The sequence below is a fragment of the Larus michahellis genome, chromosome 10 (assembly GCF_964199755.1).
Source record: "Larus michahellis chromosome 10, bLarMic1.1, whole genome shotgun sequence".
Taxonomy (NCBI): Eukaryota; Metazoa; Chordata; class Aves; order Charadriiformes; family Laridae; genus Larus; species Larus michahellis.
In genome coordinates this window covers 13,658,991-14,235,706 of record NC_133905.1, presented here as the reverse complement: position 1 = coordinate 14,235,706, position 576,716 = coordinate 13,658,991, and the positions used below count along the sequence as shown (strand labels likewise).

General features: G+C 42.5%; 4 protein-coding genes and 3 long non-coding RNA genes across 13 annotated transcripts; 4 read left to right on the top strand and 3 right to left on the bottom strand.

Moving 5' to 3' along the window:
• The first annotated feature begins 8,745 nt into the window (after positions 1-8,745).
• Positions 8,746-11,721, top strand: LOC141749371 (uncharacterized). Its single transcript, XR_012589343.1, has 3 exons — positions 8,746-9,165; positions 10,669-10,785; positions 11,375-11,721. It is a non-coding gene; the product is annotated as an uncharacterized LOC141749371 (long non-coding RNA).
• Positions 11,722-47,524: 35,803 nt separating this feature from the next.
• LOC141749366 (uncharacterized) lies at positions 47,525-65,115 on the top strand. Its single transcript, XR_012589341.1, has 8 exons — positions 47,525-47,651; positions 50,518-50,752; positions 51,418-51,660; positions 59,440-59,542; positions 60,813-60,869; positions 61,364-61,468; positions 63,835-63,980; positions 64,504-65,115. It is a non-coding gene; the product is annotated as an uncharacterized LOC141749366 (long non-coding RNA).
• A 30,835-nt stretch (positions 65,116-95,950) lies between these two features.
• CRBN (cereblon) lies at positions 95,951-119,758 on the top strand. 2 transcript variants are annotated; one of them, XM_074602727.1, is made up of 11 exons: positions 95,951-96,276; positions 99,768-99,880; positions 100,046-100,248; positions 101,022-101,171; positions 104,593-104,755; positions 107,621-107,683; positions 108,389-108,473; positions 110,144-110,259; positions 113,171-113,235; positions 114,794-114,925; positions 116,198-119,758. In XM_074602727.1, exons 1-11 carry the CDS (start codon positions 96,210-96,212, stop codon positions 116,379-116,381), a joined length of 1,341 nt encoding a protein of 446 aa, XP_074458828.1. In that variant the 5' UTR covers positions 95,951-96,209; the 3' UTR covers positions 116,382-119,758. The 2 variants fall into 2 exon arrangements, with proteins under 2 accessions (XP_074458828.1, XP_074458829.1); XM_074602728.1 differs by having other exon boundaries at positions 96,189-96,276; positions 99,771-99,880.
• Positions 119,759-126,377: 6,619 nt separating this feature from the next.
• Positions 126,378-131,922, bottom strand: TRNT1 (tRNA nucleotidyl transferase 1). Of its 2 annotated transcripts, none has more exons than XM_074602767.1 (8): positions 131,623-131,922; positions 131,327-131,474; positions 130,372-130,565; positions 129,652-129,790; positions 129,273-129,399; positions 128,854-129,047; positions 128,420-128,670; positions 126,378-127,116 (listed from the first exon to the last, which is right to left on the bottom strand). In XM_074602767.1, exons 2-8 carry the CDS (start codon positions 131,472-131,474, stop codon positions 126,868-126,870), a joined length of 1,302 nt encoding a protein of 433 aa, XP_074458868.1. In that variant the 5' UTR covers positions 131,623-131,922; the 3' UTR covers positions 126,378-126,867. The 2 variants fall into 2 exon arrangements, with proteins under 2 accessions (XP_074458868.1, XP_074458869.1); XM_074602768.1 differs by having other exon boundaries at positions 131,327-131,442; positions 131,623-131,824.
• A 4,406-nt stretch (positions 131,923-136,328) lies between these two features.
• On the top strand, positions 136,329-152,774 carry IL5RA (interleukin 5 receptor subunit alpha). Its single transcript, XM_074602733.1, has 10 exons — positions 136,329-136,598; positions 137,927-138,072; positions 138,664-138,802; positions 139,327-139,459; positions 139,535-139,725; positions 140,687-140,832; positions 141,461-141,596; positions 145,213-145,309; positions 150,251-150,332; positions 152,664-152,774. The coding sequence occupies exons 1-10, from the start codon at positions 136,499-136,501 to the stop codon at positions 152,754-152,756; spliced, it is 1,263 nt and encodes a 420-aa protein (XP_074458834.1). The 5' UTR covers positions 136,329-136,498; the 3' UTR covers positions 152,757-152,774.
• Positions 152,775-156,665: 3,891 nt separating this feature from the next.
• Positions 156,666-504,432, bottom strand: LOC141749207 (contactin-4). Of its 5 annotated transcripts, none has more exons than XM_074602291.1 (24): positions 504,371-504,432; positions 464,342-464,386; positions 325,611-325,749; positions 289,354-289,480; positions 288,111-288,286; positions 264,934-265,029; positions 243,977-244,180; positions 235,911-236,013; positions 235,094-235,278; positions 225,607-225,743; positions 224,042-224,171; positions 219,990-220,140; positions 199,177-199,304; positions 174,046-174,221; positions 171,625-171,745; positions 168,989-169,147; positions 168,091-168,240; positions 166,896-166,966; positions 164,802-165,036; positions 164,151-164,266; positions 161,996-162,182; positions 161,404-161,516; positions 159,685-159,853; positions 156,666-158,506 (listed from the first exon to the last, which is right to left on the bottom strand). In XM_074602291.1, the coding sequence occupies exons 3-24, from the start codon at positions 325,663-325,665 to the stop codon at positions 158,406-158,408; spliced, it is 3,090 nt and encodes a 1,029-aa protein (XP_074458392.1). In that variant the 5' UTR covers positions 325,666-325,749; positions 464,342-464,386; positions 504,371-504,432; the 3' UTR covers positions 156,666-158,405. The 5 variants fall into 5 exon arrangements, with proteins under 5 accessions (XP_074458392.1, XP_074458391.1, XP_074458394.1 ...); XM_074602290.1 differs by lacking the exon at positions 504,371-504,432 and adding an exon at positions 503,748-504,063; XM_074602293.1 differs by lacking the exon at positions 504,371-504,432 and adding an exon at positions 503,748-504,063 and having other exon boundaries at positions 171,625-171,742.
• Positions 504,433-552,384: 47,952 nt separating this feature from the next.
• Positions 552,385-567,232, bottom strand: LOC141749347 (uncharacterized). The gene is made up of 3 exons (XR_012589334.1): positions 567,115-567,232; positions 566,247-566,333; positions 552,385-552,754 (listed from the first exon to the last, which is right to left on the bottom strand). It is a non-coding gene; the product is annotated as an uncharacterized LOC141749347 (long non-coding RNA).
• Between the last annotated feature and the right edge of the window lie 9,484 nt (positions 567,233-576,716).

Below are 576,716 nucleotides of genomic sequence, written 5' to 3'. Positions count from 1 at the left end.
GATCTTAAAAATAGGATTATTTCTATTAAAAAAAGTAAAAGGCAGAAAGCAACGATCTGCATTCTCTCTGGAGGCTCTGTCAGCAAAGGTCCCTACAGCTGTGCTAGCCAACGGTTCCCAAAGGCTCATGGTTAACTTCAGCTGTTTGTAGTTGAGAAATTATAACTGGGCCATTCCCACCCTGGCTCAATAAACCCCGAGCTTTAGGGCTGGCCTATTTGTGGGCTGGTGGAAGGTTTTTCTTTGGGGCATGCAGAGCCCATGGCAGCAGCTCTCCTGGGGCAGGATGGACTGGAGAGCGGGTGTGGAGGAGATTATGCCAAGTCCCTCCTCCTCCTGCTGCAAAGTGGGGCTGACACGACGCTGGCCTTGGCTGTGCACCACCAAAATACCGCAGTAACTCCAGAACCCGTTCTTACTTCTCTGAGGCCAGATTTCAGGTTTTCCTTGAGTGCAGAGAGCACGCCTGCATTGTCCAACGCCATGGGCTGTGTCTTAATAATCCTGAAAAAAAATGGGAAATATGTGAGTGGTTCTTTATTTCTTTGCTTTTAATAAAAAGTCTGCACTGCTGCTTGGGAAGGTCAAGTCTGTTTGACACTGCCAGGATGCTGGTATTCTTGGAACAACCATCTGTTCAGAGCACAGTGAAAAATTGGTTTGTGACTGCCCAAAGTCACTTTAGCTCATGAATAAAATAGAAAAAAAAATAATAAACGTACAGCAGCATTTTACCACTAACAACAAAGAAAATACCATTTGGAAAAATTAGTGTTTATATCCATGACTTGACAGGTGATGGCTTGTTAGTGATCTGAATTAGGTATTACTGGCCTGAATGAGGAGGTGGAAATTGAGCCCCTGGGACCATCGCTGTGTGACCAAAAAGATCTTGGCGAAGAGATGAGCTGTAATGAATTGCACAGGGGCGCAGGGAGGGAGGTCAGGGACGCGCTGTGGTGAACCACGCTGACTGGCAGAGCTTGAAATAAGAAAATAAATAACCTGTATACTCCACTCCTATCCAAGCCAGAAACCAGTTTATAGATTATTTTCCCTTTCTCTCTGCTACAGTAATACATTATATGAAATTGTGAAAACTTTGGCAGACCGAGAGTCTTTTTTCCATTTCTTTGTTCCTTTCTTTCTTCGCCTGGCAACTTCGGTATTTCCCCTTCTCTCTGCTTCTCTGTTTTATTCTTCTTTATGGTTTTTCATGTTCTTACCAGCTGCTGCATTTTTATCTTTGTTTCTCCTCCTCTCCCCTTAAGACATGATCCAAAAATAGAATCCAGTGACTTCTGCGGATTTTGTATTTTGCTGGTCGGTCAAAAAATGTGCCATGTTTCGATCATTAACTTTTACAAGCCGAATACTCGCAGACCAGCTTTCCCCTGTTTCATCTTTGCTAATTTGAGACTGTATTGGTGCTTAAATTAGGGAAAATCCTTTTCCCTTGAATATGGTGTTGATTAATGTATGTGTTTTCCAGGTATGCCATGGCTTACCTGGTGCTTCGGTGCTCGTCGTTGAGATACTCAGCGCCGCTCTTTGGGACTGTACGTCATGGTACAGTGAGTAGAAAATCCCAGAGAAAATATCGGAGCTTTTGTGTAATGATGTGGCTCAGAAGGGCTAAATATTGCTCCTGCTGGACTCGGGCAATAGCGGTGCTTGGTGCCGAAGGGCTGCGTGCCATGGGGTGTCTGCGCACGGCGACGTGCAAATCACTAATAATTCCATCTGGAGGGCTGGCCGTGGCCGAGCGAAGAGCTTGCAGACAGGGATATTCGTACTGGTTCAGATGAAACGGGAGTCCATTGCGATAGCGTGAAAATAAGCAGCTTTGGTAAGATATTGTATGTGGCAGGCTGCGGAAAATGATTAAAATTACAAAAAAGCTTTCTGGTGTGGAAAGTTTCATTAAAAGTTACATCTCTGAGTTCAGTCTCAATTTAATAAGAGATAACGTCTCCAGGTTCTTAAAATTTAATTTGATAGTTTATGAAGGAAATAATTAAAACATATTGTGGCATCAGTCACTTTTTATTTTATAGAAAGTCTGTAAAAAAGTACCATTCATACTGCAGCAAGAGTTTATATTGGCCTGCAAATTTCATTTGTCCTTATTGGCCCAGCATCCACTAATCCAAAGTAAATGAGAAGGAAATGATTGAATTTTTTTTTTTTTTTTTTTTTAATAAAGGGTAATCTTGACCTTGAGGCTACGTAAAGTGAAAGCTGGTGGAAAGTTTGGAAAAGCTACAGCTTTGTGGGGGAAGAGGGTGTTTCTAGTACTTAATGGTAAACTGCTGCTACCTGTCTCCAGGAGATAAAGAGATAAACCATAAACCAAGAGTTTCTGGGTCCTTTACTCATACCATATAGTTTATTAGTGCGCTGACAGCTTCACCGTGTGATGTGGAGAATAATGCCAAATAATACGACTCTGCCTGTGGTTTCCATGCCATGGTCACTAATTAATGTCTTGTCGTAGTCAGCGGTCACTTGAGGGCAGGTGAACAAAATATAAGCTGATAGCTGATCTTCGGTGATCTCAGCCCTGAATCCTGGGTGATGAAAAGCTCAACACTGGGGGCCTTATCCCCTCTTGGCAGACCCCCCATTACCTCTGTTCACTGACGTTCCTAGCAGAGCTTTGCTTTGGGGGTAACCAGGAGAGGAAATGCCTCCTCTCATCACTCGCTTTCCTGGGAGTCCAAAGCTGGATCACCTTTTATTTGACATAAAACTTACCGTGGCTTTTCCTAGGTCTCTGTCTCCTATTGCAACCCAAAAATGTTCAAGAGGGCATGATCTTCAGGCCATAACAATAGGCTTCAGAGAGTGTTTTGAAGATCTGATTTGCCTCTGGAATGGTTTTAATCAAACTATTTTTTTCTATCAGTTTTTTGGCCACTTTACAGTTTTCAGTAACTGCCTTGAATCAAGTCCATAAGTATGTCTAACATGCCAAAAATAGATTAATCTCAAGCCTCTACTACAATTACCACTTTGGATTTCTGTATCGCTTACCACTTAAGTGGTTTACAAGCAATTACAGACTAAGTCTTCCAGAGCCTCTTGGAAGCAGCATTTCCTACGCGGCTTTACAGAGGGGAACGGAGTCTCGGAGTGGATCGGGTCCTGGTCTGCAATGTGGGGAACTCCAGCACCCACCTCCTTGACGTGCAGAAGGGAGGTTGCTGTGATGCTAATCTGGCTTCAGCAGAATTGCTCGAGGTAATGTAGCCACAGAGGCAGAAGAAGAGAATCCAGATTTCCCACCTTCAGTCCTGTCCTCGAGTGCAAGTTAGATTTGATGCACTGCTGCTGACAAGCTTGCTTCTGCACCTGAACGATGCTGGTAAGGGTTAGAAGCCCTTAAGCCAGAGAGATAGAAAGGCAGGTAGATGCTCAAGTCATTGCTCACGGAAAAACAGCACCTGATGAGGAAGATTAACTATGTGTTTGGCAAGCTGCTTGCGTAAATCACAGTTAATCCCTTCCTCATGGCTTCTTAGTACCGAGCAGATTCATTGTGAATAACAGAACCTGGTGCCATTATCTGTGGTCTTTCCTTTGTTATTACCTTGAGGAACAGATAATATGGACACGAAATTAAGAATTACCTGAGGATCGTCTTCAATAAAGTAGCTGGGAGTCTCCCAGCAATCAGAAATAGATATGAGCGTCTTTACGTACATGTTTTCATAACCATTTTTTTGGACTTAAGTAGTTATTTGGTTTAGCTGTATGGAAATTATTTGGCGAATTGTTGAATCCTCCCGTTGCGTTGGGATTCCTTTAGACGGTGTACATTGGAGGTTTGAAGCGAGTGTCAGGTCGTTCTGGTTACGTTGGCCGGGCGCAGGGAGGGCAGTGGCATGTCCGTGCCCCGTCCCCCGGCACAGTGCCTGCCGCGGCACAGAACCAAGCGGCACAGAACCTGCCGCGGCACAGAACCAAGCGTTCCAGAAGCTGTGTGACAAAGCGAGAGATGGAGTAAAATCATTGAACGACTCCTCACCGGCTCAGCTCAGCACAGGGAGGGCTGCGCCGCTGGCTTTGCTGGAAAGACCACAAATTAATTCACTGTGCTACTTGTGCCGGTGATGTTACGGGTTTAATTAAATAAGAGCTTGGGATAAGGAGAGTGCTGGCCTTGTAGCTATGTTAAGTAGAGTTGGAGAAGCAAAACCAGGCAGAGGAGCCTGGAGAAGTACTTGGAGTGGAAATGGGAGTGTATGCAATGAAGTTAATCCTCATTGCGGGTGGAGAGCTGGAAACAGGCTCTGTGGTGCATACGTGGGGCTGTTGCACAAAAATTGGACAGTATTAATTCAAATGCTATTGAACAACAGTGGTTTTTAAAAAATGGGATTTCGTTAATCCAATAAGATTAAATTGAAAGGCGGCGTTACCATCTCTGCTCTCAACTCTTAATGCCAAAAGGCAGGAAGAATATTGGGAGGAGCTGAAAACCTCGGTTCCTCCTGGAGGGGAACAGCCACGAGGAAGGAATTTCAGCAGGTATTTGCTAGGCTGACCACGCAGGGACCTGCTGCAAGGACCCAGGACAAGAACTTTTACCAGCAATGATGTTCAAAATGTGACGTTTCATAGCCGTGCAAAGGTACAGCATTATTCTGCCTTTTCTGCTCAGAAAATTACAATATGCAGCACTATGAGACCGAATAATCCAAGTACTGTTGAAAAGACATCTTATTTTTTTCTTCCTGGGTTGCTTAATTAATTTCTTTCAACTTTTTTATACTGTTTGATGAATATTACTTCAAACTACTGTCAAAGGGAATGTGAGGAGGGAAGAATGAGCCACCTACATACTGCTTCTAATACAATTGTATCTCCCTTGAAAAACAGAGAATTAATAAAAATAGGTGTTAGCCTGTATAATAATAAAAAAAGACATTAGCTTGACAGAGAGCATTTAGAATCATCAGGCATGTTTCTAGTCTAATTATCCCTGTCGGGCCATTTTGTAAACCAAAAAATTCAGTGAGCGAAATAAAATTCAGAGAAAGGCCAGGATATTTGAAGCTTCAGTTTCAAACCAGCAAAACTGTACTTGTTCTTGTTGGTGGTGTTACCTCCTATCCGGAGACCTTTCGTGCCATGTTCCCATGAAAAGAAAAATGAACACATCTGGTAATATGACGAATTCGGTTTGTTTGAAGGTTATTAGACATTTACGTGAGGAAATCTAACAAAACTGGAGAACTGTATACAACGTTTTGTGTGTAGAAATAAGCCTCCAGGTGGAATTTCATGGAGAAGTTTTCATGCCCTTTCATTATCATGGTTAAACTGAAAGGCCAGGTATTTGTTGGTGCTAATGCTTTGGATTCCGTTAGCGTTTGGAGGCATCTTATCATAGACACTAGACTGACATAACGACAATATCCTATGAAGTGATCTCAGTGCGAACAGCTATGAAAGGAAAAGGGATGATTCTATCTATTTTAAAGATTAAAAATGCAGCTACCTTAGTTAAAGGGAGGGGAGGGGGGCGGCTGGAGTTGGTGGCTGTGGGGTTTTGTGCACAGAAACCCACCACCACTGTGCATCAAGATGCAGGATTAGGTTATTAGAAATTACCGTCATTAGCAAGATTCTTGGGATGGGGGCCTCAATTTAAAGCTTTCAGGAAGTCAGGATACGCGAGTTATTCAGCTGCTGATGGCACACGGTGAAAATACTTAACTTAGGTGTAGCTGCTGCTTCCAGCTTGGCGCACTGTGGCATTTCCCCCCCTCACAATGCTGAGTGAATAATTTACAGATGAAGTTTGTCTTTTTCTCGCATTTATATTTGCCATTTCAAAAATCTTTGCTGAATAATTTATCAAAATAAGCCTTTTTCTTTAGTTCTTTTCTGAGGAGGTGGTAGGAAAAGTTTCTGCTGCCTAATTGGAGGTTCCCAGAATCAACTTTCTCCTGCAAATACACGCCAATTTTGTGAATATTTGCTGCAACTTGAGCGAGTTAGTTCTTAAAAACTTTATGTTCTGATGAATGTTTCTCCCAGGAAAGTTCCCTTTTCAATATTTGCGGAAAACACACAAAGGACAAGGACACAGTTGAAGTCTCTTCATTTGCAATCATATTTGAATATTCATCATGCATATTTTAATATTCACCCATTTTCTGCTCGTGTGAATGCAGCAATGTCTGTTTTAAGGTAGAATACATCTGTGGGGATTGGTTTTGTTATCAGAAACATTAACGTTGGGAAAAATTAGTGCAAGGTTTGGCCAGCAGAAATCCTACTCCCTGACTGAGGCCTTAAATAAACTCATAAATCCCAGAGGTTGGCTTCCTTCCCTGACGGGGCGGCACAAATAAGGAGTATTATGCTCAGATATGCATGGTGTGTGAATGTTTTAAGGGCCACCGTGACCCCGCAGGTGCCGTTGGAGCTGAGCTGGGGCTGTATGGGATGCGTTTGGAAATGTCCCCTTTGGGTGGACCACTTCTCATCACACACGGCACTCGGCAAACTCAGATCCTGAGGTGTTTAAAGGAAGGCGAGGATGAAAAGCACTTGAACCCAGTCAGAAAGAAATTAATTTTCCATTTGAAACCAGTGCTGCTGAGTACCATTCCCTCTCTTCTCTGCTCGGCGGCACTTCTCTCCATTCATCTGGTGCCTGTCGACAACTCTTCAGATTGTCTTATGGGGAAATTTCCTCCTACATGTTACTTGAACATTTTTTTTCCCTATCTCGATAAATGGTGTTGCCAGCAAAGATTACTTCTTTTCAGGGCTGGCAAACCCTGATGGTTTATTGGGAATGCAACTGGAAAAAACAAGATAACCTTTTTTAAAAAGCATGATGGAATTAAGGGGGAAGAGAGATTCTTATCTCCCACCTAGTAGTTGCAGACAGGGGAAGTTCCTACTCTGATTATCTCCGGAGTGGGTAATTTTTCTTAGTGGACCTGGTGATTAAATACTTCGCTGAAAAGCATGAGTGTCACGGGCCCGCTGGCTTCCCAAGGTTGCTGTCACTGGCACGTGGAGGAACATCCCCACTGTCACCTCATGAGCGGTGCAGGCTGTCCCCTCCGATGGAGTGGTGGAGGAGATGACTTCTGTCCACCTGATGGTGGTGGCGTGGTGGGGAACTCGACACCTCTGACTTCATTATTTTTACATGCTGTGTGCTTGGTTCCCATAGAAAGAAACTCTTCCCATTTGGCTTCTCTTTGAAGGTACAGACGTTCTTACCTCCAAAGTGTCTTCACCACTCCTCAGTGTGCTTTCAGACTGTGTCAACCACCATGATGCTAAAGACTGTCCGGCTGCCTCTGCTGATGGTTTTGGTGCAGTAGCTTTTGGTACAGGAGCAGCATTTTGCATACCTGAGATCTTTTCAGATCCTCTCTAGATCTAAGCTTACTTGTAGTTTAGTTTGTTTGAAAACAATGAGAATTGCATTGGTGGAACAATCCACGTGTTTGTAATCTCTACTGAATAACTGCTTTCTTGTAGGTGCTGTTGGTCTTACAGATGTTGAGCAAAGTCAATGAAGTAAGGTACCCCCCTGCACAGAAGTTCAAACCCAAGTGGGAATCCCCACAGCAAAAGTGATTTTTCTCAAACCAGTAGAAACTTTTAAAATTAGCTCAGTTTATTCTGGTTCTTCGGTGTTTGGGGAGGTGTGTGTGGAGGGTGGGGGTAGTATGGCATTTTTTTTAACTGGTACGAAATCAGCAGTATTGAAAGTTAAGTAGTTTTTCGACGTGCTTTGTCTCCTAAGTGGAATTTCTTAATTATTTATGTAGCCCTGATTTGTTATTGATGGAGGAAGTATTCAGAGATATCTACTGTGATCTCTTTCTGGAGATGTCATACACACCCTCCCAAAATAACCTATTTTCATCAGCAGATAATTCATCTACTGTTTCAAAGTATAATCTCAAACTCTCGATACCTTGTTTTATTTCTTACTCAATTGTTTCAAATATCCCTTAATCTACTGCTATACTTGCTTATTCATGTATTCATTGATCTGTACTGGGAAATACCTTGTTGAAGAAGTTATTGCTCACTATAATCGCAGGATAGTACCTATATACTGGGGGAGGGAGAAGGAAAAGTTACTTGTCGAGTTTATTGTAACTCATCGGAGTCAGCATGAAACACCGTAAAAGATTTGATTTCCAAAACCAGGTGAGTGCCTGTCCCCCAGACTCTGCCCAGTTGAAGAAGTAACCGGCCACACTGATGACTGAAAATCTCGCCCGGAGGATCAGTACGAGGTGACAGGATACTCTGGCTGCAAACATGGGCTAGAGAATCTGCTTCTTACTTGTCGGAGAGTACGGGAGGGGAGATGCACAGTGCTGCAGCTCTTAGCTTAGTCCTGTGTCAGTAATATAAATATAGAAATGTTTTCTGGTTTTCCTGCCGGATCCCTAGCGGGGTTGCTGGGAGGAGGAGGAGAACAGATGTGCATCTGAACTGACTTCTGGTGAATCAGCACATTCACCTTGGACACCATCCTGACCTTCAGAATTTCGGGGAAGAGCAATCAGTCCTGACAAGAGGTTTCTTTAGGACTTTTAGATTGTGTTTGTTCTCCCTCTCTCTTATTTCAATTACCTAAAAGTTTATATAATTCAGAAATTGATTTCAGTACAGCTATAGACCAGATACTGTATTTTCTTTGCTACGTAGCCCATAACTAACAAAGCAACAATTTCTTTATTGCAGGGTGAAAGCATATCTAAGAAATACGCTGTCAGTGGTATCAAGAGGAATGTGGCACGCTGCACCATCTCTGAGCATCAATACTTTCATTTATTTTCAAATAGTTTGCAGAGCAGCCGACACCTGGCGTATAGACTGTGTGCCATTAAATCAAATCGAATAAATGTCTCAAAGGGTTTTTGGAATTACTGTACCATTCAAACCCTGTACTGTCACTGTAAGGCAAAAGAAGAAACGTATGCTATTAAAATTTTCCTTAGAAGAGGCAGTTCACTCGCCCATGCACTGTTTGCATGGAACTTGCTCTGGTAAATTTAAGGTAGATGCTCTTCTGCACAGCAGTGAAGCATATCCTTAAGTCTCGCTGAAATATAGAAGACGACAGGGATTACAAGTCCTTCCTGAGGAGCCGGAACGGAACCCATTAAGGTATTGCAAGTCATGCAATTCAATGGCCCTGAAAGTATAATTTGATTGTAATTCAGGAGGTTACTAAAAGGAAATCCATACTAGGCTGGAAGATAAGCAAAAGCAAGAAGTGTGTTTACTACGAGTGGTTAAATGTGAGGCGTGTGAGTCCCTTATCTCTTTTGTCTGCAGTTTATCACCACTGAAGGCAAGTAAAAGAGGAATAATATCTAGTTCACAAGAGAAGATTGGATTAAGCTTTCCCAAAGGTATTATGGGAATTATTTCCATTTCACTCTCCTCTGGATTAGCCTAACTCCTTCAGGCTTTTCCACATCTGGAAAGAAGGTCTTGGCACATGGGAGGGAGGGGAGGATGCCCAGGGTGTTGTCCCTTCATGGAGGAATTTGCCTTTGACTTCTGTAAAGGAATTAGGAGACCTAGAAAGACCTGCCTGAGTGCAGGACTTTACCGTGGAGCTTTCTTTTTCAGATTCCTTTTTGCTATGCAAGCTTACTGCTTGGTAATGGCTGTCTTTTATAGGGGTTTACTGGAATTGTTATTTATTAGAAGAAGCCTGGGTGCTCTCGTATCTTGCTGTGGTTATGCTCGCTACCCTTCTCTGCAGCTCTAGTTTTGCTCAGTTTATGCATGTGAAGTACTTAAAAGGAATATTAGAGTGAACTTGAGGTTGCTGAGTTTATGTACTGTGATACTGAATTTTTTTCATGTTATCTCTTTGTGACTGCCTGCAACCTTGGAATAAGCCCTTTCTGAAACACAGCTAAATGAGAGGTAGGTGCAGGAAGTGTAACGCAGATCAGTGTTCCCTTGGCTGCAGACGAGCACGTGTGGATGCCTAATGTGCTGGAAGCGCCGTCTGTCCAAGGTGAAAGTACAGGCAGCGGGAGAGACCGCGCAGGCTCCTGCACGTGCATGCGAGAGACCCGCACCGCTAAATAAGAATTACTCAGACAGAGAGATAATACAGAGCACCACATGTTGGTGTTTCCGATTAACTTTCATTATATGAATCCTTAACCTTGTCCCTTAACTTTCATTGTAGGAATCAAGAGGGAAAGAGATTCCCTCTTGCTCTCTGCAGAATCCTGCCCAGCTCATTGTGAGACTTGGGAAATAGACCCAGGTTTTCTGTATTTTATTTCTGTGTGAGAAGGCACACTTGGTCCTGCTCAGGCGCAGGGAAAGGAGACTTCTACTCTTGATTTGGTGAAATGCAGTTTCTGACAATGCCTCCGTTCCACCTGTGTTACATTAATTTTAGTAGAAATGATGCAGTCTGGCTGCAATGTGGTTCTCAATCATAAGCATTTGTTTAGGCAAGGTGGGTTATCCGAGTGAAGGCTGGTTATGCAGAGGAGATGATTTTGTGCTTCATAAGTATTTACTGTCCAGATATTCCAATTTTTTCTTAGCCTTTTTCAAATATATCATAATTTGCTTTACATGCACGTGTGTGAAAAAGAGAATGCACTTACAGAATATTACGTTTTACTATTCCAGTGACAGCTTAACTTAGAAGAAGTGATGACAAATAGACACTCAACACTTTGCAGCTAATACCACGCCGTTTGCAAATGGAACAGAAGAAAACCTCTGCATCTCAGAGGCTCTGACCAGGTAACTGAGAGGAAGTTTGTAACAGCCCTTGGAGCTGAAATGAAGGGCAGCTTTCCCTGCTTTTTCATTTGTGACTCTTTCTTGCCCACGAATGGCCAGTGCTGATCAGCACAGCATCTTTCCGTTCCTGTCGGACCTTTGATTTTCAAGGAACACACGGTTCTTTTTCTAACACTTTTCTTATTTCTCTCTGATTACTGTTGTAACTGCTGCATCTTGGAGCTTCTGGGCATTGTGAGACATCTCCTAGATGTTGAATCTTGTCATTTTTGATAAATCTCTGTGAACCACAGAGCTCTGCTGAAACTGCAGCTCAGCATCCTGAAGTGCCAGTTTAATCTATTTCTAGCATTGGAAAAAAAAGGGGGGGAAGCAAAAAACCTCACAGCTTTATACCAGGAATAATGATGGGAATGAATTGGCTTTCAGAAAACAATTTAATATCTGGAGTATTGGAGGTGGCTTTTGAGTGTCATGTTTAACAGAGCCTAAGGTGGGGGAAGTGTCCTGTCGTGGCTTGTATTAAAAAAAGTAAACCTTTTTCTTATAAAAGTTCATTAAAGTGCAGTTTTATTTTACTATTTTCCAGACTGAAGCTGCAAATGGAACAGCCTTCCGCGGGAAATCCTGGGGATTGCTTTTGCCTTAGCATTGTTGGATCACTTCTTGTGTGCGTACCCTTCATATTATTTTATCTGAGCTTGTGATGTGGAGGGATTGAGTATTAATCATGACAGTAGAGAGGCCAATGGCAGCTCTTTGTAAGAGATGATTGATTACTTACCAGGAGAGCTAGAGGAAACTTTTCAAGACAAAAATGGGTGCTGGCTACCTGTTTGCCATTGGAAAGCCAGCAAAATTAAGTCTCTATGTTTTAGTCTTTTAAATTTCCCTCTGGATTCACCAGGGTAAGAGGACAAATTTCACTACTGTTTTCCTAATTCCATCTGGGCTAAGACGGTCCTTAACGCAGCAGTTGCTGTCAAATTAAATGTCAGACGAATGCCACGGAAGATGAGAATTAAAATTCGGATGCCGCGTCTGCCTGGTTCTCGGGATCAGCAGAGTTTATTTCCTCGCAGATGCTAATCAGCAGCTTCACTGGCTCTGGACGGGCTCCAGCTCTCCAAGAGGCCGTGGACAGAGTTTCTGGATGTCACCAGGGGCTGATGGTAGACAGGTCAGTGGAAAATGGTAAAGCCCGTCCTCCTGTTTCAGCCTGCTCTGTTTCTCAGGCCAGCAAATTTCATACTTATTACAGGCTGCTTAAGGACAAGCCCCTTCTTTTCACATGTTTTTACTTGTGGATTCCCTCTGTGTCTGGACATCTCTTTTTTGTGTGTTTGGGAATCACTGGTTCAAATTAAAACTATTCAGTATGATGACAAGATTCATGCCCTTTCAAAACAGCATCGCTGTTTTAGTGTTTCAGTTGTTTTGGGTTTCTCTCCAAATACTATTAGTTATCTAGAAAATCTGCAAGCGTATCAGTAAGTTTATAGAGTGCACAGAGGCACATGTAAATGTATCTATAAGTGCATTTAGGCTGGGTGTTAGGAATAAACAGGATGACCATTGTTTAGCATTCAAGTTCATCTATCTAAACTACCATTTTCATTTGTACTGTGGTTGTGACATATAAATCAATGCCCACAAAATAAAATTGCTTTGTCTAATAATCCTTTGTGCCAGGGTTATCAACAGTTCATTAGTCTTGCTTTGCATCTGTCAATAAAAGGTGCAACTGAGAAAGAGAGAGCTCAAGGGAAGAAGTGAGTATATTCTGTATGGAAAGATGTCTTCCCCTTTGGCCACCCTTTCTCTCCTTTTGATCGTAGGCTGTGTGGTGTGGTTGCAATGTACACACACGGCTTTTTTTCTTTTGAAACACCTTAGAGGACAGTGTAAAGTTTCATTTATTTCTGAAGAGCCCTAAAGGGCTCTCAAGTCTCTGAGCTGTATTCACACCAGGAAAACGCACATGAAAGAAACTTCCACAAGATCGGTAATTATTTTAGCTGTCTTTTGGGCTTTGCCACTCATCCAAAAAGCACTCGTGCAAAGGCAAGTTGTCCCTTCCTGGCTAGAAATCAGTGTGCCTCTGACCAAGATGACCGCGTGCTACATGGTAACTAATGAGTGCCCCTTCCTGGGCCGTCTAGGTGCTCCTCACTCATTACCCTGGTTTATGTAGCTTGACATGAGAGATTGGATGTTATCCCAGCAAGGTGGCATGGCTTCAGGTGATGATATTTCACTCATATAATCTTGCCAAGTTCATCTTAGCAGCACTTCGTGATCTGGTTCCTCTCGAGCTGCGTTGCTAAACTCTACACAAGGTGCCAGAGACAATGTATGTATACCCTTATGTGTCAAAGTTGACCAAACAAAACTTCAGCACACCCTTGGTAGTTACAGCTTCTTATCAATTAATTAGAACTCCGCGCAGTTTGACAAGGAGGTCAACAAATAAATCGTGGCATTAGTTAGATACAAAATAATTAGTTGATGGCTCCTGGGATGACACTTGATTTCTTTCACCACGATCATTATATAGTTACAGCAAGTTTTACTAATGATCAGCATGCAATAGTTTCAAAATCCATCAAACTGGTAGATGTTGAGTGGTGGAGCAAAACATCTGCATCACCAAGGTGTTTGGAAGTCCCGGTCTCCTGCGGCAGTGGTGTGTGCGACAGGAGCCATGGCTGGGTGCGCTTGGTTGGGTACAAAGGGGATTTGTGGTCACGGAGGGACTTCCCGTGGTTACTTGGAGGTTGAGCTAGGAGGTGCAGTAGCACGGTGGTGCCCATCGTCCTGCAGCTGAGAAGGCTCTGCAGGCAGGAGGCTGGGTAGGTAGCTGGAGACTGGAGCTCCACCATGACCCTACGGTGAGGGTACATGAGTCAATTCAAGCACATCTAAGAGAAGCAGAGAGTTTATGTAGCCCCATAAAGTGATTGCAAAGACCTCAAGGGAAATGTAGAGTTTATTCTGAAAAAAGCAGCTAAGTGAGACAAAACCCTCTGGCCTTCTGGTATGCTAGAAACAAGTTTTTGAACATATATGTACCATATGTAGGTAGCCGAGTAGACCAAGTGAACAGTTCTGATGGAAGAACTATTTGTCAGCATATTGTTTCAATTAATTTTTTTCATAAAAGCCTTTTGATTTCTTCAGATTTTACTGTTAGAAGAACATCAATCATAGTTTTGGGTAATTCTGGTGCAAGAAAATTTTTCTTCCAATTTATTTCCTTTTCCTGTTTGCCGCAGGAAAAAGAACAGAAGATTGAAAAGTTATAATGTCTTCAGAATAAAAAAATATTTTCCTATACCCTTTGTTTCCACAATGTACTGCTGAAAATGACAAACAGGAAAAAAATAAAAAATTTGCAAACTGAAAAAAAATAATTTCTTTTGGAATTTCTCACAAGATATGTTTGCCTTTTTTGAAAAGTCAGTCTTATTCATAGGTAAGTTAGAAAAGTGATCTCGTACTGCTAGGCTACAGTTGAACAAAAAAGATTTATATATAAAGGACTGAGCGATTTTAAACTTCTTGTGTTGCGGTACTCTCTATCAATATTTCATCATAAGAAGTCGGCGTAGAGACTTTGAGTCTTGCTTTGTTGGCGCAGGTAAGCTGTCTCTCTGTTAGAGTGTCGTTCTTCCATGGTTTTCTCTGCTGATAGAAGTTAGCAAGGGGAATGAAAAGGGACGAATGCTCATAGCTATCCAGAAGAACAAGGAGAAAATGAAGGAAGTTTAGTTCCTTTTGAAATGACATCTCTTCCCTTCTGGCAGCAGGAGTCCCTGCAAGCCCCAAGTGTGTGTCCCGCGATTCGTGCACCTACTGACTCCAAGGTGCCGAGAGGGACATCACCGTGGGCAAATGCACCCACCATGGGCAGATACTGCCCACGACCGCCTTCTCTTGCCATTGCCTGCCTTTCACTCTGCCACATTCAAAGTAGTTTCATTAGCAAGTGATGCTCTGGGCTTGTGAGGAACGCTTGAAAATCTGTATTCATGAGAATTAATGATCAGACATTTCTAATCTTTCCTCTGCTCCAGGCCAAATGCAGATGTTATTCAGAAAGATTATCCAGTAGAGTCAGCTTAAACCGAGCTTTCCTCAACTCTCCTAGATTTTTTGGAATAAAACCTCTCTGCTGCCTTTGCCCCACCAAAGTAACCAATGTTGTCCCCAGAGCTGCACCATAGTGCCACATGGTCGGCTGACAGCGAGAGGCAAGACTAAGCAATGGAAAAACAGGGCAGTTAGAAGGTAAGAGGATATTTGGCACATTTATTCACTGTCTGCTCCTTGCAGAGCTCTTCCAAAGCCTGACTGCAGCTCTGACTGTCACACTGTGTTTGAAGACCAGATCCAAGAAATGACTCAGGGCCCATCTGTGTTGCCAAATAACTTCACTCCGTTGTTTGCTCCCGGTCTTCACCGTCTGACTGTCCGTGCTGGATGCCGTTTTGAAGTGACCCAGCCAGCTCCCTCCAAGAGGAAACTCTCCAGGGCTGCTGTCACAGATGCAGTGGGTATTCTCATCGTCGTGCTGTCTCGCAGCTCTGATGAGCTGTGAAACATCCCTGGTATCATCTCGGCTATCTTGGACCGATGTCGCCATTCTGCCGTAGGACGGCCTTATGCATCCCAGCGGGCATGCAGTGCGGATGAGGCCATCTCACCCAACTCCTCATCAGCTAGTCCTGAGCAATGCTCTTGAGTCCTGTAGGCCAAAGAGGGAAGAAATTGTTCGAGGCTGGACTGATGAGCGTTCAGCAGGGGCAGTTTGCTCTGACCGTGCGGCGTGGCTGTGCCCATCGCGGGGAGCTGCCTTAGTTGGGAGTAACGCACGGTTTAGTAACAATTTGAAATTTGCAGCATACTGTGAAGGTAACTTCGTATGGGAATGCACAGCTATGTTATTTTTTTCTAGTTTTATCGACAAATATAGCCTTTCTTAACAGCCTTCCTACCCTTTTGCTTCGCAATTTATTTTTGAATGTGTTATAAATAGCCAGTGCTCTAGATCTGGGTCCGTTCCCTAGGGAAATAAGTGCATGCCACTTATATATATATTAGAGGTTAAATTCTTCCCTGTCTTATATTCACTGAGTATAACATTAGGGGAGGTGTAAGGCAGGAAAGAACTTGATACTGTGTACCGAAAGTAATTGAGAGAATTACACCACTTGCATTTTTAGAAACCTTATTATAAGGTCAATTTATTTTGTCAAATGACCAGTAATTAATTTTACAGAAGATGTTAAAGAGAGTAAACTCTGCACTCTCTGCTCTGACTCGGACCTTGACATTAAAAGTACAAGACTTGAGCGTGCTGGGCTTTCAAAGATAGGCTCAGTGCTGGCTGAGTGACGTGTCGTGGTGAAGGAGGCGGCAGGGCGGGGGGAGAGAGGCCTGAGCTTCCTTCGAATCAGCCGGGCAAGGAGCCGGCAGCTCCAGCCGTGCCACAGCCCAGCATGGCGCACGCTGCGGTCCCTCACCAGAAGCTGGCCAGTGCACCTTGCTGGTGCGGTGCCTTTCTTTTTGTGCCTCTGGTCCCCCAAAGGTTACGAAGAGGGATTCTCCATGCTGGGTGAAAGACAAAGTATGAGGGATGCATGTAATTACATGGCAATTCAGTTGTTTTTTTCCAGAAACGCTAACTGGCAGCTACTCATCCAGCACAAGCCACTCTGTGTTTCTTCTCCACCATCTGCCGTGGTTGCCCTCTTCTCTGCCTACTTGTGACAGAATTGTCTTTTTCTCCATCCTGCTAAGCTTCCTGGACAACTGATCCCCCTTGTGCCACTGCTGGACAGTGTCACAAGGCTGCTGAGAAGACGTGACCTGGAGGTATGAATGCTGACCAAGTTACCTTCCCACTGACACTTTGGTTTAGCTCCTCAGAAATCTCTCTTGATTCTAACAAAGAAACCAAACAAAGTGAGGTTTGAAGAAACTGTGATCTGTTTTGTGCGCTGGTGAGACAAAATCCGTCTCCTCGCTGGCTGTGGGAATTGTATTCCAAAATTCACAGCAGTAGACTCCTTTCATACTGCTGATGTATGGAATTTATTCCTTTCCCATAATGAAAAATGTTTAGATACAGGTGAAAAAAACCTTCAACCTGTTTTGACCCTGTGGAAGGTCAAAAGAAAAACCCAACTGATTTAACACAGCCTTTTTTTTTTTTTTTTTTTTTTTTTGTTTTGTTTGGAAGGATGCTATTCATCCTTTGGTTTAACAATCCAGCATAGAAGATAACAGCATGACTCGAGCCAAGGAGAAGAGTGGAGAGAGTGAATAACGACAGCACAAATCAGCAGTAAAGCAGCAGTCTGCTGCAGCACCTGTACAGAAAGCCCGAGGCCAGCGAGGAAAGTAGCAGAAAGATTGCAGTGGGAAAAGGCATGGGGAGCACCATATGCACCGAGCACCAAAAGGCTGAGAACAGCATTTTAAGCTGTCCTAAAGATGGGGGGGGAAATGTCTCTGTCCTTGAGTAAGGGCAAAGAGAGAGAGGAATTTTTGAAGGTAGGCAGTTTAAGACCATACTTTTACTGCTAGGCAAGTGCAGCGTTGCTTTTATTTAAAATACAGCGTGTTGATGCTAATGAGGCACCGTAGATGCTCACAGGGCTGCAGATAGGAATCTAGCACGGCTGCTGGGGCTTTCTTCATAAAGTAAGTATTGATATGGTTGCATGAAGTTTACAATAAAAAGCAATCCATTAGTCAAGCCAGCAAATTAACCACTTTGAATGCAAATTAGGAAGAGCTGTTTTGCTTTCTTCACTGTGTTCTTGTTTTAGATGGGGTTTGATGCAGAAATTGTTTAAAGCAGGAATATAGTTAAATAAAATTCTCAAAATAGCCTCTGCTATTACTATTAGGATGTTTACAATCTATGTACTGCTAGATTTTTCTACTAAATGTATTTTGTTCCTAATTTTGAATTTCCCTAATCTGCTGAGTCTGTTCCACTTGAGATAAAATAGAAGAAAATGTATTGTGTGAAATCCAGACACGGTGTTAAAGCCATCCCACGGGATGCAGGGTTAAGGCCCCTTGGCCAAATCAGGAGGCAGTACATTACTGTCTTCGTAAATCTCAGGATTTTTTCCCTGCTTTTTGTTTTAAATGAATACTCGTGGAAGAGGAAGGATGATGGGCCACTTAACTGACTTGCTTTGGTACCTAAGTCAGGGAGAGAATTCATGGCAGAGGCTCCCAGAGATGTTGGACAGATAACCTCCTGGTCAGAGATGGCAGCTTCCCAGGATTTTGGTCTGGGTCAGCTTACCTCCTCCTTCAGGTCTCTTCCTTTAATAAGAACATAAAATGAGGTCTTTTGAATGACTTAAGTGCTTGGCTTCTATTTTTGCTTGGTCAATATATTACTTTTTGAGCGTAGAGCTGAAAGCTGGTGTTGAGTTTGCTGACATCAGCGGGGGTGGGAAGCAGCCAGGTGCCCCTGATGTTAAAGGCATCGACAGCCTGGAGCCAGGCAGGACACAAGGGCTTGGCTGGAGGAGCTCTACCAGAGTCCCACAGCTTTACAATCCATTTACTGGTGGCTGCAAGATGTTTTGTATAGATTCCTTTTCTTCTTACCTACATATGAACACATACAGATCAATCAACGGAGCTTGAAAATCTTCCTGGTTCTTTTATGAACGTTCTGCTTTGTTATTCCTTTCATGTGTTTTGCACAGAACGAGCCAACACCAAGAAAGTATAACTTATTGTGGATGATCAGAAACACCTTTTTTCCCCTCTTCTTTCAAAAGGCAGTACACATAAATTGAATGTTGTCTGTACACAGGGTTGCCGTTTTCCATATATAACCAAGGTGTCATGCAGCTTATTATTTCATCATGTTCAGGAAAAGAAATCAGTGTCAACAACCAAGGCTTGTGACTGTCATTGGTTTTATTAAAAGCAAAAACGTTTGATCTTTTGAAGAACGAAAAAAAAAATCAGCTCCTGTATTTTTTAAAATACTTTGCAATTGGTCTTATCTAAAAGCATCAAAAAGTGAAAAATCTAATGTGACATTATACATTCTAGTGGCCCTTAATAGCCAGTCACTCCACCAATTTTTCTAAGTTTATCTTTAATCTACTACTCCCAAACTAATTAAGGCCTGAATGCCTTTGGACTGATTTTCATTTTGTCTTGAGTTATTGTGACATCTTTACTACAAATTCTTTTTCAGTCTAATTAAATTCCTGCAGCATAAATGTCATTATTAATATCATCACCTTTGGTAGACTAACTTTGCCTTGGTCTCCTGATAACTGTGCGTTGTAGGCTACCTCCCCTTCTTCCTGGTGAATATTTGAAAAGTTTGGCTTGAAGTAGGAACATCTCGAGGCTTAGCATAGACAGAATCCATTCATATAAATATATTAATTCAAATTGGTGGGGGTTTATTAAAAAATCTCATAGTTATGCTATTATATTAGTTTTCAGAAGAATATTTCAAAACTAATTTAAAACTTTTCTTTTGCTCTTCAAAAATCATTCCAGGATGCTAAGAATTCTAATAATTTGAGGATTAAAAGTAACTCCCGCTTACATAGCAAAAACTTCCAATCGAATAATTACTGCAGGTGGAAGGGAGACTCACTAGAAGAATAGGTGTGGGACAGCAGAGGACTGCCAAAAATGAGTATTCGTTTCCTCAACTCAACAGAAGCTCTTCTGTGGGCTCTCTGCAGAGGACAGGACACAGTTCCAGGAATGCTGGGAGCCCAGCGTAGGACTAGTAGGTGAGTCCTTTTCTCCTTAGCAGGTAAATATAAAAAAAGAACTACCATGAAAAAAAGAACTGAGGTGAAAATTTCATAATCTGTCTATTAGTTCAGCTGACATTATCTTGATGACGTTTTGTTAATCGTGAATTTAATAATGATCTTTTTAGCTCTAAATCCATCAGTCGGTAACACAGAGATTTTCTGAAGGGCACAGGTAACTGAATTACCTTTTCTGGGAGGTGTAAATCAACAAATTGATTCCTAGTCTAAAATATGGATTAATTTATTAAGGTGAAGTTTTGATCTTTGATCTCTCAAAGTTTTGATGAGCATTAGTGGTATTAGGATTGCAGGTCCAGGCATCCAGAACAATCTATTACGTTAATAGGCAGTGAGGGTTTGAGATTGATTGCTATAATCACAGCATGAAAGCTGAAATTTGTTTTGTAGATACAGATAACTGGGCCAGATTCCGGCACAACTGCAGAGATGGCGTGCTACTACAAAAATTGCTAAAGTTCTGATGGACTAAAACGGAGAATAAAATGCTATTCAAAAATGGTGGGACTCGTATGATTTTTGAGTCTAATGAAATAGTCCTAAATTATTTTTCGCGAGCCCCTACGAGTTTAGGCAAGCCTGAATAAGTGTAGGAGGGCTATTAACTTTGTATGGGCTCTATAGCACAACATACGTCAGCCCCTTGAGAAGCCGTGATGCACAGTAGCATCCCGGTCTGTGTTGGGATGATATAATTAATGAAGTTTTCTGTAATCTTCAAATCGAAGCAGAGAGAAGTAGAAAGCTTGCTGCCACTGTGAGATCCTCCCTCCCACCCTGTATTTCTCCTGACCCCAGGGATGCTCCGGGGGTTTCGACTGGTGTTGCACCAGCCCTGCAGGCAGAGGCTGTGCCCACCGAAGCAGCGCTGTAACAGGTGGCCAAAACCTCTCCAAAGACTGATTAAATTGCCAAGCTAATGTACTGAAGAAAGTGCACTTCAATAATTAAATTGCTCCGATGCAATTGCTACTTTCTACAATATTTTTTTTTTTTTGCATTCTTGCTTATATTTTGACTATCTTTGAAGAAGTCCACACTTCAGAGCTTCCTTGGTGCTCCCTGAATTTTATATGTGAGCCCTTGATGCCATTCCCTTCTCTGGATGGAGAGGGAGAGGGGTATCTCGTGAGCCTTTGAAAGCCTGGTCCTGAGACATCAAGTGTAGCAGACGGTCCCAACCCACCCCCTCAGCTCAGAAATCCTCTGGTCTGATTTTAAACACGGTGCGGTGGCTTATCTGCTAAATAAAATCTAAATGAGAAATGTTGATACTTAATGAAATATAAGTTTGGGGATTTGAAATAAGAAAGCTGCTGTCACTGCTTTAATTTATTAGGGGAGAGTTATGTGCAGATGGTATATACAGAGTTATTTCCTGACTGTACTCCAAAGTAAGTTGATTTGTGGTTTAATGACTTTTATCAAAATGAAATAAGCATTTGATCTTTGGATTTGATCTGGCTATGTCTGCAGCTGCTACACCACTACAGCAATTACTTCCAAACTGGGCTTTTTGCCCAGGCAAATGGAGTTCGTCCTTGTTTCATGTCTCATTGACTGTCCTGATAATACACACAGTGGTACTGTAGGTTTTTTCTTTCCTCTAAATTTGACAGGTGTGGATGTAGTAAGAGAGTAATTCCCTTTTTTTTCAGTATTGTTTTATTATAATACATTTGCTGCAACTGGTTAATTTTATCTTGAAGCTGCTCCTAACTAAACTTTAGTAGAAGAATGTGTAATTTTCCCTACATAATCCTGCTATGCCCTTTTTATAGAGAAACAAGAAATTCATTTATGAATTCTAAATCGGGGAACCCTCGTGGTAATCTTCACATCTGTCTGTGTGGTTTAGGGATGAAGTTGTAGTGATACGTCGTACACCCATGCTGGACTAAAATCCTCTCCTCATGTAGTTCCAGGGAAGGCAATAGAGTTATACTAGGAATAAATGTCCCTCCTCGTATCCATTTACACTACTGGCTAATCAATTACTTGCAGAATGAAATTGTGGTGCCTTAAGAGAAGCAATTCTTTTTCTGGGACAATGCTTCTTTAGTTACTCTCCAGGACAAGATTTCCCAAAGTTTGGCCCCGAAAGCTCCTAGGGAGTGATTGTCGTTAAGATTAACGGTCCTCGGGGCTTGGTGCTGCCAGCTGTGACTTTTCCTGAGCAGCCCCAGCTCACGCCAGCCGCGTTAGTGACCAGGGTGTGGGAGAGGGCAGTTAACGCCATGGCTGGCAGCCAGCTCACCTGGGAGAGGACTAACGGAGGGAAGGGAAGCTGCTGGTTTGCGGTACGCGGTGCTTTCTCTAAGGCGATGCCGGAGGAGGATGCTGGATGGAGGTTGGAAACAGCCTCGGTTTGCAGCTAGCAGGTCTGAAGGCTGCCGGTTCACAACAGCAAGGTGATGCTGTTGCGAAGAATTACAAAACAAATTAGAGATTTTTGTTCTCCCCTAGTTTACAGTCACAGTGGGAGAAAGCACGCCACACTTTGTATGGTTAGAAGCTAGGTTTTAAATCTTTTTTTTCTTTTGGCAGGATGTTTCTTAGCAGTGTGTGATTAAAATGGCAGTAACTGGAAAGTGACTGGTGAATGAGTTGCCTGAGGATTTGCAGTCCTACCAGAAACTGTGCGAGGAGGCAGTTTGTCATGAGAGCTCGGGAAGGATTTCCTCTGCCAGGGTTGCCGCTGTGTCTTTCGCAAATCAAACTACTTGCCTAGTACTTTCTTCTTAATCCAGGAAAATTAAAACCACCAGTGAGAGCTACATTGTCTAGCCATCTGCTCTCCCAGGTGCTCCCACGCCTGATGAGAGCTGAAGTGATGTGACCTAGAATCCTACTGCATATCTGGGATCATTCCCAGCTCGGTCCCGAGCTTCAATCTTCTGCATGACATCAGATAAAGGAAACATCAAGATTTGATGCGAGAGCATATGTCCATTGCATAATTCATTAGAGTTCTTCTCTGGAACTATTTTTAGATATTTTTCAATCAGAATTAGAGGGTGAGGATTAGTCAGGAAAAAAGGGTAAAAAAATTATGGAGGGTTTCAGAAACATGTCTAGGTACTTCTGCTGGGACTGACGGCAGATTTGGCCATTGGGCCATGTCTGTTTGTTTTGTAAATAATGATTTCCTTCTTGGACAGTTCCAGCTCGGCTATGAGATGGCGTAAATCTGATAGCACCGTGGGAAACCTGCTCCTTTTTTCCTTACCACTGCTGCTAAACCCCCTGTCAGCCCAGACAGCGTAATTCTTCCTTCGCACCGATTTCAGAGCTGTATCATTCCATTGCCTTGAGTGCGGTTGTTCCTGATTCCCACACACGAGACACATTCACAACTATTTACCTTCTGTTTTGCAAGGTACCCACCAAGCGTTGGTACGCCGTAGCAGGCAGAGGAGGCGGTTCGCCTGCCCAGGCTGTGCAAGATGCCTCCTAACTGCGGATCATTGCAGCGCTGACAGCTGGTTCTCTTGTGTCAGCAGGAAAATGTGAAATGCATTCAGCTTGTGTGGGACACCTGGGAGGCTCCTGTGTTCTTAAACGAAGGCAGCGCATGCGCCCTTCTCCTCGCCTCGTTTCACCTGACACACACAGTATGAGTGGTTTTGCTGTGAGAAAGTGGGGGAAGGGGGGGGAAACCAACAAAAAAACCCAAACCCAAAAAACCGTATTGTACAGTATGAGTCACTGAAAAAAAATGGAAGGAGGAGCTATTTTGAGGGCTTTTACATCTTCCTTATTGCTAGGAGACGGCTTCCCGCGCGTGCGGTGCTCTTCAGGCTCTCAGCAGCTGCCTCATTTGTACAGCAGCGTTGAGGGCAATTTACGGAGCAGCTTTGTACGAGAGAAGGAGAAGCAAACTCGGACGAGGGCTTATTTTCGGTTTTCAGCCTTTCTGAGACAAATGAAAGAGCACGCAGGAGACAACCGCAGGTGCCAAGGAGAGCATCCTGCCTGAAATGTCAGGGATCTCGGGCTGACCTCAGTACGTTACTCAGGTTTCAGGACGGCCATGGCTTGCTCTCTGCAAAGAGCAGGGTGATTACACCACGTTTGGGTTAAATTTGTAATGCCAGGGAAGCCACTAGTGCACAAATGTAATTCTGGCTCGTCCCTGATGGTCAGTCCATGGGCTGTGTGGAGAACTTGCACCATCAGCCACCGGTGCTTTGAGTCCCACCAAGGGCAGATGCTGAGGGCAGCCTTCAGGAGAAAGCGTGAGCAGCGGCCAGACCCACTGGCTGTGACTCCAATTTATAAAATTCTCAATTTTGAGTAAAAATTACTCTCTGGGAACCACAGTTTTAATAAGACACCTGAAGTAAGCTGATTAAGGTTGGGATTGTAAATGGACAAATCTAGAGTTGTAGTCATGGGTGAGTAAAACCTGAGAAAAAAATACAAATCTAAGATCATGAGAACGTGTGAATTTATCATCTAGAAGGGAGTTACTGAGACAACTGTATATCTCTTACCGTATTTTTCACACTAATGCCAGATGGCCAGGACTGGGATCCCCCACATTCTCTTTCTCGTCTGAGAAGACAAGAAAATAAACAAGGAAAATGTCTGTGATGGTACTAACTAGCTGCCTGATAAGGTGAGTCATTGCTTTTGATTGCTGAAATAATTAGGGCTGCTTTCTAATTTGACGACCGTGTTAACTCTTCCTGCTCCGCTCAGTCCTGTCCCAGGGATCTCAAACGTCCTTTCAGTTCCTGCTCCTCCCTCGTGCTCCCTCCTTGCGACTACTGCCAGCTTTGGGGACAGCAGCCAAATGGCAGGTGCCTTCAGCACCACGCTGTATCAATGGACTAACAGACTCCAGCAGATGTAAACAGTGTGTCAGAAAAGCTTTATTCAACAAAAATTAATACTTAGAGGAGCCATCTCCAGCAGGTCCCAAAGGCAGGCCAGATGGTCACCGTTGGCAGGGGCTGCCAGCTCGCGGCCAGACGGCAGCCTCACCCCGGGGACTCTCACTTGGTGTCTTCACGCCAGCGAGGTGCAATGGTGTGTGATTCTGGAGGTTTCCCTTTTTAATTGTAATTGTGAGAAGCTGGGAGCTGTTTGCAAGCGCTGACCCCCATGAGTAGCCAGGGAGCGTGTGGCTCTGCCTTCTCCTCCTCCATCACATCCAGGAGGGAGTAGTCCCTTGTCAGGCTTTCGTCTCTTGCCATGACAACAAAGCTGTCATACGATGAAGCTCTGGTAAGAGGTTACCGGCAAACCGCACGCGTTTGCCCACACGCTTTTGATCAAGGACTGGTCCCTGTCACTGCCTGGTGGCTGGCTGGACTTTGAAAGCGGCTTTGATCCATCTGTGCCAATGAAATGGAGTTGTTTGAAGTCTCTGATCCTTTTTGTGGGCAAACTGTGCCCAGGAAACTTGATGGGCTTGGGATATTTCTGAGGATTTCTTCTATTTTATGAGTTATGAAAAGTGAAATTTGGTAGGAATTCCTGTTGGCTTGTTTGTGTTGTCTGAGTAGACCCAGGCAAGGGCATTTTACACCAGTTATGTTGGTGTAGAAACCTATCCCGTGGTTGCTCCCATCATCTACAGGACCATCCTGTGAGTTATCAAGACTCAGTTGCCCTCCAGCTACAGGACAAGACTGTAATTCCTGTAAGGAATTCCTGTAAGGAATTACAGGAAGAGAAACATGGAGCAGAGATTTTTCAGGTGTGGTCTTGAGAAAGATGGAAACTTTGGCGGAAAAAGATGGACGTGTTAAAAAATAGTCCTGTGGGTTCTTTGACAGGCATAGAATCCTTGAATGAGACGAGAACCCGTGGGACCTGCCCATGCACGTGTGGGATGCCCTGGGGTTTTATTTCAGAGGTGCTTGGCACACTGTACCAGCCCATGCTCCCTGAAATCCCTGGGTTCCTGCTCTATGCATGTTCTGTGCACATACCTTTATTTTTAAATTATAATATGCTGCGTTTCCTACCTAGCTAGTGTACCAAAGTAATTTTGTTCCTTAGTAAATAGAGGAAATAGCTGGGTAAGTATAAATGTGTTTCTTAACAGCCTTGTTTGTGACAAAATTGCAAACTAAATCTTCATGCGACATAGGGCTGCAAGTATTCGAGTCACATTCGGACAGCAAAGCCCACTGCATGCAGCTTTAATTACTGTGTTTCTCTCAAACACAGTCTTTCTCTCATGTTTTTCTGAACATTGTTTAAAGAACTGATGAAAGGGCTGAAAACTTTTCCAACTTTCCTTTTCTTAGGGTCTCTTCAGCTCAGTCTTTCATCACACAGTCAATAAACAGTTGAAAAGGACTCTTCTGAACTGCAGCAGGAGGGAGGAGGAAGAGGGGAAATTAATGATATCACCAAATTGAAACTCTTTCAAGTTCCCTTTAATTGCAGAGGGCACAGGGAGCTCATTCAGTTTTTAATTCTCTGATCTCTTGCTCTCCCCGAAGGGACCAGTCATCCTCTCCTCCCACGGTGCACGCGATTTTCCCGCAGCGTTGAGCCCAGCAGAGCGAGATGGGGCAGACGCCCCGCTCCTTCCTCGGGGCTCCTCCGCTGCACAGAGCCCTTCCCCGGGGGATTTTGGCAGTGGAGCAGCAGCCCAGGCTGTCCGCAGTCCAGGGAAGGGCAGGGCCAGGTCAGTAGAGCACCTCTACTGCAAGCCCCGAGGTCTTTCTCTTGATAAGGAAAGGAGAAGGGGGTCTTTATAGAGGGCAGAATAAGTAAACCTTGGCCACAATCTACGAACGGCCCTTGTGCCCACCTCTGAGTACCCTCCATCTTTCTGAACCACAGCCCTAACACCATCTCCTCCACTGTTCTCCTCACTCTCCAGCTGCGCTCCTGCTCATAACTGAGACCTGGGCGATGTGTGCCCCAGGGCCCCCACCTTCCCACGCTGCACCCTAATTTTAGGTAGGGCTCTGTGTACTCTTCACCCTCCTGTGGTCCCACACCAGGGCTGGTCCACTTCTGTATTGGGATCAGTTCTGTTTAATACCCTTATCAACAACCTTATCAACGAGGGGATCGCGTGCACTCTCAGTAAGTTTGCAGAGGATGCCAAGTTGGGTGGGAGTGTTGACATGCTTGAGGGTAGGAAGGCTCTGCAGAGGGATCTGGACAGGCTGGATCAATGGGCCAAGGCTAATGGTGTGAGGTTCAACAAGGCCAAGTGCTGGGTCCTGCACTTGGGTCACAACAACCCCATGAACGCTACAGGCCTGGGGCAGAGTGGCTGGAGAGCTGCCCGGTGGAAAAGGACCTGGGGGCGTTGGTCGCCAGCTGGCTGAAGCCAGCAGTGTGCCCAGGTGGCCGAGAAGGCCAACAGCATCCTGGCCTGTATCAGGAACAGTGTGGCCAGCAGGACTGGGGCAGTGACCGTCCCCCTGTACTGGGCACTGGTGAGGCCCCACCTCGAGTGTTGTGTCCAGTTTTGGGCCCCTCACCACAAAGACAGACATTGAGGTGCTGGAGCGTGTCCAGAGAAGGGCAACGGAGCTGGTGAGGGGTCTGGAGCACAAGTCTTGTGAGGAGCGGCTGAGGGAGCTGGGGGTGTTCAGCCTGGAGAAGAGGAGGCTGACCTTCTCGCTCACTGCAACCACCTGCAAGGAGGTGATGTATCCAAGTAGCCCAAGATTAAAAGAGAAAACAATAAAAACCCCAAGACTGCCAGAATATTGCCGCTGCCCACTGGGGAGTTCCTCAACTAAATGCGCCAAGGATGTACTGGCCGCCTTTGTCCTGTGGAAGGTATCAGTGCAACGGGCTGAAAACTGCTCAAAGAGCCGTTCCCACCATTGAAAAGACCGAGGATTATATATGCAACAGGTCCATGGGCAGAGACACGAAGTATAAAGCTTTAAATTCAAGTCACACTGATAAGTATAACAAATAAAGAGATGAAATTCCCTTAAAAAATGGGATTACAGAGGCTGTGGGGAAGAAATATTTTGAAGGAAGTTAAAGAGAAGTTAATCTGCTTTTATGTAATTTGTTTCCCTATTCTTCCTGAACTGGCTTGCTTTGGAGACAGCTGCTTTCAAGGTTTACAGCCGTGCATATGGTTAGGAGGGCTGGAATTGGCAGACAGAGCCTGACAGAATAATGACTAACTGGAAAAATAGCTGGGTATATAATTTACAGATGATACGACCACATCAAAATCAGTGAAACACAAACTATTCATTTTTACAGTCTCCAGATTGCTGTCTGGTGTGATCTGTTCCTCCTGATTGCTCCCCCGTCGTGCTGCTGATCACCTCTCCTCCCACCAGCGCCCGCGGCCGGGAGGACAACGTAGAGCCGGAGTGCCGCGGGGCAGGGCGAGATGGAGATCTCGGTTTCTGCAGGTTTGTGTGGTTTAGATATGGAAAGCAGCCAAAGCTTTGGTACCACGAGGTCTGCGTTTCTGCAGAAAGTGGGTCCACATATCAGCCCTGAGGTCTGTAACCCACAGCTCGTTCCTCTTCCACCCACCACCTGGGCTTCCAGCTTTGTGGGATCTCCAGCCCAGCATGTCTCAGACCTCTAGCTCTCAAAGCTTGTCCTTGCTCGGAAAGGAGCCAAACGGCCCTCAGTTGGCACATTTCCAGATTTTGAAGTTGTCTGGGTTTGAGCCCAAATTGGCTCAGGTGAAGCAATCGCAAAGCCAGCAATAAAACTGGTGAAGATACAGACTCCGGTTACACCAGCAGTGTTTGACCTTCTGCAAATATCCCTGTCTTTCCTGTCGGAAAATTGTCTGAGAAGAGTTGCCCTTCAAAAAACGAATGCTTTTCTCAATGTACTGTTGTTTTAAATCTGGGCAGAACCTCTTCTTCGTGCTGTTTTTCTCCCTTAGTTTTTCTCAGTGGGGAAAATGACAGTAAAAGGGGTGAGAGAGTGGGACCGTGAAATGAAGATGGAATCTGGAAAAAAAGGGCTTTTTGCTAAAATCTGGAAAGATTTCATCTCCAAATAAGCGGCTTTCTATACAAATATCCATTTATCGTGAACATACCAGTTTGTATTTTCTCATTGGAAAAAAAAAACAAAAGTGTTTTGGTGAGCCTTCTGTTTCTCTCCCCAAAAAATAGAGATGTGGCAAAACCCAAGGACACTGGGAGGTGATTTGTGTTGTGGCACACAGGGACTGTATCTCTTCCTTCCTGGGATTACAGACGGAGGAGGCTTCTTCCCTCACAAATGCCCACGTTGCCCTTGAGATGATCTGTATAATCTGTCCTACACCACGCGTTGAAAAGTGTCCATGTTTGAGAAACAAATGCCGGTCTTATTGACGCATTAGTCTCAGCTGTATTCTGCCCAAAGGCTGAAGATTTTATTAGGCTCAACTCTTCTCGGCTCCTCCTGACATTATTGCTCTGTCTGTTATCCCCCACTTAGGGAATTCAGCTGGCCAGCATGAACTGCCTTGATGTTTTCTTGTTACAAATTCATGGCTTCACCAGGTAGGCAGTGTGTTATGTTTGAAATATATTCTGCATGGGTCGGAGAGGGTCACGCCGCTGTTGAACCTCATGAAAGAGCCCAGGCAGCATGCAGGGTGACGCGGAGCACTGATAATATTGATTTCTCCAGCTGCATTGTGTTACAGAGTGTGGCCTTGCAAAGAAGGAAATTACTCCAGCGGTCGCAGTAAGTGTAAAAAGTGCCATGTCATTTAACAGACGTGGTGCCAGGGCTTTTATGGAGTGTAATCCAGCTCTTTCAAAATTCTGCTGAAGGATGCTTGAGCTAACAAGGCTCTGCGCTCTCTGATGAAGCAAGCCATGTATATTAGCTTTATTGTCAAGACATGGCGCAGAGCATTTATTGCTTTTGGCTCATGTACAGTGTAGGATTATTCCGTGAGTTTACACAAGACTCTCTATTTGTAGTTGAAAGTGAATTATTTGCTCATTAGTGGTTCAGGAAGGTCTGCTTGCTCCCACAGTGTGAGACAGCTTGAGCTTCTCTGTGTGATGAACCGTGCTTGCTCTAGCCAGTGCTCCGCAGAGGCTCAGAGCATCCTCAAGGTGGTCCAGAGGACATGGGATTAGGAAAATCTGCAGCTATTGTAAGAAAAATATCCATCTCTCTCTCTTTTTTGTTGCTCTCGCTTGCAGCACTGCCATCCCACCCCGAGGTCCATGCGTGCCAGAGGAGGGAGGTGGAGGCAGAGGACAGCGATGCTCTGGCCGACCTCAGCCTCTCCTGTCGCTTGGTCTCCGTTCTGATGAGCTCAGCCCAGCTTCAGTAGCCTGTTGTGGCCTCAGATTTTACTTTGCGCCTCTTAGAAAGCGTTCTCTGAATCAGAAAATATGGCAGATGGCAGCTTGTGAGAAGAAAACAGCTCTTCAGTGCCACATTTAAGCAAGCGTGTAAGTTTTCATTATATATATACTTTAAGAAGACAACGGTGCTATTTCAAAGGGAAATAGGAATATGCTTGCTGCTTCCCTGAGTTGGCCCCAGATTTTTGAACCCCAGTCGATTAGAATTCCTTTGGTTTGATCGGGGCAGCGCAGCGCACCATGGCCCACTCAGCCGCTCACATCCCTCAGCTGCAGCGTAAGGGGCTGCACCCAGGAGTGGGGTTTGCAGCACTGCCGGGAGCAGGATGACCCCCGAGCTGGGCCAGTGAGCTTGGGGGGGGGGCGGGCCGTGAGCTGAAAACTGCCCCCTGCCTTTTCCGCTGGTCCCTTTGGACACCATACAAGCTCTGTCAAATTGCAAAGCTGATTTTCTGAGCGTTCGGCAGGAACTTAGGCAAGCTTTCGGAAAAAGGCACGAATTTTCCACTGGCCCGTATTTTTTTCATGAAACCGCAGCACTGCAAGATTATAGTCTTTTGTCCTACTTTTTTTCTGAAAGAAAATACATATTAGGCTTTGAAGAGGAATATCACAGAAGCCGGTGCCGTACAGTAGGCTTAGCACGTTTTGCCCCTCCTGGCTGGAGCACTTGCGGCTCACCTCCTCCCTAAAGAATCATTTCTTCTCACTGCCAGCCTCGTGTGTACACTAAGAAATACAGCCAGACTCCTCTGCCTCGACATGGCCAAATTTCTGATTTGCAATTAGTTTCTTCTGGTAAGATTTCTGTCATACAAGGGTGCAATATTTAGAAATATGAAAATAGTATTGTCACAATGAGCTCCAGCAATATTCTACGGCCAGCCCCACCTGCTGAGTGATGAACGCAGGAAACCCTTGCCCAGATGTGGGCAGCTGTGCGGCCATGGAAATCGATGGATATTTGAGGCGTGGACAGGGGCTGCCTATTTGTGTGTAGACAGGTGCAATGCTGCCTATAGACCTGAGACGAGTTTTGCACGACTCAGACTTATAGCAGAGACTGAAAACTCTGGTAGGAAAAGCTGTAGATGATGACCCTAGAGCCTGGTGTCCGTTCACTGTGCCATTGATGTGTAGGACCATGGTTTTGAGTTCCACTTTCTCTCTGTTTTTTCCGTTTAAACCACTGGGAACAAGGATTAGTCATTACTTTGAGATTTTAATATTCAAGGATAGATTAAGACAACAGCATCCTGATGTTAGATGGTCATTAAATATTAAATTCTATCAAATCCTCTAGCTGCATTAGTCAAATCAAGCCGTAAGTCCTAAAAGCTTTATATTTTCTCCAAAATAATTGCACCACAGTATCACCTTTGAAGCCATGTTGTTCTTTGTTAATCAATAAATGAGCAATTCCTGGATACGTCAACTGGAGAAGTTCTAGCCCTCCCTCGGCCAAGACATAAGTGAAAAGTGAATTTTCACTTAGCTACAGAATCACTGAACAAAATGGAAATGTTGATGTTCATTATTGATTTTATTCTTTGCTGCCATGGAATGGTGCTAGTGGGAGCTGTTGTAATCAGATCACTTTAAAACTTATTTACAGAAGGAACTGCTTAATTTATCCCCCCTTTTTCCTTTTCTAAAGTGATACAATATCAAGGTATCAGCTGCGTTTCTTGTAGAACAGCCCTTCTCTTTTTGGTTTTCTCACTGTGTTTGTGTAATTTATTTCTTATCACTCCTTATGATCTTTTTAAAGAAAATTTTGCATGTGTTTTATCTCCTAAAGCAATTACTCATATTCATTATGGAATAGAATAGGCAATGATTGTTGAAGATATAACTCCAAAATGTTTCCGATTCTGGAAATATCTATTGAAAACTGCATTTACTAAACATTCATCTAAAACTCCCTGTGCTGTCAGGTCGCAGATACGTGCCTGTCCAGCCTGTATGTCTGTGGGATTCAGGTAAGACAGGCTGATACCAGTTTAACTGGGAACCTGGGAAATGCTGCGTTTTGAGTGATAACATCCTCTCATAATCCGTGAGGTTAAATGGCTTTTCTGATTTGATTCTTTACTGCCTTCCCCTTTCTGCATCAGGTCAAATCGGGTGTGAAACGATAGGAAATCCAAACGGCGGGTTTGGATTTCACTCACACTTCCCAGCGGTGTGAGTGACTGCAGCAAGCACAACAGAGAAAGAGTAATTAGGCCTTAATTGCCCCTGATTAGTGATGTGTAATGTTACCAGTATTAGTGGCAGCGTCAATGGGTGAGGTGTGTGGGTGAGCCGTCCCCCATCGCTCATCAGAGGTGTTTGTGGGGCTGGAAGCGGGTCCCCAAACGGCGCATCCTGAGCAGACCCAGCTCAGCAGCACGGCTCAGAGCCGTCCCGAGTGGGAATTGTGCGGCATTCCGTGGGCAGCCCTGGGAACGCACTTTCTGCATTATCCCCACCGCCTTCTTGTGTTCTGCTCCAATACCCCTGTTCAAATTCACATCGAACCTGGCTCTCCGTCCTCTTGAGCCCATGGTGGGTACCTGCACCATCCCTTCCCTGCCAGCTCCTTGCAAAAACGTCCTGCCGTGGTCCACTCCGAGTGGCCGCTTGAGGTGGGAGCACCTGCCTTTCCACGGAGCAGGATTTTTAATCTCTGGAGCCAAGTTTAACCCTCTCCTTGAGGAAAAGCTGAACCCAGCTTTTTCCGTCTGTCTCCCTCCGACCACCACCAGCTGCTTCTTGAAGGAGGAATCAGGTTTTGACGACTTGGCTGGATGGCAGCAAATCTTGATACCTGCCTCTCATAGCCTGGCTCGTGGGTTTATAATGATGTATTTACTCTAGCACCTAGCGTAAATGAATTATATTAAGCCTCTGCAAATGGCCATAAATATGATAGTCTGTGTGAACTGAGGTAGTTGCCTGCTTTATATATGTGTTTATCTTCACTGCATTGCATACACAATGTGCATTATGTCAAAAAGATGATAAAGAGCGGCCATAATGCTCCTGAACTGCATAAGTCTTTTTAGTTTATGACTGGGGCTCGGAGTTATCTTATGCAAAGTTAGCTGCAGTAGGTTTAATGTAAATTAACATACTTATAAAATGTCAAGGAGCATTAATTGATAATTTCTGAGGCCTACCTCGCTAAATACTAATTCGGTTTTGAAACCTCTCTCTGCAAGTTTAATATATGGAAAATAATGCTTATTCATGAATGGCTTATGTAACTTGGAATTAATTACATGGCAGCTAGAGCTAGCTGTTACAGATGGTCTTTTTATAAAATGAGGTGCCGAAAATAAAATTTCAAGCCCCACAAGGGAACTTCTGGATATTCAGCACTTCGGAAAACCAGGGCGCATCATCTTACGTGTAAATATCGACTTACTAACCTAATTCCAGACCCACTTTTGAAAGAGAACTGGCCTCTCTAAAAGCATTTAACATCAGCAGCTTCTCCTGCATTTTGAAGGAGCGTGGCAGACACCCAGCGTACCCCTGCCATCTTCCTCACCTGGGAGATGGAGGTGACACTGAATATCTCCAGTTGAAAAAGGTAAAACAAGCTAAGGTTTATTTATTTGAACAATTAGGGAAGTGTTGCTGGGTTCCTTTGCCTCTGCTACAGCCTGAGCAGCGTTACAGCTGGTAGCAGTCAGTGTAATGGGCTAGTTTGGAGGTGCCCAGATGAATGCTAATTGTTGATTAATATAGGTCTGGGTTATAAAAAAACCCCAGCTTCTCTCTTTAGTGCTTTACGCCAGGCACTGGGAACGTGCTGGTCATCTGTGCCGCTTCCAGCAGGAAGCGTGGTCAGCTCAGCGCCGCGGCGTGTCTGTGTTCAGAGCTCGTGGGAGCTTCATTGTCTGCCTGAACAAAGTTAAGTAAGGCTGAAGGATGAGATTTTACAGCACTTATTGATTTTTCCTTTAGTATTTTGTTATTTCTTTCCCATCAATACAATATTTACTTTATCTGGCGCACTGCGGTATAAGTATATTCCCAGAAAATGATGCACGTAATGTTATTTTCATATATGGGCATACAGATATAAAATGAAAGATTGCCTGTAACTCACTTAAGGTAAGTAGCTCAAACAGCATGTAGGGAAACTCTGTGATAGGAGCTTGGCGCTCCGCAGCTCTCCACGCAGCGGTTATCAGCGTCGGAGCTGGGGAGGGGCAGAGCTTCCCGGAGCAGGGCCTGGAGGGGTGGGTTTCCTCTGGAGGGGTGGGTTTCCTCAGCATCAGTGGAGGTTTGTAGCGTTTGGGGCCCCAGAGCTGTGCAGTAACGCGTTTCTACGGCAACCAGCTGGTAAAGCCAGGGATGGGGGGAGATGAGGGGACCTGCCCTGCTGTACCTGCAGTTTTTACCTGGTTTTTACCAAATAGACCTTTCTTTCATGTTTTTCCTCTTCTATTTTTTTGCACCGCTGCTGTTGACGCGGGGTTTATCTTCCCATCCTCTGCTGCCCATGAACTCGGTGAAGGGCCATGGGGCACCGGGCATGTTTGCCGTGGGCGCTGGGGGACCCCGCTCCTGTGGCCACCCCTGTGACTCTCCCACCACACAAGGGGCAGCAGCAAGCACCGTGTGTTATCAGCGTGGGTCACCTTCAGCGTGTTCAAGATGTGTTTGTGTTTCTCCCGTGTGCCCACATGGGACACCAAGCCCTCCCCTTCCCATTTCAGACCTTCCCTGCTTCTTACGGAGTATAGAACTTAAATTTCCTTATGTCCGCCTCCTTTACGCTGTCTTTGCCAGCCATGAGAAGCAGAGGGCAAAGACACAGATTATCAGATCCATAGGAAGAAGCAGCCGTTGGTTTAATCTGAGTTACCAGCACGTGGTTGCCTTTAGGGATGAAGTGTGGGCTGGACCAGCGGCCAGTGGGGTGGACTGTAAGATGCCCCTGGGCCACCTGCCATAGCTGCCACTGCTTGGGTAGGGCTGGGATGGGACAGCCTCCAGAGGTCCCTGCCAGCCTCGGCTGTCCTGTGACTTGATGATTCTGTAATCCACGTATATAATTTCGGGGCAGTGTCTACCCGCCCACGTAGTGGTAGTTCCAGTGTGCAGCAGGAGGTAGTCCACGTCCCGAAGATCTCCCCACGGTGAGGAAGGATGGGGTGAGAGTGGAACAGTTCCTCTATCCCCTAAATTAAGCCCTCCCCTGAGGTCACTGGCACAAAATGAGACTAGAAGCAATCTCCCCAGCTGACAGCAAGTTCTTATTCCCCTTAACCACCCTGCTCCTGTCTTTCTGCTTGTTTTTTCAGCCTCTGCTTCTCCCATCCAACCATCACGGTGACCTGCAGGGAGAGAAGCCTCTCGCTCTTCAAATCTCCTTCTGTACTTCGTAACTGAGTTATTGTTTGCTTGGGGGTTTTTTGGTTTTTCTTATGTTTTGGGTTTTTTTCCCCACTTTGAACAGCACCACTGAAATTCCAGGAGGTGTTTCCCCCTCCCTGTCTCGTGCCACAGATGCTGGCTGTCCTCGCCTCGCAGCGGGAGGCAAGCTGCCGTGGCTGGTGGTGGTGGCAGGGCGAGCATTTTGGGGCGGGTGGCACCAGCTGGAGCCCTCTGAGGCCTTTTGGGAGCAAGCCAGGCAGGTACGTGGCCCTGGCCGGGCAGAAATACAGCATACGCAGCCATGCAAACTGCTCCTTCCCTGCCAGTTCCCACCGCAGTCATCTCCCATACTACACCGTAACGGGCTCTAGTTTTATATACAAGACCAGTAATCATTTTGTCTTCTCTTGCTTGAAACTTAAAAAAAAAAAAAACAATATGCTTTAACCCATCTGGGAAGCAACTGCTTCAAATTAAATTTTGTGATAAAAACAAATGAAGCGTAATTGAGAAGAGACAAGAGAAACTTGCCCTGAGAACAGAACGATAAGGAATTCACTGTGACAGTGGTGCGATGTGTGTTGTTCCTCGATGGCACACCAAACGTCCCGGCTGTCGGGCTGCGCTGCCATCCGGGCGATTTGCTGCTGTTATTGTGAAGCTTAAAACATGACTTTCCCCTTGCGTGTGAGACCACTCCTCTAAGATATTACGCACGCTAATGAAAGAATTAGGCTCAGCTTAAGCAAAAAAAACGTACTGACACGTGTTACTAGAGATACTGCTGGAAGCAAATGTCTCTTACAGAGATGCTCGGATGCTTGCTGCAGATATGAATATTGCAGAGCGTGCAGCCTGTCTCCAGTGGGTTGCTTGACCACGAAATTGCCCGTGAAATGGGAATCCATTGTTTATCATGCTAATTAGTAACCTGAAAAGTTTATTTAAAGGTCACTAGAAAGCAAGGAGGAATATCGTAGTGTGTTAATGGAAGAAAATTCAAGAAGCCATAGGGGTTTTTTGATTATTTAGTAGAATATTATTCCTAATATTTAAGATACTTCTGGAGATGTGCATTAAATTAACAAGGGAGATGAAGGAATGTTTTAATATAACTTAGTGTGAAAATGGCCTTCAGAATTTATTTTATTCATAGATTTTTGCATCAAAGGTCCTATAATGATTAACTTTCAAACTTACAGGTTTTAATAGCAAAATAAGAAATAATAGTACTTTCAAAGTTCCTTTGAAATACTTAATAAAATACTGTTCTTTAAAGCACTAGATGGCTTTCAAATGCCACTAGTACTTCAAAGAACAGTATTCTTTGCAATATTTCTATACAGTATTTCTGTTGAGTTTTCTACCCTGTGCACAGCTGACTCGTATGTAGTGTGGAAATATTTTCAGATGGGCAAAGTCAAGGCGTTGTTACATTCCAACAAAACGCTGGACTGAAAACCTTTACTGAGTACTTGATAGGGTAGAAGTTTAAAATGCAAGTTAGTGTGACGTTACAGAAGGTTCCTTGGCCTTCCAGATTCCATAACAAACTTCAAAAAAAAAAAAAATATCTGTAGCTACCGGATGTAATTATTGTAGCTGTTCATTGCTTTATAGGCCGGAGCTCTGGAGGAGGAGCAGCACAGCGGGTCACCGCGTTTGGGTGCTCACAAGCAAGCGAGAAAGAGCCTTCAGCAGTGAGAACCAGAAGGCAGCAAATAAGGTAAAGTTGGTTTTTTCTGTTGAGCAGAAAAATTGGCAATTAAGGTCAGATAACTTAAGCAGTCCACCCCGAGGGGAGGAGGAAAGGCTTTTCCTGCAAGCACAGCCCAAAGGCTGAAGGGCACATGACGGGGGGCTGATGGAGGCGCGCGGGAGGACTGAGAGATCTCAGTCCAAATGCGTTTTGTACGAAAACGTATGTCTGTCCTCCACAGATGAGGCATATCCATGTCAAACCGAAGGTGCATAAAAACAGGGGGTTTGGTGCGTGCCAAAGTGCCCCCTTAATGGGTACTGGGGAGAGAGGAGTTCCTCCTCGGATGCCATAAAGTAAACGAGCAGGATTCAGCTCCTTCCAGCGGTGCGGGGAGGCAGAGGGCAGCGCTGAAGGGCAGCTGGGATCGCACACCTGAGTCCTGGTACAGGAGGGCTAGTAATTGTAAATTCAAGCGTGCAAAGGATTAATTGCCAGCAGGTGTCAAAGATAAGAAATTTCTCTCTGATCTGGGCAGGGGGTAAGTTTGTGTATTTCCCCGTATTGTTCTCTTCTTACCATTGTTCATTAGAACATAAAGTGAACTCCATGTGAGGAAATGGGATAAATAATTTTGCTGCTGTCAGAATAGGAAAAAAAACCAATTTGACAGTGCAAGTCTTCAAAGGGGAGAAATTGTTAATTAGGAAATTACTGCATGAAAAAATATAATTGTGGAGGCCAGGCAGTTCTTGAAAGCAAGCCTGTAGTTTTACAACCTGCCCGCGGCAAAGGGTTATACATAATCTGCCCCAGCAATTTACTGGGGCTCCTCGCCTACTCACGTTGTAGGAAAATGAGTGAAATAGGTAATTAGTAGACCTGGTGATTGCCAGGGCCCTCCCGGTCATCGCCAGCTCCTCATCCACTTACGGATGGCCTTTTCTCTCCATCTGCGGGTGCAGGTCTCAGCCTGGGAGGTCCACACGCGTTAGCCGGAGCAGGAGGTCCCACCACCATCACCGCTCCTCGGCCTGCCACGGGAGGAAGCGGGAGGCAATGCGGATCCGAACTAAACGCTTTAATTAGAGGGCTGTTTCCCAGGGAGAGCAGATGGAGGGCAAATGGAGCAAATGGCGAAGGATGTTCTTTAGAAGGTGATTCCCGCTCCTCACCCCCAGCATCTAAATTGCCTTCTTTCTGTTGTTTTTTCAGGGAGTGCAGGTTCTATAAGGAATTGTTACAGGCAGGGCGCTTACTCCGCTTGTGAAGTGAACGAGCTTGCTTTCCGTGCGGTGCACTAGGAGCATCCATGAAGGGAATTACTGCTGACAAATAGTGCTCTGCAAATTCCTGCCTTAGTTTGCTCTCCATCCAAATGGACAAATCACGATAAGGCCACTAATGAGCTAGCCCTGGGCCCAAAGAAACTACGCACATCAGTACCAAACCCAGCATCACAACAGCCAAGTTAGAGAGGAAGGGTTTAAAATTCAGCAATTCTTACAGATTCTTAGGACATACACAAAATGCATTATTTCCGTCACCATTTCAATACGTGAAAGAAAAGTCCTAGCATCGCTGTGGTAATAGCAAAGCAAACGGAGCAATCAGGAATACATGGTAAGCGCCACAGTTGGTTGATTGGGCTGTCCCAATTGATGTGGCTTCTCTATGTGAGTTTCTAATGCAACAGATGATGCCACTAGGTGTAGTTTCTTGATGCGGGGAGGGAAAAATGTTGGTACTTGGAGTCGTAAAACAGTGTGGCTTTAGGAGTTTGGCCATCACCGTCAACAGGAGCTGAGGCACAGTCACTTATTGGGAACTTCTATACCGCATTTACAGTGATGAAAAAGGAGAATGGACTTTTTGGGTTTATTTAAAAGAAGGAAAAAAAAAAGCAAAGAAGAAAAGCATTGCGCGTAGCCTTGCATGCCTTTGCAAGCATAAGGCTGCCAGCCCACACACCCCATAAAAAAGCCAACGCTTTGTTTTAAATTAGCACCCAACTTCTTGCCAAAGGAAACAGAAGCAGCAAGCCAGTCATCGTGAGTTTCTCCGTCCTGATCTCCCAACAGGCCACTTCGGCTGAGTATCAAAAGCGATGTCTGTAAGGAAGGACGTTTATTCAGTGCAGAAGAAACACACTTCTTATGCGCATCTGCTGAACAGTAAGTCTTGACTAAGCATCCAAGAAATGAGAGAGCCCTGTGCTTTTTGCATGCCTTCTGTTAAAGCAAGGCTGTACATCTTTGACTGATAGATTTAGAAAATAGAAAAAATGCTCAAGTGCCATTTTGTGGCATTCTCCTGTTTTCCTTTTTTCCATAAATATCATTGTTAGCACTTGTGAAAAGCCATTAGCAATCAGTCTGTTGCATTCCAAGACATTAAGGACAGGTTTTAATTATTTTCCCTGTACTAAACCAGTTTCTTAACGGTATTATGGAAATCTTTTCATTTTTATTTCAATCCTAAAGTAATTAAGGACAAATTACAGATCAATGCAGCGACGTTTTTCTTTATTTGTCCGTTCATTCTCTAAAAGAACGGTGCTCAGAGGAGCCACTCCCTTGAACGAGATCTTGATCTCCTGAAATAGCAAAAATTTGCCTTTGGTCTTTCCTCTGTTTCTACATCCATTTTGGACCATGTCAGTGCATATCAATAAAGTGAAGTAAAAGCAAACGTGATTGTTTGAAGTGTAAGAGGAAGTGATAACGGGCATTTCTCACTTTGACAGCTGTCCTTGACATCGTGCTCGTCAGTCTTCTCCAAGCCTAACCAAGCGATTCCTCTAGTGGAAAGCTCGTAGAGTTCATTTTCCCAAGCAGCAGAAGAGGTAGCTTTCCATCTGTATAAGTTTATTTTCTTTTATTGCAGTAAAAGTAACACGCACTCAAGCGGAATTTGAAGTCACCCACAGAAAATAAGGCAGCAAGATCACATGAAGGTGGCTGGAGGAGCTGTAAAGGTGTAAGCAACGGACGGAATAATAATGAGGGAGTTAGATAAAAGACAAGGAATATGTAGCACTTTGAAGAGTAAAAGATAAGCAAAGCAAAACGTCCAGCGAATGTCCCGGTGACAGTATCCCAGCAACAATACATTCTGCATGTGATAGGGCAGGCTGAGAAAAAAATGGGGACTGATGGTTTTCTAATCTCCTGCCAAAAAAACGTGGTCACTGGTACCACTGCATAATGTGGAGTGTAATGTGTAAAACTCGTATAGGTGTGTAGGACTTTTATGCAGCAGTTACTGCCAAGAAAATTATTCGGAGAGATAGAAGTTGACAGACAGTACTGATGATCTGCGCTAGAGCTCTTTGAAGAGGTACCTGTCGGCTGTGAGAATTAATTTGACTTCCAGTTCAGGTGGAAGATGCTGACAAAGAAGTCCTATTGCTGGATGGGCAATTCGGGGTTATGTTTTCCGCACGGAAGTGATGTTGGCCTCTTAGCTTGTCTGCTACCGAGAGAAAGGAATGGGATGGCTGGTTGCCACATGGATCTGTTTATCAATGTAACAGGGTCTCATGGAATAAAATAAATGGGAATTTCCTGTGGATGGGCGTCTGTGTGGCAGTAAAGGATATCAAATAGAAGATGACTAGGAATTTTTTTGAGGAAGAGGAGAAATGAGGCTCATGCAGGCGTACTTAGGTATTCTGCCAGTGTAAGGAAAGAAAGTGATAAATAGTCGGATGTCTCAGAAGAGCCTGAATTGAGGAATAATAGCCATCAGTAGTGAAAGACATTGAATTAGATGGATTCCCACTTCCAGAAACTTCCTATGTTTATTATTGATGGCACTAAAAGTTTTATTTCTTTCCTTTTTGTACTTCTACAGTGATCTGGTTAGTATTTCAACATGCAAAGGCAGGTGATGGGAGGATTCTGGAAGGAAAGTGAAAAAGGACATAAATGAGGTAGAACAAAAGCTGTGCAGTGGCAAGGAGTACAAAGAAAAGGAAGGAGAACTAGAGATAATTGTAAATGACAAAGGCTTTGTTTTCCTAGTTATTGAAAAAACATGGTGGGAAGTCTTGGGAAATGGCAAGTCACTATTTCCACAGGCTTTCTGAGTCTCTGAGCCTTTTTTTCCCCTTGTCTAATATCCTAGACCTGATTTTAAAGGTATCCGAGTACCAAGAGGTTCTGATTGGCATATAGAAAACTGACTGTTTCCCTATTCAGACTCTTGCATATCTGTCAAATTGGAAAGTTCTGCCCTGTATCCTCTGGCGAGGAATGCTGAAGTGGGTGCAGTGGTTCTCACAGGGAGAGGGATGTGATCTGCAGGTGCGTAAGTATTTCGGAGATTGCTCCATGGTGAAGTTGTCTCAGACAATGAATCATTTTTGGACTTTCTAAAGGTCATTTTAAGTTCCCCTGAACTTTTAAAGTTGGCTATTTAATAAAATAAAATAAAAAGAAAGAAATATTAGTATAGATAAATGTCAGTCAGGTGAGATACCCTGAGAAATGCCCTTGGCAGGTCATGGCCACTTTGGCGACAGCTTCTGGGGACGAGAGAGCAGTCAGCAGTGCTGCCTTCCCTGATGACAGTCTGAAATTGAAATACCATCTCTCCCTCTTGCAGCAGGTTTAAGTGGAAGTTCATTGCCCTCCTGGGCACCTGGATTTTGTAACTGACCTCTGAGAAGTGACAGAAGGCAATCTTCTGTCTCCACGTCTATAAATTAAAGCCCAAAGACTGACTGAAGGCAGCTACTTTTTGAATGGAAGAGACCAGGCTGAGACCTGCCCCCTTTTTTTTTTTTTGACCTCTTTAGGGACAGCTTTGGATGGTTTTTTAGTGATTCATGAGCCTGGTGAGGTGCTGATCATTGCTGTTCTTGGATGTTTGGTACCCTGCAGGCGCCAGGTCGTAAGCCCCCAGAGGTACCCAAGGAGGAGTGGACGGAGGCTGCGCTTGGTGGGTCAAGAAATGGAGACTCCCGTGATGGAGAATGCTGCGGGCTTGTGGCTTTGGGCACCAGGAGGAAATTTCTGCTCCACCTGCAGATTTGCGGCTCGGGAATAGAGTCTGTGTGCTGGCAGCGCTGAACTGCCAGAGCTGTCAGAGCCCAGGCCCGTGGCAGCACCGGGAGGGTCAGGGGCAGCGGGCAGAGCAACATGGGCACTGCTGGAGGCAGCGAGGCAAAAAGAAGTACACGGACAGGTACGTGCAAGTACGGTTCTACATGTATCAAAACCCACTGTAATTTAAAGCATCAGAATGATGTTTTCCTTTGTTGTTAGAGTAATTTCAATTCCAGGTATGTAGATTTATTTTTTTTTTCTTCTTCTCCAAATCTGCAATCAGTGTTTGCCAGAAATGAGAAATGGATTGGTTTTTCAACTGTGCTGTGCTCCAGGTCAGCTTGATAACATGGGAAATGGCAGGCTAATGACAGTTTAACACCAATTAACAGACCGCTTTATAATAGATTAGCATTCTGAGTCTGTTCAATTGATAATTACAATAATTAATTCTCTGAGCTTGCATGCACTTTTGAACAGAAATTTGGTACCTTTGTTTACGCTGAAGAAGGAAATGCACAGAGCAGACACAGATCATTTGAAGTGTTATAGTCAGTCAGGATCATAAGGGTACTAAATCTGGGCTTGCTCTTGAAATGTGCTTGCAGGTGACATCCTCCCAGGTGGAGGTGACTATATAAATGACTATTTCAGTCTTAGCTGGGCGCAGCTGCCAGCAGAGACTGAGATTTAACGTGTTGCTGTGGTTCAGATAAGCTGTGAAAGGTGTTTGTGCTGCAGAATGGCTCTCTTCATCCTTGCTTCAGGATGCCTGGTCTCGAACTGATGGATTTCCCACCTACTCAGGCCAGTTATTTTCAACGTTTAGCACTCGTAGCTGAAGTCAGACGCTCAAACGTGCCCTTTCCTGTTGGGAAAACTAATGGCGAGAAGTGTTTGGTAGGAGGCAGCTCTGTACTGATGTTTATAGTGAGACGCTCGAAAGAGCTCCACATCCAGCGTTTCTGTGTGGCCTGAATTCTTTGGGAAAGCTCCATTTGGTCTTGAATCCTTCAGGAAAGGCAAGTGCTGCTGCCACAGTGATTTCCTGTAAATGGTTTATGGAGGGCTGCTGGCACCCAGGTGTGACGGTGGTTATCTTTGGGGACCGGAGGCAGAGCACAAAGTCAGTACAACAGAGACCTGCTGGCTCTGGGCACACGTAGCCAGGTCTCAGGTTGTGTTGGCTTGGTGGGATAACGGTTGCAAGATCTTTGTAGTTGTTGGATTCTTGTTGACTTTATGCATCTCATTTAATTTTGTTGACCTCCTCTCTAAAATATCATGAAATCTCCTTGTGAGGAATGTGCAAGGTGAGCTCTATTTATGGTTATTTTTTAAATATTCGGGCAGTGCTCAGAGCTAACACAGCAGGGGAGCTTTGCAAACGCAGCCAGTTTGGGTATTTCTTCAATCCTGCACAGATTAATAAAATAAACCATTTGATGAATGCAGCACCAGCCCTGGAGAGCAGCGATCCAAATCCCGCTTCCTCTGGAGGATGGATTTCAGTACCGTTAAGGAGGCAGGATCTGTCCTGGTAACAGGGAAAAAGATGTTTAAAAGAGAACTGGATTTTTAAACTAAAAGTATATCATCTGGATTGTATGGCTGGATTGTTTTTGTCATGCCATGCTGTACCAGAATAATTGGACGTATGCACGGTGCAGCAACAAGCCTGGGTGACAGTGGGTTTGCAAGGGGCTAAACAAGAGGCCTGAAAGCAGGGACTGCAGTTAAAAATTGTCATCATCTTCCTTTACCCCAGCAGAGCTCACGTCCCCAGTTCTTGACATTTCATACAGTCGCGGACACAGTGAATATCGCTGTTCTCGCCTTGTTTGAAAACAATCTATAAACGGGACAATAAGGAGGCAAAATCATAAAGATAAGTGGCATTAATGATGCTACGATTGTAAATAAAAAAAGCCTTGACGTTTCACAGTAATGGCTCACGGGGATTTAAGTATTATGAAGGACAGTGCTGTCTGTCATCTGTCCCAGTGGGATGTCCCTGCCTGTGGAAATGCTGTCAGGAGAGAAGATCAGGTGGATCGCACAGAGGAGCGCCCCAGTGGGCTGAAGTCCTCTGGTGTGTCCTCAGGCGTGCCTGGGTACCGCGTTGTCCGAGTACCGCGAGTCCTTCGAGAGGAGGCTGGGACGAGGCTGAGATGCCAAACCAGCTTTAGCCGCTGCCTCTTGCCTGAGCCTGGGGGGGCTGGGGGCACAGCTGGGGCCCCGTAATAACGTTACAGCTCCCTGGAGAGCGGCAGGGCCAGCTACAGAGGGGGAAAAGCTGCCTTATCACAGGGGGCTTTGAATAGACGGCTTATATTTCTAGTACTAAAAGGTGGTCCGACTTTGTAAAATCTATAGATGAGATACTTTAAATTCATGAATCCCTCTGGAAAAATTGCGTGTTTGACAATCTTGACAGAAAAAGATGGAGTTAGCATACAACACAAGTTGGTCACTAAGGTGCCTTAAAAGAGCCCATTTCATAGGACTGAAGCAGTTTTGGGCCAAATCAGCTGGGAAAAAGAATTTGGCAGAAAAATGGGAGTAATTAGGAAAGCTGACTAGGAGTCTGAAATTCCTCAGTCAGGGAAGAGAGCTGCTGCTTTGAGAAACCTCTGCAGCCTTCAGAAAGTTAGAAATTTGTTTCCTTTCAACATTACCCAAGAACAACTTTTTTTTCCTCTCTTTCGTGTTACAGGGCATGCAGTTTTATCACTTGCTGCTCAACAGAAGGTAAACCCTCTGCTGATCCACTTAAAATATAAATAAGTTGTGCAATGCACTCTGTGGGGCATGGAACAGATGTTTGAGAGCACAGCTGCTAGACATCCTTATTGTTAGTCACTCTCAGCTTTTTAGAGTCTAATCTCTCTCTCTGGTTCTATTAAAGAATATTTTCTATCCCCAGCGTGCCTCAGATGAGCTCTTCAGCTCGCGGTGTCTCCCGACTCCTTGGCCGGGAGCTCCTGTCCTGGGGAGAAACCTGCTCCCTTTGACTTTGAGGTGTCTCGCTGATTGAGGAGTGGGGTTGATGGGCTGTAAAAGGCACCGCTTTTAGCTGTTGTCAGCAAGAAGAGTGATCGCTGACACAGAGGTGATAAAACAGTTAATGAAATGATGGGATCTTCAGAGATGCATTGACCCTTCCCTCCCCAGAGGAGGTGATGGGCCAGATCCTCGGCTCTGGTGAGCAAAGGCAGCAGAGCGGCCACGGATCAGGCCTGCAAGACATCGGCTCTTGCAAATAATATCTTATTTGCTGCTTTCTGTGCCATATATCGAATATTACAATTGTTTGGGGTTTGTTTCCCAGCGAGTGTAAAAGGAGGACAGATTTCAGACCTCTTGGAGAGTCCTTGTCTGTGATTGAAAGCCTGCAGGCAAGACCGTGTTCCTAACAAACGTCTTCATAATACTTAACATTCAATAGAGTAAAAGGAGAATAATGAGCACTGCAGCTATCCCAGGTTAGTAATTACCACCGTCATTATTAATTTTCCAGAGCAATCCCGTCAAATGAGTCATTATTATCTCAATTCCTTAGCCAGGACTGATTGATTCTTTCTCCCTGTTGTGCCTAATTTCATATAACGTCTGAGTACAATATAGAACTATAGAGCCAGTGTAATTCTAATGCAGAATAATTCTAAATAACCAAATCCTTTGCCTACAGCTCTGTTTAGATCTGATGCTTTATACTACTTAACTGAAATAAATACCCCCATTAAAAAAAAAAGTCACATTATTTTAAAGATGGTTATAATTACGTCAGAGGAAGAAAAATGGTATCAGAAGTGATTTATTTTAATGTACATTCCATAAACACATCTATGGCTGCCCTTCATTCAGACCTTCCGAATAATTGTATTGCCTCTCCCCAATGCAATATGAGCTGCATTGAATTAGCCCCAACAACTGTGCTGCTTCTGCAGCTGAGTCATTCTGTGCAAAAATAAGTGTTTCTGCCCATTTTGGATGTGAAATGATACCCTGCCCCAGCTCTTAGATGTGCTCATCCCAGCTGTAGCCAGAAAGCACTAAGAGTACCAGGGAAACCCTTGGTTGGTGAAGTGATGCTCTGTGGCCTGGGGAGCAGGCGTGCAGCCTGGGTGCAGGGTAGAAGGAACAAGGGAATGGTTGTTCGAGGTGCTGTCCCTTCCAACGCAGCCCAAGGATCCCAGCGTGTCACTCCCCACTCTCCATCAGAGTCACTGGGATGCCACTGGAGACAGGGATTTACGTCAGCCCAGGATCTGGTCTGTGTGTTTAATGTTATCTCTGTGTTGGCACCAACCAGGAGCTTCACAGCACCTCGCAGAAGCAGCGTGGCCTAGGCTGAAATAAGTATCCATAATCTTCAGCTTTTTATAATGCTCATTTCAGCCCTTTTCAAGGAAGGAATATGTTGGTTAGTCTGGTTGTGTGGCTTTTTTTTTGGAGGAGAGGCTAAACGTGATGGTTTTCCAGCTCTGTTTCATTACCTCCGTTTGCAGTCTTCTGACAGCAGACCTAAGTATGAGGAAGTTCACTGCAAGACAAGGAGGAGGATCTCTGTGGGGATGGTAAAATATTTCTTGCCTCTGGAGAAATGATGAGGTAGATGAGGTAGAACAGTTTCCTTTAAAGAATCAGCAGCCCACTTCTTGCATTTTTCTGGAGCTGGGGGAAAGGAAAGGAAAGGAAAAGGAGACAGCAGTTATTTTACAACTTTGGCCTTTTTGTCTCCCAGACTTCAGACAAGATCAGACTGGAGAGGAAAAGAGTAGACTATAAACGAGAAACAGCAAGCGGCGGGGCTGTAGGTACCCTTAGCATTGGACCTGGACCTTTTTTTATTATTTTTAGACTGGGAAGATACGATGGCTTAATCCTTAACAGACAGGGTTGAAATCCTGGTCTGCATTGGTAGGGAAGACTCGTGTGCTGCTTTGTCAGTGCAAACAGCATAAGCAATGGGAATCGTAGAGTGGTTGGAGTTGGAAAGGACCTTAAAGCCCACCCAGTGCCACCCCCTGCCCTGGGCAGGGACACCTCCCACCAGACCAGGTTGCTCCAAGCCCCGTCCAACCTGGCCTTGAACCCCTCCAGGGATGGGGCAGCCACAGCTTCTCCGGGCAACCTGGGCCAGGGGCTCACCACCCTCACAGCAAAGAATTTCTTCCTGAAATCTCCCCTCTTTCAGTTTAAAACCGTTCCCCCTCGTCCTATGGCTCCCCTCAAAGATCCAGAGCGCTTTGCTGGCACCTTCTCCTCAAGCCGGTCTCGGCCAGGCCATGCTGTCCCAGGGAGGTCGCGTGTCTCTGGAGACCTTGGGTTTCCCTCCTGACCTCAGCCCTGTCCTTGATCTGGCCCCAGGTACAGCTGGCCCCGTGTCTCCTGCTCCCATATGGGGTGTATCCTGGACTATTTCTCAAGGTACATTGCATAGAAGCCATAAAATGTGTGTTAAAATTTTATTATTTCCAGATTTTAATAGGAATACTTCATAATATTTGTGCTGCCTTCTTGGAGACATGTCTCTGCTGTAAATTTCTGCTGTTTGTGATGCTCCTCCCTGCTATATGGATTCAGTCAGCAAGAAGAAACTAAGGTGATAATTTTACATACTATTTTTTCTTACTTACAGTAGATAATAATATCCCGTTTATAGCAGTTATCACCCGAGACATTTACTCGGTTTAAGATGCTGAAACTAAAGCAAAGCAAATTAGAGGATATGTTTATAGGGGCAACAGGCTGAGGCTTGTGGCAACCTGGCTCGGTTAAAAAACCCAAAAAGACAGTTGTGGTATTACAAGAATCTGAATGTAAGTTAAAGCGAATGCAACTTCTTGCATACCACCGAGCTTGGGGATAAATCTCCATGTTTTTATAATAAATGTACTTTATGGCAATCACCATATGCTACCTCTAGTCCTGTTTTGAGTATAAATCATAACAAGTGTGTATTCTAAAATGCTTTATTGTCTTTTTATGGCCACATACGGCTGCTGTTCCTTCCATTTGTGATTAATTTTTTTAATGGTTCCCCCTAGAACCTAAAAAATAATTAAAACTAATGAATACTCTGCAGTGACAGTAAAGGAATGTGCATATTGCATCTATTCTCACTTCCCAGATCTGATCAAAAGCAAGTGTCGGGCTGTGAAGTTGTGACACTGACATTTTGTACTGAGCTTCCGACCACCTCCTGAGACCAAACGATGACTTTGGGGAGGATCATGAATTAGAGTCCTCATTGTTTCCCAGGAATAGTGCTGAGAGGGTGGAATTAAAATTAGTTGAAGTCACAATGTTTATTTCTTAGCAGAGTCTTTTGAAGAAATTAAGCTAATACGTAAAAGATGGACAGCTTTTTTTTTTTTCTTTTGTCCTCGCCCCTGGCTTCAGGATCTGACATATTTTACGTACTAAGACTGGATGGACTGATTTGTTTCAGCCAAATCTTGTGAAGAGTGTAGATGCTTTTTATTTAAAAACCTACAAGTGTGTTTGTATATCCAAGTTGGTGTTACGCATGCGTTTTTGCATGGGAGCACAGACAGCTTTTAGCATTTCTTAAAAACCTCTAAAATTCACTTCTCAAAACTAATATTTATCTGTAAAGGATGTAATTAAAGTGCATGCGGGGGGTGGGGGGTGTTGCTGTGCATATATCTGCCGCTCTCTGGACTTCCTGCAGCTCACAGTGGCTTTGAAATGAAACTTAAGGGGAATAATTGCCAACAAAGTGCTAGACAGGGTTAAAGTGTTGTTACCGCCGCAGGAAACCTTCACAGGTCCTGTTCGGTGGCGACTGGCCAGGGCTGCAGCCCCTGGGGGCTGGAGAAGAGCGGGCTCCCCAGGCAGCTCTGTGCAAGCTGTCGCCTACCTGCTTTCAGTCACGTATATGCGCGCACGTGAGCACACGGTGGTCTGAATTTATTGGGAATTTTGCATACCTCTTTTGCCAGCCACGAGCGACATTGGCTTCCCCAAACGCAATGGGGCAGGGACTGGGCGCTGCAGCTCCAACCGTTCTGGCCACTGGACTTCTTGGCCAGTTACATCAATAAATGCTGTTCTTCTACTAGAACAGGTTTAGTTGCAAATAATGGATAATAAGAAAGTACCATCATCTGCATAAGTGATGGGGGAATAAGTTACCCTACGTTTAAGGAGTAGAGCCATAAAATTGAATTCCAGCCTTCAGTTTGACATCTGAGGCTTGATACCATTGCTTACTCTTTTGTGCCTTATGTTGATTCATTTCTGGTTATAAGAGTTTTAACTATTTAAGTCAACTTGCTTTACAAGCAAGTGAAAAACAGAGCTTTAGGAAAGCACTTTTTAATTTCCAAAGGTATTTGTTAATTGATTCCAAAGGGAGAACAAGTTATGGTTAAAAAACTGAAATATATAAGAAAAAAGGCTCACTCATGTCAAGGTACTGTCAGGTAGTCAAATTTTACTGTCCTTACTCCTTTTTAAAGAGAACTTTGATGACCATAAAGTTGCCATTTTCTGTACCAGGTTCTCTGTGAGCTTCCCCCTGTACAGTTATACAGTATCATGAGTTAAAGTGAACCAAATCTAAACTGTTGTGGCATATAAAAACAGCAAACAAAGGCAGGCAGCTTTTTTCCCTAACCCCCTGAGATTTATTCTGACAGTTTGCGACTAGATGAAATGGATAATGGAAGTCCCTTGTCACAATAACTCAGTTTAAATGTATTGTCAGATTAATAGACTCAGTTATCCACTCTTCCAAGGAGAAAAATGACTTGTGGTTTCAAATCATGCCCTCGCTCATGTCATCCCATCAAATTAACCAAACAGGCCAAATTTAGACTCCCCGTCAGAAACCGGGCATTTTATGCATTGTGTCATAAAAATGAGTTTAGTTCTTTATTTTTAATGCCGGCCAAATGATTTCCAGTTGCCACAGCAACATCTGCCGGTGACTGCTGATGGTGGGCACCGTGCCACGGGCTCAGCCACGGCTGGCGGCGGGTGTCAGGAGATGCTGGTGCCAGGGATGCGACGCACATCCCTCTCGCTGTGCGCGGGGCGGTCGGTCCCCTGTGTTCTCCCCCCATGCCTCTGCCACAGCCACTGCAGCGCCGGGCCCCCAGCAGAGCCCAAGGGAAGGCGTGCGAGGCAGCTAATTGAGCTGCTGCTTAAACAGGGTGATAAAAACCACTCATAAAAGGACTGCAGGACTGTATTTTCTGCTGCCTTAGATTGATACGGAGGAGCAGGAGTTTACAGCTGGTGGCAACGTGGCTTGCTGACTTTCTGCAGAGTTTGTAAAGCATTCTATAGGATTTACCCTCGTTGGGTCACAAAAATACCTGTGGGAAGCCTCCCTCTGCCCTTCCAGTTCCAGGGGGAAAGCATGTTAGACCATGTCTATTTCCATCTCTCTTGTCCTTTCGCTAAATAATCTTACGAGATAATTTCACTCTCTTTTCAAGGTCATGAGTTGGTTCAGAGTTAATAGGCAAAAAAGCCCTCCCTGGGAACTCTAGCCATTCTGTGTGTCCGGGCAGGGCATTCAGGGGCTGTGGGAGCTACAGCACATCCCGCGGGGAAAGGACAATTTCAGTATAACCGGAGCAGCCCCTTTTCCTGCCCTTGGCAGTGGTTCTTCAGCAGCAGGAATCACTGAGATGTGGGGAGACCTCCCGGCTGCGGCGTGCTGAAAGCGAGGTGCGTGCGAGGGCCCGTGGCGGCGGTTGGACTGGGCATACTGGGGGACACTGGTGGCAGGGGCTGCCCTGGCAGTGCTCTCCCTGGCTCCAGCGGTCCGTCATTGCACGGTGTATGGGCTACACCGGCTGCTGTCACATCTTTTCTTGGGGTGGGTTGGGGGTTTTCAGGGGAGTTTTGGTATTTTGGTGTTTTACGTGTTGTCAAAAACAAATTTGAATTTGCAGTCCATCCATCTGTCGCACGTGGTGCTGCGTTTAAGAAGCAGGGTTGTTTATTAACACGTGTGGAGTGAATTATCCCGGTTTACGTCTGGAGAGTGGCAAATTGTTGGATTTAATAGCTGTAAGCTCCTCTGATCTGCAATCACTGTCTGCTGGATTTTTTGATCTGACAAAGCGTTGTGCGCAGTACTGCGAGGATCCTTCCCCGGCCTCTCCGGGGGAATCCTGCTGTCAGGCTGCAAATGTACAGAGCATGAAATGTGTAATTTTGAAGTCTAAACCTCTGAGAGCTCACGACACTCTGAGGCAGCAGTTTACCTTCAAAGTTGCCTCTCTGCCTGTACTTACCACCTCTTGTGATTTAGCACTACCGCTCACATTTCCTCCACAGAAAGTCATAAGGTTTACTTTGTGAAAATCTCATCTTCTTCTCTTAATTAGGCGTTTTCACACAATGAACCATATGGGAGTCAATGAAGAAGGTGTCGATGTGCAGCACAGCCTGGCCCCCTGCATGCTGATGGATAAAGCTGGCAGATGGGTGGATCATCAGCTTTGAAGACTTCCTTCTGAATTTGCTGGATTTTCTTCTGAAAGCATCCAATAGATAAGACAGGCAGAAGAACGAAGTGGCAGGGAGGATGTGCAGCACGGCTCCTTCCTGCGTAACCAGAGATTGCTCAGGTCAGTGGGGCTTCTACCTCAGCATTTCCTCCTCTGGGATTTTTTTTTTAAGCCTATTTTTACTAACGCCAGGTGCTACTTGCCCCCTAAAGATGGCTGCATTTAAATGGCTGCCCCTGAGGGGATGAAAAGATGCCCAGCAAGGTGCCTGAGCATGGAGTCAAAGTCAGTCAGGTTATCCCCACTGCGCTAGTTGTCTGTCAACCACTTTGTACAGAAAGGTGATGAGACACAGTTTCATAAATAAAAGTTCATAAGGGGTAATGGTTTTAAAGTAAGAGAGGGTAGATTCAGACTAGATATGAGGAAGAAATTTGTTATGCTGAGGGTGCTGAAACACTGGCCCAGGTTGCCCAGAGGGGTGGTGGATGCCCCATCCCTGGAAACATTCCAGGCCAGGTTGGACGGGGCTTTGAGCAACCTGGTCTAGTTGAAGATGTCCCAACCATGGCAGGGGGTTGGACTAGATGGCTTTCAAAGGTCCCTTCCAACCTAAACCATTCTAGGGTAAATCATGGGAATTTTCAACTAGCTTAGCCTTTGCTCTTGCAATCTTACCTTTCCTGTCCTGTTTCCCATCCTACCTGTTGTGCTGGGCCTCCTCTTTCTTTTGCTTCCCACGAAGCTTCCATCTTCCATTTTGTATTGTCTTTGTACATCTCCATCTTCCATTTTCTTCAAGAACATAGACACTGTGCCGCTGTTTTGGACTTTTCCCTGCAAAATAACTCAGAATTGTTTCAGCGGTTTTGTCCATGATCTGAATTCCTCTGTGAAATTATCTGCATGTTGATATAGGAAAGCACTTGAAGAGCACGTGGTCAACGGCAGGTTTGAGTCAAGTGTTGTCTCATACCAGGCTGTTGCGAAAATGTCTTCTCCTCTGAAATGTGTAGGTGGTTGTATCATTTCTGTGAAATCTCCCTTGAATCCTTAACTCAAAGGAACACCTGGAAGTGTTCTCCGTGTGGCTGTGTGGAAATTGAAACCCACGGCGTAAACAGTGACGGAAACGTTTGTGTGACCCTCTCTCGAGTAGCAAAATTGCTGAGCACAGCATATCCCTGAGCACACTGGAGCTCTTTTATTTTAAACTGTAACCATGAAATAGGAAAAAAGCCCAGTGAAGCAAAAGCTCCTGCCTCTTTATTTTTACTCTTAACATGTAAAAATAGAAGCACCTGCTGCCTGCTGGGCTCGTTAAAGATGTCTTTTTATTTTCATAAATCACCACGGTAGAATTTGAATTATTTACTCGGTAAACTCTAACCTACATTAATTTCCACTCTCTGCTTTTTTGTAAGCAATTTTTTCGTGCATTAGCTTGGGAGCTGTTTCCCACCCACCTTTTGTTTGGTGCCCACCTTGGCTTCCTGAGCAGGGTCCCTCCCCCCAGTGACTGCAGGGGTTTTGTGGACTTCAAAAGCAGCCTGAAATGTCAGCCACACGCAGCCTTTCTGCAGCAACTAAATTATGGATCAGAATACAGCAGATCAAACACTTCAGAATTATTCACTTGTGGGTCTTTGCTTGGTAAACCAATAAAAATCTCTGCATTTCTTCTTTGGTAATATGTGGGGTGGTTGTTTTACATGCTCGAGAGTAATGTTATCAGGGGCATGGGGGTGTGTATGTAATATTTTTTTTTTAAGCGAGGCACTTCAATCAAAGCTTCATTCTACTGTAAACCCAATTAGCTTCAGTCTGCCAAGTCAGCTTGACTGTCTGCAAGAATGTATGTAAGGCTATGAATAATTGCTAAACTCGGTTTTCATTCTATCTAAGAAATGCCATGAGGCTTTTGTTACGACTAGATAAACCCTCTGCACTTGTCTCTGAGGTTCCAGCTGAAGACACCCGTTCAAAAATCATAAATCTGTTTGAATAGTATTCTGTGTGTGAAGAGGCTTGGTAAAAAGCGAGTGCTTCCTTTGCTTTGGAGCAGAAGGTTGCTGAACCCAGATCCTGGGCTCCTCCAAGCGTTCAGGGATTTTGCCATTAGCTTTAGCGGGAGCAGGACTAAGCATTTACATAGCTTTATTGCATGTGGCTGCAGAATAAGCCCATTACTGTAGGAAAACAGCAGCAGGGCTCTCCCCTGTGACATACCAAGAGGAAAGGTTAGAAAATGAAATGCTCCAACAATATATGTGGAAAATGGGTCACCTACTTTGTGCGAGGAAGCGTGCAGGATGCTCTCGCTGTATTTTAATCTGCCACGTGCTGGTTTCTAGCAGTTTGGACGTGGTTTCACAGCCAGGATGATGCCATGTGAGAATATCAGGTGGTGCTGGTTAATTGACGCCTCTGGCTGGGGGGTGGCAGCCAGGTGGCCGGGCTGTTAGGGATGATATCGGAGGTGTCCATGGGACTCAGCCCACCCAAACCCACACGGAGAGGTGGGACACGCAGGGAGATGTTGGCATCACCTGCTGTGCGTTGCTTCCAAGGCTTCTTCCCATCACTGAGGTTTGTGCTGTAGATCCTCTCGCTTTTGGCCAGCTTTTGGCCAGGATGTATTTCCTAAGATATAAGAAAAGTTGGCCATGTTGATACGTTTGGTTGGTTTAAATAGAACTTCCTCATCTGCAATGGGTTTCCCCTTAAACATTTACTTGCCTTTCCACCGTGCATGCATATTATCCCTATTTTTCCCTCTCTGTCTATAGGCCACCTAAAAAGTCAGAGGGTGGTGAGTCATCCATCTAACTTGAGTTGAGAGTCCCCTTCTCATTTTTGAAATTGGACTGTGAGTTCTGTTGGTGTCCCTCAAGGATGGTCATATTCCAGTGGCTTCTTGAAGACTCTCCAACTGTTTTCTTTCAATTTTTTTTTAAATTTATTTTCCTTCAAGTCCAAGGTTCACAAAGTGATATTGTGCTCCCCGCGATGGCCATTGGTTACAAGCTGTGTGACAAGATTTCGAGGCTTCAGGGAAAAGGTTGGATGTTTTGCAAGATTTGAAAATGTTCAGATATTTTTTTACTGAAGTGTTAAATGATGTGTATGTACACTGACACAGACATATAGGCAGTGTTTTTTTCCGGATACGGCATTATATAAAGCGTCCTGACATTATTGCATTTGTCTTTCGTAATATTTGCCAAAAGTAATGTGTTTGCAGTAAGACTGAAAAATTCAGATATGAAAATATTTCCAATGCTCCAGGGGAAGATACGGTTTTGACTAATTTTATTATAGCAGGTACCTAAGTGAGCACCTGTTTTGACAACTCTGAACTAAGATGCACAAAGTCAGAGTGACGGTGTGATTCCCAGCAGCAGAAGCCAGTGCCACACTGGTTTGTCACAGCTCCAGCTTCCCTTTTCCTACACGAATGATGGTGGTGTCTATTATCCCCTGTACACAGTGATCTGTCAACAACTACTTTCTCAATTACTTATGGTGTGTATGTGGGGGTGGCACGGAGGAGCAGCTGATACCTGATAATAGTACATTATCAACAGGGAGAGGTTTCATTTTCTTTAAATAGAAACCATGTCTGAATAGCTGCGAGACTCCCAGACGCTGACGCTGTGAGATCTAGAGCGAAATTTTAGTCAGCTCTTTCTGGGGGATTATCTAAAGAACACACGTATGTCCCGTTTCTTTTGAAAAATGCATTGAGGGACTGATGACTTCTGCTCCTCTCTCTGGGTGTGAATAACAGTATAGAGCCCAAGAAGACGGGGTGGTCCTCTGGTGACTCTTCCAAGCAGTGTAGAGCACCATTTGGTGTATAGGGACAGGGAGCAGCCCTCACAAATAGCTGTGAGAGGAGTTTCAGTTGAAGGAGGACTTGTCCCAGGCAGCTCTTAGTACCTGTTTGTGGCTGTTGGGGAAATAAAAGCGCAGGTTAACGCGATGAGCAGTAATTCAGCATTATGATTCAGTCGGATCCTGCCAGTATTTGAGGACACAACCGCAGCAATGTTTGTGCTGTCAATCCTTGGATCCTCGCTCCTTGCCAGGCAGACCTCGTCACTTCGCTTTTGCCTGGAGGCCCTTCAGAGCGCCCGCTGTTCTTGTTGGTCCTTGGTCATGGTGGCATCCAAGTAGGTGTGATTCATCTGGAAAGAAATAATAGATGTATTAAACTTGGTAGTTACTATGTATTGAGAAATGTCATGGGTTTTTTTTCTCATTTGGTGTGGATGCAAGTTATTTTAACCAAAAGAGAACATCAGCCTCCCCTTGCGAGCTATCAAGAGTGGCAAAAAATTGTCAAAGCACTATGTTGGGGGGAGCTAATTGGGCTGCTTCCCAATTTCATTAGTAACCTGTGTGGTACGTTTGTTGCTCAAAGACATTATCACAAACTGTATTTTATCCTGGATGATTATGCTGTTGACTAAAATGTCAATGATAGTGTGTAAAATGCAGCTGAGAAATTAGGGATAATTTCAGTAGCTATTAATGAACTACAGCCTTGCTTAGCTGATAGAGTCTTCAGAGAAAGGAGAGATAAAGAGACTTTGTCTTTTCCAGTTTTATACTCCCAGTAATATTATTGTTATCGATTAGGTGCAAGAAAAGTTTTACTCCCATTTATTTTAATTTCTGGCTGATGGCGAAGGCTCTGTGTGCAAGCTCCGTGCGTCTCAGCTGAGATGCTCAGGGCATGCATCCAGGGAAGCCGACGGGAGCCCAGACGGGGCCGGATCTTCAGAATTATGGAAGGAGCAGTACAAAGGCAACACCCAGGAGTAGGCTCCATCTCCGTTGGCATTTTCTTGAGGCCTTTTACTTATTGCCTGTTTACATGTCGCTGCTTGGGATGAATTTTTATAACTTTTTGCTAGGAGCCTAACCTCAAGTTGGGCTTTGTGGTAGGAATCGGTGGGATGCATGTCTTGGCAGAATTTAGCACTCTTATCTCAGACGTTTGTAACTAGAGAGAGCTCTGGAATGGAAGAACATGTGGAAGCTATTTTAGAAGATTTATACATATATATATATATATATATAATATATAGTGCTTTAAATGCAATTAGGGAGATTCAGCTAAAGGTTTTACATTAGCTCATTAAAGAATGGCAGCTGTAACTGATCCTCCCGGCAACGAACTGCCATTGGCTAAATGAGGAGAGGCTGCATAGCTGCCCTGCTCCCGGCCATGTGTCGGGGCTGCGGTATTCCAGGATGGGATGGCAGACGGGCTCCTGCAAGGAATCCCAGAAATTTCCTCAGATGGATTTAGCAGCATGATATTTGATAGAATCAGTATATAGAAGGTTGTTGTTGTTCCTAGTCCAACGAACAACTCGAGCAGAGGGAGCACCGCGCATGCGGCCATAGATCCGTGCAGAGGAATTCTGGCAACTGGACTGACAATTGCAGCCAAAGAATAGAGTGTGGGTTTTTCACTTCATTTGAATGTTCATGCACGTGCTCTTTATTCATTAGAAGTGATACGGAGGGACTCTGCAGCATGCAAAAGCTCCGCGTGCTGCTCCAGGCTTTGTCTGCAGCATCCCTGGTCCCCTTGTGAGGCAGAACTTCAGTGGCACCACATCAATGAAAACGTCGAGACAGCTCGGAGCTCTTGGAGAGTCTTTGGGGCTGCGGCAGCAGCACTGGGGTGGGGGTTAGATAGGGGGGGTTGGCTCTGCAGGAGCCTGAGTCGTGGGAGAGCCAAATTCAACAGAGCTGCTGCAAGAGCCGGCAAGAGCACTTCAACCTGGGCAGCGTCCTGGCCCTGCTGGTCCTCAGGACCATCCAAGTGGAACAGAAAGGCTTTGGCCACTCGTCACTTTTGATGGCTCAGCTCCGCTCAGCTGCAGCTTAGAGCCAATTAATTTTATGAATCCTATTTGTAGCTCATGTTCCTCCTTATATAATCCTCATTTGTTTCAAATGAGCAGAGAGTGTGCCCCTGAGATTCTAAACATACCTCTTTATTAAAGTTCAAACAGAAATTGTTACCTACAGAAGCTAAACTTAGCACTAGTGTATGAAATGAGATGAAGAGAACCCTTTCAAATCCCCCACCAGGTGTTAGATAACGCAGCCCTGTAAAGGAAGGGGGAGAAGGTGACTGCAGAGTGTTATGAGCATCAGCATTAATGATCTATTGTATTTATTTCTCCAGTAAGCAGAAATAGATTAAAAACAAAAATGTAGAAGTTAATTGGGTGATTGCACAGCAATCGGTCTCTGCTTTTGTTCTCCGCTCCCCGTGAAGCCGAGTGCTGCCGGAGCGACAGTTGTGAATAACAGCGTGCAGCTGGGGCAGCCTCCTCCTTATGGGCTGCATCCAACACGGGGAATGAAAATGCTTTTAATGAAGCCTTGTCCCGTTAAATCCTCTGGGAGCGAGCAGCCGGCGGTGGCCGGGCAGGAGCGGTCCTGCCGGCTCCCTCCCACCGCCCCGATGGGGACGCAGGCGGCAGAACAGGTCTCTCTGCTCCTCGCTGGCCTCCCTCCTTCCTCAGAAGGGACTTGGAGAGTGTTTTGGCAGCAGTTCCATAGCTTTGTCGCACCACACAAGGGGTCTGACACTGCTGGGTGCCCTCGGGATATGGGTCTCACCTGCCAGCCCCGAGATTCCTTTGACAGCCTTGTGCTTCATCTTCCAAGGATGTTCTTCTACCACCCGAAGCGGGAGAGAAACCAGATTGTTTAGGGTATTGAAGATTGGAATGAACCAAACTGAAAAATGTTCAGCTCTTCTAATAAGCACACAGTCGAGGAGCACAAGGAGGAGAGAAAGGCAGCAGCCGCTTCACAGTTCAGGAAACAGCGGCTTTCATTGCCACCGTGACCACGGCACACCTCTCTGAAATCAATGAAACTCCATTCTGCCTCGGAGTGATAGATTGCTTTGAGATCTCAGTAGAATTTTTCTCCAAATTGCGAATTGGATGAGGGTCTTGCAAATTATGAAAGCCCTAGACTTGATACCCATTAATTTTCTGGTGTATTTTCTATGCCACTGTGGGAGCAATAAGCAGAAACGAAGCTCAGAGGTTGCCTGTGGGCTCTCCAGTGGAGCTTCTCCACTGGGAGAAGCAGGGCTGGGAAGAACTGGTGGTGTGGGGCAGCTGGGACACGGGACTGAGGGGAAAGGACTTTCTTTTAGGAGTTTTTGGAGGTCTACTTTAGGAAGGTATTTTCTCTGCTTTCTCTCGTCCAATTTAAAGCTGGCTGTATATATGTAGAAAGCAAATTCCCTACTACCATGAGCAGCTCTCCCTGCAAAAATGGTTAAGGCGAATTAAGTTGCAGGAGCGTATAGGAGGAAAGATTTGCTTTTCCTCTAAGGAATACTGGGATATTTGTCAATTCCTCTCCATTAGAAACCTAACACATTGAGAGGAAAAGATGAAAAGTAAAAAACCCATGAAGATCGGATGAAAGGATGGAAATTATCATTCAGGTAACCCAGCTACCTTAACACTGTCACCATGGAGATCCCCGATTATCTTCTGCTCCTCGCATGCAAAGTGCTGAGAAACACTGGTTTCGTAATTGGCATCATATTTCTCTGGGTATATTAAGCTCGCCTGTGGAATAATGCTCATCAGATCCTGAATGATTTCAGATAACCAGCGGTAATACATTGAATCAGATGATTCGATATTATGATTTCCAATCCCGGGATCGTTCAGCGTGTTTCCGTCACAGTGTGCAAGCTTGGAGATGACTCTCACTGTGCTGGGGGTGACGTTCAGGCACTCTGGGGTCCCCAGCCACTGAGAACGGGACCGTGGGTTTGATGGATGAATAAAGTAGCATAGCATTCCGCTGGGGCTTGCTCTGGATTCCTTGTATTTTCAGATTTCTGTACTCCGACTCTGATTTTCCTGGATTTCTGACTTGGAAAATACCTTTGCACTCAGAAGCTGCGTGGACCCAGCCTTAACGTTGTCTTTTTTTTTCGGTAGGTCAATACATGTGGGCTCAAAAGAATATTTCAGACAAGAAATACAATTAGACGTAGCTTTTTAGATTGTCTTCACAATCTGCCCTCCACGCATTAAGTAGCTGCCTTTGATGAATTCAGCTGGTGCGTTTCCTCCCTTTCCCATCCAGCCTGTTTCAGGGTTGACCGCAGAGAGGTGTCACGTTTGCGGTTGTAGCTTTAAATGAAATCAAAATTTGTCTTTCATCCTCTTGTGTCCCTAAAACAATTTAGTCCTACTGTAATTATTAGCATTCTCATTAAGAACAGTTTAGCTGAAAATCAAGACACAAAGACGCAGTGACTTCATCAAAGCAACGCAAATCCAGATAAAGCTAGGTTTCTAATTCAACTTCTATGCTTTGAAATAAATCCTCAGAGCATCAATTACTGTATCTGTTGTAAAGCAATTACAATCAGCCTCCATTGCTCCCCTTTACACATTTTAATTTAATTATTATTTTTGCTTTAAAATATAGGGTAAGGAATTTTACAGTTCCTCGAGAAGAACCAAAGCAGAGAACAACAAAAAATTTCTGTAAAAGCAGAAATTGCTTTCTTTCGTAATCAGGTTGATTAGACTCATGTATAATCATACACAGCAGGTGGGAAGATTAACATTTCACTAATTCCTAGTGGTCATTACTGCAAGGAAATTTAATCTGCAGAGTTCACAAGGATTGGAGTTGCATGCTGGTAAAGCTCATTTTAAAAGACAGAGCAAAAACAACACAACTTTTTATTCTGGAATCCAGTTTTACTCGAAGCTACTTGGGCCTGCAGGCAATATCCATACAGCCAGTATCTTCTACTTAATTGAGAAATAGATTTGTATTGATCATGCCCACTTAACAAGCACATTCAGAACCCGTGCCTGTTCTCAGTTGCTTTGCTTGGGAGTACAGACAGACCCCCAGCGGGTTAAGCTGGTTGATAAAATAGATATTTTTACAGCAAGTGTGTTTTTTTTTTTCTTTGTGGGGGCTGTATTAGCACGAAGCACTAATAGATTACTTCTCATATTTGGATCAATTCAGAATGCTGCTGAAGTTGAACAGGTTTTTCATTTTTTATGTGAAAACAAAATGTGACATAATATTATGATCAGATTCTGCTTCACTAACCAGGATGTGGGGTTTTTTTAATTCAACACTCCAAAATAAAATGCCCAGCAACTTGTGATATGAAAGTTATGGTCATCTGTTACTCCTGCACCTTCATCTCTAATCTCTGGACTTCTTACTTCTAGTTGCTACCAGCAGGAGACTTTCCATCGACTGGAAATGCTTGCAGGAATATTGGATGGGTAAGTAGGGATGACTGCTCTGCTTTTTTAACTTGTCTGGGGTCTAGCTGAGCTTTAGCTGTGTTTTCTGTCTCCCACAAGCAAGAGCAAAGGGAGATGAAAGAGCAAAAAAGGAAGGCAGTGGTAAGGCTAAGATTAACAGAGTTACTGCATGGGAGACGGAGGCAGGGCCTGAGTTCAGCAGGGTAAGGAGGATGCTCCTCCTCCTTCACCTGGGACTGATCCCTTGTGCTGCATCACCGGGGAGATCCCAGGGGTATCAACACTTCAGGAAGCTGCAGATGGGGAGGAGAAGATTAAACTGGGCACGTTGCGCTCCCTATGCTAGAACAAATCATATTGAGATATGGCCCTACCACCACAAAACAAGTAGTCCGTGGCCAAATGCCTCTCTTTTTAATGTTGTCACTAGTTGAACTTGTTTTGAAGACATCTCCTACAAAAGCATCTCATCCCGTTCATACCCACTGAAAAGCCTTTTGCATCGATCTCAGAACATACCCGCCATGAGAAGTTGGAGGTGGGACCTGAGCTGAGCCCATGAAGCTGTGTCACCGTTCCTATGCTGCCGTGGACCAAGGAGGTCTCAGGGACAAGAGGTGAGGTGCCACCACGGAGCAGGGCTGGATCGGCTCGATGGTTCTCCCTCCGGCGGGAGCCCACGTTGCTGGTCTGCACAGAGGTTTTTCTCTGGTCCACCTCTAAATGCCAGGACTGCACTAACTTTCCTGTTGACTTAGCTGGGCTCATTAAGCTTATTTTCTTAATGCTTTTAGGGCAAAAATACATACCTTTGATCTGTGCAGTTAAAAGCATAGTTGAGCTATATTGTTAAAAAAAAATTATTAAAAATTACTAGATGGCACGGCAGCTGGATTTGGCTGCGTTAGAACAGGGTATTATCCCTCCAAATAAAACAAGTGACCACTGAGCATATGTTTTATTAGTGGTTTATTGAACATCAGAGAATTTTACTGTGATAATTGTGATGATATTTCAGTGATATACTGCTGGTGTCCTTTATCCAAACAAAGCTTCAGTGGGTCTGAGCCCCATGGCACTGGTGATGCTTTCTTGTCCCTTCCAGGCCCATGGACTCGGATGAAAACGTGGCTGAGGCTCAAACCTCTGGCCCAGCCCCATTGCTCTGCCCAAGTTATGCTAAACTGGGGATTACTGAAGTTGTAATGGGGGTAAACAGAATTAAAATAAACTCTTGCTGTTGTAAGAGTTATTTCAACTTGTTTTTTAAACTCCGGCTGCAGAATAACAGCTGCAAAATATGCACCGTGAATCAAAGCAAGTTAAGTGCAGCTAAACTAGATGAATAGCGGTGTAGATGATGGTTTAAAAATCAGGAACAGCTAAAAATACAACTGCGGTGATGTTGATGCTGAATTAGCCTGATAGAGGGACTGATTTTTGTAAGTCAGTCTTCAATCAGTGTCTGTCTCAACCCTCAAATGCAGCCTACTCTTCGAAAAGATACCATCTGAGCTTACCTTTCTGGTTAAATCATGGCCAAAATATAAAGAAATACATTCAAATAATTGGGTGTATGCACAGTACTTAATCCTCCCAGCCATTCATAGCTTGAAAACGTTATGGGGATGTAAGTGATGGAGTGGCTGAGCACAGCTGGGGGGTTTGGCCCCGTGGGAGAATTTACCTCCCTCCTGAAATTAGGTGGCTTCACCCCGTGCTGGTGGCTCTGGGTGAAATGGTGGGGGGACCCGCCTGGACCAATGGGGTGCCCTGACCCACCGCAGGGGGATGGTTCCCTCGCTCCTGCCCTCCACAGCATCCAGGCTCCGTGCCCAAAGTCAGGTATGTCGCATCTTTGAGTTTAAAAAGATGGACAGGAGCCTCGTGGGGCCGCGGGAAAATGCAAGGGATGAGCAAACAGGAAAATGTCAAGGGACTGTCACTAGCAACAATAACAAAATTAACAACTAAACTAAGAGGCAAGTTATAACATCAATACGCACAGTAATAAGTGCCAATGAATCACCAGAGATCTGTTGCTTTAATGATGCTGTTGTAACAGTGATGGCCCCGAGCTATTTCAGACCACGTATACTGAATTTTGGCTGATGCTTATCAGTTTATATGCAAGAAAATTTATAGCACGCAACCTAAATGAAACAGTCCTTTGGACAAGAAGAAATGGATTGCAGGTGCAAACAAGCATGAAATGAAAATCTACTAATGAGTTTCCATTAGTAGCTAAATACATAATCGAATAATTTTAAGCCAACATAGAGCGATGAGAAAATCAATTTATTCCTCATAAGTACTATAATATGGATTGATGCTCTAGTACATCTAAAGCTGGTTTTGTTAGTGAAAGCTGAGCTTCAGATTCAGTTAAAGCTCAGCTAATAGCAGCAGAACATGAGTTTGCTTTTACGGAATATGAATGGAATATATTTTCTTTGGAAACCCTACATAACATAAGGTACAATGAGGTATTAGTTAATATCGAATATTTCCAGCTGAAAGCTAGAGACTAAAATATTTCAGAAAGATGGACTAGCACTGGCACGTCTGAATTTACTTAGGAATATCCATTAACAAAGTAAGCATTGCTCTTCATCTGCTCTTGAAGCAATAGTATCCTCAATTTCCTTTCTTTTTGCTTTAAACAGCCTCTACCTGGTGTTTGTTTGCATGGTATTTTCACAGGTTCTACAACTATGGTAAATGTTTCTCCTTCACCTGTGGAGAGCCTGATGTCAAGGCTCTCATAGCCATATACATAAACAAAATAGGTTTGAAAAGCTGGTTTGAAAGAGATGAGGATTCTGCAGCAGAAGACACACTTCAGTGTTAAAGAGGCACCACTCCAGCGCCACACGTGAGAACGGGAAAAACTGTGTAGTTTTGCAGTTACTGCACATGAATCAAATTTATACCGAGAAACTGGCTAATACATACAGTACAAATAATTTCATGTTTCTTCCAGGCCAAATTCTGTCACCTTTCCTGCCAGCGGGGTGTGTGTCCCATGGACCTCACGGAGCTACTCATGGATGAAGTCCCATTCCATGAGGAGGAGCTCAGCTGGGCATGCTTTGGCCTCCACCATCTGGCGGTTTTAATTATGGAGAGGTAGGTGGGCTTCTGCCTCATCCCCTTCGAAACGCAGCCCCGTGAGCTAAAAGCACGCAGTACTTTTCAGGGCAAGATGTTGAAATCAAGAGGATTTTTAAATGGGATAGGATTGGAGACTGACATTAATCACATTTTAAGGCTCAGTAGTTTATGAGTCAATGTATGCTTAGCATTTACCAAACCAGAAGTCAACGGAAATAATAATAATAAAGGAAGACCAAGTGCTTTTTAGCACCTTTTTTCAAGGAGGAATTCATTGTGGTATATCAGCCTTATTAAGCTTTTTAAACACTGGTTGATATGCTAGGGATCCTAGATCAGAAGTAGTTACTTGATTGGGACAGATTCCAGTGGACATTATTTCTCAGTGGATCTTGTACATGGAAGTCGAAGCTTATAATAAGCTGAAAAACAAATGGACTTGCTTGGACACATAATACTTCCAGACAAGCTTTCAGTAAGTGCATGGCTGCATATAAGTCTCCTATTTTAGCATGACAAATGTATCCCTTCATGACAGAAACTTCAGCAAACTCTGAATGGAAATGTTCTGGCTGGCGGCAGTCCAAGGGAGGAAGAGGCTGGAGCACAATCATGCTAATCATCGCGTTAAATGCCTCGTGTTCAGTGCCCAGCTCTTGCATGCCGATACACCTTGCTCCACCAACGGCCGTGTTGAATTCCATGGAGTGACAGCTTGTATTCGCGTGGCCCTTTGTATTTGATGGGATCCCTAAAGGATTTGTGCATTTGTCAAACTGAAATATAGTCCGTTCCCTCCTGAAGTCGGCTTCCCCCGGCGTGGAAGGCACATAACTCTGCAAGACAACTGTGCGGAGCAGGGAGTGATGAACAACGTGCAGCGGAAACTGTGAAGGGGAGCTGGGGCAGGTGCCGCGCAATGACCTAACTTGACATTTGGTAGGAATGTGGGAGTTTTTACGAGCCAACTTCTGAAAAATACAATGTGGCATCTCTCATGTATTCAGAATTTCAGGTGTGGGTTTCTTCTGAGAGCAGAGCCTTTAGCTTTAGGCGCCTGTCAGATTTGCTGGCTGTAAGGCGGGGGAATTCTCTTTCGAACCCCCAAAAAGATGTATGAGAAGTTAATAAATCCTATATTTCCGATATTAAAAGAGGTTACTGCCTTTAGTCTTGATCATACCCCTGCCACAAAGTATGGCTTCACCAGAAAATGGGGATGGTAGTGAGAACCTCCCAGTGGTGGTGGGGTCTCCCAGTGGGCTACTGCCTGTGGCCATGTGTCTTCCTTATTATCCTTATCCTCCCAGTGCCACCGCCACCTCCTTTGCCCCTGGAGGCAAAGGTGGATGCACAAAGATGGATGTAGAGGTAATTCTCAGATCCATGGAGATTGCTGTTCTCGGGCTCACACTCACGATTCCTACTGAATTACTGTAACTTTCTGCAGAACAAATGCCTGATAGAAAAGCATCAGGAAGGATATCTGTTTTTATGGTCTTTACCAGTTATTATTGTAGCAATGATGGCTTTCAGAGAACTGGAGATGGCTCTGTCAGAGGTGATAATGGCACTTCCGAGCTGTTGATTACCTCCACGTTGGGCCTTTTCACCACGTTTGATAAAGACGTCTCCATTCTCGGAAAGCCATCGGCGATTCAGTGATAATACAAACACCAGATTGGATTCCAGGCGCTTTCTCTGGCATCCTGTGTTTAGAACGGGATGTCCCCGTGCTATACAGAGCGAGATGATTTCTTTACAAAGGTGCAATATAAAATGCACTTGAAAACACCTTGTTTTTGTAAGATGTTTGTGTCTGAGATTTTTAAACCAAAGCGAGACATTAATTATTGGACACTATCTGGATGCGGCTGAAATTTGTGAGGCTCGTTTGGCTCGATTTGTCTGAGAAAATGCCTGCGTTTTGGACCCAGTCTCACAGCAGTTTCCCGTTGATTCCAGTTGGCATCGTATCAAGCCTTAGCGTGCTCTACAACAGGCAGATGAGAAAACAAAGTATTTCTCTGACTTTCTCTGGAACTGTAATTATTGGGGTAATTTGGAGATACTCACAAGTCTATGTGCAGATAAGTGATGACAGGCAAGAAACCAGCAACACAATTAAGTAAAATATTAGTTCCCAAGTAAGTTTTGTCAAAGCGTTAAAAATGTCTGCACAGCCTATCTAGCTCCACCTTGGAGAGCCATTTAAAGTGTATCTTCCTTCCCATCTCCCTCTAAAACTCTAAATGAGAAACAAATAAAATTTTTGTAACCTTTTATAGCCACTGCCATAACCCTGTTTATCAGCCAGCATCCTTTATCTCTCACCGGCTGGAAATCACGCGTTTTCATTGCCCTGAATCACCAGATGCATTCATCAAACATGACAAATGCCTCCAAAACACTAAATCACACCACTTGATCTCAATGGGCTACATAATCATTGTCATACTGACGATAAATTTGAAAATATCTGTGTTCCAGACTGAAATACCTGCAGCTCCTACCAGGGCTGAGAAACTGCAGGGGGAAAACTGAATCCTAAATTAAGTTTAAGAGTTTTTCAGCCCCTCAAAAATTTGATAAACTCATGAATTTTTGTGAGGCTTTCTGATTTATTTTTAGAAAAAGAAAGTTGTGGGTTTTTTTCTACCCATGGGAATGACTCGTGGAGTAAGAGATGTTTTTCAAGAATATGGCTATATCTTAGTAAGTACAAAAATGTAGGAGGGAAAAACTCATCTCTTCCCGGGGAGTTTCCAGTTCTGTGGCCCTGCCCATGCCTTGATCTCCCTGATGCTCCTGTGTCCCAGAGGACCTGCACTGGCCCGAGGGTGGCATCGTAGGGGGCTGGCAATGCCTTTAGAGCTTCTGAGGGGAGAGAAGTGCGGCAGAGCATCCTCCTCCGTGCTCTGTTTAACAGGACCCTGCACCCTGTGGAGGAAAGGCACTGGCAGGACAACGCTGAGGTCATCGCGGGTCAAACTTTTGGTATCGCTCAAAAAAAGGAGAAGTTGGGCTACGGATGCATGAACAAACTGCCCTAAGGATGCCATATATCAACTGACCTGTGAGAACCACGGCTTTTCTGCAGTGAAAGCCAGGCAATGCAAGGTAACTTGATAACTTAATTAAAGAGATTCTCATTTTCTTTGGAGTTGGTCGAGGCTAGCAAAGTGGTACTACCTCAGATGACCTTAGTTTATCCAGGAGCACAGAGAGGCAGAGTAGAGCTCACTAGGCAGTAAACTGTTTTTCCTTCCGTGGAGCCAGTATGGCATGGTCAGAGTGTTCAAACAGATGTTTTAAAACAAGTTCAGTAGAAGATGCATGAATGTAAACATTTTTTCTTCAATGTATAGAACCCAAATTCAAACCCCTTGTATTTGTACGTCGGATTGCAACATGGACACATAGGAAGCCTTTGTTTTCAGTCCATACATGAATCTTTAATTTTTTAAAGTGTATCTATATACATGTATGTGCACATACAAAGACTTCGTTGCACAAGCAAGCATCACGTTTGCTGCTATGCGATCAGACAGCTTTTTCTTAGGTCTCTGCCAAGTGCTATTTATTGCATTTTTAATTTTAAGTCAGGTCAAAAAGGAGACTTGCCTGGGATTTTTCACTGGGTTTTTGCCACCCAGTTCCCACTAAAGCTGAGTGCGGGATTTTGCTGTAAAAAAAGACGCTGATTTTGCAAGAAACCAAAACCTGTGCTGACATCAATGGGAGCTGTGTATCTGGAATGATTAAAGACAAAAGCCAATCATATGACTGCATGGTATTAGCCTGGGATCTGGGGAATGAGTACTTTTCACATTGCAACTGTATCCTTTTAATCAGGGGTAACTTAAGGTGACCGAAAACCCAATTCTGCTGATCATCTGCACCGTGAACTTCCAAAGTCATCTCCCGGCAGCTGCCCAGTTTGACCTTGAGAGCTGTGATGGACATCTAGGTAAGAGGGAAGGTCTCCAGGCTGTCCTCACCTCCAGGCCTTTTCTCCTCGATGTCCCTGGCATGATGGGCCAGACCATCCATGGGCAGCAACAGCCTTGTCCTCTCCCCTGGGCTCCCAGGTCCTCGCTGTGTTGCTTCTCCTTCCACAGCTCCTTGGGTGAGCTGAGCTCCCAGGCAGACCCCCTGCAAGAAGGGCTTCCTTAGGTACTATGCCAGGAAAGATCTATTAACTTGCTATGGCTATAGATAACTTCCGCTACTCTTTTTTTCCCAAACATCATCTGATTTACTCCAGTGATAAATCCAAGGTTCTGTATAAACATTTCTTTCCTTGACAACCTAGTTTTCTGTTAGAAAAATGCCCAAACCTGGGACCTATTACCACAATCGACAGGTAAAAATTCAGTTTGTGCAGACTCACGCTGTTTAGCATATGTACCCAAACAGTGAGAAAATGGCGTGTGTCACAAACTCACAACTGCCATATTACACTGCGAGAGCCACAGGGGATGCACGCGGTGACAGGGAAGCCAGGTTCTTTTCAGCCCTTTGTCATATTCAGAGTGTTAACAGGGCCGAGATTAAAATAGCTGAAACGTTTTTCAGTGGTAAGGACTCTCGAAGCAATGGTTCTTGCAGACTAATTTCCCGCAAAACAGTTTTTTAACACACTATTTGATGCAGTTTTACCTGTCAAGCTAAAGGGAGGTGTCAAAAAGTTAAACTTGTTTGCACGAGGCTTATTTGATGGGAAAAGCAGCCGGGAGAGGATTTTCCCAGCTGAGAATTACAAAAGCCCATCCTCATTTTGGAGCGGAGTTCAGAGGTAAGCGCGTAACATCAGCCAGGCACGGTACCACGGTTGGCACAAAGTGTAGCGAGGATGTCTGCTGGCATCCTGAGCATCATGGAGGAGGTTGCTTCAGGTGTCTGTTTTTAGGGCTGAGCTCTGCCTGGTTTGGTTATGGTCAGATGTTGGGCGCTAAGGGGCTGCAGGCTCCACTTGTGCCCACGGAGCCAAAGAACCTCCCCGGGAGCCACAACCTGCAGCTGGAGCTTCAGGCGCTCTGGTAGCACAGGCAGGTTGTACCTCGCAAACATCCTCAGAGGCTCCTGTGCCACCAGCAAACAGTGGGATGGGCCCCGTAGACTGTCTCCTCTTTCACGTTCGCTGGCAGTGGCTCAGGAGTAGAAGACACAGACCGTCTGTGTGCGGGGGCTGCTGAGACCTGCTGGGATGCAATTACCTCCCTGGTGCTTCATCAGCGGTTTCCATATAAAGAGAATTTTGGAAGGAGCAGAAAAATGCTTTGTGCAATTAAAAATATCCAAAAGGACTTGGGATGGTGGAATGTAAATAACTAAATGACCAAATCAGCTTTCTCTTCTTGGACAGGATCCACAACACAGATGCTGTTGGGTATATTGTCTTCTGAACGCCTCTGTCCTGTTCCTTCCTCAGCTGCCTGCACCTCCTGCTCTGCTGTGACACCGGTAGGCTCCCTGCATTGCCACACTCAATTTGTCCAAATAATGGTCTTTCAAAGAATAATGCCCCTTTACTCAAGCTTGAGAAATGGCTGAATCAGTGAAAGCAGCGCTTGGAAGTTTTCCTGGGAGGTGACCGTCTCAAGTACCGGTCAGGACCTCACCCCGCTCAGCCCGTTGGAGATGCTGACACCGCAAACCCCGCTGGTGAGAGCTCAGGCTGCAGTCTTTCCCGTTAAAAACCCCACAAATAACCTCCCTCGCTACAGAATGAAATATGAACCTGTGTTTTTTCTGATTTCCACCAGTAAACCCGTTAACCCTTGGATGCAAAACTGCTTCCCGCATGGGCGGCCATCCAACCCAGATGCAGTTTTCAAGTGGAATTGTCATTAATGTGATAGTGCCTGTGACTGACGGGTTTGTGGAGCTGCACTTAACAAGACGGCTTTCCCTTGGATGGGCCCAGAGCATTGAATCTGCATTCCGGGGATGTTTGGTCCAGTGCAGACGTGCTGTAGTCCATGCCAGCTGCTGCAAATGCAAACCTATCCTATTATTTGCATTAAAATCAAACCTAGATCTTAAGGGAGCAGCTGTATTTTTGGCATCTAACTTGTTCTGTTAAACAAAACATTTATATTAAAAATTAACAACGCTAATGGTCATTTAATTACATGAAATGCTCACACTTACTGCTTTGATTTTTTCGTGGGATTACGTGACTAAAAGGAAAGGAAGTTACTGTAATACTGGCCAACGCGCAACTCGGACCCAGCTGCTGTTGATGTGATACAGCTTCTCACCTGAACAGAGTGGTGCACCTTGCAGGAGCTCCAGGATCGGGTTTGTTCCTTTCAATTAAATGATTTTTGAATCAAACCCATTGATCTGCTACAGTTAAAGTTATAGTTTCACTCCTACAAATACTTAAGGTCTTGCTGCCTCTGTTTTGGAAGTATTTATTTCAGCGGAGAGAAGTCATTTTCAATGACTGGTCAGAACTTTCTGTCATTTGTCTTCTCTTCCTGTCGCTGCCAAAAGGAATCTGCTCTTTCTGCCTCTGTGAAGGCGCGTGAGTGGAGCATTCGCTGAACACCCGCTTTGGCTTGAAGTTTTGAGCTTAGCAATATAAAAGGGGTTGAGAAATGCTGCGAAATAGGGCATTAAGTGTAGGACATGGGATCCGTGGAGAGTTACATCTCCTCTGGAGAGAGCCCAATTGCCTGGATGTGCTATGAAAAAGTGAGCGCTTCACTTTTTTTTTTTTTCATTCTTGAGTGAAAATTTATGTTGTTCTTATTTACACCTGCCCAAGGCTGAGCACGCTGACCCTGGTCCAGCAAAGTACTCGCTTTACTTTAAACTCACACATAATTTCATTGAGTTGAAAGCAGTCTGCAGCTTCCCCTACAGTTCCTCTCCTGCCCTGCTCGTCAACTAGTCTGAAAGACCCACCGTCATGTTTGACTTCATTCAGTCGGGGGGTGAATCAGATGGAGGTGACAAGACCTGAGCCTTCATTGCACCTAGTAAAGGAGGTAGGAGATACTAGAGTCTGCTCAGTCTTGAACCTAGGTGAGTCCTCCAGGCTGGTGTAGACCTTGCAGCCGCTGCAAGGGATAGCTGGAGCTGAGGGTGCCTTTCCACTAGTCCCCCCACCGGTGTGAGCAGCACCGATGGATTTGGTACCCACTGTGTGGTACCAATAGACAAACCCTGTTTTTTCAGGCATGGGTGCAGGTCCCTGGCATTTGCGAAGCAGGTGGCTCTGCAGCTGCCTTCAGTGGTGTTTGGGGGTTTTTGATCTCTTTGGGGATTGCGAGGCATGGAACTGTGTGAGAACAAAATGTAACACAAATAAATAATAACATAAGGGATCTTGAGGTTTTGTGGGTTAAGGAGGCAGGATTTGGAGCGGGAGGAAGAAGATTTCATTTTTTCCAATCTAGCTCGCCAGTCCCCTGTGTGCGGACTAATTTTAGAGATAATTGTTACATGATTTCCTGAATATAATCTATTGTTATCTGTGCCCTGCAAAATAAAGCCATGTCTAATTCTGGATAACCACAGGGGTGATTTCATAGTTACGCTGAAATGAGAATAAGGACTTGTTAATGATCTTTAAAGATCACATCATTTAATTCTGTGCTGTTGGTAGTTAAACGGAACTGGCCACAAAGGGGTACGTGCTCCTTCCAGAGCGGGCAGCAGCCCCTCGTAATTCCGGTGGTGGGGAGGAAGGAAGGTGCCTCCAGTCACAGACCTCACCTCGGTGTGACAGTATCAGCCGAGTGTCTGAGACAAACCACGGGAAAAATTTGCTATTTGGCTTGTGTGACTACTCTGCAACCCGGAGCAGAGGGTTTAAAGGCCAGGTCCTGCTGCTGTGAGTGCTTCTGAAGCGCAAGGAGCCTCTGCCTCCCCACGCCACGACTGTGGGACCCGTTCGGAAGCTGGTGGAAATTAACAGCTGGAAAATGCTCACTCTCCAACAGGGCAGTTAGGAACAATGGGAGCTGCTGGGCACTTCATGGGCTAAAAAAAAAACCCACTGTGGAAAAGTACCAACAACTCCGGAGGTGATGCTGCTGTTTTTCCCGCTTGCCAGCATTCGTCTGGCTTTAGGTGTGATTCTCCACTTCAGTGAAACCTTTGGGGTAGGTTGTGGAGGGAGAAACAATTCACCTTAAGGAGCAAATGATAGAATCACGTTTGTGTGTGGTTTCCAGTAGAAAAGAAGAAGGGACCAATCAGTTCTCCTCTCCAAAAGCAGGTCCGGGGAGCTCACTAGATTGAAATAACATGGTGAAGAGCTAAAGTTCACCTAACAAAGTAAGGTAAACTGTTTTCAGCTTACTGGAAATCATTAATGGATTTAGATAAAATTTGTCAAATACTGTGAACAGAAAGGAAAGAAAATTATCAGAACAAACAATTTTGAGAGATGTTTCTGACTTTCGTTTTCAAAATGATGCTTTCATTTCACAGTTAGCTAAAACCTGCAGTCTTGGAGGCTTTAAAGGACTGTAAAACCTAACTGGGCTGGACAAAAGCTACTAAGTCACTTTGAAACAAGTTTTTCAAACGTTTAGTCAATGAAACCTTTTTTGGCACGTGGGTCAATACGAAAATATACTTTAATGCCTTTTTTCTTTACTTGCTTTGGCTACAAAGTAAAAAAAAATTTCATGATTTCGCAGAGCATCAAACTGGTCCCACCTGCACCAGCAGTTCCGAATTTACTGCCAACTTAACTAGTTCTACAGTGTTTAGATTCAATAAAAAGGTAAAACTCTCTTATGAGCTTTTTTTCGAATCCTGCTCCCTTTTTTTTTTTTTTTTTTTTGAAGCCTAGGAGGCACATAAAATGCAATTCTCAGCAGAAGGATGGTAATTGGGAGAAAATGTAATAGATGGTTCACATTTCTCTTTGAAGTTCCCATTGATCAGTGTTGCTGAGACTATTTTTCTAATCCATAACTCAGAAACATGAAGGAATTGTCACTTTATTCTTCGTGTGTATGTGGTTCACCTCCTAAGAAAATAGACTTTGGGCTCCTGAGTAGCCTTTTTTCAGGTTTTTCTTGCAAGGTGGTGTAAAATGGGGGAGAATCAGGACTCCAGTTTTAGTGTTTTCTTGAATACAATGTTAACCAAAACAGTAGGGGGGTTTATGATTTCTTTTTTATGTCTGAATTTTGTGTAAGAAAACTACATCTAATATCTTCCACTCAAAGAATGTGCTTTTCAGCCAGTCGAGCGTTAATTAGGAGATGATTACCCAACCTCCTCTCCGCTGGAGAGGCAGCTTGTGTTGAAAACCCAAACCTTTCACAAAAAGGGAAAAACCATCTGTCCAAACTTAAGAAAGAGATATATTTTTTTTTTAATGCTCACATTAGTTGAATCTACATGTAATGACTTGTTTTCATAATGAAGCCAGTTACTAGCATGAGTTTTCAGGCCCCTAATTGACAGAGCTGTGATGGCAAACCTGCTGAAGTAGCCCTGGCCACGGCTGTTAGAAAGATCATAGAATCACAGAATGGTTTGGGTTGGAAGGGACCTTAAAGCCCACCCAGTGCCACCCCCTGCCCTGGGCAGGGACACCTCCCACCAGACCAGGCTGCTCCAAGCCCCGTCCAACCTGGCCTTGAACCCCTCCAGGGATGGGGCAGCCACAGCTTCTCTGGGCAACCTGGGCCAGGGGCTCACCACCCTCACAGCAGAGAATTTCTTCGTGATATCCAATCTAAATGTACCCTCTTTCAGCTTGAAGGAGTTACAGCCAGATGTTTGGCCAGCACCGGGACCACAAGCACAGAAACCTCGCTGGAATTGGGTATGTGCATTAAAAAATGTTCCTGGTGTTTAAGGTGCCGCTTGTGCTGAGAAAACAGTTTCTCTGCATGGTCGGGCACTGCCGGGTCTCGATCTTTTTGTATTTTGGTATCTCAACTGCAGACCAACCTCCTTGGATGGAGTTCCCAAAGAGAAAATATTGAAGACTTTGAGTGTCTCACACACTCCGCTGCTGGGGCCACGTAAGTACTTGATATGGGGGAATCTGGTCACACCGAGAGATGCTGGTTTGGAAAAAACTTTTGGTGGCCAAAACCAAAACTGGGTCTGTGACATGGGATGTTTCATATTCTACTGCCCTTCCCTTGTCTCAAACATAGAGCAAACCCCAGGCTCACTGCCCAAAGGTGGAAACAATCGGAGGGAGGAGGCACATACTCAGGTTCCTGACTACATTTTAATAAGAAAGAGAGGGAAAAATTATACCCATGCGTGAGGCAATTATGGCGATCAAGAATTTAGAATAAGAGTAATTAATAAATAATTAATAGAATTGTGAAGAGAATTAATTTTTCAAGGACTCTGAAAAGCGTATTTAGAGTTGCGGTCTGGAACCTGCACACAGAGTAACTGCAGACATCGTGTATCTGCTCACGTTAGGTTTATCAGAAGTTTGTTAATTAGCTACTTCTGAAATACCATTTGCAGCTGCTCTGGTATTAATGAAGCGGTCCGTACCTCCCACCCCTCGGCACGCGGGGGGAGCGGTGATGGGCGAGGGCGAGCCCTCGCGCGCAGAGCTGCTGGGATGCTGCTCCCCGAAGGAGCGATGCTTTCCACAGTTTTGTCCTGGTTTGAAGAAAAAGAAGGAAAATGGTAATTTCTTATGCGATGGTTCTACCAGACTGTCTTCAAGTGGCGGGGCTTTTTTAAAACTCATATATTTGTACTGTGTTGCCCTGATGCTGCCCTGTTACCCCTGCTTTTACATTCTCTTTGTGCCAAACACACCGGTTCCCACTCAGGGACTAATAATTCTGCATAACAGCCTTTTGGGGTTTTTTTGCATCTATTTTTGCCCAGAAATCTCCTCCTCTTCTGAATTTAGAAATACTATAAAATCCTCTTCCATGGTGAGACACTTCAGGACAAGCCGTGGTCATTGCGTAAGCACAGAGCCACATCCAAGTGGAAATGGAAATGAAAACAATTAAATATACATGACAAGGAGGTATTTAGATAAGCCTAGATTTGTTAATGGTTCATTTCAACCTTTGAACTGAATTAAATGTTGCTTTTCATCTATTTTTAAAGAAATGTCTATTTTTAGTTTGTAGATGCCCTGCTCCGTCTGTTCTTTAGATGGTTTTTACTTTATCTTAAATACAGCACCCACTGGCTGTGTTTGTACAAAGCTGGCCCAGGTTGCCCAGAGAAGCTGTGGCTGCCCCATCCCTGGAGGGGTTCAAGGCCAGGTTGGACGGGGCTTGGAGCAGCCTGGTCTGGTGGGAGGTGTCCCTGCCCGGGGCAGGGGGTGGCACTGGGTGGGCTTTAAGGTCCCTTCCAATCCAAACCGTTCTGTGATTCTGTGATTCTATGATATTTGCATATTCTTCACTCTTTAGGATAGCTCGAGTGGATGTACATCGTGGTTGTGTCTCCCTTTGATATAATAGGTATTGGCAGTTGAATTCTGATGAAGGTTCCATGGTTTCAACCCCTTGCAGGTGGGCTGGGGGTAGGGAGGTGCAGCGTGGGGGGTGACCAGCTGCACTGGGGCATTCCTCGGGCTGCAGCCGCCTCCTGAACTCAGGCTCCTCTTGTAAAGCCCAGGGTGAGAGACGTCCGTGTACTTGCAATTTACCACGAGCGCGTATTGATCAGGGCGACGATGTCATTTGGTTTTGCGCTGAATGATCCAGCGTTTGGAATTGAGACCTGTCAGGAGCCAAATGACTTAGCGGAGCAAATTGAAAAGAACAGGGCTATAAATTGCAAGGGAATTCACTTTGTGGTTAGCACTGGGGCGTGCTGCGAGAAACAGGACTGTACACAAACTGCCCTTCCATGCAAATCCCAATCAATGTGCTGACAAAGTATCCTGCTGAACCCCTGTGTCTCACTCGATATTTCTTAAAATAGACGTAATTTAGGAGGCATGGGAAGGCATACATTTTCACCTCAAGTGACATACAGACGGGAGGTATTGTGGAATTAATAAGGAGCGTATAGATGTTCTTTGTAGCAGCCTTACTGCGTTTATTTCATATATATATACTACTAAATACTACTAGATGCTACTCAACCATATTAAAATGGCTGTAACTGAAAAAGAACCTATTTGATATGTATAACACCATTTCCCTTCTCCAGTATGTATTCTGAAAAGTCAGTACAATATTTTTTTGCCTAAGTATAAACGCAGGAATTTCCAGAAAACTAGGTCAATACGTTCATGCAGGAAACTAGTAAACGCCCCCAGCAAGTTCACCTCGCTGTGCCGGTCACAAACCCCGTGCCACAGTCAGCGTTGCGCAGCCCTGCCCCAGGCTCCCGTGGCTCTTCAGGAGCACCATGTATCAGGTCGGGGCTGGAAGGGACCTTCAAGAGATCATCTAGTCCAGCCCCCTGCCAAAGCAAGGTCACCTACAGCGGGTTGGACGGGACGCATCTCTTCCTGCACTTCAATGCCAACCACCAAACTCTGCCTGAAGCTATTACTGAGCTCCTCGGGCATCTCGGGATGGATTATTGTCCCCTCCAACTCTACCTACAGTGTTCTCTGCAGTTGTCACCCAGCTCAGCTTCCCACCACCACCTGCTCCTTTATGCTGAAGCAAAAGATGGTGGTTGGAGAGATACGAAGGTCTCAAAAGGCAATGGCCAAAGCATTTTAATGTCTTGTATCTTTGCTGTTTAGCCTTGGTCAATTAGAAAAATCAGGGAAAATGAGCAAACGCTCAGGGAGATATTTGATGTGGGAGAGGAACCTATGAAGTATTTGGAATGGTACCAATATCAGTTGGGCTGATGGTTGTTCAAAGCAGTTCTGGGCAAGGAGGAGAGTATATTGGAAAGACAAAGCAAGGTGGCTTTGGGTTCTGTCTGTTAGTTCAGCCATTCAGCACGGAACCAGCTTTTACAAAATTCCTGCATGACAGCAAGGCAAGTGTCGAGGAAGCAGCATCACAATATGATTAAATTTGCAATACTAATGGGAGTGAGAGCAAAGGAAGCCACACAGTTTAATGGAGGGGACTTTCAAACGCAGTAGACATAATTTCAAGAATTACTTAGATCCTTGTAAAACCTTGTCACCCCAGATTGTGCTTCCTTAGATTACAGATTTTTTCTGTCCAGCGTGACTGTGTCCCGTTTCAATCCAAGGGCAATTTGTCCTTTACGTGGAGGGGACCTGTGGGTGGTCTGAAGCCACAATTCCCCGCCTCGGGCAGCCCCGGGAGGGAGCTGGCTCTGCGGGATTCGCGCTCTTCAGCACATCCCGGCACTGCCACCTGTACTGGGAATCTGGGGGAGGTCTGGAGGTGGGGGTGAAAAACACGAAGTGTAAGGAGAAATTTGGAGTGACGCTTGACAACTTTTCTGGTTTGTAAATTCTGGAGGCATTTGAATTGCATGATATGTTTTCACTTGCAAATGTTTCAGATTTGTTATTTTTCCCTTTTACACGTATTTTAAGCTTATAGACTTGCATAATCTTTTTTTTTTTTTTTTCCCCCTCTGTCGTTGTGGAGGAACAAGCAGATAGCAATATCTGGGGAATAATTCCCTTGCAACAGCAGTCTGTTTGTGACTGAAGACAAAATAATCCAAAAGATGCTGATAGTTTTAATTTCCAGTTGTGTAAGGGCTGATGCTTCTGGGAAGGTGTGATCTTTAAACCTGTAGTTAACTCAGATGTCTCTCGGCAGAGCTCTGTGGGAGCTCCGTGTTTGTTAGAGGAGCAAAATATTGGAGCTACACGATTGTTCTGTAATACGGTACTTTGTGGAAGAGCAAGTGGAGAAAAATAAGCAGATGTTAAACTGAAAGGACTGCAATGCAATTCAGTCCTGGGGTGGTTTATGCTAAGAAAGGGCAGGAGAAGCCAAATGTTTAAGGAGAGCTGGAAGGGAATGTTAGACAACAGTAGGAGATGTTTAGATAAACAATAAACAACCTGCTGAGTGCAAGGATTAAGAGATCAGTGGGAGAGAGATGCAAAAAGAAATGAAGGGGGGAAAAAAGGATTGTAGTAAAATGCTGAGAGGATCTGGTCCTCAACTCGTGCAAACTGGATTAACTTCCATGCAGTCCGGCATCACCAGCTCCCGGGGCAGGTAACACGCTCGCGGCCGGCGAGGAGATTCTCCAAACTAGTGGTAGAAAATACAAGTAAAATTGAAACTCATAAATGTTATGGTGGGGAGGAAGAGAGAAGGAAATGGGCATTTTTTTCTCAAGGACAGCTGGCACCTCGTCTTTCATGGAAGAGGAGGAGGTAGAGAAGCAGGAGGAGAAGGTGGAAGAGGAGGAGAAGGAGGAGGTGGTAGAGGAGGAGAAGAAGGTGGAATAGGAGCAGGTGGAAGAGGAGGAGGAAGAAGAAAAGGAGGAGGAGGAGGTTGGCTCTTCCATGGGAGAGGAGGAGGATGGAAAGCTGTTGAGGAAACTATTGTACTTCCTGGCATGATGTGATGGGGGAATTTGATCATCTCTTAGTAGCAACAGAGATGTCTTTGCAAAAATTCTATGCTATCCTGGTAAAAAAGAGTCAGGAGAGTTTAGTTCTTGCCCTCAGGAAATGAGTGTGGCCTGTGAAGGTCCTTTGAGGCAAAGCACGGTTAGTGTAGCAGCATCTCCGCTTCGCTTGCAACCCACTGTGTGAAACGTCGCGAGCAGTGACAGAGCAGTTATTATACAGAGACACTTTTCTGTTATTTTCTTTCCTCCCCCGCCCCCCCCCCCCTTTTTTTTTTTTCATTACACTCCACTGCTGGAAATACTCCTAGGACACTGAAAATAAACAGCATCTCTTTCCCTACCATTTACCAAACTCCGCTGCTGATTTACAGCAGGCTCTGCCCACCCAAGGAGCCCCGGAGATGCCACCTGCACCATCTGGTGGCTGCCTGTCTTTGGCACTTTGGGCTCTTTGCAGTCACGTTAAAAAGCATTTCAGTGGGAGAAGCAACGTTTCCACCTTCTTCTGCTGATTTAAGCTTTCCTGCTAATGGCCCACGTTTTCCTTTCCGCTGTGTGCAGTATAAATCCAGTTTTAGCTTTGTGCGATGTTCATTGGGCTCTGTGGGCTATTGTGGAGTTATTCCACTGTTGCTGAGAGAATTTGGATCCCTTCCTATTACTTGTCTTTATTCAAGGGGATGAGCATGCCGGCATTTTCTGCAGATGTGCCTCCTCCACCGAAAAAATTCCCCACAGCACCAGAAAACACTGCAGGCAAAAAAGATGGCGATGGAAGCATATTATGAAATGCCACGATGGCTTTTCTGAGATGACGGTGTTGATGTTTTGCGTTTACATTATCAAAACCACTGTCTGTGCTTTGGGAAGCAAAGCCATGGGGTTTGCTGGGGGTGCCTGGCTGGGGTCCCCCACCCCCCAGCTACCAGGCACTTGCCGTTCTTGACCTTCTTTGCCCAGGAAGCTCCTCTCAGTTGCCATTCTCGCTCCCCTCTTGTGTTTTATTTAGAAAAATTAAATTGCTATCCCAGTGTCCTATGATGAATGTGATCCGGTTGCCGTATTTAACATACCCTTGGATAACATTTAAATATGTAACGGCAAACCAAGCTGTGATAAACCTCTCACAATGAGTCGAGAGCAAGCTCATTTACAAAAGTGCTTCAGTAGGAATTAAAATAAAATTTCCATTTTCCACAGTTACATTCTGATTCTAGTCGTCATTAACTTACTCAAAAACCCATTTGGTATTTCAAACTTTAGTAAATCATTGTGTCTTCCAATTAACTTTCATACTCCAGACAACATAATGTGACTAATTTCATTCAACTCTGTTGTTTAATAAACGTCTAAACAATTCTTTATTTCTGAGTCACAAAGATACGTGCGGTTATATTATATTGTGCACGCGCTAATGGGCAAAAAGAAAATTACTGAAGAGAAATTCATCCTGGCCCTTTGGTTTCTCAGCCCGGGAGAAGCGATGCTCTGTGAGTGATGGGCACAGCCCGGGAATCGGCCGGCGCTCCCTGGAGCACACCACCTTATTTGCAAGGAGAAAGTATTGCGCTCCCCTACCCAGCCTCGGGATTTTGGGCTGCCTGAGCAAAGGCACCACAGGGGTCGGTTGGACACTTAGCAGCCCGGAGGGTGCAGCGGATGGAGCGGTGACTATGAGCTGTGATAATTCCCATTAAAGAGAGAAGTCGGGGGATCTGGGATGCTGGAAGAGCAGTCAGAGGCGGGCTGGCTGACCCATGTAGGTCTCGTGTGCATGCACAGCAGGCCAAGATAAACTTAAGTAATGCTAAACAATACCATTTCAATAACAGAACTAAGATGTTAAATCATTCAGTATTAAAAAATTCAGAGACCATGGCTGTAGGGGCACAGTTCTGATCCCAGTGTCCAAGCAGACGCTGCTGCAGCCCAGCCGCAGGCAGGCACGGAGGAGGGCAGTGTAGCTGAGCAGAGGTTCTCTCACCGATGCTTTCTCATTAAAACTGGCAGTATTTTAAAATGGGCAGTTTTTACAAGGTGGTCAGCACATGTGTGAATTTTCCTGCTGGTGTAATTGCAGAGGGCTCTGTGCTCCTGGGGGGACGTGGTCCCACACGTGCCTCTGCAAGACAGTGCTGAGTGCTGGTGGATGACCTCTAAAAAAATTATTAGCGTTGAAGAAAAGTCATTCTTCCTGATTTTTCGTTTTGAATATTCTCTCCAGAAGATTTTGAGCAGATGACTAATCAGGGAGGAGAAAGGCTGCTGTGTAACTGAAACTGATCACACTTGAGTCTGAAATTTGAGCATCTGTGGCCTTCCCAGTGGGCAGCCTTTGAGACAAAATGTGCTAAATCCATTCCAATAACTAGTGTCTTTGAGGAACACAATCTCCTCCAAGGATTCCTGGATCAGAGAAGAAAAAGGACTCTATCTTTTGAATGCTTTGCTAATTACTGACCTAGAGCCGGGCTGTGGCATGTGGACCCCGATCTTTGAGCCGGAGGATTTCTGTGGTTGGCATCACCCCCAGCCAGGAGCATCAGTTTGGACACACTGTGACAAACCTTCTGGTCCGTTTCATGTCCAACAGCAAAAACATGTATATGGTCATAAACTATGGAAATACTGCTCGAGTCACGGGAAGACACCTACAGAGGCAGTGCTGTAGCTGAACGTGAGCAGGCCATATTGGGAAAAAAAAAAAGGCGTTTATTTAGTGGTAAGTAATGAGTTTATGCTCTAGTGTTTTTCTCAAATGTAAGTGTTTGCAGAGCTATTAGAAGCTGTGTTTAATCTCTGCTCCATTTGCAATCTGATATGCATTATGCCTCTTCCGCCAGGAGCGAGTGCAGTTAATGGCAGTGGAAGGCTGTGCCTGCGCTCCCGGGGAGGCTGCGCCAGGGCCCCTTCTCCGGGGGGCTCTGCCGGGGCACCCTGGGGACAGCTCGGACACTTAAGCATGGGGCAAAGTGCTGTTACACATTTGTGTGTACCAAACTTGCATGCCAGCATTAGTGACTGAACAAAAACTTGCCTAAATTAGTAATGGCATTTTTATTTTTAAGGGACTCAAGCTTGGGCAGTATTTTAAAAAATTAATTATGATTTTAGGTGATTTCTTTCTGCACGGATGCTCAGAACTGCCTGAAAACTGTCTGTTAAAGCTGCTTCAACTTCTGTCTGTAATGGAGGTGCTCACACTCCCTAAACTATTAGGCAGACCCTGGCTGTAGTGTCTCATCCTCCTGATTATATTCCAGATTGGCATTTTCTTGGCTATACAAAGAAAAAGCAGATCAGCATTGAACAGCACAGGTAGAGTTGGAATAACCAAATGGGGATAGGGAAATAATTGCAGGTCTGGAGGAGACACAACGTACCACCAGACGCACACTGGGCCCTTTGCAGCAGAGCATCCCGCAGCTTCCTGGCGTTCCAGAGGAGGAGCAGGGGCTTGGGCCAGTCCTGGATCCATCCCCGGGGCTCTCCAGGGGATGGATCCATCCCCGGGGCTCTCCAGGGATGCCTGACGGGAGCAGGCGGTCCAGCTCAGCACGGCTCGGGTGCAAGGTGCTGTGGGAGCCTTCCTTTTTGTCCTTTTCATGTGTCTCCTCAGAATGACGCAAAACAAGGTTTGAGATTTTAACACTTGACGCAATATTAACTAGGGAGATGATACAGCAGATGTGTTTCATCACGTTAAAGGTATAAGCAGTCTCTAACGGTCTGTTATTAATGTGGGTAGATTGACTGAAAACATTTTGCTTCAATGGCTCTTAAGAAATTCACAGTTCATTTGCAGTCATTAAAATAATTAGGCATTGTGCTCTGACTGTGCTCGGGGCAGAGCTATAGGGCACACTGACCTCAGCGCGAGGGCAATGTGTCCTCTCCGCGTCTGCTCCCACCCCGTGAGGGACGCGATGCCGCGATGGACACAACGCTGCGCCGGGAAGCACGAGCTGTCCCTCCACGGGGCCAACCCCGCCGGAGGGGTGACAAAACCCAAGGGGACACAAGGCTTAACTAGGACTCAGGTGCTTAAATGGCTTTGAGGAGCTGGGCCCTGGCCCTGCAAAAAAAAGACATGAATAACCTGCTAAGGCTGGCCTGTTTGTTTTAATGAGCCTGCTCCTATAATTCTATAAATAAGTGATTATAGCAGTGAGCCAAAAACAATCACTAAGGATTAGATGTAACTCATGGGATCAAGAGAAGTCTTTAGTTTTATTGGAGGAAAGGGGAAAAAAAGGTCTTTTTTCTTTGCTGGATCCCATTATGCATCACCTTCATGATATAAAGAGGTCGTGGAAAATGTGAGTTAACCCCGTGCGGCCCCATTACGCGAGTCAAGTGATGTGAGGATGTGCGCTAGAAGGAGCTCTGTCATTGCACTTCTCCTATGCTATTTTTTCAACTAGTTCTTAATCGAAAAGTCTTTTATCTTCTGTGAAAAAACAAAGAGACGGTCTTGTAATTCTGGTGTTAGGTAGCAATATCTCGAAGGTGTTTCTGTAAATACATTTGAAACGTATAGAAGTTGGCTCAGTGTCCATGCCTGCGGATGGAGTCTGTAATACTCCGGTACTAAACATGGCAAAAGGAAAGATGTAAATGGACCTTTCAGATAACCTTCACTTCGGTAAACTAGGAATGCACAACAACAACAACAATAGTAATCATAATGATAATAATAATCCACTCGCTTTAATAGGATCCTAAGAGTTCACTCACTTTAATGGGATCCTAAAAGTTCAGATGTTTGGGTAAGTTTTCTTTCACTGTTCCCATATTTAACTTTGATAAATATAACTCATTGGAGTTTTAGAAAACTAGATTGTGAGTGCGTTAGTGATAGGAAAATGAGAAGCAATAAAAATGGCTGTCGAGATACTTGTACGATGAGGAGGGAATTTTCAGAACAGCTGTGGTTGAGTAATTATGAATAGGACCAATGTTTCCACTGAATAAATTTAAATTGGATTATTCTCTAATTATAAAGATTTTTTAAAAGACAAAAGCTATAGAATAATATACATTAGAAGATGTATCTATTTCCAAAGTCCCTGAAACCATACTTAAATCTTCAGAGTTATTACTCACCTTTACCATAGTTCTCATCAACTGCAGTATAAGCCTGACACTTCAGATAAGTACATGATATAGTTCAGCCCTAAAACCCTTAACAGAAAATATATCAGGACTTACTGTAAAATTTCATGGAGGATTAGAGAAAATATTAAGCCAATAGTTCTGTAGTTATTAGGGGCTTTTAAGGTAATCAATACTTTCCAGCCATATTAGCGCCTACAATGATGAAAGATGACATTAATATCCAACTCTTTTTTCGGTATATTTATGTATATCCTTCCTTTAGTCAGTCCTGCTAGAATCAATAGCAATACAAAGGATATGGTTATTTTTAAAATGTCATCACTATTGATTTGCTTCTTATTGCCAGTTTCAAGTGGAACTTGATTTCAAGAAATTTACTTTTCCATACAAAAGAATTACCAATCAACCTAAAACTTTGGAGTACCACCTGACTTTGCCTATGGAGATATTCATGGCTAGCAGTGTGCTAATGCAGCAAAAACTGGTTTAGGAGTAACAAATCCTAAAAATAGGATTAATAGGATTAATTCGAAGAATTCTTTAGAGTTACGTGACATTTTATGCCCTCAAAGCATTGCACGGATGTTAATTAAATTTAATTTATATCATTCAGTCCTGAACTTATATGCATGCAGTTATTAATAATTTAATTATTTTGTCAATGGAATAGATTCTTTGCCTTTCATTCTGTTCCATAAAATTGACATGGTGACCCTATGTACAGTCTTTAGGCTCAATCCTTTTTATTCAGGCAAATCGGGAACATGGCTGGTCAAATGACAAAATTTCCGATCTTTTGCAACACCAATGTTCTCGAAGGTACTTTCTTTGGTCTCCCACTAGTCATCTGCTGGCTTTCTTCTGTATTTCTCAGGTAGGAATTTGCTAAAAAATTCTGGTGGTACGTCAGCGTTTGTCTCTGCACATCCAGCACCTTGTTTGTGAGCTGCTCGTTTCCCTGCTTGTGCAGTTCCCAGAGCCGCTTATTTATTTGACTGATTGCAGCTTGCAGTTTCAATGAGTCCAACCACAACAGAAATATTCCAAACGCATCTGTATCTCTTCACCTGTGATTGCCTTCACTCCAGAAACTAGTCCAAGTAAGTACTCATGACAGAAACTGCCCATAAAGTAAAAAAAATCCATGTGCCCCAAGGAGGTAGTCGCAGGTTCCCATGCTGGGAAATGCTGCGAGAGCAAGACTGGGATTGTCACCAGTCTGCACAGCTGAAACTGGTGTGTGACATGAAGGTGGCAGCTCTAATATTCAACTACACACTGTACCTGCTGGTTCTGTCTCTGGTAAACGACACCCTAATGCATTAATGGAAACTAACACTTTCTTTACCTCTTTTGTTGCCCTGATGCAAGGGTTTGAGGTGTGCTGCATCACCGCTGTACTGCAAAATCAGCAGCCATGCACGGCCAGTCCTGGCGTGCTCCGGACGCCGGCCGGTTTGGTGTTGGCTCTGCTTAACCTGTACCCGTTGAGCTTTCCTGTGCCGGGGAGCCCCAGGCTGGCTGCAGTATTCTAGGCGAGGTCTAAGGAGGGCTGGATAAAGGAGGGTGAGCGTTCCCATTGAGCTATTCTCTTGCTAATACAGTTTAGGATGCTGCTGGCTGTTGCTGCCAGGGCTGGCTCAGCAGCTTGGTGTCACCCAGCACCCCAGGTCATCCTCGGCAAAGCTGTTCCCCACCTGTCCAGCCCCAGCCTGAGATGCTGCAAGGGATCACTCCTTCCCAGGCGCCGGAATTAAAAGCGCATTGATTAGTCCCCCCAGTTTGATGCAAGCTTGACAGGAATGCCTCCTCCAGGCTACCGCTAAAGGTGTTACACGGGACGAAGCTGGGGTTGGAAAGGAAGGCTTGCCTAGCAGCATCAGAGAGCACAACTTCATCAAAGCACTGTAATAATTTAAATTAATGTCTCTATTGAATGACATCCTTTAGTTCTTTTGTAATTAACAAAATCATAAACATTGTCATCTAATTTAGTCAAGAGTGGCTGTGAGATCTGCAGTGTTTGCTATATGCACGTTACAGACAATATGTGTCAGGGATAACTAACAGCAGGTCTGTTTAATGTAGCAGTTTTCTAGTTTGAATGTGACTTTTGCAGACTATTGTTTCCCGTGAAGTGCAGGGTTTATTTGCATGCCGTGATTGCTCAGCTTCCAAGCCAGTGCCAATGAATGAAGAGTGCATACATTAACTGATTATGGAATGCAGAACTGCAGTAGTTTGGCTAGATTTAAGTAACATTGGACCACAATTTTAATCATGTTTCCAACCTGCTTGTACGTTTGGATGGACTTAGGGACCCAGACTCTTGCAGCAGCTGCCAGCTAGAATTTCCCTTGGAAATTAGCCCCCAGATGCCTTAAGATCAGCAAAGCTGTTTCACGTACAATTTTTCCCTTTCTGACCCATTCTGAGGCAGCTGGAAGAAGGTCTCATACTAACTACAGCTGGGTTTGAAAATGAAAGGAGCTCTTCCTCAAAAATATCCCTGAATCCACTGCTTGTAGAAGCTATATTGGGAAACGTTGCAAAACTGCTCCCAAAAATAAAATGGTTGGAAAGAGCAAGAGCATGGATGCACTATGAAACCACTGAACCATTTATGCTAAAACCAGTTACTCCAGCGGGTACCAAGCGGGGGGCGTGAAGCCCTTGATATGAAGTAAGTTAGCTGAAGTGCACATGGAGCGTTTCCGACATGGAAACCTATGAATTATCATCAACTTTCTAAACCTTGTTGCTGGCTGCCAGCATTAAAATCCTGCTTTGTCTCTAGACTACTTATGCAGAAAGTACCTTTTTGTTATGAGCGGTAAACATCTCTGAAACGTATTGGGGAAGGTGTCTCCATTGCAGTATTGATTCTCGTTCCTCTCGCTGTCATGGCCGGTCTGGGCTGAATACAATTAGATGTGATCCATGCACTCAGGGGAAACAAGGCTTCTTTTCTCAAACTAAGCCTTCTTCAGCTCCTAATAAATAGGACATTAAAAGGGAATTATTCCATTTTGCATTTTATAAAATGGCTAGTCTTCTTCCATTTGAGTGTCAGAGCCTAATGATCGAGTCAGTGAAAACACTGCTAGTCAGGCCGCTTTTTTATTTCAATCCCTACTTATCTGGGGGAAGAACAAAACATAAAGAAACCGCAGAAAACACAGCATTTAGCTGACCTCCCACAATACATCATTTGTACAGCTTTCGCTCCATCTTTCCAAAAGGCCGTTTAGCTTAATACTCTCTTCCATTTTTCATTTCCTTATGTTACAGGCGCTGTAGGGATGATTTTCAAAAGAACAGTGAAATGACATTTTACCTGACCTTGGAAATGAATTCAGCAGTGGTTTAGCAGTCTCACGCCTTTTCTGCCTTAGAATTGCCTTCCTTAACATGGAACGGGTGGTAAGACACTTTGGCAAAACAACAGAAAATTTAAAATGAGAGATTTTCAGAAATTTAGGCAAAGACAAAATGAATTGGCCTCCATTCCATTTTGTTTAACTAAAAAAAATTACATGTACAAAATACATTATTTAAAAAACACTCTGAAAGAAAGATGGCTAGCTGTACGGTACATATTTAGACAATACATATTTAAGCCCTGTAAGAACCTACAATATTCAATTTACATTGAATAGAATGAATGAAAAAGGGGCAAAAAATGGGTGTTTACCCAGCAATTTGGACTGGATTTTATTAATCTGTATCTCAGTATTGGTTGTTATTATTTGCCATTGGTAATGATAGGTCATTAAATGAAGGTCAGTTCCTTGTGGAAGAGTGTTTCGGCTTCTTCAGGGTCTTAAAATTTGTGAAGCGTGAAATCAATGACAAATTTTGAGGAGGTATTAGCCTTTTAAAGTGTAATGTTTACGGTGATTTGGAACATTGTAGAAAATCAGCTTTTTGTGAATGGCCAACAAAACATGATCTATTGCTGAAAATCGTAAATACTCAGCCACTGAAGGAAATTAATCCTAAGTGGGACTTCAGTAGTAGAACTTCTACTTCAATGAATTTTTCATGCTTGATAGATAGTGATATTCAACTAATAACGTTAATAACCTTAGTATTTACAGGTAATTATCCCTATAAATGAGCTGTGATGGTTTGAAAACATCTGTTTCCTTCTGGAGTCAGTGTACATCTGCCCTTAAACAAGGTGAAAATTTGGTGTGATAACTCAGAGGACTGAATTGCTATTTTTTTTCTGCAGAGCTATATTCTCTGCAATTAGAGAACAGCTTAAAAGACGATTACTGCATTTTTATGTATCACTGTGTATATTATTAGCATGTCTTTCCTTAATGTCTCAGCTTTATCTGATATTGTAGGTATCAAATCAGAGGGTTGATATGTATAAGATTTTTTTTTAAGAATTGTTTTATTGTTTTGCTTATGAAACCCTTCGATGGAGACATCCTTTTAGTGAGCTTTGTGGTAACTACTTCCTCCTTGGAGTCTCAGCCCCGCATTGTGTGTATCCACCCACACGTTCCTCCAGACCTCTTGGACTTTCCCTGAATGCACAAACCTAATAAAACTTGCAACTGAGAGCTAATTTGATGCCAGTGGAATATTCAGCCAGTACTCTGAAACTGCTGGTAATCAAACACCTGAAACATCTTGTGCAACACGAGAATTTCCATTTTTCAGAAGGTATATTTTCCTCCCATTCCCAGCGGAGGTTTTCACCGTCACTTTATCTGAAGTCCTTTAAAGCTGTTGGTCCGTGTGGCGTTTCACTAGGAGATTCTCTTAGGTAGAGGAATCCTCTTAATGTGACCGTTATGCTAGTAAAGGGAAAATACTGCTCTACAAGTAGTTTTGTACATGAGAGGGGTTATGTGACAGAGGTTTCCTTATCCATGCAGTTGCCAGTAGGATCTTTTTTTTTCATTCCAACAGAGACAAAACTTAGCTGGATGGATTTTAAACGTGGGGCAGCAGGGGAGTCCAAACAGTTCTCTGAGGATAAAACTACCCTCCCAAAGAGATTCAGCCATACCAGGAGGACGTAGTCACAGGTTCCCATGCTGGAAAATGCCACAAGAGCAAGACTGGGATTGTCATCAAACTGCACGGCTGAAACCAGTGCATGACGTGAAGGTGGCAGCTCTAATATTAGACTACAGACTGGTATGAGCTCGATATAGCTGGCGTCTCCGTAAGACCAGATGATTCCCTCCGATTTTCCAGCTCTTTCATGTCTCCCATGTTCTTCAAAGCAGCTGAAAAGCAGTTAAAGGGTTTCCTGAGGTTTCTTTCAGAGTGTGAAAGTTCTGAAGCATCACACCAGGAGATGCTAAAGAACACGTCACGGCAGATAGAAAGTACAGCTAGTCCCGCTATGCCGATATACCATCACCTATGGGATCTAGGCTATGTGAGGATGAAGTCCTGCAAAAGCAAAATGAGAACTGCAAAAGCATAAAAGCATGTCTAGAGTGCCTGTTCCTCTGCTGCCCCAGGCAGAAATCCATCAGTTTGGCATTTATGTTCATTATACGTCATTTATGTCTGTTACATTGTAGAGTATATTTTTTCCACTATCTTTGCAGTGCAACCACCTTTGGGTTGGAGTGATGCCATACTCAATCCCACTATTAAAACAAGGTAGGGAATGATGTTAACAATATAACTTTCAGCCCAAGAAACGGAGAAAACCTAAGTAAGCAGACTACAAAGAAAGCGTACTCAGTCTCTACTAAATTTCAGTACTTTGTGATGAAAAAACCTCAGAAAGGTCTTGGCTTCAAAGCCTTTGCTGTGTCTCTTTCACTCTTTGTCAGTGTTAGCTCTGACTCGGTGATGCGCTTTCACTGCCATCATCTGCTGAGGTTGCGTGTTTCCTTCCCCAAGCAAATTGCAGCCATGTGAAGCCAGCAAAAGCCTCAAACAGAACCAGGAATGTTTTCCCCAAGATTAAGGACAATACTGCTTTAAATGTTGCCATATTAACTTCTGTGAACCCTCCTGAGTGACGAGTGATTTTTCCTGCATGGATAATGGAAGTAGCATGCTTTTTTTACCACTGCAAGATGCTACTTTTAACTTATACTTAGTACTCTGTACTTTAAAATTAAGTCAGATTTATTAACCAGTTACCTCTATGTAAATGCATATAAACACAACTACATTATTTTACATAATATATGGAATCAATTTATTTGTCTCCATTGGTTAATATATACATGTGTAAAACCGGCACTGCTCGCGCTGTGACTAGGGATTGCTGCAGTGAGCTCTACAGAAACTCCTGTTCGGACAGGGCTCATTAGATCTGCTTCGCCAATACTGTCTAGAACTATATATACGTTGATCTTTTTGCTGAGATGGGTTCTGACAGATCCAATAAGAACAATGGAGAAAGAAAAAGAAATGAAAGAAACAACGGAGAAAGAAAAAGAAATGTTATAGCTAGTAATACTCAACGGAGTTACTCTTGTTTATGCTGGTTGAAGGTCTTGCCACTTAGTTAACAAAAAGACAACCAAAAATTTTGTTATGGAAAAACTTAAAGGAAAGATCAGACCCTTATATCTGATGCTGAGATGACTCAGAAACTTTGCAGTTTACAGCAGGTGTAGCCACATCAGGTCTGTGTTAACTTCCATCTGAATGCTCTGGACACATCTCGTGGTGGCCCAGGAGCAGTGCAAACCCCGGTGGATCCAGAGCAGGTTGAGGAAGCCCTGGTACAGTCTGGTTTTTTCAAGCTCTCAGGTCAGCGCGGTGTAACTGGAGTTCTGCTCAACACTACTGCTGGTTTCACTGGCGCTTCTACCACTCTCTTCGAAGTGCTGTTCCCCACAGCCACAGAAGTGTTTGGAGCAGCTCAGGATCTGGCGTTAGGGCCCATCTTTAATTTCTATCAGCAACTGTAAAGCTGCCCATCGACAACGCTGATTTACAGCTCTATTTGTAAGAGCAGCAGTCCCACAGGAACAGGTCTTGGCCCCTTTTCTCAGAAGGGTACACTCATCTCAAAGCTGTCTGGACGCTCGGAATTTATGCAGAGGCAATCCTCCTAAAGGACATGGGGTCTCTTTGACTCGGCATACTCTTCAGCTAGCATTACCTAAAATGGAGGTTTTTCCTCACTTTCTCTTCTCTTTATTGAAGCAAATTTCTGTTTATAGTCACATTTGCTTTCTATCCCATGCTGTCTGTCACTTGTGTTGAATATGGGTTTTGCACACATGCCAAATAGTTTGTTACTTGGCGAGAGTTCACTGGCAAGAGAATTTGCTTCTACGCATAGTAATAGGCATGTTTGGCTAATAGGCTCTTTGTCTGAAAGCCTTTTGCATATTCAGAGCTGCTCATTTGTCACGCTAGCCTGACCTAGGCAGCAAATATTAAAAAAGAGTCGTAAATATGCCCTGTTCTTACTAGAATGCCAACTGAAGCGAGCATTAGCTGCCTCATGATAAACTAGTCATCTGCTGCTCTTTAACTTGACAAGCATTGTCCAACGACACTTATTTCTAGAATGGCTCTCCTGTCCATCACTGACTTTTTTGCTTTTGGAATTGCCTTACTCCATCGTCTGTTCTCTTAGAGTACATTTAATATTGAAATGGACAACTCTGACGATGTAGTAGTTTGGGGATGGCAAATTTGGTGGGGATGGTATATGCAAAGCTGCCAGGATCTGTTCTGGTTTCACAATTAAAAGAAGGAATTTTTCCCTGTTTGCTGGGGGCTTGTTCCAGGGCCTTCAACTGGAAGTACCGCACTGAACTGGTAATTTGTGTGGATTGACTTGAAAAGCCGGGAATTTCCTTGGGCGATGGCAAGCGTCTTTAATGTTGGGACTGCCTGGTTGTTGGTATGAAGATGGCTTCATATATTTTTTGTAACTGGCCTTTTTCATGTCTACAGTATAGATTTTCTTTTTGTCCTGCAACTGCTTTCTTACTGTCAGTATTTAATAAATTGTCTAAAGGTTGAGAGTCACTTTTTATTTTTAAATACTCAGACATATTACTTTGTTCTGCCTAGAACTAGCGAGCTTGGGTGTATAACAAGCCAATTTATTGGCAGAGTAGAAATCAATGGCATACACACACAGGACTTTTCCTATTTTAATTAGACTATCCAGACTACTTTTTAGACAGAAGTAGTCACAACAGCACGTTGCAGAAACACACAAAAACCTAATTTAAAGGGATTAGGTCAGAGATCAAACTTTTCCATTGTTTGCTGTGAATCCCCCAAAAATAGAAATCCCAAAGCTAACAGTGCAGCACAGCTGAGTGATTAATTCTCACAAAGAAACAAAATCTGCAAAAATGTATGTTACAGCACCATCTAGTGCCTCTTATCCCAGCAATATAGTAAATTCACTTAATTTTCCACTTAATTCAAGTATGTAGGTAGAGAAGAGGGAGTGCATTGGCTGCTTATACATTCTGACAACTTATTTTCTTTCGGCTAGTGCCGAGGCAGGGGGGAGCCGAGGGATGTAAATGAGCTTCGGCATTTTACACGGCAAAGATTTTGTCAGTACAGCTGCTGTTAGTTTCTCTGCTTTTATCCTCTGACCAGTCACAGAGTTTTTCCTCCTGATTATAGTAGGTACATGGACACAGGAGTGCATATGCTGAGAAATTGGGAGGAAAGGTACTGCGATTAAATTGCAAACTGGCCAAACGGTATGTTTTGCGGGGGTAGAGATCTATGTTTGGTAGAGCATTTATTCTGTTCCCTGTGTATGAATGACTGACAAGTGGGAGGCTGCTGTTTGTTTGCAAACGTGTTGTGTTGAGAACTGCACCCGTAATTAACGTACTTGTCTCAGGTAACCAGCACCCAAGCCTAGCCTTGGATTTCTTCATCCTGAGTACAACCCTCAGCAACACCAAATGAAATTCTAACCATTGCTATGTTTTAATATCCTTTGCGTTGCTGCTGGTTTTTTGCCTTCTGGAAAGGGGATTAACATTCTCTGACTCCAAACTACTAAGAGGTTAGCCAACAGCAACATTGCAATTAGCCACTATTCCCAACCATCAATTGCAAGACACAAAAGAGACAATATGAATTTGGGCATTAAACCCCACGAGGTCTGGTAGCACGGTATTTAAATTTTGTTTCTAAATCAACATTCTTACAAACAGCACTCCTAAAACAAAATTAAAATTCATCACAGCTGGCTGTGTGTAGCTTTGATAAACAGCTGCTAAAAACTAAACAGCCCTTCATCATATTGAAGTGCTCTGACTTCATCTAAATTACAGTAATTTGGGCTACTTTCAGACAGATTGGCACTGACCAGATTAACTAACATACTCTGGGATATACATACACTTGCCCTCACCAAATTTAATAAAAGAACTTGGGATTCACACAGTTGCTCTTCAGTCTACAACCTGCTGCTTTCTGTCTTTAATCTGACCCGGGACTAATACTGCTGGAAAAACAGGAAACGGCTTGAGCAATTCCAGTCTGAGTTCAGGAACACGCCGCATGCTGGGATGGATTAAAGTGTGAGATTAATGACACTCACACTCCTAAAGTTACAGACTGCCTTTTGTGGTAATAAGTGTAAATACTTAAATGTATTTTCTAACCTAAAAGCTCATCATACTTTGTCATATTTAATAAACATCCTGACAGTAACATGTAACCTAACAGAGGTCACAGATCTCAAGAAAAATCTTCCCAGTGTGGCCCTATAGGAAAGGCTGGTGGATAGTAATGTCTGTAATTTATAGTCAGAGACTAAATTAGAATTAATGCCCAATTGGGGGGTTTGGATTTGGATTTAAGGCACTAGCTAGAATTACCACACAAATATAGCTCTTAGCAGTGTTAAGGTCATAAAGAGATGCAATATCATCCAAAATAAGAAGTAGGGAACTCTTGGGTTTTGGTCACAGAGTTTACAGTAGTCATCATTTTATTATGATCGTTATTGTACTTAGTGTTTCCTTAAAAAAAATCCCAGCTCCTTCAGTCATGTGAATTATTTGAGAACCTCAGCAGCCATTAAAAAATATGTCCTGTCCCTCAAGACTGCAGAAACAAGCTTAAAAGTGTGACTCAAGTGTACCCTCAGCAGTTAAGTAAAAAGCCAACAGAAATCAAAATAGATTAGCATATCAGAAGAAGCCAAAAATATTTAGCATAATGGTTTTTAATCAAATCCCAGAGTTTGGAGAAGTGGCTTGTATTTTTTTAATACTTCAGTTTGACACACTGCAATCCAGCCTGACAACAAAAACAATTGATTTTTTTTACTATGGTATATGTAACAGATACAATATCCTGGAATTAGGTATATGATACTGAGATGATGCAGAAAAAGTTATGGAATCATAACTTAATCATTTAAGTGATAATTGTATTCTTATAAATGCTTAATGTATCATCACAGGCACGTTTGTGATATATTCCTCGCTTGGTGAGTGTGATATTGATTGTTGCTCTAAAGACATATTCAGTTCAGTACAGATAGCGAGTATTTTGAAATTTCCCATCCATGATGGTAAGGAAATTAGACTGCTATTTATCTTTAAAATTTATTTCTCTAAAATACTTTAATTCTGGGGGAAAAAAAAAAAAAGGTATTTTGTTTGCTGGCTAATCATTAGTTTACTCTGTCACTGGTCCAGGGAGAATATTATTGCTGAACAGAAATTGTACATATTAAAGAGAACAGCAGAAAGTACAGAATTTTGCCCCGTGAAAAAGGCCTTATTTGGGAAACAACAAACAGGGCTGAGATGCTGACAAACTGTGAAATGCTTGGGAGCCCTGTGTGGGAATTAGTGATTTGTAACAGTCTCCAATGAATGCCAACAGCAGTAAAAAGTAAGCACTTTAGTAGAAAGGGAGAAATCCCAAAGCTGTGATACGACAGGTTTGGTTGGTTTGTTTTTCTTTAAAGGGGAAGGTAATATATACAGGATAGACAGAGCATTTGTGTGAGAGCTGGGCAGAGGGAGGGAGCCCCACCAAACTGACTTTGTGGGGTCTATCAGCTGGGTTTGCATCCCAGTTGAACCGTTTCTGGTGATCACACGAACCTCACACCAAGACAACACTTTGCCATTTTCGCTGACAAGTCTCAACCATTTTCTTTTAGCAGCACTACAAAACACATATTATTTCTTTTTTTTTTTTGAGTAAAAGATTATTTTTACTAAAATCTCAGTTCTCAAAGAGAGGAAACCACTACTTGTGCAGCAGTGAGGCACAGCAAGTGTCACCACATACAGCACGCCTGAGGTTTGGCAGAATAGAATTAGAATAGAATAGAATTAGACTAGACTAGACTAGATGGGACCTTTAAGATCATCCAGTCCAACCATCAACCTAACAGTGACAAACCCACCACTACCCCATGTCCCTCAGCACCACGTCTGCCCGGCTTTTAAATCCCTCCAGGGACGGTGACTCCACCACTTCCCTGGGCAGCCTGTTCCAATGCTTGACAACCCTTTCAGTGAAGAAATTTTTCCTGATATCCATCCTAAACCTCCCCTGGCGCAACTTGGGGCCATTTCCTCTTGTCTTATGACTTGCTCCTTGGGAGAAGAGACCGACCCCCCCTGGCTACACCCTCCTTTCAGGTAGCTTTCAGGTAGCTGTAGAGAGCAAGAAGGTCTCCCCTCAGCCTCCTTTTCTCCAGGCTGAACACCCCCAGCTCCCTCAGCTGCTCCTCACAAGACTTGTCATGGATGCACCTCAGATCCTCTGCCAACCACCCAGATCTTTTTCTGAGGCACAAGTACCACTCTGGAGGTAGCCCTCGTTGGAAGCCCTTGCTAAGTGTTCACCCAGCAGCGTTCCTGAGGAGCAGAGGGGAGGTGATGGGCTGGTGGGACGGCCTGAAGCAGGTCGAGAGGCCCAGCAGTGTCAGTTGTGCAGAGGTACAGCCATCTGTCCCACAAATAACATGGGTCACTTCAACCTCCCCATGGCAAGCATGGCTCCCCTGGCTGCGCTCTGGCTCACCCTTCCCCATTGGCAAGATCTGGTCCCCTTCAGGGATCTCTGCTGGGATTGTATGTAACTAATCGTTATGTTCAGAATTCCTCCTTCACCCAAAAGGTGATCCACCGTGGATTTTATTCACATCCATCCCCTCCCAGAACTCAGACACGGCTCGGCCATGGAGCGCTGTGGAGAGAAGCAGCGGGAAGCTCTGCCGAGCTCAGCCATGGCCGTGTTCCCCCTGGAAAGGCGGCACCCGGGGGCTCGAGGGACACGCACGGCCTCGTCCCCGCTCTCCCCGGCGCCCCGGGGACCTCCAGGCGGAGCCGGAGGACCTGTCCCTCCCCGGGGACACGGTGCCGCCGCGGACGCCCTTGCCTCAGCGCGGCGCTGAGGGACAGCCCGGCGCGTCGCCGCCTGTCCCTCCCGCCGGCGCTCCGCGAAGCCTTTGTCGGGGCCCGCAGTATAAAACACCCCCGCCGGCAGCAGGGCCGGACCGGCAAAAAGCCCGGGGAGCTGGCGGGCAGCCCCCTCCCCGCCCGCAGCCCCTGAGCTCCCCGAGAAGCGCCGCCGCAGGCCGCCGGGTCGGGCCCCGACTCCCGGGCTCGCTCCGGCGGCGGGCCGGGCTCCTCCTCCCGCCTCCTCCTCCCCCCGCCCCGCCGGCTTCCCAGGCTCCTCTCCGGGTAAACAGCGATGGCCGCCGAGGAAGGAGGTGGCGAGCCCCATAACAACATGGGGAACCACCTACAGCTGGTGCCCGGTAATGGCCGCGGCCGGCTGGGGGAGCGGGGGGCAGCCGGTGGGGCTGTGGGCCGAGCCGGGGAGGAGGCGCCGGGCCGGGGCTCGGCGGGCGGGGAGGGGTCGGGATCCCGGTGCGTGGGGCGGCAGGGGGAGCTGTGGGGGCTGCGGGAGGCCGTGTGGGGAGAGGGAGAGGGAGAGGGGAGGCGGAGCGGGGCCGGGGAGGAGAAGGGGAGCTGTGGGGAGCCGGGCGGGGGGGGCGGGAGGCGGTGCAGGCCCCGGCTCATGGCGCTGCAGTCTCCCCACGGCAACCAGCCCCGCTGCTGGCACTGGCCGCCTACAGCCCGGGCTTGCGGCAGCTGGGCTCAGCAGACAGGGCCCACGGAAGGGCAGAGCCATCGCTCGCTCTGTGTCTTAACTGATTATTTTTATTGACTGAGTCCATCACTCTGCAGTGGAAGAAGCGAGAGTGGGTGTTGAGGCATTGGGCAACTGATGAGATGAAACGTGCTGTGAAGTTTCCACCAAAGCAGGCAAATGCAGGCACTCTTCCCTGTAAATGTGGACCTCTGCAAAGCCACACAAAGTCCGAGGAAAACATTTGTTGTTTTAGAAAGTCTCCGCTCAATCTAAATGCTCTCCAATGCCATCAGTAAGCAGGGGAGCCAGAGGTGCTGTGCACGGGATTTGAGGGCAGTGCTGGATTCCACACGCTCTCCAGGCCGCTGCAGTTTTTCTGCTGGAGTTCGGAGAGCAGCCTGGCTCGTCCATCCACATACAGCAGTGTAATTCCTCACGTCGATACCTATTGCATAATAACGTTTATTTTTTCTGATTTAGCATATAGTACCTCCAAACTGACAGGAGATCATATGGTTCAGGAAGCAGCTCTTGCTAAGCTGAAAAAAAAAAAAATGTTATTTCAGAATAAGCATGCAAAGGAGAATGTAACAGTAAGTCTTGCCAGTAACCAGTGTCATTTTCTATAAGAGGAAATTCTATGAGCGTTTTATGCCTGTATATTTAGAATAATATAGCCTTAGTATTTCATACCCTGTTCAGGGTTTTTTAAAATGAGAGTCACATTTCCTCATTTCTACACAAAAGTGAAAGTAGATTTGGTAGTGCTAGTGGGCCAGGATGAGCGTCTGGGAATGCCTGACCTGCCACGAAGGAAGTATGAGCTTTGTCATGCAGGGTGCCTTCAGCACTTGCCTTTCCCTTGTTTCTGTGATCTGGAGGTCTTGCCAGTCTTGAAATAAAAAAAAAAAAAATCAACAAAAATTATGTATAGTTAAGGGTGTAAAAGATGCAGTTTCTTTTGCCGTCCGTCTCCTGCTCCTGTAGTGTGATTGAGGAGGAGAGTGAAGATGGTGGTGTTTTTTTGACATTCACATGGTGCTGCTGCAGTAAAATGAGTCATCGTTCCTCTCTGCCACCACACAGCAGCCAGTGTGCGTTTTTGGCAAGAACGAGCAAAAGTTTGCAGGGCACAGTTCTTTCTAATCAACTGCTGTTAATTCCTTCTGCGTTCAGAAAACAAGTGAAGCGGCCTCTCTCTAAAAGGCTATTAAAACTGATAATGATTGATGCAATTTGATGAGAGTGCATGCAAACTGGAATATAATTTCTTATGAAGTCAGCTTCCCTCCCCTCCTCTGCACTGCTGCCCCAGAACCAAACAAAAAACTTCCTACTCTTTCCCTCCTTCAAGCTAAGCAAAATGCTGTCTGTTTTGTGTGTCTTAAACATTTTGCAGTCATTTATGATTAGGGATCCTAACTGAATGTAATGGAAGAGGCAATTCATAAAGAAATGGAATATTTTTTACAGTAATTAGGAAGGTGATGTCTTACATCTTTAAGGTCTGTAATTAGGCTAAACACCAAAGAGAGTCTTTAACCTCCTTTTTTGTCATGCTGGATCATTTCTTGTTGAGATAAATACAATATAGGATGGAGCCATAACATCAGCATGTCGTGTCTCCTACAGAGAAGATTCTGTATGCTATGCAATATTTAAAAAAAAAAAAAAAAGAAAAAAAAAAGAAAAAAAGATGAAGCAAAAAGAAGGCCATTGACTGAACATGTTGTAAAGAATACGTTTAACAAATGTGCCTAAAGACTGAAGAGGGAAAGAAAAGGTTCTCCACCCAGCTTATAAAGTCGTCTTCATTGTTCTCTTGTCCTCTCACTCTCAGAAATAGTAAGATCTCAGTGAAAGAGAGTGGTGGTGCTCCCATTTCTAAAGGAAGACTCCTTCCTTCTGGAGCATCTTTCTTTTGTAAGATTTGCCTACAGTACCTTTCAGATAAGATAATCACTCCACCTTTTAAATTTTCAACTCTGGATTATTTCTTAAGAATATACTAATTGCAAAGGCAGGCAACTAGATAGACTGTTGTAAAGATATTTTTCTGCCTATCTTGTAATATAATAGCTTTCAAGATCTAATTGATGCTTTTCAGCACCATTGGGATTTTCCATTACCCAGCAGCTACTGGGTAAGAATCCTGCAGATTGGATTGCAAATATATCTAATGTATCTATTTTAGATAGAGTATGGTGTATAAATGATGTTTTGTGCTAAAAGGAATAGGATCAAGTAATATTGTTACATTGCATTTGTTTGGGGTGATTATGTATAGGCATATATTGTATGGGAATGCACAAAACAGTCAGGGAAACCAGCATTTTAGAGATAGGTATATTTTCTGTTATCTTCAGTATGTTTTTTTAATTTATTTCTAACTGTTTATACAGATAAATGCATTATTTATGTGTTTCCAAAATAAAATATACTGACAATTTAACTGTCCTCTTTCCTGAAAGTAATTTTAGAATTGACATCTGGAACTGAGAAATGGGAAGAAAGTAGTAATTTTTAAATACTGTTTTGTACCTGAAATCCTTGTGCAGGGTCATGTTATTTGCTTCCTTATATAGTTGCATTTGCTGGGTTTGTGCCTGTGCTGGAGTGTGTGTGTTTGGTAGACACACAGGAGAGGCTGACAGCAGTGAAATTGTCTAAAATACCAGCAAGAATCTGTGCATGAATATAGAGCTTCAGATTAGTTTTAACTCGCTTGCTTTATGTGTCGGAGTTATATTGTTCAGGTTTGTACTACTTCCAGCGCTGTGTTCAGCATCCTACAAGAAATTAAGTTATCTGGCATCCCAGTGTACAAACAGAAGACATTTAGAATTGAGATACGGAAATACTACTGTAGTGAAAATCTGAACTGACAGAATTTGTTTGTTCTTTTCTTCCAAGAAAAGTTGTTCTTTGGCCTTTCAAAAATAAATTACCAGCTTTTGACTCTTTCTATAGAATGGTGATTTTGCTGTAACAGCAAGAAAATTATTTTTCCAAGTTTACAAAAATGAAAATTGCTTCCCTGTGAAAGGCTGTAGCCTGGGAATATTGAATGTATTTCTGTGATTCTCTGATTTTTCTCAGTATCTTAGTCTTTGGTGATTGTTTTCCACACAATATTCTGTATGTGCTTATTAGCAGAGAGTGAGGAAGAGGATGACAATGAAATGGAAGTTGAAGATCAAGATAGTAAAGAAGCTGAAAAGCCAAATGTCATTAATTTTGATACCAGTTTGCCAACATCACATGTGGTATGTTCTTTATATATTGCCCATTAAATGTGTCCTGAAGTGATTTTGATTGTTTTTGTGTAACTCTATTGTAATGTTCTTAAGCCAAAGACATAATTTTATTTTATCCTTGTACATCACCAAAACCTCTTATACTACTGTCATTTCCTTACTTGCTGTTTTCAGTATTTAGGTTCTGATATGGAAGAGTTTCATGGAAGAACGGTGCATGATGATGACAGCTGTCAGGTGATTCCAGTGTTGCCCCACGTGATGGTGATGTTGATTCCTGGACAGACGTTACCTCTTCAGCTTTTTCGCCCTCAAGAGGTTAGCATGGTGCGGAATTTAATTCAGAAAGACAGAACGTTTGCTGTTCTTGCATACAGGTAAAATACACGAGTGCGTTTACTGGTGGTATGCAGCATGTATTTTTAGCACAATTTCTTTGGATACTAAATCAAAAGCAGATGGTTCCATCAGTTCTGTGGTGAATAACATAAGTTGCAGTGTTGATCTGCTTTCCTTGTTTGAGCATCGTCTCGATTTCAGTAACTGTTTGAATGCACTGCTCTGTTTTCCTTAAAGAATAAGCCTTGATCTGAACTAAAAATCAGATTTTTGTTTTGAGAACTGTATTGTTGTAAAGGTGTACTTGCTTGTTTTGTGTATAAATTAACAAGCACAGACAAATGTTTCTCAATGAAGTTGAGAGACAAGAGGTGATAGACATGCAGAATAAATAAAGGTTAATCTGTGCCAAAAGAAGCTGGGAATATTCCTCCCTCTTCCTCCGATATACTATGGTTTTAATTATGGGATTAGTTGGGAACAGTTATTTGTAGAAGGTCAATCTAACAAATTATTGTACTTTCAGTATCTGCATTTCAAATGCAGATGATCCTTGTGTTCCCAGAATTTCACCTCTATACCCTAAAATAAAACCAAGTCAACTGGCAAAAACCCCCAGCCAAACAAAACATTAGAAGTTGCTTTCAAAATGGAAAAATAATGAGTGCACTTAGTTGAAAGTATTTTACCAAATTTACTCTTTTTGATAAGACTAATCACGTAGAGTCAGTGCAGGTAGACTAAGTCTTGAAATCTGAATGAACAATGCTGTTTCAAGTGTGGGTAACCTTTTTAATTCTGTTACTTTTAGTAACGTACGTGAAAGGGAAGCACATTTTGGAACAACAGCAGAAATATATGCCTACAGAGAAGAGCAGGAATATGGAATTGAAACGGTCAAAGTGAAAGCAATAGGAAGACAGAGGTTCAAGGTGCTTGAAATAAGAACCCAGTCAGATGGGTAAGAAAACGATGTATTTGATTTTACATACTGCAAATCTTGATTCACCAAAACATTTACACTTTAGCGCAGGTGCATCTGCCCTTTCAGTCGCACAATTGACCAATCAGTATAGATAATAATCAAATGCTTAATCAGTAGCTTCTCTGTTTATTAAGGACTTCTGACGTTTCCTGTTCTAAGACTCATGTTTAGTTAACTTTGCTATAAAAATGTCTAAAGAATGTCTGCCTGTAGTTTGATTCGGTGAGTGTGAGAAAACATCTGTCAGAATTACTTTGTTTATGAAAATTAAGTTGGGAAGAAGGTGGTGATTTGTCTGCATTATAAGTTCTAAAGCTTTACTTCAAAATCTCTCACATCCCAGTTTCAAACCAGATGTGAAGTGAGAGGATACAATATCAAGTGTGTGCCTTCTGCTATCTTGTGGAAAGCCTCTCTGATAGCAACCAGATTCCACTCCTTTGAAAAATTGTAACTTTCATTTTCTGAAAGGAGACCTTTCTAGAAGTGGTCTGCATTGGACGTGTTCCACTTCAGAGCTGCAATTGCAGATAAAGTTCTGAACTGCTGCAGGCAAGAGTCTGCACTACAGCTAATAACAATATGCTTGTCTGGTTTTGTACTTGGAGTGATCTTTAACTGCTGAGCCTCAACAGCATGCAGAAGGTTTCAGCTGCATGATTCAGATATGGAGAGGACAGTAACTGTGCCCGAGGGGTGGTGGTGAGAGAAGCTGCCCATGAAAGGGGAAGACTGGAGTCTGGTAATAATAATGGAGAAACAAGTCACTTCTCTTGTTCGTTTTTCTCTTTGTAAAACATAGAAGTACACTGAGGTTTCTAGAAAAATACTTTAATGTGAAAACAGGTTCTTGATTCTTGCTAACTACAAGCAGCCCATCATTTTCAGTTTCTCAAATACTACATCTTGTTTATTTTAAACATTGTCACAGTTGAGTACATCCTTACCTTCGGCAAGTCTTACCTCTTCCTTTCTGGCTGTTGACTGATTCTTCACTCATAGAAAAGTGCTACTTCTGTTATTGGTGAACAATTCTTTTCATGTGCTTGTCAAACACACACAAATCAGCTTTGATAGGAGTATTCTCTTCTGTATTCTGGTCCTCTTCTTTTCCATATTGAAATGTGATACCTGTAATATTTAGAGGCTCCTCTTCTAGCCAGTTTTATCACATTTTATAATTAATACCCTTGTCCGCTTATAAAAGTGACTGAGACCTTTACCGCTTAGTTAAGAGTATGCTGAGTCTTCTGTCGTTTTCAAGTTCTTCTTGACATCATGGTCTGCACCATGCATTGCATCCTGAACTTCTGTCAGTGTCACTGTCCAGAGATACAGGCTCCAGATGTTGATTCTGTGAGCATGTGACAGTTCTTAGCAAAATTGCTAGAGGTTTTTGTAATCTTTTCGGCAAGGCGTATAACATTTTACTCCAAATCTGTAAATCTAAAGCTAATCATCTGTATTCTGCTATTGTTCAGTGTAGTGGTATTTGCCTTAGAAAGAGGCCTAGGAACAGTCTGAGCTCAGCATTTCCGTATGCTTTTACGACCTGCAGCTGAAGAAGTTAAGAATGTGTGTGGTACTTGCTATTTATCACTATCTAACATCTGGTTACAAATAATCCAAATTTTACTGCTTAGAAAAACCATGGCTTGGTCACAAGATGGCAGCACTAGGACAACTACAGTAACAACGGCATTGTTGCTGAGAATTCAGTATGCAGAAGCAGTTAAGATGTACAGTGATTTTGTTGTGCTTTTAAAGCATTTTATTGTGATGATTTTATATCCACTGACTAACAGAGATCACTTTTATATAACAAGTTCACAAGTTTCATGCATACATATGAATTATGAAATGTATGAAATAAAGGAGGGGAGATTGATTTTTCTCATCATGGCAAGCTCTAGATTTGTTGGAATGACTTAAACTATATAGAGTTACTCTACTTTTCAAATACTGCATGTTTTGTGGGTTTGCGGAGTGATGGGTGAACTTGAACCTCCTGGTATTGTCAGTGCACTTCAGAGACGTGAGCCTGTGTTCTTCAGTTCATCCAGAGGAAATGATCCTCTCTGTAGATTGAGATGCTCTCCAGACTCCTGTGCCAATGTACCAACTCTTTCTATGAGTGATCCTGGCAGTGTGGCGGTTTGCTGCCACTTTTGTCCGTACATCAGGGGGACATAAGAAGGGAATCGGACAGAAGAAGAATGTAATGTTCCATCTGTACACATAAAGCATTTTCATTACAATCATATTCCAATTTTCATGTATTCAAGGCAACTAACAACAGAAACAAGCATTACCAGTCTAAAATACTTTTTGATGAAGAGGGAAAAAATTTGAGCTTCTTAGCAAGAAGGAAATTTCAGTAGTTCTTGGTGTTTCTGATTACTAAATGCTTATGGCAAAACATCATTTTATAATTTATAATAAGTTCAAAGAGTTCAGTGTTGTCCCTGTGAGTAAAATTGGAAATTTTTAATGACATTCATCTTAATATTTCAGGATTTCTGAAGCATAATACTGTGTAAAATGTAAAGCCCTTCCTGCTAGACAGTGTTCTTAGTAGCCACGTAGCTGTTGCTGAACTCTTTGCCGAATAGGCGAGCTGGTTGATGCTAGGATATTAAAAGATGATCAGAGCCTATATCCTATTTCTGCTGATTTTGGACTCTAGCTAAGCACATAAGCTTTTGTGGTTTGAAGATAGCAAACTGCATTTCAGCTAAACTTCCTTTCTGAGGGTTTGATATGTAATAGCTGACTATTAGGTTACGCCAAAAGTAACTTGAGGAGACAAAAAACTAAAAATACAATGCTGAGATGGTAGAATATTCTGCTGTGTTGCCACTGCCAATCTGTCTTTAATTCTGTCCACCACAATCCCAACAGATATCTAGTGCTCTGGAATACAAAGACAGCCCATTGTATCCCATGGAGAAGGTAGTTAACTCTGTGCGTAGGGGGGGCGAACAGCAAAGAAACTTTTGCTGAAAAAGTTAAAGCAGTGATCTTTGTAGAATTCTATATGTCAGTGCAAAAAATATTCAGAAGGCGGCTAATTCTGGTTTTTAAAGGAAAAGTAGTGATTGCTTCTGTCTTCAGTTTAGGTATACCAAAGTCCAGTGCAGTATCTTCAATAAATTTGCCAAGGGGATGAGATTATCTGTGTTGTAGAGTAGTATGTATTTGGTTTGCTACGCTGTATGTTCCCTGAGGTGATTTGATTTACATTGGTACAACTTTAAAAATCAGATTAAATGGATTACTGCTTAAAATCTATAGTACTATGTAGTGATTAATCTATTACACAAGGCTATATTTTATAAGCAGTAAAATCCATTTTTTTTAAACTCGTGTATATCTCATCTTTTTTTTCTTTTATCAGAATCCAGCAGGCTAAAGTACAGATCCTTCCTGAGCGAGTGCTGCCTTCAACGATGTCAGCAGTACAGCTGCAGTCTCTCAGCCGATGCCATATATTTCCTTCTTCAAAACCTACATCGTGGCAGGACCGAGCTATACGTCAATGGTGGCAGAAATATCAAAAGGTTAGAAGCTAGTTGTGTATGTTTTGTTTTCTTAATTTTTGATAATATTTTTAAAATCAATATAAAATTCCATCTCTTCATCTTTAGAGGACGATGCCCAACTGGGATGCTAGAAGCCAACCTCCTCTTCTAGTCGCATATTGTGTGATCGTTTATCAGCTATCAACTATAGAGAAATACATGATTTGTATTATAAGTTCTCTTTTGTTTTAATTACATCATTATTAGATTAATATTATTACATAGTAATACATGTAACATTACAAATTATTTTTTTACATAACAAAACAGTTTAGAGAGCAAGCCGGTTGGTAAAGCTTGTAGATGAAGAAGTGTTAGTGAGGAAAAAACAGTCAGTTTATAGGATTTAATTTGTAGGCAGGTCAAAGAAGCATCTTGACTTTTACTGACATTACTTTGACACTAAAAATACTGGCAATCAGTGTTGATGGTGCCAGTGTTCTTGCTTTGTACTTGTGTTAATGGCTTGGTTTTGAAAGTACGGAGGATTTTGTAACTGTTTCTCTGTAACTGTTTGATACAGCTAGAAGAGGTTTTTAAAGAGCAGAGGCGGTTTAGAGGTGACTCCGAAATTTCAGTGATGAAACAGAAGACCTGTAATGTCTTAGTTTGGAAACAAAATTCTGTTTGCTAATTTTGTTTAAAACCTGCATCAGTTAAAAGACGAACTTCTGTACCTGCAGTTACTTGTTTACAGAAAATGTGGATCTGCTTTTGTAATAAGTATGCAGACTTTACATTTCATTAGAGCTTCCAGAACTTTAACTACTTGACTCTTGGTTTTGGAGGTGGGCAGGAAGAAACCCCAAACAGCAGTAGATGAGAAATAATCATTATCAAGACGTTGGTGTTGGCATTAGGGAATCAGCTTCTACTTTTGCTTCACTGGCACAAATTTTGTCTTCGCTTGTTTACACTGTTTTTGCATCACTGCAGCTGTGACAGTACTTGGAATCAGAGGGGAATTCACACTAAGATTGTAGGGCAGAATTTTCAAGAGTCCTAAGCAGCTGATGCCAGGCCTAAGCTACAAACTTCTGCATTACTCAGGGGAATAATAAGGTGTGATTTGTGCTAGAGACAGCTGTGCTGTTTAAAAGGTGCTAAAAGATGCATTTATACAAGTGAATGTGCACTTTTACCAGTGTACAGCGTTTTCCTTTAGGAGTCTGAAATAAAATGTACTGTCAGAAGGATAATTTTCCTGGGATAAATTATGTTCCCATAATAAGCGCCATGCTAGTGTATCGCACTAGGATAGTTATACCTGCAAAAGCGTTTCAAGTGCAAACCTAGCTTGTTCTCAGGCACAGCGCAGGTGTTTCAAAGACCGCCTGTCATTAACAGTGGAGAAATATGCACAGTAAGGTTAGTGGGACAAGAGTTAGCACTGAGGTCAGTAGGAGAGGATGTGGTGAAACAGGGCAACCTGAGACTTTTGAAAAAAATTAAAATTGTGGCTTGCTTATTTATTTATTATTTAACCCACCGTTTTGGTTGGTGGCATATAAAAGAAAAGATACTCTTAAGTCTTCTGTATCAGTAGAGATCTTTGCAACTACCTCCGGAAATTAATATAGAATCCTAGCAATGGCTCACTGTCAGATGCAGTTAAGATTTGGATTTGGTTTTTTTCTTTAGTGGTTTTGAACTCTGTACCCAAAAAAAAAAACCCCAAATAAACCAAGCAAAAAACCCCAACCATGAATAACAAATAGCTATTGATTCTCAGAGGTATTGAACAAGTTTGTCTATGACTTAAGAAGCCCAGAAACACTTCGGGGGGGGGGGCAGAAATCCCTTTCCAAGCTATCATCTGATAGATAGCTGAAACATAGTGCACGTGCTGTAAGAAGAACATGTTTTGTGGACTGAGGTGCAGTTCCAGGGTAGGGGCATTGTCCTGTTGACCTCCATCGCTCTGTTGATGTCAGTGACTATTTCCAATGTGACAGGCTGTACCTCAGAAAATAGAAGTTGCATTTTAAGAATGGTTTCTGCTTCAGACAAGAGCTGACCCCTGTATCAGCTGTTACTGAAAGTATACTTGCTAATTAAAACAGTAGCTTGAGTTTTGGTGTTCCTGAATTCTTTTTTCTAAGTACCATTTATTTGCTGTGGATTTTAGTCTCCATTGCCTGATTTTTCTCATTTGTAAAATAAGGATAGTTGCCCTCAAAGGGACAACTAAAATTTAATTTATAAGTATTTGAGTACAGCAGTACAATTTGAGATGCTCTTTTGAAAAGCAATGTGGTTATGTAGTATACTGCTTTTTAGATTTTTATTAGCCTAAACCTGTAAATGTGAGTGTTCTGAAGTCACTGTGGGGAATTGGTTAACTAAGCAAATAACCTTACACTGCTGGAAATTTGGTGGTTAAGGAATGCAGTTATAATCTAGGGTTTCTTGTCTGCAGGATATGCACAAGCTATACACAAGCTGAAGATTTTTTTAATTGTTTGCTATGGTTGCTGAAGTATCAACAATTGGTGAAGACTAAGGAACAGATGCACTACCTAATAGTACTTAAATTTTTTGAACTGTCTAACTTTCAGATAGATGGTCTTTTGAAAGGCATATTTTCTTATTACTAAACAGTAGAAATACTTTTAATGCTGAGACAGGTTTTCTGAGAAAATCCATACATTTTCTGTCTTGTACAGAAGTCTTTTATTAGCTCTCAATGTATTTGAGAAGTGGTTTGGAATCTTCACATTGAAGTACTGGTAATTTGTTGTATCTTTAAATAATCAGGTCTTTCTCCTCTGTTTTATTTGTTTGAACAAGAACTGTCCCTAAACTGTTCTGCTAATGAATAAATATTTGTGGTTTTGGTTTTAGAGGAAGTTCCACTGTGCAAGTTTGACATCTTGGCCTCCCTGGCTCTACTCTCTATATGATGCTGTAAGTTCACCCTGTATATTACCAAATCATCTACAATTAGTTCTGTATGGTTTAATATCTTATTATCAGATAAAGTAAAAGCTTTAATTTTGATGGCTCATAAGTTACTTTTTAAATTGTATAGTTTTCAGTTTACTGTGAAAAGAGGAGGAAGGTCTTCCCCCTCTGTGTAGTTGTTCCCTCATGCCAGAGCATGTCTGGGGTGGATAACAGAGATTCTGGTTCCTGCTGTGTTGTCTCAGAGCAAAAACTTGATCCTCTGTCCCACATGCTCCAGGTGAGTGTCCTGACCACCAGGGTGCTGGATAGCCTTGGAGTTGGTTTACTCTTTCAAAAGTACATATTTCTTTATATACGTATGTATACCAGTACATAAAAGAACTGGTGTAAGAGAGGCAGAAATAGGGAGGAGGCTAGCCTTCATCTCGTTTGTACAGGTCTAGACTTTGAACGGTTGTCTCCTTATCTCAAATGAAAGTTATAACCACCACGGGCCATTGGTTCATTTTGGCCTGTTTCCCATCCTATTTTGCTCTTAGTTTAAAATATGTAGATACCAAATGAGTCTGTAATTATTGTAAGTCTTAAAAGCTAATGTCCACTTAGGGAAAATAGCTTACTCTACATTTTGCTTCCTTTTTTTTTTTTTTCCTAAGAAAACAGAAATACCTATGTATTTAAATTAGGCTTTTCTTCTAACAAAAGGAAACCTTGATGGAAAGAGTCAAGAGGCAGCTACATGAATGGGATGAAAATCTTAAAGATGAATCTCTTCCAACAAACCCAATAGGTATGATGTTGTTGAGCTTATGAACTCAAATTTGGGTTTTGGGTGTTTTATTAAGTTCCTAAGAAAACAAGGCTTAGATAATTACTTTTTATTGGTAGTCCATCCCTCAGTTCATTTCCAATAAATTTGATGGTTAACTGACAAAAGGATGGTAGAGCTTTTAAAGACATGAACATCCTCCAACTGTGCCAAAACATCTTCACTAAAAGAAGTAGAACCATGTTGTGCTCCATGGCGGGAGGAATGTGATACGTTTCATCAGAAAACAAGAACCAAAAGCATACTAGATTTTTAAAATTACTGTTACGTGAGTCTAAGCGTTAGTATGCATAATCTCTTTGTTCTTACTTGTTACCTCTTATCCAACATGAGGGAAAATAGCACTAGTAACTGAATCACAAAGACATTGGGATCATGCCTGAGGAGGCACTGGGGTTATGGCCCAGTGAACAAGTCTCTTCTCTCTGCAGGTCTCTAGTATCTAATAAGACGGAAATTTCAGTTGAAGCCTTTCTAAGGGGAAAAATGTTCTTTCCAATGTACACTCTCATATGCCTAATAAGGGGGAAATTCAAACTGCAGTTTTCAATTAAAGTCAGTTAAGCAGCAGGGCTGGGCTCAATAGTTTTGATCTACATGGAACTCTAATTACAATTTGCCCACAATAGCGGTTGAAAGTACTTCCCGTCTGCTTTGCCCGTAGTGCTGCTTGAAGGACCGTATATAGAAAGCATATGAAATAATCCAAAAACAAGCAAAAAAATCCAGTATTTTTTTGACATTTCTTTTCTTGTGATCCACAGCACACTGGTGTTTTGCTGACTTTAATTTTCAGCTTTTGAATTCTTTTACAGGCTGTGAGGAATGGGATGATTTCCATCTTAGCAAGATTTTTGTTAGCTAAATTAAAGAATGACTTTACTAAGGTCCACTGCCGCTTGTGTTTGTGCCTTTCAATTGATGTTGCTGCTGGAGAATTTACTATTATATTAAAATTAAAAAAAAAAAACCAAAAAAAAACCAAAAAAAACCCCCAAAAAACAACCAAACAAAAAACACCAAAAAAACCCAAATTCTGTCTTCTTGACTGAATATTTTTGGGTCTAATTTTGATCTGCATTTAAATGTGGAAGAAAACCTCCAAAACCTCCAGAACGGGGTGTATACAGAGTATGTGTTTTTCCTTCTCACAATAAAGAATACTTTCTTAGTACTAACATGAGTAATATAACTTGGTTGTCATTTATGAAGAAGGTGTATGTTTAGGATTTTTTCTTTAATTTTTCCTTCCCTCAAAAAAGCATGTCTTTCTTTATGCAATAAACAAAGAGGAGGTGCAAGCATAAGATAACCACCAGTAATTCACTGACAACATGGAAATCTGTATTAGACAATTTTCTCCAGGGGTCTGTTCTGGTTTTAGAATACATTACCTTACCAGCATTGTTCAGTCTCCATCACTAGTGGTCTTTAAGTGTGGATTAGACAAATATCTTAGACGAGATTTTACGTGTGCATGATCTAGCCTTAGGGCAGAAGGATGTACTGAGATGACCTCTAAAAGTCTATTAAAAACCTAAGTTTTAGCACTCTTATCTGTAACTGCGTGGAAGTAGCAGGTTTTAATTCTCTCTAAAATTCTAACAAGCCTGGTATTTTCTTATTTCTAGATTTTTCTTACAGAGTTGCTGCTTGCCTGCCAATTGACGATGCATTACGTATACAGTTGCTTAAAATAGGTAGTGCTGTTCAGCGACTCCGGTGTGAATTAGATATTATGAACAAAGTGAGTATTTTTTCTTTACTTGTCATTAAATTGTTCTCATAAAAAAAAGTAGGACTGACTGTTACAATCTATAACAAAAATGTATGAAATTTCCAAATAATACTTCTAGAGAGTGAATTTGGATGGTCTTTTATTTCTTCTTTCCCCTTTAAAAGTTTGCTCAAGAAAGAAAATGCTCTCTCTCAATACTAGACTTTATGTTTGGCAGCAAGGGAGAAACATGTAATAGCATTTGCTTTTGTAAGAAATTGTATTTCAACACCTCACAGCACTGTTCTAGCCAAGAGATGGTGCTAGAAGTCCAACATTGCTTATAACCATCTTATGAATATCATAACCCCATATTGACAGTATAATACACCGCAATCACGTAGTATTGTGCCATGCAAACTTGTGGATTTTATAACAAAAGATAATTCTTTGTAGTATTGAGTATAAATCTTAAGTATTGGGCTGAAAAGCTTTTTGGAAAAGACACATATTCACTTGTTAGACAATACCTTTTTAAAAAGTTAAAAAAATCGTCTTCCCTTCCGTTCTTGCCATTGCCATGGCCATGGCTATGGCATGGCCACTTAATGTAGGACATTAAAGTTTTGTGTTACATAAAACATTTCTTTATAATAATGCATACAACCTCCTGTTGAATCTAACTTGTTGCAGGAACAGCATTTGCAATGGCATCTCCAGCAGCAGTTCAGATTGCTGTTCTCTTTCCAAAGAGAAAATGCTGAAAAGGGCCATTGGTATAAGTTTGAACTGTAAACTTGTTTCCATGTTTGATAGTGGTAGCTGGAATATTTACTATTCCATTCCTGAATGGAGAGACAAATGAATATTTTGTTAATACATTCACATCACAAAGAATAGCTATATACATCCTGATTGCCCCTCACCTTGCTGGGGGTACCAACGTACTGTCTCAAACATCAGTATAACATAACCCCAATCAGCGTTGTGTTTGTCTACTGGATACACAGCAGTGGAATTTTTACCTGTTTGCCTAAACAGTACTGTCTGTTTCCGGGGAACAGAGAACCAGAGAATACTGTACCTCTTCCCAAAGTTCATCCACCAAAAATCTAAAAGAGAATATACAGAGAAAAGGAGACAGAAAACATTTTTTTTCCAAATTCTGAGAGAAAAATGGACAGGAATTTTGTGTGAGGCTCTGTAATCGGATTTAACTTCTTTTGTCTGTCCTGAGTCAGAAACTCTGAAACCATTCTGATATTCAGGTACCACTAAGAACTGTTCATGTTCAGTACATTGTATATTTTCTATAAATCCCAAAGAGACAAGAGGACTTAAGTTAACCTCATAAAATACAAGGTACAGTTGATTTTTAGCCTACACCAAAAAGGTGTTTTCTTGATCAACATGTGACATTTTATTCTCTAAATGTGTGTAACTGTTCTATATCAATGTGAGAATGGTAAGTGCATTACAGTTTTTTACAATTTCTAGTGAACTTTATTTTGGTCAAATCCGCTCTTTTCAAGGCAGGGTTCTTCAATGAGAAGGGGAGCTCTGGCACATAGCATATGTTTTGGTTTGCTTGAGAAGGTCGGACTTAACATGTTTCATTGTTCAGAATGTAATTTACAGTAATATGACTGATCATAAGACCTGATCCACTTTGTTTTGTCCCTGATATCAGTGAATTGTATTGTATTTTCAATAGCTTTTCCTGTTATTAAGGACAGTTTACTGTTTCTGTGCTTATTTTTAAAGCAATGTACGTCACTCATAGGTATAACACTTCAGTGAATTCTGCTTGAGTGTTCTGAGAGTGCTAATTGTAGTAATTAGATAGGTTTGGAAATGGAAGGATGGAATTAAGTAGCTGTCTAAATTGGATTCTGAGAGGGATATACAAGCATTAGATAAAAATCTGTGAGTAAGCATGATTTAAAAGAGTGAGCAATAGTAGGCGTTAAAGGTCTCTGGTAGGAGAGAAAGGCTGAGTGAGCTTTAAGAATGGGAGAGACCTGTTGTATGATAAATAGTATGTGTATAGGAGAGCAATTTTCCTCCCTCAGTCTCCAAGATCAGTAGACAGTGCGTTTAAGATGTGGGCAGAACCGCTGTCACCTGCAAGACAGGAGCTGGAGGAAGTTGAAATGCAGCAACAAGCCCAGAGCATCTGAGTAGAGGTTTTAAAATGACATAGGCTCACACAGGGACTGCCCAAGTGAAGATCCGAGGCGCAGGATTTTGTTCCGAATATAGTGCATCATTTTTGTGGGGTATTTTCATATGCATTACACTTAAAAGGAGGTAGAAGTAACACACCTGAAAATTAGCGGTTGTGTTCCACCAAGCTGATTTAAATGCTTTTTTCTGGGCAATGTCAGTGATGAATTGCTTCATTCTACTTTCTAGAAATTGTAGAAGATAGATTAATTCGTTATAATCTTTAAGAGAATGATCAATACGCCTTACATATTTTTTGTGAGGAAATTAAACCCATTGATCTACAGTACTCTCAAATTTTAGAAAGACTTAATAATTGCATTTGTACTCATCTACCTTTTCTGTGTTGTATTTTAGAAGAGCAAAGGTTTTTTTTCTAAATTAGCTTTTAGAGACCTTAGGGGGTTGACTCTCTTATTATCTTTGTGTAGTCAGATCCTCTTTTGTGTATGGATTTTTGGGGGGGAGGAGGAGAAAAAAGTATCTAAAAATTTTTTTTTCTTTTAGATAACAATTACTGTTTACCATAAATAAGTAAAATGCATAGAAAAAAATTATCCTTTGATAGAAAGAGAAAACATAAGTGACTGCTGCCCAAATAAACCAAAATATTGGTACAAAATCTGTTCTGAGGGGAGACATTTTCATTATTTACCACTGTGCTGACAAATGTCTGGAAATGAATGAAATTATGCTCTTTGTGTTTCTTTTCAAGTGTACATCTCTTTGTTGTAAGCAATGCCAAGATACAGAAATAACTACCAAGAATGAAATATTCAGGTGAGTTTGTTGCTCTTAAACTTTGGGAGGTTCTTGATTAGAAACATCGGTGCAGCAAAACAGATTAAGCTATGTTGTGTCTTATAACTACTGTGTTTTCCACAGCTCTAATAAAATGTAAGTAAATATTTATAGGGAATTTTCTTTAGAAACCAAAGCAGGTTACTTTTTTAAGCTTTTTTTAATAAAAAGTTAGTAAATCTGAACATCACCATGTGTGTTGTAACAGAATTTAGTGTGAAAGGCCATGTTATGCCGCCTAGTCCAGCGCCTTGCCCCTGAAGAAAGACTCACTCTGCGGTGAGTTTTGAAATATAAATTTGTTACATAGAAAGTTTTGTCCTATTATTTCTGAATAAAGTTCATGACATCCCAAATTTCATTTCTCAGCACTTCATCCCGACTTCTGTGTGTCAACAAGCTTCAACAGCAGATTCAAATGCACTATTTGGGAGATATAGATAGGCTCCCAGGATGTCGTCGTGCAAGGAAATTGCCTATTTGTGTCTTTAAGCATTGTGATACCTTTTTTATTTTAAGAATATAGGGTTTAATCCTAAGAACTGCACTAGGCAGTATGTTCCCATTATGTATTTGACCTATACAGTATGCAATGTTCAACAATAAGACTATACATTTTCCAAATAATTGCTGCTTCTGGCAGTCTTGTCACCATTTTAATCATGAATGACTAATATCTGTCCATCACCTATGATAATGGGAAGGTTCAAATATGTCTTGGTTTAACAAAGCCAGACTCCCCACAGTTTTCCTTTATCACTGTGATAAGAACCTGATGTGGCAATTAAAAGCCATTTCTTATCTTCTAATCAGATAGTGCATTCCAGAAATGATGGTTCCTGCTCTGTCGCCGTGATATATTTTAATAGAAGAATGATGAGAAGTTAGTGTAATAAATTAACATTTTTGCTTACTTTTAAAGTTAGATTTAAAAGTAGCAATATAGGTGTTACTTGGGTTTATTGGAAGCTGCTATTCAAAAGCAGCAAGTAAAATAAATTCTGTCAGGTACCCTTTTTTGTACTGAGCTGTAAGTCTGTGAGGGAAAGATTAATAACTGCCTTAAACGAGGTAGTTTCCATAGCACCCTGCCAGCCGTGCTCTCAGTCACTTGTCCCCTTTAACAAACAGCTGGGCGAGGTTCATCTAACCATAGGAATGTTTTAATCCTTGCTCCTGATAATAGCTTTTTAAATACCTTTTCTGAAGTAGGGACTTCCTAAGTAGGTAACAGGAATAATTTATGTCAGTGAAGAATGCGTCAGATTTATAACACTGGACACTTACATTTCTACAATTCTAAGTTAATTTGACCAATTATATTTTACATTAGTATCTATTTTCTTTCCATTTTTAGTAACATAATTAAAGGTACTCCTCCCCCCTCCCGCCCCCCCCCCAAGAGCCTAAAGTGATTGTTTTGCTCTGGAAAATAGTTTTAAGGATGGTTGGGAGTTTTTCCTCTGCTTGCATTTGGTAGCCTTTGTTTTTTGTTTCTTCTTTGAACTCTGACAAAATTATTAATTTTGTGTTGTAGTTTATCCTTATGTGGACCCATGGCAGCATACGTGAATCCGCATGGGTACATCCATGAAACCCTTACTGTATATAAAGCCTGCAACTTGAATCTCAATGGACGGCCATCAACAGAGCACAGCTGGTTTCCTGGGTAATAAGTTAAAAGAAATTTTATTAGTAAATGACTCAAAATTTCATTGTAAATGTATTCCTGTGATGCTGGAATAGTCAATATATAATTTTTGAAACATATGTCATCATTTCACTCATGAAAAACAGGAAAGGAAATTTAGACTTTTCCAAAATACAGAATAAAATAAAAAATTCAGATAGAATGTTTTCAGAATTCATCTTTTTTTAAAAAATGTGCAATTCCTAATTTTTTAAAATATAGTCTAGCAACTGAGAGCTAAAAACAGGCTACTGATTGTCTGGGACTTTCGCTTTCTTTGTCTATAGTTTTGTAAAAGCTGCAACTGAAATCATAATTGTTGTTTCCACGCAGCTTTCTTTGATCATAAAGTAGATAAAATGTAAATGAAAATCAGAATATATGAATGCAGTTATTCTACTGAAATACTTTTTTTTAGTTCAAAAACTGAATAAATGTTATATGAATTTAATAATTACTAAGATTTATATTAATCTGATTACCTTTGGGTTTGGTTTTTTTGGTTGGTTGGTTTTTTTTTTTTTAAATTAGTCTGGCTCTCTGAAACAGTAGCAGAATTAACTGTCAAGCTGTCGAAGTTTGCCTAATAATGACAGGTATTTCATCAAATTGTCATCCCTCTCTGGTAGCTTAAGTTTAATTTGTGGGGCTAGATGATGTTTTTTTTCCAGATTATCACATAGCACTGAGTAATGACTTGGAGGGTGTATGGCATACCTGTCACAAGGCATGTGCGCTTTAAGACTCCCTGAAGAAAACTTGTGCCTCATAATATGTAGAGTTAATTTTTCTCATCCTTACATGTTTTCTCAGCTCTTTTCTTCTATGAGGGTTTTGAAATAGTCATGTTCAGCCTTTTAAAACTGTTAAAGAAAAACTCTGCTGCTCTGGAAAGTGCAGTTCCCTGTTAATCTAGGAGCAGTGCAAAAATCATTTTTATTTCCATTAAGTTACTTAGAGAACCATTTTCTGACTCTTCTTTAAGGCACACAGCATTGTTGAAGTGTTGTGCTAATAAAACGCTGAGTTGCTTTCTCTATTTGAAGGCTGATTTGATTTGATCTGATTTGATTTTTAAGATCTGCAGAGTTTTTAGGTGGGAGCTGCACATGTTGGTTCCCAAAGATTTTTTTGAGAATCTAGCTTGAGACTAGTATTACCTTCTGACCTGATGAGCTAGCTGTGTTCCAGTATGTTTAAAATATCTTTTCCTTACATGTTAGCGTCAACCTTTTGGTTTGTTTTTGGTAGGTATGCCTGGACTGTAGCCCAGTGCAGAATCTGTGGGAACCACATGGGATGGAAGTTCACAGCTACCAAAAAGGATATGTCACCTCAGAAATTCTGGGGATTGACGCGGTCTGCTCTCCTGCCTCGGATTCCAGAAGCAGAGGACGACTCAGGCCACGATAGATCACCGTTACTCTGCCTGTAATCTCTAGTACCCTGCTTTGGAGATGTACAGACGGTCGTCTGTCTCTTAAGTGCATCTGCTCAGTTCTGCTTCTGATGCTCACGTAAACTTCAAAAACCCCAAGAACCCACACACAAAAACCAACCAAACAAGCCGGCTCGCTCCATTTGGGTTTGGTGCGCATCCATATTACTGTTGTTTCAGACACGCTGAGAACTGCAGGTTGAATCTTTAAATGTCAACTGAGGAGAGGAGGTGGCGTGAGACACCGAGAAATCGATCTGAGCCATCTGGGCAGGCTTGAGACTGAACTTTCTCCTTCCTTGTATAATTTCAGAAAATGTTTACTGCTAACAACTTGCAGTGAGAGAAGGTAGGGGGAAACAAATCGCAAATAAACAGAGTATAATTTATGCAATGTATGTATGATGGTAGATACCAGTTACTTGCTGGGGAGTATCTTCCATAATATATTTCAAAGTGGTTTTGCTGAGAATCCCTGTTTCTAACTACGCGGAGTACTTCACACTTTATGCTCGTGCTGTTTCTCAGATATTTGCTGAATAACCATTGAAGAGAGTACAAGGTGAAGTCTCTCTCCTGGCCGATACTGTGTTGGTAATGGCAGTGGCAGAGTTGTAACCGGCAGATCAAGAGCATCCTGCTACCTGCAGCCACAACAACTGCATTACAGGATGCCCTTTGAAAGGAACCCATGTGAAGTATTTGGTCCTTACAAGTTGTCTCATCTATTTGATCTATGTGACTTTTGAAGTCTTAAATTTTAAACTATTTATACAAAATTTACAACTCAGTCCCAGAACATAAACTATGTTGTCATTTACTGTTGAATGTGCTTATATTTACTTTTCAATATTATCTCTGTGAAGATTAGTTTACCAGCATACATGTCCAGGGTTGTGTGAAGTACTTTCTCAAATACGTAACTATGGCCGTTTTTCAGTAGTACTTATTTTGACAAGGGGGAGGCAGCACCTCTTTAGTTTTTTTCTTTTACACTTTCATATCATAAAGTAAAATTTCACATTATCACCCTTACCTTGCAAAGAGCGAAAGTTTCTAAATAAAACAGAAATAAGAGGCAGTGCTTTTTTTTTTTTTTGTCTGAAGTGCTGTCTATGCTACAGAACTCGGCTGCCAAAATGGGGCAGCTTTTGCCACTGATTTATTGGGGTTTTTTCCCCTCAGAACGCACCTTGGTGATGGAAACTGAAGATTTCTCCAGTATGTGTACTTTCTTTTGAAGCTTTATCATTCACTCTTTATTTCTTCATGGTAAAGCTTTGAGAACTTGTATTGTTAAATATAATGACACAAAACTAGTTACGATTTAGGGCATGGGTGGCTCCGTGCTCACGCCCCATCACGCCCCAGGCCGAGCAGCCGTTGCATGGAGAGGTGAGTTCAGGGAGAGGCCAGGGCAGAGCCTCTGCCAGGAGCTGATCTAAATGGGAGTGTGGTACCTGCTACCGCGCAGCCGAAACATACCCTGGTGTGAAAAGACGCTGAGCGGCTGTCCGGGTAGTTTATTGTGCTAGTTATGTAGAAACTAATGATTGTGTAACTCAGGTTTAGTTCTGTGAAGCCTTCTACCTCTGTGCTTCTGTGATAACTTTTGTTCTCTCCATAGGCGTCTTTAATACCGTATTTAATTTTCTGTGCAGTGCTCTGACTTGCCAGTGAACTGTGAAAAGCAATACTTGGTTGAATATCATTCTGAACAAATAGAGGGTGAATGATGGCTCATTTTCTTCAAGAAAACATTCTGTGTTTTGATTATGTTTCTGTAAGAAGCTTTCAAAAGGCTGAAATGATAAGCACTAGTGTGAGAGTGAGACTGTGAAACCTCTGTACGTGGCTAACCACTGAAACTGTTCTTGGTTTTCCCCTCCCGCCCTGCACATACACACATGTGTGTACACACAAACACACACACACGCCTCTTAGCTGTAGACATGGTTTATTTTTTCCCTCCAAGCTATCCAGTATCTCTTGTTGCCATTACCCTCAGCAGGGCTTGTGGGTGGCAAGAAGTTTGAGGGGGCTTTAAAAGGCCCTTCTGCTGCCATTCGATGTAACATCCACTGAGGGAAGGGTGAGTGAGGATTTCCAAATGATTGTTTTCTCAGTTATCGCTGAACTTCATAAGCTCGTTGGGTTTTTGGCCAGATCTTTTGGATTGCTTCAACTAAAAATGGCATTATGTTGGCAACGTTTGAATACAAAATAGGCATATTTTTGGTATTGTGTATGTATAGTCAAATGTAAACTAATATAATCAAGTGAGATAAGTCAGGAGTAAATTTAGCGCTAATTTAATTTTATTGTTGATGATGCCGTTCCATCTGCTTAACCTTCTGTGTAATGTTTGCCGTTTCAAAATCCGTGACACTTTCCAGGTTGAAAACAAGTGTGATTGGGGTTGCTGCGAATAAGCTGAGTCCTCCCAGCGCAGCTGGCCCTTACGGTGCTACGTGTGTGAGAGTGCTCACAGCGTCCAGCGCGGGACTGACGGCGGGACTGGGGAGTCGTGGGTGGTTCTAGACATTGGTTAACATTTTCTATGCTGCTTTTCTCCTTCTTGGAGAGAAAACTATACTAGATTGGAATTGGGGAAGATTATTACTGACAAATACAGACATAATATGCTTTTGAGAACTAAGTACAAAGGAAATCACATGTTATGGTAATTTCCTATATATTTACTACATTCATTGGTTGGCATGTAGCTTCATGCGTTAATTAATCTGATTGATTGACTTGCTGGCTGCTGCCAAAAGGGATCATTTTTCTCTTCTCCCCCACCGTAATCTCCGTCCTTTTCACAGAGCTGTAGGAATTCGGCAGCCGTGGGGGTTGGTGTCCTGGCTGCGCAGCCACATCCCCATCGGGGCTGCCAGCGGGAGGAGGGACAAACAGCGGTGTGTAGGGACAGAAGAGGGACTGCCCTGCGCGGCAGCGGGTCTCGGCTGGGCTGGAGGACGTGCAGCACAAAACCGCTCATTTTTCAAGCCGTCGTTGCAATAGCGTAAAGACATCATACAATCGGAGCCTGTAATATCGCAAGTTTTCGTCTATTTTTGTTTAGTTTTGATGAATAGGTAGAATCACATAGGACACTTGCACACTTGGTCTAAAACATGTTCCAAATACTCGACTGCTTGTTTTTTAATAATGCTATTTTTGTATGTGCTGCAGTTCATTCTGTTCCTGTCATTGGTTTTTCACCTTTGTTTAATTGCTTTGTAAAAGCTGCAGAAAGGGTAGCACGTTCTCCGCTTCAACTCTTCCTCTGTCTGTCTTTTGAGACAACTTTTCAGAAAAAATCTTGTTGCTTGCAAACATTTGCAAAGAATAAAATTCAATTTGTTTCAAAACTGGTCTCTTTTTTTTTTTTTTCTGATGGTTGGGATGGGAAGAAAGAAAATGCTTGGGTTTACACCATGTTTTAAAGTGGTTAGCTTCAAAATGTAATGTGGGAGCTGAAAGAGTTCCAGCTTCAAAGAACGTGCAGACTCAACTGGGCAAAGGATGGCGAAAGTAAGAAATAACATGGAGAGAGTGGAGGTTGTCATTCCAATTAATAACCGAAACAGTAAGTCTTTCATCAGTGGCAACCACGGGAAGCGGAGACGCTGGTGGAAAGAACTTTAAGCTGCATAGACGTCTGCTGAAGCCTTGGCTTCCCCCAAGCCCCTAACTTCAATTATACAGCGTCCCAAGTTCTGTACCAAGGACGGTTTAACCGGGAAAGACGGGAAGTTGAGCACTGGAGGTTCTATCCATGGAGCTGATGGTTCTCGCAGGGCTGTCCTGCTGTGGTTCAACCAGCAGCACCAGGAATCCGTCCCAGGAATCTGCTTTATTCATCAGTTTTATTAGGAGAACGTTCTCTGGACTGTGCTATCAAAGAATCACCAAGACAGTTTTAGCTTAACTCACAGTGCCAAAATCTAATTTGCTGTTGGAAAGCGTAAATTCAGTGTATCAAATGGGCTCGGTTCTGCTTTGGGGCTCAAAACACAACTTAGTTTTTCCTATATGACTGGTTTCAAAGTGTCCCTCTTACTGGTTTGTAGCCGAGACCGTGTTGTCTATTCTGCCTTTTGGAAGGTGGTCACAGTGTGTCCGAGAGCGGTGTCCAATGTTATGGATGATGGTGCCCAATGTTATGGAAGAATTAGTTATGGGATGGTGGTAACTAACTCCTGTCTGTCCCCAGCACGGAGTTACACAGCCCAGCGCGGGACTCCACTGCCGGCTCTCAAGCAGTTCTCAGTTGACTTGCTTGAACACTTTAATTTTTGAGTAAGCTCCCTGTCTCTCTCGGTTTTCCAATGTTTTCAAAGCAGACACACTCAGGTGGCCTGGCGGGCGCTTTGGCCTGTCTTTGTGCCAGAGGAAACCCGGCAGGGAGCCCCAGGGACCCGCAGATGCTGGTTTTCCACGCAGACGGCGCTGCTGGTGCAGGATTTATCCTAGCGCAGAATTTTTTGCTCTCACGGAAGCTCTGCAGCTGGCCATGGGCTTTGCCCATTTTTTTTCTCCCTATTTACAACCTTTTCCTCCCTATTTTAAGAGCTTAGCGTGTTTTATGCCTTCTTTAATCTGAGTTCTCGCCTAGGGAATGTAAATATGACTTTTAGAGTACTTAGAGGACAAACTGTGTCATCTGTGTGTGGGTATCGTGGGCCCCATCCCCATACAGACACTGTTTGTGTTCGATGCTCTGTACACATTTTTCCCCACCCACAAACGCCCCCAGCTCCTCGTGTGGAGGAGCAGAAGGGTGGTGTTGCCATCAAAAACATTACTCGTGCCCTAATCCCTCGAGAGGCCCCTTGAACCATTTCCGTCTGTACCATAAGGGAAGTAAAATAAGGATAATAATCCTGCCTTTACGTTCAGCCAGATGAATTCCCCTGGAGAGTGCCGCTTTACTGTGCACAACTCATAAATGTTTGGGAAGTCGAGACTCGTTCCCATATGTGCTGGCCATGTCCCTGGACACGACCCTGCTCTGCTGTCCCTGCACTTTGGGACCGTGGTGCCGTGCCCGGCCAGCCCCCAACACGTGTGTGCCGGGTGACAGGGACGGAGCTACGGGACACCCCCAGGGCAGCAGCCAGTCCTTCCACGGGAGCGGGGACGCTGCGGCAAAGAAAAGTGGGACAATTTTGTGGCTTGCAGCTGTCCATCGGGTGGCAGGAGGTTTTTTTTTCCTGCCTTTTTCCAGGTGCTGGTCATTCGTCTCTCCCAGAGCAGCCCGGCTGGGTGCCGCACAATTCCTGGCGTCAACAAGAGCAGGTACAACTGATGGCCTCCCCGGAATGGGTTGGAGATCACGGCTCTGCTGCTCACCCGGACCTGCGGGGTAACAACGTCCCAAGGGCTGAGAGTGCTTAAGTGCCATGTGATTTATTATTCAATTAGCTATTATATATCTAATATATATGATATTTATATGTTTATATAGTACGCATTATAAAACACATCAGTGTTTAGTTAGTGAATTAGTTAGTTGTATAAAGCTTAGGAGCCATAGATAGAGTCATCATATATATGCACGCGTGCGCGCACGTGTGTGTGTGCGAACATATAGAGAGTATAGTGTGTGTGCGTCTATATATACATGGGGGGGGTGTGTGTGTGTGTGTATATATATATATGCGCGCACACACACTCTTTTCTATATATATAAAAAACATATACACATAGTATATAAAAGTATATATACTATACACTTATATACATATACTATATTTATATACTTATATATACATATATTATGTGTATATATACACATATATAAAAGTGTGCGCGCTTGTATGTGTATACACACAGAGAGAGTATTGTCCTGGTTTGATGTAAAACAGAACCAACTTTCTGTTCAGTAATTTTACTTCTCAGCTAGGCCTCTTCTCACTCTCTGGCATACACAGCATGTTGTGCTGAAACCGGTTCGTTAGAGTGATAAAAGACCAACGTTTACAGTCTGTGCCAAGGAACGGGATGCAGAGAGGCTCTTGCTTGTACTTACTGCTGTAACAACCAAGGGCAGCTGATTTCCTTATTTGCCCCGTTGCACAGTCGGAAGCGGAAATGCATAGAGGGCTCCCACCTTCGGGAGGAGCAGCCAGGACAGCGGACCCCAAACTGACCAACAGGGTATTCCATGCCCTCTGCCCCACACGCAGTATCAAAGCTGAGGGATCAAAGGGTCAGCTCTCTTCCTTCAACGGCCGACGTCCGAGGAGGACCCAGTCTGTTCATCTGCCTTTGAGCCCAGTCTGTGGGTTCCTGACTCCAACTCTGGAACCCGGTTCTCACCCATCGCTGAGTCCAGCCTGGGACTTGCCCAGTGCCTGCCCGTGACGGCATCCTGAGAGCTTAATATGGTTTTGTATATACTGTATCTATTATTTCATTATTTTCCTTTTTATTTTATTATTAACATTTCGTTAAAAAGTAGTTTAGTCTCTTCTACACTCATAAATCTCTTTATCTCTCCTCCTCCTCGCCGTGTATGAGAGGTTGGGGGGGGGGAGCATCTGTCACCAGCCATTGGCCAATGTGGCCAAGCCCATGAAAAGTATATACATATTATATATACATATACTCTCTATATTTTCATCCTATATATAAGTATATATACTATATATACTTATAAGTATATATAAGTATATATACTATAGAGTATAAGTATATATTCTGTATATGTGTATATATGCTTATATTCTATAGTATAAATACTACATAGATAGTGTATATAGTATATGTATATAAGTATATATACTTAGTGTATACTTATGTGTATACTTATATACACATAGTATATTTATATGCTTATATATATCCTTTTATATATATACTTACCTATACTTATGTGTATATATACACATAGTATATAAGTATACTGTGTGTATATGGTGTATATATGGTGTATATAGTATACTATAGTGAGTGTGTGTATATATACCATAGTGTGTGTATATACACACACGCACATATATATTATATAGTGGGTGTGTATATACACACACTCTCTCTCTATATATATAGTGTGTATATATATGTGTGTATATTTACTATATATATATACTTACATACTATATATATAGTGTATATAGAGTGTATGTGTGTATATACACACACTATATATAGAGTGCATGTATATATAGTATATAAATATACACATAATATATAAGTATATATACTATATAGAGAGTATGAAAAAATATATACTCTATATATAGTATATATACTTACATGCCATGTGTATATTTATATATTATATATTCACATATATATAGTGTATATGTACACATGGTGTATATATAGTATATATACTTATATAGAGAGAGTATGAAAAAATATACACTCTCTCTATATATAGAGAGAGAATATGAAAAAAATACGCCCACGCTGTCCCACGGAAGGCCAGCAAGGCAGCACAGAGGGCACACGTGGGTGATGCTGGGCGCTCCTGCGCCTCCCTCCCGCAGGCTTGGGGCACCTGTGGGTGTTCTCCTCTCCCCTGTGCCCCAGGCCCGAGGCTTCTGGGCCCTGCGGGGAGACCCGGCCGTGCCCCGTCCCCTTAGGGGCAGGCCAAGCCCCGCTGGCCTCTTAAATCATTTTTAGAGATCATTGTATCTTGAGGGAATGGTAAAAACCTGCATTAATTTCCCTCCAGCAGCCACCTGGGGGGGCAAGCCCTTGGTACCATTTACTGTTTTGTCCTTCCCGGGCAGCGCTGGGACCCCCCCGGCATCCCAAAGGGCTCTGGGTGCTGGGGATGCTTTGCTCTGCAGGGGGGCTGCGTCCCCCTCCTGCTGCTCCGATTGGAATGAGAATCAGCTTCAGACACAGGAAAAAGAGTTTATTTCATTATTCTTTGCAAACCTTTGAGCTACGTCGCCCCCAAGGATGAGCGGGTGAATGGGAAGTGTTGTTACTCTTTTTCCAACAAACCCGAGGCGTGATGGACTTCACCTCGGTTTGGGAAAGGGCTGTGGGGCTGCGGGGCTGGGGACAGCTACCAACCAGCAAAGCCACCCGGGTTTTTCTGATGTCTGACTTTAATGAAAACACACCGCGAATATCGTTTAACTAGTCAAGTCATCCACTGGAAAAGGACATTTTACTTGACGCCACGTGTATCAAACCGCTTCATCTCTGGGCTCCCGATTTGATATCTATTTAAATAGCTCGTACCCCATAAAAACTATTTTTTTCAAACACATCCTTTTCCCAGAACTCAAGCTGGTACTGCCTGCCTAAAATAGGCTATTATTTTGATTTAACGCAGGTTCATTTTTAATAGGGTTTAATTTCTTTGCAACATGGTGAAGCAGAGATGGCGACAGAGCAACTGGAAACCTCAAGCGTAACACAATTTTTAAATGAGCTACTTGAGCAAATGTCGTAACTAGGCAGAACTCAAAGCAGGGCTGGTTAATTAAGGCGCTTTGAGAACGAGCTCTCTGTGCTGTTTCCCACAAGTGCTGGAGATTGTAAAGGTTTCAAGCGCATGTCCTTAAAAATCCTCCCTCTGAGCGGAGTGTGACGCTGACACCGATTTTGGGTAACGTAAAGTGTAGTTGCTGATATTTTCCACCTCCACAGAAGTTGCCTTAAAGGATGCGGTTTTGTGAAATGTTCTTTACAAGACTTTACTACAGCATTACGTTTTATTACTTGTCTCCCTCTCACGATTTCAATAGCTCAATAAATTGCAGGAGGTTTCCGTTTAATTACATAATTAAATCAAACACCATCATGTTCTTATGAGATTTGCCTTATTAACAGAGAAAAAACAGCACTTTTTTTCTTCCCAAAGTTCCTAAGTACCTTCAAAATCATTTACTTCAAGTAACTGACTTAGGGGAAAAAAAAAAAAAGCAGCTGGAAAGTTAACTGTGTGAAAGCATAAAATGCTGATTTTGTGGCACTGCTCTGGTATTACTGCCATCTGGTGTTGCAAAATGGTATACAAGGAAAATGAAATGAAAGTTTTACTAGTTGTGGTTTTGTAGGAAAACTTAAACCTGTAATAAATTTATATACACAAGAGAGGCTCTCAGTTACGAGCTATTTTTTTGGGTTTTTAAGAGCACACCAAAACCGCCAGGGGTGGTAACACACGTTCACTAAGACCAGCCAAGAAGAGCACCACTTCAAAAACCCAACTCCCCCCGTGTTACTCGAGGGCTGCTCTTCAAAGAGACGACGAACTCTTCATTTTACCCACCCGGAGTCATCAGAAATTACATGCAAACGACCCTCTCCTTGTCCAGGTTTCCTTGCCCCACCAGTTTTAACTAATAGTCAAAGCCTCTTCTCATATTTTCCAAAATATTATTATTTCTTTATTAGTTTTTGAAGAGCCAAATTCTTTAGAATTGCCTTTTGAATTGAATTCAGAGTGCATTTTTTCATGTGGGTCTGTTCAGATAGGAGAAACATAAGGATAATTAACACAGAAACAACCCCGGGAAGATCCTGGTGTGGCAGCAGTAGTGATGTTAGCTGCCTTCCCAAACTAGCCCTGGGGAGGTAGCCAGACTGCCCGCACACGGGAGAGGAGGAGAGTACCCCTGCCTCTCGCTGCTGCGACTTACAAGAAAAGAGGTGGGGAGAATCGCTGAAGGCGATCGTCTCTGGCATTGTCTCAGCGTGTCAGCACTTGGAAGGTGACAGAGCTACAGGACGTGGCTCAGTTCCGCTTTGCTTAGTCACACCTGCACCTGAATTCTACTTGAACCTCACGGAGAAAGAAAGAGGAAAGAAAGCAGGAGTCAAGTACGGAACGCAGCGGGGGGAAAAGATGGGAACCTGCATCTCCCTCCCTCTGCTATTAACATCAATAGCTGGTCTCACACGCAAAGCTGAAAACATACTGTGGGACCCTTCACCAGTTTCCTAGGGATTTAGTTACCCCGTGATAAACAAGTTACTGAAAAAGTACTGAAGAGACAAGAAGTTCATGATACTGACTCAGCTCAATCAGCCTTTTAATCTAAAATTGATGCTGGAATTATGGAAAATAGAAATCTTTATAGAAAATAGACTTGTCTCACATGGTAAGACTGTTTGGGAACTGCTGGAGTGAGTATTTCAATCTGGTGTCTAGCTTTACCTACAAAAAGAGACAGAGCTCGTTATTTCTAGACACCTTGTCACTCTCCTAGCCACAAAAAAAAAGCCCCATCACTTTATCTAAGAGGATAGGAACACTTTTTTTTTTTAGTTGTAGCAAAGTCAGAATGAGAAAAATCTTGGTTAAAAAAGAGGTAGAGGGTGTTTAACATTACTACAAAATTGAACTTCTCCTTGCTGATATTACAAATTAGTAACAGGAGAACCGTGCCGTTGATCTTCAACATGACAAACACTATATTGGCTGCGAGTACAGTGACAAAATATTTACTGGTATCTCAGTTACACTTAGAATAGGGCATGAACAGTTCTTTACTATTATTCAGTTTCACAACTTCTTCAGGCAACTTAACAGTTCTTCTTTATCCATGTGGTATCCGCTCTTCTTCCATTCCTCCCGTAACTGCTGTAATGCTGTCCCAATTTCTTTACCAGAAGACACACCCATTTTTCTTAAATCGTGGCCACTCACAGGAAAAGAGGGAACAGTCCATTCCTGCAATTCTCTTAAAAGATGTTCTTCTCCTTGGTATTTTAGAAGCTCACAGATCTTGGAATTTGTATTAGCTTCCCTAGACTAAAAGGGAAAAAAAAGAAAAAGTAAAGAGAGGATTCACCATGGAACAGTAGAAAACAGCTCAAACTGTGCTCAACATTGCCTTATTCCCATGACATCTTATTAGGCAACATCTGGACAACGAGTTGGAACTACAGAAGCGAGGATCTCTTCTGCCTCACAAGTTTTAAAACTCAGTCCTAACTTGGAGGCTTTGTGAGATCCTTGGGGACTTCTTGAATCCCAGGTAAGAGCTGTAACCATTATCTTCAGCCTCCAACAGGAGAGGAACTGTTACCTTTCCTGCAGGAGACAGGCCTCACTGCAGAGACTGCCGTCTCTCGCCTTCAGTCTTCGGCACCGCAACAAATGTGCAGAAATTCCCCTGAAAACTACTTGAACTTTGCAGTGGAAGAAGGTCACAGGTTGCCTACTTAAGAGTGCTCCCCACCAAGAACACAAACCGATACTCCAGGAATTGCACCGGCTTTCAACACACGATTCAAGGAGTTGAATTTCACATAAAAAGCTGGAGTCCCTCCAGGTCCAGATCCTGCCTCACGTTTTAATGCAGAAGGGGAGATCAGCCGGGACAGAACAGCAAACGGCCAGTCCCTAACCATGTTCACAGGAAACTTCTGTTCCAGATGACTGAAATGACATTTTTCAGCCTGACTGAAAGGTAGGCTTTTAAATCCAGGTAAAAAATTCCTACAGAACAGAAGGTGCTCAAAACTGCTAAAAAATACGGTGGTTTTTTTTGTTTGTTTAAAATAATTTCTTAAAAATGAATTTAAAGCCTCAGTAGTTTGGATGGGAAAGAAAAATAAGCTTTTGAAACCAAGTAGAAATGTCTGCTGCTATTTATCCTCTGGCAAAACTAAGGAAATGAATTTTTTAATACCAAAGTTTCTGCTTTATGTTGCAGAGACATGCCAGGACACTTGGAATAGCGCTTGTTAATTTCTGGTCCCCTGTCCAGCGTAACAACAAAGAGGAAAAACAAACCAACCTCACCTTAGTTAACTGGAACTGATATCAATAATACGGTAAGATATTCTTCCAGTTAATGGGACGATATTACACTGGGAGCAACCCAAATTTGGCTAATACTTCTTGTCAGTACATCCTATCTTTCTGATGAAAGGATCATGGTCTTTAAAACCCTGTCAAAAATTTGCCTAAGACCAATACCCAAGCCTGCCGATGAAATGGCTCTTACTTGACTTTTTAAGGCCCTTTCTTTCATCGCTGCTACTCTGTGAAAGCGGAAATTCAAAGTTTACTGTGAAAAATAAAATCAAGCAATACGAAAAACACTTACATCCATTATGAAGTCCTGATATGGTCTAAGTGGTTCTGTACCCACAGCTTTGGTTAACTCTTGCCGGTGCTTCACTAAAAAAAGGCCAAGGTTTTTTTCTTCTTTGGAGATTTTCAGCCTCAGGTCAAGGTTTGTGACATCATCCTTCACCTTGAACAGTGATGTCAGAACAGTCATCGGTTTTGGACACAGATTTTGAATATTTTTAGTGACTCTGTCAAATTCCTCTAAATTTCCATCAAGTGGTAGTCCTAAAGGGATACACACAAAAAAAACGCAAGAAAGACTGTTAATAAGAAATGTGGATCTTAACACAGAAAAAAAAATAATCTGATTTCTTTCTGGGTAAACCCAAATTTTATTTCACTTTGCCATGCGGCAGTTGTGTTTGTACATGATATAGGAGTAGGAAATCAATCTTCATTTCACTTTACCTATGTATTCGGCAATATCCAGCTCATACATAAGTCGAACCAAATGATTTACATGGTTTCCAATAAGAATTTTTTTCAATTCCACCCAAATCCTTTCTCCTGATATTCCAGCCAAACCTTTGGCATTTTCTTTAATTGCTTGCAGTGTACTAGGTTCATGATCACCAGGTTTTTCTGCGATTCTTCCATAAAACCTGCCCAAATAAAACCTCTGTATGTTAGATTGAGAACAACGATTCCATTTATTACTGCTATTCAGAGAATCGATGTAATGACACTGTTAAATATTCTAATACTAGAGGAACTTAACAATATGACAATTACAACTCTTTTACACCACTGATCTCATTTTGCACATTTCTGAAATCTTCTACAACACTTCGTTCATTTCTTTATCTCGAAAAGGCAAAACCTAGTACCTGAAATATCTTAGGATTCGTAAATAATCTTCTTGTATTCTCTCATTTGCTTTTCCTACAAATCTAATTTTCTTGTTTTTCAAGTCTTCATATCCATTAAAAAAGTCATATAGCATCCCATCTAAACCTAGAAAAAGAAGAAAAATATAGAAGAACATGAGTTTACAAACACGGTTGGCACCATTAAACACGCTCATTTGAAAACACAGAAGACAAGTTGTGTGATTTGACCTGGTTTGTCAGATCATCTCACATATCTGTACAGACCTTTCAGCTGATAGCAGTACAAACAAACAAAATGGAAACAGACTGAGAGAATTTACTGGCTTAATTTGGAAAAAAGTGTTTCATCTAAATATTTGCTTTTGAAAGAATTTACCTAAAAACATGGAATTGACAGTCAGATCCCTCCTTTCAGCATCCTTTTCCCAGTCAGTGGTGAATTCCACCTCTGCATGTCGTCCATCGGTGACAACATCTATTCTAAGAGTAGTAATTTCAAAATTCTCTTCATGGAGCTGAAAATCCCACAGACATTGTTACTTCAACACGATTGTGAATATAAATGTAAAAGCTATATATTTTTTCAGTCTCACGTTGGTTTGCATGTACCCAGTTTGAAAACTAACTGTATAAAACATGTACCATGTTTTCATACAGAGCAGACAATCAAGAAATGCAAACACCTTAAAATAATCCTTGCATTATTCATTTTCTAGATAGTCTGCAGAAATCTTCCTGCAGAGGATGGAACGAGCATGGTAGAGGACGCAAGACTTGGGAAATCAGGAGCAGGAAACACTAGGATCAACTTCCTCACATTATCTGAACACACGGGCAGCCTACATTATCTTTTCCAGTGATGACACAGCAGCACAGATGGGTTATGCAGAAGTAACATTCATCAAAATATGACAATTAATTAAATTTTACAAACAAGCAATCAAAAAAAAAAAATCACTCTATACTTTAAAGTAGGGTCTCATTTAAACTCTTGCTGTAACGCTTTAAGAAAGGAGCATGCTATCAGTTTTCTATTGGATATGCCGCACACTCACACATACAATAAGAAAAGACGCAAGTCAAATCATAAACCAACCCTGGCAGTAATGGTTCCATGTTTTTCTCCTTTGTTATTGATCAGACGAACACCAGCAGATGTGAACATTTCCTTCATCTCTGCTGGTGTAGCTGTAGTGGCAAAATCTATATCTTGTGGTGTCATTCCACTCAGCAAATCCCTCACAGCACCTCCGGCTATTCTCAGCTCATAGTTCTTCTTCTCAAACAGTTCTGGGAAGGAAAGGAAAACCATTAAGCGCTCCCTCATATAAAAACCATAGCACACTGTCAGCCATAACCTACCTTGTCACAGGTGAAGTTCACAGATGATACTCTGTCATCTACGTTGGATAGATACATATCTATGTATAGATACTCTACGTACCTATGAAGATACATACTCAAATATGCAGTAAGCCGCAAGTACGTATGTACCTTACATCTTCATGCAAAATGCACAAATTAGGTACACAGCTGAGCACCCACATGTATTTACCCGATCATTTCTGATATATTTTTCTGGGGCATTTCTGATAACCTAAGTATTACCAGGTTGCTAATTGATACTGGGGGACTCCGGTCTGTGGAACCTATTTAGCGGTTAGTAGCTAACAAGGGAAAAGTGCCTGGTTTACCACTTCTGGCAAAGCCACGAAATCCAAATTTCTTCAGGAGCAATAAACACGCCATGACGGCAGATGAACACCAAGCCCCGACACATCCTTTGAGCCATTTTAAAGCGGCGAGAGCCGAAGGGAAGCACCCACCGCCCAGGACACGGCACCCACCCCTCGGCACCCACCGAAGCCCCTCTCCCTTTGCCTGGTGAGGGGACGGGGGCCGCGACGGGAGGCGAGTTGCAAACCCGGCACTCGCCGCCCTGGCTCCCCCGGCCGGCATTTTGCGCCCCCCCTCAGGCCACAGCAAGCGGGGCCTCTGCGGGGGCCGCCCCGCCGGTGGCCAGGCCCAGCTCCCCCCCGCCCCGCACTCACCGGCCACGCTGCGGAGCCCCGGCGTGAAGAGGGCCTGGAACTGGGGGGACTGCAGCTTCATGGCGGCCGGCGCTCGATGCCGCAGCCGCAGCGGCGGGAGCAGCCGCAGCCCGGCCCTGCGGGGCAGAAGCAACACCTCAGCCCACATCTGGGGAGAGACAGCGACACGACCCGTCAGCCGCGCCGGGCCGCGGGCACACCGGCCTCCTCCCTCCGCCCCCGCCGCCCCCCAACCCCGGCGCGGAGACCCCCCTCCTTTCCCCGCTGCCGCGGGGCCCCCGCCCGCAGGCACTCACCCGCGGGGCTCCCGGCGCGCCGAGGCGGCGGCGCTAGGCCCAGAGGAACCGGCCCCGGCAGCCCGCCTTCGCCCCGGCGCCGACCGATGAGCTCAGCGGCACGACGCGGAGCGGCCCGCCCCTTCCTATGGCGGGAGAGCGGCCCGGGGACGGCGCAGGGCGGGCGGGGAGGGATCCGGGAGGGACCCGGCCCCGCGCCCGCGCCCGGCCCGGCGGAGGGGAGGGCCCGGGGTCTGAATAAGTCACATTCAAAAAAGCTGGCTGGGAAACATGTCAGAGCTCTCTGCCCAGTAATTATCTGTTTATTTGGAGACATACGGGCTGGGCAGAGCTTAGGAGGTCACCTGATTTATCTCCGTGCCTGATGGCAGGATTTGATTGCGACTGGCATTCCTAGTTGGTGTCTGTCTATAGATGCCCAGTGATGGAGTTTCTTTCAGTCCTCGGGTGCCAGCTCCACTGCCTCCTTCTCCCTAACACTGAAAGCTTTCCCTGACATCTAACCTCAGTTTTACCTGTCGTTATCGTCTAGTCCCAGCCCAGTGGTCTTGGAGAGTATGTGAAAGCTTTAACGCGTTACAGGCCTGCACAAGCCTTCCCTCGAGTTATTTCCTCACTTTTTAGGCTCCCGTGGCGTCCTTTGCTGTGTACTGGCTTCTCTTCACCAGCTCGGTGGCTTTCTGAAGCGCGGTGCCCGAGCGGGACGCCGTGCGTGTGCGCGGAGGCGTTATCAGCGCCGTGCAGAGCGGAAGGATTGCTTCATGCGTCTTGCAGCGGACACTCGCTTTTCGCCGGCTTGAGGGGCCTTTTTCACATGTGCATAACATTGTTTATTCCTCTTCAGTTTGTCACCCTCCAAAACTCCGGATCCTTTTCTGCAGAACAGATACCTGATCAGCTGATAATTGATTATAGCTAGCAATTTACAGTTGATAATGCCTAAACGCAGTTGAGAGCTTGTCCATATTGAACTGCACACAATTTCCATCAGTTTGTTAAAAACTTTCGTAATTCTAGTCTAAGATCCGAAGCACTCACGTCTCCCAGCTTGTGTCACCTGCACATTTAATAGGGTTTGCTGTACTTGCAATCCAGGTTGTTAATGAACATAAGTCATTAGTCACCTTCTGATCTTTCCTATGCTCCGTTACATTTAGCCCCACTTTCTGCAGGGTCTTCTCTAGGCCCTCGGGTTGGTTTCTGCTGCTTGTCCTGATGTGAGCCCGTGTCATCCAACCCCGTGGGTCACAGCTCTCAGCACGAGGTGAGGAAGCTGGTCTTGCTCTGGTACCGGTGACTTCTCAAGATACCACTGATTGTCCACATGGCTGTATGGCATTGGACAAGGTGGTTTAAAACCATCAGAGAAAACCTGCACAGTTTTCCAGCAACGTTTGGATTTGATTTTCTAAGGGAAGAAAAACTTGGGATGTCAGCAGTGGTCCGTAGATAGCTGGCTATAGGTTATTTCTTTGCAGTCATCAAACATTCCTGCCCTTGCAAAGTTATTAGAGAATTGTCAGACTATGGTATATAATTAACCCTCAATAAATAAAGCAAGACCATTTCTGGGCTAAACTGTGTGCTTGTATGGAGCCTTCCATCCTGTGGTTAAACCTGTAGTTCCCTTTTTCAATGCATGCTTGTCTAACTTATCATCTGCCATCAGTTCTCAAGTACATTTGTACTTGAAAGACAGCAGTTATAAAAGAAACCCACAGGGAGATGACACAGAGGACATTTGCACAAACGGAGCAGACTTCACAGAACTTTAGAGACTCCGCAGGTAACCTCCAGGGGTATCTGTTGCGGTTTTTGTCTTGTTGTGCTTTGTTTGGAGACTGCAAAGGTCCCGCTTTTCAAAGTCAGCTTTGCCTTACACTGGGAAATGCGTCTGGAATCTGCTTCTGACCAGTTGCCTGTGAGACAGTGGGACACGTCAGCTATAAGTAAGAAAAGCATTACCTTTTAGAGGCTCTTTTCTAGGGATTGGGTTTCTGCTGTCCTTGAGAAAGGAGTGTACTCTTTACAAAGGGAATATATTCTTTACCTTCTGCTTAATACTTTTTACCACATATAACCAAAACATAATATAATCAAGGCTTATATTTGTCCTGAGAACTTACTATATCCATTTTTGTGAGGACCTCTTGTAGATTTCTAGTTAACATCTTCACTTGAGTACACTTATTTTGATTCTCTTTTCAGTACTTTCTCACCTGAAACACACAGGGTGTCACAGACTGCAAGGTGTTCTAATAGGTTGTGGTCTTGAACAGCTCTGGAAATACCTCTTCCAAAACCTGTATTTTTAATCTTAGTCTCATTGCAAGAAAAAGAAAAATAGCATTTTTGAAAACAAGGTAGAAAAAGATAAACTGATAAGATAAACAGGGATAATAACTGAAAACTAATCTGCATTACAGTAACATTTTATATCCAGTTACAAATCCATAACCTGCTGCTCAGAAAATATTAGGTCTGTGTCTAATACTTGCATGCTTTTAGACAGCAAAAGTACCTTTGAAAAGTTTTTTAGGATCTTTTCAAAAGCATAGTAAAAAAGAATGTGCCCAGGAAGAATCAGAATCCTTATTTTCTGAGAACAAAGTAAAAAAATCTGTAGGTAGTAAACCCAAGAAAGAGCCAGCTTTTTTAGGTGTGCTAAATGTCGGAGCAGTCCTGAAACCAACGTGCTGACGTTACTCAAGTCACCAGGTGTGAATCTTAAGCAGCTGTAAAACAGGCTTTTTAAAGATTTTTTTTTTTTTTAGTAACATACTGAAGTGATTTCTTTTTTTTTTTTTCTTTTTTTTTTTTTTAAGTGATTGCTCTTAACAGTGGAACTACTGAAGCTTCTTTCCCAAAGTCTCGTAGTTGTACCTGATAGAGCTTTGGCCGGAGCTGGGGAAGCACGACCTGTCCCTCCGTCTCTCCGCTATGGGAGTGGAATGCCCTTTGTGTCTTTCTCACCGCGGTACCTGGTTCACATTACAAGAGCTTCATCTACTTGAAACTGGTTCTTAGCTGCTGGTTTTGGCGGTCGGTGGTCGGTGGGAGAGCTGCGATGAACGGGGCGGGTAATGTTCGTAGGTGGGAATGCAGATGTGCACGCATGCATAAAAACCCGTGCACACACATCTGGGCAGTTCAGAGTCGCGTTCTTGGCAGAGTTGTACTGGGGTTACTGCTAGCATGAAAATGAGAAGCTGTTTTTTTATTTTCAGGGACTTGAAGTTGATAGATTTTTACTTTTAATAGAGATAAAAGTTATTTAAATACTAGTGTATTTAATACTCTCATCAGGTAAATGAGCTATATGGTATTTTTTGAAGCAGTAAAGAAAGCCGGATGCCATTAAGCTGTAAAAAAAAGCATATTGGAAATATGTGTTGCGTTCTAGCAGTTCTTTTAATTATTTTTTATCAGATAAAGCAGTATAGGTGTGGCAGAGGTGGTCAGAGATCAGGTGCTGTTGTAAACTTATGTTCAGTCCACATAATGCCCTCCAGAATAACATAATCTTGTGAAGCAGAGTGCATGGTATCCAAGTGAGAAAATCCAAAAGAACAGACTTTTCATGAATGGTAATGCAATAGGAAACAGTCTTGGAGGGGTGATGTAGGCATAAATGTGAAGAATAATAACCCGATTGTTTGTGATTCACGTACATTCTGGAAGAACCAAAATGTCTTTCATTAACCCAACATACGTAAAAGCAAACCCTGACTTCCCAGGAATAATCCATTAGCAAACTCCAGAGGTTCAGTTAGCATCGTGCACATTGTGGCTAGCAGAATAGTAGACACATACGAAATAATATAGACAATGAGTGGACTTGGACATTAAGAAACACACTGTATTCTAGATTATGTGTCATTTTAATGAACTCAGCATTCATACAGCATTTTGAAAAATAGTGATTGTACAGCAGAAGTACTCCAACTGTGATCAATTGGAGTGCTTCCAGTCCCTGGGTTATTTATTGGAGGTTCAGGGAGAACTGATGGGTTAAAGACGCTTTCTCTGCTCATTACCATCTGAAAATATGATGTTTTCCATACAAGCAATTGCTGCAGTGCCCCAGGGAAGTCGTGCAATTGGGCTGGGAGGGCGTATTTCTCTTCAGTAAGAACATTGTGGAAAGCCACTGTTCTGTATTTCAGTGTTGTTTATATTAGGTTATACATGAATGATTACACACAGATTTTTTTTTTCTCCCAGTACTTCATGAAACAATCTGTAGGAAGCGTAAGAACATGCTGGTTTTTAAGCATTAAAAAAAGTCATTCATTTAAATTAGAAACAAACAAAATAGTTTCTCTTACACCCAATAATTATCATTGGAGAATTAGCCTTGAGGTGAGCACTGAGACTGCTTCTTTAGTGAGCTTTATTGAAGTAGAAACTGGAAAGTAAATTCCAGTAACTAGCCATTTTATACACAATGGCAGCTAAAAATATGGTTACTTCTGTTCTGGGAGTAAACAGGACTCTTCTGAAAGCCAATATACCTGAACACGACTCGCTTCTCTCCGTGGAGAGATGTTGTAAGTCCGTGACTGCTGCTCTGATATTCCACACTGACAGTGTTTGAAACCAGGAGCTTTTTCAAAGAGGGCGGGCAAAAGCAAAAGGAGCAAAATTAAATGTGGTTGGTGGTACTTGTATTAAATTTAGCTATGACAAGATGGATTTTCCTGCAAGGAAAGGAGAAGAATCCATCTCCTGCAAGGTGGCAGTTTCGTTCCTTTGATCATGTGGATTTACCGTGCTCTGTGGTTTGTGTGCTTAACGCTTGGGATTGTGTTCATTTTTAGCTCTCGGCCTCTGTAACATGGTGACAAGGCACATACGCTGATACACGGCCCTTCTCATGTACCATCTGAGGACGATGGCCAGCATGATGAGAGTTTTTCTGATCCTTCTTTGGACAATGAACTTGGTTGAGGCAAATGTACCTCAAGCTGCAGGAGGTAAGGCATTTTCCTTCTACCAGTGTGTGGCTCTAGCAGCACTGGGTTGACCAATGCGTTGGTCAAACTGGCTCTTCTAAGCATGAATAAAAGAGTCCATGGCATGCCATGAGTATGGGACTACAGATGACCATGCTGTGCTAACGTGCTTCTTGGGACAGTTGTACCCTGTCTCCGTTAGATTGCTCCCAGCCAGTGCCTGAGGACTGTTTTGCATTGAGAGGGAAAAACCATGCGGCATGTAGACGCAAGCTCTGCCGTGCCACTTGCCCTCTGGGCTGGACAGTAGTTCCTGGCCTGGTTTATTCAACAATTTAATCCAGCCTGAGCAAAGACGTTATTCCAGGTAGCAATTTTACTTCCAGGAACAAAACTGCAGTTAGCTGCAGGAACATGGTGACACAAAGCATCGCTGGCATAATCCTGGTGTGTCGACAACCTTAACAGTGATATTTTTTGTGGGCATCTCAACAAGAAACATTTTAAGAGAAGCAGTTTGGGGTGGTTTGTGTTGGGGTTTTCTGAGCCTTTTTGAGGCAGTTTTGCTAATGCAAGTTGCATGCTTGAAAATTGAACAGGCATCAAAGGTTGAAATCGTGGGAGAAGTGAGGACATCAGTCCCTCAACTGCCTTGGAGATGGCAATTAAGGGAGGGCAGGCTCTGAAGAACTCTAGAAACGGAGAGGAGTAGACTGATTATTTCGTTGCCTTGCCATTTATATGCTAACATATTCCCCCAGCACGAGATCTTCCTCATTTCCATATGAGCTCCAGGAATCCCTCTTGCCCTGTCATTTTAAATTATCATTCCCATCCTTCTATGTTTTCTTCCATTTGTGCTTAATTCCTCTGTTCATCATTTTGTTTCTTCTCTCACATAGAACTTCTGTGGCTGTCAGCTCTCTCTTAGAAAGCCCCCATGTTACGCTCTTCTGCGAGCTTATGTGGATGAGAATTGTTTGGTTCATCACTTGATCAGCCCAGTTTCAGTACACGTCCAGTGTCTATGTGGTTATGAGGATCAAGTTGAAAAACCTAAACCTAATTAACAAGCCAAATGTAATAGATCATTGTGATTTTCAAATCGAAACTGTTGTAAAAATCAATTTTTAAGCTAAGTTCTAAGTAAACTCTTATTTGATGAAGTTTTGGTTGCTATTGAAAGACATTTTTCAAATATTAGAAACATTTTATAAGAAGCTCTTGAGAGAATATAATGTTGACATGAAATTATTTGCATGTATCGGTCATTGCTTCCAAACAGCTATAGCTCTAAACAATTCACTGGATTGCTATGTTATGAATATTTCTTGTTTTCTCCCTTACAGTTCAGGTTTTCCCACCTGTTAACTTCACCCTTACAGTCTCTGCGTTAGCACAAGTACTTTTACACTGGAAACCAAACCCCAATCAAGAACAAAAAAACTACACGATTAGATATGATGTGAAAATCCTAAGCCCTGTGCCTGAAGAGGTAAGATAAAAGATAAGTCCAGCATCCTAAGAAGGTGACATTCCTGTTGAGTTAAACATGTTGCACCAAACCAGGGTGCAGCAGGCGTGATATATCTCTTGAACGATGGGCATGTTGAATCACTTATTCTCTTATATTGTAAACAAATACTTTGAGCACTGGAGAGATTCCCTTTCAGCTGTGCTTATGGGTACAGCTCTGCTGGGACAAGGGTAACCCTGGGAACTGGCAGTCTCTGCTGCGTTCATCTTGAGGAAGGTTGGATACTGGTTTTAGGTGGTATTGCTCTCCAATCAAGTCAGCTCACTTAATTCCCATTGCCATGGTATCATTATCATGCCAGGGTATCATTAAAGTGCCGGACCATGTTTCATCACAGCTGTATGCTCTAGACAAATTTTTGGTAAGATAAGGGTCCTGCTGTCTGAAGTGAGAAGCCTTATACACTTCTGGTGTGGATTATTTGGACCCTTTAGCTTTATATGCTTGATATAACCAGCTAAGCTAGCTGGCTGGTTTGCCTCTTTGCAGGTCCCTTCATTCAGCTTCCATCACATGTGATGCTTATTTGATTTTTTTTTTAATTTCAAGTATGATACAAAGAAGACTTACAGTATCCAAACAGCTGCACTTCACAATGGTTTCTCCGCACACGTTCGGACATTACTTTTCCATAACGACCTTCAGATGAGAAGTGACTGGGTGAAAGACGAACTTCCGCCTCTGCCAGGTAAGAAGAAACGCAGGAGAGGTTTGAATTTTGTGTTCTGTCCTGGTCTGCGGACTAGACATCAAAAGGTGACAGGTTTAATACTTGAGAAATACGGCATTTTCCCCTCTACCTGCTACACTGATCTTAGAAAATAATTTAGTCCAGGCCTTTCTCTACTGCTGTGGAGCCTGGGGTACAATCTGGAGGTGCAGAACATGGATAACCCATATAAAATTTTCTAAAAATTCCTTGCTAAGGCTAAAATAACCTAGTTTCATACAGTCTAGGATATTAAAAGATCATGTTGCCTTGGTGTACATGAACTATGTAATGGTGCTGTGTGGTACTGATTTACTTAAACTGTTTGGGAATTTTCATCCATCTGTAACTGATAGACCTGTGTCATAAGGAAGAGAATTGGGTACAGTAGACGTAGATGTAATGGACCAAAGACTGCAATCAAAGTGTTTAGCAACATGAATTTCTTACGACTTTTGTAATAAGATTTTTACTTTCTGCTTTGTAATTTCTTGACTCCCTAGGTGCCCCAGAGACATCTGTCACTAATTTGTCCTGTGTTACTCGCATCACCATTTCTAGTACTGTTTCTCTCCATTGCTCGTGGCTTCCTGGCCCAGGGGCACCAGAAGATACTGAGTACTTTCTATTTTACAGGTTGGTGTTTTCTCCCATTTTATTCAGCAATGAATTTCTTTAAGAGCATCATGTCTCACAAGTACTTTAATTTAGGTATGAGACACACACTGAAGAATGTCGAGATTATATGAAAGACAAGTGGAACAGGAATACTGAGTGCAGATTTTTAGTGACTCATATTGATTCTGAAGAGGTTGACAAACTCATTGTAATACACATTAACGGGTCTAGCAAGTATGCTACAATCAAGCCTTTCCAGCAGTTATTTAACCAAAATGCCATTGGTAAGTAGAAATACTTTTGGTTTTAAAAAAAATGAAAAACGTCTAGCAGGATTATCAAAAGATTTATGAGAGGCTACTACTGGATTCAATGGTTCTTGATGCAGGTGAAAGTATGTACTGATTTTGCAAAGACATCTTAATGAAATTGGAAGAGATTATAGGACAGAAATGGATGGTTTTAACTAATTTTGATTTTAATAATTTATTTTAAATGATAGAATGACCAAAAAAAAAAAAAAGCTAGAAAAGACAATTAGTTATTCTGTTTGTTAGCCAAAGCATTATTTCCAATATTCATTTTCAATTTATTTAGTCAATATACCTTCACGTACAGTTTTTACTACCTTTTATTTTACAGCCTTTCTTTAAAAGGAAAAGGACAAATGATGTTCAAGATAACCATGTCCTTTTAAAGACTGTCAAATAAAAGGTAGTATCAACCATGAATGTCTATCATCTTTCAGTTTCTTTTCCTTCATTAGTTCCACACCTTTCACTTCTATGTAAACAGCTAACATTTCCCTTTTTCATGGCTTCACTAAGATAAAACAGTTGGCGTACTTTCTTCTTAGAATTCATCCCCATAGTAGCTGCTGATTCATTCCCTCGAGTTTGTTTATTTTTCAGTAACTTTCCTGGTTACATCTGTTTTTTTCCTGAAAAGTTTTTCTAAGTGTTCTATCATTAATTTTATGCTTTAGTGAAAATTAATTTAATAAATCCCCCTCCTCCATACTAGTTTTCCAAAAATCTTAAGTGGATTTTAAAAACTGTTTTCCCTTAGCTGTTTTTTCCAATATAGTTATTCCTCCTAAATCCTTACCTTTTCTGTCCAAAAGGTGAAATACTTCAAGGATTATAGGTCCTGCTTGAAAACACTATCAGGTTATACAGTGCTCCAGTTGTTAGTATTTAAACTTTGCTCTCTATATAGCTTACCAGTACTGTTTTCTTTTTGTAGAGAAAGTGAATGTTCCCAGAAATGTCACTGTATTCTTGGAGCAAAATGATCTCCTGGCCACATGGGAGAAGCCAGTTTCTCCTTTTCGTAAAGAATGTTTTGAATATGAATTTTACCTCTCCAACTTGAAGTCAGGCAACAGACAGGTAATTGCTTCTCTGAGGCCCAAGTATTACGTAGCATTCCTGTCTCTGAGCTGACTGGCCTATGTAGCTAGAATTTGCCTTCATGCAACCTGGTGAAAAATCTTCATATTCATGGATATGTTACAAAATTTAAAACATTTAAAATAAAACCTGCTGTTAGTGCATTTTCGGAACTATAGACTTTGGTGGAACTTGTCTCCCATTTGTAACTACAGTTCAGCAAAACCAAAGTCTCATCAATTTTTGTATTTTTCCTCTTTTTGTGGACATCATTTATGTCTGCGACAAACTATCCCCAAGAGACCTAGAAAGCAGAAGGACAAAAATTGGAATTATTCAGTTTTATGCATCTGGGTTCAGAACAGTAGGAGGACGGAGAATCCTGAAAATCCAGCATTAAGTGTCATAAGGAAGAATGCAAAAATGAGGCATCTTTCAAGAACTGGCCCTGAAATATTGGTGTATTATGAGAGAAATTACACCTATAGAAATAGAAATCTTACTTCAAAAGCAAGACCAGATGCTCACAGTTAAAGTTGTAAAGGCGTTTAAAAAAAATAAACAGTTTGTTTTCTGAATTTTTTAGTCTTAAGTAATCTATAACAGTACAATATTGTTTTCCTAACAGATATTGAAAATATCCTCAAATGACTTCAGATTACGGATTGATGTCACCAGCAGGTATTCCGTACGAATAAGAGCTAATCATCACATATGCTGTATGAGAGGATTTTGGAGTGACTGGAGTGAAATTATTTATGTTGGTAAGAATGACATGCTTCTCTCTTGTAATGAATATTATTACATTGCGGGAAAGCAGATGCTGCTTAATCATGAGCGTGCACACCACCAAGTCATTTTAATAGAAGCCAGGAAAATAGGTATTTGAAGGAAGAAACTGACTTGTTAATGCCAAGGGGAGTTAAATCCGTGTTCCATTAGAAATAATAAAAAAAAAATAAATCTTCCAAGCAAACTTTTGGACATATGGAGGGGTTTGTTTAGACAGTGTTTTGGTTTTACGTGCTTGTCTTTTCAGAGACTGCATTAAACTGGCTTAAGGCGTAAGTTCTAGGTAAGGCCTTGCATTGTTTCTTTAGTTTTTACATGCGTTTCCCTGGTGTGCATCAGGATGTTCATGCTGGAAGTTAATATGAGTGATCATGTCAACTATTACTTTACTAGAGCTATCTGAACTCTTAAATGTTGGGGGGGAAAAAAAGAGCACGGTTTTGGCATCTTTGGAAAATGAAGATTTGCCCCACTTTGTTCTGTATTTCCTGCTTGTTGAACATGTTTTTCTGGAAATAACAGTTTTGTTATCACAGCACGTTATCAACTGTTGCTTCTTAGACATCCTCCTTTGCTCTTATCTTTTGAGTTTCTTAACTTCCTGGGTTTTCACTTAAAAAAAAGAAGTTCCTTGCCCTCTCCTGTTTACTGGGATTTTCCCTCTTATGTCTATTTGCAGGAGAATGCAAATCCCCTGGTGTTTTGCCTCCTTACTGTAACACATCCCCTTGGGAAGAGAGGCTCAGCAACTCGACCACTTGCCTGGGGCGAGGAGGGGGTTGACTGAAAATCTTATTAATTAAGAAAACTGGGCCTGTTTATTAACCTCATGCACCTATCTGGGAAATACTGTGATGAGACCAACTTTCAGACCCATAGACCTCTTGTGAGCCCATATCCTGAGAAAACCATTGGCCTAGGCTGCCCGTCCTGTAGCAGCAATCCTCCAACCTTGTTACCAACTGAAGCATGACTCTGGATCCTTTCTTTGGGCGATGGGGATCAAACCCTGCGAAATGCAGCCATACGCTGCCAAAAGCGGGTTTTGTAAAACCCCATCTTGATACCAGCTGTCTCTAAAAGGTTGTTCAGAAGCATCACAGTCAAACAAAGCTAGATAAAGACTCACCAGTGCAGCCGAGTGGGCTGGACCCTTCATTGACTACGCACGGCAGCCCAGTATGAATCAAATCTGTGAAGCTGTAAGTACGTATGTAACAGCCACTGCCAGGGTTCACAGGTTAAGAGATCCACGGGTCAAGTTTGGGGCTGAGAAGTACCTCACAGCACGTTTGTGCTGTCCCGATTCTGCTTTCCCAGCAAGGCTGAAAGAGTTGAGGGCCCCTCTACGTCAGCTGGAGCACTTTTGGAGCTGTCTCTGCCCCACAGCGTGACAATGACCGAGAAGTTGGAAGCATCACCCTTAGGGACACCTCTACTCATGCACTGCACATATCAAATATGGAAAATTCATTCTGATGGTAAAAAAACAAGAAAGTTAGTCTTCCATAAAAATTTACTAAAATGTCAAAAATACCCAAGGACAGGTCCACTTCAGTTTTTCTTATGAAAAAGGATTTTTAGAGGCTTGTTGCAGTTCATTGGCACAATACAGGTTACTGCATAAGTTGCTGGGTTTCAGTACATACTTCAGCCACTCGTTAGCATTGCTGTTAACGCTGTGGCTCCGAGGAAGTGTCATCTGTTCTCTCCATTTCATGTATTATGTGGACACCTCTCCCTAGGCAGGTGCACGTGCTTGTAGTTCACAATGGTACCTGGTACCTCCGGGCACGTCTCGGAGAGAAGCTGGAGGAGGAGCACGCCGAGCAGGTCCCCGCAGCCACAGCACAGGCTCTGCAATTCCCACATCTCCCACACCGTACTCCCAGTTGCAGTGAGACGTAGTCTTGCCTGATCTTGCCTTTTTGAGGCACTTGCCAACCAATGTAAGATGGAAGAGACAGAATCACAGAATCACAGGATGGTCAGGGTTGGAAGGGACTTCTGGAGCTCATCTAGTCCAAGCCCCTGCCAGAGCAGGGTCACCCAGAGCAGGATGCACAGGAACGCGTCCAGGCGGGTTTGGAATGTCTCCAGACACGGAGACTCCACCACCTCTCTGGGCAGCCTGTGCCAGGGCTCTGCCACCCTCAAAGGAAAGAAGTTCCTCCTCATGTTTAGGTGGAACTTCCTATGTTCAAGTTTGTGCCCATTACCCCTTGTCCTGTCCCCGGCACCACTGGAAAGATCCTGGCCCCATCCTCCTGACACCCACCCTTTCAGTATTTATAAGCATTGATAAGATCCCCCCTCAGTCGTCTTTTTTCCAGACTGAAGAGACCCAAATCCTTCACCCTTTCTTCATAAGAGACATAGGACCCTGCCATTTTTGGTTTGGGAATCAGAGACACTTCCCAGCCGTCACGCTGGGAGGCTTAAAATTGGTTTATGGGCCTTAAATGTTTTCCACAGTTTGCTGCCCCAGTTATCCTCAAGACTCACACGAAGCATACCTTGTTGGCAGTTACATCCTAAATCTTATTTTCTTGAAAGAAAAGTGGTAACACTGAAGACAAAATAAACGACCCTAAGCTGTTAGTAATGGCCAGGTTGCCCGTGTAGCCCAGCGGGGTGGTATGGCAGCGCAGGACGGGTCACACAGCCCTGCCCCTGCTGTCATCCCCGCGCTGCTCTCGGGGACTGCCGTGCAGCCTCTGCTCCTCATTTCTCAGAAGCAAACCTGGCCACGATTGAATCTTGTTTTGTCCACAGCACCACCAAACCCCACGCTCCTACCGCTGGCCCATTTCCCTCCCTTCAATTACCCGGTAATGGCAGCGCTGACACCTTGATGCATAGGACAGGTAGTTATCGTAAGCACACAGGGACTCGGCAGCCTTTTGCAAACGCAGTTTAATGTAAATGTTTTTGTTGTATGGCATAATGTCGCACAAAATAATGGTCGTGGTCACTGGGCAATGCCTTTTCAAAACAGAAGCGTTGACCTTGATAGAAACACCGGTGTCTGCTCACAGGCAGGGGCCGTAGAGAGATTCTTCCTGAGGAAATGCATCTCAAGAAAAATGAGGGGATTTGACATATTTTTTACAGGCAAGTTTATGAAGCCAGAGAAATCCAGTTCTTGGCTAGAAAGGATTAACAGAAATGAAGAATGGTTTAATGGAAAACAAGCAGTTTGTGCCTGAGATTATCAGCAAGTGGTGTCTTTGCTCAGCACCAGTCGTGTGCTCGCGGCAGGGCACTGCGTGGCTCGGGACAGCAGCCAACGGACCGTATTGTCCTTCTGGTGGGCCTGGAGTCCTCACGATTCTCGGCTTGTTCTCTCCTTCACGTCAAAAGGAGAGAAATTTACTGCTGAAATTAGAAAGTCCGTTTCATGGAAATTGTTCTTGAAGCTCTGTGTTTCGTTTCTAATTCTAGATACCAAGTCTCCATCGTTTGCATGTTAATTTGTGATCTGAATAGGATCACATAAAACAGATGATGCAATCTTTTGTAAGAGTGTATTTAAAATAATCTGCACTAAAGTAGTATATTTAATTTCTTTTTTTTCTTTAAATTCAGGGCAAAACAAACTGGAGAATCTTGCAGCCTGGATTCTCGCTGTGCTTTGTGTGTTCACGTGCTGCGCGTTCCTGCTTGTTGCTACAATATGCAACATGTAAGTATCATCGTCTTCTTTTTAATTACAGTATAACTAAGGACTGGGTGTTCAACAGGTGTGGGGGATGCTTTATTTAGCTTTGGCTTATTAAGCTTTGCTTAATTTTAAGAAAGGGCGCTGAGTTTGGTCTTCAAGCATAATTATACAAAGTAAAAGTACTGAATAAGTAATAATCAACCTCAGTAATTATCAATAATATCATTCAGCAAAATTGGTGGGGTAAGAGGGTTATTCAATTTAATTTTAAACATCAAAACCATATACTGAGTGGGGCGAATACGTTAAAAATCTATTTGTCCTTATCTCGTTTCTTCACTTAAATGGATCTGGCTGGGTCAATGATTTCCCCAGGAGGACTCTGTCTTTAACCCTGGTGAAAGCTGCTGACAGCATCTTTCATGGCTAAAATGTACAGGCCAGGATTTTCTAAGTCTTGTCTAGTCCAGCCTGCGGACCTATGCTCTCTGTCGGGCTCTGGCATGTAATCTGAATTTCAGCTGACATGGAGGAGTGTGGTAGATGCTCTGAAGAGGTACAAATTCAGGGCCTTTGTGCTTGCTGCTCCTCTTGACCTCTTCACAGGAGCAAGTGCATTGAACAATTGTTTGCTTTGAGTTTTTGAACTATATGTTTAGTTTATCTTTAGTTACTACAGAGGCTATGGATGCCATGTAGTAAAACCAGATGCCATAGAGCCAAACATTCCAAAATGTGCTGTGAAGAAACCAGATGCAGTCTGGATTTCTGTAGCTGTGACTAGTCAAATCGTAAGTGATGACTTAAAGAATCAATGTAATTACAAGCTTCTCCCCTGAAACATGCATCAAGCAGCAATTACCAGCCCACAATAAACACAGCTCCCAGTAATGTAAGTGCTGTCCTTGACTCTGCTAATTTCTTATTCATTTTTTAATGCCTTTTAATTTATTGGTCATCCTGATGTGTCCTTGGCTATTTTCCTTTCCATACCACATTTCCTGTATCAAATAAAGGTCTTGTCTACAGGAACATTACATTAGAATAACTGTTATTAACTCTCCCTGAAGTGTCTGGTGTCTATGATAACCTGTTCTTAAGTCAATTTAATTAGCATAGCAGATCTCAATAAGCAATCCTTTTTGGAACAAGACAGATTAACTCCCCAGAGAGTTTATTCATGTTGCGCTTTGTATGCGCTGGTTCCCAAGAATGCAGCCTTGATGTATTGGTGGAAATCCCCAAACGGCTCGTACTCACATCACTGATTCTTTTACGGATTGACCTGTCTGTATAGCCATGGGTCCTCCGCTGCTCCAGCATCATCTTCATCAGTTCTTTCCTCTCTCTTTGGGACAGCAAAACCCCAACACCAGTTAGTTCCAAAAGCAGTTTGTAGCAGTCTTACCGCTCCATGTTACCCCCTGCAGAGATCCTGAAACAGATATATGGGGAGAAATAGGTACAGGGGAAGACTTCTACTCAAGGACCAGCTTGAAGATGCTGTACTAATGCATTTTATGAACTTTAATACATCAAGCAAATTTAAGCTAGCTTTTCCAGGTTCAAGTGCTTGATGCTACTTTTGTTGTGTCTAGGAGTTTCTCTCTGCCTGGCCAGTATATAATTCCCTAGCACCCAAAGGCTTATTACATCTTTGCCAAAATGATTATAATTTTGTCTGCCTGCTGCACTAAATATCAAGAAGTTGCTAGCTTTACTCCACCCTTCCCAAGCTGCTTCTTGCTCAGTGTCCCTGCCATTTCTCACTGGGAAGTGCAAGAAGATGAAACGCAGTGCTTAGCCTGCTCATTTGTTGTATCTGCAGATATTAAAAAAAGAAAAATAGAACAGGTTCCCTAGATCACAGTTTCATTAGTGCTCTCAGTTTTTACTGCTCTTGAAAATTCATGAAGTGTACCGTGCAATTCAAGCCACAGAATCATTTCAATTTTGATACGATTTGAAGCCATTATAAGGAATTTCATTATACAGAAGAGTTCTATAAATTTTTCTATGTGCTTCCTGGTGGTTGCAGGCATCAGAAATGCAGACTACTGTTTGGGAGAAATGCTACGAGGCAAAGTAGCCCTTTGGGACTGTTTGGATAGTTTTTCCCCTTCACTTACTTGCAGTAGCTGATGGGGTTATGGTCTTGATAAAAAGCACAATTGACTGTTTTCCTGGTTTGCCCTCTGTCTTTATGAATGAGTGTCTTCTGTACTTCCTTAGGCTGTGCCTTGGAATAACATTTTCTCCTGGAGGTGAACCCACAGGAGGAGGTAGTTAATAACTTGCTCTCAGCTGCTCTCCACTTGATTGACGCGAGGACAGTCAGTAGCCCTCCCTACCCTCAAATCGATGTGGTCATCCCGACCGCCACCAGGTACCCTTCCCTCTTGGGCACCCACTCGGGTCCACGACCTGCAGTCACCAGCCCCCCGCTACAGGGAAGTCATTTGGAAAGTGTCACAGGGAATCTCGGGGGAGGCAAGACACTAGAAAAAGCACTCTGACATACTGCGAAAACAAATATTTCATCAGTCTCGTCGCAGCAGTTAGAAGAAGGGAAAAGACGAACTTGTTCTCTTACTTGTTTCTCTTTATTTATCTTTGGCCTTTTCATGTCACAGCCTGTGGGAAAAGTGGCAAATTTGAGAAAGACAGACACAGCACAATAGCTAGATGCTCCAAAACACCGAGTTAAGGCATGAGGGTCCCGTGGGGTGTTTCCAAAGCCTGAAGGTCCAGGTAGCGCTAATGGAAAGGGCCATGCTCTAACCACGTAGAGACAAGCAGAGATAACTGTAACACTTTTTGTGACGATATGTGATCACATCGTAACTCCAACTTTTCAGTGTCCTGCCAAAAAGAACAGGACCATTCTGAGGGCACCACTGTCTCCACCCCCACCAACGCCTCACTGCCAAGACTCCTGCACCTGAGGGGCAAGCAGCCCCCCTGAACACCACTGTGCTTCTGCCTCATTCTCTTGGGCGTTTGTGCACCCCTCCTTAAGTGTTTCTATTCCCGAAGTGACAAGTAACTTACGCTTTTTGCTGACTCAATAAATAATTTTGGTATGGCTCCATCAAAATCTTTTCTTCACAAACAGCATAACTAGAAACGCGCCAATTCTAAACAAAAGCAAATCTCGTTGGTTACGTTGCACAGCAATAGCATAAATCAAAACCACACTCGGAGCTGAAATAAGATACAGGTGAAATCATGTGGCCTCCAGCGCCTTCCTCCTGAAAGGCTTGGGAGACACGATGGAGTGCAGGAGCCCTGAAGGCAACAGCGTTTGGAAACCCAACCTGGGTATGGTCACAAAGACCGAACCCTTAGCAGGAAAGCTGGGAAGAGTAGAGATGGTGGCAGGTGCTGGAGCCTTAATGTTGGCGCTCGTCCCAGTCCCACTCTTGAGTTACAGCAGAGCCACGTTACTGACCCACTCCGCTGGTGGTGACCACGCAGCCCGACTTGTCCTCCGCAGCCGCCGATGGTTGGACTGCCTTCAGCAGTTCAACAAAGGGGACGCAAATGTCTCCTAAAACTGACTCGCAGTCTGCTTTTCCTCCCCATATTCCCACTTCTGGCTGTACACCTCTGTCACCAACCCAGCAATGGGGAGACATCCCATAGCTTGCTTGGTCAGGTCTATCATGGGAGCAGTAATATGGCCCTTCCCTGTGTCTAATAATGAGTTAAGTATTAATGTCTCTTTCAAGGCAACAGCAGCTCAGCCAGGAAGGTTTAGCTCCAAATTGATAGTCAGAAAATATTATTCCTCCTCACCTCCCTGGTGAGCAGGAATAATGGGATAAAAGAAAAGTTGACAGAACTCAGAAAGCTTTTGGAAGTAGAATAGTCATAAGAACATAAGCGCTCAACTAAGCAGACATCAGCCAGGAAAATTGCCACAAAATCAATGGGGAAGAGGAGCAGATCTGCCCTTGGTCCCAGCAGCTGGGACTCCACACCTTGGCCACGTCCCTGCTTCATGGATGTCAGGCTTTCTCCACAGAACAGGCGCCAGCTACTAATTCTGGGCTAAGTCCTACAGTCTTCACTCAGGCCACGTTCCCGTTAAAATCTGGCCCTATTTGGACATGGTGCTATCCATGGGTAGAGATAGTGAATGCGTTTCGGCGATTGAAATGTTAAGTCTGTACTTTGGGATGTATCAAAGACAAGAAAAAGTTCACTCAGCAGCACTGGCAGTCACCGAAATACGTACGCCTATGTGCTTGAGCCTGACTAAAGAGTGTCAGGCAGGGAAGGAGTGTCTCAAAGAGTGTTAGCAGGATGAGTTATTACACCGCCAAGCAGAACCATTTACTGTCAGCCATCTCTGGTCCCGTTCCTTGCCTTCTCCTTGTTCCCTCGGCACGTAATTATTTGCAGTTGCTCTCCCACCACGAGACACGGGCAGATTATGTCCAGAAACCAAACTCTGAGCAAGAGGCAGCCTGTCTTCAATGTCCAAACAAAGCAGATGGCAACACAGCCCTTGGGAAGAACACGAGTGCAGACAGACAGAGCAGAGCAATTAATTTCTCTCCAAGACAGGCCTATCGCTGGCCATCCGAAGCCACAGCAGTGCCCCGTCGGATCGGAGCTTCCACCCAGCATCTGCTGCGGCTGCGATGGGGGAGGCGGATGAGGGAGAGGGTCAGCCTCACCGCCTCTTTGCCGTCTGCATGTCCCCAGGGTCCAGAAGTGTTCTGGTAGGAACAACACACCTGCCCAGCCCTCGGGGTGTCCGCTGGTGGACACTTATCCATTGCTTTCACCTCTTCTGCTGCCGTCAGATGCCGACGAGTGAGTGGGAGGGGGGCGGGAGGGCTGGCAGCACGAGGAGACCTGTCTTCTCCTGGGGCTACACATGTGCTGCTTGTTGAATATGTCATCATCAGAAAAAGCAATTCTTTCGCATCCCTCCGCTGCTGTTTTTTGCAGAAACCACGTATGGAGTAAACTGTTCCCACCAATTCCAACACCCAGCAACAAATTCCGAGATCTCTTCCCAAATGACTACGAGGTAAAATACCATTTTAGTCGCTCGCTCTTTTTTTTTTTTTTTGACTAGAAGGAATGCTTGTGTTTGTGTGCTGCTCTTTCCTGGAAAGGCTGGGAACATTGAGCTTGTTATTGCTCAGATAAAGCCTTTGACCTCTTAGGATTTCTACTGTCCATATTAAATGTGGGCTACATTGTCAAATGTGTTGTGCAAAACATGCCAAGTGGGAAATTTGTGGGTGCAGTTAGTGTAATAATATCCACAGCCCTGACTATGAGTATAACATCAAGTTAGCCATCAAAATTTAGCAATTTGTGAGGCTGTTTTTTGTAATCGTGACTGCTGCGGCGGGGTCTCACCTGGCTGTGCGGCCCCCTCCTCTGCCAAGGACAGGTCCCAGTCCCCAGTAGCTCTGGATCTGGCCTTGCTTGTGGATGAAGTGTTTTGGAGAGGGTTAAAAACGAATGAAAGGATTAAATGCTATCGCCGAGTGCTTTTCTGAAGTGCAACGAATTTCAGGCACACGGTGCCGGACCTACGACTCTGCCTTTTGTAGGGAAATGTTGTGACGTTGCTCCTTCCACCCAGCACAGCCAGGCAGAAGGCTCTGCCTTGGCAGCAGCCGGAGGTCAACTCTGGAGAGCTGATTTATTTTCTGAAACCCAACAATGGGAAATGCTTTGGTCCTACTGTTGAATTGGTCTTAAGCCTTATTATGTTTGCTGTTACTTCACGATAAATACATTGGCCTTACAGATAAGATAAAGCTCCTCACTGTCTGCTCAAGGGAAGTGCTGCTCAGTAACTTGATTTTAATTTGTCCCTTTTAGAATAGGGGTTTGATTTTTTGGGTATCGTTCTTATTCCATGGTCTGGTCAAGGAAACAGGCTTAAAAGATTATCGTATGTTTGTTCACTGGTGTAAAATAATGCGACTTAAGGTATCGCAAATCAGAATATGAGAAACAGCAAATATTGACACTGCAGCTAGAAAATGTGAACTTACGACAGCTGTTTCACATTATCCGAAGCAGCACTGCCTTGTAGGTAGTCATCTCTCTGAAGTGAGCTCGGTGTGGGTAGGCGATACCGGCTGGAGGCTCCCTGCTGGCACCGCAGGGAGAGGTGACAGCATGGCCCTGGTGTCTCTGCTGAGATGGCCGGGGGGGGTGACACCCCTAGCAGCTCAGTTCCTAAATTCAGCATGTAAACAGCAGGGTGAGGTGACGAAAGCCCAGCGCGGCCGGTGGGAACTGTGCTCCTCTGCCTCCTGCCACCCCTGGGGGCTTCCTGGCAGCTGAACTACCGCTTTCTGCTTCCTTCCGCCAGGCACCCCGGCCCTGCATGCGTCCTCTGTGCCGAGGGGTCAGGATCTGGCCCCACAAGTGGGCTTGGCTGCTGTGTCTTCAGAAAAATTCACGTGCCTTGTAACGTGCTCTCCAACTCCTCCTGGGGCTCTTTGTCTAGCGGGTCCTGGGCACCTGGGGGGTGCCCCTGGTCACTGCTGTTGTGCAGTCCATGCCAAATGGGAAATCTGGGGGTGCCCGCGGGACAGGGTGATGAGCAGCCCTGTGAGAACTTCACAGAATCATGGGATGGTCGGGGTTGGCAGGGACCTCTGGGGCTCATCTAGTCCAAGCCCCTGCCAGAGCAGGGTCACCCAGAGCAGGCTGCACAGGAACGCGTCCAGGCGGGTTTGGAATGTCTCCAGAGACGGAGACTCCACCACCTCTCTGGGCAGCCTGTGCCAGGGCTCTGCCACCCGCAGGGTAAAGAAGTTCCTCCTCATGTTTAGGTGGAACTTCCTATGTTCAAGTTTGTGCCCGTTACCACTTGTCCTGTCACTGGACACCGCTGGAAAGATCCTGGCCCCATCCTCCTGACACCCACCCTTTAAGTATTTATAAGCACTGATAAGATCCCCCTCAGTCGTCTTTTTTCCAGACTGAAAAGACCCAAGTCCCTCAGCCTTTCTTCATAAGAGAGGTGTTCCAGTCCCCTCATCATCTTGGTAGCCCTTTGCTGCACCCTCTCCAGCAGTTCCCTGTCCTTGAACCGGGGAGCCCAGAACTTCAGCGGGAATGGCAACTTTCTGGCAAAGTTCTTCTGTTGAACCCAATGCTCTTTCCTCACAAAACGTTTTGGGTGAATCCCTTTTCAAATGCACCAACTTGAAACATGGCGTTTTGCAAAACATGTTGTGAAGTGATGGCTTTGCAGCATTTCGTAACAAATATTCAGTGCAGGCTTAAAACGATACCGCGGTGACTCCTCGCTCTTAATTAGCACAGTTTAGTTGATAACGTCCGTTTACCTCCCAGCTCCCAGCTAAAAGCAGTGTTTGCTTTCCAGAGAGCACGTACCTGCACCAGCGAGACAGAGACCGAGTTCGGGAGCTTCGCTGAGGATCCCTACTGCGTCGCCCTCGACGACTCTGTCTTCTGAGAGGCTGTGGGGCTGGCGAGGCCCCGGCTCGTCACCCAGCGTCACCGGAGCGGGCTCCGTGTCACCTCCACTGCGTCGGCGTTTCCATCAGGGAGGAGGACTTGCTTCCACGAGGTGCCTTGTGTAATGATAAGCTATTAAACGAAAAATCCCAGTTTAAGCAGGACAGAAGCACATGGCACAAGGGCTGTGCAGGAAAAAAAAATTCTGGAAAAGAGCTAATGACTTTTTTTCTGGTTGACAGCTCAGTGTTCTGGATTTTTGTTTTGTTTTAAGTAATTCTGACAACTCAAGTGCAAACTGGGACTTGGCGCAGCCCCATGTATAGGGCAGCAAGGTGCCCAGCTGTGGCCAGTGACCAAGGTGGGCCAAATACTAGGAAAAGGGTAAAAGAAGCTGCAGAGCACCCCAGGGCTGTCATCCTGGTGCTGCGGGGCCACAGCACATCTGTCATCAGAGTGCGGACACACACGTGGCCTTCGCTGATAGAGTTTGTAATGAAACCGTGTGAACTCGGGAAATAACCCCAATAACCTCCATGGAAATGCAACTCATGGATAAAAGGAGCGTCTGTTGGTGCTGTGTGTGAGCTGTGACCCGTGACGCCAGACCATGGGTACGGCTTGAAGGGTGCAACGGCCAGGCCGTGCCCAACGTGGCAGTGTCCCTCTCGTGCTGCATCAAGGTCCTTACATCTTGCTTTGTAACAATTTTGGATGTTGGGAAAAGGCTGTCTCAGTTACAGGACTTTATAAACCCCAAAAGCCCTGGATTTTATAGGCTATTTAAGACAACGTTAGTTTTCTTATGCAGCTGATGTACAGTTAGAGTCTTGTTATTTGTGTGCAGGCAGCCGGCACCTTGCTGCCACGGGCACAACTCCCGAACCCGCAGCGTTCGTGTGCCCGGCAGGTTTCGCGGGCAGCCTGGGATGCTGCACGGGCTGCGTGCGCTGCAGGTCTGCGGGGAGCCACGTTTAAACTCACAGTACATTCACAGCCCGGGACTTGAGAACTATTTTGGTGCTCACCGGGACAAGGGGAGGCACGGGAGACACGCAGTTGGCTCATTTTCAGTCCAGAGCTCCTTTGCAGGCCCTTGCCTGTACCATGAGCTGGCAGCATCTGCAAAAGAACAAGAAGGCATCGTTTGTGCTTCCTGGCACAAGAGAGTAAAGCTTAAAGGGAGAAAAAAAGGGGGAGAAAAAGGGGAAAAATGGCACAAGCTGATAAACTTCCTCAATTGCACCTACAAAACAAAGCCCAGCCTGGGAACGCAGAGTTTTCAAGTGTACAGTAATTAAAGGAATGTGCCAAGGGCCTCCTGGTGCTCTTATGAGGCTTCCTGAGCTGCGAGGAGCTGGGCCCCTCCTGCACCTGCAGCTTCAGCTGCCTTCACGCCTTTTTGAAAATCCAAGCCCAATATTGCAACCTGGTTTTCTTCCCTGTCTGTTGTTCCGTCTTAAACGAACTGAGTTTGAGACAGCGTCAGCTTCTGTTTGCGATCTGTTTACTTACATTTTGTAACCCACCAAGCGAGTTACCAAATAAACCTCCTGCCTGAAACCACTCCGACCGCGGGGGCTCTGAGCGCTCTGGCTGCGGACCACGAAGTTCTCCTCCTCTTGCAGAGTCCCTTCTACTTCCGAGAAACCCCCTGTCCGTCGAACCGGCCAGAGGCGGGGTTAAGCACATTCACAAAGAATAAAAAGAAAGGTTTGACCCAGCAAGTAACTTGTTTGGAAAGTGCCGAAAGTAATGGAGTTCCCAGGTGCCACAGACTAAAAATAATTATAATAAATGAGCCCGTTCTCATTGGGGTGAAATAGCATGGCTCCATCAAAATTAATGTAGCTCACTAATGTAACAATGTTTGTGCCTTAAACGTCTCCCCTGCATGTGATTTTAATGGATTTGAGGTGCCCAGCTTTAACACTCTACAATCAGAATTTCATTACTAAAATCCTAAAAACAAGACTAAAGAGAATTCATTTACTGTGATGTATTTTATGTCATGCCTTCAAGTGGCCTAATAAATAAGATTTCTAAAAATAATTTCATTCCCATTAATGGCAAGATAGCGCAGAGATTAATGCCACATATTTAAGTATATTTTGCCTTTGAGCTGTGTGTTTGGCCATGTGAAAGCACGAGTGCAGGCAGCGGCAGCCGAGGCGCTCCGCGGGCGCAGGGGCGGGGACACGAGATTTTGGTTTTCAGCGTCACTGCTGAGGACGCGCATCACGGGGGAACAACGCAAACAACTGCAACGAGCCGGCGATGCCGAGCAAACTCGTGTGGGTGTTCATCTCATCAGCGAGGGCACGTCAGGTCCTCGGGCCTTCCAGGGAGGAGGAGGTGATGGCTCTGAAAGCCGGCAGATGCGCGTTACGCTCACTCTAGGAAACAAACAGAGTTGGTGTAAAGCCGCAGGAGAATCATTTCCCCAGCCAGGCCCGTGGTGCTGCCCGTCCCAGCGGGGGAACCCCACCACTACTGAACAAGGTCCACCTGCGCAGGACCAGGAACGCGATTCCCGGCAGAGCCGCCTCCTCATAGCTGTTAAACTCGGAGCAAACAGTTTCCATTTCAGGCAGCAAGAGAGAAAAGGGAGCGCGTTCGGTACGTCCCAGGCAGTTGGCTCATTGCCCCGTGCCGCTCAGGAGCTCAACAGCAGGAAGATGCAGAGGCCAGGCCGCGCTTGGGGCTGCGTGTCACATTTTGCCCCTCTTACACCAGCCCACACCGCCCGTGAAGCTATCTGTCCCCAAACACCTACATCAGAGTTACGGGTTTTGTTCCTGGAGCACGCAGAAATACTCATTCTGGAACTTTTTTTCTTTAAGCCCAGCTACAAACCCTATGCGTTCCTCCTGCTGCAGCGTCTCCCTGCTGCCTCCGCGTGAGCAGCCGCAGGAGCGTGTCCCTCGCACACCTCTAGAGACGGCAATTTTAAATTTGCTTATTAAAAACTGAATTGTGTTACTGGCACAGTTTGACTTTAAGCTTCATTGATTACAAAGCACAATATTTCTCCTTTGAAACGCAGAGCAGAGTCATGACACTCCTGCACTGCTACCCCTAAAAATCAGATTTACAAAAGCAAATTTGGTGGATTTAGTGATTTAGAATTATAGAATTGTCTAGGTTGGAAAGGACTTCTCAGATCATCGAGTCAAACCATCAACCCAACACCGACAAAACCACCACTAACCCATGTCCCTCAGCACCACATAGTGCTCCCCAAAATCATAGAGTCATGGAATGGTTTGGGTTGGAAGGGACCTTAAAGCCCACCCAGTGCCACCCCCTGCCCCGGGCAGGGACACCTCCCACCAGACCAGGTTGCTCCAAGCCCCGTCCAGCCTGGCCTTGAGCACTCCTCCTCAGAAGCCCCCCGAGACCCAGCAGGTCCCCAGCAGCGGTGCTGTACCTGCAGGGCTGTGCTCGGGGTGCAGGGTCTGCGCTGCTCCGCTCTCGGTGCTGCCCCGCGGCTCCTGCTGCTGCCGGGCGGCTGCGATGGCCACGGTCGCGCTCGAGGATGGCGAATGCCTGTTCGGTCTCTTTCTTTGGGTTTTTTCCCTTCTTTTCCCCTCTCAGCGAGGCTCCGAGCTTCCCAAGCTGTAGAGGCTCCACTCCGACGCCACCAGCCCACACACGCTTGGAGAGGTCATGACTCCTCATAAATAGACATTATCACCCCAAATTTACCCCGTTTTGGAAGCAGAATTAAACCAGAGACATATAAATAGATATCTTTTTCTGCCTCCACAAAGTTTTGACTTAAACCTACTCCTATTTTGTATCTCCACATCAGTGACAGCCCCAGCAGGTGCTGCCTATTGCCGTGGGGAAATCTGTCACCGGGTACAATGAAAGGTGGAGGAAAAACGCTCCTGGAAGACAGGTATCTTTACAAATGACAGAATATTTATTACCAATACCTTTAAAAAAAGATTACATCTGCTAGATCACTGATAAATATCATTTACACTGGGGAGAAAACTACAGAAGCTTTTTTTTTTTTTGTTCCGTTTTTCTTGGTTTTGTGGTTTTTTTGTTTTTCTTTTTTTTTTTTTCTTTTTTTTTTTTTTTACATAGAAGTAACCATATCAAACTAAGAAAGGAACACAGCTTGAAATACTGACAATATTTCTCTGGTCAACACCCCTGACTTTTACACAAGTGGAATCCTGATTATGAGTTACTGAATAAATATATTTAGAAGGTCTAAAAGTTAACTGTATTATTTTGTAAGCAAAAAAGACAAGTTACAGGCAAATTCAAGCTATCAGAAAAAAAAATAAACAAACCACTGCAGCGCATTTAAACTTGAAAATTTTATAGAAAATTCCATTGCCTTTTACTAGCGTTATCCCATCTGAGTGAACTTACAAAATTACCCCGTAGTAACAAACAGTCCTTCTCTTAAGAAGAATTATTTTGCTGTGGATATTGTTGTTTTCCGGCGTGACTCTCTTTTTGCCTTCCGGCTTCTGTGAAGAGTTTCTTAAAGAAGCGCAGAATTCCCAGCAGGGAGGTGCCAGAGATCCCCCTCCCCGCGGGCAGCCGGCGCCGCCGATGCTGATGCTCGCGCTCCGGACCACATTCCCCAAGCGTTTTCCATACGGTGGAGTGCGGAAGGATGATGTGATGTTCCGATGCAGGTGGAAAGCAAGCGCGTGTTCGGACAACGAACCCAGGGCAGTTTTACATCTCAAGAGTCGCTGTGTTCTGATTTCCTTGGAATAAAATCCCCTAAAGCGAGGTGGATTTAGCCGGGTTTGCAGCCAAAGGGGAGAACCGCATCGTTCGCTCGCTCCTTCGGGTCCCTCTTCGTCACTAGAGGCAGAGATCACATCTTTGCAGTATCTTCATTCCTACCCAATTTAGTGCTAATTATGATAAAGACAAAGCTATTTCAAGACAGTAAAAACGGACCCTCGCTGCACAATGCCAGAGTATTAGCTACATGTCCTGTAGTCCACAAACAACCAAAATTCATGTGTTTTTTCAAGATTATAGTGTTCTTACTGAGTATTTCGAGTTTGTCTTGCTTAGACCTCTGAATAAAATGTAACATCTTGTGTCTTATAAGCACTTGATTTAGCACAAGAATCATCGTAACTGCCATTTAAATGCAGCCGCATTACGAGCGGAATCTGGAACGGTTCTGCCTTGCGTTAGCCTTGTAAAACTGTACAGGAAAGTGGCAGCCAATTTACTAAGAACAACTTTGACCTCTCCGTCATAAAGGAAAAAATTCCAAACGATATTTTCATGATAATGTCGTCCATAGCATTTTATAGCAGAGGAAAAATTAATATCTACATCATATGTTAACTTTAAAAAATTCTATAAAACACTAAATATATAATAAAAAATATGCATATAAGGACATATGTAAACTGCTTTGGTAACATCATATTACAGATGTTTTCAGTGCATTGCAGAGTTTCCAAGGAAACTTCAGACAAAGCTATATTTGCTTTGAGGAAGTACTGTATAATGCCATTCCTAAAGAAGCATAAACATTTTTCCAGTAGTAAGATGTACTCGAACCACAATATTACTTAGTACTGGGTGTCTTCAGAACAACTAGCTAAATGTTGCTTATATTATAAACAAGAAGTCCTTTATGTCATTTTTGTCATAAACTGGACCGGGCTGTGAGCGAGATCATTATCGTGCTGATGGCTGACAGTGTACAGGCGTTGGAGGTGGAAGAGCCGGATCCTCTCGCGTATGCGTCTGGGCAAAGGAAAGAAGGGGAGAAAAATCAGCCAGGGGCGGAGAGAGCAACGTTCGCTCACCCCAACCTCTCTCCCGGGGCTTTACTTCTGTTTCCTCCTGCCGCGCGGTGGTGGCAGAGGTGAGGTGGCTCCGGGGAGGGTGGGCCGCCCAGACCGCAGAGCCTGGCCACATCGGTCCCTCCCCTGGCTTCAATAACCTCTTCTTCACTGCGTTTCGCCTCTCTAACTGAATTTTTGGTTTAACTAAAATTCCTGCCGCTCTTGTGTTGAGGCTACTTGCACAATTATATTACTTCAGGGCCTGTTTACTTTTTGTTTTGTTTTGGTTTTTTTTTTTTTTTACAACGGTACTATATTCAAGCTGCTCCTTATGGCGCCAGCCTGGCACGATGCACGTCCCAGAGGAGCCCCGTACCTGCTCCGTGGCCCACTGCGTTGAGCCAAATAGGAACTGGCATGTGTTCCTGCTCTCCCGCGCCCTCCCGGGTCTGCTGATTAAATTCCTCGGGATGGTTTATACAACCACAGCGTGCAACTATGGGGGAGATAATTCTGATCTCACCCAGGGTTTTTTTACATTGCTGTAATTTTAATGCCATATTCCTGCATTGCAGAGGCTCCTGATTTAATGCAGCTTATAAACTGTGGCATTATTAATGGAAGATGGGACATGGAGATTTTGCAAAAGCAATGTTGTGTAATAAAATACTCTCTTTCCTGTTTGTTCTTCTACACAACCTCATTTCCCTAAATAAATATTTATGCATCCAACACACAATGGAATGTGGCTATACAGTAGCCTTATAAATTTAAAAGGCTCTGAACATTGCATTTTGTATTTTGTTATAGTGAACTGCAGTGAAACAATATATTCAACATATATACGAGTATGGAAGTAGGAGAGTGGGAAGTGTGTGGAAAGCTTAAATACAAATATAAGTAGTTATGATGGCGTTTCTTATAGTTTAATCTTGACTCAGGATGAAATCAGAACTACCGGTCCTGGGTCAGTCTCGGCTCCCTCCCGGGGGGATGCCAGACCCTGCTCAGATTCAAGGCTCTGCTTCGTCCCTGTTTGGGGACGTCCCCCTGTGGGGACAGTGAAGCCGGAGGAGAGGGGCTGGGGACGTTGGCTCCCCGTGGCTCAGCACCGACCCCGGTTCCTCCCGCCCTTACTTGATATCTTTGGAATTCGGATTTGTTCGCTGCTGCTGCCGTCGCCCCCGTCGCTGAAGGGCTTGATCTCTATGATGTAGTCCTCGTCGAACGGCAGGGAGAGCTCCACCGAGGTTTTATTCGTTTCTATCACGGACGTGCTGCTCTGCCTGTTCCACCGGTACAAAACCTGCAGCGACGGGCAGAGAGAAAAGGAGGCAGAAACGGCAGAGATGCCCATTGCCCTGAGGGCGTCCGGATTTGCTGCGGCTCTTTTCCTGCCCCTGATGCTCAGACACAGGGTCGGTCACAGAGGGGCCGTTTGGGTTTGCCGGGGACCTGCCACCAGCACAGCGGTGACAGTGCCTGGGCAGGGGGGTGACACTGGGAGGAGGGTGATGCCAATGCGCAGCACCAAACACGGCACCGGTTCCTAGTGAAGCCCCTCGGTGAGATCTTTAGCTTGATCAAGCTAAAATAAATCCTTAGGCTTATTTTTAGAGGTCTGAAACTTCTTATTAGGATTCTTCAGGAAATTGAGTTGGGATAATTGATGCAGTGCCACAAACGGCTTCCCAGAAAAAATAAATGTCTTTTTGAATGACCACCTAAGATCTGCGAATTCTACTAATTTAGATCATAAATTGTGACATAAAATGCAAAATTTCCAGGAAAAAACCAATAAAAATGGGCAATGTTTTGCTACGATTCAGGAAAGAAATCAATCTGGCTGTGCTATCCTAACGGTAAGGTAAAGGAGGACTTTTTAGAAGCCCACTAGATGGAGTTTGCTTTTTCAGGGTGAAAAACTCTCTCACCCTCTTTCAGCTGACTTCTTAATTTGCATTTCATACCTAAAATACGTAGTGAAAAGTTGGTCCAAACTGCTGGGATTCATCTGAGGTTTTGACTAAAAACCCTGAGGAATAACTTATTTTTGATAATCCGATAGAGTGCACCAAAGATACTTAAAAGTTAGCGCAGAAATTGAGGAGCTGGCACAGGCTCGCAAAGCTGCTGCCACCGGCATTTCAGATTTTGAAGAAGATACAAAGCATGTCCAGGTTCTTCATCATTTCAAGCTCTGGTGGAAAACGTTTGCACAACTCAACCCTCAAGGCAACGGCTGGCAATTGCACACCAATGTCTTCTTTGGGCCAAATTAAACCCTTGTGTAAGGCGATAGAGCTGAATTCTTCCCAAGATTTCTCTCTAGATAAATTATACCCTATTAAAACTGCTACTAATGAGGATTCTCTTTCTTCTCCTTTGCTTTCGGAAGAAAATGGGAGCTATTAAAAAAGCATTTTATTTTTCTGCAATTAAGGTGTCGACTACCGCCTTTGGAAGGTTACCGCCAAAGGCAGGAGAGCAGTTGTGTGGTGGGAGCTCCAGAGGAGGTGGTGAGGAGCAGGGGAAGGTCCATGGGCTGAGACGGGTGCTTGCCGGGGCAAGCATTGCTGGGGTGAGGCCAAGTCACCAGCAGAACGTGCTCACGCTACATGAGTATGGCCTCTGTTTCTGGAGGAATGCTCCAGTTTTAACCTGGAAAACCACGCAAGTGCCATGAAAAACACCTCATCTGGTCTTACTATAACCCCCAACTTGACGCTGGATTCATGGAAATGTTCCTTATAGCCCAAGATCAGAATCCAGCGACGGATAAGCTTAGTGAGGGTTCACGGCAGGCCCAGGGGGTGGTGAGGGGGTGGTATTGTCCTGTGCCGACAAAATACTCACCTTGTAGCCTCTCACTTCTGACTCGTTGTCCAGCGCTTTCACTTGGTCCCAGTTCAGTATGATCTTGGAGTCGGACGAATTCCATATGACATTCCCGGGGGGCTGACTTGGTGCTATACCAAAATACACACAGCACTGTATTACTAAGGAGCACCAATTCCCAGTTGGATACCACCCAGTACCAATGTGGCTTCCACCACCACAGCTGAACATGTCCAGAGTCCTATCACTCCAGAAAGCTAATGAGCTGTTTCACTGATTTGTGTCCTCAAGGTCACGGGAGGTGTGACACAACACAGCGCTCTAAATGAAAAAAAGATTCAGTCAGTTGCTCAACACGCCTGAGATCAGAAGAAAAAAGCCCTCTTGAACGATGAGATAAATATTTAATTTTCCTGCACAGCTGTGATTTCAGTTTTGCATGCTCTGCTTACTTAACACGAGGAAGAGCCTTACAAAAGAAAAAAAAGACCAGGCTGGTAAGTCAAAAACCCAGCAAAGAAAAGTCTGACAGCTCCTTCAGACTCCAGAAAGCTTGAACACTGGCAGAAACCCTCCCAGGCAAGAGCCCCCCATCCTCCCAAACACTCACGTGGCTTCTTGGTTGTGACATTGACGGTGGCGCTGGAGGGGCCAGTGCCAGCCGTGTTGTACGCCCTGACTGCCAAGTGATACAGCGTGTTGCCCCTCAGGTTGGTGACTTTTGCGGATGTTTGATTACCAACTGTTCGAATCCTTTTTGCGTTTTCTTCCTTTTCATCGTGTCTCCAACACCTGACCTGAGAAGCAGAGCATAGAATCATAGGGTTGGAAGGGACCTCTGGAGCTCATCTAGTCCAAGCCCCTGCCAGAGCAGGGTCACCCAGAGCAGGCTGCACAGGAACGCGTCCAGGCGGGTTTGGAATGTCTCCAGAGACGGAGACTCCACCACCTCTCTGGGCAGCCTGTGCCAGGGCTCTGCCACCCGCAGGGTAAAGAAGTTCCTCCTCATGTTTAGGTGGAACTTCCTATGTTCAAGTTTGTGCCTGTTACCTCTTGTCCTGCCCCCGGGCACCACTGGAAAGAGCCTGGCCCCATCCTCCTGACACCCACCCTTTAAGTATTTATAAGCACTGATAAGATCCCCCTCAGTCGTCTTTTTTCCAGACTGAAGAGACCCAAGTCCCTCAGCCTTTCCTCATAAGAGAGGTGTTCCAGTCCCCTCATCATCTTGGTAGCGCTTTGCTGCACCCTCTCCAGCAGTTCCCTGTCCTTCTTGAACCGGGGAGCAGAGAACTGGACACAGTACTCCAGGTGCGACCTCACCAAGGCAGAGTAGAGGGGGAGGATGACCTCCCTCCACCTGCTGGCCACACTCTTCTTGATGCACCCCAGGATGCCATTGGCCTTCTTGGCCACGAGGGCACATTGCTGGATCATGGTTATCCTGTTGTCCACCAGGACTCCCAGATCTCTTTCCACAGAGCTGCTCTCCAGCAGGTCAGCCCCCAACCTGTCCTGGTGCAGGGGGTTATTCCTCCCCAGGTGCAGCACCCTACACTTGCCCTTGTTGAATTTCATAAGGTTCCTCTTTGCCCAACCCTCCAGCCTGTCCAGGTCTCTCTGTATGGTGGCACAGCCTTCTGGTGTGTCAGCCACACCAGCCCCCCCCAGCTTTGTGTCATCGTCAAACTTGCTGAGGGTGCACTCTATCCCCTCATCCAGGTCATTGATGAATATATTGAAGAGGACTGGACCCAGTACTGACCCCTGGGGAACACCACTCGTCACTGACCTCCAACTAGACTCTGTGCCCCTAATCACGACCCTCTGAGCTCTGTCTTTCAACCAGTTATCTATCCACCTTATTGTCCATTCATCTAACCCACTCTTCCTAAGCTTCCCTATGAGGATGCTGTGGGAGACCGTGTCGAACGCCTTGCTCAAGTCAAGGTAGACCACATCTACTGCCCTCCCCTCATCTATCCATCCAGTCATGCCATCATAGAAGGCTATCAGATTAGTCAGACACGATTTCCCCTTGGTGAATCCATGTTGAGTACTTTTGATAGCTTTCTTTTCCTCCACATGCCTTGAGATGACAGCCAGAACAAGCTATTCCATCATCTTTCCAGGGATGGAGGTGAGGCTGACTGGCCTGTAGTTCCCTGGCTCCTCCTTCTTACCTTTTTTGAAGACTGAAGTGACGTTGGCTTTCCTCCAGTCCTCAGGCACCTCACCTGTTCTCCAGGACCTTTCAAAGATGATGGAGAGCGGCCCAGCAATGACATCTGCCAGCTCCCTTAGTACTCTCGGGGCCCATGGACTTGTGAAGGTACGTGTTTACCTCCAGCTCTGGCCTGGCAGCACCCGGTCGTTTCCAGCACTAACTGCTCAAAGCACGAGTGCCCCAGGGACAGATCCTGCACCCTGTGACAATCCCTTCTTCTTCCTTGCTAGGAACCAGCCCGGCTGCAGCGCTCCCTTCCCAGAAGCTCAGACGCTGCCAGCCCATAGAAGCACGTTCACATGGGCTCCCCCAGCAAGCTCTGCTCTCCAGGTTCAGCCAGATGGCGCACAGAAAGGTCTGTAATCCTTTACCATGTGAGAGAAACCCCCATGGATTGGAGAGACAAGGAAACAAACACGTCGCAGGAGCCCACCCACCCTGCAGTAGGGAGGAGCAGCACCACAGTGACCACCCATGAGGTATCTCCGCATCTCTTCAATGCTTAGTACTGAAAGGATGCTGCATTGCATTTCCATACCTCATATCCCTGTATTCTTCCTTTGTGCTGGTTCTCCCGAGGGGGAGCCCAAGAAACTTCAACGTCTGAGGCAGAAAGACTTCTGGCCAAAACAGTGGTCGGGGCTCTCGTCGGCTCTGGGTAGAGGAGTTAAAAATAAAATGAAGAGTTTTCAATTTTATGTTAATTTTGTCTCAAACTTCAAGGGATTTATTTTCTCCATTGCAGGAGAAATGCGACATGCCACCAAAACAAACTTCCACATTTCAAAACGATGGCCTGTCAGCCTGTGCCAGACAGCACCGCTCCTCTGCCTAAGAAATAATAAGATGTCATTACTAAACTCAACCCAGGATACCATGTACTGTAATTAGGACAAGAGGGAACATTTTCTGATCAGTGGACATTAATTCATACTAAATCTCAGCGGAATTCTTTCCAGATTACATATTACTTTTCCATTAATATCAAAAGATTTCATTACGATTAATGTTATTTTAATGACTATCAAAAGAATTAATCACGGCTCGCCATTTATTATAAATCAGAGCAAGGATTAGGTATCAAAGGATACGTCAAGGTGGATACTAAACCCTTTCAGACCCAGTCAACCCTTCCCGTGTCCAGTGGCAGGGAGGAGGGAGAGGTGGTAGGGGGTGGTCCCGGCTCTACCTTCCTCTGCCGAGTAGACAACGGTCACGGGGCTGAAGGACCCTTCCCCCTTGTTGTTGTACACCCCCACTTTGACTTCGTAGGGGGAGAAGGGCGGCAAGGTCTCGTTGCGGAAGACATATCTGGCGGCGTCCGGGGAGGCCACGACAGTCTGCATCCAGCTGATGGTCCCGTAGGGGCGGAAGGCCACCACATACCCGAAGCCGCCTCCATTCTGCAGCTCCTCAGGCACGGTCTGTTGGGGGGAAAACCGGGGAGAAAGGGCACTTTCAGCAATGGCACGGGTTTATCTCTCCATCTGCAAGCTGGCTATTGCTTTCGGTCCTTCTAAAGCTACGGTCCTAAACAGAGCACTAGAGTAGGGGGGCGGCTGGCGTCCTGCTCCACATCTAACCCGAATTCATCCCACCCCGTCTGTGCCAGAGCCTTGCTGCTCTGTGAGTAACCTGTAGTCAGGGGGGAAAGCAGCATCTCCAGAATTCACTTCACCTAAGACTTAATTCTTCTTCTTAGGTGCCCACCTCCCTTCACCGATTAGACAGGGAGCCTCCAGTAACCACGTGAGTTACTTTAGACACTGCAATGACTAAGAGATGGGGTGAACCAAGGACACGGTTCCTGCTTTCCCAATACTCATGCAGCTGCTCTCACATCTTTGCGGTCATATGTGAAGCCTTGAAGAAGATATCCTGGCAATGGTCCCAGTGCTACACAGCAGCCCAGAGCAGGTCAGCCGACTATCCACAGCCCATACAACATGACCTGTTAGAGACCGCGATGGCAGGGAGCAGCTTCATAGAATCATAGAATTGTCTAGGCTGGAGGAGTCCTTTAAGATCATCAAGTCCAACCATCAACCTAACTCTGCCAAAACCACCACTATACCATGTCCCTAACTTGCCACAAACGTGATGGAGCAGGGCAGGTAAGTGCCAGGTAACAGCTACAAGAAACAACCTGTCACCTCCAGGTCACTTCTGCACACACTGATGCTCAGGTTTGCAGCCCCCTAAAAGCAGCATCAAAACACAAAACCTCAATGTATTAAACCAACCTGCAATTACGGACCACTCTCCCACAGATGCTCAAGCCTGTGCAAGGGTTACTTTTGGTGACCGCTTCTTACTGCGTATTGTAAGGCTCAAAAAAATGCATCAGACCATAAAGAGAAGGCCTCTGGACATTTAAAAGAGTAAACTGCCTGTTCTATCAAAATACAAATTATATTTTGTGCAAATTACAAGTCAAAGTCACGGCTGATGTTCTTGCCATGTGTGTTTTTGAAACATATTGCACCATCTTCAGGAGACACAGCATAGCTAATTAGTCCAATGGAGGAGGAAATTTAGCACATTGAGCTGTGTGGTAAGGACAAAACCCCATTTATAGTTTTTTAATAACCTTAAAAATATCTCTGGCAATTCATTCTGCCAGCTTGGTCAGAAATAGTGCTAAGTGGAAGTGTTACCATGTCTAGTGAAGTTCATTATTAGGAAAAATATGCCAGCTGCATCGCATCATAACATGAAAATACGAGCAGACATATGACTAAAGTTCTAACCCCGACTGCTTTAAGGAATATTAAACATTTTTCATCTCTTATCTCCTCTTGCTGGCTTTCATTAGCAGTAACGAAAGCCAGCACGCAACGCGTTGTGCTAACTCTTAACTATTTGCTGCCGTATAACCGGGTGCAGGGGTAAGGGCTGGACCTTGGGAGCCAGCCGCAATTCTCAACCAGGTCAGGATGTGCCATGCCCGACCTCACAGACTGTTTTATCCCGCAGGTGGCTCCTGCCCGTCCATGCTTTGCTGTACGTGTTTGGAGGTGCTGAGTGAGGGGGAGCTGAGGTCGTGCTGAAGCCGCGATGCACAACCCGCTCCCCTGCACAGCAGGAATCTGCCGGCTTCCTCACACGGGGCCTGGAATGGGCTCAATCTTAATAGCTTTAATTTTAATAGAAATTTTTTATCACGCAATCTGGCTTTTTACCACCGTTTGAAATCTACAGGAGCTTCACTGTGGTCTGGGGTGAAAAGGCGCATCTAGATGAGGACCATATTAATTTTCCTCTCGGTTTGGACTCCACTTACCTCCCAAGTAATGACCAGCTCAGACTTGCTCCCTCCGCCACCACTGACGTTAGCTGGGGTCACTTCGGGAACTGCAAAAAAAGATTCAGAAGATGCATGCGGCGACTTTGAAACGAGAAAAACGCATTGAAATGGAACAGACCTGTGCAGCAACAGGACTCTGCTGGCCTTCCCCTGCTGGGTACCAGAAACACTATTAGGAAATGACTAATTTGCCATGGCAAATAGCATATTAAAAGTATGTCAATAACAATATATTAAAAGTGTGTCAATTAACTTGTGTATTCAGTCACTAATTGTTTAGTTTAAACATTTATCTTCCATAAAAAAGGCTTCTATTTATTTTCATATTTCATATGCTGTTCTATTATGGGCTAAAACAGAACAGAGGAGTCACCTACCAGGGGTTTCCCATAATCGAGGCACGTATTCCTGCAGCCACCATGCTGAGCCTACGCCTTGCCGTGACCCCTTTCTGCCAGATCAAAAGATGGGGACAGCATCAAGGAGTATTAAAGCTCTCAAGGCTTGTAGCTTGTGCTGGAATCGGTGCACACAGGCCCTACTGAGGATCACCATCAAGCTGTGCCTGCAGCAGCCTGAAGACACAGTGTGGTTCCAGGAGGAAGTGGTGTGTCTGGGAGAGGGCTGCAGAAGACCTTCAGTAAGCCCATGAAATGATCCAACCCATAGGGCAGCCCAGGGTGGTTTCTCCAAGGCTGATGGCCCACGGGGATGAGGTCCAAGTTACTCGGAGAACCACAGAAGCCCCCAGCATCAAGGGTCTGATCACTCTCCAGCCATGAAGCTCACGCTCCTGCTCTCAAGGTGCTGTAGTCTCTGCTCCAGAGTTTCCATCACACTGATCATGGGAATCCAGAGGGAACGCTCTGAGTTCATCTCTCTCATCAAGGGATGCTGGGCAGTATTTTCCAAAAAACCTGCCCAAATACCCTTTTTTTGGAAAATCATTGCTTTCCGCAGGGAAAGGGCATGAAGTCTTCCTATACACCCAGGAGTCATGGAGTGAGCAAAAGAGCCCATCAGGAGCTGCCTGATCTGTGCACACAAATAACATGCCACGCAGGAGGAGGGCACAGAAAGTGCTCCTCAGCTTCCTCCAGTGCCATGCACCCATTAGCACTGACGAGCATTTATTCAACCAGATTGAACTCAGTTGCCCACCACTACTTACGAGCTTCTTCAGTTCTTCTCTTCTCTGAGGGTCTGCTGGGTTCTCCAATCCCAATCAGGTTGGCAGCCACTACTCGAAATTCGTACTCGACCCACGGGTTCAGACCCACCACCGTCGCTGTGAAGGTCCTGCCATCGATGATCTCTGGAACTGGGAGACAGCTATGGGTCAGGAACGCAATGAAACCCACTGAAAGCGTTAAAGACTGCTGAGAAAAGGTCATAGATATCCGATATCCTTAAAAGTGAGGGATTAACATAAACGCAAAGTGAATAAGGATTGATAAACCTTTTCTCATAACATTCTGTTAATGGCAAAGAAATAAATGAGGTGGCATGAAAACATTGTGATTTTAGCACAGAAATTCCTGCTATTAAAGAGCTTCTCCTAAATTATCACTTTTTGAAAAAAAAGTGTCAAGACAACAGGTTTAAAGGGTTTTTGTTTTTCTGTTTCTAAAACAGAGTGTTCCCTCTATTTAATGGTTACTGGAACAAAATTAACCTCTGACGGAATGAACAATTACATCATGGGATTTTTCCCTCTATCAGGAAAATAATTCTACTTAAAGATAGGCCAGATGACATGGTCTGTCCCTGAGGGATATCTTTATAGACCACAATTACTGTTGTATATCTCCAGTGCGGCAACAAAAGATAGGAATTCATTCTGTTTTCCCTTAAACATTCATGAGAAAAATGGATGAGTAACAGCACTGACTGGACCCTAAATCTTTGGGTTGCCAAACTTGAAACTAGTTAATAAGACAAGTGCTCTGCAGCCAGTGAAATTACTCTTCCCTTCAGGGTGCAGAGCTGCTCCACTCGGCCTATGCGTGGGTCCCGATGGAGGCGTTTTCCATCGGTGCAGCTCTTCGGGGACCAGGCGATGGACCTACCTGTGCTCACCGCTTGCCAGCCCACCGAGAAGGGGGTCCTTGCTTGTACGACATACATTGTGATAGGGCTGTGGTTGTCTGCTCCTGGCCTCCAGGACAGCTGGGCGGTGGTGTCGGTGATTTCATCTATCGTCACGGCTTCTGGTGGACCTGGGGGACCTGTTGGAAGAATTACAGAAGGGGTGCTTGGAGCTTCGTAGTGGCTCAAGGAAGGAGCGCTCTGGTCTTCTTCTCCTGCTCAAGACAGAGGTAAGGGAGTCCCTGCAGAGGAGCGAAGCGCAGCCCCAGCTCTCGTTGCCTCGATGAGACTGGGAGGCATGGGGGGACAAACACACAGATCCCCAGCTTCCCCCGCAGCCCCCAGCTGCCTCCAGTGCTGTGGCACGCCTGGGCTACCCCTCAGAACAAGGGACTCGGGATCAGCTCTGCCATCCCACCTCCGCTGGTTTAGCACAGGTAGGATTTTTGGCTGCAGCTTGGATTCACCAAGAGGCTGGCGAAGAACGAAGGACCTGCCCATAATGAGCATCTTGTCCAAGCGTGGACCAGCATTTTCTGCTTCACTGCTGGGTTCCTCCGAACCAGTAAAGCACTGTAGGACACACCAACCAGAGAGAGGACATCTCTCCTGGATCACATGGCCATTACTGTCCATAGTGGTACCCGAGGCAAAGTCTCTCCCAAAAAGCACCATCTCAAGCAAACTCTCTTGCAATTCTCTCTGCGGACTAAAATTATTCTCATATGATATTCAGAGAGCTGGACACGTTTAAATATCTAAAATACCCTGTAACCTTCCAATATCCCGTCTTTAAAATGAAAGTTTCAGCAGGTCTAGCCAGATTTAATTTCTCAGAAATTAAAACTTTAAATTGTTTTGCTGGGGGGAGCAGGCACGCAATGCAGCCTCATGGAGCAGTCAGCTCCTTCTGTCCCCCACCGCAAGTTACACCAGAGAAACGGAATTTTGTTGGATCCATCACAAATTACTCCTACTGTTTGACAGAGGCTGAAAAAAACTGTCTTCACTTCATGTCTTGGAATAACCGTGGTTATTCCCAACAATCCAGAATATACTTCTTCGCAGGGTGCAGTGGGGCAAGAGAGGGAGAAATTATCAGTTACCGATTTACAAACTATTTTTGGGCTGCTGACAGACACAGGCTTGTGTTCAGATGGCATGAAAAAATCCCATCCTGAACAAGTGGGCCGATCCACGTGTACCGGTGCCAGGGGTTACTTCTCTAAGCTCTTGTTTGATATTCCCTGACATAAAGAATTGATTTTTATGCTAGTACCTGAGCTCTTATTATTTTGACATAACTCCAATATTTTAAAAAACTTCTCAAAATTATTCTGAAGGCTGTATTTATTTACGCACCAGCTATTCACCTCTCCCTGCAGTCCCACAGCCCAGGGATATTTCCCAATTTTTATGCAGTTGGTGAGACAGTACAGAATAACTCTCAGCGCAGCTGTGGGACCACAAGCCTGGACGGAGACATCCCCGTTGATGTTTTTAGGGAGCGACAAGATCAGATGATGATTTGCCATCATCAAGGGTCATCGTCTTGTGAGAATTTCAGAATTTCATGTTCCTCCTGTTTGTTTACAGAGCCAGCAGTAAGGAAATTACCTAACCGAGGCACCCGTCAGCAGGCTGTTTTGAAATGTTTGTGCAAAAAGAAAAAAAAAAAATCATCTGAAATCATGCTGCAGCAAAAACCCCGGAGTAACAGGGAGGAACCTCCGGGGGAGCAGAGCAGCAGCTCCGCTGCCACCAGGGCCCAGCTCTTTGTACAGCACGTGGCTAAGAACGTCCATGGGGGAAATGCGGTGAAAAGTGTAACTATATTATGAGGATAACAGAAATGCCCAGCTACAGACAAGGGCACATTTCTCAGCGGAAGTTCAGGGGCTAATCTCGCACATTTTACTCTGGCACCGCTTTGATAAAAAGGGAATTTCTTACTTCTTTTTCATGCTCTCCTCCTTTCACTGCGTCGCCTGAGAGCTTAAGTTATATGGAGAACATGCGAACTATACGGTTTTGCTGGGGTCTCTGAGAACTGAGGGTGGCAGGTACCAAAGCTTGCGTTCCTCAAAGCTGACGAGCAGGAAAATATATATTATATTTATTGTAAGGATCCAGGCTCAGGTTAACTAATTGCATCTCTGTTAAAGTCATACTTAACAGATCACTTGTGTATGGTAATGAATAGATCTTAAAATATCAGTGAAGTCACTAAATCGTGTTTATTCTAGAACAGGAAGAATATTGCTGGGCAGAAGCACAGTGAATAAGCTGGATACTGTTTCTGCTGCTCAGTTCAAATAAATGAGCTCAGTTGGTGCAAGCTTTGCATTCAGGACACGAACACGTACTAGTGTGTTTATCTGTGCTGTGTGTCTGTTGTACAAGTACGTATACGTGAAACAATCTTTACATGCACTGTTTGAAAATGTACTGTGAAACGCAGCGTGTACTTAGAGCTTATTTCTTAGATTAATTACAAGATGCCGGCATCCCAATGAATGTCTCCGAGCCCCGGAATTGTCGTACCAGCAGCAGAAGATAGGAAGGAAAAAAAAATAAAAACTTTACAACAGCAACAACAGTAACAAAATTCAAATACCTCTTACAATCAGGTCTGCAGCAGCCGATAGCTTGTCCACACTTGTTTGCACCATGCAGACGTATTTCCCAGCATGCTTCAGCTGGATGCTTCTGATCATCAAATCACCAGCTGAATCCTGCTGATAAAGTAGGGAAAAGTGGTTACAATTACTTTTTAATGAGCGCTAAACATCATTATCACATGAAGGACACTGTGACTAATGGATTTACTTTACACTGGCTGATGAAAACATTAGTAATGCAAGCCGTGGCCTATTAAAATTATGTGAGTCTGCCTTGAAGATAAGAGTGGGAGCGTTTCTAAAATGATGGCTCCTACAAGGGGCAGGGGAGCCTGGTTTGGGTCCGTTAAGCAGTTTCCCCATCAAAACATTGTGACAGAGCTTATGTAGGGCAGGTTCTCTCCGATTCCCCCTTTATCTCTCTGGATATCCAATTTATAGCCTCTCTGGTAATCAGATGCCCAAGTTGCGTCCACATCTATTTCATAAGTGAAAACCAGCCCAAATTACGAGACATCTGCAATAGTTTCACGGCTTTGTATTACGGCCAGCATTTTGATTGCCCGGCGTTTTTGTGCTAAAGATCACGAGAACAGCACTCTCTGAGGAAATCTTGCATCACCTAACAGCGGTAATTTGTTTTCCAAACGCCAAGTGCATGTCTGATTAACTGTTGAATAGAACTAATTAGGTTTCTGTATGTATAGGAAGCTGAAAACTCTCTCTAATTTTTTCTCCAGACACAAAGCATTTGATACATTAGAAATCTCAGGGTAACCTTGTGATTGTGGCTTTTTGACTGAGGAATATTAATAAAGTTTGTAATTTTAGCTTTGCAGGCCAATCAGGCGCTGTCGCTGGGAAGAGCCGCCGCTGCCGCCGCGTGCCCTAGGCATCAATCCTGAAGTGCATCTTTTGATGACTTTTTTTTTAAGGGATAACAGCAAGGCTTGTAAATTGTATTTCCTCTTCCTTTCAGCATTAAATTTCACTCCTGACAAATGTAAACACCGACTGTCAGTCTGCCTGAAACCCAGCGCAAACATGGCTCTGCAAACCCTCCTGTACAGCAACATGCAAAACGCTTTCCAGTTTTCTACCTCTGCTGAAAATTTCTTACATTCCTTTCCTTCTTTTTCTCATTACCTTCACCCAATAAAAACGGACAAAAATTCATAAGGAAGGAGGAGAAAACTTTTTAAAATTGCAACTAAGTTAGAAATTAAACTCCCCAAGTCCTGCCTAACACGTAACAGGCTAACTTAGATGAAATCTGAACTGCAAAGGAAAATGTTATGGTTACAAAGGAAAGCAAACTTTTTACCCATCTTCCAGACACAGCCTGTGAAATGGCAGCTTGTTATTCAGCAAAAGATATTTGGAGATTATTTTTGGTCAGAAGAATGGCACGGGAGGCTGGGGAAGGTCTGACAGATGTGCCACCTCCTCGTGTGAACCCCCTTTCTAATAGACGGTGTCCCAAGGTACCTCCTATAGCACTGACCTTCTCTGAATGGCACATGACCCCAGCAGATTCTCTCCTCTCCTAACGAGGGAAAGTAATTCCTACCTTCGCAACCTTTTCTCCCCTGTACCTGCTACTTGATCATGGTCTTGAACAACAGTGGTGGCCAGGGCTGTATTTAACAGGCAGCCTAACCACCATTTCACACTGGACTCTTCTAGCTATCGGATTTCCATGAACGTGATCTTTTCAACCTTCAAATAAACAATGCTCTGGACATTGCAGAAGTTTGCCTTGTCAGTGGGTACTGACTGAGTTTCCCACAAACAATCCAACCAAAGATATCAAGGTGACGTTGCCAGGAAACATGCACAGTTAACACTGAAAAGAAATGTCAGCTCTGACGGTCGGTGATGTTTGTAATACAATGCAGGTTATTTTGTGTAGAGGCAAAATACTAAGTGTGTTGTCACAAGAGTAGGCCACAGACGGAGACAGATAAACATGCCAATAAACACTGCCTGAACAAATTTGAGGGTATGCTCAGATTTCTGCTATTTTCTGTATAAATACAAAGTTCTACAATTGTTATATTTTACATTTCTTTTACTGTTACAGCCAGAGAAAAACTATTATGGACTTCTTCCTTGAATGAGAAGGCAGTTTTTTGCAATGAGAAAACATATTATAGGTCTTTTGACTTACATCCCACTGCAATGTGAACACATCGTTCATGCAAGCAGATTGAAGTCATGTCATTAAGAAAACATAACAATTCTACACCACCTGTAATGAAGTATTCTACTGGCAATGTTCATCTTCTCAGTCTATAAGACACAAGACAACACCTCCTACTATTAACTTAGTCAAGTCCATTCCTTCTATTAGTAGCCCTTTTCTACGTTACCTACTTTTATTACTGTGAGGAGATCGCTTTAGTATTAATACTTACCCCTCCAACTCTTTCAAAGTGATCCCCATCTTTTTCAAAGTCTATCAGGTGTCCATTAAATGACCAGGTAAACATGATATCTAGCGAGTGATCGTGAGATACCTGACACGGCAAGACAATGCTTTCTCCAACAGTGACATCCATGCTGAAAGGTGACACCATAACCCTGGTTGGATCTACAAAGGAAAAAAAAAAGCAAAAAAAAAAAAAAAAAAGCATTAATCCTGTCCTCTTCAGAAAGAGAGAGATGCAGAGCTGAGAAAGATGCTAAGCAGTCTACCACAACCACAGCATTGCCACCAGAACTTGAAAAATTTGCAGTGATCACTTAGGAAGGTCCTTAATGCAACAAGTGAACTATCACAGCTTTGATTCTATCCTCCAATACCTTTCTCTTTTTGTTGGATTGAAACACCATTAATAAATCCTCCAGAATCCTCTTCTAGGCACCGTCCTGATGAACAAGGAGAAAAGGCTGGAATAGAGAGCAGCAGATCTGAAAGGCTTGGTTAAATCTTTTGAAAAACATTGGGGATTAGAGATGATTTTATTTGAGTCTTCTCACTTCACCATCGTTATCCAAAAAACTATTTTGTTGTTCCTAAATTAAATGCTGCCTTAAGAAAACTCTTTCAATGCAAAATGTCCAAAACTGGAGTGAAGAAGGGTATATTAAAAACATGAGTGATATCTGCTTGGACCTGGAAAGAGAAAGACTAGACTAATATTATTGTTGTATGTTATGTTTATTGAAAACTTTTTGCTTGTTTACAATACTGGCCAGGTTCTCTCTCTAGAGAATGGTTTTACATTTGAAATCCATGTAGTTTTCTTTGTGTGAGGGGAGCCCACACACAGAATAAATGTAAGCGATGAGTGATACCAACCAAACCTTTTACACCATGGAAACCCAAACTCTGCCCCAGTGAGCCAAGTCCTTTAGCGGCGTCAGACAGAGGGTTTCTGGGGAAAGAGGTGGCTCTGGGCATAGAAACTCCTCTGCCTGACACGCAGCTGGGTTGGGTTGGGTAGTAGATCAGACTGACTCACCTTTTAGGACCTCTGTGGTCACTGATCTGTTGAACAAGAACTGCGCAAGTATTTTGGGGAGGTGAAGCAGAAGAAACATGAGAAAGGGCATTGTCCTAAGCCACGACATTTCCAAAGGAAAGCCCCCAAACCCGTGGCTATCTGTGATGCAGCAGGTTCTGACTGTTAAATATGGGCAGCAGCACGTACCAGCTCCACCTCAGGCGTCAGGACTTATTCACAGCTGAAGTTCACATGGATCCTTTACCACTGGTTTAATTGTCTATTTTTCACTTTAGTCGTGCAGTACAAGCAAAATGGTGGCACAGAAAGATGAGCCACGACACATTATGCAGACTTCAGCTCCTCGTCTGTGCCCGTGAATTCCCTCTCCCTCTAAAGTTAACATTTGTCTTTCATTTCTGTTGACAAAAATGCAGTATTTTTTTTCTACAGGGCCTCAGAGGAAATGAAAAGGAGAAAAAATATTGTTTAACAATGAGACCAAAAGTCTGAAAATCATATACAGACAGATATTTTTGCTTATTCCAAAAGTCTATTCTGCACAGCTGTCATGCTAAAATACTACAAGCATTATTCATTCTCTGGTATACGAAACCAAAATCTTAACTACTTCTTCCAGGGGCTATTGGCCGACTGCTTAATTCTCTGCCAAAATAATGATACAGGAACAAAGATATGCACCGGGCAGAACTACTCACTGAAATTCAGGGGATGCGAAGCTGTTCCTGGGTTATCAAAGACCTCAGCAGAAGTGTAGAGCAGGCGCTGAAAAAGATTTCATTGCTGACTATATTGGCTTCAGATCAAGTCCTCGGGGACTTGGCTGTATTACCTTCAACAAATTGAATTAATCTATATTTTGGTTTCACTTCTAACAAAATAGAGTAACTTGTAGCACAACCACAGTAGATGTTATGAGCCTTAACTAATTAATACAAGTAAAGCATTTGAAATTTCTCAGGTATAAACAGTATAAGTACATGCTACTAAAATGTTTAACTATTGCCTAGACTTACGACTTTGCTTTTGTATAACTCATGTATCAGGATTTTACAGTCACTTGGGATTGCAACTGCTGAAACTCAAGACCCGGAGCATCCCAAGCTCAGGATGCTACAGAAACGCCCGCACCTGCAGCGGGGCTCAGGCACAGAATCACTTACTGAAATTCCTTTCAGCATCAGAAGTTCACCCTCAGCCCTGCTCAAAGCCTGTATGAAATATTGAAGAAGGACTTGACTCCGAGATGAAATGGGTGCCTCCCACAAAGCCCTCAGCTCTCCTACATGAGTCCCGCAATGACCCGTGTAAGCTGGGATCCTTAATGAGTGTCAGCACCGAGGGTTTGCTGTAGCTAACCCTCGCCTCCACGGCACCTTCTGCAAGAGGCGAGAAGTCTGCACCATAAATGTGATTCTTCTTGCTACAATGCATACAGTTAATTAACATATAAAGAATGAAACATGGGTGTTTGGTAAAGTCTTGCTATGCAGAGCAGCTTAGCGCAGCTCCTATGGACGTGGTAGGAACCGCAAGTGCTGGTGCCTCCGAAAATCAGGCCCTCAGCTCTCAATCCAGCCATGCCAAGAAGCATGGCCACCTAATAGCTGAACGTGCCAGGTGACGGGAACGGCTGATCCAGCTTCATGACAAATGATGCGCGGGGATGGCTCTGACCCAAGCCCTGCTCAGCACAAGCACGAGCCCCCGCAAGGCACTTAAATCCCCCCAAGGAGAATGCTTACCCATCGCTTCTCAAGGACTGGGAAAGCTGGACAAGAAAAACATGCCCTCCCCCCCTTCAATAACCCTAGCAGGGCAGCAACTGGAAAATGTTATTCAGAAGGCAATTGAGGGCAGCCGAGTGTAGGCACACCTTGGCGATACGCAGCCAAGTGGTAATCAAAATTATTAGATTTGCATTTTCAAAACCTGTAACATCAGGCACTTTTTAAATTATGGCGAGTGCTTTAATGATACTAAAATCCTGTTGGTTAGCATCCAAGTCAGAAATTAAAAAAAAACAATGATTTTTTTTTTTTTTTTTCTGAGCTAACTACTCATTTATTTATTGTCCACTTGCAAGGCAAGAGAGACAATCTCGGCAGACGGGTACTACAGGAGAGCTGACCTTAATGCTCTGATACTGTCCTCTCCCCACCAAGTACAGGTTATTTTCCTTAGATGCCTTTCCTCAGTAAGGGCACTATTCCCAAGGACAGTTAATTTAAAAAAAAAAAAAAAAAAGGCGATTTAGGTGATGATTTTGAGATTATATTCACCTTTGGAGCATTTTGAGATAGTTTTAAAAATAAGGCTGAAAGATGCAGTTGCAGATAAGGGGTAAGAATTCCTATGAGCGGCATCACCCCTTGGAGCTGGCTGCTGGTTTCTGAGCCCTCCACAGAGGGAAGCAGCACCTGGCGCTTCCCAGCTCTCCTACAGCAAGAACAGACAAAAAGCAAGCAAAATTCTTTCAGGTCACTCCTCAGAAATTTCATCTGGCATTACTGAGAAGATTTATAGAGGAGAAATAAGTGAATAGTGCATGCCAGCAGGAATGCTCTCGAGGGATGAAAAGCTCTCTGTCATCAGGAGGTAAAATAATCTGGTTTTTAGTCTCAAGGAGATTCACAGAATGGTTTAGGTTGGAAGGGGCATTAAAGCCCACCCTGGGCAGGGACACATCCCACTAGACCAGGTTGCTCCAAGCCCCATCCAACCTGGCCTTGAACCCCTCCAGGGATGGGTCAACCTGGGCCAGGGGCTCATCACCCTCATAGTGAAAAATTTCTTCCTGATATCTTATCTAAATCTCCCCTCTTTCAGTGTAAAACCATTCCCCCTCGTCCTATGGCTCCTTTCCTGGAGCCCTGTTAGGGACTGGAAGGGGCTCTGAGGTCTCCCCGGAGCCTTCTCTTCTCCAGGCTGAACCCCCCCAACTCTCTCAGCCTGTCCTCCCAGCAGAGGGGCTCCAGCCCTCCCAGCATCTCCGTGGCCCTCCTCACAACAGTCAGGGAAAAAAATAACTACTCTGTAGAAGCAAACATATTCAGTAGGTGTCCTGTAGGCACAGCAAACGCAGTGACAGCAGACGTGATGAGTGTACACTGGCCTGTGCTGGGATGGACCCTCTGCAGACTGGCTGGTGACTGTCTGTAGGTGTCACTGGAGGCTCAGGGAAGCAGGAAAGCTCCCTCGAAGCCTTCCTTCCATGCCAGCACTTTCCGGAGCGCACTCTGTGTGACAGAAACAGCATCTTTTTGTTCTACACGCAGTTTTCCCTGCATGCCAGCCAGGCTGGCAGCTCACGGAGCGGCTCAGCTGCCAGCTCATCCTCAGAGCCGAGAGGGTCTGAGCAGCACGGGAGCTCCTGGGGATGGTCCTCAGCCGGAGCAGACCCTCACTGCTGCACGGGACGGCTCTGGACACCACCACCACCACCAGCCTTGGCCCCACCAGCTGAGGCTATCTGAGCTTTTCTTACACGCATTACAGCCCTTACTTTTATTGCTGCAGCCTATTGCAGAGAATTTGGTGTATTTCTGGCTAATTTAATGTACTTGGTTTATACTACAGGAGATTTACACAAAGTTTTCTTGTGAGCTTTCAGTATGTTAGAAGAACCGGAGCTGAGCAGCACTTCCCATCTGTAGGAAGGCTGTTAATTGCTTCGCTTTTGTCCCTCGTCCCCTGCTAAAGGGAACCTGTCATTAGCTGTTAGTGCCGCCTGCCTTTTGCGTCTGGTTTCGGGAAGCTGCGATGTATTTCCGAGCTGCAAACCAGCAGGCTGCAGGCATGGCGGGTACGCGCTGAGGGGAACAATTATCCAATCTAAAAGGAAAGCATCCCACCCTGATTTTCTATTGATTGGGTGTCCATTAGGAGAGATTACTTGTTTAGGATAAACAGCTTCGCATCGCTGCGTTTGCTTGTTGTAGCTCACACAGCGCTATGTTGTGTCATATTGATCTGGGGGACATGACACAGTGGGACAGAAGCTACAGTTGCACGACTTAAGTGACATAAAATGAATGAGAGACTGACACTCAGAGATAATGCTTTTTTTTTTTTTTAAAAAAAGAGGTCAGTCCAGAACACGTGAATATCTTTTGAATGATAGAAGAGGACCAGGGCAAAGCAAGAAGCGATGTCCCATATATTGTGCCCATCAGCAAGATTTTAACCTACCAGAGGGTTTATTCCCCACCTAGACACTCTCTGTTAGATGTCTCCTTGGCATCCTGTTTCCAAACGTGCTCCTTTCCAGTTTGGCTGAGCTGCGGAGGCTGTGTGCTCTGCTCCGCAGGGAAGGGATTCAGCGATGCTAATAACCGCAGCGCCTTTCATTTAAGGATATCAAAGTGCTCAGTAAACAACGAGACATGCTTTGCCAGCCCTGGCTGCAGAAGGAATATAGAGTATTTTACCATGATAAAAGATTGAACTGTAACCTGCTCGGGAGATACAGTTCCTGTTGCTGGCCTTGAATCCGGAGTTGAGCATCTCAGAGACAGATTCAAAAAAGAGATAATGTCAGCATTTCTAATGCTGGTTTCTGAAACCCGTGCGCCTAATACCCGAGTGCTTATTTAGGCATCTATCCCAGCAAAGAGGAGGTGGTCAAAGGAGAATGAAAGAAGAAAGGAATATTCAGGTTTTGACATACTTATCCAGGGTAAAAAAAAATGAAGAAATCAGAACTTCCCCTCCAAAAACTTAATGTTGCCTTCATATTGTTACACTTACAAGGGAAATTTTCCAAGATTTTGCAAAGGCTTATCCCTTCCTTTCTTCTCCCAGCCTTGCCCATTTCACTTCATTCAAGATTTGTTTTCACTTTCATGCTGCCAGGTTTGGTTAATGGAAGCTAATGAAAATTTTGTAAAAGTTCTTCTATCGAAGGTCTGCAGCATATGTCCAGCTCCCGTTTACTCTTTTGCCCAAAGAGGCAAATATCTTGTAAATATTTATGCTGTTGGAGGGAGAAGTATGTGCAAACGGATGCACAATGACTAGTGAAAACTGCAACAGCTGCTTACGGACAAAAGAAACATGGTCTGGTTCTTTAAATGGAAAAAATAAAAGCAGTGTTTGTTTTTGCTGAGGGATACGTACATTCTCTTCAAGTACATGAGAAATATCAGTATCCCGCGTATTATACTCAGAGGGCATGTCTGAGTTAAATAGCAGCGAGCAGCTCAGAGGCGTAACAGCCAGAGCGGCTGCTGCAGAATGCGGAGAGGAGAACATTTATTCCAGGCTGGACAAGAGGAGCCCATACAGACCAAAGCCATTTCGGCAGGCGAGGCTCTGACTCTCTGCATCATGTGCTGTGATAGGAGCACGCCAGGGCATCTGTTAGCTGTTTAATGAAAGCCAGTGCGGATGACAAGGTAATTTCAGGTTCAAGCATGAATGCTCAAGTGCAAGAGTTTATGTTCAATTACCAGATGCTTCAAACAAGCAGCTAAGACAAAGGCAAGCGATGCCAAGCACACGCGGCTGCATCCAATGTGAGAGAAAATGGACAGAACACTGCTTTTCCTTGGGCTCAATTTCCATTCACGTTGCTGATATTCCTTACTTGCACCTAGGCAGATAAGCAGTAGTTTCAAGTTTGATTAACCACCTAATTACCTAATTCTCTTAAACAGCCAGTATTGTCACAATCTTAAAGATCTACCTACATTTTTTGCTTATCTGCATAAACCGTTTCATGCACATGATTTTAAAATAGGGTTTTCTTGGAGATAAATTATAACTTGAGTATTTGGGACTCACTTTTTCTCTTCTTGAAATACCAGCGTGTTTACTGTTTTCAGTTTGGTTTTTATCAGAGGGAGTTAATTGATGCATTGCAGATCAATGTCCTCTATTTGCAATGACATTTTACACCATTGTATTGATTTCAAGGCAAATCGTATCTGGAGATAATAAAAATCAATCTTGGAGGTAGAATCATCTGTTTTCTATGAGCAACCAAAGAATCAAAGTCCAATACTTAAACACTCAAATGCGCTGTAAATGTTCTTTTCTGTTCTATTTGTGAATGAAACATTTATCCAAGAACATAAAAGTCAAAAGCAGCTGAGACTTGATGAGATAAACTTCTGGGAGCTCTCGGTGCTCCGGGCACCATCCGACACTATGAGAAACACTGAGGAGAGGAAAATACGACCCTGAACTGAAGAGATTAATAACCGGTGAACAACTAAACACATAGTACGAATTAGCATAGCAAATGACAGCTATCTTAATAGATTGTCTGAGCACTTCATGAGGCATGGCCAAAATTTAGATTAGAAAGAAACGAGGAAAGGCTAAGCATTTACAATAGCTGGCCTTTACAACACCACAGAAGTGGCTGTGATGAGTCACATAGACACTTTCAGGAAGAGGCACATGGTTCTTTGCCAATAGAACTCTTCTTTTCCATATAATCAGCTATTTTTCATGTGCTCTCGTAAGACAAGTAACTGATTTGTAAGGCACATTTCTTAACAGAAAATTTCGTAGCACTTACATTATCCTCTGGCATGTACTGTGGTAGTTCAGCCTAATAAAATGTAATCTTATTAAAAGCAAAAGGGACACTATCAGTTTAGAAAAGGGAATTTAGGCCTGGGACTAAAGTCACTTCCCTGATTTTAGAAATATATGTCGTCGCGGTCTACACCTTTCCATGCAATCAGGCAGCACTGATCTTTGGCAATGAAGGCAGTGATACACGGCCATGTATTTAACAAGGATTAAGGAAAGGAAGGTGGAGCATCTGACCTTTCCTGGAAGAGCAGAGACTCCGATTCAGCAACACACACGGTTGAGCTGGACATTCAGGACATGCTAAAATTGCTTTCCTGAAAGAGGATCCTTCTCTGCAGTTTACTTGGCTTAAATCTTGCCGTATCAGAACCAGGGCAGTGTGGGGGATGCAATTATTTTTAGATAGGTGCTTCATCACGTCGTGTAAACCCCTTTCTCTTAGACAGGCTCTATTTTCTGTTAGCGTGGGCAAGGTTTTGTTAAGAGGAGAGTTTAGATGTTGTTCCTCGTGACTGCGGCCCAAAGTAACCTGTCCGTCCATCCAGGCGCTGAAGATTCCCTTTCAAGAATGGCAGCTTCCTCCTCAGCCTCACTCAGAGCTGAACTGCAGTCGAGGCACCAGTTATTAACATATTTCTTAAACTGGCATCGAAAAAGAGCTTCCCGCAGATTGAAAACTGTCTAAACTTGACGTAAGAGTCTCCCTCCCAGGAATTAATGCCTCCCACCTCCCAGACAGGGACCAGGCAGTCAATCAAGGGATTGCATTTCTGCACACTCAAATATGCATTCTTTGTGTGGCTGAATAATAAATGAAGGTTAATTTAAATCTGAAAACACATTAAGAATGGAATTGCATCAAAGGATACTGGGGAGGGATGTGCCATTATAGCAAATTCAAAGACAAAATATATGAAAATGTATCCACTCCACTGAGAGTACAGAGAGTGTTACTTAAATAACAAGAGGGCACAATACTTCATTTTAACCTCCATTTTACCTAGTGCAATGCAATCTTATCAAATCAAGCTCTCTCCATACAATTGCGACAAAGAAAATCATACGTAATGGGGTTTGGAAGTGACAATGGGATCTGTCACTCTCAGAAATGTGTACTTGCTCTTTATAGCAGCATGCAACAGTGCCTGATTACGCTACAAAACCCAAACATCCCTTCTCCATCTCTTTGCATTTCGGACTAAAATAAAAGCCACTTTACTTCACAGGTGCCTTAAATGAAATCGGTGTATTTGACAAAGGATTGAACCCTTTGTGACACACTTTACAGATAACCCAGTGAATTCAAGGTGTCACCTTTTGTGGGCTATTGATTGCAACTAGCTGATATCCGTCTTTTCAAGTATGGAATAATCTACTGTCATTGCAAAAATGATGGCCATCTTACAGAGAAGGTTAATCAGATACAGGAGAAATCATATCTAATCTTTGACAAATTGCAAGTCACTCAAGGATCAATCACGGTTCTCCTTGTAACACAAGCCACAGGTAATTGTGCCAACGTAAGGCCGTGCCGTTGGCCATGCGGCCCTGCTACACAGCGGCCAACAGCATTTTGCCCCTTCGAACAGTTCAGCCTGCTGAGATGGTTGACTTATGGGGCTTTTAAATATGTTTTGAACAGCAATGACCATAAATAAAAGATTTTCAAAGAGAAGCAGAGCAGCAATAAGATGATATGCAGGCATTCAAACTGCAAAATTATGAAGTGACTGGCACAGTCTTTGCATTTTTATGGTGTATGTGCTTTATGTCTTTCCTATCCGAGTTCTACGTCTATTATCTACACCCTCCTCATCAGGACGAAGATGTTAGGAATTAGCTGACATGCAAGAATAAATCCCAAATTAAGAGTCATTAGGAACTGATGCCTCTTGAGCTGTCAAACTTAACAGAACAGCATGAAAATCACTAGCTGGACTTTCCAGCTTCCCAGCAAATGATCCATGGCTTAACTAGCCTTAGTGTCACCCAGATCAAGGCTTGCATGTGTCACGAATGTCTTGGGATAAGCAAGTCCTGGCGTACAGGTCATTTATCAAGCAGCCCAAGACATGTTCAGCTTCCCAAGTACCTGGTGTGACCGCAGTGCGTCACCATTTGTACCACTACGGGGAGCTGGATGGCAGCACCTCCTGATACCTCTGAAAACAGGGAAACTGCGTACTATTACATTAATAAGAAACCAGGCAAATTTAAGATTATTCTACTTCATTCTCAATGTGTTTTAACTTGGTGAAAATAAACCTTTGCGCTAAAGTGCTGTATCAATATATTTACCCACAGTTAGTAAAACCCACATACATGCTGTAATATGGTATCTGTATAAATACCATTTTATTCAATAATGTAGTTAGCAGGAAGACACAATACCTCTCGGTTCTCAAAATTAACACAATCATTTCTCAGAAATACTCAATACCTTATTGTTATAACCAAACTATACTTGCTATAGAGCCATAAACACACACAGACATCAAGGGTATCACAGTACCATTCTTGTATATATCTACATATAACCTAAAGTGAATTTATTTTCCTTATTATATGATGTGTGGCTGTGTATGTTCAGGGATGTCCCTAACTTACTTCAGGCACCATCTTCCTCACATTGGGATTTTGGCTATCGCATGCTGCAGTAACAAATACAGCCCCACACCTGCCCTTAAGCTGTATTATAAAACCAGCCGAAGGGAAGCACCTCTTTTTGCTTTCATTTGGTCAAGTGTCAAGGCCCACTGCAGTCACTTTTGTATTTCGTTTTAAGGGTTTTTGTCTTTGTTTTTCCTGACAATTTCAATTTGCTGCAGAATAAGAGCAGCACTGGATCTAAGATTTTACTTCTGCAAGATAATGCTAAAGATTCTTGTGCAATTAAAAAGGAATTTAGAACATGTAGCAATTTTTTGCATGCTTTGCCAGCTTCATTGCCCCTGTAGGACCTGTCTCAGGGACGGTGACTGGACAGACTTTGTGAAGGCCAGCACTTAGAAACATAACTTAGGTATCAGATCTAACAGTTGTATTTTAAACTACAAGCCCTATGCTGCACATCAGCAGAATATACTGAATATTTCCATTGCTAACTTGGTTTGGCCAATGTCTCCTGAGGGATTACACTGCACGGATGGGGAAAACTCTTACGTCCACAAAAGAACAAGAGAGTTTTGTCCTTGCTAAATCATTTTCATCAATTTCCTCTGACTGTGACTTTCTTGGTTATGGAGGCAAAGAACTGGGACCTACTGAATAGATGCTCATTACTAAGTGGAAAAAGCACCAGGGACGATTCCAAAGTCAAACTTCTGCCATTTAGCAATTTTACCACTTCTCAACCCTGCTTTTAAAATACAAACCCATTCCGGTTCAGCATGTTCTCTGCTGCTTCCAGGCACCTTAATCCTCAGGTTCGGTGGGTCTGTGCTGTTGAGCTCTAATGAGCAATCAGGACTTACTCCCTTACCCTAACTTTGATTGTTTCTAACATACGATTCCTTTTTGCCCTTCCTCCCTCCACCTTTTGGCAGATCTCAAAAAAATCTAAAAACCTCGACAGAAAACAGGCTGCCAAGATTCACTAATTTTAGTAAGTACCAAATATATTTGCCTATTAAAGAGTTTGAATCTCCATTGGAACATAAAACTCAATATAACCCCCCCAGGAACAACGTAGAGAGTGTCCCACTGAACTCACAGCTATCTGCCAATAGGAAAAACGACCACCTCCATTTTCACCACGGAGCGTCTACCTCCTGCTGCTCTTCCAATGGTTTATTTGCTGGGTGGGTTGCTTTATCCATCCCGTAAATGCCTTCAACCTGAGTATTTCTCTAAAGCAGCATCTGCTCCTACCATTTTATAATTAGAATATCATTAGTAGAATTTCTTGCAAATAGCTCCCACAGAGAAATGACTCTGCCACGCAAAAGAAGAATCTAAAATTCCCAAGCTATTTACAATCTACACTAAAAAGAAATCTGGGCATTTCTCTAGTGCCTCAGGAAATGACATCCCAACAACAAGACATAATTAAAAAGTTGTTATGCATTGGGCAGGACAAGGTATGACAACCGGCAGGCAAGTAGGGTAATCAATTATGCAAATAACTTTTAAAAAATTATCTTCGGTTTCAAAAAAATCTTGTCAGGTCAGCTCAAAAGGTCAACCTCAAATAAAAAAGTTAAAGTTTTTAATAAACTAAAACCTTAGAAAAAGTTATTGATGTTACAAGGAACATACAATTTTCTTCTTTTTAAAATTATTTGAAAACAAAATTGAAGTAACTGTTTAAATAAACTGTTATTTCAAATAGAAAATAGATGCCTCTAGTTAACATTAACACTGAATTCTTATTTGAGTTGTACATATAAATAACAGAAAAAATTTCAGACTATCCAAGCCAACTTGTGGAAAACACACATTTCAAAAAGTTCCTGCAATTTTAAGTTAAATGAAGGAAGCACAACAGCACTTATACAAACTCCGCTACAAACCTCTGGAATTTAGAAGTATCCCAAGAGCCGAGTGGAGGGAGAAGGAACATGAGGGGGTGAGGGCCGTCCTCTGGCAGCATTCCCAGCAGGAGCACCCAGAGCACAGGGAAAAGCTTCTTCAGCACCAGTTGGAACCGTTACACTTTGAATCACACCCAAAGGTGAACAATTCCACTTGACAGAACTCCACCCAAAAGAGATGGAGACAAGCAAGCGAGGGGCAGGGAGCCGGGGCTGCTCTGCGCGGGGAAGGCCAGCGCGAGCACCGACCTTGGAGTGAGAGGGAATAAACCGAGCTCTCCTCCTTACTGACCTTCAGCAACTCATTAAAAGTATCTGCTGCCTTATTTGCCCAGCATATAAAATGGAAATAAGACCTTCATTATAAACTGTTTTGTCTTCTTACACCACTGTGAGCAGCAGATACTTTTACTTAAGATTAACTTTTTCTTGAAACCCCGTTAAGTCTTCCGCACTGCCACAGGCCACAGTTTGGACTGAAACCCAAACAGCTATTTCCGAACAGATCAAGTGACAGTAAGAACAGAGCCAAGAAAACAAACCTTGAAAAAATATTTCTGGGCCACAAAGACCTAATTTGTTTCCCGGTGAAGGCAAGATGTCTCTATGTCCTGTGCACTCTTGCAGGGAAGTGACTCCTGTCTCCATGTCCCAATTTATTAGTGACACACTGAGCAGGCAAACCCTTCTTCTGAGGGATGTCCTACTGTTTTGCTGTCTCGTTGGTTGCGCCCGAGGTCCTGAAATCATGGGAAGGGGCAGGATGGAGGCAGGATCACATGTGAGGAAAATAACAACCAGCAAGACCATCCCGTCATTATAACTTGCTCAAAATCCCCAGCTCCTACTCTACTGAAGAAAAATTCAACAGAGCATCATTAAAAAGCTTCCTTGACATTTATCCTGTTACATGGCATTTTACTTCAAATTAGCCACAAGTTTTTCTTATGTAAATGATTCCAAAACAAGAATCAAATCCAACTTGTGAAGATGCACCCAGAGCAGGGGAGGAATGAACAGCATGCCGGCGCTGCCATCTCTCCGTTCAGCCTGGTTTCAGCGATGGTGTCTTTGGCCCCGAGCACACAGCTGTGCTGGGGCTTCACCCACATCTGCAATATTTCTCCCCAAAACTCCCACTCGGGGCTGGCTGCTGCAGGGAATGATGTTCATCGTCAATGGCACCAAACACTTTAATTACCAGGACTAATGAATTCAGGCTTGCATTTTTACAGAGACTTTCTACTCTGCACTTAGACACAGAAGGAACCAAAATTTTCACTGGTGAAATACTGCTGACTTCCTAAATAAACTCTAATAAAGATTATTATTTAGATACATTCACGATGTAGCTAAAAGGAAACACAGCCCTAAAACCTACAGCTTTGATGACTAGTTCCTCATGATACACTTAAAAACTTCAGACATAATGAAAGCAAAATTCATATTCCAAATGTGCGTGACAAAGGGAGACAGAAAGAACCAACCCAAGCCATGGCAAGTCAATTCAGTGACAAAAGTTTCTTGCATTTCAGAGTCAACCTGCTTTTGAGTCGTGAACAGGACATTCATGTCGTATTCCCAAATGACTGGCTTGAACACTGTGATACAGCACACCTAGAACTTAAACTATTCCGGTGGTGTCTGATATTAAATTCCCTCTGCCATCACGATTTTGGGATTAAGACAAGGGACTCTAGTCTCCATATTAACTTTGATGGGATTGCGCATAATCTTACTTAAATTGCATTAGAAGAGGGGAAAATCAGGTCCCAGGAGTCCCTAATATTGCAAGCACCATCTCATCATCGTTCAGCAGCGCTTTAGTTACTCTCTGATGTGTCAAACCCCATCACTCCTTGTCTTTATCCATGTGCCACTTGGCTATTATTATCTGATAAGCAACTCTGAGTCACCTCTCTGCAATCCAGCTAGACTCAGTGAGGAAAAGTCACAACAGCCCAAAACCTCAGAAGTTTGGTTCTGCTAAGCTGCTTCCAAAAATCCTTCTGAGAAAATACACAAAAGGACTGATATTTCCCCAAGTACCGTCCCAGATTCTTTTCTTCAACACTCTCACACTTTTTCCTCCTACGACAGAAAATGTGCTCTCTAAACACTTCCTCTGTATCTTTGATGTTAAAAACACAGCCTTCAGGCCAGTCTGTTCTTAGTCACTACTTTCAAGGATACAAAGTTCTTAAGGATAGGAGAGTCATTATCACTTTCCCCCTTTATTCTCCCACACCGCTTCCTTCATCTTTACCTGAAGCAGAGATGGGCAGTGGCTTTCTCAATGCATGGCATATTTAGATCATTATCTCCCCGAGCCCCACCTGCACAGACTGAATTACTTTGACGTGGAGAGAAGCGGCTATAGGGAGACCTGCTCCCATCTTCCACAACAGGACTGTATGCTACAATGATCTCAGTTTTCTCTGTTGTATTGTTTCCTCTTAGGTATGGCCCTAATTTACCCAAGATTTGTGGGATTGCCATGAAGCTCATATCTGGAAGTTCATCCCACTGCATGCTTTGGAAAAGGACAAGCTGCATTCTCCTTTGGGATGAAGATCAGACTCATAATGTTAGTAGACTTACAATGCGAGATCTTCCTGAGCAAAGAAGAGAATAGACATGGGATTTACATCCCACAGCAGTACAACTGTCATGATTAGTTTTCTAGAAACCAAGTGAGTTGCATGAAACTAAAAGCTCAAAGAGACAGATCTTCCACTGCCAGAAACTCCTGGTAACTCCACCAGGACACACAAAGCTGCAGGAATGGAGATATGGCCCCTTATATCCAACCCCAGATGGACTCTTTTCTTCTTAAGTAGCCCACACGTGCCCAGAGCCAGGAGCAGGAACTGTAACTGCCAGAGCCACTGGACCAGGAGAGGTCCATCAGCTCAACCACCTCCAAGTGACTTATTCTCTGGAGCACACTCCTGGGGCTCTGTGAGCTGGTACCGCCTCAATAACGGGGTTGTACCAGGCTGCCTCATCCTACAGACCTCAGCTTTTCCTGCTTCTCATAGCAGCTCTTCTCCAAGAGCTAAAGTAATGCTCTGCAGCAGCCATGGAAATGGGTGGGAAACATTAAGTCGAACATTCCCTTTCTTAGGAATTTGTAACCACCCCCAGTCTGACAGTAATTTGCAATTAATAAGCTCTGGCTAGTCTTCTTCACTTAGGAAATGAACTATTGAATAGAATAGTTTGTTGCTTATATTCTATATACAATCACACACATAAACACACACACATATAATCAAAAGCACTACATTAATTTTGATTAAAATAGCTATCAGAAGTCTTTGATCTAGGGCTTCATTTTAACTATGTTGGGTTTTCATTTGTATTCAAAAACTGAAAAATATTTTAACCTTTCTGTCTGAAATGGATCATGTTAAAATAAATTGGAGCAAGTTGATGAAAAGTAGTAATTAACCTGCTTTCGCCTCATTAAGAGTCTGTGTTTAACCTATAGGTCATCTGCTCTTTCAGCTGATGTATGGATTTGATCTTCAACGATGAGCTAAACAACCCCATCTTCTATTGATGACTGAGAACTCCCGAACCTCTTGCTTTTTTGGGAGTGGACAAGAAAATTCCTAAAACAAAAGTGCTGAGCTTTTTAAGGAATTATTCTAAACCTTTTTTTTATGGCAGGAGAGGTTGCAATAATGCTGACTCTGCAATACATTGCGAGTTTAAGATAGGGATACAGAACAGAAATGTGAAATCTTTTTTCCCCCCCCCCTTCTATAGGGTATACAGACATAATGGTTGAACTTTTCTACAAAAAGTATTTCTTTTCCACATTATGTGTTGAATCAGGTATATTTATAACCAACAGCCACTTGCTCTTGTCTTGAATTCCTTATTCACCTGTGCAGTTACCAGTTTTAAGACCCCCGATGTGCCTGAAGGTTGGCTGGGGGTTGGAGGGACACAGACCGGAAAGGGGAAGGTGGTGCTGGGAGAACTGGGGGGAAGAAAACTGCTGCATTTACCATTATCCAGTGCAAATATTTCACACCAAGTGGCACTCTGTACATCAGAATCAGATAGGCAAAGTACCTGGAGAAGCTGTTTCGTAAGAGTCAATATATTTGTATTTCTGCTTTTAAAAATATAACTCTAATAATGCTAGAGATAAGTCTGAAATTGGCAAGAGAGATAGGCGGGAGATCTATGCTTTTTAATATCAAGCTCTTCACCAAGATGACTTTTATCACATTAATGGCTAAATCACCCTGATTGTAAAACAGCCAAAATGAGGCAATTAGTAAGGCCTGTGACAGGCACAGAAAACGGAACGCACAAGGTTTTCAGTGCAAGCCAGATGGATATCTTCAATATATTTCTTATTGTCTGCTTGTGGTAATATGTTCAATTAAACTGAATCAGTACTACAGAAGACCCTTTGAATTGCCTGAAAAAAATTGTCTGCTGCAAATTTAATGAAGCTTAACAGTTGTATTATGTTTACAAGTTTTATTTGTTATGATCAGTAAGTGTTTACAAGAAAAAAAACCCAACTAACTTACTTCATTCAACTAGCCCAAAGAGCAAACCATTGGTATTTTACAGCTCATTTCATTTCCATGTTTCTTTGCCATTTACTGGGTTTGTCCTTAGCAGCTGATCTAATTTTTTTTTCCCCTCCCAAATAAGAAACCACCAGCTCTTCCTGCGTTGCTCATTCCCGAGCTGTGAGTCAAGTCTCACTCAACAGTTTGACCACCAACTTGTGTTACGACATGTCCCCAAAGGGGGAGGGGAATGTCCAGCCACGGGCCGGTCCCTTTGATGCTTGTTATGAACCCCATTGATGTTGGAGCAAGGTGCCCACCCTTCTCCAGCACAACGCCGCCAGCAGCCCGTGGCTGTCGTGTTTGACAAGTTCACATGAAGGAAATCAAAAGCAAAAGATGCATCTGAGCAGAACCAAGGAGGGGTGGCTTTAGGGAAGGCTCGACAGCAGACGAGGCATCTGCTTCTCATTTTGCCACTTCTCTAATCTCAGAATAATTACAACCTTTTTGCTTCAATTAACTGTCAGAAAAATGGAAATGCTGACATGATACACAGCTATTTCATCCTCCCTGGGGTGCTTTGGGCCTGACCTGATTTTTCTGATGACCTCAGGTTCTCACCTGAACGGAGCTGGGAGAAAACCTAGATGTCTACCAGACTCAGGTGTGACACACGCAGGGGAGATGCACCTCCCAGCTCTGAAACACAAAGGTGAGCTCCTTACAACTGCAGAAGGCAATTTGGATAGGCATCGTACAACAACCTCGACTGTGGTTTAAGTTAGAAATAAACATGTCGGTTGCCTGAAACCATAAAATACCTGATTAAACCTTGTGTTTGAAGTGCCAGATGGAGAAGAGCTCCTTAAAAGCTGCAAGGACCCTGAGGTACCTACTGTATACCAGCCCCATCACCAGCTTCTACGTGAAGTTTTTCCACACTGGGTTCATTAAGGAGATCCAGCAAAGCGCAGCCTGAAGCGTTGGGGCAACCATGGTTGAGGGGAAGGAGGAGAAGATGCGGCAGATGCACAGCTCTTGCATTTATAATTGTGCCTTTCATGTTTTACTTAAACCTAGCAAAATACCCTTAATTGTGTCCTAGAAATAATTGGTGTCGGTGGAAATAGTCCAATTAGAGCTGAATATATTCCTTTGCAATTTTATGGCCAAAGATCATTGCTTTCATTGTCAATTGTTAAAGTCAAGCATTTGCTACTGGTTGTGAGTTAGAAGTCAAGACAGATTTTCAAACTCAGAAACCTGAACATGAGAATACAGCAACATGTACTCATGAATAACTCAGTGCTTACCCGTCTCTATAGCGCTCTCTAATCCTATTTTTGCCTACAAACCCCTGATTTAGAGATTCTGGAGACCAACAGTTTGTACTCTAAATTGACTTTTTCTCCCTGAATTTTTTAAAAACAATGTGTTACACCATATAAGGAATATCCATTCATTTGTGGACTACATATAAAAACTGTGTCCAGCAACTACTAAAAAAGCCTTTAACAGTAATAAAACTTTTGCCTTTTTCAGAGTTCCAATTCTTTGGTAAGTGTAGAAAATCTTGGCTTTGATACCAGGTGAACACACACCTCGTGTGCTATCCAGCATAATTATAAAAAGCCCATAAAATATGGACAGCCCTGAAGTGCTGCTCTGGGATTATTACTGTAAACTCTGCCTCTCTTTTTTAAATTGTATTTTGTGCTTTCAACACCAGGTGCCATTTAACCAGGTCCTTTCTTAAGGGCTGAGGCACAACCAATATGAATTTAAATTAGATTGAGTCGAACCACGAGGAAAGAAAAATAAAGACCTTGCATAACCTTAAACATGGAAGGATCAAGACAGACCTCAGCAAGAGTGACAGAGGGGTTATTCATGTTTCAAAATGACTAACCACTAAACCCAAGACATATGGAGGGATGGTGTAGAAAAAGCCTGCAATAGCTTCCTGGGACAGCTTTCCATATGAGCAAAGAACCAGTGGCGCGTCTGATGGGGGAAGAATCAGAGAGGTACAGAGAGGGTTTCTAGTCATGCGGATAGTGCTTAAATGGGTCAACAGATTTGAGTATCTGCTGTATTTTCCCCCTGGTTAATGTAAAAAAAAACAAACCCAACATCTTAATGTATGGCTTACTCTGCCCTCTTGGGGAAAAAAGTTGAACCTCCAAGCCAAGCAACTGATATCCTGGTTACTCAGAAGTAGTTCCTGACATAGCTGAGAACAGCTGGGAAAATCCATGGTGCTAGAGTTATCTGTATTCACTGATTAAAAACGGGAAAAAAAAGGACACATGAAAATACACAAACTCCTTATAGAAAGACTAGGATTTCATGCAACTGCAAAGTAAAACCATTGCACGGTTCCTCTGCAGCCAGACCCATTCAGAGCACACCCTAACACACAGAGCCACTGTGGTAATGCACCCAGCACTTCTGCACAGGTTGGTAGAATTAATTCAAAACATGTATTTTTGACTAAGAGAAAATCAGGTTTATTAAACACCATCTTTTGCTACTGATGGAGTCAGCAATGGCAGCATTTGAGAACCAGCTCAGCTGTCAACAAGCCCAGCGTTTGCTGATCTCAGTAGCACAACCGGCCACGGCGGTAGATTGAAGGCTGGCGCTGATGCCAAAGCAGATGCTGAAGAACAGAGTCAGCTATACGAGCTCTGATATGCAGAATCAGTCTCTGGGATCACGGAAATAAATTATTTTGAAGTACAAACCAAGATATAAATAGACACATACACTAAGGATGGAAATAATTTGGTAAGGAACGCACAACTGTGATCTAAAACTTGTACAATAATGTTCTGGATATTCACTCTGGATTGAGTGTAACTATGAATATCCAATTAAAAAAAATCAGAATCATGGTAATGTGTGAACATTTCTAAAAGAATAAAATAATTCTCTGAAAACCCATGAGGGATATTATTCCGACTGTATGATTCTCCATCTGATTTTGACCTATTTTCTAAGTTTTATTCTTCAGTCTACTATAACATAAACATGGGATTAATTTAAAAGTCTGCCTGGACCCTGAAGTTTGTAAACAATACATTTAAAAAAAAAGCATCAAAGTGAAGGCATTACACTAAGTTGTCTTTAACACAATTATGGGAGGTTATGATGATGTCTTCAAAGGTAAAAAGAACTACAAAAAGAACTACTGCTGTGAAATTCCGCAGCCGGTGTTTCATGACGAGCACTGTTGGTGCACACACATCTGCCCCAGCTTCTGCGCTGTTCAGCTTCAGAAGGCTGATGGGTATGAAGGTATCAAAGTCACCTCAGCCCAAACGAGGAACTTTATGCCCAAATGGAAAAGGAGGCCTAAGCAATTCTGTTTGATTGCATGTCTGCTCATTAGCACACACCAGCTTACTGTATTATGTGGAAATTAAGCCACAAATGACTTGAAGAAACCCTGCACCATGCATTATCAGCCACGTTCCACCCAAAACTCCTGAAACATGCAATAGCAGACAGATGGTCAGGCATTAGAGAGCGACGTCTCTCCACTGGCGCACACCTGTGGAGCTTGAGAACTGAACTCGTCAGTTCTTCAGGGGCAGCATAATATTCATAATCTCTGAATATGAAAAAATGGTTACTCCTTATCTACTAAGACAATCCATAGTAGTTTAAATCCACTCCATGGATATGAGGCAAGCACAATGCATTTTCCAAGGAACATAGTTCAATATCAATCAATTAACGTCGAAACGGTGACAACCACAGATGGCCAGAGGGGCCAGGAAGGCCATCGCATCTTTAGAGAGCGCGAACGCTGTGTCCATGCGGATCAGCACAGCACTGCCCCGAACTATGAGCCCAGCTACTTTTAAAGGACTAGAATAACACAGTAAAAACTGCAGGTTTAAAGGCAATAACATTTGAAGTCTCTGAAAAGTTACTCAATAATGGACTGGAATTTACCGTATTTAATCAATCGTTTCAATTTTAAATGCAATACAACAATTCAACGTTCACACAAAGGAATAGGCTTGGAATGGAAAATATGCAATTTTATAGAAAATAATTCGGATCACTGTGCTGAACAAAATCAAGACTATCAGGCTATTCAAGCGTGAGGAAAAAATAACCTACTGACATTATCTTTGTATTCTTTTTCTGCTAAAGTGCTATGGATACCAGCTAACAAAAGTTCTCTTGCTTTTACTGCCTTGAGGCCTCCCCTGACAGTCCAAACGAGACGAGCTAATAGCAGTAGGAAAATGTTAAAGGTGCATCATAATGAAACAGGCAAATAAAGTCATCGGAACTTGCCTTTGTCGGAGATGCAACAATGTGAGCGGAATTGCTGTACTTCCCGACAAGAACAGAAACGTGCAGGCTCTAACAGGCATTCACATGCTGCTTCTGCCCATTAAACCACAGAGATAAGGGGACTGGAAAGGACCTGGGTCATGCTGGTCCGCAATCAAAGGCAACCGGATAATAAATGGTACGAAAAGCTGTTTCTGGCAGGCTGGAGTGCTTTGAAACCCAAGAGCACCTCGGCCACCCCATGAGCAGGGACAGCAGTCCCTGCTGGTGCTTCCCCGTCACCAGTTGCACACCCACAGCTCCCAGTTTGGACACAGCAGCAGCTCTGCTCACCTCTGCAACCGCCGCTGCCGACCTGGAAATGACAAAGGACCGCACCATCCAGATACAGGCTGCAGAGCCAAGCTGAATTATTAGATTTATAGATAGAGTTGTATAAAAATGTATATATAAATGTATATAAAAATTCATATAAATACATCTATTTTTATATATAGATAGATTTACAGCTTAGAACACAGCCAGAAGGACAGCAGACGTTTGAGAGGAAGCCACACGTGTCTACGGTGGGTGCCACGACCTGTTTACCTCCGACATCAGAAAAGCAAAGGTGGCCACAGGCTCATCGAAATCTTTAGTGCACCTGCTGGGAAATGAGCTGCATGACAAGGATTTTCTCATCCTGTGAAAGAAACGGTGGCATCTCTGCATTCTGTCATTTGCTTGTTTTCGCTGCTTCTTCCATACCTCATGCTGCCAGAGAAACTCCATTTGGGTCTCGGTCACTGCGCAAGCTGGGACGTTGGCACCAGGAGCCTCTCCTTCCACCTCCTATATTCAGAGCTTTTATTGCAACACCTTGAAATTAGTTTCCCATTTCAGAGCTTCTGCTGTATTAGCCAGTTTATATCACTACGTTAAATACAAATAAACTCATATTGTTCAGTCTACATCTGTTTACGCTATTTGTCATTTAATCCCCAAGTACTGAGAAAGTCTATACTCTTTCTCAGTGTTGAAAGAATTGAACATTTAGCCTCAAGTATAGGGAAAAAATGGAAAAAGGAAGATGGAAAATTAATATTTATATACTACATGTAAACACATGCCGTGTTTTACATAGCTCTGAACACTGTCTGCGGGATTCTGCTCTACCCTTACAAATTCAATCCTGTTTTTAATTTAAAGGTCAAACTGTACATGCAAGTTTGCAAGATTTCAGGTCTCGGAGGCCAGAATGGTTCTCATTTAGCACCAACCAACAACACAAACCCAAACCACAGTCTCAGTGGTTCGGAAAACCACGAAGGTTCACCAGCTCTGACAACAGCATGTTAATACACAGCCCTATGGGCACGCGTCAGAATTTCACATTTTTTAAGCTGTCTACTCATGCATAATATGAATATTTATTCATCCCTCTCTGGTTGTTTGCCAGAGATTTATTTTAAGCTCCTTGGTTCTGGTGTAACAGATATTCTCCTCCTCCTCCTCCCATCCTTGTCTACACTGTCTTTGACACTGTCGGCATCTCTCCCTGAGAGAGAAAGAAAATTAAAAAAAAAAAAAAAAAAAAAAGGAGAACCCGCAATATTAATGGAAGAACACAGGAAGGTTAGAGAAAACGTCTTTTGACCTTCACAGTTTTTTAACTCAATGACATGATTTAGAAAAGAATATAAGCATCTCTTAAGGTCAAAAAACTCATCAGCTGATAAATTAGTCTTTTTGTACACCACAAAACTGAGTTAAAATAGGGTATTCGGTCATATTTCCGTCCAAACTTGCCAGTGTTTTACTTAGGGCAGAGAAACTCAAGCATTTCAGTATAAAATACAGTATTTTACACAGTTCATTTGGAGTTCAGAATAGTTTCTGCTCTTTTATACCTTTTATGGGATAGACTTTGAAATTGCATTTCTCAGTTTGCTGTTAATATCCACATCTCAGGCTTAAGAGTTTATTCTCTGCTTCATGCACATGTGTCGCTCCCATTAATGCTAATGGAATCGAGTTAAAACGGAGCACTGAGGGAGAAAAAAGTACTTGCTAAACCTTTATAACCTTACCGCAAAGAAAAGTGATTTGTAAACCATGTGAACCCAAAGATCAGGTACAATAGCTCAGAGTTAGGGGCTATTCCTCGGGTACCGCGAGGAAGAAAGGCTAAGCCAGGAATTACAGAAGCATGACTCTTCAATAACAGAAACCGAACAGTCCTATTTTCAACAATTAGCTTTTTTTACGGTGGTACAAGTGGTCCCTGAACTGCAGACCCCAATCCAGACCCCTCAGTGCCCCGCAGCACTCCAAAAACCAGGACGACCTTGGCCGTGCCTGTGGATGCAGCCAGTGCCTCCCGCTGCCGGGCACACACCACCCTCCTGCGGTCCTGAGGGGTCCTGGGAAGGACGTCTGAGCTGCGGTCACTGTTTTGCTCTGGGGCAGACAGTAGCTGATCGACCCTTTTAATAATTGACAAGGTCTTTTTTATGTTTGTTGTCCCCAAGCGGCGCTTTCCCAACGATTTATTGTGGGTGCCTCCTCAGGACAACAGCGATTAAGAAAAGGCAGAGTCAGCTCACAGCGAGATCTGACCCCCGTCTTCACTTGTCTCTGGTTTTGTTCACAGGGACAGGCTCGGCCAGGGACAAATGCTATGCAAGCTGTTCAAATCAACTCCAAACCTGACGAACTCTTGGTGTCTATGTGCTACAGCACTCCTTTTACAAAGAAGATATGAAGGGTAACACAGCCCTCCACCTTGGGGCTGCACTGTTTGGCCCCTTGGTGTAAGGGAAGCAGAAGGGCCGAGTGCGGTGGAGCACAACCCCAGGAACATCCCATCTAACCACACGTCCCTCAGGGGAGAGCGAAGGCAGAGCCAAACATTTTGCTCAGAGAAAAACAGAGAAAAAACCTGTCACCTGCGGTCTGTGCCGATACCAGGGGCTCACCAGCTCTCTCAGCGCCGGCCTGATCCTGACATTCCTTTCTGAAATCTGCTCTGACTATAAAAACCACAGAGTAAAACTTCCATTGAAACATTTTAAAGTATTCCCTATATACACCATAAAAATAAGGGATGGGGAGAGCCTCTAACCAAATACTATCCATCAATGCCAATATAAGGGAGAATTAAAACTGACAGCATTAGAGCTCTGCGATTGATTTATTGCTTTGTAATCAATCTTTCCTGATTTGTTATCCAATATAGGTTTTTTCCCCAAATAAGGAGGAGATGGGAGAGTGATTATAAGTGTGATAATCTATATATTCATTGCCCATAATAATTCATCAGACATCAGACTACTCATAAGCAGACCAAAAATTAGTTTAAGACTTTAGTCAGTGTCTCTCATTGTTTATCAAATTATTTTAAATATTTTTGCTTTTGAAAAAAATATTTGACAAAAAAATTCTGAACACACACACACACACACACATGAATGAACACTCGGAATTCCCAAAATGCAGAAATTCAGCCCTGGATAAGAAAAGATGAAATTAAATTAGAGTTTGTGCATCTTTTAAAAAATTATGACACTCAGTTGCAAGGGTGAAAACTCTTGTATCACTCTGAAAACAGGTAAACTGTATTACAGAGCTCGGATGTTTTTTAAAAAGATAACAGAAGTTTAAGAGTAACAAGAATAAATGAAGCTGAACTAGCCACGACATGTTTTTAAAGGACACCACCTAATCTTGGCATCCTGAGGGCAACATTTCTGCACAAGCACGTCCTTTGCAAAACTGAATCTTAGGACACAGCTGGCTGCGGCACCAGAAAGTATTTCTCAAGCGCAATTACTGGCCATTGCTAGAAACACGTCAACGCCACGGACCAGGGACCTGGCTTTGTGTTACAATTCCCGTATCATTTGCAGTATAATTTTAAACTATGTGTGAAAACAAATGCATTAACTTCCTGTGAGCACCATCACTCGGCGTGATCCCAGAGCCCTTCCGTGGTCCTCTCTGAGCCACGAGGCTCAGCAGGTTTCCGAGATGCTAAAGACGCTTTAATCCCCCCAGATTCAACTTGCATCAGAGGGGAAAGGTGCAGCACGTGCAGGGCTGCTTCGGACGCTCTTAGACGCTAAGATGGAATACCAGTCATATGCAATAAAAACTGCAATTACCTTTCACAACCAGACTGCCCGTGCTGCTTGCCGTCCCAAAGTGGTTTGTTGCCACGCAGGTGTAACTCCCTGCGTCGGACTTGGTGACGTTGACAATCCGGAGGCTCCCATCATCCAAAACAGTGATTCTGGAAAGACAGCAGACATGAAAGTTATATATTTTTTAAGTTAACATAAAACTCTTTTGAGTCTGCATTAATTATTGATGGTTTGAACAACAGAGAGTCGGTTGCCCATTACAGAGGGACTTTAGCTGACAAAAATCTCTTAGGACACAACTCATAAATACTGAATGCATCATTTACATGAGTTTTCCATGTCTTTACTTGAGGGCAACTTTAATTTACACACCAGCAGCTTGTGTAGGTTTTACGCGTGTTTGTACTTTGATATTCAGCGCTCACCATGACAACCCTCGCAACACGTGCTACATCTAAAAAATCTCCACGCTCACTGCTTAACAATGTAAAAGCTTCTGCCCAACAGATGCAATGAAGCAGGTGTTTCATTGCTGCTTTTTTTTTTTCCCCAGGAAGGCTGATGGCTTTTCAGCGAGGGTACCACGCTGCCAAGCTGCCCCCCGCCCCCGCGCTCTCCACCTCCCTGCCTGCAGCATAGCTCAGCCCGCGGGGCTTATCTGCAGTCACACTTGCAGGCTAAAAAAAATATTAGCCTATTTCATTCCCGTCCTCCTCCTTGCATACATGCTCCCCATCACAACAGTGCCATTCTCTGCAGTGGTACGCGTCTCTCGGATGGGGGGAGGCAGTGGGGGAAGGCAGGTTAAATCCTGGGTTGATCCCCGGCCCGTCTTCTTGCACAAGGGTGGCACTCCAGGCTCGCCTGGTGCTCACAGTTAGCTCTGGCTCCCGTCCCATCTTCTTCTGCTCTGCTCTAAGTCAATGAAAACAGAAAACCCGATCCTGCCCAGTAAACCCCATTGAAACATGAACGGCTTGTGCCCTGAGGAGGCATAATCGAAGCAGACACCTGAAAAACATTTTCCCCAGCCAAATATCACCTCTTTTAGCAAAATACTTAGTTGTCTGCCCAATTGTGCTGTCTTGGGCCACAACCTGCATTCTCGCCTTCAGCCACTTTCAGATCTGCACAGAAAAATCTTGTATTAATTCCTGCCTTCTCCTGCTCACTTATTTCCCAATTTACCTAATCTGAAAGAAAATGAAGAAGCCTTCCTGCATCCTTAACGCCAATCAAGCTCTGTGCAACTGGATTGAGAAATTAGGAGGAAACAATACTTGCACCATGGCAGAAGTGCCCAGATGGCACTTCCCACCTCAAAAGGCTTTAAGAAACAGACCATACGCATGGGCACGAGCCTTTTCTCGCAGTCATAGGACAGCACTGAGGCAGCTGAATGAAGTATCAGTGTTAGACAAGGCATGGGCACAAGCACAAAGGGCATCGGACCTTGCCAGCCCTGGGCTGAGCAGGGTCTCCAGCAAGACTCAGGAGACATCGTCTCACCTAAGGGAGCTGCTGTGGGTGGCTTTTGTCATGCCCTGCTCTCTTGATGGGCACACATGGGCTACTCAGTCCACATGCATAGACCTGCTTCCAAAAATGGGACACTTAGAATGTCTTTATGACAGTATCGAGAGAGGATGAGGAAGACAGTGCAAGATGCTCCAACAGCAGCCACCAAATCCCTGTCCTGGCTACCCTCTCCCTGACCTGCTCTTGCAGCAGCACGGCACCACGCAGGCCAGCTGGCAGAGCCCAGGGACAGAGGTCATATTTCACACATCAGTAGCGGTGATATTAATAGAAGTTTCTCAACTGGCTTATAGGTCTCCAAATTGTGGCAGTCAGTAACATTCACTATTGTAATTTATTTTTGCAGGACTCTAGTGCCATATATTTGCTTCTGTAGCAGTTGCTCCAGCTCAATAATTGGAAGAGAGTAGTATATAGCTACTTGTCTCTTATCTTCACCACTATGTTGGCACAAATCAATGCACGTATTACATTAAATGTGCACTGGAGCACAGGACTTGCCACACTGGCCTCCAGTGCAGGAGCCCGGGCAGCGGCAGCACCAGGAGGTCCCAAGGAATTATTTACTGCTGTTATCAATTTCAGGTCTTTGGAAACAATAGTGCCTTTCTGAAAGTTGAAGGTGCCCTTGGCACACATTAAAATTCAAATCAATATACGCGACAGAACAAGCTCAGCAATATGCTCTGGCTCAAGAAGGACCACCCGGCGCCGTCACTGCCCCTGCCAGGCTCTGCACTCGATCCTGCAGCATGTTTAACATCCCAAGAAATCCAGAAAAATGTGATGTTTTAGACTATTTCTGTACAGTTGAGATATTATTTTTTTTAATTTATTTATGTTTTATTTTTAGCCATATCGTTGAAAACTATTTACTGTATAATCGCTTCCATAGATCATTTTAATTGTATCCGTTGATGAAGCCAGCTTTAATTTCAAATTCTAATGCCTTTTCTGTCTCTGTATTTCCCATGCTATTGGTTTGCTTCAAAGTCATCTTTAGTCCCAACGTAAAATTAGTTTGCAACTAATGTGGACTGGATCACCCCGGAGACAACCTGTTGATGCGGACAGTCAGTCCACCATTGGCTTTGGCACATCTCGGGGAGTTAGTGCCATCTTTATTTCCTTCCCTTTCTAAGCGGAAAGCGTTACTTTTGAGCACACAGATATCCTTTTTCCCTGGTAACATGCTGCAAAGAGTTCAGGTGAGACTTGCACCAAGTTCTCCAAACCCCTTCCCTGCAGAATCTGCGGGCACGTTTAATTCTCATCTGGTAACTAAGTAATTCCCCACACACTCCCGTAAACAACCAGCATTAAAACCGACAAATAATTGTGCAAGTTAACTGATTTTTTTTTAAAATAAATCAGACCATTAAAACCTTACTGTGACTCATTGATTAGGAGGCCTTATGGTTATGGGGCTCTTTTTGCTGAAGGTGCTTTTCTACACTGAATGTTTCATCCTCTAATTTGAATCCAATGTGTTAGAAGTTAACAAGTAATTATTTTAACACTCTGAAATTTGTTACAGTTAGTTGAGAAAGCAGGGAGGACTTTCACTGATTTTGCTAATTCACAAATTTTCTGTGCAGGCCTATCTGCATTAAACGAGAGGAGAGGCTCATTTCAGGCCACTGAGGGTTCTCAAACTGCTAATTGGCACGAAAGCAAACACCCCCTTCATCAACCACTTTTAGCAGTTTGGTTGAAAAAGTTCTTTCAAGACACAAAGTTCAAATTAAATGAAGCACCGTTCAGTATGCTTTCTTCCTCTTCCGAAACACGCCCCCAAAATGTTTTCTAATAAGATGCCTAGGAAGACATCAAAATAAACCACATTTCCGATAAACACAGGTATTACTTCAGAACAAAGTGCTGGTTCCTGAGTAAGCACCTCTTTAAACCACTACAAACTCAAAAAATGAGCTACTGACTTACTATCGAATATTCTGGGTTCCCCGACACTACTAACTACAACAACTAAAAATATAAATCTCTTCTTGTACAGGTTAATGCAACTGCTCTAGTGATAACCTGTCTCATGGTCACTGCTAATATCACAGAAAAATCAAAGAAGATTAAAATATCCATTTGAAAAAAAAAAGATGATATAGGATAGTTTAGCATCCTTATATAAAGAAAGGTCATCTATTTTAAACATAGCATTTGTAAGAGAGAATCTGTCGGTCTGCGCTGTCAACTGGAGATTTCAGGTCCACAGAGAGCAGAGGCACATCTGAAATTAGGAGATAAAAGGATTGTTTGTTTCCTAAACTGAAACTTTGGGTTCTACCCCAGGAAGAGCTGACCTTGTCAGTGTTTTGATCAAAACTCTTCTGGGGACAAAGGACCTTTAAAAATGCTGAAAACATTCCTCCCTAGCCTTCCTTGCCCATTTTTATTTCTGCCACTGCAGCAGCAAATGGAAGAAGTTGCAAGCTGAACACTTTGCATTATCCTAAACCAGCTTTTTCCACACCCGACAGGCACACAGTGTCCACAGCAGCTTCTCGGCGACGCTGCGAGAGCCCTTTGCCAGCTTTGCAGGAATGGAAATGTCTTAAGGCATTGGGCTATTTGGCTGGTGTCAACCTTGAAAAGTACGTGAAGGAGAAAGACGCACAGAATCACAGACTGGTTTGGGTTGGAAAGGACCTTAAAGACCATCTAGTTCCCACCCCCTGCCCTGGGCAGGGACACCTCCCTCTAGACCAGGTTGCTCCGAGCCCTGTCCAACTTAGCCTTGAACATCTCCAGGGATGGGGCAGCCACAGCTTCTCTGGGCAACCTGGGCCAGGGGCTCACCACCCTCATAGTGAAAAATTTCTTCCTGATATCTAATCTACATCTCCTCTCTTCCAGTTTGAAGCCACTACCCCTTGTGTCCTATCACTACATGCCCTTGTAAATGTTCCTCTCTAGCTTTCTTGTGCATCTTCATGGATGACAAATATCTAAGTGTGTGCTACAGTTGCACAGAGCGCTGCTATCCAAAGAAACCCAAGCTGCTGTGAAAGGACCCACCTCGGCATCCTGGCCACATCAGCACGGCCAGGATCAATACAGCAGTACTAACTTGCCCAGGGAGATGGATGGAAGAGGTCAGGCAGACCTGGAGCAGTATGAGGAAAAACAGCAGCACGTAATCATTTTGGTCTGATCTATTAGTCGTTATTTTTCAGCTCATGATACATCTGCCATATCTCTTAGGTCTCCCATCAGCAGGTTATGTTACCTCCAACCCCAAATGGAGCACAATAGACCTGATGTGTGTAGGTCACCGTAGTATTCCCTACTGCTGGGCAGGATTCCCAGGAGCAGATAAATATTTCTCAGTCAGTAACATATGCATTTAGAGATAGAATACGCCCTGTTGACATCAGTAAGTGTTTTATCACCGACTTTGTGAAAATGAGATCAAGCCCTTATTTGGAATATAAAGGATGACCAAAAACTGCAAAACTCCCAGAGCACATCAGAAATCCGAGTATCAGTAATTACCTCCAGCCCAGCTCCAGGGAAATCTGACCTTTGGGTGTCTGACTGCATCACTTGCATCTACCAGAACATGCCTACAACACTCTGCTCAGGTTTGACCCCATGCTTTGACAGAATGCTGGGATAAAAATCCCAGACTTATGGTATCTACTGTAACATCTTGCTCCTTTGTTTAATTAAAAGGAAAGTGATGCGGGTCGGGGAACCAAATACACCAGCGCTGCAGAGCCAGGGGTTGTTCAACCTCACCCACACCTTGCAGTCGCCTGGTGAAAGCCTTTGCAGGGACAAACAGCAGGTCCACACGATAACCTTTTCCCTGTGAATTATTTTCTAACTCTCAAGGTCCACACATCACCGACAGAAGATCTGCACACCAGACAGATGATACTGCAGGTATCCCTCAATGTAGTCTTCTCGGCTTGCCCTCTATTTTTCCGTTCAGTAGATGGAAACACATGGAATACGAAGGGACTACAAATGCAGCTCATATGGCAGGTTGTGTGTGTGATGGGAAGGGTTGTCTTCCCGAGGGACGCAGCGTGCAGGCAAGCAGCACAACTACAGCACTGCAGATGAGGGCTCGAATACTTCTGTGGAGCAAAGCACTCATAATTATAAAATGACTTTTTTTTTCCCCTCTCAAATGGTTTTATTAGCACTGCTGCAATGAAATGAGGTATGTTGTTTCTTATCTGATAATTTTAGCATTTTAATTTACGAAATACAAACATAACTACACTTGGTTTCACTGTTGATTAAACACATGCATCTGAAATATTTCATGCTTAGCCAAGTGAATATTTTAAATTTTTTTTTCCCCAGGAAACAATGGTTAGGATGTCCGATCCTTTTTCTATTACAGGGAGAAAAGATGTCTTAGAGCAAGCATTTAAATGAATGTCAGTTGGAAGAAACACAAACTGAGTGCAATTTGAGATAAAACTACCATTGATCCCTTCATGTACAGCCTTTGTGGCAGTGGCTGACGTGGCTATTGAAAAGAGACTGTGGTGCCAGAGTTCTTCTAAGAGATAATCCCTCTTCTGAGAGAGGATTTAGGTTAAATGTACCTGTGAAAAACAGTGTATTTCATCCGACATGATGAATGGCCTATTGTCCATCCTCCGGTGCCTTGCTTGGGCTGGAGGAGTTAGAAGCAGAGGAAGAAAGCAGAAGCACCAGACAGACCTGACTGCAATCTCAGCGATGTATTTGCTCAGCCTTTTCCCATAGTTGATAGGCAGTAATATCTACAGCAATTTTTAGCCTAACAGCAACTTTACTTCATGCCACAGCTCTACTGCAAATGTAAATGATTCCGGGCAATTGCATTATTTATCAAATTATTTCTATTTCTATGGCATGTCTTTGTAGCAGTTTATTACCTTTTTCATAATGCTTCCCATGCAATGAGGCAGAGACTGGGATTATTAAAATGATCTCATAAATGCGGTATTGGCCATTAGGCTATTTCAGGAAAACAGTGAAATTTAGAAATACTCACAAGTTTGGCTGAGAGGGAAGATTTACTGCTCAGAGCACAGCCCTGCCCGAAACCAGGGACACTGCTCAGGAGTACCTGCTTGTCACTTGAAGAATGGGCTGGTTCCGAGTATGGTCCACAGCTAATAATTTCTGCGGCCCTGGGATGCTGCCTTCGTGTGTGACTACAGCCTTTATGTTGTGTAAATAAATAACAGTAAGGTCACAGTTTTCTGCTTCATAACATTAATCCCCATTAAAGTATATGCCGAGGTCAAAGCCAACTTGGGGCTCCACTCAACCCCCTTGATGGTCCCTGGCGTGCAGGGGGAAGAGGGTGAGGGGAGAGCCCCAGTCCTAACCCCCAGCACCTTGTCACACCATCTGAGACTTCCCTACATCAATACCGGCCAAAAATGCTCAGCATCCTCCTGGTAAGCAGACAGGGCTTTCCAGGCTTGAGCTTCACCCATGTCCTGTCACTCCAGATGTTTCTGAAAATGGATGAGAAAGGGATGGTGTCCACACTACCACCAACGCGGGACATGAAGGCATCCTGAGGGCTATGGTCAGGACAGCAACCTGAGCATAGGACAGGACCTGTCTAACAGATGTTAGGGTTAGTCCGAGTGAAACACAGGACGATACTGTCTGTTGGATCGGCATTACAGATGTCTCCATTTGATCATCCACCTAAACTCACAGCTGATGTGGACAGTCATACTGGGCAGGCAGTCTTCTACACATCTGCTACTACGTGTCTGGGACCTGTTAGTTTTGATTTAGATAACCACCTACAGCTGCTTCGGTACTTATTTGTCTATAACTACTTGTCTTTTCATGGTTCACAGAAAAGCCTGAGCTAATTTAGAGCCTCAGTCAAAGCCCATTTAATTTAGTGCATGTCTTTCTCTTGGTGAAAGCAGGCATTAGATAAGGCCTTCCTTATCCATGACAACTGGCAGGTCTTTTAACACCAAACTGCCTATAATTAATTTTCAGGTAAGAACTATATTTGCTCAAAATAAACCAAGGTAAAATCCCGTTGCATTGAGTTCAGTAGAACATTTCCCACAAGCTTTGCTGGAGACACAATTTAAACGGAGCTAAAGAGCCGGAGGATGAAGGGTTTGAACTCCTGAGGTGTGTGTCACAATTATGTTGGGCTGCCAGGCTGTCTGTTGTGGGAGTGCTTCTCAATCTGTAAAATATATCTATTTTGTCCAAGGAAAAACACTGGCTGGAGAAGGCACTGAGGAATATCACTTCTGCACCATTTTTACTACTATATTGGCATCACGAAGGACACCAGGAACTTTTCTGCTAAATTACGGCAACTGCGAATCGGCCAGACATTTATGGTGCACAGAATTTGGGTTCATTAGGCATTTTTTGTGCTCTGGGACTACAATAGGAAAGCACAAACACTTAACATTAATCTTTTGGAAGGTCCTCCTAGGTAATAGCTGCTCTTACTTGTTGCAGCGAAAAATGTGGAATATTGCACTTTTTTTTTCTTACTTAATCTCTGAGAAAATTCTAAGAACACTTCTTCCAGGGATGTGAACTGTTGTGTGTAAATGCCTTTTCATTTTAGGCTTTTCATTTGCAGGCTTGCTAAGTATGAAGAATTAAAGGACAGAAGAGAAGAAATAGCAATTCTTTCAGATTATCATAAAAAACTGTAAATAGTATTCTAGAGAAAAAAATGGAACATATTTTGCTCAGATAAATATTTTTGAGAAAATAGTAGGGGCCCCTTTGGCAATATCAAACAACATAACTCCACTGAATTCAGTATCAGCTTAAACCAGTCATGGATCTGGCATCCGAAATTCTCCCACAATTTTCTTCTTCAACGAATTGTTTATCTGCAATGACGGAGCAGTCCAAATAAATAATACTGCATCCAGCCTATATTAATAGCTATAAACACAAAAGCTGTGTTTTGTCATCATCCTCCCTTTTGCCTGTAAACTTTTAAGACAAGTCTGGAAGTGACAAAACCTCGTCCCGAAGGAGCGGGGCAGCGGGAGGGAAAGAAGGGAGCATTTACAGCTATTAGGGACTTCATGTAAATTGTTTAAAGTTGCCTGGAGTCGTAATTCAAATATAAAAATATCCCTAGGTTATCTAGCAAGAACAGTTCTCTACAAAATGTCTTTCTTAAGGGATGCTGATAACGGGGAGAAACAAATGAAAACCAAACATGAGCACTGCTAGGGACCCTGAAGGAAAAGAGGAGGCTGTGGTGAATTTCAAATAATAGAAACCCTTTGCCTTCTCTCCCTTTCCGCTTTTTTTTCACTACACACAAAATTAAAATAAATACAGCAAGAAAGACCATGTCATAAAAATAAATATTTAAGGAGGCAGATGTGAGTAAAGCAAAGGAAAGCTCATTTTTACAGCTTTCATTCCTTAGACATGAGGCAATGATAAGTTGAGCTACATGGGAAGGTTTTGCAAGTCTAGAAGGGTCCAATGGTGCAAAGAGCCAATTTCCCATCGATTTTGGTGGGAAATGAAGACCATCCCCCATGGGAAACTGCCCTTTCGACACAGCTCTTCAACTTCAAAGTTTATTTTTGCAAACTAAGCTGGCCGTTAGCCATAATCCGTGACAGCCACAACGGCACGGTGAGGGACAGGGACGCTCCATACCCGCAGCCCCAGGACTTCTCTCCCGTAGCAGCTTTTCCTGGTGGCAGTGGAGGAGCAAAGCACACTTGCAAATCACCCTGTGGAAAGGCTAAAACATCCCTTTTCTGCATAATTATCCACCTGGAGACAGGCTGCTCCCCACAAAGCATCCTCTCGCACTTGGACGCGAGGTGAATCTCATGTAGGAAGCAGCAGGTGCTGTGAAGCCACTACTGCATTGTGTCTACCTAACATTGGGTGAAATATTTGTTGTGCTCATTCTTCCAGGGCAGTGGCTATAGCCCGAGGCCTGGAGATGAAGTGACTTCCCCCAGTCTATGAAAAGGGACAGTGGAAATCCAAGGAATCAAATTTGGAAGCACAGCCTCCAGCCACCCTTGCCAACAAGTCCTTCCCCGATGAGGACAAGCCGTTAACCTCTACCTACAGCCAATGCTTTATGGGCTTGGAGAACACGAGACTAAAGGGAACTCCACTGAAGCTCACAAAAATTATTCACTTACGAGGAAAAAAAATCCATGCAAGATTTTCTGTGCATCAGCTGCTGACACAAACCATTTCTGGAAGCATTCGTAAGATTAGAGCAGAAGCAGTAAATGCATTCTCAGCTTATTTGTTCCAGCTGATACCACCCGAACAGAAGCCCAAAGGCACAGTCTTTCAAAGATATCACATCTTTTTCCTCTAGTTTCAACGAAAAATGCCCACAGTACAAAGATAAATTACCCACTCCACTTGTAATTGACATTAACGTAGATTTGCAAGATCCAAAGACACATTTACATCACTTAAAAATGATGTTTAAATAATCATCAAAAATATCACCAAGTCTGGTAGGTTGTCTAAAAAGTTAATTAGGAATCCTTTTTCCCCCTAGACATATAATTATTCCCTTAGATTTTAAACATGTGTTTCTTAAAGTGTGGCCGTAAGTATAAAATCATTACCTTCTTGCTCTTAATCATGGAAATATCCAGGAGAAGAAATATTTGATAATAATTTTTTCCTTCAAAATGCCACAGACTTACTAAAATCATTATTACTATTTTCTTCAACTGGAGGACAAGTCTGAACCACACATCAATTTCAAATTGCATTTAGGAGCCTAATTACAGGCATTTATTTTTGAAAGCGTTGGCTGCAGCGTGTGCTCACCACGGAGAGAAACTTGCCTCACTGCTGGGCGCCAGATCCTGCCGCCTCCAGCACAACAGCACCGCGGGGGGAACTCGCTGCTTCCTGGAGCATCTTTACAGAGAGGGAGAAATAATTTGTAGCCGCATGCACAGTACCTTGAGATGAATTTAATAATCATAAAGATGAGACACCTCAAGCAGGAAAAGCAGCAGCTGTTTAACAGCACGCGGTGAGTGAGTGTTTCTGTTAAGGGTGTGTAAACATGGGACTCCATGCGTCTTACCGTGCTCTGGAGGTCTGACGCCTCTGAGATGGGGCTCTCTGGATGCTTCCTCCTCTCCTTTTGCCCACCTCTGCAAGCAGGGCTCTACTTGTAAAATTAATACAAAAGCCCTAAGGTAAAAGCCCACTGACTTCTCTGGACACCTCGGAGTAGCACCGCGAGGTTGGTCAAACCATGGCTGGGCTGCATCACGAGTTCGTTGCAGCAGCAGCAGCGGCAGCAATGATGTCCTACATGTGTATCACCACATACTACAATAACACCATGCTGAAAATAATCTGCTGGGAAAATAGGAACAGATTGCTGATGTTACAGGAGACTGTGTCAAGGTGTGAGAGAGAGTCTCATTTCTGGAACACCAGCTGAAACTCGGCGTAGGTCGGGATTAGATTCATCGGCACCCAAGTATGCTCAACAACAGGTGGTGCCTGCTTATAGGACATAATCTCCTAGCTCTACAGGAGCAGATAAATGAACACACAGATTTTAGGGATCAACCTAATCACTTTACACATACAAAATAAAACAGCACCAAATCTGGATTCTAAATAAATCTCTAACCCTTCTTGGGTAACCTTTTGCTAGAAACAGCTGCTCAAGAACAGAAGGAAAAGACAATGCAAGAACGAACTGGAGTCACCAACTTAACTATCAATGCTGAAAAAGGTTCAATCAGCAGAAAGCTGCTAAAGCAAAACAGATGGACAGCAAAGCTTTGTGGAGAGACCGCTCACAGGGTTATGCATACAAGCATACAATAGATATCTCAAACTATAGAAGCAACAGGATTTATTATCTTTTACAGATACACACAAAGAAAAGAAAACAGGTCCACGTAACTACCCTTAAGAAGCAAGGACAAGTTAATGACCTAATCCTAAAGAGAACTTTGGCAAAGGCCAGGTAGAATTGGGCTTTGAGTAACCTGGTCTAGTGGGAGGTTCCCTACCCACAGCAGGGGGTTGGAACCAGATGATCTTTAAGGTCCCTTCCAACCCAAACCATTCTATGAATCTAAAACTGCCCAGTTTTCACCAATGGATTTCAGACCACACAAATCAGTGGGTTTTAGGGTTGGCACACACTAAACTACAAGTGTTTAGTGTTGAGCTGACAGACCCACAGCCACAACGAGCTTACGTTAAAACATACCGTGATCTTCCAGAACAACAACAGAGCTAAAACCAGCTTCTGCTGGGAAACAAACAGTCCATGAACATCAGGCCATCAGGCCTAGGACGACTGCTTTCCAAGACCTCTGAATCAAGTGGATTCCTGGTTCATTTTAGTTCTCTTTTTGCAGAAAATTGGTTAAAGTAAGTTGACACACCAGTTATTTCAGATGTTCCAGTGAAGTAGAGCCATCTTCTGCCATTGTCTTTGAAAACTAAGATGAATGCTGCATTGTCGATTCAAGCTTCAAAAAGCTATTTGCACGGTGTCATTTTTCATTTTGCCTAGGCAGGATGTAATGAAAACCCGACAAGTTATTGATGGTTTGGTTACCTGTCTGCCTTAAAAGAAATTGCACAGGTGCTTTCTTTAAAAAAAACATAAAGTCAACACAATTAATGCAAAACAATGATAGGAAGCATCCTTTGAGGTTTTATTTTCTGCTGAAGTGTCACTAGACTGCGTGTCCAAAAGCCACTGCTGGCAATTCATCTCTCATGTATCAATATAAAAATATTACCATGGTTTGTACCCTGACACCAGACTGGGAAAGACGTCTGTCCTATTGCCATTTTCTTTCTGGCTGTTTAAGGTAATTAACCACTAATTAGGAAGCCTGAGGCAATAAATAAAAAAATGGAATTTATATACAACTTCTAAAACTCAAGACATGCTGAAAGAATAAGAGAAAAGCCTTTCTCTTCTCGTCTAATTTCACAATTTTTCTTTCTCAAAATGACATAGCATCGAGGGGAATATGTTAAAATTCCTGATCCAAAAACAATACCTGAGGGGTCTGTCAATCAACAACCCTAGTGCGGAGGTCCTGAGGATGTGAACTCTTGAGAAAACCACAGCTAACCCCTTCCAGAGAGAAAAGTCTTTCTGAACAGTTTTGAAGTGCAGAAGACAACAAAAAAAATGAGGTGAGATCTTTCTGCTTTTCCTTGGCCACAATCCCTCCAGCTCCTGGGAGGAGACATCACTGCTTTGGGCTTTACCCGGTGAGACTCCTGCTGACTTCATGCTGGCCAGGACTTCACCTTCCTCTCCAAGGCAGCTGGCAGTGATGATGTTCTTTACAAACAAATTAACATTCACTGCCCATATGAATAAGCCTGCAGGCACAGCTGTGTATTAACATATCCAAGCGGCTTTTCAGCTACAGCCGCCTGGTGTCCTACAGCCCCGAGCATGGGGCTCCTGATCTTCCCGGCAGACCCGGAGCAGCAGACCATGTCTCCTGACGAGGCTGGGGTTTCGGGGTGGCTCTGGTTGGGTTTTTGTTTGCAGATGGGTACAAAGCCCCGAGTCCTCATTGGACTTCCACTGCTCCTTCCCAGTCTCACAAATCCTCATCTTCTTTTCAGAAATTACCAAGGGACCAGGGCTTTCAAAACCGAACTTACCCTTCCTAGATCGCCTCTGACTCTAGGCTACAGTGGAGGGCGACAATGAAACACCTGCAAAAATCTGGACCTAAATTACTTAAATCTTGAAACACATAAGCCACTTTTGAAAAGAAATTGTGAGCACTTTCTGGAAGCGTGGTTCTCTCTCCTGGGTGATATTTGACAAGGTCCAAGTTAGCTGGGCACTTCCAAATGCTTCTGTGACTCAACTCAATGGGCAAAAGCCACTATATGCTGCTTTTCTGCGCTTTTACTGGTTACCAGCTAAAAAAGAAATAAAAAAATCTTCCTGCTTTAAGCAGTATGGCTTTCTGTGTGCAAGAGTGTGCTCATGTATCACGAAGCTTGTCAAGACTGCAAGATAATGGGACCAACTGGGAAAATTTCCATGAAGATAGTGAGCGTGCCTGGAGTATCTAGGTCAGATCCTGCTCTAACAAAGTGCAGTATGAGGGTCCCTTTATACAGAAACTTGTTTAATTAAGATAACAGATGCTGCTATTATACAAGTCATAGCGAGTGGCTGTTTAATTGGACACTTTCATATTCTTTGCTACCAGCACAGAACATCATTTGTTTTTTATGAATTTCTTTCCTTACAATTAAACTGTATAAACAATGCATGCTCTGTATATTCATAGAAAAGAAACAGCTCTAATGATGTAAGGGCTTTACATGAACAAGAACGGGAGAAGAGCAATTTGTTTTGGGGCTTAAAAGTACAATTATTTTTCTGTCCTGGACTGAGCACACCTCTGGTGGTAGGGTAAATGTGACTTCCAATAGTTTTAGGAGAATATTAGGAATTGTGTACATATTTTGAACATTCATTATTTCAAGGGAATACACATTAGATTTGGAGGCGTGCAAGCAGTTACCAAGTGGATGAGATAGCTGCCGACACTGCCAGCCCCGCTCCACTCCTGGCAGCGATGCTCGAAGCACCCCAGAACAGGGCTCCAACACAGGGCAGCTGCTAGAACCAGCACCAGCCTGGACCTAAATGCTTCACCTCGCTGCTGTGCCACCGCCTGTCCCTGTGCTTTGGTTAATCAACTCATCGGCGAGCGGCGGGTAGCAAACCACAAGACTGGCAGACATACAGTATCTCCCTAAATAAAAGCTATCTTGGTTTTCCTGCACACAGTCTACAGCTGGGAAGCAAAGGAGAATGAGAGCAGAAGGAAGCCATGGTAGACAGGCCGAAACATGACATGTCCCTCATCAGCTCTTGAACCACTTAACGCTACAGCTTCCCCTCTGGGAAATGTCCCGCATCCAGCTCTGGGGCCCCCAACATCAGAAGGACATGGAGCTGTTGGAGCGGGGCCAGAGGAGGCCACAGAGATGCTGGGAGGGCTGGAGCCCCTCTGCTGGGAGGACAGGCTGAGAGAGCTGGGAGGGTTCAGCCTGGAGAAGAGAAGGCTCCGGGGAGACCTCGGAGCCCCTTCCAGTCCCTAAAGGGGCTCCAGAAAAGCTGGGGAGGGACTCTGGATCAGGGAGGGGAGCCATAGGATGAGGGGGAACAGTTTTGAACTGGAAGAGGGGAGATTTAGATTAGATCTAGGAAAGACATTCTTTGCTGTGAGGGTGGTGAGCCCCTGGCCCAGGCTGCCCAGAGAAGCTGTGGCTGCCCCATCCCTGGAGGGGTTCAAGGCCAGGTTGGACGGGGCTTGGAGCAGCCTGGTCTGGTGGGAGGTGTCTCTGCCCAGGGCAGAGGGTGACACTGGATGATCTTTAAGGTCCCTTCCAACACATTCTATGGTTATATGAAATGACAGTATGTCTCTCTGACAGACTGTTATTTAAACTGAAACACTCTGTCAGAAATAGCTAATGTAATTATTACCATTATTGCATGTAAATTGAAGTAATTTCTGTAAGTCAAAACCAAACACCTAAGAAAAGAGGAAAGACTTGCAGGGAAAGTGATGCAAATCTTGCCTTACAAACCAGCACCTAAAGACTCCTTCCAATGCTACTCCAGCAAAATCATTCCACACCAACAGCAAAATACATCCCTTGACGAATTCCATGAGAAATTTTCCTAAGATACTCTAACGAAATGATCTCTGGTGGTAAGTTATTATAAGTCAGCTCAATCTGTGCAGTGGGGTGACAAAATGCCCCAGTTTGCTGATGCAGATCACAGGACCCATCTCAGCTCTGACATTAAACCCCGGCATTCCCACGGCCGAGCCCTCAGACACTGCACACTGACGTGAGGGCACCTGCAGATTTGCTGGGCTGCAACTCCGTTTTTTTGTGGGCTACAGAAAACTGTACGAAAATTAAGGGAGACTTCATTGTTTTAAAATGAAATGTTTTAAGTTAACTGCTGAATTAACTGGTTTAAATTATTTTAAAAAGGCATCCTGGTGTATAGTTCAAAGAGAATTTCAGTTCTGTTGCAGGATGTTCCTCCAACTGTTTGGAGTGTGGGAGCAGCTGTAACAGAGGCTTATTTTAATTTCATCTGGCAGCGCTCTGTGGAGCCCCAGGATTTGTCTTTAAATCATAGAATCATAGAATTGCCTAAACTGGAAGGGACCTTTCAAGATCATCGAGTCCAACCATCAACCTAACTCTGACAAAACCCATCACTAAACTATATCTCTAAGCACTATGTCTGTCCGTCTTCTAAATACCTCCAGCCTGATTCTGCCTCCTGCACTCAGGAAACCTGAGCGAAAGAGCCAGAGACGACAGTGACTTCTGATTTCCACCATTGCAAGGATGAACCGCTCGTAATTGCAGCCGAGCACAGATCTCTATGGGAGCCGTGACGTAAAAATGAAGAAATTGAAAGGTTTCTATGATAAGATCACCTGAAAAGAACGGTTCTAAAGCACTAGTCTCAGTAACAAATTTATCTAAGGTTGTTGCATTAGATGTAATTGAATTATTATGAGAGGATTAACAAAATCCTGCAAGAACAATTTGACTGCTGTGACTTCCCCTCCTACTCCTGCCGATGAATAATACAGACAACGTAATGCCAGGAAATAATCATCACAAATGGGAAATACTGCTGACTGGAGGATGCTTGGCTTTAGGAGTTCAGGAGTTTAAAGCAAAGTTCTCCATTAAGAACTTGCTTTCATTCACTTCAGTGTTATACAGGGGCTATCAATTAATGGAAGTTTTTCCAAACTTGTGGGAAACTATGGATTTCTGTTTTATATTGGTAAATCTCACGTAAAATTACCATCTACCTCTAACTCCCACTGATATCTAGGAATGATTTATTTGGTGTCTGAGACAGCTTTGGAAGAAAGTAGAGGCAGTTTGAATCATCTGTATTTCACATGGTGTAATAATTGCAGAAGACCGTGTCTCTGTCTATAATGCCTGAATGATGTTTATATCCTATATAAGGGTGCCATACGTGCTATGTATTTTATATACAAAAACTCACTTGACGTTGACCATGTTACTTCATAAAGTCAGGAGGATGAAGACATAAGATTATAAGACCAAAGTGCCACTGAGATTTAAATAAAAACTGTAAGTCCTGGCTCTACATTCTGTGCACTCCTCACTCGGGGAGTTTTTGCCTGATTTTGAATGTCAGCCCTCCTAGGGCAGCTGGGCAGCAACACTCCCCATCTCGATCTCACAGCCTGAAGTCCAGCATCGCTTCTGGGTCACTCTGATGTAGCTGGGACATGAGAAAAGAGAATCTAATGGGATCCCAGCACTCCAAAATCTCTTTTCTCCTGATGTGGAGTCAGAATAAAAAGATCAAAGCTTAAACATACCTGGAAGTATGAATATAGGAGAACCAAATGGCAAGTGAAAAACATTCTGAACTCATTTCAGTTTCTCTCTGATGAACCACTTGGTATGTCCCAAAGACACATCGCAGTTTTGCAGTGACCAGAAGACACCACTTCCACCTTGAGCTCCCAGTGCTTGTTGGCTTCTGGAACAACTCCCTGCCAGCTGCAGATCTCGACAACTGGCTCAAATTTCCAGGTTATACGCGTAACAGTGAATATTGAAAGGGTAAAACAGCTTCTGCCTGAGAAGCGTGCTGGGGAAGTGGGTCCTAAGCATCCTAGGGGATCCTACTTGGCTACCACTGTCTCTCGGATGCTGCAGTCTGCACAGCTTTATGCTGACCATTCCTATCTAAAAGGTATCTGCTGCTCCTGAGCGAGGGTTTCCCAGAGGACAGGTGTATTTTAGTCACGCCTCCTGTCCCAGCCGTGTGGAAGGTGGGAGATTCTGTGGCAGGCAGCAGACTCACCTGCTCGTACTCTACCAGTGGCCCTACGAGGCTGCTTCGTACTGAGTGGCATTAATAGGACTGAAGACCTTTCCCACAGAGTGTAGCAGCCGTTTTGCACTGAAATGTGAAGGGAAGATCAAGAATAGAAAATTATCTCTGTATCTTTACCCATATAGAAAAAATCTTTGTTTCCAAGCAGCATTTGCAATATATCTATATCTGTGCTATGGCTGTTTCTATATAAAATTTACCTTCTGGAGTCAGGCTACTAACATTTTATTAGGCCTCCAAGGCAGGATTTCCATTATTATGGAGATGAACTGCCTTTAATGACTGCAATAATGTAATTGTACCCCAGGGCAGAATTTCTAATAACACAATTGCGCGGTTCTCAACCACCAGTAAGAGATACCTTCAGGGCAGGTTATTCATTAGGGGTGCAGTACACACTGCCCCAGCCTCCAGAGAAGAATATGAAACCTAAAACAATAAAGCTTTTTTTTTCCAGGGTAGTCTCTGCCCTCTGGGCAAACATTGAACAACACACTTAGTTTTGCCTCCTGGACAGCAGTGGCCTCCAGAGCCAGAGTCCTGGCAGCAAAATATGCTGCACACTATTTCTGGCTCCAGCAAGGAGTCCCAAACATCACGCTCCATCTGAAAAGTCACAGGAGTCCCAAGTGAACTGCTGGAGCGATTGCCATGGTAGCCGTCAGGCTGTACATCAGAACTCAAAGCAAGGACTGACACATCAACGTTGCTTTTAACTCCACCTGGAACTGGAAGGACCATCTATATTGATTAACCTTCACACGATCAAGTTCAGTTTGGAGAAGTATCCAGATGTTCAGGTGCCTCTCTGAAACTCCAAACATCAGTTTAACCAGAGATTTCATTTAAGTTTCATCTCCCACGCCTGTCTCAAAGTTCTGTTTTCTGCCCTAGATAAAGAGATTTCAGCAACAGTTTTTCTTGGCATCTTTCTTCCTATATTTCAACAGATTTTTTCATCAGCCAACAAAGTTCTTGTTTGAAGCCCACACATAAGCGTAGGGAGGTACTAGGACTGGACTCCAGTCAATGCTACTGTCCCCCGGGATAGCAGGGAGGAGATAATGTTTCAGCAACCGATGAAACCAGAAATACAGCAATGTTAACTAGATGAAAGCAGAAATACAGCAATGCTAAGCAGAGGACCAGGCACTTGGCCTCTCCTACCCCTGTGAATTCAGACAGTGCTGATGAACAATGCCACGATCATCTAAGACAATATAATTTCCTAATTGCGCATTTCACACAGTTTCCAGGTACAGACTGCAAGGATGGCGTGGTTAATAAAGGCAATGGCGAGGATTCAACACCCTCGTCCCCACGGGAGATACAACCGACTGCATATAAGAACTAAATAGGTCCAACTGCCAGGCCAATGGAGCTGTGTTCATTAAGACATTTTGCCAGATCGGCCCCGCTGGAGGAGTTGGTTGGCAGAAAAACCCCTGGGCTGAAGTAGCAGAAAATTTCACACCTGCTTGGGCACATTTCACGTCTGGTTTCCCACCCAGGGCTCGGTGCCCAGGTGGGAGGGTCCCAGTCCTGGTCAGGAAAAAACTGTAGGTACAGCCTTCCACTACTTAAACAGAGGTGTGCGTCCTTCAGGGTGCTCTGGTGTGGACTCCCTCGTGTCTACCACAGCGTGACTTCAGGTGACAGGGTTTCACTGGGGGGAAATAATAGTATCTCCTTTTCCCAGTTGCCTGTTTTTCTACAGTTTTGAAGAAACCTGCTGGTTTTGAGGTATATCACTTCCTCTCCTAACCTTGGTGGAAACCAGCTGAAACATCTACAGCCAGTTCAAATAACCAGTTCAAAAGTGATTTGGAAGTAAACACAGCAGCAACCTGAGCTACCACCCACCCTGATGCTACCAGTGCATGAACTACATTTCCTTGGGAAATGAGGATCCAGGGATTTCTGCTGTATTACAAAATCGTTTGCAGATAAGAGAGTAGTGCTAAAAAAACCAAACAACTTTGTTGTCGGCATTGCACAGCAGTGACCAGGCAAGAAACACAGTGCTCGCATTTCTTTCCTTTCCTAAGCTCTTGCTCAAATAAACTAATGCTTCCCCTCTCACTCCTAAATTAAAACGAGGAGAAAGAACTGTGCCGTGCCTGGGAGAGCAGCGTCAGAGAAAACAGCACATTGCAGCTACCGACTGTGCCAGCATGGACAGGGAGACAGATGGGACCTCATGGGGCTTACACTCCCAGACTTCCAGTATTTAATACTTCCCATCCTTTGCACAATCTTGACCAGCAGAGCAAGTTATTTCAGTTTTAAAAATCAATATACCTTGATCTATTATAACTTCGACCTCGCACAGCTTTGTATCCTGGCTGCTAGAGGGAGCTCTGTGCGATTGATCACCCAACTCTTTTTATCCCAGGAGGTGAAGTCGAAGGTCCGCAGACAATAGCTTTGCAAAGACCAGAACAGGAGCTAAGTAAGTCAGAAATAGGTTGTTTATTATTTTTCTCATCTGGCTTTAAATAAGCTAAGCTTTTTGCATACTCACATACATCACCATAGTATATATCCAATGTCCTTCACAGGCAGGCAGGTTGGATAGACTAGACTTTCCAAGATAAAAGAACAGCTCTAACAGGTTTAGGCTTTTAAAAATAACAATTCCCTGTAATTCCTGCCTTTTTGACCGTTACTAATAAGACAGGATTTTTCCCATCAATCCAAGTGGCGCATTGTATTTTGGAGGACTGTCAAGGACAGCTCTTCAGGTCCCACTCTCAGGTGCTGCACAGGTGGGACAGGTAACACAACTGCACCTCTACACAGTCAACAACAAACCACTGCAAAATCATGCACACGAATTTGAAAGGTAGGCTCCTACTAATGCTTTCCTTTTTAATTAAAAAAAAAAAAAAAAAAAGAAAGAAAAAAATAATGACTTGGCCAGTCTGAAAAAGCCATCTCCAAGTCAGGCGTTAGGACTGCCAAATTAATTACTGACCCCAAATAATTCCTGTTTGCAGAACATTGAGTAATGTACCAGAGCAGTGTAATTTGCAGTGGAGGGTTTTATCTCCTGGGAAACTTTTTGAAAAACAACAGCTATTTAGAGCAATGCAGAGGCAAAATATTTGCTTTTTAGAATGCATCTTTATCAGCTTCTTGGCAGGGATGCTTTAATAGTACACAGAGATGGGGAAGAACACAACAGAAATAGAAATCTCACGCCCAGCTCCTTGAGACTGAACACTAGCTGCTTCCACATTTATTTGCAAGTCAATTTTGGGAAGCTATTAATGACAAATTTAGCTTTCATTGCTGAAAGCCCCTGGGTTGGAGCAAGCTAATGAAAGAAATGGTTACTTTAAGACATTACCTCTCATTTTCTCTTAGGATGTCTTTTCCTTTCTTCCAAGAATAAGTAGGTCTGGGGGAAGCTTTCGGCTTACACTCAATGATTACTTCACCACCCACTTTAACAAGAGTTAACTTCTTCAACAGTGTTTTGGAGAAGTCTGGACCGACGGCTGAAAGAAAAAAAATAAAAATACAGGTCAGAATTCCCTCTGTAAAAATCAAAGTCAGGCTTTTTTGAACTTTACAATATTCAAGGGCTGGCTTTCACCTGCAGTTTCTAAATGATCTGACTTTATGAACTATGTGCACGTACAGATGGGGCAAACCGACGTCTGAATGCATCAGCTCCTACTTGTTTAGAAATGCACATCAAGATGCAAACCTCAGAAACCAGTAACCTCGGCTGGCAGCACAAGCCGGTGTCACGCACATCTTATTCGGGGCAGCACCCCTAAGAACTACGCCTGCTTGAACCGTATAATGTATTTCCTTTTTTGTGTGGTTACAGCATGATCATCATTTTGTCGAACATTGCTACGTGCAGAGCAACAGTATACAGAAACATTGTCACAAGCACAGAATGCAGGTAATCAGAAATGTTAGTATTTCCAGAAAGTTGACATTTTTATGCTTTATATTCATAACCGTTGCATAAACCGGGTCTTTTCTTTTAATGCTATAAAGGTGTGAGTCCTTGACACAGCCAGGTCCTGAACCAAACAAAACAAGGCAAGACTTAAGCAGGCACCAGGGTAAAAGGTATTCTCCGATCATCTTTTTTAGTCCCTCCAGGGCACACTCTTCTATTTTGTGAAAAACAGTCAAGATATTCATCGAAGCAGCCACCAAAGCCCTGCAGACAGTCTGCAGCCTGGCTGTAAGGCAGGCTGGGGAGGCAGGAGATTGTCTGGTTTCTGATTCCTGCCCTCAAAGGATTTTTAATGCTTTATTGATGGGACCTGATGATAGACAGAGCTTTAAGGCAGCAGCCTCTAGACTGACTCTGGTAGTGAACTCCCCAAAGATGACCAGAAGGTTTTACTTATATCAAGTGGGACAATTAGTTTTTTCAATACAGAAAGCTCAAAGCAAATAGGTGAGGCAGCTTAAGGGTTTTATGAACAACTCTTGCCCTGCTGCTTGCTACGTCTTTCCTGGCAGGAGTTTACTTTCTGATGGATCAGTGGCAGCAACCTCTGCCCAGTGCCCTCTAATTCTCTCCAGCCCTTTTGCTGGCTGCGTGCCTGCATCCCTCTTGCCCCATCCCCATATTCCCCCAGCTTGTGGGATTTTCCTCGACTTACTTTCTTGCTGCACTCGGGGAAGTGAGAGTTTAGATCACCTTGCGCTGCATCTGCTTGATGCTCCATACAATGATCTAAAGCTCACCCGAAGCAGCTGTGAGACACAAAACTTGCCGTGTGATACAGAAAACAAATTAATTTTTCTTAGGGCATCTCATCTGCCTCAATTCTTTGGGAGATTGTTCCTGCCGCCAAAGAGCTGAATAAAACATAATCCTACAGTAATAATGGGATGGGCTTTATGATCGAATAGATCTTGTCTTCCACTTCCATGAATCAGAGTTCACTAATCTCTGAGCTGTCTTGTCTTCTGTGCCTAATCATAGACAGATGACTTCATTTGAGCAGAGAGGAAAACATGTATGTTATTAAAGACTATAAAAGAGCCATCTGAAAACCAACACCGGCTATGTAAAACATTTCAAAATTAAAGGAGGCATCCTGAGCACAACTTCCCACCAACGCACTCAGAACCAGATGGATTATTATTTATATCATATTATCATAATTAATACAGGATCATTGCTGGAAATAACTTCTCAGATGGTTCTCCAAAATTTATGGACAAAATAAGATTTTTGAATAATCCTGTTATTTCCATCCCTGGAAGGAACACTGGGTTTTTTGCAAGTCATTTGCTATTTCCTCCTTGGTCCTGTGCGTGGTAGAAGAGTTTCACAGTATGGGGTTTATTCTGTGCTGTTCAAAACACTGTCATCCGACACTAAGAAACTCTGGGCTCAGTTCTCAGCACTACCCCAGCTTCCCTGTGCCACTTCAGGGGTAATGCACTTAATTTCTTCACACCTTGTTTGTAAAATGAGGGGTTTAATTACTTTTCTTTCACTCTAAGCCCATAATTTATTTTTTTTTTTTAAATTTCTTTATTTTTTAAAACATTTAGCCTGAAAACTCTTTAAGGTAATGACTGCATCTTACTACATGCTTTTACAATGCCCAGCACAACAGGATCCTGGTTTTTGCTGAAGACTCCAGGCAATATAATTGGCAACAATAACAGAGAGGAATCACCCTGTGAAAAGCTCTGTCTGTAATTTTCTGTTTCTCTTTTTCACTTAATTTTGTTATAAGTCTCACTTGCTATTAGTGGTGTTTAATCATTTCAAGTGCTTAACTTCAGGACCTTTTAAAATAACCATTTTTATACTCAGATCTCTTTAAAAGTTAACATTTCTCAGTGAAGTCAGAATATTGACATCCTTTGAAAACTCTACTGAAAAGGAAAACATGCTGGTTTTCTTTAAAAACATGCCAAATTAAATCACAGATCCATAGAAATTAACCTGTAGAACACCGTTCTGGTACTTTTCACGTGACATATAGAAGCAAGATTGCATAACCCAGATGAGAAGTCAGCCAAATACAAATTATCCGGCAGGTTTTTAAGAGCAGGCTCTCCAAGGTCTTTGCTTTTGCTGGACGAGGAGGCACCGGAGGTACCCACCAACAAGGGCTGCGCCTCTGTCTTCTGAGACTTGGCTTCCTCCCAAAGGCTCATTTTCACCAGGGTTTTGAACAGACAGGAAAAGCATCAGTGGGTTTATTTCGATTTCTTTCACGCAGTAACACGTCCAGTAAATCTTAGCACTGTGAAGTCTAATTTATTGAGCATTATTGTATTTTTCTTGAACAGCAACAATGACAATCTTTCAAATGAATTTTTTTTCTATGGAGGCATCTATCGCTGCTGGTAAAAAATGACCGATATTGAAAATGCCATAATCAGAAAAGACCTCATGCTTTGTTCTTCAGGATAAAGCAGGGGATGATGCTATTGAACGTTTGCTTTGAAAACAACTAAACCATGATTTTGTAATCATGAACTCTGTTTAACCCTTTGAAACTACAGTATCTGTACTGATGTATCTGTTCCCAGGCCTGTCACTTGTACAGCACTGTTTGCAAACGGGGTACAGACTCCAGGACAGCCGAGGCTGGCAGGGACCTCTGGAGATGGTCCCATCCCACCCCTGCTCAAGCAGGGGCAGCTGCTGCAGGTTGCCTGGGGCTGTGTCTTGTTGGGTGTTGAGTATCTCCAAGGATGGAGATGACACTATCTCTCTGGGCAACCCATTCTAGTGCTTGACCACCCTTCATGGTAAAAAAGATTTTCTTACATTTAAATGGCATTTCCTGTGATTCAGCTGGTGCCCACTGCCTCTTGTCCTGGCACCGCGCCTGGCTCTCTAATCTTTGCCCCCTCCCACCAGGTATTTAACCACCTGGATTCACATGAGCTTTTCCTGATGTTAATTGGGACGAGCAGTTGCACACAAAACAGGTGGGGCACAATTTGTTTTTCTTGGTGGGGGTTGAGGACAGGAGCATTACGATTGGCACTAGAACAGCGAAAGGTCTACTCAGACATGGTTTTTCAACATTTCCTCAGGAGAGTAAGTCTCTGCAGCCCATGAGCAGGCAGTTACTGCCAGTATGCTCTGAGCTGGGGCAATACTCGGGTTTCTCCACAATATGTTTCTAACCAGCAAGAGGTGAGTGAGCTGGCCAGCTCTCCGTGCTCCGTCACCTGGATGAATATGAGAAGATGGAATGATGTAAAAAACCCCAAAATCCTGTTCTCTGTCTATCCACTTTCTCAAGTTTTGATTTCATGCCTTAAAACCAACAAGTTACCAAAGATCCTCAGTAGCTCCTCTGCTTCAGATGCTGAAACTTTACAAAACCAGCACGGATGAAGGCTTTGCTGCTTTTGGAAGGTTTGCAGCATTCAGGAAAGTACACTTACCGATGACACTCAGTTCTGCGCTGGCAAAAATGATGCCATGTCTGTTTTCTGCTACACACTGATACATGCCGGCGTCCGACAGGCTGACGTTCGTTATCATGAGCGAGCCCTGCTCTAGCTGAACTCTGCCCTGTAGGAAACAGTGAAACGAATGAAAACGTAAATAAGGAGATCCCTCCTTGGAACATAAACTCAGCAGTTGTTATATTTTATACCAACATGCATCAAAAACATATCAGTAATGGGAAGAATTTGCATGCTCCAATCTATTGGAGCTATTGCCAGCTAAAATTATGTCAGGTTAGATACTAAACGGTAAAACCAATACAGTAGTTGGTAATTGCAATTTAAATTTTCCCTTGACTTCTCTTTGATTTAATACCCAAACCATTTAGATCCCTTTAAAGAAAGTAAACTTGAATCAGAAAGTGCACTTGTGTTCCATAGCGGCATATCACAGCCAACCCTATTCTTTACAACAATGGTATTATGAGTATATATGGCAAGGAAGGTTAGTGAGACGGGTTGCCATCTTAGCTAGCACAGGCAGAAATACTTAAAATCCTCTGCAGTTTACTAAAAACAATATAGAAATTAGTAATTTAATGACCCTTTACTTCATATCAGCCACTAACGGGATTTAAGTACAAGACCATCTGCTAGTGACCAGCGTGAAGCAAGTAAAATTAGTGTGTGGAACAAAAGACCAGGGTATCATTTGTCAGCCTAAGGATATGGAGCTCCTGATATCAATTTTGATAAGTACAGCAAAGTGTTTCCTCCCTCCCCAGGAGTTTCACCATTTAAAAATAGAAATATAAAGAGCTATTGGCTTTCTACTTGGCCGTAGGGCGGAAATTTAATGTTTGTGCAATCTTATCGGGGTTTGATCAAATCTAGGCTGCCATGTTCTTTCACAATAAGTGACAAGACAAAAAAATGCTGGCTACTGTGAAAGCGATGCTTTGGTGACTTGTATTAGTTTGTGGTTGCATTGAGGAGGACCATGGGACCAAGCAATGCCACTTCAGCCAGAGGCTGGGCAGACAGGGTGGTGGAGGGGATGTGTTTCCCCAGCTCCTGCACATCACCCATCTTTGGGCAGCTCTTTGTGTCCCTGGCAATGGCAGGCATGCTCCTGGTCACCTGCACAGGGACACAGCTCGATGGGAGGAATGGAAACGCCAGTAGAGACTGGCAGAAAGACTAAGTTCACCTGAACATCGTTAACTAAAAATAAATTAATCCAGGATGATTGTTTTCTGGATGCAGACTCCATATGGCCACTTGGCCATTCCCTCTTCTTCACAAGGATCTCTCCACCCGTTGGCTCATATCGTGGATGCTTCGTTTGAGGGAGGACCTCTGAATGTAGACCTGCTGTGGGTCCTACCTGTCACTAACAGGTAAAGTTACCCACCAGGCACGGCAAGGAATTGCCTACACAGCAGGGAGATTTCAGAGCACCGCCATCCTTCCTGTTTCCATTCCAAAGGTAACAAACCATGCAGTGATGAGAAGCTGGTGGAGCATGATAGCACCAGTACCTCCTCCCTGGTACCTACCTGGGGCAGCAGTGGCTCCCCGTCCTTCAGCCAGCGGTAGGAGGGTTTGGGTCTCCCACTGGCCCGGCATTCCCAGACGACGCTCTCCTCGATGGCCACATGGGCATCACTGATTTTCTGAATCCAGTTGGGCTGAGCTGCAACGCAGAAGGAATGAATAAAGCCTCACGTCTGTAACCAGCAGCATGCTCTCTAGGTGCAAGCAAATTTCTTTATTAGCACATTTAAGAGTTGGATTTAATAACATGCTTAATAATTGTTAATGATTTATTTTTTTTCCCTGAGTCCAGTTCTGCTTTCTGAAGGTGGCACGTGCAAGATCAGAACCTGTTTTCATTTGATTTTTAATAAAAACACTTTAGGAAAAAGAGTAGCTTCAGAAATGCTGATCATCATGCAAAACCAAAGCAACAGCTCATGTGCTGCCCCAGTGGATAAATGGCACTGTTAGATCCTTAGTCCTTCAAATAGAGACATTTTCTTCTTCAGGATCCATATGACTTAGGCTTCAAAGCTCTATAATTTAGCACTCAACTTCAAAACTTGTAATTTAGAACTACCTCTACATTGAAATGAAGGTTATTCCAGTAACTTAGGCCTACGTGGTTATAGGCACTACTTCAGGTCCAAATTCTCAGTCTTCTTAGATTAGGGCCATACCTGCAAGTCCTGCCACAGGAAGACCTTCCATGTGTATGAAAAATCTTTGGACAGACTCCACATGCAAATCAAATTCTGCTAAAATCGCCATGTATTTTTGGAGACCATACAAAACCTCTGACTTTCGTATGTCACTTTCACAAGCCCCATCGGTCTAGATACAGTTACAATACTTTTCAGGAAGTCCCATTAAAAAAGAGAGTGACTTCACGTTTTTAACAGTCATTTGCCCTATTTTGACATAAGAAAATCTGAGAGACTTAGTAGGAAGATATTACCAGCAGAGGTCTCCAATAACCTGGTTAATACCTTTCCCCATGTAAGCAGATAAATAAAAAAAATTAAGATTACAGGTAATGACTTTATATATCTCCTTTGGATAGTGACAGGGGCCAGAGAAAGGTCTGAAAGGATAAATTAAAAAATATCGCATCGAAATGGTGAGTTCAACACACAGTTGGTATGATGATACCTAAAATATTGGTCTACCATGACATGATGCTGGATATGCACATTCAGAGCGCCGAGTGCCTTTTAAAACTGTGTTTGGGCTGTGACAGATGTGACCTTAATCCCACACCTACCACACACTCCCCTTCTCACGGTGTTTACCAACAACAAAGCACAGAGGAAAGGCTGAAAAATTTTGCACAGCAGCTTAACTCCAAACCACGACGGACTTGCAAAAAAGCAGAAAGGCAAACCAAATGCAACGACAGTGCAGAGGCAAAAGAAGCAGCTGAGAAGAGGAGGCAAGCAGTGTTTACTTCTCTGACTGCCCCTCCTGCCCCTGTAATATTTTAAGTTTATTATCTGTATCTAAAGAGATATGAAAGGGAAAGTGTTTAAATGTAGGAAGATGAAAGTCAATTCTGTCATCTGGAGTAAGAACTTCAACAATTCTATTGAACTGAGACACCCCGTGCAACTGCAACAGGTTCAGTGGCTCAAGGACATTTGCAAATTACTCATGAATTTACATATTTACTCTGCTAACAGCATCCAACTCATGATTTTGAAGAGAGCCTTACGATGCTGTTAAAAGAGCTCTATAAAACCACGCAGATCCATTTGCCTTTTTTTGCAGTACTGTTTTACTGAATTCCCACAAGAAAACAAAAAAATTCACATAAAGCAACTGAAAGCAATCTGTAAACCAAGAAAACCCATGAAAGGTAAGGTGGGCTCTATAACATATAAACGTAAGCTATGGAAAAAGAAAGAAAACCCTCGTACCAGGAGCAAAGAAAATTCAATACTTATCCTTATTTCAGGTAGATTCCTCAAATAAGGAAAATTCTCACCCAACGCAGCAAAAGACTTTCCCTGTCCAGCCCTTCTGCTGTATTTTGCAGGTTATAGATCTGCCCTCCTGCCATAAGGGATGATGCTGAGATTTAAACGTGCTGGGAGCTGCTGGCCCCACGAGCCATCTCCCTCTTGTGCAGCACGCACGAGCACTTCGGCCTCACCAGGTATTTAACCAGTTAAGCTTTCCATCCTAAAGCCACAGAACAAGCATAATAAAGGTCAAAAATAAATCTGAGTGAAAACCGGAGAAGTCCTTTGTTTCACGGGAGCTTCGTTCTCTTGCTGCTCTTTGGGAGACTTTTCTAATTAGGTCAACCTCTCCTTTCAACAGTTCATTTCGGAGAATAGCAGGCACGCTCTTGACTTAATCTTGAGTAATACACAAGGGTTGGTTCACGTAGCAAAGATGTTGGAGCCACCAAATGAGAGTCGCCATAATATAATGAAATTTGACAGCCTCCCATTGGGGATCATACCAAGACATGGTAATGTGACACAAGATTTCAAGCATGATAATTAAAATAATTCAAATAAGGATATGAAACCATTCCATGCTACAACATTATATAGCGACATTATTTGAGCTAATGACAAGGTTTAATTTGTGACTGGTAGTAGTATTCTAGAAATAGTCCTTTGGATCATTTCAGCAGTGCTAAGGGAAGAGGAATTCTATCACATAATGGGTTTGGAAACATTCTGGCCCTATTAGGAGTATTTAGATGTTACTGGCCTTAGTTGGAAGCATCTCAGAGGAAAAATCTTGTACTGAAGAAAAAAGATTGCATGGAAGCTGATTAAGAATTCACCTAAGTTGCAAGAAAAATTCGTATGCTAAATCGATAAAGTGGAAAAAAAAGCTTAAAAATATAATCATGACTCTTACATAAGGACAGTTTTAAAGAAAAATATCCCCCTCCTAGGTGATGAGAGCTGTCTGGAATTTGTACTCAGGGAGCAGTAGAAAAACAATGGCAGCAGTTAGAAAAAAATCTCTTTACCTTTGATCACTTTCCAGTCTTCACCAATGCAAAGTGGGGCTTTTTAAACCAGGTGATTGGGAAAGTATGCCCAAATATGCCCTTACTTCTCTAAGAGCAAAATATCCAGAGTAAGTCTGTCCTTCTTTGTAATAAGTTGAAAGGCAAAAGCAGGCACTGGAAAGCTGGACCAGAAATCATGTCCTAAAAGGCATTTGAAAATGAAATGACACAGCCGGTGATGATGCATCGCATCAGAAATGAGTAACAAACCCAAAGAATTATGGGAGCAACATGAGAAATAAACCAGAAATAAATCTGTAGGACTTTGCAACCAAAAAGACTAAAGCAAATGAGGTACTAATACATATACAGAATCCAATTCTCGGTCGGTGTATATTGATTTCAGTGTTCCTAAGCCAATTTATAGCAGCTGATGACCTAGTGCAGGCTGTGTAATTCATCATTAATGGCAGATGAAAGGCTGAATGACTTGTCCATTACTATATCTATTCTAAGGAGATTGAGACTGAGCCCAGGATCAGAAAAGTCTAAAGACCAGAAAGACAAGCATAAGAAGTAAGAAAAACAGATGGGAAAAATACATGAGTAATTAAAAATAAAGAATGCAGCCAGTGTATAAGGTTTGTGCATGCGTCATCCTGGTCCAAATGAGGATATAGTTTCTGTAAACAAAACGCATATGTCCCTAATTTGTTATCCTTCCCAATGATCACAGGAACGTGAAACCAGGCTTTAGGTTATCACTTTTCCTCTCCTCTTCTTTTCGTCACCTTAATCCCTTCCTCCTGACCTCTACTGTCAATTAAGGACTATTTGAAATCTATACAACTCTCAAAGCTGTGCAAATCCTTCACCAAAGTCATCTGCTTGAATGTTGCACCTAAACGACCTCCATTTGCCTGCATCTTTGGAAAGTTCACGAGATACTGCCACTTGGTCAGGATGTCTCTTTTTGGCCTCTCTAGAAGGCCGACAGTTCTGCTTGGGACTAAAATATTAAATATCACAGGAAAAGAAACCGAGGGAAATGTGAAAGAGTTCACCCAGCTGATAAAAACTGCTTAAATTACCCCTAACTCTTATTTACCTCCCATTCCATAAGCTATTCTGCACCATTACGTGACTCTCTCCCCAGTTACTCCAGGCATCAAAGGACTGTAGGTATTACAGGCACATTCATAAAGACCAGTCCTCGGTGATTTAGTTACTTTTTTATCCCTGACACTCGAGACTGCAGCAACCCAGGGGAGTAAGGAAGATGTGGGGTGCTCTATGAGTAGCCTTCACACTTCATTTCTCATACCTATTTCTATTTTTGCTTCTCCTGCTGGAGAGCTATTTTTCCGAGGCAAAATTATAATAATTTGAGCACTTTTTTTGAATCTCCTAAAAATGGATTTCTCTATAAGCAGGTTTCCAGCAATCCCTTGGAAAAGGAAAAGCGGAGGAGAAGCATGCCTGCTCTCCATGCAGAAACTTGTCCTGCATGCAAGACTTCCCTTGGGCAGCAAATTATTCAGAACTCTAGAGTTACACCCTCCTGCACTAAAGTCTGAGAAGATACATATTCCACTGGCAGGAGTCGAGACGTCCTCCCTCTGAGTGGGGATTTTCCCCAGGGCGAGTGTAACGAACCGAGACTGGGCACTGCGACGACTGCTCCCAAGCCCAACCGCCCCTTTCTGAAAGGACGGATCTGGCTGCTGCCAAAGTGTACAAGTGGTGGTTAACTAAAAGTTAAATTGGTGCAGTATTCTGAAACAACACAAGAGTTGAGAACTTTAAATAAAATGAACAAGGAGAGGCTTGAAGGTGAAAAATCAATTGGTAATTTATCTGCGTAACAGGCAGCAAACTGGGTTTTCTGGTGAGGCATGTAAACTATAATTAATAATAATACATATTTGTCCTATTTATGTGATTTTTCTTGTATTTTTATCAGTCCAGAAATTCATTTTATTTCAAGGGGCTTTGAATTTTCAGCAAATAATTTGTGATCTGGTGCCTAAATGGAGTAGAGACATGCAACTCCCTGATCTTCACTTATGCAAATTTCCTTTTTAGACCTCCAACCATAATAAAGAGCATAATAACATGATTTACATTTGAGGTTGTTTTATAGAGTGTCATAAAGTAGCTTTCATACAAACAAAACCCAGGCCCGCTGATGAAAAGGGGACTCTCTTCACTGCAAAATTAAGGAGCCGCATAAATTCCTGGTGGGACTTTGATTTGAGAAGTATTTAATCTGAAAAGCAGTCCAGCCAATTAAATGACTTCTGCTGAATATCTTACAAAATGCTGCAAACAACTGTAATTAGTTACAAATAAGTCTGTCTCTCTCCTAATGCGGATGCTGCTGCGCTGACACTTTTAGAAACCTTTTTATCCGCAATTTTTTCCTCCTCGCCTTGGCTTGCCAGCAAGGTGGCAAGGTGCTGGGCAAGGAGTGGAGCCGTAGAGGGGCAGCAAGGCTCTTGTCCATCGTGGGAAAGGCACTGAGCACATGGATGAGCAGCCACAACAACACCTTAAGGGCTGGTTCTGCTTCTGCATCTGCCCATTGCCTCTTGTCCTACACTCAGGACAACCTTTGGGTTGTGACCGTCTGCCTGATGAAGATCTGACTGAAATGGCATCTAAACTCAACGTGAATGAAACAACGTCCACAGAATCACAGAATGGTTTGGGCTGGAAGGGACCTTAAAGATCATCCAGTTCCACCCTCTGCCCTGGGCAGAGACACCTCCCACCAGACCAGGTTGCTCCAAGCCCCGTCCAACCTGGCCTTGAACCCCTCCAGGGATGGGGCAGCCACAGCTTCTCTGGGCAACCTGGGCCAGGGGCTCACCACCCTCATAGTGAAAAATTTCTTCCTGATATCTAATTTAATCTCCCCTCTTCCAATTTACAACTGTTCCCCCTCGTCCTATCACTACATGCCCTTCTAAAAAGTCCTTCTCCAGCCTTCCTGTAGGCCCCCTTCAGACACCGGAAGGCCACAATAAGGTCTCCTCGGAGCCTTTTCTTCTCCAGGCTGAACACCCCCAAATCTCTCAGCCTGTCCTCACAGCAGAGGGGCTCCAGCCCGTGGAGCACCTCCATGGCCTCCTCTGGCTCCGCTCCAACAGCTCCATGTCCTTCCTGTGCTGAGGACTCCAAAAGCTGGACGCAGTACTCCAGGTGGGGTCTCACCAGAGCGGAGTAATGATAATAAATAAGTATCTCCTTGATGCTGGTTTTATGAATGAAAAGGCAATTTCTTTTTAAATTAGCTAGCTAAGGTAATCTGCTTACTGTATGTCTGCCAAAAAAAAAATAAAACTGTCGGCATTGCTTTTTGCTCAGGATATAAATCTTAGCCTTGTGGATGGTTATCAAATTTAAAATTTATGAGCAGCCAGATTAAAAATAGAATCGGGTCAATGGGAGCGCTTCCGAAATGCTGCGGATCAAACCACACAGCTGACGGGGTGGCGGACCCTGGCTGCCGAGATCAAAGGAGAAGCACAGACCCGAAGCGGAGGCGTCGGCGCAGCCAGGACCGCGGCAGGAATGTGCTTCAGCTGTGCCCATGCTGGGGACCTCACCTGCCTCAGCCACGGGGGTATCACTGGTCTGCGGGGAACAGGCTGCAAAGTCAGGAATGCAGCACAACGCGCACTTATGGCTGCTAAATGAGGGTGGAAAAGAAGAGGTCCTGCAGTTTCATTTGCTAGTTCTCAGGAGCTAATTTGAGGTACGTGGTGTCTGGTTAGGAATGGCAGACAGAACAAGCGACTTACGGCAAGAAAACAAGTGACGTGTCGTTCAGAGTTATAATAGTCAAGGAAACAGGTATAAGTCACTGTAATTGCATTAAGATTAACATGTTTTCTGTCGTGTAGGTCCATCCATCAAGTAGGACACACAGCACTCAGAACAAATGCTTTTGGAGAGCAATAAAACACAGCCTGTTGCAAGGGCTCAAAGCACAGAAAATGGAGGAAGAACAGATCTTGCATGTTTAATTAACCTTTCCCGCTGCAACGAGAATGTCAAACAACTTCAGTGTCACTGATATGCTAACAAAGGGAAAAATAAACATTGATACAAGAATGAAATACAGCAAAAGTCAACCTTCCCTGACAACTTCCAGGAGCACTGAAAGAAGCCGACAATGGAGGCAATGCTGGGTTATCTATAGCGAGCAGGCAAATTTGAACTTCTTTTTCTTTTTCTTCCTTTTTTTTAATTTTACACTATGCAGAGAAGCAGATAACTGGGTTTAAAGGAGTCATGCTGTTAGAGCCAGATTGGGATCTCCATGGCACACATCATGACAGAGCATCCCATCCTCCGGAGCGCTCCCTTTTCCAGAAGCCAGCACCGACCTGCCACGAGGCACCTGAAAAACTCTGCCAACATTACAGTTGTATTTCAATAACGACACAACACTTCTCAGCTTTAAATAGAAAAATGATTACGGAAAATCACTTTCTTTCAGTTTCAACTACTCGTATAAAATGTTTAGAGTGTTACTTTCCCTTAAAAAATTTCATTGCCACATGAAACTCCAGAGCCCAGCTTACCGAAAGCAAGTGTTTTTAAAAAGATCTATTTTCTGCACTAAAAGTCTGCCAAACACAAGCCTGAAAACTGAATACTTATAAACTAGCAACTCATCATCCTCAAGACAGCAACAAATTTCAGCCAATTTTCTTTAAAAAGCAGTAACTAGCAGAGGCGGCAGGCTAACACTTACCCACAGGGAACTCCTCTGCTCACATGAAGGAAAGCAGATGTAAGGATACTTCCCAGCATTAAAAAGAGAGAGGAGGACACTCCTCTTCCCATAAAATCCTGAGATGCTTTGGTGAAATGCCATCTTAAGTGTGAAAACCAGCACTAGCCATGGTGGCAGCTTTTGTGTAGGATCCCCCAGGAATGGCATCCACACTGGGAAATTCATTACGGTAATTAGATTATAATTTAATATATATGCAACGGTAGGAGTATACCAAAGGCTTGATTTACTGCTTTGCAAGGAAGGCAGGTTTGGCCATGGGTTGAGCAAAACTGCACAAATGATGAGTCTTTTCATTTACTGTCCACATGGGAAAAATCAGGAGAAACGCGCATTGATTGATAAACAGAAAAAAAAAAATCTTCAAATCTTTTAATTAAAAAAAACCCAGTTTGAATCAACCCCAGATTCCTCCCTTAGGACGTAAGATTTCACTTTGTTCTTGCTATTTCACTCCTTTTTAACAGTTTCTTATTTTTATATTTTACTCAATTTTAAAAGAAGTGTTCATTTAAAATGGAAGCCCCAAAACTTCTGATTTCTGAACAAATTGCCTTTTAGAAGTATTTCCAATTTTAAAACATCCCTATATATGCCTTTTTTAAGAAGAATTACATTACACCCGAATTCAATCCAGTTTTGCCAGGAGGGTTAGTTCCCAAACTCTTTTTCTGTGGCAAATTTACTATAAATCATAAACATTCTTCTCATCACTGGAGTTCAACCCAATCTTCCCTCAGGAACATTTTGAGGAGAAAAGACTGAATTTCTCTCCATGTGTTCGATAAAGAAGGACGCTCTATTATGCTTCTGAAGCTGATAAACAGGGCAGCAGCAAAACAGATTTGTATGGTGCTGGGGAGGTCTCTGCTTGCCTGTGTGTGGGGTATGTAACCTCCAGCATTCCCCCCTCCAAAAAATATCAAACAGAAACTAAGTACCAAACCAACAGCCCACTCGTACCTCTGAAAACCCTCCCTGTGACTCTTGTCCACCTCTGCATAGGTAAATCCACAGCAACTCAGAACAGCCCAAACTTTCCCCCTAGGAAGGTTCATCTCCTACAAGCATTTAATTTGCTTTGCAAGACGGGGCTGTTTCCAGCAGAAGTTTGGGGGTGAGCAGATACTGGTATCAGGACTAGAGGTACTAACGCATCTTCTACTTAACACAGAAGGCCTATGGAGCTGAATTTTCACATATATGTTGTGCCTGGACTAATGGCTGTGATGTGAGTCTACAACATCTTTGGGTGGAGAGGATTCTGCCAGCTCCTGCAGGGTTAAATCCCAGCTCTCCAGGCTGTGCAGCCACTAACCCCTCTTGAAAGCAGTCCTTAATTGGTTATAACCAATTAACATTTATCAACACAAGCTGGGGCAACACATCCATAATAAATCCCAAGGCGTAACCACCACGATGCTCCACCAGAATCACCTGCTTACCCTCACAGCCACAAGGCGGCAAATAAGCTGCTTGCGAGTGTTTTCTGCATGTTACCAGGCCAATGTCCTTCCAGTGACGTGCTTTTGTTCCAACTGCTCGGATTCTCAATTAATATGCACCATTCAGAGAGGTTTTATCTCAAATTACACTCTTTTTGAGATGTGCAGTTTGTAAAAGAAAGTAATTTTAAAAATACCCCCCAAAATTACTTTCTCACAAAATATTTCCTTGATATTGCACTTGCTAAAATAACCCCCCCGAAAGCAAGCAGACTGCTTACCATAAAATGTCAGTTGTCCTCGTGCCACATTTTTCCCTCTCACATTTTCAGCTACACACTCGTAGAGCCCAGCATCTTCTTGCTGAAAATTTGGGATTTCAAGAAGTCCACTTGATCTGTGTCTCCTGGCTTTTCTGGGTATCTGCTTCCCATCCGCCCTCCTCCAGCTAATCGTAGGGACTGGGCTAAAGAAGAGAAGTAAAGCAAAATAAGACTTGTAGAAAAAGCTGTGTGTCTTGTCCTGCTTTTGTCTGATCAACTTAACACTGCTTCATGTTTGAGGATGATGAAGACATGGTCAGTCTGAAGACTCTGGCACAGGATCTGGAGCAATTTTATTATGGGTGGCTTGTATATAATATAAATATACATAAGTATACCAATGGTGTATGTACCGCTCACAGTCTTAAAAGCAGAAGACTGTGTATTATAAAAATATTGTTTCGACGAAGTTGAATTTTGAGTTCTGCTGTGACAATACACCCATTTTCCTACCAGTCCCACATTTTATTTTGGAAGTGTTGCCAGTGTTTACTCTAGAAACAAGAGGTGTTTTAAGTGTTGCATGAGACCTCAGAACAGGAGATGCACAAACACACACATCTTTACAAAATAAGTTACATCTTCTCTCTTTCTTGGGAGTTTACATTTTTAGTGAGCAAAGCCCCTGCTCCCCAAGTCCCCCATCTGCTATGAACGCCCGCAGTAACTCACTCCTGCCGAGCAAAGTGAAGGACTAGCAAGTCTGGCAAACTCTACAGTGCAGCACTGAGAAAGTGAGAAGCTGGAGGAATAATAATAATGGATCAAAACTTACTTCCCCAAGGCAAAGCACTCCAGTTTCACTGTTGTTCCTTTCGCAGATGGAACCGTTTCTGGGAACTGCACTTCTATTTTCGGCTCGTACTCCCCCATCACCCCTGTGAACATAAAATAGATGCTAAGGCTTGGGTGAATTTTTGCAATAAATTCACAAGTGTTCCCGTGCTAGCGCAGAGCTGTTCTATACATCATTACTTGCCCAATTAATCCATTCATTTTAAACATGGCCTGTTTCTAACAGCCGTGTAGTGTGGGCTCTTTTCCCATTTATTGCCAGAGGAAAATCTGAACCAGCGCTCCACACCATCTGCCAAAGATTAAAATTTCTTCATGGCTCTGTTACTTTTTGCTTTTGAATATTCAGGATTTTTTGCAGGTAACTTGTGAAATAAGGAAAGCAATAATAAGGGAGGTTCACCCCCTTCTAGAAAATGAAATGCGGAACAAATAGCAATTAGAAAAAGTTTTAAAAGCACTGGAGCTAATCAAGGCTTCTATTAACTTCAAGGATTTAGATGTGCAGAGATCACATACTCTTCGGGTAATTTCTTTATTTTTACTGCCCCAGTAAATCATGTACTGTGGCAGCCTCTTTATGAAATTGTGTTTAAAAATTTGCGCACATAAAAAGGCCATTATATTCATGATAAATGGCTACATTTCTAGTCACTGTACTGTCTTAAAACCGGCACATATAATTTCACCAATAGTGATTATCAGCTAATTGATGATTGCAGTTTAAATCTTCACTGCGCGGCACTTCCTGGCCGTTGGCCAAGCACGGGGCTGGTGACGAGCGGTGCTGGATCAGACCAGACGAATCCCACCAGTAGGCACAAACAGAGAAATGGGAGAGCCTGGGAAATACAGAATTGAGATAGCACGAGTTGGCAGAGATACCAAGGTAAGCCAGGGCTGCTTATGGTGGCCCGTAATCACCGTGCTGCTTTCTGTCCCTCTGCTTTGCAAAGAGGATGCAGGAAAAGTCTTTTTTCTTGACTTTTTCACGGTTTTGAAGCTGAAAATGCTCAGTATGAGGGCTTACACCAAGTCTACCTTTACTTGTTGACCTGTATATTACCTGTTCTGGTGCAACAGCACGTTACATCATCTTTATTCCAACCCGCTAATTGCAAATAAGCATTACTACTATGCTATATAAAGAGTAGTTGCCGCACAACGTCAGTCATCAAAATTAAATGCATTTATTAACGATATGAACACTCTCTCCATAGTCATGTCCTGGCCAGCACATATAGCAGCAAACCCACGAGTCTGTGTCATCACTCCAGCATTTACACACTATACAAACAAGAATTAGGGGCACGCTGCTCGTTAGCCCTCTGCGCATTAACTCTGCAGCTCTGAAGGGCTGGAAATGTCCGTTACAGTTAACATCATGGAAATTCCTCTCTGTTCTCCCCATTGTGACTTTCCAAATCTTTGCAATCTTGCCTAAATTTCTCCAGACACCATGTTAAACATCTGCTCGGCAACCTTCAGCCAAGCCAAGCCCAGCTCCTGCCCAGCGGTGTCCAAAGGCAAGGCTGGGTGTGAACGTCTGGGAGCAGCAGCACCGTTTTGCCGATACTGGAACTTATTGAGATCTTTTCCCAGGACAGTATTTCCACGTTCTATGATAAAGACTGCAAATCTGGCAGAGGAACAGCTTTTGAGGATACGTTTCCCATGAAAGCCTGACAGGATTCAAGCAGCTGCTGGTTTTTAGGCTGGAGACTTGAAAAAACTACGATCTCCATCACCCTCCTCGAGATGGCTGAAGAGCTCCTCAGTGCCTGTGCCACCAGCCCCCCCACCACAGCCCAGGGGCATGAGCAGAGGGGATGCAGCTTCCCCCAGACCCGCTCTGCAGGCTCCGTCGGCAGCCATCCGACAAGCCGTGGGGAGACGACACGGCGGTCAAATAGCACAGGAGAAAGGGAGCCAACCCCAGGAGCTGCCTGCCCACCAATGGGCCAGCTACAAACCAGTCCTCAACAAGCAAAATCCATGAGAACAGTTCACAGAATCACAGGATGGTCAGGGTTGGCAGGGACCTCTGGAGCTCATCTAGTCCAGCCCCCTGCCAGAGCAGGGTCACCCAGAGCAGGCTGCACAGGAACGCGTCCAGGCAGGTGTTGAACATGGCCAGAGGAGATGACTCCACAGCCTCTCTGGGCAGCCTGTGCCACGGCTCTGCCACCCTCAAAGGAAAGAAGTTTTTCCTCATGTTGAGACGTAATTTCCTGTGTTCCAGCTTGTGCCCATTGCCCTTGTCCTGTCACCAGGCACCACTGAGAAGAGTCTGACCCCATATTGACACCCGAGACACATCCTTCTGCACCCCCTCCACTGCTGAAGCAGGAACTCCATGCCCTGCGGCAAAGCAGGCTGTACAGTGGTGCATGACACCAACGGGCTACTTGGGAAATTAAGGCAGAATGTATTATTAATATGTTATTGACCTGACAGAGCAAGAGATAGGAACGGCAGGAAGGAAAAATGGATTGTTTTGGCCTTGATTTCACTCATTCCTCTTAGTGTTCCTGTTTCTTTGCCTTGGGCTGGGTCAGGAGAGCTCTAATCCCAGGGTGATGAAACCCCAGACTGGGAAGGGAAGGCTACCTGGGGCTGCAGGACATCAGCCATGGCCACCGTTACCCACAGCCCTGCAGCTCTGGCAACTACTGCTGCCTCTTACAACTCCGAGGGCAGCTGTTTTACCAGCAATACTGCAAACTCCAACTACTTAAAAACCAGGACTCGTACCTGGAAAAATCACAAGGCTCCCAGTGCAATTATAACCTTCCTACATATATATATATAGGGTATGCTGGGAGTCCTGCTGTCTCTGCTTTATAGGAGAAACCTCCGTGCAGTTGAGATATCTCCATCCCGAATCCAAGACCATTCCCACACAGACAGTCCTTGTTATTCCTGCTGCTCCTGGGTGATTTAACATCTGACTTAGCCGTGCAAGCGGAAGGGACAGGGGAGAAAATAAAAGACTAAAACAGACATCAGGTTTGTAGCTTGGAGAACGCTTCCAGTGTCATGGCATATCAGATGCTCTACGTGTTTCCATTTCAGAGGCTTTTGTATTTTTCTTCCAATTTCAAGGCTTAAAAACATGCTTTTGGATGAAAGTCCCAGGAATTCAAAAGCAAGCTAATTTGTCTGAGGAGATGATATGCATTTCCTGACAACACCTGTGAAATGTTAAAGTTTAATTGGCCCATACAGCTGCCGCTGATGGTAATTTTATTCCAGGACTATTTCAGTTCTTTCCTACTATTACTGTTTTAATTCTGATGTAAAAAATTCAAAGCGCATTTTAAAAAGAAGTAAAGTACTGCAAGAGCGGCGGCTGTGAACCCCTGGGTGCTCCCAAGAGGCTTTGGCTGGTGTTTGCTGCTGGGTGGGGATGGCCCAGAGGGTCCCAAAGGTGCTGTGGTGGCAGTGGGGATGGCACCCCCACTACCCTTCAGGGGACACGGTGCAGAAACCGTGGCCTGGAGGGGACAGGGCAGCCAGGGGCAGCCAGATGACGGACACCGGTTTATTAAATGGAGGAGAGAGTGTTGCAGGTTTGTTCCTTTTCCTCCCTCTTTCCAGTCCATATTCCATGACGAGCTGCCAGACAGCTTGTTTGGGAAAGAGACATTCAAATTTAAATACTTTTTTCTGTGTGAGCTGCAGTAAGTGCTACAATCCTCGTGGACACTTTACTGCAGGCTCCAGGATAATTCTCAGCCCTTGGTGCCATATACATTTAGCTATTTATTTTGTTTCCCATCATGAAAATAGCTGAGAGACCCCTTCCTCCACAACTGGTGCCAACTGGTATGAGTCAGGAGTAACTCCCATCCCCGCAGAAGCCAAGCTGAAACACATCCTCAATACCTTGGTAAAACTAGAAAACCATAAAATCTTTTATTTTTTCCTTTTAATACACTAGTATTTACACAATGTGAGAGCTACTTGTCATTCCTCAAGACTTGTGCTGGAACACGGGGACGCATTTCAGAAGGACAGGTCCCAAACAGTAAATGTGCAGGTTTTGGGGACTGTGGCACTTACAGAATATTGTATTTAAATCTTCTGTCCACCTGGACCACAAGCATCCTCACCACCACAAATCCATACAGTTACATGAAAATATTTAAATAGGGGGTGATCGCATGCATTTGTGGGATGGAATTAAGAGGGACATAGGAAAAACATTCTTTTCCCAGCACAGACTGTACTTTGTACACTGTATTTATCACCATCAGATAACCTCTGTCCATAGACACTGAGAGTCTGAGCTGACACTGACCGCGACAGCTGCCTCAGCACCGTCTGTTCCTACCACCACCCCGTAACCCCCTACGATATTTATCACTCCAAGGAGCAAAAGCTATCTGGGGATAACTAATGGGATAAGAGCCACCTCCTGCTTCCACAGCACAGCAACAGGGGAAGGAACCTGGGTTCTGCCAACAAGAGCATGTACCGCCAGTTACAAAAAGCCACTGCAAACAACATCAGGAGATCTATAACTCCAGAGCCTTGCAGCTGAAAACTAGCAAAAGAGAAGCACAAAAGGCACAGGTGGGGAATGCAATCTGCCTACAGGATCTGATTTCATCCCCTACACCTGTATCTTTTCCTCTTACAGATTACAGTTCGACAGCCTGGCACTGCAAAGCAAGCAGTGCTTGAAAAAACATGCTGAAAAGCTGTTTTTTCCAGCATGATTACATTCAAGTAAAATAACCACGACAAAGATGGCAGGTATTCAACGTAAAAAGCCTAAATGATTCATGATCAAGTCTAGAAAAATTACTGCCATAAATTGAAGAAGAATGTGAAAAGAAACCTCAGGGTTCTCGTGGGTGAGGTTCGCTGCTTCTTGCGTCCCGCACAGCCAGCCCTGCAGTGGCGAGCTGCGCCCGGAGAACCGGAGCTCTTCAGTAGCTCCAATTCCAACAGTGGCTACAGAAAGAATACCCACCACCTAATTCATACACACAACCGCAGCCAGCAGGTTGAGGGAGGTGATTCTGCCCCTCTACTCTGCTCTCATGAGACCCCACCTGGAGTACTGCATCCAGCTCTGGAGTCCTCAGCACAGGAGCAGGACCAGAGGAGGCCCCGGAGATGCTGGAGCCCCTCTGCTGGGAGGACAGGCTGAGAGAGTTGGGGGGGTTCAGCCTGGAGAAGAGAAGGCTCCGGGGAGACCTTAGAGCCCCTTCCAGTACCTAAAGGGGCTACAGGAAAGATGGGGAAGGACTCTGGATCAGGGAGGGGAGCCATGGGACAAGGGGGAACAGTTTTAAACTGGAAAAGGGTGGATTTAGATGAGATCTCATGAAGAAATTCTGGATTGTGAGGGTGGTGAGCCCCTGGCCCAGGTTGCCCAGGGAAGCTGTGGCTGCCCCATCCCTGGAGGGGTTCAAGGCCAGGTTGGACGGGGCTTGGAGCAGCCTGGTCTGGTGGGAGGTGTCCCTGCCCAGGGCAGGGTTTGCAACTGGATATCTTTAAGGTCCCTTCCAACCCAAATCATTCTGCGATTCTATGATCTGTTAAAACAACTGAAATTCTTGATATTGAACAGCACAGGGCCAGCCAAACTGTGAGCATCCAAACTCTGTTTTCTTCCCACAGCTCTGGGATCGGGAATATTTAAAGTTTTTGAGTGAGAGATTATCATCAGCACAAAAGGAAAAAATCTTGTCTTTTTCTCTCTTTCTCAGTGTGAAATAATTAAAAAACCAAATATAGGTGCTATTCTTAGTTCTACATGACCAGTATTTCTTTTGGATAGTATCTTGCTCCACCATTTGTTTCTTTCAAAGTAACGGGGCTATGCATCAACTGCAGAGACCCATAATTAATTCTGCATGACAGCAAAAATGTTTTGGAGTTTAAAAATCCCTTTCATTTTGAAAAACAACCCAGAAATTTCACAAGGAGGTTTTTGTAAAGTGCCTGAATTTCTTCAGCATTCACAAGAAGTGAATCAATATGAAGCCAACCAGACAATAAATTAGAAACTTTTAGCAACAATCAATTTTATGGATGCACTGGAGGAGGTCGGACTATGCTGGCTGGGATGCCAGCCCAGGGCTGAGGGGGCTCAGAGCTGCATCAGCCCCTCCGTAACTGGGGAGCTGCCAGGGAACAGGGGACACCCTGTCCCTTCTCCCGCGCTGGCAGAGCCATGCAGGGGGGCAGCTCAGTATGCGTAAATTAATCGGGAGAGGTACGTTATTAATTTTTTTCCACTTAACTCACTAATTGAAATTAAATGGGACTGAAACATTAATTGTTGATGAGCTACCCTCCAAGCCTACTAATTTAATGATTAAGTGTTCTAAGGAAAATAACATGTCATATATATTAAGATATACTGGACATGTTAGGTATGAACACAAAAGATAAACAAGACAACTTTCCCAGTGGAAGCACGATATGCCTCGCATTTTCCTCACTTCTGTTGTTCACACTCGTGAAGCAACATATATAATTTTTCAAGTGTGATATTGAGTTATATTTGAATTTTATAAGGTTCCTTTACATGGAACGAAAAATTGAGACCAGCTGAGTTTTAAAATGAAGCTTGCCTATGATACTAGTGCAATCCTATTTTAAAATACACATTTAGCCCACGTTCAGTTTCAAGTACAGCCATCTTTGGCTCTACCGATACAACAGCACCTTCCCTGTTTAACTCAGGAATGTTATTCCCCAGCCCCTCAGAGGTTCAATTAAAGTTTCATATCTTTAATAAACAGCAGAGTGCACTTCAAAGGAATGGGAGAGCGTTCCTGTGAATTACCTCAGGAAGGCAATCAGTCCCTGTAAATAAAGCGGAGCGCGCGGAGGAGCGATGCACTGGGGAAAGCCCTTGGTGAGGAGGCACTTCACAATCAGGCACCTACCAATCACCCCAGCATCGCCCCACCTCGGACTGGAGGCAGATGTTGAGCTCAACTGTGATACATGGAAGCACTTTCAGCTAGGTAAGGGCTGCATAAAAGTCCCGTTAACGTAACACTTAGAAATATTTCCTCTTCAACACTGAAAATGTTAATATGAGAGAAATTTAAATATTCCTCTTTATCTTTCATACATTAGATGACTTATTCTGGATTCAGAGGGACAGATTTACTGTCACAGTGTTTACAGAGGTGCAGCCCCCCCGTAACAGAGAGAGGACCTGGCACTGAGCTGGAAAAGCAGCCGTCTTCTCCCCTTTCCCATCACCGACAATGTTTCCAAACTTCCCGTCCGCAGGAATCGTGTTAATGGGAAGGGGACGGCCACCAGCCTGAGGCTGGCACCAGCGAGCCCGTATTTTACAAGCAAGGACTTTTTGTCAAATACCACTGGGTGACAATGGATCTTCTTCTAGAAGAAATTTCTAATAATGCATTTCTATTTCTGGAACAAATGTCCTAACTGCTATCCTTTAAACAGACACATTTTAATTAATTTTAATTGCAAATTAACATGCAAATTTACTTTTCTTATCTACTTAAAAATGACAACGATACAAATCAATTCTCTGTATAAGTTTAGAAATCCTTCTTTGGTTTCTTCTTGCTTTTTTGTATTATTCCACAGACTACTAAAAATAGCACTAATTCTGCTGGGAAATACAGCCTGAGCTAACAGTTACCGAAACAACAAAGTGTTTTGTTCACTTCTGGGCTGCATGAAATGAGCAAAACCGTAGCATATCCAAACTCTAAAATCTATTTTGTTTCCTGTCTTTGGCCAAGTGTCACCAAGTGTTTTTCTTTCACAATTATTGCCTGATGCTGAGAGTTCTTCCAGTGATAGGAAGAGCAACCCTGGCCACAGTATCATAAACCCCGCCACTGCCTATGACTTTGAACCAAGGCTAAAGCAGAGGTCTCCAGCCTCACTCAATCTCTGCAAAGGGGAGAATCTCTCCCTTTACTCCAATATAAATATTTCAGGCCATTTCTGAATTTCTGGGTAACAGCCAGTCAAAGGGAACAAAACAACCTCTCCAACCCCGGCCCCCCATTCCCCTCCCCTAAGTCCTACCGTCGTTCCGAAGGATGAGCGGGGTGGGGGGACCCAGGACCCTGCTGTTGGTCACCATGTTTGTCACCACGCATGTGTAGTTGCCCACGTCTGAAGCTTCCACCTTTGCGATGTACAAATTCCCAGTCTCTTGGGAAACGAAGCGGCGATTGTCCTGGTGTACGAAGGTGGGGTACTCGTTGAAGATCCACGCGTAGGTGAGCTCTGGAAGCACAAGGTCCCACCAGTGTCAGTGACATGGTGCACAAGCCCACAGGGCATGGGCTGAGGCCGGGCTCCATCCCAACTTGGAGCTAAAGCCCTGAAAATGATATTCTCCCTGGCCCCTTTCGTTAGAGAAATTGGATATATCACAGCCCACGAAATGATAAAAAGGCTAACATTTTGCAAGTTCTCATCTTTACGGCTACAAATATAAATTTCCAACTGTGACGCTTCTGAGCCTGCACATGAATCTAATATTCTTGTTGCTCCTTCAAATTCTTCCCAGCCAGAATATAATGCATTTTACAAGAATCTCACCTTTTCCTCACGAACATTTCAGCCAAACTCATGACTTTTTTTCTCTTATTAGTTTTTTTTTCCTTAAAAGACAGTTTGGAGGAAGATCTGCCAAGCCATGTAATCACACACTGTACGTTTTATTCCTTTGGAATTTCTGAATCAGCAAAAACCCGAACACTAAATTAAGCCACTGTAATCTTCTGTATGAGTAATTAGATAGCACTCTGTGTTTTAAAAGTCATCTTTGGAAGTTATTTGAGCAATAAAAAAAATGAGCGAGAGAGATGCCGCAAGTGGTTGCAGAGTTTGTAAGTGAGGTCAATACAATATAACCCTATTATATTTGCCTAAGACTAATGCCCAAACATTCTGAAAATGCTTGAAGAACTAAAGTGAATACAAGTTGCTGTAGTTTTCCAAGGGAACACTAATTATGCTAAAAAGCATATTCTTAGTTTAATACTCTAATGAGTCATAACTGTAATTGACCTCAACTACCATTAGGTACTTTGGAAAATATATTCTGCCCTCACGTTCCACTGTTTACATCTGTAAGAGGCTGAGTGCAGATTGTTGGCTTTTATTTATTTATTTTTAACAACAGGATTGTAAAATGCCTGCTTAGACTTTTAGGAAGATATGATAATTATGTTTATGTAGGAATATCTAATCATCATATTTACACATGTGCATCTAATTATAAGTAACCTCATGCTGATGTCAAGAGGATACTCAGAGCAAACAAGGTACCACTTCTCAGCTGGCTTATTATTTTCTGCAAGTAGTTAAGTTTTTTTCTTAATTTACTCTTGGTGAACAATTATCTTGTTCCTCCAGAACCATCCAGCAATAGGCAAATAAACATCGCTGCCCTGGAATGCACAGAGGCATTTAGATGTGAGTGAATCTTCACACGGCAGGTTTCCACCAGAGCCCCCCGAGCTCCGCGGTACGGCAGCATTTTGCATCGACTGTGCAGTGGTGAATTGACCACACATTCCTCAGAAAATCACAAAACTGGGAAGACCTTTCTGGATCAACAATCCCCTTCCCAGCCTATCCTTCCCCAGAAGGTTACGTAGTCGTAGTCATAATTACACCCTAGAAGCAGCAAGGTTTTTGGTTCCTACTTTTCTGTCGTAAATTGGTATTACTTTAATTGCTAAGAACCCTCTAATTTCCAGGTTAAATATTTTCATTACTAGTCTATAGCTATGTGCTTCTGGGCTAATGATGCCTTCAGCTTAAAGTGTTCTTGCCTCTTTGCTGGTGAGAGCCATCAAGAGCCCTTCTACCCTAATTTTCAAGACAGGCTTTCCAATCCTGTGATCGTTGTAGTGGTTTTTCCTAGCCTCTGCCTTACTTAAAAGTCTTGTATATTTGTGTCATTTGAGCTGAGTGCTAGGTTGGAAATCCTGGCTGAGCAGGTCACAGGAGAGCAGAAGGCAAATGTAAAGTTGTGCAATAGTAGAGAGGTCTAATTAAGGAGAACATCAAATGGTGATGCTCTGGGATCCCTCCATGCAGAGGAATTCAACACAGGGGGTACTAAAGGAGACCTATTTCTATAGCGCACAAAACATCAAAATCTGCCCAAAAGCCATCTTCAAACTGTTAATTTGGCCACCTAAAAATGAGGCACATAATGAAGCTCTGATGTTTCACCTCTGCCTTCCTTTCATTACAACAAATATAGAGCACAGGGAATGACGCTGACTAGAGCATCTTTAAGTGCATTTGCTTGTGTAGCAACATGTAAATAAATACTATATCAAACTCACTTTGATTTCCTTAGAGATCCTAGTGCAATATTTATGGCTTTTCAAACTTGACGGATTTCTTTTGATAAGGTTTCACATACTAATTGCTCTGGAAGTGATAGACAGTTCACATCCTATAGGCAATTTCTAACAACTGTGTAAACAGACACTTAAAATCCAGCCTGAGATGGCTCCTGGTGACTGTGCATGATTGAAACATTTACCGAAGTTACAGCTACGGAGTCTTCCCGTACAAAGAACAAGCAGTAACAGGCAATTCCTGGTTCTCTAATCACACATTAGACTCTACATCCTTGAGGAATTTATTACAAACTTCTCCTTTCTAATTTGGCGGCCTTTTCATTTAATTTTGCCTCATTTACAACAATTTTAATTTCTCCTTTTAAAGCACATTCAAGTAGGTCTCTCAAACACAGACTATTACCAGAAGATTTCTGACCCATATTTGCCTTTTTTAAAGACAGGCAGGAACTCCACCAGCTGCCATCCCACCACCAGTAGCAGAGCATCTGCCTGGTCATCCACCGCAAAGATCCATCTTGGACTTCGATACCGTACTGGTCTTCATTGCCCTGATGACCTGGGTTTCCATGATAGATCAGAATGAGATGAAGATTTTTGGGTGGCTTATCTTCACTTCTGTAATGATTATCAGCAAGGACAGGAGGATGGAGAAGTTACTTGTACATTTTTGGTACAGATGGTCTATACGCCCTGGCTCAAGCCATCACCAGATGAAAGACATTCAACCCCAAATCTTTTCTTGCTATACCAACTACATAAAGTGCATTTTTCATCTACACAAACCCATGCTGATGCGTTACATGCACTTGGAATACCCACACTACCACCATAGCATGTGCTAGAAGTAGAAAAATGGATTTCTTTTTGCCAAAAGAATGCAGGTTTCTGTTCGCAAGGACCCACGCTGCTAGGTATTTGCTCTACTGGTCCAGAACAAAGACAACAGAGACAGGGAAGAGTGTCCTAAATTAGTCAACATCCCTCATCTATAGCAAAGGAGCCTACAGAAAATTTGGGCTGGTGAAGAGCAGTGGAGGTAAAGGAGGGGAGCACACAGGCGTGTTAGCAGAAGCTTGACTGGACTTTGGCCGAGATAGATGATGCAAGCAACGGGCACAAACGCGCAGAGCTGTGAATCACCCCCAAATCAGGTACGTGGCAGGAAAGCCCACTGCACACCCGCAGACCACGAAGCTTTTCTTCACGCTCCCTCCCCTGCCACTGCAAAGAGGCTTTCAGGAGCAGGTCAATCCCATAGAGATAACACAGTTCACTTACCATTAATATTTACGTCTCTGGGCTAGTGATGGGCAGGAGAACACGATAGGCAGCATGTGGCAGGCAGGCTATACACCTCAAACATTCATCCTTGCAACATCAGACAGGTACAGGCTGGACTCAAAGCTCCACTGACAGCCTTTTACTCAAGTTGCCCTTTGCAAAGTTGTTTTACTGAAGTGTGCGTGGCAGCAATACGAAAAAAGAAGCCAGAAGCCTTTTTCTTTAATCCTTTTATCCCTTTCAGAGGCTAGCTCACACCAGTTGCTCTCTCCATGCATTTCAGTGAACCCTGATGCTCTGTGTTTCTGGACCAAGAGTACTAACAGCAAACACATACATGTATCACACCCAAGTATCAATGAATATTTAAAAATAGATGCCAAGGCCTCTGCCACTATTGCACGGCCGCATATCACAGCTTAAGAAAATACAGAGCAGCCAGCAGTTGTCATCAACTTAAGCAATTAAAAAGGAAATAAATTATTCAAGCCACTTGAATATAGATTTAGGATGTATAAAGATACGCCTTTTCAATTTTATTACCAGAGTGGTAATAACGCAGGGCGGCTGCGCTCCTGGAGACGCCAAGCCCGATGGGCGCTGCTGCATGGCCAGCACCTTCATGCCCCCCGGGTGAAATGAGATGCGAAGTAGTAGAAGTTGCATCACTTGGCCTTCCTGCATGGGTTTTGCCTGTTTGGTTTTTTTTACTTCAGCAAAGCACACAGCCCTCCCGGGCCTGCTCTTCCCGATCACGTTCAGATCTCCTCAATTTTCTAAAGCGTTCGATGTTAAACTCTATTAAAGCGTGAGTTGCTCCTGTGCTGCCCCCAAACACTCTCTGCTCAAGACAAGAAACAAAGCTAAAGACACTGTAAATTTTAAACTTTCTCTGAATGATAGCAAGCGGTGAAAAAATGTTACTGGAAGCTGAACAGAAATTCTGCTATGAGTAATTATTATAATTAGACCATATGGTTTGCCAAAATAATGTTCTCTGGTCTTCTGTCTTGCCACATGCGCACTATTTTGTCTTTGCCTTGTCTTTGCCTTTTAGTACAAGAAACTCTTTTCTTGATTTTTCTTTTTTTTTAAAAAAAAGTCTCTTCCATAAAGTCAGAGCTGCCACTTAAAAAGGTCTCTGCAGCCATTATGGGAAAAGCTATTAAAACATCAAGATTATGGTAACCATAAAGCTGAATAGAAGAATGAAATTTTGAAATTAGTATTAGCCAAAAAGTAGGGGTCATTTATCATTTTTAGTAAGAACAGTGTGGTACAATACACTTTTTTTTTTATAGGCATTACTGAAAGTTACAGAGATTAATCCAATCTTTAATGATTCCTATAATTTCTATATTATCACCTACTATGTCACTCTCAAGTTGGACAGGTGGGAACTGTTCTTCAGTGGGAAACAAAAGATTTGCAGCATTTCCTGTAAATCTTGATGCACAAAACTTATGGTTCATTACACATGGCAAGAAAGAAATACCAAATTAAGAAAACCCTCCCTTCTCAACAGTCCCAAGCAACCCAAACTCTAATTGCAGCAGTACAGTGTTTTGGAAGAGCTGTACATAATCTTGAGGTATTTTGAAATGAAAGGTGAGGCTTGTTTCTGTATGTTATAAATGATAATTTAAAATCAGATACGGCGAATACAGCTCTATGAGTTAGGTTTGAACTTTCCTTGATCATGTAGTTCCATAAAATTATGATTGCTTTTTTATTTTTCAAATGGAAGTTATTTTTATTTATTATGGATGAGAAGTGCTGAAGTTTTGCTGTCTATTTTACTCCATACCTCTGCTTTCCCTGTCATAGATGGGGCCTTTCCAGATACAGCTGACAGCAATAGGGAAGTCCCAATAAGTTTTTCCTGGAAAAAAACTATTCCCTTCAGCCCTCAGCTACTGCAGTGCAACTGGTGACACTGAGAAACTGGATCTAGCATTATGCTTTTATGTGATTTAGTACAGACACCTGCTATTTATTTTATGTATTCAAATACTAAAACAACATTTTGCCATACAAAACCCCAACCGTACCCCTTCTTCCGCCCCCATTCAGTTCATAAAAGCCATTCACATCGCAAAGCCGTAACCAAGTCTGGCCAAGACATGTTTTTCCCTTATACAGAAATAAGATAATATCGCCCTGAATGGAGAGAGGGAAGAACCTGCCGTCTGTAGCTTCAGTCACATGGGATGAAGCCTCACCCCGGCAGAACATGGCTGTGGCACAAACCCTAGCACGTGCAGCCAATGCCACGTTAATGTCACCTTCGCGCACCTCTGCAACGGGCTTGAGTGGATAATGCCTCTGTCAACAGCAACGTTGTATAAACTTCATAAAAGACCCACTTTTGGTGAATAATTTGTGATTTTTTTTCTTTTTTTTGCTCTGATTACTTGCATTCTCCGGTGTTCAAATTTCTCTTGAGTGGTCCTAACAGGGTGTTTTGATGGTTATCATTTGGGCAATGATAAAGCCTAACTGATTATCTGATGAGTGTCCTGTGAATTCATTTTGTATTCGCATCTTGCTTACTAAATTTTGCTGACTGCTTGTAGGGGACATTCATAATCTCCAATTTCACTGCCATTTGATTAAGCAATCAATATGAATAACATCACACGAGCTGGAAAGGAGGCTTGATGCACTACAACACGCTAAGAGTGCAATGGGGAAAAAGAAAGGATTATCAGGGAAAGATTAGTCCCTGGCACAATATACCACGTAGGTGGCCCTACTCAAACTCCCGAGGCTCCTCTCCACCCATACCAGTTGTCTGCTGGAACTGCACTGCAGTTTTTGACCATTTTTCTCTTTCACAGTTTTAATAGTAAAGCTACATGAATTACACACTGTACGTATTTTTTTTTTTGTGGGCCTACAGACCATTTCATTGCCCTGCCAGCACTTTGGATCAGTTTTTTATCTTCTCTTCTTAAATAATTGCCAAATAATTTAAAGGATTTAACTTGGATGCACACATCATTTGGTTATTCTCCCCTTGACTCCATGCTCTGCCCTCTCCATCACATAGGGCTGCCCAGCTACGTCCCACCACAGCTTCTGTGCCTCAAAACCAGGTTTTAATAAAAAGAATCATGAATAATGAACAAGATCAATCTAAAGCTAATAATACATTTTTGGATGAACCCACATCTATGCTGAAACTGTTGACGCAGTTACTCAGCAGCCAGCCAGTCAACCGTCGTCTTCTGACAGAGAAGTGTGCTGTCCTTGCCAGCTGGGACAGGGAAAAGCACGAGCCCTTAATCTTTGCTAATCGTGAAGTAGTGAATCGGTTTGCAAAATTTGAGTTGGAACAGCGTGGAAGAACCACAAGTTTCTGTTGCCAGTGGTGATATGGTGCTGATAGGAATCATCACAAAGACATGGAAGGCAACAAACAGATTTTGATAGGTCATGTCTCCAACCTGAGGCATGAGAACTATGACTTCTCTGAGGTTTTTCAAAATTTTTCTGACAAACCGCCAGTGATGACAGTGTACAACTTCTGATACGGTCTAACAGGGTCCGATACGGTCTAACACACACCTGTGGGGAAATGGGACTGCACAGCAGGCTGCATTGCTGGCATCTCCTGACCACGCACTGACGGTCACAGCAAGTGGCCCCTTTCTACTTGGGGGGGGGGGGGGGGGGAATTATTCTTGTAAATGTAACTGTGCCCGTGCGTTTGCTACTGATGGTTTACGGTAACTGAAAAACTGGACACACATGTACATGGCATGTAGAGTAACGAGTCAGAAGTGTGGACGCCCAGTATGTACAGCTTCACTTATGGGTAATTAAAAAGGTGAGAGGTCTTCATTACCTGAGGCCTAATCAATAATCACCTGTATCTGCTGCATCTCCGTTTTTCTGTATCTCTAAAATAGTTAAATACTCGATGGCTGCACAGAATTGACCTGGCTTATCTCTCATAAACACATTCCAGCCCCAGTTGATGGCTGGCCACGCTGGCTGCCGTGGCACCGGGCACATTAATGACTACTGCACCGTGCCATCAGGGATTTTGACAAAATTTTAACTTGATGTTCCCTCAGGGAGAAAAATCAACAGCAGCTTTTATCTATGACTGAATGGAAAATGTTGTGAGATGGAGTCCTGTGCTGTTACATTTACTACAGTTAAATACACAAACCTATTTCAAAAACACCTGATGGGCAGCAGACACCCTCCCACACCCCCACCAACCTAGCATGCATCCTGGTGTGTTTTGGAAGAAACGAAAAGGGGTTTTTGTCAGAAAACCTTCATAAACTGTCTTACAGAAATCTACAGCTCAGCCTGGACTTGCCTGAAAAGAAAACCCCCAAACCAAGCCAACCTGGATTTGCCAAAAGGCTTATGATACCTTTGGGGAACCAGGTTCGGTGTTTACTGAAACCGGTGAACCTTGTTTGAGTTCACCAGTGAACTGAAAACTGGTGAACAGAGACAGGATCAGATTTGATAGCACTCAGTTTCATGCACCTCTGATTTAAATTTAAATTTTTGGAGTCAGGCTCAACCCAGCAGTGACCCAGCTGCTCTTGGACAAGGCTCTGTGGGAAGGGTCCCTCCCGCTGGCCATGCCCCTTCCCAACAGAGATGCAACCTTGAACTGCACCAACCAACAATCATGCTTCGGACACTCGAAATGTTGGGATACTGGGCTTGCCAAGAGTGATACTGATCCATTGAAGACAGGAATTCTGAACTGAAAGCTTATTTCTGCTAAGGAAACTTCCTGGAAAATTACCAGATGGGTAATCCTGGAATGAAACACCACCATCCCCGGCATAAAGGAGTACCCATGGTAGTCATGGCAGCTGATTTATGGTGAAATAAAGATTTCAGGAAAATTGTACCAAGCACACAATGTGATGTGCCATGTAACTACATCAAGCCAACCTTAAAAAAGAGCAACAATGCAGAAAGCACTCACAAGTGGGTAAATAGCTATATATTTGCTACAACCTTTACCCCTACTAACCACGCAACACTGTACTTCTGGAAGCCAGGAGATGCTTGCTTGGTCTCCTGTGACACCGATTCACGCCTAGATGATTTCGTAGCTTTTCCTACTGAGCAATGTATAGATCTGGATGATGCTCTCTCTATTTGCACGTTGATGTCAATGAGGAAATTCCAGTAAAAAAAAAGAGTAATAGCTTTATATGGTCCACAGAGTTGGCATCAACATCCTTCCAAAGAAACACTCATCTTCACCTGACAGCCAGAGATAAAGTACCTCTGTGGCAGATGTTGTCAGTAGCAAATGGAAAGGAGAGAGAGGAGAGATCGGCCAGAAAACAAGATAAAAGGGGCTGGACTGAAGCTGCTAATTACTTATGGACAAACATCAAATGAGAATAAATAACGCTGTAAGCTGGGCACCTGCATAAAAGGTGTTTACACTGATTTTTAGTTCTGCACTGTATTTTTGCTGTGCGAGATTCAATCGTTGCTTATATTTTCCAGGCTTGTTCTACATAAAGTGCTACACGTATCACCTTAAGGAATGACTCACAGATTTAATCCGCCAGTTTGTTTTCTGTTTAAAGTCAGAGAGAGTTAGCCTAAAAATCTTCTTTTTGTGCACTTGCTTCAGTAAAGCTAAAGGTCCCTGGGCTTGTTTTAAAACATATTTCAATGTGACCTAGCTAATCCTTTAATACCAGCTTTCACTACCTTTGATCAGCCTCTTACTGTAGCTATAAGAGATTAGATCAAACCTTTAAAAACAGAAAGTTGGTTGCAGAGAATTTTCTTACTGCAGTGAATTAATATTGTGATCAACTCCAAGGTTGAAATATCTGGCCAAGGAGTGCGGGCAGTATGTCCTTTAGGGGAGATCTCTGCACAGACAGGCACTGCTGAGATTTGCGATGCTGTGGCACTCGCCTGTAGTACACAGGAAAAAAACTGTCTCTTCACATATTTGATATGTGAGTATCATATACATGATATATGATATAAACAGTGTTTTGATATCTACCAGCTGAAAACATCATGGCTGCACGTTTAGATATATTTTTAAACAGCGTCATGGTTGCACATTTGGATATATCATTTAAATAACACCATGATTGCACATTTAGAGATTCTGTATGTATCAGGTAACAGAAAATGCCCAAACCAATACCCCCATTTATTGTCCAACAACAAAATGTCACCCCCCATAGGAAGGAGTGCTCACACGGCCAGGACTATTGACTTACACAAAGCAGTATATGCAGTCAGGGATCTAGAAACCCAAATTCTATTGCAAAAGTGGAGATATATCAACGCTGTATTTGTGTCAACAACACACTTTCTTCTATGACCATCTCAAGGGAGCTGAAAGCGGAGCATCCGCCCTGGCCACTTCCGAGAGCTTGGTCTGAAGGGGGCAGCCAAGGCCGGGTTTGGAGGGTAACGGTGGTTGTAACGCCGTTAGCAGAGCCTGGGAGCTAGACTCGGATCTTCAATTTATTTTATAAAGAGATCACAAGATGTTAGAACTTCCAAGAAATGCCTATTGACTGAATTCTGTCAGACGACAGGTTTCACTCATCTTTAGCCTGCCCCTCCCAGCTCTACCCCCTTTCAATACCATTTCAATCTTCATTTAGTGGTGACTGCAACTGAACAGGGGAATAAACCACATGACTAGCTCGCAGATGATTTCTTTTTAAAGATGTCACGAGCTGTCACTGATAAATAAAAAAATCCATTAATGTCATGTTTCTTATTATTTCGGTATTTCCAAGGTCTTTACTGAAGAGTTGAGCCTTTTCCTTCTAGTTTTCCGGGAGACGTCCTACCTCGCTGCCTGTCCTTGACAGCCCAACTGGGGCACCAATGTATAATGGTAGGTGATTGGTTGATAGGTTGCAGTGGTGCCAACACCGAAGGTGATAAATGACATATACCAGTTGAAAATTTGGGTCCGAATGCCTGTGCCAAAGTCCGTTCTTGACTGCGACCCTATTCTGCAACTCTTGCTCACAAACCCCATCCCTGCTGAAATGAGGTAGATCACATACATCAACTCAGGTGCTTAACGTAGCGTAAAACTAAACTGAGCTCAGCATTTGTGTTATTGGAAATATTTGTAATTTCACAAATTTCTCAATTAAAACAGCACTGCATGTTCTCTGTGCTGTCAGAAATATCGAGCTGAAGCATTCCCAAATTAGGGAAGAATTTATCCCTACCCCTTATCCTCAAATATGTTGATAAATTTGTGCACAAACTGAATCAGCAGTTTTAGAGAAAGGATTATGTCAGATTAATTTTAATCTAATCCATTTCTATCTCCCAAGAAGCTTTTTACTTCTTGCTTTTAATAATTTAAACAGTGACTGTGGCATAGTATAAAAAATAAATGATGGGAGATGCACTTTAAGTGGAAGTTACAACTCTCAATCACTTCTTATTTAAATGAGAGCTTCATATGCCTGATTTTAAGTTTAATGAAACCCATTTTTGCTGAACTGTAATAATCTTCAACATGTGGAACCAGACGTAGAAGAATTATGCTCTCCTGCAGCTCCCAGAGCTGCCAAGGAAGCCTCATGTCTGACTCCTCCGCTCTCCGTAAAGCTGCTATGGAAAGAGATACCTCGACCGAATTTTGGGCTGTCAAGAAGAACCGCTGTCAGGCTGCTCAGACGCAGCCGCAGCGTTCAGGAGCATCACTCCACTTCTCGTGAGCGGGGACCTCGCCTCAGAGTTATGCTGCAAGGTACTAGGAATTGGCAGGTTTGGGGAAGTTATTTTCTGGTTCTTGGCCTGAGATAAGTCACTTGGAAGCTTTTCAAGCTCAACAGCTTATGCTCTGGAAACTACTTTTAAAATGTTGACACTTCTTTGGTCATGGAAATTTGACTACTGTATGGGACATGTGAGCGGCAGTCACTATTAAGAGAAGAAATCGATAATAGATTCAGGTATTTTTGACGCTGCACTGTTTGCTCTCCTCACGGTCTTCTCCACCTCCCACACATCTCCAATATACAGACTGCATCCTACTCCAATGAGCAATACCTAGACAAACTCTGTTTAAATTTTATTTTTTCCTACTCCAGGAAAGACACCTGTGAGCTGCTGAGCCCCAGTTCGTGGGGAACACCACCCTACTGCAGCATTTCCCTGTTTGCTCAGAAACTGAGCCTTCCCTCCACCATTCCCTGCATCCTGCAAGCAGAACCATCCATGCACACCATGATTTAACTCCTGCCCTGGGATTCAGAGAGGTCTGCGACACCTCCTGGTGCTGCACGTACCACGTTTGCCAACACCGACCCCACTGCCACATTCAAACATGTCGAAAGCATCACTGACTAGTGCTAATGGAAAATACTTCTCTGACCCTTTTTCTTTCTCAAGCCCAAGGGACAGCTTACCTGCTTGTATTTTGTCTCCAACCTTTGGAGCATTCCAGGAACAGCTGCTCAATGACCTTGCAGCATTTTGACAAATAGTTGAACCAACCTGAGAACCAGCTTAGCCGATTTTTTGCTTGGTTTCCTAGAGAAATGGAACTTCTACAACCACGTTGCCCACCCATCTGTGAGATATTCCTCTCTAAATTAGCTTCTCACTAATCGCAACCAAATCTGACCAAGCAGCAATGGCTTACACAGACATTAAGATAGGAGAGAAAGAGGAGAAACTATTAATGCCGGAATAAGGAGAAGGCAGGGGTAGTTCAGCACTTTGACAACCTGCTTGGCAAGAGGCAACCACCCAGTCCTGAGCTTACGGGTTGTGCAAGAAGAACATTTTTTAAAAGCTCTGGACATACCACACTGGAAGAAACTGCAGGGAAATAAAGACTGAATATTAAGGTTACTGGAGTGGAGTGGGGACATAAAATGTTCCAGGTCACTTGCTGCGTAAGAAATATGGCAGGAGAAGCATTCTTATGCTAACAAATACAGAAAAGTAACAGAACTTCTAGGATTCAACTTTCCATCCTTCTAAAGATTTCATATTAATCGGAATATGCCATAAGAAAAAGATCTGGTACCTATTTAACACTTAGAGGAACATGTTTTCAAGGCTCTCGCCCAAAGCCATTCCGAGCCGGTCATCCAGTGAAATGGTAGATGCATTCACTTGCAGAGTAGGCAGAGCAGGCTGATGCTATCTGGACAGAATTAAATAATGCCCAGCTTTTAGGTAGACGTTAGGTGGAAATGTCCTTGGCCTCCTTGACTATATGCTATTTCTAGCGCAATTTCTTCCCTTTCCATTACCTCTTTCAAGGTCGTCAGTTTTCCAAAGTTCTAACATACATTTTGCTTAATGTTGACTGTAAGGACACCAATGGAGAATATTAAAAACATTTGTTCCCATTGTTACAACGTCTCTAAACATTTATTAGTAAGGTTTAATTCTTCACGAGTGACAAATGAAAAGGCGGTGTGACAGTCTTCAAAGAAGAGAAACAACTGTAAGGTTGGCACTATGGGATGGGGAGTAAAAGGGCACAAATACTTGACAGCAACTGAAGAAAACTCTGTTCCAAAGCACTCTGCCGAGCAGCGCTGCTCGGGGGGCGAAAGCCCCATACTTTGATCCTTTGATAGTATGAAAATGCCTGATAATTGCCTTTTTCCTTCTGCACTGTTCTGATTAGTTTTCCCAGATTTTTCTCCCCTTCCTCCTTGCACTCTGCAGCAGGGGCTGTATAAGCATGAGGGAATACGAGATGTGATTTATGCGACAGATTATTTACAAGACAAACCCCTCAAACCATTCATCGCATAAGAGAGGCCATCAACCAGACTTACAGCCAAAACATTTTCACTGTTTCCAGCCCGTGAAGTGCCCATCATCGCTTTTAAAAAAAAAAAAAAATAATGAAAGGAGAGAAAAACTGACCAGATGAGTAAGCACGCACTAATCATTTTTCTGCAGAGCACAGAAGTGGTCTTAGCAGTAAAGTGCTTTCTGAAAACATGTCTGGTGTCTACACTTCACTACCTACCGTACAGCACGAAAGGCTGAGATTGAGATGAAATCAGAATTGCCATCTCTTCTGTCAAATGCTAAAATTTAGTTAGTTCTACTTGATTAAGCTGTGCAAAAGAACTAAAAGTTCTCCTAGCTACTGGGGGAAAAAAAAAGGCAGGAGAGAACAAGAAAACCTGAACACATCCATTACGTGAAAAGATGTGAGAATAATTCTCTGTCAACATTTCAGCTCACAGGCACAGGCTCCACGGCTGTGTTTCCAACAGGAGTAATAGCATCAGATGGGAAAGAGTTATTTGAACAACTGAGCTTTAATGAATCTCCTCCTCTTCGGGAAGATGGAATTTTACAAGCGCATTGAGAACACGGGCACCGCAGAGACAGAAAACTTATTTTCCTTTAACTCTTGCCTTCGTTCAGCCAAAGAGATGTGGTTCCCAGACACTCAGGAAGGTCACCTGCCTCCGTAGCAGAGGGACAAGGTGTCTGGGGAACTGAGGTGCAGGACCACAAATCCTGTTGGGAAGGTTCAGTTCCTGGGTCACGAGGAACATCGTTAGCAGCCCTGAGCAAGTGGGCAGGAGGAGACACATCCTGGAGAAACACCAGCAGGTTTCGGTCTGCTTATCTGAGCACCTTGCTACCTAAAAAAGTTACCAGCTGACTTAATTCTTCCACAGATCACTCAGATAAATTAGAAGTGGGAATAAATATGCTCAAGATGTGAGGAGTGGTGGTATGGGCTATGGACAGAGATCTCGGAATAAGACATACCTCTAAGGAATGCAAAGGAACACAACAGAATTTAAATAAACAAGTAATGGAGAGCTCATTTTCCCCAGATCTCTGTGTACATTCACCATTTCTCACAGCACTCGGATATCTCAATCTCTAACTCTATGGGGTTTTCCCATGAGGGCAGGAAGTCAAATGTCATGAGAACATGGTGTATATAGATCTTTCTAAAGATGAACCAAGAGAAAACCGGGGGTGGCGGGGGGGTGGTGGGGAGTGAAGAAAATCCTAAAAGACAAGGTCATTTATCTTCCCAAAGAAGGGCTGGGGAAAGATTTACAGACTCATTTGTTCTACATGTTTACGGGTGTGCTACCAGCCTGTCAAATACACACCTTTCTAGGATTGTATTTTTTAATCTTTAGACTCACAATGAAATGCCAGGGATGTTAGAAGGTATTTGAAAACTGTAGTAGTTAAAATATTAACTAACCCTGCCCTGGCTACCAATTAAATCTAGTAAAAGCGGCAGCTAAATGATTCAGTTCCCACAAACTTAAAAAGAACTCTTTGGCACAAAGGCATATTTTGGTCTTAAAATTTGGAGATAAATTAAAAGGACAGCAACCTCCAAATACCTCCCAGGAATATCCCCCATGGAATACAACTTACATTCAGAGCCGTGAGAAACACAAGCCAGTGTTTGCTTTGGTTTTTGGGGCTTTTCCTTTGTTTGTTTCAATTAAGTTTATCTTAACAAAAGAAACCTACCTTGCCAAATTTGATTAACAACACTGGAAAAAAACAAACCAAGAAAAACTAATGTGTTTCCCCCTGCAAAGCTGCTCTCAAAAGGAAAACATTTTCAGCAAGAGCTTCAATTGAACACTATTTTAGGTTTTTAAATGCTTCATGGTTTCTAAATATATCTAAATGTAATAAAAAGGCTTAAAAATAGAATGGAATGAAACACTTCAGACAAACCAAAGGTTGTTTTGGGTTTGTTTTTTTCATTTCGGCTAGCAACTGCCCCCCCACCCCACAATCGATTACTCCTACAGCTCCTCTGCCAAGCGACGGCAAATGGTATTGATCTAGCAGGGCTTTAAAAACGTAAAGCAATATAGCATTGTTTTATGGCATCTAACTTATAGAGCTCATCCTAAGACATGCTGAGACACCTTAACTAGTCTCATCAAAAAACTTTTTGATGTTCCTCCCATTTCCAAACCCGTTACTGTGATTCAGTTACTGGGGACTGCCCAGTTAACGCTGCGGTAGCGGCCAGTGGCTGCAATGGGGACCCTCATGTGCTTGTTGCCACAAAACCGAAGCTAAATTTTAGCTACAAACATACTTTTGGGATCTTTCACTGTTCTCTCTTGTCCATTTAAATACCTACAGCCACTCATCATGCTGTTACATGGGCCATGTTCCCATAGCAATGTTTACTCTTACATTGTGTTTCCCATAGAGCTTCACAGGTAGAATGGTTGACACATGACCATCGTTAGGCTTTTGATTAAAAAATAATGAGGAAATAATGGAAATAATGAGGGAAACCCCTTCATGCCCAGGGTCATTATCTCAGAAAAATGCTAACAACCCAAATAGGTTTCTACTAGTTCTTACACTGATTTAGTGTCTGTAAATGAACAAATAGGTAAGGTAAAAAAAAAAAAAAGGGAAAAGAACTGAAAATTTCTAAAGGACAAGGCACCATAAATACAGCAGGACTGGCTTCAGGGGCTCAGGCATCTACTGCTCCAAAAGCAGAAAATACAACGGAAGCAAATGTTTGATTTGCATTTATTCTGGTTTTCAGTCCAGCAAATTCCCGAGCTCCAGATGAACATTTATATTCCAAATTTCCAGCACTCAGCAAGCACTTCATCATAGGAGGCAATCACATCATTATGCTGCTTAACAGAATGGAACCCCAGGATGCACCGACCTGACAAAACAGCGACTCCCCGCTGAAATCACGCTGCAAGAAATACACATTTCATTTTCATCTTGGGGGACCCGGGGAGGGGGAAAGCCAAGATTCATATGCTTGAATCTCCAACTCACATTAAACTAAAAATTGAGACAATCCACGGCGATGCCCAATTTGTTCTGTGCAAGCTGCACACAGCCCATTTTATGATGCTGAAAATACTTGTTAATCATTTGGACTCATTTTCAGGATGAATTTCTTGCAACATCTGAACAGTAGGAAGCTCTTTATTTGGCATCATTAAGAAGAAAAAAAAAAAAAAACCTCAACAACTAATGTATGTAGGCCAACATAATCTCACTTTCAGCTGCCGGCACGTTAAATATGGATGTTTCCAAGTAGCAAAGTATTAGAGTGAACTAAAGTTGAAAGGACAAAGGTCTGGATGCAGATAGACATTTTTTTTAGTAAAAGCCACAGTTTTTAAGACCAAGACAACCAATGACACAGCAGTGGATAGGAAACAATTCCCTTCTAATTCACTATTTTTCTAACTGGAAAAGGACATAAATACTCATGCCTCACCTCTTCAGAGCAACAGCTACTCTCAGATTGAATAGTTTTGCTTCCACACTTTTTTAAGCTGTCCTTTGCAATGCAGAACAGAAACTAAAGCAAAAAATTAAAAAAAAAAAAAGAAAAAAAAAAAAGAAGAAACCCAAGAAGATTTCTCCTCTCCAGAGTCCTACGCTTCAGCATTGGTCATTAGTGTCCCCAGACACCTTTTGCAAGGATGATGAAGTTAGGTTTGCTGTCCTAATCAAATTTCAAAACAAGTAATTGCATTTTCTCTATCTTAATGCCACTCGCACTTTCAACGAGATATATTATTTTTCCCAGCTAACCTGAACATTTTTTACTGTTGCACTACAACATTAAGTACTTGCAATGTTATATCCCAGAGGTGGGATATCGGGGTATTGGAAGGAACCGATCTCTACAGCTTTGCTTTGCAAACACTCCCTCAGACCCTGGGGATGGAAGCTGCCCATGAAACATGGCGGTTTTCCGACATGCAGCTACTTCCCCGTGATATCTGATATTCTCTTATGGACCTCCATCTGCCCAGAGCTGGAACAGGAGATAGCTGCGGTAATTGCGCAGTGACTGCTAGAGACCAAACAGCTTCGATTGCAGTGGGAGACGTGCAGTTGGCTAATGGAGACGCAACGCACATGACTGAAAAGCGTTAACTTTGCAAGTTGTGACTTTTAAAACTCATGCTTACTTCTAACCTTAGGAGGAAGGAAAAGAAAAGGAAAATATTGCCACAGAGAAGATTAATTCCTGCAGAACAAGGGTCTCGGTTGAATTAACTGGACCTATTTTGACTTTCCACTAAATACTTCCTATGCAAACCAGAAAACAACAGCCGGCATAACTCCTGCCCAACTTAGTTATGACATTGTAATAGCATCAATTTAGACTAATTGTGGATCTGGCTATAATTAAGATGATTTTCTAACTGGAATAGAGCAGGTAATAGATGGTGGTCATGTAGGAAGTCATCTCCCATCCAAATGACTGAGGGAGATAATTACCCTTCAGTTTTCTGCCTGTCTGGGCACCAGCGACACACTCACCTCCCTGTCACCGTAAGATGCTCCTTCCCACATACAGAACCCAAACTGGAAATAATGCCAGCACCTTTCTGGAATGTTTGTCTACCACCAGTACATACATCCAACCTAAAATTTTCCCACGCATCCCCTGAACAATTGTACCACCATTTCCTTCTCGCTGCTTATGCGAATCACCACCAGTCGCCACATCTCCACGCAAGGTGTTCGTGCTCCAAACATTTCTTACAGCAAAAGAGAAAACTCTCAGTAACCACAGAGCGAAGCTTCGCTAAGGAGACAAAGACAAATGTGCACGATTCCTGCCGTGTCTCTGCATTGTCCGTGTAGCCCCTGTGTCCCTCGAAGAGCCGGCAGCCTGCTGGCCCGGGGAGATGCAGGAGGCAGCTCTGCTTGGCCGCCAGTGCCAACAGGAGCGGGCTGTGCGGCAGGGGCTTGTTCTAAAAACTGGAAAGGGCATAAAAACTCAGGCCTCAGCTCTTCAAAGCAGTGCAGCTCAGCACCCAGCTACCCCTGCCCTTCCTGAACTTGGCCCATTGACACTATCCCACTTTGTGCAGCACAATTATTTTGTGATAGGATGAGGGCGAGCATCCCTCTTCAGCCTCACATTCAAGGCACTCAGATGAATGGGGTTTAAGTATCATGAAGCTTTTCTGTTCCAAATCTCCCCTCCTTTTTTTTTTTTTTTGCTACGGAAATGAAGCTAAAACTGATGCTTCACCTGCAGCACTGCAGTCCGCAAATGAGCTCATGGCTGATCCACAACCCTATCTTTGGCAGCTTCTTCATCAGCTGTGGCAATGAGACCCACCTGAAGGGCTGAGGTGGCAAGCTCCATCCATGCAGACCAGAGGGCACGTGCTTTTGGGTATAGTTAACACTACAGGAGCCCACTCTCATAGAAGTTAGATGCTGTGATAATGACTAATTTTGTGGACTTGCTATCACAGGTGCAAGAACTACCTTCAAGTCATGAACATCAGAAACCTGAGATACTGAAACTCTCATGATAATCTCGGAACTGAAAGGAAAAATGGCATCTGAAGTCAATAGATGACAGAAGCCCTAGCTGAATAAATTAAGTGGTAGGTATGCTTGCCATATAGTTCCTTCCTCACAATATGTAAAAGCAAGGTTTCCTGTTGGTCTGCCCTCCAGCTGGTCGGACCAAGTGGAAGAAGCTCCTTAAGCCCTTGTCTCCTCCTATCTCAGCAATAAAAGCAGCCTAATGGCAAATAGCTCGCCAGGCAACTGTCATCCTGCTCACAAGGACAGACAGATTTCAAAGCAGGATTGCAAATTTCTTTAAAAGGGACACAGGTCCGTAAAAGATGACTGCTTGTTTGCGACGTACTGAACAACCCCCTGATGAAAGAGCCAGCCGCAACGGCTGGTTGTTGATCGTGGTGGTTAGTGGCACGACACACAGCCATGTCTGAAACAGCATCCGGCAAGAAAAGGCAACTGACTGACTCCCTTTCTAACACATTTTTTGATATAAATATAACAGTACAACACTTAACACACAGGGAGCAGCTCTGTAGCCTTCCCTCTTATCTCCTTGTTAACTACTTTGTAACACAGTGAAATATATTGAGAATCTGGAGAACCCCAAAAACATTGGTGTTAAAATTCAGAAGCTCCATGAGTGTTTGGTGTTCTTTGGATTCTCAATATATTTATACAGTCCTTTTGCTGTACTTAAAATCTTACAGACAATTCAGAGTAGAAGGTTAGAAATATCGCTTATGTTGATGAGAGCTGACCTCTTCTCCCTCCCAGCCCCTGTCCTGGGTGGGCGTGCTGTGCCATTGATTCTCCACACCCCAGGATAACGTAGGTTAGAAATGTGACTATTGAAAATGCCCAGGGAATACAGAAGAGCATGACACAAATGCCTGAAGGATTTCAGGCTGATCCAGCCCAGCTTGGCTAGATCTGAAACCTGTGCCTCTCACTGAACCCCAGGTGATGCTCAACGAGTTGGTGAGGTGTCTGCAGCATATTCTCCAGATCCGATCTGCTCAAGCAGTGAGACCCCAGTTGCCGCCTGGGCCAGCGACCAAGGGACAGTGGGCAACGCAACGCAAAGATACCTGCAGAGCTCTGCTGTGGCCAGGCATAGGGTGGGACAGGTCCAGCAATTGTCACAGGGGTCAGTTTCCATAACCATACGGGGACATACATGCCATTGCCCCTGTTCTGAACAGCGAGTGTAACATGTAACAAGTCAAAGACTGAAAAACTAGTAAGATTTTAGGAGGGGATCAATCATTTTATAATACAACTATAGTACTCTACAGAATATGTGTCGATAAGACCACTCTTAACACCACAGATTGGGGTTTTTTTCTGCCTGTCTGCTACTATGGCTTTTCCCTTTCTCCACGAAAGTCAGAAATCTGCCTCTTTCTAACGCGTCAGAGATACCAGGGACTGTCAGGGAAGACAGGTTAAGTCCTTTTCTGCACAGTCTGTATTTCCGGACACTCAATGACCCCTGAGTTGCAATTAGTACCTGTCTCTGTAATAATAATGGATTAAAATGTATCACCAGAGAAAAACAATAGTGCACAGAGTGGCAAACCTTCAGCGACTTTTGGTAGCAGAGTTTCTCCATCATCCTGTCTCTACCTTCAGATTATGGTTTCCAGAAAACCAGGTGTAGGTGTGAAGCCCAGCAGAGAATACACTGATGTCTTCAGCATCCCTATGTAACTTGTTGGCATGTTATTTCCTCCTCTCCTACAACCCCCTCCGATAAGACCTTGTCCACGTCTTCTATATATGCACACATTGCTTTAGTTTGCATCAGTTCATCTCGTACATGCATCCTCATACGCAGTAAAATTAGGCTCTTTCTCTGCACTGACACCCAACTAGAGATCTCCCAGTGTGTTTAGTCAATAGGACCACGCAGCGTGACCCACTCACTCAGACCAGCACCACCACAGCCTTTTCCTTTAAGGTGGGCCATTTTAAACTTCCTGAAACATAACCCGAGAACGAAAACCTTGCAAATTGCTGCTGAGTGCTGAAAGCAAGAGAAAGAAATGGCTTTACCTCCAGAATGTGGCGGTGGTCCACACAGCAGCACCATCCCCTGGCCCTGGCGGACGGACACCGTGCTTCTCATTCTGGTTTTGAAGTTCTCAAGATCTGCCAAGAGAGAAAGAACTCAATTAAAGGGAGTGTAATGGTTTTTTCCTCATGAGAAGGACAGAAGGTTCATTAGGACTTTGCTGTGTGACAGAGAAACAAAGTGAACATCAGCTTGGTAGGTGCGTTGGTGGGATGTGGGTGACATGCGGGGCAGGGGGAGGCTGCTGTGGCTGCCAACCATCATAAGCAGCAAAAATGCCTCTGCAGGCTGCAAGGCTGGTAAGGGGGGAAAAGGTGCTGAGATTCACCCAGGGCAGAAGACATGCCTAGAGAAAACTCCAGCAACCTGTAATGCTGCTAGTTTTACTTTATGAAGAATTACTGCCTTAAAAAATCGCTACCTTCAATTATGTTATAAGCCAGTTCTGCTTCCCTTTAGGAGACTTGTAACTGATGCCCTTGCAACTCACGTGTAGAAACCCTTCCCTTCCCATAAGAGAGTCTCTTGGAATAGCTGTACGTCAGCCACACAGTGCTTTAATTAAATTAAATTCCTCCTTCCACCTCTCTCCTTTTCCTCTCCTTCAGAGGCCATGAGCTACAAAAATGCAACGCCCTCTCGTCTCTCCTTGCACACTGAATTCAAGAAACTTGCTATTAAGTGAGGAGGTGACTCCGTAAGCCGAGCACTGGCACCAGGTATCAATCAGCGCCACCGGCTGCTGTGCAGGAGCACTAATACGCTGAATCACTTCGATAGCCTTTTATCTTTATCAGTCCCTCGTATTTCACTTCTCATTGCTTTGCTTTCAGTGTAGCTGAGCTGTGGTTTGGTGATTACGAACCTGTTGTCAGTGCAGTTGGGAACCAGAGAAAACACACAGCTGATAAATATTTAACAGGAAGAACTAGCAGGAACATCATTATAAGGTTACAAGGATGAAAAATTAAGCCTTGATTTTTATCCTCTCTTGAAGATATTTTCTGGAAGCACTGGCACGCATACTTAAAAAAAAACTTAAATAAACAAAATCAGAAGAAGTCACTGCTTCAGTTTAGAAAGTTTCTTCACGGATCCCTCCTGCTAAAGCTGAATTCAGGACAGAATCCAGGCAAAAGCGGATTCCACTGCAGTGGAAGCAGCGAGTGACAATCTGTTACAGTGCTAGTAGTCATTGTGAGATTTCCAGCACCGTTCTGCTGTACCCTTACATTGTACGTTACCTCATCCCTAGGATCTTATTATTATATTATTTCAGCTTTTCCATTTACATTTTAGTGGGTAAATATTGGGGGGACCTAAAAAGCCTGCTGCACTGCAGTGAATTATCTGTGAAACCAAAACCAGTGCAAACCATTCACCCTCCCATCTTCCTCGTGACCACGAGGTCGCTTTGGTCCAACAGACCCCAGGCAGCGCTGAGCAAGTGGCGTTATCACACCCTTGGGGCAAAATGGGTTCACACAGAAGGTTCAAAACTACACTTGAGTTTAAAACTGGTCCACATTTAACCTGGGGATCAATTTAAGGGCAGGTTCACCAGTGTGAGCTGTCAGTCCAGACTCTGTGTAGGTACAGGGAGACAGTAAAGCGTGGAATTTCCCAGCCACAAGTCGTAGTCCGAGTCTACAACTTTGAGCAGGGTGATTTTCTTTGTCCTTCTGTCTTTTTTTTTGGCCTAGGAAAAAAGGCAGAAGGAAAACAGAAGAAAACCCTTTATCAATGAAAATAGAGGGATATAATTTTTCTGTCCTAAATTCTATAAAAAAGGTGGAATGTCACTTTTCAGGAAGCACTATTACATTCCTCTGGTCACCTGCCAGTCTGATAGATTTAAATGTATTTTGACTGCATACAGGCACAAGATTGGATCTCATCCTCCCTGAGGACAGTTGCATAAGGAATAATAGCCTAAAACCCAAATGATGCCTGGAGGAATAAATGTGGTACTATGAAACATTTTAACATTCATACTATCTTTCAATAAATGAAAAAGTAAAGTAAAAGCAAAACAAGTCCCAATCACCAAAAGAGATGCTTTATATACATGTATATACACACATACACATATAGATGCAGTAGAAAAAAATTGCAGAAGTATTTCTTAAGAGTCTCAAATGATATATAATGGAAGATTATTCATACCTCTAGCTATTTATATCTTTCTCCGTGCTGACAGAACTAATACATTATGCCATATGCATACACATACATACACACAAAAAAAATTTAGAGATTACACAGAAGTCACTTTTCAGGCCTGAAACCTAAAAAAGCCACACGCAGGTCTGCTTTGGAACATAGGAAAGAAAAATTGCATCAGCTCAGAGCCTGTGTGTTTAAGCCTACTTAGACAGTGCTCTAGGGAATTCTTCGGTTAATCATGGGGGAGGGAATGGGAACGGTCTTTCATTACCAATCACAAGAAACCGCTACGTGCTTGGTGACCCAGCAACTCTTGATTACGACAGTATGGAGGGAAAGTGCATGACTCAACAGTTTAAATGCAAATCTAGGCTTCTAACTTTTTTTGCAAGGAAGAAATAACCCTATTTATCGACAAAACAGATGGCTATATATTTATGACAAGAAAAGGATTGCTACCCAGAAGGGGTGTTTCTGCTTGAATGAACAACTAGAAAATGATGGAAGAATGGTCAAAATCAATTGGAGGCAGCAAGCAAATCAGAGCATTTGTCACTATCGCTCACAGTGCAAACTATCAAGCTTTGAAAGTCAACCGTCAGTTCTGAGGAGCCTCATGCATGTTCTTAAAATCTGGCTCCAAGTAAACTAACAAGATTAAGGTAATTATAAGAAAGGCTAATGTCTCATTAGGCTGATTATGCTCGTGCATTCTGAAATCCACACTTCAAGTTTATTTTTGCAATAACTAAATAGTAACTTGAATTAACAATAATATCATTAAGATTTCATTAATAAGAAAATCCACTTCACCACCACCTTACAATCTTACCAAGAAATTAGGAACAGTATTAGTGTTGTTGAACGGTTACAAAGTGTACAGATTAGTGATGTGCAGACTCAAGAGGTTCCCCTCTGCTCTCACGTGCTGGGCAAAGCGGACAAAACCTTTCCTACAAACTCCTGCTCAAATGGGTGCAGAATATTGCACTGAAATTTTGTCCTGCTGAATTCCCCATTCATGGGGGTAAGACCACTTGTTAAACAACAGTTAAACACACCTGGAGAAAACCACCCCGCAGGAAGCTTTAACACAGATGTAGCACTCTAACACTTCCTTCCCCACATTTGTTATCTTCTTCCAAGGGAAACACAGATGTCTAGTGCCTCTCTAGTGCCTGAAGAGTAGGTAAGAAATTATTATCTATACTTTTGACATTAAAAATCAATGGGACTGCAAAAGAAGAAGAAAAAAAATAACCCTCACAGCTACAGCATGACTCTGAATTACCGCGTAAATGGTTCGGCTCTGTGTGTCTCCCCTGACGAGAGCATTAAGTTCCACTTTGCCTTGCACCCAAGGCCAAAGACCTTGGCTAACATATGAGGATTTTTGTTCTTATTTGCCAATAGAAAAAAACAACCAACAAACCCAGAAAACTGCCAGAAGATTTATTAAGCCAGCAAGCTTAATTATTTCTTGGCACACTTACCATTTGGAAGGTTTGAAGCAGGACCATCATACCTGTGTGTTTCCCTTGACACCAGCTCTCTGGAAACGGCACCTGAGCAGAAGCAGGTGACCTTGGAAATCTGAGGTTTGCAGGTGTCTGGCTGCTGGACCTGCCACTGTGCCCCAGCAGATGCCCCCCACGACACGGCACGGCTGTTCAACATGTGCTGCTACAGGGCTGGCCTCTACTCATGTTTTTCTCACTGCTTCATATTTTACCTTTTTTTCAATTGTTTGTTTCCTACTTCTTCTTGTCGTATTCTTCCACACTTTACTGTTGATCCATTTCTCACGTGCACATTGTCAACGAGATCACTGACTCCCAACGCAAGTACTTTTGCCCATGTTTTGAAATGAAAACAAACAACACAACAAAAAAACCCACAAGTTGTTGAAAGACAGCTGAGGATGTAGATTAAAAGAAAAGAAAACAATTTCAGATTTGGGAGGGAGGCAGTGAAAGCCTTGAACAGGTCACTACTTTCACCGACAGAAGTGAGACGTTCCTGGTTTCCATGTAGAAGCACCATCATGAGGAGACAATGCCATCTCTTGAAGTGTTTGCTAACCCAGTGGAAAATGTTAATAAAAGCCAGGGGCATGAAGTTGAAGTCATGGAAACGGAGATGAGAAATTACACTTATTATGAGTGATGATGATCCGCTGCTGGAATAAACTACAACAGAGCGCGGTGGGTTCAGTCAGCATCCTCGATGCCTGGAGATCAAGACCAGCTTTCTCGAACATCTACAAACACTAACTATGCTTTAATCACACTTCAGCAGCCAGGTTCAGTTAGGGATAAACTGGTGGAAAACACGAACCATGATAAACATGAAGCCACATTCCAGGGCACTGCACCCATTGAGCCTTCAGGGGCATGAAATACTGGGGAGGAAGAGGAGGTCTGGAAGCCAGTGTGACAGTGTCTGGTGGCCTGATGCCCTCTTAACACACCTGAGAGTCCCAGAGGTTTGCTGCCTGGGACCTGGCAACCTGGTATGTAAGAAATCTGAAAATTAGGACTAATTATTAAGTACCCCATGGAGTACAAAATACCTTGTAACAGAGAAATAAAAGACCTGGTCATTTAAGGAGCTTACAGTTAAACGTCAGCCACAATGCAATGAGCACTGGTAAATAGAAGGGACAGAACAAGACAAAGCAAAATGATGCCTGGAAGTGGTAAGTTCATTAAGTTTTAATATGCAGGCATCTTTGTGGCTTAATTAAAGTTTTTAGGGTTTGAATTGTTTCAGTTACAGTGATCTGTCATTGCACAGATCAAAAAAGAAAGGAGCTTTAATTTCAATAAAAATATTTACACATGAAACAAACAAAACATGACCAGAATTGAGGACCATTTACATGAATAGAAACGGCTTCTTGTTGTAGCCAGGATCTTCGCATGTGCTTTTGGTGAAAGTCTATCTGCTCAACAACTCAGGGATTTGGGGCACTAGGCAGTATATGATCATGAAAAAATACTGTTTCTATTCATAGGATCAAAAAGGATAGCAGATGCAAGAAGGATGTAAACTTTCCCTAACTAATCAAAGCAGCGTGAAGTCTGCTTGAGAAATCCTAGGTCATTTGCACCAATGAATAACTTGCAGATCAGGCTTTTCTTTTAAATGTATGATTTCGAATAATCAAGATCAGATATTTGCATGACTGTTAGGAAAAAAATACACTTGCATATTAGTTTTTTGCCCTATTTAACTTGGACATTCTCTATTTAGAACGCAATTGTCAAAATTGATTAAGAGAAACCGCTGAGAAAGAAAATATTAATGCTTTCCAATTCTGGAGGTCACTGTCCTGCCAAAGCTTATTGGGAGCTCACAATATTAAAACAATGACTCCACTGAAAATAGAAAAATACTGTATAAGCTCTAGTAACTCCAGCATCACACGAGGATGTGATTACTAATGTTTTCAGTGCAAAGAGGAGAATATAACAGGGAGGTTTAACAGGAATGCAGACAGGCTATTGCGATTAACACTGTTACTCAGACCTCATTTAATGAACGAGAGAGGATGCCATTTAAACTTCATCATCTCCACAGTTATCAATTCTAAATCAGACTGAACAGGCCCATGTGAGTACAAAGCTGTATGTATTTAACCTGTGAAAAACCCATTGATTTGTACCCCTGACACCACTGTACTAGCGATCGCATGACTTTGGGAAAGTCATTTTGCTTCTCTGACTCATAGTTTGCACATCTCTAAGGATAAGTACTTAAACTGCGCGTCTCAAAAGAGACTTAATTAGCTAATATTTGCACAAAAACTTGACATCTGGTGCTGAAATGCACTAGAGTGCAATACGCTATTACCATGTGCACACTAACACCCAGCCTTTAACATGAACTTGAATGTCTTTTCTTGCATTACTAGATTTTTCTGTAGCTTGCATTAAAACTCTGCCTTAACGTTTAGCAACACAACTTACGCAGGTACCGGTAAGCGATGCCAGTCTGATAGAGAGGCTTATTCCTCAAAAATGCTCAGAAGCCCAGAAGGTGCTGGCAGTTGCTGTCAGTCCCATCAGCTTTTCAGCGTGGGTAGGGTATTGCATTGAATGACCTCCTTCCAACACCCTAAATGCGGTTTAATAAAAGCTTAAACAACCTGGAACAATCCAAAGCCCCTTAAGACTGAGTAGTTTGTCTCAGTAAATGGCATATGGAAATTTTAATCAAAAACATACGGCATTTCACAGTTACATTTATCCAACTTTGGCTAGAGTAATGGAATATTTCCCCAAGTTTTATGTATAAAAATCAGTCTTTATAGCAAAGAAGATGCAATTATAAGCAAAACAAAAGAGCTGTAGCCTTTCATCCTTTATTAGGACCTACTTGGATTTGTACTTTACTTACGAAAATTGTTGATTCTTTTTCTAAGCGACCACTAGATAAGTCCTGGAAACCAAAGTTTGCTCTGTAAAGTAAACATTTTGCAGATAACACAGAAGGTACAAGCAAGGAAGACCACATCGGCTCATTTTCCTGCAAGTTTCCACCGGTGGGGGCAGTGTAATATTTGACCTTCGCTTTTTGTATTTATATCCGTTCTCATTTACAGCTCCGCCAACTGTTCGATTGTTAAGACCTCTGCCCAAGCGCAGTGGTTGCAGTGTTTGTAGACGAGGCCCACTTGGTTCCCATTATTGGCTGCAACGTGGAAATAACTCGGCACGTTCTGGAGACCAGAGCGAAACAAGGCGCCTTCCCTCAGGAGCCTGCAAGTCTCAGGCTATTGCTGATTTGACAGAGATCCCTATTTTTTATGAGAGCTAAGCTCTGTTTTGCCTGCCTTTGTTTGCCGGAGGAGGGTTTCCATGTTTTGCTTTTTCTTAAAAAAATCATTTATTTTAATGCATGGCATATTTTTAGAATGCCAAATCCATAATTATGCTGGTTCTGAAATGAAGAGAGAACTCTCTATGCAAGAGGGCTGTTTTAGAACTATTAAACAACCCCCAAAATATTATAGAAAATTACATGATTAGTAAATGATTCAAATTGACGGTGACAGGCGTCTGCATATCTCTTAGAAAGCCAGTTTATGTGACTATATCATGTAGAAGGAATCACTGCTGCACATTGCCTTGAATGGCACTCTGTCAAAAACTCATACACCATTAGTGAACCCTTTGTCATTACATTTAAGGGTTTTTTTCCTAATGATTAGAAAAGCAGTGTCAATGCTATTTTTATCTATTATTCTTGTTTAACTGATATGAAACTATTTCTCCTTTTACTATATTCTAGCAAAAACATACACACATCAATCACTCCTTTATACATCACTGAATTTTAATTTCCAAGAGAAGACATGACTAATATTCAGGCTTAAAGAACAAATAACGTAAGTGGCTTTTATGCTGCTATATTTTACTTAAAGTCTATCTCTAGAGACTTTTGTAAAGCGAATTTGATAACACATCAGTGATATTGCTCTACTGCATCGATGTTAATAGCAAGTAGCTATCAAAGCATAACACCTGTATCTATATGTCTATCTGTATCTTCAAATGGATCATTATCCTTACAGAGTGTGCTATTCAATGAACCTTGATAGAGGATGTATGTGATTGAAGGAAAAACAAGAGGCTGTATCGGGGTGGTGAACTGGCACCGTGTTGAGCAGAGATCTTGGCTAACCCCCATTTATATACTGAGCATGACATCTACGGTATGGAATATTTCATTGGCCATTCCATTGTTCTACCTATGCTTCTATGGAAAGATGAAAAAAAGTCCTTGAATAGCGTAAACATCACTTAGCAACAACTAAAACCAATAGGTATCATTGGCATTCCTTTCACAGCAATCACTAGCAAGAAAATTAACCCTTTCCCAGCTGAAACCAGAACAAAGTGCCTGCTCCTGGGAAGGCTGACACCACCCAGCTCATGTCCAGGAGGAGCACAGGAAGGGAAAAGGGTAGATGCTACCCACACGTGTTAGACCGTGGGCACCATTGCAATGGTATAATTACTGTGAATCAGCAGTAACTGGATACTATAATCTCTAGCATTAGCACCATTGTAACTGCGATAAAAATATTTCTCTGATTAGGTTACTAATACTTCAGTTGGATCATCAAGAAATCCTTTGCTCAGGATTTTTTAAAAAGGCGTTTTTAAAGCTCATATAAATTGCGTGGGGTCTTTGGTTTGGTATTTCACCCTTGAGGCTTGGCTGTAATTTGCATACAAGAAATGTAAATGGTTAAAAATTAATTTGATAAAAATTAACCTTTAGTACATATATAAAGTGAACTTTGAAGCACATATACGATAGGAAGTAATGATAGAGGTAAGGGGTAGTGTAAGGGATGGACCATAAATTCCCTGACAAGGGGCAGAAGGCCTGCCAAGCCTTCAATGGAATGCCTCAAACACTCGCAAGGAAATAAATAATGCAGGCCTGGCCTTCAAAGAACTGATAAGGCTAACACTTCTGGCACCTGAAAGTGCGGGAGAACTGTCTTGTGAAGACAGGATAGTTCTGTTACTCGTGTGGTGAGCTTGCTAGTTCTCAAGGTCATTGTGTCCGATGAGTGACCTTAGCTTCATTATCTGCAAAATGCATATGAAAGCGCATACCCTGCATATGCTAATGAAGATTGCAGAGATCATGCTAAACATGTGTGACTATGGTACTCGTCTCTCCACCCAAATCATGCTACACGTACACGTCACCTGGGAGAAGGGAGAAACCTGAGACAAGGCTGTCCTCAGCAAGGGGGGTGGACTGTGCTAATTCAGCAAGCATAAAAGGGGAAAATAAGTGGGGGGAGGGAACAAAAAAGAAACAAAAGAAGAAGATAGTGCCTGGGAAAATTCTTCCCAAGAAAGACGACCATACCCAGGAGGATTTTTACAAGAAAGAAGATGATTATGCCTGGGAAGAATCCCTGAAAGAGAAGCTGGAACCAGGACCGGTGATATCTTTATCTCTGTCTTTTCCTTTCTCTGTCCCTCAGTTTCTCTTTTCTCTTAGAATTGTTAAGTAACAGTTAGAGTTGTGAAGTAATGACCTTAAGTACAATGTTAAGTACCGCTTGCCATAAGTTGTCCTATACCTGTTGTTAAGTAACATAACGTATACCCCACCACTTGCCATAATTTGTTATATACCTAACCAATCATAGTGGACTTGTTAAGACCTATACTAACCATTTTGGTAAGCTAATAAATGTTTCTATATGGACCTTGAGATTTATCTCACCTTAGTCCACACTGTTGAGAATTTACAAATCTGAAGTCACTTACCCCCCTCTTTCCTGAGAGTGGGACGTGACAGGTAATTATTTCTTCATATATGTGAAACACACAATCCACTTATACACATAGAAACGGCCAAGACACCTCAAGTCAATTTTCAAGCATGACTTAAATAGATTTATGGAGCATTAATGTGGTTTGCCTTCTCATTCCCCTTCTATAATTTTAAGATGGTCCCAGCAATCTAGGATTTAGAATCATGTTTAAGGTCATATGCAGTCCTTGAATCAAAGTCAATGGGATTTTTTTATTATTATTAAAGACCACATGACTTATCTCAAAGGTATTCTGAATAGTTTAGCAATGACGCCTTGCTGAACAAAAAAAAGAGTGACCAGAGAGTTTGTCCAAGTCTTCCTGGTTCAGACAGAATAAAGAGCCTTCTACCAAGAAATAGCTTGTATGCCCTCTTCCGAACTGTCTTCATCAGATTAACATAACTCTCCACATACAACAGAGCATACTTTCACGTCCTGGACAAAATACACAACCAGATGGAGACAGAAGTTATTTGCATCAGCTGCCCATGGAATAATATGACTTCACTGGCTGTAGACTAGAAACTACGCTAATTTGGCCCATAAAATAGTCTTGAAGATGGGATTCTAGTGCATCTCAATCAATTTCAGATTTTAGAGGACATCGGTTTGAAGAAAACATAGCCCGTCTATATGAAGGCAGGCTGAAAGCACTTTAACTGATGACTAGCACCCACGAAAGCATTAAAGCTTTTTGCTCTCGAAACACTTGACAAGATTTGCCTCCTGGTATTTATGGCTCCAATATCTCTAAACACTGTCTCTATAAAACCTGTGCCTGACTTTTTAAAAGCAGGGGTTTATGTCATCCCCTTCACAAATACACAAAGATTAAGTTTTTCTGCCCATGTCCTTGCTGTTGTGTCAAGACTACACAACGGGCTATGCAACTCGGAATAAAACCCCCTTTGATATGGAGCTTAATAGAATTTTAGTTTTAGAGCTGGTGTTCTAATGAATAATTTTTGAAGTCACTGACTTCAGGAATAGTTTACAAGTCTGGGGATGAAAGCTTTCTAATTTGACCTTTAGAACAAAAATTTCACTGGGATTTCTACTTCGCTGAAAGAAAAGTTTTAGAGGTAAACAACTTGCCATTTTTCTACTCTGCCTCTCCTTTGGAAAATATTTTTGCTTGGACTTTATTACTGCAGGCATTAAACAAGGGCCTGCCTGTGCGTCTTTACCAAGTGGCCAGCTCCAGCTTGGACTTCTAGACCTTCCCTTTCCCTGACCCTTCCTGCTCAGAAACTGTTATTGTTCCCACAAGATGCAAAAATTCTCAGTGAGCCTTCACCATGGGGGCATCTGCAGCTGGAGGATTTTCACAGTGTGGTTTGCTCTGAAGGCTTGACTTAGCTATGCAATGAGAAAAGAAGCGTTGCTGGAGGAGTCACGGGTTTGAACTCAAACCAGATATCTGAGGAGGACATGCTGTCTCCAGCCAGGGAGAGGGGCTCACAGCTCCTCCCGTCTGAGCCAGGAGTGAGCCGCAACGGCCACGCTTGGGTTAGGAAAGGAGAGAGCTGGTGTGCTGGTACGCAAGCCAAGATCTTGTTTTCCTCCCAAGCCCTCCCCGCTCTCCCTGTCACTCACATCTCTGACCTATGTATCATCTTGGACTTTGACATCTCTATCTCGGTTCTCATACTGAGACTATGTTTAAATCTTGCCAAGTCTTTCTGACCACCATCTATCAAAGACAGCCCGATTTGTCTACCTGCACGGCAAAAATTCCTCCTCAGGCTTTTACCTTGCATTCGAAAGATGGGGACAGCTTTTCCTTGAGTGTTACCAATGCTGCTGGCCAAAACACAGCTGCGTGAGTCATGGATCCTCGCCCCGTGCTTGGACCGCTTTCTCCTTCCTCCATCACCCTCAGCCCGAGCTTCTTTGTCCATGTGGGGACAGCTCCTCCCCGCACAGTACATCCGCAACACCTCACTGGGATTTGATCCTTGCTTCCGAACAGGCAATAAGGCAGCCCTAGCGCTTTTTTTGCCTTCCTTCGTGCCACTCATCTTACTAGGAAACAGGAGCTCTTAGCAATATCTGCAAGGCACCCACTGTTCTCTTCCCAAATCAAATCACTTTTTACTATGATACTATCAAAAAAAGAAAAAAAAAAGTCCTCCTCAACTTTATGTTCCATTTCATAAAAGGTACCTGTTTATTTTCTTTCTAGAGGAAATATTTCAAACGTCCTTTCTGAAGCAACTCTTCTGCTTGAGACAAAATGCTGAGGACTCAGAAAATTTTATTTTATTACTTTAATCTGGAAAGTCTGGGCAGACATTTCCCCTTGGGTTGACTCAAACAGAGTTATTTCACTCCCAGATTTTTTTTTTATGTTTTCCTAGCAAATAATGCGTTATTCACACACCCTCTTCCAGCACACACAATTCTGCAATAGCAGAAAGCAGTATTTTTACTGGCAGCATGAGATGCGCACAGTCCTCTCTCTCTTCATAGCTGAGCATTAACATTGCAGATGCCTCGCGTGTACCCCACTGGAGCATGCTCTGCTGCACCTTCTTACTTTGTGCAGCTAAATGGGTGCAAATACAGACCACCAAATAATATAAAGTAATGTGACACAAGCTTGTTGAGCTGGAAGTTTCAAAGAAAAATTTCTCTTTGCTTGACAGAAACACAAACAAAAAAGACCCCACAGAGATGCTGGTCCTCCGAGGGTATCTAGCGGTTCAGCTTGCCTATGGAAACGTACATTATCATGCCAGGCAGCATCTCTTAGAAAGGGGATATATTTTCATTCTGTTCATCTCTCGTTCCTAATGAATTATGAAATGGCAGTCACGTTTGTTGCAGACAGGAAAACTAACATGGGACAACCTTTGACAAACATATTTAAAGCGCCGCTGTCTTTTGCATGCCAACGCTGACTCCCTGATTTTGCTCTCCAGAAGAAATTAGAGAAGAAAAAACAAAACAACGAAAAAGCAGACACTAGGATAAAATTGTTCTGCACTGGTCTTACATCCCCTCAACAGGAACAGAAATTTTCTTACAGAGTCCCCCTCTGGCCTGTTGGTATAGTCTGTGCTTGACCAGGGCGTCCCATAACTGTTTTTTTACATACATTTAAAGACATCACTGATTCGCACTGATATAGAATCAGTAAGGATCAACCTAAGGATAATAATTATTTCTTCAAACTGGGTAAATAGTATTATTTCATTTTTCAGACCATGGGATTTTGAGCCAAAAGAGGAGGTGTTACAAGAAGCATCCTAGTAACAGAGAAAATAACATAGACCTCCTGATTTCTTGTCCTATTCTCTATCTACTGGATCTAAAATGATTACAGTGTGCGACAAAAACATATGCTTACAGCTCTTCAGACATTTGTGCCACTCTAGGATGAGTTTTTGCAAGACGTTTGGAAAGATTTGTAATGGGAAAGAACATAAATCAAAAGAAGCCTTAGTTGCAACCACAGATGTTTATGTGGTTTGGTATCACCTGGACAGCAAAGGTTCACAGACCTGACATACCTCTAATGTCTGTAATGGAGAGAGTGAGCAGGTGGAGATTAATTGTTACAGAAATGATGCCCCAAATTCATTCCTGCATGATGAAAGCACGGCAACCATGGATGCGTGTGTGAAATCACGAGCGAGGACCACTGCGTGGGGACACAGCATAGTTCTACCCTGGCTGCTTATGACCATATCGCTGTCAAGGTCTCTGGAATTCTTAATCAGAATTTCAAAATATTAACATTCAAAGGAAGTGTCCTTATTAAATCTTAATAATTATCTGTAAGTCAAGAGGGAAAGATTTCTTTTAAATTTATGAGTTTTCAGTTGTTCATATCTCATTTTGTCTTTTCAAGAAAGCATGGTTCAATCTTGTTGAATAACCGAGTTCCCTGAAGGGTCACCACACTCTCAACAATACTACATTATATTGGCATCTACATTTCCAGGCTATTTCATTCATTGTCAAAATAATAATTTAAATTTACAGTTTATTTTCCTCTCTTAGATATGCACCCTTCTAGCTGTCATCAGAGGAAGCCAACTGGACATCAGCGATTTGCAGAGGTAAGGCTGTACTCAATAAAGGTAGGTGGGCTCTATTCTGAAGTGATGAAAATGAAACTGTAATACCATCTACATAGCTGTTCAACTGTTCCTATCCTCAGCTTTAAGAAAAAATGCTCAGAAAAATATTCCGTAAATACAGTCACAGTCAGAGGATTAATACTAAGGACACACTAATATTCACAACATACTCCTATTTTCATTCTCATTTTTAGCCTTCAAAGAGTGGGATAAATGTCAGATGATGTGCACTGATTCCCTAATAATCTAGTGGTAAGCAGCCAAACAGGCCATGAATGGGAACTGCCTTGCTGGTAATACAGGTCAGCCGGAAAGGCTTCAGGAGTAAAACAGAGAACAGGAAATGTTGCTGATAAATAGCATGGTATAAGCTCCTGCACAAAGACACAGGGAAAGGAGGGAAAGACAAAGTCTTGCTCTCTCCTTAGCTTACCGTAGGAGCTTCACACCGTTTTCTTTACGACCTAGGCATTGAGCATATAAAAAGAAAAGACAGGTGGTATTAAGTTAACAGCTGAGATGTCAAAGTTACTGATAAAGCCTAAGGTGAGAAGATCTTCAAATGCAGAGACCCGCTCCATTTCAAAGTGAAATTATCCCAAAAACCTGGGCTCAGAACCTGAATACTTACTGCTTCATTCAGAACATCAGAGAAAACGAGAAAACTCTCTTTTTATTTCCTTTCAGGTTCAGTCAGGGGTTTTCCACAGCACCCTGACATGATTTAGCACAAGGATAATTTTCTCAAGACTAGTAAGAGTTTCACATAACAGATGAGCTTTTTTCAAGGCAAGCTCACATTGTTGAACCTTGGCATGCTGGGATCAAATCTAAGCATTCATTATAATGCAAACATATTAAACAAACATCTACATCTGCATTTAGTTCTTAAAAGATTCAGCCGCTAGATTTAAAAAAATAATATTTTGAATATATGTTATTTTACATATTAAAGGCAAAATCAATAAATATGAGAGAGACAGGAAAAAACTGTCAAGCCTGTGCCTTGCTGTTCCCTAAATTTCTAAGCCACAAGAGCAACTGGGGCGCTGTGACCAACCTGTGATTTTCAGGGATGCTCGGGGTTGGTGGCAACTCTCCTGCCTGGCACAGCAGCTCCCAGCCACGGCCCCTGACACCTCCCTGTGCAACGTTCCCTGCTCTCAGCAGCACTATTTCTGCATGATATAAACCAAAAGACACTTCCAAAGTAACACTGCAGGCTTATAAGATTACCAGCTTTGAGAGAAGGTGCGCTGATTATTTACAAATGCTCTGCCACTGCTTTAAGTAATAATGTATTCATCTTATTTATAACCCTTGGGTGGAAACAAAGCAGGTATAAATCCTACGTTTCTGTTTTAAGTTAAGGGTCCTTCTATCAAAGATGAAAGTAAAGTAGGTTACAGATCTATCCTCTGCTACATACTCCCTGTTGGTCCTATTCATCAAAAAAAAAAAGGAAAAAAGAGCAGCTTACATGAGGCTTAGCCTAGTTTTCTGCCCATCGGAGACTGCGTGGCCAAGGTGCCGAGGTTGGGAGCTGGGTCTCTAACACCGACGACCGCACTTCGCGCAGCTGAGTTAAGATTTCAGCCAAGGAGAGAAACATGGGGAAATGTGTGCATGTAGAAAAAGTCAAATAAACATGCTTGTTCCCTTGTTAAGAGCACACCCTGCACCACATCAAACCCGGTCCTGGGGGCCCAAGCACTAGGAGTGTCTCATTTTGGGTAAGACCTTTTCCTGATATAAATGGTGTTCTTCCTTTAAAGGACACCGTAGGGGTAATCACAGACTCTATATGCATACAGGAAACCACTCTCTTGAGCCAAATTTCTCATAATTAGCCCCAGATCTTATCTGATGGCCTAGACAATTTTAATATTATAACTTTGCAGAAAGAGGGACACCACAAACAGCCCGTGCCCTGCTCTTACGAGCTATGACCCATCAGCTTCATGTGCATCACGGTGCGCGGAGGAAAACAGGGATCCACGTCCCAGTCACTTCAGTGGGACTGGGGAAGGCTGGGGGGACGGGGCCTCTGGCAGCGGACGGAAGTGCACATGCAAGCTCCAAAATAATGCTTTATTTGCAAAGTTTCGGGAGCTACAAAATAACTGTTCCTTTAGGAAGAATGAAAAGTTTAGCAGATGTCTCTCACCAGAAAATCTGTAACCAAAATGGATTTATTTATTGGACCCAGAATTTAAATTGTGTGCTGTATAACTGGGAAATGTTACAGTGGGTTTTTTCGGTCTCCCTGGAAACTGAAGTCAGCCAGAGGAGGCAGAGCCTCTGCAGCCAGGTGCCATTCCTTGCTGCCACACAGCCACTCCCAGGCACCACAACGAAACCAGAGGCTCCGAAAGGCTTCAAAGGGAAAAAATGAGACAGCAAAAGAGATTTTGGGGTGCACACAGGAATGCAAGCCACGTTAAGAAAACCACTTCCTGAAGATTTAAGAAAAACTTAAGAAAATTAAATGATTTAGGGCAGATTCATGGGCCCTGGGTGTAAGCATACTCCAGTTGTTAACTGGGAGTGTTAACTCTGAATAGTGACCGTGCGCATGGGAGGCAGCACGCTGATGAAAATGCCAGGAAAAACTAAATTAACCTATGGGAAAAGCTGCAGATTTGAAGCCCAGGCTCTGAAGAAGCAGAAAGCGTACCTGAACAAGAAATAGCCAAGTGCAGTATTTCAATATCTGGGTGAAAACCAGCCTTGGAGCAGAGGAACACATGTCCTGCTGCTGCGTGAACTGGGAAAAGGAAGGAGCCACGAAAACATGCCGAACTGGGTTTCTGCCCTTCACAAGCAGAAAAACCTTGAAAAAATAAACTTCATGAAGAGGCCAAGTACAGGCAACCAGCAGGCTGCTGAGGGACGAGGAGTGCCACGCACACCCGCCATCCCAGCTGCAGTCCCACTCCGGATAAAAACAACCCAAACCCTCTGTTCCCCTTAATTTCCAGGAGGTTTAAGAACACATCATCTTTTCTCAACTCTCAGACGTTAGTAATCACTGCGGAACTGATTTAATTTGCGTGCCGAATGCCTTATTCAGGCGAGCGGCAGTGCATGGCTTCATTGATCAATCAATGCGATTGTTGTTGCGCTTGTTTGTTTAGGCGAGGCAAGGCAGATACTTTGGCGGTTTTCTGAAAATGTTTTCATTATTAATTGTTCTTGAAAGAATTACTTCATTGATAATTTAATCTCCAAAAAGAAAATGAATGCACTTCAGGGCAATAAGAGGGTACAACAGTAAAGAATGTGAGCAGCAATTATAATTTGTTTCTTAGCAACTAATAGCAAAAATTATGGGATTTGCTCGGGTACAAGATATAACAGGAATCATTCCAGCAATGGGAATATCGAAAAAAATCCTGCTCGGTATAATGTTGGGAGTAATTTTCTTTTTCTACCATTGCAGTGAAATTATTTTGGGATGGTAGGTCAAAGCCCCAAAGTATTCTCATTACAACCACATTATTACTGTATTTTCTGTTACCATTTGCACTGCACAGCGCTGAGTCCTAGCTGCTAATTCATGCGTAACAATTATTTTTGCAGAAACACTTCTGTAAAACAAATTCCTTTCATAAAGTGTGGGGAGAAAGAGTTTTCAGAAACAATACTGTGATTCCCTGCAGTTAGGAATATGTTCATGGTAACGAAGAAGAAAGTAAGAGTTTCTACAAATGAACAATCCAATGGAAAATGTACAAAAGGTAAGTCTGAGGCTGCTGTCCCAGTTAGCGGTGGAGGGAAGCCTACCTCCAGGCACCGTTTAATCTTCAAACACAGTAAAACAGTTCAGGCTACATTCCACACAAAAAAATCAGACATTTCACTCGACCAGGGCCATCTGCAGGAGGAGGAGACCTTTTCCCTTCCATCTCATCTCACCTGCCGGCAGCCCAGGGCTCCCCAGGGCAGCACCACCACGCTTTGCTGCTGTTCCAGCATCCTCTGAGGACACCTCCCCTTCAACCCCCCCACCACAGAATCATAGACTGGTTGGAGTTGGAAGGGACCTTAAAGATGACCCAGTCCCACCCCCCTGCCCTGGGCAGGGACACCTCCCACCAGACCAGGTTGCTCCAAGCCCCGTCCAACCTGGCCTTGAACCCCTGCAGGGATGGGGCACCCACAGCTTCTCTGGGCAACCTGGGCCAGGGGATCACCACCCTCACAGGAAAGAACTTCTTCCTAATACCTAATCTAAATCTCCCCTCTTCCAGTTTAAAACGGTTCCCCCTCATCACTACACTCCCTGATCAAGAGACCCTCCGCAGCTTTCCTGTAAGCCCCTCTCTCCTAGGGTCTCACTTCTGTTCTAAAAATTGGTGCCTTGGCCCCTGGACATCTCAGTTATCATTTTTGCCAACTGCAGAAAATATCCATAGCATTGGCATGGACCTGTTAAATTACAGAGTCGAAGGGAACTCCTTCATAGAAAATTGGTATGGGTCAGAAAGGCACCGATTTCAGAGAAGCACCTCTGGGTAGAGCAGGAGGAAGGACGTCAACTGCCCTCCCAGTCTGGGGGTGGGACAACGTGCAAAATGCTAAAAACCCCTGAAAAGCAGATCCCATTTCTCTAACAGGTCATGTTTCACAGACATCACTTTTAGGCAGTTTTTATAACGACGGGGGGCAAAACAATGGCATGACTGAAAAACTGCACTGATTCGAACTTGATTTTCCCCTTCGGACACTCATTTCAAAATCAACGGCATGTGACAACCATCAGCACTGATGAGAAAGGCAACAACTACTGCATGGCTACTCACCCACTCTCCGCAGGGCTCATTTTTAAATGAGCATTACTGCAGGTAGCACTGCCTTTGTGTATTTTCAGGTTAAACTGCACATCCTGCTGAGGAGTTTAGGGCCAAATTGAGTCTAGTTATCACAGCAGGGAAAGGATGTTTCATCTACCAGCATTGGGGATGGCTCCACAGGAGAAGACAGGGGTTGTCCGGCAGGAGAGCGGAGCAAAGCCGTGGCCCTGTCCCGGGGATGCATTAGCTGCCACAGGGGAGGTGGCGATGGAGCAGACACGGGCTGAAGACGCCGGGATGGGGTCACAGGGCTGTCCAGATCGACCCTCCACACTGCTCCTGGAGCTGTGCAAAAATGACTGGCTCCAAAGCTTTGGTGGTAAAAAACAAACTGTGGCTCCAGCAAGGTAAAATAAATATCAAAGCTAATCTCTAATTAGAGATGTTATCCTATAGGTGCTCATAAATCAGCTGAAAGGTAAGATAAGAAGTGCCATTCTCTTTGCTGGGGAAAGTCCTGTCTCGCTCATCCCACCCTACCAATGGGACTGAAAAAGCACAGATCTGGACATCACCTAGTAAAGAATTATGAACAGAAGGGGAAACCCTACCTAGTCTTTTTATTCCTGAACACATCTCCACCAGCGTTGCTCATTTTGAACAGGTTTGACATGCTGACCCTTTTCTTCATTACCAGCCTCTGGTTAAGCAAGAGCAAACCCAGAGACAGCAGACGAGCCCCAAGACACATGAAAGCTGGCACCCTCCATGGTCACTCACACATGGAGACAGACTGTCTGCAAAGACATTTCTGGTGGGAAGCCATCGTGCCTCAGCTGCCCAAAAGCACCATCCTTTGGACATCTATCACACTTGATACTCAATAGAGGGTAGGAGAAATAGATATGAAAGCCTTTGGGTCATTACCCGCACAGGGTGTGGAGTACAAGCGTAGTCCAGACAATCAGTAGTAGCTGCTAGCAAGTAAGATCAATGCTAGCAAAGGCCACCAAAATAAGTGAAACTAAATCTTAACACGTAGTCCTGAGAAGGGTCTGCAAATGTTGTGCAGAACCGGCTGGCGAGCTTCTCTAAGGAATGGCATCGATGCTGCCTTGCACTGGGGACAGACAAGCTCTTGAAGCTTTTCCCAGGACTCAACTTTGCAATTTTATGTCTATGGAAATACGGGTATAATTGCAACTATCAGCACCTGTGTGCACTGATGTGCCATTTTGTAAATTATTTCACAGTCAGTAGGAATAATTTGGCCAGGACGCTGACGAAAAGCGCACCGTGTCCCCGGTGTACAGCTCTGCAGTGAGCGGTACCGCTCCCCTGCCCACAGCCAGGCGCTGCTCAGCACCTCCCAGTCATGCCACAGAGAACGGGAGCTGAGCAGGCAGAAGAACTTGCAAATTCATCGCTTTCTGAGGGGTATGGTCCAACTCTGGTGCCACTAAAAATCAATACAAGTTTTATCTTCGACTTAAATGGAAGCAGGATCCGGGCCACAGTAAACAGCTTTAATCATACGTCTGAATGGGTGAGAACATCTTTAAACTGCAGCATCAGAGCTGCGCCACTTTCCAGGCATAACTTCTTATTGATTTCAGTGTTATTTCCCAACAGAAACTACAGTACAGTGAATAAATTGTTGAGCTAAGCCCCATCCCCTAAAATAAAAAGCACATAATTTAATCTAGTTCAGCTATGTTTTCGTATATCATTTTGGAAAAGCCATTACTACAATCCATACTCAAGAGTTTAAAGCTTTTTTTTATTTTGTGAGAGACTATATTGCCGTATTGCCATAAGCACAGGGTTTAGGGTATCATTAATCCATATTCTGTTATTGTGGCACAGCAGATTCCTTACTTCCCAAAAATATGTTCATTTCAGAGACAACTAGCATTGCAAAAAAAAAAAAAAAAGAGAGAGAGAGATAAAGAACAAATTTGAAATGTAAATGACATATCACAAAGCAAGTATTGGGGGAAAATATTAGCACTTTTATCGTAATGAGTTTGTAACCTAAATACATATTTCAAGGATTAAATTGCTGACCCTCCCTGACCTCCACAGAGGTTGAATAGCTAGATCGCAGTTTAATCTTCAGTGAAAACGCCAGAGAAGAATAACACAGCCCTTGAAGAACGAACGAACATATATTAATGATGCCCCAGGATTCAGAATTTAACCCTTAAGACAAGAAAATCAAGCTCAAAACCCCCAGACATCAGTCTCAAAAGACTCAGCAATAACTTTCCTCAGAAATAAAAATGAGGTAACACAAAAACCACACAACGTGCTGATCAGGCTGGAAAATATGGGATTGCTCAGGCGAAGGGGAAAGCTACAGACAGGTTGAGCAGCACAGTCCTGAGCCTCTGACCAGATGGTTTTCCACTCTTAAATCATAACGTGTAACGTTGTGGGATGTAAGAGACCAAACTGAAGTGCTGGAGCTGGGTCAAAGACTGCATGTGCTGTCTAGGGGCCAGACAAGGGTGGAAAATCAAGGAAAATAACCTGATAAAAGGGAAAAATCCTGAGATGGCAACTGAGGGCAAAGAGGCTTAAGAGAGCTCTCCAGTGGCTAGAAAGGGTCCTCCCCATACAGGGTTTTAGGATACTCCATGCAGAACCTACAAAAGGCCATTCAAAATGAACCCCTTCAGAATAAAACCACACGTAGGGAAGTAGTTACATTAAGCAGTGTGACTGCATCCACACATCTAGGACATCCAGGCTGAAAAACATTAATTACTAACACATATGCCCATTTTTATCTGTTCTTGGAGGCAGAGCTTTTGTAATAAACTTAAACCACTCTATGTATTTCATAATTCAGCTAATTCTGGTTGCAAACCCTTTGATTATACAGGGCAAAATAACTTACTGTTTTGTGAAAGAACAGAGCTTACCTTGATAAATGCTTTTTTTTTACTTAATCCAAATGTTTGTAATCTGATTACACTGTTTTAGCAATCTAAAATAAATTTTAGGAATAAAAAATAATACATTTATTCAAGTTCCCCATCATCATTTTAACTGGAAAAGAACAAGCTCTGGTTTTGAATTCAATCATCTTAACTAAGAATCAGTCAAACCAGATCTGAATTTGGTCAACTAGAAAACTTGAAAGATTTTTCCCAGATGTATCATTCATCAAGATAAATACATTAATGAGAATTTAATAAACACACTGTATCTGAAGCAAAGATAAAATGTTAAAAGGTTGACTGTTCCTCAGTTTTCATGCAGAACTCTCTGCGTTTGCAAGCTCCTGGTTATTTAGTGCATAACAGTTTAAACTAGCAGGGAAGTTCATGTATTTCCACTTAAGTCGTGAGTGGCAAATGCACTTGCCAGCATCAGCATCCTCCCGCCTCGTCCCTGTGAAGCCTGGGACCAGCATCTAAAGGGCTGCAACCTGGTACCCAGCCTGTCCATAAAGGACTGACTTCAGCAAACAGTATGAGCCCCGCCAAGGGGGTACTGAGGTGCTTTGCTCTGAACAATGCTCCCCAGAGGTAGCAGAAAGCCGCGATTCACAAGACAGAGCCTGCTGTGAAACATGTGGTCTCCAGAGAGGCAGAGCAATGCAGTATTTATGAATCAATCACCCTGACATACTGAAATCTGGAGTGATGAGACCGGTCTTGAGGAAGCTGTTCATTACCCATCCAGAGTGAAAACGCACCTTCAGTCACGGAAAAGCACAAGCAGGTCATAAGCAAACAGATAATATATTGTAAACTATGTGAGGAGACAGAGACTTGCCTTTACTCGCAGTAATACTTCTTATTACAAATCACTTCTCTATATCATGTGAACCTGGTGTCTGTTGGCATTTTTACCTTTTCATTTTTGCAGCTGGAGCACATCAGCTTCTCAGTCAAAAGCGTCTTTCATGAAACTCTACTGGAAGTCCAGCTCACCATTACTGATAGCTTCATGGCTGGGAACAGATTGCCCTGAACTCCTGCATGTGCATGGCAAGAATACTTCATAGTAGGTCCTGCTGTAATTACTGAACTGCTACACACACGCCTCCCAGGACAACGGCACAGGGAAATCAGAGAAATAACGGATGAATAAGCACGTGTATCTATTCTCTGCCTTCACCTTCACAACTACATGAGAAAAAAGATGACTCGTGGTCCTGTGTTATCATTTGCCTGCTCTTACAGGCTTTACCCTGTACCTCGAAACGTCTTCTTGTAATTTCATATAACGCTAATTCACATCAAGATCTATGCCTTTTTATTATCCTTAGCTTTCAGCAAGAAGCTGCAACTCTGAATTTAACCCAAAATAAATACAAAGTAGCCTGTTTTCCCTTTTACACAGAGTTACAAAATATCAGCCATACCTGAAAGCTTCAGTACTAAAATTTATGACTTGTGAAAACTATCATTGTTAATTTATCCCTTGAAAATAGTATGCTGCTTCAAATATTTTGAAGCTTTAATTCTCCAAGGAAAGGAAAAATCAATGGTGAGATCCCACTTGCCAGATACTTTCCTAGGTGGCCTTTTTCTCAAGAAATAAGACATTTTACCCTGCATACTATTTCTAATTTTACCTAAATACTCATAAACCAAGGCATCTATTCCTCATTCACATTTTCCCTCTAAATCCAGGAGTTTCCTGTACTCCATGAACAGCATTAGAAATGGCTATTAAAGCAGGCATTGCTCGCAGTTTTTCTGGCATGCTGCAGGAACGGAGCCCGTGTTGTTACTTACAAGCAAACTGAAGCTTTGCTTCTCTGCTGACAATTGTTCCAAACGGGTTTGTTGCTACACACTGGTATGTTCCAGTATCTTGGGTTTTATTGGGATTATTGATCAACAGGTTGCCTTCCACCACGCTGTAGCGGTAATCCATACCAATGTCAATACTGGTTCCATTTAACTTCCACCTATAGCACAAAATGCCGAAGTTAAATTCTGCTAATATTAATGAATACTCCTGGGTATTTGAAAATACAACATGTAGTAAATAAAGAACGATTTAAAACATCTTTGACTCCTTATGAAAAAAAAAAGAAAGCATGAAAATGCAAATTTCCTCCACAGTATTGAAATATTCCAGTGTTAACTGAAAGGGCAATATCCTTGACATATATTTCAGTCTCTGTTATGATTAATGCTTCTGTAGTTACTAGTGCTGCTGCTCTTTGGAATTAATCATTTTGCAAAGGGAAGTCCCAGAAACAGGATCTTTAAACCACTGAAGTCCACCGAGGTTTCTTTTCCTCTCCCAACTTGCTGGCTGTCTGTTTTTAAATTTAAGAAAATTCACTCAACACAGATGTTGTCACAAACTGGGGCACTGAGAAATTCCAGCATCAGGTTGCCCCAGTTAGAGCAACCCTCATCCCCCACCATCCCTTGATGGATAATGGGAGGCAGCCACAGGCCCATAGCTGCTCTCTTTACCAGAACGTAGAGAAACAATTTGAATATGTTTGCACCACTGAACCAACAGAGCTTATTGCATTAAACAGTCGGTCATGTCAGAAGACAGCACAGTGGCTGAAGTCTGATGACTCTAATTGGTTTCAGAGTGGCGTTTACTTTGGTGAACAAAATGAGAAATGCACTAAAGGAAAAAAAACAGCAGCCTAAATGGTTTACAGCAGCACCATCACTGTGGTAGTGCAGCAGCTTTTTTTTGTCTAAGGCTCCCAAAGCAGTTACTAAAGCTGCAAACAATTAAGAGCTTTGTCCACATTTATGGAAAAGGATTGTTAATCTGGGAGCTGAGATTATTTACAATCTCTTTGTAACCTTTTTGAACTGTTGTCCAAATTTTGCAATTGTGTTGCAATACGTGGTGCTTTCCTGATGCCTGGGTTTTTGTTATCAGCATCGTGGCAGACTCCAGGGGCATCACTGAGTTACTCTGCACGATCCATGCAGCCTCTTGGGGGATACTGCTGTAGTGCAGAGATGGTGCTAAAGAATAGTTAAACATTCAACAAACCCAATGGTTGGTCTGGGATTTCCTTTTACTTCGCAGCTCAGCTTCACTTTCTTTTCCTCTGAATCCAAGGGGAAGATCACGCTGTTGGGCTCCTGAAGGAAAACCGGCCCATGCAGTGTGTTGTCGTCTGCATTAAACAGAGGAAAAATGTGACAGATACTTGATGGAACCTCCACATACCTGTTGTTAAAATATAAAATAATATCATAGCAGCAAGACGCCAAGTATCATTCACCCTAGAAAAGATGTGAATAGCCCTCATATCCCCCAACACTGGGAAATCAGCTGGATTCATTAGGGACAGAACAATAGCTCTTTACTCCAGGGAGAAAATTCTGTCGTCTCCACAGCAGGATTTCAGAGAGACTTTGCCAGGAAGATTATAATGGAGGAACCTCTCCCCTGTGTCTCCTCCCTCAGGCACCACCACAAAAGAGAATGCACTAAGCATACAGTCATATCGCTTGTATTTATCTTTATTTTTAATTATATGTTAACCATATCTGACTGAGACTCATCTATTATTCAAAACACATTTCACATAAGCTCTAGCTTTAAACTATACCTGTGTGCAACTTACTGCTGCTGGCAGAAAAAGATAATAATAACCATAAAGCATAGAGGGCTTGGTTACTGATATCCTGACTTGTTTCTGAGGCCCAGGGTTACTTCACTCCTTAAACAGTCTCCTTCACTGTAAGAAAGAATATTACAATCTGGCCCATAAAGATTATAGCCCTGAGTACTATATTAATGGGTTTGAAAACAAGAGAATTAAAATACATTTTAATTTATCCAGTTTTCTAACTGTAAAATACAGAAGCTTCAGCTCCCACAGGCAAGGAGCTTGATCGTGCTGGGACAGGCACAAGCCAGACCATCCCAGTTAATCCAGCTGTACTGACTCAGGTATGTGTCGCATCGGCTGTGTCATCTGCCTCACGCCCCACCAAAGGACTCAAGTCACACTATGCTGTCATTTGCTGTTATTTCAATTATGGCGTGTCAATTTATGTCGTATCACATCACATTAAAGGTCAGATTCTTGGTCCGCCTCCCATCACAAGAAAATACACCTTACATTAAAAAGCAGATAGCTCCCCTACTTGAGTCAGGAAACAGACACACAAACAAATCTAAGGGTCCAAACATGTCCCCATGTGTCCAGGACATCGCCTGGCTGCAGGATTGGGGCCCAGACCATTACGTTGTAGCATCCCAGGGCTAGACACTGGTCTCCAAAGTATATAAACAAACTGGCTCACATGACGCACTGGGGTGTTTGACGGGGAGCTACACTTGTAAGAAACATCACAATCTGCTTATGTAATTAGTAAGCAAAGCACAATTTAGAAAACACATCAGACAACAGGTAGAGAACTACAAAGGTAGAAACAGTCAAGCAGGTGAAAAGACTAAATAACTTAATTTGCCTAAGCTAAAATAGAAGCTCATGAAAGATCAAATGAAAACGCTCTCCAAATATTACAACATCTGGTGCTGACACTGTTTAACATTCAGCTTTTTTACAGCAAAAAAATGCTTGCCCTTCCTGTTAGCCAGCAAGAAGAAAAGCCCTGATGCGACTAGTACTTGGCTTGCAAGAGAACAGCGCTGCTTAAGGCAGGGAGAAGCTCTGAAAGCTGCTGCCAGCATCTCAGGGGAACAGAAGAGGAGGAAAAACCTTGCAATGCTGGGTAGATAAAATTATTTTGAGTGCCTTTCTTCTTTCTCTTATTGCTGTCTGTGTACAACCAAGATAAGCAAGTCCAAACTAATCTTCAGCCTGTAGAGTCCTTTTGCTACAGTCTAAGGTGTGATTGAAATTGCTGCAGCTCAGACCCTAATGCAGGGTGCGACAATAGTTGAGCCACGGTACTTTACAGAAGAGGAGCATTTGGTTCAAAGAACACTAAATATTCACTAATAAATAAAACAAACTGCCATCTAGATTCTTACAGACAGAAAACTAAAAGTATCTGTACCATATATATAGTCCATTTTTGACTAACTGACAATGTTACTGGGTAGAAACAGATCTCAGATGTTTAGTGACAGCACAGGCAAACACATTTGCTCCATTGCAGCGTCTGGCTTTGTGGAAGCAAAGTTTCGCTACCTAGATAACTTTGAAACGTTGATTTGACACTTTTATTTTTTAAAAAATAAAAGCAGTAACCCCATTTCTATTGCAATAACGTTCGGGGACTTGCAATCGTGAAGCGACAATAACTCATTTTTAGTTTACTCCTGATGGACACTACCAGCAGCTTGATCCACAGAAGCCCACTGATGCCAAAAGGAGACTCTTCCCCGAGCTTAGCAGGCTTTTCCGTTGCCTTTCTTATCAGATTGCATTTATTAGGCTCTCTTTTGGTCATTTAATCAAACAGAACAACAAAGCAGTGCACATATGTAAGCTCATTTATTTTTGCTCACTTTGCTCTTTATGATTTTCAGCAGCTACCGTGTAACCTGTGCTACTCCTTACATGTTTGTTACCGTCCTGGGAAAATACAGTAAGTAACCTTCGCGGACAAGCTCACTGTTGAGACACTCTCCCGGTGACAGATTTTATTTTTCTGAGTTACGTTTCTTTTGCTTGAGCCTGAAATGAGTTAACCCAGAATGAACACTGAGCTGCCCTCAGCTTAAGACAAGTTGCAAACAAGATTGGTTACCAAACAGCATTTTTTCCCCTCCTGTCAGATGAAACAAATGTACTACTGCTCTGGCTCTGCCTCCTTTGAGACAAGTGTATTTCTTTCTGTAAGATGTGGGACATAGGAAGTTTCAGTATTTCATGATAAAAGAAACATTTTTAAACACAGCATGAGGAGTATGCCCATATGCTGTTGGACAGAATGTGACAGATAATTTAGAAGAACATTCTGCTATCCTAGCGTCTGCTGAGATATATATATTTTTTTCCTAGTGAATCACAAAATCTATTGAAAAATGTCACATTAATTTAAATACATTGCAAATGAAGATCATATTTTCTGCTTCCCTCCAGTACCCCAAACTTGAGAGCCTAGGCATCCAGTAGGATGCTAAATGCTCCTCGTCTTTCTGGGCTTTTGAGGAACTGAAACATTGTCCTGGTTCCGGTGGGGATAGGGTTAACTTTTCCTGGTATTCCATGCCATGTGAGCCACGCCCACCCTGAGCTGCCGGGGGAGGGGGCAGGAACTTGCTGCTTAAAAGCGGGCTGGGGCGTCCAGGTCCGGCTGGTCGGCGAGCGGCGGGGAGCGGCGGTCCCGTAATCGCGTTTGTATATTCCCCTGTCCGTGTTGTTGTTGTTGTTTGCCTGTTCCCTTTGCTGTTCTGTTAAACTGCTTTTGTCCCAACCCAAGAGTCTTGCCTTTTCTTATGATCCTTCCTGTGTTAGGAAGGCACGTGCGAGCGGCACGTGGTTCTTTGTTGCCATCTGAGGCTAAACCACGACAAACATGAAGAATGTCAACTGAGGGTAATTCACATTAACAGGTGAAACAATTCCTATTCTCTCCAAACATTAAGCCCAGTGACGGATATCGTTACCTAAACAGAACTGCTTTAATTTTCATTGAACCTTATGGCCAATTTGACAGAAGGTTTAATTGAATATTCCACACTGTAAGGAAAGATAATAACTAAACTGAAGAGAGAATTCTTGGAGTATATCCAGTATAAATGATAAAAATCCTTTCCTTGTTTGCTGCCGAGGGAATTGGTTTCTGCTGTGTATGCTGGTGTGTTTTCATACAGCGCTACAAGTCAGTATTTCTTCAAGACAGAACTGCACCTTGGGAAGAGCAACTCTTCAGGAAACTGGGAAGTGAAATGGGTAGGACAGCTCAAGGGCATTGCTCATTAACACAACAGCCTGCTCGTCAAGGTTACTCAGCAGTGTTACATCCTGCTGAGCAGGAAAAGACTGAATTAGCTGGCTCGCTCTTTATTTTTTTGCCTATCACTTCTATTAACATCAACTGCACACATAAATGGTGCTAATGGCTTTGAAATTGTAAGAAAGAAATTCTTATACTAGATAGTCCTACTACAAATTGTGTAGACTTCTCAATGAACAAGATCTGCTAAAGGCGCTTCCCATTCAAAAGAAAGAAAACATGTATTTAAAAAAAAGGAGATTTAAAAGTCTCATATGAAGTGTTGTATCTAAGGGAAGGGCCTCATTGCTCTGCCTCTTTGCAGACCATCACCAGCCTGCTTCCACCTCTGGGCTGCTCATGGCTCCTGTCTACCACTGCACCACGGCTGGCCCATGTGTTTAAGAGAGAAAAACAGTCAGGACTAATAAAGAGAACAAAGCAAGAAGAATCAGATATTTTCATCAGGAGCAAAGCTGAAATGAATGATACGGCTCTTTCCCTCCTCAGCATCACCACCCCACCACCACGTAAGATGTACTTTCTGCAGATCCACTGTAATGCTCTGAGCCATGGGGGCAAAACACCCTCCCAGAGATCTTGTCTGAGACATCTCCCGCAGGCTGGGCTCCCGGGCTGAGACGCTGGATGGGCAAGAGAGCCACCACCTCTGTCCCTTCCCCTTGCAGCATCAGGCTGCAGGACTGGGCTTGCTTTGGAGCTACAGACCTGCAACACCCAGACGCTTCCCCCCACTACCACCTCTCTTTTCTGACATACTTTTCTTTCCCAGATTGCTGCTGTTACCAAGTACAATTGCAGTTAAAGTGGAAATCCATGCTTGACAGGTGACATCTGACACGCAACCATCTGACACCCGAGTTCAAAAGCAGTGTCAGATGTTCCTCAGAGCCAGCAACGCAGCCATAAAGATGCAGAGGCTCCGAAGACAGCAAGAAATAAATCTTCACTCTCGTAAATGCAGCTCTAGAATTTGAAATGAAGACTGTAACAGTCTGATGACTCTATTTATGAGTGACCCACATATCTGGAGCAGTTTGAATTAAAGGCAGGGTTAAAGACCTCCACCCCTGGTGAGTGTGCTCTGAGCTTTGAGGGAAGCCTGAGGAGGTCAGGAGGCAGCCCAGGTCCTGCCACGGCCGGCACGCAGAAGCCAACATGCAAATGCCACCCATGGGTCACGCTCCCGCTCAGGGACTTCAACTGTGAAGCCTCTCGTTCAGCCTGTCTGTGCCACAGCGGTACCGTAATGCCAGTTATTTAAATGCCACATAATTAATTATAGCAAATGTCATCAAATTAGCATTTTTCAAATAAAGCGTTGCTACCTGATCCGTACATGCAAAAGCAAGCACATTTTCCCTTTGCTTCATCTACTGGGTCTAGACAGACGGGAGGAGGCAATTCCCAATGCAGCGTAATGAGTGACTTGTCCTACGACAAAAACTTTTATTTAACAGAACGTAATTTGTGTTCTCTTAGGAAGTCAACAGCATGATTATGATCACAGATGTTCTCTTAAGCATACAACAAAAGCACATTTCTCCATTACTGCAAAAAATCACAAGTTTCTTCACCAAGCTGCCTTCCCCCTGAGTCATCACAGCTGACATCGGGAAAATAAACAGATAAACTTGCACTGCTCTGTTGAGGATGATATCAGCCCACAATAGAGCTATGAATAATTATAAGACAACAACAGTAGTAATAACAGTAATAATAATAATAAATAGTACAATAGAAGAACATCAAGGGCATGTCCAAGCCCTCTGCCAAAAGATCAGTTACAACAGATAGTACAGAACCAACCTCCTGTTCATTAATGATCAGGTTATTTGTTGATCTCCAGTGCCGAAATAGTAGAACCACCAAAGGGATATTTTTGAAAGATACTTTTAAATACATAAATAGTAGTCAGGTTTGTTCTGGTATCTTATAAGTTAAGCTCTAGCCCTGAGGAAATCATTCAGCAGAGTTATATATCCAACCCTACAAACACAGGATTATGACAGGAAATTAAAATATTGTCCCTACCTAGCACAATGCATCTATTGTTACCATTGGGCAGTAATAAAAAAAACCACGCATTTTTCCTCTTGAAGTAACAAAGACATACATTCTGGTTTTGAGATGAATAATATCACATTTTCACCAGGGTTCTCAAAAGCTGCTGCGTACCGCATCTATTCTGAGTGTGTTCAACCATATGCTGTCACTAGGAATAAGCACACTAAACACGCATTATCTAAAAACCTAATGTAAACTGTTTGTTCCTCTGGATTTTAACTAGGAGCTGTAGACAGCTTAAATTACCTGTGTTGTACTTGTGCACGTGCAACTCTCAGGGATTGGCACTGTGACCAGAAATTCACCCACCAGAATGCCACCAGAGCCTTGCTGAACCTTGCTTCCATCATGGTCTGCTCCGTCCATGGCACTGCTCTTAACCACTGAACCAGCAGCTTTGAGATGTCTTGCCTCACTCCATTATCCTCATCCATCACCAGACATGCAGGTGGCCTGTCACAGCCGCAGAGGGGTAGCAGCCACACCCCATGCCTGAGGAATTGTGGCCTCAGGTTCTCATAATCCCGCGCCAGCAGCAATGGTGGCTTCCAGAGTGGTTTGTAACCTCCCAGGAAAGCACAGGCAAAGTCCAACCACAAGGACTGTCCCCAGGGTCTACACATCCTGACTGCACCTGTAACTTGAAGACAGAAATTGAGACCATGTTGATTTTTTTCCCATCCCTGTTGAAAACAAGTCCTTGATACAACGAACAAAGACAGGCAAAAATGATGGTTCAGGCTCAAAATGGTATCTCTCTGATAAGAGACCTGAATCTGTGGAATTTTTTCAGAAAGCTGCTGCCAGCATCCTGTACTATTAGAAACCTTTATATTTACACCTGGTCGGTTTGACATGACCTTCACCTCTGACCTAGCCCCAGTACAGCACGTCACCATGCACGCCTTCAACTATTCTTCAGCCTCCTCCTGCAGATCCGTCCACACTGGGTGTTCTCATACAGAGCTATTTGTGGATAAGGTATTATAAATGATTCAAAGGTTTGTACTAGTTAACTATTGATTTATTAGTAAAATTTAAGGTGTTGATATAATTGCTGTCTTCCAAGAACACATATAATTATTGTAGGATTTTCAGTTGTCTTGAGTATGACAGGGAAATAATGTAGATATAAAAAAAAAAAGCTGAAGTAGTAGGTCTGTGTGCATATTTTAAAGCCACATATTTCTTTTCCACAATACCTCCCCTGAACTTCAATTGATTTTAATCTTTCATGTAATAAGGAAGGTGTGTAAAAGCCAGGCTAACAAATGCTATCCTCCCCACCCCACCAGCAGACAGGAAAAACTCATGAAATACTCGTATTGAAAAAGCCTCTTGCCTTTAAAATCCTGGAACCTTAGAAAAGAGAAGTCCCTGGGGCAATAACCTATAATCTCTCTATCATCTATGGCTTGAAAAACAAAGACAATTCTGGCAATGTGTACAGGCTCTCAACTGATTGAGGAGCCGAACACTGCAGAAACCCTCAAGGTGAAAGGAACTCTCTCTGGCACATCACTTCAAGGTGAAGCCTGATTTTTCGTTTTCAGGTTTAAGTACATTAGGCATTGTCAGAAGTAAAGCCGATTCCTGCCAATTTTTTATCCAGCTATTTACAGAGAGGTTTAGGCAATGGATTCCCTTCCCAAATATTTGTGAATAAGCAGATCGAATTACCAGCGCCTGGTGAGCAGCGCTCCTGGGTAGCAGCGATCGAGGGATAATCACTCTGGCACACTTCGAGCAAAGGACCCAGAACCTAATTTGCACTACGTCACTGGCCAGAAAATGCACGTGCAGTGGTTCAGTTTGTCAAGAGGGCACTGTAAATCTGCTTGTTCTGGGTCATGGGCACACATTTTGCAATTATGGCAAGAAAACACAAGGCTGTATACAAGAGAATACATCAGGGATGACTTTGACATTTAGCTGCACAGTATTAAGAGAAGCAGTACTGAGAGCTGTCGGAACAAGCCCTTGCTAATGCTCTGAGCAGGCTGTGCTGCTGAGTAATGATGGGAATAGCAGGAATGCTTTCTCAAGAGAAGACCAGCCTTCAGCTAGCATGCATGACTTACTGCCAACACACAGGCAGAAAACTTTTAAAACATGAACAAAGCAGAGGGTAACCAGCTATTTGTTAACTCCATACACTATACGCACAATTCTCCTTGTCTGTTTGGCTTTGGCAATAGTTGAACATTTCCATATCCCTCGGACAATACCATCATAGGACACAGGTGACATGATGCTTCAGCATCTCCACCTGTTGGAGTTGTATCTTCTCCCCAGCGCCAGTCATCTGAAGGTGCTAGTCAGACATAGCCAAGGTGTCCAGCTTTTATTTAATTGGCAACTGCTTAACATAAAGGAGCACACAAAAGCAGAGACCGTGCTAACACAGCCATGGGTCAGCCCATCACTGAACAAGGAAGAACAAGGTACCTGTCTCTCTTGGACGACTTCTAAAATGCTCTCTCTCTCTCCGTTTCCTCTGTATTTGCCTGTGATTCTGCAGAACTATTTTATTTTTATCTTAAATAGTCTAGATTTCATTAGAAGCACTCAGTTTAAATGTCTTCAAAAAAGAATTCTGACGTAGCAAGACTGTTTTTAAGAAAACTTGAAGAATAAAGGTAGTGTCCATCTAAATCAAGGCAACAGAGTTGTTTATTCAATTCCTTTCAATCTTTTAAAAGCATACAAACTTCAGAAAAAAGCAGCTGCTCTTCAGAAAGATCTTTTAATACATGAGGGCTATTTGATAAAAAAAAAAAAGGCTGAATTAAACTGTAAACACATTCCTGCAAAAAAAGCTTGAGATTTGCAATTTTTCTAACTGAATTTCAACGTAAAGAAAGAATAAGAAAAGAGCACACAGGAGATGAGTACGGTTTCTCCCAAGATATACACCCATCCATGGCTACGAAGGACAATACTTGTTTGTACTTGTTTGTTTTCAAGCCCTGGGAAGGCTGCAGGGACCGCCACACCTGTACTTTGGTGGTGGTGGAGCCTTTCACACCCCTGTCCAAACTCTTCTCCTTGGGATACCTGTAGCTCCCTACAGCATGTATGTATTACAAACCCAACATGATGCTTCACACATGTCCCCATGTGCAAATACTTCATATTCAGTAACGTGGGAATAAGGTGAGTGTGGGTTTTGTGTCCTTTCTATCACAGACTACTGGCACGGGCATCTTCTAAGCATCTGCCTTGTTACAAATACGCATTTTTGTTACTATTTCTAGCAAGTTCAGCACTGGCCTTACAAAAACCAGACAGTATTTCAATGTAAGAAATCACTGTGTAACTGAAATAATGGTGAGGGAGGGAAACCTCGTGCTTATAAGGTTATAGCTTTGGTGCAAAATTGTCAGCACCAGCTTGCGTCGGTCTCTGTCTGCCCTGAATACAAGCCTGATGGCATCCTGGATATCCGGGGTTTAAAGAGAACCAACTTATTTAGGAAAAGAGAATAACCTCTCTTAAGGTTATACAAAGAGGTAAATCAAAGCCCTTCTTGCAGTCCTTGCATGCTGCATGTCCTCTTGAGACGTGCCAGGCATCACACTGCACAGTGTCAGGAATCTGAGCAGGCTCCTGGCCACAGACGGGAAAACCTCCCTAGCTCTTCCCACGGCTACTAAAGCAAGAAAGTGTTTAATCCTGTAAACAGGATCCAATGCTGTAATCTCCAGCTGGTTACGTTATATAAATGGATTTAAGGCATTTGAAGTCTGCTGTTGGGACACCGAGCTGGAACCTCAGCTGGTTTATATTTCCATAACCTCACTGAAGTCAGTGTAAATGCACCAATTCAGGGCCATTTGAGGAGCTGTCCTTCACAATTTTTTTTAATTTTGCAATTCCCTGCACGGAGAAGACAAAGGGGAACAGGGGAGCTGCCAGGATGCACCAGCCACCAGCACAGTGTCCTGCTCTGCACAACCACCCCCAGGCACAGGGACCCGCAGCACTCACAGAGACTCCCCAGCTCTTCTTCTGAAAGTCACCATTTATCCCCATTTATTCTGCTAGGACATCCCTGCAGAGGGACCAGACCCTCCATGCACACACAGATATGCAAACGCAAAACCCCACACAAATCTGGCATTAAAATTAACACCGCTGAATGCTAAATTGATGGGTGGCTTAAATAAAGTTCAATCAGTAAAACATCAGAAGAGCAAGCGCGAGTACAGTTTGTACAATCTGCCCATGGACAGCATGTATTCCTTTAATTTTTAAAAAATGTTATGAACTTTAAGTAATGCAGCAGGGAAAAGATATCAGTAATAGCTGTCAAAAACCTGATTTTTATGACTTCTTACGCTGCAATTTAGCGCCCTCAAAAACTGCTCAGATAAATGACATTTTTGAGTAAAATCTTTTTTCTATCCGGTACAACACTACAGGTTAACCTTGCAAACATTCCTCGCTCCCGTTTCAGCAGCAGCATGGTGGGGTTGCCCCAGAGACAGAGTTCACCTCCAGTGGTCCATTTAAACCACCACCACCCAGTGCAGCTTTGGGAAGAGAAGCTCCTTTTTTAAGGTCTTTCTTACAATAGGAGAAAACTGCTCCCAGAACCAGTCCTTCATGCAATATAAGCACATCAAAGAACAGCAATTACCAAACAACACAGCCTATCCCAAGGGTAAAACTTCAGGTTTCTTTGCTTATAGAGACTTCTGGTTCTTCACACAGAGAAAGCTGATACTTCAAACACAAACGTTATGCGTTATGGTGAACAAGCACTTCAGATTGGACTTTGACCTGGTGTACTGTGGAGTACTGTGTCCAGTTCTGGGCTCCCCAGTTCCAGGAGGACAGGAAAGTACCAGAGAGAGTCCAGTGGAGGCTACACAGATGATCAAGGGACTGGAGCATCTCTCTACCGGGGAAAGGCTGAGACCTGGGGCTGTTCAGCCTGGAGAAGGGAAGACTGAGAGGGGATCTCATCAATGCTCATCAATATCTAAAGAATCATAGAATCATAGAATCATAGGGTTGGAAGGGACCTCTGGAGATCATCTAGTCCAACCCCCTGCCAGAGCAGGGTCACCTAGAGCAGGTTACACAGGAACATGTCCAGGCGGGTTTTGAATGTCTCCAGAGACGGAGACTCCACCACCTCTCTGGGCAGCCTGTGCCAGGGCTCTGCCACCCGCAGGGTAAAGAAGTTCCTCCTCATGTTTAGGTGGAACTTCCTATGTTCAAGTTTGTGCCTGTTACCTCTTGTCCTGCCCCCGGGCACCACTGAGAAGAGCCTGGCCCCATCCTCCTGACACCCACCCTTTAAGTATTTATAAGTGTTGATAAGGTCACCCCTCAGACATCTTTTTTCCAGACTGAAAAGACCCAAATCCCTCAGCCTTTCCTCATAAGAGAGGTGTTCCAGTCCCCTCATCATCTTTGTAGCCCTCTGCTGCACCCTTTCCAGCAGTTCCCTGTCCCTCTTGAACTGGGGAGCAGAGAACTGGACACAGTACTCCAGGTGCGGCCTCACCAAGGCAGAGTAGAGGGGGAGGATGACCTCCCTTGACCTGTTGGCCACACTCTTCTTGATGCACCCCAGGATGCCATTGGCCTTCTTGGCCACAAGGGCACATTGCTGACTCATGGTCATCCTGTTGTCCACCAGGACTCCCAGATCTCTTTCCACAGAGCTGCTCTCCAGCAGGTCAGCACCCAACCTGTACTGGTGCATGGGGTTGTTCCTTCCCAGGTGCAGCACCCTACACTTGCCCTTGTTGAACTTCATAAGGTTTCTCTCTGCCCAGATCTCCAACCTGTCCAGGTCTCTCTGTATGGCAGCACAGCCTTCCGGTGCGTCAGCCACCCCACCCAGCTTGGTGTCATCGTCAAACTTGCTGAGGGTGCACTCTATCCCCTCATCCAGGTCATTGATGAATATATTGAACAGGACTGGACCCAGTACTGACCCCTGGGGAACACCACTCTTCACTGGTCTCCAACTAGACTCTGTGGCCCTAATCACGACCCTCTGAGCTCTGTCTTTCAACCAGTTTTCTATCCACCCCACTGTCCATAAAGAGCGGGTGTCAAGCGGATGGGGCCTCAGTGGTGCCCAGTGACAGGACAAGGGGCAATGGGAACAAACTGGAACACGGTAAATTCCATTCGAACACAAGGAAAAACTTCTTTACTGTGAGGTGGCCAGATGATCTCCAGAGGTCCCTTCCAATCCCTACAATTCTGTGATTCTGGCACAAACAGCATTTTCTATAAACTATTTGCAAACCAGTGTCACCATGACAGACAGTAAAATGGCCTGCCAAACCCGCCAGGGTGGTACCTGGGGGAGCAGGGAGAAGGGGTGCGAGGGGCCGGCAGCGGCAGCATCGCCGTCACCCATGCATGGGGGTTTACAGGAGTCCGTTCCCTCTGCATGCCTGCTCTGAGACCTGCCTGCGTCCTGTCACTGAGAGGCACTGAGGATAAACACAAAATAATTGCATCTCCAGAGATGAAATATAGCGAGCTGCCCCCCTGAGGAGGCTCTTGTTTTTCTGTTAGAAAAAGGACATGAGGAAAAGCTCTGAAGAAGTGCACGGCAATAAAATGATTATAGAGATAAAAACCAGATGCAAAATCAATAAAGAGAGCAAGTCAAAAGGCAAATGGAAGGGAGATGACATGTACTTTTTTAAGAGAAAGTCATCTGACCGAGGTCTATTACTTTAGAATTAAAAAACAATTTATTTTATTGTTCAACATGAAATTATGTTTTACTGTATTGCTGTGAGCCAGTGAAATACCAGCCACTACCTAATGTCCACTTATGCCAAGCCAGCGAGCTGCTGAAGCCTTTATAAAAGTCATTGATTAGAACTCCAAGAGAAACTAACAAATATTATCCTTTGCTATATTTTACTATAAATAGCACAAAATATCAGATAGATGCCCAAATAGGAGTTGATTTGCATTACTCATCTGAATGCTGTGACCACCTGCAGCACTTTGGCAACTGGGAGACAACCAGCTCCAGAATAGTTTTTGTTTTTTTTTTTTCTTTTACTTTTGGTAAATTACTAGTCAGAAGTTAAAAGCAAGAAAATTAACGAAAATCATGTAATTTCATTCTAGCAAAGAGAAGGCTTAATGGGTAATTGAAATAATGTGCACTGCTTCAGCAATTTTTTCATTAGAATTAAAAAAAAATAATGCCTTTCTGTTTTGAAAATTAAGGATTATACTGGATTGAGAACTGCACTACGAAGAACCTCCAGATTGCTTTTTTTTAGATGCCTCAAAGACAAATAAGAATTTCTAAAAGCAGGCTTTTATCTGGAACGGAGGGCTTTGGTCGTAACACTACCACACTCCATAATGAAAAATATGCAAAGTAATTAAACCAAGAATAACTCTTTATGTATCGCTTTGGTAGCACTCTGCTGTCTCATTAGAATGTTGTTCGTTGAGCAGCACGAAATCAAAGCCATGGAGGAAGTTTCTGTTGACCTGTTTGCTTCTAAACCCGTCGCACCTGAGAGTGCATCACAGGAGAACTGCTGCCGCTCTCAGCACTGCGGCTGCCGGGGAACTTTGTAAGAGCCAAAAATAGTTCAAAGACATAAGAACGAATGCCTTTTTTCTAAAACTGATGCCTTTTAAAATATGCAAGAGATGGAAATGATAATACATAATTAGTACATGTGAGAATATGTAACAAAAATAGTGCTACTCTACCTGCTGATGCACGCTAGCGGCAGCATCACCGTGTAATAGTAAATATGGAAGAAAGCTCTCAGCCAGGAGGATAAACGGGACGGTTTCTCTCACATGGGTTTGACACAGCAGTGGTTTTGTAGTACAAGCACATTTGTTACCCTCAGACCTTAAATATACACATCCCTCATTCTTCAGTCATAATCTGTCTTGTATAGTAAAAAGATTTTTGTCAATGTTGGAAATGCAAAGCATCACTCAAACCTGGTCTTGTTCCTTCTGCACCAACACAAAATACATCCTCTCATCCCACAATGTTACACAGGGCAGCTGTTTATAGAACTGGGTACTCCACCACCCAGAGAATTTGCCCATCACTTGCAAGCCAAGTCCACGGTGCATCCACCACCCGCTGCCAGCCCAGCCAATGGCTCTGGCTCCCCTGAGAGCAGCACCAGGGGCTTCACACACTGTCCCCGTACCAGTCACCTGGACCTGCTGAAGCCCATGCCCAAGAACTGGTCTCTACTTCTCCACTGCATTTTTTTCCACCTCTATCATCCATCAGAAAAATATAACTGATTTCAGTTGCAGTTGATGTGTTGACTGAAGGTCATATGACTTCAATTAAGCTTTCCAAATCAAAGAACGTACCTAAGCTATGAGATAAAAAAATAAAAAAAAAGAAGAATGTATTTTATACACAACTACAGCCATTTGCAGCCTAGTTACACCACCTTTTGCATGGTATTGTATGAATGAAAATATACTCCTATAATTAGAACAGGAATTAACTGCAACAGTCAAGCTGTTAAAGTCATGTGTTAAATGCTGACTTCACTGACCCCTCCACAGGTTTCTGGTCTTTGCAATTAACATCCTCTAATTAAGGAGATTTTTCCCTATATTTAACCAACTACGAATTAATTACTATATCCTTCAATGAACAGACTTAAAAGCTTGTAAAGCTGGGGGGGGGGGGGAGCTTGGTTAGTATTGCTACAATTTTAACTTTTTTGTCCTTTGAAGTTCTATGTAAACTTTTTCTTAACTCTTTATTCTGTACAAATCACCCTTTACTTCTCCCAGGTAACCAATGGTAAGGTATAACTTCTCCCAGGTAAGCCATGCTGGCTTATGGCTGCAGTGGTATTACTTTGCTTACCCCAAGAAAAGAATGAGAAGTATTTTAATATTAAAGAACAAATGTGTACAGTAAGAAGTACACTGTGACTGTGTGTGTGTGGCAATGCAGGAAATACTTCCCTTAAATATTTCTGGGATGATTTTTCATCCTGCAGGGTTTGTTCAGTGGAAAACCAGCAAGCTCCTTCCTTAAACAAGCCAACGTTTTCCTCCCGAAGGATGCAGCCCAGCCAGGGGAGCAGTTAAGGGCAGGACCCGCACCCCTCGGTGTGCACCCACATCCTCACCCCGCTCCGGTACCAGCCCCTCGTCCGCAAAACTCATTTACTCCCTGCACTCCCCCGCAGCTCCCGCCTCCTCTCACACAGCTGTTCCGCCAACTTCCAATTCACAAAAGCAAAACCTCTTTAGAACCAAAATAAATACTAATCTTAAATTCAATGTACCCTGACAGCAAATAAGTTTGCTGTGCTTACTTCAGCATGAATAAAAAGCCCACAAGGAGACTCCTACATAAGAGTATATTTACAAGTTCCATTACCCACTGGAGAGATTGATGTAATAAACCTATAATAAAAAGCCTCGTGTTATGGATTTCTCTAATGTTTCTTATCAAACAGCCTGTATTATCTTGGCTTGTGTATTCAATTTAAAATAGGTTTTCAATAAGTGCCTTAGAGCTAGAGGTCATTTTCACTTAGTTTTCCAACACGCAGGGATGTGTACTGTCTTTTTCTGCCCTTAGAAACTAAAAGCTGTTTGTAACTTGGTCAAGTACAGTTTACAAAGTCGGGAGTCGGATAGATTAGAGAGAACAAGAGAGGGAATATATTATCTATTCATAGCTTACAGCTATAGCCAAAGCTACCAGGTGCACCAGCCCTGTTACACTATTTATTTTTATTACAAAGTAGAGGTGTGTAGTTGCTCCTCATGAGATAAAACCAGCAGACAGAAATTGCTTTGCCACCAGTTGTCACCTTATTTGTATTTCATACTGTCTGCCTGCGACACAGCCGAGGTGTTTCCCATGACCCGGAGGCAGGCTACCATGGATCTGCAGTGGTTACTTCACCTTTCAGGTAGAAATACTACAAAATGGCATAACAAACACAGTGTTCGGAGATGCAGGCAACCACTTGTACCTATTTTTTTTTTCCCCGGCACTGGATTTAGCTAATAACCCATAGCTGCTAATTAGGATCTAATGCAATTCACCTCAGGACATATTTCAAATCACTGCAACATAATTATGGTAATACTTTCCTCATTTATTAAATCATTTAAATACACTTGTTTTTATTTTCAATTCTTAACCCCTTACTCCACAGTGTTCCCTGCTCACTTTGAAGCAGCTTCATAGACCCACATACACCAATTCTTACTTCATCTCCCTTCCACTGACACAATGTCTGCTAAAGCCTCTTGAATTAACCATTCAGTCCCAGTACAATCCACCCACTGTAACCACAGGGCATTTTTTCTCTGATTGCAGTAAACACTGGACATGCAGCCCAGCTGCCCACTGATGCCAGAGAGAAGGAAGCCGTATGGATTTTTAGGCTTTGCATGTCAACTATTTGGAATGAAATTTTTTTTCTTGTACTCAAGTGTTCCTTTCATTAACCATCCAATAGTAGTAATAAAACTCTGCAACTACAAGCCCTGTTTCTTACACAAAAAGAATAAAACTGTGGTTTTGGTAACATGTGGTGGTAGGACAAGGGATAATGCCTTCAAACTGAAAGAGGCAAGATTTAGATGAGGAACAAATTCTTTGCTGTGAGGGTGGTGAGCCCCTGGCCCAGGTTGCCCAGAGAAGCTGTGGCTGCCCCATCCCTGGAGGGGTTCAAGGCCAGGTTGGACGGGGCTTGGAGCAACCTGGTCTGGTGGGAGGTGTCCCTGCCCAGGGCAGGGGGGTTGGAAATGGATGATATTTAAGGACCCTTCCAACCCAAACGATTCTGTGATTCTATGTTGCTTATTCAATGGCAGTGATTTCCTGCAGATAGTTAACATTTTGCAGAACAAGCTGCTCAAAGTGTTGGAAATCAAATAAAAGCAGAGAGATGCATTTATGCAAACGTGCAATAAAGTGATTGGGTATTAAACTGAAATCAAGACCCTTAATTTTATGAGAACAGCAGATACCTCTGCCATCAACCTCATTGTGACAAGGGTGAAGGCTACTCAGGTGAACAGCAAGCGCGCAATTAGAAAACAGGTAGCTTATTGTACATCAATTGATGCACTAGACGGATGGACAGACATCTTCCCAAGGGACAGAAGATTGTTTCCAGTCACTACAGGAACACATGCAAAACTGTTAAAAACCCTAGGGACACTTTGAAAATTTTAAAAAAAACCAACAAACCAACCAACCAAGAAACAAAACACAAACACACTTCTATATATAGGTAAAGTTCAGGCAAAGTTTTCTCATCTTGTATGAAAGACAAAATCTGTGCACTCACCTGCAGTGTAACAACTTTAGCCTCTTGTCTAGCTAGTAGATGTCCACAGGAAGCTGCTAAAATCATATGCTTCAGTACCTAACAAAGTGTCACTGTTTTCACCGATGCTAAACAGCTCCCTGTTGTATTGGAAAGTGTGGAATTTAGGGCATCTTAACACTTTGCAAATCAGGTCCTCCCTCTCCTGTTTTTTTTTCTCATCTTCTGCATTTCTGAATAGAGATATGAGAAGTCAAGACGGTCAAAACGATAAACAGATGTCTAGAAAAAGTAGTCCAAGTGAGGACACCATGACTTTGACAATTAAAGTCAGTGGAGAACAGTCAATCCTCCTAATGCTCACAAAGTCCACCAATAATCCACAAAGAATATTCTACACAGCCTTCCGACATCTACAGACCCCAAGCAAGATGCTTAAAAAGCCTAAATTCACACTGCATTTGGTCAGCTTAAATAGAACCTTATTTTTTTTATAACACAGGTTAGTTTTCTTTGTTTGCCTTTTTCCATGTTATCTAATAGCCCCTAAAAGAAAGAGGATGCTCAGGACAAAGTTTTGATGCAACATCTTTAACAAATTATGGTAAAAGAAAATTCGAATCCTTGATAATTTAAGTGTTATTTTTTACTACTAATGTGAATCCAACCCTAACAAATTAAAACAGGAAGAATTAATTGGATATGCAAATAAGATTATTCAGTATATAAATCTAATTACATACCAATTTGCTTTAACAGCATGAAAAAGAAAAAAAAGTTCTTTGTAAATTGATTGTTTTGAAAACCACCTGTAGCACAACAAAGTGGAAAGGCTGTATCTTAAAAGGTACTCATTGTCAGCACTAAAACAAGGGATTTTGAAGATCTCCCCAAGAGCACCTTTTCAATGGGCCGCCTGCTTAGTCCTCCAATTTATGATATTCCATTATTAGTTTTCAAACGCGAACCAAAACACTGCCTTTGTTCTCCCCCTGCCAGCAACAGATAAAACAGGCTGATCTTGGGAACATTAGGTGATTCCAGTCACAAACCCTGACTCTTCTGTGCTGCTTTATATTCCCGCCTGACCACAGAAATCCAGCAGCGCTGACTCTGCAGGCTGGGCTGGCATCAGAGCCCAGGCAGCCCCTGCCAGCAGCGGTCACTGAGGAGCTGCCGCCTGCACCATGCACATACCAATCCCTCTCAGGTTTCTCTGTCACCTTTAGAAAACAAGAAAGGGGCAAAGGAATAATTAGCAGAACATCACACTGCAGTGAGGAAGATTTCTCCAAGGGAAAAAAAAAATTTAAAGAAAGCCTGTTAATTTTGAGCCTTTTGTGTCTAAGAAGCAAATTACACAGATAGTCAATTTACTTCTTTGAATAACTATTTGTCAGGAAGAGTAAAAATTATAAATGAGATCACTGGAATTGATTAAGATACAGAATATCTGACACTGTAATTAGTACCCAGTGTGCCATCTCTGATAAAGGATCCCAATCACCCATTTTCGTTGACATTTAACTCTGGTTCCTTGATTCACAAATTGGGCATCTAAAATAATCCACAGTAAACAGCATTTAAAATGTGCTCCAAAGAATGAGAAAGGGAATATAATGTTTACACTGGTACAGACAGCAAGTATTAAGATCACCTTATCAAGAGCAAGGTGTGATTATTATGGACAACTAAATTTGACCCATATGAAATCTGAACTGGATGCATACTACAAAATACTGAGACATTAAAAAAAATTAACCTACAGCCATGAATGGTCAAGGGAGCAGGAGTTTTCATACAAAAACTAATTGGAAATGAATGTGAACTCACAAATACACTCATTTAAAATAATAAAACTATCTGTGACCTTGGGAAATATAGGAGGCACTGCCTGGTTCGCTACCGCTAAGGAAGGTTGCTGCTTCTGAGACTGAAAATTCAAACGAACACTAAACACCCCTGGTCATCTCCTAGAGTGAAATCCCTGCTGGTGATGCCCCGCAGAGCTGTATCCACTCCCCCAAGAGCACTGGAGCTCAGGAGCAAGGAGCCAACTAGAAGAGCAAGCGTGCACATAGGGACAGAGCATCTTGCAACTTCCACTGTTTTCCAGGGCGTCCTGATTTCATTGTGTCCAACTTAACTCAGATGAGGTACGTGGTTATCTGTGGGGAAGGCAGTTAGTGTCATTTGTACCTGTAGGTTTATGAAAGCAGCAGCTGTATCCAAATCCACTGCAATCCTTTTCCAGGCTGTGTCTGCTCCATCTCCATAGCTTGTGTGTCAGGGATCAGTACTGGAAATGGAATATTTGCTGTACGCACATGCTTGCAGCCTTACTTCAGGTGAAAACTAACGTGATCTGTAATACGGCTGATCCTCCAGTGAAGGATGTACACCATAGAGGATTACGTTTTTAATGCTGTATCATAGCTTCTTTAGGGAAATCAGACAGCTTTCTAATTAACCAGCCCCCACACACCCACCCCTATGCTCCTGCTTTGAATGCATGTGCTGAACCATAAACACCTAATTCTGAATCATATTATCAAGCAGGTTGTGGTTCTGCTTATCCTCCTATGTATTCTACTTGTTTTCCAATCCAATACAAAAAAATAATGGTTTACTGACATCTACTTTTTTATTGCTCGCATGCTGAAAGAAAAGATTCAAAAATCCTGTATTTTTTTCTTTCATCCCTCTGCATTTTAAAGGGTTTTACAGTGCTTAAAAAATTTACTTTTTAAAAAATTGACTTTTAAAGAAATTTGCAAGGCCTTGTCTCTTTCTACAATTCTCTGCTGCAGGGGAAAGCTGATGCCGTTCTTAATGGACATGCTGAGATTTACAAATTAGCACAGTCTGCCAAGCAGCCTGACACCTTACACCCTTTGGCACATTCCCTCAAGCAAATTGGTCATCTGCCCCTAGTACTGTCCTCTCGTTGGGTTTTGTTCTTCATCTAACTGTTTTTTTGGGAAGTGCAATGAATTGAGAATTAATAACTCTCTGGTATAAGTCCAAAGAAAGAAACATTTGTATGTAAATATTTTCATGACCATAAGACAGTTGCAAAATAAGCACAAATAAACTCTTCTTCTCGCGAGGAACTGACAATCCCAAACTAAACTGGGCTCCCACCCACAAGAACGCTCTCGGGGTGCTTGGTTACAACACACTTTGTTTTCAGAGGATTGCCCTTGAACTGCTGCAGATGAGTATTGAAAATAAATGCAGAAATTTGGTGAACACAGAGGGTTTGTTTCTTTTTTTCCTCACTTAAAGTCTCTCTACAGAGTCTATTTGCAGCATTTATTGTATATTTTAGATTGTATTAATAATGAAGGATAGCTCAAGTTAAGCATTATACAGCTACAGAGATGCCGGTAATACATTCATATGGTTTAGCTAATACATTTTTCATTTAAGTACAGACTAGATGCTAATACATTTGTATAGTGAAACTAATACATTTTTTATTACTTTAAATGCTATGTGGGCAGCTGCATAGTAACTAATGAATTTACATGAGATCTTCTAATGTCTTCAGAAACAACTTAAATAGTTTTTAAACTGCTACATTCTCCTGTTGACAATAAACAATGATTGCAAGGGACAAGACATAACTCCTGCAGAGTATGTCAGCAGGGCTTCTTCTGTGTCCTTGAATACGGCTAAACAAAGTGCTGGAAAATGCTTTGTTGTTTTCTCTAAATTTTTCCACTTTTCCACTGCCTGCACCGGCTCTGCCAGCAGCAGCCAAGAGCTCCCAGGTGCGTGTGGTGGCAGCTTGGTGCACTGGAAGGGGTTTTTCTAGCTGTGAATGTGCCTGGTGTCTGCACTCAGAGCCTCGCTGCAGGCACCCGAGCATCTCCAGGTCCTCCTGCACCTGCAGGACACACTGGGAACCAGGAAAGGCACAACCCACACTGCCAGTAACAATGCCACAAGCACATAACAGCACTACAGCCACAGCAAATGGTGTCAAACAACCCCCGCCCCTCCCTTCGTGCCACACCAGTAGGCCACACAAACTGGAGTCCAAAATATGGAGCAAGCCCCCCAGCACCCTGATACCCAGAGCCCCTGCTCTCTGCCACACATCCAGATGCCAAAATTCAATTCCCTTCACACAAAAAAGCTTCTGAAGAACACAAAGAGAATTAAACCAAATAAACCCACAATAAATATTAATGCAAAACTTCAGCTTTTTCGACTCAGCTTTCCTACAGGAAACGATTTTTGCCAGAATCTCTGTCCTTCTAATTATTAAGCACACGAAGGTCTTGGCTCTTGTAATTGCACGGATTTCGATTGGCACATTTTATCAGGTGACACACATTAAAAATGCTCTTTTTTTTTTTAAGCTATGTTATGACATCTCTCAAATTACATAAAATCCTTGTTAACTGCTATATTTCCACGTGTCTTCTAAATACTTTCAGGAGAAAGCAGTAGAATGCCAGAGAATGCCTACACTTAAAAATAAGAAAGGTGGTTAAGTTTTACCAGTAACTGATTGGATGTCACATTAAGGAAAGTTAAATTAAAAAGGTGTTAAAAGCCCCTGCCATCGTTTTAAACACAACACCTTGCAAGGACTGTGAACGCTGATGCTGACTCCAACGTGTAAGACCTAACAGGGTAACAACCTTTCACAAATCAATCCTGCAAAACAGACAGCCACATTTAGCTTGTATCGCCGAGAAAAACCAATGCAACAAGCACATTTTATACACAGCAAGCATGTTTCAAAAACAGCACAACCACACCTGCACAGAAACACCAACAGGTGTCAGAACAAACTGAAATCGTGACTTCAAATAAAATTTTAAAAGTTTAGTTCAACACCACTCAAAAACAATAATGAGAAAGACAGCAATTGAACTGGTACTGCCTGTAATGATGCCGCTTTGAACATCCTTATTCCAGTACCTGAAGGCTAAGGTGATTTCTCTTCCCCAAATCCCATGTCAGATTCCACTCTTACACGCTTTTATTCATCTTGATTAGGCAGTTCCTGACGTTTTCAGACTGTCCAAGCAGTGCTGCAACATCAGGACTTTGTCGCACAGACACATACCATAGTCCCCTGACACATGCAACAGATGGTTGCAGCTGCAGGATTATGTGAATTTGGTCCTAAACCCTCGTGGCCCTGCCCATAGTCTCTCCATCTCCTGCCTGTGGGCTGTACCGATTTCTGAATCTGCCCAGGTTGGTCTAAACACTAAATACAATGGTGCACTGAAGACCAGGTTGTCCTGCTTTCACTCTCTCTGGGTTTGATCCAACTCCTGAGGACATTCATAGAGGGGAAAAAAAAGTACATTTTGTTTGTTTTTAAACCAAGATCTCATTGATTTTCAATGTCATTTCTACTCCAGAATGGAATTCACTATTTTTGAGTGAGAAGAAATACAACATCGTAACCCAGCAATTCAGCAGCGAGACTACCCAATACAGACAATTCCCTGTGTCGACTCTTGCCAACAAAGCATTTTGATCCTATTTAGGAGCTCTAAAGCCTTAATCAGTGTAACATCCACGTGCCCCCTTTCCTGCACCCTGTAGTTTTTTAATTAATGTGAGTAATACCTGCCAAATGTTGCTACTTCATGATGAGGAATTGTATTCTTTGCCTCACACACATTTTCTGTCCTGTATATTCATTTGCATGCTTGTACATCTGAAAAAAGGAGACATTAGCCACGTGCTTTAAACATGGTCTGCATTATGAAGTAGCAGCTGAAAGTGAGCACAGAATGCCTTTTTTAGGGCTTTACAGGCATGGATATAATTTTAAATAGTTCTACACATTCTTACCTAGTTTGTACTACAAATGTACGGTAGTATTAGTTGCACCTTTTAACTCCACTTTCCTTTTAAGTAACTTTGGTGGGGTTTGCAGCGTTCCTATTCACGTGCTTCATCAGTGCTGATGCACAGCTCGGTGCCTTTCAGTCCCCGTCCCCAGGCCCCATGATGTAACCCAGGCTCCCTCTTACTGCTTCTCTCCTGTTGCCATTTCACAAGGGTAAAGCTCCAGTAATCCATCATTCCCACGCCACTCCTGCAGCCACAGTTGCAGAAGAGAACATGTTTGTAAACAAAGATCCGTCACGGTTGTTTGCACACATCTATATTTTCTTGCCCTTTGGCCTTTTTTTGCTCACTGCTGTTTTGATATACAACTGTGTTCGAGAAACCATCACCTAGTGCTGCACTGCAATTAGCACCAAAAGGGGTGGTAATTAATTGCAAGATTATTTAGTGATTCATAAACCGTAGAAAAGATTTATCTAGCTGTGAAATACAGAAATCATGCAAAGGAACAGTAAGACAGAGAAAACCATAAGTGGGACGGCAGAACATGGAAATCCTGTGTCATTAAAACCCAATGAGCCAGCTCCTCAGCTGATTTGAAGTGGCATTTTTTGACAGAAGTCAATATGATGACTTGCACTATGAGAGAACTGGGGTTATTTGTCAGTTCTGACAAACCTTTTCTTTCTCAAGCGGTACAAGGGACGCAGGACCCCATGGGGAGCGATGGGGAGGGCTCTGCTGGGCCTCAGGGAGCGATGCTCGACCGTCCACAAGGCTGCTTTCCAGGGGAAGCATCTTTCCACAGCAAATCTGCACAAACTCAAGCTGTTCACCTAACCCGCACACATCAGTGCCGATTCCAAATGCCTGCTGACACACAACTCTGCATAAAGACACCGCACTGACCAAACATCAGTGAAACATCTGTTGCACGCATTGGTGCTGATCCTACGGAGCAAACTCAACATTTACCTGTACGGCTGGAGCTCTGACAAATTATAAACTCACGTAACAAAGCCGCTTCCTAGTTCTGGGAGCTCCTGAGGCAGGCACATTAAATGAGCAATAAAATGCAACTTAATGGGGTCGATGTTAAATTAGTTTCAATTATCAAACCCCATTTTAACAAAATGAATACCTGGCTTACATCCAGGATTCACATAATTTACATGAGAAAGCGCTAGGTTCTCTCTCCTCCCGCTAACTGATGGCATGTCACTCCTTTGCCTTTCATTAGGGAATAACTTCCATATTCTATCCTAAGTACACGAACATAACAACAAAAGCCAGAATAAAAGAAAACATGCAAGTTCAAGCAGAAATGGAGTAGAAATCAAGAAATGTAAGCAACTGCTAAACTTGATTAAGCGAAGTCATATTAATAGATTTTTGAAAATTCTACACAGATTTTTTTCTTTCCAATTAGTTGTTTGAAGAGTGTTATCACAAGGATATTACAACAACTAAGAAAACACACAGAGAACCTCTGCTTTTCACTATGAAGAAGGTGGACACAGGCTTTAACACGTACCAAGCTATTTAGACATTGAATATAAGAAATGGAAATGCCTTGCATCTGTACATTACATATGCTGGAAATTAGCCATTGTATTTTGAAAGGAGTAGCTAACATTAGTGAGCAGAGATTAATAAGACCCAGTGCCTGCCCTCCCTCCCTGGAAATGAAGAGGGGATGATGGTGCATCCTGGGGAGCCCACTCCACCCAGCACCACTGCTCACTATCACATATGAAAAAAGTGAGTATCTGCAGAGTGTTTCCCATTTATAGAATGAGAGACACAGCCATTACTGATAACTCGTCTTGGCCACTTGACTTGAGAGTTGCAGCTGGGCTTCCTGACTCAGAAGAGGCATCATCTTTATATTGCTGCCGAGAGCGTTTTTATTCCAGTTGAGGAATATGTATTTCACTAACAGTTTGATTATGTGTTGTGCTGCCTTTTAGACCTGTTTTCTCTCCTTAAGTATTTCAGTGTTCCAAACCCCGAGGGACTAAAGACTGGCAACACATGCAAACATACACATAATGGTAAAAGCTCCTTCCAGGAGGAGGAGCTCTCATCCAGGTGCCCTGGTTACAGCTGGGCCCCTTGCGTTGTCCTGCAGGACCCTATCAACCCCTCTCCACCCCATACTCACCCTGTTTTGATGTCCAGAAGAGATTTTTGGGGGTCTCTTTCAATTATTCTTTCAGACCTGTCGTGTTAGCTATCGTTTCTACACTGGTAGAGGTACCACTCCTCAGACTCTGCTCTCGTCTTACATCTCTACCTATTTCAGAAATACTCTTTCCCTCAGGAAGAAAACCCCAAGAATGAAACTTGTCTCTCCTTAGGCCTTCCTTCCTACTTTTTTTTTTACTTTAATTGACACTAAGTATCATCCCTTTCAGTAATGTTTGCAAATTCAGAGTTGCCTGTGTTTACTTTCTCTGGATATGGTCACAGTATACTTATGCATCAATCAAAAAGAATGCTGGAGACCACTGGCACACTATAGGCATCGGATCTGCGTTACCCATTCAAGGGGATCACAAAATCAGGACAAATGTGCGCAGTAAAAGAAAATACTACTTCAACGTATTGCCAAATCACCACAACCTGGACTTCAGCATAAAGCTCAGAAATACAACAATGCTGTGATTTATTTCATATGTAAGTCCCTTTTTAAGCAACATTATAAAAGACAATCTGATGCAGATTACTTGACACCAAGAATTTGGAAGCAATTTTTCTGTAGCTGAGGAAATGCGCGTTTCTCATCTTCATTCCACCTGTGCATCCAGCCACCTCCAGCCCTTTTTTCTCTTGCTCTGTCTTCTGCATTACTCCCTGCTTTCATATGCCAGAAAGCCCAACCATCAACCTGCCTTCTTTCAAGTCCCTCTTCAGATGTTTTCTAGTAAAGCCCACACAGGACGAACCTAGAGAAAATGCCATTTCACGTGGACCATATGAAAACTGGAAGGAGAGTGAATGCTACAGGAATCAAGCTTGATCTGGCTCTCAGCGAGTGTTTCATGTTGTCCGTTTGCACAGACAGCAAGCTTGCAGAGACAGGAATAATTTATTTTTCCAAGTCTCACTGAACACCCATCATATTATGTGCTTTTCACAAGTAAAAACGACGACAATGTTCTGAACTTTGTCAGGGATTATTTTGCAGCTGCGAAAGCTTAGAATAATGAATTAAAAGATGGTATGGCAGGTATTTCAGACACAAAGAGGAAGTCATCTAAATTCATGCTATACTCAACATGCACTGGTCAAAGTTCAAACAAAGCTTTCTCCGACATACTACCTTTTTTCTCTTTCGCTATGCTACATGGACATAAGATGTTTTATAAATGACAACTTCCCTTAAAACAGATGCAATCTTCTTACATTTAAACTCAGAAAAGTGGAATGAAGACACATCAATATATTAAGATAGATATATTTTTCATACTTTCACTGACACCTGGAAAGTTTAATTAAGTTGAAAGTCACCAACTTCAGCTGAAGATGCTGACTGCTGGCTGTTTAATTAGTTGCTTGTCTCATTGATTAGCAACTTCTGCAGTACTTGATTATAAATGGTTGTAATGTTTGCCTTGCTTCACAGCCTAATTAATGATATAGACTATCTAACAATTGTGTCTTAGTTTGATTTATGAAGCTAAATATGTATATTTTATTGCAAAATAAAAATTCAAATGCATAAGGAAAAACAAACTGAAGCACTGAAGTGGTCGTGCAAGTTTTGCTTTTTCATTGTAATATACAGGAAAACTTTTCTAAAACTCGCAATAATGAGTCAGTGCAGCCTGTCACGAGTATACTCTTAATTTCAGAGTACAGACTGTCACAGCATTTGACAAACGCTTCAATAAACCAGCATTAAACAATGTTCAGATGAATGAGCTGCATTATAACATTCTGTGCTCTATTAATTAAAAGCAGTATTTATTGCGAGCAGCCCACTTACTTGCCATAGACTGACTTTGAGCACAAACTTTCAAGAATACGTGGGCATCTGTCCTATTTAATGACCCAAATCCTGTAAGACCCGGAGCACTCACAACAAGCAGTGCCCAGCTGCAGAAGGCAACACACATTTCTACGAGAGACCCTACAAAAACACACAGATGCAGCACACAGAAAGCCTCATTTTCTGCTGTAGATAACATTAGCCAGGAATGCTCTGCCAGTCTACTTACACATTTAGCTGTCAGTAAAGAGTAATTCTGTCATTGCCCACATTTATAGTACTATAATTATCAAAGTTGAATTGACCCTTTCTCCTTTTATTCCATTTGGATGATCACCCTTGATTGCTGCTTAGCTGAAAGACCTTTATCCAAATAATAACGATTGCTGCCAACATCATTTTCGGTCAGTTAATGCTTCGCTGCATGAAGTAAGGGCAGAAGGCAAAACCAAGGGATTTAACCCCACAAGTCTGAGTGGAAAATAATGGCTCCCCCAGTGGCTCCTGTTACTGTTCTAAATGATGCAAATACCCACGAAAAGCGTGGAGGAAAGCGAAAGAAGTTTTGTACCTATGCAGGGCAGCGTCAGCGGATGAAATATTTACACAGATGCAGGTTTTTGACTAGTTATGCCAGACCTTCCCCAGCAATTCAAAATAAGCAGCAGTGAACACTAGCTCCAAATCAAAATCTCAAAAAGTGGGAGAGCAGTGTCTTGCATGCAATGAATACATATATTTTTATTTCTGGATAGACACTGTAGCCCGGCAGTGCAGTTCTCAGACTATACAAAGATGCAGTTGTCTAAATCAAATCCCAGAGACAGAGCCAGCAACAAGCCCCACTGCCTGACCTGGCGGGTTTTGCATTGTTCCACACCTCTCACCTTCTCATTCTCTTTAACCACCAACACAAGCGTTACAAAGTGAGGTCCCTTTCCAATAACATTTAGATTTTCTAAGAACCATACAGTATTTTACCTATAAAGCAACAGACTAATCACCTCAAATTTTGCCATAAAACTTCATTTTTATTGGCAATAAAGAAGTATTTTGGGTCCATATTCTGCTCATTTGATAGATGCTTGGAAAAGTAGGTATTTTCGTAACTCCCTAAATGAGATTTAATTTCAATACCTACATACTAATTCAAATGCAAAGAAGCTAAATTGAAAAGAGGCATCACATAAAATGCACAAGGGATCAATACACAGCCAGATAGTTGGAACATCTGCTTATAAAAATGTCTGTATAGTCTCTGTTTTATTTAAAGTGCATCATCTTACCTCAATAACTTTTGAGAAAGATGTAATTAAACTTGCCCAGATGGACTTGTGAGTTAAACAGAGAAAAACATAATATACCTAATCATCTGCACGTAAAAGAGAAATGAGAAAATTGCATTGATACGGTCTCTAACTTTATAATTTAGGAAATTATGGCCTAAATCAGAGTCAGGTCACATCTAGTAGGGGCTTTGCTCCTGACAGATCAGGAATGTAAAATGGGTACAGACCTCTTGTGAGGCAGAGTCAAATCCTCCGCAATCACAGAAAAACTTGCCATATAATTCCTAAATAAGCATAAATTACACATAATCACATAAATTTTCTTAGCTCCCCTTCACAGCTACATACAGCTGAGTGATACTGTAGAATCCCACTTTGGCAGCTAAAGTCTGCTGGTTTCAGTTTAAATGAACTGTTGCCCACTTCAGACTTAATTGTTCTTATCCCAGTGTCCTCTTAGCTCAAACAATTCTTCCCCTCTGAAGTTTCTTCTCCTCTCACTCTTTATTTCCCTTCTTTAAACCATTCTCTTTTGTCTTCAGTTTCAGTTCCTTCATGCAACAATCACAAGTCTCTGGCTTCAGACCCCTCTCTGTGCTATGATACATACACCATATTGATATTAATTATTATCACCCATCACCACCTGCCACCACCTCAACAGCACCTTTAATTCTGTTTAAATGTTTATATGTAATAAGGAAGCTTCTGTCCACCCTCAGAAACAGTCTGAGCTTGCCAAGGAAACACAAAGCAGACTGACATTACAGAAGGAGAAAAAAAAGCCAAATGAAGTTTCTAGTGGGGTTTTCACTGCAGCAGCAAACTTTGGCAGGCTTGGATGAGAAGACAAAGGCAGATGCACTTGGTGATGCTCATAACCCCACTACTTTGACTTTTTGTCCCAAATTGAAATGGCAACTTTGGTGGTACGAAGTTTGTAGAACTTTTCCCTGACATCACAGGAATGTTTGCTAGCTCCAGTTCAAGACACTTGAGCTCTGCTCAGCAACAAAAAGTACAAGGACCTTCCCTGGGAAGACTCCAGCCCAAGAGCTGAGGAAAGGAATGGACCTTTGCCAGCTGCTGCATCACTTCCACGGCACATCACAAGATCCAACACTGACAACCATTATCCACAAAAAACTGTAACGCTTGCTGTCTTCACTTCACCACTTACAGCCATTCCTACCCCAAAAGCTTTTACTGTTACAGCAGCATGTCCCATTAATAACACAACCACGATCAGCTGTGGCAAAATTGTTCCTTGACGTGTCAAAACTACATTTAACGTGGATCAGTTTAACCATATTCAACAGGCAGTAACGTCACTTGACACACAGGTAGAGCTGACACTAGAGTTGAACCAATGATTCATAGTCCCAGGGGGTTTAACGTCACACTGGAGTCCAGACACTGCCAGGAAATGCATAAAATCTAATTCTGTGACTGTTAAAATGCCAACAGAATTTGCCCCAGCAAGGGCTGTCCCCCCACAGAAGTGACCTCTATCTTCGCCCAAGTAACCCATCTCCACCCCACCATTTACTGTCCTCTCCTGCCGGCAGCAGCCCGCCCCAGCCACGACTAAGAGCAGCCTTTTACTCCAGAAAATGCCTGTCCAAACCCCTCTACTGGAATAATTACTCAGCACCCTCTTGTACAGACAATTAAACGCACACTTTTAGGCATCTTTTTAAAACTGTTCCGAAGGAAGACCAATGCACTCGTAGCAATAACCTCCAGCAGTGTGTCTGCTCAGACGGTAAGCATCTCTGATGAGAAGCATTTGGTTTTCAGTGGAATATCTATACTCACAGTGAGGACACCGTGGTGTTGACGTGACATAATGGCTCTCCTGGGACCTCATCACCCACCACTATGGTGACAGGCAGATTATTTAGGGATCTTCAGTAGAACCATATAACAAGGAAGTTGTTACAGTCCCAACTTTATCTTAACCTGGACCTTCTACAGAGCAGGTCATTTCACAAAACTCATCCCTGAGTCCATCTCCAGATTGGGCCATTTTAACACACCCACCCTCACAACACGGCCACTCCTGCCCGCTTTTATAGGCGGCGCGTGCTCGTACTGGTCCTTGCCTCCCACGTCCTTCGTCCTGATTGGCCAATGCACCCTTTAAAGGGGAAGCGGGTACGTGACCACCTAGCTGACAGCTAATGGCCGCCTGCCCAGAAGATGGCGCCGCCGGGGCGAGGAGCAGGCGGCCCCGGCCACAGGTCTTTGTGCAGCATTTGAAAATACAGGCGCTTGAAGTGAACAAAAAGCGCCTCGAATAATTAAGAAAAAAATCCAGAGTGTTAAGGGCAAGCCAGATCTCAACTGCAAAGCCTTCTCCAGCGAGCTTCAGTGACAGCTTACTGAGTGCCATGAAGCCAAGGGCTGTGTGGTGTTTGGGAAGTGATTACATTAATAGGAGTCATTCAGTGCTTTATCTGTTCCGAGTACTATGCAAACATTAATTAGGCAGTCGGGTAGAGAAATGCAAAGTGCTGTAGAACTGACCAAAATATAAATTAATTAATTATGGAACTGCAACAGATTAATCATTTTCTAGCTACCCACTAACATCAAAGCACCAGTCATGGGAACTACACAGCACCAGAAAAAATGCTGAAGGAATTGAATTGGTGCATCGTTTATAGAAGACCATTATTTAATTTGTACAACAGTACTTCTTGGTTTAATTCTTTACATTCAGACATAAAATTAGCAGAATTTCTTTTGTACGTAACCTATCTCTGCTTGGATAGAAGCATGAATTCAAATAGGTCTGTGAGTATTCATGAACGTTGGGTTTTCATTTTTAACAGAGCTGAATGCCTGATTTCATTGGAAAGTATTGATACAAATCACAACGATTTTTGTCTTAACAATGGAAAACAGTTGACTATATATTGGGGTTTTTCCCCAGGAATTACACAGCCATGCTCTAAATACTCTGGCCTGAACCACTGCTGAGGTATTGGTTATGCTGTATCAGCAGGTGATAGAAAGAATGCCTGGACAGGCATTTATAAGAATTGTTTCCTGTTAAAAAACAGTATGGAAAAAACAAAAAACACAACTGAAATTGAAAATAAGCTCTACAGAAATATTTCTTTTTTTTTTCCTCCTGACTTCTGCTCTCGTGTGCATATTTCTAGATTAGAAAATGGCATTTTTCAGCAGATAAAAGGTGAAAACAATGCTTTTGTTCCACCTTAATCAAAAATATGATAGAATTTGATATTGAAAAATATGATGCTGTCCCTGGATTTGCAGAATTAAGCGCGGGTGTTGCTGGGATATCATGACACCAGTAACAGCTTTCCCCGTACAGACAGCCAGGAAAAAACCCATTGAGAAATACCACTCTAACCCCTGTTCTGACGGCTGAAATGATGTATAAGTGGTACATGTGGTCGTCTTCATATTAATTCACTTTACCTTTTTAGATTGAGAGGCAATATGGCTATTAACTAATTCTGGATACCCAGACAATTGTGAAACCCTAGCTTTTCACGTAACAGAGTGTAGACGTGTACAGACATATACTCTGGGGGAGCAATGAAGGTATTTCTAAGTTTCAGGATCATCTCCCATGTTCCACTAAAAAATTGTCAGCAATTTTTGTGCAGCCCATTTAATCTGTTGCAAAACAGAGGCTTCCACGGCTGGGAGGCTTCATGAAGAAGCCAAGATAACAGACAGAAAGAACAATGTTTCCTTGTTCATTCACATCAGTGTAGAACAAATACTAGGATTCAGTATTTTGGCTTGTGCTTTCTGGAGCTACTTCAGTCACCCCTCCAGGAGCATAGAACACACAGACCTGCAGTGGCACTTTCCCTTTGACAAAACAAACTTATTGAAACAGAACCATTATTATAGAGCTGCAAGACAAATTTGTTTATGGAAGCTATTGTGTTTACGCAGTGCTTACTAAGAAAAAAGGAGGACCAGTCTTGCTGGATGATGTGTTTGTTGTGAGCGGAGATCCTTCCTTTTAAATGGCAGGAACAAGCAGAATGCCAGAAACCAAAGCCTCCAAGGAAAAGCCGGAGATGGAGACTGGGGGCAGGAGAGCAAGCCAGACTCCAACCACATGCACAACACAGCAGACCATAAACACTTCTCAAGAGCTACCAGGTTCCTTTTTTGTTTTCTGTCAAAACATGAGTGGATCTTCATGGGTTAAATAACATTATAAAATACGCATATGCACACTCACACGGCTAATGCCTCTCTGCAACTGCAGGTCATTAACATGCAAATATGACTTCAACAGTGAAACTCACAGGAAGTTAACGAGGCAAAGAATTGCATAAGAGTCACAAAAATACAGAAAATTTCCTTTCATACTTGTCTAGCACATTACAGGCATACGGACTACGTCCTATCTTCATTAACGCAAGTCGGTTTGGTTGTGCAATGTCTTTTATTTCCCTGTTGCTGTTCCCAGGCTGTACACAAATGCATTTTAGGGTGTACAGTCACTATGTGGGGCTGCCCCACATAGCTTTGTTAACAAAGTGATGACTTGAAGAGCTGTGTGTTATTTTTCACAGGCTACTCTGCCTCTCATCTTACTCTCCAAAATTCAAAATTATCACCACCACAACTGCTACTTAAGGAATCTGACAGCCCTAACAAATCAGCGTTATTTGGCACCAAAGGAATAATTTGCAGTTACTGCTTCCCAGAGCTGACACCTGAAGAAAAGACTCCTGAAAATATAATCAGAAACCCTGAATTGATATACATCAACTATGGAGTCCAAAGAAAGCATCGTTAGTTTTTATCTGTATGACCTCAGAGCAACCAGCGAGAAACGCAGGCTCAAAAATACGGTCCCAGGTTGGGTGATGGACTGAAAGGGGGTGGTAAGCTCAGAAAGACCTTTAACAGTGCTGCTGCCTTTTGCAAGGAAGGCTGAGTAGCTCCCAAAATTATTAGTAGATTTGCACCTCTGGGTAGCTGGTTTAAGTACGTCTTGGGATTGATCTAGCTTTCTCTCTGAGTGTTTTATCCTGCTGTGAAGAACTGTAATATCTGAACACCCAGTACATAAAATCAGTAGCAATATCCCATGCAGACTGTGAACAGCTCTGGCACGTCTTTCTTCTCCTGGCACGTTGGCAGTGGCGGAAAACTGGTACCCTTAACGACACATTTGGATACTCAAAGTGCTTCGGGTTTGACAGCTGTTTAATGGCTTGAATGATACGAGTTTGGAAGTTTTCATGCAATTCCTAGTAAACAGATGTTCATTTAGGAAGCACACGCACACAAAAAAAGCCCAAGTAGCTGCTGGGACTGGCAGTAGCTGGACCCACTGGCTGTCCCCAAAGGGGTACCAGGGCCACTGCCACATGGGGACGGTGGGGCCCCGCTCGCCTCGGTGGGGAGTTTCGACAGGGCAACACCGAAAAGCTCATCCTCCACCAGCTGTGGCAGAGACAAAGACAAGAGTGATATCTGGGCTGTGTGTCTGACACTGATGAGAAGAATTAACTACAAGTAATCGGTTTTCAGGTTTAAGCTTATTTTCACAGGTAACTCAATACTTAACACAGTTTCTCAGGCATTGGAGGGTCCATGAGGCACTATGGAGGATTGTTAGATAACTCTTCTGCATCCTATTTTTACTTTTTTTTCATTGTATAATTCAGTTATTAATTTTTTTTCTCAAAGATGGTTCAAGGGTTTGATCAACATGAAAATAAAATACTATTTCCTAAATTAGTTTTTAAACTTAGAAATTAAGAAGTACTTAAGGGATGAGCAATCTATTGTAGACTGAAGGAAAGCTTCCATCCCTCCTGGGTAGCCCTGAAGCAAAGCCCCCGTGCAGGGCAGCGGGAGGAGCAGTGCCCCAGGGGAACTGGGCAGCCTCAGGCTCCTGGGCAGGACACGGCTTGGGAAGTTACCGGTCTCCTTTAAGCTTTTTCCTTGGGATCAACAGCTGAAGTTCTCCAAGAGCAGCACAATTACTAGCAGGGGCAAACAAGCCTCCTGAAACTAGGTAAAAAAAACACAAAAAAACCCCACAAAACTACAAAAATTAAGAAGGGGTGAAGGCTTGCCTATGAATTTTTGGTTTATATCTTTGTGCCTTTTCCGTGGAGCAAACGAGATAGCTGTGCTTCACATAACACCACAGCTCCAGCAGCAAAATCCCTTCCACACCTACAGCCGGCTCGTACAACATTGCAGGCAGACACAGAAACTTCCAAATGTAAATCTCTTTGAAAGAAGTCACCCCAAACCACATCCTTTAGCAAAACGAAGGAATTTCCTCACTCATCACCTAATACAAAACTCGCACAAAGCTTTTGGCACTCCTCTACCCATAACTCTGTTAAGCAGGACAGAGAAGCTGATGCTGTGCCCTGAAGATATCTAATACACTGCAAAGATGAGAAAAAATGCCATTGCAGAATAGCGCGGGGAAAGCCAGTGCTTACGAAATGCATTTTTCTAAACTGATGTAAAAGATAAGGACAACCCCCTGAACACATTCTCCTGAAACTTTATTTTGCTGACCCTAGACATTTTGCAATAGATATTTTAAGTATAGAAATTACAGCAAAAAAATATTTTGCATGGGTTGGTTTTTCAACCATTTTCTTTATTTGCTTAAAAAAAAGGATCCTACGTCACGTTTTCCCGCAGACTAACTTCTTTAGGGTTGCAATTCCTGAAACACGTGTGGCACTGCATTGAAGAATCTTTCTGCATCCAATTTTCTGCCAGCTCAGAAACTGTCATAGCACATTTAGAACGACTTGGAACCAAATTTCAAAAATAGGTACCCATAAGTACCAGAATAAAAGTGGCTTTGTGTTCAGTAGAGCTAAGCAGAAGAAAGTAAACACTATTATAAGTAGTTTGCTATTACCTAAAATGCTGAAAAAGTACCTTGACAATGTGCAGATATAAAAGGGAAGAAAGCAGAAGTTACTAAACAAAGCAGTAAAACATTCTGAGCTCCAAGCAGCAGATAAATTAAGAGCAATCCAGATGCACACCAAGGTGACATCAACATTAATTAAAACACAAACAGCCCCTCCTCAGAACAAAACACACGTTAAAGAATAATAATGCCAATGCAAGGAGGAAGTAATCAATGATAGCTGAATAGCAAAGAGAGACTCAAAACAGGCTTTGACAGCCCTGGTGCGATGGCAGCACCCGCTGCAGAGGTACTGGTGGAAGCGAAATCAGCCCAGTTCTCCCAGCTCTCCCAGCAGCGGCCTTCAGGCAACTCCTTGCGCACGAGAAGGTCAGCAAAGCTTTAGTGCAAGCTCTGCTGACCCCCTGCAAATCTGAAACGTCTTCCAAGACCCGCTTCAGCTGCAGGAAAAAGGCACATTCCTCAGAAGTTTCATTTTGATGGGAATGTTCAAAACACTGCAACTCTCAGGGAAGAAAAAGTTAAACAAGGGCAGTTAGAGAAGATGGTTATATCACTGAAATATGTTATTCTAATTATTTGTTAAATGGAGCGAGGTCTTAGCTGTAACATAACACCGTTTTAATGGGATTTAAAGCCATACTGCACGTAGGTTTAATTGAGCATTTAAACGCTTAGCACAGAACATGGGAAAACAACTTCCATCAACAGCAACTTTGAACTGGAAATGGGCAGAGCAGACCTTTGAAACATCACACTTCCGCTGTGGAGATACCGATCAGCAGTAAAAGGAGCTTGTTATGAGCATCAGCCTGATCCGTTCAGCAATCTCTCCTCATGCCGCTCATGGAGCGGGGACTTGTTTTGCCATTTTATCATAGGCATACAAAATGCGGTGCAGTTTTGTGTTAGTGTGAAATACGGTGACGTTCTTAAATCAAAAGTTTTAAAATGACACTTTACCTGCAAGGCACACCATGAATGATTGCAGCACGAGCAGTTCCCATAGCAACCTCATCTTCAGCTTCCCGGGTCAGAGGAGACGAGTCCGGTAACTACAGAAGAGAACGGGGCTCCTTGGAAATTTTAGGCAACCTTTAATCTGTAAAAGAGAAAAGACATTACAAGGAGATTTAGGATTGCTGCTCCTTCTGGTTTTGACAGTTTGTTTTTCTTTCCAGGAAAGTTGCATCTAAAGACCAACAAAGAAACTTTTTTAAACATTGCATTTAAAATCATTCTGAGGAATGATTTGCAAAATTGGTTTACTCTGCAAGTGCTACTAACAATCTTTTCTTCTTCTTCAGATCCGTGCTCTAGATCTAAAGAAGACAAAAAGAAGATTTGTCAGAAGAAAGGCACAGAAACTTGCAGAGGAAACCAAACTCGCAAAAGTAAGGGCCCACATAACGCTGGGTACCAGGGGAGGATTAGGAATTGTAACCCAGTATCTGCATCTTCCGTTTGGGTGTTGTGACATTCCTTCTGTCTCTCAACTCTGTCATCAGCAGATTCGCTCACTGCCTCTCTGGGGTAATCTGAAGTACAATCAGTTAACTCTGTAGTTCACAGTTAAGAGGAAAGTTACGAGAATTACTCTCACTTTTCTCTACGAACATCATCTGGTACGTGAAGGACATTGTCTCTACAAGGCGACACTTTCTAGGAAGTGTTCCCACCCTGCTAAGGAAAGGGGGATGCTTTTCGCATTTCAGCCCCATTCTCATTGCCCCAGAATTCTTCACAAAAAGCCCTTAAAACATCTCCAGGCAAAACCTGTTTTTTTTTCTCGTGCTTTATTACAACTTGTAAATAGTTAAAATTTGTAAGTAGGCAATTTGAAGACTTCCTCGGCTTATCACTGCAACGTATTCCCCCCCTGCCGCAGCCAGTTGCAATCCGATGGGGGAAAAATGCCTGTTTTTATGAAAGGAACCTTTTCCAGAGCAGGCATTGAAACATTAAAAATAAGTCAGACACACATTCTTATAATTTATTCATATCACTGAAGGCTGGAAGTTAAGGGGCCGTGTGCTTACAAGACAAACTGCATGACTAATGGCATGTGAAGGGGTATCATGAGAGGTCTCTGCTTGCTTTTGTGAATTAAAATTGATACGATTTTTCTAATAAAGTCAGGTTCAATGCACTGAGAAGACTAAGAATCTTCATCTGGTGATCTGGAGATGCAACTTTGAAGGGGGTAGAGATTAACTGAATATATTCATCTGTTCTCACGCAGACTGATTAGGCTAGCTGGGGCTTAGCAGGAAGAACTAATCAATGAAAACAAGTAACATCTTTAACGAATTATTAGAGTATTAATTATTAATTTTTGAAGGAAAATGTCATCATAGACCTTTATATTGATTGACATAGTTAAGCAGTTACTCTCTGTATTTATAGTGAACTGAAGGCATGTATTTGTTTAGCCTGTATAGTCTTCATACATGGACAGATGCTATTTTTCCTCTAAGCACCAAATTCTGTTGGTTATAACTGCACCTATACAGGAGATTTATACCAAAGGCAAGTCGCTCTTGGTTTTACCCTAGTTTAAGTAAGATTTGAGATAAATCTTGTATTCACCGGCAGCTGCTGAAATTCTTTTGTGCCCTCGTTTTCCCACGTATTATTCCCATCAATAAGCCCATCATGTCACTTCTAAGGCTTCTCTTCATTACACTGCAATGCAACACTTTACGATTGTTCTCCTCGCTCTCTGCAATAAGCTACGTGGGACTGAAACAGAACAATCATTTAACAGCCTTTGATACCTAATTAAAAACACGAGGTATAGCACTTACCAACTTAACCTACTGCCAGGAACCCATCTGAAGTACCTGCAGACCCGCCTGCAAGCTGCCAGTGTGCAGAAGGGCTGACCAAAATCACTCCTGCTATGTGCATTAATAACAACAGCACTCAACTCAGCTGTCTGTAAGCAGTGCCAGTGGCAAGAAAGTATTACATCTGCCTTTCGGTTAAAAAAAAAAAAAACAGGAAGGTAAAACCCCAGATCTGACCAAAGTCAAGCAAAATGCCTATATTTATTCCCCGGGCTTTGAGGATGGTGCTTCTGGAGACCTGATGGAGCTGAGGGACAATTCTTCATGGAGGACCATGGAGGTGGCAGTCTCGTTTGCAGGTCCCAAGGCTGTGTGTGTCATGTCCCTGATACTCTCTTTGAACAGAGATTGTTGTTTTGGTATTTTATTCCCTAGTTTTCCATAGATGCAAGAAAAGCCTTGGATAGCCTTCAATTTATTATCCCCAATGCAACTTCTTCTCTTACCAGAGCTTCTCCTGTCTCATCACCCCTTTGGGAAGAAATCTGGCTACTTTGTGGTTTTTGCAAACTGATTTTTTTTCTGCTTAGGAAACCATGCTTCTCTAAGCATTTTAAAACTAATACAAAGTATTTCAAAATTACTAATGTAAATTAGTTTTTTAGCTTATAAGGGCATTAAAAATAGCAGGCTTTCTTTCCTCCCAAGATGTTTTCACGCAATTGCTAGGTCTTACTTTCAGCCAAAAATAAAAGCTATGCTAAAAATATGCATTTTTAGTACTCGGCACATTTAATTATTAAGTCCAGTGAAAAAGCTGAAAGTCTTCCCTGTTACTCAGTTATTCAAAACGTACTCCAGAGAACCAGCAGACAGCGAGAGGGTCACGTATGTGCTTCAAAGTAAAATTTTTAGCTATGTGAATGGAAACAGTCGCTTCTGGTATTAATGAACTGTCTTATACATGACTGGGGTTGGTATTTCTATCGATGTTAATGGAAACTCTATGCACTTAGAGCCAAAGTATACCTAGTAATTATTACCTTTGATTATATTCCTAGAAGAGGCTGTAGCATATATCATTTTTTAACTATATGGAATAGTACCACATTTCTGTCGCCATACTCAGAATTGCTATTGCTGGATTAATATTAAAGCTTCACCATCTTCCTGGTGCTCCATAACAGCCCTCCCAGGAGTGGCACTGGAAATGGGTACCCGGAGAGTCATTTGCCAGCTGAGCCCTGGCTTGGTACCACCACACACCAACCCTTGGACCGAGACATCTCCTAACACTGGCTAATACGTTACAGAAAGTTTCCCGAAGAGAAACCGTGCCTGTCTTAGCATAAAAAGTAGTGAAAAGTAAATGGGATGATTACCGTTAAAAATATTTTCCTAAGGTTAAAATATGGTCGTATTCAAGAGGCGGCTGCATTCTCATTTCTCATGATAGTTCCCTATTTCACATGTGAATGAGTCCAATCTTCAAAATGTTTTCCCGTAAACATTGCTGCTGTTCGTATCAGCAGGCCCATTGTTCACAGCTGTGTAAAAACTGTTGAAACACGTTGACTTTTTATGGCAACAACTTGAGGAAAGGCAACACTTGTGCATGAGCAAAAGATGTAAAATTGAAAAGATCCTTCCCATTTCTAAATGTTTTCTGACTATAAAATCCCAGGGGGGGTTTGCACTGCTTCTGAAGGAGAATATAAGAAGCCTGAAAACTTGCAAAGTTTAATATTTTATTTCCAGAAGGAAGCGTATGTAGTTTCGGCACTACAGAAATTATTTTTTCAAAATGAAAATGAGATAGCTGTGCTTCAGTTTGGAAGTGCATCCCATTAGAAAACCTAGTGCCAACACATGTACAGATGTCTTTTTAACTTTACTTTTGGCAATGCACTCATTGCAAATCTTTGAAAGGCACCTTTTGCTTGTAATTGGATTCTGACAAAGAAAGTTGACTATAAGAGCTCTGACTGCAGTCAGGTACGAGGGAAAAAAAAGATGCATGCAGTAGAAATATTTGTGGTGAATTTTTCTGTGTTAGTAGGCATGGGTCTTTCTCACTAATCCCATTTGGATGTCTAATGATTAGCACTTCTGAAAAAAAAACCCACAAAACAACACAAGATAGAAATGAAAAACCTAAGGCTAAGGTATATGGATGCATTCAGAACGCAAAAAATACTTTTGTAGATATAATTCGCACTATATGAACTCCCCATTTTGTGAATATTCTGAAAGAAAATTTGCAAAACATGCCTGAGACCCCTCAGTAGTGCAGCAGCAGCAGCGAGAAGCAAGCCTTAGCAATCATCTCACGTTTTTCTACTGCACACCGGTGTGCTGCACAGTGCCAATTCTGCTAAACTCCCAAATAAATCACTGTTAATGAAGCATGCTGCACACACAGACAGCAACAGGCATCTTTTAATCACCTCAACAAAGGAAGAGCTAAGGGTAAGCACAAAACACTCTGAGCACTAAGATGCGAGTTGTTAGATTTAAGGTGGTGCTGACCCTCCGTGTCTCAGATCTGACCTGAAGGCAACAGCAAGTATCTAACACGAATTCACTACTTTCCTGAATAGCGACGGTAATTCATGGTGCCAAAACTTCCAAAGGCTTACCAAGCTTTTTAAACAGAAGTACAGTATCATAAAATACTATAGTATCATCCCTGGAGGTGTTCAAAGCCAGGAGGGATGGGGCTTTGAGCAACCTCGTCTAGTGGGAGGTGTCCCTGCCCAGGGCAGGGGGGTTGGAAAGTGATGATCTCCAAGGTCCTTTCCAACCCAAACCATTTTATGATTTAAGTAATTAACAAAAATAATCTTCAGGCTTCAGTGCAGAAGAGGGAACCGACCTATGGGTTACCCGACTGCTGTCTGGTTACACAGAACTTGGGGCTGTACAGCTGCTGAGAGCACAAGATGTTTGCATGTCTAAGAAAAAGGGCATATGGCAAATGTATGCCAGAACACCTGCGTGGGATGTATACTGCAGGTCAAGTCTAGAAGGACCAGTCCCAGCAAAACCTGAGCACAAAGGTTTAGCATAAACTCAGATTCATCTCGTCTATACAAAAAAGGGTAGAAAATAAGCCACAGAAAGTTTTCTGCAATTCAAAAAAAACCTTTTTCCTAACACAAAGATACCTTCTTCTAATATATGCATACAAAAAGATCTATATCCATCAAATATGTGGTTGCTAGGTGCTTCCCAAGTCTTAGAAAACACAATGAAAAAGTCTGCAAAGCTACACCAGAACACTATTATCCATTTCTATCTCTCCAAACACTTTCCAAAAGCTTTACAGACTTCACAGACCTCGTAGTGCAGGAGTAAGTCCCATTTTTTGACCAGACTCTGTAACATGTTCATTTAAGCTTTTAACACTTAAGGAGCAGCATTAACAGAGAAATATCAAAAAAGAAATGGTTAGTTGTAAGTAAAATAATTTAACTTCAGAAGACTTTAAACCCTTTACTTGAACTTCTGATTTTTGACCCTTCCAACATGATATTCAGTGAACAACACAGCCCTTTTTGCCAAAATAACTGCAATGAAATGGGCTGGCCATCAGTTCCTTTAGAGTCCCCAAATACTCTATAAAGAACGAGGTATCCTTCTGGAAAGAAAGATTCATGAAGCCCCGCGTTCACTGGTAGCACAGCTTCAGCTACGGCTGCCGCACTTCCCTCAGATGCTTTTAAGGAGCAAGGAATATGAAAATTTCAGCTTTGGGAAAGGAATTGACATCAAAATTCATTTCTCTTTCTCACTACCTGGCAGGGAAAATTATCTGCTTATTTTTAAAAGAGATGCCTACGCAGGCTGCCTGCATGCAGTCCATTTGTGATTTGAAGTCACCCTCGCAGACCTCTTTGCAGGACAGGGATTTTTTTCCTATTTGATCACTTTGGAAAATTTCAATTTAGACTTTACCAGAGGCCAATTCTATAACTTTACCAAAGAATGGATATAACTGACTGAAAAGCCATAGTTGGAGAGTAATTATTGAAAGTTGACTGCCAAAATGAGTCTGTCTTTCGTCCAGTATTTTTATTAGCAGCACGAGTGGAAGAGAAGGTGCGTTTACTCAGTCTGCTGGTGACACTAAGAGGCTGCAGGTACCTCTGAGGATGTGAATGTAATTCAAAAGCACCTTGACAAATTGGACATAAAACCAGCCTAAACCAGAAGGATGAAACTCTGTACGAGACAAGTGCTGCGTACTGCAGTCAATAGGATGCTGCATTAAATAGCACAAACATATGCCGGGGAGCAGGCGGCTGGGTGATAACTCTGCACTGATCCCCACGCGGCTGAACGTGTCGGCAGTGCCCTGTGACACTGCAAGCAGCAAAAACCCTGCCTGGGATGGATAAACCAGGTTTGCAGGTCTTTTTCAGCTGAAAATTCCTGCTAGGTAAGCAACCTGTCACTCCCCAGCACCGGGGGGCTCAGATGCATGTAGTGCTGCATGTCAAGGAAGATTTGCCCCAAATAGAAGCATCCAAAGGAGAAAACCACAAAGGTCTACAAAACATGTCCTATAAATAAAAACCAAATGGAGTTGCTTAGCCTAAAGTATAACGAAGATAAAAGAGTTAACAGTATTAAAACATGTAAAAAAACTGCTGGAAATAGAAAGAAATTATTTATTCCCACATCCAAAGTGAATGCAATAAGAATGAATATAAAAAAAGAAGATCAAGGTTTAGACTTTAGGAAAAGCTTGTTAAGGCCAGCTCAAGCACAGGCATGGGCTGTCCAGGTAGGATGCAGAATATATATTGTTAATGTTCCTTAGCAATTTGTAAGATAAATTTAAGTGCAGAACAACCAAGATATTGAGGACAGACAATATGTATTTTGCTTCCAGGAACACCAATACATGGAAGGGGTGGAGAGAATTCCAAACATTGGGATTCTCCAGTCCCATTGCTGCTGGTTGCAAGGTGAGGTTGTTCCCCATCTGATTCAGAAATTGGAAGAAAAATAACCTGGAGCCTCCGATAATTAATTGAAAGTCACTCAGACTTAGACACAGAAGAATAACACAGAGGTGTCCTCTATAAATGAATGTTAAAGAAACCGTTCGGCTTTAGTAAGGGGTCGTGGGGCAAAAGCAATGAGGTTTCTTTCACGTAACAGACAAACAAGGCTTTTCCTAAATTAAAGAAAATTGTTTTATCTGTGAAAGGGGTTAAACAATGTTATTCCGGAGGAGCAGCATGAGGAATTCATAACAAGGTTGTGGCAGAAACGAAATGCTTAGAGCAGTTAGGGAAAGCAGCAGGATTAGACCTTATTCAATGGGATTGCATCAATGCATCATTGTGAGAATATCCTCACAATTTAGTGTCCAAAAGCAATGTGGAAACTGGATACCTTTGTGAGCAAGTTAGCGTTGAGGGGCAGGAACCAGCATCATCTGGGGTGAAATAGTGAAAAATCAGTGGTCCTGGACAAGATGATTCTGAAGGGCTCTGAAGTGCCCAAGATGCTTAAATCCTGGGCAGCTTTTGATCCTGTTGCTCAGAAATAGCTGGTTGCCCACGCTGCTGGAGAGCATCACTGTGACACGCTCCTCCCAGCAGCGTCCTGGGCACGGGCAGCTCCGTGCTCATGCTGGTCCCCGCTCCTGAACACCATCCGTGGCCCAGATTCAGCAAAACATCAAATTCCTAACCCTGATCCAGCCTCTAAATGCTTTACTGAATCCATGTCTGTGTGTCGGGAGAGGCGCAGGCTCTCCTTAGCAGGTGCAATCAGTGACCCGCAAAATTGAACGTTGAAAAATAGAAGGTGCCTAAAAGACGTGTCCCCAATAGTGCAGATCTTCACAGTAATACTTTTGTGATGTACACACCACTGAAGCTTTTCAGCGCTCAAAAGACAGGTGTTTTTTTCGGCTGTGGTAGCTGCTGTCATGAGTCCTGAGATAAATATTGGCCTTCCGTTTTGCATAAGGGAAGAGAAAAGGGAATTTGAAAAGATGGCCCGGGGAGATGAAGGGTAGCAGGAGTGTGCCAGTGGCATCTCTCACCGAGCCCTCTTCGTTCTCACAGCACGTCTGTCAGATCCTGATCTATCTCAAGCTTCTTTGCTGAAATTATCCCTTCTGGAGTTGCACTTACACACAATTCACACCTTATGAAATATATATGGGCACAGTGTGCCTGATGAAAGAAATGACACATACGCAGCATGTTTCTGAGACACGCTTATGATAAATGGGAATGAAATGCTTCAAAAAATTAATTACCTAAAAAAGAAAGACTGAGAAAAACAACGTCAGTTTTTACATTGTGTTTCCTCCTTTGGGCTTTCATCCACATTGACTAGATAGAGATTTCATTTCACTGTATCAAGGAAGGTACAGCACCTCAACAGATGCAAGTTCCCGACTCGCTCCTGTCATTTATATTTGTCAGGCGACTGGGTCTTTGGTGGGCGCTCTGCCTGAGCCACCTCCCGGCTGTCACAGCCCTGCCACCACTCCCTCCGCACCCCAGGAGGATGCCGGGGTACACACGTACGTGGGAAACAAGGATTACATCCACCAGCTTAAGACAATAAATACAGTTCTAACAATATTAGCAAAGATTGCTGAAGGAAGAACTCAGTAAGCACCCACTGCAGTGAATTATGATCCCTAGAGTTTGAATACAGTTTTTCTACATAAGTTTTTTCAACGTAAGTCTTTGTAAATTATGCTCATATATCCCTGAAGAAACCAGCTGATGGGGCCAGTTCTGTTAGTGGTGGGGCGGGCAGGAAGAGTCCTTGTTGCTGATGGAATAAAAAGGGTATAGAAATAACTATCATTGACACCATCCCTTCCTGACTTGTTAGAGTAGAAACTTTTAGAAGCAATACACCTACTTTATTTTCATGCAGAACCAAATGCCACAGCTTAAAACCTGATTAGAGACTCTGGATTATACAAAAATAGTCAGCTAATAACAGGTACATGCTCTTCTAATGTTTTACCACGTGGCAGTCAGTATTCCCCACACACCTTTACCACCAGCAAAACCACCTCCGTGTAAGCAGCAATCCATCTCAAACGCTGCATATTCCCAGCTGTGCCACACATCCCTTCACCTTCTGAACCAGTGAATCAGAGCACAATTTTCTACTGAAGAAAAAAATGACAGTAATTAAAGCCTTTTAATTACTAGCCACTAACTATCACACATCACCCTATTGCAACCCTTACTTTTTGTCTCTTGCCCCCAGGAAACGGTCATTGCCCTGTAAAACCTGAATAATTTGTAAGCATAAATATCTCTAGGTAAGGAAATCTGGGTGACTAAACGCAACTCTAAATTATGGCTACTGCTGTTAATTAGGGGCCACTATCTATTGTTCTACATTTTCCATGGAAGGAATGTATCAAGAAACACCCGAGGCAGCATCTCTATCAGGTAACATCCAGTTTTTCTCAACACAGAAAAAGTCCATCACACCACAAACTTGGGAGGCAATTTGCTCGAACCAGGAGTAACATTATTATAATAAAAACCTGCAAGCAGTGAAACTAAATAGCTAGAATTTTCCACAAATAAGACTTTACTCTCTTTTAGGTAGTTTTCTAATGAAGATTGTCTAGAACGGTTACCTTAAAACCGATTTAAAAACAATTCTCAACTTCATGCAGAGTAAAATTTTCAATGCAGTATTTTGCAAGATCAAAATGAATGGCTGTCCCATATATCCAAGCAATGAATGATAAATTCTGCATAAAATGCCAGCTTTAGGAACAGCAAAACTAACTTGAAGAGCAAAAGATACTTGAGTTGGTATTCAGTGGGTCCAGCTCTTCTCTCCTAGCCATATCACTGATGCACCATGAATGGAAATGCTCTGTGAAGCCCATTACATGTTCAATTTTGGGTTGTTTTTTCTTTTTTCTGATAGCAATGACTATCAGTGAGACCTGAATGCAGAGCGGAGCACTCGACCAACCCTGGCTGCCAGGCAGGACCCTGCAGCCACCTCCAGCCTGTCCTGGTCTCCAAGCCACGTATCTCTTTCCTGTGGGGTATTAAAAGTGGGGTATTAACCTCCATCTGAGTTTTGATCATAAATTTCCTAAAGAAATAAGGGTTAATTTATTGCTGTCTCAGTTTGACAGAACGTTGCACCAAAGAAACAAGGCTCAGGGGACTCCGCCCGACAATGAAGTTGTGTTTATCCCCAGGTTACTGCTTCAAGGTAATGAATCAAGACAGTTCCACCCTCTGAACAAAGATAAGTCACATTCAGAGTTATCCTTCACTTTTGAATGGGTCCACTCCCAAAATACAGATTATCAGAGAGCGTTATCTTGTCCAGGAAACAAAAAAATGGTGCAAAATATTGAAGGTATTTCTGTGATATCTCTAAAATCAGAATCTTAATGACATTTTACTTTTCAGTTCTGGAGCTTACAAAATAATCCATTTTATTTCAAAGGCGAAAGGAGAGCTTTCTCCGTAGGAGTTCCACAGGGGGAATCAAGCGTATTGGACACGTACAGACGTTACGAGGAGCACGTTGGCCAGTGTGCCACCTTCCTTCAGTGCTACAAATCACATGTTTCTTAAGGGTATAAAATGGAACTTCAAAAGGAAAAACAACAAGCACAAGTTTGTTAACTTTGAAAAGTTGATAAGAAGCCAGTCTCGCACTCAGCGTGTTCCTGGGAACGCAGGCTATGAAAACAACAATTCCCTCATCACCTATTACCGGCAAAAGGCTTCAAATCCAGATTAATTGAGATGCTTGGACCTAGAAACGTTTTTAACTGTTTTGATAAATTCAAAAAAACAGCTAGGGAAGGAGAAAACAAAACACACCTACCATTTTGAGGTGCCCAATATGTGATTTTGTTTTCCCATCAAAGTTCAGTGGTTGCCTGGAATTCGAGCGTTTGAAGGGAACAGCTTTCGCCCTCTGACTTCTCCAAACACAAGGCTAGGAGCTTAGTGCTTTATTTCTGCTGGGGTGCCATGGAAGTTTTACTCCTCTCAGACAAAAAGAAATCCTCCCTGATTTTTCAAACTAATGGCATCCAGTGAGCCATAAATATTTTTTTCTTACTGACAAAAATAGGCTCCCTACAGCAGCTGGAAGCAGAAGTAAAGAGGGTGGATTTATCTCTCAGCATTTGCTGGCATACTGAGCCCTGAATTCCAGCTCTATGGGGATCTTTCAAAAATTCAACATAGTCCATAGGCTGGGTAAATAAAAGCTAAAAGTTTAATGTGTCTGAATGTACTAAAAAGCAAACCCTATACTTTGGTGATCGCATCCTGTCACAAGTTTATCGGACTGAGGTGGCACTGCAAAATATTTTCTGAAATATTATTTCCAGATGATAAGCCTGTGGTACATTTATTCAGTTTGAACCTGAAAGATTCGCACGGTCTGGGCAGAGCAATGTCCCAGAAGACTTACGCAAATAATCAAAACCAGTTATATATCAAATATTCAAAATAACAGAGCTGATCTAACCGATGAGCTACGCGCAGTGGGTGCCAGAACTGGAAGTGGCCGAGTCCCCCGTGACCCTCCGCTCGTCTGCAATACCCAATTCTTAATAAAACGCCTCAATTCTTGAACTATGAAAAATTAGTTGCAGAAAACATTTCTTACTGCTTCTTGTTCCTCCTGTTGTTGTATAAAATATTAAAAAAATATTTTAACCTCAGGCTGGGAAAACTTACATAAACTTCTAAAAAATCCACTAATCTTATTTTGCCATAAATACACTTAATTTTTCACTCTTAAAAAAAAGAATTTAAAACATTTATTTTTAATGGGTCTCTCTAGTATATGGCTATGTTTAGCATTATCTGTATATTTATATTATTCAAGTAGCAACACAATACAAATCAACCATGTACAAAATCTATTTTTTCTTTTTTTTTTTAATTGCTGGCAGTAAGGAGATTCAAATAATGAACTTATTTGGACCTGGGTCTCAGAAGACGCAATAACCAGGGAATAGCTGGTTATTCTTGAACTCGGGGACGACTTTTTGTCGCTCTGAGCTTTTTTCTAGCAGAATTTAAGGTAAGAAAGACCAGACCTACGCATATAAGAAAGAAAAAAACGCATATGCACTTTGCACGTTTTACATAAAAATAAAGAAATGTTGCATAGCTGACCTCAAAGGCTACATTGCAGCTCGAACCAGTTTCACAGAGGTACCAAGCAGGAGCTGCTCTGCACCATGTTGTTGGCTAGATCATGGCAATCGGAACTCTGCGTTGCGTCAGCCCAGAAACCTTTGGTGCATCTTAGCAGCACTCCTCATTACATCATATTACAGTGAATTTCTGTATGCATATTTAAAACACAGTGTGGCTGCTCTACCCTTGCCTCTGGCTCTCAATTGATTTGTAAGAGACAAAAACCATCTTGGGGTGGTTTAAACGCTGTTACGACAAATGAGCCCTGACAGAAGTTTGACGCGAGGTGTCAGAAAGCGTTCCCTGCTCTGCGGGTCGGCTTCCCAGCAAACCGTGTCCTCAGGAGGCAAAGCACAGACCGCACAGCCTCCTGAACACGGGTGCCTTCAGTCACTTGTCCGGCCTGCCTGGCATCCCACTTACAACGGCCCAGTATTAAATTCCAGTGAGTATTAAGTGGTTTTGAAGGTGGTGTTGGGGCTCCTGCCTTCAGCCTCGTGTTTGGGCTGCTCTCAGCAGCGTTCCTGCCCACAGCCTGCTTTGGGTGCTCCACTTCTCACCACGCTTCCCTCCAGAGTCGGCGGTGGCACAGTTTATGATGCAAAGCCAAATGGCTCAGCTGTTTGTGTGAAACCGAGGAACCTACGCAATGAGACAACACAGCGAAATATGAGAATTTACAGACGCCCAACCTGCTTCTCCGCCTGCTCTCAGTGGACTATTCCCAGCAGCGAGGCCAGGATGGCACACGGGATATCAAGTGAAGGCACAGCACGCCTCATGTGCAGCCTTTGGGATCCTTCTGACTGCAGAAATAGTCATGATGTCACCCTTTCCTTTGCAAATCTGAGCTAAAGACACGGCTGAGTCAAGATCCTGTTTGTGATATTTTGCTACCAAATAGTCTGGTTTCACACCTAAAAGTGTTAGTTTCATAAAATTAAAAGGGAAGCAGATAAACAGAGGTTTTGCCTTAACGGTAGATGTACCAAATGGGTTACTTTAGCTGTGAAATCAGTTGACTGGCATGGCTCAGATCTTCAGTCTGCGCTGGACTGAAGACAATTTTTCCCTCCCACTGGGAGATTAAATGCTCTAAAGTCAACCAGCCACACGGCCAAAGGAAGATCACCGAAGGCTGGAAGGATCTCTTTGCCATGCTGGTACTGCCACTAGATAGCAACTCTGATGAACACACAAACTCTTTAAGGCTAGGTGTACAAAGGGAAGTGAGCTCTGCTGCTCAGGCAATGATGTCATTTGGGGTTACTCCGAGTTGGAATTTATGGAATAAATAGGCTGTAACAAAAAACATATTGGTCTCTTAGGACGTCAGAACCTCGTTAGTGATTTCAAAGCCTTCTCAAAATTGCAGATGACTGCAGTTGAAAACAAGTGCCGTGGGCACAGCAGTGGGTACAACAGTGCCTGATGTGGCCGGAGGTTACGCCCAGCGAGAGCTCCACCAGCCCGGCCCCTGCCCAGGCTCAAAGAGCGGGCTGGGGATACCTGAGCTGGAAGTCATGATCATGCACCACTTGGCACCTAGGAGCTCCTTGGAGGTACCTCCTGCCAGGACAATAAATCTCTACAGAATATAATTTAAAAACTGAGGCTGAACCCTGAAAGGAGGTTGTAGAGAGGTGGGGGTCAGTCTCTTCTTCCAAGTAACAGGCGCTAAGACAAGAGGAAATGACATCAGGTTGCATCAGGGGAGGTTTAGACAGGATATGAGGAAAATTTTTTACACTGAAAGGGTTATTAAGCATCGGAACAGGCTGCCCAGGGAAGTGGTTGAGTCACCATCTCTGGAGGTATTTAGAAGACGGGTAGACATAGTGCTTAGAGATATGGTTTAGTGATGTGTCTTGTCAGAGTTAGGTTGATGATTGGACTCAATCTGAAAGGTCCCTTCCAACCTGGGCAATTCTATGATTCTTATGAGACGGCTGGGGACACCTGAGCTGGGAAAATCATGGTTTTGCACAGCATGGCACCGTGGATCTCCTTGGAGATACCTCCTGCCAGGACAGTAAATCTCTACAGAATATGATTTAAAAACTCCAGCTGAACCCTAAGTGACTTGGCAGGAAATACGGGCAGGGCAGGAGTTCCTGGCTGTTTCAGGTAAGGTGGCCCGGCTCAGCGACACAAAGCGTGGCCAACAGACCAACAACGTGCAGAGCGAAACAAAGCGACTCCTATGACACCTCCGTGTAATCACTGCTATTATTTGGTATGCTCCATAATGCAATCCTTTTGCTGTGATTTAATTACTAAACATAACAGGAAATAAACTTCAGAATGAAAACAAAGAAATTGCACTGCATGTAATTTATGGGAGCTATTCTTCAGCTGAACACCATAAAAGCCTGCATGTTTACGATACCCTATTAGAGGGCTGAAAACATGCATGCATTTGCCTATATTGGCTATGCAGATTATGCGATATTACTGCCTTTTTTTGCCTCTGCCATTTTTCATAGAAGTAGTGTATTTGTTTAAAGACATCCTTGCACTAAGGATTGGCTCCTGCTAGGAAAAAAAAATAAATAATCAGACTGGCTGTGTCATTGCCAGAGGCTGTCAAGCTGGTGAGCGCTGAGCAGCTGGCAGAGGTACGCAAAAAAAGGGGGCACCACACACAGTTTTCTTTTAAATCTGGAATATCAATTATTGGAGGAAGCAAGCCCACGGCCAGACAAAACAAGAACCATCTCTGCAGTGGATAACTATGTCAAATGATCTGAGCCGCATGGCATTTCAGGAATGGCTAGATGGTAGCACGAGGATTTATTGAGATATCATATTAAGCCCTTGGTTTTCTTGTCATAGGAAACAGATGAAAGGAAATAAGGTTTGCAAACTTGACTGCAGCATTGATTTGTGTATATAACAGCTTCAAAACGCGCAAACAGAAACGTGTGTTCCTGTTATCCCCGGCTTAGGGCTCTGCGTACCCTCCACTCCTGCGAGCAGAAGACCTGGGGATGGTGGTGGTACGGAGCAGAGCGTGGTCCCGCTGCCTCCTGGAGCTGCTTCCCCTTCCTGAGCCGCAGCGGTGGCCCAGGAGGAGTCGCCTGAAGCTCCTCTGCCCATTGCCCGTGGGGAGAGCACTGCAACACAGGGAGGGCACAGGAGGAAAGGAAAGGAGCCGGGAGGGACATGAGGTGAGGTCTGGATGCGCAGGCAGCACTCTGACACTGAAGCCATTGCCAATGTATGGATTTTCAAGCCTTTCCTTTTTTTAAGCCCTTCCCTGAACAGCCAATTCTTGTCCCACCTTGCATGGATGGAGTCAGCATGAAGAAACAGGATGAGTTCACACCAAATTCAGCCTGTTCTCCATCTCTTGCCAGCATGCAGACAGGCCCAGCTACCTATTGAATCACATATAAGCCATACATCCTAGTACCGCATCAAAACATTCCTTTTTACTGCCTATTAAACTCTGTTTTAATATCTCCTAGAGTGCTAATTGTCAACTCTTCAACCTTCATCTGCATCTTATCTTTATGTGCCAACTCATTTCCAGACGTAGTCAATACTTTCCACTTCACATTTTGCATAGATGGAGCTGTCAGCTCAAATTTAATACGTTCAATATTTGGCAAAACTTCTTCGTGATTTCTGGGCATTTCTGAGACAACTTCTTTTTAAAAATTTGTAACATCTTGAATTGAAAATAAAATAGAGTCCAAAACCAGGAAACAAAGAGTATAAAATTAGAAATTAAGACAGAAAAGGATGAAAAGCATCTCTGAGTAAAAGTATCATCCACTTCAACCACATAGGTTTGAAGTTAGGAATCTGATCACGTTGACATTGTCATCTCTGTCGTTTCCCATAATCACTCCAAAGGAAGACACGGATCCCCAACAGCTCTACTGCTGTTCGAGGCTTTTCCCGTTGAGCCTTTCCTAAATCATTATCATAAAGCCGGGACTGGAAGCAGGATCAGAAGTCGGGTTATTTAGCAGCAGGTGGTTTTTTTTTGTTGTTGTTTTCCAGCACATGATGGAGGGCAGTCCTAACAGATGGCTTTAGTTGTGTCCTTGACAGCCTGGCATTAGACCTCCAAGAGTGCTGCATGGCCCCAGCAAGGCTCAGAGGTCCGTCACCAGGAGGGGAGAAGCCACCCACCATGGTGGGGTGTTCCAGTATGGGTCCCAGGGGACTTGGGAAGGAAACTCTCCCAAGGACAACACTGCTGGCAGGCAGAAACAAGGACACGAGGCAGAGTGTGGTCTGGTAGGAGAGAAACTGGGGAACGGAGGAAAAACCGGGCACCAAGGATAGAATACAACTAGTAGGAGACTCTCCAAAAGCAACAGAGCCAGACCTGAGGGGTGGGTTGAGACTCCAGCTGTGAACACGGAGGACAGACCCAGATTATATTAGGGTTCTCCCTTGCCATATAATTAAAGGGATCTTTCGAATAGCTAGATAAGAATTTATTGCACGTCATAAAACTTAAATTCTACAATTTAAGTTACAACAGTAGTATGTTAATTTATCTTCTGTTAAGACAGTTAAAACTATTACTAGTAGCTATAACCAGTGAGTAGAAATAGCCCATTTTACGACCAGACTTACAGATCATTGATGCTAATAGAAGCCTATTAGCTCCAGTGGGCTTTGGATGAGACCACAGCGGAAATAATAGAAGTGGCACTGGATGGAAGAAATACTGTATTGTGATAAATACCTGCATCATAGAATTTATCAGTTAAATCAGCTCTGTGTATAGGATACACATTGAAAAACAACTACACACATTATAAACCTTTGCCACATTTAACAAGGAACCCTTATTTGATTTTATTTTAATTAAAACAGCAGCTAAAGGCACAACCATTACATTCCCCAGTATTTTACGACTACCACATTATCGAGGGGAACTCCATGAAATACCCAAAGCGAGCTAGAAATCAGAGATAAAACAGGAGAAAGATAAATATTTCAATCCAAGTGATGCTTGTAAGAGAACTCGCTCCGTGGCATTACATGAGTCAGAGGCTGGGCAGCAGCAGATAAGCCGCGGTACAGCTCGGGCTCTTCTCAAGCGAGATGCTATAAGCAATGCACAAATGCTGATTGCAGCCTCTGCAGTGGGAGGAGGAGCCAAGGAAGCTGCGGCTCCCCTGAAAACACCAGACAGAAGGCAAAGCAGTAAAGCTGACAAGTTACAGACACAGCAGGAAAAATCCTATTTCTTCCTTTTCCTTTTTTTTTTTTTTTATATCACCACACATGAGAAAGAAAATCACAGTAAAGGCACAGCAGGCAGCGCTATTGAGTGCTAATCACAAGACTCAATTGTTCTAAGTTTGGAGATAAAAAAATACTTAATTTCAGTCTACAAAGTTACTAGTTTTAAGCGTCCCTTACTTTATCTGTCTGTTTCTTCTGTCTGCTCACTTCTGCAGAGGTTGTCAAACCCAGCAGCCCTCAGACTTTTCCGTTTGTAAGAGTATTAAACTCTATACAAAGATCAACTAATTCTACAGAGCGCTGTCGGCTTTTCAACTCAGATGTGAAACTACTGTTTTTTTATAATGGTGAAAACTTGACCATCGGTTGTTTCCATATTTTCCTTCAGAGAAATGTTCAATCAGCAAACTAGGAGGTTCAGAGAAACTATAAAAAAACATGCAGGATATAATTTAAATATACTTAAAATTCAGGCAACTTCCATGAATCCTGACTTACACTTAAAATTTATTGCAAAAACTTCACCAGGAGAATTTTCTTTTGCCTGGAAGCAATGCCGCAGACATTTTGCAGCCCCTCGATAAGCAATGCTTGGCTTAGGAGCACACGGGGCTGGTGTGCTGACCTCCACGCGCTGGGGGTTTCAGCTCCGTGGAGAGAGACAGGTCTGGCTGATCTGTCACATCTCTAACCACGGGAAATAAATGCACGTCTCCAACATCATCCACAGCTTCTAATGCATAGGGCTACAATTAGTAATTCTTAATAACTTGCAGCGTTCCTCCAGGGATGTCCAGTGAGCTGATTTTGCAACAATAGTCTTGGGGTATTAGACAGGAGTTCATAAACAATGTCTCCTGACTGTGACCATGGTCTGGACTGCGGTCCCTGAGCCACCCCAGCAGGAAGGTTGTGCTCCTGAGACCCTCGGCTGATTCTCATGGCCATCAGCCCCCACAGTCTGAGCAAGGACCAAGGCACGGTGCCGCGTGCCCTGTGTGCTCGCCTCCAACGCAGGCTGCAGAACCGAGGCCTGAACACGTGCTTCAAATGGACAGAGGAGCTGAATCCACAGTGATATCAAATATCCATGTACATTTGCACAGAGGGAGAGAGAGGTAGCAATGCTGACCTTCTGATCACTGCAGGAGTATATCAATCTTAGAACAGTTTGAGTTGGAAGGGACCTTTAAAGGCCATGTGACCCAACCCCCTGCCATGAGAAGGGACATCTTCAACCAGACCAGGTTTCTCAGAGCCCCGTCCAACCTGACCATGAATTTTCCAGGGATGGGGCATTGACCACCTCTCTGAGCAACCTGGGCCAGGGTCTCACCACCCTCAGTGGAAGAAATTTCTTCCTTATATCTAGTCTAAATCTTCCCTTTTTTAGTTTAAAACTGTTAGTCCTCATCCTATCACTACACCCCCTGATCCAGAGTCCCTCCCCGGCTTTCCTGGAGCCCCTTTAGGGACTAGAAGGGGCTCTGAGGTCTCCCCAGAGCCTTCTCTTCTCCAGGCTGAACCCCCCCAGCTCTCTCAGCCTGTCCTCCCAGCAGAGGGGCTCCAGCCCTCCCAGCATCTCCGTGGCCTCCTCTGGCCCCGCTCCAACAGCTCCGTGTCCTTCTGCTGTTGGTGCCCAGAGCTGGAGGCAGCCCTGCAGGGGGGTCTCCCCAGAACGGAGCAGAGGGGCAGAATCCCCCCCTCGCCCTGCTGCCCACGCTGCTGGGGATGCAGCCCAGGCTGTGGGGGGTTTCTGGGCCGCCAGCGCACATTGCTAGGCCACGACCAGCTTTTCACCCACCATGTACTGGTTGACAACAAAGACAGTAGCTGTTGTGTTTTATAAAATAAATAAAAGAGCCAGACCCATCCCCTAAGCTCATCCTTAAGCACCACTAACCTGTGCTTATTAATAACCCTAGCAAGCCACATTCTCTGCAGGGACAAATCCCGTTCCAGCCGGGACAAGCAGGTATGTGCCACGCAAACTATTGCAACACTTAGCTCTGGTGTTTTCCTTTGGCTGACGTTTCTACGGAATGAACTTAAATATGATAAATGATAAAAATTTCACCGTTGACTGGGAATTCAAATTATCATATTGATTAGCTTTGCCACATAGAAAGTAGAAAATATTCACAAAATTGACAGGCTTTAGAGAATAAAGGTTGTCACCTTATACAGGCAGAATAGCAACACAGGGTAGAGCTAATTGACTGGCAAACAACTTTCTTCGGAACCAAGAAATACACACAGCCCTGAAAAAAATCACATCCTCAAATTATTTCACTGTAATATTTTGAGCATTGACCCGTGTCCTGCCTGAAACGTGCTCTCAAACCTCATAGACAGAAAGTCGATTCTGCCGATTTCATTTTCTGAAAACAGGAGCACATTTGTTAGTGACAAACTTGATTAGAAAGGTATCTCTTGGCAACCTGGGGAGCAGGAGGTGCACGCACAGGCACAGAAAAGGAAGGATGGTTCAAAATGGCTAAATATTTTCTAGAGTTAAATAAAAAAAAAAATTAACTTCACACAACACAACTGGAAACTGGAGTTTAAACAGCTCAGTGAGGTTTTGCTTCTCTTTGCAGACACAGTTATACTCAACACTCAACCTACGCATGCTCATTTAGAGCATGTAGCTCAACCAACGGAGCCTCCCCAAACTCTCTATGCTTCACAAGCTTTTTCACAAGCCCGGTTTTATCGTCCTCTCAAGCACTGCTGGAAAAGTCTTGCAAAACAAGCATGTCCTTGGAGTACAGGAACCGAACCTTTGAGTGCAAAGAGTGACGCAGGTCCTGCTGTCGAGGACTTGTCTCCGAGATGTCTCAGTGCCAATGCTTTCACTGGCGTGAGCACAAAGCCTCAGCTAACGTATGCTAAATGAGTTGGAAGCAAAGGATAATTCAAAGCAACTCAAAATAAGGACTTTTATCTGCATGAATTGCAGGCTCTCCTGCTGCCATCTCATCTGGAGCTCCTTCACTCAGCTCCAGGTTCTCCACGCCAAAGGGTTTTTGGGTGGCCAGGCCAAGCAACCATTGTCTGTTTTTAAGAATCACCCTTCTTTAAGTTCTAACACTGAAAATACCTTTGTTTGGAGAACTCTGAAAAACCACTCAATCCTTTCCCTTTCATACTGTGATACTGGGGAAAAATGACTGTCTTTCCCAGAGCTGCCCCTTGCAGCAATTAAATACACAAAGCTGCAAAAGAAACACAAGCCTTTTACTGGGGGCTCTCAGATGCGTCCTCCTAGTGCTGCCCAGCCAGCTCACAAAAAAACACGGTGCGAAGGAGAATAACGTTTCTGCCTCAGAATGAAAGTCCGCATAAGGCAGCAACGTAAAACCGTAATTTTGGATTTCCATATTTAAGTGGGGATGTGGCATTTCCACTTCTAAGCTTCTTTTGTAACCATTCAAGTAAGTCTATACATGTATTGCAGTAAGTCTGAGGACAGAGGAATGATACTAAAAAAACTAGATGGATTTTAAAAATATCAGAATTTAGGAACTTGAAGCTCATAAAACGTGGTTTTATGGTTGCAGTGATGTGGCAGCCAGCCCTGTGAAGGTGGCACCACGTGCGAGCCTGCACCCTGTGAAGAACTGCACAATGTCCAAGGTCTGGGACCTTCCCCTTCCACGCTATTCCCAACTGCTCCCAAACAACCGCACAGCAACACCTCGCAAGCAACATTTTTAGCTGAACAGATGAAATAGAAATGGGAAATCTACTTACTGCATCTCTAACATTCAGCCTCCAACTATTTTAGTTGCTAAACTAAAGTGTACAAAACTTTAGAGAACGAAAAGAGCTAATATATAATGTTTACATGATACTGGACTGCTGTAATACACACAGCACGTTAAATTTGACATCCTGGGAAAATGAAAACCTATGCTCAGGTGTGCATAACAACAAATTGATGAAAAAAAACTTAATTCATTAAATTTATATCTTTAGCTATGATGGAATATAAGAAATTATACTTCAAACCAGACAGGATTTTAAGATCAAATAGCTTTCCTGTGTCTCCAGCTAAGATAGCTGGTTTATTTACTTTCCATCCTGTTGATTAATTTTTAAGATATAGGAGAGGTATATTTGGAGAAAAGGGATTTTTTTGTTTCTAGTATAATAAAAAAGATGTTTCCAGCTGTTCACAGGCTTGGGACATGGGAGGCAGCAGTATAAGTGATGAATTAGTGAACAGAGCACAGGAAAAGTGGTCAAACTTAGACGTTAAAGACAATTTATCAGAGAACTTCCACAGCTCTATAACACATCCCTCACACAGCCTTCACAACTGCATTTACTTTTTCAGTACGTTTCACTGCGGCCTATCACCTCTTTTAAGAAATAAAAAGCTCCTTAAATTACTTTCTCTTTCTTGGTTTCTCTTAGTTCTTGCTCACCCAAACCTGCCTGTAGCAGGAGACTTTCTTGCAAGCCACTGGGATTTGAACGAGCATAATGCTTTCACCTGTCCCTGGGCAGGATGGACTTTTCACGCATCTCCAAGATTGGTCACAGCTAATAAAAACCAGTAGTTAAGCTGGGCCAAATTTAATCCATAGTCATTTGGAGAATTTACCTTGATAGACTTTTCAAGAGATTGATTTTGAGAGGATGGACAAGTAGCAGCCCATTGAAAGTCTATCACGATGTTCATCCAGAGTCGCTAATCTCAACCTGGGGACAGAAGCATTATAATTTGTTATGCATGGGTACAAAAGGCAGGTTTTTTGGCCAGAGGAAAAGGCCTTCACAGACATATATTTTCTGAAGAAAGCTGCTGCTCAGATAGTAATATTACACGTCATTTTGTAATGGGGAAAAAAAAAAAAGTATGATTATGCTTACAACATAGCTCAGCACATGTAACACCCAAGGCAATATGTGGAAAGAAACAGCATTTAAGGGAATAATATGCTGAAAGTAAGCTGTACTCTAACATCAAGCACAGAGCTCACTCTGGAGGTTTCTTGTGGGAGAATTACACTGAACCCTAATATTGACGTAAGGTTAAAAGATATTCTAAATCAATTGACATTTAAGGCTGCATCACTGTTAGTGTGTCTGGAAAATGCAAAAACCTTGTTAACCCTCAGGTATGGGTCTTTAACATTCTAATGCTACCTCCGTTTGATACTAGGAAAGAGATACTTAGTATAACCATGAGTTTTTATGCTACTAAGAAACAGCCAGATAGTGTATTTTCATTTTAAAATAGCACAGGCTAGAACCCCCACTTTCACAAACCAACCCTTGATGTCTCCCTTGGGGAGGAGCCGCCTAGCTGTGCTTCTTGCTCATCCAGAGGAAGCTGGAAGGACTCAAAGGATGAGTGACTTTTACAGTGTCACCCCAGTTTTCCTGATTTCTGTGGGGCCCTGGCTATTTTCCTCCCCCAGGTTGTGTTTGAGAGCTGCAGCACACCCCTACATCATCTGCCGCCACACGCAGTTGTTTACCCTTTCCAGCCTCTGAAGGGAGTTTAAATTATTTCCTCTTTCTTCAGTCTGGGATGTGGTCACCCGACTGTCTCCGACGCTTCCACTCCAGTAAGTACCATTATGGTTTAATGAACTTCTATCATCCCTCTCCTGAGAGCAGACGGTGAGTACACGCACACGGAGACAGCTAAAGATACACAACTTCATCAAATCTCCTCAGATCCATAATTTATACGCAGGGAAGTTCACCAGCCATCTAACCTCATTAGGTTCTCATGCCCACTTGCAGAAGTTAGAGATACTTCCAGAATTATTTATAAAATCAGTGGGAGGTGAACCGGTATGTAAGTCACAAAAGAAGTTGTATTTGAAACCGGTGCCCGTAAGCCTCAGAGCTGTGCCTAATGCCTTTCCACAGGAGGGCTAACACGGTGTGGAGACTTCTGCTCTTTAACACAAATGTATTAGGTTTTTTTAAGTTCAGTTTTGGAAAAAAAAACACAACAACAACCAAATAATCTTTTTAGAAACCAGTCCTTCATTTTGAGGAAGGCTGGACCAAATGTCGAGCTTTGTAGTTTAAGGGCTATAACAAACTCAGCATCGTGAAGTATCATGGCAATTCATTATGCCATGCCCCCTGTCTTTCTAACTACGAATAGAAGCTTGGTGCATAAATCGGAAAATGCACTTGTCAAGATTAGAAGAGAGATGAAACTGCTTGTTTAAATATACGCACTACAGTTACAAAATGTTTTTGAAACCAGTGCTGCCTAAATTCCACAGTTCACAATTTCAATGCAGTTTTTTTTAACATATGAAAAAGATATTAGTGTGGTCTAGTATAGAAAGCTTTATGGTTTGACTTTATTCTGTGCCATGCTCTTCCTAAAGACGCCGCCTTGCACAAATGAGAAAGCCCTGCGATATTTCCAGCACCAGTGCAGGGCGGCATTGCTGATTTTGCAGAACTCAGCACCTATCCCGTCATCTTCCCTCCAGTGTCATTTCTCTGTGCTGGTGAACGAACACTCCCAGACGGTTGTGGGACAAGTGATAGCCTTTTATTAACTGCAGCTGCTTGGTTTTCCTTGAGCAAAGAATTCAGGAAACTGTAGATTTTATCTAGCGGGACACCAGTTCTATCTGGTGGACAGCTTACAAGATGGCAATATTGGATAGTCTTGAGTCTACCTTCCTGATGAAAATCTAAGTTGGTACTTTAGTTTCATCACATATTTCACACAATAATCCACAAAGATGGAACCTGCGCGGAACCAAAGTTAATTTTATAACGTTATCGCAAACGCAACATGATGCACCCACTCAGATATATTTGTTGAGTAGTATCTCATACAGCTTTGTTACTTTTAATATCTATTTGCTCTTCCCCTTGCTTGTATGATTTTAGCTGTAATATACAGTGTTTGTTTTGAGGTTTTTTGTACTCTATAAGCTTGACAGGCCAGCTGTTTCTTTTGAAAAAGATTAAAACAACAAGAGAGTGGATTTCGCTCCGGGGAATAAGGCAAAGAAGGTGCCTGCCCAGCGTCTCTTGGGCTTTGCAGCTCCCTTTGCACTAAACGCATCAAGAGCCAAGACAAACAACTAAACACTTCAACACATCTGAATTGCCAGAGGAGCTGAAAAGGGAATAGTATTGTCATTACTATGGCTAATTAGTAGCCTTGCTTAGTATGAATCTTGCATTCAGCAGCCAAACACATTTTACTGCCTGCAACTCTTAGACACATTCCTCGGGCTCTGATTCTTCAGCTGGGAGGCTAAAGCGCAAGGCATGGTACGAAGAAAGGTCTCTCTAAACACGTTTACCCCTATCTGTGTAGTCACCACCCATGCACAAAAACGCCCTTGTCCATTAGGCGGGCTCTACGCTTCCCTCATACTCACGGGGCTAAGTTGCCGTGCTTTGATTGTGTACTTTGCGTACATAATTGCCTCTCACTTACTGACATCTACCAAGCAAACGCCTGCACAGAAAATAGCAAAGATCCTGCATTTCAACAGCCAAATCCTAGTACACCTCCTAGGGCAAGCGGTACCACGTACTACAAAACGATGGGGTCTGCTTTTTATTAAAATTTTAGCTTATGCAGAATTATTTTTTTTAACACGCTTAGGCATCAAAAAGTAGCCAAAGGCAATTCCCTCTAAAACATCTCTTCTCACTATAAACTATTTGAGTTTCATAATCGTTTATACAGTAACTTACCAGCGCATGGTGACAGCTGTTCCCAAATTCCTCCCAGTGGTCTTATACTTGATATTTTTCCACATACAACACATCCTCTCTCCTCAGCATGAAGCTGTTTCTCTGCGTTTCATTTGACCACAGTCCTCTTAGATGTCTGGTGCCTTATTTACATTTTCTTTGCAGAGCACTTGAATTTCTGTCCCCTGATATAGGGTTTCCTTCTGGCAAGTCTTAAATTTGTCTTCTTTAGTCCATTTGCCAACTGCCTGGGATAGTCAGCTTCTGTAAATTCTGCCATCTCCTTTAAAATCTACACTGCATTTTATATCTTGCCATAAGATATACTTTATTCCTTTGGTATCCTTCTGATGCTTTCCTCTGACATTAAATCACTGGGTTTCCTTACTCAAAACCAGGCTGATACTGGTGCAGCCCTCTGCTTTATAAGCAAAACTACTTTATAGATTCCTTGAGAATTATGTGCCTTTTAATTGTAGTAAAACAGATCTCTAACAAAGGCTTTCTGGGCAATAAATACAGGCAGGTCTTACCTGTGATTTATAGCTTGCCTCCTACCGTACAATAAAACTGTCTGCTGCACCGTTGGAACTATTAACTAACCAGTATTGAGCTGAACATTCAAAAAATCTTCTGATTCATTGGTTCAAAGCCAAATGTATGATGTTGCCGAAGTCAATACATAAAATTGCAGCTCAGGAATTAACAGCTTCAAGAAATCAGAGATCCCTGTCATCGCCATACTCTGCATAACGGAGCCTGGGTAGCTGGAAGTAGACCTTGCTTTAAAATGGATATATACTTCTAAGACAGAGAGAATGCAGTAAAAAAGGGCAGATCGTGCATCAGTGCTTTCTTTTAATTAGGTCTGGCTTGTTCAGCTAGGATATTGATACTTTGAAACCCAAAAGCAATACCATTTTCATTGAGCTCATTAAAAATTTAACTATTTCATGGTTCAGTATGCTATACCGTATAAGTTTAATCAGAAATGACATTACCAAAACTAAAGCAGAGAAAAGCTGAAATGGTATCTATCACTCATAGCAATAAAGGGATTTAAATTATGTGCATTAAAGCATTTAAAGCATACAAAAGTACTGGGTTTTGTTATGTTCCTCAGTAGTTTAAGAATACCAGGGATTACTTTATGCAATCTTTAAAGAAACCTTTCATTAAATAATTTTTACAGCCTACTTCTGAGTGTGAAGCAGATAATTTCACGTTTTATTCCACCTGCTGGGTGCTCCTGTAAAAATCTCTCTCCTTTTCAGTTGCCAGGCCTGTGAAAGCACAGAGGATGGCACCGGCGGCGCCCTGCGAGATGGACCATCGGCCGCCCAAGGGCCGTCCGAGAGCCTCACGTAATAAATGCTGGGGCACCGAATGCACCTTAGGCCTGGAATTGCTCTTCCCAGCTTTGGGCAGGAGCCATGGGCTTACGCGACACCGTGTTTTTCCATACTTTTCCTAACTTGATGTATTTTTTGAGGTGAGTCATACCAGTCCTTTGTGTGCCCGTGCCGTGCTGACAGCAGCCGTGCTGCCCGTGCTCGGCTCTACCCCTCTCACTGCCTTTCTCCCCAGATCCCTGTCTTCCCCCTTGCACGTTTTTAAGCCATAGCAGATCCAACGCAAACCCTTGGCTTTCAAGTGCAATGGTGCATCACGGTTTGCTAGGAACCACGTTGTTAGCTACCACACACACAATATGGGGAACATTTTCTAATAATTCAACTTTTGCTTTCAATAAAGCTAAACTGTGTTTCACAAGGGGGTTACAACTGCGTTATTTATCAAGGTTTTCAAACTTGTTTCAAATTTTTCCTCTATAAATAACAGCAGAAGGCTGCTAGTGGTCAGTATTTTTGTTCTTTAACACAAACCAGGAATGGGGGAGATAACCCCATAGCTCATTCTAGCATCAAAATCAACTTGGTTTCTCTGTTTAAAGTAAACACGAGGGAAGTGACAGGCAGAAAAATATTATTTAGAGAATTCACACCACAGTGGTAACGTTTTGCCTAATTGTGGTAGGAAAGTTTGGCAATGGGGTCAAGTTGCAGCAGCAAAATAAACAAAACTCTTAACATGGAAGCTTGGGGTTTGTTTATTTTTTTATGCTTTTAAAGGAAAATGTATATATTTGCAAAAGCCTGACACGGTACCAAATACACGGGTTTCTGCTAATGCGATGCATGCTGAAGCACACCCCATTCTTTCCTGCATCTGCTTGTAATCATTATAGAAATGCTGAAATTACAACATTCCTAAGAAAATAAATTATCATCATAATATTCACATCAGCCCTTTCACAACTTGGTGCTCACTGGGGATGCCTTTTATTCTGAAATGAGGGCAAGTTCTTCTTTCAATTTGGAAAAAAAAAATGCTGAAAACAACAAACCTTAAACATACTCGGCACACATGCTTAATTCAGACTTACTGTTTTCCATGAAAGCGGAAAGCTTCGTAATCCAACCCCAGTGTCCCTTTGCAGGGCGGGATGCCAGTTCCCTCAGGTCCGTACCTAATACCGCATTGATATTTCACCATCTCTGCTTGCTGTATGCTACATTTTCCTTATTCTACCCCCTTGGACTCCTTGGCTCCAGGAATATCCGTAGCACATCGGTAACCAGATACTGCTGCTCTTTTCTTCTTGTGCCGTTCTCCTCGGCCAAATATAATAAGCATATACCCTGTCCTAGCTAGTGAGATGCTTCCGTACTTCACAGCCTGGGGTCTTCTCTGCTTTGAGACTTATTGCCTACTCAGGAAAAAAAACTATCTGCTCTTTTGGATGTACCTTCTGCACCGCAGAGTTTCACGCGACTCGTGCAACTACTCTGGCTCTCAAATAAGACCAAACTCAGTGCTGCTTCAAAGCACTCCTGGGCTTTGAGCTCTAGCCAGAGAAAAAACAAAGTCCAAAGACAGAGCATTTAAGCTGGCATGTTGCAAAAGCAAATGAAACTGCAGAGTGACATTTACTAACACCACACAATGCCCCAAAAATCCATACACCTGGATACGTGGTGTTATCAGTCTTAAATGTCACTACCACCACTTCGAAATTGCACAGCCTTGCAAAAACCAGGGCGGTACCCAACTGCAAGGGTAGTGTTACAGGGATGGACTGGTGCTGCTGGCCACACAGGGTTCAGGAGGCTGGAATAAGCATCAGGCCACCTATCAAGTCCGTGGAGGAGAACGGTCCAGCTCTCTGCCATCGATGGGGGCTGCCAAAGTGCAAGGACAACTTGTGCTGTAAGTGCAGCATTAGCTTAATGCATCTTTGTAAGTAACTGAAGTTGCTCAGAGTTTACAATGGTAGGGTTATCTAGGCACCTGGAAGTACTTGTAAGAATAAAAGTTGCGGCCATTTATCATGCAACTCCAATTCTCCTTTCATAATACTCCAAGAAACCAAAGTGAAAAGTGTTCCTGGGCAAAGCATATGCTTCTCTTAACTCAGCATTTAAATGAAATAAATCAATATCAATACAAATCAATATTACTGACAATCAGTAATTACTGATAATTAGTATCAACAAAGCCACAAACAACCCCAAAAAGTTTTAAAACTTAGCGAAAGTCATCAGACACTGCCCTTTCCTACCCCTCCATCCTGATAGCTCCAGTGAACAGCCGCTTTGTCGACAAATAAGTTCTGTATTCTAGCAGAGAATGTAACAGCCAGAAAAATTCTATTTATGCTAAATAATTTGTCCTACTTTTGTCCCTGATTTACCTGGCTGAACCGTTTGTGCTTGCTCTTGAAGAGCTTTATTGATGCTTGGCTCTGAGACGAGGCAGCGCTATCCTACGAGACAAGATCTTTAACTTTTGCAGAAAGCATTTGGTCTGAAGGACAGCTAATTTGCTTAAACGAATCAACTACACGCCTGGTAAAAGAAAAGCCAAAGGACCTGGAGAGCTCTGCGCGTCCGATTCCGTCTCACCAGCTTGATTCAGCGAAGAGCAGGAGGATGAAACGCCCAAAGCTGTTGGCAGGGCAGCCGCGGAGGAAAACGGGTCCTTCCAGCACTGCGCCGTCCCCCGGGACCTCCGCCATCAGCAGCCGCATCCCAGCGGGACCCGGGAGCCAGCCTGCTCCCCCTTCTCCTGCTCTGAGCCCACTACGATTTGGGTGGGGGGAGGGGGGAAGAGCAAAACAAAACATAGACTTGCTCGCAGGTTTCAGGGCGGGCTATAACCCTGCTGTCACCATTGAAAGATGATTATAGAAATCCCCGTAATCAATCTGGACGCTGCAGGCTGTGCTGTGTGGGCTGACGAGCCTGTGCCACCCGGGGCTGCTCCCTCCGGAGCATCACCTCGATGCCCCCTGCAGAAAACTTTATTTTCCTTGCAGGCTTACTCTTTGGGGAGCAGGCTCTTCCTAAAGTCTCCCCTTCAAAGACACTGATAGAAAATGCCTTTATACAGCATTACAGATTTTCAAGACTTTATTGCAGCGAGGGCAGCTACATAGACGTATCTTTCCCCTACGTACACTGCTGGTTTATTGCTTTATGCGTGTTTTGTTTAAGCAGCAAATTCACTAGTTCATAAGGTCAACGTAACACATATTTAATTGCCACATTTAAGTAAACAGATTCATTCCCCACAGTCCTTTTGAATGAGTGAAGACTGCGCTTGAACCTTCTCCACACAGCCCCAGGAACAAAACGCTGTATTGCAGTTGTAAAAACTACATGTACACAACTTGTGGATGTACGCAAACATGTACATCAAACAGATGGTGAGAAATAGTTAAGGAAAAAGTCAGGATGTGGATTTGCTGGAGGAAATACCTGGAGGACACCCGCAGTCCTCTCACCCCCAACTCAGCGGATGCTCACAAGCACGGACCCCAGACTCAGCACAACCACTGTGGAAACAGGGACCATCACTATTTTAAGGAAACCACTCCCAGGGCTCCAACAAAAGCAGTATAATTGCTTTATGCAATATATACTGGAGTAAATCAAAGCCATTCACTTGAGATACAGGAAAGGACTGTGACTAAGCTTGTCAAAAGCGACCAACAAATGGACCGATGTCCTTCTATACAACCCGTACCGCATTCACAATATGTTGCCTGGGATTACTGCATACCACCTTCTTTGTAATTGAGAGCAGAATACATGTTTCAGGTTTTTTTACATGTCAATTAGATATTTCTGCATTCAGTTATTATAAAATAAGAATTATGTTATTCCATTTTTTAATATAATATTCCAAAACTGCAGCTTTTGATAAGATAACCATGCTTTTATTATAACTTTATGTAAATTGCCATAGATCCAGTGAATTCAATTAACTGAACTGAATTCCAATTTGCAGAGAAGCCTGGTCCAATAATTCAAAAACTGCATTTCTAGAACATTTTTTAATTGACCAGTGCTTACAAATCTGTCATTTCTATTTTTACAATTCTTATGTAGCTGTGAGCATACATATTTCATAGAAACTGCGAGATGCCCACAAAAACAGGTTAATTAAGGAGTTCTCATACATCCCAGTCATCTTAACAAGGAGATACCATAAGCAAACAAAAAGTGAAGCCAACGAAAATATTCTGAAGTATTTATTCAGTAATAAAATGAAAATAAGTTCTATTCAGTCTTCATTTTCTTAGCAATTATATAGATTCATTTTTTTTATTGTTCTTTGGGTTGGATTCACTGTGGTGCCCTGTGACTCGTATTTGTTTCTAAATGGTGGTGGTAATTAGTAAACACAATTCCTTCTAGTTGTGTTTATTCCTGTTGGGATGTATTCCCTTGGAGACAGACTATCAAAGACAGGAAGACTTGTAACTTTAAATTGCGTGATGTCTCAATGAGTTCTTTCAAGTAGAATACATCACAATAAAGTAAACACAGCATTACTGAAAAGAAAGCAGGTATTCATTATTAAATCATTCCATACGTATAAGACCAAAAAAACAGGAACTGATGGATCCTGTGTAAGAGAACACTATCAGAGGAGAAATAAAAAACTACATTAAGTGATTCGATAGAAAGCATTGAACCCTGATAAACCACAGCAATCTCGCCTAACAACGTTTTAAATTCCTTATTTTGTAAGACTGTGTAAAGCAATGGCTGTTTCCGCTATTGGAGCATCGTGGCGGTGCTTAGGGAGATGGAACAGAAGAAAGGAGCTACTTGTTTTAACACAAGCGGAACAGAACCGTGGACACCTCTCCCGCGTGCCGCAGGGTTTGGAAGCCCCTGAGATGCTTCTTTCTCCCAGCAGCATCATTTCTCCCCAGATGCTTCACTCCCACAGTTGTTTTACAAAGAAAAGGTAATTCCTGTCCTAAAGGTGGAGTCCTCCCCTAAAAGAAACTTACACACCTAGTGAACATATTCCTATTTAACTCTCTCCTCCTGTTACTGAAGTTCATGTTTTCCAGAAGTTTTGTGGCCCCGATGAAGGACGGATTCTCCTCTTTGTTGGGAGTAAATTAGCTTTGACATATCGTTTTTGTCCCTGTAATTTGTGTGAGGGAGCCTATACCCTCAGGTAGTTATCTGTTTTTTATAGTGATGAAATTAAAACAAAAATAACCAAAGAATCCGGGTGAGGAAAAAAGTGACCTTGTGATTAAACTACACCAAGCGTCAGGAACTGCGTTTCTGTTTCTCAGTCTTCTTCAAATGTCTTAACTTCCCACACGTACCCATCTGGGCTCACGGCAAACTGTTTTGCACACAAGGTCTAGGCCACTGTTTGGAGAGAAAATAAATTTTGCAATGAGAAGCTCCTTCACCCCTTGGGCACAAGCGAAGGGCCCGCAGCCAAAAGGAGGGGATGCGGCTGGAGGGCAGATGCCCCACGCCACAGAGCCGCCTGGGGACACCAAGCACAGGCTGCTCTGCCCACCATGTGTCCCCTCTCATATACACCCTGAAAAACCCCATCCTGCCCAGTGCTTACTACTTTCTAACCAGAACAAGCGCTGCAGCGGGAGGGAAGGTCCCTGCTCTGCCGCCCAGGGATCCCCAGGACAGCTCTGACGCACACAGCGCAGCACGCTCCTGCTCTTCAGAGCCAAGAGCACGCTTTCGGCAACGACCACCTTTGTGCAAAAAATCCTCAGAAAATTTTAAAATAATGGTTTTTTTCTTTTTTTTCTTTTTTTTCTTTTTTTTTTTATTCACCCACCCATATTTTTCATGTCCCACCCCAGGGAATTACTGGATTGTAGAGGTGATGGCTCACTGCATCCTGGCCCATCCTGTAGAAGATGGGAAGGTGATGCTGTAGAGCATGCAAAAAAGAGGATGAGGTGGTTACAGAACAAGACTATTTTTAATGCTAATATTAGATTTAAAATAAGATTTAGAAAACAAAAGAAGACAGAAGGGGTTTGGACAATACTATGGTAAACCAGCACTTGCTCCTTGACAGTATACATCTACCACCTGTCCCGTCAGCTTGGTGATGGCAAGGACGCTGCACAAAGAACACAATTCAAGTGCCAGATTCCTTTCTAGAACGGTTCTCCTTGGGTTTTTTTATATGCCATTAAGGAATTACTTGCTAGGAGCAACGTACACAGGAAGACATTCAAAGTGCAATGCTTATTCTTTTATGATTCAGCTGTTTCAAGTAAATAAGGGAAGGCAAGAATAACTTTAATTACTCAGCTTCGGCAAGCTCTCCCATAAAAGATGAGAGCTATCAACTAAAAGTACCTACTGTATAGGTAAAAAATAATACTGGAAGATTCACAAAAAAGCACTTAGGTTTAGAAAAAGAAGGAAAATTACTCTATGTGTTATTTTAGACTGTATAAAGATGACGGTCATGAAGGGGCAGATTTATTCTCTCCTACATCTTTGATGACTTACCAAATGGATCACAGTCATCAAAGACAGAATAGTGACGCTCGGTAAAGTTCATTCTTTTAATGCTACCCGTATTTTTCTTCCATTAAGACTTGAACAAATAACATTTCTAAGATTATCAGCAAATATTGAACTGTTAAGATAACTGGTTCATCATTCCAACAAAACAAAAAGTGTTTGGTTTTTTTTTCAATCTGCAAATGTTTCATTTCCTAACAGAAAAATAATTTGTAAAAAGACAAAACTGCGTGCCAAAGAAAAGCTAATGCAAGTCAGCAAGTCTCAGGATGGCAATGCTAAGATGAATGGTTTGTCCCTTTTGTATTATTTATTGTGCCTTTATATCTATGAATGCCAAACTATCTATTACCAGAAATGGTACCCACACTCAATTTATATAATATTGTGACAGTTGGTTGTTTCCATCATTCCTAAAAGCCACTTCAACTGAAGCTGATGTTAATGCACTGATATCAAAGTTAGGATTTATGCTGCCTCCCACATAGGCTGTAATTGTGTATGAAAGGGGAGTCACTACGCTATGGAATTACTTCTGCTCACTTTTTCAAGCAAACAAGACCTTGAATTGCTAATTGTTAAGACTATGCATTTTAGATAATTGCTGATTACGGTATTTGAAGTGTAAGTGATTGTTAAATGTGCTGTTTGGCTAATGCCCAGAAAGCCAACGTGATATCACGGATAATTATAGACAGTTTAATTGCTTCAGGTCTTTTAATTGGCAAAGTACACGGATGAGGAGAGACAAGATGAAACTGAAAGGTCTGCTGAACCAAGGAGACCTCCAAAATTGCATGCCACGAGCTGACCCTCTGTATTGCAGGGTCATTCTTTAGGGACCAAAGTAGGATAAAAGGAGACGACATCGTTTTCAAAAGAAAAACCTAACCTGTCCTACCTCTACAGCTAGAAAATTCCTCTGCTCGCCTGCCAAAAGCTGCCTCCTGTTTTCTTTTCAGCCCTAGGTGTTATGCAGACATGAATTCCTGCAGAGACATTGTCACCGCATCTTGAATTACCCCGTCTGTCCTCGGGTGAGCTTGCTCGTGTCACCTGGTAGGCAAGGTTCCTGAGAAGTATGGCTTTGAGTCACGGCCGTGGTTAGATGTGGAAAAAGCAAGAACCTGCCGAGTATTCCTGCCTGCAAATTCTCCTGGCAATGAGTTTTGAGAAAGAATTACAGAATTTGGCTCATGAAGTAAGGCCAGCCAGCAGATGGAGTGAAGTAGCCTTTGTGATTCAGGTAACTCTGTTCAAGCACTCATGACAATTCAGGAATCTCCCATCCCCAAAAGTTACTCGAGAAATTTAAAGCTCATGAAATAAGTCAAATTGGCAGATATGAAAATACGAGTCCTCCTTCCACCCACAGAGAGGTATCTGTGCAGAAATCCCTCATACTGGTTTGCACATCTCTCTCATTTCCCAGTTTTAATCTCCAGCGGCTAAAGGGTGGCACTTTTAAAATACCATTCTGCTAATAAAATATATTGCTGGACTTCCTGCGCAATAGCCTTTAGTCACCCAGAGCAGAAACTTGGCACCAAAGTAATCAGAAGCGCATCTGTTTCCCAGGCACGAGAGCCTGATGCATATGTCTCCACTCGACTGCATGTCAACGCATCGCTTTAAAAATTTTATTTCTTACATAGTTTAAAAAAATACCAGCTGACAATTTCAATTTATAAATATTTTTCCAGGATCCGTCTCAGTTTGCCATTGATCATAATGGAGAGACACACATGAAACTAATCACAGAGCTAATTTGCATCATCATACACCGAAACGTATAACGAAGGCACATGTTCAGGGTAGATGAAAACGCTACCAGCTGCATGAAGGTATTTTATAGAAGCTTTACACTGTGATAAGTGGCCATACCAAAGCAATACAGAGGGATCAGCAGGTCACCACTCTCTTGTAGGTAGGTTCATCTACTGCTCTTAATCCTAAAGTGTCTGAAGGCCCTGGAGACCTCCACGCAGCTGTAACGGAGAAGAGCCATGCGAGGGGAGGGCAGGACTATAGGAAAAAACAGTATGTAAAAGGTATATATAAACCAAACACGAGATATTTCAAAGCGATGCCCTCAAACCCAAGTGATGAGCTGCAGTGGCAACTGCAAGGCAGTGACGTACGGGATGGCAGACGCAGGAGGAGACATCCAGGAGGGACGGGACTGCCCCAAGTGGCAAACAGGACTCTCCTAGAGAGCCAGAGGTGATGGGCCCCAGGGTCTGGTCTGCCACCTGAACCAGAGGGAAGCCTGCTGTAAATCCTAAAAAGGAAAACCTGGCCTCTGTTTCTGCTTCAGTTTTTGAAAACGTGTGGACGGACACTAATTAGGGCAGGCAGTCTATCAGCACAAACTCTCAAACATGCTTTCCACTGAAATTTCAGCCATGCGAGTGCTGGAAGACATCAGAAATGTTTAGTTTTTAAAACTTCAAAGTGATATTTTTAAGGACTAACTAGCTGAATTGCACGATCCCTGATAGCGTTACAAAGATGATTGTGTCGCTCAGAATGAGCCCATTGGTACGACCTTACACTTGCTACTGCCAGTTCATGTTTTGCAATATTTCTGCTATAACATCCCTGTAATGACTGCTTAATATATTAATGACTGCTTAATATATTAATTTTTAAAATATATATGGATGGATACACCTAGGTACACACATCTATTTACTGAACTAATGCAGATCCCAGAAAATTTTCTGAAACCATCTTCTGACTGTAGTAGCCATGACAAATGTCTGAATTGTATAATATTGCTTTGCACAGAATAACAAATACATTGCATCACAGAGTCAAGATGTGGTTGGACAGGGTGCCTAATAATCTCATCTCGGTTCCCTTTCCCAGAAGAGGTTGGACCGGATGATCTTTGGAGATCCCTTCCAACCTGGGCTGTTCTACTGTTCTTTCACCAAGGTCTCTGCCCAGATCTCTTTGGGGTTCACCAAGCCCCCAGCCCCAGCACAGCTCGGCCACCCTGAGACAGTGCTGCCAGGAGTCCCCATCCTTCCTCTCCAGCCAAGCCTGCCCATCTCCTACCCCAAATCTCACATCTCCTCACAATGACCACATCAGTACGGATGCAAGAGCAGATCATTTCATATGTGCCACCATGGCCAGTGTGGGCTGAGCCTGAATTTGAATAGCACCTTGGCAGTAATTTACTTCTCCTGATGATGTCCTAATGGCATCTACTTTATGCAAAACTGCAGAAATTAGAGCTGGAGAAGACACATTAAGTAAATTATGTTGAAAGACTGGGATGGGATGGATGGAAATAACTAGTTTAGCATTTCTTATCATACTGCGCTCTGATGAGTCACAGGGATGTTGGAATATCATGTTCTGGGAAGAAAACATCAAAAAAAGGGGAACAAAGCGTTGCCCTACTTAAAAAAAAATCCTAGACAACTTTAAAATACAGTAAACTATGACCATTTTTCAAATCACTGTTCCCAAAATGCCTGGATTATCTCCAGCTATGATAAATTAGATCTTCTTTCCACCCTTTCACTGAAAATACCCAAGCAACAGACCTGTCACCACCTCCTTGAGGTAACATCCTATGGTTCTGTAAATCTCACTCTCAGAAAACTTTTTCCATTGTCATGTTTTCTTAATTGTGTTTTCACCTCTCACTCAGTTACACTGCCCTTTGTACAACTCTAAATGGATGCTTTTCCAGCTTCCAGCTCCTCTCTGATGGCTCTTGTCCTTTTGCTTTTCAAAGGGGCTGCTATTCCAGGCTCAGTTTTGCCTGTGAAATCCTGGAAGCTCATGGGGTTTCACAGGTGTAACTAAGAGAAGAATTTGTCCTGTGGATACTTTATTACTGATGGAAATGTAGAAGCCAGAAAGTTCACAGCTTGAGTTTCAGAGCTCACGTAGCGTTGGCAAAGCTAGCAGCTAGGAGAATGAAAAATACCTTTTCCCTGTAAACTGAACAGATTGAGGAACAATAAAGCATGAAATCACACACTGTACCACTTACAGACATTTCTTAGAAGAGCATTTTGATATAAAATACAATATAGCTATTTTTCAATCGTTGTAGCCTGGACATTTTGTTTACAGCCAACGATACATAAAAGATTTTGAGCCTCCTTCACTTTGCCTACAACTGTCTGCACCAAAGCTGAAATTCTCTTCTTCACCTTAAAGCTGATTTCCTATGGAAGAACTGGTGCTTTAAGCCTGCCTGATGACAGAGAGCCAGGCTACCTACAGATGCTAGAAACATTATTTGGAGATGAAAAGAAGCCAGGTTCATGCTGTAGGCTTAGGTCGACCTTAACCCGCTTGTCTTTGAATTGCTCAGTTCTCAGACCCAGACCTAAGCCTCTTGACTCTGGATTTGAAAACCCCTGTGCCATCCCAGGATCAGCAGCTTGTCTATACAAGTAGAAAGCTTAAACGTAGCATATTTCAGGTATCTGCAGGCTGCTTTTGCTGTGAGTTTTTCACAGCTTTTTTTTTTCCCCCAAATACACTTAGCCTTAGACACCACCTACTTCCCAGCCCCACCAGAGCTCATCTTCCACTTCGCAGGTTGTCAGACTGCTCAGAGACTTGAAAAAAACCCCAGTCTGCAAAGTTTTAATATAAATGTTAGCGGGTAGCTAAGAATTAGCAGTGATCTATGGTTATGCAAAAGACAATGAGATTTAACCCCTTACGGAGGCTGAGAAAGCTTCATAAAACATTGCTGCTTTAGATCTTTTCCTGTCCGCTGCTACTTATCTAACCACAGTTCCTACAATCACTACGCCTGTTAATGCAGCAATTAGTTACAAAAGCAAGCAGAACTGATGCTACATTAACCACACTTAGCACGTACTAATACTACCCTGCAAATCATTTATAATAGTTTTATTACTTGTCTGATTGTCAGACAACACTGAGAAACCACATCATTCGAGGCCAAATGGAGAACTGTGTCACCTCTGTCACCTGCCTGCCTTGGTGGTGGCCTGGACCAAGGGTTCAGAGGAGAAGAGGCTGAACCTCACCCTCCAGCCTTCCCTGATCTGCAGATTCTGGACACCGCGGTTAAACCTGGCATAAACTGAGGGACCAACACATCTCCCACCAAAACACAACCCTGTGGTGACACAGCACTAGTCAAGACTAAGCACGATACAATTCTTAAGTCTTTTTGCTGCAGTATGTAAAGATCTTTGGTATTGTATATCTAAAAGAGGAATTCAAAGATGAAGCAAAGATTTAAACATAGTTAAGACTTTTCAGGCAATGGAGCTGGTGAACACAACTCTCAATCTCGGGACAGCAATTCCAGGTCCACCATCAACTACAACTACTTTATCTAAAAAGCAAAATAATAAAAAAACCCAAACAAGTAAGAACACTGAATAGGTTACATCATATAAATTGATTATGGCTAATTTCTTGTTTATGATCCATTACGTGAAGAAAATATCACCATTTATGCCTGTGATGGAGAAAATTTGCAATGATTTAATATAACTTGACAGAATTGATAGTGTCATCTATAGGAAGAAGAGGGTGATATTACCAGGGTATCAAACGTAATGAAATATATAAATTATGGTTTGATGCAAGAGATCCCACCCAGAAAACACTGGCTATCAGATTCAAAAGTAATCTCAGAGGCAGCACGTAGGGTTGATGTACGCTGGGGAGGTATGGCCCATGAAGGGCTCCCGCGCAGGACACTTGCAGGCAGTGCTGGTTCGGCTTCCCTGGAAGATTTCACCGAGCACCTGAATCATTTGCTGTGGACAAGTACTGAATTCCGTTATTTGGAAATTAATTACCTTGAAGTCAAACATCTTACAACCCAACAGCTCTTTCCGTCTGGAACAGCCCAGTTCTCCCCATGGTAGGTCAGAGATGGGATGAGGCAGAGAGGGGAGAGGACGGCTTTAATGTTAAATAAAGAGCGGACAAGCACGGCAAGACCACAACCTCAGCTCCTCTTCTTACTCATTAAAGTTCTCACCACAAAAGCACCAAAACCTGTGGATCCTACACGTGTACATTTAAGAACACAGCACGCCAAATGCCCTCAGAAAATCCCATGGGTGAGACCAAGGACCGTGGATGGGAATGAGCTTGCACAGAGCTGACAGAAGACAGGCACCCACTTAGTAGTGGAAGAATATTCTTTGCAAAATAGCTTCCACACCTCTAAACTCTCACCCTTGATCCTAACAGAAGGACTAAAAATGCCTTAAAACGATTGCCTTGTCAACTACAACTCGTGAGTTTGAAGGACCCACACACTGCCTTCAGCAACCTGAACTCTAATCCCAACCTGCATGTCTCTTGAACGTTGCTGCTGTTTTAAAACCTAAAGAAGAACAAGGGAACAAAAGTCTGTCTTTTTGTTCTTTCTTCCTTTCTTTTTCTCAGTTTCAGTAGTTTTGATGAAAGCTGTAACTTCTGCCAACAAACTGCATCTAGAATCTACACAGAGAGCTTCACTCTCTGCTAGAGAGGCAGATTGCCCAGTACTGATGAAGAACAGGACATACCTTCATGTCTCAACTGCTGCAAATTCTTTAATAAATGGGATTGTAAGAGGTTTTTTTGTTGTTTTTCAATATGCTGAAGTACTTCAGGAATTTTAGGACTACTCTGAAGATAAAGATAATTTGATTGACTTAGAAATACAGCAATAATATCTGAAACTACAGTATGAAAACCAACCAACGTCAACAGGAGGAGAAAAAATTTAAAACAGAGATACAAGAAGATCACAGAAAATGTGAGGCTGAGATGTCAAAGACCACCATGGATAAGTTCATAGAGAGCTACAAAAGACTAATTTAAGCATTTTTCTGTAAATGAAAATAGGCACCACTTTAAAAAACAGATAATTATTGAACTGTGATTGTAACGTTGTAATCACTAAGACTGATACACAGAAAATATAAAGATGAAGTTTTAGATGTGGCAAAGAGATGACAATTATTTAAATCAAGGTGACAAGACCGCGATTAATAAAGCTGAGTGCAACGTCTCTGGATATAAACAGGCTGATGAGAAGAAACAAGAAAAAGGCTACCACAGAAAAGTAAATTTGCAATATAAACCCAGAGAAGCAACAGGAAAAGCCTGCATTGATTTTTGAAAAGAGAAGTAACATAAGAGCCGAGTACAACTGTTTAAGTCAAATGCAACACAATTAGCATCGAAGTTAATATTAAGTTCTATGATCTATGTGACACTTTAGGTTACTTAACTTACATTTAGGTAAAGAAATTATTTTTAAGAGATCTATTCTATTCTTCAGATTGAGCTGAGTAGAAATAGAAACAGTCAGAAAAAAAATGGGTATAACAGAAAGGTGCCTACCAGTGTTAACAGGAAGATGGGAAGAAAGATAACATATATGGGGAAGGAAGATAATTTTTCTTTTGAAAAGGCAGGGAAACAAAAACCCAAACTAAAGCAAACTGAAAAAGTTGCTTGGTAACAGGAGCACAAGCACAGAACAGAGGAATGCAGAAAGACACCCAAGATGACAGACTCCCAGGGCAAAACCCAGGCGGTGTGTCGGTGCGCAGCAGCTGCCCAGGGCAGAGCAATGCCCCAGTCTGGCCCCAGGCAGCTGCACAGCCCTCAATCAACGCTGGGCGTGACGTCCCTAATTAGCTTAGGAAGAGGAAATGCATATTGCTATGGTATGATAGTTATGAGAAAGTACTATTAAAAAACACTGGAGACAAAATACTGAGAAATAATTGCAGGGACCTTTTGCCCAGGCCGATCAGTTCTGCCCATCAGATTTATCTGAATCTCTCCTACTAAAAAAGTCACTTCAGACTAAATTTCAAAGCAGCACTGGGTAGATTTAGAGTAGATCTTGGGAAGAAATTCTTTGCTGTGAGGGTGGTGAGCCCCTGGCCCAGGTTGCCCAGAGAAGCTGTGGCTGCCCCATCCCTGGAGGGGTTCAAGGCCAGGTTGGACGGGGCTTGGAGCAACCTGGTCTGGTGGGAGGTGTCCCTGCCCAGGGCAGGAGGTGGCACTGGATGATCTTTAAGGTCCCTTCTAACTCTAACCATTCTATGATTCTTGCTGGAAGTTTTTCCTAACTGTTAATTAGGGTTATCTGGTTTGTTATGATTAACATTGGGTGGTGCTTTGATGATTTATCTCCTTGATGAGGAAGACATGAAGGAGGTTTGTTTTAGCTCCAGATCCGTATGACCAGCGAGATGGATGAGGCAGTCTCGACACCTTTTGGAGGACTACTGTGAAGCCCCTTAGTCTTTCACAAGTCTCTTCCCGCTGTCATTACGGCCAGTGCAAATTCTGCAATTCACAGGCAGAATACCACTTTGGTTGGAGGTGATTAAGATTGAATGAGAGTATTAAAGACAGGTGAAGGTTCAACCATCAAACATGCTTTAGCTTATCAAGCTATGAACAAACCTTATGAAGAACGACTGAGGGAGCTGGGGTTGTTTAGCCTGGAGAAGACGAGGCTGAGGGGAGACCTTATCACCCTCTACAACTACCTGAAAGGAGGTTATAGAGAGATGGGGGCTGACCTCTTCTCCCTGGTGACAAGTGATAGGACGAGGGGAAACGGGTTCAAGTTACGTCAGGGGAGGTTTAGATTAGATATTAGGAAACATTTTTTCACTGAAAGGGTTATTAAACATTGGAATAGGCTGCCCAGGGAGGTGGTGGATTCACCATCCCTGGAGGTGTTTAAAAAAAGGGTAGATGGGGCACTTAGGGACATGGTTTAGAAGTGGCTCTTGTCAGGGTAGGCTAAAGGTTGGACTCGATGATCTTAAAGGTCCCTTCCAACCTCAACAATTCTATGATTCTATGATTCTAAGACATCTGGAGGTCTTTTTGGTTTACACAATAACCAATTGTTATCATGGTCTAATTTTTTCCTAAGATGTGTTAAGTACATCAGAGCTAGGGATAAAATAGTACCATTGAAGGAACACTTAAGGAATAAGAAGTCTGGTTTGTCTTTGTTCTGAAACAATACGGTCACTGGACCGGCAAAAATCTACAAATCAAAGTCCACAAAGGGGTACCCATCTTTATCTTAGCTGAGTAACTGATGGTGGGAAATGAAGCTTTACATTTTCATGCACATTTGAAGTATCTCAATTATTGTTTTTATTTTATAAACATAAATATAAAATTTACCATTACTAAACCACATAACATTTAACAGATATGCTGCCTCACATTATTATACAAGTAATACCTATTAAAAAAAAAACCATGTGACCAACACTTGAAAATAATAGATTTCAAACTACTCATCTGAAGTCAAGCAATATTAACAGAAATGAGAATAGAAACAAGAACTGAATATTTTGTGACGTACCAAATATATTTAAGTATTGTCTTAGTAATCGAGCACTTAAGAAAGATTATGGCTGGATGAATGGACATGAAAATGGCCACTGTCCCTTTAGTTCTCATTATGTCAATGGCTGGTAACCAGCCTTGGGGGATAGAGGCACGGAAAGGGTGTGCTGTGTATACAGGTATAATATCCAGAGGCCGTACAGGCGAAAAGACTTAAGACTCCCACTTACATTGAAGGCCAAGAGCAGAAGAAAACAGCCAGCACACTATTTTGCAAACAAGTACAAATCAATAGTTACCAGCTACTTTAGATCATAACACTGTGCCTTGGCTCTCCTCATTTCCTTACGCTCCAAAATCTGAATTCTCCTGCACTTAAGCTTATGTAAAGTAATCATCTTCTATTAACACAGTGAAATCGAGTTCTTCTTTCAAACAACATGAATTTCAACCATCTTCAAACTCTAGGCTTCCAGATGTCCATGTCCTTATTTCCCTGCTTCCACAGGCACAGTAGGAATATAATTCATCCGAACAGAAGAGTGACAGATTTCAGGCTGGTTTTGCTCACTAGAATTATCCCCGGTTCCCACGAATGCCACTGATTATCAGAACAACTTATTCTGAGACTTTCCTTAAATATACTTTCCCTAATGTCACATAAAGGCTCTAAATGTCAAAATGTGCTTTATTAATAGAAAAAAATAAATCACTAGGAACACTGAAGCTGATCAAGTGACGAGTACCCCCTGTGATAGGAGCATGGCACACCTGCAGTCATTACTGGAGAGAGATTAGCAAGCCTTTTCTATGCTCCGATGGCTTCATGGAGTGTTGGTTTAGTGCATCGAAGTGCATGTAATAGATTGAATTCCCTGCTGGTTTCTGCAGACAGCCAATTACAAACTACCTGCACACTTGATGCTTTTGACCTTGCCCGTAACAATATCCGAACTGATGGACTGACTCACTTTCAAATGATAAAACTTTGCAACAAAAAGCCAGATGCTCCACCTTCCAAAGAGCGTTAGGAAATTTACAGTAGGATTATTTTAGTTAGTCTCCTTAACCTATACTATTTACTTCATATCCCTCTATCCCACTTACTCTGTCTCTACTGGAAATGAGGAGTAGGAAGGTATCACAAGTAATATCTTTAGATAGAAAAAAAAAAACAACAAAATTGCAAAGCAAAATTTACTTTTTGCAAGCCAAATTTTTATCATTTCCAAATGACCAAATTCATACTTAGTGCCAAATTAACCAATAGCTTCAGCCTAAACTGGACCAAAATATACTCACTTATCACCCCCAGTTAAACATCTTTCATTGTTATTAATGTCTGATGCAGACTGTGCTTCTGTTCAAAAGCAGATGGGAGCTATGTGGGCTGCTAGAATTTCTTTCAGCATATTGTCTTTAGAAGTCCTTCATTAGCTTTAAGACGGAGTATTTAAAGCCAGGCATTCAGAAACAGTAGTCCAAGAAAATGGGCTATTTTTGCTTTATGCAAATTGGCGTGTTTGACTACCATACCCATATACAACTTCTATTCTGCTCATGTTTATAAAAATGAGTTGGAATAAGTTTCTTCGGAAACATTCTCTCCTCATTTTTCATTTTCTTCCTGACAAAAGTCTTCTAAATGGAAGTTATTATTGGCTTTATAATTTGTAACTTCTAAAATCCCTGAAGGTGAATACAGAAATTTATTTTCTGTTTGACATTATTGTGCCTTAGCGAACGTTGCCTTTTGAGAACAGTATTTCCTAAAGAAGACTGCCTAAAATAAATAAAAAGAATTTTAAAGAGTCCTTCTATGGATGATCCAATTACACATCAGATTACTATGGTAGGGTTTTATGCAAAAATAGGTTTACGATCCCTTACTGGGTTTCTTATATCCCTGAAAATCATGCAGAGCAAGGAGGCGGCATATTTACATATCCACATGTATTGATCTCGCAATTCTGGGCATTCCTGATCTTGCATTTCTTGTTAGGAAAAGGCAGGACAGATGGCCCCAGAGCCAGGCTCAGCAGATGGCACTGTTTCTCCCGCTCAGCCTCACCAGAGCTCTTGGAAAATTAACTTTTAACTTTTCATCTCCAGGCCAGCAGCCCTTGGGGAAAGGCTGACGCCACGGGTCTCGGACACGGCCAGGGACCCTCGGCAGGTGGCACATCCCCAGCGAGGCCACCCCAGGCACAGTGACACCCGTTGTTGTTGGGACATCCTACACGTATTTACCATCATGATGAATGTATGCTCATAGCAGCCCATCAAAAGCGGGTGCATATCCCATTTGTAGTCTGTGACTGCTCTCTATACAAACAACAGAGAGAGAAGAAAACAGTGTATTTACAAACAGGTGCCACCATGGAACAGAATTCCTGATATTTTCCATATATTGTCAAAAAAAAATATGGCTTTCTTTAATATTGCTTTCTTAAAAATCACACCACGCTAATATCAGTCTTGCTAGCAGCTGAAACCCCAAAAGCAAATGGCACTCAGTTTGGGACTCCTCACACATACGCTACACAGCCAAACTCTGCACCCACCCAAAGCATGAGGTGCTCTGGTCTTCCTGTGCAAAGACACCCCCAAAAACTTGGGCAGCGGTGGCCATGGCCGCCAGGACCACATCCCCGGTCCAGAGGGTACACCTCCATCACTCCAAACACAGCAGAGTGGGAAGTGGTGGTGTGTATTTATGAGTCCAAATGCACGTTACCAGACCCAAATCACCTAAAAAGGGCAGACAAGTCCTGGCCTGGGCTGCTCTTCCAAATGTTTTATCACTTCTACTGATTCCCTGGACCCAGCAGAGGAGATCAACCATGCATGCAACCACGTATGGAGCAACTGCAGGCAGCATGCAAACCAGCTGCTTTGGAAGGTCAGGCAAATGCAGTGGCAAAAATGTCACAAGTTATCTCTTATTTTGTAGTTGAAAACGATGGCATGGCCTTTATGATGTGGCAAAGGCACTATATTAGGGTGCCTTGGAGAAGGAGTTGCGTATATATGGAAATCACGTAAATGTGAGTACTTTCACTATCCAAACTTTCTGTTAAAGCTGTATGAACTAATAAAGTTTAACCTATATTAATTTATTTAAACAAACGTATTCCTAAAATCTACACCAGAAGTTTATCTAGCATGGGTTTTTAAACCTCCATAAATATATGAAGACGTTGAAGACAATTCCCTCCCATTAGAGTTACCAGGAAAGTGTTAATACCCCTTTTTCCTTGAATGATAATCCTGCTCCTTGTAGAGTCTTTTGCTGAGATTGCATCTCACTTGCCTTAGGTATTAAGCCTATGTAATTTTCTTAACCATGGGGTATGCATTTATCAGATTTGATGCTGATACCTTTTAGTTGCTTCAGCTGGAAAAAAGGACTTCTTTTAGAAAAACGTTATTTAAATGTGACTGTGAATACCCAGGAAAAAAAAGCCACCTAAAGCTATCAATAGATCTAATGCAATAAAATTCAGTGACATCTGGAAATAGATTAGGGTAAGTCAATAGCCTAAAACAAGGCATTATTAGCTGTATCTAGCAATTCATGCTAGATCCCATTACTTTATTTGCAATCATTTTGTAGAGTTTCTAATGAAAAAAAAAAAAAAAGCCAAAGAGAAGTACTTTTAATTCCACAAAATAAAGCCAAGAAAAGTTATTACACTTTCTTTTATTCCTAGTCCACATAAAATAATTGCTCGTGTTTATTGGTGCTGTTTTAGCAGAGAAAATTAATTTGTGGAAAATTCATTAACAAACTGCATTGGTGTGCTGGCATGGTCACCACAAATGACCACCACAGACTGCTAGTAAGAGGGGAAGAAAGATAACAGCCAAATAAAATCCTTAGTTTTAATGAAACCATCACATTAAGGCCATATATTTGACTATTAAGGTTTTGTTGTTTTGGGGTTTTTTTGTTGTTGGTTTTTTTTTCCTTTATATTGTAAAATAAATAGCATACTGAAATAAAAGGAAAAATCTCCCCATAATGAGATGCATGCACTGTTAGACTGTTGGCCAGCTCAGCCCTGGTGTAATTCCACTGTCCTTCTGAACTTTATCTTAACAAATATATGCCTTTAGCAATATATTATGTAAATCAAATTCTTGACATGAAGGGCATTGCCCATTTCAGTGCATCTGCTAGCGTAGGTTAATTATCTTTATACAATTGGTGTGGTTAGATCATCGCTTAGATTAAAAAAAAAAAAAAAAAAAAAAGCAAGCACTATCAATTCCCAGGACAACATGATTTCATCACTTGTTTTTCTTAAAAGAACGCTGGGTCCTCCTCGGCTGGAAGTACCAGGTTTCCAAGGCAGTAAGGGAAGGTGTTCAGGGACCCTCCTCTGAAGTTCATAGCTTTAAAGTAATTCATTTGCCTCTGACCTTGAACAAAGACAACACAAGAGCCCTCCCTGCTCCGGGGGTGAATCCCTTTGAGCCTCGCGAGCGTCTGTGCCATCCCTCATCCCCACCACACGCAGGAGGAAGGTTAAATCCCCCCAAAGAAAATGAATGTTCTTGGTAACCCAATTCCTCACAGATTTCCAGTCCAGTCAGAGAGCTGACAGAAGACTGAGCGAGACGTTTAAGTGTCTGAAAGGTCCTTGAATTGGGCTCAGGGTCCAGAATAAGCACAGTTTAACACTACGAATTTTCCTTGAAAAACCATGGAGGACTTGTGGGTCAGAGACGCACTTAATGAGTTGTACAGGCTCATCACACCTGAAAGCATCTTCAGGGCTGGAATGGTGGCAGAGTGCTGTCCCTGTACCTGGCAGCAGGGACGTCAGGGAGAAAGAGTGAATGACAGAGGATGCAGAAGGCTTCGGGTACAGAGGTGGCCTTGGAATGAAAACGCTAGAGAAAGGTAAAAAAGCGTAAAAGCCAATTTAAGGAAGAAACTGAGTATCTCAAGGAATGGAAATAAGAGCAATAGAAGCAGTCACAGCAGTGTGGTTTATAAACCACATCATTTAGTTCCAGAAGTGTTAAGATTTGAAGATTACAAGTCCACAGTCTTCTACAAATTTGAATCTCTGGGAAAATCTGGGAAAAATAAAACCATTTTGTGGAGTTAAATACCCAGGCACCCCTCCTGAGCCAGGCTGTCCCTCGCTTTTGCATCTGCTGAAGGCAGGTTTTGCTTCAGCTGGAGCAGTGGTTGGCGCTCATGCCAAAGTCCATCCAAAGTTCTGGACTCAAAAGCAGGCGAGGGACCGTGCAACGCTGTGGGAGCTGGGGCCTCCATCGCCTCCTCGGGGCTGTTGAGAAGGTGATGAAAAGAACCCAAGCCAGGACCTGCTGCCACACCGGGGAAGCAATTTCGCTTAGCGAGAACGGGTCCCTGACCCCAGATCCCTGAGCCCACCTGCCCAGGATGGCCCGTGTCAGCCGGACCCCGACTACCTCCAGTGCTTGTTCATGAGAAAATCAGAATTCTTCATTTTCATCCATACACAGAGATCTCTGGGTCAGGCATAAACACCACCTCTGCTGTCGATTCAGTTATACGCATCTTGAGGGAAGTGATGTTTACTATTTGCTACCAATATTCTTCTATTAAAATCAATTCACCTCCAGTGTCTTCCGTTACTACTTTAGTTTCTATGCATCATGTGCAATCTACATCTATGCATTTTCAGTGGCCTGAAAACGTATTTTAAAACTAAACTTTGCAGAAAGGAATTTTAAATGCGTTTTCAGCATGCGTTCCTTCCACAGCGTTGTTGGTTTTTGGTTTTTCTTAACTGGATTTGCGATTACTCAATTAGCAAAGAGAAAGAATGAGCGATAACCAATAGAAACTGTGCGCTGCTATGAAAAATTGAATCAAGAATAAGTGATCTAGAAAGAGAGGTCACTGAGTCATTTTGAATAAGTACATTTGAGATAACTGTTACGTGCTTTGAAGACATTCCGAGAAAAAGAGGCAAAATTAATCAGATACATTAAATTATGAATTATTAACTCAGCTCTATTAAGTATCAAATAGAAAAGCCTTTTAGGATTAACCATGTTTTTAGAAATTCTACTAACTACAGAGTAGATTTCTTTGATTTAAGCATAATTTTTATTTACAAGTGAAATGCAGGAGAGTCCCTCTGGGGCGAGCAAAGCTTTCCAGAAGTGGCGGATCACTTCTATGGACGGGGCTTGCTCTGAAGCAACGTAAAGACCTTAATGCATTTACACTGAACTTCTTCAGACTGAAATGGGGATGGTACACATAAACCAACAAAGTTTATAAGTAGCTAAAGACAGTTATCAGACAGACTCACCATTTTACAAGCGCTAGAGATCTGTTTTAAATGCTACTTTTGCTGAATCTGTTGATCCCGAAGTGAGTAGCAGCAGCTCCCGTACTGCTGCATTCATCTCGGAATAAACACAGGACTGCTGTTTCACATCTCCCACAACGCTTTGGATATTTCGACTGGTTGATGCAACTGTTTTTTTTAATAACAAATTCCTTGGCCAAGTCAGACTTGGCGTGGAATCATGCCAGGACTACTCATGAAACAAGTTGCCGTGGACTTAAGTTAAATCAATAATGCTGAATGAATAATGGCTGTCGCTGGATGCTGATTTTTCCGGGCTAATAAATAGTTCACATGTCATTGCCTGAACCACCAGCCCAGCTCCAGCCGCTCAGCGCAATGAAACGCAAGATGCGTTCCTTGAGCAGAGAGGATGTGAACCCACCCGCTGCCCGGTCTGCTCCCGATCCTTAATGGCATCACCGTCTCTCCTTCCCATGCCATCTATCAATGAGTTTTGCTTCTGTCTCCGCAACTGCCGACGGATGTAATGCAGCTCGTATTTAGCAATGCATCCGCTGTTCTTCAATAGCTATAAAATGCAGCTGAAACCATCAGCCTATTTCTAAATAGATTATAGGATTACAGCAACAACAGATTTTGACCAAAGTTAAGCACTAAAGGTTTTGTTAGTTCCTCTAAAAGTGGCATTTCAATTAGAAGAAAGTTTCCAATGGTTAAACACCTAATTTTTCTTACTTATTTTCATTTCTCAGAGTCTGAGACGCAGAAAGGCAGACCAGCAGCAGCAGCACGGCGGTGCCTTGGCTGCCCCTGGGGCTCCCAGGTCTCTGGCTCCTCTCGAGCACCAGCCCTGCTCCACCGGCACCATGCCGTATGGGAACCCTTCAGCAAACGTGCCCGTGATATTTCCCCTTCAAAGCTTAGCAATAATTTCTAGACATGCTTTCCTCACCCATTTGCTAGTTAGTGCTGGTATTAAATAATTGAACTGTCGCCCTCTGAATTTGCATCTTGGTTTTCCACACTGGATTCCCACGTAGGGTTCGGTGGAGGGAGGCGAGTGGTTGCACTCCAGGCACGACTGCAAAACTTGCAGCCATTTGTTATACCATTTGATGATTCTGACATGATTGATTTTGTTCTTGGTGAATTAATCACATAATTACAAATTAATGAATTATTTTATACTAGAGGATTGTTTCATAAATTAGGTCACTGTCATTTATCATTATAATTTCTTTAACCAACACATCTGATTCCTTTGATCTGTTAACATCTCTAGTCTGCAATGTTAATACACACTCTCAGTCATCACCGTGACAAGACAAACAACGAAGCTCAAAATTTACCGAGCCAGAAAAATGCACTTTCTTTGTTTTCCTCATTAGCAGGCACACGTGAATAGGTAACAGCAGCAAACCTTTCTAGATCTTCTCCTAATGCTGAGTATGCACTGAGACACCACGGGTTGTACCTTACGACTGAAGCTCACCCTGGATAAGGTACCTCTTTTCCTACTCATCAGATAATTAGATTTATTTTTTTTCCCCCTCATCACCATTCTCTCTCTAAACACGCTTTCAAATTATTCTGCATCTTTCCTTCCCTCATATCCTTCAAACACCTGTAGCAAGGAACTTTGTTGTGAAAGCTGTGCTCATCTCATCAAAGGTGATGTAAAATAAAGCAATCCCGGATTAAGCCATACTTCCAGTGAAAACTAACCATCCATCTCTAAATTTCTAACATAAACAAGGGTAATTTACAGGCCAAAAGCTATTCCATATTTATTTAGGCAAGACTTCAGAAGTTCATTCATGGATAATTCAAACACCGATTGAATGAGCAAATCAGTGAATGTCACCTGCTCAGCTCTGGATGACAGCAAACACACAAATTTCAGCCAAAGTACTGAGAACAGGGGAAGCTGTACACACATACGAGAGGACCAAACTTATAACAAAATACCTCATAGATGTAAAATTATTTCGTATAGCTTCTCCATGCATAAAATTTTCATGCTATTATTCCAGAGAGGAGGAAACACCGTCAGGTGAAGGAAGAACCGCCCTCAATTCCAGTGAATGTAGCCAGGGACATAAACCAATTCCAGGCTGAACAATGCCTAAGCACTTCTTCATTGGCCCTTTGGACAGTGCGAACTATACATGCCAGTCCGTAAATTGTCATTCAAAAAAATAAATGCATTATTTTACACAGATATCTTGGAGAAATACCATCATTGTATCAAATTTCTGTTCACGGCTTATTCTGGGTTGCCTCTCGTACACGCCAGGTAAAGAGCAGACATCCCTGGCACTGACTTTACATCTCTAGTTTGACCCTGCTTAATCTGAACTAAATTAGTCTGAGATATTATCTATAAACATTTTGGCTGAGATTTGTTTCATTGCCTGTAATTGGGTTAACTTTAATACCTTTCTTCCAGTAAAACCACAGCTGCTTCTTTGGAAAGTTCTGCTGGAATTAATTGAAAAAATACAGATCCTGATTCATTTCTGTTTATTTATATTTTTGATGGACAGGACAATAAAAAAAAAATAAATCACTACTACTTTCTTTTATAATGAAAATAAACCCCTATCACCCACATTCCTGCAGTGACATGCGCATATGCCAGGCATTCAGCAGATGAGCATCAAACCGGTGAGGAGAGGTGGGGACAGACGTATTCCTGCCTTGTGTTCACCTTAGAAATGGGTTTCTTTCAAGTGATTATAACCGACTCCGAGACTTTGGTCTAACAACAGGAAAAATAAAAATCCTAATCCTAAAAAGCTTTTTAAAGTATTTCCAAGAAAGCATTTTTCTTTCCATGGTTTAGTGTGTTAACCATAACCTGCGTTGCGAGGACAACAAGCAGTTGTGTCTGCATTTATTTATTTTTATGAGAAAGGCTCAGGAATTCAAAATAGACAAAATACCTCATTTCAGTTTCTTTTCAGAGTCTAATGAAATGGATGAAGTTTTCTGGCATTGCCACTGAATTATCTAATCCTAGAGAAGACATTAACGGTTGCTCTAAAAATCTAATTAAATTTTAGAGCACTAGTAATGCAGCCATAAGGCCCGTGTAAGCCATTATCTACATTAATAAAAACTAAAGTCAAACAGTATCTATACAGTAACAATGTACCTGGATTCAAGGTCACTTTAATTCCCTTACTCTCATATTTTTCTTTATTTTTGCTATAAATATTAGTATTTAATCAAAATTTCAAATTTACGTACATTTGCTAACCTGAACTGTTCTCTTAATACGCAGTATTGAGACAGGAATTAATTTGTTTCTCGTAATTGTTTATTTTCTCCCCTTCTACATAATATAACTCCTGTTACTGGCATATGAAAAGGCAAGAAACTGGGACAAGCTACAGGTACTTTATTAAATATCTAAATGAAAATCTAGAATCAATGCAACATAGCGCGGGCACGACTCATCTCAAACCCAACTCTTCCTTGCATGGAAGACAAGGAAAAGAAGAAAGTGGATGTTATGGAAAGGAAAGAGGAATAAAAGCAGAAAATTAAAAAAAAAAACAACAAAAACTAAGAGGAGAGGTGGCACAGAGCTACTCTTGCCCTGGGAGGAGAGTCACGGACTGCCCGGGGTCTGCTCCTGGGCAAGTGCGTCACAGCCAGCGACTGGAACTTTAGCCATTGTTGGAAAAATCAGTATCAACTAAACGTTTGGAATAATAATTTCTTATAAAAATAAGGGATTTCTAGAGCTATGAATGGCTTGTAGCTGATGGGTAGGTATTCACTAAAATGCAGTTTTTACTGAGAGGTCCACTATGAAACACAGTGTTTATCAAAAAAAAGGAGCTGGTTTTGCAGTATTGGTCTTCCCTTTTGCAAAGAGCACTCTACTTTCTGTAACTGCATTATATGCTCTTTATGGGCTGTATTTAAACCTGCACCAGCCTTGGATGGTTTGTCTGACCGAGGAAACCCATGGTTATGGTGCTTTCAAGTTCACAGGAGAATCCGAGTTGGGAGGAATTAATCACTGTTGGTACTGGGCTAAGAACACCGCCTGCTTTGTCTCAGCCATGAGTTGTGCCTCCTTCCTGAACATCAACGAAAAAGAGCGGTCTGCGGCAATTCCCGACACAAAACACAAAACGAGAGCAGAGAGGCTGCTGACCTGCCCCAGAGTACGGCATTGACCCCTTGGCTGGAAAACAACGTCCACCTAACGAAGGGGCAGTGAAAACCAGAGACATCCTGTCAGACAGTTGAAGAGTTTTCTACCTGTTAGGTTAAGAAATTCTTTCTATACCACACTAGTGGCTTGGATTTTGCCTGGGATGCTACTTCTGTACCAGTATATTTGGATTTTATTTTTATCTAATACGCGTTCTCTGCAGATTCAAACAAACAAGATTTTATTTTCCTGCTTCGAATGCCAGAGATTGCTGTGCATTTAAATAATGTCTCTACCTGCTAAGGTGTATGGTAAATGACAGAACAAACAGCAAAGATAATTCTGGAGTAGTATCTTGAAGACGGGGGATTTCCTTCAGTGAAACTTCACTTTGATTTCTTTGGAAAGATTGAAAACTGTTGGAAAACCAGAGACCAGACTATCTCAAGCAGGATCATCTGCGTTGTTTCTAAGCCCCTCTACAAACCTTTTTTTTTTTTCTCCTCACTAGTGATCGGGGCGAGACGGTACCAGCTACGGCAATCTATAGTTAGTTATTTAATGATCTCCTTGTCTGTTATCATGTGGAAGTGCATTTTAAGATGCCACTCTTAAGATTATGCCACACACAAACTACAGCATGCCACCCGTGTTTTAAATAAAACTGAATATAATGGGGCATAATCTGGCGTGGAAGTGAATTTTAAGAATCGAAATATAATCAAAATGCCACTCCTAAGATTATGACTGTCTGAAAAGGAGGAAACGTTCGCGCAAGATGAAGTCCCCAACCCAGGCTCCCCAGGCAGAGCGGGGCAGGGGGTCCCCGCTTCACTCCCCCCGCAGCTGTAACGCAGCTAGCTCAGCAGGTGCCGACAGAGCGGAAATAGCTCCCAAACGTCAACAAAACCTGCAGAAACACATGGATTTTCATTAAACTTCTAATCACTGATATACACAAATCGTTTACTGTGTGCATAATTAAAACCTCAAGTGTTTTCCATAAAAATATTTGTAAATTAGGTGAATAAATTATTCAGTGGTCACTACTGACATTAAATCTCCTGCAAGTTTTTCTTGCTACCTCGGCAAGCAGAACCCAGGGTAGCGTGGCTAAGTTCTCTCAGACGTAGCAGTACAATATTGCGATGGTGTATCAGTGCTGGTCACAGCAAAGAAACCTGGCAAACTCTGTACTATGTGTGAGCACAGCACACGTATCTGGTCTGTGCAGCTCCAGTCTTCACCTCCTAAACATTTCTTGTTCTACCAGCACTGAAAAGACACGATACAGGCATTAAGTCCCCAGCAAGACCACCAGATTTTAAATTTCCTTTCCCACTGTCCAAGACCAGCATCTCAAGAAAAAAAATCAAGGCGACCGCTGTGGCCGTGTCACCTCTCTTAATGACCTCAAAATGCTCAGATCTTAGGCCTAAAGCGATAAAAGCAAGAGACTTCAAAAGCATGTTAAGAAAGAAATCAGAGGGATGGGAGTGCTCTGCTTTTCATCACCAAATGCAGCTCAGGGAGCATGACCCGCAGTGATGTTACCCGTATAGACACTGCATCCAAGAATAAATAATTCCCATTCATTTTTTAAGCAGGTTCACATTCCTGGACACAAGTTCAGTGTCAGACACGATCCGTTCAAAGAGAGTAAGGATGAACAGGGCAACTATGGGGATAACGTACCAGGACAGGTATTTACTGGGTTCTGGCGAGAGGACGAAGAATGGTTTTATCTGGGATAAACACTGTGAGAGTTTTTTCTTATATTGTTCACTTATTTCCAATTCTAATCTTGGCTGGCACCTGGGGAAATTAAAAAAATCTCCCTCACATTTATTTGCCAGGAGAATCTCGCCTCGTGCAGCCGCGGCACCGAGGGCAAATACCCCAGGGATGGAGTGAAGAGCAAGGAAGACAAAGAGCGAAAGGACGGCGTGTTTTTTCTGGAATAGTTCATTCAGTTCTAGTAAACATGCCACTTTCTACAGTGGTTTATAACTATTTTTAGGTTACATATAAAATTCAGTTTACACATCCAGATGATGTATGTTCTCTTGCATATATTCCTCCTGCTTTGCTTTTCAGAAGTGACGACACAGGAGCTCACAAGCAACCAGAAATATCAGCTCACCAGGGAAAATACATTCTCTGCTTTGCTCTTCCCTTCAGTTTAAAGGAAATCAGTTAACCGCACAACAGCTTTTACAGCCCAAAGACCTTCTCCAATTAAAGAGAAAAATTGTGCCAGCGTTATTTCCTTCAAGCAGTCATTTCACCGCTGGGCATGTTATGGAAGCAAATTTTTTGCCATCAGTGAAAAATTATTTGTTTTTAAACACCAATTCTTAAAAAAGATTCTATAAAGTTCATTTAGAAAATGTTAAAATTGGTTGGGTCGTTCAAAATTTTTTTTGACAGCTGGGTATGAGAAAGTTTATTTTTTTTATTTATTTTGATTTATTAATTCACTTGAAGCAAACTCCTCGATGCACTGTTTCATTTTTTAAGTACAAGAAGCACCACTTAAGCACTCTGCATCACACAGGGAACTTGTAAAACGATATTTCGGCTTTGAATTTTGTCTCCCCAAATTCCCAGCCATCTGCCCTCGCTGCTTCACAAACCTCAGCGGAGGGGAGAGGAGGACGGATGGTCGGGGGCAGCGGGGGAATGACGACGCCAACACAAACCACAGGTTCCCGTTACAAATTATACTGTTTCTTGCACCGTTTCCTCCCGTCTTCAGCATGGGCCACCAGTAGCTAGAAAGGAGCCCATAAATCAAGTACAGCGAGTGGAGAGGTCCCCAAAATAATATTTTCTTTGTACTGTACCAGCAGGGATTGGCCATTTGTTATTTACATTTCCACTGCAAACTATTTTATAGCTTAGGCAAATAAATTGCTTCAATAACTCATTGGAAGAAAGTGTTTAAATAAAACTTGTATTTCAGGTGGTGCCTGCGCCTTGTGACTCGCCTTTCAGCTTAGCTAAGGTTTAGCTTAGAATCCCTTTGGGATTTGGAAAAAAAAAAAAACAAAAAAACTAAACCCCAAACCAAAAACAAACCCGGCATATTTGAGTTGTGAACTTCATAGACGCAGTCCTAAACATCTGGGCACCGGAGAGGGCATCCAAAAATCTGTGCGTGTGTTAAATTATGCTGCTACAGACTCCTGTGACTGACTCAACTTCGCAAACAGCCTGGCTGGGAACAGCAGGTATTTTCAGACAAACGCGTTATTACAGGCCTTCAGCAAACCGGCAAATTTCAAGTTATGGATGAAAGGATGCCTTAAAATCACAACGGGTAATGCCTTTAACCCAGAACGACCTCAAACTGCTTTGCAGCTATTTCAAACTGATATACCTACGTCTTCTTTGCTCAAACCTATTTATTGGCTGTTGAATCTACATTACAAGTGACCAGTGTTGAACCTTGGCTGGTGAAGACCTTGGAAGGAAGCAAAAATGCACAAATAAATCCACAGGTTGATCTTGGAGGCCATACAGCTTCTCCTGGGTCATGCTGGTGGGACATCACGCGGCACCAAGACCACTGTGTATCACCAATGCTGGGAGCACATCCACAGCCTCACTCTTCTCTCTCCAGCCACCCAAAAAGTCGTCCCGCAAGCCACACAACAGCACAAGAGTTATGATATTCCCTGTTTGTTTGTAGCACAGACAAAACCAGAATGTGAAAGACCACGGCACTACCCCAAACTTGTCCTTCTAGCACTGTTCGTAGAATAAAATTACTGTAATCTAACCTGGAATGCAAATTCTGAATTACCTTTAGATGAGTTGTTAAAGGCAAACTGATTGAAAGATCTACTTTATAAAGCTGCAGTGTAACTTCTGAATGGATCATATCTTGGAACCCCCCCATCAACTTCACGGTGTCGGTGTGCGCACTAAAGCTCTGTGACCATAACTATGACCTGGTGATTTTATTTACTCTTATAAAATAAATTTCCAAATTTATATCTGCTGGAGTATCTGCAATATTTTCTACTTGAAAAAGATAACGTAATGTACAAATGGAATTTTAGTGCTCCAGATAGGGGTAATTTTCCCTTTACCAAATGTAAAGCTTTTCTAAAAAAGCATAGGAAAAAGACCTTCAGCTGTTTCAAGATCCGTTCCTCTCTACCTGAGCTCCAAATTGGTGATCAGTTATGTTATTCCCCAGATAGTATAAAAACAGAGCAAGGTTTATTTCCAAGCAATCATCTTTCTTCCCTTCACCGACACTCTTAGGTGAGCTGAGCCCGATATTGGGTCTCAAATCAGTGCTTGGACCAAAGGGCGTTTTGCAGCACCCAAAGCAACCCCAGATCTGCTCCCCAAAGGGCAGGGGTGAGCGTTTGAGGGTCAAACCATGCACTCTGGCAGGAAGGAGCCGAGACCCAGGAACTGTAGTCCCACATGGAAACGTCTGACCATTGCATTCCTCCTTTTTTCTTCCAACTCTTCCACAGGCCGCACTGACTCGCTGTCACCAAGGGCTGGAAATTAAGAGACAGATACTACAGTTCACTAGAAAAAGGCTCGGTCTGACTCACTCTGTAAACCCCACGTTTCTGGGAAGACACGCTACGCTTCATTTGCCACATTGTCGGAGTTATTTGCATTTCAGGACTCTTTCTCGGCCCTCTATTAGTCAGATAAGAAATGAAACATGTAATACATCACACACACCCCACACACACTTCATTTTGGCAATTTGCTCCCTAGCTCTCCCCGAGACTCCTGAAATTCACATGAAGACAGAGAAAAGACAGGAACTTCTCTTTTTTTAAAGCACTTTCCGTGCGTGCTGTTCAGCGCCAGGTGAGCCCTTCTGCATTCTGCAAATCCCAGATCGCAGCAGCCGACCAAAATTTTAGAAACTAAATGGGAATACAGTCCTCATGAATCAAATATCATTAAATATTTGAGTTAGTTTTATTGCATACTGAATCAATAATTTCATTTACTTGCTGCTAGAGGTTCTTTCTTCCTATAAGCCTCTTCCCCTCTGGTGCCTGACACAGAAGGAAGTTCCCCCCCTCCCATCCACCTGTTTTCTGCAAATGAACACGTGGCATTAAAAAGCGCACACAAGGTCTGAGACCTCTTCAGGCTGCAAATGAACTGGGAGCCTCAGGCTGCAGAAATCAAAGATTATAAGTAGAAGCCTCTAAGAATCAAAATATTTTAATATTTTTGTGTGCTTTATTGCCTTTCTCACTTGACTTAACAGTCTCATCTCCCCCCTGCCACAGGCTATCTTTATCAATAATTGATCTCTGTCTCCCTTCCCAAAACCTTATGGGGAAATTTGGAAAGCTGGACAGAATATATACTTTTATTTTATATAAGAACAAGGCTTACTGTCAAAGAGACCGCCATGTGTTGAACACTCCATATGTGACCTGACTCATTTACTGATGTTTAATATTCTCCTCTCTCTCGCTTGCTATAACCATTGGAGGGATGTGGAAGCGCAGAGGAGCAGAATACAGAACAACCGAGCCACCGTCACTCTGAGCCCCCGGGGTCTTTGGTGATGACAAAAACGCTAATCAGCTGCACCAATGCAGGAGACAAAACCCCATCTGTCTTCCCCTGGCTGCCCAGGTGGTGAGATTCTACTTTAACCAGTACCTTGGAAATTCCCTGTTAAATAACGGTTCCGAAAGATCATTTTAATTTGCAAATACCACAATGAGAGACATCAAAGTGACCGCTGAAGGAGTAGCTATTGTTTGTAAAGAAATGTGGTGACAAGAGCGCGGGGAAGTTGTGGGCACGACAGAAGGCACAGAAATACGTTCAGACGTTAAACAGAACTTCACGTCGAGTGGCGGGAAAGGAATAAAGGGAATAAGGAGTATACGAAAATAAGGAAAACAACAGTAAGAAATCTCCCGTCCCTGAGCAAGTACCATCCTCTGCCCGTGGGGGGGAGCCTGCTTTGAACACCAGGCACACAGCCGTGGGTTCTGCTCCACACACAGCACCGATGCTGTTGGTCCTCACCCTCCAGGAGACAACTCTTGAGGAGATGCCACCATTGGACCAACTCATGGACTGATAACCTGTCTATAGCTCTCTGCCTCACCGATTATCCATTCCCTTTTCAAAGCTAATTCAAGATCCCGTCCCTCCTTGCTGGCCTAGTCCACTTTCATTTGAATTAAAAGGACAGAAATAAAAGGCGCTGTTTCAGTCAGGACCTGTACTGGACCTAGTGCTGTATTATATTAAGCACAAAGATATAAAAGTGGATTTTTTACTACTAAACATCCCGGGGATAAAATTCTCCTTTACAAAAATGGTTGTATGTGGATCATAAAGCCCATCTTTTAATAACTCCCTGCCCCATGGAGAAGAGCAGCTCATTCTCACGCCAGCACACGGGCCTGCAGCGAGCGCTCGCTCCAACAGCAGAGCCCCAGCTCCGCCTGCTCTGCCCGACTCCAACGCGAGACGTGAACCGAATCCTCGCACCCTCCCTGGGAGCTCGCACCTTTGCTCGGCCCCATCTGTCATCCTCTCTCCAGGGAACAACTGGCGAAGCGGAGCTGCTCCGAGGGGAACGCGCTCCCCGAGAGCCGGGGATTTGACGGGGAGGTCACAGCAGCCAGTGGCTCTGACAGATGCGACCCTGGACCACAAGCTCCATCATCCAGGCGGATCCACGGCCTCCCTGCTAGCCCCACTTACAGCCTCAGAAAATCATGGAATCACAGAACTGTCTAGGTTGGAAGGGACCTTTTAAGATCGAGTCCAACCATCAACGTGACACTGCCCAAACCACCACTACCCCATGTCCCTCAGCACCACGTCTGCCCGACTTTTAAATACCTCCAGGGACGGTGACTCCACCACTTCCCTGGGCAGCCTGTTCCAATGCTTGACAACCCTTGTGGTGAAGAAATTTTTCCTAATATCCATCCTAAACCTCCCCTGGCGCCACTTGAGGCCGTTTCCTCTTGTCCTGTCGCCTGTTCCTTGGGAGAAGAGACCGACCCCCCCTGGCTACACCCTCCTTTCAGGTGGTTGCAGAGAGTGAGAAGTTCTCCGCTCAGCCTCCTCTTCTCCAGGCTGAACACCCCCAGCTCCCTCAGCCGCTCCTCACAAGACTTGTGCTCCAGACCCCTCACCAGCTCCGTTGCCCTTCTCTGGACACGCTACAGAACCCGGAAAACCCAGAATATACCACAATAAACACAAAAAAAGTTTTTGCTTCATAACTGATAAGCTACAAACTTGGTTGATCGTCGTCAGGGATCAGACGCGCGTATAATCAGACATAGGCAACTAGGAAAGACTTTATCGGCTTGTTTCAGGCAACGCTGAAGGCATTCAATAATTATGTCTTGCTACGAACCAAAGCAACAGAAGAAAAGGAAACTGCTGTTACGAGTCCCCAGGTGGAAATCAAATGCAAGAGCTTTGAAACAGGACACAGTTTCCACATATTTCTGCAGCAGGAACTGGATTTGCACAATGTGACGCGAGAAGGATCTTAGAAATATGTATTCTCACTTAAAAATTGCCAGGAATTTTCACTGAATAAATTGTTTGCTGGTTTACTCAACAGAGCAGGTTAACTCACAAAAAAAAGCCTGAAATAATTTCTTCAAAGGAAAATGACAAAATTTATCAAATTACTGGTAATGATAACTCTGATCCTATCAGACTAATACACTAGATGCTGCCAGTACGAGGTTAGGTAATTAGGATCATCCTCCGATTGCTCTACTTTGATATTCCCTGTCTTCCACGAATTCCAAGCCAACTCAAATTCAGAAGGTTATTGTTAAATTAATTTGAAAAGGAGAAAGAGGGGAAAAAAAAAAAAAAAAAGCAGAAGTCACTTTGCATTGAACTTAGTCCCTGAAGTGGTGAAACCACGTATATTATAAGGTTTCTACCTGCAAACACACGATTCAATTGTGAAAGCTCAGCACCTTACAAGATCATTATGTAAACTCCATTTAAGAGTGACTCCTAAGCTGATAATATTAGCTTTATTCTTGCAGTAGTGACCTATGGATTTATTTCTTTTTACTATGGTCACCACAAACGCAGAGCCTGCAGATCAATTTATTTGGTTACAGACTTCACTTGAGTCCTTGATTTAAACTAACTAGTTTATATTAAAATCAACATATTGAATCTTTTTCCTCCTTCTGCAAACATGTAGCTTCTTTCAGTTACAAAACTCACACTGAGTTTGTTCAGAAAAATGTTATTTATGGGTGTTTCTTTTCTACAGCTACAATACAATAAGGAATTTAAGCCACCATGATATACCAGAGTATATCATGAGATATACCAGATCAGTATATCAGAGTATACCAGCCACCAGAGTACACACATCTATTTTACGTACTTTCCCCTGAAACAGCCCATGCAGAAATGGATATTTAATGAAAGAGAACTTAAAATGAGTGTGGCATTTTCAGACCACATAACAGATTTCTTCTCTGTGGGATTCCTGAAAATTATTTGTTGATTATGGGTTTCCCAAAAGATCTTTTATAACTCCATCATCACACCGCGGTTTCACTTTGTTTGTCTTATAGGATACATGCAGCAAACTGTGCCCTACATAGGGGGGAATGGCTCTTACAGGAGGATGCAATTGCCTGGTTTATTGTTAAGTGGGTCCCCATCTGTCTGCCCCGAGCGCTCAGTGCTTCAGGGCACAAACTTTACAGATCCATGAGTCTTAGTACAAATTTGGCAGTGCAACACTTCTACATTTCACACTTTATGTCACCTAGAACAGTCCTAAGCAGGAGACAAAATCTGGTAGGCCAGACCGTTCATTCAGGCAAGCAGAGAGACGAAGGTTATGTCCCCAAACTGCACAACTAAGTTGGTTCTGCATCAAAAGTCAGAGGGATGTTTGTTTTCCCAAAGGTAATAGAAGGGACTATTTAAAGACAACTTTAAACTACAGAGGACAGGTATTTTGGAACTAATTTTTATAAATACATAAATATATAAATAAATATGCATAAATACATAGTATACAGAGAAACAATAAAGTTTAAATGAGCCTTCGCAAGATGACCAAAGCGAACGTGCAAATCCTTTTCTCACTAAGCAATAATTTTTCAGAGATGGGAATTATTGGATAATGGTCTTTTCAGTTCATCCTGAAGACTATAAAATACCACGAAAAAGAAAAAAAAAAATAAAAAAGAAAAGTTCACAATGTGTTTTTAAAAATTACTTCCCATCCACTTCATTCAAATAGTCGTCTGGGTGAAGATGATCAACGTTCATTAAAAGCTCCGAAGTGACAGGTACACTACTGGCACTTGGTGCTCGCACAGCTAAGCTTTCACAGCTGTAATGAATAAATGGAGCATGTGCTTCCCCACGCAGCTGACACCATCCGTAACTCTGCATTTGACACTTTACTGCCCTTAGGAAGGATCTGTTTTTCAAAAATAGTTTACTTACAGAAAAAAATTACCAGAATAACCTTCTCAGTAAGGCGGCTTTGAAATGCCAGAAAGAAGATTCTTCCAAGTGGTAATGATTATGTGAGCTAAAACTAGTGCTTAGTGCATACACTGGAGTTTGTCACCATACAAGGTCACTTTAAATATTCTATAAAAATTGCATTTATGCAAATATCATATTTCCTCAAAGTAAGTACATTAAAAGGCAGGTACTGCTTGGTGGTAGAGCATCCCATGGGAAGCCCACCTTGCCACCTGCACCAGCCAGTCCAAGGTCTCACCCAGCCATCAGGGCAGGGGGTAAAACCCAAGTCCTGCTCATCCCCTGCTAAAATCCCATCAATTCCCAGAAAGTCACAGCATTCAGGACAGGATATACTTTCTGGGACATAATTTCTCTAATTATTATAGATACGTACGTGGTAGCCCTTCTCCATAACAGAAGGACCAACACAATAATTAGGGTTGATGATGGAGCTAGCCAGCAGCCAGAGAGACATCCTTTTGGAGGGCTCTTTCCCTGAATGATCCCTGGTACTCTAGTCCTCTAACAGAATGCTTTAAAGTTTTTATGTATTTTTTTCAAAATCTACAATTGAGGTAGATTTTTGGATGACACGTTGTCTCAGGTATCATTTTTCTCTTTTATGCTATCAAAAGTATGAGCAAGGCCAAGTAGGAAAGTATAAACAGTTTGCACAATGGATTAGAAGAACTAGAAGGAATTTCTTTTACATCAGCTCCAAATACCACATCATCAAGTTTCATTTTAGGAAAACGGAATGGGGGAAAGCAAATCAAAACATGTACCAACAAATTTCTTCTCGCTAAATGACAAACCAACCCAAACTGCCACGAAATCTGGCGACAGCTTCTAATTGCAGAAAACTAAACAAACATGCAGAAAAGCCACCAATGTTTTGGATTTGTGAAGAAATCTCCAAGCAGAGGGAAACAACTCTAATTTAACAGTTCTTTTTTGCTTTGGGTATATTACGGAAAACAGCAGAGTGAAGCACCAAAATGGAAAAGGTTTGATTTACCATTTTCAGCCCTTTTGAAGTCTATGTGTCCATTTTTTTCCACAAAGTTTCTGAGACGTGCCTTTGTACGAAGTGGCATTCCCTGCAAGCTGTGCCCTGGCACTGGGACACCCTTTCCTGTATCCCACCTCATCACCTTCATCAGCGGCTACAGATGGTAATTACTTGTGATGGACAAAACCCGGGGGCTCAGTTGGAGCTCCTATCAAGCTAGCCAAACCCCTCCGGGTTTGAATCCTGGCAAATTAGATTCCTTGGAGATTTTACTGTTTTGTGGAAGTTTGGCAGCCCCGGGAACGCAATCAGACAGACAGACGTCCATCCCTCCTTCCACAGCACCACTGCACTCTCCCACCAAGAGATACCTGGTTTGGAAGGAAAGCATGAAATCTGCCACACGCAGGTGCTGAACAGCTCTATATTCAGTCCTGGGCTTTAAAAGAAATAAAATTTATTTCCTTTTCATTTTATATGTGCATTTTCTTGATATGTTATAAATACTGGCAACAAAAAAAAAATTAAGTAAGAAAAAACACTTAATCATATGTGAACCATGGTATTTCTTTTTTGCTCCTATGAGAATCTTGGAAGATGGATATCCAATGTTTTTGATAAACTCAGAAATATTTTAAGTGGTTGATATCTGTGCAGAAAAGTGATTAAACTGCATAATTACTACATGCTCAACTGTAAACTGTAATCACACGTAAAAACCAAGAAGCACAAACTCTTTTGCTGACTCTCAGTGATTCGTATCTCGCAGCAAGAATCAGTTATTAAATTTTGACCAAGACTAGGATAATTTGTTTAAATGCTGATTGACTCAAAGGCTAATCTTAACATAATCTCATTTTGCTTGCAATTTATACACAAAAACTATGTTTTTCTCCAATTTCATAGTTATTTTCTAATGAATCTGTGATCCTATAAATAAGCGGTATGAATCACACACAAATCTCAATTTGTGCTATTTATTTTTGAGTAGATGAAGAGGTAACATGCAATTTTTCTGTCCTTTAAATAGATCTGAACAGTTGCTTTAATTACCCCTGAAATTTTGATTGTTCCTAATTCAGGTTTTATTTTTGGAAACGTGTGGTTTTTTCCCCAAACTGTCTTAAAAGTCACCAGGTGCCACCACACTCCTGCCATTAAACTGCTGAGAGCAAAAGGAGATGGGTTCAGATGGCAGGAGGTGGAGCTGGAGGACAACGTGCAGAAAGACAACGTGGATCTATGTAAAATATTATGCATGTTTGCCACACATGCAGAGAGCTAATTTTTCCTATCCAAATCCACAAAGTCACAACACAATTAATTGGGGAGCTGAGATATTCTGCTCAGCTTGTCAATGCCGTGATTTTTATTCACACAAACGAGCTGAACTAGACCAGATGTGAGCTAGAACCCATTCCCCAAGGTGAGTAAAGCCCATCTTCCCTACACCACCGACACTGCCGAGGATGAAAGGTGAAAACTGCCTCCCGCTGCAGCAGACTGCTATAAATGCCAAGAGACAGTTTCATTATTCTAAATCTTCATGCAAAAACACACTGAAATATTTCTCAACACAGAGTAAATGGTTTGAAGATTGCAGACAAAGTAGTCAGGCTATGAATAACTGACAAGAAAGTCTCCAGATAAGCATACGAAATTAATTACGCTGTACCCAGAAATAAATAAAAAACACCATCTCCAATGCTAACACAACAGCTGGTAATAAATAATAACATGTAAACATTTTAATGGACTTATTTCAGTAAAATTAAAATCAATGTTCATGCAGCAATAGCTATTAAATAATACTCACTGAGGAAAAAGTCTGAGAAGCTTAAAATCTAGTACCTTGTGTGTCAGAAACCAAACCACACAATGAGAAACAGCTGGAGCTCATCATTTATACCATTTTGAGGTCTTAAGGAAAAAAGGCAGCCAAAAAAATACCATGTACAGATCTTCGGGGCAAATTGATCTCATAAAAAAAGGATTAGTGCGTATGAGGGTAATCAAATGCTTCATGTTGGATTACAATTCCACTTAATAAATCAAGCTACTTCTACTCATGAAAAGGTTCGTTTGATTCACCAATGCTATTCTAGTTCTATACTCATATGATTAGTTACACTAAAAATAAATGCCATGCAGCAGAACCAAAAAAAATAAACGATTGGCCTTTCTCAAATAAATGCCACCACGAGTCCTTGTAACAACCCGGCTGCGTACGCTGCCGCGCCAGCCCCCCGTCTCCCGGGAGCTTGGGAAAATTCCATCTCGGCTGAGTCACTTCTCATTACACACACTATAGTTTAAACTTTTTATAATGGCATCCACTTCACTGGCCCAATCCTTGCTTTTACCTTCGCCGCGCGCCAGCTTGGACGCGGCAGGGCAGGAGATGAGAGGAGATACAACAGAACAAAAGACCTTCCAAATTTGGCTCAAGAGGATGACTATAGGGGGGTTATCATCTTAAAGCCATCAAGAAAGGATTAATTTCGTATCGCTTTATTTTCACTGCCTGATGCGGTGAGGTTGGACAAATGCGATACCATCCCCTGCTCGTGCAATCCAACTCGAAGACTGCTGCAGGAGAGTCTCCTGTTTGCATTCTGGCAAGGCTGTTGCCGTCCTTGTCTGGAGAATGGATAGCTGCTGCTGAGCGTGGTCCCCTTGCAGTGTCAAGTCTGCTATTACTCCAATATAATTAGGGACCTCTATGTTCTCAGTGTAATTTTTCCTTACAAGAGATGTCAGCTACTCACTCTTATTTTTCTCAGGACAACATCTGTGGGTGACAACATGACTTCACAGCGAAAAGGACAGGAAAAAATGGTAACCTAGTTTCTTTTCAAAAAATAAAAATGAGTTTATGTTCTGCCAATGGTCTGCACTCCTCTGAAAGCTGAACCCAGTCTCTGCTGTGAGTCACAGTAGTTTGCTATTTTATTTTGACCTTTTCATCATTATGCAGCTTGATTAGCTATCTGAGCCGATTGCTTTCATACGAGAACCAAATCAGCTACTTAAAAAGATAAAAGATGAAAATGATCAAAGTATTATTTCATATTCTTGGAACAGCCGTGTTTTAGAAAAGAAGTGCCACCAGCCTGACATCACCGACAAGTAAACACCTTTCGGTACAGCAGTGAAGGACAACCGCTCCTCTCCTCTAACATCTTCCCTCTGAAAAGGATTTTCGGAGGGATAATGCACCCGAGAGACAGCAAACTCTCAGCTGAATTACTTCTGAGCTGCCCAGGGGTGTGGGAAGGCTCAGCCACACACAAGCTTCAGCCAGTTTCAACAGAAACTCCAAGGACGGAACAGGAGCAAGGAGCTGAATTTGCAGCACACAGAAGTGCTTGTAATCAGATGCAAATTTCAAGAAATGAAGCAAAGATCTCCTTGAGACGGACTGGCAAGCACGCTGAGCAAGCCCTTTCTGCACCCCTGTCCTTAGGAGTACCCACAACAGCTTCCAGACCCAGAGGAATCAAACCATAGGATTAAAAAGGCTCTCTCTGAACAAGAGCCTCCCTGCGCTCAGCTCCCAGCGCTGCTGCAAGTCACCAGAGCCAGGAGATGCTGGGAGAGGAGCGGGACCCCTCCAAGCTCTCCACTGCAATAGGGGCACACAAAGGCAAATTCACTCTGCTGGCAAGAACTCCCTGAAACATAAGCCTGCCACAAATGCATTGTTTACTGCAACAATTATCAGATAAATACATATATAAACACACACACCCCTATAGGTAAGTTTTATCAATGTATTCATCTATTTCCCCCCACAAAAGCTACCACAGATGTGGAAGGAGATGTGAGCCAAGCCCGCCAGCAGGACAAGGGAAGGACATCAGCTGAGATGCAGCCACTGGGTACCACCAGAGACCGCTCACGGCCACCTACTGTGGGGCAGCCAAATGCAGAGGTAATTGCCAAAAAAGACCCCATTGCATTTGCTCACCCTGAACCTTACTGCAAATCTGTCACCAAAGCATGAAAGAGCAAATCGCATTCCCCAAACCCATAGCCTTGTCTACCAGCAAATCCAGTCGTACTTTAAAACAAAGAGCATTTGCCTGTCTATTAACTAAGCAGCCACTAAACAAATAAAATTCAGTAACAAGGTACAACATCTTTAAACAATTAACGATATTTGTACTTGACTTCGGTATCTCTAAGGCAGCAAGAGCAATATTGCGGCAGGCAGCGTGTCCCATCACCGGGCGTTCAGCGTGATGGAGTGACTCCACACAGGGCTCTCGCGTTTCAACTCCAAAATAATTGTATTATTAGGCTTGATTAGCTGGTGTTGGTGATTAGAGGATATTTTGCAAGTATCGCTTGAATCTGGAAGATCCAGCGACTGATGAGGCAAAGCAGGAGGAGGAAGGCGCCAGGGCAGGAGCTGGTGCTGGGAGGCACGATGCCGATGGGATGCTGGGGGTACCAGGAGTTGTCAGCGCTGGTGCAGAGCAGGAGGACAGTGCAGGGGGGAAACCCCCTTGCACAGGACAACAACAATGCTCAAACTTCCCTCGGCAACTCTGCACAATTGTCTTTGTTATTATTATTCAGATTTTACTACAGCAGGCCACAGGCCCAGAGACATGCACTGAGAACTCCATGCATCTATTATCTCTATTTATTACATAAAACCACAATGATGCTTTAACAGTCCCTTTCACTGCGCTTCCATTAGCAAAATATTGGCATGACTTCCTCTCCCACTCCCCCAATGACAATTATAAAATATAGCCCCTAACTACTTCTGTTTTTTAAAAGTACATTTTCCTAATATTTAATTTATAAATCATTTCCCACATGTATTAGTAATAAATGTTTAAAGGCGGCAGACAGGAATACAACAGGAAAGCATAATGCTTGCTGTTTACTAGGAGGCCTCATTAAAAAGGCATCAAGAGCAAGGAAAATAAAAACAACCTTGTGAACCTTTGTAATTGGTCTCAAGAGAAACGTAACACTGAGGACATCGACACAGAAATGTCCCAGCCCATTCAAGTGCCAGAGGTCGAAAAAAAAAAAAAAATTCCAGTTCACTGTATCTTTTACACTCCTCAGTTCTTACGCTGATTTTTCTTTAATTAAAACACACAAACTTTTAGTATTTTTTTTTATACCTGTAATGTCTCTATATGTCAGGTGTTTGATGCTATGATATTCAAAACCATACTTAACCATTATTCCCCCACACCACCAAAAAGTAAATTATTATATGGGCAGAATAACTAGGGGCCAATTTCCTTCAGTTCCACAAGTCCCACTGTGGTTCCCTCCAGCCTGTTTGTGTACTTTTTACCTCTCCTATTCACCCCTGGTCTCTTTATTTTAATAATTATAATGGATGAGTTTGTTATTTTAACTTGCTATTTGTAGAATGCATTGAGCAGAGAATTGTTACACGTTAGACATACTTTTTTAGCAAAAGAAAGGGTTAGTCCACCTCCAAAATGAATAATTAATTTGAGTAGCCTTCCCCCTTGCCAGCTAGCTTCCAGTTAGCCCAGGTGTCACTTGCAAAGCTTAATTTTTAAACTAAACGCAGCATACCATCTATTACCGAGCAGACTTCAAAATTCATATTTAAACCCAACAGGTCCCAGAGGCTCCTTTCAAATACTTCCAGGCTTCCCAGAAGACTCATGAAAGTTGATTAAACGAAAAATTGCATTTCATTTTCCTGTTTTGTTTGCATTTAAATGGAGAAACTTGAGGCTGGATAGTAGCCATATATTTTCTGACGTGCTTCCATTCCCAGCAATAAGCATTTTGTAATGTTTTCTGCCACTTAAAGTGTATACTTCTGTTTCTCCAAACACAGAACAAGACTTTGTCCGTGCAAAACTGCACCGCAGAAACCTGAGTAAGACTTTCTTAATGGGTTTAATTTGTGAGATTCAAAAGCCATCCAAGCACAATTATTTGGAGATGCATTCCGATGCGTCATAATTTGCCTTGCAAAAATTAATTCTGTTTCAGCCGCCTAAGCTTGTGGGTCCGCGTTTGCAGGCTGCCTGGTTTTCTCTTCTCCAAACACAGGCAAACCACTGGGACGTGGTGGGCACTGGCTGCCACCCCCCCGGTGCGGGGACACCGAGGAGCCCCCCGTGGCTGCTCCCAGCTCAGGAAACAGCATTGGGATCTTCTAGGGATGCTCCTTGGGAGCTCCCGCTGAACACGGAACCACAGCCCCAGTCCCCCCTGTGAAAAACTAGACTGTTTCAAAACACCTCTTAAGGCAAAGATGTAGGTGTATCACACTGCACTGAAGTAAACATCACTGAGCTGCTTTTGGGGGGAGCGATGCTCGCACACCACTCCCATGCAGCTTTGCCAAAGCGTTCCTTGGACCTGCCCTGCATGCTGGAGGTGACCCCAGCGAGCAGAGCTGGTCCCCCGCCTCGCCTCCTCCACCCCAGCCTCCCCCCGGCGCAGTTACAAAACCACTTCAGATGCCAGATTTTTCATGAAAGTTGCAAAAACATTACTCAGCCAAACAGTAGATCTTGATAAAGCTAAAATGCCACATGAAAAATCACCGGCCTTTACTCGATTGCAACATGCCCTGATTTAACAAGTCTTTGCGGTGTTCCTGCCGAGCTCCTCCGCTCCATGGGAAGAGCGTGGGTGCTGCTGCCGCCCCCTGTGTTCAGGGCAATACCCGCGAGCTGGCATCATCTTTTCCAGTGAGCTGTGGCCAGCAGCTCCAAGGGGCAACCAAGGCCAAGTTTCAAGGATCTAAGAAAGCTTTCAGGGCACATCCATCAAAGGCAGAATTACCATCACAGCCCAGCTGGGCTGAGTACAAACAGCAGCCATGGCAGCTCGGATGTCTGTGCAACACCCATCCACACCCCTGGCAGCTCTCAGCACCCACAGAATCACAGAATGGTTTGGGTTGGAAGGGACCTTAAAGATCATCTCATTCCAACCCCCTGCCCTGGGCAGGGACACCTCCCACCAGACCAGGCTGCTCAAAGCCTCACCCAGCCTGGCCTTGAAGACGCCCGACAAAGACAACACCACAGTGGCTCTGCTTTGGTAGACACCAAGCCAACTAAACTAATGCAAGCTTGGGTACGGCCATCAGCCATATGACGGCATCTTCAAACACAGCATAGACAACCTCAGAGCTGGACCACCGACGTATGTGTGGAAAGCTGTAAGTCACATTAGCCTTTTCCACCTCCTTACAGTTCTCAAAGGGATTCATTTTGGGAAGGATAAGGCAACAGAGATGGTAGTTGGCCACCCAGCACCCTGGCACCCACGCGTGCCTGGCCCTAGAAGAGCCACGCAATGGCAGCAGCTCCAAGCCATGCCCAGCACAGACCTCACTGGTCGCTAGATCTCCTCTTCTCCATGGCGTTACAGCCCAGCAGCTGCCACGGGATGTGAGAGGTGTCTGAACTTACCTTATATTCACAGGTCTCACGAAGAAAATAAAAAAATAAAATTGCACCCCTAAAAGCACTGATGAGAAAAAGCCACCTAAGTTTGTTTTCTTCTGTTTAAAAGCCTATAAACTTTAGTGTTATTTATTGGCAGGATCAGCCTGCTGCGAGCAAACACTTTGCAAAGGGCTTGCCGGCACACGCTTTGGTGCGTTTTCACCGGGGGCTGCCGCAGAGCCGCACGCCGCCCTTGGCAGCCTTCAGCTGCATTTTAACAACCTTCCGGCGCATTTCGAGGTGGTTTTGCCGCACCATTTTGCGCATGCACTGCAGCTTCCAAGATTAAGAAATAGATCTTTAATCTCCTCCCTATCTTTCTCCTTCCCCCCGCCAAAGGGCTTTTCCAATTTCTTGCATGAGAGACTCCAGTTCTGGCGAGCGCCCAGGCCACGGTGGGTGCCCACAGGCTCGGGGTCCACCACCGATCCGAGCCACCGCAACACCGGCCCGCGGGAGGCACCAGCTCCTCCTCTCCATCTCCCTGGGCTCTCTTGTCCCGTTTTGCACAAATCCACGCTAACGCAGCCGAAAGGGACGTAATGAAAATAGCTTAAATTCATCAGAAAAAGAATTCTTAATGGTCTTTGTCACATTAACGTGGGTAATGTGCTGCATACAAGCGCAGCTCACCTGGAAGGACTGTGTAATTAATGCACTCTCTCTCTCTGCTGGCCAGAGATGAAGAAGGTTCTGTGATTACTTTCATGTGTTCAGCATCATCAGAGCATGATTGTGCAGTTAATAATGAAGGAAGACCTTCTACCTCCCATACCAAATGAAACAAACTCCAACGCCTCTCCTCCTCCTCAAATAACGCCTCACTGGTGGCACAGAGGTGGACGGTATCCACAGACGGACGCAGGAGTGTCCCTGGCTCCCCGCCAACGGCACGATTCCCACCACAGCCCCTGGTCCAGGCCTTCCCGCAAGATTTAAGAAATAGTTCTAAAAGTACATTAATGATCCCAAACAGGAAATGGGGATGGGAAAGCTGTAACAGATCAGCTCCCTATGCGAGCTCAGTCCTCACGAATGCTTCCCTAGACCAAGTTATTAAATCTGCTGAGGTATGAGTGTATTTGGCTTAACAGGCACTTGTAAGAGATACGGTTAATAATTTTCCATAGGAAATTTGTGTTTTGCAAACCTATTGCACTCAAAATTCAGGTAAAATCGACAACAAAAAAAGAAAGTTAAAGAAAGATTTCCAACTTTATTTTGCAGTATCACCCACCAAATTCTTCACCTTCGCCACTGAAAAAGAACTTAAACACTTCATCTGACTTTGTGTAATTATTTTTTGCAATCAGTGTTCCACGCGCTCTTTGGCGCTGATGGACTGCTCTCTCCTAGCCCTGCCCGGACTGTCTGCATCAACAGATGGGAGCAAAACGGCTTCTGTAAATCAGAACCGAGTGACAGCAACTAGATTATCTCACGGTCCTGTGAAACAGTCTCAGGTAAAATTCACATTAGAACGTCGTTAGGATTTCTCCCTGAAATATTGCTTTGCATAAATTTTGTAATATAATGGTTATTAAAAACCTCAATACCAAAAGAGACCTAATCAGTTTCTTAATACTCTCTCCTAATTTGTTTATAAGTTAAATCATATTTTTAAAAATAGATTATGATATATTGCAAGAGAGACTCCTTATTTTAATAACTTATGGAGAACAGTATTCCTAAAATACTAAAAATGTTGAAATGAAATTTCAGAATTAGAAAAGTAAGTGCTGAAGTATTTCAATTTTCCATTACATGCACTTAAATTTTGCAAGACGTGGTTCAATTAATCAGCTACGGCACTCAACTTTGAAACTGCCAAAGACAGATCATAGCTGAGAAGGACGAAGTTTTGGTATAGTCCTAAATGTTCTTTTTAAACATGAAAGTTATTTAAGAAAAAAAATAAAAAATACCTTTTGGACAATACAAGGCTCCCCCAGGACAATACAAGGCTCCCCCAGTACTGCTATCGGTACGGCTTCAAGAAAGTTAGCACCAGACTTATGTAGTACTGCAGTACTAAACTAGAGAGATACATTATTTAGGAAGAAAAATTTTACTTACAATACGAGATGCCTTTATATTTGGTAAATGCTACTCTTCATCAATTTTAGCTTCATTTCAAGCCTCCATGGATTTCTTCTTTTCTTGTAACCAATACAAGCAGCTAAAGCCTTTCCTTTTCAAGCGAGCTCTTTGAGCTGCTGGTCTCCCTCGCAGTGATGGTTCACAAATGGATCAACTTCAACATCTCCACCAGCCCAAACCCCTGAGAAATCCACGTATATTCATTTCTTTGAAATTATTTCAGAGGCAGGAGGGGAAAGAAAAAAAAAAAGCAGCAGCACTTCCTTACTTTGTGTTAGATTTCAGAAAGTTTAAATGGTCTAATATCCTATTCCTTTTCAACGTACCACAAAGTGCTAAATGGTAAGAATTACATTACTGCCACTGCTTAGATCCTGGCTGATAAGGTGAGCCTTTTACATTTATACTGACTTCTGAAAAAGCTGTTGCTATACTGGTCTAATAATTAATAATTCATGGAGCCAAATTACAGCTCTAGAAGGATACAGCCATTTTTACTAGTTCTTTCATATTCCTCTGATTTATGTCTGACTAAGTAGGAGACTGAGCAAAGGGAAAAAAATTAAAACTTAACACTTCAGGTTTAAAATTAAATTGCTATTCCATACTCAGAAAGGATGGATGGAGCAGGATATAACAATGCTTCTTTTGAGACAAGCACGTGTACAAAATTTCTGAACAACCATCAATTTTATTACATAAAAATAGCTTTTGCAGCTACTAAAATTTTAGATATTTAAAACTGGAAATATTTATCACTAATGGGACTTTCAGTGTCATGGGAGTGCAACACAACACATTAATATTTGTAACGTCTTCACAATAGTCCTTCTTTCATGTTGTCCTTGATGAATGGACTAATTTTTCTGCCCCCTGTATCTATCCTCTCCTTGTTAAAGACATATTTTTATTGATCCGTGTACAGAACAAGATCCACCTAAAGACAAGGATCAGTAAAGGAATCAGTTTTGTTATTTTATTTCTTAAAAAAAAAAAAAAAAATTATTCATAAAATGATCTCTTTCTCAATCTACCAAGCATACCTTAGCCGACATTTTCAGAAGTGCCTGAAAGCATTCTAGAGGATAAGGACATGGACGATGCTAAACAAAAACAAAACAAAAAAAGGGTAGCCATCTAAAAATACGTCTAAAAATTCTTAGTCCAATGCAGCTTTTTATTGACTTTTTGTTTTCCAGCATTCCATCCTGAGACACCAGCACTGAGGAAATGCTGTCTTGGGCCTTGGGAGAACAAGGAAACCTGTTTTAGTAGACGTACAGGCTCATGTTGAAAGAGCCGAACGCAGCATCTGCTCAGAATAGCCATGCTGATCTCGGTCATATCACTATTTCAGCATTGCGAAACAGGAAATTTTCAAGCTTTGTTTCATTAAGCTCGTATTATCATTATTTAATGGTTTGAGAAACTACTACCTCTGTACAGTTAGTACAGACTTTACGAACACACACAACTTGGTTAAAAAGATGGTCCTAAAGGTGGGTATTCCGTCTCCTGCCCTTTGCTTCACTGTTTTATCCGCCCAGCACACTGAGCCTCCGGTTATTCGCTGGTTTATCTCAGATGCAGATACACAACACAACCACGACATCGGTGCTGCGATGCCCGCTCTTGTTACAACACACAGGCTAACATTAAACTCTTAAAAAGCTAAAGCTGCCTTCTTCATAATGGCCAAGCTACTGAAAGCCTGCTAGAAACATCTGTTTTTAATAAAGAGTTTAAGGCCAGATAACAGTCATTAAAGTTTCCGATTAGCACATGTTTTAGAGCCGCAAAATACGCTCGAACGCTCATACATCTTCAATGGAAACTACATTTCTTGGAAGTCTCCTTGTGTAAGGGATTCAATTGAAGTACAACATTTGGCAACGCTAAGAGAAAACTTCTAATTTCTAAAAGATGTCTCATTGTTCACATTCAGATGGGCTGCTGTATTCCTGGCTATTCGCTCAGCCTTCAGCTTGCATATCGCAAATAAAAATCTCAGAAAGCCTAATTAATGCAGCTAGACTGTTTAATCTTTTTAAGAACAAACTAAAAAAAAAAAATTGGTGCCAAGAAGAAAGAAACTTCTTGCTTTGGTTTTTGGGAAAAATGTGTAAGGGCAAAGTTTTCCTAATTGTTAAAATAATTATGTCTTAAATTGAGGTTTAGCTTCCTAAGAGCCTAAGTCACTTTGAAAACTGTTAATTCCATATCACAGCCGATAATCTAGCAGTTTTACATTACCACTATCTATTTATATCTTACTTACTTTGAGCTCAAATATATAACGATATGAAGCTATTTAGGCAGCAAATACAGAATTTCGGAGTTGCCCATCGTGTTTATCCACGTTGCAGAGAAGTATTTCCATCCACAAGTACGCGTAAATGCAAAGAGCAGCAAAGGAAGCTAAAAGGTTTTGCTACAGACTGTTCTGCTGGAAAACAAACTGATCCAAAGTGCCACAAAATTAATCCTTTGCGAACCTTTTGGAAAACAACTGTATCTACCAGATACAATTGCTGGATGTGTTAACTCTAACATGAATTTAACTTGATTTTTGCACTAAAGATGAGAGCACGAGAATGCTGTTGTGAATATCTGTGCATCTTCTCCAAGGTTGTCTGATTACTGCTGCTAAACTGGTTAATATTTTTACATTTGTCCTGGAGAATATTTCTGCCCCCCGCAATGGATGGTAAAATACTGCAACAGGTTTTCCATAGAGGTTGTGGAGTCCTTGAAGATGCTCAAAACTCAAATGGAAAAGTCTCCGAGTAACTCGACCTGACTGGACCTGCTTGGAACAGAAGGGTGGAGTAGATGACCTCCAGACACCCTCCAGCCCACATTATTCTATGATTTTAACAGCAAAATAGACATAAAAAGTCCTCACACATCATAGGCCGGAACTGGGAACGAGGAGAAGAAAAAGTGGATGTACAGAGGAATGCTTCTGTATTTAAAAAAACCCACAAAACACAAACTCATTGCTGAGCAGTTCATTCAAAGAACTTGAGTTATTTATTAAGTCTATTATTTTGATATAAAATAATTTGATTTGTTACTAAGTCTTACAGGAGCTAATGGTGTTCAGTGCAGGGAACTATTCAGCACCCTGGGGCACTTTCCTGAACTTGAACTAAGCTTTTAAATTAAATTCTGACACAGTGTTTGACCAATAATGACTGCTCCGATCACGCTGGAAAGCAGCTACAGAGAGGTGGTGGGTTAGCGTTTACCACAATTCACTTTTAAAATCAGTTCAGTTTACGTTAATTCCTGAGGAATCTGAAACCTTGTTTTTGTCTCTTGGAAAGGCTCGAAGTGCAATCTAATTGGAGAGCCATCATGGCTAATAGAGAAAAATGGCAGGAGATGCCTCAGAGAGGTATTACATCTTTTTGTAAAGCAGGAATATCACAGAAAAACCTCTTACGAGAAATAGTGACCTTATCCTCAAAGAATCTAATTCAAGGTGAATTTAGATGCAGAATTTTATCAAAGACTATTTCTTTTCACTAACAGTTTTGTTTATGCCTTGTTGGTTGTTGTGTTTTTTTTCCCCTACAGATTTAATAACCTCCACTCCTCAACGTGAGCTGTATCTAGCATGTGCAGAGGGCAGCCTTGCTTCTCAGTTCACACGTACCAATAATTAGAAGCTTTGCAACTGTACTTAGCTCCACTCACTGTGATGAAAGATGCAGATGTCTGTTTTAAGAGGCTCTGATAAGCATTCAGTTTGATCAGCCTGTACAAATACCCTGCCACTTGCACTGTGCAGAATTTCTTAACCCACTATTCACATAAGAGCACACACTCCCAGCATTTCGACTTCTAAAGCTGAGATTTCTGGGCCAGACAGAAGAGCTGTGTGTGCACCATAAACATTTCAATAGCTGAGACCAGATTTCCCAAAGCCATTTGGGGCCCCAGCGAGCTTCCAAGAGGCACTTGAGCAGCCCAGCAATCGCTGGCAGTACCTACCTTGTGCCGAAGAACCTCTGAATATCTCTGTTATCTATCTATGTATTTACATTTATCCCGAAGTCCTAAAAGCCAGCCGTAGAAATGAGTTAGGCTCTCGGCATGAAAAAATACATCCCAAATATACGTATACAATGTATGTAAGCTAGTCATCTAAAATAAACTAGTTAGCTTAAAGGTATTGCCATCAATTACACCACCATTACAATTGCAGCTTAAAATTCTCCTAGAAACATCTGGAAATAGACCTTTGTAGTTTCTGGAAGCGTCACGACAAGTTTCTGATTATTTAAATAGGAATGATTATTTAAGCTTCCTTACATTACTGAAAATCCTACACTAACAATAGAGTTGTCTTTTGTATTGGCTAAATACACCAGCACAGTAAACAAAGGCAAAAATAGGCATTTTCAGTTAGAAGGTGAAAGCAAAGTCAAAATGGAGAACACAGAAAACAAGCACGGACTCACATTTCAAAACACAGATAGGATTCCCAAAGCAATTAAAGATGGTTTTTGCCTTTTCCCTCAGTTCTAAACTGCTGCTGTAGCATGTAGCCATTAACCTCTACACACGCGAGTTTATACCAGCGCGCAACTGGCCACCATCTCTGGTATCCTTATGAATACACACGTCTACTCATAACACCAGGAAAAACGTTTTCCTCCACCGAGCTGAAGGACCGAGCCCACAGAGACCGGGCGAGCAGGCACAGGGGTGCAGGAAATCGAGCGTGCTGTCTTGAAACTAAATACAATTTAAATTAGCCTAACACATGGCTTGTGTTGGAAATGCCAAAGGATGCTCGGAGTACCTAAGTGTTCATTCATAACTTTCCACCGATGTGCAAGTTAGATTTGGCAGTAAGAGCGAAGCAAATCTCAAATAAAATGTATCTATTTTAGAATAAAGGATGTGCAAGGGGCACGTCTGCTAAAGCTGTAGGGTAGGTCAGAAGCACAGCTCTACTATTTTACCTTTTCTCCCTAAACTCAAGAGATTTTTACCATGGGAAACAATTGTTTAAAATTGCTGCTAACTTCTACTCTTTTCTTTGATAAAAGTCTAAGAAGTAGCCTACAATAACATCGCCAGTATTAACTCTAAAAGTCTGGGTAGAGCCGTCCGTCCGCTGACCCTGATATCGCTGAGAGAGCATTAGGCAGAATGGCAAAAAGCCACATCCAGCCTGAGACGTGTACTGAATATTTCCTCCGTCAAATGAATCTAATCTATTTATAATCTACGATGTTTCCACTAAACAGCACTCCATGTCTTACCTTGTATCATTTTCCACATAAATGCCATGCCACAGAGCTGAAACGTATGTCCAAATAGAAAACTGGATTTTATTACTATTTTTTTTCCAAAGTGAAATGTTTAAGAGATTGACCTTATTATAATTCAATCTACAGTCATTATTACCAGAACAACTCAAAAGCAATACCTGTCATCTTCCCCGCTGCTGCGTTTTGGAAACAAGAGCCCCTAGTGCAAGGCAGCAGTTCTTTCCTTATTGCTCCCCTTTTCATCAGAAAACTGAAATACTGAAAAAAATTATTACATCACTGCCGGCACTCCTTTCCCGGAGCAAGGCTCTTCAATCCATGTTCTTGTGAAGTTTGTTTAGGTAATTAACATCACCTGAGGGGAGACCTTCTTGCTCTCTGCAACCACCTGAAAGGAGGGTGTAGCCGGGGGGGGGGTCGGTCTCTTCTCCCAAGGAACAGGCGACAGGACAAGAGGAAACGGCCTCAAGTTGCACCGGGGAGATTTAGATTAGGTATTAGGAAAGATTTCTTCACTGAAAGGGTTGTCAAGCATTGGAACAGGCTGCCCAGGGCAGTGGTGGAGTCACCGTCCCTGGAGGTATTTAAGAGCTGGGCAGACGCGGTGCTGAGGGACGTGGGTTAGTGGTGGGTTTGGCAGTGTGGGGTTGATGGCTGGACTCCATGATCTGAAAGGTCCCTTCCAACCTAGACCCTCCTATGGTTCTATGACCGCCTTTTGTGAATTCTTCACACTTGAAGAATTTATTTGAACATAAACAAGGCAGCCTCCCTTCCCAAACATCACAGAGCGCCCTGTTCTGCTCCCCAGATTTCCCCCTTCGCTGCGAGAGACAGGGGAACTGGAGCGTCAGATAGGGAGTTTTCAGGTTCTATGGCAAGAATCTCTCCGAAATGGGATAAAAGCTTTTTAGCAGCAGGTAGAAGAAAAAAAATGTTGTTGCAGATGCAAGCATTAGGGCTATTCCCCCTCACATACCTTGCTAACAATCCCCTAGGATAGCAGACAGAGAAATCAGGTTTCCTCACACACACCTTCATCATGTCTGGCTGTACAGAACAGGAGTAAATTAGCAACAAACAAGTTAGCAACTACAAAGAGCCTTTCAATAGCGATTTTACTCTTGTACTACAATTTACACAGTGCTTATTTTCTTTCAGAAGCTACAGAAACTAACAAAGAAATACATGCTGGGGTTTCCCTATGACTATTTATGACCTATTTTACGTATCTGATTATGCGCCATTCACAGTAGCCAGATTTAAGTCAAGCCTCTTACACTGCATGATCATTTAGCACAGAGGTAGGGTTTCAGCTCTCATCTCCGAGCTGCACGTGATGGTTGCTGGCTCCTGGAGTCGAATTTTTTGCTTTGGTAGCACTGACAAGCCTCACCCGAGACCACCCGTCCGCAGCACTGCCTGAACCGCAGCGGACCGTCCTGGACCAAGAGCTTACAACACGAATGAAGAGAAATGAGAAAAAAGTCCAGCTGTGACAGAGTCCCCCCCAAGACGCGCACTGGATGTTAAAAAGGGGACTCTTGTTCACAGCTATTGATGTACTATTCACTCATTAGATAAAGTTTTAATCTCAAAAAAACAACACCCCCCCCAAAAAAAAAATAAAAATCTATTTTTCCACATGAAAAGATGTTTTTGTTTGATGCAATTTGCATGCACACTGAACTAACACAACCCTAATCTTGCTTTCTCTTACAAAGCCATCAGAGGAGTCGTCAGCGTGAGCAGCAAGGACACCAGCCTGACCTTTCCCAGGCTCACACCGCCCATCCAAGGAGGAAAACCCCGTGGGGATGGCCACCGACACGCACGGGTGACATGGAGACGGAGCATGACCGAGAGGAGCAGGCGCTGCGCAGCATCCCATTAGTGTCCATGCATTACACACAACCTGGTATTCATGTCCCCGATGCTCCGACAGCGAGGTACCCAATCCATTTGGTGCCTATCGGATGGCAAGGCTATCGGGGGAAAACTTTATCTGCTTTGTGTGACACCGCTGGATAGAGTATATCTGGAATTCAAGCATTTTGCTGGTACTTTTGCTATTTTCGTTACTTCAGTGATGCGCCGGCCCTCTGTCTGCATCTCGCATGGATGAAGCACAGAAGGAAGGCAGCAGGAGAAGGCGGCAGCTCCGCGGCTATATGGGACAACGGCAGAGCCAGACATTTCATCACACTGAAAACAGCAAAGCCTGGAAAAGCAGCAATCCTGGCAACAGCGCTGTATATAGCCTCCCTGCAACAGGGAAAAGACTTGAGAGGGTTGGGGTTTTTTAACTGTAAATACTTGAAATACTTATGTCTGAGACAACATGATGCTTTATATTTCCATTCACACCTGTGATAATTACGCCTGACTTTGCTACAGTAATTATTTTTTATGATGCTGCTAAAACATTACATTTTACCATGCACATTTAAGCAAGAACATCTTTTTTTCTTATGATTGACAAAAACACTCTCCTAGAAAAAATAACCCTTTCTCTTTATACTGCTGTGGTTCTACCAAGTCCCAAACCACCCCTATGAGTCCTTCAAATCTTCTGGAGTCAGGTGCAGTAAGGAACAGAGGAAAGGATACAGCCCTTCGTTGCTGTTTTATTCCAAACTTAAAGACTACCTTTTTCTTGATGTTCATAATGTTTCATCTCAGGATGTTTCCTTAATATCCTCTTTTTTGTAGGTCATATTATCGTTACATTTAGGTATATTCTTTAAAAGACACTGAATTAGAGCTTATTTACTGCACAGTTATTCAGATGTTTTGGGATCAGTGTCACGTAACCCACGAACAGGCTGGCAGAGAAGACTGGCAATGTACTGGGAGACGAAATGTCTGGCTACGTAGGATGAACTGCTCCTCTTCAACAGAGCTACAAACTAAACGAACACCTGGAGCAAACCTGAAGTATTTAATACGTCCAAGAAACTCAGTTACATGAAAGAGGTTTTTTTTCCCTTCTGTTTTACAACGTGTCATCTCATTTTATGACTTTACAGAATTGGGATAACAACCTAAAATTTCTACAGTTTCACATTAGGAAAACAGCGTTAAAGCCTACTAGAAAGAAAAGTCAAGTCAAGAGAGAAACCTGCTGCTGGCAACTTAAGTTTTGATTCAGAGAGAAGCCTTTGCTTGGAAGGGCCAGAGTCCTCAACAGGAATGCTTTGGACTTGGCTCTAAGCTTTCAGATAACAAGAAAACCATTAAAAATGAAGCAGTCAGTGGAACAATACTAGTTATGCCCTCCCTGCCCCCTCCCCTCAATTTACTATCTTTTAAAGATGATAAAGTTTAGGACAGCAAAGTCTAAACTTCCCTCAGTTGGGCAAAGTTTGGGACAGCAGGCTTGTCTGAAGAAGACACGAGGGCAGGAGGCAGAACTATTCAAACGTGAAAAGAAACTAAAAGAAAAACTGATTTGCTTCTCACTTTGATATTCTTATGGAGACGCACAAATAGATCTCAATTTTTATAGCCTTTAAGGGCAACACATCATGAAATTTAGTCTTTCAAACTGAATTTAAATGCATCCTTAAATTATAGAAAAAAGGCTTTTGTTCCCATAAGATGGCAATCAAAACCAGACGCACTAAATAATGTGGCTGTTATGAGTCTAGGCAATTTTCTTTCCAATACAAAAGAATCCTTCTTATGCAAAAACTTTGATTAATTATTTTGCATCAAGAGGAATGAATCTTTTTTTAATTGTAGCAAAAAAAATTTCATTATTGATTAAAGTGTCATTTTAAGTAAGACATTATGGAACCAAAAGATCATTTCTGCTCTTTCCAAATTAAGCATACAAAACTAAAATTTAAACTGTAAGTAAAATGCCATATATTGCATTGGAATGAATTTCCAATAATAGTAACTACTTTATATTGGTACAAACAAACTTTGTCTTAATTAGATTGACCTTTAAAAAGCTTCTCAGGCATTTGAGAAATGTAAATACCTAAAGTATGATTCATTCACATTCCTGGTTGCTCAGACAACTCTGAAAGCTTTGAGAAGCGGAGCTGGGGCCAATTCCATCCGTCCTGCAGCTCTGCTGGGGTCAGTCCAACCAGCCCTGGGATGAGTTTCATCCCTTCTGACTACGTGGTGGCCTGGGGGTGATTTGGAACTTCGATACGCATGGCCACAGCTGGGAAATACAGCGGGAGCTATGGCAAGTGGTTACTTGTGAGACGAGTGCATGGTTGATGGGGTCGAAGATGAAGTGGCATCGCTGTACCAGAAGAGGTACAGTTCACGTTTGTTGGCCACAGACCATGAAATTAAGAAGAAATCTTGAATTAAATAGAAATCTCAAGACAACTTCTAGTATTTAGTGTGAGCATATAGACTACGGCATGTCTCTTCCCATGGAGACAGTCCATATAGATTATTCCTCATAATTTGTGTTTTTTGACTTGTGAAACGTCCCATATAGAAGACTCGACGTCCACACAAGTAACTTGCAGATTCTGTCTCAGAGCAATTTTCTTTTACTGATGCTGAGCTTATCCTTGCTAGAATGCGGACGTGAATTTGATATAAGGGAATTTATTTCGCTGTTTTACGATGCTGTTTCACAGTACACAGACCTCACACATCAGAGAATAAACAGAGCTCGTGTTTCAGTGCTCAGCCTTGTCATCTCCCTCTCTCCACCTCTTCCTCCACATGACCATTGCACAACCCTTGCGACCAGCAGAATAATAAATAATAGATGATCATACTCAGCAAGCGGCTGTGTACAGAAGGTCTGCAGAATTTGGAATAAAACCAACAAATATGGTTAAAAAAAAAAAAGGCACAACATAGACTTGCTTGAAATGGAGCACAACCACTGCGATGGATGTATATTTTACCAAGGTCTAGGAAAACAAGAGTCAAATCCTTAAAAATATTACTTGTATACGTAACTACACCATTATAACACCACCGCAATCCTGCCCAGGCTGCTAACTCTGTGTAGCTGTGTGCAACCTTCCCTCCAAATGTAATCCGCACCCTCGGATTCGGCCGTGCCAGCAGAGCGAGCATCGCTGCATCAGCCCTTACGGCTCCTTTTACCAATGGCCACGGAAAGCCTATTCCACCACGTCACCGCGTGCGCTCCTGATTGTTCGTTTCAAACTGTCAGTTTAAAACATTTCTCTTATGAACTTTAGCTCTAACTAGACTACAGAGACCGTGGGTGTTCCTGGCAATAAAGGAAGATTAAGGCTGGGAAGGACAAGCAAGTATCATAAAAATAACAGTGTATAATTGGGTAGCCTACCATAGCTGGTGAAGAGAAATGAGCAGGTCAAGCAATCGAGAACCAGGAGAAATGACCTTAAAAAGTTCTGTCTGGGGACAGACTGCCGATGGTCTCATCAGCATTCAGCTCCACCGCCACAGTCTGGAGGAGGAAACATAATGCAGAAAATGGAAAGGAGGGAGATAGAAGAGCAGTGGGGAGAAAAACATCTTTCTTAATTCAGCCAGGGAGGAGATGGAAACCAGCCGTCTGCAGCCTTTTTCTTTTTTTTTCTTTTTTTTTTTTTTTTTTTTTAAAAATGAGTCTTCTGGTCTGTGAACCACCCACTAATATATTTTCAGTATCACACATAATCTTTAAGAAGAAAGATTAGTGACTTACAAAGAAAACTGTTGGTAGAAAGGTGCTGTTGAATCTTTTACTGCATATTCCTATTGTTTCATGCGAACCGAGAGGGGCTTTGGGTGGGATTTTCAACAATGCTCAGCAGATTGAGGTGCTCAATGATTTTCAGCAAGAGCCAGACACCAATCTGCCTTTTATGTCTTTGAAAATCTTCTTTTACTTGTAAGCTTTTCAAGGCAGATTGTGGTTTCCTAGGTGTTTCTATAGCTCCTTTGGCATTTGGGTGTTAAGGCAACATAAAGCGATACTGAGAATTGGTTATTTTCTGTCATCTAGCTTTTCCATCAGGTTTTCACAGCTTTTTATAATGAAAAGACATTTGGGGGGAAAAAGGACAATTTTGTAAATGCATACATATAGACAATTTTCACACGTGTTTACAGGTTATCAGTGAGAAACTGAAAACCTCCAGACTTTTAATGTTACGTTTTCTTCAAGATTTCCATTGTTCGACCATGATACTTTTGCCTGAATATTTTCAGGGACAAGCGATTTTTTTTCTAGATTTTACTTCTAGGCTGTTCCAGCAGGAGAAAAAATAAATTGTAGGTTTAGCAGAAGAAGAAAATCCCACTCGGCTACCAGTCCCTGCATGCGGGGAGGGCGGACGCTCTGCATTCGTGGACTATGCAGGAGCAGCTTTTTGGCCACGAGCCGAAGTTCTTGTGATCCGTTCCAGCTCTCCCCAAAGACTCTGAGGCAGGAACATCTCAGTACAAGAGCTCGGGAAACGGTCCGAAAAAGGTTCCTACCAAAATTTCTGGGACAACTGAGCAAATTGAACACACATCTACGAGACGTGGGTATGTCTGACCCTGGTGCTGTGCATACACAGCAGCGTACATTACCCAGCAGGGACTTGGGTTAATTACACCATCTAAGGTAGCACCTGCCCAGCAGCCACTGAGACTCCATTTCTCATTTCCATTACTTCATTGCAATGAGTTCATAATTAGACAATGATAATAATAGGGCTAAAGATACAAGACGGGGACTTCCTCGTAACCTCAATCTCTTCTCATGCAAGGGGTGAACAGCAACGGACACACTGGCAGCGCTGCTTGCCTTCAAACACATTTCACTTTTTCATGCTCTGGCATGAGTTTTGATTCAAACCTTCAGGCAAGGAATGGTGCAGAGCCCCTGCTCTTATTCATACATTAAGGTTTATTCCCCACACTGTTGCTTCAACGACCAAAAAAAATTAATTTTCAGCAGGGATCAGCACTCTTAAAAAAATGCCATCCCCAGATGAAATAAATATGCGAAAAGCCAGAATCAAATATCCTCACGAGGCAGGTTCCCTTCTACTCTGCTCAGGTCAGACACAAAGACAAGCTGTAGGAGGTAAATCCATATCTGCTTTGCCATATGTCACCCTTATCATACTTATCCTCAGACCAGTTAGCTCTTTCAAATGTCATTAAAAATGCCTATATTGAAAAACACCTTAAGATCACAGCATCCCTGGTGCTCCTGACCATTTAGGTCTATAAGAGATTTTCAGCAATGTGCTATAAAAGAGCAGGCACACGCTCCCTTCGTGGATACGCAAGACTTGGTCCTGCGAGGTGATGACAGCTCTCAGCTCTCATCAGCCTGAAAGTGATGAAGATACTCAGCGACTCGTGAGATCTGCCCTGCCCTAAATGAAAAGGGAATTACACGTTTAGCTCCAGATGCGGCACAAATCTCACCCGCACAACTTACCTAACTTCCCACTGCAGCTAACCGAAATGGAAGACTTACGCTATTACCACTGTACTCTCTTCATATTAATAAACAACACTTATGTGAAGCATTCGCTCACAGCACACTATTATTGCATTTATTTTTTCAGAAAGCTTTTAAACAAGTCTATAGGCTGAAACCTGCGCAAAACCTAAAGAAAAACTGCTGGGGTGTTTCTCCTGTGGAAAGTTGCGTGAAGTCGATGCTGGACTCGCTGTGTCTTAAGTCATCTGGAAGCCAGCTGTCCCCACTGTATGTGACGTACCTGCCACGGTGGGCACTTCGGCTCACGGCTCCTGTGCTCCAGGAGTCCCGTATGCCAGGAGCCCAGCATTCGCACTGCAAGGTCACCAAACCTCATTCCGACTTCTTTTGCTTCCCCCCACAGTGCTCTGTTTTTCTGGAAATTTGGCTGAGGTTTCAGAGGTAGGAGGTCTCAGGGGCTTTAGAAAATGAGAGGAAATCCCCGTGATCATTCTTATATTGAATCATTGATTCCTCGGTGCCCATTTTCACATAGGGATTACTTCAGAAAGGACTAACAATCACATTAACAGATTAGCTCTGGCACTTCTAAAATACGCACTAGCACCTCAAGTTTTTAACAAGCTTTATTTTGCAAATGGGAACCAATAAATATCCAGAAATGCTGGCTTTTGGTGAAAGAATCACAATTTATTTAATATCCTTAATTTATTTTGGATACTATCAACTCTTATTAATATGCACGATGCTGAAAGAGAGGCCACCAACTTGACTGCATTAGGCTGCTGTGAATCACTCCACGTACAACTTCATGGTGCTCTAAGAGCAAAGTTTACAATTAAGACCTACGTTCAGCTCAGGCAACGGAGGAAAACACCAAACACTGGCACAAAACCCACCGACAACAGAGCAGCACAATGAAAAGCAGAGACGTTGGAAAGCTTATGCTTCATTTTAAGCACGCCACCCCCTGCTCCATGTCACCAACAAGGCCTCTTGTAGAAGAAAAACCATTCAGAGCGAGATGCAGACGTTAAGTTTATGGCAGAGATTTGTTCTCAGGATTTCCAGGGATACCCATGGGCGCAGCCGGGTGGCACAAAGGAGACTTTGGTGGTTCCGAAGGAGATGGAGCCCATCTCCTTTGGCTACCGCTCTGCCCCACTGCAAAGCCATCCACACGCAGCGATAGCTGCTGTCTCGGTGTTATACCGACGGATTTCGGAAGCGAGTGGCTAACAAAACAAGCAACAAGATGGAGAGACAAATCCCCAGGGGACTTGGCCATCCTCAGCAGAATTCAGGCAAAAGGAATCTGCTCAAAATCCAGCACAATACTGAAAATAGCTACGAGACCACCCAGGGATTTTTTCCTGTAAACTATAAGACGCATCACAGCGCAGGAGCAGAATTTGGGTCTATTTCCCTGGTTTAAAGTGGCTAAGGTTTCAGTTTACCTATCACCAAAATTAATTTAATACTTTATAAAGTGGTTGTATCTGCCATCTCCAACCAAGGACTGGGTTTTCATTATGGTATAGACTGCTGGATATGCTTGTACCAAATTATGTGACACTTTACCTCTGGTTAGTAACTTGCAGGAGGCCCACTGCTGACAAAAATCTCCTTGTGCTAACATGGAATAAAAAAAGATCGCTCCTATGCCCGAGTTCATACAGCCTAATTTAACATAGGTCTGGGCACACCTCTGCCTATTACAAAGTGCAAAGGTCATTAACCCTGAAGTATTAGAAAAAGAAAAAAGTCAATCTTTGTGCGATTTCTTAAACATTTCTCCTCAAATCCTTCTTTAACAAAAAGATTAATTCTGTAATGTTAGATTTAAGAGAACTGAACAAAACTCCAAAGGCGGCACGCCGTACAGGTGTCCTCAGTTCCCCAGCAGGCTTGGTTCTCATCTACCCCATGGAAATGTGGCTAGAGGAGTTGTGATTTTCATCTCCTGGAAGACAGAGTTGCACTAAAAGTCTTTTTGCTCCTCTTGCAACTTGCACAACAGGATGCTGTGTATATCTGCTTTGTCCTACACATTCGAGAAGCGCACATCTCAATTATTTGTTTGCTCAGGAGACTTTTTCCAAATAGAGAGTAAAGGCTGGCTGAACATCACCTCTCTAAGGGCCAAGTAACTCGTTCAAATAACACACGGGGGCTTTGCAGCATGAGAAGAATCCTCAAGCTATCAGCTACGCAAGAAGCATGGAGCGATGTACTTCATTAACCACGTATCCTGCTGGATTATTACTGCTCCAATAAATAATAATTCCTGCACCTATTACTCATTTTTAAAAAAACCCAGATACAGAGAATTGTCCAAGGAGAATAAAGAGTTTTCTTTGTTCTCCTCAGGAGTGGGGCACCTCGTTGGCCCTGAGGACAGTCCAACGATCAGCTTCTCATACTCCAGCTCTTTAACTCTTTGCTCTTCCATCCTCCCGTTGTCAGAAATAATTACACTGCTCTTTTTTCCTCAGACAGGCTCTCCCCAAGGTTTCTATGAGCACAACCACAGGCACCTGCTGCTGAATGAACTCAGCTGGAAACAATCCAGCCACTTCATTCACATCCTTCTCCTGGCCCCTCTGTAGTCCCAGTCCAGCAAACACTTATATACGATATTTTCTTAAAGCACGTAGAGCACTGTTGAGTCACAGGGGACTACTCAGATACTTACTTGTGTTTTAGAGTAAGTTGTAGGAAGGCAAAATTATTATATGCTAAGGTATTTGCAACATGACAGTTGCTTTTGCTTAAGGAACACGACTACAACACTAAGGAATTGGAGCTGTTTCTTATTTTCTGTACCATACCCACTAGAACATTTTCACAAGCCATAAATACAAGAAAAATACCTTGGCTTTTAGTGTTCTGGGAAGTGTTTTCCTCTGTACAGGTGATGGATTAAAGTAGGTATTTCTAAGGCTTCTCCATTGGCTCCTGGCTCAAAATGCCCCATCACTTTTTGAAAGAACCCTAAGCCCAAATGGTTAGGGATGCAAAATGCTGTTTAAATGTAAAAAAATGATCAGGTTGCAAAGTATGAAAAAATCAATTGCTGAAGTTCAAATACAAAAACATTATGGCCTGAAAGGATTTTTCTTACTGCTAAGTTCTGCTTCAGTTGCACCAAAATATTAATTCAGGATGGATTTTCAGACAGTGTAAACGAGTAGAGAAAAAACCCAAACAAACGAGGCAGATTCAGCTCTTCATTGCCACGAAGTCCACTGCTAAGATCCATACAAGCTAATTGCATGACAAGATTATTCAAAACATTTCACATCTATGTAGTAGGTTTGGTGCATAAGCTTCCTAGAGGGCTTAACAAGCTATATATGAAATATAAAACCTGCATTAATTTTAACTTCAGACGAGCCTAATAAAAAGTCCATACTAAGTTTATTAGCATCCTCTTATCCTCACCAACAATACATAGTAGACACTTGACTCCACAGTAGAAACAGTAAAACTATCACAAGTGACCTTCCTAAATTCCTAGAGAAGGGACTAGATTTCATTAGTATTGCTATTAAGACAATAGAGCCTCACTGTAAATTACTGGTTATTACCAAATTAAATGGTACAGAACAGATTGCTTCTGTGTGCAGCATCAGACTCGACTCTGCTGCTCAACCTCACCCTCACCCTCCTGCTTGTCAGGACAGGCTGCAATGGATTGATCACACAACGCTGGAAATAATTAGTACGTTGTGGCATTACTGAGGTTGAAATCTCAAACACAGAAGTAAACGCAAGTACATTTGCTGCTTCCAGAAGATGAGGATCATCAGGATCTTCTCACCATCAGCTGTGTTACCTCACCCTGGCACGCTGAGCAAGCCGCACGTGGCTGCTGTCACTTATCATTGCTAATTGTTTGGTCACCTTCTTATCGGAGGAGCTTGAACAGCTACAAGGTAGTCAGGGGCATTGCTGCTCACTGCTCAGGATGCTGTAACTCATCTAGGACATGTGAAGTTACAAACCAGAAAAGGGACCGGCAGACCAGGAAGCCATCATGAGCTCTAATCACAAAGCCAGAAAAAATTAGAAGCTAGATGGTATTTTTGGACCTAGAAAGGAAGAAAAAAAGACCCCACTACAGAACGCAAAGGCAACCTGCAGACTGCCAAGGTGGCTTGGTAGAAGTTAAGAACTACGAGAGCACACCAAAGCCAGGGGAAGAACATTGTTAGGCTCCTTATCTTACTCAGTACTTTATTTGTGCTTTGGACCTTCCAGTTTCACTTAAGAAAATCACCCCAGAATAGAATCACAGAATCATGTAGGTTGGAAAGGATCTTTAAGATCATCAAGTCCAAGCCCTAGTTAGTACTCCTATTAAAACAATAGAGCCTCACTGTAAATTACTAGTTATTACCAAATTAAATGGTACAGAACAGTACACTGTCAAATCCACTACTAAACCATGTCCCTCAGCACCACATCTACTCATCTTTTAAATCCTTCCAGGGACGGTGACTCCATCACTTCCCTGGGCAGCCTGTTCCAATGCTTGACAACCCTTTCAGTGAAGAAATTTTTCCAAATATCCATCCTAAGCCTCCCCTGGCGCAACTTGAGGCCATTTCCTCTTGTTCCTTGGGAGAAGAGACCGACCTCCCCTGGCTACACCCTCCTTTCAGGGAGTTGTTGAGAGCGAGAAGGTCTCCCCTCAGCCTCCTCTTCTCCAGGCTGAACACCCCCAGCTCCCTCAGCCTCTCCTCACAAGACTTGTGCTCCAGACCCTCACCAGCTCTGTTGCCCTTCTCTGGACACGCTCCAGCACCTCAATGTCCCTCCTGTAGTGAGTGTCCCAAAACTGGACACAGCACTCGAGGTGGGGCCTCACATTCATTATTTAATACAATTTGGCTATTATGTGACACTCCCAAATCACACTGCACGGCTTTTCAGGTTCATTAATTCTCTACACGTGGGTTACGGCCACATACAAGGACAAAGGGGAAAAACCCTCTCATCTTGTTAAGGATTCCCTGGATTTCCCATTCAAATTTTAAAAAGAATCATGGTAAGTAACACCTTACATTCCACACAGACAGTTTCAGAAGGGACCACAGATGTTTGAATACTTTTATATGATAGCATTCTTTCCCCGGTTGACTTTTCCCTTCAGATATATCTTTTCTTTTATCTCATCTTGGTCCTTTATCATACAATAAAGATTAATTTTGAATTTCTGCTGATTGTATGATCTTGGACTTTGTGAACAAAAACCTCTTTCATGGGAGACATTAATATTCACAGTGACAGCCCTGAACTTCCACTTTCAGAAAGGTTTAATAATTTTCTAAAACCTCTTGATTTTGTCACAATGAGTTGTATTCAGGCTAACTTTTCTACTTGTCTTGGGCTATGTCATTTACCTTGAGCCTTGTCTGGGTAATAAGCACTAACCAAGTTCCTTATTCATTATGTCACTAATTGCAATTTCTTTTCCTATTATTTAATAACAGCTAACTCCTGTGCAACTTGGGAGAGAAGTGGTATGAAAGTACCTTTTCTCTTCACTTCGGGCACTGTCCATGCAACCCCTTGCCATTCTTTAAAAACTTTAAAAGTAGAAAAGGTAAATTAAAAGGTAAGTTTCCCAGTTTAGGATTACACCCGCTCCAGAGATGGCCAGGTACTCCTCTAGGGCACCAGCTAAGGGGAAGAAAACTCAGCTCTGAACATAAATCAAGTAGTTGCCTTTGAAGCGCAGCTCCTTTTGCCAGACCAGGCGGCGCTTCAAACAGAAGCTTCTATCCCCAGAAACCTGGGTGCAGATAACCCCACTTCCAGAGAGGGCTCCTCACAGCGGGAACTCAAGGTTTAAAAAATAAAATAAAAAAAAAAAATTCAGTAAAAAGTTTCTTAGATTAAAATGTCCCATTTAAACAGGTCAGAAGCTTTTGAAGGGAGATAAAAAGCAGATGGGAATATAAATCATTGAGACGCCTCCTCCAATCAAGTCAGAAAAAGGTATTCTTTTTCCTTGAGCTGAAATACTTTGTTAATAAAGATTAGAAAAAAAAAATAATTTGGAAGAAAGAAACTGGTACATACCAGTAGTGTCCTATATTTTGTAAAATTAGCTTAAAAACATGTATTTACCCGGCTGACCTGAACCTGCGATGCATGATACAGCATTGGGATGGGGCTCTCCTGCCTTCAGAGGAAGCCAGTGGCGTGTCCAGCTGGGACGCACAGCGGGATGAGGGCACAGATCACCGGGATGCTGTGCATCATCCAGCTGCTCCTTCCCAACTGCCCCAAAGGGTCATTCTGACGGTGACATAACGTTTCACAAGAGACTAAAACCAGCTTCTTTGCAAACCATCTTTTCCCTGGGTGTCTGTCACACGCATTGAGTAGCGATCGAATTAAGCTCAGCCGCTCTCCAGACGACACACCATACCCCGAACATCGAGTCCCTGATGATTTTGTACTGATAAAAACGCTTTGAACCGCGGTCTAAATATTTTGTTCCTTAAAATATTTAATAATCCACTCATTTATTATTCTGCGCTGATCAAGAGATTTCAGAGACCCACACAGTAAATTTCTGTAACGAAGTTGTTAGCACTGGGCACAGTTAACTTTCAGCAGCGCTGCTCCGGTGGCTTTGATCTCCTTTTTGTTTCATTGCCATTAGCGATACAGGCTTTTTTCCCCCCACTCTCAGTTTTGCCCTGGTTGAGTATTGATGAGGTTAAGAGGATTATTCACTAGCTGCATCCTACCACCTGCTCTTCTGATCCTTGGCTTTCAGGGCTTTGAATACATTGTACACGTACCTTGGGCTCAGTTATTACAAACACTGATAATCTTCTACTTCCTCAAGGCTTGTTTCCATCTTATTTGAAGATAGCTGTAATTACTAATCTCCTTTTAAGGTCTAATTTCTTTTTAGTTAAAGTCAACTTTCATCTCGTTACTAATCTTCCTTTTATTTCAAAGGAGACTCTAAAGTTAGAGAGTGAGCAATGACATCTGTAGAAAATAATGACATCTGTGAAAAATATTTAACTGCAATTTTTATACAAAAAGTTTTAGTTTGACTTCCCAATAGCTGTAAGACCTATTCCAGTATTACTGTTCAGCAGACCTTCATTCCTGCCCCACCATTTCTCTGTGTTTACTGCCAAAAAAAGCCTCTATATCCTAGCATTGAAAGATTTTTTTCACATCTTTTTGCCATTTTAATTCACTTGGATTTTTTCCTACCCCTTTCCCATATACTGTTCCTGATCGATGACAACTGCTTCTTCCAGTCTGCAGTATTTGTGGTATTGGTACGTGAACTTTTTGGTTCTGGCTTTGGTTTGATCTGCATATAGAAGACAGCATCAGGTGGCAATTAATCTATATTGCAATAAAATTCCCAATAAAATAGCATTCCTCAAGTCCACATTTAAGTGAAATGTCTGCAAATGTATTTTAGTCATGTGGTTTCTGGGTGGTTTTGTTTTTGTTTTGTTTTTTGTTTGTTTAGTTTTGGGTTTTTTGGTTTTTTGTTTTTTTTTAAACAAAGCTCTACTTTCTCAAGGCAAACTGTCCATTTATGGCCAAAGGGCATCCCTTCTGACAACGGAAAAGCTTTTCTTTTCTTATTTTTCCATGTGGTTACATTCCCTAGAAGTGGAGGTGACATTTGCTAGCTGCTTTTCATCCTCACATCCCCTTTGATGTCTCAAGAATTTCTAGGTCCACCTCGGTGAAACAGGGAAATGCCACATTTGCTTTTTTTCATGTAGACTACGTGCAGCTTAACTACATCATAAAAGTCACATATTTGTAGGTCCTGTAGATAATTGAATACTTCTAACTGAAGGGAAGGATTGACTTCAAGAGACAGACTTACTGCTGCAATACTTGGCGGACATTCGCTGCGTACACTGCCTAAAGACCATTTCCCATCCCAAAAAATGAACCTTTAGAAGTAAAGGTATGAAATAATAGTGTGTTAAAAAGCACTATGAAAACCATCTGATCCATATACAGAGCAAGACAATTTGATAAACTAAAATAAAACATTATATAGCTGTTTAATATTAAGTCCTGGACAGAAATTCCAAGCCCCCTTTCCCCTGTTCCACCATCTTAGTGAAGTTGTACGACATTTCACCATGGAGAGACTCAGCAACCCTTGCCCCAAAAATTACAAATGTAACTTCTTACATTTCAATCTTCTGTAAGATTAAATGTGTCGCATCAAAAATTTTCATTGACCTGAAGCTGACTGGTTATCTGCTACGAAGGTGGTATTTTAATTACCAAAGTTAATTACCATCTCCATGGAATGCAATTTCCTAACTTCATGCTGTTGTAAAATAGGAAATGGAAAGTACAAGCGATGCAGAATCCACAGAAGGTCTACACAAAGGCTTCTGTATGACTAATTGGTCTGAAATTTAATCAGTTAAATTTCTGTTTCATGTTCCTTTGATAAGATTATCTTAATTACTTTTTACAGTATCTAAGTAGGAGAAATAAAGAAAAAACAGTCTGCTGAAGGGGAAAACTAATTCATAAGTCTGAAGGGAGAGAGGAAAATAAGGGGAGGGGGAATACACATCTGTTGATTAGGCTACATAAAACTCAAATCTTATACTCCCAACACTTCATGTTTCCAAGTAGTCATGAATATGCTGAAGTCTTCAGAAAATTTAACTTATAACTTGATAAAATCACACAATTTTTTTAGTCCTCATCTTCTTAAAAGGCTTCATATGCGAACTTGTTCTACAGAAATGTGTCAAAATAAGGGCAAGGATCGTATGTCCCATCAGCTCCCAGATTGCCCTTGTGATGTACTAATGCGGTTCTGACATTCTATGCATTTTTATGGTGCCTGTACAGTCACTACCATCAAGAGGAAAAAAAAAATAGGAAGTTTGAGACACAAAGATTTAAGATAAAAGAGATATTTCATCTGCGATATCAAAGGTCCCCCAGGGACTTAATCTCACCAGTGGAGAACCCAGGGGCACTTTCATTTTTACCTTGTCTCAGACTAAAACATGAGTCATGCTAAGGATGCCTGTGCTGCCCGAAGCCAAAGTCAAGCCCAGAGGTAAGCTCAGGAAACTCATCTTTGGCTTCGTCTCACGAATTGTTTATATATTCAAAACGCCACATCGATTGGCACGCTCTGGTGACGTCTAGCAGACAAGCAGCGGGGAGAAGGCAGTGCCACAGACCAGGAGCACCCACAGCCCCCATGGAGGCGGGGGTCAGGGCGCTGGGAGGCTGTGTGCAAGGCGAGAGCAAGACCCTCCCTCTGAAGCACCGCACCAGGAATAACTCAATCACGCTGCCCACAGGGAACAGCCAGGACGCAGATTTATTTTCACCTATCACGGCTAATCTCTCTTCTCTCCATCATTCCCCTGCTGGATACTAAGGTGACAGATTTGGGCTCTTCTGTCTTCATAACGCTCCTCAGAAAGAGGGCAAGTTCTCCAAGCACTCCTTGCCCAATTCTCACGACATTCAGCCCAAAAGTGAGCTGACACGGCACAGCGAACGGAGCTTTCATCACTCCCGATCCTGGAGAGTCTCTGAGCAGGGAAACACTCTGGGAAGTCCAGGAAAAGCAGCTATTTACGTGAGCTCAAAGAAAAAAAATACAGCCCAACACAAGAACAGTTTTGAGCCCTCACTTCTAATTGCATTGTAAGTGCATGCGTAGTGACCCCACGGGATGGGGACCGCAGTATCCCCCGTCAGTCCATCATCGTCCCCCCACAGCACGAGTGTGACGATACTCTGAGACACCAACCCGCCTGATCCCATTGCATCATTTTGGTATTATTTTAGAAGAGATTTGGGATCCTTTCTCCAAACTCAGCTCAGCAAACCACAGATTTGACATTCAGACTATGTAGACTAAGCCACCAGGCACCGGTTCACCTGCGCTTGTAGGATGCTTCAGAAAACCTCTGCAGATTCACTCCCCTCTCCTGAAAAACCCAACTGCTCTACAGGCTTCTGATTTTAAAAATACATTTTCTTCTCTATTCAGATAGGAACTTTTGTGTTGAAGCCAAATCAAGTTACTTAGTGGTATGTAAAAGCTGTTCATTTTTAATTTGGTAGAGGAGCTTTGCAGTGTTTCCAAATGTACGTTTTGTGATAAATGTGATTTCTGTGAAATTAAAACAGAGTAAAATTAATGTCTGTACTTATTTTGTTTCAATTATGTCAACGTTTCATTTGCATAAAATATTGTTTTCATTCCTCTTTAGTGCAACACATAATAGAGCTTTGTATGTTTAATTTATCTAAATGAAGAACTATGAAGGTTCTGTAGCAGTGTGGAGAATCTTGTTTAAGAGTAATTTCAGGTTTGGTTTCATTTAGCTGAAAAACAAGATTTTGGACTGCTAGAACTTGTCTTACAACAGAAGTCATTTTTTTGTTTGTTTGTTTTTTAAGATAACTCTTAATTTATGTTACTTCAAGTCTGTACCTTTTTAGGCAAATAGTCACTTGAAGCCTGTCTGTTCAGTATTACTGCAGGTCTCATCTGTTATTGTTTGTCTTCCACAGTAAAAATAATACATTACATTATTAGCAGTGAGATATGTTTCTATTAAAAAAAGAGTAGACAAAAATAAAACCCAAAAGATGCCTTATCCAAACCCTCTGAACTCAAAGGGCTGTTTTCATCCATACTCATGGATATCGACCAAGGTCCTCTCTCTCTGAAATTAAACGAACGCTCTGAATCAACTGAAGTTTAATTACACTGCAGATGTGTCCACAAGTGCAAACTGGAAATGGCAAGAGATACCTTGTGATCCCAAACTTTTGCTCCTTCAGTCCTAGAAATTAAGGAGAGAGGAGGCCTTTGAAATGTTACGTTATAATATTTACCCAAGAAAATAAACTGAATCCTGGAGACATTTGAGCCTCCTCATCCTCATGGGATTTCTGGTCGCTGTCATAATTAAAGAGATGCACTTAAACGGAAGACACCTTTCTTGTTAACTGTCCACAAGCAATTCATGAATTAGATAAAATTTTTACAGCTAAATGCTTCAAGTAAGCTGGCAATCCCACTGTTTTCTAGCAGTGCTCCCAGCTATTTTGGTGCTCCAGACACGTAAAAGACAGGAGTTGTGCATTAATTATCATCCAATATTCTTAATCAACATCAACTATAAAATTGTTAGTCAAGCTCTTGATCACAAACTTAATCATGCCTAGCCCAAACTGATTCACCCTGTTAAGTGAGACTCATTAAAATGGCTCTGCTATCACATCATCAGACACTTTCCAAATATGATACTTTTTTACTGACAAACAACACCCAGTTAAAGCAATCGCTACAGGGGCAAAGACAACATTTAATTAAATAGGATGGACATTTGGCTTCGCATGAACAGCTGTACAAGAAAAACGGATCTAATGCTCCAGCTCCATCGTTTATATATTATGAGCTATTTCTGAAGAACCTCGCAATATCCACTGGTCTAGCACAGGGAACAGAAACCGGGTGAAGAAAAGTAGCAGTGAAAACTTAAGATATATTTTTTTTTTTGCAGTTGTTAAAGGTAACAAGTCATTTCTCAGGGTAAGCGATAATTGGAAGAGTAATTATAGCTCCCTTGGGGTGTTTATGCATGGCTCGCTCCAACTAGTTTAAATACCGAGATTCATTTTTATCACGCTCTCCTCTCGTTCGACCGTACAACAGCTCTCAGCAACGGCAAGGGTGTCTGGGAGCTCCCTTCACCACCTCTGCACCCGTAATTGTCTTTTCCACCGGAAATAGTCGCTGGTCCCTCCATACATCGCAGCTGAACACCCTGGATGGAAACACCAGGCTCCCCGTTACAAAGGATCAGCAGGATATGTGCATATTCCGGAAGAATTCACTATGAAATAAGTTTTTATCTCCCCTCCCTGAGTTTTATGTAGCCACAGGGAAAAAGACAGAGGAGAAGCATTATTTTTGATGACTTGATACCCGAAAGGATGAATTCAGTATTACTAATATAAGGTCAATCAAAACGCGCAGACGGATAGTCAAAGTACACATTGGGGTAGGAAGAAAATCAGGCATTTTTTCTTCTATCAAATACTAGTAGATGACTCTTCTTGATGGACAGTTTGGAAATCCAGGCTGACTATGCTGTAAATCACTACAGTCTATAAAACAACACTAGGATAAGGTATCCATTATGACGAATAAGTACTTAATAAAACTTTGAATTGTTTTATCTATGTTTCAGAGAAAGACAAAAAGGAATCAGGAAAAAAATATCACAATATGTTGACAACTGAGAAATTTCCATTCATCCAACACAGGATACGTTCCAAACACAAGTGAATTCCTTGGACAATTATGAATGACTGGTTACTATCTGAGAAACAATCTTTTTAACATTCATTAAAAGATTTATGTCACTCAGAAGCTGCAGAACAAACGGAACTTGCAGCCTTTGAAAATTAAATGCAAGCTTGTACCTGATTTATCACAGAGATGTTGTAATCAATAATAGAATTGAGGCTTAAAAGCACAAGGTCTCTTCTGACAGTATAGCATCTTCTTCATCTGTCCTCCCTGCAGCAGCTAACTTCTGATCCATGGCATCTTTGGTAATAAGAACCACTTTCTGCCAAAGACAAGGCATCTCTACCTATCGATTTTTTTATATATGTATTATTTTTTTAACACAGTACCTAGGTAGATTTAATAGTGCTCTTTCACCCTGTTTTGTATGTGTGCAGAATCTAATCTCACTTTTTAAGGTGTATCTTTTATCAAAAGAAAAATGTTTCTGAACTGGCACTCGGGAAGCAGGAGCAAAAGCGTTATCTCCAAAGATCATCCATCAGTTAACACTGGTTAATTAGCTAATGCATAGTCTTTCTTTATGAATGACAAAGCCTGGTGACTTTGACCTTTCTGGTCCCAAATCAGATGGATATTCTCCATTTCTGTCATTAAGACTTCCTACTTGGTGGGCTCTCACAGGATCTTTCCTTTGTATTGGGCCAGTTGATTTATCTGGTTGTGTTTTACTTCCACACCTTCAAACACTAGCACAGGAGGCTCCTTTCAAACACCGCATGGATATGTTTGCCTGCAACGTCTCATAAGCCTGTCTTCCACCTCCTGCTCTCCACCGTGGCTCCGTGGAGCACAATAATGTTATCTTGGACACAGGGTCTCCCAAGCAGCAAGTCCCCGTCCCTGCAGGAAGGTCCCCAGGGGAAGCAATGACATTCTCCTGTCTGATAACAAGGCAGGTTACATGTACAACATCTCCCACTTGTGGGCTGACCTTCAACTAAGACTCGAGGGCCGGGCGTGTATCAGAGATCTACGACTCAGCAGGTAATATGCTGCATTAACAAAAAGGTCTGATTAACCAAAGAAATGTTACATAGAAGAGTTAACCCCTGTTTCTTGGATAAAGTGACAAAAGCTGTGCCCACCTTTGTATCCGGAGATTTGGGCATCAAACCTCATGTTAAAGGAAGGAAAAAAAAAAAAAAGATGACATTTACAAGATGATACTTAGGAGGAAATTTTGAAACAGTGCACAGAATGCTTCTTATCAAATTAATAAGAAAATTATTTTTAGAGCAATGAGTAAAATGAAATTACTGCTGCGCTTTTCTCCTTCAAAGGGAGCTCTTTAACTGATAAGTACTGTGATTGAAATTTCATCATTTCAGAATTTTGTATTGTTCAAATACATCTCATACATACTGTAGGTTAAACTCCGCATTGCCTTTACGTGCTCTATATGTATAGATACAACAGTGCACAGAACAGATACATGCAGGAATGTCACATATCTAAACTTTCTGCACTATAACCTCACTAACAGGCAACCTCCCTAAAAATGAACTGTATCAGCATGCCATGCATTAGTCTGCTACTTTATTGAAAAGTATTTATATTTTATTGAAAAGTATTCATAATTTATTGCATCGACACATCAGTGCCACTTTCTATACATTTCTATGTATTGCATCTTATTCTTAAGAGGGAAGCTTAAGAAGGTTAACTGCAGAAGTTTCAGGACTTTTTTCATATCTTTTTCTCCAAAATAACTTGGACTTTCCTCCATATCTTCAAAATATCCCCCAATTTTTACACTGCTAACCACTGCATTCTTGCAATTTTCCAAGCACGGTGCCTCCACGCTGCAATGGTGGGCTCGGGGCTGGCTGCCAGGACAAGCCCTCCTCGCTGGTGGGCAGCAAACTGGGCTCCCACGAGACTCACCAGGAGCACGTTGGCTCCATCGATCCAGCCGAGATCCACCTCAGCCACCACCCCTTGGGACCTCCTTGAGGTAGGACAAAAAATGGGGCAAGGTTTTATTTCCAAACAGCTTTCTCAGGTGATTGTCAGCTCATGCTGATCAACCTGACCACATTACTGCTGTTTATATTCTGCACAGCCTTTTTCTTCTAAAGCACGTGTCTAATTCCCTCTTAAAAGTGTTCACGGCTGCAGCTCCTACTGTACATCTGCCAAGACACAGCAATTAGCTTAACCATTTTCTCTTTGATTTTAAGGTACCAGCTCTTCCCGGCTTCAGCCAAGTTCTCCCCCAGAGTTATGGAAGAGATGAAATATTTAATCAAATTTAGCTCCATGCAAGAAAAATCAATAAATAGGGTAACAAAGCATACAATTAAAAATCGGGATGAAAGCTACATTAAATTCTCATTCCCTGTAAAGTCAGCTCATACAAAAGCAGAATCTGACCTCACAAAATTAAGAGTGTACAGTGCCTAGAAAAGTATTTCTAAACAAATTAGAAACCTGCTTTCAAGGATTTTTTTTAAAGCTAAAAACACAGCGACATTCATACTTAACTCATTAATCTTAAAAAAAAAAATTAATAGGTATTATTCATCATAAAGTAATTAAGAGACTGTCATACGTTGCAACCTTCTTAGTGATACCTAAATTTTCTCAAAGGTATCTGGAAGGGCAATTAGTTACTTGAGTACACAGTGGTACTGACCGGATTCTCAGCAATGCCAAACCTGCCAAATATAATAGCAGGATAAAACATGTATTCAAGATCTCTTTCTAGATAGTATTTTATAAAATCTGAACACAAGAACCGTTTTCATCCACAGTTCTTAGAAACCCCTGACTGGTAACGATGCCCACGCAGCAGATTTGGGCCACTGGAAAGATCTGCTCTGGGAGAACAGCGGCAGCAGAGAGGATAATAAATTTCTCTCTGTTGAACTCCAGTGGTGTCATATAGGTGTTAAAGGACCAACCTAAATTTTCTATAGGAAGGAAAGGTCATTTGGATACAAAACAGTGTGTTTGTTTCTAGAATTCCTATTAACTTTGCCTCAGCAAGATTATTTGCACATTGGAAGCTATTGAAATAACAGAGGAAGGAGAGATGCTTTAAATACATTCACTTTTCTTCAATACCTAGTTTAATATGTTTTGGGCTTTAATCCGGCTGACGGATACCAGCAAGCAAATGGTCACTTCATTCCTATTATTACCACAATGAATAAAATCAACCTCAGAGACTACAAATGCTTTCTCTACTGTAAGTAAACAACAAAGCTTAACAGGCTAGAGAGATATCAGGAGATAATCGCATCCTTGGGACATTTACCGGGAATAAGTACCACTGCCAGAATATGATTATCTTCTGATAACAAGAAACCCTGGAGTTTTCACGCTGCTGCAGAAAACTCATTACTGGGATGAAAACCTGTATTTATTGTTCCTGAACACGCAGCTGGCAGCTGCGAGCTATGCGCAGAGGTTGCAGCGGAGTGGTTGGTTTCATGGCACGAGCTCTTGAGGTGACCACCCAGATGCCTCGTTGACCCCCTCTGGCTACCCTGAGCCAAAGCTGCACAGGACACACAGGAATGAGCGTGCACAGCATTTAGCTTTCTCCCACAAGTTCCGCCAATCAATTAAGATGCAACGATTTCCAGGGAGAATTAAGTTGTACATGGCCATCAAAAAAATAATCCACAAAAAAAATTATAGGAATATACAATGATCTTGTGGATAAGAAAAAGAAGTCCTCACAAATTCCATCACCATATTCGCCCCAGAGGCCTTTGGAAGTGTGCATTTTTTCCTCAACCCTCTTTATTATAAGGATATAAATAATACGCCTGTATGTGGAATGGTTTTCCTCTCCTGCCAACGCAGCCTCAGTTCCACAAGGAAACCCAACTCCTGCCAACGCACCCTCTTCTCCAAAAATAAAAACAGTCTGTTTTGGGACAGCCTCCTCCCCCAGGAAACTTTCTACAAGTGAATGAAGGTCATCTGTTCCAGAATAGCCATTCCCACAGATGCTTGAAACTACATCAAAGTGGTTTTTATTATTGATTAACCATAACAAAAGGTTGGCATGGAGGGTATTTCCGTGATGTCTCATCCCCCATGTCCAGTTCTGGGCTCTCCAGTACCAGCGAGACAGGGACCCACTGGAGCGGGTCCAGCAAAGGGCCATGAGGACGGCTGGGGGGCCTGGAAATCTCTCACAGGAGGAGAAGCTGCTTGGCCTGGAGAAAGGAAGGCTCAGGGGAGATCTTATTTGATGTGGGGATGTAAAGACAGCGCCAGACTCTCCTCATTGGTACATTTAAACACAATAAAACACTTTCTTCCTCCAAGGGTGACTAAACACTGGAACAAGTTGCCCTGGGAGGTTGCGGCTTCTCCATCCTTGGAGATGCTCAAAAGCCAACTGGACACAGCCCTTGGTGACCTGCTGTGCTGCCCCAGCTTTGAGGCTGGACTGGACAGGTTGGATGGTCTCTGGAGGTCCCTGCCAACATCAGCTGTTCTTTTAATACACTTCAAAGACATTTTTCCCAATGAAAACCAAAATGTCCATTTGGGGGGGGGTGGGGGAGGAGTTTTTGTTTTAATGAATTAATCTTTTTAAATTAAGAGCATTGCCAAAAAATTCCCCAACGACAGACATTTAAGCACAGCTTGGGGCGTTCAGACAGGACTTCTCTTTCCCCACCTGCTACCAGGCTCACCACCTATGGACGCAAATAGAAAGGTGACCTAATTCAGCACCTTCTGTCTCTTGCCAGAATCAAAATCAAATTTAAGGACTGGATGAGTTCCACACAGTCAGTATTATTTTGTTCTACCAACTCTATTTCACTCAGCCAAATGTCAAGTGTATAGATCTGGACGAGAGGTTTTTGCATCATAATCTTCTCTCATAAGTACTTGAAAGCACTTGGACTCCTACCTCTTTGTGCACCAGAGGCATGAATTTACCTGCAGAGAAATGCCCTCTCCTCTTCTCTTCAAGGATGTTATTCCCTTCCTAGAGCCCCAGTCTGCTGAACTGGTATGACTAAAGTGGTTTTATTTTTAGCTGTAAAGTGCTTTATTTTATTTGTATTTGGTTTCTCCAATAGTTAACCCATCAGCCAAAAAGACATCCCCTTTGCAGCTGAAGGGAAGCAGCTTTTCTCTTAAAACAAGGGAATAATGAAAAGCAAACCAGGTTTCATTCAGCAGCAGTGCAGAATGCCTCTAATAAGACTCTGTCAATCCACATCCTATTTTCTCCCACACCTTTGTGTCACACCACTGCTGATTAAGGTGTCACTTCACACGATACAAAGAGACTGTAAATTGGGAAACCTGATAATTCCGCCGGTATCTAGCCGCCCTCTCACGTAACAAAGTTCTAGCTTGATTTTTTTTTCCACAGGTAGCACATAAATTTTGATAAAACCCAAATTGCTCATAAGGACCACCAGCCAGATTATCATTCTGAATAAATTCATTCAATACGCCATTATTATAGATTATTTGTCTCGCTCAAATTCAGGCTTGCACAAATTAAGTCCTAAAAACTCAGAGATTTGGTAAACAAGTCTAATAAAACTTCTGGATTTTTTTTCTTTTCCTAATCCAAGAGCAATCTTTTTGTAATCCTAGAGCTTTACCCCCAGCACTTTCTTTCTTTCCCCAAAAAAATGTTAACAGCATTATGTTTATTTACGTCCCAGAATTGGGACATCATTTATACTTCAGGCATGATTAGCCAAAAACATTTCTATAAATTCATATATGGTATACAAAATGGGCCTGATGCTGTTTATACAGAAGGTACGCTGTCTACTATAGCTTCCTTCCTGATAGAAGAATGAATAAGCAGCCAAGTTTTTATCATCCTACATATCAGATTCATTACTGTAAATATTGCAGTCTAGTCCATGTTGAAAACATGCCCACCACAGGAGAACCCCGGCAGTTCAATTGGGAGAATATAAAATACTCTTCAGAAAAAGCAAATCGCATAAAGCTCTGGTGATATGCCAAGGATTTGAGATACAGCCATGCAGGACAGCGATTTCAAAAGTGGAAGAAGTGGGCTTGTTCCCTATTCCTGTAAAATGTTTTTCTGATTCCAAATGAATTACTGCTAATTACTGCCATGAAGAACACAGACAGGCAGATCTCTTTGCCTCTGTTTACGGAAAGCTCACTGCACTAATCCAAATGACAAATGAAAGTTTTCCACAATATTTTAGGAAGATAATTGTGCCATCTGGGAAGCTCTGTCACAGCTGTATCTGCGTAAGAGTGAGCAGGCCCCAAGATGTGTAACAACTCCTTCTGTGCTGAATTAATTTCAGTTAATATATTAATCTTGGATTTTTAAAAAAAAAATATTTTTTTTAGAACATTCTGGGACTTGCAGCATTTTAAGAGGGAATATGCATCAAATGAGTTCTTTCAAATAGAAAGATATAAGCACAATTTATATAAGCACAGAAGTCCACATGTGCATTTGCATATACTTTTTAGTAAATCAAGAAAAGAATCAAGTCTGCAACGCGGTTACCAAAAGCAATACAGCAGGGAAGCTCCTCAGTACTGTAGTCAGGTTTTCTGCTACTCCACAGATACGATTGTTTTGGAGCTTTTATTATACGTATTATACCAGAAGTATATCTGTATCACTTCACAAGATCATTATCAGAGAATTACAAATAAAATCTCATTTCATCAGTACCAGTTGCTTTATTCCTGCAGCCCCATGCTATTGCTTCTGTCCTTTATAGAAAGGGGATAAGAGAAGAATTTAATAGATCGTATTTCCCAAAGTATATGGACCATTATGTAGGAACAACTGTATTATCAAACGAAATGCGGTATCAATGAGAAAGTCCATATTTGGATAGACCTCAGAAGTGCACACAGAGACCGTCCATGCGTATTCTCAAGTTTATTCAAGTGTACTGTAGTTACCAGAGACCCCAAGTAGATTCTACACTGAACTTTTTCCCTCCCCTTCCTTTTTTTGGCAATTCCCTTACTTTAATATCTTTACCGTTGACTACACAACTTTCACCTTGTCTCAGAAACACTCCTTTTAATGCTGGCGTGCCTGCTCATTCAGCCCCAACACCAGCAGCCAGCCTGCCTCTTGTTAGAGCCGTTATTAGGGTCCAAACACCTGAACATCTTTCTAACTGGAGGTTAACGGCTTCAACTACAGCCAACAGGATTCTCTTCTGATTTTCTCATAGCAGTAGATATCCTCCAAAGTAAAACTACTAACAGAAGAACCAGGAAAAGATACTGGGAGATACTGACCTTGTATGGACTCCACTCCCTGAATCTGCACGTCAGCAGATATTAAAAGGGGTCAGAGAAAGAAAGTTTGTCAGAATATGCTTCTCGATCAACCAACAAACCTAGTGCCAGGCTGAAAGGGTGAAAGTGAGTCTCACACAGCCAATGCTTTTCATTTAAAAAAAAAAAAATATAATCAAGCCATTTTGATTCATTTAATTCTTCAGAGAGATACCTTCAAAATTCGGAAGGACTCCAGAGCAGAACCAAGTTGTACAGTATGCCTACAGCAATCTTTAGGACACCTTTGCGCAAATTCAGGCACTTGCAACACCATCGTAAGTGTTAGAGCTACCAGAACCGCTACTCTCTGAAAGCTGGATGACAGACTGTAGCAGCAGATTTGTTTTTACTAAAAGAAATATACAAAGATTATTGAAGTTAATTACTTTTCCACTTACACAGACAGTTTCGGCTTATGTTCTAGAAATGAAAGTTCCTATTTGCAAGCCATATTAATCTAAAATTCTGTAACAGATTATAAGCCACAATTTATTTCTGAAAGATTCCAGGCATTAGCACAAGATTAAGTAGTGAACATTATCCCCAGACAATGGCGAGGTACAGAGAGCGACACCAACTTCAAAAAGGCTTTTGCAAAAATCACTGGAGCCATAAATAGTGCTCCTGGCACAACCTGCACCTGGATTTTCTCCCACGGAAAAATACACTGAGAAGATTTCTCTATCTGTAGCACTGGAGCAGCTTAAATCTAACTAGACCAGCCTTAAAAAAATACATATATTTTTCTACCCAAGTACAAAATCAGGGAATTAAATCTAACCAGGCACTTTCAGCTATTCAGAACTTGACAGAAAGTCTTAGTGAAATTGCCAAAAGGGACTTTCTCCCAAGGGCTGGGGCTCATCATCATTGTTTCCTATTGAAGCAGAGGGAAAGCCCCATGGCTATGAAACAGTTTGTCAAGAAAGTAATATTGCTTTAGAAGCTACAACGCACAAGAAACTCCAGTGATGCAAGAATATGATCGGCAGCATTCCATGTAGGAGCCCATAAGAAACGAGGGACACTACGGTACAAAGAGCATAACTGCTGTAAGAACTCGTTTACATTGAGTTCTTATTAAGACAAACCCACAGCAGCTGGGATGAATCAGTACACGACAACAATTTAATACATGTGAGAGTAGGAGGATTACGTGTCACACTGGGACCATGAAATTTCCATATTGGGACCTTTAAACTTCCCTTTCAACAGCTGCAGCTCATATCGCAACGCTCATTTTACTCCATTATTCTCCATGCCCTGCAATGTTAAGGCACACAACGAAGTACCAGAGCTGCACTTCCAAGAAAGGACCTTACAAATCTCAAGCCATTTGGTCCCAGCCAAGTCACAGGAGAACGGTGACTCCTTGCACCATCCTCCCATGACCACCCATGGTAAAACCCTCATGGATTTTGAGGGAAATGCTTAAAGGGAACGCTGGACAGGAGCAGCAGCCCTTCACATCTCCTTAGCCACGCTGAGTAACTCATCAGTGTAATGAGACATCAAAAGCAGCCTGATTCAGACAGACTTTATTTGCTTCTGTGCTCGTTTCTCCTCTGCATACTCAGATTTGGGGCCAAGCTAGTGCTCATGGGTTTAGTTTCACAGCAGGCTTTTTCAACACTAGACCCTGAACACGAATAATCAGAATTTGATGTGTGCTCATGAAATCAAAACGGAAAGACCAATTTCCCCGGTGCATGCCGGCTTTTTTTGACAAGCACTCAAGCTTCTTGCCAAGAGCTGCCGTGACCAGTAACAATATCTCTGCTTCTCAAGCCCCGGCTCCCATGCTCGGGTGCAGCCGTGTCGCAGCTCCCGACCCACGCAGAGCCATGGGAGGTCAACCACAGCAAGACCCAGCGACCCACCATGCTGCCCAGACTTCAGCCTTATCCTTTCTTTTGATTTTAGGGCACTTTTTTTTCCTCTCTCCACTCTTTAAAACAGGTGCAAATAAAATGCGTTGAGATGTAACAGCAGTAGAATAAAGAAATGCAAATGTTTAGAAACTTCAAACACAGTTGGAAGAGAAGGGCTCTTGGGTGACCCTTGCAGGAACCTGCTGAAGACAACCAGAGCCTGCACTGGAGAAATATCCGAAGTGACAGGTCTATAGAAAATATCTAATTAAAAACTATTATTTTGCAAAAAACATACTGTAACTGAAATACAGTCATATAGGCAAAATTTCTAACCTTTTTTTGGCTTTGCAAATCCTTCAAAGTTATTTCAACATTTCTTTGTGTATGTATAATACTTTAACAGGGGGAAAAAAAAAAAAACTCTAATTCATGCAGAACAAGTAGGTAGATAATGTTCTTATCTAGTCAGTAGGAATGTTTAGTGCCATTTTTATAAAAACATGCTCAGAACATCCTACAAAAAGGACCAATTAACCGCAGATTTGTGCATTTGTTCTGAGCAGCAGCATTAATAATTTGAAAACACAGTGGTATGCGCAGAGCTGAATTCTTACTGATAATTGCTTCAGTGTAATTTATGTCAGTAGGTGCTACAGAAGGAGTATGGTATACTAGCAGATAATAATACAGTAAATTAAAAATAGAATTTGCATAAAATTAATGTACCATTAAACTTAGCAATATCAGTAGAAGTACATCGTCAAGGTCAGCAGCAAGAACTGAAACTCTTGGATACACACCAATATACTGACACATGGAGAGTCATCTGAAAACCGCAATATGGAAGTTTCAGAGCAAAGATGAGCAAGAGGTCACGGAGAGAGACCAGGAGTCAGACTCGGACCTGGTGTAATCCCATTAACTTCAGGGAAATTGCATCAGGCGCCACCGGAGATGCTGAATTTGGCACCAGGTCTGTGAAAACGTACACTGAATAAATGCACAGAATTTACTGCTTCCTGCTGGCTTCTTCAAGTTGCTTTGTTTTCACGGAGTTGTTACCGAAGTCACTGTTACTTGGATTTGGAAGCGTTCTAAAGTGATAATACCAATTTAAGATAAAGTATGTTTATTCACTAGTCTAAAATGCAACAAAGTATTTCCTACAACATAAAATATTATTTATAGTTATTTCTCCATTTTTCCATCATTGATTTTTTTTATTTTTTTTTTAAATATGCAAGTGTACTGAAATACCATCTGAAAAGTGTATTTCTTTTTTAAACACGTGGCCATCAGGTGCCATCACACTTCTCTGCTAAATCACTTCATGCTTCCACAGAGGCATCGTTTTTCGTTCACCGAGTTTTTTTTTCTAGAAGGAGACCAGGAAATAAACATTATGCTAAGAGATATTCTACCCATTCACGTGGGCAAAAGAGGAAAGAGAGACAGATCAACCAATATATTCCCTTCAGGGTCTCTTAAGTCACAATGGCTCCAGGAGAAACGGTGAGCTTCCAACCAAGGCAGAGCCACCTCCACGAAGTGAGGGGCTCAGGAGTTTACACTGACAAGAAAGTGAACATTCTGACGTCCGTTTGTAACATTTCCATCAATATATTTCATTCTATACCTGAATACCCCAATAGAAAGCCTGATGTGATTACTAGAATAAGACTAAAAAACAATCTTTACAATACATCTGGAATACAGACTATTATAAGAAGAAAAGGCTTTACCAAAAATAACTGAGGCTACAAAGCTGTATAAAAGAAAATATTTCAGTGAAGTTTTGTACTATCCTTCCGCCAAAGAACAGCTTAGAAGAATAAAGTTTAAATTCACAAATTCTTATTACTAAAGCTACCATTAGAAATAAAGAATGCTTTTCAAGTGATTGTCAGTGTACACAGAGATTCCTCATAAATTACAAAGTGAAAAACATCAAATTTTGACCCTATTCTTTAAAAAAAATATGCAGAAGCCAATGAGAACAGTAGAGGATAACTATACAAACCGAGTCATTACACACGACTGTTTTCAAGCACATGTTCAGCCAAGTAGCAATGAAAATACCCTGTGCCTCAGTTTCCCTCATTTCACAGCTTCAGCTGCTTGGGTATCGGGTCCAGGAGTTGGAAGAGATGCTACACTCTAACAAATAGGAAAATATAAAACTGAAATACATTTTTTTCAAAGCAGCATAGCTATAATAGTAAAGCCCCAACATGAGTCCATTTCTGGGAACAGTTTTTAGGAAACCGGTGTAACATTTCCTAGCTGACAGATGCTGCACTTGGGAATACCCTGGCATTTTATGGAGTTTTCCATGCCATTGTGATCGATTCAGCATATTGCTAAATTCTATCATGAACTTCTTTTATTTTCTATACTTTTGTGACACAAAATGTGAACAGAGGCAGCCACATCCAATACATTACGTAATTACAGAGAATAGGAGCTGGGGTTTGGGTTGCAGTGGGTTTTTTTGGCTTTCATTTTTTTGGGTTTGGTTTTATGTTGTTTTTTTTACTGTTTGTTTGCTTGTTTTGGGGGGGTCTTTTGGTGGTTGTTTTCTTTGGGTTTGGGGTTTTTTTTGGTTGGTTGTTTTTGGTTTGTTTTTGTTTGTTTGTTTGTTTTTTTTGCCTGATGCTTTTTGGCCACCAATATTACTGACACAAATCAGAAATCCTCACTGCTAATATCTGTGCTGCGAGATCCCTTCAGGATCATGGAACGAGGCGGCTTCTTGCCACAGAGCATTTGCTATTGCTCCCAAATATTGTAAGGGCTAGATCTGAACATGAAGAATATTTCAAAGATCAATTAATGTATTGCAGCTGAAGCTGCAGACGCAGCATTCCCACGGAGGAGTTTGATTTGCACGATCACAGACCAGGTAAAAAGCAGAGTCATTAGAAACAAGAAACTGGGTGAAAGCTTCCGAGCGCTGCCGAGTGTATTTAATAGGCACCACCAAAACATCGAAACGAGTGAAAAATGAAACATTTAAACAATGCAATCCTCTTCCACGAGGCACAATGACAGCTCCCCAGGATAGAGAATCGCAGTGCTGGAACATCAGTGATTTTAAAGAAATTACTGGCATGCTGTGTTTGGTTTCCTGTCTCCCACCTTGCATTTTACAAACTGTATCAAAGCACATAGGATAATGGCTCCAATTTCTTTCACAGCAGCTACACCATGTGAGAAAAATTGACAGATTAAATAGGATGTAACTGCCAAAGCAACCGCGAACTATGGCTGCCCAAGAGAAGAAAATCATGTTCCCAAATATCACGTTAAGAAGCACTTCTGCGATCAAATGCAACAAGAGTCTGTTTTGGTGTAACGCTCTTAAAGAAAGTAACTCTTCCTTCACCCCCCCTCCACAGGCACAAAACATTACTGCAGCTCAGGTACCTCCCATCTCCTCATCTGAAGAGCCTGTCGAGTAGAAGTGCCACAGACAGAAGAAACACACGTATTGCATTTTTTTGGCCACGTGCAACTTTTGTTTTGATGAATTCTCAAGTCTGACCTGCTCCAAGTAGGCAGGAGAAAAAAAAAAGAAAAAAAAAAAAAGATATATCTGGTCCTAACAGAAATTGATGATGCTGTGCTAAATGAACCCCCCACTGCTTCGCTGGAGAGAAGAGCACTAATCTAGTCAAAACACTGGAAGTTCACTACTTTATCAACGCTGACGTGCACATGCCTAAGTGCCAGCGACATATGCATACATGCGTTATTTATCTTGCTCTGCATTCATTAAATGGACAAATTGGTCTCTCAAACATTTTAAACTCATGCTGTCTTCTCAAAGTATTACGGGGCCACCACCACTGCTTCGGAGGCCAGAGGTGTTAGCCTTATGGGATAGGCAAGATTTGAAATGATAAAAGGCATTTTATGATATTGTTCATGAAACAAACACCAGATGATACCCTGAACCAGGGCATCGCCTGACAGGCTCACTTCATCCTGCATTATAAGGAAGATAACATTAAAAAAGGGTGGGGTTTTTTAATAGCTTATAATTTAGCCACTGGGCTAAAGCTTGAAATAATCCATTTCTAGGCTGCACTCCTATTAAATCTACCAGTGAGTGTGATTTCTTCAGCCCTGACTTTATATTAAAAAAGCAGTAAATAAAATAGTGGTCTTTTGGGAGCTCTGACAGAGGCGGGCAAGAGAAAGTTCTAATGTTCTCCAGAGATGGGTGGGATGAGTCCAGCTCCAGAGCCATTTGACAAGCCTGGCTGGGCAGCACAGCTATTCTCTGCCATGCCAGTCTCCAAGCGAAGGAAAAATTGGGTATTTTAATGAACCATCTGCATTTCTACAACTTCAAACTGAGCTCAGGCACCGTCCTTGTGACTCATGGATTTCCAGGTGGACTATGGTCCTTCATTAGCAAAATAAAATGCCAAAGAGTCAACCCACAGCCTCTTTAGGGGAAGCAGATGCTCCAAATCCCTTGGTGATTTGCCATTTAGTTGACATTTACTAGACTGCAGACAGGAGGGAAACCACCCAAACTTCAGCCACCCAAGCAAGAAGCCAACGCCAGAAGCCAACATCTTCAGAGCAGATGTTCCCCTCCCCGCGCCGCCTTCTGTATTGCTCGATGAGCTCTATACCCACGCAACAGGATCCAAATTCCAAATTGAAATATACCCATTAATCCAACAATTGACTCTCAGGGTTCTCCGTTTTGCCAGGATTTTTTGAGATTATTTCTAACTAATGGGATTTCTTCATTGTAAATGAGCGGCAACTGGCCACGTTACTAAGCAAACCAGCATTAAGAGGTTAACTAGCATGTTAAAAATGCACAGCAACTGGTGAAATGTTAAAATACTTGAATTATACATAAGTAGAGCACACTAGTCAGTACAAACCAAATTTTAGATGACAAGAGCAAGAGTATTTCAAATCAAAACAGACAATTCATTATTAACAAAACCCCCTGTAGCTCTGTCTTCAAGCAGCTTTTAACTCCATCACGCTACAACAGGGTGAAATCTAGGAGAATTTCCTTGCTTTCATCAATTCCAGTCAGACTTTAAAGTTGTTACAAGGGAGGCTGCTTCTTGTTTTCACTCTTAAAATCCAATATATTCACGTACCTTCAGTCCCCATGCCACTGCTCTGCATCCCTAGTGCAGACCCTTATGTCAGAAGTTGGCCACCTTGCCATGGTCACAGCACCACTGAATCCCTAATCCCAAGGGCAGGGAGATAATTCAGCAACTCCAGTTGTCTGGATGGTGTTTTAAGAAGTCCTTTGGAAGACAGCAGCAACTATGCAGGACCTTTATGGGTATTTACCATCTCAAGCTGATACTCTCTTATTTCTAGTCTGTTAACCACACCCACAGTGATTTACAAAAAGGAATATTAAGTGTACCTCCATATATATTGAATCAAGTAAAGTCAGCTGTAAAGCATTCAAATTGCCTGCGTACTGGGCAATAATTTCTGAGAATCCTACGAAGTGAATGGTGGAATCTGTATTTGTCATCATTTCCTGCTGCTTTCAGCAACGGTGCTAATGAAAGAAGAATCGGAAGTTCAACCAGTTTGCACTGGGCCCCGCACTCATGCCAATGGCACCGCTAATTAGGCTGCAGCTCAATAAGCGTTCCATGGATTTAAGGACTAAGTTAACAGCTGTACACTTGTACTCATCTTGGTACAAATTTTCTGTTTCAAAACATAAATAATTAGAGACTGCAGGAGCAAGAAAGAGGGCAGAATAAGAGCATGATGCATATTACCAAAAAAACAGGAAGGCAATTATTTCTAACCAAAGTATTTTAGATTAGAACAAAACATTTTTGGTTTGAAGTATTATAAGTCTCTGATGGAAGCTAAAAAGTATTTTATGAACTCGTCTTGTCTGTGTAGTAGGATAATGTACCGTGCACTTCTATGCACAGGCAAGCTGAGACCCCTGCCCTCCCTAGAGATGGGTACGCCACCGCATTCCTCCCCGTAGCCCATCTTCCAGCAGCAGGTAGCCCAGGCGAGCAGCCTGTTTTGTAGAAGGGAAATGACTTAGAATAACAGTGATCAGCAATACAAAACTGTGACCCAGGGATGCAAAGCTGCAGTTCATAAAATACCATCGTAGATCATCACACTCAAAGTACTTCCATTTCAGTTGTTTTGACCTTCAAGTTAAGATTTTGTTTGTTTGTTTTTGTTAAGCCCTTTGTATCTTGGGTTGACAATATCATGGTGTTGAATGCTGGCCTGCAGCAGCATTTAGAGGACTGTCCTCCTGCACGGCTTTGATGCAAGTTAGGTGGTGGGATTTCCCCTATGATACACAGCTATTCGGCTTAGAGTCAAAAAGACTATTTAAAAATCTCCAGGGCAATCTCATTTCAAGACTAGCATATGCATACATAAAGCAAACTTTATTCACACTGGCTCTGCTTTATTTTCCCTTTGAATAAGTACCAGAATATGTAAATGCTCTGAAGATACACCGCTGCTCAACAAAGCGACACCACTGAGCATTACCAATACCAGTGTTGGGAGAAAAACAAAAGGAATGGAAAGGGTTAGGTAGGTCTTCGCTAGTTGTTACTCTGAAAAATAAAACAATAAAAGTGAGAGTATGACAAGAAAATTCAGCTGGTGTTTGGTTTCTGGGGCAATGCAGTAAGCAAGTGGTCAAAGCCAGCTCTTTCTTTGAGATAAATGTCCACATAAAAGCATTTTAAATCATAGAGGGCATTACTCACAGTAATACTGAATGATGGACGTTTTACGTTATGCCAGAAATGAAGGTTATTTCTTTGCTGAACTAGCCTACTGAGAAGCATAAGAGCTTAAAAAAAAATAAGCTTATCACACCTACAACACTTCCAAGAAGAAACATAAAATAAGACAAGATAAAACATATTTTAGGCTAAGAAGTTCATGTGTGCTCACCAGAAACCAAGATGACAGATGTGTCTGTCTCCAGCCAACCTTCTCTTCACCCAGAAAAGTTTCAGAAATAAAACGCACATAACACCAGTGTTGTTTTCCTGTCATTCCTTCTTGCGTACATCTTTACAAAAATAATCCCGGTTCTTAAACTGAATGAAATAGTCCTAAACCTGACCTGTAGCCGACATGCCTGTATGAAATGAGGGTCAGAGAGCTTTGACAATATTTTTCCACCTGGATTCTGACATCTCTCCGGGTGAGTTACAGCCCTAAGATGAAGGGGGAATTTCTGCTGCTTACTGCTGTAACTTTAGTCCACCGCTGCTCAGGAAGGAAGCATGATCTGCAGCCTCATTACTATCTACACACAGTGCAACTAAGCAGAAACATCATTTCATCCAGCATCCCAGATCATCGCAAAGCCACACTTCGTTTTCACCCTTTCATATCCACGCAGAAGTAACAGGAGCCTCTTCTGCCTCTACTAAGATTCATGAAATTTTATGAGACTCCAGTAGAGCAGACAACTATATAGCGTGAAACTTCTTAATGTTTGTTTTTACAAGCTATCTACATGAGGTATGGAATGTATTTGAGCCCTCCTGCTGCAAACCCTCCCGGGAGCGGCGGCAGAGCATCTCCAGCTCCCGACGCAGCACCAGCCCCGTCCTCCATCAGGTCCTCACCCAAACACAGGTCAGCCCTGGCCTTGCGTCACCTCCCTTACCAGCCCCTTCTCTGTGACAACCATAAAATAATCTTATACATGTATTCCTGGCAGCTACACAGAGACTTTACATTTTCTGGTTTACCATGTAAATGGCCTAAAGAAGTAGGGAACTTTCCTTAGAGAAAGGTGCCCCTATTGAGAGCTCTGGACATTTCTAAATGTGATCTTTATTCAAAGCTGAACTGCAAACACAAACCTTCTCAAGCAGTACTCTGCTACAGATTTCTACGCAGTACACATCAACATATCATTTTATGGGTCAGATCATACAATACGCCTGGCTTCACCATCTCATTTTTCCTGATTGCTAGGGCCTCCCATGCAAGATTTAAATTATACTGTAATCCAAAGCAATTAAGAAGTTATTTCCACCCATTGTCCCATCTTCCATTTCAGTTAAATAGCCAATAGGTAAACTATTTCATTCAAGTTAAACTATATCCGCTATTCCCAAACAACAACAAAATAACCTGGTGGAACTCTGGACACCTTCCTCTTCCAGGAGGGAAGATGCTCACTGCCATTGATATTGCTGTTAAGTGGGTTGTTTCGTTCTGATCCCGTGGGTACACACGTAATAGATAAGGAAGCATTTATAAATGAATGAGGCGGTCAGTGGCTCCTCAAACTAAGCCTCTAAGTCAATATAAACAAATGATATGACCTTCCCCTGATTATGCACTCCAGAGACTAAGTTAAAAAAAAAAAAAAAAAAGATGGAGATATTTTTCTTCTGAGACCTTGACTCTCACATCCTTCTGCCTGCTCACTGCCTGCAGTTTATATTTATGAATACTTTTAAATCAATAGAGTTGTCCTGGTTTATACCAACGGAGCTGCTGCTCCTTGCACTGCCCAATTCACTACAGAGATACCTGTCCTGCCCAGCGGGCTGGTTTGTTTTTATAGCCCACCAGCAGGAACCGAATTTACATTAATAATCCCTTAAAGTGTTTTTACCCTCCGCGTTATCTGAATTCACGACGCAGGGCACACAAACAGCCTTGCAGCTACCCCAGTGCTCCAGAGGTACCTGAGCCTGATGCATCCTGCGGCTCTCATTTCTAACTGGAACAGTTCACAACCAAAGTTTGCTAAACTAAAGCCTGAACCTGAACTGCTGCCACTGGAGAACACATTTATAACACGCAGCTAAAGTTTCTGCTCTCGGCTACACAGAGCTCCTCAACTTTATCAGCGGAACCCAGAGGAAGAAGGTGTTTTGCCCAAGTAGCCAGTTCCATGATCATTCCTTGGAGCTAAGGTATTCATCCAGAATTAGTTAAATCAGTGTCTCTATCCAGAAAGATGCTCCGCCAATTTTACCTTCAACCCAGGCACTGTATTAGATACCATAAAAATGAAGAAGCAGCTTCCGAAATAACGAGGTCGTTGTACTTCATTAACTGAGAAAAAATTAATTGGGTTCACAAGAAAAAAAATACACACTGAGTTAAGTCCAGCTTCTCCTTTCTCATATACAAATATTGAAAAAAATACACTCACATAAGGAAGTGAATGTTATGCCTAGCAGTCAGAAGTATGTAGGACACGTAAATAAATAGTACAAGCTCAATGTTGCACAGGAGGCCTAAGAAAGGATGATAAATTCCTTTAGAGATGAACTTTTATATAAGCATCTTCAGCAACCAAAGAGCAAACCAGAAAAACTTAACCTAGAAAAGTTTGGTTTGGTGCATCCACCGCAAATTGTTCGTGTTACGTACTTTATTCTGCAAATGAAGGGGGGAAAAGATCTCATCTGAAAGAAGCTCACCTTTTGGAATCAGATTTCTTTCATATTTTGGGGAAACCTAGTACGTGTTTTGAGGTTGTGATTGCAACACCTAGAAAAATAGAAGGAAAAGCTGCTGTTTGAATTTTGCACGGCATTTGTGGGATCAGGGTGGTTATAAGTTTGTCCAGCCTCCTCCAAGCTCCACATCCTGCAGTACTGGAAGGTATTTTGTACCATCCCCTAAATGGCTTCCCTTCTCTTGCTGGCGCTGTGCCTACTGCTCAAGGCAGATAATCAAATTCTACAGAATCAAAAAAGAATAAGACATAGGTGAAGCTCTTAAAAAACGGCCATCAACAAAAAGGTCAGGGCCTCTGGCAACAAAGGAAAAAAAATTGCTCCCGTAGTCTTCAAACAGATTTATTCTTGATATAAAGCAGGACCATTTACAGCTCAGCAAAATTTCAAATCTGGTAGTAAAGCACATTACAAGCTTTCTTAATTCAATTTTCTCTGGCATTTATTGTGGTTAATAAAATACCTAAATGTCATCGAGATTTATAAAAATGCATTTATAGGTTAATAAATGCGTAAACTGGATTATTCACAAAAACATCTTACAGAAGGCCTAGCATCCTAAATTGATACAGATTTTGGTTTTGTTCCCTGTCAGAGGAGTAATTAGTGCTTATTTACAACGATTTTACTTTACAGCACTGTAAAAACACATCTGCTTACTTCCACTGATTTCAGAGTTCATGCTCAGCTTCACAGGATCGACGTTATCTTAACTATTAACTTTTATTCACCTAGATAAAAGAATAAAGGCTCCTCAAAATACCCTTTGTACCTGATTCTTTCAGGAATACAACCCTACTACTCACCAAAATTAAGAGGGACCATAAATATCTAAATACAGCACGAAGATTTGCCTAGGCTGGAGTGGCAATAAATAACTGCGTATTAGGGGAAAGGGTCTTTGTTTTGGAATTAAGGAAGTAACTTTAAAGAAGAAAAAAACCCACATTTAAGGGCACTGGAACAAAAACGGCAGCACTGATGGGAGTGACAGGAGTCTTCCACATTACTATAAAGTATTTACAGCAAACTACTAAGGATTTCTCTCAAAATCGGCACAAAAAAGCTGCTTATTGGCTTGTTACAGCCCAATAAACTACTTCCATAGGTCAGTGTTGCATGTATATATACACACACATAAAAACTTGGATTATTTCTTTTTATCATCTCTAAAATGGAAACGAAGGCCAACACACTAGACTACAAACATTCCGCACTATTCAAGCAAAACTGCACTGGAAGATTCTACGTATTTCAAGTATACAGAGAAAAAACTGTAAACCTACAGATACCATACTCATCCCAGGAAAGGATTTTGTCCTTATCGTCCCAGTTTCTAACACAGTAGAGGAACCCTCCTGAAAAAGTTCTGTCAAAATCCTCAGAATGAAGAAAAGGAAAAAAACTAAGTTCAGCCTTTTCATTTCTCTTTTCAGATATCTGTCTTACCCTGAGTCAGAACTTCCTTGAAATAAACTGTAATGTTCTTTAATAATATCTATGCTAATGATGATGATTGGGAACGGTCTGCTTTTAACAAGTACTTGGACATTTAGCGTAACCAAAGCTTTTATATGTAATTAGTGCTCTGAGCTGAATTCTGGTACAATACCATTTATATCCAAATTATTTTTAATGAACATTTGGATGCGCTAGACTAGAGGACTACAGGTTTAAAAGAAAATAGATTAATATTTTATTTTAAAACCATTTAAAATGTATTTCTGTAACTAATAAAAACAAAAAAAAGGCAATTGCTAAGATAATTCACTAAAAAGAATATTTTCTAACTTATGAAGCGCTGCATGAAGTTTCTTGTTCATTAGTGCACGAGTGTAGGAGTGACTGATGAATGCAGATAGACATACTTTCCGTAAAAGAACAGAGACCAGGGATGCGTATATACAAATACCATAAAACACACTGCTAACTTATGGATGTATGCTGAGCCTTTTAAGCACCGAAGGGACAAACATTTCAAATGCACTCATGCTTTCTAAAAGGTTATTTAATATAATGTAAAAATCACCACGTTTCCCAGAAAGGCTTTTATATACAGGTCGTCTTTTTTTATACAAATGCTTTCTGAGCACTCACAAGTACAGTAAGTTATAAAAATTCTTGGTCATATAGTTTTTATTCCAGAAGTTGCCATTTTTAAATTGACAATTCTGCATTACAGAAATAAAGGAAAATTTTTAAAGGAAGATTATAGAAAAAAGGCTTTTGCCTTTGTTTTTTTTTAAATACCTTGCATTTCCCTTGAAACCTATCAAGGAATTGCAGACCCTTCCAAGCATTAATGTTAAAAGATATTAGCAAAGAAACATTTCAGTCCCTTAATGCCACAAGTTTTACACACATTGAGCTCTCCAAAGCCAAAGAAAATCTTAAAATGGTTAAAAATGTCCTACTTTGACATTAAAACCAAAGCAAACAGTCGAACTAGGCCTGTTGGAAATTTTGCTTGTTTCAGCAGAGACTCTAGTCCATTAATACAGCCCAAAATTATCAGTCAAGGGAAATAGTCACAGTCCTGTGGAGCCCAGCACCATTTCCTGGTAGATAAAACACACCTCATATATAAGAATTTTTTTAATGATGCAAAAAAAGTTGCAGTACAGATTTTCCTATATTTAAGAAATCTTGACTATTCTTCCAGGGGATTTAATAGTGTTTAATCAATACGCAATTACATTTATTTAACTCATAAGATCTCTAGACAATTAAATAAACATTGAAAAATATCAGACCTTGTTTTTTTCCATAAAACAAAGGATTAAAGTAACTTTTGAATATTTTAACAAAAAATGATGAGTGTGTCATGACTGAAAGAACCAGTGAAAAAAATCATACCAAGAACTTCTGAAAACAATTCAAATCAAGACTTACAATTGTGCTATACGACCTGTGGTAAAAAATGTGCAAAACTATACTTCTCTTCCATAATTTACACCTTTAGCATTGCTGCATTATTAACACCACTTCATAATTTGTCATTCTATTAAGTACCTAAACAGAGACATATGGTACAAATCCCATTGCCTTTTCATCGACTTTGCTGGGGTTTGGAACAATCCCAAAGTGACTTGTTTTCACTAATTCTAAGCAACTTTAAGGAATGCATTGTTATTGGATGAAGATTTAACCAAACAGTACAAACGTTGAACTGCCAAAAGGAAAAAAAAAAAAAAAGATATCAAGTACTCAAACCTGGATTTTTCAATTAGGTATTATGTTCTGAATGCTTCTGTATCCTTGCAAAGCCAGTAAACACCTAGAGTTAATTAATTTTGTATCTTCTAGCATCAACTTTATTATGTGGTTTTGTTTATGTTTAGCCAATAGTCTGCCACAGCAAGCGCCTATACTCCACTCGCACAATCTTTCCTTTGGAGAAAACTCATTAACAACTGGTTATTAGCAACACCCTTTGCTATCTGAGCTCAATATTTCAGGTTCTCATTCACTGATCTTCTGTACCGTGCACAGTTCTTTAATGAATTTTTGTCAAGCTAATTAAAGCCTGCCACCATTCACAAACCACTTACAATAAATGCAAAACCTATTGCAAATTCCACCACTTAAATCCAGCAGATTTCAATCTTACAAGACTGATGGCCTATTCGCTAGGATAAGCGGCAGCTGATAACTTAAAAAACAGGAGTTTCCTGTCTTACTGGAGTTTAATCAGGTTAAGAAAAGGTCCTTTGTGTTTTCTAGTCCACTTAATCTTAAAATCATGGAACTCCAAGATACAGAGTTGCTTCTCCTACTCAATTGACGGTGAGAGTGTTTTGCAAAGTCTATTTTATTCTTACACAAACATCTGTTTAGGACTGCAGAAAGCTCCACTTCATTGGGAAACCTTGCAAGGTACAGTCCATCTCTGCAGCGTCAAGTTTTCCCTTTCCAAGCTAAGGGAGAGATTGCCGTTATGGACAATTACCACCATTACCACCCTTCTATCACAAACAGCAGATTTTTTTTTATTATTATTATTTTAGTAACAGTCTTCTCTACTGTGCCACAGAGATATGTGGGTGAGAGCCCCAGAGGTCACTCCGGACCTTAAACTTTGTTGGGATTGAGAGCTGTACAAAACCCCAAAATTTTTAGCTTCCCTTGTTTCCTCCCATCTGTATTCCCAACCTCTAATTAGTTTTAATTATAATTTGTATCATTAGCATTTGGTATCTTTTCTCCGGGTGTTCACTCTTCCCTTGAGGAATACATTGCTTTAGTGATGACTAGCAAAACAGTAAAGAAGGGTAAATTCACTCCAAAAAAGCTCCCAGAAAATTTACAGATCCATCAAAAAAAAAGTTAAGGTTTATTCAAAGTCTTTTTGATTAAAAAAAAAAAAGATACTGGAGATTCCACAAACTTTTCTTGGCAGCTTCTGGGCCTTTTAAGTGACAGCCTTTCTAAAACAGTCAAGAAATAAAATGTTCACTGCAGTCTCTCTTCTTTTGTGTAACTTTTTGCCTCCAGACTGAATGAGGAACAACTAAGCATTCTGCAAACTATACTTTTTTTGCAGGGCTTTCAAGAATAGGGGTGAATCTTTAGATGATCTAATTAACTCAATCATAACACAGCTATCCCAATTAACCCTGCATGATTGAAAGACTCTACATCTGACATGTAGGACAGCTGCGTGGATATGAAAAAAATATATTTATCCGAGAAAACAAAGGTTCATGTCTTGATCCAGAGTCCCTTTGACCCAGTGGAAAAATACCACCATTTCTGAATGAGGCTCTAAGAGCAGTCTGCATTAGTTTTAGGAAAGATTATCTCAGAGCAAAGATTCTGAAACACTCTTACAAGTCTGAAGTACCACTCCAGACCCAGTCACAAAAGCCTTATGCAGACAAAATTCTCATTACAATCAGCAGGGGTTTGCTTTCATAATGAATATTTGAGTCAACTGATTGGAGTGTTCAACTTCCGAGATGGTTGGTGCACAGGATATTCTTGACTGTATGATTCCTCTGTAATATACAGCACTGATTTCTTAGAAACAAGCAATTGTGACAGGGCTGAAAAGGGTGCAAATGGGTAAAGTTATAGCCAAAGTAGCTTGCTTAACTGTTCAGTGTTACTTCTCACAGTTCAAATTGCTCATACTTAAATGACACCATTCAAAGTTCCCATCACATAAGCAATCCAACTGTTGTAACTCTTTGAAATAGCACAGTTGGGCCAGAATTCTTGCCCTCTCGGAGAAAAAGAATTTAAGGAGTTCTTGTCCTCTTAAAAATCTAACTTGATTCACAGGATAATAAAGATGTGAACTCTGTCACATGCAGAGCAGCAATAAAAGGAAGTTGAGTTACAGTTTGTAATAACCAAATCCCATACTGAAAGTTCTTAACAGTTCACGTCATTCTCAATGGATCATAAAATCCATCTACTGATTTTAATGAACTAAGCGCAAATTGCAACTGTCCAATAAAAGCATTTCTAGAATCATGGCATACGTTCATATTTGGCCACCTAAAATTCTCAGCATATAAACCAGTTGCACAGAATGTCACTGCAATTAGTTTTACTGGTTGCAATAAACCACTGAACTGTTTTAGGATGACTTTAGACGCCCATTATGTTTGCATACAAACACCCACCAAAGCTTTTTGGCACATGCACTTTGCCAGTATGACGACTCCATTTAAGTCCATTTACTCCTGTGGAGTTTGAGCAGCATAAAGAATCAGGATCAGGCTCCGGACGTTCTTAATACATTTTAACACCCCACAGATCCCAGTCTGGACCTGGGTGGGACGCTCCACGTGTACCATTGCCCTGCTCTGAATTGCTGCTGAAGCGTTTCTAGCCCTGACACACTGGAATTGGCCACCTCAACACAAACTTGAAAAAGTGCTGGAGGAACTTCTCCAGCAGGGATATTTCCCCAGCAGGGACATGGCAAGTGGTACAGGGCAGTCTATCCATTCTGCATGGTGGCGGAACGAGGGACTTAGCATGTGGAGGAGAGGACCCTGCGTTTTGAACGAAGCCTCTCGTGCACCTCTCCTGGGGATACTGCAGCTGGGGTACTGTGCAGTCACAGCTTTGCCAGTGTGAAAGCAGATGGAAGCTACTCGTAGTAACAAAGTCAGAGATAAGATTTATAGAAAACCCAAAACATTCACAGTCCGCTCGACTAGCGTAGAAAACACTCAACTGCATTAGGAACAACAGATGTATTGAGGAGGATCATGCTACATCTCGGGTAGCTCCTCTCCCCTTCCCAGGCAGCTTCCTTCTCTTTTCAAAGTCAGAGTCCTTCCAAGACCACTCTTCTTTACCCAAGAGTTTCATAATAAACAAATTTTGCCACTAAAGCCAACGTAAAATATTTCTGTCTTCTCTCTCCTGTTTCCATCTTCCCCGTGCACTAGTTTATAGTCTGTTCTACAGCTGCTTACTGGGCTGTCCTGTCAACTGGATCACTGAAAGCAACATTTCTGTAATTACTTTTAGTTTAGTTTTACGTATTTCAATAGGTTGCTTCACTAGAAAGCTCGCATACCCTTGTTTCTTCCTTTTTTTTCCTTCCCTGAAACAGAAGATATTCCGAGTATATTCGTATATTTAAACAAGCAGGGCAGATTAATTAACGTATTTAGTCTCTGGAAAGCTTTAAGTTCTGTCTAGCAGGAAGTGGCCATGAAATTTTTTATTTTTTCCATAATTAGGCATAATAATCAGCAGAATAATGCCCTTGTTAACATTCTTAATTATATGCAACTAGTACATCGATACCTCCTAGAAGGAAGCCGATTACCTTTCCCGTCTGAGCTGGGACGGGCTGCATCCCCACAGGCACAAGAGCCAGCATCCTGCTTGCTGAGCAAGGACAGACTGCGGGAGCCAGGCTGACATGCAAATCAAAAAGGAAAGATCTTTACTCTAAAATAGCCCTAACATAAAAACTACTTCTATAAAGAGTCATAAAATAAGCTCCCAGCCAGGCAAAAAGTGTTCAATAAACCCAGCGCATCAAAAGCGCCACCAGGATCCCTCAGTACTGAAGTTTTGCCACTTGTTCTTTCGGACTAGACCCACTCATTAATCAGCCCCAGCACTGGCTGGGGGCTTTGCCTTGGGTCTGACGACACGAACCCAGGGACCACTTACGTTTTTACTGCATATTGCCTTGTCACCAAGCTGTTCAGATTAGCTCTGCTGGGAGGCTGTCTCATTCCAGGAATAGAAATTAATTAATCAGTATATTTTTCCGCCCCCGTGCCAGGAAAAACATCTCTGATTAAAACGGTGTACTGAAGTTTTTTTGCAATCACTGCCGACAAGACTATTGATTAAATGAAATCCTTGTGAGCACTTACTCGTTTTATAGGTGTATTTATTTCATTCCTCTCAAGCTCCTTTGTTTTAATTAAAGGGCATATTCTATACACACAGTGATTACTATATATTGCAAACACCTTTGTAAACCCAAGACATCTAGTTTTTGAAAGGACAGTGCTCCATATATGATGGAAGCACTTAACTCCCCAGTTCAGATTCTTAAAACTTCAGTCTAGCGAAAAGCTTGCCTAGGAGGTAAAACTTAGCATTGAAGCTCCAAATACATCGACAACGTTGCTTCTGGGCAGGAAAAGTGCTTCACACATCGCTATGCTGAAGAGTTGGTGCATCCATAACTAAACCCCTCCGAGACCGCAGACTTGGCAGTCTTTGCATCTCGCTTGGGCTGAGTTCCCGATTCTCAGAAAATTTCTCCCCAATAAAGCTACATTTAAGTGAACAATGGTTGCTATCGTCTCCCTTTGAAAACGCTGGCAGGAAAACCACACTAGCTGAAACTTTCCATAGAAAGTCGAGATGGTACCTCATCCAACGCGTGATCGATGCCGAGCCCTTCCACTCTAAAGCCATTACAGCCCCTATTACCACATTACAGAGGAATGTCCAATATCAAATGATTTTATTCCCTCCCGCTGCTGTGACCCAGAGGGTCCTCAAGAAGTTAACTGGGCTGGGTCACACACTACTGCCAGGCTACAGCACTCGCTGCCACTGCAATGTGGTCATCAGACCACTCTCCCGAGAGCTGGAAACCTTGGGTTTCCATTTTGGCTATTTTTCTATATTTTATCTAATATCTTCATGCATATGAAACAATACATGGAGCTGAGATGAGACATCTAGCTCCCAGGAAGGGACTGTAGCCTGCTTTAAAGGAGCCAGACCCCTCTCAAGAGGGGAAAAATTAAAACAAAAATCCGAGGGCAACTTCTCATACCACTTAAATGGAAATATAGAAAGGGACTGCACTTTGGCCCCAGTTTCCATTAACACAGTCCTCTGCATACACACAGTACACTTAAATTCCATGTTATTTCTGTGCTCCAAAGCATTTCTGATTGAAACCCAGTCAAGTTGTAAGTACTTCTCAGTCAATCTCTCCGCACAGCCTGCTGCCCAGGGATGCCATTCCTTCACGACATGGTCTGGCTCCCATGGCGTATTGCAGGGGCTGTAAGAAGGCAGGATCTTAAGGGACCTTAAACCATTACTCTACTGAAGGCATTCCTAGCAGTGACTATCCACCCCCTGCTCCATCCAAAGGGAGAGACCCACATTCCAAACTCAGTTCCAATACTTTTCCTCTTGCTGAGGTTTCTTCCTGAAACCTTCTCACCTTCCTGTGACTCTATCGTGATAAAACTAAAGCCCTACCTTGCATACGTTTGCTCCCACAAGCTAAGCTCCGAGGCTTTCTGTATTTCCTAATGGATCAGACATCTACAAAACACCAATTTTCTCTGCTAGACACACCAATTAGTCCATATACTTTGTTAAAAAGAATAATGTTCTAAGCTTGCAGTACCAGAAGTTAGCTTTTGATATTCCCATAATATTTGATGCACCTTTGGTGCACTTCAGTTTGCAGGGAAATTGGGAAGTGTCCCGTTCGTGCAGCCCCAGGAACCCGGGAGCAGCTTGGCCACATCCTCCCACAACCACGCTGCAGGATGCAAAGCACATTTCTCCGGGATACTTTCCTGTGTTTCTTAGGGAAAGCAAATCCCTTTGCCACTTCTTTTCTGCTTCTTACTCATGAAAGTATGTACTGGGGTTTCTTATCCTGGTTGTTGCAGAAATGAGCCATTAACCTTCCCTTTCTTCCCGTGTTTCAGGATTCCAGGAGCATCGGACACTCACCTAATTTCAGCTAGGACAAAAGTCTGCTGTGTAGTTCAGGGACCATTCTCCAATTATTAGCATGAGGAAAAAAAAAAAAATTATGACATCACACTCACCCATACCTTTTCATGTCTCAGTGCTTTCCTCTGTATCTTTATAGAGACAAATATTCACTGATTCATTTTGAAAATATAAGATATTAATCATCACACATTCCATTATAAGGAAATCATGCCAAATTAGCCCAATAATTACAAGTTGTGAATTATCTGGTCAGGTCTGATAAATGGAGAACAGCAGGGAGCTTTAAACACTCTATCCTACATACCTTATATATTACCTAGTAGTCTACTTAATGTACAATTCCATGTATATGTTTTGGGAAAAAGCTTCAAATACACATACATCTTTAGCCATTTTACCACTTTTTAACTTACCAAAAGTGCACATCTCTTCTAAAGACGCCTAGAACATTTTAAAACCTTGATGTGCATAAATTAGTTGTGCTGCATAAGGCAACCCTAATTTATGTGCTCACTACGGACCCAATTAGTTCTTCTGTAACAGAATGCCAAACAGATTTTCTTAATAAAGCAGAACATATCACATCTAATATTTATATAAAATGCAGAGTTTTAACTCTGTCACTTTGTGTTACTAACCCCGGACTTTGAGGAGGGAGTTCTGAAATTGGCTTTTTTTCCATGCGGCACCACTGGCAGAAGAGGGGACAGATGATTGGTTTGGACAGACCAACGTCACTCCAGTGCAGCTAGTCGGGTGACATGGATTTACATCAGCCGAGTGCACAGTATGGCTGGATGCTGCTCAGGGAGGTCCTACAAGACCCCTGGAGCATGTGGGGAGGGCTCTGGAAGCTGACCCTCCTCCTGCACAGACAACCCCCTTCGCCTCCGCTGGCGTGGGGTTATACCTTAGCGAGCAGCAGACAGCTGTCAGGGACTCAATATCTTGATTATACTCTTGTTAATATTTTAATCTCTTCCAGCTCAGATGGCTTAATTCCTTGGTTAAGGCTGGGACATGCCTGAGCGCTTGCAAGCTGAGGCTCTATCAAGAGAAATGAGAAGTGACGTGGTGAACTTGGAGGGAAAAACCCACAAGACAAGTGGTGATCACGTTTGTGCCTCTGGTATTTCTCACTCAAGTCGGCAACCCAAAATCCTGCCAGATGTCTCTGTGCTGTGGTGACTGCGTATCAACACCTCTATCTGCATTTCTAACCTACTTTAGGTATCTCCCAAGTATTTCGTCATTTCAAGCTCCGTCTGCCCCTGGCGCAGAGGGCATCAGGGTGCACACAAGGTACCACAACACGCTGGCCAGAACTGGGGCCAGAGCATGAGAAGTGGACTCTGGTTTGCACAGTTAAAACTAAACAAAAATATTTATGGGATAAAAAACAATGCTATGGAGATACCCTAGAAGATCAAACATTTTTGGCCTATGAAGTGGACCACAAGCTGATCCCAGAAAAAGAAAAAAAGAGCAAGTGGAAGGGAGGACTGCTCCTCTCCATCCTCTCTGAAAATGGTAATTCAAGATATTGCTGTCCCACATGAGATATGCTTACAGTGGCTACAAGCAAAACCAACGTGTCTGTGTGCAGTGGCAGAATCAAGTGCACTAAGTCACTTCGGATGACGAGTAAATAATTTTTTCATCTTTTCTGGTATTTATTTCAAGCAGATTAATCAAAATGATCCATTTTGCTTTTCATGGATATGTAGATAAGCTTCATTCTTTTGCCTAACAATCCCTAGTCAGGACTCTTAGAATAAACTGAAATTATTACATAAACATTTTAGAGCAGAATAACAAGCATTTCATATTATTTTATAGCCATAAGGAGAATCCCACACCACCAGATGGGTAACAGGATCCACCTGCGATACAGTTGATCCAGTAGCGCTCCCACAAATGCCAGGGAGCCAGCCTTCCACACCTGTTCATGATCCAAAATCCTAGATAAAAATACACATACTTCTTGCTCCCATATGTTTTAAGCGTACAGCTATGCAATGAAGTTTGGCATTCCTTAAGCAGAGGGCAGTATTACATCAGTAAATGGTTATTAAAGTTACCTAATCTACAATATATGAAATTAACGTTTCTGCAGCCTAAGAATACGTATATCCAGGTTATTGACTATATATATATAAAAAAATAATAAAATATAATAATATATAATATTATATAATAAATATAAATAAATATACTAATATAAAATTTAATAAATATATATTAAAAAAGTTTCGGAAACTACAACTACATTCAATTAGTGCAGAAAACTATAAATAGGAAAGCATTCCAGGCTCCTCCTCCCCCCACCACTCTTTGCTAAGAAAAAAAAAAAGAAAAAATATTCTTGTCAATATATTGCTTTACTTTGACCAAGTCCTTTTCCTAACTCTTTTCTCAAACATAATCCCAGAAGGTTTACTCTCCTCTCCTCATTGTATGTCACAATTAGCGGTTCATTAAATATAAATGTAAGAGCTACTCGGTCCACTGTTATTCTCTCAGCCCGCACATTCTCCTGCTCCTCACGGACCTGGCACTGCAATCCGCCAACAAGAATAACTACGCTGAGTTTCCCTTTGATTCCATGATGCTTTGGTCCTTCTGGCTCCTGTAATCCCAAAGCACTCTGCTGACGCTGCCCCTCTTAATGGAAAAGTTGGAGCTGAAAAACCTGCCAAGAGATAACATTCACCAGCAAAGTCTCAGCCCTAAAACTTTTCCTAGTGCTTTGACATTTGTGTATCATTCAGAAGCCGCTTGCTCACACAGAGACGTTATTCTCTACCAGTGAAGCACTTCAGATGGAAAGTATTATCTATTCCTAACTGACATCTTCCACTAAATGGAACGTTTAATTAATTTGGTCCTAGGCCAGTCTGATCTCTTTTGCTTGCATGAGGACGAACACGACTTGTAACTCTTTGGCACCGTTTCTTCTTCTCCTCCTCCCCCTCAGAAGGAACTTTAGTTGTTTACAGAATAGATACAAGAAAACCAAGCTGGTATGGTGACACATCATTAGTTAAAAATACACCACAGCATAAAGAGCTTTAGTACAGAGAGAGCACTGGAATGCAGAATTACAAGAAAATGGCTTAGGAAGGAAAATGAAAGTCATCTGGAAACGGATGATTTTTTCTGCTACCGGCTGTAGCAGAAGAACAAAAAGCCTGTAACCGCTTTGTGTATCACTACAGGGGGTGAACTTGGTACAATTATCTGGGTTGAAAATACAGCACAAGGGGTTATAAAAATACTTGAAAAGTATCTCTAAAATGCATATGGTAAACACAGGGTATGGGGGGTGGTGGGGAGGGTCTCAAAAGCAAACCCAAAAGCCTACAAGAGTGCAAGAGCTGCAGGTCACTGAGCAGAGCCAGGCTCACACAAGAAGCAGAGACAATACGATTTGTGACTTAGAGTAAGTTGCAGAAAGCACCAAAGACAAAGAAATGGCAATCCAGCAAAGATGACAGCATCTTCTTGGGAGATTCGCTGTGCAGAACCCCACAAAGTTACTTCACACGCGTGCCACACGCACGGTCTGGCAGACGAAGGTGATGAGTTCTGACAGCAACAGAGAGACAGCGTAAGACAGGGATGCCCAGACCTCATCCGGATCTACACTTGTCTGAAAACCAAAGCAACTTCCAGATGTGAGCAATGTGCCACCGGAGAGAGAAGTAGCACATCTCCTGTCTGAAATTATTTGTAACGCCGCGTAACGACGCTGAGCTGCTGCAGACTCTCTCAGCAGCTGAAAGAGCAAGCCCAGGTCCACGATTCAAGACAGATGCCTCCAGAGGTCTTTATAAAAAGGCCACTTACACCTGCTTAGAAACACAAAGTTCACACTAACGCAATTAATTGCGAAAACCAGTAGATGAATTTTAATAAGGGCACACCCATCTGTCCTCCACGTGCCGCAGCCACAAGCCCTTCTGCTTTAGGGCACAACGTCCCGCGTGTCGCCCGGGATCCTCTCCATGGGAACAGCTGAGACTTCAGGGCCTGCTTATAACCACATCCATCCCCAGCTTGGGCACATCTTAATTAAATGGCAACTGTAATTAGCGCACAACACGGAAGTCTCAAAAAGATGCGGAAAAAAAAAAAACATGCACTGCTGAGTGCCAGAAAGTGAGGGGCTTGTACCTCGGTGGGTCAGTCAATCCCTTCCAATATCCTTCCAGTTTAAAAAGAAACCTAACCAAGCTAATCAATATAACCCCCGTTACAAATTGATAAGACAGACAGTAGCTGGCTATAAAATGGTGTACAATTAAAGTGCAACAGAAGCCAAGGATAAAGGAAAAACAATAATAGAGTAACAAGGGTGGGTTTTCACACATGTTGGTGGGAACAAGGAGCACATTGAGCAAGGCCATGCTGAGTCGGAACCAATACAAGCTGGTCCCAAGAGCATGCAAGCCATTTAGAAAGCTCAAAAGATTGGAAAGTTTAAGATCTTGATGTATAAAAAGAAATTGTGAGCGATATACTCTTGTAGCACTATCAAAAAGAAGAATTACTAATAGGAGACTGTCAATGGTGAAGGCTAAAGTTGTGCTCAAGTGGCCTAACTTAATGTGCAGCCTACTGCAGCTACAGCACTGCGTACCTTCTGAAAAAAGTCATCAAGAAAAAGCGAAAGTGATGCTATAGTGACATTTTACAGGTGGAGAAAAGAGGTAGCTCTAATCATCAGCCTCTGAAGAGGTGTTTTAATTCTAGGATAACAGACTGGGGCAAAACCTAAACAAAACCAAAGAAAATCAGGACACATCTGTTCAGCCTGAAAACAGTTTTTTCCCCGTCTGCTTCCTGTGGAAGAAAAAAAAAAGACTTCAAGGACTGTGCTGAAGATCACATCTCACGTATCAAAGCAGGTGATACAGTAGAATTGTGATAATTCTTGTGGAATGAGAGGAACGAAGATTAAGAGGAAAATGAGGAAATAAGAGATCTTTGAACTACTTTGAAGTAGGGCACCACAAAGCTGATCCAGATTCCCATTAACTTCAGTAGTGCATGAAATACAGTTTACTAGCTGTATGGCTTCTTATTCAGGGAATACTAATATTTGGCAGTTAAGCTATTGAAATAAGTACATTACAGTAAGTGACAACTAACATACATTGCTGTGTGCTCCTAACTGGTAATGAATCAGAAGTACAAAGGAAAACACAGACCTAATAGTGCTACAGGAAAGAATTGATGGAAAGGAGTTGTTTCACGTGAAGAGGAATGAAAATAGTGGTTGTGTGACTAAAGTGATAGCTTCTAAAAGATTTAAAAGTGGCAGGGGAGCTGAAGTGATGAAAAAAGCCCAGAAGGAATTCCATACTGGAGACCAAAAAATAAACATAAAAAATTAGTCATATTCTGATTCCTTCTTTATGCCACATGGTGTATTGAGGACAGCTGCCACTCAGTACGTACTGAAATAACTTTGTACCACAAAACTTTGAGCAGGGCAGTTGCACTACATCATCTCTACAGATCCCTTCCAAACTCAGCTATTCCACGAAAACAAAACTTGCATGCAACATGTTATACAGGAAGTTATCAGTTACAAAAAAAAGTAAGATTATGAGAAATTGAAACAGAAGATGTTTCCAAGTAGGGAGGCAAAGATGTTCTTCCTAAGATAGTATAAATCGGTACAATGATCAGGTTGAATGAATTAGGCAAAACAAAAAGATATTTTCCTTCTCAACAAAGGCACTAACTTCAGCTGTGCTCCTACGAAACTAGGAATCAAAATTCAAAATAGACTTTAAAATTCACCCTACAAAATATTTCTAATTCCCTCAGTCGGCAGATTCATCCTTTGAAGCAAGACATCAGTTTGCCAAAGCACTTTTGTTAGGGCAAGGGATGCAAACACGCACCCAAGACCAATATAGGTAAAGACAGACAGACCAGGCAAACACTTCTCAAGTAGAATAAGTCACGCTGCAACACTTTTTTGCAGAATCATATTATAATATTTTGTATTGATAGCAATAAAAGGGTGACAGAATTAGGTTCTAGTAAAGATTAGACTAAATATTTTAATCCGCAAAGCAAAGATTAATTTCAACTAATTACAGATTTCCTGAAGCACCTTAGTTTCTGTTTAAGTTGTTTATTTCTGGGGAATTGAAGATTTTAAAAAGAAAAAGAGAAAAAGGGTAAAGCGTGCCACAAGGAACCATGAGTGGTAAAAAGGCTCTGGTGTTTCATCCAGACATTAGTTTAGTTTTGGATTTCCTAATTTCTAGTCAGAGGTATCGCTTTTTTCAGTTTCAAAGTGGTCCTGCTCCATGAATCTGAGCAGAGAACTTGAGTATGTTGGTGTGGCATCAAAACTGGCAGCAATCATTTCATGTTTCCTAATTTCAGGATCAAAACACACCTTCACATTTGCTGACTTGAGCATTTTTTTTTTTGCCTTACGAATGTTTGGGTTAAGGGGCATGCGAGATGCCAAGTTGGTACACCTCATTTACATTTCTAAAGTAAATGTTTAATATTCTAGTAGTCTGAAATTAATTTCCTAAATGTTAATTGATGCTATTGAAAATTGCTAAGGGCATATTCAAGACATTTCAAATGATTAACTCAAGATTTGATGGCAAAGAAATCATTTCAGTAATGGTCAAAGCCATTGCTATACCTCATCCCACCTCTAGCAAGAAATGCTTACTTTTTTTTTGCTTACTGAAAATCAACTAAAACTGGTGCAGTTTAATGTAAAATTGACAGTCATCTCAAACCTGATTTCTTCTCCTTCACTTGAGGACAGGGCTCCTTTTATGGGCGTTTCAGGCCCTTTCTAATTTGTACCGTGGGTATCACTGACGAAATGAGGCTATTCAAGTTCTCTTGCCACTCATCCCATCAGTGTCATGACTGCATCATTAAACAATTAAAAGAAAAATCTTTAAAATGTTTGATTTGCAGCTCCCAACCCCTGCAGGGTTGGGAGCTGCAGCCCCAGGCAGTGGAAAGCAGCTGGAGATGACCCCACTGCCCAGGCTGAGGGTCTCGGGCTCCCCGACACACATGCCAGGGATGCATCCCAGAAGTCCCACTGTCCTCCCTTCGTACAGTTGGATCCCAGAAGACAACCATCACCAACAGCCTGCCTTTTAAACCTATGTATTCTAGCAAATTGAGCAACTGTCCTACCTTAAATTGCTTCCTAAAAAGAAATTTTGGAAAGGAGGTAAAAAGTTGCTTTTGATTTTAGAAGTCCAGCCTATATCCACAATACTTGTAAGATACTAAATACAATAAATCTCATTGAATTTGGTTATCCTCAACATTATCTTGTTAGCAATTGATTATTTATCTGCAAGAAAGCATATGGTGTTCCTCTTCCAGTTTGTAGGATAAACTACGACTCTCAGTTCAGATTAACAATCTACTAAAAAGCATCAAATGCACGAAGACCAAGCAGCAGCCCAAACTCAATAGGTGTGTTGGGGAAAACGCATCTGTCTATGAATAAACAGAGAATCATGTCATTCCAGAACTGTCACTCTGGCATTCTTCAGGAGCTTTACACCCACTTAAGTATCCCTTGAGGCACCAGCCACCACGAGACACGGGATGACGGATGTACCATCTCGAACAGCAAATCCTACTGTGATTTTAATTGAATTACAGCAGCCATTTTATTTTCTGCAGAGCCTCTAGACTCCGCATTGCTTGCTTCCAGTGATTCAGCAGTTTATTTCTCAGCACACTAATCCCTCCATAAGACAGTTTCTCATTCCTTTTAAGTAGTGCTTCTGACAGCAGCTACCTATATCTTTGTTGTTTAAGGCTCTCCCTCTTTTTTATTAAATAGAAGTAGTTTATCTCAGACATACTTCTTTTGCTTTCAGACTCTACCACTTTTACATCCATGAGAAGGCTCCATCTTTTAGCAGTTCAGGAGTTGCCCTCACAATATACTTTTCCTCTGTGCCATTAAGCTCACCTGACAGCAGTGCTGCAGAAAGGAAAAGAGGAGAGACGAAAGGAAACCTGAAGCCCAGAGGATAAGCAGCAGACAGCGACTCCCACCTACAAACATAAGCCAGCTGTGAAGTGTTCCTCACAATATCTGGAAAATACATGTTTCCTTCGCTATTTGCAGGGGACTTCAATAAAACCGCCAACTGGCTATTTTAGTTGCTAACCTAAAGGGTGCAGAAAGTTCCATTAATATGGGGGAAAAAAAAGGTCAAATAGGCAACAAACGACTGCCAGGACCTGCCTCTGCCAGAGCAGGCAGTGGGGAAGTATCAGCAATTTTTAGTCTGGAAAAAAGGCGACTGAGGGGAGATCTTATCAACAGAATACTTAAAGGGTGGGTGTCAGGAGGATGGGGCCAGGCTCTTTCCAGTGGTGCCCGGGGACAGGACAAGAGGTAACGGGCACAAACTTGAGGATAGGAAGTTCCACCTAAACATGAGGAGGAACTTCTTTACCCTGAGGGTGGCAGGGCCCTGGCACAGGCTGCCCAGAGAGGTGGTGGAGTCTCCGTCTCTGGAGACATTCCAAACCCGCCTGGACGCGTTCCTGTGCAGCCTGCTCTGGGTGACCCTGCTCTGGCAGGGGCTTGGACTAGATGAGCTCCAGAGGTCCCTGCCAACCCCGACTGTTCTGTGATTCTGTGTAACCATCATTCAATAATGCCTTTGAATCAAGGCTGATGCATCTTGACCTAGCTATTTAAGCAACAGCTTAAAACTTACTCAGTTTAGCGACTCTCTATTGTAGTAATGAACAGTTTTAGAATACCATAATAGTTGCTTTCGACCATCATCATCCAACAGCCATTAGCTGTTTATCTCAGAATATTAATCCTCAAAGGGTGACCCTCATGTCCAAAATACACTCTCAGTCATGAAGAATGATTAATATATTATTCCAAGCTAGTCCACAGAACCACTTTTAGTGGCATTTTATCATCAAAGTTACTTTCCCCTTAATCAAAGGCTAATGCAACATGAACTCCTTAAATATGGGCTGCACCATAAGATAAAGTTAGCAACCTTGAAAAGGCTGGAAAATAGCAATTTGCACACACAAACACAAGATTTAGAACTACCATCATAACCTGCATCATCAATCACAAGCAACAGTGGCTTTAACAGGACTATTTTCAGAGTATATTAAACTTCATGACATCTTAACCTTCTTGTAAGGCCACGATAATCTCTTTACAATATCAAGCAAGTGAAGGAGGGCAGATTTGCTTCATGCAGAAATATTCTTTGCAGCAGATTTCATAAGCAATGGCATTGCTGCCTTACCAGACATTCGCTGGTGTTATTTTCAGCCCCCATGTACCCACTCAGGGAACACACACAACACATCTTCACACGCTTTCTGAAAGACAGTACACTCCGGAAGTTTTGCACAACTGCAAGAGAAAGCTCTCACTGAAATGAGAGAGAAATGGGTAATACCTCGTCTTCCAAAACCTGCTTGCAAGGGAGAGATCTGGGCAGGTGCCCATGACTTTTAACGTAACTTTATTATAAGTTTTGTTCAAGTATCCAGTTGGTGCTTTTGTATTCGTCATGTTCTTATGAAAAGTCAAGTCAATAGTACTCCATCCTAAATATTACTGTTACACAAGAAAAAGGAAAAATCTCAAGCAAAATGCTGCAATAATTATAACCCACATTGTATGTATGAAAAAGTTGTCATTTTATTCTGCTGCAAAATTAGCAAACTATCTCTGAGGTGCAACTTCAAGGAGAGCAGAGTGTGCTCATCTTTTAAAAGACACCACTAAATCTACCGTCAAATGGCAATTGCGCTAATTCCGTTTTTCAAATGACTTCAGAACAATTGCTTAAGTTTTAATTGTTCGGGTTTCCACGCAGAGAGGAGCACTGTCGGTATGAGAAGCCCAATGAATGCAAGAGAAGGAGGTGTCTAAGGAGAGGGCTGGCAGAGAGACAAAGAAGGAGCAGAAAGGGAGAAAGGAACCGGGATGGAAGGAAACCAGGAGATAATAAAGGAGGAAAGGACATAGCAGATCTTCAGAGGAGATTTAGGGAAAGAGTAAGAAGACATGGTGGCAGACACATCAGGCTATAAGGAGCCTAGGAAGGAGGACAGTTATTTTCTATGGATCTTGAGAAGCAGAGGGATGCTTGGAGATCACAAACAAATCCTGTCTTTGAAGGAGTGATCTAGAAGTCACAAGCAGTAAGCCAACATCCAAGTAATCCTCTTACACAGTGACACACAGCGCTTCCAACTGAGCAAGTTTCCACCTGGAATGAGTGGCACTTCTCCAGATTCAAGTAGCCAACAGCTCTGAGACACAAACATTCACACACCAGGCAAATGGGGAGCTTCCGCTTTGCTGCTGAATGCCAGTGGAGGAAGAAAGGCCCTACAGTTTCGAACCAAGCCGTAATTAACCGCTACTCAGACTATAAGGCTGAAAGCACGTTCATTATTATTTCCTTTCCTAGAGCTATTACCCAGCACATTCAGTTTTCCTATGCAGGCAAGGACATTTCTCCAGCGCAACCGTACACCGTGTCTGCTGGTAATACTTCTAATTAAAATTACACTGTAAGCCTGGTTGTTGAATACAATGCACAGATGCTACAAGCTTTCTAAGATGACTGTTAGCCTGTAGCTGTTTTAATTAGCTTGACAGGTAATAAAGTAGAATTTTATAATTATACCATTATAATGCACAAATGTTTCCTTTCAAATCTGTACTTACTGAGTCACTTAGGTAAACAACAGCCAGTTTTGGTTCACCAAACAGACTGGAAGCAAAACCCCAAACTTGGCTTCCTCTATGCCTTGCTTAAGGCTTAGCCAGGGCCACATGCTGCTTAGGAGTGTGGCTTAGAAAATCCTTCCCTCCCTTAGAGGCGAAATGTGTGTAAAACCTGACTTAGCAGTCCCCATAACTGCACTTTTGTCCAGCATAACAACAGGTGTGATCCCTTACTTCCCAAAAAAATAGCGTTCCTTGAAAGCACAATGCTGGATCTCAAGGTACACTGCTCACCAAGAGCCCCACCAGCAAGGGGCAGATTTTAGACACACACATTTTGTACAAGTTATCTGCTCCGGGCATCAGAGGGTTTTTTGGTGTTTGGATTGTTGGAGGGTTTTTTTGTTTGTTTTTTGTTTTGTGGTTGTTTGGAGGATTTTTTTTCCCCTCCAGATTGCTATTCTGACCCCCCTTCCCATACACCACAAGAACACAGTTCTGGCTTGTTGGTCCAGTTATCAGACCTAAACACTACACATCGCATCCGTGAACTTTTAAGCACTTTTATTTGCTAAGTGCTTATCCACACTTAGCTTTTTTTTAAATACCACTTCACTCCAAATGCCACACTGGTTATATCACAGAACTGAGGCATTTAACACAAATTCCGATCACATTCTTGCTAATGAGAAGTGTTTACCAAATAGTTACTTACGTTGTTCTGTAAACAGAAAGCAATTTCCATTCTTCTGTCTATAGTGGTGTCAGCATTTGCGAGCCATTACTATATGCATATAGCTGTCTACTCCAGTCGTTCACACTTGCTATCAAACTGGCATTTAAGGATTTGGAATGCAGAACACAAGTCTCTAGCCTAAAAATAATATCCCGAGATTTGATCCTGCACTTCTTATTCAGGCTCAATTAATCAAGGTTGCCTAACTCTTCAGAAGTACTTTTCATCAGCAGATTGAAAACACTTTCCAAATGAAATGGGTATCAGTATCTCCTTTTTACTACGGGGAACCTGAAAACGAGATTTCACCTGAGAAACGGCTTTGAAGCTAATTTAGGAGTACTGTCCAAAGGGATAAGGAGTCCATTATTCAAAGTTATCTTTTATATTAAGAAATAAGCTTTTCCTTTCAGACCACTAGAAAGTGATATATCACAAAATTTATCATACTGTCTTTGAAAACCTCACACAAAGATAGCTTTGCAAATTTAAGAAGGTCCAAGCTGAATAAGAATAGTTTACTTGATCTACAGCAGTAATTCAGTTTTCATTATAAACACCACTGAGGAGAAGATTCTGAATTACTCCAAAAGGAAATGAAGGATTAAGAAATTAAATATTTTGATCAGAAGACATCTGTAACCTCTCTGAACAGACAGGGCAATAATGTCTAAAACTAAGAAGGAAGACTTTTTTTTTTTTTTTCTGAAAAGGTTTTGTTCTCCTTCAGGGATTACCTAGCATAATTCATACTTAAAAGCACGTTGATCTGTGATAGGAAATTTATCTGTGGAGATTGGCTACAGGAAGCCAAACTTGGTTGGGGCAGTTTTGGGACAGGGCAAAAGCAACACAGCAGAGATGCGGAAGGCACAGCCTTCTCTTCTTGACTCAACCAGAGCTGGTCATGCCAAAGAGCAAAATATTTCACACTTAAATCTATGTTTCATACATGATGTTGTTCCAGGAAAAAAGCACAAGATAATTTCAGGATATACAGGACAAAGCCCACCTCTCAACTGAAAATACTGATTCCTTTGGACAGTCAAGCTGAGATGCCATTAAGAAAATTTCAGTTTCGAAGTGCCACAGGCTTGTTTGTCTAATTCAACTATAGAGTCGATCAATGATTAATTAAATGCCAATTTTGAAAACTTTATGACATGAAAAATAAGAGCCAAACCACAAAAAACACTGTTGATAACAAGATACCATTTTGTAAAACACTCCTGAAGTTAAATACATTTTTTTTTAAACAATGGTACATTTACAAGAACAGTTTTCCGAAGGCAAGCTGTTCCACATAGAATTGCCTAAACACAATATATACACCCTAAGAGCTTAAATGCAGACTTCTGACATTCTTTTAAAAAAGGTAAACAAACCCCACTGTCGATGTGCTGAGAAACATTGTGTAAGGCAAACACAATGCAAAGAAAGCTTTGACATTCAATGCAATGACGTTAGAAGAGAAATTAATATCACCAACAAATCAAAATTAGTATAAAAAAATTGTTACCTTCTCCAGTGCATGATACGTAGACTTCAGTCAAATTTCCAATACCTGAAAGTAGAAATTCATATGGAAAGTCAGTTATACTGATATTTTAAGTCATTAATTCTCATCCGTGATAACTTATTTTGCAGACAAAAAAGGCTGTCTTTGATTATTTTTAGTCTGCTATTTTCAAAATACCACAAGGTAAAAAGCAGTAGACGGGTCAGATGCTCTACAGAATTTTTCCACGGCTTGGTTCACAGCTTCCCCCTACTCCACTGAGGTCTCCCCCTCCGAGGGCACCCGCCACAGTGCACCGGCCCATGGCTCACTGCAGACTCTGCACATCACACAAGTTCTGCCATTCCCCATGGGACTACTTGAACCTTATTTTCAACTCTAATGACTTTACTAAGGGCTGATAAACACTTTCAGCTGCTAAAGCCTCTCACAGCAAATCCCCATCTTCGCCCACTGCTCAAATGCTCTTGGTTTTCCAAAGCTGGCATAAACGCCCAGCTTCCCCCTCCATCACTGCTAACTCAGGGCAAGTCTCAGTTGAGAGCAAACCAACCTAAACTCCAAAGAAAGGGCCAAAACACAGCCTTTTCCTAAGGAGTTCCAGTACAACCATTAGATCATCCAAACTAATCACATTTTGAAAAGTAGAAAAAACAATGGGAAACCTGTTCAATACATGTTTTTCATCACATAGCTTCACATGTTCAGTAGCTGCCTATGGGACACAATACATACGGCAGATGCAGAAGATACATTTCTCAAATTAGAACTGGAGAAGCACCATAACGGAGCAAACATACTAAGAAATATAAACTTTTTTTTTTTCCCCCACTATCAACACATTCCAGCTAGGACAGGCACAAAAACAGACTGACATTTTGGCCTAAAGATAAGTGTTGGTCATCCATTTTCTAACTGAAGGGTTGTAGACTGTATTATAACTCAAGATGAGGAAATCACAACCAGAAGACACCCCCTACTTCTGTTCAAGTCTGTAATACAGTTGCTACTGAAGTCCCTGAGAATACAAAAGGCTTCTACACCACGTGCTCCCACCAGTTTTGTTGTGGGAGACTTTGTGCAAAGGAATTACATTGCTGGTAGTCTACCGGCATATTATGGCTTCATTTAACAAATACGTACCACTCAAAGCAGCTTTTAGTAATGACTCGGGGTGACGTTTCTCAGCCTGGGCTCCAGAGTTGGGCTCACAGAGCGAGAGAAGTCACAGACTGGCTTATCTGTGGTTTTGCACAGCACTCCTTGGCACCCAGCTCTGCTGGAGGGAAGAGCTCCCTTCCAGTCCAAGAGACCTGATGGGCCACGGGTGGGATCCAGCACCAGCGCTGAGCACGGGCAAGCTGGCTCCTCGAGGAGCAGGCTTCAAGGCAGGCAGAGCCAGATGGAGCCCCACTGAAGCGAGCACAACGCTGGGTAGAGCAGATAAATATTTGACATTCAGAGCTACGCTAATTAGACATCAAGAAGAAATGAAGGGTTTCATACCAATCAAAATATTACTCTATTTACTGTAACTGTTCAACTTATCACTTCAGTCATAGAAAGTTTAGGAGAACAACTTGCACAAGTTAAGAAATGCTCCAACACCAACATTGCTACATATTTTTAGACACCTACGAATCCATCCCTTGCTGCTGAAAACAAAGAAGAAAAAACCTCCAGCTTTTTACTTTGAAAATTCTGATCTTCTCTATACTTGCCTATCCATCTCTAAAGGATCCCTGAACTTATGTGGGCATACAGGGCAGAGAGCCAAAGCAGAAGAGAGGTTTCTTACAAAACACCTGTCACACAACCTTCAGAATTCCATTTGGTTTGCGTTGGCTTTTATTTTTTTTAAATCCCTGTCATGCTTGTGTGCATAATTGAGCTAGGGTGGGGCTTTTGGCACTCATGTGTGAGACTCCGGATCATATCTTCATTTTTCTCTTCCCCCACAATCCCAGAAAATGCACTTACTGCTAAGCCTATTACCGCTTTCTTCTGTTGGAGCTGCTCACGTTGGTTAGATATTCACTCAAGTGGGACATCTGATCTCCCACACGGCCATTGAGTGCTTTGGATACTGAGTAATTTGGGGGTGGAAGGAATAGGTCACTGGTTCGAAAAACCTCTACACTATGACTTCTGTCTACTTCACAGATCAGCAGCACGTACCTACTCAAGTCCTTCAGAAATTTCAGCTTCCAACAACAGAAAGACTTTTGGGCACAATTCCGTAAAACACTTTGCATTGGCAGAGAGATACTGACTTAAACCAGGGAATAGAATATTTTCAGAATTCGGAATGTTTTACTTTCAGTACGGTATTTCATTGCAAAAGGCTGAACGTTGCTCTTCATAGTCACGTGTTTGAGATGGTGATTAAAGTAATCGTACCTTATCCTCACAAGCAGCACTGAACCTGGACTTCCAGGCTTGAAAACCTAAAGCATTTCAATTATATTACCTCCAAAAATTCAGCAGCGCTCAAGCGATTTTGCTAAATAATAAAAATCCTCCCATAGCCTGGAGGGTTTGGCCACAGCTTCCAATCAATTCAAACACACACCTCCATCCCGAGTGACGAACAGACTGGAACAGGTACTGAGGGAAACAGACAGTGCTCTCTCCCCGAGGTGACGCTCTGGAAGACAGCACACTAAGAACGGAATTTAGCAGCTTCAGTATTTGCTGCATCCCTTGTCAACAGAAGGCTTTGAAAAAACTTCAGAACAGAGATATGAAGTCATCTCCAAAGGAAAAGGCAACAACACTCTTTTAATGTGGCTCCCCAGTTGCCACTCCAATTGTTCTGGAAGCTATAACTTCCAAGAAAGCTAAAAAGAAATTCAGTTTTGTGCAATTCTCATTTCATGTAAAGGAACAGCACATACTTCAAGGAGAAAAAAAAAATCACTTATGGATAGAAAATAAAAAGAGAGGCACCACTTCATTTCACAGAAATACTCTATAATTGCACCAAAAAATTCTGCTTTTCAGGTGGAGGCAGTTCTTTGGGAGCTGGCAACTGGGAGTACTGATGAGAGCCTGAAGAAGAGTTGATCTCATCTGCTGCCAGCAGAAACCGTACATTACGCTCCAAGTTTATATTGACACACTAATGCAGACTGAGCCGAAAGAAGCTATCCCTCAGAAAGCCGAGGTACATTTCCCACCTGGAAGTTTATTAGCATAATATGCAAATACTGACATTCCTAGTGCATCTTTCCTCAGAGTACTTAGGCGAGATACGACTGCAGAGTAAGGGTGATGGTACTTCTCCACTGGAGGAAAATCAACCCTCGTCGATGGCAGGAACATTGCTGAAGCATCAGGCTCTGAACCCCCAAAGCAAAATTTTCCCTTGGTCACTTTGAACACGCAACAACTCATTTGCTGATGTTTTTTCATCTTTTTACTATCCCTAGCTCTATTCTGGGCTTAGGCTTATCAAACTAGCCTACTCTGGCACTGTTTTGTATTGCCTACCAAACCATAAACTACCCTTGTCCTATCTTCCAAATTCCTTGGTTTTAAGAAAGCTTAAATAAGGAAACTACGAGACTTTGCATCTCTCTGCTTCACTCCAGCCTCAAATTAGGCACTCCAGAACCCCTCAGACTGCAGATTTGTCTTTATCTGAAACCCCCAATGTACCGTTTAAGAGCTTTTCCTGCTTCTTTTTTCTAATACAAACTTGATATCCTTCAAACCTTTCACCTTCTAGGGCTAGGTTATCAAATAATCAAGTGCATCTGAACCTGCTCTTGCTGGTTTTCGTTTCCAGCAGTCCTACCAGCCTTCACGAGGAAGGCTGTTCCTTGCCGCTGCTCCTACTGCCGTCCCTATTCCTGCTCCTGGAGCAAAGTCCATGCCCATCAAAAACAAAGCCAGAGGATGCTAACTCTGACGTATCCCCTGGTTTTACTACCTATATCAACAGAAGAACAGCAGGCAGTCTGGCAAAGATGGTATCAAGGATCAGCCACGCCATTTCCCTGCTGAGGAACCCACACCTTACTCCACATTGTCTACCAGCTGCAGCCCTTCCTCAGCAACATCCCAATCCTTGGCTTGCCTCCTGCTCACAAATCCAAACATTGTTATTAACACAATAGATTGATCACGGGAGCTAAACGGGAAAGACACAGCTTTCTGGAGCCGAAATATAAATCCGGTATGCATTTGTCACAGAAGCATTTCCTGCGCATTTAAACACGGTTTAGCGAGTCAGCCAAAAGCGTTTTGCAAGTGTAATCTATCTCATGGAGGAAAAGCTCAAAAAGCCTAATCACCATCATAGCTCTCCCAGGGTTTGATAGGTTTAACTTCAAAGTAAAATGCTGTCAAAACAGAGATCCCATGTGGTTTATTATAACCAAAAAAGGTGAAAATTAAATATTTCAAAGTGTTATTTTGAGGTAGCAAAATACCTTGGTCTCATCAAGTGGGGACGAGCATTACACATTTATATTGGATTTTTAGGCTTTACAATGCCATTTGTTTGATGTCATTTGCTTCATAAATGAAAAGAACGTTGACCTGCATGACTGCGTATTGATAATAAAATAATCTTTACACACCAGAATTCTTTGGAGACATTGTCAAAGAAATCTCAAAGTGATTCACCAGCTGGCTCATAAATTGAACTTGTACGATACATAACACTTAAAATTGTCTTCTATTACTTAAAATGAGCTTCCCTGCTCTGTCAGAATAGGCGCAGAACAACCGCTTACTGACTGTACGTGGAGAAGAGGCACCTCTCTGAGAGAGATTTCAAAGCTATTTTCCCATAGAGATACAGGTGGAGAGTCCATGTGTCAGTCAAAAGCCCAGAATAATGACAAGAGACTGCATTCACAGAGGATGATGCATTCATCGCCTTTCTATTTTAAATGCAAAGTAATGAAATGCCTTAAATTGTTTTTTGCATTGTCCGAGTGATACTCTAGTATCTCCAAACTGCTGATTAAGAGATCCTTTGCTCATTTGCATATAGTGCATCAACCCGGCCACTTACCAAAGGTTTTTTTAACTGAACATGTCAGGCTTTGATGACACAAAGGAAAAATTCACCTCAGGTACAGTCAGGTTTTTTTGCACGTGTGTTTTCATTACCACGGTATAACATCATCTTCACAGTCCCTCTACAGCTTGTTTTCCAAGCAACAGAAGGGGACAGGCTGTACCAGCTCCTCCCTAAGAAAACCACATTTTATTCACCCTCACTGTAAGCTGCAGGTTTATAGTCGTCTTAATTTTTAATGAGATGTCAAGGGCCCATGTAGCAGCTCTAATGCTGTACAAGACCCGAGTTTCACTCCTCCTCCCCAGGGAGCAGAGGTTGCCTCGGCTCTCCAAACCATCCCCAGCCCACTCAGCTTGCTGGTGACTCTGCAAAGGGTCCAGCGCAGCTTTACAAAAACAGATGGGATCTTCTAATACTTCTGCACTTTCTTTTCAAGTCTCTACTTGGCCACAAGCCTGCCTCGGCTGAAGGACACAGCGCAAAGGATATTGCTCAATGTCACATCCCAGTGATTCTTTGCATGAAAGAGCGAGCAGAAGTTAACAGGCTATACCTACCAGGGAAGGGAGGGGACCATTAGTTCCCCTTCGCTTCTTGTTCCTATCACTCTGTTGTATTAAATCTTTTCTGACTGGGATTGAAGTGCCAGGACCGAAAATTATAAGTGATCAGAAATATCTCTAATCACTTGTAACCAATTACAAAATACCAACCAAGAAAGGTCAGTGATAAAAAAAAATAAATCAGGTACTGAGTAATTAGTGTCTACACAGCTTGTAATAATTAGCAACCTTGATGGTTAATTTCACATGTTTTACCATTCAGTTTTTATTTGAGGTGACAACGTAGTGCTTATTTGCAAGCTAAGCTATGTATTCACATAGTCCCCTGATTGCTGTAAATGAAGGCCTTAAATATTTACTGCTAGTAAAGATTTTGAACTTTTAGCAAGATTATCTTCTAATACTCAGCAGTGAGATTTTTATGACCTTCTGGGTCGAGGAATAATCTTCTGCAACAAGATAAAATGGATGTACACCCACAGTCTATCCTTGCTAGAGCTACAGCTCCATCACTGTTAAATTGTTTGTTTTTCTTCTTTTTAATTTGTTCCTTGTCCTTGCAAACCAGAAGACATTTCAGATCGCCCACATACTCCCTCCCCAACACCATGTTCTCCAAAAAACAAGATCTTTTGCTTTCTAAGTTGGTTTCGTTAAAAAAAAAAAACAAAAAAATGGCTAAGTTACATAACTGGGTCAGACAGTGCAGAGATGCACAAAATCTGCAGAGGGCTTTGAAGTTAAACACGTCCCACGCCAACCACCAAACAGACACCTGGTGCTTACCCCCATTCTTTTATATAAAAAAGCAACAGTACGAATAAGATATTTAACTATATTGCTGTATTCAGCCAACATAGGTCAAGGTTAGATGAACAGAAGACACGACACTGACACCACGCAAAAAAAAATTAAAAAATATCAAGCCTGCAACATTGGACTAAGGAAGTCCTCATCGGCTTTGCAGGTTGCCACCACAAACACAAACAGTGGGGTGTTTGGTGTGGGAAGCATACAGCCAGGGTGAGCTCATCTCAAGGGTGCCCCAACAAAACAAGTAGCATTTTTTTTTTTTTTAATTTTTTTTAAACCCATTCTCTCTGTAGTCTTGGGGAACAAAGAGGTGGACCTGAAGTTTGAATAGCCCACGCAATGTTGTATTTCCATGTATTAATGCTCTGTAAATCAGCAGAGGCACACGAACATGCTGCTCCTGCTCTTGGAGGCTCACTCGCAGCCCAGGACGAAGCTAGGAGAGCGTCTTACTTGAAGAGCAGCACTCAGTGGAAAGCCAGTGGATATCCAAGGAGGTGCCTCTACTTCTACTGCCTTGAGAAAAACCTCTTGTTGTTAAAAATGCTGAATTGTAACTAAAAAGATTGATTATGCAACAGTTCTGTAAGACAATCAATTTAGCAAGTCCTGGATGCCACCAGGGAAAGCTAGTGGCAATACCCACAAAAGCCACCTTGACCTTAACAGCCAGCTAAGAAAGGTGTTTACATACAGTATTTGGAGAATAGGAAACTGATACATGAACTCCCAATAGTCTCCAGTCTTAATATGCAGCAAAGAACGGTTAAATTTATTTATTATTTTAATCTTCCTACGTCTGCTCTAAGCAGTGCACAGCAAGGAAAGCAAGTTAAGTGTAATAAAATTGATAGCATACACGGCAACAGCAAAAGCCACACGAAAACTTCGCAAGCGCAGAAGAATGTCATTAGCAACTGGGGTACGATAAATCTCACTTCCCTGGAAAGAGCATTCAGGATTTCTCGTTCAGGGCAATTCCATCACTGATCATAAACCCATGTTATGAAATTATATCTCAGTCAGAGGTTTCTTCCAAAGGTTTCATAAGAGACCCAAGAATAACAAAGAACTGATAACTAAATGCAGTCTTTAGTTTTCCAAGATCAATTCCTTCTAAACTACTAGTTTATTGATGAAGCTCATTGATACATCCAAAAATCTCAGTATTTTGTAGCAGCAGACAGCTAATAAAGGCAAGTAAAAGCTAAACACCTAAGAGCAGGAACGAAACCAGAAAGTCTGGTAGAAGTAACAGACCAAAAACTTCATATCTGAAATAAACCAAAGGAGCACATGGCATGAGGGCAGAGATGAGTCCGTCCCCCATCCATGACAACTGAAAGCAGTGCACAAAGACAAAAGTCCAGAAAAATCCATTTATTTAGTTTAGTGCCATCTATTTAATGCACAAGTTACATACCTTTTCTTTTTTTTAAAAAAAGGTATAAAAATTGGCAAGTCCTGAACAGCAAGACTAAAATACTTTGAAGCAAGAGATTAAGTGAAGGCCACATCCGTGTATCACCTACAACCAGCACGCATAATACTAACTGTAAAAATCAGAGCAGCTTAGTGTACAGCAGCAAATTGCTTCCTTCAGATTTCAACCAATTTTGTTAACTGGTTTTCCTAAATCTAAACAGAAATCCTAACAGACCACGAGTATTTTTCATCCAGTGGGCAGGCTACCTCTTCCCCTTTAACATCCCACTCCAGCAGCAACGCCCTGCAAAAGAACTAGGGAATATTTTATCAATTTATTCTCTCAGAGTCACTAGGTTATGACTAGGGAGGAAAAAAAAAAAAAGAAAGAATTGGTTGCCATGTAATCTATCCACATTCAGAAGCACAGAAAGCTATTAGTCTGCGTCCTAGTGATACCAAGCCCTTTTCATACAAACGGCAGAACGAGCTGAGCTACCCAGCCTTGACATCTGTCAAAACAGAACAGGTCTCAAGTAGTAATTTATATGGGTAGCTTTTTTCCCCTCCTCCCCTTCCAGTAGTTCAATTATTGCAGCAGCTTCATGAATAAGTGTTATTATTTTCAGGGAAATTAAGAGGGGAAAAAAAGAAAAGGAAATATAATAAGCATAGGATTTGCCAAAATCCCTTCCTTTTTTTAAACATATGTATAAATTACTCTCCTTCCATTCACCGTATTCTAGTGCTGCAAACATTATCAGTTCAACAATTTCCCCCCTATTTAAGATTTATCAATTTTGCCATGATGTCCTCTCCATTGTTAAGTCCTATTCATCTTAATCACACGATTAGTTTGACTACATTAATAGATGTACAGGATGCAGGAAAAAAACCCCATGCAGCTCTTGCTCCTTACACCTGCACCCCGGGTAACCTAAAAGTATTAATGAGTTCAGCTATAAGAATTAGGATGTCAGCACTAAGGTGGTGTTATTGTTGACCTAGTTTAACATTGTCATGCCTTCAGGCTCTGTTTTTACATGCAGATAATTTGCGTAATAGAATCATAGAATGGTTTGGGTTAAAAGGGACCTTAAAGATCATCTCGTTCCAACCCCCCTGCCCTGGGCAGGGACACCTCCCACCAGACCAGGTTGCTCCAAGCCCCGTCCAACCTGGCCTTGAACACCTCCAGGGATGGGGCAGCCACAGCTTCTCTGGGCAACCTGGGCCAGGGGCTCACTGCCCTCAGAGTGAAGAATTTCTTCCTAATACCGAATCGTAAGAAGTCAGGCCAGGTTTGTTTACACAGCCAGCGATCCACGTCGCATCAGCCAAGCGCAATATCCTTCTTCCATGGGTACTAAAGCTGGCGCAGATGGAAAGAAGGCTGAAAAGTTCTTTGATCATTTTGGAAACAGTACGGCTTTAATCGACAGTGAATATAAAGCCCAGTATTTTTCAATTCTTAGCTCCTCAGTTCTCTGTTCTTCGTAACAGGTATTCCTGCCTTGATCCTTAGGCACCTGACACTAAAACTCAAGCAAGAGCTAAGGCCATACTTCACTAAAAAGAGCACATTAACAGTGACATGCTTTTCAAAGGCTAATACTCCCAGCAGCTTCATTTTGATGGGGTGACGGTCTCTTAAGCTGATGCAGCCCACGGGGTAGAGGAGGGAGATCAAAGAAAAGGAGCAGGGCTGGAAGGCACAGACGGACCTGCTCAAGGATCACAAATAACCCCACAAGAGCAGACAAAATCCTGTTCGTGAAGGTCAAAACTGGGACTTGGCAACCGCGAATCCCATGAACCAGGATAAAAGACTCAGCCAACCACACCATTATTTTCAACTGTGTAGGCAGAACACCTAGAAGAGCAAACCTGATCCTGAGCACAGTAAAACGTCACTAGATTGTGTTTTGATCCCACCAATATGCGGGGGATCTGAGCTGGCTGCAGGGGAGTTATGTTACAGCGCTGTCGATAAGGGCAAAGCATCCAGGATCTCAAAAAAAAAAAAAAAGAAACTGTAAAAAGAAAAGGATGTTTGGTTCTAAACGCCAACAACCGAACTTCAAAAATACTTATGCTGGGGACGAGGGAAGTACAAACTTGTAACTTCTTTCTCACTAAAAAATAGGAGGAAGCTTTGACCCCCTATAGATGAGTGGAAACAACACCACTGTGTGGCTGGCGTTAACCGCAAGTGCCAACGTTCACACTTGGCCAAGACACCGAGATGGATGAGCAGAGCTCAAGAGAGACACAAACCAGAAGCTTCTGGTGGTTATTTCCTAAAACTGCACAAGTATTTCCCATTCCATCAATACGCAGCTCAAAACCTTTTAAGCTGCAGTGCCTTCTTCCGTCTTGCATCCTGCACCCCGGCAGGGCAGTGGTGCAGGAGGCAGCACGGGAGGAGCCACAAGAGCATCCCAGGAGAGCTCACAAGAGCTCCTGGATGCCACCCAGCCAGCCTGGCTCCTGGCAGCACATGCTTGGGAAGCCTGAACAGTTTGGAGCAGGATTTGATCCTCTCCCAGCACCTCCACTTCCTTAACCGCAGCCTCCACAGCAAAATAACCAGTTGGTTAATTACATTGTTCCACCAAACATTTCTTATTAGTAAAACAGATTTGTTGTGGCTGCCGGGCCACGATTGGTGATGGGAAAATATGTTTTGAAAGCCAAAAGGAGAGTACCAACTTTCTCATAACACAGAAAAATGTGAAAATAAGAAGAGATATTCATAGCATCTAATATAAAAAGTTAATGCTCAAGGTATACACACAAAGTGTAAAATTATCTACATACGCATTTAAGTAAGTATGCTTCTTCATAAAAATAATGAGGGCTCTAAGATATATTTTGTAAATATATTCTGTAAATATATTTTGTACATCTCACAAGAAAGTATAAATATACCGTATCTTTATATATACACACCCCACATGAAACACGCTGAGAAATTTAGCTCTATCAACACAAGCACTCACACACTTGAAGCTTTCAGATATTAAAGTTTCAACAAAACTGCAGTTTTGTTCCTTTGTGCATGAATTACAGTTATCTTTCTATACTGCATTTAATTAAAGCCATGGGTCAAGTGCAGCTTAGAGGTAAAGAAACAAGTAACAAAACAGTTTTGCTACATCTAAGTAAATCAGACTCTGTCTTTCTCCCTGAAGCCTGTTGTTACTGCAACAAAGTTGGCTAGCAAGCGTTTGAGAGACATTAAAGCAAGACAGAATTTTCTACAGATCAATTTTTTCTACAGATCAAAATTTCTTAAAATTTTTCTACAGATGTTTTAAGGAGTACAGACTTTATATAGAAGTTCTCATCAAGTGTATTTGTTTTTCCTGAAAGAATAAGTTCTGCTTTTCCCTTAAAAAAAAAAATAAAAATAGAAAGCTTAAGTATTCAGCAAGTAATCTCATTTTCCTGGGTTTCTGGTTTTCTAGCCAGTTCTACTAAAAATGCACTTAATTTAAAAGTCACATCAGTGTCAAAATCAATCCTATCTCTGACTTTTAATTCTACCTGAATCTACTGCTCAAAGGTGCCATGGAACATGAGGGATCTTGCTATCATCCAGCTGGAATCAAGGGCAGCTGCTTCATTTCCCCTCCCCACTCCTCTTGAAAGAGTTAAGTCCAATATCTCCATCTTCAAAGTCATTATTCTATCAATACGCTGAATAATTCAGTAGGCAGCTGTTTGACTTGACATTTTTATACAGGTCATAAACTCACTAATACACTGAAACCTATGCCTTAACTAGTATTTCCATGGGGTAAAGCTGCGCAGGGACTAAGCCACATCTATGCAATTATACACCACAGGACTGCCTGAGTTTCACCTCGCTTTGTAGACATTTTATGCGTATTTTAATGAACAAAACGACTTTCCCCCCCTACAGAAGCCATATTTACACATTTGTATATGAACACCAATAACGTGAACTTTATGATATCGGTACAATATTAAGGATATCACTTAATCCTCAAAGGCTAAGCAGCTTACAGTTAGTGTTGGGCTATCTCAAAAGTAGGAGCAAGGGCTGTCAGGGGGTTCTTTTGGGCAACAAGTCCTGGCTATTCAGTATTCCTTTCATATACTTACCAAAATGCGTGGAAATATAAATATATGTAATAGAAGAGAAGGAAGGAACAAGCAAACGCAATGGAAGGAAGAGCCAGGAGCAAAACGATGCACCATGCAAAAGCTTGAGTGAAGAACATGTGAAGCTATGTTGCATAGAGTAAATCCTCTTTATACACTGCTACTACAGCTCAGCAGTGGAAAATACTCATCTTATAGTGCTTTTCTATAGTTTGAGCAGAACGTATATCTATATATCCTCTACAGTTTTGACCAGCTTTAGACCTTAATTGACCGCTGTCACTGCTGTGTATGGCTCGCAACCCAATCATGCAAATAAGTATCAAGTATACTGTTAAAGTAGACCCAAATGAGTCAGTGAGAGCCAGCTCCTAGATGTTTCTGAATACAAATTAATCCTATTAATCCTTATTTGCATCCATGAGAAAAACAGCGGATATTAGAGACCACCTTCCAGAGGTCAAGATGTTTCACAGGAGTCTCATTAGCTACAAGGCTTCTCTGACTGACACAGTAGTAACCACTACTACCAACACACCTGGAGACCTCTCAGCACCTTACATTTCTTAATTCTTGTATCAGGACTCGAGTTTCTTATATATAAATGAAGATGGCTTGTCTGCAGGGCACTAAGCTGCAGGTCAGTAATTAACTCCAGGTACGTGCTCACATCTTCTGGAAGCCAAAGTATTATCTACATAATAACATTAGTTTTACCAAGGGAGCTGTACAGGAGATATCAGGGTAAATAAAATAAAGTTCTGAGAAACAGAACTCAACAGAGGCGTAAATAAACACAGAGCCTAACCCGGCTTTTTGACCAGAGCAATTTACCCAATCCTGTGCTTAATCCTCAGAAAGATAGATGCTACCTTCAAGCTGAAGACTTATCCCACCATATTCTACAATTCCCAAAAGCCTTTTGGCAGCATAAGTCTTCCCTGCACAGGGCAGCAGGGCCCTTGGCACCACCCCCACCCTGAGAGCCCTCTGCCACTCACCAGGGACAGGTCCTGGGGAACCCTTCCTGCTTGGCTACTTGCCACAGAGCTCTACCGGCCACCTTTTCTAATAAGCTCCAGCAGAGCTCCATCTCCTCCCACCCCACTTCAGGTGTGCTTTGACCCTCCCAGCTGCGCCCAGCTGGGCACGGGGGGACACATCCATGGGCAAAGCTGCTCTGCAGACAAGGGCTGGCTGGCAGCCCTGCCGAACAGCTACACGGTGTGTCACCGTTAACACATGTTATTCCTTCCACTGGACCTGTGTGAAAATGTTGGGGTGGGGAAACGCTAAATAAGGAAGAAGACCGAGTTGAAACGTGGCTTCGATGCCCTTTACCGTTGCTTAGGCAAAAAAGGAGAGGCACCTCTCGGAGCGTCTCCCTCAGTCCCAGCAATGAGATGATTGCTGTGGCATAACATTTCCGGACAATATGAATCTGACGGTGGCGTGGCTGGGAGCTATTTTGTTAAATGCAGAAGCAGCAATGGGAAGTGAAAAGATGCTCTCCCTTGAGCAGACATAAAATCCTTTACTAAACTCTGGGGTCTAACCAGCAAAGCAAAGAAAAAACCCTTCATTACCAAGGCACCCAGCAGCTCCAGCCCAAGAGGAGACACGGACTATCCCACGAGATAATACCGTCCTTCGTGCCACTCAAAGCTGTTTTGTGAATCCCAAACATTCTCCCAGCTCTTCAGATTAGAGAAACACAAATGCTAATGAACTGGCCTTGAGCAAGCAGCAGCACGGGGCATCTCCCTTCTCCATCAAAACCCTTCCCAGCAGACGGCTCACAGCACGTGTAACGCAGCAGAGAGTTTTCTCAGAGCTGTTATAAACCCGCGGTATCCTTCCTGCTACGTGTCAGGGGGGACGAAAGCCCCTAACTGGATCTCAGAGATCCTCTGTTATGGTAATGCTCAGAAAACACTGTATTTCTTTTAAAAGGACAAGTGCTGGAGGATGGGATGGCAAGAAACGGGCTGTGACTGTAAAGTCTGGCATCAGAGTGACTCTGAGTGGGGTGACGGAAGACTGAGAGCACCAAGGGGAATAAAATTACCATTACTAGTACTGGACATGAAAGCCACCATTGCCCTTGATGGCATTCATAAAGTATACCCTTAGTAGGTATTACTCTAATAGGGTAATATTTTTTGTGAGAGCTGCTACACAGAAAGCGTTCATCCATGCCAAGAACAGAGGTCACTGTCTCACTGCTTCCTCGCGGGCTGCCCTGGGATTTCTACGTGAGACACCCAGATCTCTCCCCAGTTACAAATTTTCTGTATAAGGAAGAGGGGCAGGTTAGTGTTAGGAGACAAAATGCAGTTCTGCATGCCTTAGCTTGCGGAAAGCTCACCTAACCCAGCCAAAGGAGACCCGACTTTGTCTAGACAACAGCAATTTTGGCCATAGAAACTGTTCGACACATTGAAAAGGAAGCAAAGTCAAAAGATTTGCTCTCAACTGCAATTATTTTAACTACATATAAATGCATCGCTTTCTTTACAAGATATAAATAACTACATGCAATTACATGCTAATTACTTACAATTAAATTGCAGTGTAAATACAGCAACGCACAAAGATAATCAGATGGTTACTTGTACAATGTAAATTAATTGATAACAGGAGATTTACAATTGCAAATTAGAGCTATTATGTTTTGGATACTTTGCTAGATGTTGGGTATTACCCACAGTTAATCACTGAGCTTTTTCTCCCCCCAAAACGGTGACATTCGGCATTACCGGTGGCAGCGGGTACCCCACTCGGGAGTGACAAAGGGAGGACGGAGGTGACAATTTTCTCAGGCAGCACACACCCACTTTGCTGTTGTGTCCGACATAATTATCCTACATAATTTCCATCACTATCTGTTATCTGAAACATTCTCCACGCTGCCGGCAATAGGATACTTAGTTCTGATTAGCTTTGGAGAGAGAAATTTCTCCAGCCTTATCTTTCACTTGCATTTCGGATTCCCTCTCCTCTTAGCTCCATCCGGCACTCAATTTAGTTTCACTTGTGTGGCCGTCTACAGCTATAAACATAAATTGTCTGCAATTTTATGCCTTCAAAATCCCGGGATTTTTTCATTATTTCACCAACATGCAGAAAGCAAATCTACCATCTATTCATAAAATAACAGCAGTGGGTGGTTTTGCAGCTTGCTGGAACGCGGATTGTCCTTTTCTTAAAGGTTGTGCGTGCCTCTGTGTGTGTATTCACGTTACTCCAGAGCGTCTGCCTGTTGTCCCCGGTTCCTGCTAGAAAAAGGAAGTCGGCGGTAGCCGTTTGTTGATTTTCTATTGACTTCTCTTTGAGGCTGAAGGTGTTTCTCATTACTTTCTTATAATACAGTGAGGATACCAATTTAGCTACATTGACCTTGTAATGATGTTTATTTCTTCTTGTGTTAGTGCCTGTGTTGAGCATAGGTTTTATTACTCCGTCTGCGTCTGTGTTTTGCTGATTGGGGATTACGCGAAGCGGCGGTGGTGTTCCAGCCTGCGCATGGTCGGTAATCTTGAATCAAGCCTTGATTTTAGCCCCGCTATAACGACTTCCAGGATTTTGAGACGCAGTTCAGCTGATGGGACAGTTTTGCTTACATGCACCTGACCTAAAAGTCAGACCTCCAAAAGATAATTTAACCCTTAATCAGTGTCAAATTAGGCAGTTACATGGCGGAAGAGAACAGCCACCTGTTCTTTGGTGTAAGCACTCAGAACATCACGGCCAACCTCATCCGTTTAAAGTAACCTTCGACATGAATCTGCAAGAGTTGAGGTTTTTTTGCCTTGTGGTTTATGACCCTTTCTTTTTCCTTGTATAATTAAACTTTTCAAACTTCAGCCTGCTAATAGCGAGAAATGTTATTTCAAGTGGAAGGGGAAAGTACACCACGCTGTGCCAAGAGAAATAAAGAATTCCTCCTAGAGTTGTTAAGGCATGTACTGATTAAAACTACAACTGCATGCTGCAAAAAGAGGACACTTTGGTAGTCCGAATGGCTGAATTTTTATTATTTCCTCAATAAAGGTAAAAATGGTGCCAGAAGGATTATTAGAAACTGAGGTCTCAATTCTCTCTGAATGAGGTTTTTGCACCCCACAATGACATACGTAAGCTTCACAAATTTGAAACATGAATGGGTCCCATGGAAAGTGCATAAACACTGGGCAATCTGGAGGAACTAAATGCATCCATAAATGAGATCTTTAGGATATTCAGAGATAGTGAATTTCAAGTAGAATGGTAATTTTCTGACTATTTTTTCCCTGCTGGTAGTCACAAAGATGCAGAATTATTGCAGGCTCACATAACATGCTATTTTGTTATGAGAGAAGTTGTTATTTTCAAATGATAACCGTGTAACTCTTTTCTTAGCAATTTATAAATCCAAACCAAATGCTCCAATAGCTTTGAAAACACTTCCTAGCATGTGAACATTTTCCCCATGTGTCCCAGCTCTTACACCACACCCTTCCAACCCAGAGCCTGGTGTATCTTGGAGCTCCGGAGAAGAACTGAACTAAGGTCAAATACCAAAGTCTGGAGAACAGCAGAGGGAGGGAGAGGGGGGCTTGCATGTCTTGCCCTCCACAGATGTCTGCAGTGAGATACCCACCAGCATGCAGTGAGATCTTCCAACGTTCATGACCACAGGAAAGGAGAAAGCTGAGAAGAAATCTGTTGTGAGCAGCACATCAGGTCACCTGAAGCTTGTTTTTTGCTTAATATGGAAAGGAAACATTCATAAGTGAAGCGTGCTCCTGGTTTCATTTCCTTGAGGGGTCAAGTAGAAGACCAAGGCACGGTGGTCCAGATTACAAGTGCTTTACTTCTGCAGTTTGGTTAGTAGCTAGGTAGGAACCCGAACACATGAGACAGGACAATCCAACTGGAAATCTCTATTATAATTTTTTATTTACAAAATAAGAAATTATCAGCTCTATGATCTGCAGGTCACACAGCCAGCTAGGCCGTGTAACCTGCAGGTTAAACATGCATGATTATATATGGCTTGTTAGAAGTGTGACTGAACTAATTGATGGAAAAATCATGCTGCACCCAACTGACCTTATTATTGTTCAGATTAAGAAAAGGTCCCTGCAGAGCAATGACAGCCAGCGCTTCAAGAGTGTTTTCAAATCTAATGCGGTATTTTACCAACACACAGCGATATTTCACGCTGCAGTCACCCCTAACAGCATCCCGTATCAGATGACAGAAAGGAACTTGCCACCCATCACTGGGAGCCCGCGCGGGAATCCTCCGAGAGACGCTGTCCTGGCAGGATCATTAAAATGCACGATGTATAGTCTGGCTGCTATCAGATCAGCAGAGCATGGGAATACAATGTCTATAATAGGGAACGTACCGGCTCCAACCTTCCTATTCATTCAGGATACCTTAACTACATCGGAGCCAGACTGACTTATTTCATAAAGGGGAACGGGCCATATGTACGGGTCTCCCATTGGCACGCGTCGCGAGGAAAGGAAACACGGAAAGCAACCAAGTAGCTTTTTCCAGGGAGTCCAGCTGAGAATGAGGTTATGATTTTCAGTTTGCAAATTATTAGTGTATGCCTGGGTAAGAATATAAAAGTTCCCTTACAAAAGAGAGAGAGAGAGAGAGAGAGAGAGAGAAACAGAGCACATTTTACTTATTCTTCAGCTCTATTATATTTTCTCTGTAGGAGGTGAAAACTGGCAATTACTCTTGAAGATGCACAGATAGGAAGATAGAACATAAATCAAAATAAAAAGAATATGAATGTATTCTCTAGTTATTCAATGGATATTTATTCAACCAAGGTGCTTGGGGAAGACTGTTATAGCCACGCAGTACATTACAAGAAGTTTTCTCCGATCTGCTTGACGTTACTTGGCAATCAGAAGAAAATGAGAAGAGAAGGGGCTTTATTGTATGCAGCACACAATCCAAATAAAGCCATTTGGAAAGAAAAGGCCGGTCAGGTTGACATGACTAGTATTTCTATAAGATGCAAGTAGCTCATAATACATACACAGATGAATTTTAGGAACAATTATAACAATTCTATTCTTGCACTCTAAGAGATGAGAGGAAGACACTCGCGTGGACAGTATATAATTTTAAAGACTATATTCTTGCCGTAAAAACAAGCCTTTGTGTACTTGAAGGTCAGAATTCAGATGAACTTGCTGGAATTCATATTCATCAGGAAGAAACAAAATAAGTCCTGGGAAGCCCATTAAAAAAATATAATGTGCTTTTTCCTCAGGAATTACTCTGAAATTGGGTGTCATGTATCTGACTTAATGCTCTAATGGTACGACTTGAACACTAGGGGAGGATTTACAGGAAATATCTGTTCCTTATCTGATTATAGAAGGAAACCAAAGTCTCACAGCCTGACACTCCAAGGTGGCTTGCTGTCAACCTAAACCTCCAAAATTAACTATTTATCATTGGATTATAACCGAGCTCGGATCAGCCACATTGTTCAAGCTCAAAGACTATCGGACCCCAAAGGAATAGACAAAAAAAACCGCACAAAGCCAGGCAGGAAAATACAGAGGCACAGAGAAATGAGGTGACCTGCCCGCTATTTCAGAGCAAGAAATAAAAGGCCGGCCCCTCAGGCCAGACCTATAGACACCACTGCTTTCCAGGTTACAGGCTGGAAACTGTGACAAACCAAGCTTGGTGGCAGTTGTTACTGGAACAAAACACCTTGAAGAACAATTTCTGTATAAGAAATGATTCAGGAGATTGCCGGCTATCAAGAAATCATTCAAAAAAAAAAAAAATCTTTTTGGAAAGTCTCTCCTAATGGCAAATGCAGAAGCTCATCACGAGAGCCTCGCTTTTCGAAAAGAGGAGCTTTTGTCGAGGCTGGAGCTTTGCAGATGTGATTTTATCTTAAAAGCAGGTCCTTGAAAACACCTGGGAGCATGCCAAGGAGGCACACAGGCACTTCAGGGATCTTGAAAAGGTATCAGGGTAGAGAGCAGGAGACAAATTACAAGAGCCGAGTTAGACGCAGGGGGTGCAGGACCCAACAAATCCCCCTGGGATTTGGGAGCAAACGCCTGGCAGGGGCTGTGCTGGGCCTGTACGTCCTCCAGCCTCTCCGTCTCCCTCCAGACCTGCTGGAGATCCCATCAGTCACTGCTGAGAGTAACCCGAAGGATTTGTGCCCCAGATGCTATGCTTGTCTGGATCATATTCAATTAAATGAATTATATTATTATATATTATTATATTTTATGAATTACATTATGATTATATTCAATGAATGAAAACAGCAACATCAACAAACAATATACCCTTAATCTGCAAAATCTACCAGTAGCAATTAAAAGGAATTATGTTAAAAGAACAAGGTAAATCCACAAGACAGTGGCACTTTTGCCTTAAAAACTTCAGCAGTACGCTTAGGGGAGTAGTAGAGGGGAAAAGGAGGAAGGTTAAAGTTTCAGAAGCTGGTTTTAATTAAAAATAAATATATATATGCACATAGTGAAAGCGGCTTCTGAGAACTGCGTCTTGCAAAACGTCGGAGCCCGGAGCCGCAGCAGGCGGCGGTGCAGCTGGGAGCGATGCCTGCAGGCGCAGGCTGGGCGGCAAGAACACAGGAGAGAGGCAGGGAAGGAAATAATAAATGTTTTCAAGCATGTGTAGCTTCTCTGACGGGATATTTCTAATGCAAATGTCTGGTAGACTGGGGACAGAAGCTGAGGTTTTTTTAGCAACAGGATAACTAAGATGAGATTATTTATGCATGAATGCAATATTACAGTGCCAAAAAAGCTAACAGTGAATTAATTCCCCTGCCTGCTGATTTAAAGGACCAGGTCACAGCCTTGTCAGATGCTTTTCCGTGTCAGAGAACGGTCTGTAGGAGCCCAGCGCTGCTGCTGGTCAGGTTTTGTGCCACGCCACCCTGTACCAGACAGCTCAGACAGGTACAGCCTGAGTCTCGGCCCCACTGACCCGGTCTGAAGGATGCAGATGCCCATGCCCCATGGACCAAGCAGCCACAGCCTACGCTCAACACTCGCAGGGCAGCTGCGCATGCGGAGCCTTCCTCAGCTGTATCGAGGAACTCGTATGATCTGGTGCTCAAGGCTTATCTCTACTTTCATCAGCGCTAGACTCCAGAATGCCTTGTTATATACCCTACAACCATTAAATAATATGTAACGCACCACGTGCGCGTTACTCGCACAAGGGGGGAAGCAAAGATCATGATGCATCAGCATTTGGTGTCTCCTGTGACCACTTTAAAAGGGGTCCAAGATGCCTTTCCCTGCCCCCCCCAAATTTTTAAATTTTTAAAAATAATCTTAATTGTTGGGCTTTTTCAACTTAATTTAAAGAATATGAGGTGCTCCATCTCGTATATAGAAGTAATGTGTCTTTGCCCAAAACAATATGCAGCATGAAGGAAATTCAAACTGACGCGATTTCAAGACGGCAAAGACAAACTGATTTAGTAACCCTGACAGGCATTTATGAGCAAAATAAAATGTGAATCTAATTTCAGCCTCGCGTACTGAAATAATATGCAACGTGTTTTGATGTCATAACATGAATATTTCATATATGAACAGCATCTTGTTTGGTAGCGAGATGCTTCCAGACACCCGTGAGAGGAGGCCTTGGGAGACGGAGAAGGCTTAATTGCTATTGCTCAGTGAGCAACCTAACAGTACAGGAACTTTTAGATCCTTATCGACTTCCTAACTGTTTTGCCAGATGTCAATATGTAAAAGTTTAGAAGTAAAAATCATGACCGAACCTCTCCTTCTAATTAATGGCCGTATTGATCAGCTAGGTTTTCCTCTTGCCTCATGTCACAGAAACCACTGGATTTCGGAAGGGTCCCTGCCAAAGAGGTTATTTATACTTATGGCTTGCGAGTACAAAGCAAAGACTGAAATCTCCAGCATGCTAACAGCGTCGCGTTTTAAAAGTGCATTGATAATGAACAGCCCAATGAACTAGGGCAAAGTTGGGTATTTATGGTCCCAAGAGCATTTTGTTTTGATTTGCATCGAGTTTCAAGGTTCACCAGTTTAATAGCCAGCATGGCCACATTTTCATTTCCTTCATTTCAAATTTAGAAAAAAACAAACAAACAAACAAACCAAAACATCACAAGGTTACATCTCAAACAAGAAATCAATCCCAAATTCCACCTGGCAGTTAACCAAGATATGGAGAAAATGCAGTCCAGCTACTGCGGAAGTTTTGCTGAAGTTTGTTACAAAACAGCCCTTGAAGTTGCTCAATATCTCCTGGACTAAAAATATAAGCAATGAAAAAAATGCACATAATTTAAATTACACTGAATATTCAATAATGGTAATGACCTAAATATTAGAATCTCTTTGATGCATATTTCTGGGAAAATTGCATTTGTCCTTGACCTTTGCTTACTCATTATTTTGTCTACACATAATTAACACATTCATAATATCATATAAATGCCACTCATTGATACTGTCCCAAGGGCCACTAGTTATCTAGAAAGAACATGGACACATTAACATTTACTGACTCATTTAACTTCTCTTCTGCATTAAACTGAAGAAATCCATTTGTCGAATCACACGGAAATGTATATTAAACAGGCAATATTTAACAAGGTAATGTTTTAAATGTTGTCTGACAACAGTGACGGTCATTAGAAGGGACAGCCCCTAACGAGAGCAGCAGCGATCCCGCGCTGCCGTGGCACACACAGATGATGGTCCGCTCAAACACACAGATGATGGTCCCACCTTGAGATTATACGTATAAGTGGTAAATAGATATAATTTACTTGCTTATTTTTTACAATTGTTCTTACTTAGCAACAGCAAGTTGCTATATATACTGGATAAAAGCTTCACATTTATCTTCAGCGAACTGCGCCAGCCAAGGAGAGTGACATTGCCCTCAAGGCACCAGCTCAACAAGGTTTGAGGTCACTCAGAAGTTCAAGTATTTAATCATATTATACAGCATTGCCTTACCTACAGGTTTCAGTGGGTGGCGAGATGCTGAGTATCTCCCAAGTAAGGCCAAAAACCAAGAGCCTGGCAAAGGGGTTTAAGGAAAACTAAGAATAATCTTACATCCTCTTTTTTTTCTGCAGAACACATTCTCCATTATTCATCAACACAACTAAATATTCAGGGCCACTTACAATTATTTTGAGCATTTTGTTCACCGTACTTCACTTTTATCTGGGAATTATTTTGAAAGACTTTCGTAACAAATATCTGGTAGAACACATGTCAGCACTTTGGCAGGGCTGGCAAATTTTTAGTGAGGCTCAAGTTAAATTTAAAATGGAAATTGGCCTAATTAATTACTTGAGATGGAACAAGAGCAGGATTTCAGCATAGGACTAAAATGAAACAATGCAAAAAGCCACAACTGGGCACAATTCCAGCGAGAAGAAGCTGAGCAGGAGCAGGCGGGATCTCCCCAGGCTGCAGCCACCCATGACCGACAGAGAAATGACCTGGAGAAAGGCACCGAGGAGTCACGGGCTCGTGGGATGACACCGTGACATTTTCTCTCCTATGGGAATAAAAATAATCACGAGTAGGACACCAAGATGAGAAGTGATGGACACTGGCAGGCCCATCACCAGGGCTTTAGGTATGAAGAAGTCCTGGGGAGCATGACTGTGGTACCAGGGCGAAGTGCTCCCCGGCCATGGCCATGCACAAGTGTCCCTGTGTCACACTCGTGGGACACGTGCAGGACCAGGCTGCAGCGAGAGCTGCCGCGCAAGGGCAAGAAAATGATGCTGGAAATCCGTCTGCATCCTGAGCGCGTTGGTTAGGCTGCAGGTATGGCTCTGAATGATCTCTATTATAAGTTTCCTGCTTCCAAGGCAGATTCTTTCCATTCAAGAAAAAGATACAGAGAAAAAGTGCTTGGTAAACAGACAAGGAATGTACTACATGAGGCTTCAATGGTGGGGGGAAGAATAAAGCAAGAAACTGCTACCAGCTTTTCATTTTGTCCGTTTACAATAGAAGCAGGGACAGAAATGAAATATAACCTGAGTGAGTAAGAAGCAGGTGATGTAAGGAATCAATACACAAAGTTATCAAATAAGCAAAGCTGTCTGCTAAAAGAGACCTTTCTGACAGATCCCACTGGAGGATATCCTGAGCATTGCAGCATTAAAAAATAAAAAATCACAAGCAGCCCTGGGCAAATCATGGATTTTTCCCTGCTAATGTTGATTTAAAATATGTAAATGTATTCACAAGCTAGAAGGTGTGGATAATGACTGTTAAACATGCAGAACAGTGACCATTAAAAACAATAGCAGCAAATACACAAAAGAAAACCATTTTCAAATTTGGTTTTTCTGCATTCACCATGGAAACCTCTCTCTAAGCATTATTATCAAGTTCAGCTGAAGAAACACAACGGGCAAAGTTTTACCCTCCTTTTTATTTGTGTAGTGGAAGGCAGAATTTTCCCTTACGTGTTTTGTCAAAACAGTTTGAAACAGGAGTGCTTGTCTAACCACAGAAATAAACCCACAAACTCCTCATAAATCAGAAATGCCCCGTTACAAAAATCTCAGGTTCTGTTTTGGGGGAAAGTGGTGAAAAAGGCTAATCTGAAGACGAAGTACAGCAAAAACGGATCAAGCCTGTGATTTGCCCAGCCCTCTCTGCACAATATTCCTCTCTCCTGGCAGGGCCTGCACAGAAAATACATCTGGAAGTGCCCAGGGTCCCTGACAAATTACTGACAGCTGATGGATGGAACAAATCCAATATCTGGAATACAACATGATAAGGTTCAGAAATGAAGGGGATGAGTGACAGTGGCTAAGGAGATGAACGGACAGGGGCACCTTCCCAGCAGAAGGCTGAATCTCCTTTTTCTTCATCAAGAGGATAATGAATGGGTTGACAACAGCGGGAATTCATTTTCAGCTATAAATATTGGTCTTAAGAAAAACTTTTCAGTGCTCTTACATTTGTTAGCAGAGTTGCTAACATGTGCGAGCTATTTAAGGCTTTATGAACCTTAACTGTGACCAACGATAACGGGTGTCTGTGCCAACAACATGCCATCACATTCGAGGGCTGGAAATGCCCTCTCAGATGAGAAGTCCAGCCCACTCGTACAACCGACACACCATCGCTTTACTCCCTTCCTAATGCCATCACAGTCACCTCAAAGGCCGTTTGATGATTTCCAAACATGTTCAGATTCAGAAAAGGCTAAGAAAGTCTTTAGACAAGTAATGAGACCCAAAGAGTAAAAGGATTATAAAAAAAGAGAGAGGGAAAAAAAAAAAGCATTTTGCATCAAAGCATATTTTCTGCTATGAACCACTTTGTCCAGTGCAGCTTGTATAATTTTTAATAATTTGGTATGTTTTATCATTAGTAAAAATAAACAGTCTTATAAATTAATTCTCAGGAGTGTCTCATTTCATTGACATTTTCCACTGGAGAAAGAAATTGCTCAAAGGAAAGTTTCCAAAAAGCAACGTTTCTCTGGACTACTACGCGCCTTTTTCTAACACAGCCGCCTCCCCCTGAAGCCCAGCATAACTTTGTTATTTCTGCCACACTTCCATTTTCAGCTAATATACTTAGCCATTTGCAAAAGTGGAATATGAGGAGCCATCCAAAATGGACACACATTTCCTGCTTGTTTTTCAACAAACTAATTCTACTTTCTTCCATATCCTGCCTGTACAAATGACATCCTTCCGACAAACTCGTCTACAAGACCACAGTACCATTTAGCAATCAAAACATGGATGCTCATTACCTGCTTCTCCTTCTGCTATTTACTTTTTTGGCCTCCATTCGCCTTTTCTTCTCAACTTACACAGTATCTGGGTCAGTAACTTTCAATTCTTCTACTTTTGCATTGTCTCTTACACGCTGGCAGGTGTTATGGGAAATGCATCTATTCTAGTTGTATTATTAATTTATGAACATTTACAAAAATTACACAGACATATACTCTGCAAAATCAGAATACCCTTGGGACAGTTGGCCAACTTTAGTTCACAAATGCTAATGTAACTTTCCTCCCCTCCTCTTTTCAGATTGCATGTTTAATTTAAGAGGGTTCTTGTTTTCCTACAAAAGAATCCAAAAAGTCTGAACAGAAAAAAAAAAAAATGGTGTTTGGTTGGAGAGAGGGAAAGAAGGATGAAGCTGAAGAAGTTATTTTTTCTGGTCCCAAGTTAATCCTGTGGGAAATCAGTGCAATTCAAAAGGCTTTTTTTTTTTTTTTTCCCCCAACTAAACATCTAAGTCAGCTCATGTTCATCTGAAACTCAGTTTACTTTAGAAAGGCTAAAGAAATAAAGCAGTCCATCAATTATTTAAAGTGTTTGGCCCTGATCCTGTACGGGCTTGGGTACACGCTTAATTTCATCACAGTCTTAAAGCCAGAGCCTTCCACAGCCAGAGGCTCGGTCAGTGAAGCGGCTGGGAAAGAAAATGCATGAATTGGCTTTTTCAGCAAAAAGAGTCGTTCTGGTCATAGACAAAGGATGCTCTGAGCAGAGAGTCAGGATGAACCCAGATCCAGTTGCTCAGGGCATGGTCCCTGCCACCCCATTGCCCCCCCATGCTCAACCACCTCCATCATCAACCATCTCACGGCGGGGTCCAGACATAGACTAACGAGTGACGAGGGAAGGGTGACAGTCCCCCCCCGACATCGTGGCCACAGGCCAGACCTGAGGGCAGCTGGACCTCAGCATCGGCTGGCATTCAGCCTGCATCACCCAGGGTCCTCTTCACCAGAGATGCTAAAATATGGGTGTAAAAATGCAGAAAACACAGGTATATAGTAAATATATACATAAAAATATACTACATTATATAAAAATAGAAGTATCGATAACACACACAATCTTTGTCCTTACAAGAAGGGGATTGCAATGGAAAAATGCATTCTTCTGTTCCACGGAATTTAATTAGTTACTAAATTTAGATACTGTCAGTATAGTTATGGAGGCTTCACTGCAGCTGGATTTAAATATTGCATGATATTTTATGTTTTACACAATAGTAATGGATGACATTACGTTCATATAGACACTTTAAAGTATTTCTATGCTAATGCTTAGGTTTACTCGTAATGTTTTAGACAGATAAATCATATTTGATTACATTTTCAAAAATACACTTTCAGTCCCAGGTATTGGTAGTTTTAAAGCAAGGATTCAGAGAGACCCTGAATCCCATGCAGTTGGGAAGGACTGATCCCAAGCACAAACAGAGACGCAAAAATAATTAAATACATTTTAAGCACCAGACAGAGTTCTGATGCAATCCATGGGGTATATGAAAAGCAGTCTAGTGTTAAAATTCCTCCTCTGCCATAAACTCATTATTTTTAATAGGTCAGTACCCTAAAATTCAAAGAATTTGGGTAGAGCTTACTAGAAACAGAAGTGCCTAAATATCTCTGACCACCTCAGCGTGTGCGTCTCAGTTCTTCATCCCCAATAAAATTGCACACAACCAGCTCAGGAGAATTCTGCAAGGATAATTAAAGACCTGAAATGTTAAGTCCATTCAGAGACTGCAGTAATAAGGGTCGAATAAGTTCCCACGTTTGATTCAAACTGCTCCTACTTCAAACTGAAGAACTTCACACGGTATTTTCTCCTGGAGACGTTGGGTTTTGATATAGTCTGGCCGAAATTTTCGGAGTCTTATTCAAAAGTCACTGAGACAGACAGTATCTGCCATTTCAGACTGGTGCAATTTGTGAAAGATTTCATAAATCCTTGAAGAGCATCCCCCGCACCTTCTCTTTTTGTTATTATTTTTTTATTTTATTGAGCAGAATGACGCAGCCCGGAGTACTTTGCAAGCACGGGGCTGACATCCCAGGGCTGCCAGATGATCCAGAACTAGAAGTGCCATTTCAAAACGTGACCCTGAAGTTTATTTTTGACAGATGGGATTTTCCAGGTGTAGAACTGTGTTATCGCCGTAATATCCGAACTCAATTTAAGTTTGATCTATAAGATTATTTTCATTTCAACCCCTTTGGACGCTTGCAACAACAATATTTCCCTTCTCCCTACACGAATCTAATTTGCTCTTGCACTGCAACTCTGCTTAGAAAGCTGTTTAGTGGCAATGTTTCAGAACTATGAATCAAATTTTCTTGAGTGAAATAAAATTAGCTATCTAGGAAAGGATAATCCACTTTTCTAGGGGCAGTGATTCCATATTTTAGGTAACGGTTCTAAAATACAATAATAATCGTAATAATAAAATGGTTCTGAGATACAGTACGTGCTGATAGCAGGCAGGCTGTCAGAGGTAGCCTTGCTGTCTCTGGATGCACTGGGAATGATTGGAAGCATTGGCTGCTACACCACATCTCCGAATTTCCTGACTTGTTAAAATAAAGGAAAAAGACGGCAGCATCACAGATGAGTTTTTGATTTGGTCCTGGGGCTGGTCTGGGTTTGGAGACCACTCCAGTGACAGGTTAAATGCTTTTAAAAGAGGATATGAAGGATCTTCCTCCTGGACCAAAACAGAAATACCTGCGCTAGATGTCTTCTTCAGGCTGGAGGGACGACCTCCTCCCTCTGCACCACCTCGGCAGCCAGGAGGAAGGTCCCTGGTGATGGAGGAACAGGACGGTCCAGCTAACCACTGTCAGTCCCTCCTCTTCTGAAGCAACAGAGGCTGTTTGGTAGCAGACCCACCACAAATGGGTTTTCTGGCAAGTCTTCCTTAGGTTGTGCTGGCAGACGAGAAGCACCCATATCTCAGTCTTCTATGGGACATCGTTCTTACTGCGATATTGCATTGGTGACAATGCATGAGCCACCAAAGCAGTAACTGGCAGAAGAGTCTGAGTTGAGGAGAAGGGAAGAATCAAAGGGAAGATTTTTTTTTTCCCCGGCCTTTTGAAGTTTTCTTGCCACGTCCCATGCTCTTCGCCCTTTTCTGACCTCCTCTCTAACTCCCATGCCCTTCCTCTCCCAAAGCAAAGAGGTGACAAAGCCTACAGCTGTCCCGGTTTCTTTAAGCACCTTCCATCTCCTTCGGCCCCGCTCAGGAGGAGGCAGAGCCTCAGAGGCACAGCTGTGCAGGCAAGTGTATACAGAGAAGCCATTCTACAGTAATTAAATAAAGAGCAATACAAACATTGCACTTCTGCCCATTTATGCTAGCTATTGCAGAGTGGGCTCCTCCATATAATCTTTGCAGAGGAGCTGCGATCTATCACTTGATCTACTGTAAGGACTCTATTCATACCACCCAAGGTTGGCCAACAGTGCGCTATTCAGCTCCGCTGCAAGCTCCCACTTACATGGGATTGAACAAACCAGAAGAAGGTATTACCGAGCTATTACTGGCATCTTTTGCCACATGCTGTCAAGTTTCTAACTTCAGTGGTCCAGAAGATTGAAGCAGAAAAGCAGATGAGACAGTACAATCATGCGGTACAGTTGGACTTTATACTTACACACTGGAAAAACATTGACTGACCTTGAAACTTGCTCTTCAAAGGAATCAAGATTGAAGCGAAACCAAAAAAACCCCAAACCCTATGCCCCTCACCAACAAACCAACCCACCCCAAACTGAAGGTAGCAGAGGAGCAGCAACCAAACCCACTTGATCCATGATGCACACATGACATGATCCAACATACTCAGAACACATTGGGAGACAACAATTTCAGGGCCTTAAATCAGAGAGTTTCAAACGTGTTATCTTCTAGAGTGCACTTTGCTTTTTGAAAAGACTGCATTAGTCAAGATGTTTTGTTTTTTCTGGAGAAGGGCATCTCCAGCTCATATGTAAACTTGTGGTGAGAACAAGTGACCTGGTTTCCAGTGTTTTTTCCCCCCACGGAGTAAATGTGGGTGTACTGAACTGCTCAGTAGACTGCAAGGACTCTGGATAGATGACTAACCTCCCAAACAAGGCAGAGTCTTCCTCAACTTCAGAAGTACAAGTTCAGAGCTCACTAAACTCCCTGACGTGGCCAAAACCACACAGTGGCAGTATCTAGCAGCTACCCAATTCTGCACATTTTCTGAAGCCCTCTTGGTGCAACTCAGCTGCAGTTTCACCCTCCTCCATCCATTTGCTTTCTCAGGCATTGCTGCGTATTTAACTTCTAAGGCCTTGGAGGTGATCGAGCCCTCAACCAAACGTACAGTCAGCTCTCCACGATGAAGTGCTCAACAACTCCAGCCCACATCCAGGTTTCAGGAGCTGCCGATCATTGCGAACAGGCTGACCCCACCCTGCCTAAAAAACACACCACCAACTAAACCGCTGGTGCAGAGCATCATCAGCCCGTATTTCTCAGCTATTCCCTGCCTTTCAGCACATCCAGTAATTTGGCATCTAGAAGAGGATAGGAGCCTTTTCAGGAATTGGGTTCATCTCCTGGTGAGGATGGCAAAATTGGAAAAAAAGGGGTAGGAGCAAAATGAGGGCCAGGAAGAGATGGGGCTGCAGCCCTCCTATGGCCAGTAGTCTAAAACAAAACTATTGCTGAGGATCCTGGAGAGATTTCTGGTTTAAGACAGCCTGCATGGGATTATGAGCAGCCTATGGACAAAGCTCTCTGTCAGCCTAGACCAGACTGGGAGAACCCTTCATTTGAAGGTGATCAAATACCTCCTCGCAGTGCACATACCTTTCCAGCAGCAAAAACTATCAGTGATGGTATGTGGCCTGCGAGTGTTACCGGACATACTGTGCTCATGGCCTTAAGTTCTCTGTTGCAGTGTGACATGATAAAATTTAGAGTAGATGAAACCTCCTCAATCAAATCCTTTTTTTTCCTATGAATACACACTAAAAATAAATTTCTGTTAAAACAATTGCATCATACTCCTGTAACAGCTAACAAGCTGGGGGATTTTTTCCCCCCTTTCAAATCATTCGAGCAATCTGATCTAGTTGAAGATGTCCCTGCTCATTGCAGGGGAGGGTGGACTAGATGGCCTTTAAAGGTCCCTTCCAACCCAAACTATGATTCTATCATTCTATGATTCATAGTGAAGTAACTTCAGGAGTGAAAAATGCCAGTTGTCAGCAGAGTTACGCTTTTAATATCTGCTCCAGGGACGAAGGACATGCAAACTCCTAATCCTCACACTTGTTGCAGAAAGCCCTCGGCCGGTGAGCCCGCACCGTTCCCAGGTTCCATTTAGCTGAGCAAGCGAAGCCGGGAACCCATTAATTTGCTGCGTGAGTTATGGTTCCCTGCAGCACCTTTTGTTCACTGTCAAGGTTCTGCAACAATGACGAATGCAGCTACATTCAGCCCAAAACTCTAGAATTTGATATACTAAATCATTCTAGATATTAAATGTCTCAGCGATAAGCCTAGCAAATGAATTCCTCTGGAGCCTACACTTTTTGCCGTACACGAGGCAGGAGGGACTCCTGATATAGTTCTCTACTGTTTCATGGAAAATTATGCAGTTTGGTAGCATTGCTGCTCCCAGGAAACCAGAATCCCAGGAAAATTCACACAACTTCCAGTGGCTACTAAAAGAAGCTGCAAATCTGCCTGAATAACTGTGGCAGCAGAAGGCAGTCCGGGGCATTAGGAGCTCACCAGTTATTCCTATTTTAATAGCAGTAGCTGTACATGCATATAAAATTTCCACTTACCCTAGTAAATAAACAGAAAAGACTGCAGCAAAATAAACAGGGGAACACAGTCAGAATGCTTAAGCAGCAAGACACGGGCAGGTTTTCAGTCTTACTTGTATCAACCTCACTGTTAATCTTTTTTGTTTAAAACAATCTCCTTCCTTCAGCCACAGCATATGGAAGTCAAGAGAACTGAATACGTTTCTTCTCAACTCATTTGCGAAGAATACAGAACTTTTCAAAGGAATCCTAAAGCAAAACAGATTAAGGCGTGAAGAGGGCGGAACAATTGCTACTTCATTGTTAATTTCTCAAAATCACCATCAGATATATCATAGTGGTTAACACTGGAAAGATTTTTGCAAGCTTCATAAACAATAGAGGTATTACCCATTATCACACAAGTACAAATTAGTTTGACCTTTCCAGCTTTCTCATACTAGGCTTCCTTTTTTCCACTTGACTAGAGAAAATATTGAGTCAATCCATGTTCGGCGCTTTTCATTCTCAGATGTATCTGACCAGTGTTTTTTCCCCTACATCTGCAATTAGAAGAGACCCATCAAACACTGAATTCACCCAAGCAATGCTTTGGACTCAAACCAGCGCAAACGCCCTAGGAGAGACCCAGCCTTACGCTCAGCATTGCTGCATATCTGCCTCTCCCATCTCTGCCTCCCTGATAAAACAATGTGCGATATGTTCATTTAATATTCATGGTAGGAGGTGTTGGCAAGCAATATGAAAATATCGCCGTGGCAGCAGAGATCGAAGCGGAAAGGATGCTCAGTGCCTTCCATCTGCCCGTCCCGTCCCATCCCTCCTGCCCACAGACCTTATCCCTGCCCGCCCGGAGACGCCTGCTCGATGCCCATGGAAAACGGAGCTGGCAAAGCAGCCAACAGATGTGCCACGTGGATTTCTGGACCAGACAAATGCTGAGCGATCCTTAACAGACACGTGTACATCCCCACAAAGCCTTCCTGCCAGTCATCAAGCAGGAGAACTGCACACAGACAAATTATCCCTTGTCCCCATGCCCCTTTCAGGACGATTTCTCTGCACTCGCTGCTCGTGGGCACCGATTTCTGCAGAGTTTAAAATCATTCTTCATGAATAAACAGTGCTTTCTGTCAGCAAGTCTGACTGTGCTGGATCCGTCCTCTTGTACTCTTGATCATCTTGTGTTGATACCAAAGGAGCTGGGGAGGAGCAGAGAGAGGGCGATGCTGAGCAAGCCACAAAAGTGCCTTACCTGTCAGCCAAAACATAAGGGGACCTGCTGCATCAGGCTGCGCAAGGGAAGATGTGTAATGGCGGGTGTAAAAGCAGTGGGGAAAGACGAGGGGTAAACTGAGCAGCAGCGTGGCCTTGTGGGTCAAAAGAGAATCACGACACTGATGAAAGAAATGTGTCAAGGAGAAAAATCATGCATTTTTTTAATGCATTCCTCAGAGTTTGGAATTTTGAGAAAATTATACCATAAAAATTGTGATTAGGTTTATAGGCATAAAATTCAATATTCACCTAAAATCCTGCAAACTGGTACCGGCTCTCTCCCGGTCCGGCACGGAGGGATGCGCTCCCAAAGCCATGGGGCTGCCCAACGCTCCAGAGCGGGAAGGACACGGGACGGGATGCGGGGAGGGATGCAGCACGGGATGCTCCGTCACAAGCTGGGGCTGAAGCTGCTCCGGCCGCAGCTGGAGCTGTGCGGGTGATGTGATGTGCAGGTGATGCGGGTCGAGTGCTGCCACCCTGTGGGACCGGTGTCACTCGTGCCCGCGCGTGTCACGCTGCTGAGCTCTCCGCTGTGCTCCCCGATGCTCAGCATCCTGTATTTGGGAAACCATGGGGGGGGTTTGAAGCCCAAATAAGCTGTTTTCCAGAAAAGCGTAACACATGGAAATACGTTTAAATATTTATTCAAGAGTTGGAAATGTTTATAAATATGATTTGGAACAAAAAGGTTACGGAATTTTGGCCAGAATAAGAACAAATATTATAATTCAAAATAATTTGCATGTCGAAGTTAACGATCTGATGTATTTACACAATTCATATTTACTCATGCATATCAGGGCCTGGATTGAAATCCTGTTTTGTACATTGCTAAGAGCTGATTTTGTCTGAAATTACTCTTCCGCTGTACTTCATATTTCATTCATTTCTACTTCCAGCTATACATGCACAACAGAGGGCATTATACAGCTCCCTAATTGAACAATACAGATCAATTAAATATGAAAAGTCATTCTTGGACTAAAACCCTCTTAGGCAAATGTTCTGCTCTTATGCTAAGTAACTCTTTTAAAAAAGCTAGGAGTTCAGTGCTGTTCAGGAGCTTTTTTTTTTTTTTTTTCAAAAGACTGAGAGACAAAGACCAAGAAGATTCATCCATTTGTTCATGACAAGAAGATACAGAGCTTTTGCCTCCATTTCACAAGAGCGGGGTAGTAGTGATAAAAAAAGAGTAAAAATCTTATTTAATGAAAGCTATTCAGTGCCCTGTGTGGGAGGTGAAGAACCCTCCTCTGCTCAGCACTGAACATGCCTTTCAAACACCTCTCACGGGTCACACCATTAACACGAAGTACAGTGTTAGCAAATAATACCATGGAAAAAGAAAAATCACAGGAAGTTAATTTATGCACCAAATTTAGCCCACCAGCTACAGGTTCCTCACACGTATAAAATATGGGAGTCCCACTAAAGGTCCAAGGGGAGAAGATCCAGCGTTATCAACCCAGCAAACAGTTCTCACACTCGATGGTGTCAGAAACCACGGCTTCCGTGGGGGGTCTAAGACCCCCCTGACAGCAGCTCAGCACTGTGGCAGTCAGCAGGGATGTCTATTTTGCCGTTGACTCACCAACGCGTGTTCTTTGCTAATATATAACACCGCCCTGTGAGAAAATTATTGACTTAAACCTAGTCCACACCTACAGCTAACAGCAGAATCTGGCTCAGACATGAGCCCAATACTATCAGTCCAAGGAAGGGACACCTGCCTGACAGCAACCTGGGCAGCTTGTGGGCTTTCTCCAACCCCAAAGGTGAGCCATCAGCTCACAGGTGGTGAGTGGGTTGTGACCACCTGAAGGCACAGGAGAACAGACCCTGGCTCAGTCAGAAGATGGGCACGAAGGAAGGAGGGACTAAACCCAGCAGAGGGGTTTGAGCAGAATTCAGGTTTTCTACAGATCGCTCATTAACAGAGCCCAGGAAGGGGGAGACCACACAAACCATGGCTATGGATCAAACCGGAGAAAGACCTCTGCTCAGGGTTTTATAGCAATAACTAATAAGATGCAAAAATGGGAGATTGGAACCATCAACACACAGCCAGAGAAGGGGGAAAGCAGCCTGCACTGAATACCCCCAGCAATCCTGAGGACTTTCACAGATGGCTATCTGGGCGTTCACACTCCTATTACTGGAAGCATAGAGATGGAAATGCGTTTAATTGCTTGAGTATGATCTTGTTTTGTAAGTCTTCCCAAATAATACCCTGTTATCTGCATAAGAAGAGTTTAATAAACCACGCGCTTACAGTTAGGTTAAAAAAACCACTGGTAGGTCATTGCTATTCAGTACTATTCAGATTAAATTACCATTTGTAATATGGCTTTTTCCATTACAAACACCAAGTTTGCTAATTGTTCCCTTTCTTAGTCTTCGACTTGACTAAAATGACCTGCTAAACCTTATGTAGATTGGGTTTAAATACCACATCTCTTCAATGGCTAAGCACTTATATAAATAAATCATAAAACACAGACTTTGTCTGAGGCCGACAAATATCTTATACTGATACAATTTGTAGAAGAGTAAATCAATCTGGAGTTAGAAGCAGCTCAGGACCAACTTGTCTCCTGAACAGTTTACCAAGTGCCAACAGCTGTTGGAAACTCTTCCAATAAAAACATCTTTGGTCCAAGGTCTCACCATCTCTTACACAACCCTTGATGGCACCAAGTCTCAGCAGCTCTGGCCACGTCCCCTTGGCTGGGTGCAGAGTCCCCCCAGCAGACCTCAGAAGTACGTTAGTTCAGGAGATCCCAGGAGATGCAAGTGGTGACCAGGTCAGAAATTAAACTACTCCTGAGAAAGACTGCAGGAGGTGCAGGGATGCCGATGGAGGACTCCTTTGGACTATGCTACTTGTCAACAAGGACTGCAAAGGAAGATGAGCCAGCATGGAAGGGAGTGCTGTTGTATCGCCTGCTTGGGTTAAAAAAATCAGGAGAAAGCCAAGCCTAACAGCTGGTCTTTCAACCACATCTTGCTCAGCAAACAAGAATGGGGAAAGCCCAGGTGAGATGGTTAATAATGACTGTGTCTACTGAGTCTTACTGAAACCTGGCTCAAAGCCTCTGGGAAAACGAAGAGGAGAAAAGGTGGTGAAGTACCGTCGTGGTACGTTTCTTTTAAACTTTCGTATAATGCATCTTAGGAGAGCTTGGTACTGGATATATCAAAACCTTCATTCATTAATAAAGATGTTTGGCTATATCTGAGACATCTCCAGCAAACCTTAAAGTAACAGAACATCAGCTGCTGATCAACTTGGACCTTATGGAAGGATTAATAGAAAAAACAAATGTTCATAGAGCCACATTTTTGAAACCTTGAGCTGTTTAACACAATTAAAAAAAATAATCCCTGTAAAGGCAATTTTAAGTATGTAATGGTTGTAGATTACTTTCCTGAGTCCCCAACACATGGAATAATGCAGTAGGTGTATCACTTACCTTACTGAAGTCCACATGCTGATACATCTACGCTGCAATTGGGTACCTCAGCAAAAATCCCAATTTACATTGAAGAGTCAAAACTTGCTCCTTATGCTCTAGCTGCCTAAATTTGAATCATGCATATGACAAAGTCACTAGATTAGTTGTTTTCAAAATACTTTGACCCTTTTGGTCCTGAGGGTTTGACTTTCCGTGATTTAACCCAGCAATTAAAAAAACCTGCGCAAATCTTTCCTTTTCTTGGTGTCAGGCTGAAACAGATTTTTTTTATCCTGCAGATTAAGATAAAAAATGACTGCTTGTATCTAGGGAAAAGCAAAGAATGAAGTTATTTCCCAAGTACAACACACACAGTACTGGAAACCACTTTTTAGTGTAGGAAATACTGTCGTCTTGGTTCATAATGAAATGTGAACCTTATTTATGCTAAGGCTGCAAGCAGATTTGACACAAGAGTTTTTGTTTTAATATCGCCTTTTTTTGCTGGATGATGGTAGGGGACAGAACAACTGCGTACTCGCATGAAACAGTAAATCAGTTGGATGTCATCATTATATATTTGCTTTGCTAATAATAAAAAGAATGAATCACTACTGTCATGATATTCATATTTATATTTGAGTAACCACTGCAGCAGATAACAGTAAAGATGTGTGCAAGTTTAAATCTTGGCAGCACGCCTAGATTAGAGTTTCGGAGCTGACATTTGTGTATTTCGTGTGATTCATGTTACTTTTCTGTGTTTGTGATTACCTTCCCTGTCAGGGGGGGCAGGTTCTGCATTTGAAGCAAAAATTCCCAACTGTTGCACCAAACCCTCTTCAAACTGAGCCCCGTCCTCGGTGTGACAATGGGGCTGAACAACAGGGCACCAGCCAAATCCAAAGGAGTTCCTAAACAGCTTTTACGGAGACGTTATCGGGTCATTTTAGGCCACAGATGGGAGGTGTGGGAAGAAAACCCAGACTGGCTCTAATCTCACACGGCTAAAAATAGACCTGTGATGATTTATGAACTTTCAAACGCAGCAGAGTATTTTTAAGCAATAACATCTTCTCCCGCATCGCCCGCAGCCCGGGAGCTGCCTGCACGATGCCGGGGCTGTGCCCCCGATGGGGACGTGCCGCGGGCAGCCGATACCTCCATCACGCTTCACCCCAATAAAATTCAGGAAAACCACAAGAAAAGATAAAAAGGCAATGATCCAACTATCTTGTGGTTAATGTCCTTCCTTCAGCTCTGCCTTCTCTTTACCTCTGATTTTTATTTTTTATTTAATCATGCTAACTACACAGAAATGCCAGACAAAGCCAACTCCCCAAAGTAAGGGAAATAAGTTACGTGGCACCAGAATATCTACAAAATTATTATGAAGTTTTGATTCTGTGGTAGAAATTGTACAAGAGCTTAACTACCACACCTGTTTTCTCAGCTGTCCCTGATGGGGTAACACAGGAGTGTATTTTAAATGAAAGAAATGTTAACCCAAATAAACATAAAGACCTGGACATCAACAAGAAACACTTTCATGCATGAGGAGGAGCAAGTCTGGGAACCAAGGTGGGCTCTCTCACCAGTTGCTTGCTGTCTTGCAGGGCTGCTATTTTCCCCTCTAGAACAAACCCTCCTCAGCTGATGGTTTAAAAACCAGCACTTGGGAAACAAGCAATAGAAGGATTAACACTGGAAATACAACTAGGGCTGCCCCAGAAGAGGATGGCTGCAATCTCAGAGACCACCCATCCAAGAGGGCTTGTGCCACACCACAGCCAAAGGTGTCCCCATGGCCCAGAGAAGAGGACACGCAGCCACTAGTCCCCTCCCACCACCCACAACACACCGAAGGCACACTTGTCCCTCATCGGACATCCATGGTTACCTCAGGCGAGGGGCTAAGGAGCTCCAGACATCACTGTTAAGGCATGTAAAGTTAGGGTTTGAAGGCAACGTCAGTTCATCGTGTTTACTATTCACATGCTAAGGGAGAAGCGAGGCTTCCTGCAAAGGTAACTTTTTCTTCTGCTGTCGTTCACATTCAAAACATCTATTTTGTCATCATGTTGAGCAGCACAGGCTAAAAATTCTGGGAGCGCTGGATGGGTTAGAAGAGAGCCCAGCTTCACAGCAGAAGATAAGGACAGGAAAATTTCCAAGTTGCCAGAGTTTTGCCAGGATTGTTCAACTCCAACTACCTGCAGGCACACCCTGCCTTACTCCAGCCCTCACCACCCAAGCTCTGCTTCCGGGCTGGCTAACGCATGGGGCAGGAGACCTCAGAATAAATACTATTTACAAATACACACAAAACAAAGCTTTTGGTGTGCCTTCCTGCAGGAGGGTTAGTTCACTTGACGGGATCTGATGAAACACCTCCCGAAATCTGGCAAAATCTTGTCAGATATATTTAGCTCTGCCCAGAGTTCAGCACAGGAGGGAGAGGTTGCTGCACGCCAGCAGAAGCCATTGTCTAAAGCAGGCTGCTTTGGGAAAATTAGCAGTGTGCACACCCCTAAATGAGGCTGTACAGCAAGTAAAAGAGGGATTAGCCATGTAAAGTAAGTCCTTTTGGTACGAGATTAAAGAGGGGAGGTGACTTTGAAGGATTATTCAAGAGCCATTTAAGCAGTTTTCAGGGACTTACAAATGCAGGGTAAAAATGCAAACTCCTCAGGTCCAGAAAAGAAGAAAATTAAGTGTCCTGACCAGAAAAGCTGCAGAAAAAGGCTTCTGGAGGGTCCACCAGGCTGGCCCCAAGCACAGGGCCCCATCACCCTGCCTCCCATACTCGGCACCGGCCATCGTGCCCCACCACAGCAGCCTGGGGAGCCCTGGCTGGAGCATCGCACGCACACCTGGGCTTCAGTTGGTGGCAGGGAGCAGGAGAAACGAGGGAAGGGGCTCCGACCACCGCGATGCCGCTGGGACGGGCCACGGCATCCCCAGCATCCCCGGCCCCACGGCGGCCGGCCGCGCTGGCAGGGACGCGGCAGGCGCCGTGTCAGGAAGGATCTTAGGAGCGGTGTGGCCATTTGAATAGGAGGCTTACACCAGTCTCCGCTCTCATCCAAGTGATTTATCTGCTGGGATGCAGGTCCTGAACTGAGCCATGTAAACAGGAGGATGTGCAAGCACAAACACAAAAACTGACTTCTCCCCGTAGCCAAATGTTCCCCTTCTTCCCTGCACCCTCAGGGTGCCTCATCAACGCGCTGGCTCTTAATCCTTTGCCCACATTAATCCAGCACAAGAAAATGAATACGTTGCTGCAAGACATGAGACTGTTTTATTGGACCCTCCTTGCAAAAAAAAAACAACCAAAAAACAAACCCGCTTTCGCTTAGTCTAAGACGTGATGGATAATTACTATGTAAGATACAAACTATTTCCACTTGTTATGCAAGCAGCATCGTTTAATTTGTAGTTTAGAGAGCAAGTCATTCCTGTCTGGGATAAATAAAACAACATGCTGCATTATGTTGCTCACGACACGGAAGCAACATCAGCCTGGGGAAAGCAAAAGAAGCTGAAACTCGAGCAAGGAAGAGCGGCTGGATGAAGCAAAAAGTTATGCATGCATTTCTGCCGGCTGGGGAAGGAGCAGCCCTCCGCCGGCAGGGACACGCACAGCCCCGGGCCCGGGGCACCGCGCCGGTCCCCGCCCCGCCCCGGGCCAGCTCTGCCCGACCCCGACACGCCGCCCCGGGCCGGGGGGAGCACGGTCCGGCACGCCGCGGGGGAGCCGCGCTGCGCTCCGCATCCCGCGGGCATGGCGGGGACCCCCCGGCGGCAGCGGGCACCGCACCCCCGGGCTCCGCATCCCCCTGCGCGGGCAGCCGCCCGCCCGCGGGCACCCCGCGCTCCCCGGCACCCGCTGCGCGCCGCTCCGCTCCGTCCCGCTCCGCGCTCCTTCCCCCTCGCCGCAACCGCTTTCCTTATTTATTCCCATTTTTATTATTTTTTTTTTCTTTTCAAACCTGTCTCCCTCCTCCTTCTCCTCCTCCTCCTCCCGGTGCAAGGCGCTTACCTGGGCGGGGCGGGGGGGCATGCTGGGCTCCGCGGGCGCTGCCTGCTCGCCCTGCGCGGCAGCCCCGAGGTGCGCGGCTCCCGCAGCAGCCCACGGCCGCAGCATTGAGCGGCGGCGGCCGGGGGAGCGCCGGGCGAGCGCCGCGCAAACCCCACCTCCCAAACCTGCGCCGTGTGCGCGGGGGGCGGGCGGTGGAGCCGCGGCAGCCCCGGCCGCCCTTAACCCTTCTCCCGCCCCGCAGCGCGGCCGCGGTGCCTGCGCGCAGCGGGAGCGACCGGCTTGTAGCGCAGCATATCTTCCCCCCCCCCCCCGGTACAACGCTCGCTGCCCTCCCAGGGGGTGTTCTACAGCAGCTCACCCCGAATTTTCCCCTACCCACTCCTTTTTCGCTCTCTTTTTGGCCAAGGTATGGCTCTCCCCGGCAGGCACAGGACCCTTTCGCACCCGCGGAGCAGCCCCCCCGCTGCAGGGGAGCCCGATTTCTTCCCGCTCCCCGCTTTTCTCCCATCCTGACCAGTCCCTGTCCCACTAACGAGGAACCCGAGAGTCCCAAATCACAGCTCGGGGCATTATTCCCCCCCCCCTCCGGCATTAGTCTCAGATTTGCCATTAATTGTTCTCACTCTTTCAAAGCTGCCTCCCTCCTTCATCCGCCTGTTCTGCCAGCCTTTCACACAACTAGTCCACCCTCTCCTTTCTCGTCCAAAAAATTAGTATCTTGAGCAGGGAGAGGAGAGCAACCGGAGGAGAGTGCACACAGGTACCAGCCCTGCTGGTGGCCAGCCCTCCCGGCCACCGCTCTGCCCAGCTGCTGTCCTACACTGGGACCCTTCTCAGGATCCCTCATGGAGATTCTCTTACTTGCTACCGCAATGCAAATTATGAGCCACGAACTGCTTTGAAAGCCAGAGTTCAGGCATAACAAGCAGAGTGATCTAAATGCACAAAGAAAAGGGGGAAAAAAATGTATTCTGAAGTGAAGGTGGGACCTACCTTTCCCCAGGTCCTGGAATCTTGTACCGGGAAGTGCTCTTAAATGGCTGTGCAAAAAATGCCTTTCAGTGCAAAGAGGGTATTCAGTCTTAACTGTGCCTCCCCTGGGTTTTGAGGGATTAAGTGAAACCCTTATTATGTTTAATTATCTCTAGAGTTGCTCTCTGTGCTTGCTGCCTTGCTTTATGGTTTAATAAACTGCACATCGATATAAACTGAATGACAATTAACATTAGTGCAGGTTGAATTCGCGTTTACTGCTGCTTACAGGTTCGCACTCGACGTGCCTTTGCGCGAATGTTTCATTGCCATCTATCAGCACCTCTTTATTAGCACAGCTCCAGGCTCCAAAAGGCGGTTGGGAAGCTCCTGGAGCAGCTCGGGAGGGCGGCTGTCCCGCTGGCACGTACGGACCCCAAGCTCAGTCCCATGTGGGGCTTGGCTGTGTGGGTCCAGGGGGTTTGGGCAGCACTATGTGCAGCAGCAAAGCAACGCACCGGGGCTTCTCCGTCAGTTGGAGATAGCTGAGCATCTTTAGTTGGCCCAGTCCTGAGCAGCCGCTAAGCACCGCTGCCCACAGTGCCTTAGGAATGTTCGGCTCCCGCATGATGGAGGATGGCCCAAAACATAGTCTGCTGCTCGTGGAGAGGGCAGGAGGAGCCAGTGCTGCCTCTCCCAAATCCTAGTGAAGGTTTAAGGTTGGACCCAACCACAAAACAGAATCTGGAGGAGGCAGGAGTGTTGTACTTGAGCCGTGTTTGAATGAATCCCCTCACGTTATGAAATGTTATATAAATGTTATGTGTTATTTGTGTAATCTCATTCTGATTTATGCGATAGTAGAGACTGCTCAGTAATCCAAAATAAATATATTTCAAGTTTAGCTCCAAGTGTTTTCAATTTGGGAGTGCCTGTGTCTCCAAGGTCACCTCATAAATCCTGGCACTGTGGCATGGCACTGCCAATCTCTGTGGGGTGTAATAACTCTTGAGGGAAATCAACACTCAAAATGCTTCCGAATTTTTCAAAAGGAACATGTGTAGAATACATCATCGTAACCCATCTTAGCATGCAACATCCTTACAAGCGCCAGAGGAAAACATCATCCACCCTCAATGGGGTGGCAACCCAAAGCAAGTAAGATCTTAAAGGTAAACCCATGGCAGTGGTGTGTGCAGACAGACGGCTTCCCTGAAAAGCCTTGTGGTTGTCCCACCTCCTCTGCATAGATTATAACTGAATGAACCAGGTCACCTGTTTTTCTTTTTTTCCAAATGAATCCACAAGTAAGGCCAAAGGTAGAAGAGTCAGAAATCAAAGACTTCAGTATAAAATCAGACATATTCTTTTTAGCAAATAGTCTAAAATGCTTCGTAAAACTGGCAAGAGAAACTGCCTTGCAGGTTTTTAAGATCACTTGTAGCGGTAAAGCTGACACTTTGAATAAAGCCTTACAGCGCGACCTTCAGAAGCACGCTGCTGCACAACCGCGTCTGTGATTGACAATTGGGATATTCATCCCAGAGCATCACTACAATATTTAGCACGGTAATATTCATCACGTAAAAGCAAACTATTTTTAATTCCCGTGAAGGCTGCCACACAAGCATGCAGACAAAGCCCAGCAGAAGACAAACCCGGGGCCATCCCTAATGAATTTGCAATGTCCTGCCCTGCGATTGCGTTACCGAGGGGTCTGAAGTCCCACGTGCTGCCCGAATAAGAAAAGCGATGCACAACCCTACAGCGCTTCCGCAACAATTTATAGGGACAAAGCAGACATAGGGCTGGGCTGTGATTTATGGACGCTGAACTCGCAGCCTGAACTTGGCAGAGGCTTCTTTGTTTAGGCTGCAGTTTGCGTAAATCTTAGACAGGGTTTGGGTATTGTTTTACTGATACGATAGGAGTTCGTTAAGCAACTGGGCTTTAAATGGCTGCTACAAAACATCTCCAAGGTTTACACTGTAGTTTTGTCTGACCTTTAATTAAAATACCAAGACCGCCTTTACAGGCCGATGGCTATTCGCATAGACCTTGGAGGGGCTGTGTAAGTCTGGGGCTGCTTCTACCTCAGCGGTACAGGCAGCAAAACAGGAGTTCTGTTGAGTTTTGCCTTTCTTTTTAACCATCACGAGCCTTACATCACATGAGTTGCATTTTGGGACCATGCATCAAATGCATCACTTTTTAAGGAGATAAAGAGAGAAAAGAATAATCAACAACCGGTTGAGAATTGTCTGTGAGGGGTTGTCTAAATATTCCCATATTCCCAAGTCCACACGTAAGTGACAACACAGATGGTGATATGTAGGAGAATAAAGCTTTTAGGCAAAGTTGAAGTGATGTTAGTGCTGTGGAAGGTGGTGGATGGATGGCCTTGGATGCTGATGTCCTATTAAGGAGCAAAGAAGAAACTGAAACAAGACTTGGGTGTTTTGCCAGCATAACCCAGTGCTTGTCTCAGAAACCATTGCTTGGAGCTGCAAGGCTGGGTTTGCTCCAAACTGAGTCAATCTTTGGCCGCTCGGGTGAGGTCCCTGCCAAAGATGCCAGCTAGTCCAAATTTCAGGGAAGCATTTTGAAAATGTGGGTATTTATCACTAACAAAATGGTTGGGAAACAAAGATCTAAACCTACAAACTTCGTGTCGTCAGGTAGTCTTCAGATGTTACCTTCAACATCTTCCCTGTCCCTGCACCTTTCAAGGCACGGATTTCTGAAGTAGTCATAATTGCTTTAGCTTAATTCCAAATTCTTTAGGTCCATAAAGCCTCTGGAAGACAACAGCAGTTCTGCCTGAATCCAGGTGAACAGGAAAGGACCTAGAAATTATAGCTGGGAAAGAAAGTCTTTTGCAGTTTAAAAAGCTCAGCTTAAGCAGCATCTGAGTTCAGAGTCTCTGTGTGGTATTCATTAGACTTTCTGTACCCAAACTCTCCCTGAACCTTTGTAAAAATCCCTTCGGGCTCACACTTCCTAATCACATTTGATAATAAGGCACATTTTTAATGACCAAATCATGAAATTCAGGATTTTTGAATGAAAATGATGCAATTCTCAAATGGTAAAACTATAATTTATAACTCTAAATTAAGGCCCTAGCTTACAAAGCAAAGAAGTTTAACATTAAAAAAAAAGCAGAATGGGAAAACCCTGAAGCTTCTCAGTCTAATAATTATAAATTATTTTTGTCATGATTAAGATTCCAAGGTGACACCCACTGCTACATTTTAGTAGTTAAAGAAACATGTTAATATAAACTTTATTATCTCAGTGAATTTTTTTTAGAATAGATTTAAAATGCAGTAATCTAATTATTTTGGAAATTAAAAGAAAAACTGACCGTATCTCTAAATCATTGCAAAGGGAAATTTCAAATGATGCAACCTTAATAATAAGCACATTAAAAATGTTAAAAAGAAATACCTTTAAACCCACACAAAATTCAGAGTGTGTTGCCACGATAAGGTGCTGACATTTATAAATGCCATGTGATTAGCATGTGAAGAAGAGATACACATTCATTGTATGCTCAGACCTATTAATCATCCATCACCTGATAAACATACAGCATAATGCCCTCCCCGTTCCCTTTCAAAGTCCTAACAAAGATGGCTGTTGGCGCTGATAACTCAAATACTTCTTCGGGTTGGTTAGTTAGGACTTTTGAAAACAATAACTTTGCGCACTGGCTGTGCACAGCTGGGGTCTCGTTAAAGAATGAATGTGCATGGACTATTGTGGGTCAAAATTAAAGATCTGATGAAAGAAGGAGCGTCAACTAATTGCCTGATCAAGCATGGTGCTGTGCTTCTTTTTCCAAAGGTAACAAGACTTACAGGCACTCTCGTGCGTTTTCTGTTGTAAATGTTGTGCTGAAAACTTTGGTGTTTGGCTTTCAGAGAATGAACCTGCAATTTAAGCCTCATCCATGAAGCCCTCCAGTCATGTGAAGCCCCGCTGATTCCAACAGGCGTGATCCTCCATGACTCCAACTGTGTGATCCCGGAAAAAGTGGCAGCTTTTCTTCCCAGGGAAGCCTGTGGAGACGGGCTTTCCAAACCAGATAAAATATTAAGTATCCAGGGAAAAGTTAACTCAAGGCATTCAGGAGTTAACGTCATAGGACAAGAATTATCAAATCAAACGTGGTCTGTCTTATCTAACATCTTGCCTCAAATCATGGTTGTTACGAGTTATTCCAGGGAAAGGAGTGAGAAACGCCTCCTTCCTCTAGGACACAGAGCAGCTGGACATCCTAAAGCGTGACGTCTACTACTTCTGTGTCATCAAACATCCCGCTCGTGAATCTGATTGCCATCAGCATCATAATTAATCTGAGGAGTGTAACAACTCTTGGGAATAACTGCCAAGAGGAAACTTTTTGCAACGTGCAAGTTGTATTAATACTACCAAATGCAGAATTTTGAACAAATACTTTCGTACTGGCACTTCAGTGTTTGACATATATCTCCCTCAAACCCACGCGGACCTGTCTCCTTCCACCAGCAGAGCCTCCCATTACAGAGCAGCGTCATGGGCCTGGTGTGGTCCTCACACAAGCCACCCATGGAGTTTTCACTGATTTAGAGACAGAGGGTTGAAGTCGTAGGTAGCTGACTAAAACCCCTTCAAAATACGAACCACTCAGGAGCGAGAATGGGAAAACCTTTAAGACTTTCCCCAGAATGGGACCCACGGAGACAATTCTGAGCAAGACACAGCCTATCCTTAATGTACAGATAAAGAAGGACAAAAATAGCACTGTATTAATTTCAGCACCGAAATACTGGGAAAAATATATTTGTGCCAAGAAAAAGGAAGGCAATACAAATTTTTAGTTGAAAGATTTCTACAGAGGCCATTAAAAACGGCAGAGAGGGGGAAAAACATCTCTCTGCAGCTTATGAATAACGGATAAACTTTATTCCAGTTATTATAGGGTACAGTTTTATTTGAAGAGTAGTATCCTGCCAATAATAAAGACGAATACTTTTAGAGCTGTTAAAAGAATAAAAACAAAGGTAACCGTTTTGTTTTTTTTTAATTGAAACAATTATTTTTTCCCAAGGACAGTTGCGTACATTCAGCAGATAAGTTATTAACTGTCACTTTTGAATTTTAGCTCTATACAGCAGTTACCAACACACCGATTCTGCATACATAATTTCCTAAAAGGGATCTTATTATTATGGAAGTCATGTTAGCAGTATGTGAACACGCATATTCCCATTTAAGTCATTATCTGAAAATAATATCCTGAATTGGATACATCCTGTGAGGGAAACCAAAACCAAACAGCTTTGCCCCACATGCATTTATGATATTTAAGCAAACACAGGAGATATTTTACATATATGATGAAGCCAGAAAAAAGTCAAATCAGTGTAAAAATGTTGTAGAGGGTTCAAAATGCTGTACCACCAAGACGAGGAGACACTCAAAGGGTGCTAAGCGATGTATCACTTAATTTTACTAATCAACATATCTAGATCTCTCAAACTGGCAGATACCACTGCAAATACTTGTGAGAAATTATAATCACTTTTGGGACTACATTAAAGGGAACAGTTGTGGAGCTGCTGTATAAACCCAAATTGGAACATGGTATTAGCGTCTTTGTCTGTGGTTGCCTGATGGGGGGTAGAAATCTTGAAATTTATTTTGTGTGTAGTTGCAAAAGCAAGTAGTGCTGTAATCACAGATCTCATCAAAATCAATTCCTGTACCGCCCCACAAGAAGTTTACTATCTAAGTAGAAGTAACATGTAAAGTTGGTGTAAAAAAACCCCAAAGATCCAAAGATTTGAAGTGCTTTGTCCTAGAGAGAAACAATCATCAGCTGAATCTTCCTGTTCCCACCTCAAGGTCTCAGGAATAAGACCCTCTTTGGAGTCACAGATGCTGCTGCCACCTCTCATGGTCTCCTCTCCTATCAACTTACCTGCTGCTCCAGATGCCCACACTCAGAGATACCATTTCTTCCCCAGAAGATGCTGATCCCGCTTGTTCCTGCTCTTTGCTGGAAGTGACAATGAATAATCCAGACATTTTAAATGCCCTGCTTAGATCTTCACCTCAAAAACCAGACCAGTGCAGAGAGATCACCAAACCCATGCACAGCCTCACTCATGGGAGCTCAGGGTCATCGCGCTCGCGTGGGCTTTGGGGGTTTCTGCCACAAAGCTGCCAGTGCCACCATTTCTGTTGTAGGTAGTGCAAGCATTTCCACGAATTCTCATCTCTGGAGATGAATACGAGTTTTTGGTGCGGTTGATTTCGCCTGAGCTGAGTATTTATAAGGTGATGTTTTGCTACTGAAATGAAAGCTTCCAGGGCGCCTCTGTCTTCATGAGAAAGAAGCCCACAGAAGCAAAACTCCAGCAGCAGGATCAGGGAGTGCATTAGTGTTAACTGATAAACGTAAATGGTCCTGAATTCAGTTTTTGTGCATTCTGCAGGCTTTATGGATCTTCCTGTAGTGACAGAACAACTGATCATTCATTAGAAGGAAACAAAATAAAAGGATGGTTGAAATCTTTCAAAAGCTAAGTGATGTTTTTGGTTTTTTTCTAAGGAATAGATTTAGCTCTATCAAAGGAAAGGCGAGTGAACCATTTGGAACCCTAAGGAAATGCTTACTCCTTCCTTTGCAATGCTGGGATGTTCCACTAAGGCTTACATTATTAAGAGTCTTCCAATGGATTTATGAACAGAAGATTACATTCTTAATGCTGCTTCTCAGAAATGGAGTGAATAATTCAAGGCACACCGATATACTACGGAAAACAGAAAAGTACCTTACAGCTTGGTACCTTACAAAGAAAGTGAGCCTCAAGCTCACTCAAGCTATATAAATGTGATATATGTAGCATAAAGACCACTGTATCCGAGGCAGCAGTATGGAGTGAGGTGGTATAAAGCTCTGAGTGGGAGCTACAAGCGTATGTAAACAATTGCTAGCAATAATGCACATGTATAAGGTAAGATTGATAGCACTACCCATGAAAAACATCGCAGTTGGACCATTAATAAGTTCCTTTTGTGCTTCATATTGACAGATTTAGAGCATCTGCTCATCAGAAGTCAAAGAAATTAGAGTGATAGCCCAGGGCAATGAGTCAGCTACCAGAGGAAGTTCATCTTCATGTCAAAAGGAGAAAGGAGCAGCAGTCAGAAGCTGCCTCTTTAAATACCTGCACTGTACTCTTTTAACAATGTTGTGTGGTTTTTTTTTCCTTTAAGAATGCTCGTGGCAAATAAGAATAGGCTTTCATCAGATCTGCCAGGGTAGAAAGAAGCCATATTACGTACCTGAGATATTAAAGCAGGGAATGGCATTATTCTGCTAGATTTGACACCAGGAAGCTGCTAACATGGGGGTGGTATGAGGAAACTCCAAATGGGAATGGTTTGATTGACAATTATTATACGCAGCCCAAGTTTTTCTGAAGTAAACAGTAAATCAGTCATCCCTACGCATGAATTCCTGCTGAGCTGCGAGAAGAGGCCTGTATCCAAAGATCGGTGGAGGCAGATACTGTTGTGGACCTAAGCTAAGACACTTAAAGAGAGGAAAGCATATGATCCTCAAGCTACCGTATTGAGGTATTCAAGGAAATACCTCTTCGTTTCTCCTTCCCTATCAGAAGTTGGCATCACTGGTCCTTTGTGTTCCAATTCAGAGGCTGACAACAGACCTTCAACCCCATGTGGACCTAAGCCAGGCACCATGCTGGTCCCCAGCAGCACCAGGAGGCACACAGGTGCCGAAGGGCTGGTGTCGATAGTGTCTTTCCCGGAGGCATGAGCACTGTCGCCCGGGAGCCGGCTCAGAGAGGAGCTGATGCAAGGATGCGATGAGCCAGCAAAGGGATCTCTGGGGAAACATCTCGTCAAAGGTTGGCTGTTTAATTGTAAAATGGGGAGTGGTGTTGATTTGCACATCTGTCCCCTGCGAACACTTCTTCTTCCCCAAGGAGTCAGCATCCCTGAGTGCTAACCCGATGGCTTTTCCATCAGAGTCATTATCTGCCAAAACTGTCCTCAAAATGCTTACGTGCCTGCTCAGCTGATCATTTGAGAACTGCACAAGGGACACCAAACCCAGGATGCTGTGAGCTTTCTGCGAAGCATTCCCCACGAGAGCTGAAGTTGCTGGGGATGTGCCAGGGCTCGGGCTGAGCACTGCGGGGCCAGCTCAGCTCAGCAAGGAAAAAGGACATTGTCAAGGTACTAAACTCTCTGTCAAAGTCATAAACTCTCTGATTCAGAGACTTGGTGCTTGTGGGACTGAGTCCCGAAACAGTTCCATCAGAAAGGTCCCTTACTAGGTTTTACACCAGTTAGAGCCTGCATGAGCCAAGCTGAGCACTAATATCTGTTTTCTCCACTTTTGGTATAAGCTCTGCCGGAAGACAAAAGATGGCATAAAAGAGCTGATCCAAGCCATTCTCATCAGAAGGGAGCTTTCCCCATCTCAAACATGCACATCTTGACATCTGACTCAATATGACAGTTAAAATTGATCCCTGTGTGATGTCCCGAAGGCAAGAAGGGTGAAGAATATGTGTCCTTACTGCTTTTGGGCTACCTGCTTCCTTGTCTTTGTTTTAAATTACAGATGATAAATAAAGAGAAAGAAAGAGCAAAAGAAGCCTGTAAGAACAAAGGATCCTAGTCTTTTCTGTCCTGTGGAGGGATCCAGCTGATTTAACTATGTAGAAGCGTTTGATGCCTGCTGCAAGTTACTTTGCTGTGCACTCTGTTTAGCTGTAGGTGGTTTGTCTCTCCACTGTCTTGGTTTCTGGATTATTTTTAGATCTGAGAAATGTTCAGCAATTAGCTGCTTTCTTACTGTGGCTATTCTTTGCCAGACGCTTGCAGGTTGCCTTCCTTTCCCGATGGGAGCGTAACCGTAGCTGCAGAACGGCCTGGCTTGCCTTGTGCTGTGCAGTCAACGGTGTGGGGCGAAAGGGTTCAATTACCGACCTGTTTGTCAACAGCAGCCTCCTGCGCGTGTTTAGGTAATCTGAACATGCTTAATTTTGTGTTACACACGGGGGCTGCGCTGTCTATGCAGCCCACAACTAGTGTAATGGTTCTCTTTAAAAGGTATCATTTGCTACCCCATGGTATTAGTGTGGATAAATTCAGTAATGATTAATTTTCTACCACCAAGTAAAAGAATCAACTGGAGGTAAACATTACATCCGAATGTTAATTCGGTGCTGTTTGACATAGGAATAATTTTTCTTTGGTTGCACAATCCCATCCTCCTGAGCTTTCTAAAAGAAGATCTACCCCATGCAACGTTCATCTGACACACGTTCCATGTAGCACGTGTACATCTAAGCACAGTCACGGAGGTTGCAGACAAGGCAAGGAGCTGGGTATTTGTTTAATGCTTTGGCAATATTCATGACATTCTTATTTAAAGTCAACTCCCTTCTGATTTTACAGGCAATTATGGCTCAGTTAAGGCTATCATATCAGCCCGACATTCCTTCCTCGCTCTCTCCCCTCCCTTTCTATTCCTGCATGTTAATCTGTTGGAAATCTGTGTCAAAACCTCTTTACACTCATTCCCAACTACCACTCACAGGGGCACTTTGATAACGCGCCTTTGCTGTAAGCACATCACAGAGGCTCTGTTTCATGCAGAGAGAGACAGAGACCACAAATGAGTAAAAAAAGCTTATTACATTCTGTGGAAATAATTTATTTCCACAGTCAAAAAGCCAGTTGAAGGACCACGTACTATTTTTGCCCTACTTTGAGCTTTAGGCTGTGATGCTGATACAGTGAATTCTCTTGGCAGAGAATTTTTTCGTATTTTTGTCAGTTTGGGTTTCTTTAGAATTAGTTGAATCATAAACACTGTTATTTCCCCTCAGAAAGGAGTGGCCAGGAGGACAGGTGATAGTGTCCCTTTGGACAGTATCCACTTAGACCTCTATAAAACCATTTCACATCTCTAAACACCCAAGACCACATTGTCTCATCAACAGAAATTTTAAAGTCATGTATCATTACGCAGTAATACTTAGGCCCACTACTTAAATGGTTAAGAATGGTAGTCTATTAGAATAATTCTTTTTGTTTCAAAACACAAAGATAGCTTGTTTAAGCATTAGGTTGTTACCCCAATACGACAGATCTACCATGCACTAATGTGTTTTATGTAGCAAGTAAACAGTACCAGTTCCTCTGAGAAGAAATGCTCTGTTCGTACTTGGTTATGAAACACTATGTGCACTGCTGAAGAATTATGGGTGGTAAGTAGTAGAAGGAATAAAATAAAATAGATATTTTTTAAATGGAAACAACTTCATTTCTGTAAGAAAAGGCAATTAATACAGTCCCAGTCAACCATCAGCGATGCTCTAGTTGAGACGGGGCAGCTATACGTGTGCGTGCAGACATAGGCACCTTTTTTAAGCAGCATGGATTTATAAAATAGAGTGGGGCAGGAGGGACTGGAAAAAAAGTAACACCACTTGCTAACAACATATTGTACTTTTTCACTTCCACCCCCACATTTTGAGCCTGCGGAGATTTTACAGTCCTGGAAGTGCATCTTTTTACGTGCTCGCACTTGCTGGGAGATACTCCTGCTCAAGCGGGGCTAGGAGGGCTGTCCCAGTCTTACTGGTGTGCTGTGCTGGGGTTTCACCTCCAGGTGCCCGTAGCAGATTATAATCCATCGCACTATAGGCAAGTGGGGTAGAGAGGGAGCTGGCACAGTATTGCATTGCAGAATTCAACGCGCAGAGGGGGAGATGAAGCCCACACGTGATGGCAATCACAGAACCCTCTCCCTGGAGGAACTGGCTTCTCCCGGCAAAGCAGGACATGTAACTTGAGAGTAGAGGGTGCCCTGCTGGCTGCTGCTGCCTCCAGCTCCCTGCCAGGACCACAAAAAGTGGAAAGTGGTGGCGGCAGCAAGGCTGGGATTTGGTCCTGGCATCTATGTGTCTGCAGAGCTCGTGTGCCAAACACCGCCCACTGTCTCTCTGCTAATAGAGGGGAGGTCAGCAGGGCTGGGCTGGGTCATCTCCATTCATACTTCCCCTGTGGATTCCCTAGGAGACATAGGGAAGAGTAATCCTCTGAAAAGTCTTATTCCACCCAGTCTTGAATCTCTGCTGTTGTGCCTCAACAATAACCTCCCACAACTGAAAGTGAAGCCATTTCACCTAAAGCAAAATAAAATAAGAAAACTATGTCACTCTCTTGTATCTACCAACTTTTATAGCCTGATATTCACAATCAGATCATAAGAGCTTGGATCATTTCTGTCATTTTGCCCAGCACACACTCTAAATAGCAGTGGAATTTAAACTACTATCTGTAATATTTTTACTGAAAACTGTATATGAGGAAGAAAATCTTGCTGAAATAAGCACCTTTGCCATTTCTGTATTTCAGGGGTTTTCATTGTTGATGACACACTGTATGTGAACCTTCACGACAGGCTGGCTCGGACTGTCCAACTCCCATGCAGCCAAAGGTGAATTCCAACATTGCTGATATTTGTAATTGGAGTGAGGAAAACAGATGAAGAAAACTTTTCATCTCTAACCTCCCTGACACATCATCTAAGCCTCAGATGACCTTCACGAATGAGTGTTTTGCACAAGCTTGTCTGAATCTAGAGTGTGGTTTACAGTATCATAAAGAAGATGCATGAACATCTTTCACTTTATTTTGTTAATCAAAGACTTATTTCAAGTTTAAACTAGATTTTCTGAAAATCTATGCTAATGCCTTCTCTGATGGAGGAGCTCTTATCTCTGTTGATGGGAGTCTCATTTTCCAGTTTAGATGGCAACATTAAAAGCTGTGACGAGGTCTCCTTCCAAGATGTGTCCAGAGCAATGGTCATGCAGAGATACTTTAAACATGTGGAAAAATTGGAGCCTTGATTGTACTTTTAAAAACCTAGTGCCATCATATAATCACTACTTTCTGAGTTAAAACAACTCAATTAGTGTGCAAAACATGTTCTTCATTCATCTTTTGTTTTCTGCTTGTTGTTAGTGTTTACTTTATAAATAGGCAGCATCTCTTAACATATGTTTGCTCTGCTTTATGTTATGAACAGAGCACACAGGAGAAAGCGAAAAAGATATAATCGAAACAGGATGGCTGTATTCCCTTGGAAATTATTTTCTGTTTGTTTTACGTTTCCTAAGACACCTTTTAGAGTTCTGAACTAATACCTTTCCAACTTCTATACTTCAGCTCATTGAACCCACTTTCCACTGTCACACCATCAGCAAGAAACGAGAAATTCTGAGGGTCAGTGAACACAGCAAATTTTCCCATTACTGCAAGTGAGACTATTGAGTTTGGGATTATTTGTATCTGTGACGCAATGTGCCAGTACACTAAGACGCTCTAGGAACAACACTTCCAAAATGCAGTTTAGCTGGATTGGCATCGGCATATGGATTCTTATTGTAAAAAAGTCATAGCTCAAAACTTGGGAGAAAATATTTTTACTTTCAGCTGCTGCTGTTTTGCTTGTTGACATCTATCGGTCTTTCTGACTTTATTCAAAAACAACCCATAGACACCACAACAACAAAACATAAAGATCAAGTAAGCATAGCTTTCCAGGCTGACCTCTCCATCAGTCTGTCTCTATGTATGTCCAAGCCTTACAAATTCAGAGTAGGCGAAACGAGACCTGTTCTACTCTTCAGCTAGCAGTGCTTCTGTTTTGGCAAACCTTTCAAGATCTGGTTTTGCTCTGCACTGGAACAAAAATCCTCCTGCCTACTAAAATCAAAGAAACCAATATATCTTTGTCAAAAGTCAAATGTGTCGAGAATACCTGTCTGGGTTAAGAGCAGTTTATTACACTTAGAGCATTTACAAGTTCTTCAATCTGTCGTCAAAATGTTTCCTAAAAATATGTGCAAAGTTTTGGCTGTACAAACAAAACTGCTAAAAATCAGAACAATCATAAGCACTCCGTAGAGTGCAAGGAGTTTAGAAAGCTGGTATATAAATCACACAGTCAACAGAAGGCATGTGGCATTGTTCCATGTCAGGTACTAGTTGTTGAACCTTCTCTTGGTGGTACGGTCTGTTATTCAGTTTATGATATAGGCAACCACAAAAATAAATCCTGTAGGCCTTTCAACTTACTTGTTGGGTGTGTCAAAAATGTATTAACATGTACATTTTTGAGCATCAAATATTGAGTTGGTTTTAAGGTGAACTGATGGAAATACAAATACTAAAACATCAAAATGGCAGACTAAGTGTCTCCATAGTAATCGTTTACACAACCAGATAATACAACTGTTTGGAAACAGCAGCCAACAGATGTCTTTCTGTCTGTCACCTGTCTCATCTCGGAAACCCTAACTGAATAACTACATTAATACTAGACGCTTATGCAGTGCTCATATTTCTTCCAGAACTAAACATGCAGCATAAGTATATGGTAGCGGGATCTGTGTATTTGTTTCTGATGCTGTATCCGAGTTTGGCGTGTTCTCCTTTGCTGTACAAAACTACTGCAGAAACACCTGAGCTGAGATGGGAGTTGTGCCCAGCAGAGAGTGGCCCTGCAATGACACTTCCAGCCCCAGCATGCGGGGAGAACTTCAGCGCCACTTGGGTCTTCATCTTGGGGGGAGATCTGGATATTACTGGTGACTTTAATTGGCTCATTATATGGCTTCGTTTCTTTTGCTCTTTGTGGTTTTGCTCACCAGAAAAACACACTTGAAGCATAACACTGGTCTTCTATTAAAGAAGACAGTAATAAAGGGAAACCCCAGAGCATTACAGAGAAAGGTTACATTGAGCTATGGGAGCTGTCAACATATCAAAGACATATAGCTAAGCTTTTGTTTTGATTCTCCCTCCCATTTTATGCTGAATTTTTTGCTCCTGTCCTCACTGTCTCCTTAATAAATTCCATCAAATTAGTGAATTTTACCTGGTTTCTTTATAAAACAAGGAGATCCACACAATGGCAATTCGATTCAGTCTAAGTAGAAAACTTGATTGACATTAATACTGTAACAATACTCCAATGAAATCTGCCCAGTTCAGATTTTAACAGAAAAACATATGCTATGAGTAACAAATAATTATCATCTTCAAAAGTCTTGCCCCCCAAACACAAGTAAAGAAAACAAATGGCTCCAGTAATTAAATTCTATGTAAGTATGGTTTATTGGTGGTGATTAATAAAATAATGGCAATATGTAGCTCTTGAGGGCTGACACAACAGTTAGCTACTGGCATCGTTCTGCTGAAGTCGGTTGAGTTACAGCCTCAGACTATAGCCCAAACAATGCCACTAAATTAGCTGCCATTAAAAAGTAACTTTTACTCTTTCAGACTTCATTATCCTTTTTTAATTTGGATGTTCTCCTCATGTAGCCCTGAGGGCTTAAAGTGTTGCATGCATTGTCATAGGCATGCTATTTCCTAGTACAGGTAGTTCAATAAAGAAGGACACTTTTGGTTGGCCTTTTGAGACGGAGTGCTTACTTTAAGAATATCCTTCCTATCAAATTGTATATTTTTTTAATGCACCTGTAAATGAGTAGTAACAAAATTCATGAGAACTTTCCAAAAAGTGGAGAAGTGGAAGCGTTCAAGGCCAGGTTGGACAGGGCTTTGAGCAGCCTGGTCTAGTGGGAGGTGTCCCTGCCCATGGCAGGGGGTTGGAACCAGATGATCTTTAAGGTCCCTTCCAACCCAAACCATTCTGTGGTTCAATGATTCCCGTATGGCTTTCCCTTCCAATGCTTGCTCATGGGAAAAAAAGGTGCACAGACGAGCCCCTGACCCTGCACCTCCTGCCCCCTTGGTTGTCTCTGACTGCCACTGTAACCACGTCGTGCCATGGTTTTCCTCAATACATCCAACCCCACCTGGAAATCAGTTGGATATCACCATGCCTCCTTTTCTGATTGAAAGATTGTACCAGAACCTTATTCCTACCATGCTTAGATGCCTTCTAATTTCCAGCCCGATTTCATTGCTGACAAGTCCAGACACAGGTTTTTATGCACCCATGTAATGCTCTGGCTTAAGAGCACCCACCCTCTGGGGTGTGCAGAGAGAGCAGCCATACTCCCTCCCACCTGTGCGTATCGAACCTTTGTTTAGTTGTCCAACCACACGTTGCTCTCCTAGTTTCCTCTTACAGGGTCTGTCACCCAGTGCCCACATCCCCCAGGGCAGCCCTCCTCTGCACCTGCTTCTGTGAGAATTCATCCTTTTTGAAGGGGGGACCAGGTCTGCAAAACTCAGGTAGGGAAAGTGCAGAACTTCAAGATAAATGGGGTACATCTGGTAGATCTGCTCCAAACTCCTTTAATTTGCTTGACCAGCACATACTCAGCAGATAGCTGAAGGTCTGCGTGACCTTGGTTGCACAGGAGGTTTGTAGCATCACGTGAACAGACACTGCATTAGTTTGGTCAGGGTACCAGCTACAGCACCTGACAGCAGCCCGTCACCATTTCACCTGTACAACTTATTCCCCCACCCTTAAGATGATAAAGGAAGTGTTACAATACTATCTTTTATTTTAACACTATATATTTGCTTTTAGCAGGCAGGCTGTTCTCCCAGCACAACTCTGCTTTCTCTCAGCCTCTTCATGAAGTGTTGATTTGGCCATGTGTGCGCTTTTGGGGGAGAGGTTGTGCCTGTTTGGAAAGCTCGAGTGATGGGGGAGTTCAAACAACGATCTCCGCTACTGATCTTTCATATTTCTAAAATGAATCGAAGGTGATCTTTCCACTGCCTGCCCTAATTAGACTAATAGAATATTTCCAGGGAAAGCACTGCATGAAAAGAGAAGTGATTATTGAAAGTCTATTCCTCACAAGTATCCTGGCTATAAGCAGGACCTGTCGTTATACTAATGTATGTTTTATAATTACTCAAATACTTTTCCTGTTATAAAACCGACAGCACTGAAAACCGACAGCACTGAAAACCGACTGTACAGAATGAAGCACCTAATATTTGGTTTGCGTGGATTGAGCTGTACAACACTGGATTCATCATACGTTAATAACAGTAAATTATGGAAACACAAAGACTGGAAATAGCTGAAAATAATTGGGAAACTACTAAACAAAGGATGTATCACTTTGTTAGAGCAATCTGGAGCAGATTTCCCTGAAATGAGAACGGTGTGTGTTGGGTACCGCCGTCAGTCCGTGCTGGCCCCGGACCAGGCTGCAGGCAGGAGGTGAGGGACCATGTGTCAGCGCTGGTACCACTGCCTCCCTTCGCACATCCAGACGTCGGCTAAGCAATCTGAGAGGAGATACGTTTTCCACCTAGTAATTTCTACTGACATGAAAGCATCCAAACACATTCCAATCATGAACAAACTATTTTCTTACTATATATACAAGCAAAGAGTAATTGTCCCCAGTTTACAGATGGGGAATTGAACACAAGTAGCTTAAAAAATTTGCAAAGGTTAGGCTGGCAGATGGTGGGGGAGGCAAGAACCGATCCCCGGTTCCCGAAGCCTTCGCTCCCTCCGGCTGCTGTGTATGGGGGCCCATGAGGGCTCCCTCCACCCCAGCTCCAGGGCAGAGGGTTCCGCAAGAGATGATGGAACATCACAGGAACAGGTTGCCCAGAGAGGCAGTGGAGGCCCCATCTCTGGAGGCATTCAAGGCCAGGCTTGATGAGGCTCTGAGCAACCTGATCTAATTGAAAATGTCCCTGCTCACTGCAAGGGGGTTGGACTAGTGACCTTTAAAGGTCCCTTCCAACCCAACACATTCTATATTCTATGGAAAGGGAGATGTGCTTGGGGACCCAGCCCAGGGTGGCATGCTGGCCTGCTCTATGGAAGAGAATGAGGGTCATAAATTGTTCCCTCAACTGCAGTAGAGGCTTGGACATGAGTACATCCAAAGTACATCTTGATTTTCACAGGCTGAGCCTGGTCTTCAGGGATATTCCTACACCTGCCTTGGCCCGGCATGTTTGTGTATGTTAACACGGTGCAGTAGGAGCTCCCCAGACAACTACCTTACTTTTTATTAAATATTCCCCGGGAGCTGCCTTTCCCTGAGCTGTCAGTTGGCGGTGACATGCGGCATGACATCACACAGGTGCAGGCATAGCCAGAGGATTATTTATCCCGCTTCACGTAGGAGACACATTATGACAACAGCAGCGATTGCATCTGCATGATTTACTCCTTGTGCATACGCCGTCTTTACAAGAACAGATTTCATTCTTCCCTACATGATTTATATTTAACTGTAAAAGAATTCCACGGGAGATCTATCAAAAGTAATAGGAGGCATAATATTTTCTAAGAAGATAACATTTTCTATTTGCACCAGCGGATGGATCTTTAACAGGTTAGCAGAAAGCGCCGCTGTACACACAGCTGTACTCAGCGGAGCACAAAGAATTGCTCGGGCGACGAGGAAGGCTCCGCACCCGAGTGTGCACATCGACTCCAGGTGCCCACGCTTTCCCTCTCTCTGCATCCTCTAACTCTGCTGATTTATAATTATTCATTGAACTTCATGCCTCCGGACTGCTTTTGGAGGCAAATCACGTGACGAGAAATTTTGCCGGATTTCAGGGAGAAGGATGGAAAACCTTATCCTCTGCCTGTTTGAACGTTTCAGGCAGAAATAGAGATGTAGGGCTTGAACCCCAATTACATTTGAATATTTACGTATCTTTGGACTCAATCTCCTTTAGATTCCCTCGTGGAGCAATTTACATGTTAATGAACCCTAGAAATAATTCCTGAATCAAAACACGTTTCCTATCAAAAAAACATATGGACCTTGAACAGAGCTGTGTAGCAGCTTCTGATTCAAACACTTTTAAAGTCGAAAGGGATCAACATCATTTGTCACTTTTCACTTTCCCTCATTTTCTTGGGGTCTATTTTGAACCAACTCATTCCATACAGTCATGGGGTTAAAAAAGAAAAAAAAAAAAAAAAGGCATTTCAGATAATAACAGTAAATATTTGGCATATTTTGAAAATAACAGGGTTTTCGGAACCATGGCTCATTAGATTGAGACCCTCATGCGACACAGTACAGGTGCTGTGTTCAACTGTACCCTCTCTCTTGTCATACACGGTGGTCAGACACCCTTGTGAAACACTGTTTTCTTTCGCTGAGATTTGGTATTTTATGGAAAATTAAACGCAAGAAGGACCACCAACGTATGCAGGAAACAGGTTTTGAAAAACAAAGTCCATGAGTCATTATGTCAAGACCTTTTGTGGTTTTCGCTAAATTATATTTACCATGGGGAAAAAAAAAAGCGCACATGAAAATTGAAACAAATTGAACTTAAAAATTCATCTGCCTTAGCTACTGAAATCTTCGGGACAGGCGTGAGGGACCACGGACTCTCTGAGCACTGGAACGGTGTGTCCCTCTGTGTGGTTAGAAGAATTAAATTAGAACAATTTACCATTGTTGTTGGGAGTGCAGGGAGACGTGACCTTCCTCACCTTCAGCCCCTTAGCTCTGCTCTCTCTACATCCACCCACCACATTTAAATTCAGCGGATGCAAACAAGCATCCCGAGAGCGGAGAGTTTGATTTTGAACATGACCATGGAAGGGCGAGGGAGACCATTTCCCAACGCGGTGAGCTGCTGGGAGACACGAGACTTGGTCCTGTTGACGCAAATTAGTTACAGAATGTGTAAATGTAAGACCTTTCTTACAAGGGTAGTTAGTGTCTTGCTGTATGCAATGTTACGCTCCATTATTTTGTTCTGCAGAAGGGATAGAAATGCGTGAAACTAAAGGAAAAGCAGCAGTGCGGAGAGAGAGGAGCCTGTGCACGCTGCTGTACTGCAGGTCAGCTCGACGCGGGTCTGGGCTTCGCTGCGTTCCTGGGAAAAGCCTCTCCGAGCAGATCTGGGTCTGGATTTTGTCACCGGCTCCGATTGCCGCTGAATATTCAGCTAAATCTCCAGGTGAGCATCCCCATGATTTTAAACTTAAACTTTCACAGTGAACAACGAGTGTTTATGCTGACAATTTGTCTCCTCGGTGAGAAGCATTAGGGGTTTGGAGGGTTTTTTGCATGCCGGTGTTTCAGTTGCGTTCGACTTCGCTTGCGAGCAGCATCACAGAGCAGATACAGCCAAATGGCTCTGTATGAGCACAACTTCCACGCAGCCCCGGGACTATGTTACAGCTCCTCTTCTGTCTCACGCAGAAAAAACTGCACAGTTTGTGTCTGCCAGGTCTGGTTTCATCTTTCATCGTGGCCCCAGCAAGGTCTTTCCCAGCAGCTGAGCTAGTTCCTGGGGTGTCTCTATGAAAAAGTTTGACAAATCAGGACTTGATGATGAAAAAACATACTTGTAAATGTGGGATCAGCTGGTGCCAGCAGACATCTTCATTGTGCCTCCTGAGATGTCGGTGTCGCTGACCAAAGCTCAACCTCTCTCCCGATGTCTTCCTGCTGTTTCTTCCTCAAGGCAAACCTTGAGGAAGGTACTCAATGTTAAAATGGATTGTCTTCTGGGCACGTTTTGGCTAGCAAACCAACCACTCCTCACTTTTACCCACCTGAGTCCAGAGATGTCCTCCCACATGGAGGACTGAGGCAATGAATTTCCAGTCTGTCTTTCAGCCCCCTCCATCCATCGCTATGATGGCACCAGGCCTCCATGGAAACGCCTATCTCAGACAACCCAATTTTTTCCCCACTGGCAAAACTCCTTTCGTTAACCATTTTAGCAGAATTTTATGTCCATAGGGTGGAACATGACCTTTGTACACAAGACAAGCACAGTCACTACCCTGGTACCAATGTAATGACTTTCACTTGGACTCATCCCGTACAACAGTCAAGATCTCACTGGTTTTCTTGATATTTTGGCTGTTGACTCATAAGCAGCCAGATTAAAGTAGAATCCAGCAGGTAAAACTTCATTTCATTGCCCAGCTCCCTGCCTGCCTCTCCTCATGGCCCTCCTGGAGAGGCTGGGGCAACTTCCATGCTCAATGTGGTGGGGCTGTGGCTTGTTGCCCAAGTTCAGGCATGGCATTGACAAGCCTAAATTCAATGGCGTGGGCTCTGCTGGCATCTGAGCCCACAAAAATAAGGATATTCAACTTCTCTGCTCAAATTCCTGCTGATCAGCTGCCTCTGTCTAGCAAAGATGGTGCTGTTTTGAGATATCCACATAACGATATCATAAATTATTGCTTAATTTTTCTGTATTCTCTTTCCTCCAATTGGCAAGAATTTATTAGAATAAGCTTTAAATAAGATGATCTAAAATAACTGAAAAGGCTAAAAAAAAAATAATTCAGAGCGTTCTTTTCTTGATCTTGCTTGATGTTTTCACATCCTGCTTTTTGGTCTAAAATCTGCATCCCATTCACTGGCAAACCGTGATTTTTCCCCTCTTCTTTTTCCCATTTCATTCTGTAAACTAATCTACAAGTGAAAAAAGATTGACAAGAAAAGAAGAATTTCTAAAGGACAAATGTAAGGTCACCTCTGATGTAGGATATCTAGCGCTAAGGACAGGCTGCCACCTAAGACAGTAGGCAGATGTATCATGGGATGGGAGGAGGAAAAGAAAAGATGTTTACTCAGGCTTTCCTTACATGGACATGAACACAAAAAGGGCAAGCACATGCAGGAAAATGTAAGCTTATCCAGGGCATAATTTATCTTAGTCATGTATCCATGGAACTGGCCTTTATTTGAAAAGCAGCCTAATTACTGAAATTACTGCTGCTGAAGTCCTGCAGCACGGCAAAGGAATCTATATATTCTCTGCCATTAGAAACTTTCACACATTTTCATATAAGTTTCAAATAGCAATATTGATCAGGCAATTACCGGATTAAAAACAGCAGCAAAGCCCATGAAAGAAAGCAGAATCTCTCTCTGCCCAAAAGCATCTAAACCACATTTGCGTGTGTGTGTTTTCATGTAGTTGAAAATTAAACCAAATCGCATCTTGTGTTCCAGCAGGTTTATTTTTCAAATGGGGGAAGAAAAATCCTTGAAAAGAGGAAAAGCTGCCCTGATGCTGTTCAAAAGGCTTGAGGCAGTTTCTACCCCATTTATTCTTTTGGATTTTTCTCAGCCCCATCTGTTTATTTTCTATCGAGCAATCATAGTAGCGCAGATAGCCAGGCTATAAAGATCTGAGAGCAGGTGGGATTGGGAGATAATTTGAGAGGCACAATGCTGTGTTCTCTGAATATAGCACTGCTGATTTGATGACTTGACTGGTAACCTAATTTGTCTGCTTTTATTTATTTATTTAAAAATAGATATACTTTGTGTGTCAGGGAAACATTTATTTGTGGTTAAATACCGGAGGGAGATCACACAGATACTACGCTGAGGAAAATAGTTTTCTGCCAACTTACCTATTTTTCAAAGGACCAGACCTCATACTTCTGCACAGAAGCCAGAAGCAACCCTAAGACTCTTCTCCCTCCCCGCAATCACGTATTAAGTGTTATTTTTGCACAGCGTGGTATTCAATCAGATGGCGGGGCATGGCAGAGATGTCACTTGCCCACCTTGTGGGACCTGTCGGAGGCAGCTCAGATCACCCCACCTCTAAGGGCAGAAGTAGGTACACATATGCACCTATATAGGTCTGCATATAAATACACACACGCACATATATATTTTAAATGGGTTTAGGTGAAATAATTTGCTGCTTAAGGGTTTTTCAGTGGCACAATATCTGAAATGAAGGACTGAGCAGATTTCCTTGCTTGCCTGACCTGGAGCCAAGGCCTCTGCCCTCCGCACCTGTGGTATGACCACAGCGAGCTGCGGACATGCCCTCCTGACTAACGAAGAATTAAAAAGCACACACAGTATGGCCAGTACAAAGCAACCCGGGTGTTAGTTTACATGGCAGGGACCGCACCATGCACAACTGCGTTGTTGGTTCTACCTGGGCCAACAGAGTGTACGTATAAAGCGGCAGTGCAGCATCAATATTTCTTTTTGAGCTCAAATAAATCAACAGAATATCCTGCTGACTCGTGACCGTGCCTGTGCTTGGTTGTTTACTGCACGGGACACCTTACATGCATCCAGATCCTATGAGGATCGGTCAGATGTGCTTTGTCGTCTTCTCTGTTGCCTGACCCCTGTGTGGACAGCAGCGTGTTTCTGCAAGAGACGCTCTTGTTTGTGAAGTCATGGGCTGTAGAGTTCAATGCCACCAACCCCAGTGGGAGCAAGTCCTCCATGGTGAAAGGATGAGCATGGAGTGGCTGCTGGGAACACACGCTTGGTTTTGGGGAGGATGTCCCCTTGCTGTAGCTAGCTTTGCCCTAACTTCTCACCATCCATTGGGGAAGGAAAGGCAATGACAGAGTCATGACAAGCACAGGACACTGTGATGTCCCCATGGTATCTGCCTTCACCAGATTCTGCTTCATATCTGTCCCTTGGCTGAATAGTGGGGTTTTCAGTCCTATGGAGTTCTATTTTTTTAAACAGTATCTTTCCCACTCCTCATCTTATCTTCAGCTTCTAATAAAATTGGCACCTTAATTACATTAACCTGATCAATGTACTAATAGAGCAACTATGGTGCTTTTGCCTTTACTAGAGCTATCAGGCTGATGGTGTGGTATGAAAATTTAATGCTCTGGTTTCTTCTATCTTAATTATGCCTAATGAGCTACTTGCTTTAATAAACAAGCAAGTTCCAATATCCTGTCTATATTTTTCCCAGCAAGACAATATAATCTTAGATGAAATTGTCTTTCTCAATAATTGAATGAGTCTAAGAATAATAAGTAATAAGATATATAAGGGTGCCTATGTGATATAAGCTGGTTCCCTACATGGGTACCGATGGAGAGGTTTAGTTTTTTCATTTATTTATTAACAAATGTTTCTCCCTTAGGCAAAGCTGGTCCCAATTAAGAGCCATATTTTCAAATGATAAAAGTAAGTATCCTAATAAAGACACTAATTGGCAAGTATGTTCTTTAAAGATAGTCATAAATTAGAATATCTCATGGCAAGTGATGCCACTTCTATTAGCATCTCTACAATGCAAGACACGATTTCCCTCTTAACCAGGTTTGCATTTTACAATGTTGAGAATGCCAAATGCAAATACCCTCCAGGACATCAGTAAAGCAGCCATACTTATGAACTTAGCAATGGGTAGTTAGAGGCAGTACCTAATTATTATTCTTTCTGAATCCACAATTAAAAGCCAACAGACAAGCAAAGTAAACTCTCATAACCCAAAAAGTTATTGAGGGATCAGGCACAAGCCAAACAATGCCACAACAGGGACTGGCAGAAAGACCAGATCTGTTACAACTTCATTTTAGTTAAGCATGCATTCAAGAGTCTATTAATTGTCTACATCCATTCCTCTTTATCCTTCACAGCTGCCTAACCAAGAAGGAAATCCTAGGAGATTAGCTTCGCGCAGTATTTTTTTGCAAAGAAAAGCATTTATTGTGATATCTCTTATTCCGCCTGGCAACTTTCTGTTTTTGTTGTTCACTTAAAATACAAAAGATACACAAAGATATAAATAATATTGAATTCAACTAACAAAGATGGGGGAAATCTGGTGAATGATGGCAGTCAGGGACTGGGATAACCGGTGTATTAGTGACAGCTGCCTTCTGTAGAGCAAAATTTACTTAACAAAGCTTGACACAGATTATTACTCCGTGGTCTGCTCTTCGTTACTTCTCTCTTGTGGACAACCATGGTCAGACACCTTGGGAGATGCCTCTGTAGCCGCCAGGGACAGCTCTTTGCTGAGATCCCCTTCCCAGCCTGCCCAGGAGCAGAGGTTTTTTCCCCATCCTTTATCCAAGGTAATAAATACAACTCCTGCCCAGATCGGGTCGCTCTTTTGTTCGTATGTATGGATAGCCAAAAATATTATCCTCCTAGCTATTCTTTAAGGGACGGAATTTTTTTTCCTATTTTCTCCCCTGGTCCCTTAACACGAAAGAGCTGTTGTGTTACCTGAAAAGACTAAGGAGCTCAGGCACGGGGGGTAATACGCTGCCCGTGGGAGTCGGAGCTGAGCCTGCCAGCCCTCCCAGCACAGGGAAAAAAGGGAAAACCTTAACAGAAACATAGCTGCAAGGCTTCTGCCACAGGGAGGGAAGACTCTTCCTCTTTATGTAAAACATGGGTGTAACCTCTAAGTGTCCTACGCTGTGTTAGCAGGATGTGCCTTAGCAGGGTGAGGATGAGGAGAGAAGGATCGTAGTGTGATCCAGGGGAAAAATCATGTACACCTCTTCTCTATCCATCCCTAAAGCTGTTGCCTCGGGGTTTTTCTCACCCGGCAGTGATTGATTTAAGAAATTCTGCAGGTAACGGAGGAGCGAATAGGAATGAAATACAAAAAGCTGGAAACACCTTGATGTACTTCTTTAGTAGGGTACAGCGGGTTTAGTAAATACTTCAGGTTTTACTGGTTGTCTGCAGGTCTACTTCAGACAAGCTTTTATGGAAGTAAGTAAAATAAGAATTGTTTCAAGTCCTGGAAAGGAAAAGTCCCTGGAAAAGGAAACAGATTTGCGTCCCTGTAATAAAAAGATAGGGCTTGTCAAGTCAGGTGTGCTAGGGGGTGTGCTGGCACCCAGGACTTGATGGGAATACCCTGACGGATGGGATCTGGCATCTCAAGTGAAACATGTATCTCTGGGATGCGTAGCCGTCTTCAAAAATGTTTGAGACAGTACATTAAGAAGTGATCTCTCAACAGACACTTGTTTAATACATCAAATTCGTGAAACCTCTCTCTGGAATTCAGAATTGTATAATGCAGTGAATAATTAGCTTTTATATACTGGAGGTCTTTGTAAATGAAAACACAAGTCCATGTTTATCTACTCAGCTGTCACATTTTCTACTCTCCCATCTCATTCACATATTGTCTAAGTACATCTCTATATTAAAAGATGCATTACTTAGCTTTATTTAATACTTTCCATTCATAAATCTCAAAGCTCTTCATAAAGCATGGTGAGCACCAACTCGCTTTGAGTGTGTGGTCATACTTTATTTGAAAAATAGCCCCTGAAAGGAAAGTGGCTGCATTTCCCCAGTGTTTCCCCACCAACTCTGCCCCGGGCTCGGCAGCCCACCCTGTCCTCGTGGGGCCCTGACCTCTGCAGCAGTTTGGGGTGTTCCTGGGGGCTCCCCCCAAGCTGTTGCTGCTCCGCGGTGACCATCAGTGGCACAGCTTTGGCTGCTGGAGATAATATGGAATCTCTTAGGGAGAAAATGAACCCATGCAGTGAATTGCAGTCGGCAAATGAAAAAAGTCAGTCCGTTTTTTTTTTTTTTTCCCTTTCCATATTTCATTTTCTGGGGAAAAAAAACCCCTTTATCTTATACCTGAGCCTATGTGGTACCATCTTCTCCCCTTCGCATACAGAAAAGTGAGAGCGAGAGAAGGAGAGAAGGATACGGAGAATTGTATGTGCTACCGGGGGCTGTGGAATGGGGAAAAAATCCTCAGTGGTTTTCACTCACCCTTTCATACAATTTACACGTCTCCATTTACGCTTCCCAAGAGAAACCATTATCCAGAATAGAATAAATTTCTTATATGGAGAAGTACAGATGAGTATTAGAAGGTCACATGATTAAAGGGAATCAGGTAACTGTGGGGAGCAGTTTCAAATGAGCCATGAGTGGGCAGGGGTTTTACTATGAAGGTTTGATGCTCGTGTTCATTCCCTTCTCACGGGTGGCAACCCAGACATTTCAGTGGAGTAACTCTTCGTTTCTATGAGACTGAAATCAGACTCGAGCCCCCAGTACAGAGAAGAGCATCAGTGCTTTTGGAAGCTGCTTGAATGATGCAAGGCAACAAAATGAATTTGGTTTGACTGTTCTCAATTTCTAGGTGACATGGTTGTGAACGAGATCAGGGCTTAATAGGAAGTGGAGAAGTTGCAGGGTACCATCTGCTGCATGTTAAAGTTTTCAGTAGCTTTTAACTGGAAAATAAGAAAAACAGCCAAAATGAACGCACCAGGTAATACTGGTACTATGGATACCAAATACACGCTGTTTGTAAAAGAAGGATACGCAGGATTACATCAGGTAAATTGGATTAATAAAAAATGTGCATATGGTAGAAACTATATACTTGGAATGAAATTCTGTCGCTCCACCTTACACCTGTGTATTCGTGTAGTCTTCATAATTGAAATAACAGCGTTACCCTTGCTTACAGAAAAGAGTGACAAATTAGCATCTCAGCATTTGGTTTTGTTATGCGGGGGGGTGGGGGCGGCACTGACACATTTTCTCTTTGTTTCACTTCTGGCCATCCTGTTCTGGTATCTGGATGTTACCTGAGAGGTGTTGATAATCTCCCACGGTTCATAAGCTCTCCACCCTGGGAGATTTACTATGGCCTTTTATCTTGAATAATTTATCAATTTAAGAAAAAAAAATGATTTTGAGCTAACTAAACATCAAATACAGAACCTTGCAGTATGGATGCAGATTAGTAGTCGCTTTTTGACCCAATGATGACATACAGCATTTAATCACTATTTTGTGGCATTTCCATGGAAAAATCTCAAACCTGGAGTTTCAGTTCCCGTTTGTCCTCCATGAAACATGTCACACAGATGTTTATTTATAAAGCATAATATGAAAAGAGTTAGATAAATTTCATGTTTAATGGTGGATTTTGTGGCTGTTGGATCATGAAAGCTAGAGCCAAGTTACAAGACAGAGCAGTGATCTTTTCCGAGCACCGGAACAGTTAGTTTTATGTTATCACTGTCAATGAGATTTTGCAGAATTGTGTTACACTTTGGTACAGATGAATGACCTGTAGTGTTACAGAATTTGTGATGCTCTGGCTTTAATTAACCTCCTTTACGAGCGAAGCCGAACAAGAAAGAATACAATCCTTTTTATAAAAGAATATTTTTACAGTCATTAAATACACATTAATACTCTTCATAATATATAATTTTGTGGGTGACATGGGCACTATTTCTACAGCTGTTCTTTAGAGAAGAATAAGTTTCTCTTCATTAAAGACTAATAAGTGACATTACATTTAAGTGCTTGCATTAGATATGCTTCTTTGAATTTAATGATGGGGCAATGAGGCCTTTAATTAAATAGTCAAAATTTTCTACTGGGAGAAACAAAAACAAATTTATCTACAGGTTTTCTTCTAAATACAAAAATAAAACAGAACCCATCTGGTAGATAATAAATGTTCTTATCCCTAAAACTAAGGCTCACACAATTTTGGCTGTAAAAATGTATTTCTTGTTTTTAAAATCCGTATAATGGAATGAAGAAAGTCATCTCATTGGTAGATGACAAGCTATATTCATTAATGCCTGTCTTGTGTCTCTACAGAAGGTTCTTGGGGGAAGAGGTGCCAGAAGTACATATCTATTTAGGTTTTTTTTTTTATACACACACAAAGTTCTCTACCATAAATCAGTGACTTATAACAAACAGTATTCTGGCATATGTTCTGGCATTCTATACATATCTTTAATTTGAATTTCATTTATCCAATCATTTAGAACTCCACCAGCTACTACAGACTATAGGTATCATCAGACTTGCAGAAGAGGCTAAAAATTGCCCAAGTTACCACATTATGGTAACCACGGTCACCTATGATGGACTTGTTATTTGAAATAAAAATCAAGTTAGGTGAATTTCACTATTTTTCTTGGTAAAATTTCAGCTTTAATATACAATTAGCAAAACTTTCTCTACTCATCAACAAGAAAAGAAAAAGTAGTACCAAATGAAAAATCTACTTGGTTAAGCAAATTTAGGTGTCAAAACCATCGGTCGTGTAAGCTGTTATGTCTTAGAAACAGCATTGCAAGAATTTGCGTTGGAGAGTAATCCAGGATCTTCCCGGCACTGTCAACCAGTGACAGTTAACGGAGTCTGGAGAGGAAGTTTGTCTCCTGGACACAAATGGTGATCTGAATCGCCCCATGTCTTCATTCTACTGTATTTTTCTCTTAACCAAAATGGGATCCTACTGTTCGCTTATTTTTATCACATTAAAACTTATTTGATTAAAATGCATCAGCTGTTACTTAATTTTCTATCACGGCTCCATTTTGCAGTATGGCAAGTCAGTTGCGATACTAATCCTGTTATTAATATCTATATTGATTAGCAGAATAACGCTGAGTTTCGAGTGGCAGCCACCACATTTGTTAAATGACTTTCCCCGTGCTGTATCCTCTCATCCACGGACATGAGACTTTACGTAAATACCTGCAATTATGAAAGTTCAAAGAAGAGCGCGTGGATATTTCTCATTAACAAGAAAAGAGACGGGGCATCCCTTAAGCTGGGATCCCCTGACTTAATTCCTCTGCTTGGTTAGAGGGATAATATATCTTATGCACATCCATACTACTTGAAAGCTTGATTTTTGCTAAATATCGAGCAGGCAAAGACATTCACTGAAACAGCCTGGCATCTGAGAATCCAGTATTTCTCTGCACTTGTCCCCAAATAATGCTTAGCCTGCCTATGAGCTTGAAATCCTTGCAAAGTGCTAAAGTTCTTATTTTTCCAGCCTGAGTACTGTTTAATTAGAAAATGAAGAAACAAAGCAACACCATCAGCCAGAAGCGAAGTATATTATCATGTGGGAAAGCGTTCACAGCTCATAACTCCATCTGCTCTACCAGTGAGCATTAAATATTTTTTAAAAATTATGAACTTAGATGGTGGCTAAGGCATCATTTCATTTTTAACATCATACTTTAAATGGATTCCTATTACTGTAACACCCAGAGAGCTAAAAATAGTCCACGAATAGTAAAGACACACTGAAAATCAGATCTGATCCAGGGAGGAATGACATAGGCACAAACGCATTTGCACACAAGCAGTTGCGAGCTTATAGCTTCCACCCTGAAAATGCATATAACCATATTGAATTTTAACTTCTTGGATGGTGACAATTTTAATGTATCACCTTGCAGTAATCATCTCCAGTATACATATATTTATTAGGTACAAGGCTGAGGCCCTTCCTCAATTAGATTCCAAGCGATTACCCGTACCCCAAAGCTGCAGGACATTATTGCTCCATCTGAAAACTAATTTGCTGTAATAACTAGAAATTCACCAGTATTCTGACAACTGCTAGGCAAAACTGCGACACAAACGCATTATTAGCAAGAGCTACTGTCACGCTATCAAAATATTGCGCAGATGTGCAGCTATAGTATATTGGTGTAGCATCGCGTATTGTGCAGCTATCAGTCCTACAGGCATTCAGCCATGCAACTCGACAGTTTGGGAAACAGAATTAGCCACACTTAAAACAAAAATTAAAATGTCACCTATCAGAAGAAAATAGAATAAAAAAATACTCAGAGATTGTGGATGTTTGGTGTTGGTCCTAAAGACATGAAGAAACGTACAGAATGTAAGGAAAGAAGGAGTCACAAAATGATGAGCTTTTTAATTGTAATACAGAGCATCATAAGATCTGTACTTTCCTGCCTCACACCCAGGTTATATGTAAGTATCCATGCCTGGGAACTTACTGGCTGCAGCTGCATTTTGAGATTTCACTGATTTTTTTAAAGGCCATGCTTTGAAATGCTAAAAAAAAAAAGAGAAACATAGAGCAAGTAGAACGGGGATGTTGTGTAGAAGGCCTAAGAAAGAGCTCCAAGAATGAGGACTACACTGCACGAAGTACTGGAAAACTAGAAATTTTATTTCTGCACATAAACTTAACACATATTCCCAATATAATAGGATAATACATATATTTCCATGCTGAACATAGCTCCCCATGAGAGCTGAGTGTGTCTTATGCTAAACACATGTTTGCAGCACTGCAGGTGTAGGCAAGACACAGAACTGCTTTTATTGTTTTAGGAATTTGTCTGATTTACAGCACTCAGCTTCTTAGAGGTTGGGCTACTGCTTAATTGCTACAGTGAACTTCTCTTTCTCTAACACTTCATGGTGCTGGAAGCTACTATTGAACTGGCAGTAAGTGTTGAAAATAACCTGAACTGAGAACTACTGAGCAAACTGGCAAGAGCTGAAAAGCATAGTTAGGTTCTGGGGGCACGCAGAACTCCTCTGAATAAGAAAATCAGGACAGTTCATGTAAGACACTGTTGTACCTGTTGGCTTTACAAAACCACTGATACTCTCCCATGGAGATGCCTTGCTAAAGAAAAATTTAGTGTTTACCCGATCCAAAGCCAAGGGTCTCTGCTCTGGCTGCTCTCTTTAAACATTTCAGGTCGTTCTCCTGCTTACTGCTCTTGCCAACTCATTTTCTGATTAGAAGATACTGTTACGTTTACACTCCATCGTTATCTTTTACTAGCAAACGTTGTCCAATGGGACATTCCCTGCTAAGGTAAGGCTGTGCTCACGGTTCAGCTTGGCTATAGAAACATCCCGGACCTCTGCTTAAATCAATGCTAGCAGAAAATCTATTGCGCTTTTCGCTGTAAGTTTGATCCAGTTCTTAGCTTTAGAGACGTTAGCAGCATTAGTGACAATAAATAAGACCAGAGCGTGCGTGCAAAGAAAACAATGTCTGAGCCACATAATCCATAAAACACACTGTGTATGAAAAGAGATTAAAGACATGGTATAGCAAAACGTTCGAGATACGATAATAATAAAAGAGTCGACCTCCACATAACTCTGCCCACCTTCCCAATCAGGATTTCTGTATCGGCATCTAATTATCTAGCTCTTCATTCACCTCTCCAACTTTCCATCACGAAGGAGTCAATTGAAAGGCTACCATTAAATGCAAAGTATGGACCTCATTAACTTTACTGGTGCAGACACACATCTATCTCTTGCGCACTTCATTCTCTGTTGATTGTTTATATACTGTATTTCTTTCTTTCTGGTCTTGTTTTCCTGGTTTATTTAAAAAGTAAAATGTAAAGAGCAGCTACTCTGTCATCCTGTGTCTTCGTAGGGTACCTAAATCAATGGTGCTCTGCTGGGTTACTGCCTCTATCACTGCAATACAAATAATAATAATACTGATCGTATCTTCTCGGCTCTGCCTCGTATAGAAGAGGACACTTAGAAGCCAGTTGCATAATAGCGATAAACATGAGGTATCATATAATAGATCTTCAAAGATACATCAATAATATATTTCAAATCACCGCTGCTTGTGCAGCGTTACTGCAAGGGAAACTGCTGGGGAAGAGCAATGCTCTGAAAATATCCATCATCTTTTACTGTCTGTGTAAATGTTTTGAAGATAGACTGTAAAACCACATTAAGTTTACAATAAATTTCAAGGCTCCTAACCTATTACAAAGTGCCAAACGCCAGTGTTCATCCACTGAGGCAATAGGCTGCCGTTTTTGTAAAGCTTTTATGCTTGCTTCCCCAAACAGCAGCACCGCATTTCACTTTATTTCATGATTTCCAGTTGCCGCCCAGTGGCAGGCTGGTTTGGGAGGAGGAGGAGGAGGAAAGTAAGAAGAGCAAAACTGCAGGAGAAGCTTCAGTGACCGTGTGGAATGAGTGAAGTAATACACTGTTTTTGTTCTAACTTGTATTAGAGAAAATGACTGGAAAAAATATATTTTAAAATATTTTTGTGCACAGTCTGTGTGAATATCTCGACCTGGAGACTGGGAGATGCTGTGTATGACAGAGCAGATGATTTGGTTTGCCTGCGTTATTTAGAATGGGGGGAAATGCAGATACCTACCTGATCGAGAAGTTAAGTCCTCTCTTACCGAGACCTGATCTATGAGCAATATGAGTCAAGTTTTGCAAAGCTGTGCTGTAGGAATCCAAGAAATATCAAAAAGATCACCTAGATAATGTTATAACATGCTATTTTTCCCTCTAGAGGACAAGGCTTGTAGGATACAGACTAGCTCTATGCTCTCCAACCCCTGTAGTCCCCAGTTGTTTTTTAGGGAAAAGGGTGCTGCATGTGTTCCTTTAGTGTTCTTTGTTATTCCCAACCATCCACTTTGAAGCATTTTTTTCTGTCTCTGGGAAGGATGAACACAAGGTGTAGAAGTTATTGCTTCTGCTGATAAGCATCTATTCCCTTGAAGGCTGCAGGTAGAGAACGCACAGAGCCCTTCCTCCCGCCAAGGGGAGGGCAGGCAGCGAGTCGGGGGGAGCAGGGGGAGTCCACGTGTGGGAGATGGAATAGGGATCCATCTTCACTACGAGTAATCGTGCCTTTTATTCTTTATTTTCATGCCATTTTTCAAAACCTTGGCAGATGCTGTACCTTTGCAATGTGTCTTTGCAAATACAGGTAAGCACACAGAGAGAGCTAATTAAAAGTAAACAGCTCTATATTTAAGGAAGTTTAATCTAACAGACATTTAAGACCTGTTTTCGTAATATTGTCACTTGAAGGTTGTGCCATTTAGAATGGAGCGGATAAGTACTCAGTCTTAGTTACAGTGGGGATGGGGCTTAAAAACATAACTACCAGCTTTATGGAGAATTAAAGTAAGTCCAGGGAAGTGTGATACAAGTGCTTGTCCGTACACCAGAAGTGTGATTCACAGATGGATAATTGACCATTCTGTATATTTTGGCATTCAGCGACCTCCTGTTTGTCTTTGTGGCTTAAAGCTGTAGAGAGCGGATATCCCAAGGTTAAAAGGTGAGCTTAGAAAATGCAAATTAGGCATTTGCCCATGAAAGCATTTTGCTGCCCTCTAAACCTTCATTGAAATCAGAGTTCATTTAGAAGGTCTAAGATCTCATTATCTTGGCCATGCAAGGAGGAACAAGTTGATGCAAAGCATCGGGCTCTGTTGGACTGCGAACAGGTTAGCTTATCTGGGAGCACTAGTGGGTGATAAATCACTCAAAGCACCTAATAATTCTTTCTGTTGCTGTTCTTGGCTAACCATGAGGACTAAACCCAGCCCCCCCACACCCTATCCAGTTTGATACCAACCAAGTCGCAGAGGTTTTCTACCAGCTTTCTCTCACCTGGTGCTGATGGATGCCTTTACCAATGTAGGATAATGGAAGAACTCGCCTCTTCTGCAAGTCACGTTTACACAGCTTTCTGAAAGCTTTCCTATAAATTTCTGATTTTTTAGAGACTAGGCCTTACTGGACTAGTGGCTGTGTGCTTCCCACTGAAAAGTGTGAATGATTGAGCCCAACAAGCAGCTCTCTAGTTCTTTTCCTTAAACTGCAGCTTAAAAAATGAAAATAAAAATTTAATAAAATTAAACAATGGAGTTATTGATCACATATGGGCATTCAAACAACTTAGCATTATCGTCAAATTAGATATTAAAACATATTTTGGGATATAAAGTTTATTAATAGGCTGCTCTGTCAATGGACTATGTGAAAAACTTGCTGCTGCTTCATCTTCTTCTGATACTTCTGAAGTTAACAAGGGGAGATTTCTTCCTTGACAGGAGACAAAGAGACCTTTCAAACTCATTTTATTCTCTCAAACTACAGCTAAGTTTAGTTCCATACTTTAACCTAAATATACCCTAAACTAAACTAAAGTGAGAGTGTGACAAGCCTGCCTTGATTTTTGGAAGGACTTTTTTCAGCTGTTGCTGCGGCTGAGTCAAGGCGTGGAGCAGATTTGGGTTAATGGCTGTATTGAAACAGGAACTAACAAACGGAAGAAGAAACCGAAGGAGGCATTATCATTAGGTTATAAAGCAGAGGAACAAAGGGTAATTAGGGGAGGAAATGTGAAAAATGACCATGTAGTCATACTGCAACCACCTAGACACTCCATGCCTCAACAAAAAAAACCAGCGTATCAACAGTAAAGATGGCTAGTGTTGGGTTTGGGCATCTCGAGGGGATTTGTAAGGATGTAACAAGCTGTGGATGAACTGCTTCATTCTCAGTTCTTCCCATAATAAATCAGTTCAGTCTGCAGGGTTAGAAAGCTCCCTTTTTAGGACATCGCATATTTTCCATTTTCCCTGAAGGTGAAAGTACGAAGTGCCCAGCACTGGCCAGAAAACACTCGATTTTGCAGGCTGGATACAACATACTTGATCCCAAGCCCATAACAATCAGCAGAAAGATTCCCAGAAGATTTACTGGATTTTAGAGTATCCTCATCACAAAGTGCTTGATCCTGCAAGGTGTGAATCTCGCTTTTGCAGTACAGAAAGTTTTTGTTTGATTCAGTGAGCAGCTTTGCACTTGGAGCTCCATCCAAAGCCTGATGAAATTAATAAGAAGCTTTCTGTTGACCTTAACAGGCTTTGGATTACACTTTATGTGAAAACCAGTTCACTGACTTAACCAAGGAATATTTATAAAGTAAAAGCCAAAGGAAACTTATAAAAGAAAAATCTTTCATTTCATGTAGTATCAGTTTTAATGCCAAAAATAAAATAAAAAATCCTGCAACATTTTTCTCTTTATCATCTTCTTCTTTACAGGCTTCATGAACCTCATCTAAAAGGTGCTCTAGGTAAAAAGTATTATCATCTTGATGAATGCCAGCCCTTTGACATGAGGAAGAAGTCTTTTATTCTCTGACAATGTCCCTGCCAAGCTAAGTAGAAGATGTAGGCAGAAAGCTTTGGGGAAACCCTGATGCTGATGAATCAGAGCTCCCTGCTGGGAAGCAGCCTGATGATACCTACCATCTAAACAGTTTAGTACCTTTTCAGCAGGTATAAGAATCAAGTTTGCCTTTTTGTAAGATTTTTAAAGGCTGAACCTGAACCTGGCTCTTCACAGAAGGAATGAAATCTGTTTCCCCATGTATGACTCTTTCTTCCTGTATTTTCACTCCTAAGCCTTTGAGCACATACTCTTTTGTTGCCCTGTCTAAGGGATAATGCAGCAAACTGTCATCATACATTGCCAGTTGTGGCGGGCTGGGGTAGCAAAGACGTAGACATTGCATTCTCGGGAACTAGGGACTTACAAAGCCCCTCGAGACTATGTGGACCTCCAACAGTAAGGCAGAAAGTCACTTTTGATTAAGCACTTATGGTGCTTTATATTTCCAATTAACTGGAAATATGGTAAAGATCACGCCTTAGTTTTGGATTACCTTTTTGCATTATGTGGGCATCAATGACACCCCAAACAGTAGAGGAGAAATGACAGCAATGGAAAGAATTAGTCAATATATTAAAACAACCACCACACCCCAAACACCTTTTAGTTTGATTTTTCACTTTGATTTTTGGTTAGTTACTTTTTTTTTTTTCCTGTGTTCAGCTCTATCCCTATCCAAAATTAAGTGTAGCAGCTGTGTATGACAGATCATTTGTTTGAATGTAGAGCCTGAAAGCCTTTACATCGAACTGGGGATTCACTATGCCAGGCACTGAATAAACGTACTTTCCTATTAGGAAGATCTTATATGTGAAGTCTAGCCAGAGAGAAAATCAGTTTCCATCCTACATGCGCATTGTCTTTATATATTGCTACCAGAGAACATAAATAACAATGTATTCTTTATTTTCACCCTATGGTAAGTGAGAGACTGTCCCAGCCTCAAAGGTTTACACTCTAAATAGATGTCAAACTCTGATATGGGAAGCAGAGATACAAGAAATTGAAGTGAACTTTCCAAAATATCAAAACATCCCTGCGACATAGGACAGGTTTCCTATCAAAAATATGTGGGGAAATTACTTTTCTGTGCACTGGTGATTGGAAATAACTAAAATTCTGGTCAACCAGAAATAACTATTTAAAAATGTCAGAAAAACAGATCTGTGCCTGTGTCTGTCTCCACGTCCAATACCCTTTTGTCTGGCCTGAGTGCCTGAGGTGCGGATTGCTTCTTGCAGAGCTTGGTGTCATTTCAAGAAACACGGCATTTCCCTTGGCCCGTCAAGCAGAGTGCACATTAGAGTTTGTTATTAAATATTTTGGCTGCTCTATCTGTGTTTCTTGTTTTATCCCCAGTTCGGTAACATATCGAGTAGACTATATTATTACTGACTTTAAAGCACGCAACAAGATCAAGCCTTGAAAGAACAGTTTCTTTTTGGAAAGTGGAAAATTGGCAGGAGGAATCACTTCTGCTTTCAGAGGCAATGGCAGGAGCAGATGCTGAGTGCATATTGTGCAAGGATAGCGAAGCAGAAGCAACTGGAAGAGAAACTAATATAGAGATCACACATAATCTGCAGAATTTAAGGAGCAAGATATATACACTGCCCAGCTACTGCTCAAAGCACAAACTGAAGCAGACAAGGTGAAGGAAGAAAGAGAGCAAACCGAATACTTTAATCACTTCATGTGAAGAAAGCTTACTATCCAGGTGCCAAAACTGTGGATATTTAGAAAGTAGAAAATTGATTACGAGGAGATAAGAGTGTGCTAGCTTAAAAAAGGCAACTTGGATACAAATGAAACAGAGGAATCACTGGTATGAAATTGTTTTTCATGGTGCGGAGGAGAATTTGCACAAGGTAATGAATCAAAACTTCAAAGTCAAGGACAAAAACAAGGAAAGAAGAGACCAATTACAGCCATCAAGAAATCTCATTAGAAGAACTTGACTATATACGTCAGAATTTTTAAATCTGAGGGTTTTGGCTTAGTGAGCACTTGGATGGCTGAACTTCAAAGAGTTATTAGATCTTCTGAAAGGTTCGGGTGCAGTCACTATGTCTATGCGTCTGCTTTTCCTCTGATTATCAATACTATGAAGCACAAACAATTCCATCCACGATAAAAGAGAAATGTCTGACCCAATATTTGGCGTATCACTGGGATGGCTGAAAAGGAAAGGTATGAGGAGGAACTTCTTTCCTTTGAGGATGGCAGAGCCCTGGCACAGGCTGCCCAGAGAGGTGGTGGAGTCTCCGTCTCTGGAGACATTCCAAACCCGCCTGGACGTGTTCCTGTGCAGCCTGCTCTGGGTGACCCTGCTCTGGCAGGGGCTTGGACTAGATGAGCTCCAGAGGTCCCTGACAACCCTGTGATTCTGTATGTTCCTCTGGTTTATTTTAGCTGGTATTTATTTTAGCAGCTCATACCAGCAATTATACCACCTCTCTGTTTACTACAAGGTGAGATCCATGATGGTATTAACTGGGTTTCTATTACCTCGAACGATGCGCACAACTTCATCAACAGCAAAATAACCACAAATATCTGTTCTGAATATGACTATTCCACTTCTTGCAGCTTCCCAGCGGGAAGCACAGAAGACCAACCATGGGATGGTCCCTCTAACCAAACCTCTTGTCCTAAATGGCTACTCAGCATCTGTGTCCAGTGGGAATCCCCAAAGTTGCGAAACATGGAATAGATTGGAGAGCCTTGTGTCAACTTCAGGCAAACCATTCAGATACGCGTGAAATTGGGTTGTTCTATGTGGGAACATGTGCACGGCCAGGGAGGATCAGTGCATTCATTAAGCCTCAGAGCCCAGACCTAAGGCTGGTCATATTCCAGTGCACTAAATCAAGAAGAAATGTTGGTAAAAAATAAACATGGTAAAATGTTTGCCCACATCACTCACATGGTGTTCACTTTTAAACATGCTTTAAAGAGCTTATTTCTACACACCCCAAATCCTTAAGTTCTAATTAAATGCATCAGTGTTTAAATACTAAAGGAGTAACAAATACAAATGGCTCACTATGATTAAGTTACAGGTGTAGCAAAGCCTAATAACCTTGTAAATGTAGGAGCAAGAAAAAGTCAGCCAAATATTGTAAAATATTTTCCTCATAGTTTATAATAATCCTTCTAGAAGCTTGAAATCTGTTTGCTTACCAAATATTCATTAGCTAATATTTGTACAGTGCTTTGAAAATGTAAAGCACTAAATATGTGCTAATTGTGGTTATAATTACTTATTATTATCAAACTCTTTCTTCTCTTTGTTCTGTGTGATTGTGTCTATCAGGAGGCACAGAAGTTGCTGCCCTGGAAGCATCTTTGGCTCTGATAGGACTGAATTAAAAGCATTTCTTTTCCTGGGGAAAAGAAAAAAAGAATAACCAGGACGGGCTCACAGAGGGACGGGAGAGGTTGCAAAGAAATGGAGCGTATCAACTTCAGTAGGTCTTTTTGTTATATTTGTGTTTACAAGCCTTACCCAATGCGGTGTATATATCATGCTCTGGCTGTAAGACAAGCGTTGGGATTAATGCCTTGTTTTCCAAGGGACAAATGATGGCCAACCCATTCTACTAATGCTGGAGTCCTTTTCAGACGGCTGGGCAATGGCACTCGCGGAGGCCCATCCTCCTCCTCTCATTGCTAGCCCTACTCGATGCAGCTGTTTCCACAGGCCTTATTTCTTCTGCAGTCCCTATTTCCCCCAAGTGAATCAGTGATTTGCTCCCTCTATCTAAAATTAAACTTTTCCCATGGCCGTTGTCTGTCACCCCCATCCAGGCTGCTGCCAGCACCACTCTTCTCCGCCACTCCTTCCTCCCCTCCCTTCCCGGGGGCTTCACTCAGCCGCCTTTTGCTTTCCTTGTGCTTTTCCTGGCACAAGTTTAATGAACTAAATGCCACGTTTTTCATTTGAACATGCACGTATGCACTTGAAGAAGGCTAGCTTCACAGCGCTGGGAAATTAAGCCTTTGGCAGGTTTGGAGAATGGGGAGAGGATGAAGAGCTTTTCCAGGCGCCAGGAAAGATGCTGAAAGCCTTGGGAGGAGATTGACCTTCCCGCGGTTTAGGTGCAGCCACTTTGCTGCTAGAACAGCGTAGTAGTTTTGGGAGGAGGAGGGAGTTTCCTGGATTTTCCTTGTCTGTACAGGATCTTTCGCAGTCCTTATCAGAATGTTAAACAGATCTGCTCTGTGCATGCATCTGTACAGTGCTTTCTGTCTTGTCTAGCATGAAGTGACACAAAAGCAATACTTTCTATAAATAACTTCCAAAAGGAGCTACTAATTATTAATGCAGAGAATTCCGAAAGAGAAAGAAAACAGCATTTCACAGCAAGAACTTTTAATGAGAATGCCATTAAGGCAATCAGTCTGCAAACCACAAAGTGAATTGTAGGGCAACCTTTCTATTTCCTTCCTCTCTGCTGAAAACACAACTGCCTTTTCGGGTATATCTCCCCAAAGGATGGTCCATCACCACCCAGGTGAACCAGAAGGATGGTGCCAGCTTCTGGCCAGCGGGCAGCACGCAAGAGGGGTTTTTTGGATGGCACGTTTGCCTTGTGCTTTGGAAGCCCAGCAGACTGGGCAAGTGTCAGGTTAAAATTTTGACCCATGTGAGATTCATAGTCGAGTCCTGTGCAGAAGCCACAAACCTTCACCAGATGCTGTGACCACGTCAGCCAGCTTACACCTGCACCAGGATCTCACTGGTGGCTTTGGAGTCAATGGCACTTGACCAGAAGCGACGCAGTACTTGGATAAGCATCAAGTACCCAGGAGGAGACCATCAAGCAAAAGCAGTTTACTTGAGCACAGGGAGTAACTCCACTGCACAGAGGACCTCAACATTCATTCAACATTGTTGGTGAAACACTGGCACAGGTTGCCCAGAGGTAGTGGAGGCCCCATCCCTGGAGACATTCAAGGCCAGGCTGGATGAGGCTCTGAGCAACCGGATCTAGCTGAAGATGTCCCTGCTCACTGCAGGGGGGTTGGACTAGGTGGCCTTTAAAGGTCCCTGCCAACCCAACACATTCTATGATTCCTCTATGCAATTCTAAACTGCCTTCTTGTAAACTATAAAACTGTTCAGAAAACGTATATTACCAACAAATACATTTTGTAGAAACCCAGCGCAAAGAACATTTGTACTAAAAAAATAATTTAGAAATTTGCTGTCTGATCAACATCTGATTTACAGTATTTTACAGCGTTAAATATTTGTATTAAGCGCACTTTTCATTAAATATTTGTATCTTTTCAATGCAAAGAGTGATTTATCAAGATTAGTTTTAAGCACAATCACACTTTTAAAGTCAAGTGTTAAGTTACGGTCCCATCACCTTTAGAGATTTAACATCCGTAAGATGTGCAGAGGTAAAAATCTATTTGTGGCATTAACTCAAGATTGAGGAGAAAATAAAAAAGATTATGGGAAAAATAAACTATATGCACACAGGCTGGCATTATATGAAATTAAATAATATGGGTGCATGGTATTTTGAGAGTTGGTCTGGGGTGTTTTACTGTAGCTTTCCAACAAAGATATAATTTCCAAATGAGGAAATAGGAAATGGCTTTATGTCCTATATACTTTAAAGGTTTAAACACTTCATTTGCAAGACACTTGTTATTACTCTATTTTCTTGTAGATGGATGAATACTGAACATTTTGCAAGGCACAAGGTCCCTACTGGTTGCTCATTTTTGTCAGTTTTGGAGCATCCAAATTTCTTCATAATTTCTGATGTTCTTGTGAGACCTTGTTGAGTCAAAAAAAGCTTTCACCTCTTACAAAGTGATTTCTGTTATTAATATTTCACAACTGAGGTCTGAGGATTATGAACCTTCTCTTGCTGTAGTATTAAACAAATATTTTAAAAAGCGTGGTGGTTTTGCCAAACAGAATGTAAACTGATGAGTGACTTGATCTGACCCCAAATGGGGCAAGTTATTAAAATAGAAGTCACATTTGTTTAGAAGGGAATGATGTAACAGAGTAAATGAATGGAGGAGATGTGGAAAATCCAGAGGGAAGTCTTTCCATTTAGATAAATGTAGTGTAATGGAAAGGTGAAAACCCTTGAATATTAGCCCTAAAACCTGAAAGTCTTCCTTGACAAGGACTGGAAAGTCCTATTCAGAATAAAGGAGGTGTTAAAATAGGTAGTGACATGTCAACTCTCCTATTGTTTCTTTTCTTAAGAACACAGATATTCTTTTTGATCATCTTTAGCAGGTGGATGATGTTTTGCCGTGTGGGCACGTGAGTCCAGAGAAGCAAAACTGACACTGTTGTGTACAGTCCCTGTGTGGGTTCTGCCATTCCCAGGGCAGCTTTTTGTTGGCAATGGACATGCCAGCCTTCCATCAGAGGCTTCGTCCTGTACTTTTTGACTACTGGAGCAATAAGTGGCAATAATTAAAGGAAAAAGGTCTGGGGAGAAAAATTCTTGGAGGGTAATTCAGAACAGTAAGAGATACATGAGAAAAGCAAGTAAAAACAAAAGATTAAGCAATTTCTTTGCCTTGCAACATGTAATAGAGAAGCAGAAAAGAAATACTGCAGGTTGTTAGGGTATATTGCCAGAAAAATTGAATATAAATCAAAAAAAGGATGCTTTGTCCGCGGCGCAGCTTTACCTAGGGTAAGTTTTGAATTGGTCATCACAGAATATCTTGTGGATAATATAATGTCTTTCGAAAAAGAGCAGTTTTAGCAGAGAAACAGTATGTCAGAGATCCTGGCTCCAAAGGAAAAGCTAAGAAAATTAATTGCATCCTCACTGCCACTAAGAAAAAAAAAGACAACTTCATAATAACTTAATTAAGTGGTTATAAATAAATGACGAGGAAAGTGTATATGATCAGTCCTCACATTCTTATCACATTGGCACCAAAACTCCAGTGGGAAAAATGCCTTCCATATATGCACCTGGAGCAGCGCAAGGAGAATATGAAAAATTCAGAGCAACTGAATTGAAAGCATCTTTCTTTCTGCACAGACCTCTTTACAATTATTACAGACCAAGCCTCTATCTTTCCTTCAAAAACTGAAAACCCATTGCAAAAGAGCTTTTTATGTAATCCTCATGGTGAGGGCCAAATTCATCTTGTAACCAAATCGGAATTATCCAACCAAAGGGAAGTAAGAATCACATATCTTTAGAGTAAGAGCACATTGAAATATTAGCGATTTTTTTTTCTGAACCTCTGTGGTATTTTGATGCATTGTCATGTCAAGAAGTAGACATGCCAAGAAGTATGCAACTAGACCATAAATAGCTTAAGTTTAGGAAAAAAATCTCTTTAAATGCTCTAAAAAAAGAAATACCTCAGTTTTGTAGATAGAAATGATAGTCACAACCATAGTGGGAAGAGATCGCAGTGTTACTTTATCACAATCACAGACTCCTGAGTCCCAAGGCTGACATTAAGTTGCGTGGCACAGGAAAGAGGGTCCAGGAGATCATCCAGAGCAAAAACATTTAGCCCTGCTCTGATTTCATCTCCGAGCTCCACCAACTGTTTTCCAGTTTAGCCTTACAACCAACGCTTTCCTACGTGGAAAGCACGCTCTCGCCTTGTCGGGGCTCCAAATTCGATAAACATGGGCTGAGGAGATCAGAAGAGCCATGGGGATGGCTGTCCCTCACGGTGGGCTGGAGAAGGCCACCAGCTGGGAAGTCACAGACAAAGGAGGCTCTGGGAAGGATTCAAAAAGGTCATCATGGGGCATCCTACACGCAAAGGATGAGAGAGAAGAAAATCAAACTTGTCCCTCATCCCTGCTGGCTATGGCTCGGCGATGTGTGGGTTTCTCCATCCTGAGGAGCCATTATCGCCGCGCAGGCGGCACTTTCTGTCCTTCTCATAATGTAGTTCAAAGAAACGGTTGTAAAACCAGGAGATAGCGCTGAAATGTATTGTTCAGATTAGAGAATGAATATGAGGTGTCCCTATGGTTGCAGGAATAGTTTCATCTGCACTTTAAATGAAAAGTTAAAGATGTTCAGCTACTGGCTTTGGCTGCTGATTGCAGCAAAAAGCAATTATTGTAACTATACAACCTTCTTCTCTGGCTGCTCTTAAAACTGACCAGTCCAAGTATATTGAATCTTAGGGTAAGAAATTATATGCTTCCTTTGGAAGAGATTACATACCTCACGTGTAGTCAATTTTGTACTTTTAAAAGTGTTGGTTAACAACTACAAGAATCCCACATCTACTTATTTTCTCTATTTCTACAGGGTTAAAAAGATAGTTTGGGAACTCCACATAGAATTCCACTCAGTTGCTCCTTGGTTAAAAAAAAAAAAAGAAAAAAGAAAAAGAAAAACCTCTACTAATTGATCAAATGTAATCTAAAATTCATGCAGAAGAAAGCTGATTGTTCACTAGACAGATCCCATTTCTGAAGCCCACAAGCCTCTAGCAAAAACACGTAGCTGCAGCTCAGCTCATCTTTATTTCATTGAGCTCTGGCTGGACCGTTTTACTGCACTACTTTTAGTTGTGTGGACTAGTCCTTATCATCGTACGTTAGTTCTCAACAAAATTTTAATTTTGCAAAGTAAATTGTACTTTCCTGATCTGTCATCTGACTGTTACAAGCTTTCATCCACACCTCTAAATACCATTTAGTTGTGGTTTCACACTTAGGTAAAGAATCAGAAGCAATGAGAAGGTCACTTCCCTTTTGATTTTAAAGTGCTATCTTTGCCACCGTCTCTCAGCTGAATTTTTGATGAGGGTGTGTGTGAGGTCACAGCAAATGTGGTCTTTGCAGTTTTAACTATTCAGGTATTACACTAGTGATTATTTGGACTTCTTGTTATGGTTGCAATACATGAAGCCCACAGGTGCTACAGCTGGTCTAGTTGATGGTCTTTTAAGAAAATAATAACAAAAAAATCTTGTTGTTATCATTAACCACTACCCTGCTTGGATAAGCCTGGATCTCATTGCACGCACAGACAGGAACATGTCCAGTTCTTCCTGGGTCACACCAACAACAGGTTTGGTCCAAAGTAGCTGGGCAGGATCCCAGAGCAGGTCAGTTTGTCAACTTCTACTCAGATTCAGACTGGCCACTCAGTAACGGAGGAAAAAGTTAATGGATGGTCTTCATCCTGGCCCTGTGCTGATAATGAAGTTGGTATGGCCAAGTTCACGTATCGCTGTGTGCGTTTATCCCATCTTGTCAATATACATACTTGTTTGCAGGTGCATGTTGCTGGGGACACAGCAGTCACACAACACTGACACCTCTGCGATTTGTGACTTTACTGTGGAGAACAAGAAATTAAAACATGAAAGTGTTGTGAGACTCTAGAAAGGGTTAGCTGCTTTCTTCAAGACAAGGAGAAACAAAACATACACATGTGCAGATGGACTTAGAAGTAGGAGAATGAAAAGAAAAGCAGATGTGGAAGCTCTAGGCATTTTTTCCTAATTACTGTTAATCAATTATTTGCTCTTGCAAGCTTGAGCAGGTCAATGACACGTTTGCCTTGACTGAATCTTGCTGCTTGCAATTCATGCAGTCGTATAAATGAGGGCATGTTTTCCTACTCTGCTTCTCAGCTGGTCATATGTAAGCATGAAGCAGTAAAATTTGAGAGATCTTTTACAAAACAAGCCTGCCTGCTGCTCTTCAGCTACTGCAGCACTTGCCTGAAATGACCTGCTGAGGGATCCATGTGGTGGTTTTCAAGCTGTGGTTCACGTGAGAGGCAACTCGAAAAAACAAATACATTTCCAGTAAGTTAAACTCTTTATGGAAGTGGTTTATACCTCACTGGGAAACTTCTTGAGAGTCTACAAATGTTAAAAAGTTGAAAACACTGATTTTTATAACAACGACTTTACAAACCAGCCAACAGTGGCAGGACCCAAACATCTCTGCAGAAAACGTACTAGAAACCTGCCTAGTCGGGGAAAGCACATTTTTCAAGGACTTGGCTCTTGGATCATCACCAGTATAATTTCTCTGAAAAAGATCTATGGAAAGGAAAATTAGCCTTTCTGCAGCACTATGTATTATTTATACAGATGTTAAAAGTAAAAGTTCTGTAAGTGTATAATATGCTTACTTTAATTAAAAAAAAAATCTGTATCCTCATACCTGTATGAAAAATACCACTTTTTGATAATTGCTTAAAGAAAACAGGGACTTGTGAACCTTGCACCATATCAGCTGAATAAAGACTACTTCAGTCAAAGCCAGTGAGTCACACGGACAATAGACCTATGAGAATGATTGGGAATCTGATTCATCCATTCAGAAATATAAGCTGTTTGGATTTTTTTATTTGGTGATTTTTTGACTTTTTAAGTGTTGTTTGTTGCTTGGGGTTTTTTTTGTTGTTGTTTTGTTTGTTTGGGTTTTTTTAAATAGTTTAATACAAGTCTGACTATTACTACAACACTCTAAACAGAGCCAACAAAACAAGAAGATAGCATTATTCTTAATCGGAAAGAAAAAGACAGCGCTTGCCAGCCTCCACCATTGCTCTAAAGAAAAGCTACACCTCACCCAACTCTTACTCCTTAGGCTTTGGTCAAATTTTTTGCCCGTGATTGCCCAGCATAAGTTGAGAGCACATCCATCGACTTCAAAGTCTCGGCTACATTGGAGTGAGGATCTCCTGCAGCTAAGACCAGATTCCCATTTTCCACAGGCTTCACAGCCTCTCTTCCCAAACACCCAATCTGCTCCCATTTCACCAGGAGCTGCCCAGCCACTTGCTCTTTCTGCAGCTCTGAGATTTCCACCAGGCAACAGAAACAATGATAGAGGGGGCTGTGTTTGGATTAGTGTATTTTGTCTTGAGCAGAACAAAACATGTCAAGATGTTGGGTTTTTTTTCCTCCTTTTGGGTACCCAGCAGATTCCATTTATTTTGCTTTTAGAAAGATACTCTGTAAAGACCGCAAAAGTAATTTAAGGTTACTGATACTTTTCTTTGTTGTGCTGTTAGAAAGGGAATGTATTGACGTGTGCAAACAAAGAAGAAATAAGCTACCTGATGCTCCCATCGCAACTCTGTGCCCCTTTCCTGCTGGATATTATCCTATTATCTTTTATCTTTATCTTCTCAACTGTATATATTTGGGTGTTCTCACGTTTAATCTCTAAACTGAAAAATAGAGAAAACTTCAATTCTGGCGAAGAGCGTAAATTTCAGGGGAATTAATAATGCTTAGATGAGATTTCTTCTCGCAACTTTCCAAGTGTTCTGAGCTGACTTAAATACAACTATTTTATTGTATTAAAGTGCAAGGGAGAGTGTGTTATAATCCAAGTAGACTCTTGTTTCCGTCTTTTTGATGGGTGACTCCTGAAACTGTTCACACAAAATGATCATTTCATGCTTTTCCACTTGAATGACTACAGAGAAAGTACATACTTTGAGTTTAAAAAAATAAGCTCAGATGTGACACAATTTCCTTAAGTTGGTTTCCATCAGCTGGCAAACAGACCTGTTATAATTCTTTCAATATAAGTCCTAAATACTAGTGTAAAAAGTTACATTTCTATGGTGTCTCAGCTAGAAACAAACAGTAAATCAATTAGAAATGGCCTACTATCAAACTATTAAAGTTGCAGACCAAGCCAGGAACTGTAGACATAGATGGGAAGATAATCTGCTTCTGCTAAAACTCGCAAAGCTTGTTCAACTGCATGGATATAAAAAAAAAAAATCATCAGGTATCACTTCACCTATATTCAAAAAGATGGCTGCAGTATTTTTGAAAGGGAAACTAGTTTACTGAATTTTATATGAATACTAGAGGACAGATCATGTATATATTTTGGAGTTCTTTCTCTTAGCAATTGCTGTAATTTTTGGTGTAGTAATAAAAATATAAAATGCATAAATACCTTGCAAAAATGCTAAATTAACAAGACAAAGAATAATATCTTATCTATGCCATCCTATTATGTATTTGTGACAATGATAATGTGAACTAAAACTATATATTTGTCTAGTGGGTTGTGACATAAATGAAAATAATTACATGTAAATGCTGCACGTGCAATTACACATAGCCTTTGGTATACGTGCCTCCCATGGATCTGACAATTTCTTTCTGTTTTTCCCTTTACATTTAACACGGGAAAATGAGTGGTTTGCTTTGGATGACTTGCACTTATCTGAAAAGTCCTGTTAGGTTAGGTACGGCTTCCCACCATATTTCCTCCCCTTCGGTAGCTGCAGTTCAGTGATAGCTGAGATTTCTATAAAACGGTAAATAATACCTTACAATTCCATGGCACTCATCAATGGCTGACCAAAATGCTCTTTACAAATAACCCAGAAGCATTATTATCCCCATTTTACCCATGGGAAAGCTCACACTAAAAACCTCAGATCTTTATTTATGAACTAATTAGCCTGAATGAATCATTATGTATAGAAGTTTATATATGCACATATATAAATATTATAAATATTTTGGCTAAAGTGTTTTGTATTGATTTTGCACGATACCCAATCCCGTTTGCAGTGGTATCCCTGGGAAATCCTGACTACTTTATTTGGATTCTTACGGTCCAAAGACAACATTGTCTAGAACTAATCCATAATACTGTGCATGGACAAAAGAAATCCATCCCTCAACCCCAAGGCCCTATAGCAAAGGTATCAAATATTATTTACAAGATGCTTTTTCCTTTACACTTCCTATCACAGACGAACTGGATTATCACAGTGATGCCTTGAATGCTTAATTTCAGGATGCAGGTGTTTCTTTTCAGGAGCTCGCTTATTAAGGTCACCATTCTGAAGATGAAAATGAGACATGAAACATTTTCCTTTTTTTTTTTTGTTGTAAAGTGTCATTTCTCAAGAGATCATCCCATTTGGGAGGTGTCTGATTCACTGTAAATGATAGCCCCTTGCTTGAAAGGGAAGCACTCAGGTGAGGGGGAAAAAGGATTAAGGATAAAGAAGGCATATGAAGTGTAGTTCCTTTTATTTTAATTAATTGGCATAAAACTTTATGTAGAATTTAAAGACTGAAGCAACCTAATATGCCAGAATTAATAGATACAATCATATAATTACTAAGTTTTAATGAATATCAGAATATCAACTATTCAGGCCTTGAAGTTCACTTTATTTCTCTCATTCTCTTCTAACATTTTAATTTTTGCTGTGTGTGAACTCAGTGAGATGCATTCAAGCGCAGAAAGTCAGCAGCCAGATTTGTAATATCACCCTGGCCCTCTGAAATCTCATAGAAAGCTTCAGTGAGAATTTAAGAGTCACATGAATTTCTGCTCGTATCTGCGGAGATGCCAGTTCCACTTTTTATGACAGAGTAAGCGTTGGCCTTGAATCCTTAACCGCCAAGATATTGCGAATCCAAGCCGCTATACCCAAGTCACAGGGACACCTGGAGAAGCAATATAATAAAATCTATTGCTACTCTTCCTCTCACAAGCATCCTTCCCCCCGGCCCCGATGGTCCCCACAGACATTTGTGCAGGTCAGTTCTTCTCCCTGCTGGTACATCACGGCAAGATCTTGTAGCTCTTTTCTTGGCCCTGCCATGAAGCTGCACCAACACTATCTTGTGGGAGCTCTTCATCCACCTTGTGTCTGCTTCAGACTGTGCCCCAGGGCTCAGGAGGGGTTCAGTACAATTCCTCTGGTGATTCTTCAAAAACACCTCACCCTGTGTCTTACTAAGGATCTAATTAGTCTTCCTCGCCAGTCCAAAAACTCTTTGCATAATTGTTTTTCAAGCCTCCACTCTATAAACAAAAGGCCCTATAATGATTTTACACAGCTGAATATTGGTATTTCTTAATAGATTTCTGGAAATAAAAATTATCTGCAGAAAAAAGATAACATGTATTCTTTCTGTGTAACCGTACCATCATTATCTCCTTTATGAATTTGCATTAGTAATTAACAGTGCTGTGTATTTAAACTACTTAAACAGCGTATATCTATGGTTACTGACTTCTGAGTAAGCAGCTTCAAGGTTTTATTAACTTATAATTATCAAATTAGTTTTACCTATTTTTTCAGCCAATTTACCACCGAATAATTCATGAATAATAGAATAGCTAGGAATAATCTCAGGTATTCTGAGCTTTGCTCTGCAGCTGGGTGACAACCATTGTGGTTGCAGGGCACAGCAGTTGGGGTCGGAATCAGAATCACGGAATATCTCGAGTTGGAAGGAACCCATAAGGATCATCGACTCCAACTCCCTGCTCCTTACAGGACTACCTGAAACTAAGCCATAGGAGTTGTCATGGGGGTACCGTGAAACTTTGAAAGGAAAAAAAGAGAAAACCTATTATATCCATTCTAACTCTGTAATTAAAAACTTCTCGTTTGATGACTCATAGAAATGGAAGAAGCAATGGAAAAAAACATGTGAGGACAAAACATCTCAAGTTTAAGATACAGCATTTCCTACTGCACAGCTTGTCTGCACTAGCATATGGTGCTATTGACTTCATTTCTATTATGACCTGGTTAAGGTCTGAAACACAGATCTTGTATCTGTATCACTCCAATAAGATTCTAGATATCTGGGGATAATTCTCCTTTTCCTGCCTTCCATTCCTCTTCTTGGACCAAAGAAAGAAAAGGAGGTGGAGGAAAAGGAATACAAAGATAGCAGAAACTGTGAAGAGAGGAAGAACAACAAAGTTTAGTGCTGTCCTGGTTAAAATGAGCACAACAACAAAAAAAACATTGATGTATATATTTCTTGGCCTTTCACTCAGCCATTTTACGCTTATAAAAGTCAGACTTGTAAGTGCTAAAATATCAAGGGAATCACATTCAGAGAATTCTTCTCTGCTTTGAAGTCCGTCACAAAATCTGCCATTTTAGCCATCACACATCGCTGCTGGATGTACTACTTACTCGTCTGTGAATCTATAAATGGCAGCAGCAGCAATGTTGTCCACATCAGGTGGATTAAAGTCTTTATTTTTTCCCTGAAAATGTCAAACATGTTACATCTATCCTTTTCAGATAATGAGTTGTGTGCAAGGAGACAGTAGGATTCCAGTAAAGATAAGATGTTTATCAGAGGAATGAGAACAACCACTCCTTTGCTATTTAGGATAAAGAAAGTAATTACATTAAAAAAAAAAATAAAATCACAGCATTTATATTCTAAGTGCTTACTGAAGGGGACAGGAAGTTGCACCTTTGTGCTGTGTTCAGACAATGTCTGAACATTTCCCCCTTTTTTCTGTTACACGGTTGACCCCTGTGGGCCAAGTAAATGCAGTCAATGCATTTGATCCTGCCAAATTAGCAACAAGTCTACTACCTTATTCAGAGAAATGACGATTTCCAAAACACAAGGTATTTGCTGTCTGGACTGTGAGATGTTACTGTGTGAAATATTTGCCTGTAACACTTAATACAGGAGATCAGTCATAGTCTTGGAGAATATCACCACAAACCATATTTCCTTCAGCCCTTCTTAACATTTGAGTATTTCTTTCAACATTACCTGATACCGTATCAGTCACACCATTCCATAACCTGGTATAAGGAATAAGCCAAGTTAATTAGCATGAGGGAAATACTGAAGAACTGGTCATTGAGTTACTGTCAGTAACCTATTTATAAAATCCCATAATCCCTTATGCTATCTTTGACAGATATCATAACATCCACATTTTATGAAATCACTTTAAAATAAAAGGAATGGTAAATGTTAGTGTTTGATGAATGCTTAATCACCTGTGGGTGAGACTTGGCGAGACTAGCAGTGAAATTCCTAGGACAGAGGAACAGCTTTCCCACCCTCCCTCTTTTTTCTGGGTAGAGTATTAAGCATCCATAATTACACTGATTTTTTTTTCTGAAAATTATTACAATGACTGTCTCCCATGACAGCAAGACATGATGGATCTTGAATAACGACTGTGCAGATGAAAAGAGTGCAGGGGGACTAAAAAGTGTTGAAATTACTGCTATTGTCTTCTCTGGGTGCTAAACATTTACCTCACACGGAGGAAAACCAACAAGACATTACAACTGTAAAGCAATTTAGGTGGAAAGGGACCTCTGGAGGTCACCTGGTCCAACCCCAGCACTTGGGGAAAGACCAATACTGAAAGCGACTCTAGTTTGGCTGTGAGTAAGAGGTCTGAATTCTGATCATCTTCAATTACAGAGCTTCCACAGCCTTTCTGGGCAATCTGCTCCAGTGTCTGACTATCCTCAGTGTGAATGGTGAGGGTTTTTTTTATCCCCTAATATTTAACAAGAGTTTCCCTTGCGGCTTTTGTCGGCTCCCCTCTGGCTGTGTGCCTCCAAGAAATAAGTCTGACCTTGTCTTCTCTAATGTCACTCATTAAGTAGCAGCTTCTGGGCCAAATATGGGTTGCCTTCTGCAATAAGCTCATCAGATTCCCACTCTGCTGTTAAATTAGTGCTGTCAGCAGCCACCATCAAGGGCAGGTGGCCATTCCCAGTGACTGAAAAGTGACCACTGGTTATTGTATGCAGAGTCACTGCAATGCAACTGGCAGGTTTTCTGTTAAAAAAAAAAGGATGGAAAAGAAGAACAGTCCACGAAGAGGAGATTTCCCCAAATATTAAGTATTTGGGAAATCGGAACACCATAAGAAAAAGAAAAGAAAGAAAAATAAGAAAACATCCTTTTATGCTTTCAGAAACTTAAATAATTCTCACTGACATTTTTGATTACTATCTCAACATTTCTTATCTGAACTTTGTACCCTTGAAAAATTCGATAAACCGGGTTTGGCAATTTTATTTCAGCAAGAGGGAGCTTGTGTCATAACACAGTGTTATATAACGATTAAAACCTGGGAAAATACATGGAACCTGGAAAGGGCCCAGATTTCAGCCGCATCCTTGGAGCTTATCTATAACAAACACATAGCTGTAATAAAAAATGAACTGGATGGGAATGCATGAGTAAGCTCTTCATATGTAGCAAACTGACTTGTGAAAAGAGGAAAATACGGTGGTGCTCATGAAACAGTACTTTCTTCTGATCATAACTTTAGTGCTTGGTAGAGGAGATGGAAAGCTAGTGACACAAATGTATTCCCAGCATTGTAATTTAAATAACACATCTGCACTGCAAGGCTGTATCTACATAGACATAACCAGCACCGTAGCTTTTCTGATATCAGTCATAGGGAATGAAAAGGACTGGGCTGAAAGCATCATTTATTTTCTTTAAAACTGAAGAATGAGGGGCTATTTATGCTGGAAGAACCATGTAAGAGATGTCTTGGGAAAGAGAGTTGCCTGTGAGCAAAATTCTCATTGAAGTTGATAGCAGATTGTTTTGATTTGAAGAACATTCGTGTTTCGGTGCTCCCTGGCTCTCTCCTGCCTGGTCTACTCTATCAGAAGAGCCAGGCGATCCTGCCCCAAGGGAAGTGTGTCCAAAGCCCAGCTCATGCCTTTGTCCTGCACTCGCAGCTTATCTCCTGCACGAACACAGGATTTTGGTGACTTTTTCATTTACTGTAAACAGGCATCACTGTTTCCATTATTTACTGTGAAGCTTTTCAGTCTTGTTTTTTTTGCCTTAATTGTAGGGCATACTGCATCTGCAATTAATAGTTAAGAGTGCCTGGAGCATATGATGGCTGATTCTTACACTTTTATAAATTCAAACAAATAAATACGTAACTAAATGCAGCAACAATGACCTGTAGTAAATCTTTTTCATTTTCTTATGTGTGTGACTGTGGAGGGAGAAGAATCAGACAGCTGTTCACACGTTTCTGATCTTCATTTAAAAAATGCTGTCACATTCCTTTGACTGTTGTAGAAGGTGGAGAGGGAAACGGAAAGTACAAGGCAGAGATTTGGAAAAAAAAAATAAAATCCACCAAAACCTCTGAAATGATGCGCTGCATTATAGTAGAGGTAAGCTACTTCTGACGATCCTTAATAGCATAGCATCTCCTTAGGCTTGAATTTATTTATTTATTCTTATAGTGCCCCGAGGTCAGGGAAAGCCTATTCCACTCTACAGTACTAAATTTTTCTCAACTCTTATTTTAGGAGGCTCATCTGAAATAGCAGTCCCTGATGTCTCATTAAACTGCTGCTTATGCTGGAGTTGACCAAACTCTGAGTGCCTTAGCAAACAAAAGGTTTGCTTTTTGACATCTCCGGGAATGCTTCAGTCTTAAGTGTCAAGTAGCCTCAGTTCACACTCACACATGAATTCTGTTAAAGTACAGATGAGCAAGGACATCTAACAGGTCTTTGTGACCTCCATGCCCACAGCTTGTGTCACCACTCAAGTGAAGCCCACACAAGTTTCATCTGCCTGTTACAGCCACAGATACCATCTCCTAGCTGCGACCAGAGCCCTCACAGGTAGTTCTGTGCACCCACCGCTGAGTAACTGAGTCAGAAGGGACCTCTGGAAGTCAATGTCCAGCTCAAAGCCTTTCTCCAGAGCGTGAGTGCATTAACAGCCTCTGAGCCCATCAACAGCAGCAGGAGGAAGGACTAAACACTTCATCGCATCTACAAGGGACTTGAAAATTGTCACCAATCCTTCAGAAGACTTGGCCCAGCTCATGGAAAGAGTCTGCAGCAGATCTAGGACTCTGCTGTGCCTCCCAAGTCTAAGTGTTAAACAAGATCTTCCCAGAGAACCCAATGCACTTCTGTGGCAACACATACTTGTAATCAGAATTTCTGCTTTCAGATTTAACTGTTTAGCCATTTTTGTGGACTCCGATACCAGATCACCTGCAAGAATGTTTGTATCAGCTAATTTGGATTATGAAAGCCCCAATTAGAGCAGAAGAGTGTTGTTACATTTTCCTTAATTGTTTTCATCCAGCTTTCTTACTGCTGCAATGAGCAGGTACAAGAAACAAAGGCACTTACTGTCCCTACTGAGTACAGCCATAAAATTATCCCCAGGGAGCAAGAACACAGAGGGACACAGCCTGCAATTAAGAGTGGATAGCACAAACAGAACACGAATTCCTTTAGAAATTTTTAGGCAAAACAAGCCACTTCCTAATCCTCCCTTCTTGTGCATATTAAGTCTAATAGATTCTTGAAGGAGGAAACAAGGCTGATAAGGAGTAATTTTATCTGCTGCTTCCTGTGTTAGCACAGCGCGCATAATGAACAGTCCAGTACACACTCTTTCTGCTAACCAGGGGCATAACCTAGCAGCATGAGATGTTCCTTGCCAAAAAGAAGTTTCACAGGAGAACAAGCAGAAGGCATCCTGTCTTCCTGCTTAGGTTGTACCAGGGCTACAGCGACACTCTTCAGTAGGAGTTAGCACCCAGCTTTGTTCAACTCGTCTGGGCTCAGACTGCGACCTTTTGATTTCAGTCTTTTCAATAAGTGTGCAGATACAGTTACTCAGATGCATGTTCCAGTTTTCTCTAATCCAATGGACATATTTGTGAGCAAGAATCATGCTCTTTATAAGACTTCCCTTTCTTGCAGAAGTAAAAATGTGCAAACAAATGATTGTGAGCAGCAGCCTGAAGAACACAGTATTCCTACAAACTCCTCTGCTGATGAATGGAAGCCTTTGCTGACTTCTGGTGCATTAACGTTCATTATGGAGAAAGGGCCATTGTGTGGCTGCAAAGAGATCCCATCCTGCTCTACGTTTACAACATAATCAGCTCCTAAAATCAGCTGTGCTTGCTTTCTAAATTATTTCCTCTTTCTTTGGAGACATCTGCCAACTACTTCCTTTCCCCCCTCTGATTCTTAGAGGAAAAACACTCTAGAGAAAAAAAAAAAAGAAGGGTTAAATTATTCCAAGCCCTGCCCTATAACATTGCCAAGGAGGGGGGAGAAAGCGAGATTGCTCAATGGCACTTGAGGTGGCAGCAGGAGACCAGCCCGACCCTGAAGCCAGAGGACCAGCCATGGACCTGCATGAGCTGGTCCATCAGCAGCGGGGAAGCTTCAAGGAGAGAAAGATGAAGGAAGATAACAACAATGAATGCAAATGTAAAGTGAAGGTTAAGTGAAAGATCAAAATAAACCTGTTCAGCAGGTGAAGGAAAGGAACATGGGATTGCCATTGGAGTTTCACATTGACCCAGGCAGCTGAGCATAGGAGATTTGGTTGAAACTGTGCAGGAGCATGAAGTGGGGAATCAAAACTGCAGTGAAAGGAAGTCATTAACCAGACAACTACCTCCAGCATTTGTTTATCTATCTCTATTAGTGTTTGCCTTGTTTATTAGGATTATAAACTCAAGAGGCCATACCAACTCTGGAGTGACTATACTGTATTTCTCCCAACCCAGTCTCAGTTCCTGATTACAATGCTCCTCTAGGGTGCTACTCTAGGCAAATAATATAATAAATAATGGAAATAGACCCAGGAGGAAACTTAGATGCTAACTGTGTAGAAACAGGAAACCTGAGGCTTCATTGCTGTATAAATTTAATGTTGGGTTTAAAGCTCATGCTGTTTGACGGGTAGGTTTTTAGAAACCTGAGCAGGAATACGATGCCACTTTGAAAATGAAAAGCACTGAAATTTCCATTCTGTCTCCTGCCGCATTAGCGCCAGCTCTGTCTCTTCAAATGTTTCCTGCTGGTTCTCCTAGAGCACAGGAAGCAGTGTTCTGGTGATTAAGCAGCAGTATCATTATAAAAGCCAAATGAATAATCATTGTGTTAATGAACTTTATCTTAGAAAAGATTAGTTTTTTTTAATGTTAAGCCTCTTTCTGTATGAAAGAGGAAATGCACTCTCATTCCATTTAATCAACCCTGAGATGATCATGAGCTATACAATTTAATTTTCTGTCTGCATGTATTCTTCCATATCTGCATATCCAGTTGCTTAAATGATGGCATCAAATCATTTTAATATGGAGAGAAGGCACTTTCCTGTTTGTATAGACAATGAGCGGGTTTGGCTCTGTTTGCCAGATTACTGTTGCAGAATAATCTCTCTTGAAGGGATTTCAAGAGGTCAGAGTCCCAGGCCGCTGGCCGACTGCTTTGTGGTAACCAGTGTATTGTCTAGCTAGTAAGTAATTATGGTGAAAACCATGTAAGAGTGGGAAACTACAAAATATAAGGTGAAAAATCACTTTACAAATAAAAAGATTAGGAAAAATAAGGGTTGGAACCACAAAATTCTAGGGGAAATGACAACTTGGTGAGATCCTGCCTTCCAGTCGGAGAAAACCACGATCGCTTCCTTCCTCTGCCTGGGAAGATCTAAACCTCGTTCTTCAGGGGAACAGGTCCCAAGACAAACTGCTTTACAAAACGTTTTGAGGTGAGGTAGTCAACTGCTGGCTTTGACTATTTCTGCCTGTCTTTAAAGCACCTTCTTTAAGAAGGGAAGGTCAGACATGACCAACAGAGGTAAGAGGTACCAAGCGTGCTGTGTTCAGAACCATATCAACCACCCTTTTCAGCTTGTTTCCATGAAAGCTCCTATTCAAATCGTGCCCTCAGCTCCAAGGAAAATACTGATGCATTGAAAGAGAGAAGCAGGATACCATGGGAGGCCACCCCAGCCATTGTGGCTGGATGTGTCTGGTCACCTCTCCCGGTGCCTGGGAAGCCAAGCCTGTCCACTGTCCACACTGTGCTACTGGGAAGCACAGGGTGCATACAGGGGGGGAAAAAATAAAGAAAGCATTTTATAGGTATACACTTCCCAGACTAATTTTCTAAAAGTGAAAAGCACAAGGTCATAGAAGTGGTCTAAGGAATACAGCAATCTTTTTATTTTGATAAAATGATTGTCTGAACTTCATTTGTTGTCAGGAAAAAAAAAAAAAAAAGAACTGCTTTTGCCAGAACATAAACATCTCAGATTCCAAAGGGGCTTTAATACAAGAAAGTAGCTGCAGTTGGAAATTCAATATTAATTTAAGTCAATGGATATCAATCAAACCAGCACCCATAGTCACCAGGTCTGGCCTTCAGAAAACACATCATGTCAACTGGTTGTAAACATAAATTCCTTCCTGGTCACAATGGTACCTTTATTAGAAACATAAAGGTATAAGAAATTTGTTAGGTCAAGAGAAACATACGTGATTCATTTTGGGTTCTCAGAAAGAACCATTTCATAATCATAATCGTCTGACACCAGCGGAAAACACGCAGCACACAACGTGTTTTCTTCCACATATTTCCTCAAGTGACAAACTTGCACCACCATTGCACCTGCCGCCGCTTTCCTTTCTGATCATAATCCAGCGAGAGATGAAATTATTGGGCTGTCTTTAATTAGTATATGTTCTCTGATAATCGGTAGATCGCTTCATTATATGTAACTGTAGCATTGTGTTGCCATGGTATTTTTACCCATGTAACATAATGAATGACTCGATAAACAAAGACCACACTGCATGGGGAAGGGTAGTTGTGCAGTCTGACTGGGCATAAGTTATCTTTTATTGGTTTGTAATAGATTTGGGAAATGGATAACATATGCTATCAAGAGAGCGCCAGACACCAACACATGCTAAGAAGTCCAGAGGGAAACACTCAGATAATTACAAGCTTTTTGTGGATTAATCAGCCTGCAAAAATGTTGGAGTGGTGTTAAGCACCCAAATACCCATCCAACTCTCACTAAAATAAAAGGCGAGTCATCATACCCCCAAATCACCCATAGGGAAGCTGCCGGTTGTCTTTTCTACCAACAGGAATGTGACCATATATGCCTTAACACAGCTCCACGGCACTAGCCTCCCCCAAGGGACAGCAGCGGTACCTCTGCAGAGTTATTTTTGCCGTACCCTCCATGCAAGGCGCTAATAAAAGAGGCTGCATACGGAACTGCTGCTTTGGCACCATGGCAAATATTGATCCCTGCTGTGACAAAAATTTCGCAAACGACAGGATGGTCTGGCATGAACCTTTTTTATGTTATTGGGACAGGGAATTGCAACAATTGCAACTGGATAATTGGGGTTGTTTGTTTTTTTTTTTATTCTGTTCCTGGTAAAGCCATCAAATAGACCATTATTAGCAAAACTGAAAGTCTTCAAAACACAGTCTGTCTTAAAGAACGCCTTTAGAGCAAGAAAATAAAACAGGTTCATTTGAAAGTCTTAAATGACTCCTTTTGGAGTACTTACAAATGAAGTATGGTGTTTGGAAGAAGACAGAAGAGTTTCAGTTCTGTTTTCAAAATGCTATATTTTAAAATTTTACATTGTGAACAATATATTCTTGATTTTTTTTGGTTGGTTGTATTTTTTTTTAAAAACTATGATTAAATTTATTTATTTATTTTTTTTACAGAAAATAATTCTATTACAGATCAGTCTGACACCTCCACTCCCCACACAACTTTGTTGTAAGAACTTTCTTTGGATTTCACTAAACTGTTTTTGGTTGTGTTCCCCCCCGCCCCGCCAGTTTTTAATTCAGGCATGAATCTCCAAATTCATACCTTCAATTGTAACAGAGAAAAAAGGACCCAGCGTCATGATTATAGGCAGAAACCAAAACTAAAATGCCTACTCTCTTTCCCCCCACCCTTCTGTTTTTTCTCCCCCTTAACTCCACGCTTGTCTGCTGTAGGCAAATCACAGTTATAAAACTATAAAGAACAAAATTATTTCTTAAGAAAAAATGAATTGGGTTTAAATGCATGAAAGTTATTCTCTAACAACTGCTTTCTTCAAGTTCTGGGAAGAGTTATCTAGAAAATCTGACAAACAAACAAAAAAAGCTTTCTATGTAGGCAGATGAGGTGAGCCAAAGGTAACAAAGTCAGAATATAGATGTGAAGAAATAGAGAGGAAAAGCAAAGAGAAATCTGCCATTTTATTTTTAAACACACTATGTTGAAAGAGAAGAGCAGAGTGGGAGAAGGTATTAACCCAGAAAAGAGAACAGATTGGGAGAAAACAAGGCAAGGGTAAATGCCGTCTTTATTTGTGGTATTACCTACCTAAATAATAAAACTGGATGCAAGTTTGCAAAGGGCAGGGGGGGAATGTATTCAAGTCATTCAAATAGTTTCTAGGACTAGAGCAAATTATTTGAGGAAGAAATAAAGTTTTAACCTCCCCCCCAAAAAAAACCGCCCCTTGCACTTCGGCAATTTCTTACTTATTCTTATTACTTTATTTTTTAAAAAGAAAACACTGTGTTTGAATCAAACTCATCTGAATAACACTTTATGAAGGAATTAAAAATATTGGGGTTTGTCAGAAATCCCAGATTATTTTTCTCTTTGACCAGCCCCATACGGAAGTTTGTATAAGTTTACTGTTCAAACGGTAAACGGGTTGTGAAGAGGAGAGTGAGCTGGAGGGAGGTGGGACACGATCCCCCGTGGCACCACCTGGCCTGGGGCACGCTGAGCCAGGCACGTCGTGCTGGGATGCAGGGTCTTGTGCTGCCTTTTCCTTTCACACCCTGGCGAAGCCGGTGCCTCTTTCTTAAGTCACCTACAACTTCAAGTTACTTCCGAACTGCATTACCAGACTTTCCTTCTCTTTTGTCTTTGTCCTCAGAGATCTACCCAACAGTTTCTAGCTGAGCATCTGATGCTAACGTAATTTATGGGCTGTTTGTTTCTCCCCTTCCCTACCATTAATAAAGGAGGATCCCTACTTTTATAGTTACACTTAAAATAAATCAACATGTTAATTGGGATTCAGGTGGGGACCTGCAACAAGCAGGATGGAGAGGAAAAGATCTTTAATTTTAACTGTAGCCTTTTACATCTGGAGTAGGAGTTTACAGCTGGGAGAGCGAGGTCAGGGGAAAACCATTATTCTTCAGACTTGTCACATTAAAACACACCCATCCGCCTCGCCGCAATTCCCCTGCGTGCACGCACCAAGGCTCTGCAAGGCTTTTGCCCAGCCATGTCTGTGTTGCTAACATCCATTCTGTATCTCATTAACACCACTAGCCATTATTCAGGCCAGATACCAACACTGTCACCACCAAGAAACATCTCCACAGCTGTTGTAGTTCCAGCTTCCCTCACCACTCCCAGCAATTAACTGTAAGAGCTTTTGACTAAGTCTTCACAAACAGTATGCTGCTCTCCTGTCCTTCTTATGGGTTTAGGTTATTTTTTGTTGTAGGATGTTCTCAGGTCCCTAGTTGTATACACATACTGGAGTACCACTGGGCTCTCAGAAGCATCTGGGAAGCTGGCAGGTTGCCAGTTTACGAGTGTGTTTCGGTAGCTTTAAATTGCAACGCGAATGAGCAGGCAGCGAGCTGGTGTATTCACTGCCAAGGTGCTCATAGGTCCACTGCAGAAAGAGGGTTTTGGAAGCAGATGCCTCATCGGTTTTAGGTTTTGCCTTTAGAAACAAGATCAAAGAGAAATGGTTGTGAAGGAAAAATAGTTGTCAGATGTAGAATCTGCAGAACTTGAGACATTCACTGTCAGTACATGTGTATCAGTCACTTCTGTCCTTCAGGCACAAAATAAAGTACGAGGTTATTGGCCATGAACCCAGTAGCACCAGAAAATGAGAGCTTAGACTCTGGAAATGAAATTTTAAGTGACCAATTTAGAGAGTCTCGGAGATATTTATACATCAACAAAGCGTGCCCTTACATGCTTGTTAAGGTTCTGGAAAGATCAGTTTGGCTGTGTAAAGCTGATCTAAGCTGCATCTAGACATCATATTTTCAGAGGGGGTCAGAGCCTGCACTGGTGTCCCGACTTACATCACAACCCCACCACAATGCTACAAGAACACACTCCAGAGTTAATGGGTTTATTAGCCCTGTCTGATGGGGTTGGATGGGCAGAGGGTGGTGCACGTGCACAAGGGATCGCTGCCCTTCAGCAAACTGCTCATTGGACCCAGCAACTCAACTATGTGACCTTATTATTCAGTACGTTTCCCCTCCCATTTGACTACTACCTTCCCAAATAGAGAGTCACATTTCAAGTATGGTTACACAGAAGGTATATTTGGTTAAAAAAAAAAAGGAAAGTAATTGCTACAGTATACTAATTTTGATAAGCAGCAGTTAAAATGTACAGAATCTCTATTGGATTATTCTTTTTCAGAAGTTTTTGTCCCAGAACAGAACTAAAAGAACAGATAAGCAAAAAGCCTAGATTGGCAAAAAACAGACAAAAGTTTATGCCATTCAGTTCCAATGAAGCCCATGTTTCAGTGGTGACGGAGCCAAAGCAATCTTTAACCCAACATCTCCAAAACATTTGAAACTTTTCTATCGTCTCTAAATTTTCCCCAAGCTGATTCAAGAAGCTCCTAAACAAACTAGCAGAGCTCTTCAGTTCTTATACTGGTGTCATTCCTTTTCATCAAAGTTCAAATTAATGCACTGAACCTGGTGTACCTTTATAGATGAAAAACAGCTTTAGCATTAGATTGGAACAAGTCAACAAAAAACAAAGGTACCAACTAAGAAGAGAGCCATTTATATTGTCCCACACAAGCAGTGTGTCAAGGAAAGAGGTTCAGAAAACTAGTTAAAGGTTAGAAAACTCAACCCACCCACCCCACTCCCCAATACCCCTCTTACAATAAAACACCAGCTGACGTAGAGGTCGGACATACAAGCACCAAATTGCGTAGCCAAGCACAAGCCAACAGCCAGACAGATGCACCAAAACTTTCTGCCCGTGCAGAGGTGAAACCCACACAGCAACAGCAGGTTCCAGCAGAGCAACTACCAGGAAGGCAGCAGATAAGACAACAGATTCTACAACTAATGAGAACCATTAGTTAACAACAAATTGCCATCAGTCTCTCCAAAGCCTGCCCTGTGAAAAGCAAGATAACCACTAATTCAGCTTAAAGACACTTATCTCCAGGGAAAGCTTTTTGAAAAGTGTTTCAGCTAAAAGCTGCCACATCAGATCAGCATTTGGTGTGTCCTCCCCACAGGATCCCCCCAGCATCTGCCCTTTTAGAGCCTACCTGGCCTCCCGATGGGCTTCCCTCTGCGCTGGGGCCCCAGCAAGAGAAGTTGGGGCTGGGAGGCATTTACAGCACAGCCTCCACCTGCTAAACACAAGGTTTATGAGAATCACTTAGTTGCCGAAATCACCACCCCCACCACCCCCCGAATAAACATTACTCATGGAAATCAGGTGCCCATCACAATATTACATGAAGAATCAATACTCCTTTGATGAGAAAAGGATACATCATTTTCACTGGACCCTTGCTATAGACAAGCATGTCTCTGCTTTGTTTCCTTGTATTGCTGAGCAACAATATAAAAGAAATTAAACTGTTTCATGCAGCCTACAAGGTTATTTGCCTAAGGACTGAAAAATAGCGGCAGGAGAGACACAGTTGTGTTTAGTTGGTTTTTGTTTTTTTTAAGGAGATTGTCTGATTTTATTCTTGCTAGCAGACTTGCTCTACTATTTTCAGGGTAGCTTAGTGTCAGATAAAGCACACCAAAAACATATTATTTAAAACCTGTCAAAGAGAACTTGGTTATGTCTGTAGTAAGAATTTGACACTCTGCTGAATCCTAAAGTTTGCTGCTGCCTCTTGAAGTGAGCACAATAGACTGTGCTTCAATGACACCAGACATCTTTCCCTTTTGTATGCAGGGACAGACTAGGCAGTAGATTAATAATTCAGTGCTCATTAGAAAGTACAACATACAGTAAGCAATCAGATATAATTAGGCAAAAATATATACATGATTACAGACTGAACAAGATCTATGAATCTATTTCAGGTGGAATATCATCATAATTCCAGTAGAAGGGTCAAGAATAAACAGGAATCCTATAAAATATGCAGTTTAAACACATTTTTTTTTCCTTACCATCATCTGTCTGGTAGAATAATTTTTCACTAGAGTATACTGCAAGTACATCCAACATGTTCAGACTCACTCTGAGTTTCTTTTCCTGCATTAAAATCACTCGGAGAGGATGTTTCTCCTCAAGACCCTTATATCAAATTAGTATACCTCGAGGCAAGTATATGACCACATAATTGAAGCAGTAAATTGATGACAATTAGCACATTAGCAGTGAATACCAGCAAGTGATAGTCTTAATTGACAATGCAGTGGTTAGTAATTGATGTTAATGACTCACAAGAAGAGGAGACAAGTGACTAAGAACTGCAATTTTTAGCTGTTTTCCCTGCTGGTGAAGCCCCGTACAAGATTGGGGCAGGTGGGGATGTGGGCTGGTCAGAGAGCGTGCAGAAGTGCCACCTGACGAGAGGCTGGGGATTTAAGCAGGCATTTTGTGCATTACTGAGAAGCAAATACAGCTTTCGATGGCTTAATAAAATACATTAAAAATTGCTCCAGTGTTCAACTACTTAAAGAAAGCCGGTAGTTTTTTCACCGCTTCCACAATTCATCATTCTCGGGCATTTTTGGAAGAGTTGTGCCAGTTCTTTGCGAGGTTGTGAATGCAGTCCCTGAGCGGCACACGCAGGGATTAGGGGATGTTCTCCCCTTTTCAAAATGTGTTAATGCATGAGAAAAAGAAACAGGCCTAAAAAACAATGCCTGTTTAAAACTTTAAAAAGCATTGGGCTACGTTGTCTGGACAGATGGTACATTTTGAGCAGCCTGCCTTATCTGGGGGACCTCCTGTCACTATAAACAACTCATGGAAACTAAGACGTCGATGCCATTTAACTGGGCTGAATTTTACCCAGGAGAACAGCAGGATTAGGAGCTTTATTTTCCTGTTACACAGGAATTTTCCTGTTCGTAAAGATGTATTCCCTGCATAAAACACTTATTGTATTGAAGAGGAGGAGAATTAATCATATTTCACAGTAAAACATATGGATAACCATGTGGGTAGCAACAATTATCCAAAGATACCTAACAAGATGACACTGAGAGATGCCTAATTATAGCCTTGGACTTCCCAACAGTAGCTGATGTACAACCACATATACAGGATAATCCCTTCCCTAAAGACTGATGCCAAGACCTAGAACTGTGGATTTTTTGACACATAACATATCTTTACATCAAAGGCAAAAATGCTTATGAGAGAACTTGTTATGAAGCTTTTTGTTTTTAATATTGTAGTCCCTATACTGTATTTTTAAATCAATTTTGAGAATGATTAAAAGCCAGTCCAGGGCTGGCTTCTCTATGAGTGTTATAATCTTCAAGGCAATCATTTCCATTGGAGTTTGAATGATAAAGGACTCCCATAAATTTTAAAATGAACTCAATTCTCTTTATATTCCTCCTGGAGTGCTCATTACTTTGATCCAAATTGTGGAGAGTATATTTCTACAGCCTTGACACACCTTTCCATGGCCAGTCTTTAACACGCAGAGCCAGATTCTCAGCCTCAGTAAATCAAAGCAGTGAATCAAAGTCGAGATATTGAGGCTGATTTACACCAGCCAAGGCTCTAGCCTGGTCCTTGGACTGCCGATGACTCCTCAAGGGGGGAACTCACCCCAGGTGCCACCCCAGGAAACGCACAGTGCCTTTTCCTGGTGCTGCCGATGCACCGTGCTTCACCGTGTGATGAATTCATGAGGCACAGGACTTCTACGAGTACTACAGTGATCGTATTTTCTTCCTGCTATCATGAGAAGGGATTTTTTTTGACTCTTTTTGCTGCATTTACAGACATAGAAAAAGAGATGGAAATTCTGCCTTCTGCATCACTGTACGGATAAATATTAATGTTTTGGGTGTGTTTTTTTTTTCCTTTCTCCAGAGGGGACCATCCTGGGGGAAGAAGAGTCTGGTGGCAACGGGTTTTACTGCAGCATGCCATTCTGCTTAGATTTGGAGGAAGACAGATGTTAATCTGTTAAGAAAAAAGAGAACAAGAATAGATAAGGGACCATTTGCTGAAGCATATACAAAAGCAAAACTGTGAAAATTATTCAGGGGCATTGAAAGTGTAAACTTTTTTCCTAGTCTGAGGTAGTTTTTGTAGGTAACTTGTAACTACGCTGATCCACAGGTTGGTGCATTAATGAAAGTAAGTGTTTCATTCCTAAAAGGTGAAAATTTTTGAAAGTATCTTAACAACCAAAATCTTAAGGACTTCTAGATACAGCTATTACTTCCTACAATACAAATAATTTAAAGGACATTTTTAACAATGCTGTGCGTATCCTGTTACCTAGGTTTTTCAACTTCAGTGCCTAAAGATCCTAACAGCATTTGTCATCAGTAAATGCATTCATTAATTTTTTATTTTGCAAGAAGAGTCATTCATTACGTAGTATTCAAACAAACACTGATGTTTGTGACCTCTACTTGTGGAATAAGTTTCCAAGTGCTGGTACATTATTTTCTTAAACCCCCAAAGCATGTAAATGTGATATCCATCTCTTCTCTGAAAATTCCAAGCCACCACGTGGGAAAGGCTGAAATCACAAGTTAAAAAGACCCTTCCAACAATTTTCGGAAAGGCTCTGGACATCAGCTTGTTGAAGCTAAAGTGAATTCTGGGGCTGCTCAGACACAGGTGTAGCTTTTCTCCCACTCAATCAATGCTCAGGTGTAGTAAGAGTTGCACAAGAATAACTTCAACAGAAATCACAGGAATGGTGTTTCCAGAAAGACAGGCATCTGTCACGTAGAGTGAAGAGGAGGTTGTGTATCACACAGCTATAAATCTGCTGTGTGGTGAAGGAACCTCTCTTTTGTCTGGCTACTGGTACAAACACAAAGACATCTCAAGTTTCTCAAGTCTACCATGTCACACGAGTGACTGAAACATCTTAAAGAGATGTCGTGTCAGCCTTTAACAGAAACGATCAGAGAAACAAGAAATCTTCCAGGGCTTCTCTGATTTTGTTTCGAAATTTTATTCTCAGTAGTGAAATCCTATTGCTGAGCTGAGAACAGGCTTTCTCATAACTGCTTTTTCCAGCTATCAGTAATTTTCTCAACCTATCTAAGGCAGAACTGTGAGAAAAGAGAGGAAATTGTTTAGCTAGGAAAAAGAAAATGCAGTCTACATTTTTTCCTTTCCAAGCATATTTTGCAGAGTAATGTACAATGCTTCCACACCTGCCCAGCAGTGTGGTGGTGGGATGACTCCGGGTTCATGCACAGGCTGGTTCAGATGCCTTCACCCACCTGAGCTGGGCAGGTGGGATGCCTGTCAGAGAGGCAGCATGCCGTCACAGCACTGGCCTGACAGGAGAGATCATCCCTTGGTTTGTTTAAAACCATTCCTGAAGCACAGAGCCGCCGCGCTATGAATTACAGCCTCTGGGCAAAGAGTTTGCACCAGGCGGTCCATCACTTGCAAATCTTACGCGGAGGACAGTCACGAGTGAAGATGCCAGGTTTTTAGGCGGTGTAATTTACTGTCGGTCCATTAGCCTCAAAAAGGCTGTGTGGGTTCAGGCCCTCTGAGCGAGTCTCCTGTAAATCTGATGACTGTCTCTGACAGCTCCACCTGAAACGACAGACCCTTCCTGATGCGTTTTGCAGCTACGAATTGCTTTCCTCGATGCCCGTGACAAATTTTTATTGATGTCAACGTGAGCCAAGGACCTGAAGCAAGTTTTGTTTCTGCTACTGATTAAAACAAAAAGAATGAAGGGAGGAAGGAGATGAAAAACCTCAGAGTTCAGTAAAATTTTTAAGTATTAATATTGCCATGATTTTATTGGCTGTATATTGAAAAAAAACCCAACATAATTGAAATAGCTCAGTAACATCTCAGTGTCCAACTCTGACTGTTGCATTTTCTTGGAATTATTAATTTACTTTGATCACAAAAACATTTCAAGTAGCTTGTAGAAAGTTAAATAAATACAAGAAATCTGAATTTGCATGTTACTTGAATTTATGAGCTTTTATAAATCTATTTTGTGCAAAACTAATTATTATAATGATCGCTGAGTAAGAAGCAACACCATACAAGACTTAATTCAAACGACATTTTTGTTATACGCTCTTGTTTTAATTTTCTAGCTCCACTGAATAACTAGAAATCTTTGCAGCTGTAGCAAAGTGCCTCATATATAATGTATAGATCACATCCTCTTGCCATTTTTCACAGGTGCCTGGCTATTATACCGTTCAGAATTCATTCATAGTGCCTATTAGAGGTCTTTATATGTAACTGACTTCCTTTCTTGAATATTTATAGCTTTTATGAGACATTTATGGGTAGACCCAACAAGAGTTTCTAAGGAAATACTGGGAAGTACTTCTGTATAACATCATTAATATACTGTTCTTTGATGGTAATGGCCACAAATGTCATCTATTTGCTGTATTCTTACTTTGTCTAAGCTTTGTACTGATGGGGAGACTGCTATAGAGAGCCTCTCCAGACTAAAAAGTCTTCTGGGAAACAATTTGGCTCACATGGAAAGTAACATATTTCACTCGAGAAATTAACCATCCAAGTCAGGCTATCTGTACCTGTGATCACCGTGGGTTGCGTCAAAGGTCCCAAATACTTGGATGAAAGAAAAAACATAGATTGTATGCGTCAAAGGTCCCAAATACTTGGATGAAAGAAAAAACATAGATTGTATGTGTAAAAATATTTGTAAACCAGGTAAGATTGACTTGGCTCATGTTGTAACAAAGAGAGTCCTAAGAGAACAAGCAACGCTGAGAAGACTAATGACTCATTGTATGAGAGAGAAACGCTGTTTTGTAGAGTTGTATGTAATAGTGAGATTGAAATATTAGATAATATTTGACAGCAAATTCATGGTCCTTATCTGAGATACCTTGAGGGTTTAAGACAACGTCTGCTCCTTGTAATAAAGCTATATTCATCAGTGTGGTCAACAAGGTTATAACCAAATGACACATTTTTCTACTCTACCCTTATTACCTACTTATGTTAGAAAGGGAGATCAAAAATGTCTATACATTTGCATTTATATATATTATTTCAAGCTTTATTCCCTGTGGGTTTATGGATTTACCTCTTGAGGTGGCTTTCCTTTTCAAAAAGGAAAAAGTATGATGTAATTAATATTTGTATGAAAGCACAGAGTCATATTTTTCCACCCAGAAGTAGAGCAGTGAGAGTGCTTCATACAGGAGGAGCTCCTAGTCAGCACGGTGTAAAGCAGAAACTATGGCGTCCATGCTATTTGAGTCCCAGTTAGCCAAATAGTAAGTGGATTGTGAGATAAATTTGGGTATGGGCTAAGACCTTTAATAAAGTAAGCAAACAGTACATAAAGAGTTTCTGCAAAGTAAGGTATGTATGCCATAACATATGTACATACACTCTTTTGCTCTTGCTTACTGTCTTAAAATTACAAATATCTTTCTATATTTTCTAGATAGGGTGTTAATTAATACATTTTAAATATTAGATTGTGTCTAAATGCTGATATCGAGGGCAAATATATTTGCTTCTTTCAAGTTCATTATATAATTTGCAAGAAATGAAGAATTCAAAATAGAATTTGCTTATTTTTGGAGGCAAACATTACAGGCTTTTTGCATATTCTTCCCTTTGTCCCCTAAACTGCTCACTGTACTTTCGTGCCGGTCCCTGTTTCTGGGATGAGACTCCTCTCTGGAGTAGCTCCTGGCATCTGGAACAGCTTTTCTGCAACTTCCATGCTTCACCAGTTCCATCTATTTTTATATCTCCTCTCTTCTCCCTTGACTATCTCTTTTAATTTCTCTCCATCTGCTTTTTATATTAACTTTATAACTCCATATAACATTTGTGATGCAGTTTGCATGAAAAACACCAGCTACCCCAAATAATGTTGCAGCTTACTGTTAACCCTGGTGAATGGATTTGCTCCTGTGGAAGGCTGGTTCCTCCTCCGGTGCACGCAGGAGCGTCTCATCGACAGCAGTCAGAGAATCTCAGCATTTTAATATTTCGGTATTAATCCTTGGGATGCAGAGTTGATTGCACTAGCTGTTGGGCAAACATATAGAACAAGAAAGTCGAACGTGCAGCCAGAGAGTGTAAAATATTTATGAGCACACCGATAGAAGAGGCACAGAGAAAACCTTTTTTATTTATTCAGTATAAGACAATATCTAGAACTTGGCTAACTAATTGCACTGGATCTGTTCTGTATTTCCTGCACAGGACAGCAAGCCTTGTTAATGGAAACTGCCGAAGTCCGGTGCTTCAGTATTCGGCTTTTTACCTTCTCTCATTTGGTTCAGTACATGCTATAGATTCTAATAGTACACGAGCAAACCTCTCCCTATACAGAAAAAGCCACATCTTTCAATTTGCTGAGGGAAGTCTATGGACAATGTTTACAAGAGGTTCCAGGTAGGTCATTCATCATTTCCAATACTGCCAGTGATTTAAGGCCATTACAATAAATAAAGACGAGTGGACTCAGCCAGCGGTTGTAACTGGCCAATAAGTTTTAATAATTATATAAGATAGAATAGAATAGATTTAGAATTAATCTAGATTAAATTCTAGATATAGAATTAATCTAGCCAGTGTAGCCTGATTTTTGCATGCTTTGGAGGTTCTTTAGTGTTTCAGTTGCAAGCTGCATGTATACCTACACTTTTTGGTCTCTAGTCCAATAACAATTATTTACTACAGCTAACAAATCTTCAAGGCCATGTAACCTGTGTTTCACCTATGCTGACCTCTCACACAACTTATCAGAGCAGTGTAAAGTGCCGTAAGTATATTTCCTTGTGTACTGTTCAATGCCAATTTTTCTTTTTGATGTTGCTGAAGTTCATTTTATCTAGTGCCAGTATATTAAAAATCTATTAATGTTTCACACATAAAATGAACACAAATTGACCTGGTGTAAGATTTATATTGCAATGTACAAAGGCCCAAAAGTAACTCCAGCATTATTATGCCCCTGCCTGTGCCGGACTGAACTCCTAACGCTATTGACAAATGTCCCAAAATTCACGTGTATTTCTTCCTGACCAGCCACCAGCTCAGAGCTGCTCGTGCTGCAAGTCAAGGCGATGAATTACACTTGCCAGAGCCACTTTCCAGTCCCGCTAAGCGACCTCCCCACCTGTGGAAAGAAAATTCCTGAAGGAAAGCCAGGTGTATTTAGAATTATGTCACTGAAATGGATATAAAATATCCCTTGAAAATCAGGCAACACCAGTCTTCCCATTACTATTCACTGCCTGCCTTTGGAAATACGAACACGGAGTCTAAATATCCGTTCTTTTCTCAGTCAGTCAGGTCTCTTCCTATGATTTCTTTTTCTGTGTGCTCATGGCTTTAAAACTTATTTATGCCTCTTCTTTTCAAAATACCGTGGATTACAGTTATTTTTTTTGCTTGCTTTTTTTGGTGGTACTTCAAGATGTCCAGCTTAGCCTGTTATGACATAGTTTATGAACTTAAGCAAGTGGTACAAGCAAACCGCTGAAGCTGAAATCATAGGCTAAAGAATGAAGGAGTTTTCAGTGTTCATGGTCTGAATACTGTGGAAAATTGGTCTTGAAGAGATTCAGAAACACTGTGCAATCCTTTCTCACCCCAAGACAGGACCTGAAGCAGCCTCAACAGCTGCTTCTCTGACCTGTTCTTGTCTCCCATTATGGAGAATCCGCAGCTTCCCTTGGTGGTTTTTTTTTTCCAGCAATCACCTTTCTGAACTATTACGAAGATATTTTTCTAAAAGACATAACTATCTCTACTGCAATCTGGATTCATTAACGCTTTGGCCAATTCACAGCAGGCATGAGAAACAGCCTAATCTCTGCCCTGAAGTGACCTTTTAGGCATTTGAAACTTGTGCGTCCCTTCAGGCTATTTTGTCCTGACAAAACAACTCTCAGTCCTTTTATCTCCCTTTATAGGTCATGTTTTTTCATAAGAGGAAGAGTATCTGGTGGCTGACACATGGGCATGCTGCTCTGGTGCTCTGGTGCTCTGGTGCTTGCTGGTCATGGTGCTCTGGTGTTGCTCAACTTGGAGAGGAGGTGTTGGCTGGGTGGCAAGGGTGAGTTCTCCTTCCTGCAGGGAAGGACCCATGACGTGCTTAGTGAGAGCCACGAGATTGACCAAGGCTCTTCCCTTTCTAAAATCTACTAACGTTGTCGTTCCCTAATGAGTACAGGCTATTCTTATATCCTATAACGTTTGGATAGCAGAGAGAAAATACAAAACCACATTCCTCCTATAAAGGAAATACCTTTGTTATGTGCTTCCTTCCCACCCTTTGTTGCTGTTCTTCATATTGATTAAACCTTCATTTAGCTTCATCATTTTTCTTAGTTTTCATCTCACATGCTTGCTACAGCTGGTTTCATAATCTGTTGTCATGGAAATCAGACAGATGTCAAAAACATGGCTTTATCACTTAATTGTGTGATCCACACAAGAGAAAGAATAATGTAGAGAACCTGATGGGAAGTTTTGCAGGTTAAAGCAAAACAAGAAGACAATGGCGAGTTAAAAACCAAAGAATTACCTTTTACATGTGACAGCGTTCTTATTATCACCACTGGAAAATGAAAATTTGCAGGTATTGTTTTCTATGCTCATTTTTGTTTATTATTTTACTTGTTGAACCTTAAAGGCTCCTGATCTCTGTCCTTCGCATGAATTAGTGGTGCAAAATGAGTTGTAATTGTGCAGGAAGTATCCCCGTGTAAGCTGCTTATACAGTTATAAGGTGTTCAATGAGCTCAAGCCTAGCAAGTAGCATAAGTGGTTTCTTGCACATGTTAAACCATTATTAACAGCAAAACAAGAATAAAAGCAACGGTCATTCTCCTAAATGTCCAGCAGGGCGGGCAGAGGAGTCTTATTTCTATCACGAGAGGAAATGCTATTTCAGTTCTTGCTTAGGACAGCCCAGCCCCATTGAATGAGGCGACGTTCAGCGTCACCAAACCAAAGGTGACGTCCCAAAGGGCATATGCAGAAGTTGTACTTGTCCCGAAATGCGGCATCCCATCAATATGTTTTTAAGCTTAGCTGAGGGATAGGGTGAAAATCCAATCTGAAGGTAAAATGGCATCAAATGAGGCCAATGCCAGGGCTGAAAACAGAGGCAGCCATAAGAATCCGTGTTCTTATTCAGGATAGAGTCCTCTCATGACCAAGACATTTATCATATCAATGTCCACACAAGCAAGTTAAGGAATTTTGTGCTTTTAATGACAGTATCTTGCCACCTCTGTTGAGGACGTCACCTTCCACTTGTGTGGAAAACTCCATACAGCAGTTTTCCAATTAGCTAGTAATGTTATTCCCTGATACTTTTTAATCAAATTTCTACTAAGTAAATAATATGTTTTTTTATGCTTGTTACGAAATTAGTCCCATGATATCTGCTTATACATCTATTTTGAAATGCCAGCCAGACAAACAAATCTACCTAAAATAATGCTGGATCTAGAGAAATTTCCTACATACATGAAATTTGCAGTGCCTCCTCATTAAGTTGCTTTTCAGAGAGGATACACAAATTCTGAGGAGAATGGGTGCAATTTGATTCTGCTTTGTAAAT

What these genes read in the sequence shown, in the direction of transcription:
- CRBN (XM_074602727.1), top strand. Translation starts at nt 96,210, where the DNA reads ATGGCCGCCGAGGAAGGAGGTGGCGAGCCCCATAACAACATGGGGAAC. An exon ending in CCACCTACAGCTGGTGCCCG is followed by an intron (nt 96,277 to 99,767) that starts GTAATGGCCGCG and finishes TGTGCTTATTAG; the next exon opens with CAGAGAGTGAGGAAGAGGAT. An exon ending in ACCAAGAATGAAATATTCAG is followed by an intron (nt 113,236 to 114,793) that starts GTGAGTTTGTTG and finishes TTTGTGTTGTAG; the next exon opens with TTTATCCTTATGTGGACCCA.
- TRNT1 (XM_074602767.1), bottom strand. Translation starts at nt 131,474, where the DNA reads ATGTGGGCTGAGGTGTTGCTTCTGCCCCGCAGGGCCGGGCTGCGGCTG. An exon ending in ATGGAACCATTACTGCCAGG is followed by an intron (nt 129,791 to 130,371) that starts GTTGGTTTATGA and finishes TGGGATTTTCAG; the next exon opens with CTCCATGAAGAGAATTTTGA. An exon ending in GGATATTGCCGAATACATAG is followed by an intron (nt 128,671 to 128,853) that starts GTAAAGTGAAAT and finishes GTATCCCTTTAG; the next exon opens with GACTACCACTTGATGGAAAT.
- IL5RA (XM_074602733.1), top strand. Translation starts at nt 136,499, where the DNA reads ATGTACCATCTGAGGACGATGGCCAGCATGATGAGAGTTTTTCTGATC. An exon ending in TGTACCTCAAGCTGCAGGAG is followed by an intron (nt 136,599 to 137,926) that starts GTAAGGCATTTT and finishes TCTCCCTTACAG; the next exon opens with TTCAGGTTTTCCCACCTGTT. An exon ending in GTTGCTACAATATGCAACAT is followed by an intron (nt 145,310 to 150,250) that starts GTAAGTATCATC and finishes TGTTTTTTGCAG; the next exon opens with AAACCACGTATGGAGTAAAC.
- LOC141749207 (XM_074602291.1), bottom strand. Translation starts at nt 325,665, where the DNA reads ATGAGGTTGCTATGGGAACTGCTCGTGCTGCAATCATTCATGGTGTGC. An exon ending in GGGAGCCACTGCTGCCCCAG is followed by an intron (nt 224,172 to 225,606) that starts GTAGGTACCAGG and finishes TGTTTCCTACAG; the next exon opens with GGCAGAGTTCAGCTAGAGCA. An exon ending in TGTCTACTCGGCAGAGGAAG is followed by an intron (nt 164,267 to 164,801) that starts GTAGAGCCGGGA and finishes TCCTCTACCCAG; the next exon opens with AGCCGACGAGAGCCCCGACC.